The sequence below is a fragment of the Salvelinus fontinalis genome, chromosome 10 (genome assembly GCF_029448725.1).
Source record: "Salvelinus fontinalis isolate EN_2023a chromosome 10, ASM2944872v1, whole genome shotgun sequence".
In the NCBI taxonomy this organism is placed as follows: domain Eukaryota; kingdom Metazoa; phylum Chordata; class Actinopteri; order Salmoniformes; family Salmonidae; genus Salvelinus; species Salvelinus fontinalis.
This window is the reverse complement of record NC_074674.1, coordinates 18,065,284-18,556,685: the sequence shown is the minus strand read 5'-3', so window position 1 is coordinate 18,556,685 and position 491,402 is coordinate 18,065,284. Positions and strand designations below refer to the sequence as shown.

Here is a 491,402-nt window from a genome sequence, read left to right as displayed (position 1 = left end):
TAAGGAAGGAGAGAGAGAGAGAGAGAGAAAGGGGGGATGGAAAGAAAGGAGGTAGCAGAATAAATGGTGGAGAAAAAGGAAAGGCAAGGTGTGAATGTAGGGCCAGAGGCATATGAGGAGAGAGATATAATACAGTAGCAAGACAGTGAGAATAAAGGAGACTGCTATTGATTAACCATATTATCTTTACAAAGGATTTTGTTCACATACACTATATATACAAAAGTATGCGGACACCCCTTCAAATCAGTGGATTCGGCTATTTCAGCCACACGCGTTGCTGACAGGTGTATATCATCGTGCACACAGCCATGCAATCTCCAAAGACAAACATTGGCACTAAAATGGCCTTAATGAAGAGCTCAGTGACTTTCAATGCTGCACCGTCATAAGATCCCACCTTTCCAACAAGTCAGTCAATTTCTGCCTTGCTAGAGCTGCTCTGGTCAACTGTAAGTGCTGTTATTGTGAAGTGGAAATGTCTAGGAGCAACAAAGTCTCAGCTGCAAAGTGATAGGCCACACAAGCTCACAGAATGGGACCGCTGAGTACTGAACTGGGTAGCGCGTAAAAATTGCCTGTCCTCGGTTCCAACACTCATTACCTCGTTCCGAATTGCCTCTGAAAGCAATGTAAGCACAAGCACTGTTCATCGGGAGCTTCATGAAATTGGTTTCCATAGCCGTCACCCGCACACAAGCCTAAGATCACCGTGCGCAATGCCAAACATCGGCTGGAAGGGTGTAAAACTCGCCACCATTGGACTCTGGAGCAGTGAAAATGCATTCTCTGGAGTGATGACTCGCTTCACCATCTGGCAGTCCGACTTACAAATCCTGGTTTGGCGGATGCCAGGAGAACGCTACCTGCCCCAATGAAATATTAAGATTACAGCGTACAATGACATTCTAGACAATTCTCTATTTCCAACTTTGTGGCAACAGTTTGTGGAAGGCCCTTTCATGACAATGCCACGAGCACAAATTGAGGTCCATATAGAAATGTTTTGTCAAGATCAGTGTGGAAGAACTTGACTGCCCTGCACAGAGCCTTGATCTCATTCCAATCGAACACCTTTGGGATTGACTGCAAGCCAGGCGTAATCGTCCAACATCAGTGCCCGACCTCACTAATGATCTTGTGGCTGAATGGAAGCTTGTCCCCGCTGCAATGTGCCAACATCTAGTGGAAAGCCTTCCGAAAAGAGTGGAGGCTGGAGGCTGCAGGAAAAGGGAGGACCAACTCCATATTAATGGCCATGATTTTGGAATGAGATGTTTGATGAGCGGGTGTCCACATACTTTTGGTCATGTAGTGTCTTACAAATGGCTGTTTTCCAGTATTGTTTTGGTCTAATTCTTAACTCCATTCCCTGTTCTGTTGACCTGGTTCTGAACATCTGATCCAGCTCCAGGCATTAGTACCCATCCATAGTGCTACCATATGTTTGACCCAGGTCTGATCCAGGTCTGATCCTATTGACCCACAGAAGTCACCAAAATCCAGGAGTCCCACTGTTTCTGGATTAAAGGGGTCCTGGAACACATGTGTTCTACATTCCCAACAGATGTTCTAAACAGGGTCCTTGACCCTTTGACTCCCCAACTTCTAGTGGTTGACTGCTCGCTGACTCACAGTTGGTGTCCCAGAATCCTAGAACCATACACAATGAGACTTTATAGACAGCCTGGTAGAATACTAGTCTTCTTCTCCAAGGCAGTCCTTTTAAAGATGAAGAGGGTGTACGTGTTTACTGCGGTAGTACTCTATAAACACAGTGATGAGCACACAAATATAGTAGTTGGGGGGGAGGAAGACTAACTCGAGAGGGCAAGTTTAGGATACATCTTCTATTAAGTACTCCAAATAATGTACAGTTTTGTTTCAAGTTGAATTAGTCTTCTGTACAGGGTACACATGGTGTACACCGTCCAACAAAATGCTTACTTGCAGGTTCCTTCTCGACAATGCAACAATGAGAAATGATAAAAGATAAGAATACGACCATTAAGTAAATGGCTCAGTAGAATAGAATGAACATTTTAGCATAAGTATAATACAGGAAGGCACTATTTAGTACAATATTTACAGATGTATCAGGGAAGAGGGGATTTGGGGGCAAATGTTTTAATTGTGCGGTATTAGCAGTAGTAAATAAAAGTCTGGTAGAGGCAGAGGTCTCATGCCCATAGGGGTACAGGGTCACATGCTCCCTTAGATTTGTCCTGTTTAAACATATGCATACTGTACATATAGTGTGTGGGGGGGGGGGGGGTCTTCATTTTTTTCTCTGTAATAGTAGTAGCCACTTAGCAATGTTATGAAGTTGGCTTTAGCTAGCCCAGACAGGTTCCCGATCTCCCAGCGTCATAACTAGCTACCAGGAAGCCATTTCAGGCTATCAATCAAGTTAGAGTAGCTAGCTTCGGTAGACTTTAGAAAAGCAGGCAATAACTAAATGCAATGTACTCAATAAGACATTCCTTTCAATCTTTTACCCAGATTTTAGCAGCGATTCAGAGAAGCACATTTTGTTTATTTTAAAAACAAGAACCACCAGTCAGGAGGATACAGACAAGGGAGTTATGGTTAAGCATAATGACTATGGCTCTAGATTGTTGGAAAAGGCTGTTTCAGGTGTTTGAAAAATGCTAAAATCTCCAACCATCCTCACGTACGTTGTGGCCCTCAGATCTTTGGGGTGCATGACAGCCCTGGGAAGAAGCAGTTGTGATGGGTTTGTAGCATGAATGTATATGTGTGTTTTAATTGAAATGAAATGTACTATTATTTGTTAACAATATAGTAGGCTTAGTCTTTTTACTACGTTTCTATCTTGCAATAGAGAAAAATCTAACGCATTTCTACTTGTTTCTTCAACCCATCAAGAGCTGTTACACACAAGTATTTACTATCTATTACGCTGACTACATGAAAAAATAGTAATATCATACAGGCATAATCAACGAGATTCAGCCGCGGGACGATTTTTTTCTTGAGCTGATGTTCAGGTGGGCCAGAACATCATAACAGAAAATGTGTGGACTGCAAATTGACCGAAAGAACCTTGCTCGTATACGATCACATACACGGAGTGTACAAAACGTTAGGAACACCTGCTCTTTCCATGACAGACTGACCAGGTGAAAGCTATGACCCCTTATTGATGTCACCTGTTAAATCCACTTCAAATCAGTGTAGATGAAGGGGAGGAGACAGGATAAAGACAGAATTTTAAGACTTGAGACATGGATTGTGTTTGTGTGCCATTCAGACGGTTTGGGTAAGACAAAATATTTAAGTGCCTTTGAACGGGGTATGGTAGTAGGTAGACAGGTGCACCGGTTTGAGTGTCAAGAACTGCAATGCTGCTGGGTTTTTTGCACTCGAAAGTTTCTCGTGTATATCAAGAGTGGTCCACCACCCAAAGGACATTCAGCCAACTTAACATCTGTGGGAAGCATTGGAGTCAACATGGTCCAGCATCCCTGTGGAACACCATGCCCGACAAATATTAGGAAGGTTTTCATCTCTCTATGATGCGTAGGAATACTTGGAACAGAATTCCAAAATTAAAAATCACTCATAGCTGATTTTCTGGTGTTCTGCAGTCTGTCAAACATAAAAAAATTAATATATGATACATTTTTGCACAGAAAACTTGGGGGACTGTTAAAAAAATAAAATCACCCATGGGCCAAAACCCTCATTCTTTAAATCAAATCAAAGATGAGAGAATAGTCAAAATAAATGATAAAATAGCAACCTTTTGCTAAGTGCAGAGATATATTAGAGGTAATGAATGTTTAGGGGAATGTGCCAGACTTTGAGGCGCAGCAGAAAGATCAGTGTACCTGAAACCCAGAAGTTATAAGGGCACAAGGCGAGACCCAGATGCACACACGGGATGCAGATGGTTTGAGTCTTTGATGTTTATTATAATCCAAGGAGTAGGCAAGATGATGGTTGTGGACAGGCAAAATAGCTAAATCAGGTCAGAATCCCGTAGGTACAGAGTGGCAGGCTCAAGGTCAGGTCAGGGCAGGCAGCATGATCAGGCAGGCGGGTTCAAAGTCCAGACAGGCAAGGTCACAACCGGGAGGACTATCAAAAGCGGGAGACCGGGAAAACCACTCTGGTTGACTTGACAAACAAGACAATGTGGCAACAGACAAGCAGAGAACACAGGAATAAGTACCCAGGGACTAATGAGGAAAACAGGTGACACCTGGAGGTGGGTGGAGACAATCACAAAGACAGGTAAAACAGATCAGGGTGTGACAGAAGTTGTCAGTTAAAATCTCTGGTGGGTTCTTATTTTAGCAGTGATAACAGTGATAACACATGGAGTTGCACATTTTAAAAACATGTGATGTGTTTAATTTTCCAAAAACATGTGAAATGTCACATGCAAAGTGTTCCAAAAACCCGTTTGCACGTGTGAAATCAAGTGATTTTCCACCTGTGAAATTGTGGTTCAACATGTGATAGCAGCAATGGCTAACAGTGTAGTTTCATGTTAATTTTGTGGTACTTTCTATAGTCATTTCACGGTACATTTACACAGTAATAGGATACCGTATTAGTGTTTCGCTATATATTTACTGTCAGTCGCATTGCACTTGGTTACCTTTTGGCCCGTCCTGCAAATTAACTTGCTATGCCTCACTTGCAATTGTATTTAACCTTATAGGATACCTTGAAAAAAAGTCCTGTAATTTTATTGAAGGTTATCGGATACTGAGTTTCTGTGAAAATAGTGGAAATAACTTAATGTGTTTCTACAGCTGAACTGTATTTTGTCAGTAACTATACAACAAACTGTATTCAGGAAGTACACAGAAAATAAAGAATACATTTCTGCACTTTACTAAAATTTGCCCAGAATGAAGTCAATAACTGTGTGATTATCTAACAACACCAGCTGAATAGTAACAGTGCTCAGGGACTCTTGACATTAAAGGCCTAGATTCAATCGGATTAAGGGTAAACCTCTGAAAAACACGTGTTTTGGCAATGTCAGGGGTGTACATGTGTTAGAGGTGTTACCTCGTTATAGCTGTGAAATGATTAAAAGAAAATAATGAGGATTTGTATCAGCCTTATTAAGGTGTATATTACAAATCACATTCCAGTGAGCCAACGTGTAAACAAGGCTGCATGGGATTTCTCTTAACGGAGCTCCGGCTGCCAATAGCAATATCCGCTTCAGTGATAACGCTGGGAGACGCTTGTGGATTTGAAAGCTCTAACACAACCGCCATGCCAGTGTCCACTCGCTTGGATCTGATCAAATCCAGCATTAAGTGTGCATAAATGCTCTCGGGATTTGAATTTGCAACCTTTCGTTCCGGAGTACAATAATCTCAACAGTGCCACCAGATGGTTATTTGTTAGCAAGAACATACAAAAATTAGGAACACCTTCCTAGTATTGAGTTGTACCCCCTTTTGCCCTCAGAACAGCTTCAGTGTCGGGGCAAGGATTCTACAAGCTGTCGAAAGCATTCCACTGGGATGCTGGACCATGTTGACTCCAATGCTTCCCACAGTTGTGTCAAGTTGGCTGTATGTCTTTTGGGTGGTGGACCATTCTTGATACACACAGGAAACTGTTAAACGTGAAAAACCTAGCAGCGTTGCAACTCTTGACACACTCAAACCAGTGCACCTGGCACCTGCTACTATACCCCGTTCAAAGTCACGGAAATCTTTTGTCTTTCCCATTCCCCCTCTGAGTGGCACACACACAATTCATGTCTCAATTGTCTCAAAGCTTAAACATATGTCTTTAACTTGTCTACTCCACTTCATCTACTGTGATTGAAGTAGATTTAACAGGTGACATAAATAATGGTTTGCGTCAAAGCTTCGCAACAACGTCGCTACTAATCCATGCAATCAATAACCGGTGCAGTCCCAAAAGATAACAACCACGACCTAGAGCGAGCGGTACACTGATGGTCGAATTAAACACTTTACAACTAAGCACGCTGAAACTAAACAAGACTTCTGCAGCATTGCAAGCACAATCGAACTGCCGCGCCGACCGAGAGCTCCCTCCCAGAGAGCCGGGAGTGCAATCTTCATTTCCTCCTTTCTGACTGCTGATGCGCTCTTGAAGTGGCCATGCATGGTGAAGGCCCCATGCAGGATTTCACCACAAGTGTGTAATTGTAAACTTCACAGTAATTTACTGTAGCTAATCCATCACACTCACTGACCTGATGGTCTGGTTGGAAAGTGAGTATTACAATTACATGGTGACTAGCTATAAATGAAATATCATTCGGTTCTTTGGTATCACATGCACTTATGATTCCTTTAACAAGCCTTTAACACCTCTACGCAGACGACACCATTCGGGTATACTTCTGGCCCTTCTTTGGACACTGTGTTAACAAACCTCCAGAGGAGCTTCAATACCATACAACACTCCTTCCGTGGCCTCCAACTGCTCTTAAATGCTCGTAAAACGAAATGTATGCTCTTCAACCGATCGCTGCCTGCACCCGGCCCGCCCGTCTAGCATCAATACTCTGGACGGTTCTGACCTAGAATATGTGGACAACTACAAATACCTAGGTGTCTGGTTAGACTGTAAACTCTCCTTCCAGACTCACATTAAGCATCTCCAATCCAAAATTAAATCTAGAATGGGCTCCCTATTTCGCAACAAAGCAGCCTTCACTCCTTCTGCCAAACATACCCTCGTAAAACTGACTATACTACCGATCCTTGACTTCGGCGATGTCATTTACAAAATAGCCTCCAACACTCTACTCAGCAAATTGGATGAAGTCTATCACAGTGCCATCCGTTTTGTCATCAAAGCCCCATATACTACCCACCACTACGACCTGTATGCTCTCGTTTCTTGGCCCTCACTTCATTATTCGTCGCCAAACCCACTGACTCCAGGTCATCTACAAGTCTTTGCTCGGTAAAGCCCCGCCTTATGTCAGCTCACTGGTCACCATAGCATCTTCATGCCTGTCCTTTAGCTCAGTTCGGAAGGACAAATGTATCTTTGATATTTTTTGGGTGGTTTAATACATCATTCACAGTATAGTTATTAACTTGACCGTGCTTAAAGAGATATTACATTTCTGATTTGATATTGTTACAGATCTATCAATCATTGCCCTTTTAAGAGGCTTTCAAAAGGCTCCTTGATATTTGAAGTTGAATCTGTGCTTGAAATTCAATACTTGACTGAGGGACCTTACAGGTGTCGTATTGGGGACAGAGGAAGGGTAAGTCAGAAAAACAATTATGTCAGCCCCTATTACTTCACACAGAGTCCATGCAACATACTATTTGATTTGTTAAGCCAAATTTTACTCCTGAACTAATTTAGGCTTGCCTAAACAAAGGGACTGAATACTTATTCAATGACTATGTTTTAGTTGTCTAATTTTGTATTATTCTGTTTTTACTTTGACATTACGTAGTATTTTGAGTTCATTGTTGACAACACAGGACAGTTAAATCTATTTTAATCCCACCTTTTAACACAATCAAATTGGAAGAAATACAAGTGGTATGAATACTTTTTCAAGGTACTTATAGTGTACTTGATCACTCACAAGCAGAGTTTCATTTATAAAAAGTAAACTTTTAATAAGTGTGTTGAAGAGTAATTATAGTATATTCTTAGTATACTTAAGATATACTAGAAAAATACATCTCGTATTTGACGTATATTATTTGAATAGTATGAACCTGGTGACACTGCAGAAACGTTGATGCACTCTCAACCAAGAGGTCACAAGTTCAAATAATTAATGTATACTCTAAATCAAGTGTCCTTGGGCACTGCTAGTTTTATGTTGATGGTGATAATTGGATAATTATTTACTTGATTCTGGGCAGCTTTCAGGAAAGTACAGAAATGCATTCTTGCTAATACGCCTGTAGCGATATCTCTTTCATGCTCACAGATCTGGTGGTGTAGCTGCACATTTCCGGTTGCTAGCGACCAAGAGTTTATGAATTCAAATCCCATTTAATGAAGAGTGCCAAGAGTTGTCACAGTGCACAGTTTTTTTGAAGTACACTAATTGAAATCAAAATACAGCAGCATACTGTCATTTTCTAGACATAACACCAAGCTGTTGTTTATATTTCTGTTGTATATATTTAATGCATTCTTGTTTATCTTCAATGTGCAGCAGGAACTTCAGGTAGCTAGCAGCCAAGAGATTGTGTGTTCAAATCCCAAGAGATGTTTAGTGTTAAGTAATCAGCATACTGTCCTGTAACATCAACACCTGAATGTAGCTGGAAAATGCAATAACTAGTTGTTGATTAACCATATTTTCACCGTAACTATAAAAAATACTCCAGGGGACTATGACATAATGTCCTTGGGAATGTCCCTGGAACAAACCGAGAACTAAACAAACCTGCAGGATACAATTACTGTTTAAATGTAATTAATGTCAAATATGTGTTTCAAAGTAAAATGTTCAAAATTACATTTGACAACTGAGTTTTCAAGTGCTAAAATGTCACTTGTAGTTTCATGGTATCACATGTTGAAATGTTGCATTCCAATGTTGTCACATTTATGTCACATTAATTACAGATGAGATCAGGTTCTCTTTCACATGTCGTCACGTGTAGTTTCATGGTATCACATGTTGTCACATGTTGCTTCACATGTTGTTACCTGTTATCACATTAATTAACTTCACATGTTCACGTGTTCACATGTGAATTTCATGTTTTCTTTCCCGTATCCTGCTGTTTGTCTTTTCCACTCTCTTTACTCTCACTTCTCTTTTCTTTCCCCCTCTCTCATTTTCTTCTATTTAACTGTTCCAATTCACCTCATCCACGGTGCATTCATTGTATCTGGTATGCTATGGTTTCGGTGTGTGCTGCCAAACATGATCTGTTATACTGTCTGAGAGTCTGAGAGCGCTTTGCCAAGTCTCCTCTCTAACTTATGTGATCTCTATCTCCACTGCCGATTTCCTCTCTATTTATCCTCGATTTCTTATTTATTTATTTCTCTTATATCTCAATATTTCTCATTTTCTTTCTTTCACACCCCATTCTACCTGTCACGTTCCTGACCTATTTATGTTAGTTTTGTGTGTTAGTTGGTCAGGACGTGAGGTTGGGTGGGCATTCTATGTTATCTGTTTCTATGTTGGTTTCGGTTTGCCTGGTATGGCTCTTGATTAGAGGCAGGTGGTTTGCGTTTGCCTCTAATTAAGAGTCATATTTAGGTAGGGCATTCTCACTGTTTGTTTGTGGGTGATTGTCTCCTGTGATGTCTTTCGTCGTTGTCGATGTGTTTTTCACTTACGGGACTGTTTGGCTGTTCGTGTGTTTCGATGTAACGTTCCTGTCCGTGAGTTTACGTTTATGTATGTGAGTTTATGTTCAGGTTCCGTTCTACGTCGTTTTGTTATTTTGTAAGTTTTGAAAGTGTTTGTTTTTTCGTGTTGCCATCATTATTCAGTTTTTGTCGTTTAATAAATAAAGATGGCTTATTTCCCTAACTCCGCATTTTGGTCAGAAGATCCTTCTCTCCTCACCTCATCCGAGGATGAGGAAAGCAACAGCCATAACACTACCCCTCTTTACATCTCCATGGCTTGTCTCTTTTCACTACCATGCACTATCTGTCCTTCTCTATCCCCCCTTTCTCTCCCATCCTCTTCTTCCTCCACCTTCTGACCTTACCTGAATCTGTCTTTTACCTTTCCTATTTTATCCATCTCAATCCATCACCTTCCTCCAACCCCTTTATCGCCTCCTCCTCATGGCCCTTTCCTCTGTCCCTCTCTGTAGTAGGTGACAGCCACATCCCTCCAAAGTCTCTTTCTCATCCCCCTCTCCTTCTCTCTGTCTCTCTCTATATAGGAGTGGGTGACAGCCACTGACCTGCTGATCTCTCTGGACAGGCTCAACACTTTCGGAGACGAGTTCTTCAAGGACGCCAAGGTGCTGCGATCCTACTTCTACGCCATCTCTGATTTCTCTGTGGGAGCCAGGTAACACACACCTGACATCTGATTGGTCCTCAGAGGCCTTTGGCTGTCGTCGTGGATACTCCCTCCAAAAACTTCAAAGAGAGACAAAACTATCAGGCCTTTCCTTCACTCTCCTCTACTTCTTTCTCTTTCTCAATCCACCGGGGATTGTGGTCACTGCTAGAACTCGACATTAGCCAAAAAACTCAACGGAAAGAGAAAGAGAGAGAGAGAGAGAGCAAGAAATAGCGAGAACGAGAAGGAGGGAGAGCATATTTGCCGTGTAGTTTTGATGTATCTTTGTTTTGTCTGCTCCTTTCTCAGGCTATAAAACAACAACCCAGCGTGGCCCATTTGGTAGATAATAAAACACATATGGCGAACGTCCGCTGCACATTTCCTCCCTCTCTGTATCCTGTTTACATGATAAACAGTCTCAACGCAAGCCCTGCATGGTCCTGGACAGAAGATACATAGAAACATAGAAACATAGAAACATAGAAACATAGAGACATAGAGACATAGAGACATAGAGACATAGAGACATAGAGACATAGAGACATAGAGACATAGAGACATAGAGACATAGAGACATAGAAACATAGAAACATAGAAACATAGAAACATAGAGACATAGAGACATAGAGACATAGAGACATAGAAACATAGAAACATAGAGACATAGAGACATGGAGACATAGAAACATAGAAACATAGAAACATAGAGACATAGAAACATAGAAACATAGCCACAAAATCTGCCTCTGTTCCTGTCACTTTCCTGTTTCTGTCCCTGGTCCCTAGACCTGGGTTCAAATACTATTTGAAATCATTCCAAAACTGAAAAGCCGGCCCCATGTCTGCTGGTCCCTGGGCTTATTCCTCACAGTAATGAGAAGCGACAACAGGAGGACGGCGGAACAGACAGGATGTCCATCGGCACGGCAGGATAACACGGATGTTATTAAGTCATTGAGATGAAGCCTTCACCCGCTGCTTCAACGGGATCTGACACCTGTCATAAGTGGTTATGATCACAGCGAGGCGTGACAATCTGACAAATGACCCAACAATGTCACCATGACACCTGAGGGAATGGCGAGGGGCAACCTGACCACTTGTTTGGTTAGTGTAGCATACTTAGCCTAGCTCATTGGATTGGCCATAGCAGTGCCAGGGTACGTCAATGTGTTGGATTAAATGGTCAGCTAGTGGAGTATAGTAACTCAAAATAGTAAAAAGAAATGGTCCAGAACTGACGGACTACTAAGCTGCTATATGAGCTATTCTCTGTGCCATATTCATTATTGTGGTTGTCAAGATTACCTCAGAGTTTACTACTAGAGACATCTGAGTTGGTGGTTGGGGGCAATTTACACTTTCTTACTAACAACTTCCTTGTCACAACAACAACAACAGAAACAGAAATAAGTGATTGGGAGCCGTTGGCATAAAGAGTCTGGATCTGGGACAGCTGGTTAAATGTGACAGGGACAGGCGCGATGTTAAGCCCCCCCCCCCCCCCCCCCCCCCCCCCCTCACAGAAAGGCCCTCTGCAGAACCAATGACAGAGGATGAGTTCCAAATGGAATCCTACTCCCTATTTCATGCATTACTTTTTACCAGGACCCATAGGGCTCTAGTCAAAAGTATTGCACTATATTATAGGGTTACCATTCGGGACGCGGGTAAGCACTCAACAGAACCAATGACGATAAGGAGAATCAGACACTATAAAGATAGGCCCTGAGATAACAGCTATTAGCAATACATTCCTGATCATTAAATTACCTTGGATAAATTGTGTTTTCTAGTCACAGGAAATTGTATTTTCTCGACTGGTTGGAAAGGAAGGTATAGCTTGGGGCGGCAGGGTAGCCTAGTGGTTAGAGCGTTGGACTAGTAACCGAAAGGTTGCAAGTTCAAATCCCCAAGCTGACAAGGTACAAATCTGTCGTTCTGCCCCTGAACAGGCAGTTAACCCACTGTTCCTAGGCCGTCATTGAAATAAGAATTTGTTCTTAACTGACTTGCCTAGTTAAATAAAGGTAAAAATAAAATAAAATAAAAATAAAAAATAAGAACACACACACACACACACAGTGACTGATATGTAGTTGTTTATGCTTAGGGACAGCTTGTGCAGACGAGAGTTGATCACACAGGGGAGTTGAACAGCGCAGAGCAGTAGTCACTGAAGGGGATAAAATCTCCACCTTATCCCAGGCAATGTATCTGCCACTGAGTGAAGGTAATGGGAAGTGACAAGTCCTCACAGTGCAAAAAACTTCTCATTTTACACCTATTCTCCACTACTCTGTCCTATTCTCTATTAATTTCCCTCGGTGTGTGTGTGTGTGTGCGTGTGCGGGCGGGCGAGCGTGCAAAAGTGTGTGCCTGTGTCCTCAGTGCATGCGCGTGCGTCCATACAAGTGTGCGCATACTAATGTGCCTGCGTGTCCACGCACCTCTCCATCTTTATCCCGCCAGGTGTAAGTGTAATGGCCATGGCAGTGAGTGTGTGTTGGACAAGCAGGGGGCTCTGGTGTGTGACTGCCAGCATCACACTGCCGGGGTGGACTGCCAGAAGTGCCGCCCGTTCTACCAGGACAGGCCATGGGCCAGGGCCACCGGAGACTCTGCCAACCAGTGTATGAGTGAGTACTGGAGATTTGTTAAGTCACCCTTGGGGAGGGGGGGTTATAGTTAGTGAGTACTAACATTGCACTGTATACCGGAACTTCAGTATTTCATTATTATTATATATTTTTTTTAATGGTTCTGTACTAGACGTTTTGGTCCATTCAATACTTCAGTCAAATGTGTTTCACGTGATTGAGAGGCTCAAGTATGTCCATCAGCGCAGCCCCTTTTTACAGAGTGAAGAGCAACGTGCCTGCTCAACTGACTCATTCATTGCGAGAGCTGGCGGGATTGCATCGTTAGCTCCCAACTCATGTTGCACCGACGTTAACACACTTGAATAATGCAACACAGCATGTCAAAACGTTGAAACTGTTTATTAACGTTTGCAAAACAATATCCATACACCCTCATGGAAAAACCACATGATTTCACACGTGGAAAATCACATGATTTCACATGTGACATTTCCACATGTTTAGATGATGTGGATTTTCACATGTGAAATCATGTGGAGCCATGTGTTTTTGGAACACTTCACATGTGATGATATTTCACATGAAGTTGCACGTGATCCACGTAACCGTTCACAAACGTTCGCATTAGCTTTCAAAAAATGCATTAGATTTGCAAAAATGCATTGTCAATGATACACACACAGTGATGTGAACATCCAGTGTTTCAAATGTACGTATTTTACACACGTGATTACATTGTGTATGTTTATTTATACAGTAATTATTCAAAATGTCTATACATGGGATTAGAACTCACAACCCCTTGATTTGCAGAATTACATGCTTCCTGCTACACCACCATATCTGTGTCAGTAGCTGATTTTACCTGTATTCCTACACTTTGGATCTCAGCTTTGTATTTGACCAAGGCCCGAAATATGCTAATGAGCCGCACAAGTACATTTCCCCAACCTATCAAAGTGCAGTGATGATCCCTACATTCTATAGAAAATATGAGGCAGAAAAATGTCCCGTTATACCGAAAAGGTACCATGTGAGCACATGTGTGTACCTGTGAGATGTACCTTTGACCTATTTGTGTCTAAGGTAACAACACGGTTCCCTAACCCATTTGTTTTGACATAAATATACATATACATATATATATATACATATACATATACATATATATATATACAAGCATGAACCTGGTGGCATTGCAGAAACAGTGAGGCACTCCCAACCAAGAGGTTGCAAGTTCAAATCCTCAAAGAATTAATGTCAAGTGTCCTTGAGCACTGCTAGTTTTAAGTGGATAAGTTCTTGCCAGTAAGTCTGTAGCCATATTTCATTATTAACACTCATTAAGCTGTTGGTGTAGCTACACTGCAGCATTACTTTTCTGATTGATAGCGACCAAGAGGCCATGAGTTCAAAATCCCATTTAAAGCCCAAGAGTTGTCACAGAACAAATTATCGATTTTTCTTTTTTTTTACACTAATTGGAATCAGAATACAGCAGCATACTGCCATTTTATAGAAATAACACCTTGAAAATGTTGTATATATTGACTTATTTTTACCGCAACTTTTGGCAATGTGCAGAAATGTATTCTTGCCAATCTCCATTATGTCCCTGGTGGTGCAGCAGGAATTTAAGGTAGCTAGAGTTGTAGATTTACAGTTTTTTTACTGCAACTAGACAAAAACCTCCAGGGGACCATGACACAACGTTCTAGGGACGTCTCTAGAACAACACGGGAACTAGACAAAACCTGCAGGTGCCCATGACTGTTTTGTTTCGGCCAAGGCAGCAGCTACTCTCCCTGGGGTTCAGTAACATTGAGGCAATTAAATATACCATTTTAAATATTACATGACATTACCTTTCCTAACACTTTACCCAATACACAATTTTAGCTTTAAATAACGAAACAGATAAAGAAGAAAACATCACATCGACTCTCCTCTTTCTAAAGAGCTAATCTAATGAGGAAACATGGAAAAGGTACTTTAATTGCTTTTGTGGAATAGAGTTCTGTGTAGCCATGGCACTATGTAGTACTGTGCGACTCCCATAGTCTGTTTCTGACTTGGTGATTGTGAAGAGACCTCTGGTGGCATGTCTTGTGGGGTATGCATGGGTGTCTGAGCTGGTTGCTAGTAGTTTAAACAGACACAACATGCATTCACCATGTCAACACATCTTACAAAAACAAATAGTGAAGAAGTCAAACTCTCCTCCACTTTGAGCCATGAGAGATTTACATGCATATTATTAATATTAGCTCTGTGATAAGATGCAAACCATAACGCAAAATATGCTGATTTCAAAGCTGATTTTCACCAAAAAAGTTATTAATTCACTTTGTCTACAAAAATTCATTCACATTCCACTAGCTTCCATAGCCACAAAGTCCAATTCCACAGCTACATTCTGCCTTTATGTACATACAGTGTCTACCTCAAAAACCTGGTACCCCTGCACATTGATCTGCACTGGTACTCCCTGGATATAGCTTCTTGTGTCACAATTTATTTTGTATTATTTAAACTCTGCGTTGTTGGGGAGGGCTCTTGGTCATGGCTCACACAATACTAGTATAGTGGGTTCGATTCCTGGGACTACCTGTAAGTATAAATGTATGCACGCATGACTGTAAGTCGCTTTCAATAAAAGCAGCTACTAAATGCATATATCATTGTGTTTACAAAGCATTCCTACTGAAATAATATTGAACTTATCAGATGTTAATGTAACATCTGTAAAAAGTTGTTGGAGCATAATTAAGATGAATTCCATGTGTACTGTCCATTCGTGCATGCATATCTAAGCGTGAATGCGTTTGTGCTTGTTTGTGTGTGGGTGCGTGCGTGCGTGTTTGCTTATGTGTGAGTATCATCGAGGTTCAGGCTTATCGCGTTGTGCACTGAGCGGTGTGCTGCTGTGGAGGAATTCTAATTGGTTGGATGGATAAACCCGTAAAGGAAAGGCGCCTCGTGAATTGTTTTTATGCTAGATTCCATTAAGCAACAAGATTGTTTTAATTACACTCAGGCTGTGTTCCATATGCTACCCTAATTCCTATATAGTGCACTACTTTTGATAGAGTGCCATTTGGGATGTGGCCCAACAGTCTCTGTACATAACAGACTGTGTTTCTAAATAGACTGCTGAATGTACTGTAGGAGAAGTGAATATATTATTCAGTAAATACAACTCCCTACAAAAAAAAGCACTGAATGTGAAAGTATAAGGGGAATAAAAAATCATAATTCCACCCTCTGTATCCAGTGAGATAGAAACTCGTTATGACGCAGCTTGCCGGGCCAAGCTCTCTCGTGCCTCTCTGCCGTCCGAGGCATGTGTCTGCAACTAGCACCACATGGTCCGGCTTGTCGGAACACAAACACTGTAATTGAAAATGCCATCTCTTCTCAGCCGAGAGAGAGAGAGAGAGTTGAGCAAAGTTCACACACACATGCAAGCACGCATCCATGCACACACACACACACACACACGCTTGTTACAACATCCTTCTGCTTCTTAAGAAGTTACTTAGCAGACCTAAGTGGCATGTTTATTAGCACACGAACCAGATGCTCGTTAGGAAGCGGCTTTAATCAGAGCACCTGAGCTAGCTGCATTGAATACATGTGTAATGACTCAGGCAGACGCAATCGGTTTGCAGTCGTACGCGTTATCACTCATGTTTATCTTTAAGGCTTTTTAAAATCTCATAGTATCACGTCTGCTACATAAAGAGTAAACAAAAATCTACACACGTAAACAAAGTGATCTTGAAAACGAGACGGTGCATCTCAAGAGATTTCATCCTGCAAAATGTCAAATAAAAATGCAGAAATTGTTGACTGTAGGTTGTGTTATATCTTATATGTTCACATTTTAGTCATTAGCACACTCTCTTATCCAGAGGGATTTACAAATCAGACTTTCATATCTTGCTGTACGCCCTCCTGTTATGCACTTAGGCCCAAATCCTGTAACTTGAGAATGACACATGCTAAAGTGTGGATGTCCTTGATGATCTTGATATTCTGGTGAATATGCCTACTCTCTAACAATCAAATGTACTCTGACTGCAAATACAGTCTTTTCCTACACTGCGGAGAAAAATACAAATAGAATGGAGCCTCTCCTGTCTTCCGGCATCAGGGAGGAATAATCATATGGTTATTGCAAACTCAACAGAGAGTTTGATGCGTAATAGAATGGGTAATTTCCTACAATGCCCCCTCGGGTAGGCAGACAGCAGAATACTGCGATGGAGAGGAAATGCATGCAGTGTACTCTAACAGAGCCCTGTGATAGGAGGTTATCGCCTGAGTAATTGTTTCTTGTACAAACATGTATTAAAGTTATCACGGTGCCCCCTGACTATAGGATTGGCTGCTCATTTTGACCGTGTGAATTGAGATTAGTAACCAGCCTGTAAATGATGATACAATCCCACACACATGATCTCTCATAAACATAACCCCCACCCTTTCTCTCTCGCTTTTCCTCCCCCACCTCATTCTACCACTTTTCTCCTCCCCATCTCTCTCTTGCTCGTTGCTATTACCCTATCACTCTCTTCTGCCCCCACATCTCACTCTCTGTCTCTCTCTCTCCCTCTCGCTCTTTACCTTGCCTCATTTCCTCCCTCTCCCCTTTCCTTCTCCCCCACTCTCTTCGCTCTCCCCTTTCCTTCTCCCTATTCCCCCACTCTTTTGAATCCCCCCGACCCTCTCTCTACCTCCCTCCTTTTTCTCTCCTCAGAGTGTAACTGCAGTGGGCGAGCGGATGCATGTGTGTTCGATGCGGAGCAGTACCGTAGCACAGGGAGTGGGGGGCGCTGTGTGGACTGTAGGGAGCACACTGACGGACCGCACTGTGAACGCTGCAAAGAGAACCACTACCGACGGTCACCACAGGACCTCTGCCGCCCCTGCGACTGTAACACCATAGGTAAACCATCTCTTTTAGACTGTTTCATATACATGAATTCACTCCTTCAATGGTTCATTCATTGTCATTCGTTAATTCTCATTCAATCAGTTCACGGTAACCTGTTATTGATCTTTTAAAGAGCCACTGTACGCCGCAAGAACTACTGCTGTGGTTGAGACCGGCCTATGTGTCATCGATATGAGTCAGAAATGCTTCATTCTAGTGTAAACATTGTCAACACTTTACATTAAGCTGCCTCTATTACTATGCAACTAAAAACGTAATAACTGTGTTAACACAGTACTTATATAGGCTTTGCTATGCATGGTAATAGGGCTGTTGCGGAGTCAGTTAATAAACAATATACACATTCACTTGCTGAAGGTTATTCCACATGTGTAACTACTGATGTTATTACACATTCTATTGTTCCACTATGTAACTAATGCTTTGTGATTACACATGTGTACGTCACCTGTGTAATTACCATGCCAACGACTACAACTACCATTGAATCCACATGTAATACCAGTGTTGATAAATAGGCTAGGACCTGCTAACATCAATTCTAACAAGGCACATACTTTCAGTAATTCGTATTTAGTTTATTTCTATGTTATTTCTATGTTAGAACAACGTGGTTACATAGGATATACTTGTAATTATTATGTACCTACCCAGGAGCAAGCAACTTAATGTATCTTGAAACCCAGTAGGGTATAACCTTTATAATTACTATGTAGTTACAATGTAACGTCCTTTCTAGTTAAAAGGTAACAACCTTTGCAGACAATAGTCTAACCAGGAGAAGTTAGGAGACAGGAGAGCATTAAGTTGAACCCTTTTAGTTACATTTTACTTACAATGTAACAGTATTGAAAAACCAACTCTGTCATTACAATGTTGCTACAAGGGATATACATGAATGTATGCACTTACAGGAGCAAGCGACTTAATGTAAAGTGAAGTGACATTTTAATTACTTTGTAGTTAAAAGGTAACAACCTTTGCAGACAATAGGCTAACCAGGAGAAATAAGGACACAGGATCTGTTTTAATTCATATTCACACCATTAAAATTCAATTCCCCATTTTAGACTCAAAGCAATAACTATTTTAGTTAGTCATATGTAATAATGCAGGGCGGTGGTAAAGCTAGCTAGCTAGCTAGCATTTCCCCATTATTCACTAATGTACTTAGCTAGCTAGCTAGCTAGCCAGTGGCAGTTCAGCTAAACCTATAGGGTATGGCAAAGTGGGGAATTTTGCATTTCTACACTATTTAAAACTATTTCAAATGCTATTTGGAGAACAGCAAAAATGAACAAAAATGCAATATTAGGTTTAAAGGTATGTGGAACAGCATGTATAATGTCAACTACTGCTCAACCAATCAATCAATTAATCAAGTTTATTTTATATAGCCCTTCGTACATCAGCTAATATCTCGAAGTCCTGTACAGAAACCCAGCCTAAAACCCCAAACAGCAAGCAATGCAGGTGTTGATGCAGGTGTAGAAACCTCATCATAGATTGACTGATTTACTTGTGGAGGGGCACATACAGTGCAACGTGAAATAGATGCATAATAAACTGTATCAAGTCACAAGGCCAACTTGAAGTTTCGACATTCATAGGCGGCACGTGAGTTTCACGTTTGTGGAAGCAATTTTTTCACAATAAAATTGCACCACTCTCATCACATTTTCAGACTAATGTAAAACAGGCTACTATTGCTAATGTGATGAGATGATTGCATAGTCATAATTTAGGCTGATAATATAACTCAATCATTGTTTGCGAAACAGACTGTTGCCTGAGTACGTAGTGAAATAGAGGAGGCCTAATCAGAGATTTTTCTTGTCCTTTCTTTGCACAGGAAAATGTTTGCCTTTTAGAAATACATTTCATACAATTCTACTACACTTTATGTGACTGGAGACATAAGCAACATCTTTTTAATACGATACAAATCAGTAGCCTCCTCTGCTGACACTGACAAACAGATCAATATAAACAACCTTGGCTTGGATGCAACCATCTAATCTAGGCCTACGAAAAGGGAAGACACAAATTGGAGGGGGAAATGATTGTCCCCCAAAAAACTTTCCAGTGGTACTGATCCAATGATAAAGACGATAAATATGCATGCACTTATCGCCGATGCTCTCCGCTGGTGCCAATAAGATTCTGTTCACTCAATTGGGAGTTGAACATTTCTCAACACTCGCATCAACACTCAACACTCGCATCTGCTAACTGTGTATATGTGACCAATGAAATTATAATTTATTTTATTTTATTTGAACATTTTGATAACTAGAGACCAGACCTGGGCAGAAAATAATAGTATTTTGTAGTTTCTTTGAAAATACCAACTTTTCAAATATTCCAGGTAATCAAATATAGAGAATCAACTAAAGGCAACTATTGGCAACTATTTCCTTTGATATTCAATTACATCTCAATTACATAATATTTGAAAGTATTTTGAATACCTCTCAGAAGAAAATATATAAAATTTGAAGGTATTTGAATATGTGCAAGTTATTTAAAACAAACCAAAATATTTATTTGATGGCTACCAAATATTTGATCAACCAAAATCTAGAAAAGTTAGTTAAATTACTATGGATTTCTTTTCCCTGGTTGAAACAGACATGCTCAGGAAAGTGATAGCTCAACTTAAACCTTCTACCGGCCTTCTCGATCCTATCCCCACCACCTTCTTCAAACAGTTTTTAATTGCATATCTGAAGAAGTGCAAGCTATTGTTAATCCCTCCCTGTTCACAGGAACTTTCCCCACTGCACTAAAAACTGCTATGGTGAAACCCCTTCTGAAAAAAAGTCCTCTAGATTCTTCAGCTCATACTTTTTTTGCCAATCTCCAACCTTCCATTCTTGAGCAAAATTCTGGAGACATTGGTTTTCAAACCGCTAAATTATTTTTAACCTGTTTGGGGTGCAAGCCCGACCTCGGACCGAAAATGACACCCCTGCAGGGCGCGAAATTCAAAATCTATTTTTTAAAAATATTTAACTTTTACACATTAACAAGTCCAATACAGCATTTGAAAGATAAACATCTTGTCAATCCAGCCAACATGTCCGATTTTTTAAATGTTTTACAGAGAAAACACCACATATATTTATGTTAGCTCACCACCAAATACAAAAGTGGACAGACACGTATGAATTATGATTATGAAGTATGAATTATGATTGAAGTAGCATGCACAACCAACCGAAATAAACTAAAACCAACCTAAAGAGCCCAGAAAAAACGACCTCAGATGACAGTCATATAACATGTTACACAATAAATCTATGTTTTGTTCATAAAAAGTGCATATTTTAGCTATAAATCAGTTTTACATTGATGCTACCCAAAAATGCTAATACATAGCTACAGTCTGAATCCAGCCGGGAGTAGCCAGAGAAAATACATACACCAACGTCGGCTACTAATTACACCTCATAAAACATTTCAGAAAAACATATGGTGGATAACTAATGAAAGACAGATATCTTGTGAATACAGACAACATTTCCGATTTTTGAAGTGTTTTACAGCGAAAACACAATATATCGTTATATTAGCTAACATCATAAGCTAGCATAAGGCAGCATTGATTCTAGTCAAGCGCTAGCCTAGCACAGTTAGCAGAGTTAGCATTCAACAGTTCGACATATATATGAAAAAGCATCCCAAATTGGGTCTTATCTTTCTTGGTACTCCATCAGAATGTTGTAACGGGGTCCAATGTCCAGTAGAGTCTTTAGTTGGGTTCCAGAACGAATTATTTCCCTCTTTGGTTAGCTAGCACGATAGCATTGCTGCGCTAGAAAGCTTTTCTTCAAAAAATTCTTCCGTCGTTTCACATCTAAAGTCCAGAATAAATTGCAATAATATAATTAAAGTATATTGAAAAAACATACTTTAGGATGATTTTGTGACATGTATCAAATAATATCGTAGTCAGGCATCATATTCAACGTTATCTACCTTGTTCCAGAAGCCGAGATCAAATTATCCTTCGCGCCCGGATTTTTTTTTTAACTGCGCAGGTCTCACAAGAAGTTGTGTTATTCAGTCCAGGGACGAGATATTCGACTCCTTTCAATTCTCACTTCCGCATTACAGTCTGACGAACGCCTCTGACGTGTCCCTATGGTCACAAGTCAAATGGCCTTTTATAGAGAAGGTCTTAAAGAGACACATCGCATTTTGGAAAACTCAATTCGGCTGGGAAAATGGCTGTAAAAATATTTCTGTTCGACTTAGAGAAACAATTCAAACCTTTTTAGAAACTACAGACTGTTATCTATCCAACAGTAGTAAATATATGCATATTGGAAAATAAAAAGTTTCTTAGGAGGCCGTTTGAAAATGTGCACACATTTTCCAGTTTTTTCAATATTCAGCGTGCAGCCATAACAGGTTTTAAGTGCCAACTGTTTTTTTTTTAAATTACAATCTGTTTGCCGTGCCCCCCGCAGCACAGAGGCAGCCTTAGTTAAGTGGTAAATTATCTTAGAGCCAACACAGATGCCAAACAGCTCTTTGTCCTTCTACTCTTGGATTTAAGTGCTGCATTTGACACTGATAACCATGATGTATTCAACAAGTTTTTTTAAGTAGTTGCTTTCTCAGGTCTGTATTCAATAGTTGTAGACACCTCCAACGTAACATTTTGTGTCACCCAATGGTTTTTTACTTTCCACAAATGTAAAACTAGTTATCCGAGGTCTGCTAGAGACATTTTCTTTCTCTTCTCTTTTCAGCAATAGCCACTTGCTTCCTAAACTATGTTTTTACTATGATGGTATTTTAAAGTATTGCGATATGCCTAGGTCTATTTAACTGCTTTTCAGGGACCGCAACTCAAAGATCAGCTACACTATACAGTGCATTCGTTAAAGTATTCAGACTTCTTCCGCTTTTCCACATTTTGTTACGTAACAGCCTTTTTCTACAATGGATTAAATTAATTTGTATTCCTTATCAGTCTACACACAATACCCCATAATGACAAAGCAAAAACAGGTTTTTATACATTTTGGCAAATGTATTAAAAATAAAAAACAGAAATACCTTATTTACATAAGCATTTAGACCATTTGGTAAGAGACTCAAAATTGAGCTCATGTGCATCTTGTTTCCTTTGATCATCCTTGAGATGTTTCTGCAACTTGAATGGAGTCCATGATTCGGAAAGGCACAAACCTGTCTACATCAAGTCTCACAGTTGACAGTGCATGTCAGAGCAAGAACCAAGCCATGAGGTAGTCAGGATCAACGGATCCTTGATGAAAACCTGCTCCAGAGTGCTCAGAACCTCAGACTGGGGCAAAGGTTCACCTTTCAACAGGAAAACAATCCTAAGCACACAGCCAAGACAATGCAGGAGTAGCTTCGGGACAAGTCTCTGAATGTACTTGAGTGGCCCAGCCAGAGCCCAGACTTGAACCCAATTGAACATCTCTGAAGAGACCTGAAAATTGCTATGCAGCGACGCTCCCCATCCAACCTGACAGAGCTTGAGAGGATCTGTAGAGAAGAAATACAGGTGTGCCAAGCTTGTAGCGTCATACCCAAGAAGACTCAAGGCTGTCGTCGCTGCTAAAGGTGCTTCAACAAAGTAATGAGTAAAGGGTCTACTTATGCATACCACTGCTGGCTTGCTTCTGAAGCTAAGCAGGGTTGATCCTGGTCGGTCCCTGGATGGGAGACCAGATGCTGCTGGAAGTGGTGTTGGAGGGCCAGTAGGAGGCACTCTTTCCTCTGGTCTAAAAAATATCCCAATGCCCCAGGGCAGTGATTGGGGACACTGCCCTGTGTAGGGTGCCGTCTTTCGGATGGGACGTTAAATGGGTGTCCTGACTCTCTGAGGTCATTAAAGATCCCATGGCACTTATCGTAAGAGTAGGGGTGTTAACCCCGGTGTCCTGGCTAAATTCCCAATCTGGCCCTCAAACCATCATGGTCACCTAATAATCCCCAGTTTACAATTGGCTCATTCATCCCCCTCCTCTCCCCTGTAACTACTCCCCAGGTCGTTGCTGCAAATGAGAACGTGTTCTCAGTCAACTTACCTGGTAAAATAACGGTAAAATAAAATAAAATAAAAATGTAAATGTGATATTAAAGTTTTTTTTATGTGCAAAAATGTCTAAAAACCTGTTTTTGCTTTGTCATTATGGGGTATTGTGTGCAGATTGATGAGAGGGAAAAAACATTTAATCCATTTTTAGAATGAGGCTGTAACGTAACAAAATGTGCAAAAAGTCAAGGGGTCTGAATACTTTCCAGATGTACTGTATATACAAATGTATGTGGACCCACCTTCAAATGACTGGATTCAACTATTTCAGCCACCCCCGTTGCTGACAGGTATATACAATCAAGCACACAGCCATGCAATCTCCATTGGGAAGCAGTAGAATGGCCTTACTGAAGAGCTCAGTGACTTTCAATGTGGCATCGTCGTAGGATGCCACCTTTCCAACAAGTCAGTTCATCACATTTGTGCCCTGCTAAAGCTGCCCAGGTCAACTGTAAGTGGAACATCTTAGAGCAACAACAGCTCAGCTGCGAATTGGAAGGCCACACAAACTAACCGAACAGGACCGCCGAGTGCTGAAGCATGTAGCACGTAAACATCGTCTTGCCTCAGTTGCAACACTCACTACCAAGTTCCAAACTGTCTCTGGAAGCAACGTCACCACAAGTACTGTTCATCGGGATCGTTATGAAATGGGTTTCCATGGCCGTGCAGCCGCACACAAGCCTGAGATCACCATGCGCAATGCCAGCCGTCGGCTGGAGTGGTGTAAAGCTTGTCGCCTTTGGACTCTGGAAACGTGTTCTCTGGAGTGATGAGTCACGCTTCACCATCTGGCAGTCCAAATTACTAATTTGGGTTTGTCGGATTCCAGGAGAATCGATCCCGGCCTTAGACCGCTGCGCCACTTGGGAGGCCCTACTGAAGGGTAATCTTAATGCTACAGCATACAATTACATTCTAGACGATTCTGTGCTTCAAACTTTGTGGCAACAGTTTGGAGAAGACCCTTTCCTGTTTCAACATGGCAATGCCCCCATAAACAAAGCGAGGTCCATACAGAAATGGTTTGTTGAGATCGGTGTGGAAGAACTTGACTGGCCTGCAAAGAGACCTGACCTCAACCCCATCAAACACCTTTGGATGATTTGGAACGCTGACTGCAAGCCATCCTTAAACGTCCAACATCAGTGCCGACCTCACTAATGCTCTTGTGTTGAATGGAAGCAAGTCCCTGCAGCAATGTTCGAACATCTAGTGGAAAGCCTTCCAAGAAGAGTGGAGGCTATTTGCCGTTCACGCTTCGCAAATACACAATCCACAGCTAATTTTTTTTAAAAGCTAATGATCCACTGTGGCCAAATTATGCTCTCTGCTGTAGTATTTTGAATTATATTATTTATTTCTGTATAGGCATGAGTAATTATATAGATAATTTTGGCAAATGCATTTACATTTAGACTGAACAATAATATAAACGCAACACGCAACAATTTCAAAGATTTTCCCGAGTTAAATACCTTAGTCTATGAATTTCACATGAATACAGATATGCATCTGTTGGTCTCAGATACCTTTAAAAAAGATAGGGGTTTGTATCAGAAAACCAGTCAGTATCTGGTTTGACCACCATTTGCCTTATGAAGTGTGACACATCTCCTTCACATAGGTTTGATCCCGCTGTTGATTGTGGCCTGTGGAATGTTGTCCCACTCCTCTTCAATGGCTGGATATTGGCGGGAACTGGAACGAGCTTGTGTACATGTCCATCCAGAGCATCCCAAACATGCTCAATGGGGAACGTGTCTAGTGAGAATGCAGGGCATTGGAGAACTGGAACATTTTCAGCTTCCAGGAATTGTGTACAGATCCTTGAGACATGGGGCCGTGCATTATCATGTTGAAACATGAGGTAATGGCGGCTGCTGAATGGCACGACAATGGGCCTCAGGATCTCATGGTATCTCTGTGCATTCAAATTGCCATCGATAAAATGCAGTGGTGTTCATTGTCCGTAGCTTATGCCTGCCCATACCATAACCCCACTGCCACCATGGGGCACTCTGTTCACAACGGTGACATCAGCAAACCACTCGCCCAAACGCTGTCTGCCATCTGCCTGGTACAGTTGAAACCGGGATTCATCCGTGACGAGCACACTTCTCCAGCGTGCCAGTGGCAATCGAGGGTGAGCATTTGTTGGTTACGACACTGAACTGCAGTTAGGTCAAGAACCTGGTGAGGATGACGAGCATGCAGATGAGGTTCCCTGAGACAGTTTGTGCAACAAAAAAAAATATTGTGCAAATCCACAGTCTCATACGATACCACAGGTGAAGATGCCGGATGTGGAGGTCCTGGACTGGCTTGGTTACACGTGGTCTGCAGTTGTGAAGACGCACTGCCAAATACTCTAAAACGACATTGGAGACAGCTTATGATAAAGAAACGAGCATTCAATTCTCTGACAACAGGTCTGGTGGACATTCCTGCAGTAGCATGCCAGTTGCACACTCCCTCAAAACTTGAGAGCTCTGTGGCATTATGTTGGGTGACAAAACTGCACATTTAGACTGGCTTTTTATTGTCCCCAGCACAAGGTACACCTGTGTAATGATCATGCTGTTTAGTCAGCTTATCGATATGCCACACCTGTCCGGTGGATGGATTATCTTGGCAAAGGATAAATGCTCAGGGATGTAAACACATTTCTGCACAACATTTTTGAGAAATTAGCTTTCTGTGTGTGGAACTTTTCTGGGATCTTTTATTTCAGCTCATGAAACATGGGACCAACACTTCACATGTTGGGTTTATATTTTTGTTAATGGTAGTTATTGTCGGTCGACTTTGCTGAGACCATATGGTTGCTTCTGTCTGTCTACTTGTTTTTTCCGTAGGCCTACTGTCCGTATAATCATTCCGTTGCTGACGATGTCTGTCATTATGTATTGATTCATGCCAATGCTTCTTGATATTATCATTTATTCTGGCCCAGGCATGTTTACAGGGAAAAGTCAAACTGAAAATGATTCTCCTGTCTCCTGATTAGACTGTTGTAAACAAAGGTTGTTACATTGTAACTACAAAGTCATTCAAATGTCACTTCACTTTACATCAAGTTACTCGCTCCTGGGTAAGTACATTGTAAGTACAGGTACATCCTTTGTAACAACATTGTAATTACAGAGTTGGTTGTTAAAGATTGTTATATTGTAAGTACAATGTAACTATAAGCGTTACACCTAATGTTCTCCTGTCTAGTCATTTATCCTGGATAGCCTATTGTCTGCAAAGGTTGTTACATTGTAACTACATTGCAATTATTAAAGTTATACTCTACTGGCTTTCAATTAAGTTGCTTGCTCCTGGGTAGGTACATGATCGTTACAAGTATATCCTATGTAACTATGTTGTTCTTAAATTACACTTGATTCTTTATAGCCTTTGAGCCAGGTCATAGCACAATGACCGATACGTAATGATAGAAGATGCCTTGTTACACGTGTTGTTACCAGGTCTCAGCCTTTTCATCAACCCTGATATTACTTGTGGATTCGGCACCTATTAGTTACTTGTAGCAAGTTCAGATTTTGGTTATTGACATGGTAATTCACAGGTGACTTTCAAATGTGTAAATACAAAACATTAGTTATATTGTGGAACAAAAAAATGTGCAATAACATCAGTAGTCACACATGTGGAATAATCTTCAGCAAGTGAATGTGGAATAATACATTCCTTGTTTGAATTGAGCAATAACTGATTCTGCAACAACCCTATTAGCATGTAATTACATAGTAAAACGTATGTAACTACTATGTTGTTAACACAGTTATTACTGTGTTAGTTACGTGGTAATAGGAGCAACATAATGTAAAGTGTTACCCCAAAATATATTACGAAGTGTAAATAGGATATTTTGGTCAGAAAGTCCAAAACTGAGATTTGCGAGATTTAGGAATCCAGGTTAAGTAACTGTTTTCTTGGGTTGGGTTTATTTCAATCCTGCCCACATGTCCACAGCTGGCAGCACCCAAGTAATCATCAATTTGGAGAGCAAATTGATGTCCAACAAGTGGGTGTGGAATATGCTTTGACTTCGGAAACCCCAGTGGTGCTAGTTTGGGACCATCCGTAAATTACACAATGTACATGGGACAATATTTTAAAATTACTATAGCTCCAAATTTCAATGACTTAAAAACCTCAAACCTACTTTAAATTTAAAAAAATCAGGGACAAATATTGAAAGCATTTAATGACGTCATGACTCAACCTTGATTTTCTCTTCGTTTCCAGTTGTCCTGAAAGGAACATAGTAATGCACAAATGATGGAAATGGAAGGCTACTTTGACATGGACAAACTGAGAATCTGAGATCAATAAAAATAACCTTGTCTTGAATCCATCAAAACCCTAAGCCTAGGTGTGTGGAGACACATATTGTAGGCTACAATATGAGGAGGAAATTATAGTCCTAAAAATGCTTTCCAGTTTCACTGACTCACCCAATGACGTGCAGCTCACTCACTGGTGATGGCCGATGTACTCATGCCTAAAGACTCTCAGAGTCTTCTCTTTTCAGCAGGAGCCATTTGCTTTCCAATCTGTTTTTTTTCCAGGGATTGTATTTTAAGTATTGGCGAAGGCCTGTTTTGTCTGCATGCTGTTGTTGACTGACAGATTTGCCGCACGTTCCCCGACTATACACTATGCCTTGTTAATGGGATACACTCCACAGCTAAGCAAACATGTTTTTAAAGAAGCTGTTGGTCCTCTAAGTTATATGCTTTCTCATGGTGTAGTAGGCTATTCTGAATTATTTTGTTTCTTTCTGAACAGACAGCAGTAACTCTATAACTTGGAAAATGTATTTCAATTTATCAGGGCTGCTGCAGCTCCTCCAGAACCCTTTGTGCGGCTATGATTCTATAGTGTGACACTGGAGAGAGTTGCAAGCTCATGCATGTCTATCAGAGCAGAGAGCGGTAGAGAGATCATAGAACGTGAATCTCATACCCGTTCTGTGAGAGATACAGGCACGCTTCTTACACAGCCATGCGTTGGTCTCAAATATAAACTCAGCAAAAAAGAAACGTCCTCTCACTGTCAACCAGATACTATTTTCAGTAAACTTAACATGTGTAAATATTTGTATGAACATAACAAGAGTCAACAACTGAGACATAAACTGAACAAGTTCCACAGACATGTGAATAACAGAATTGGAATAATGTATCCCTGAACAAAGGGGGGGGGGGTCAAAATCAAAAGTAACTCTCAGTATCTGTTGTGGCCACCAGCTGCATTAAGTACTGCAGTGCTTCTCATCCTCATGGACTGCACCATATTTGCCAGTTCTTGCCATGAAATGTTACCCCACTCGTCCACTAAGTCACCTGCAAGTTCCCGAACATTTCTGGGGGAATGGGAATGGCCCTAGCCCTCACCCTCCGATCCAAGGTTCCAGACGTGCTCAATGGGATTGAGATCCGGGCTCCTCGCTGGCCATGGCAGAACACTGACATTCCTGTCTTGCAGGAAATCGTGCACAGAACAAGCAGTATGGCTGGTGGCATTGTCATGCTGGAGGGTCATGTCAGGATGAGCCTGCAGGAAGGGTACCACATGAGGAGGAGGATGTCTTCCCTGTAACGCACAGAGTTGAGATTGACTGCAATGACAGCAAGCTCAGTCCGATGATGCTGTGACACACTGCTCCAGACCATGACGGACCATCCAAATCGATCCCGCTCCAGAGTACAGGCCTCGGTGTAATGCTCATTCCTTTGACGATAAATGCGAATCTGACCATCACCCCTGGTGAGACAAAACCGCGACATGTCAGTGAAGAGCACTTTCTGCCAGTACTGTCTGGTCCAGCAACGATGGGTTTGTGCCCATAGGCGACGTTGTTGCCGGTGATGTCTGGCGAGGACCTGCCTTACAACAGGCCTACAAGCCCTCAGTCCAGCCTCTCTCAGCCTATTGCGGACAGTCTGAGCACTGATGGAGGGATTGTGCGTTCCTGGTGTAACTCGGGCAGTTGTTGCCATCCTGTACCTGTCCCGCAGGTGTGATGTTCGGATGTACTGATCCTCTGCAGGTGTTGTTACACGTGGTCTGCCACTGCGAGGACGATCATCTGTCCGTCCTGTCTCCCTGTAGAGCTGTCTTAGGCGTCTCACAGTGCGGACATTGCAATTTATTGCTCTGGCCACATCTGCAGTCCTCATGCCTTCTTGCAGCATGCTTAAGACACGTTCATGTAGATGAGCAGGGACCCATGGCATCTTTCTTTTGGTGTTTTTCAGAGTCAGTAGAAAGGCCTCTTTAGTGTCCTAAGTTTTCATAACTGTGACCTTAATTGCCTACCGTCTGTAAGCTGTTAGTGTCTTAACGACCGTTCCAGAGGTGCTTGTTCATTAATTGTTTATGGTTCATTGAATGGGAAACAGTGTTTAAACCCTTTACAATGAAGATCTGTGAAGTTATTTGGATTTTTACGAATGATCTTTGAAAGAAAGGGTCCTGAAAAAGGGACGTTTCTTTTTTTGCTGAGTTTAGGTTACAATGTTGCGCAAACCGTAAGCCCACTAAGACGTTATTGGGTATTGTGTGTAGGCCGGTGACAAGAACTCTCCATTCAAACCATTTTAAATTCATGCTCTAACACAACAAAATGTGGAAAAAGTCAAGGGGTGTGAATGTTCTTAAAGGCACTCTATATGGATGATGGCAGTTTGTTGTGTGGGAGGTCGATAATGCATTACATCTCACACATACACTCATCATCATTATCATCATGGTAATAATGTGGTTTGTGGCCAGGCTCCCTAGGCTCATGATCCTGTTTCCTTGTGTGGTGTGTGCAGTCTACCTCTAAGGAAGCACAATGGCTTTGTTATAGCAACGGTGTGGGCGCTGGCAGTTCAGATCCCACATGACCAAATCTCACACCAGACCCCATACTGACTCTCTATCTCTACTGATTGTAGACTCCCCCTCTGTACTTAAACTCTCTCTCTCTCTCTCTCTCTCTCTCTCTCTCTCTCTCTCCTCTCATCTCTCCTCTCTCTCAGCTCTCTCTCTCTCCTCTCTCTCTCTCCTCTCTCTCTCTCTCTCCTCTCTCTCTCTCTCTCTCTCTCTCTCTCTTCTCTCTCCTCTGCTCTCTCTCTCTCTCTCTCTCCTCTCTCTCTCTCTCTCTCCTCTCTCTCCTCCTCTCTCTCTCTCTCTCTCTCTCTCCCTCTCTCTCTCTCTCTCCTCTCTCTCTCTCTCTCTCTCTCTCTCCTCTCTCTCTCTCTCTCTCCTCTCTCTCTCTCTCTCTCTCTCTCTCTCTCTCTCCAAGGTTCTGTGAGTCTGCAGTGTGGTGTGGAGGGGAAGTGTGAGTGCAGACCCAGTGTGACAGGGGAGAAGTGTGACACCTGTCAACCCGGTTTCCACTCCCTCAGCCCTGGCGGCTGCAGGTACGCAACACACCCACACACACATGACACACACTCGCACACCACACACACACTCACACACGCAGAAAATAAACAAACCCTTTGAAGACAGAGGGAGAGTAGTAAACCAATGCATTTAAAGAGAATTATGATTTTCTTTTTCTGTCTGTATGCCTCTACCATACGACCACGTTCAGTAGGCCACAAGATAGTGGAACGTTCCGATTTATTGAGTGGAACAGACATGCCTCTGACATGTAGAAAACGTGATCAGGTCAGCTTTATTCATCACATTACGTTGTCGTACGTTGCTCCCTCCTGAACGCAACCTTGGATGGGTGTGTGTTAATGTTTAATAATTCATATATTAGTTATCGTGTGTATTTGCTTTGACATGCTGCAGTGGTTTTAGCCATGAAGCACATCCATACTAACACTGACCTTGGCTGTTGAGGTTTACACCAGGGCTGGAGCTGAACAGAATACCAAAGTTTGGAGCCTCTTCCAGTTTGCAACAACTCTACTGCCGTTGGTGCTAAATCATCACTACTGCTGCCTGCTACTATTAGCAATGCCATTGTTTTCAATGTCAGTACTATCCCCTTGATACAGTGAACAGTCTCTACTCCTCTCTTACCACCAAATTGTTCCTACCGTACCTTCTGCATTATGCACCAGCCTCTGTCTGTTGGACCTTAACATTTGGCACAAATCCATTTCCTGGATTGCCTGGTGACTCAGGCTGCTGGAAATATTGATATTACAGCATGACCCATGTTGAAATCAAATCAAAATCCAATTTTATTGATCACATACGGTGAATACAACAGATGTAGACTTCACAGTGAAATGCTTACTTACCAGCCCATTCCCAACAATGCAGAGTTAAAAAAGTAAGACACATTTTTGCTAAATAAAAAGGAAATAGTAACACAATAAAAACAATAATGAGGCTGTTTACAAGGAGTACCAGTACCGAGTTAATGTGCAGGGGTACGAGGTAGTTGAGGTAATTGAGGTAATACAGCATGTACATGTGGGTAGGGGTTAAAGTGACTAGGCAATCAGGATATATACTAAACAGAGTAGCAGCAGCGTGTGAAAGTGTGTCCATCTATGGCATTATGCATGTGTGTGTGTTTTGTGTGTTTGCGCGTATGTAAGTGCGTGTGTGTTGGAGTGTGTGTCTTCATCCCTCTCTCCCGCTTCCTCCATCTCCCTCCCAATCCTTCTCTCCTTCTTCCTGTCAATCCCTCTCTCCCTCCATCCCTCTCCCTCCTTTCTCTCTCTCTCTCCATCCCTACCTCAGTCTTCCAGTGTTCTGCAGTGAAGTGAGGTGTGAATTATGCAGGCCAGTTGAGCGGAACGGAGTAGATGCCTGCCCAGGGGATAATTGCATTATTCTTAATAGCAACCTCGTTAAAATATTGATTCTGTGTTACAGTTCTGGAGGAAAACAATCAATCAATGAAAATGATTAAACATGTTTCATAGAACAAAGCTTTTGATTGACACAGCAGTGACCCCACTTAACCAATCACGGTCGGTGAAAAGGCTCTTTTCAGCGTGTGTCTGTGTGTGAAAAAGAGTAAGTGAAGACTGAACACCCCTTATCAGCATAATTAATCAAGGAAACAATGTGAATATTTTAGCAGACGCTCTTAATTAGGGTTAAGTGCCTTGGCAGATCCTTTACCTAGTCAGTTCTGGGATTCAAACCAGCAACCTTCCGTTTACTGGCCCAACGTGCTTAACCGCAAGGCTACGTGCCGCCCCGCAATGTGTACACTGAAACAAAGAGTCACTCGACCAAATACTCGACCAAATATCTATTCCGACTTTCTTACCTATGTCTTAACCTAAGTGCCCCATGACGTTATGTCGGTCATAACCAGTTTGACCTCTGGCTGAACATTGACCTTATTAACAGGATGTTGTTATCGTTTCTCCGCAGGTCGTGTGACTGTGAAACCAGGGGCAGTGTTGGCATCTGCTCTACGCTGGACGGAGGTTGTCACTGCAAGGATAACGTGGAGGGACAGGCGTGTGACAGGTGGCTTTTATATTGTGCTGTTCTTTCTTCAAAAAAGATCAAGGAAAAATAGACATGTGACAGGTGACCCGTGATATGCTACTGTGTCACCTGAAATGACATAATACCTCACGGTTACCACGGTAACAGTTTTTAGTGTCTATCTCTTTGTTCAGTTAACAATGGTAGCTAACATTTCATATTGCTAGTACAGTGGAGTACTGGATTAAACCTTGATGCTGCCCACTGCCATTGTTAAACAAAACATCTCTTGACATTTTATGGCACCGCTCTTTGACAAACTGTTTTGAGTCGGCATGGTAACCCATTGAAAACAGGTTCATGATAACACACAAGTACATTTTTCCGAGAAGATTATACACGGTGTAAATGGTAGTAGACTTTTATTCATAGACAGTTAGGACACGTACAGTATCAACCAAGGACTATGGATGGAAATTAGCTAAATCTGATGCAATGGCATGTTGTACATCAGTTGAATACATTCCCATTCTCTTCAGTGAGGAGAACATGATTCCTTTAGACTTTCTGTCTGTACCCAACCTTCTCTACACCCATGTTTTAATCATTCTTCTTCTGCTCTCTAAGATTTACATGATTCGACAGACAAAACACAAACAAATCACGAGTTTGATATTAGCAAAATACGCAGGCATGAGACGATCCCCAGTGGTGAATTATTTTTTGCTTGTTTTCTAGCTTGTTTATTTTGTTGTGTTGTGTGTTATTTCATGCTCCGTTGAACAAGGACACTCTTTCCCCCTGATGTGACTTACATAGTCCTGTTTCTGAACACCACCCACGCACATACACAGATCCCCCTCACGCACTCTCACGTACACAAACGCACACACACACCTCGCTCCTCTACACACACAAACACACAACTTGTCTCCTCTACAGTCTCTCTGGAGGTAGTGTATCACAGTGTGAGATCAGCTGGGGGGGGGATTGGCCTCGGCCGCCACTCTATACACTGCAGCACAGACAGCAACACATGTTCACCTGGCAGATAGTCTCATACGACCTGACTCACAGGGCCTAGTGATGCTCTCTGAACTTGCTCCACAATATGGAGAATTAGCCCCGACAAGCTGCAGTGATGAAGTGTGTGTGTGTGTGTGTGTGTGTGTGTGTGTGTGTGTGTGTGTGTGTGTGTGTGTGTGTGTGTGTGTGTGTGTGTGTGTGTGTGTGTGTGTGTGTGTGTGTGTGTGTGTGTGTGTGTGTGTGTGTGTGTGTGTGTGTGCAGGTGCAAGCCAGGCTCCTTCAACCTGCAGAAGAACAACCCAGCTGGCTGCACGTCATGTTTCTGCTTCGGACACTCATTGGCCTGCAGATCCTCCAATCACCATGCGGCTGTCAACATCACCTCTGACTTCCTTGAAGGTTTTCAGCCAATCATGATTATATTAAAAGTACTGCATTCAGCTAATAACTATTGGTGAATTGTGAACCCCTTATATTGTGGTTATCATCCTGATTCATTCTGCCATGCCCCCCTCTACACCCCTCCGCACTCTGCAGACCCAGACCGCTGGTCTGGACAGTTCTCTGGGGGACAGGAGTACCCTCTGCTGTGGAAGGAAGGTGAGGTCTACCTGCTACCACTCAGTGAGGACGACCTGGGCTTCTACAGAGCTCCAGGTGAGAGAGGCACAGCCGAAACACACACACACACACACACACACACACACACACACACACACACACACACACACACACACACACACAGAGAGAGAGCTAATATCAACTTTAAGGTGAGATATCAGTAGGACCTGGAGTTTTTCCCGACCATATTACCTGATCAAAAAAAACACTGGGCCCTAGAGTTTATAGGAGAAGTGTGTGCGCTTCCGGGATGAGGAACAAATACATGAAGATTCTGCTCGGAGAGAGCTCAGACATGTAAATATGTCAATCATATTTAAATATGTCAATCTGCCACCTATAATACCCTTGGCTTGTTACTCGAGATTATTCCTTTGTTTGATTGAACAATTCCCCATAGCATTGCCCTATAAGGTCATAAAACCTGTTAACTGCGACACCATTTTCTCACAGCAGACTCTTATCATGACCATTAGCATATAACATTTATAGCTGTCCCCGCTACAGGAGTTAGGGGCTCTCTCTGGATGCATCCCAAATGTTACCCAATTCTCTATGGTTACTGGTCAAAAGTAGTACACTAAGTAGGGAATAGTTTGCCATTGAGGACGCAGTCTATGTATCTGGAGCCCCATGAGAGAATAGGCCTGATGGAATTGGATGTCTTGGCCATGCTGGAAGAACAACAAAGTGGAAATCAGCCTGCCTAAGCTCAAGGTGGCTCCTCACTGCACCAAGGATCAAGCCTAGCGAATCAGCAGTCAACATAGATATAGAGAAACAGAAATAGCGGAAATCCCATTAGCTACCAACACATCCTGATGGTTTTATGTTCATTTAGACAGGCGCCTTTTAAAGAACCCAAGCATGAAAAGCCTAAGATCACAGAAGACGCCTGGGAGGGAAAACGACTGGGTCCGTTTCGGGGGATATATGTTGAGTTTCTTATATGTTGATAAGTCAACTTGGATATGTTTAGATTGTTTATTTATTCATGTGTTTTGTTTGCACGTTTTCTTGAAGCTCGTCCATCACTCCAGTGTCTCTGAAGGCCACCACATAGTGATTCGTGTTCAAGCCCGTCCCCTTATCTCGCCGGCACAGCACTTGTTTGTGTTGTATTGCAGCGTAGTAAAATATGGAGATCTATTGCCCCGCCGTTGCTTTTAATGATCTCATTTTCTCCCTGCCTTTTTTCCCTCATGTGTACAGTTACTTTAAAGATTAGAGAGGAGAGGCAGGCTGCAAGGATATGCATAGGATTTCTCTCTCTCTTTCTCTCCCTCTCTCTCTCTCTGTCGCCCTCTCTCTTTCTTTCTTTCTCTCTGTTTGCGCAATAATCCTCCGGCAGCGTTTCTCGCTAAAGCGGAAGATAATTCTGAGTGACAATGCTCTGCTACCAAACAACACGGAGATGGAAAGCAATTTCTCTGATTCCTATTAATCTATTCGGTCGCCTATTTCAGTGCGTCTCTTTTTTTACGCCTGGCTACGTCTAGAATCAGATCAGGATGTGTCTTGATGAGAACAGAGAGAAGTGTTGGGGATCGACGTGTTTCTACCCGGCTTGCAGAAGTACCAGGCGACACTGCAGTGTCGCAATCCTCGATATACAACGGAGGAAACGCAGGCCGGATTACTCGGAGCATTATCCAGCAATGTTCAGCTGGAGCCATTCAAACACATAGAGAAGGCCATGAGGGAGTTACAGAGAGTGAAAATGAAAAGCAAATTAATTTACCACCACACTTGTCCTCTTCCTCTTGGCCAAGAAAAGATTGCGGCTAGTTTGACACCTAGTAGAAAAGGTCACGTTCCTACGGCGACACAGCACTTGTCAACCGATTGAACACTTGAGTGAAGCCTGCTGCCAGATTCTATCATAGATTCCAAGCCAAAACCACTTTCCTCAACAGCCTCTCTAATCACTGACATGGCAGTCCAAGTTGCAGGCTTCTCCTCTCCAATCCTCCATGCTTAATGGTCCAACAGGTAGCTAACACCCCTCATCCAGAACCAGCCACCTGTGCCTTAGTGCCTGACATGGTGCAGGATCATATTCATATCTACACCAGACCATGGTGGGGGGGGGGGGGGTCTCCAAGAGAGGAAGGGACAGCACAAAATGACTAGGGAGAGAAAAGGGACAGTTTTCAGCATACGTCCTCTAGGCTGGATGTGGGCTGTAGATCGTTTATCACAAAATACCACCCTTATCCCTAATTGAATGTGAGCCTTAGAACGCTTAGGACAAACGTTCACCCTGATTGGATGTGAGCCCCAGAACGTTCAGGACAAACCACCACCCTGTTCCCTGATTGGATGTGAGCCCCATAACTTTCAGGACAAGCAACACCCTGATCCCTGATTGGATGTGAGTCCCAGCACATTCAGGACAAACCACTACCCTGATCCATGATTGGATGTGAGTCCCAGAACGTTCAAGATCCCTGTGAAAGAAAATTAATTTACCAACACACTGATTGGGGTCAAGAACGTTCAAGAGACTCTATCACACCCACGAAGTAGATTACGTTTTTGGGGTCCGTTTCTTTTTTTAAGGTAACATTGCGTTGTTACTAGGGTGCAGCGTGGTCTAATAGATCCTGAACGTCTTTGTGCACCAGGTGGTGTAGTCTTTCTGCCTGTTCTCCATGTAATCATGTCCCTAGCTATGCTGCACCTGTAGACCAATGTTTCCCAACTCCAGTCCTTGAGTATCTCCAACAGCGCACATTTGTGTCGTAGCCCTGGGCAAGCACACCTGATTCAACTTGTCAACTAATCACCAGGCCCTCAATTAGTTGAATCAGGTGTTTGTTTGTTGTCCAGGGCTACAACAAAAAATGTGCTGTTGGGGGTAATGGAGGACTGGAGTTGGGAACCACTGCTACACACAATGTATTGCAGGTTACTGGATTCACACTTGGCCCAGTTTGGTCTCTCTCTCTCTCTTGCACTCTTTCTATCTCTCACCCTGCTGGGTGAAGTTAGTTTGTCTGTTCAGGTATTGCTGCACAGTGGTCGATGTAAGTTAGATGGGACTTAAAGTTGTTTGTTTGAAACGGTGGCAATCTAATTGAAATGGAGTTGATTTAGTAGGTTTGGAGAGTCTAAACCCTCGATTGATCTCAGGGCTCCTCTACCGTTCACTAAATGTGACTGGGGTGTCAGGCATCGTGACGGGGACTTTGTGTGTCAGTGGAAGGAGGTCAGTCGTGGTTCAGGTTGAGCACATCACAGAGAAAAGCAAGTGAACGATTATTTATTTTCACACTTGAAACACACACACACACACACTCAACCATACACACAAACAGAAACACACACACTTACTGCTTTCACGCACGTCTTCTTAGTGCAATCAGAAACACTGTCATACCGACTCACACAGAGGTCCACATTTAAAGATGTTGTCTCTTTTCGATTACTCTCCTGTGATAAACCAATGAATACAGATCTATTCTAATGGTAGAATGCCATCTTGATGTGATCACAGTGAGAGTTCCAGTCACCCAGTGGGGTTCTGGGGGTGTCATAATAAAACACTGGAGGACCAACCACAGGGGGCAGCGCTGAGTCTTTCATCCTGTGAGATGACTTCATTTTCCTGCCTAATCCCACCATCAAACCCCTGTCGTGGAACTTTTTACACAGGGACACTCAAAGACATTATTAAATGGATAATTGTTATTTGTCAGCGCGCTGGAGAGGTTCCAACAAACTTAATGCACCACAGTGAATGTCTGTCAGAAGCTCTGACTGGCCAGTCCCAGCAGTTGTCTTATATACGGCTATACACAGGCAAGTTATATTTGCATGATTTAGCATGATGAATTAATCATTAATTCATCATTAATCATTTTGTTTCATCCATGTGACAGACCAATACCGCATTCTCTCTCTCTAAGCTGAGACCTTGAAACTGAGATATCTTTCGTTCGTTCTCAAAACAAGGTCTGGGCGTATTGCCGAATTGCTGCTACTAATAGTGAGGATTTGTACAGTCAGCCACTTGCATAAACAAAGAAATTGGTTTATAGAACAGCACATGAATAGAACACAGAAATTAGTTATAAGAAAAGTACAAACATAAAAAATCCATTACACCCCCATTGGTACTTATGTAGATCTGAGAGGACTGGAGGAGTATAAGAAATATGGCAGTATCTACACCATGCCATCTGATAGGTTAGGTGGAAAATACCCCATGTAACCTCATTACTCAAACCTCTTAGATAAACACAAGTGCCTATGAATTGATTTGTGATTGAGTGTCCCTGACGTAGGTCTAACATTTTAAGGGTACCACGTGAATCACCTCGCAGATAACAGTAAAACGCACAACAGTCCCCACTAGTCAGACAATAGGGTCAGAGCAAGTCGACAAAAGGCACATCAGCCCATATACCCAGTACATCAACCTGGGGCAGGTCAGGCAAACACATGACAAATCTGCCCAGAGAGCAGTCATCCGGGGCCGAGCGACGTGGTGGAGAAGATGAGGGCTGGTCCTGGATTCAGATCAGATGTGACTGTGAAGATAGCGGACAGCTGTGTGTGTTTGTGTGTGTGTGTCTACTGCAGCCCTGACACCACCAGGAGAGACCAGGATACATGACCCACACCATTACACTCAAAACACACTACCTCAGCCAGCCACACAGACTAACAGCTGAAACACAGACATGGCTTAAAATACGATTTAATTGAGTAGAAAGAGGAGGAAGGGAAGCACTACTAAGGTACACTATAGTATATTTTGGTAGATAGAAGGTGCTCTATGGTAAAAGGGGTAAATTGGTCATCAAAAAGAAAGTAGGACCAAGGCACTCTATATATAATTAATTAAAATGCCTTTATTTGTATGGCAGGTTCAATAGAAACAAAGTTGTTTAAAAACCGACGCGTTTCGGCTGCATGGCCTTCGTCAGAGAGTACTCCCTGACGAAGGCCATGCAGCCGAAACGCGTTGGAGTGCCTCGGTCCTCCTTTCTTTTTGATGACTATTTAATTGAGCTTGCCTTTTGCAATGGAACCAATATATAAGTCCCAAAATTGCAAGCCCAGTCAACCTCCAGGGAAGCTAAAGCAAACGCTCAAAAAGATTTCAAATAGTACCTGAGTCCAGGGGCTCTATTCAATCTGCATCACGGAAGTTCAGTGTTACAACACGACTGAAATTTGAAGGCTATGTTAGCGTGGTAGTGGAAAATGCATTCGCGGTAAACGCTGCATATGTCGGTTCAATCAGAAATTGCGTTTACATTTCTATTGCGCAGTCTGTTACTCTTTCTGCGACACAGATTGAATAGAGCCCCAGGTCTGCTGGAGTATTATTCATACTGTGGCAGATCATGCTGTTGTGTATTGCCTTAATGAAAAACATCTGCCTTTTTTAAAGGTGGATTCCTGTTTTTATTGCTGTAATAAATCTTGAATGATGAAATGCCAGTCCACCTTTCCTTATCTATCATAGTGCTTCATTTTCACATATTTCTGTAAACAGGATCTTCTGCATCCTCTTCCTCACCCGCCCATAACTCAAAATGTAGTCTTTTTCAGGGATAGTTTTTCCCATGTGTTCTTTTATTAAAGAGTATTTGGGTTCCCTGGGTGCTGATCATTGTGTATGCAGTGAGTCTGCTGGCTTGTAGAGTGTGTGTCTGTACATGCGCGTGCGTGCGTGCGTGCGTGTGTAGCTCTTTGAAGTGGTGTTAATGTGCTGTAATGAGCCAGAGATAAGACGAAGGGTAATTACAGCCAGACTCCCACTGTGATCTCTGTGGGTTACAAGAGCCTTGGCCCTCGCACTCCACTACACACACACATGCACTCTCTCTCTCTCGCTCTCGCTCTCGCTCTCTCTCTCTCGCTCTCGCTCTCTCTCATATACACCAAAAGCCAAAACTCTCATTCAACACTACTACCCCTTCCAGCATGTTTGTCAGATGGCGAGAAGCTGAACTTGTGAAACACACAGACTCTCTATCTCTTTCTCTCTGACAGGATGTGAGATAGCTAAAAGCCTGCATGGTTATCCCCTGACCCTTGATGGATGTCTGTCTGTCTCCCCTCTCTCTGTAGAGAAGTTCCTGGGGAACCATCTCCTGAGCTATGGCCAGCTCCTCTCCCTGACCTTCACGGCCGAGGCCCAGTGCCTCCTCCCTCACAGTGTCACTGTGCTTCTGGAAGGATCTGGAATCACCCTGTCAGCTGACCTTTCACCCCAACCTGAACTTGTCCACCAGCCAGGCCTCGCTCCCCAGCACACCTTCACTCTCAGGTAAAACAAAATTGTGTGGGTGTGATAGCATGTGCAGACGTGTATATAAAATACTACTATACACCTACTATTATGCTACTCTACATCATATAATCATATACAAATATGTAATACCCCTACTTACAGAACAGTGTATGAACCTCAGACTGCATGGATGTACTGTGTCATCTACATGGCTGTATGATGTTCATACATTCAGCTCATTAGAATATTTTGGGGCGTAGTTTACTCACAGCTCTTTTTGTGCAACCGTGAGTGAGAGTGTCCTTTCAGTTTATCTAATGTGTTGTGTTATGCTGGCAGATTTCGTGACTGTGTTTAATGATGGTGTTTTGTGAAAGATTCTTGTACGGCTGTGTTAACTGAGAATGTTTGACTCTCACCTTGGAGGCCCCCAGCTGTTCCAAAGGCTGATTAACTTGTCAGTTAATGCAATAACACGGACCAGCATAAATAAACAATTGTTCTTCAAAAGGATCTATAAAAAACCTTTCAGATTGAGAAAGGTTCTTCATAGAACAATTCTCCATAAAGATTCTATAAAGAACCACAAAACAGTTTTATATAGCCCCAAAAAAGGGTTGTAACCATAGTGGAACACTTTATGGTGCTATGTAAAACCGTATTTAATGGTTCTTTATAGAACCTTAGGAAAGGGTTCTTTATACTACCATAATGGTTCCATTTAGAACCTTATGAGCATGGTTCTTTATTGAACCTTCAAAAAAGAGTTTTACAGTATGTAGCACCATAAAGGGTTCCTCAATAGTTACATGCCAAAGAACCCCTATCTGGTACTATTCAGAACTATTATTTTTAAGCGTGTACTTTGGAAGCTGCCTTATGCCATTGTAACAGACAGCTCTATGTACTTTCTTGTGATGGCGCATAATGAGTAATGAGTTCCCCCACAACCCCAAGCCTGGGTGAAGGGGGACTTTGGTTCCCCCCTCAGAGCAGCGGGACCTGGAGACAGGACTGTCATTGTGTGGGCCCTCTCTGGTGACAGGCTCCACACACGTCATTAGAGAGACAGAGGTCTGGCCCTACACACACTCACATGCACGCAAACACACACCCAGCATCACCTCGTCCTGGAGCACTCATCTTTTCCTGGCACCACCCGGCTATATCCAGAAAGCTCAGCTGAGAAGATGTGAAGGGGACTTTTAAATGTCTTTCTCTGGAGCTCTCTCTCCTAGGTAGTTCTTAAGAGCTTCGCCAAGTCAAAGCAACGTTTATTTGTCACGTACACAGTTTACAGCAGGTATAAACGGTGCAGCAACATGCTCACTTGCAAGCTCTCAACATTGCAGCACACATATCAATATCAATAACAATCACAAGTCAGATAATAAAATAAGGAAGGAAAAGGAGGTAGTATGCATGGTATAAAACCAATATGTACACCATAAGATATACACACTCTTAGAAAAAAGGGTTGAAAAATGGTTATTTGCGGCAGGATGGGATTCTACCAATAACCGTTTTCGTCCAAAGAACCCGTTTTAGAAGACGGGTTCTTTGTAAAGCAAAGAGTTCTACGTAGAACCTATAACATCCCATGAAGAGGGCACGACAAAACCTATTCCCCCTAAAGAGACTGAAAAGATTTGGCATGGGTCCTCAGATCCTCAAAAGGTTCTACAGCTGTACCATCGAGAGCATCCTGACTGGTTGCATCACTAACTGGTATGGCAACTGCTCGCCCTCCGACCGCATGGCACTACAGAGAGTAATGTGTACAGACCAGTAAATCACTGGGACCAAGCTTCCTGCCATCCAGGACTTCTATACCAGGCGGTGTCAGAGGAATGTCCTAAAAAAAAACTCCAGCCACCCTAGTCATAGACTGTTCTCTCTGCTACCGCACATCATGCGGTACCGGAGCGCCACGTCTAGGTCCAAGAGGCTTCTAAACAGCTTCTACCCCTAACCCATAAGACTCCTGAACATCTAATCAAATGCATAGTCACTTTAATAACTGTACCTACATGTACATATTACCTCAATTACCCCCGTGCATTGACTCGCTAGTGTTATTTTACTGCTGCTTATTTTACTGCTGCTCTTGAATTATTTCTTACTTTTATTTCTTATTTTTTTAGGTATTTTTCTTAAAACTGCATTGTTGGTTAAAGGCTTGTAAGTAAGAATTTCACTTAGGTCTGCACCTGTTGTATTCGGCGCATGTGACAAATAAAATGTGATTTGTGGAACTGTTTTTGGAAGAAAGGGTTCTTTGACGATTGTTTTGAAGGCAAGAAGGAGTCTTTGGAAAGCAAGAAGGGTTCTCCGAAGAACTCTTCTTATTCTGAATAAGATTTTTGTTGAATTGTTTTCTTATTTCTTTTAAATACTGCCTGAGCATTAGTGTTTGAACTTTAACCTCAGGAGTTTGAGTAATCTGATATTTTTTCAAACGTATGTGAGAAAGTTTTAAACTGTACCTTTAAGGGAATATTTGTGCATGCATCTGGTTTTTCCTTAATCATTTTACATATACAGTACTGACATAGTCTTGATGAAGGAGTTAAATTAACACTCATTGGTGTAAAATAACCGTTCATAACCAGAGTTGAGTGTGATGGTGTCATTATTACTCCGTGTAGAATAAAACACTCAAAACATTGCCCGTCATTATCATATTTCCCAGCATGCACTTCTGTAGGTTGATTTTCAGAATTGTTTGTTGCAATCTGTGTTTTTGCATTTACATTGATTGTTTGATTAATTGTATGCTACACAAAGATAAATAGCATACATTTTTCTAAACTAATCCAATCTCTTAGTAGTTGGCTGTATTGCACTCGTCACTGAGATGGTTGTTCGAGCTTAGATGAATCAGGTGGTCCCATTAACCTTACTTTTCCAACTTGGCAGTCATTCTGAATGCAGTTTGCAGGTGATTAAAAATGTCCAATTTGTTAGATGTCCTCATAAGGCTGGAATTGCGCATTACTCTACCAGCCAGGATAATACAACTTGTAGGTCTGATGTGTTTTGTAAAACAGGAATTTCCTAAGAACACTTTGTTAGTGTGTAACTAGGCAGGGTGGAACAGGTTCTCGGTAGAACCCTTCATAGAGGGTTCTTGGAAGACCCTTTAGTGGTTAAAAGGGTTCTTGTTAAAACCTTTGTTGATGGTTCTAAGAACCCTTCATAGAGGATTCTAAGTAAAATCATTTACAGGGGGTTCTATGAAGAAGCCTGCATTGAGGGTTCTAGGTAGCACCTAAAAGGTTTCCTGTATGGGAACAAACCAAATAACCCTATATGGTTCTACTTAGAACCTTTTTTTCTTGAAGAGTGCAGTCAAAATTATGAATGTGCATGTCAAGTATGACTGTATTTCTAATATAAAGTAGATAGTGTCTTAGTTGAGCTAGGGTTGGCTGTTCAACAGTCTGGAGGTAGAAGCTGTCTCTGAGCTTTTTTTTGCCAAATGACTCAGAGGCTGTGTGTGAGTGTGCATGTCTGTGTTTGTGTCATTTTGGAAGCACACAGCAACACAACACACGGTCTCCCATCCCCTGGCTATGTTGTCTTGGTGACAGATAGCATGCTGTTTGTCATGACTGTGAGCCTACGTGTGTTGTGTGAATGTGTTGAATGTGTTATCCAGGGTAAGTGGTGTTTTGTTCCCAGCATGCACGGCGCTACACCAGGGCTAGGAGGAGCTGTAGCCCCGTCACAAATCTGCGTAGCCCCAGCATTTTTGTATTTTTTTCCTATTTTTAAATAAAGGAATATGTCAAAGTTAATAACCAGCCATTCTGTTCCCAATCCGATCCCTGGCTGCGTGCTCGTGCCGCAATGTACCCTATGACGTGTGTGTGTGTGTTGGGGGAGGAGGAGGAGTCTGGTGTGTGTGATCATGCACATTTGTCTACGTTAAGTGAGACAACTACTAGCTAGCTAGTCGCCCATCTCACCCCGTAGCAATGGACTGTTTGCTGATCAAGAGAAGAGTTCGGGTAGAAATTGAAAATCCAGACCCAGACCCGGTCTCCGAGGGGTCCAAGGAAGAAGAGGGAGATGAGAAAGATGAGTCGGAGAGAGAAACTCGTGAGCCACGACGTGATGGAGCACCAGGGCAGCTCGTCGCTGCTAGCTTTGGACTTTGGATATTGTTCATTTTATTTCTGACTTTGTGATAGCCATTTCATCCGAAGCATAATTACCAATGCACAGTTGTCTGATTATGCATATGAAACAAATACACTTCTTGTTGTTGTCGCATTTTGGATATATTGTGTTGTTGTTATTACTGAAAGACTTCAGGGCACATGGGCGCTTTCAGCTTTGATGAACGTGAAAGACGATTTTTGTAATTAACTTGTGGTCACTTGTATTAGGCTTATAGTTATTTTGTTGAATTTTCTTGGGCCAAATTCAATCAAAAACTACATTTATATCGAATGTGCTGTGTGCCATATCTGATTTTATTGAAAAATTAGAACTCCCTTATAGCTCTGAAGTCATGAAAATCAACTATTTTCTTAGCACCCCCACATATTGGTGAAGCCACCCCCCTTACATCCAGGAGAGAAAAAATCACTTCTTTCTTCTTCACTTCTCTTCTTTCTCTTTACTCTTCTCTTTCTCCAGCCTCTTTCTGTCCTTCCCCCTGTCCCTCTGTCTCTATCAGTATGAGACTCAAGTTGTCTGGTCCCTAGGCAAGGTTCAAGTGTCTGTCTGTATGTCTGCCTGTCTGTGTGTGTGTGTGTGTGTGTGGGCTCCCACCACATACTTAACCCAGACCTCCAGTGGTTTCCTGGTCCACCGATGATGTTCCTCTTATCCTAGCAACAGCTTAATTACAGGCCCAGTGTCATGCACGCCAGAGGCCTTCACTGGCACAAAAAGTTGGACCCGTCCCGAAATGGACCTGGGGCTTTCCCACCTGGACCCAATATTTATAAATAAATGTTTTAAATATAGAGACCCGTTCCAAATGGACCTGAGGACAACTAGACCGTTACACAGCGACACTCAAAGTCAATCTTAAATTAATAATTGTTTATTGTCAGCGCGCTGGAGAGGTTCCAACAAACTTAATGCACTATAGTGAACGTCTGTCACAAGCTCTGTTGGGGCCGCCCGTCAGTTGTTTTATATATGGCTATACACAGACAAGTTATATTTGCATGATTTAGCATAATTCATTCATCATTACCGTTTTGTTTGTTGTGACCGACCAATACTGGTTCATAACATGACCAATACCTCACAAGGCTTCTCTCTAAGCTGAAACCTTGAAACTGAGAGATATTTTGTTCTCAAAACAAGGTCTGGGCATACTGCCAAATTGCAGCTACTGATAGTGAGGATTCGTTCAGTCAGTCACTTGCATGAACAGAGAAATTGGTTTATAGAAAGGACAAACATAGAACATAGAAATTGGTAAATAGAAAAGCACAAGGATACACATTTCCATCACATTCCATCCTCATATCACATGGTTGTGCAAGCATTTAAATTAATGCAAGCATTTAAATTTTAGCATCTATTTCAAAATATACTCCCATTAATGTAAGGGAAATCAACACAGAAAAAAAACGGACACTTCATAATCTCAAACCCTTCATTCTGGGTTGTACAATCCAATTAGTGTGGTAATACTATAATCATAATAAAGGTTATACTTCTATTAATGTGAGTGAGCATCATAAATACTGTAACGGTTTTCCTCCTCCTCTTCATCCGAAGAGGAGGAGTAGTGATCAGACCAAAATGCAGCGGGTTTTGAAAACATAATGAATTTATTAACTGCCGAAAACGAACACGAAAACAAACACTTGGAATGACTACAAAATAACAAAACGAACGTAGACTGACCTAAAACATGAGAACTTACATATAACACGAAGAACGCGGAACAGGTACAGACTATAACAAACGACCGAACAAACGCTACAGTCCCGTGTGGTACGAATGTTTTTTAATAACTGTCCCTGGGACATCAACTTAGTCACAATATAAAACACTGTTGTTTAACAATTCTTGTTGAACTAAAACCACCTTCAATCATTGTTCATCGTCCTACAGGGGGAAATGGGAGCTCATCCAGAGTTAGCAGCTCATTAGTTTCACCATCCTCTGGAGGAGCAGAAAACATGATAGCTGCTGAAATCTTACCAGCCAGAGAGGCACAGATCACCTTACAGCATGTTAATAACATTTCACAGGGAAGAGAGAGAGAACACGTGAGACATTTTCCTACCCAATATTTATTATATAAGGTACGATCATCACTGCGCTTTGTTGCCAACCATCAGTGGAAGTGTTGTAGCAGTTGATGTTTTTGATGGTTATGCCAGTACAAATAACAGTGCCTTCTTGACAAGATCATTTAAGCGAGTGTTGTCAGTGAATGTGTTTAGTTACTACCAATCTTCACTGTCTCTTCTGTAAACCACATGCATATCACTTGCTGAATAGCAGCGTACTGTAACAGCGGTGACCTATGAAAAGCTGGCAGATGTGGCTTATTCTTGGCATGGCTTTCAGCAAACTCTTTTTGGTCTTCCATAAAGGGGCAATTGTTCATAAACATTGAAGGGTTGATTTAAGTGCATGTGATACCAAATAAACATAAGATAACTCCTTTATAGCTAGTCACCATGTAATTGTAATACTCATAAATATGCTAATGAGCCACCGAAAGCACATTGTCCCACCTACATTTCAAAATGCAGTAATGATGCTGCGTTCCTAACCAAGTGGGAAGTGGGAATTTACAATACAAAAGTCTACCCTTCGCACGCGCTGCGACGCAATCTATAATAATTGGCTGGATATTCTCAAGCTTTGTTTCCCCATCAATAGTAAATACTAGTGACTCCACAAGTCAGTTGAAATTACACATACCCGAGATCAGTTACAATCATATCAGATCCTACACAGACCTGAGACATTATTTATAAATCGAGAGAGAGAACAGCTCCCCCAATGCAAACATCCCATACTAGATTTCAGATGTGAGATTTTCAGGAATGAGATTTGCATTCCTTCATACTGTAATAACATGTTGCGGTCCTCGGTAATCATGGACCTGTCTTTGTCTTCTTCCAGACTTCACAAGGAGGAGACAAGACTGAGGCCTTTTCTGTCTGCCTTCGAGTTCAAAAGTCTTCTCTTCAACATCACTGCATTCAGGATCAGCAACGCAGGAGGACACAACTGTAAGTGTGTGTGTGTGCACGCCGCAAGATCAGAATGTTAACACCAACAGTGTTAAATTAAATACTTCCTTAGAAAGTACATGTGACCCACCGAAATAAGGTTAAACTAACACTTTTCAAAGTGTTGACAAACTAACACCCCTAATGTGTTGGTTCCCTAACACCATGGGTGTTGTAAAGTCCGACTTAAAATAACACTTTATTAGAGTTGATGCTGTCACACTATCGCAGTGTTGGCGGAGGGGGGGTGTAAAGCCTTATATCTGTAGTCTCTGAAAGACTACAACTTGTGTTGGGCGATCTAGATCAATGAGAGAAGACTTGAAATAGACAAGATGTCAGTAAAATCATTGGGTAAATTACATCATCTGGTCTAACAATCTGTAGCTACAATTCTCTGCAGATTGAGGAGAAATGGCACCTCCATCGCTCTCATACCCAACAATGCATTTAATGTCTAAGCACGAACCTGCAAAACCAAAACCCCCTTCCTCATCTCAAAGTACTGTCAGTTAACCTCCCCCAGCCCATTTGCTTTGACAGATCATTCTTGTCAATAGTAGCCCTTTGCAGGGGAATTTTGTAGACCTGTCTTTGTATTTTGTTTTGATAATCTGCAGAAATAAGAAAGGTGTTTGTGTTATTACTGTGTCGTCTTGATTTTATAATTTTCAGTGTCCCTTACTGGTTTCTGTCCCACAATTTTGTTGTGCTCCATAACTGCAATGTGTGTTTGCTCCCTCATGCTTGTGTACCCAAAATGCCCCCACTTCGTGGTATTTTTCAGCAAGGCACTGTGGAATCACTCCAGATAGCCTGAGTTTTACAAAAAGAAAAGGTAAAAAGAGAAGAGGGGTAGACGAAATTGATTACGTGGTCTGGAAGGTACTACCTCTAACCACCGTTCACCCCATAAAAGAAACACAAAAATTACCCAATTCATGTTAATACCATGTTTACTGTAAATTAAGCTATCTTAACTGTCAGCGTGTAAATATTTTGGCCAACTTATCTTCAACTTGTGCAGAGCTAGTGGTTCGAAGCGCATGTTGGTAGAATCAGATTCTGTACCACCTTCCACAAAATACACAATTTAACCACCCCACTAATTCTATTGATCTCTATTAGACTCGCTAGCTAAGCATACCTAACAATGGACATTTCAATATAGTCTGCTTGCTGTTACCTACCTAGAGTCACTAAATTGGCAGCAAGATTGCTAGCCAGCTGAGACTACCAACACACAAATAAAGAGTGAGTTAGTTATATCGACAATTCTATTTTTAGTGACAGATTGTTTTCCAGACAAGGGTGGAATAGATGAGATACTCTTATTTGGAAACATTAGCTAGCATACGTTAGCTAACTTTGGTCAAAGATAGAATGAACAAACCAACATGTTACTCTGCTGAAGGTAGCTACCAGTCTAGCAGTGACTACCATGGCATAGGCAACATTGATTGACATTATGTATACCAAAGATAGCTATATGATTTAGCTGATGGCTTTCAGAGTTCAATATAGGACTGTAACGTTAGCTAGCTAACTTACCCAGCTAAACTGGCAAGCTAGCTGACCTCTAATTGAGAATCTTCCGTTTTGATTTGAAGGGAAAAAATCAATGGTATCAGCTGTTGTCTGTTCAGCCTGAAAATTCCCCTAATAATCTTTGGTCTCCGCATCATTCCTGATAGCCACAAGCCACTGGCAGAATCGGGGTGAATCTCTGGTAGGTAGAACGGTGAAAGCTAACTAGCCAGGCACAGAACACCACAAGGGCAAAATGACTAACATTAGTGAAAAACACATTTTTTCTAAAATATCTTGCCCAGAGAAGTTCTGAGACTACTGTGTGTTGGTCGTTCGAAGTAAACACCAATATTCAATTTTAATCTACTGGTGTTAACCCCACTAGAATTAACACTCAGATTGAACACACCACTTTGTTCCTCAACACCTGGATTGTAACACTTTTGTAACACTTTTGCTGTGTGTATGTGTGTTTGTAGGAGTGGGAGTGCATAAGTGTGTGTGCACACAGTACATGCAATGGCTAGCGTGTTTTTAATTTTTGTGCCTCCGGTACTCTATTACTGTGAGTATGTTTATATTTAACCTAGGCATTTTTCTTCATCAGAAAAGTTGTTAAGGTATGATGTGCAAGCAGGCAACATGCTCTGTAGTCAGTGTAGTGGTTCCTCTCTACCCTGTTATTCACATTTTCCTGCCTAACATGAGAGGGCTTTACTACAGCAGTTCGTTAATAGACAGCAGTCTGATTCCTACTTCCTGCTCTCAACCTGCTGCCCTCTCATTGGCGCCGGCCTCTTCTGTTAGGCTCTGAGGAGAATCTCTCTGATAGCACTGCTGGGCCTCGCAAATATCAGCTGCCAAGTTTGTTTACTGGCAAGGGAAGTTCACTACTGGATCTCTCACTTAGTAACAGTCTGCCTAATTCACGTTCAGATAGACACGCACCCATGCACACACGCACACACACTCTATCCGTCTAGTTTATACACACAACCACTTTTAGCCTAATAAGTGACAGAGGCACACACAGACACACATTTCCATCATCAGTTTAAGGGCATCTTTAGACTGAGTGACTTGTCGCTGAGTGTTCAACACATCTGCTCTGACTGAAGCACTGAGTTGTGCCAAGTCCATCTCTGCGAGAGCAGGACTTGCATTCACAGATATTGCCTGTCTGTTCTTCCAAATCTCCTGCTCTTTTTTTTGAGGAAGGGGGTTCTCCCTCTCTCTCTCTCTCTGTCTCTCTCTCTCTCTCTGTCTCTCTCTGTCTCTCTCTCTCTCTCTCTCTCTCTCTCTCTCTCTCTGTCTGTCTGTCTGTCTGTCTGTCTGTCTGTCTGTCTGTCTGTCTGTCTGTCTGTCTGTCTGTCTGTCTGTCTGTCTGTCTGTCTGTCTGTCTGTCTGTCTGTCTGTCTGTCTGTCTGTGTGTTTAGATCAATGTACTGAGATGATCTGAGAGGGATTGCATTGGATTACAGCACATAGATGACAGAACAGCTATTCAAAGCCATTGTCTCTCTTTCAGCCACTTTAATTACGGGTGTCACAGCCACACACACATTAAAACTTACATACACACTATGCACATGCACACATTCCACACTTGCATCCATACTCATGTACACATACACATACAGTCGCTATCTCTCTCTCTCACACACACTCACTCACATAAACACACTCTCTCTCCCTCTTACGCACATACACACACATTCATACAACCCCTATGCACATCGTGGGGGAAAACATTGCAAATGATTTGTGTCTCAAATTAGTTCTCAAACAGTGTTAGAAGTGCCTTATCTCTGCAGGCGCCCAGAGACGCTAATAGGAAAATCCGACAAAGCGCTTTATTCCTCCCTCCCTGCACCAAAACACAGATTAAGGCATTCATTATTAGGCTGACTTATTTTAATGACAGGATTGTCTGTAGGCGATTTCTGTCACATTGTTGGGTGAGGATCCTGCCTGTGTGACAGCTAAGTGGTACTGGGAATGTTATGTTAGGGTAGGAGGCTCCCAGTTCCACACAATCAACAGAGGGAGTTGCGAGGGGTGGAGAAAGGTATGGAGGGACAGAGCAAGATGGAGAGAAGGAGATGGAGAAAAGGGAGAAAGAGATGCAAAGAGAGCGAGATGGAAAGGGAGCGATGAGGAGATGGACAAAAGACGAAGAGGGAGAGAGAGATGGAGAGAGAAAAATAGGGAGACATGAGGAGATGGAGAAAAGGAAGAGAGAGAGAGAGAGTGATAGAGAGAGTGTTGTACATGGGTTAGCATGCAACCAGGGGAACGGTCGTCAGGGGGGATGAGTTGGTTGGGTGCTGATTTGCATATAGTATGGTAAATTAACTGTGTTTGATCGTCGCTGAAGGATCAGGGATTCACAATTTGTTAGAGCCCAAGTTCTCTCTCTTCCTCGTGCTCATCCTGTCTTTTCCCCCTGTCCTTTTCTTTCCCTCTGTTCCTTTCTCTCTCATTACACATTCATCTCTTATTACACACACAGGCTACATTTTTGATCTCATGAAAATCGCACATCCCTGACTCGCTGTGACTGACACACATGCACACACACACTGTTAAAAGCCAGGCGCTGGACCTTGACTAGTGGTGGTAGTATTCTGTATGATGGCTGAGGAGGATTCAACCTGTACTATCCCCCCATCACTATTCATGAAGGAGAGAGGGATCAGTAATCCCTGTGGGTGCTGGCTCCTGCCATACCTCCATCTCTCCTCCTCTTCCTCTCCTCCATTCCTCCTCCTCCTCCCTCACTCCACTGCACTGATTTATTTTGTTTTATCAGAGATTCCCAGAGTGAGGTAGCTAGGTGTGTGTGTCCACCCATGTGCATCAAATGTGTGCATGCGCGCACACATGCACACACACACCCACAATATCATAGAGCTACAATGTGTAACCGAGTTTGCATGGTGAACAGCTGGCTTGTCTTCTTGGGCACCTCGGGACCTCCAGTGAATATCCAGAGAGACAGAGATGATAAAAGTGTTAGCTTTACCAGCTGATATCACTCTCACACTACTGTAGCCTACAGAGCTATATTCTTGACCACCCTCTTGCATGGGCACATAGCCTACAGTAAAATACATATGGGGTGAATTCCCACCTATGTACAGTGGTGAAAAACGTACTCAATTGTCGTACTTGAGTAAAAAATAAAGATACTTTAATAGAAATTACCTCAAGTAAAAGTGAAAGTCACCCAGTAAAATATTACTTGAGTTAAAGTCTAAAAGTATTTGGTTTTAAATATACTTGAATATCAAAAGTAAATGGAATTGCTAAAATGTACTTAAGTATCAAAGTAAAAGTAAAAGTATAAACCATTTCAAATTCCTTATACTAAGCAAACCAGAAGGTAACATTTTATTTTTTTATTGATGGATAGCCAGGGGCACACTTCAATACTCAGACATCATTTACAAACAAAGCATTTGTGTCCGCCAGATCAGAGACAATAGGGAAGTGTGTGAATTGGACCATTTTTCTGTCAAAATGTGACGAGTACTTTTGGGTGTCAGGGAAAATGTATGGAGTAAAAAGTACATTATTTTCTTTAGGAATGTAGTGAAGTAAACGTTGTCAAAAATATAAATAGTAAAGTTAAGTACAGATACCCCAAATCAATTCTTAAATAGTACTTTAAAGTTTTTTTACTGAAGTACTTGCACCACTACCTATGCAACAGCAGCTTGGCTAAATTCCTGATGATCAAACACACATTATTACTGGACCATTAACTTCAGTATGTCAGAGTAGCCTTTCAGAGTTAGTACGTTTGAGCATTCATGCCCTCTCTCTCTTCCTCCTCTCTCTCCAGAGTTGGAGTTAAAGTATTTTTTTTATTTTTTTATTTCACCTTTATTTAACCAGGTAGGCAAATTGAGAACACGTTCTCATTTACAATTGCGACCTGGCCAAGATAAAGCAAAGCAGTTCGACACATACAACAACACATAGTTACACATGGAGTAAAACAAACATACAGTCAATAATACAGTGAAAAATAAGTCTATGTACAATATGAGCAAGTGAGGTGAGATAAGGGAGGTGAAGGCAAACAAAATATATATATAAATAAATAAAAATATAAAAAGGCCATGGTGGCGAAGTAAATACAATATAGCAAGTAAAAAAAAGTAAAAAAAGTAGAGATAGTAGAGATAGAAAAAAGTAGAGATAGAAATAATGGGGTGCAAAGGAGCAAAATAAATAAATAAATAAATACAGTAGGTAAAGCGGTAGTTGTTTGGGCTAAATTATAGATGGGCTATGTACAGGTGCAGTAATCTATGAGCTGCTCTGACAGCTGGTGCTTAAAGCTAGTGAGGGAGATAAGTGTTTCCAGTTTCAGAGATTTTTGTAGTTCATTCCAGTCATTGGCAGCAGAGAACTGGAAGGAAAGGCGGCCAAAGGAAGAATTGGTTTTGGGGGTGACCAGAGAGATATACCTGCTGGAGCGCGTGCTACAGGTAGGTGCTGCTATGGTGACCAGCGAGCTGAGATAAGGGGGGACTTTACCTAGCAGGGTCTTGTAGATGACCTGGAGCCAGTGGGTTTGACGACGAGTATGAAGCGAGGGCCAGCCAACGAGAGTGTACAGGTCGCAGTGGTGGGTAGTATATGGGGCTTTGGTGACAAAACGGATGGCACTGTGATAGACTGCATCCAATTTATTTATTGAGTAGGGTTTTGGAGGCTATTTTGTAAATGACATCACCGAAGTCGAGGATTGGTAGGATGGTCAGTTTTACAAGGGTATGTTTGGCAGCATGAGTGAAGGATGCTTTGTTGCGGAATAGGAAGCCAATTCTAGATTTAACTTTGGATTGGAGATGTTTGATGTGAGTCTGGAAGGAGAGTTTACAGTCTAACCAGACACCTAGGTATTTGTAGTTGTCCACATATTCTAAGTCAGAGCCGTCCAGAGTAGTGATGTTGGACAGGCGGGCAGGTGCAGGAAGTGATCGGTTGAAGAGCATGCATTTAGTTTTACTTGTATTTAAGAGCAAATGGAGGCCACGGAAGGAGAGTTGTATGGCATTGAAGCTCGCCTGGAGGGTTGTTAACACAGTGTCAAAAGAAGGGCCAGAAGTATACAGAATAGTGTCGTCTGCGTAGAGATGGATCAGAGAATCACCAGCAGCAAGAGCGACATCATTGATGTATACAGAGAAGACAGTCGGTCCAAGAATTGAACCCTGTGGCACCCCCATAGAGACTGCCAGAGGCCCGGACAACAGACCCTCCGATTTGACACACTGAACTCGATCAGAGAAGTAGTTGGTGAACCAGGCGAGGCAATCATTAGAGAAACCAAGGCTGTCGAGTCTGCCGATGAGGATGTGGTGATTGACAGAGTCAAAAGCCTTGGCCAGGTCAATGAATACGGCTGCACAGTATTGTTTCCTATCGATGGCGGTTAAGATATCGTTTATGACCTTGAGCGTGGCTGAGGTGCACCCATGGCCAGCTCTGAAACCAGATTGCATAGTGGAGAAGGTATGGTAGGATTCGAAATGGTCGGTAATCTGTTTGTTGACTTGGCTTTCGAAGACCTTAGAAAGGCAGGGTAGGATAGATATAGGTCTGTAGCTGTTAGGGTCAAGAGTGTCCCCCCCTTTGAAGAGGGGGATAACCGCAGCTGCTTTCCAATCTTTGGGAATCTCAGACGACACGAAAGAGAGGTTGAAAAGGCTAGTAATAGGGGTGGCAACAATTTCAGCAGATAGTTTTAGAAAGAAAGGGTCCAGATTATCTAGCCCGGCTGATTTGTAAGGGTCCAGATTTTGCAGCTCTTTCAGAACATCAGCTGACTGTATTTGGGAGAAAGAGAAATGGGGAAGGCCTGGGCGAGTAGCAGAGGGGAGGGCAGTGCTGTTGACCGGGGTAGGGGCAGCCAGATGGAAAGCATGGCCAGCCGTAGAAAAATGCTTATTGAAATTCTCAATTATAGTGAATTTGTCGGTGGTGACAGTGTTTCCTATCTTCAGTGCAGTTGGAAGCTGGGAGGAGGTGTTCTTATTCTCCATGGACTTTACAGTGTCCCAGAACTTTTTTGAATTTGTGTTGCAGGAAGCAAATTTCTGCTTGAAAAAGCTAGCCTTGGCTTTTCTAACTGCCTGTGTATATTGGTTTCTAGCTTCCGTGAAAAGTTGCATATCACGGGGGCTGTTCGATGCTAATGCAGAACGCCATAGGATGTTTTTCTGTTGGTTAAGGGCAGTCAGGTCAGGAGAGAACCAAGGGCTATATCTGTTCCTGGTTCTAAATTTCTTGAATGGGGCATGCTTATTCAAGATGGTGAGGAAGGCATTTAAAAAAAATATACAGGCATCCTCTACTGACGGGATGAGATCAATATCCTTCCAGGATACATCGGCCAGGTCGATCAGAAAGGCCTGCTCGCTGAAGTGTTTCAGGGAGCGTTTGATAGTGATGAGTGGAGGTCGTTTGACCGCTGACCCATTACGGATGCAGGCAATGAGGCAGTGATCGCTGAGATCTTGGTTGAAAACAGCAGAGGTGTATTTGGAGGGCAAGTTGGTTAGGATGATATCTATGAGGGTGCCCGTGTTTACGGAGTTGGGGTGGTACCTGGTAGGTTCATTGATAATTTGTGTGAGATTGAGGGCATCAAGCTTAGATTGTAGGATGGCTGGGGTGTTAAGCATGTTCCAATTTAGGTCGCCTAGCAGCACGAGCTCTGAAGATAGATGGGGGGCAATCAGTTCACATATGGTGTCCAGAGCACAGCTGGGGGCAGAGGGTGGTCTATAGCAGGCGGCAACGGTGAGAGACTTGTTTTTAGAGAGGTGGATTTTTAAAAGTAGAAGTTCAAATTGTTTGGGAACAGACCTGGAAAGTAAAACAGAACTCTGCAGGCAATCTTTGCAGTAGATTACAACACCGCCCCCTTTGGCCGTTCTATCTTGTCTGAAAATCTTGTAGTTGGGGATGAAAATGTCAGAATTTTTGTTGGTCTTTCTAAGCCAGGATTCAGACACGGCTAAAACATCCGGGTTGGCAGAGTGAGCTAAAGCAGTGAACAAAACAAACTTAGGGAGGAGGCTTCTAATGTTAACATGCATGAAACCAAGGCTATTACGGTTACAGAAGTCATCAAAAGAGAGCGCCTGGGGAATAGGAGTGGAGCTAGGTACTGCAGGGCCTGGATTCACCTCTACATCACCAGAGGAACAGAGGAGGAGTAGGATAAGGGTACGGCTAAAAGCTATGAGAATTGGTCGTCTAGAGCATCTAGAACAGAGAGTAAAAGGACGTTTCTGGGGGCGATAAAATAGCTTCAAGGAATAATGTACAGACAAAGGTATGGTAGGATGTGAATACAGTGGAGGTAAACCTAGGTATTGAGTGATGATGAGAGAGATATTGTCTCTAGAAACATCATTGAAACCAGGTGATGTCATCGCATATGTGGGTGGTGGAAATGAAAGGTTGGATATGGTATAGTGAGCAGGGCTAGAGGCCCTACAGTGAAATAAGCCAATAAACACTAACCAGAACAGCAGTGGACAAGGCATATTTACATTAAGGAGAGGCATGCTTAATCGAGTGATCAATAAGGGTCCAGTGAGTAGAGGTTGGTTGGGGTCACGGCGATCCAGACAGCTGGCCGGGTAGATGGCTATCGGTAGCAAGATCTATTTTTAGACACCTCGTGCGTTTCCGTCAGTAGATTAGTGGGGTTCCGTGTCTTGTAGAGGGGATCAATCCAATTGGCAAAATAGATATAGTGACCCAAGAAAAAAAAAGAAAAAAAATTGTCCGAAATACTTATTAAGATAGCAGCCGATAAGACAGCTAACGATTAGCGGGCCCCAGGTGAGCGTTCAGGTAACGTCGCGACGGAGGTGCCAGTTGGATAACTCCCTCGGGCAGATAACGTCGGCAGTCAATCGTGAAGGCCCGGTGGGGCTCCGTATCTGCAGCAAAAAAAAAAAACCCGGGTCCGGATAGGTGACTGTAGCCCAGGAATGGCTGATGGAACTCCTCAGCTGGCTAGCTCCGGAATAATTTAAATTTGCTCCGGGATCGACGTAAGCCAATAGTCACACGGTTTGCAGCTAGCTAGCTGCGAAATCAAGGTGCAAATGTCCAGAGCCTGCGGCTGAAATCCGGGGAAACTGAGAGAAAAAAAAGGCCCGGTATGCTCCGGTCCGAGTCGCGTTGCACAAAAGTGCCGGTAGATTATCGAGCTAAAGGAATAGCTGATGACCACAAAACGTGGGCAGCTGAAACACCAACGCTAGCCAGCAAGCCGGCTAACTTCTGGGCAGCTTCAAATTAGCTTTTGGCTAGCTTTCGGCTAACTTCTGGTTAGCTTTCTGGCTAACTTCTGATTAGCCCCTGGTTAGCTTCACTGTGGATTTTCAGATTTGAGGTAAATAATACTTTTTTGTTGTAATTGGTGAGGCGGGTTGGAGGAAAGCTTTTGTAGTTGAGTTCTTGGATAATAAAAAAAATATAAAAGATATGCGAAGAAGGTGTAAATATATATATACAGGACAAGACAGTACGAGGACAAAAATGACGTCTGAACTGCTAAGCCATCTTGGAATGTATTATTCATTTATTAATGATCTCCAAACTCTCTCCCCAGACACATCCCAACTCTCAGGGGTAACCCTGGCCTCCGCTGCTCACTCCTCCAGCCCTGTTACCTCCTCTACCCCCCCTGCTCCCTGGGTTGAGGTGTGTACGTGCCCCCCGGGGTTTGGGGGTCAGTTCTGTGAGCTGTGTGCCCCAGGCTACACCAGAGAGGTCCCTAACAGAGGACCCCTGTCACCCTGTGTGCCCTGCACCTGCCACCAGCATGGACCCTGCCACCATGAGACAGGTAGGAGTTTTTTCATCTGTGTCTCTCGTGTTTTCTTGTTCTCTCATTTTCTCGTGCTCTCTCTATACCTCTCTTTCTCTCTTCTCATATCCTCAATCTCCTTCTCCACCTTCGCTTTTCTTCCCTTCCCTACTATTTTCTACTCTTCTCTCTGCACACTGATTGCAAATGGTTCTACATAGTGCCATATAAGGGTTCTGTGGCTTGTAAAACAAGCAGAACCCTTTTTGGTGCTATATGGAACCTTTTTTCATAATGTTCTAAAATGGAACCTGTTTGGTGATGTAAAGAACCCTTTCTTAAAGTTCTGTGAAGATACATAAAAATAGGGTCCTACGTAGCACCAAAAAAAGGTTCTGCAATGGTTACAACACTTTTGAGGGCTATATAGAACCCTTTTTATGATTCTTTATTAAACCTTTATGGAGAATGGTTCCATAAAGAAGATTTCACAATCTCAAAGGTTCTTTGTAGAACCACACATTTTTTTTGCCATATTATATCGTTAAAATGACATAGGTTCTATTGTTGTGTTTATAAGTCTGTAATAGGGCAGAATATTTTCTCATTATTTTACAAAGGTTCCATCCCAAGAATAAATCCCTTTTCTCCTGAGTAACCCGGTATTTCCAGCCAAAAAATGGAAGTGTCATTCAAAAGTATTATGAAGCATATAAATGTCTAGATTTAATTAGAGCTTTTATAAGCCCTACATTTACGATAAGGTTCCACATAGCACCATCCTTGAGCCCAAACCCAAAGAAGCCCAAATGATTGTGCCGTTATCCAATAAATATACTGAATGCATGATATAGGGTACTGAACATTACGCACAACAGAAAAACAGAAAAGCCCACAGATGTAACTAGCTCTCTTGGGTAAATACATGAAACTAGCTCCACTAGGCTAATCTTTTTGAGTGTGAACTGTATTACTTTACTGTATTGTATTATACTGTATTATATGGACTGGAATTACGCACATTGTTCAAACCATGATAAAGCAGAAGAGAACATTTGATTCTGGTGCAGCACATGCGGCCTACAAATTTACAAGTACAGGCTAGCGAATTTGATTTTAATTTTGAAATATAATAGGGCGAATTTGTATTATTAGTAGGCTGAAACATACATGACTTTCATCATATTTCCCCTAATGTTATTGGCTTACCTCTTCTTTCTCTCTCTATTGTTGCTTCATTCCTTCCTCGCTTTCAAAAGTTAAATGAAACATGTTTCGTTGTCCTTGAATAATATAGGACTAGAATGGAGTAGATGGAGAAGGCTTTCACTCCACTTCACAAAGATTGAATGGTTATGGGTCTGAATAAATAACTGCTATAGCCTACCGCCATTGTGCGTTTGCTGTTCTCAAACTCCGTGTGAGTTCTATTGGCTGCTGTATTTAACACTCAGCAAAAAAAGAGCTTGCGTTCCTCTTCGAATAGTCTATTGGTATAAGAAAGGCTATAAATTAGGAGCGTATTATGCATAACCCATCATTAAGTAACTAGATATAAGGCTAACTCTGCATTGAATGTATTACCTGAAAGAGGTAGGCTAGAACATCTATATATAGGGCTATATATCAATCTAGAATAGGATTAGCTATTTTGGATGCCATTTGAATGGGGTTGATGGAGAGAAAGACTAAGAGAGTGCTCGCACGTGCACTGATTTAAAGCAACAATATTTGAGTGAACTCTGCGACTGCAATAAAAAAACAAGGTGATCCCCGAAAGCCACATGGAGATGGGCATGCGGTCTTTATATAACTGTGGCATAGGCTACGTTGCAGAAAATGTAGACCTACCTGTTGTAACAGTATAGCTTCCGTCTCTCTCTCCTCGCCCCTACCTGGGCTCGAACCAGGGACCCACTGCACACATCAACAACTGCCTCCCACGAAGCACCGTTACCCATCGCGCCACAAAAGCCGCCGTTCTTGCAGAGAAGGGGAGGGGGAACAACGACTTCAAGGTCTCAGAGCGAGTGACATCACCGATTGAAATGCGATTAGCGCGCACCCCGCTAACTAGCTAGCCATTTCACATCGGTTACACTGTCACAAGTAAAAAAGTGACCATAATGAGATGATAGGTCTACATGCATAGTGAACTGCGCTCCGTACTGAGATGGGTCTGTCCCCACCCTGATCGTTGATTCATCATGCAGAGGACGTAGAGAAGCCAGATTTAGACATTGCATATCATTTAACAGTTCCATTTCACACCATGCTGTTAATATAAATAATTTATTATAATTTAACAGGGTTTTTTGGGGTGGTAAATCCCGGTAAATCTTGGTAACCGGGTTCCCGTCATTCAACCCTAGTCTGGAATGGTTGGGGGTCCCTGGGGAGAGAGTTGAAAACTACTGAATCAGTCAACCGTTTTCAATTTACGCAAAACCATATGTGAGTTTGTCACACCACACTGTTTCTGGGCGTATATAACATGTAACAGTGTAATACAACATATGAGAAACTGGGTGGCACAAGATAAGCTGTGTGCAAACCAGACCCAAAGTATTCAAATGAGCTACCACCCATACATTTTCATTATCACTAAAAGAGCAAAGTACTCTTTTGGTGAACTATAAAAAACAATTGAAGAGCTCATAGGGTTCAAAAGGCTCCCCTACCCAAAGAACCCCTAAGGAACACTCATTTTGTTTGTATGCCTTCCCCTCTCTCTCTCTCTCTCTCTCTCTCTGCAACTTAATTGGTGCTATATATCCTCTACAGGATTGGTGTGTCCCCTGCGGGACGGTTGAGCTAACGTAGGCTAATGTGATTAGCATGAGGTTGTAGGTAACAAAATTATTGGCTACAATTTACAGTAGCTATTACCGTGAAAAGAATACCACGCTATTGTTTGAGGAGAATGCACAATTACGAACTTGAAAATGTATTCCTAAACCAATTAGGCACATTTGGGCAGTCTTAATAGAACATTTTGAATATATGTGCAATGGTCCATTGGACCAATCTAAAACTTTGCACATACACTGCTGCCATCTAGTGGCCAAAATCTAAATTGCGCCTGGGCTGGAATAATGCATTTTAGCCTTTCTCTTGCATTTCAAAGAGTATTGTATTATCTTTTAGCAGATCTAATGTGTTATATTCTTCTACATTAATTTCACATTTCCACGAACTTCGAAGTGTTTCCTTTCAAATGGCATCAAGAATATGCATATCCTTGCTTCAGGTCCTGAGCTACAGGCAGTTAGATTTGGGTATGTCATTTTAGGCAAAAATTGGGGAAAAAGGGTTGAATCCTTCATTGAAGGTTCAATAAATAACCATGGAACCTGTATGGTGCTTTAAAGAACCTTTTCCTCAGGTTCTATAAATACCTATTAATTTAAAAAAAATGTTCTACAGTGCCTTCAATACCCAATAACGTCAAAGTGGAATCCAAGTTTTTTTTTTTGTAATTAAAAAATTTAAAGCTGAAATGTCATGAGTCAATAAGTATTAAACCCCTTTCTTATGATAAGCTTAATGTTCAGGAGTAAAAATGTGTTTAACAAGTCAAATTAGTTGCATGGACTCACTCTGTGTGTGTTTAGTGTTTAACATGATTTTTTAATGACCACCTCATCATCCCTGTACCCCACACATACAATTATCTGTAAGGTCTTACAGTCTAGAAAGGAATTTCAAACACAGAATAAACCACAAAGACGAGGAAGGTTTTCTAATGCCTCTCAAAGAATGACACCTAGCATTTCGCTACACCCGCAATAACATCTGCTGAATATGTGTATGTGACCAATAAAATTGTATTTGATTTGACCTAATGGTAGATATAAAAAAAAGAATAATCTGACATTGAATATTCCTTTGAGCATGGTGGAGTTATTAGTTACACATTAGGAGGTGTATCAATACACACAGTTACTACAAAGATACCGGCGTACTTCCTAACTCAATTGCCACTCAGGAATTTCACCATGAGGTCAATGGTGAATTTAAAATAGTTACAGAGTTTAATGGCTGTGAAAGGGAAAACTGAGGATGGATCAACAACATTGTAGTTACTCCACGACACTAACATAATTGACAGAGTGATAAGAAAGAAGCATGTAGAGAATTAAATATTCCAAAACATGCATCCTTTCCCACAAGGCACTAAAGTAATACTGCAAAGAAAATTGACAAAGCAGTTTGTTTTTTTGTCCTGGCTCCATCGTGTTATGGGTATGCTTGTAATCGTTAAGGACTGGGGAGTTTTATGTATCTATTGATCTCCACTTGATAAGGAAAGGGCTGCATATAGCTCAGGTTAATGTGTGTAGCCTTCCTAACAAAATACATGAAGTTTTTAACTAGGTCAACATAAATAATAATCATATTTTAGCTTTGACCGAAATGCATTTAGATGCATCTGTAAATGATGGGCAAATGAACATTCAAGGATATAGTCTACTGAGAAGGGACAGGAATCATAGATATAGTCTACTGAGAAGAGATAGGAATAGGAATGGTGGGGGTGTAGCACTGTATATTCAGAATCATATACCATTAAGAGGAGGGATGACCTTAATGTATGTCAAGTAGAAGCACTATGTGCTCAAGTACTTCTGCCTCACCAGGCAGCCATATTGGTGGGATGTGTGTATAGACCTCCTAGCTCTATGGTGTCCTATTTGGATGACTTATGTACTGGGTTTGACCAGGCCACAGATAGCAACAGAGATGTATTTATCTTGGGTGATTTTAATATAAATTGGAAGGATCACAATAATTTGAATAGAACAAAATTGATGAGATATGCCGAGAACTGTGGTTTGAAACAAATGGTTAGTGATACTACTAGATCATCAATTAAGTTGGGTCATCATTCAGACACATGCATTGATCTGATTTTCTGTAATATACCATTGCAATGCTTAAAAAGACAGATCAATGCCAGTGGGCTGGACAGACCATAATATTGTGACCATAACCATGAACACCAAGGTCCAAAGAAACCCCCTAGGATTGTGGTCAAGATACATTTTTAAACATTTAATCATGAGCTATTTCTAAATGATTTAGCTGCTTTACCCTGGGAGCTGATTTATCTAGAGGATGAACTAAATCATGCTACAGAATGTTTTATTGATTTGCTCACTGAAATAATGCCCCTACAAGAAAGAGTACAGTTGGTGCTCGTCCATCTCCATGGATTGATGATGAACTGGGTGAGGCTTTTTCTCAAAGAAATATGGCAAAAGTCTTAGTGGCCAGGTCAAAATTAGAAATTGATCAAAAGAATTATAGAACATTACGTAATTATGCAGTTAAATTGAATCAAAAGAAAAAAAGTTATTTTACAACAATGCTTTTATTGATTGTAAAAATGATTGTAAAAAGGTATGGAACACAGTTAACTTCTTCTGGCTGCAGGGGCAGTTTTGAGTAGCTCTGATAAAAGGTGCCCATTTAAAACGGCCTCGTACTCAATTCTTGCTCATACAATATGCATATTATTATTACTATTGGATAGAAAACACTCTCTAGTTTCTAAAACCGTTTGAATTATATCTGTGAGTAAAAGAGAACTCATTTGGCACAAACTTCCTGACCAGGAAGTGGAAAGTTTGAAAACGAGGGTTTGTTCTAGGTCCTGCCTATAAATGGGCATGATACGAATTAGTATACATGCACGTCATACACCTTCCCCTAGATGTCAAGAGGAAGTGAGAGAAGAAATGGTGTTTATCTTGGTCTGAGATGGAATAAATCCTCTTGGAATGACGTGTCACCCATTTCCTGTTTTCTGGAAAGCGCGAGGATGGACCAGGAATTGCCTTCTGAAAAGCTGTCGTTATAGGCGACTACTATCTCCGGCTTTGATTTTATTTGATACATGTGACAATATCATCATAAAGTATGTTTTTTCAATATAGTTTTATTAGATTATTGAAATTTATTCGGGACGTTAGGCGTGTTGCGTTGTGTGCCTTTGTTCAGGAAGGAGAGATTCGCGCCACTTGGCTAGTGCGCTTGCTAATTCAAGAGGGAAAAAGGACGTTCTAAATCCAAACAGCGATTGTTCTTGACAAAGGACCTCTTGTACAACATTCTGATGGAAGCTCATCAAAAGTAGGACCCATTTTATGATGCTATTTCATATATGTGTCGAACTGTGTACTATTAGTTTTGCGCCTAGGTTTTGGGCACTCGCTCGCCATAACGTAAGCCTTATGTCGTAATGAAGTTATTTTTAGAATTCTAACACTGCGATTGCATTAAGAACTAGTGTATCTATCATTTCCTATACAACATGTATTTTTTAGTAATGTTTATGAATAGTTATTTGGTCAGAATATGTGAGAGTCAGAAAAATATCCGGACGTTCTGGGAAAAAGATGCTACCTTAGCACAATGTTTAACCACTGATTTCAGCTCTAAAAATGCACATTTTCGAAAAAAACATAAGTTTATGTATAACCTGATGTTATAGGACTGTCATCTGATGAAGCTTATCAAGGTTAGTCAAAAATTATATCTTTTGCTGGTTTGTTACGATCGCTAACTTTCGCTGCTGGTAAATGGCTTGTGTTTCTGGCTATTGTGGTAAGCTAATATAATGCTATATTGTGTTTTCGCTGTAAAACACTTAATAAATCGGAAATATTGGCTGGAATCACAAGATGCCTGTCTTTAATTTGCTGTACACCATATATTTTTCAGAAATGTTTTATGATGAGTATTTAGGTATTTGACGTTGGTGTCTGCAATTACTCTGGCTGCTTCGGTGCTATTTCTGACGGTAGCTGTGATGGTAGCTGCAATGTAGAACTGATTTATAGCTCAAATATGCACATTTTTCGAACAAAACATAGATTTATTGTATAACATGTTATAAGACTGTCATCTGATGAAGTTGTTTCTTGGTTAGTTTGGTTGGTTCTTGGTTAGTTAGGTTGGCTTTGTGCATGCTACCTGTGCTGTGAAAAATGTCTGTCCTTTTTTATATTTGGTGGTGGGCTAACATAAATATATGTGCTGTTTTCGCTGTAAAACATTTTAAAAATCGGACATGTTGGCTGGATTTACAAGATGTGTATCTTTCATTTGCTTTATTGGACTTGTTAATGTGTGAAAGTTAAATATTTCTAAAAAATATATTTTGAATTTCGCGCCCTGCACTTGAAGTGGCTGTTGTCATATTGTGGCCGGCCTCGGGCTTGCAGCCAGAAGAAGTTTTAAGGGCTTACTTGGTACATCTATCTTATCATGCCCATCTAGTGCGGAGGTTGACGGGAGAATAATAACAAAACCAGTTGATATTGCCAATCATTTTGCAGATTTTCTTTACAAAGAAAATTACTTTCTGAGCAACAATGTAAACAAATATTCATCCAAAAAAGCTATTTTCCAATGGATTGATGCTCATATTATGAGCAACAAGATCTGCTCTTTTAGTCCGCAAACAGTGTCAGTGGAGGAGGTGTTAAACCTATTGATGGTCTTATGGACAATTATGGTTATGGTCTTATGGACAATTTTTTGCTTCGCTATGCTGCTCCCCAGATTGCAGTTCCACTGAGATACATATTTAATTGGTCACTGGAAAAGGGGATGTTTGCAAATGTATGGAAGCATGCGAAACTGTGTCCTATTCCGAAAGACAGCAAAGAACCCATTACTCCTGCCAATAGTCGACCAATTAGTCTACTCCCTACACTCAGTAAGATATTGGAGCCTATTGTGAGTAGACAAATATGGGAGTACATGGAAAATAATGATTTGATTACAGCCAATTTAGCATGCTTATCGCAAAAACCACTCCACTACCACTGCATTGGTTGACATGACTGACCAGTGGCTCAATTTTAAGATTTCAGTGCAGCATTTGATTTAGTGGATCATGAAATAATTTTGACAAAATTAATACATTATGGTTTTAAGGAGGTAGCATTTAATTGGGTACAGTCATATCTAACTGACAGGAAACAGTCCACCTATATCAATGGTTCATTTTCTACCCCTCATGTGTTAAACTGTGGAATACCGCAGGGCAGCTGCCTTGGGCCACATCTTCATTTTATATATACCAATGACCTTCCCTATGCTTTAGCTGAAACTCAAGCTACTATATTTGCAGATGATACTACAATTTATGCAGCAAGACAATCGGTTCAACAGGTACAGCAAGCTTTACAAGGAGATTTGGAGAATATCAGGGAGTGGGTTTGCCAGAACAAACTTGTTTTAAACACCAAGAAAATCAAAGTTATGTTGGTCTGTTCCACTAGGAAAAGACCAAAACAGCATGGGATACAATTAAGTATGGGAGGAGTACAAATTGAAGGAGTGGCAGAAACCAAACTATTGGGAGTGCAGTTAGAGAACTGCTTATCATGGTCGTCTCAAATAACTCATCTATGTAAAAAATATATATTAAAACAGCATGCATAATCAGAAGGATAGCTAAATATTTACCAGGAAAAATTCTTAAGCAAATAACACAAGCATTAATTGAGAGTCAGGTGAACTACTGTTCTGTGGTCTGGGGAAATGCATCATCAAGTGACATTAGGAGGCTGCAGAATGCACAGAACAAAGCAGCAAGGATTGTTTTAAGGTGGAGATATAGTTCTTCTGTTGCAGTCATGCGCAGTGTTCTTGGTTGGTCATCAATCGACAAGACAATTGAAAAAAACATGCTTATTTCATTTCATAATGTACATAATTTAAAACGGCCAAGTTCTATTCACAACGGTATTCAGTTGGTAAGAGACAGACATTCCATAAATACTAGGAATAGATTGTCCACCATCTATGCATTATCCAGACAGAAAAGAGAAACAGGCAAAATAACATTTCGATTTAGAGCAATAAAGAAATGGAATAAATTAACTGAGCAAACCAGAAACCTTTCAATACATAAATATAATACATAGACATTTGTAGATGAAGAATCAATCATTTTTAGACTGAGTATTTATTGGGTCATTAAGTTAATATATTATGTATTTTTGTAATAGTGTGTTATTGTAAAGGTTTTCTTCCAGGGGTGAAGGAGAGGACCAAAATGCAGTGCGGCTAGTGTTAAACATGTTTAATACAAACACAAGTGAAACACTACAAACAACATACCAAATAACAAATGTGCAAAACCAATACAGACCTATCTGGTGCAGAACACAAACACAGAGACAGGTAATAAACACCCACAAACCCCAACACAAAACAAGCCTCCTATATATGAGTCTCAATCAGAGACAACGACTACCATCTGTCTCTGATTGAGAACCCACACTAGGCTGACATAGAAACAGACAAACTAGACACACAACATAGAATTCCCACCCAGCTCACGTCCTGACCAACTAAACACATACAAAACAACAGAAAACAGGTCAGGAACGTGACAGAACCCCCCCCCTCAAGGTGCGAACTCTGGGCGCACCCCTAAAAACTCAAGGGGAGGGTCTGGGTGGGCATCCGTCCGCGGTGGTGGCTCCGGCGGTGGACGAGGGCACCACTCCACCATTGTCTTTGTCCACCTCCTTAGCGTCCCTTGAGTGGCGACCCTCACCCCCGACCATGGTCAAGGAACCTTCACCAACTCCCCTCTACAATAGAGGAGACAACTCAGGACAGAGAGGTAGTTCAGGACAAAGAGGTAGCTCAGGACAGAGAGGTAGCTCAGGACAGAGAGGTAGCTCAGGACTGGAAGGCAGCTCATGACTGGAAGGCAGCTCATGACTGGAGGGCAGCTCATGACTGGAGGGCAGCTCATGACTGGAGGGCAGCTCATGACTGGAGGGCAGCTCATGACTGGAGGGCAGCTCATGACTGGAGGGCAGCTCATGACTGGAGGGCAGCTCATGACTGGAGGGCAGCTCTGGCAGCTCCTGACTGGCTGGCGTCTCTGGCAGCTCCTGACTGGTTGGCGTCTCTGGCAGCTCCTGACTGGTTGGCGTCTCTGGCAGCTCCTGACTGGCTGGCGTCTCTGGCAGCTCCTGACTGGCTGGCGTCTCTGGCAGCTCCTGACTGGCTGGCGTCTCTGGCAGCTCCTGACTGGCTGGCGTCTCTGGCAGCTCCTGACTGGCTGGCGTCTCTGGCAGCTCCTGACTGGCTGGCGTCTCTGGCAGCTCCTGACTGGCTGGCGTCTCTGGCAGCTCCTGACTGGCTGGCGTCTCTGGCAGCTCCTGACTGGCTGGCGTCTCTGGGAATAATACTTTACCACAACATACAGCTTGGGTTATTGTGAGACAGTGCTCACCAACACGGCGGAGAATAGACATCAACATATTACACAGAAATACGAAATAACATCATAAATGTTGTCTTACTTTTGCTGAGCTTCCATCAGAATGTTGTACAAGGAGTCCTATTTCCAGAATAAGTTGTTGTTTGGTTTTAGAATGTCCATTTCTTCTGTCGAATTCGCGCCACAATGCTAGCCAAGGTTGCTAACATTCCCATCCTCTCTTGGCGCAAAGAACGGAAAACTCTAAAAGTCCCAATAAACGTTGAATAAACTGATAAAACTCGGTTGAAAAAACCTACTTTATGATGTTATTATCATATGTATCAAATAAAATCAGAGCCAGAGATATTCGCTGTGTATACCGAACGCTTTTCAGGAGACAATGTCGAGGTCCCTCGCGCGCCGTCGAAGACAAAGGAAATACCGGACCTGTCACTCCAAAAGCTCTTGTTCGGCCTCAGATCAAGCTAGACACCCCATTCCACCTTCCACTGCCTGTTGACATCTAGTGGAAGGCGTATGAAGTGCATGCATATCGATAAATAAAAGCCAGTTGAATAGGCAGGCCCTGAAACAGAGCCTCGTTTTCAGATTTAGTGTTTTCTCTCCAAATCTACTAATACTATGCATATCTTAGTTTCTGGGCCTGAGTAGCAGGCAGTTTACTCTGGGCACGTTTTCATCCAAACTTGAAAATAGCGCCCCCAGCCATAAGAAGTTAACTAGCCTCTCAAAGCGCTTTATGATGACAGAAGTATGTGCTACATGGTGATAGGCATTTAGTTCAGATACCTTTGCTTTCTTGGGTACAGGAACAATGGTGGACATCTTGAAGCAAGTGGGGACAGCAGACTGGGATAGGGAGAGAATTAATATGTCCCTAAACACTCCAGCCAGCTGATCTGCGCATGCTCTGAGGACTCGGCTAGCGATTCTGTCTGGGCCGAAAGCCTTGCAAAGGTTAACACTCCTAAATGTCTTACGTCAACCATGGAGAAGGAGAGCCCACAGTCCTTGGCACTGTGTTATCTTCAAAGCGAGCAATAAGGTGTTTAGCTTGCACAGGAGCAAGACGTCAGTGTCTGCGACGTGGCTAGTTTTCCCTTTGTAATATGTGATTCTCTTTAAACCCTACTACATACGTCTTGTGTCTGAGCTGTTGAATTGCGACTCCACTTTCTCTGTACTGAGGTTTTTGCCTCTTTGATTGCCTTACAGAGGGAATAACTACACTGTTTGTATTCCCCTTGCCATGGTTAAATGCGGTGGTTCGGCTTTCAGTTTTGCACGAATGCTGCCATGTATCCACGGTTTCTGGTTTGGGTAGGTTTTAATAGTCACAGTGGGAACAATATCCCCTATACACTTCTTGATGAACTCAGACACTGTGTCATTTCAATAACTTAGTTTCTCAAAGATGCTCTCTGGTAGTCAAACTAGCATTATTGGCAACAATTACTCTCAGTAAAATACTATGAGGTCATGCACTCCAACATGCCATACCATTCTGCAGCACCCCGCAAGCTGTGTTGTAGTATGACACAACTTTTAAAGAAAGAACCACTGTTCCTTTCATATTAAGTAATACTTTTCATATGATTCTCTAATAATTTCTTTAAATACATTTGACCATAACTTAATACAAATGCGCTTAATGGTTAATCACAAGTATATCTTTGTTGATGAAGCGGGCTTCAACCTTGCCAAAACTCAGCTCTGTAGGCAGAACCTCATCGGCCAACCGTACAAGTGCCTGGACAATGTGGGGGAAACATTTCCATGTGCGCAGCTATCTCTGAAGATGGTGTGGTAAGCCATTACTTGTATTCTACAATGCTGCACACCTCATTGTGTTTTTCAATGAACTTGAGCAGGCATGTCAAGGGGAAGATCATTTTTACGCGCCTCGCGCTTCAGCGGTCCCGTTCTGTGAGCTTGTGTGGCCTACCACTTCGCAGCTGAGCCGTTGTTGTTCCTAGACGTTCCCAGTTCACAATAACAGCACTTACAGTTGACCGGGAACACCTCTACCAAGGCAGAAATTTGACAAACTGACTTGTTGGAAAGGTGGCATCCTATGACGGTGCCACGTTGAAAGTCACTGAGTTTTTCAGTAAGGCCATTCTACTGTCAATGTTTGTCTATGGAGATTGCATGGCTGTGTGCTCAATTGTATACACCTGTCAGCAACGGGTGTGGCTGAAATAGCCAAATACACTAATTTGAAGGGGTGTCCACATACTTTTGTATATATAGTGTATCTTGCATTGTTTGCTATTGGATAAACTGGTAGTTAAAACTACATTGAAAAGATATCATTATGTTGTGTGTTAGTGATTTAAACCTCATTACATTTCACAATAAACTTAGATTTTGAATCATTGATTGTGCGGTGAGATATGTTTACTATCCAAATGAATGCACAATGACAGGTTTTGAAATAAAGACTGGCTGTGTAACAAGTGTGACCAGTTTGGAGTCTTTTACTATGAGTTGTGAAAATGTACTTGTGGAAATATTACCAAAGCCATAAAAAAACTGTAATGATCACTAAAAGAGCAAAGAACCATTTTGTGAACTGTAAAGAATCATTGAAGAGCTCAAGGGGTTCTTTGAGTCATTATGGTTCCACATAGAACGATCACCCTTCCCAAAGAAGCCTTTTTTTAGGGTGTGCAGCCAATGCCAGTTAAATATGTATTTCTGTCCTCATATTCTTTCTTCTATCACTCACTGATTGCTCTCCAGCGAGAGAGAAGAAGGGTGACCCTTTCCTTTTCTCTCTCTCTCCCTCCCTCCATCTGTCTACCTTCATTAACTGACAGAACTTTCCTCCTTGTTTCACTCACTCTTTGGCCTTTGATCTCTCTCTGTTTTTATGCTAACATGAGACAGGTAAAGGGTCACCTTAAATTCTCCCATAACTCTCTCTCTTTCCTCTCTCCAATTGTCCTAGCCCGAGTTAGTACCCGTCCTGCCCTGTATCTGTTTATCTCCATCTCTACTTCTTTCCCTCCCTCTGTCTCCATCTTAGACAGAGATCCGACCTACTTAGGAGAAGTTGCCAGAGCCTTGAGAGAGAGAGGGGCATGCGTCTGCAAGCCTCATTAGCAGCCCCTCGGCTAATTGAGCCTAATTTAGGAGCGGTTATCCTGCTTCTCTCCTGCCCCTCTCTCTCTCTCTACCTCTCTGTCTCTGTCCAACTCTCCCTCTTTCTCTGTCTGTATCTACCTCTCCATATCCCTCCATCTCCCTCCCTTTCTCGCTCTGGTATCTAAATTTCGCCATGTCTCATGGTGCTCTGAACATCTGTTAATTAATTGATTTCTTTCTCGTTCTATGGTTCACCTTGGCTATCTTAGTACAGAACAGGAGTTTCACAATATTATTCTATCACAAACATAATTTGCTGTCTTTACAAATTAGCGAGTAGGAGTCAAGGAAAGAAAGAAACAAATGTGTGTCTGTGCATGAGAGGAGAGTGAGCGAGATTGATGGTATGCACAAATCTGTGCTTGAGTTAGGGGAGGAGATATATTTTATTTATTTATTAACCTTTTTATCTTCAAAGCAAATTGGGTTTCAACTCAGCATGTTGAGTGGAGCATTGTTTAGCATATTTTAGTGCCTCCGTAGGTTTGTAAGTAGAAGGAACACCTAGCAAAGCTTTTATTAATATACATAAGTGTGTTCTCCCTCTCACATATTTGCAAATCATATTTTGGTATAATTTCTTGCTGCGAACTCCAGCACAACACATGGTCTGGGTTGTGTGCAGACCTGGCGTTTGCTTTAGCTTTTATATATATATATAGAGGAAAAGGAAAATGATTTACTTTACGCTAGCTAGCTAAACAATGAACCATAATACCAACTCATAACATTACTACCCTGCATGAATCTGCAGGTAGCTAACCAACCAGGTTCAATGTTAGCCAGCTAACACTAGGCTATAACCAGTCAAGAAAATTAGTCTGAAATACAAAGAATAAGATCATTGTAAGGGGTGCGTACTGGCGGCAGGGAAGTCAGGCGCAGGAGAGCTTAAACTGGGTTACAACGGAGCAGTTTAATTAATAAAACCACTGGAAAATCCAGAACAAACAATCAATGGGTACAAAACCCGTCGCACACCAGAATAAACGTGCACAAAGCACTTACAATAAACAATTCCAGACAAGGACATGGGGGGAACAGAGGGTTAAACACACAACATGTAATGAGGGGATTGAAACCAGGTGTGTGGGAAGACAAAACAAATGGAAAATGAAAAGTGGATCGATGATGGCTAGAAGCCCGGCGACGCCGACCGCCAAACGCCGCCCGAACAAGGAGAGGAATCGACTTCGGCGGAAGTCGTGAAAATCATACATATAACGTTAGCTAGCTAGCGAGCCAGCCAGCTAACGTTAGCTAGCTAACAGTACACTTTAACTTGAAATGAAACCACTATAAGGTTAAAATTAGAAATGTGTAATATCTGAAAATGTAGCTAGCTAGACTATCTTACCCGTATACATCATCAATGGACTGTCGGATGCCATGGTTGACCTTAGTTTGAAGATGTAATCCGGAGACAGGTGTTTTCCCCATCTCCTTAGCTATCATACTCAAATTCCACTAATTTCAAAACTCAAACCTCCAGAAAGTGGAGAGCATACACGTAACATTGGCTAGCGAGCCAGCCAGCTGACGTTAGCTAGCTAACAGAACACTTTAACTTGACATTAGGCATATGCAGTTTTACTACGCAATATTTTTTTAAAGCTGCGTTAGAGAGGATTATCTAGACATACTGACCAGCTCAAATAGACAGAAGCATGCTATATGGCAGACCAATCCAAACTCATCTCTCTGCATGTCCAGCCCACTCATTATCTTAGCAGATCATGGCTAGGGAAGGTTGCTGACTTTTCTCTGACTAAACCAACTAGGCTCGTAATTTAACAATTTTATTCATATTTACAGATGGCATACAAGTTTGTTATTAAGGCACATGAAATTTCACATGTTCGAGAAGCCATTTCTGCCAAAAAGCGCATTTTGATCACTACTTCCTGTGAAGTAGCGACACGCGACATGCGCCTAGTTTCCTAAAACGGGTCACATATTTAAATGGCTTTTCTTGTAGTCCTTTGTAGCTCAGTTGGTTGAGCATGCACTTGTTAACGACAAGGTAGTAGGTTTGATTTCCGTGACCACCCATATGTAAAATATATGCACGCATGAATGTAAGTCACTTTGGATAAACACATCTGCTAAATGGCTTAAATTATAGATCCCATTCTCTCTATCTATCTATTCTAGTAAGTCTGTCTTCAAAATGTGTGATTAAAAGGTCCACTGAATTTAAAGGGATAGGTTAAGATAAATGTACTGAAAACCATATTGAATGTAAACGCCATGAGAAAACCGTTGGCTAGCAAGTGGGAGTATTTTCAGAGGTTTAATTAAATGTATTCAGTGCGTGCAAGGGAATCACGTCTGCAAAGCCCTTTATGCACGTGCATAAGGTAAATGTCGAATATAAAGTACTGAGAAGTGTGTAGGAAAGGTTACATTTCCTAAGTCTGAATTGGGCCCTTAATGACCTGTGTTCATCCAGGGATTAGTTAGCAGAGCAGGGATGGAATTTACACAGTGGCTGCACACACAGGAGGCAGTGGCAAATGGTTCTTCTTAATCATGTTCTATTAACAGCCATGCAGGCGTGTAGCTTCGATTTGCTGTAGCGCCACGTAACAGATTGGAAATGTTCATATTTGCAGTGGGACGAGCAAGTTGCGATTTCTGCCAGCAGAGTGTCAAAAAGCAAATTATGCAGCGTTAAATTAACACTGCGCTTAGTGCTGACTCTGTTACACTTTGTCAGTGTTAGGGAATTAATACCTCATATAGTATTTTTAACACTAGAAAGTACATATAGTTGAAGTTGGAAGTTTACATGCACCTTAGCCAAATACATTTTAACTCCGTTTTTCACAAATCCTGACATTTAATCCAAGTAAAAATTCCCTGTGTTAGGTCAGTTAGGATCACCACTTTATTTTAAGACTGTGAAATGTCAGAATAATAGTAGAGATAATTATTTATTTCAGCTTTTATTTTTTTCATCACATTCCCAATGGGTCAGAGGTTTACATACACTCAATTAGTATTTGGTAGCATTACCTTTAAATTGTTTAACGTGGTTCAAATGTTTCGGGTAGCCTTCCACAAGCTTCCCACAATGAGTTGGGTGGATTTTGGCCCATTCCTCCTGACAGAGCTGGTGTAACTGAGTCAGGTTTGTAGGGTTCCTTGCTCGCACATGCTTTTTCAGTTTTGCCCACACATTTTCTATAGGATTGAGGTCAGGGCTTTGTGATAGCCACTCCAATACCTTGACTTTGTTGTCCTTAAGCCATTTTGCCACAACTTTGGAAGTATTTTTTTATTTCACCTTTATTTAACCAGGTACGCCAGTTGAGAACAAATTCTCATTTACAACTGCGACCTCGCCAAGATAAAGCAAAGCAGTGTGACAAAAACAACAACACAGAGTTACACATGGGATAAACAAACATACAGTCAAAAACACAATAGAAAATCTGTATACATTGTGCAAATGAAGAAAGGATGTAAGGCAATGTATAGGCCATAGTGGCGAAATAATTACAATATATCAATTAACACTGGAGTGATAGATGTGTAGATGAGGATGTGCAAGTATAAATACTGGTGTGCAAAAGAGCAGAAAAAAAAAAATTTGGGGATGAGGTAGGTAGTTGGTTGGATGGGCTATTTACAGATGGGCTGTGTACAGCTGCAGCGATCTGTAAGCTGCTCTGACATCCGATGCTTGAAGTTAGTGAGGGAGATATAAGTCTCCAACTTCAGTGATTTTTGCAATTTGTTCCAGTCATTGTCAACAGAGAACTTGAAGAAAAGGCAGTGTTGGCTTTGGGGATGACCACTGAAATATATGCTTGGGGTTATTGTCCATTTGGAAGACCATTTGCAACCAAGCTTTAACTTCCTGACTGATGTCTTGAGACGTTGTTTCAATATATCCACAGAATTTTGCTCGCTCATGATGCCATCTATTTTGTGAAGTGCACCAGACCCTACTGCAGCAAAGCACCCCCACAACATGATGCTGCCACCCCCGTGCTTCACAGTTGGGATGGTGTTCTTCGGCTTGCAAGTCTCCCCCTTTTTCCTCCAAACATAATGATGGTCATTATGGCCAAATAGTTCTATTTTTGTTTCATTTCTCCAAAAATACAATCTTTGTCCCCATGTGCAGTTGCAAACCGTAGTCTGGCTTTTTTTTTAGCAGTGGCTTCTTCCTTGTTGAGCGGCCTTTCTGGTTATGGCAATATAGGACTCGTTTTACTGTGGATATAGATACTTTTGTACCTGTTACCTCCAGCATCTTCACAAGGTCCTTTGCTGTTGTTCTGGGATTGATTTGCACTTTTCGCACTAAAGTACGTTCATCTCTAGGAGACAGAACGTGTCTCCTTCCTGAGCAGTATGACAGCTGTGTGGTCCCATGGTGTTTATACTTGCATACTATTGTTTATACAGATGAACGTGGTACCTTCAGGCGTTTGGAAATTGCTCCCAAGGATGAACCAGACTTGTGGAGGTCTACAATTTTTTTCCTTATTTCTTTTGATTTTCCCATGATGTCAAGCAAAGAGGCACTGAGTTTGAAGGTAGGCCTTGAAATACATCCACAGGTACACCTCCAATTGACTCAAATGATGTCAATTAACCTATCAGACGCTTCTAAAGCCATGAAATCATTTTCTGGAATTTTTCGAGCTGTTTAAAAGGCACAGTCAACTTAGTGTATGTAAACTTCTGACCCACTGGAATTGTGATACAGTGAATTATAAGTGACATAATCCATCTGTAAACAATTGTTGGAAAAAATTACTTGTGTCATGCACAAATTAGATGTCCTAACCGACTTACCAAAACTATAGTTTTTCTCTAGGATATATGGGACGCTAACGTCCCACTTGGCCAAAAGCCAGTAAAAATGCAGAACGCCAAATTCAAATATATAATACTATAAAAATCAAACTTTCATGAAATCACACATGAAAGACAACAAATTAAAGCTACACTTGTTGTGGATCCAGCTAACATGTCTGATTTCAAAAAGGATCTAATGATTATTTTAGGTCAGTAGATAGCCACAGAAAACACAGCCATTTTTCCAGCCAAAGAGAGGAGTAACAATAGAGCAGAAATAGAGATAAAATGAATCACTAACCTTTGATAATCTTCATCAGATGACACTCATAGGACTTCATGTTACACAATACATGTATGTTTTGTTCAGTAAAGTTCATATTTATATCCAAAAATGTGAGTTTAGGTGGGACGCTACTGTCTCACTTGGCAAAAAGCCAGAGAAAATGCAGAGCAGCAAATTCAAATTAATTACTATGAAAATTACTATAATAATTTAACTTTCATTAAATCACACATGAAAGTTACCAAATTAAAGCTACACTGGTTGTGAATCCAGCCAACATGTCAGAATTCAAATAGGCTTTTCGGCGAAAGCAAACAATGCTATTATCTGAGGATAGCACAATAGTAAACAAGGACAGAGAAGCATATTTCAACCCTGCAGGCGCGACACAAAACGCAGAAATAAAAATATAATTCATGCCTTACCTTTGATGAGCTTCTGTTGTTGGCCATCCAGTATGTCCCATAAACATCACAAATGGTCCTTTTGTTCGATTAATTCCGTCGATATATATCCAAAATGTCAATTTATTTGGCGCGTTTGATCCAGAAAAACACTGCTTCCAAATTGCTCAAACGTGACTACAAAATATCTCAAAGGTTACCTGTAAACTTTGCCAAAAAATGTCAAACTACTTTTGTAATACAACTTTAGGTATTTTTTAACGTTAATAATCAATAAAATTGAAGACGGGATGATCTGTGTTCAATACAGGATTAAAACCAACTATAGCCAGCTTTCTGCTCATGCGCTTCTCTCTAACAGGACACTTAATGTGACTCTCGTTCAAGATGGCCATACTTCATTACACAAAGGAATAACCTCAACCAATTTCTCAAGACTGTTGACATCCAGTGGAAGCGGTAGGAACTGCAAGCAGGTCCCTTAGAAATCTGGTTTCCCAATGAAACCTCATTGAAAACAGGGTGACCTGCACATTTGTGGCCTGCTGGATGTCATTTTGCAGGGCTCTGGCAGTGCACCTCCTTGCACAAAGGCGGAGGTAGCGGTCCTGCTGCTGGATTGTTGCCCTCCTACGGCCTCCTCCACGTCTCCTGATGTACTGGCCTGTCTCCTGGTAGCGCCTCCATGCTCTGGACACTACGCTGACAGACACAGCAAACCTTTTTGCCACAGCTCGCATTGATGTGCCATCCTGGATGAACTGCACTACCTGAGCCACTTGTGTGGGTTGTCGACTCCGTCTCATGCTACCACTAGAGTGAGAGCACCGCCAGCATTCAAAAGTGACCAAAACATCAGCCAGGAAGCATAGGAACTGAGAAGTGGTCTGTGGTCACCACCTGCAGAATCACTCCTTTTTTGGGGGTGTCTTGCTAATTGCCTATAATTTCCACCTTTTGTCTATTCCATTTGCACAACAGCAAGTGAAATTTATTGTCAATCAGTGTTGCTTCCTAAGTGGACAGTTTGATTTCACAGAAGTGTGATTGACTTGGAGTTACATTGTGTTGTTTAAGTGTTCCCTTTATTTTTTGGGGCAGTGTAGTCTACTAACAATATGCATATCTTATCTTCTGGGGATGAGTACCTGGCAGTTGAATTTGGGTATGCTTTTCATCCAAACTTGAAATTGCTGCCCCCTATCCTAGAGAAGTTAACAAGAAATGTGTGGAGTGGTTGAAAAATGAGTTTTAATGACTCCAACCTAAGTGAATGTAAACTTCAGACTTCAACTGTACGTGTTTCATGAAATTGGATACTATTTGGATGAAACCAGATCAATGTATGATGACCAAAGTATGAAAAATAACTGTTGTTTCTACACTGATAAAGTTTGATCATAAAGTTACTGGTCCACTCCCCAGTGTCAAACACTTGGATTGAGAAAGTGGGATTATTAAGGGATGGGGTGACTTCACCCTAACACTCATTTTAATACACTAATGGTAATATGATATTCTCTTACCTAATTTAAATAAGTACTGCCTTGTAACCTACACCGGAGAAGGTGTGTTTGCAGAGGGGGGTGGTTTTATAGCTAGATAGCTACTCTACTGGTGCCAAAATTTGACTGTAGGGTGTCGGCAAATATAATTAAAGGTTTACCCTATTCGTCTATGGCAAATATATATTTCCCTTTTCATCTGTATCTTGTGTTAACAAGTTAATGGCTAGCAAATTCTTCAGCCGGCATGTAGCAAAAGGGAGGGAATTCAGGTCACAAAATTGACCCTTGTGGTACACCTTCATTTACTTCAGGAAATTCTAGCTTACGGTGGCAAGAAAAAGTATGTGAACCCTTTAGAATGACCTTGATTTCTGCATAAATTTAACATAACATTTGATCTTATCTTCATCTAAGTCACAACAATAGACAAATGCAGTGTGTTTAAACTAATAACAAACAAAGTATTTTTCTTGTCTATATTGAATACATCATTTAAACATTCAAAGCGTGGGTTGGAAAACGTATATACGAACCCCAAGGCTAATGACTTCTCCAAAAGCTAATTGGAGTCAGGAGTCAACTATCCTGGAGTCGAATTAATGAGACGAGATTGGAGATTTTGGTTAAAGCTGCCCTGCCCCATAAAAAACACACTAAATTTGAGTTTGCTATTGACAAGAAGCATTGCCTGATGTGACCCATGCGTCGAACAAAAGAGATCTCAGAAGACCTAAAATTGAGAATTGTTGCCTTGCATAGAGCTAGAAAGGGTTACAAAAGTATCTCAAAAAGTAATTCCACGGTAAGACAAATTGTCTATAAATGGAGAAAGTTCAGCACTGTTGCTACTCTCTCTATGAGATTTCCTCATCGCCTGTCACACCCTGATCTGTTTCACCTCTCTTTGTGATTGTCTACACCCCTCTCCAGGTGTCACCCATCTTCCCCATTATCCCCTGAGTATACCTGTGTTCTCTGTTTGTCTGTTGTCAGTTTGTTTTGTTCATTCATACTTACCAGTGTTTTTTTTCCCTTGTTCCTGTCTTTGGTGCCTGTTTTCTAGTTTTGACCATTCTGTCTGCCCTGAGCCTGCCTACCTTTGCCTCACTACTCTGTATTACGACCTATGCCTGCCCTGACTCTGACCGCCGCCCTGTACCTTTGCCCCGCTACTCTGGGTTGCCTGCCTGCCTGCCTGCCTGCGTTTGATTTAATACATTTTTGTTACTGACCTTTTTGACCTGTCTCTCCTCTCTTGGGAGATTCCCATTGCTTGGAAGGCAGCCACGGTTCGTCATTTATTTACACTGTTATAGGCCTATTTCTATTTTGCCCTGTTTATCAAAAGTGTTGGAAAAACAATAATCAACTGACTGGCTTTCTTGATGTCTACAGTATTCTCTCGGGTATGCAATCTGGTTTCCGCTCAGATTATGGATGTGTCACTGCAACCTTAAAGGTCCTCAATGATGTCACCATTGCCCTTGATTCTATGCAATGTTGTGCTGCTATTTTTATTGACTTGGCCAAAGCTTTTGATACAGTAAACCATTCCGTTCTTATGGGCCGGCTAAGGAGTATTGGTGTCTCTGAGGGGTCTTTGGCCTGGTTTGCTAACTACCGCTCTCAAAGAGTGCAGTGTATAAAGTCAGAACATCTGCTGTCTCAGCCACTGCCTGTCACCAAGGGTGTATCCCAAGGCTTGATCCTAGGCCCCACGCTCTTCTCAATTTACATCAACAACATAGCTTAGACAGTAAGACAGTAGGAAGCTCTCATCCATTTATATACAGATGATACAGTCTTATACTCAGCTGGCCCCTCCCGGGATTATGTGTTAAATGCTCTACAACAAAGCTTTCTTAGTGTCCAAAATGCTTTCTCTACCCTTAACCTTGTTCTGAACACCTCCAAAACAAAGGTCATGTGGTTTAGTAAGAAGAATGCCCCTCTCCCCACAGGTGTGATTACTACCTCTGAGGGTTTAGAGCTTGAGGTAGTCACCTCATACAAGTACTTGGGAGTATAGCTAGATGGTACACTGTCCTCCTCTCAGCACATATCAAAGCTGCAGGCTAAACTTAAATCTTGACTTGGTTTCCTCTATCGTAATCATTCCTCTTTCACCCCAGCTGCCAAACTAACCCCGATTCAGATAACCATCCTACCCATGCTAGATTACGGAGACTTTATAGAGAATTTATAGATTGGCATGTAAGGGTGCTCTCGAACAGCTAGATGTTTTTTATCATTCAGATTTGCCACCAATGCTCCTTATAGCACACATCTCTGCACTCTATACTTCTTCTGTAAACTTGTCATCTCTGCATACCTGTCGCAAAACCCACTGGTTGATGCTTATTTATAAAAACCTCTTTGTTCTCACTCCCCCCTATCTGAGATATCTACTGCCGCCCTCATCCTCCACATACAACACCCGTTCTGCCAGTAACATTCTGTTAAAGATCCCCAAAGCACACACATCCCTGGGTTGCTCGTCTGCTCAGTTTGCTGCAGCTAGTGACTGGAACGACCTGCAACAGACACTCAAACTGGACAGTTTTATCTCAATCTTTTCATTCAAAGACTCAGTCATTGACACTCTTACTGACAGTTGTGGCTGCTTTGTGTGATGTATTGTTCTCTCTGCCTTGTGCTGTTGTCTGTGCCCAATAATGTTTGTACCCTGTTTTGTGCTGCTACCATGTTGGGCTGCTGCCATGTTGTGTTGATACCATGTTGTTGTCATGTTGTGTGACTACCATGCTGTGTTGTCATTTGTTGCTGCCATGCTATGTTCTCTTAGGTCTCTCTTTATCTGGTGTTGTGTTGTCTCTCTTGTTGTGATGCATGTTTTGTCCTATATTTTGATTTAATTTATTTTTAATCTCAGGGGGCCTTTTGGTAGGCCGTCATTGTAAATAGGAATCTGTTCTTAACTGACTTGCCTAGTTAACCTCTACCGAGCACCTACCCCGGGTCCGGGAGCACCCCCCACCCCCCCCCCACACTGATTAGCATCGCTAGCATAGCGTCACAATTAAATAGTAGCATCTAAATATCATTAAATCACAAGTCCAAGACACCTAATGAAAGATACAGATCCTGTGAATAAAGCCACCATTTCAGATTTTTAAAATGTTTTACAGGGAAGACACAATATGTAAATCTATTAGCTAAACACGTTAGCAAAAATCACAATTTTTCTTGTCGACCATTTTCTCTCAACACCAGTAGCTATCACCAATTCGGCTAAACTAAGATATTGATAGCCACTAACCAAGAAAAAACCTCCTCAGATGACAGTCTGATAACATATTTATGGTATAGGATAGGTTTTGTTAGAAAAATGTGCATATTTCAGGTAGATGTCATAGGTTACAATTGCACCCACCGTCACAAATGGACTAGAATAACTACATAGAGCAACGTGTTTACCTACTTACTAATCATCAAACATTTCGTAAAAATACACAGCATACACTAATCGAAAGACACAGATCCTGTGAATACAGACAATATTTCAGATTTTCTAAGTGTCTTACAGTGAAAACACAATAAATCGTTACATTAGCATACCACATATGCAAACGTTACCAGAGCATTGATTCTAGCCAAAGAGAGCGATAACGTAAACATCGCCAAAATATATTAATTTTTTCACTAACCTTCTCAGAATTCTTCAGATGACACTCCTGTAACATCACATTACAACATACATATACAGTTTGATCGAAAATGTGCATATTTAGCGGCACAAATCGTGCTTACACAATGGAAATACTGTCCAACTGCTCAAGCAATCTGCCCGGCAGCATCATGATAATACAACTATTTTTATCGAAAACTATTCATAAACTTGACAAAAAAAATACAGGTTGGCCATGAAATGAAAGATGCATTAGTTATTAATGCAACCGCTAAGTTAGATTTTTTAAATTAACGTTACTAGACATAGAGTGTGCGTTACAGACAGACTAGTGCCACAATAACGGCGTCACTATTTACCGTTATTGAGTTTACATTTTTCCACATAAAAATGGAATAACATCATAAATAGGTCTTACTTTTCGACGAGCTTCCATTGGAATCTTGGCCAAGTGGTACTTTTGTCCAAAAGAATCGTTGCTTGGTTGTAAAACGTTGCATTCAACTTCTGATATAGCAGCTAACTATAGCTAACAATTGCTAACATTAGCTAACGTGTCCAAATCCTCATTACGCAATACTGAGGAAATTCCGAAAAATAGCAATATACTCGCATAATCTGATATAACTCGGTTTCAAATAACTTCGTTATGATGTTTCTAACACCTATATCAAATTAAATTACAGACTGATATATCTAAAGTTCATTACTAAGCGTTCGAAAATGTCATCCCGGGGTCTCTCTCTGCGTAAAGTTCAACGTCGAAAAGATGGCGTACCTCACTCCTTGGTGTTTTATAACCTCTGAGAGCTACGCAGGAAGCCCATTTCACTTCTCATTGGTTACTGACATCCAGGGGAAGGCGGGTGCAGTTCGTGTCGTTCCATAGGACATACACACCCCTTTAAACTGAACTGAGATCAGAGCTTCGCTCTCAGACCTTCGCAAAACCTGTCATGGATTTCGCTGTAGAAAGAGTTCTGTTCCACTCAGAGACATAATTCAAACGGCTATAGAAACTAGATAGTGTTTTCTATCCAATAATAACAATAATATGCATATTGTACGATCAAGAATTGAGTAGGAAGCCGTTTCATCTGTAGAGACAATTATGCTAATTTGAAACAGCACCCCCTATAGTCGCAAGAAGTTAAATAAATAAAAACAAAACGGCACATTTCATTTTAGCTTCTAAAGCACATACCACAAACATTCCAGAAAATATGATGAAATTACAAACCAAATAAATATGCAGACTATAGCAGGCTACAGGTAGGTAAATGGTGGTTTCTACCCTGTCTGCTCTCTGGCTGTGAAGAGCGTGATGTAGAACCGTAGGCTACATGTGTGCATTGTAGAAGCCCATTGGAGGCTTGACAACTTTGGCCAATCAGAGCATGAAAAAAACTATAAAGATTCACAATCTCTGCCTTCTCTGCCTGTTCTCTGCCAATCTCTGCCTGTTCATACAACTCCACCGACCCCCTCTTGCGCAGTGGAACCCAGAACGATATGTGACCATTTGGTTAGGGCGAAACCGTTCTGCCAAGGCCATCCAAACTAGTGGCCACTGCAAAGCCCAAGAGCTGCTGCCACCTGATCTCAGAACATTTTGTATTATTATGTATGTCCGAAACACTCCATTTAGTATGTTATGTTTTGTATGGTATGTATTCATTTATGGATGTCCATCACCCATTTCATATATGTTATGAATTACAATTCATATTGCATGTTACAAATTAGCTAAATGTACAATATGCAACAAATTTGCTAAACTTACAATATGTTACTAATTTGCTAAACTTATGTTAAGAATTCTAGCTAGGTGGCTAACGTTAGGGATTAGGGTTAAGGTTAGGGTCAGTGGAGGCTGTTGAGGGGAGGAGGGCTCATAATAATGGCTGGAATGGAGCAAATGGAATGGCATCAAACACATGGAATCCATGTGTTTATTGATACCTTTCCAATGATTCCGCTCCAGCCATTACCACGTGCCCGTCCTCTGGAATTAAGGTGCCAACAACCTCCTGTGGTTAAGGTTACATTTAGGGGAAGGGTTAGCTAAAAGGGTTAAGGTTAGGGGAATAGTGAACTAATATGCTAAGTAGTTGCAAAGTAGCTAAAAAGTTGCTAATTAGCTCAAATGCTATCCGTGATAAGATATGAACTCGCAACCTCTGGGTTGCTAGACGTTTGCGTTACACGCCAACCCATCCACCCCGACCAACCACCCTACTTTAGCTTTTGGCTTAACAGTTCTGCACTCAGATAAGGCAGAATTTACCACAGCTCTAACCTGCTCCCTAGCAATATTTTTTCTCTTATTTGTCAAGCCATTGCTGAGGGCTCCAAAAAGTATGGCTTGTTTTGCTTTCACTTCGGTGATCAAAAGTTCTATATCTGCGTCCGAAAAGTTTTTTTTCTTTGTCTTCTTTGATTTCTCCATGTTGGAGGACAGATATTTGTGACATTGCTTGCAGCTTTAAAGGGAAGGTTTGTGACCATAAATGGTCATTTAGGGCAGTTCCTTATGTAAATGAGACTTAATGTGCACTAGCACAGTGTTTTAGAACGTGTCTGATTTATCAAGGCAAAATACTTACAGGTGTGTGTGTGTAAATCAAGCGTACGAGCAATTGATGAATACCAACTTTTTTGTACTTGCGAACATTCAAAATGTTCTTCGTACGAGTTCATTTTGAAGCTTTTCTAAGCAACATTGATAAATGAGGACCCTGGCCCCCTCTGGAAGTTGCTGTAGCCCTGCTTGGGGTATTTAGCCTAAATTGGCTAATGGTTGAGACACAGGGCCCATTCTAGCTCGGTAGAGTGGTAAATTGGAAAGGAAATAATGCATTTAGGTTATAGTTTATTGAGATGAATGAATACACCACACCAAAAGCTTGATTGTACGATTTTTTTAAATGAATTTCCTGCAATTCTACATAGTAATGATTTATGTTCACTACTTGGTCAATTGATTTGATGATTTAATCTATGCAATTAAATTCTACAAATTGATAGTTCACCTCTATTTTATTTGCTTCTAAGAGGCTATATTGTAACCATGTGTTCGAGCTTATCAAAACAAAGTTTAGTTAGCGCTGTCCTTTTAGAACCAAGAAAGGCCGCTCAAATAGTAAAAGTTAGATCAAAGCTGAATCAATGTCATAGCATAGTAGGCCTATAACATTACTGTTACACACACAAAAAAATGAATTTCTAATGAGATTTTAGGATGGTTAACTGAAGCTGAATACTTCCTCCAAAAATATGTGCCAAAACTCAACATGGCCACTAGGCAGGATAAACGCTTTGATTGAAACAAAATATAAGAAAGGCTAATAGTTTGTTGACACCATCTACTCTAATTCACTCACGAAAAAGTAATTCAAGAAGATCGAAATGAATCGGCTATTCCCATGAAAATGATTGCGATCATTCAAATGATTGAAAAGGCATCAGCATACCATCGGTAAAATGATCATTTACGATTGACAGTGATGATGGCCTATTTTGAAATTTGGTATGCCTAATTTGGTGTTTGAGGGTATTAAAAATATAACATTTAGCTAGTTTATAAGATGTATCAGGTTAGTTACAACTGGTGTTGGAAAGGACAGTAGCACTCCAGGAGCAGGGTTGGAGAGCCCTGTAATGATAGGCTGTTCAATATGCTACATCTGTCGATACAAACTTTGATTGAGGAAATTACATAATCTACGTATTTTCCCTCACCTAAAACAATAGCACTACGCCTCTGGTAACACCTGAGGTTGGAGCGAAAACCTACAGGACGGTAGCTCTCTAAGAACAGGATTGGAGAGCCCTGATCTAAGCTTTTGGGGGCACAGAAAGAAAGGAAAAGGGATAGATTCTTTATAAGATCAATGATCCTATAGCAATGAATGAATGACTGATCTCTTGCATGTCATTGTTTGCAAATGCTCTTAAAGAGACAGTGTAGTTCTTTAACACAATGTAGGAACCTAATATTGCACAAATTACTTTGTTATTCCAATGACAGATTTTTTGGATCGACATTTTAGCTTTTTCTAATGAAGAAATGTTTTTACAGGGTTACATTTTTGTTTCTAGAGCACAGCATGTGCTTCAAAAGTAGCCAGATTTCACATAGGCCCAATATGCTATATCTCAATCAATAAAAAAAAATGCTCCTACATTTTATGTTGTGCTCTTCAACATGGGAGCATAACTGATACCGATGAACATTTTTAATTTAGAGCCCTGGCTGTGGCTACCCCTTCCTGCTGGGTCCTAAGGTTGTTTGTGCCTGTGTGAATGATTATGTGGCTGGGAGACCCTAGTCATTCCTTTAACAGAGTCTATTGCGCATCTTGTCAAGTGAGGGTCAGGTTTTTGGACACCAGAGTTAAGCCACTTGGGAAAGAGTTTCTTCTCTTCAACGTACTTCGCATTTGAGTCTATCAGTGGGTGTGGGGAGGGCTATTAGGGGGTGCTAGGAGAAGGGCGGGTCTGCTGAGTTGGTGGATCCTGTCTTGTCTGTCCCGCAGTGGTGTTAAGGCTGTGGTCAGGTCTGAAGTGGGCAGTTTTGTTGGTGCATCCTTCAGATGCACCATTTTTCCAGTGGAGACACGACGCTCTCCCTCTTCGGCTCTCCGGATCTGCTTGAAGGGGTGTTGTTGTGCTGGTCTGTGCTGTCTGGAATGTGTTCAATCACTGTTTGAGCTCCACGAGCTCAATTTCCAGATGGGTAAATGTATCCCTCATTTTAATGAGGCAACAGTGCTGTTGTGGGATCTGGGTTTGCTCTGTGGCTCTCCTCTTGGGGCGGCTCATCTGTGGTGCCGTTTGAGGAGGGGCTGTGATCAGACTCGCTTGGGATGGGGGAGTCATCGACAAGAGTGGGCTTCTCCTGCTGTGTTTTCTCTTTGATCCTGTAAAATTCCTAATGAAACTGTTTGAGGTTGCCCTGCACAAATCCTGTTCCAGCCATGTACAGGTTGATGTTGGCTGTCTTGTCTTGTATTCTGAGTGTCCATGCTCCGCTAATACCCTCTCTCTTGACAGAGGGGTAGTGTGTTCTTATAGCACTGTGCCATGCCAGGGGATGGTCTGCGTGGAAAATTAAATTGCTTACGTTCCCATCTTTGTTGCAGTCGGCAAAAACTGTCTCTGGCTTGTCCTTGTGTAGCTTCTTTTGTACTGTTTCCGTGCAGTGTCATTTTTTTATATCCAGGGGTTACTGTGATGGCCTTTGCACAGGGGGATGCAATGGAGCAGGTGGCCTCAGAGGCCTCTGCATTTGGGTGGGGGAGGCAGTGTTGCTCAGCTGCCATTGTTAGGCTCAAGGGCTTACACACCTCAGTGCAAAGTGTAGTTGCAGCTGGGACGTCTGTCCTGTCCAAGCAAGCTTGGCAGCTCTGTAGTCCTTGGTAGTAAGAATCATTCCAGGTCATTTTTTTCAGCGTAATTCTGTCCAAAATCAAGATTTTAAGTTTTAATTTAGAGTGAAGGTTATGTTTTAGAGGGTAGTATTCTGTATAAATCCTTGTGAAAAACAACAAATCTAATTTATTACAGAAAAATTCAGGAGCACATGAGCTCATGACCTCTCTCTCTCTAATAAATAACTCTTTCAAATATAGATCTCTCTCTCGCTCTCCTCTCGATCAATTTTTCCCCTTAGGCAGTGTCTCCGCTTTGTGTGTTGACTGTCACCAGCTGGGGAAATTACACGGTCAGCCTCGTTCCTTAATTCCTTTTCTCTGTTTTTTTGTAATCTTTATTTTTGGCTTTCTCCACCCTCTCTCTCCCCCATACCTCCCCTTCTCTTTCTTCTTCCTTTCCTCCATTCTCTCTCCTGATTATTCTCCTCTGTATCTCCTCTCATGCCTGGTGTGAGCTGGGCCTGAGGCCTCAGACAAACATGGTCCCCCGGAGAGCTTAGGAGACCAAATAAACCCCCATCTCTAAATTCTTTATCAGTCAACTGTCTCCCTTTACTTCCTAATGGATTTTCTAACGAATGACCTTACAAATCAGAAGATGACATTTAAATAGGCTTTGGGGGAAACTGGCATGGCCTGGTTCCTCTGTCTGGGCTCTAACGCAGCATCGTTGTTGACATATCGGAAGTGATGAGTTACAATGCACCAGGTAGTCTAATATGTATTCTAATGAGGAAGAAGTATTTTTATCTCCGTGTCTGTTCTGTGTTCTCTAATTGATGCAAAGTGACAGGTACTCTGTGTAATGGTGGCCTTTTATTAAACCCTTTACAGACATAGAACTCCACTACAGTCATTTAGAAGTCATTCAGACATTAGAAGCCTCCTCCCTAAGTTTGTTTTATTCACTGCTTTAGCACACTCTGCCAACCCGGATGCCCTAGCCGTGTCTGAATCCTGGCTTAGGAAGACCACCAAAAACTCTGAAATCTTCATCCCTAACTACAACATTTTCAGACAAGATAGAACGGCCAAAGAGGGCTGTGTTGCAATCTACTGCAGAGATAGCATTCAGAGTTCTGTCCTACTATCCAGGTCTGTACCCAAACAATTTGAACTTCTACTTTTAAAAATCCACCTCTCTAACAACAAGTCTCTCACTGTTGCCGCCTGCTATAGACCACCGTCTGCCCCCAGCTGTGCTCTGGACACCATATGTGAACTGATTGCTCCCCATCTATCTTCAGAGCTCGTGCTGCTAGGTGACCTAAACTGGGACATGTTAACACCCCAGCCATCCTACAATCTAAGCTTGATGTCCTCACTTTTTTTACATGCCTTCCTCACCATCTTAAATATGCATGCCCCATTCAAGAAATCATGAACCAGGTACAGATATACTGTTTTGATTTTCGTTATCATTCACTTTGTTATTTTTGTATTTTGTCATGTTCAGTTTGATTAAACTATCATGGACACTTACCACGCTGCGTATTGGTCCGATCCTTCATAATCATCGTCTGAAGAGGAGGAAAATCGTTACAAAAAAGCATTTTTCTACGGCTGGCCATGCTTTCGACCTGGCTACCCCTACCCCGGTCAACAGCACTGCGCCCCCACAGCAACTAGCCCAAGCCTTCCCCATTTCTCCTTTTCCGAAATCCAGTCAGCTGATGTTCTGAAAGAGCTGCAAAATCTGGACCCCTACAAATCAGACGGGCTAGACAATCTAGACCCTTTCTTTCGAAAATGATCTGCAGAAATTGTTGCAACCCCTATTACTAGCCTGTTCAACCTCTCTTTCGTGTCATCTGAGATTCCCAAAGATTGGAAAGCAGCTGCGGTGACACTCTTGACCCAAACTGCTACAGACCTATATCTATCCTACCCTGCCTTTCTAAGGTCTTCGAAAGCCAAGTCAACAAACAGATTACCGACTACTTCGAATCCCACCGCACCTTCTCCGCTATGTAATCTGGTTTCAGAGCTAGTCATGGGTGCACCTCAGCCACGCTCATTTCCTAAATGATATCTTAACTGCCATCGATAAGAAACAATACTGTGCAGCCATTCATTGACCTGGCCAAGGCTTTCGACTCTGTTAATCACCACATCCTCATCGGCAGACTCAATAGCCTTGGTTTCTCAAATGACTGCCTCACTGGTTCACCAACTACTTCTCAGAGAGTTCAGTGTGTCAAATCTGAGGGCCTGTTGTCCAAGCCTCTGGCAGTATCTATGGGGGTGCCACAGGGTTCAATTCTTGGGCCGACTCTCTTTTCTGTATACATCAATGATGTCGCTCTTGCTGCTGGTGAGTCTCTGATCCTCCTCTACGCAGACGACACCATTCTATATACTTCTGGCCCTTCTTTGGACACTGTGTTAACAACCGTCCAGACGAGCTTCAATGCCATACGACTCTCCTTCCGTGGCCTCCAACTGCTCTTTAATAACAAGTAAAACTAAATGCATGCTCTTCAACCGATCGCTGCCTGCACCTGCCCGCCCGTCCAGCATCACTACTCAGGACGGTTCTGACTTAGAATATGTGGACAACTACAAATACCTATGTGTCTGGTTAGACTGTAAACTCTCCTTCCAGACTCACATCAAACATCTCCAATCCAAAGTTAAATCTAGAATTGGCTTCCTATTTCGCAACAAAGCATCTTTCACTCCTTCTGCCAAACTTACCCTTGTAAAACTGACCATCCTACCGATCCTCTACTTCGGCGATGTCATTTACAAAATAGCCTCCAACACCCTACTCAATAAATTGGATGCAGTCTATCACAGTGCCATCTGTTTTGTCACCAAAGCCCCATATACTACCCACCACTGCGACCTGTACGCTCTCGGTGGCTGGCTCTCGCTTCATACTCGTCGCCAAACCCACTGGCTCCAGGTCATCTACAAGACCCTGCTAGGTAAAGTCCCTCCTTATCTCAGCTTGCTGGTCACCATAGCAGCACCCACCTGTAGCACGCGCTCCAGCAGGTATATCTCTCTGGTCACCCCCAAAGCCAATTCCTCCTTTGGCCGCCTCTCCTTCCAGTTCTCAGCTGCCAATGACTGGAACGAACTACAAAAATCTCTGAAACTGGAAACACTTATCTCCCTCACTAGCTTTAAGCACCAGCTGTCAGAGTAACGCACAGATTACTGCACCTGTACATAGCCCATCTATAATTTATCCCAAACAACTACCTCTTCCCCTACTGTATTTATTTATTTATGTATTTTGCTCCTTTGCACCCCATTATTTCTATTTCTACTTTGCACATTCTTCCAATGCAAATCTACCATTTACTTGCTATATTGTATTTACCTCGCCACAATGGCCTTTTTTTGCCTTTACCTCCATTATCTCACCTTATTTGCTCACATTGTATATAGACTTATTTTTCACTGTATTATTGACTGTATGTTTGTTTTACTCCATGTGTAACTCTGTGTTGTTGTATGTGTCCAATTGTTTTGCTTTATCTTGGCCAGGTCGCAGTTGCAAATGAGAACTTGTTCTCAACTTGCCTACCTGGTTAAATAAAGGTGAAATAAATAAGATTTTTTTTTTAAATGTGTCGATAGAGACAATTAATAAGCTTTCAGACAATTTAAAGAAGTGCCGCATCAGAAGCTTTTCAGACAGTAGAATTGTGCTCCGGCATAGAATGTCCGGTATTGTTAACCTGACAACAATAAATGTTGCTGATCAATGTGCTGATGTGTTGTTTTTATGCAGTTTTTTTATGTTTGGATATGTTTTTTCCCACTAAATGTCTTTAGCTTTTTTCTCTCAAATGTTGTGCACAAATTTGTTTACATCCCTGTTAGTTAACATTTCTCCTCATGGTATTTAATGAACTTTAACTCACTTTTATTAGGAGAAAACGGTCTGCCTGCAGACAAGAGGCTGGCAGACTGCAAGCAGGCAGCTCAAGATTATTTGACTGACATTTCTGGTCGCCTAGCGATGGACATTAGTCCCACTTCAGAGGCAGCATTCCTTTATTTAATTCTGTCTTCCTTCTGCTCCTGCTTTCTTTCCTTATTTCTTTCCTTCTTTCCATCCTTCTCTCTACAATCTCCAAAGAGCTCCTTACGTATGACTGTGACGGTAAACTACTCAGCGGTTTGGCCCCGTACAAATATCATGGCATCTGTAACACCATATGTGACCTGAATATGAGGAATGAGCAGTGCGCTGTTTCGAAAGAAACAAGCAAAAAAGTCAGCTTTGAAGTTGGTCTGGTTTTATGTCTTGATTTTATTAGTCAATCTCAGAACCACATCCAATTAATCAAACACAGGAATTTGTGTGTGTGTGTGTGCAGCATATTTGAACAGTTGAGGTGTGCCAAAAATTCAAGTTAATGGCGAGATGACAAAGACTTTGAAAAGGATGGGGGAATGCATGTTTGACTTGAAGCTACATTCCATGAAAAATAAACATGGCTTTACAACAGCTCAGTAAGAGATTCTCCACCGCCACAAACAGTATTATATGGTTCAATAATGTGGTGTGTTACAGACATGAGCTACAGCTGTTGCCCAGCATTTCTGCGGAGAGACAACCACTCCATAACTCAGAAAACAACAAATCCTCTGACAACCACTGCACATAAAAAGAGATCTGAGGCAACATTAAGAAGTGCACATTCGCTGAGTCAACCTGAATGTAATGAACACCCCACCCCCACTTCTGCCAATATGCACCTTCTCAATTTGCCTCTAATGTCCCCTCTCACTCCCCTCCCCTAGTACCCAGACCCTTCCCCTACCCTAGCTAGGTCCTTCCACTCCTCTCTCTACCCCCCCCCCCCCCCCCCCAGACCCCCCCACAGACAGAATATCTACAGCCAACTCTAAAACAGGCAAGCAGCACATCTGGGTTGGATTTTGTAAAGAGAGTCACAGCGACATTAGCATCAAATAGCCCTGGAGCAGATGGAAGGAAGCAGCCCCTCTCCGCCTCTCTACCCTCTAGACCTCTCACACTCCAACTGCCCCCCACCCACCTGGCAAGCATTAACAAACAGATTCCTCTTCTTTTTATCCTTCCAGAAGACCCTTAGTAGTCCAGAGAGCTACAGACCCCATCAAACCCAACAGACATAACCGATAGTTCTGGGGAAATAAATACATTTTTGTTTGATAAGTTAATCTTAGAGTCATGAAATTAATAATATTATTTTGGCCTGTGTCAACAACAGGTCTAGTTGACACGTTGTACTTGTGCAGTAGAAAATACTAATTGTTTGTGGAGTGGTATGCGCCTGGCTCTGCTTGAATAAACCGGCTACTAGAAATGAGTGGACATTTAAATGGGGTTGTTTCTGGTAGTTCATTGCAAGCTTTTCTTTCTCTGGCTCAGAAAGAGAGTGTGTGTGTGTGTGTGTGTGTGTGTGTGTGTGTGTGTGTGTGTGTGTGTGCGCACACATGAATGTGCATGCCTATGTATCCCAATTCCTACAGCACCAAAAGCCCACACCATTCTCCCCAGGGGTAGACCTCCCAGGTCTTGGAAACTGAGTTTGGTCACGTAAATAGAGAGATTTAGAGGAGGGGTGGAGGATGCCGGGATCAGAGGGAGCAAGCAGGATGCTGCTATGATCTCCACGTAAACATAAAACCCCAAAACCTTCCTTCTAATCCACCCTCAATGACAGCTTTTCATCTTATAACCTCCGTCTTCTGGACCTTCTCTTTGATACCCTGTGATACCACATACTTTAGATCTGTAACACTGAATGAAAAGTACAGTACAGAATTGTAGTACAGCACAGTGCCTTCTCAAGAAACTGCTCTTAATGTCTGTACAGTGCCTTCAGAAAGTATTCAGACCCCTTGACATTTTCCACATTTTGTTATGTTATGCTAAAATGGATTAATTGATGAGCGGGAAAAATCTATCTACACACATTACCCCATAATGAAAAAGTAAAAACAGTTTTTGAGAAATGTTTGCAAATTTAGCGCTCTGGAACAGGTTTTCATCAAGGTTCTTTCTGTACTTTGCTCCATTCATCTGCTCCTCGATCCTGACTAGTCTCCCAGTCCCTGCCACTGATAAACATCCCCACAACATGATGCTGCAACCACCATGCTTCACTGTAGGGATGTTGCCAGGTTTCATCCAGACGTGACGGTTGGCATTCAGGCCAAAGAGTTCAATCTTGATTTCATCAGACCAGAGACTCTTGTTTTTCATGGTCTGAGAGTCTTTAGGTGCCTTTTGGCAAACTCCAAGCAGGCTGCCATGTGAATTTACTGAGGAGAGGCTTCTGTCTGGCCATTCTACCATAAAGGCCTGAATGGTGGAGTGCTGCAGAGATGGTTGTCCTTCTGGAAGGTTCTCTTATCTCCACAGAGGAACTCTGGAGCTCTGTCAGAGTGACTATCGGGTTCTTGGTCACCTCCCTGGCCAAGGCCCTTCTCCCCCGATTGCTCAGTATTGCCGGGGGGCCAGCACTAGGAAGAGTCTTGGTGGTTCCAAACTTCTTCCATTTAAGAATTGTGGAGGCCACTGTGTTCTTGGGGACCTTCAATGCTGCAGACATTTTTTAGAACCCTTCCCCAGATCTATACCTCGACACAATCCTGTTTCGGAACTCTACGGACAATTTGTTCGACCTCATGGTTTTGTTTTTGCTCTGACATGCACTGTCAACTGTGGGACCTTACATAGACAGGTGTTTGCCTTTCCAAATCATGTCTAATATGTTGAATTTGCCACAGATGGACTCCAATCAAGTTGTTGAAACTTCTCAAGGATGATCAATGGAAATAGGATGCACCTGAGCTCAATTTCGAGTCTCATTGCAAAGGGTCTGAATACTTATGTAAATAAGGTATTTCTGTTTTTTATTTAAGATATTTGCAAAAAATTCTAAAACGGTTTTTGCTTTGATATTATGGTATTGTGTATGGATCGATGAGGAAAACAAACAATTCAATCAATTTTAGAATAAGGCTGTAACCTAACAAAATGTGGAAAAAGTCAAGGGGTCTGAATACTTTCTGAAGGCACTGTACATTAAGAGACAACTAGAGGCCACTTAACTTGAGGTGGCATTGTTCTGTACTTCATTGTAAAGTGGTACAGTACTACTATACTTTCAGATGCTTGGAACAGAGCGCTCAGGACCTCAACAGGACAATGACCCTAAGCACACAGCCGAGACAACAAGTCTCTGAATGTCCTTGAGTAGCCCATCCAGAGCCCGGAGTTGAACCCGATCGAAAAACCTGAAAATAGTTGTGCAGCAACGCTCCCCATCCAACCTGACAGAGCCTGAGAGTATCTGCAGAGAAGAATGAGAGAAAGTCCCTAAATACAGGTGTGCCAAGCTTGTAGCATCATTCCCAAGAAGACTCAAGGCTGTAATTGCTGCCAAAGGTGCTTCAACAAAGTCCTGAGTAAAGGGTCTGAATACTTATGAAATGTAATATTTCATTTTATTTTTATTGAAATTAGCAACACTTTCTAAAAACCTGTTTTGCTTTGTCATTATGGGGTTTTGTGGGTGTTGATGAGAAAAAAATATATGAATCAATTTTAGAATAAGGCTGTAACGTAATCAAATGTGAAAAAAGTCAAAGGATCTGAATACTTTCCGAAGGCACTTGTCTGTGTGCTTTTTTGCTCAAAATGTACATATTGTACTTAAACATTTCCATAAGTGTTTTCTGTGAGTGGCTTCCTTTTTTAATGGAGGGCATTTGGCTCCATGTGTAGATAGTATTACATAGATAGAGAGCTGATGGGAGGGTGGTGAGGGGAGGGGGGAGCAAGGGAGGTGAGCAGAGAGCAAGTATGGGTTAAGGAGCGAGAATGGAGGGAAGGAGCAAGGATTAGGGAAAGGAGGGAGGATGGCGGCATTGGGGAGTGAGGGAAGAGAGAAGGGGAGGCGGGGTGGAGCACAGTAAGGGAGGGGAGAGGGTCTGCAGTGTGTTCGTGATGATGGGGCTCCACTCCTGAGGCAGCCAGGGGCTGCGTGTCTCACATACGGAAACATGGCCGACTGCTAATGTTCGCAGGAGGGCACTGGGGAGAGAAGAGAGGAGAGGAGGCACAGTGTGGTGGAGCATAGCAGTGCAGAGTAGAGCTAAGTAGAGCAAAACTGTAGCTGTGGCTGGCTGGCTCGCCAGACTGCCCAGAAAGATTAGTCAAATCCAATCAAATTTGATTTATCACATGCTTCGTAAACAACAGGTGTTGACTAACAGTGAAATCCTTACTCACGGGTCCTTTTCCAACAATGCAGAGTTAAGCGAAATAGGTTTTTTGACACAAGGAATAAATACACAGTGAATAACCAATAACAATACTGAGTAAAAAAATAACATGGCTATTTACAGGGAGTATCACTACCGAGTCGATGTGCAGGGGTACAAGGTAATTGAGGTAGCTATGTACATATAGCTAAGGGTAAAGTGACTAGGCAACAGGATAGATAGGACTGAGTAGTAGCAGCAGCTTGTGTGTGTGTGCGCGTGCGTGCGTGCGTGCGTAAATGTGCAGCTTCAGTATGTATGTGAGCGCATGTTATGTGTCTGTGGGCGCATGTAGTGTGTGTGTGTGTGTGTGTGTGTGTGTGTGTGTGTGTGTGTGTGTGTGTGTGTGTGTGTGTGTGTGTGTGTGTGGTGTGTGTGTGTGTGTCAATGTAAGTATTTGTGTGTGGAGGGGTAGAGTCCAGTGTGTTTGTGTACATAGAGTCAGTGCAAGAGAGTTAGTTAAAAGAAAGGATAAATGCAGGTAGTCCAGGTAGCCATTTGGTTCGATATTTAGCAGTCTTGTTTAGCAATCTTATGGCTTAGGGGTAGAAGCTGTCTTGTTTGTTCCAGACTTGGTGCACTGGTGTCGCTTGCCATGCGGTAGCAGAGAGAACAGTCTATGGCTTGGTGGCTGGAGTCTGACAATTCTTTGGGGCTTCCTCTAACACTGGCTGGTATAGAGGTCCTGGATGGCAGGCATGTTGGCCCCAGTGATGTACTGGGCTGTACTCAACCACCCTCTCTACTGCCTTGCAGTCGGGTGCCTTGCAGTTGCTGTACCAAGTGGTGATGCAGCCAGTCAAGATGCTCTCAATGTTGCATCTGTAGAACTTTTTGAGGATCTGAGGCCCCATGCCAAATCTTTACAGCCTCCTGAGGGGGAAGAAGCGCTGACCTGCCCTCTGCACAACTGTGGGTGGACCATGTTAATTTCTTGGTGATGAGGAACTTGAAGCTCTCGACTCGCTCCAATACAGCCCCATCGATGTGGATGGGGGCTTGCTCGCCCCTAACACTACCATCCCTCCCATAATTGGAGTAAACTAATAAACAACAACACTTAGGCTTCTACTTCCAGCTTATACATAATATATACATTTTATGGACACAATCTATTTTAAATGTTTTATAGTTTGTTTGTTTTTAGTCCTGTCCTTCCTCTACCCTCAACCTCTCTCATCTATTTCTGAAGTCCATCCAGTTTCATTTCAATATACCATGTATTTTGAACTGTGCTGTTTCACAAAAGTTCTGAACCTATATACATTTCACGAACACAGTATGTTACATGAGTTATCTTGTTGTTATTAGTCCCAACCTTCAGCTCCATTCAACCGCTCCCAACTGTGCTGTGATATTTTGCAACAGTTATGAACCGTTATAGTCTCATAGATTCTACAGATAAATTAAAGATAAACATTTTTGCTAAAAGTATTATTATATTATTGATCGATTGAAAGTTGATCAACATGTAAACTCACATTCGAGAAAATGGCCTTTGAATGTTTTGGTATCTAGTGAAGAGCTCCTCTTTGTCTATACCCATTCAGCATCATTCACACTCTCTCAAGCTTTAGCCCCACCCATCTCGTTTCGCTCTTGGAATGCACACTTGACGCTCTGGCCAATGATTTGTTTACCTACAGTATGGATAACATGAAACAGCCTAACCATCTCAGCCGGAAACATTTTGTTTACGCAATTTTGCAGACGTTTAACTTCTTGCGGATTAGTGGGACGCTAGCGTTTTCGACACCTGATGAAATTGCAGAGCTCCAAATTCAAATTAAATTACTATAAATATTCAACTTTCATGAAATCACAAGTACAATCCATCAAAATAAAGCTTAACTTGTTGTTAATCCAGCCGCCGTGTCAAATTTCAAAAAAGGCTTTACGGCGAAAGCAAACCATGCGATTATCTGAGGACAGCGCCCAGCACACAAATGCATAACAAATAATTTTCAACCAGGGATTTGCAACACGAAAGTCAAATAGCAATATAATATATGCCTTACCTTTTGAAGATTTTCTTCTGTTGGCACTCCAAAAGGTCCCAGTTACATTACAAATGGTCCTTTTGTTCGATAAAGTCCTTTTTTATATCTATAAAAACTCAGTTTAGCTGGCACGCTTCAGTCAATAATCCACTCGGTTTCCCTCCTTCAAAATGCATACAAAATGAATCGCAAACGTTACCAATAAACTTATCCAAACAAGTCAATCAACGTTTATAATCAAACCTTAGGTACCCTAATACATAAATAAACAATACAATTTAAGACGGAGAATCGTTATTGTACCAAAGAACGCACTCTCATTCACGCTTGGAAACACTACAGACAAAATGGGAGCCGCCTAGAAAAACTAGAATTTCTGGCAAATTTTTCCAAAAACGAGCCGGAAACACTTTCTAAAGACTGTTGACATCTAGTGGATTTCTTTTGGGATGGTTTGTCCTCCGGGTTTCGCCTGCCATTTCAGTTATGTTATACTCACAGACATTATTTTCACAGTTTTAGAAACTTTAGAGTGTTTTCTATCCAAATCAATTATATGCATATCCTAGCTTCTGGGCCTGTATAGCAGGCAGTTTACTTTGGGCAAGCTTTTCATCCGGACGTCAAAATACCGGCCCCTATCCCAAAGAAGTTAACGTTACTGACACCGGCCATATTTAACGGGTGTTGTACACACGTCACGTAACGTTAGCTAACGATCCAGGCAGCTAACGTCAGCTAGTTAAACAACAATGAACAGTGCCAACAATGCCACATTGATGGGAACTAACCAACCAGGTTAAATTTTAGCTAGCTAACATTAGGCTCTAACTAGAAAAGCAAATGGCTCTGGGATACGAATAACAACATCAGCTAGGGAGCCAGCCAGCTGACGTTAGCTAGCTAGCCAACAGTACACTTTAGCTTAAGACATGTAGCTAGCTAGCTAGGTAAACAATGAACCTAGCTAGGTAAACAACGTTTATGATCACACACGTCACGTAACGTTAGCTAACGAGTGAGCCAGCGTTAGATAGTTAAACAACAATGAACACAGTGCCAAATCATGTCATTACTACTTTGAATGAATACGGCTCTGGGATACGAATAATAACGTCAGCTATGGAGCCAGTCAGCTAACGTTAGCTAGCTAGCTAACAGTACACTTTAGCTTGAAATGAAACCACTTTATGTCAAAATTAGAAATGTGTCATATCTGAAAATGTAGCTAGCTAACGCTAGACTATCTTACCTGTATACATCATCATGCATGATAGACGCGTTTCCCTGTCATGAATGCTATACCACAGTTGCCCTTAGTTTTTTAGATGTAATCCGGAGACAGGTGTTTTCACCATCTTTTCATACTCTAATTCCAATAATTTCAAAACTTGATCCTCCAGAAAGTGGAGATCAACACTTGTAACGATCTGAGTGTCGGGAGGTGCGAAGTCAGACGCAGGAACAGCAGAGCTTCAATATGTTGAGTCTTTTAATACTCAACTTGAAAGCACAATGTCCAACACGGACATACTGGGTGTCACATACAACGGTCCAGCGACACGAATAAACGAACCCAGTCCACAATAATAATATCCACTCCCGAAATCCAAAAGCCACAATGAAACAATCCCGCACAAAGAAGCGTACGGGCTGGCTGACTAATAAAGCCACACTAATTAACAATTAACTGAACACAGGTGATACAAATAAACACATAAGGAGGGGGAGGAAAAAGAGTCAGTGGCAGCTAGTAGGCCGGTGACGACGACCGCCGAGCGCCACCCGAACGAGAAGGAGAGCCTGCCTCGGTTGAAGTCGTGACAGTACCCCCCCTCTGACGCGCGGCTCCCGCAGCGCGCCGACACCGGCCTCGAGGTCGACCCGGAGAACGAGGCGCGGGGCGATCCGGATGGAGGCGATGGAAATCCCTTAACATAGATGGATCCAAAATGTCCTCCACCGGTACCCAGCACCTCCCCTCCGGACCGTACCCCTCCCAGTCCACGAGGTACTGCAGGCCCCTCACCCGGCGTCTCGAGTCCAGAATGGCCCGTATCGTGTACGCCGGGGACCCCTCGATGTCCAGAGGGGGGGGAGGGACCTCCGGCACCTCACCGTCCTGCAGGGGACCAGCTACCACCGGCCTGAGGAGAGACACATGAAACGAGGGGTTAATACGATAATAGGAAGGGAGTTTTAATCGATAACACACCTCGTTTATTCTCCTCAGGACTTTGAAGGGCCCTACACACTGCGGCCTCAGCTTCCGGCAGGGCAAGCGGAGGGGTAGGTTTCGGGTCGAGAGCCAGACCCTTTCCCCCGGTACAAACACGGGAGCCTCACTGCTGATGATGGGAGTGGGCTCGGTGGTCCTATCCTCCGTGTCGTAAAGGCGAGACAGTGCGTCAGCCTTTACGTTTTGGGAACCGGGTCTGTAGGACAACGTGAACCTAAACCGGGTGAAAAACACGGCCCACCTTGCCTGACGCGGGTTCAGTCTCCGAGCTGCCCGAATATACTCCAGATTCTGGTGGTCGGTCCAGATGAGAAAAGGGTGCTTAGTCCCCTCAAGCCAGTGTCTCCACACCTTCAGAGCCCTGACCACCGCTAACAACTCCCGATCCCCCACATCATAGTTACGCTCCGCTGCACTGAGCTTACTAGAGAAAAAAGCGCAGGGGCGGAGTTTTGGTGGCGTACCCGAGCGCTGTGATAGCACGGCACCCACCCCAGCCTCGGACGCGTCCACCTCCACTATGAATGCTAAAGAGGGATCCAGATGCGCCAACACGGGAGCATCCGTGAACAGAGCCTTCAACCTGTTGAAAGCTCCGTCCGCCGCCGCTGACCACCGCAACCGCACCGTGCCCCCCTTTAGCAATGAGGTAATGGGAGCCGCTACCTGACCAAAACCCCGGGTAAATCTCCGGTAGTAGTTGGAAAAACCCAAAAACCGCTGCACCTCTTTCACCGTGGTTGGAGTCGGCCAATTACGCACGGCCTTTATGCGGTCACTCTCCACCACCACCCCCGAGGTGGAAATGCGATAACCCAGGAAGGAGACGGCTTGTTTGGAGAACACACACTTCTCAGCCTTGACGTATAGGTCATGCTCCAGCAGTCTGCCAAGCACTTTGCACACCAGAGATACATGCGCGGCTTGAGTAGTTGAGTAGATCAGAATGTCATCGATATACACAACTACCCCCTGCACGTGCAGGTCCCTGAGAATGTCGTCTACAAAGGATTGGAAAACAGCTGGAGCATTCTTTAACCCATACGGCATGACGCAGTACTCATAGTGGCCCGATGTGGTACTAAATGCGGTTTTCCACTCGTCTCCTTTCCGAATACGCACCAGACTGTACGCGCTCCTGAGGTCCAGTTTTGTAAAGAACTGCGCTCCGTGAAATGATTCCACCGCCGAAGCGATGAGAGGTAGTGGGTAACTAAACCCAACTGTGATGGCATTTAGACCTCTATAATCAATACACGGACGCAAACCTCCCTCCTTCTTCTTTACAAAAAAGAAACTCGAGGAGACGGGTGAAATGGAGGGCCGAATGTACCCCTGTCCCAGAGACTCCGCGACATATGTCTCCATAGCCAACGTCTCCTCTTGGGACAAAGGGTACACGTGACTCTTGGGAAGCGCAGCGTTAACCTGGAGATCTATCGCACAATCCCTACCCGGTCGATGTGGTGGTAATTTCGTCGCTTTCTTTTTACAGAAAGCGATTGCCAAATCGGCATACTCGGGGGGAATGCGCACCGTGGAACCCTGGTCTGGACTCTCCACCGACATGGCACCAATGGAAACTCCCAGACACCTTCCAGAACACTCCTCTGACCACCCCTGGAGAACCCCCTGTCTCCATGAAATACTGGGATTGTGCCGGGCCAACCAGGGAATACCCAGCACCACTGGAAACGCAGGCGAATCAATAATAAAGAGACTGATATGTTCCCTATGATTCCCCTGCGTCACCATGTCTAGGGGAACTGTGGCCTCCCTGACCACCCCTGACCCTAATGGCCGGCTATCTAGGGAGTGCACGGGAAAGAGAGAATCTATCGGCACAAGCGGAACGCCCAACTCTCGGGCGAGTCCGCGATCCATAAAGTTCCCAGCTGCACCTGAATCGACTAGTGCCCTATGCTGGGAAGAGGGGAAAAAAATCAAGGAAAAAAATTGAGACAAACATGTGACCGACAAGGGGTTCTGAGTGAGTTTGGTGCTGACTCACCTGGGGTGATCGAGAAGCGTTCCGCCTGACATCTCGACTCCCAGACAGACCCCCCCAGCACCGATCGGCCGTGTGTCCTCTCCGACCACAGCTGGTGCAGGGGAGGCCTCCTCCGATACCCCTAGGCGCGGCCCCTCCCAACTCCATCGTGATGGGAGCCGGGGCGCTGGGTGGTGGAACGCACAGGACCCTCTCCGAACGCCCGCGGGCAGCCAGCAGATTGTCCAGTCGGATGGACATGTCGATAAGCTCATCCAAAGACAGAGCGATGTCCCGACACGCTAGCTCCCTGCGGACGTCCTCCCGGAGACTACACCGGTAGTGGTCAATAAGGGCCCTGTCGTTCCACCCTGATCCCGCGGCCAAGGTCCGGAACTCCAGCGCGAAATCCTGTGCGCTCCTCTTCTCCTGCCTGAGATGGAATAGTCTCTCACCCGCCGCTCGGCCTTCTGGGGGGTGGTCAAACACGGCACGAAAACGACGGGTAAACTCCGGGTAGTGCTCCCTCGCTGAGTCCGGGCCATTCCAGACTGCGTTGGCCCACTCCAGAGCACGACCCGTTAGGCAGGAGACGAGGACACTCACCCTCTCCGCTCCCGAGGGAGTGGGGCGAACAGTGGCCAGGTATAGCTCCAGCTGGAGTAGGAACCCCTGGCACCCTGCCGCCGCTCCATCATAATCCCTCGGGAGCGTAAGACGGAGCGCGCTGGAGCCGGAGGATGGAGAGTCCTGAGGAAGGGGAGCCGAAGGTGGAGAGAGGAGCCCACTCCTCTCCCATCGCTCCATTCTCTCCATCATCTGGTCCATGGCTGATCCGATCCGATGGAGGACGGTGGTGTGGTGGAGAACCCGTTACTCCATCGATGGGAGAGGGTTGGCTGCTGCTCCTGCTGACTCCATTTAGGGGTGCGGGATTCTGTAACGATCTGAGTGTCGGGAGGTGCGAAGTCAGACGCAGGAACAGCAGAGCTTCAATATGTTGAGTCTTTTAATACTCAACTTGAAAACACAATGTCCAACACGGACATACTGGGTGTCACATACAACGGTCCAACGACACGAATAAACGAACCCAGTCCACAATAATAATATCCACTCCCGAAATCCAAAAGCCACAATGAAACAATCCCGCACAAAGAAGCGTACGGGCTGGCTGACTAATAAAGCCACACTAATTAACAATTAACTGAACACAGGTGATACAAATAAACACATAAGGAGGGGGAGGAAAAAGAGTCAGTGGCAGCTAGTAGGCCGGTGACGACGACCGCCGAGCACCACCCGAACGAAAAGGAGAGCCTGCCTCGGTTGAAGTCGTGACAACACTTATGCAGCTCCACTACACAATGCACAATACAAGCCGCGTTCGACAGGATTACCAACACAGACTGACGAGCTCAAATAGACAGAAGCCTTCTATATGGCAGACCAATCCGAACTCATCTCTCTGCATGTCCAGCCCACTCATTATCCCAGCCAGTCATGGCTAGTGGGAAGGTTGCTGACTTTTTCTGTGGCTTAACCAACAAGGCTTGTAATTTAACAATTGTATTCGTATTTACAGATGGCATACAAGTTTGTTATTAAGGCACATGAAAGTTCACAAGACATTTCTGCCAAAAAGCGCATTTTGATTAAAAAAATATTTTTTAACCTTCAAACGGCTCTCCTGTGAAGTCGTGACTTGCGACATATGCCAAGTTTCCTGAATCGGATTACAAATAGGGCTATCTTCTGTATACCACTGTATACAACCTTGCCACCACACAACTGATTGGCTCAAACGCATAAAAAATTATACAATTTAACTTTAACAAGACACACCTGTTAATTTAAATACATACCAGGTGACTACCTCATGAAATTGGTTGAGAGAATGCCAAGAGTGTGCAAAACTGTTATCAGGGTAAAGAGTGGCTACTTTGAAGAATCTCAAATATAAAATATATTTTGATTTGTTTAACCCTTTTTTGGTTACTACATGATTCCATATGTATTATTTCATAGTTCTGATGTCTTCACTATTATTCTACAATGTAGAAAATAGTACAAATAAAGAAAAACCCTAGAATGAGTAGGTGTGTTTAGAAACTCACCATTAAAAAGTACCATAGTGATTGAATGTCCATATCGATATACCGTGATATTTGCTTTGCTACTAAGTAAACCTCCGATTGTTCTCAACTATTCCACCCGCTAAAACTCCTCCCCATCACAAGTTGGGTTGTCATCCCATTGACCGGCAGACCACCCCCGTCCCCCCGTATCCCATTGCCCCCAAGAGTCCGAGACCCATCATTTGTAAAGAGCACACAGTTCCACCCACAGAACAGAAGCAGATCAACTGCCAAAAGTATTTCAATCGCCCTCACCTCGATTTGCATTTATATATACCTATTAAAAGATATATACAGGTGTATATATACAGTGGGGAGAACAAGTATTTGATACACTGCCGATTTTGCAGGTTATCCTACTTATAGGTACACTTCAACTGCGAGAGACGGAATCTAAAACAAAAATCCAGAAAATCACATTGTATGATTTTTTAGTAAAACTGGTCCCCCGTTTTGACCATTTTACCAAGCATCTCTGTACAGTCAGACCTTTGTGCCACCAGTGCCAAAATAATATGCCCCCTCTCTGATTATCCGAGTTTGACACTCTCCCCATGGGTTACTGCAGCTAGTGTTGCCAGCACTGCCAGTACCTTGGTGGGGGCACCCCACCGGAATCCCCACCGGCTAGGTAATAGATCGTCAAGGTTCTTATTTGCAGCTTTGAGAATTTCCGTACATATTATGCTCTCCCATCAGGGGAACTTGGCTTTGTAGGACCAACCCTGCCAGGCAGGTTCAGAATCTTGAGGGGGCGGTGCTGCTTTAGTAGGTCTCTGACAACATTAATCTTTCTGATTTGGCTGTGTATATGGTACTAACAGTAGACCCATTAAAAAAGATAAGAACTTGTCCTTAGTGTATGGGTCGCTCAGATGGGTGTCTAGTGTATAGGGTTGGGGACAGGGAGTAAAAAACGTCCCTGGACTTTGATCCAGACCTGCCCACCAGAACCGGCCCCCGTATACTCCACCGCCGCCGCCCTGCTAATGCAAGCACGTACACACACGACCTAATACAACCACCTAGCTGCATCACAACCATTGATCACTATAGAAGTACTACTTTAAAGGCTGCGGAACACACACACACAAACACTGCACATTGTTATAAAACTTCTACAGAACACACACTGAACTTGTCATGATTGAACTACATCATATCACATGACGCCTAGAGTGAAAAACGAGATGCTATAATATCCACAATACTCACTGAGACACAGAACTGTCTAACTGCTGCTCAGGGTCAGCTGGCTGGCTTTATGTAATGGGAGTACACCTTCTGAAAAAACTATGTATGGACATCTCTCCAAACATAGAACGTAACCTGTAAGTGAACAGCACAAGCCACCATGTTTCATCTACATCACCTGAAGCCTGGCGTAAAAAAGTGATGCTATAATATCCACGATACTCACTGAAACATAGAACTGTCTAACTGCTGCTCAGGGTCAGCTGGCTGGCTCCACTCTGTCAAAGTACTGGACAGTAATATAACACACAGGAAAAAAGAGACATTAGAAATGTAAGAGTAAAATAATGGGAAGTAAGCAAGTTATAGGAAATATGTCGCATCTACCTGATTGGAGGAACAATTTTCTCACCAGCTTGCTTTTCCATTAGGATGCATTTCCCAGTGGCCATCAGCATGAAGGCCTTTAGGTGTTGTTGTGAGAGAGTGCTCCTGAGTCTGCTCTTGATATACTTTAAGGTAGAGAAACTTCGCTCACAAGCTACCTGGGTATCTGAGAGGGTAAGTGGGAACTTGTATCCAAGGCCAAGGATATGGTATGCATCAGTCAGCAGGTTGTAACGTCTCAGCAGTGGACATTCTTTGCAGGATGAGCAGAATGTATTATTATTTTCCTTCAGGGCCATCCTCCACTGTCCCGAGGCATGTATTCCTCCAATCCTGAACTTTTCAGTCTTTTCCAATGTACAGCGAGGCTTCTCAGCTCATACTGCAAATTGTCACCAGTTGTTCGACTATCAAATCAAAGTAAACTTTTGCTGAGCTCTTGAAGGACTGTCTCTGGAAGACCATTGGATGTTATTTGGGAGAAGTTACTAGGGAACAGGAGGGCTAGGTCAGCGTATAGAGTGCCATGAGACAGAAATCGCCTGTGGATACTATCTGTGACTGTATCCATATTTGATTGTGGAGTTTAACTTTATAGGCCCTCTCTGCCTCTGTCAAAGCTTCATCTTGAGCCATCTCTCCAGACATGAATTTCTTCTTTCTTGCCCTTTTCTGTGGCAGTGGCTTCCACCTTTTCCAGCTCTGTGTCCTCATCCTGTTCTTTGATCTTCTTATTTGCAAACTGAACAAATGTGTCTGTAGCTGCCTTAATGGTGTCAAAGTCACTTGACATGCCTTTCAGGGTTTCCTGTGTAGCCACGACCATTCGATGGGCAGTCCAACCCACTGCAGGTATTTGGACAGTGGTGACATGTTCTCAAATATTCAAAGAAATATTTGAGCTGTCAGTATCGTCTCATACCGGAGAAGAGCTTTAGTAAATCCTCGTATTCACCCAAACAGTTGTCTTCATGTTGGCCTGTCCTTGTATGGCTGATAGCGTGAGGAGTACTTCAACATAGAGACCCTGGTCTGGTTTTCCAAAGGATCCAAAGACCTTCTTTCAAGCACTATCCTTAGCCCGTCAGCGTGTTTCTCCGATTGGAGATAGGCCTCTGTCCTGGCTCTTCTTCTCCCACACATCCATTCTTTGGTAGGATTCACGGAGTAATACGGCAATGTCGTTAAGGAGAGCAAACAGTGACCCGCTTGCTAAGACAATTTCAGTTGTTGTCAGAAAAAAACTGATTAAGGACATGTGCATAGCACCATACATGCACTTGATTGGGGGACTTTGAGGATAAGAGAGTAGAGAAGCCCTTATATTTGCCCTGTATATTGGATGCTCCATCCGTAACATTGCCAATGCACTTGCTCATGTCTAATTTGAGTTTATCCACGACATCTGTCAACAACTGGATAAAGTACTGTCCAGTGGACGCCTCACACTTCACAACAGCCACAAGCCTCTCTTGTACGACGTTTGTCACATGAGCACTGGTCTTGAGAAGTGATGTCCTGAGTTGTGTCGATCTGGACAGAGAACATTTCAGCTTGCTCAATTTCACTTGACATGGTCTGTTGGATAATGCTCCGAATTGTGTGAATGACGGTGTTGAGAGTATGTTTTGAGAGGAGTGTGATTAGAGAACCTCTGCCTCTTGTCCCAGACTGATGTGGGTTCTTGCTTTTCTCAACGCATTCGGTGAGATGTTCCTTCAAGCAGACGTCATACCTTCCCAGCAGTATTATCATCTCCAAGAAATGACCTTGATCGATAATGTATAGGCAGCCTCAGACTGCATCCCCCTGTATCTGAGCCCCCTCTTGCCAATGACTTTCACTATGTCTATGACACGTTCCAGCACCTGCCTTCTCCTGCGTACCTGCGGTCTGTGGGCAGACACCTGACTGCCACGGAGCAGACTTTGAATGTCTGCTTTGGAGGACCTTAAAAAGTATGCCTCAGCACTACTTCTGTGCATGTTTCTCTTCTCATGCTCTTCTACCCTTTGGGGAACATGTTTTCAATCCGTCATTCCACTCATTAAAATACTGCTGTCAGTAGGCTTTGCAAATGCCATACAAATTGAACAGTATAACACGTGGCTTTCTTCATTGTTTGACAGCCATTTCCGATTGGTGCCGTCTTTAACACAGAAAACCCTCTGTACCACAGATTTTTTTGATTCCTGCATAGGGTGGAAACAAAAAAATGTTTTTAGGTCATCTGACTTGGGTCTCATGAAATAATCAAAAGTTGGTCTGGCATCCTGGCCTTCCCTGACTCTCTCTTCCACTGAGACTGGACTGGTCCTGTCATCAACCCCAAAGATCCTCTCTTCCACTGAAACTGGACTGGGCTTGTCATTAACCCCAATGCTCTCTTCCACTGAACCTGGACTGGGCCTGTCATCAACCCCAATGATTGTCTCTTCCACTAAAACTGGACTGGTCCTGTCATCAACAGCAATGCTCTCTTCCACTGAAACTGGACTGGGCCTGTCATCAACTTCAATGCTCTCTTCCACTGAAACTGGACTGGGCCTGTCATCAACCCCAATACCCTCTTCCACTGAAACTGGACTGGGCCTGTCATCAACCTCAATGCTCTCTTCCACTGAAACTGGACTGGGCCTGTCATCAACCCCAATACCCTCTTCCACTGAAACTGGACTGGGCCTGTCATCAACCCCAATACCCTCTTCCACTGAAACTGGACTGGGCCTGTCATCAACCTCAATGCTCTCTTCCACTGAAACTGGACTGGGCCTGTCATCAACCTCAATGTTCTCTTCCACTGAAACTGGACTGGGCCTGTCATCAACCTCAATGTTCTTTTCCACTGAAACTGGACTGGGCCTGTCATCAACCTCAATGTTCTCTTCCACTGAAACTGGACTGGGCCTGTCATCAACCTCAATGTTCTCTTCCACTGAGACTGGACTGGTCCTGTCATCAACCCCAAAGATTGTCTCTTCCACTGAAACTGGACTGGGCCTGTCATCAACAGCCATGCTCTCTTCCACTGAAACTGGGCTGGGCCTGTCATCAACAGCAATGCTCTCTTCCACTGATACTGGACTGGGCCTGTCATCAACCTCAATGCTCTCTTCCACTGAAACTGGACTTGGCCTGTCATCAACCCCAAAGATCGTCTCTTCCACTGAAACTGGACTGGGCTTGTCATCAACAGCAATGCTCTCTTCCACTGAAACTGGACTGGGCCTGTCATCAACCCCAAAGATCGTCTCTTCCACTGAAACTGGACTGGGCTTGTCATCAACAGCAATGCTCTCTTCCACTGAAACTGGACTGGGCCTGTCATCAACCTCAATGTTCTCTTCCACTGAAACTGGACTGGGCCTGTCATCAACAGCAATGCTCTCTTCCACTGAAACTGGACTGGGCCTGTCATCAACAGCAATGCTCTCTTCCACTGAAACTGGACTGGGCCTGTCATCAACAGCAATGCTCTCTTCCACTGAAACTGGACTGGGCCTGTCATCAACCTCAATGCTCTCTTCCACTGAAACTGGACTGGGCCTGTCATCAACCTCAATGCTCTCTTCCACTGAAACTGGACTGGGCCTGTCATCAACAGCCATGCTCTCTTCCACTGAAACTGGACTGGGCCTGTCATCAACCTCAATGTTCTCTTCCACTGAAACTATACTGGGCCTGTCATCAACCCCAAAGATTGTCTCTTCCACTGAACCTGGACTGGGCCTGTCATCAACAGCAATGCTCTCTTCCACTGAAACTGGACTGGGCCTGTCATCAACAGCAATGCTCACTTCACCTGAAACTGGACTGGGCCTGTCATCAACAGCAATGCTCACTTCACCTGAAACTGGACTGGTCCTATCATCAACCTGGATATGAATAAAAAAATATATAAATTAACTAATAAAGGCCCAATTTTGAAAAACTCCAAAAACACAGCAGCAGCAGCCCCACAATTTCATATCAAGTGAATGAATGACAACACAACACGTTTGTTTGTGTGGCTTCACTCGCCATTCACACCGGACTGTTGGCATGATAATGAGTTTCAATGCGTTGTCTAGGAAGAGGTGAAGTGGGTGGAACCGTGGCGATGAGGATCACAGCTAGCAAATCACTGTAGCCATATTCTCCCGCACAAAATATGAATTTGAGAGGGAAAGGACTTGATTGGTTTTACAATATGTATACTATTTGCAACCAATGGCTGTATAGACATGAAATAAAATGAGCTAATTAACGTTTGAATATGTCTAATGCAATTTAGCGTTTAGAACGACAAGGCAAACGCAATCAGAATCAAATGAAAATGCTTCTATTAGCTAAGTAAAATGATACTAAAGTAGATCACTGATAATCAAGTGGTTGCCATTTCCCACTTTTCCAAACACAAAAACACCCCCCCCCCCCACCTTCCATCACAATACACCCACACATACCCACATACTGTGCCTTCTGTCCTCTGTTTGCCGTGTTTTATCTCTACCATGTTGATTGAGTACTTTTGTGTTCCAGTTCCTTATATTTGAAGATTTAGTTTATATATAAAATACCATAAATGGAAAGTCTAATACGAATTATTTTCCAACATTCCCTATTTAGAATGGTATAGTGTAGTTGTAGATTATTTCTTTAATAATTGTAAAAAAAAATTGCTTTCAAAATATTTTTTTATTGCAATCCCTACCGTGGCTAGTATTGTACGTTCCATTATTCCACTCCTCTATGGGAACTTTGTCGTATTTAGAATAGCCATGGAGTAGTATTTGTTTCTCTGAACATTTGGTTATCAATATACAGTTTGTCAACTACGAGAGCTACGTGTTTCCCTTTTAATTTTTTTTATTTTTTATTTCACCTTTATTTAACCAGGTAGGCAAATTGAGAACACGTTCTCATTTACAATTGCGACCTGGCCAAGATAAAGCAAAGCAGTTCGACACATACAACAACACATAGTTACACATGGAGTAGAACAAACATACAGTCAATAATACAGTGAAAATAAGTCTATATACAATATGAGCAAGTGAGGTGAGATAAGGGAGGTGAAGGCAAACAAAATATATATATAAAAAAATAAAAAAATATATAAAAAGGCCATGGTGGCGAAGTAAATACAATATAGCAAGTAAAAAAAATAACACTGGAATGGTTGGTTTGCAGTGGAAGAAGGTGCAAAGTAGAGATAGAAAAAATGGGGTGCAAAGGAGCAAAATAAATAAATACAGTAGGTAAAGAGGTAGTTGTTTGGGCTAAATTATAGATGGGCTATGTACAGGTGCAGTGATCTATGAGCTGCTCTGACAGCTGGTGCTTAAAGCTAGTGAGGGAGATAAGTGTTTCCAGTTTCAGAGATTTTTGTAGTTCGTTCCAGTCATTGGCAGCAGAGAACTGGAAGGAGAGGCGGCCAAATGAAGAATTGGTTTTGGGGGTGACCAGAGAGATATACCTGCTGGAGCGCGTGCTACGAGTGGGCGTTGCTATGGTGACCAGCGAGCTGAGATAAGGGGGGACTTTACCTAGCAGGGTCTTGTAGATGACCTGGAGCCAGTGGGTTTGGCGACGAGTGTAAAGCGATGGCCAGCCAACGAGAGCGTACAGGTCGCAGTGGTGGGTAGTATATGGGGCTTTGGTGACAAAACGGATGGCACTGTGATAGACTGCATCCAATTTATTGAGTAGGGTTTTGGAGGCTATTTTGTAAATGACATCACCGAAGTCGAGGATTGGTAGGATGGTCAGTTTTACAAGGGTATGTTTGGCAGCATGAGTGAAGGATGCTTTGTTGCGGAATAGGAAGCCGATTCTAGATTTAACTTTGGATTGGAGATGCTTGATGTGAGTCTGGAAGGAGAGTTTACAGTCTAACCAGACACCTAGGTATTTGTAGTTGTCCACATATTCTAAGTCAGAGCCGTCCAGAGTAGTGATGCTGGACAGGCGGGCAGGTGCAGGCAGCGATCGGTTGAAGAGCATGCATTTAGTTTTACTTGTATTTAAGAGCAATTGGAGGCCACGGAAGGAGAGTTGTATGGCATTGAAGCTCGCCTGGAGGGTTGTTAACACAGTGTCAAGAGAAGGGGCAGAAGTATACAGAATAGTGTCGTCTGCGTAGAGGTGGATCAGAGACTCACCAGCAGCAAGAGCGACATCATTGATGTATACAGAGAAGAGAGTCGGTCCAAGAATTGAACCCTGTGGCACCCCCATAGAGACTGCCAGAGGTCCGGACAACAGACCCTCCGATTTGACACACTGAACTCGATCAGAGAAGTAGTTGGTGAACCAGGCAAGGCAATCATTAGAGAAACCAAGGCTATTAAGTCTGCCGATGAGGATGTGGTGATTGACAGAGTCAAAAGCCTTGGCCAGGTCAATGAATATGGCTGCACAGTACTGTTTCCTATCGATAGCGGTTAAGATATCGTTTATGACCTTGAGCGTGGCTGAGGTGCACCCATGACCAGCTCTGAAACCAGATTGCATAGCGGAGAAGGTATGGTGGGATTCGAGATGGTCGGTAATCTGTTTGTTGACTTGGCTTTCGAAGACCTTAGAAAGGCAGGGTAGGATAGATATAGGTCTGTAGCAGTTTGGGTCTAGAGTGTCTCCCCCTTTGAAGAGGGGGATAGCCGCAGCTGCTTTCCAATCTTTGGGAATCTCAGACGACACGAAAGAGAGGTTGAAAAGGCTGGTAATAGGGGTGGCAACAATTTCAGCAGATAGTTTTAGAAAGAAAGGGTCCAGATTATCTAGCCCGGCTGATTTGTAAGGGTCCAGATTTTGCAGCTCTTTCAGAACATCAGCTGACTGTATTTGGGAGAAAGAGAAATGGGGAAGGCTTGGGCGAGTAGCAGAGGGGAGGGCAGTGCTGTTGACCGGGGTAGGGGTAGCCAGGTGGAAAGCATGGCCAGCCGTAGAAAAATGCTTATTGAAATTCTCAATTATAATGGATTTGTCGGTGGTGACAGTATTTCCTATCTTCAGTGCAGTTGGAAGCTGGGTAGGTGGTGTTCTTATTCTCCATGGACTTTACAGTGTCCCAGAACTTTTTTGAGTTTATGTTGCAGGAAGCAAATTTCTGCTTGAAAAAGCTAGCCTTGGCTTTTCTAACTGCCTGTGTATACTGGTTTCTAGCTTCCCTTAAAAGTTGCATATCACGGGGGCTGTTTGATGCTAATGCAGAACGCCATAGGATGTTTTTCTGTTGGTTAAGGGCAGTCAGGTCAGGAGAGAACCAAGGGCTATATCTGTTCCTGGTTCTAAATTTCTTGAATGGGGCATGCTTATTCAAGATGGTGAGGAAGGCATTTTTTAAAAATATCCAGGCATCCTCTACTGACGGGATGAGATCAATATCCTTCCAGGATACCTCGGCCAGGTCGATTAGAAAGGCCTGCTCGCTGAAGTGTTTCAGGGAGCGTTTGACAGTGATGAGTGGAGGTCGTTTGATCGCTGACCCATTACGGATACAGGCAATGAGGCAGTGATCGCTGAGATCTTGGTTGAAAACAGCAGAGGTGTATTTGGAGGGCAAGTTGGTTAGGATGATGTCTATGAGGGTACCCGTGTTTACGGAATTGGGGTGATACCTGGTAGGTTCATTGATAATTTGTGTGAGATTGAGGGCATCAATCTTAGATTGTAGGATGGCTGGGGTGTTAAGCATGTTCCAATTTAGGTCGCCTAGCAGCACGAGCTCTGAAGATAGATGGGGGGCAATCAGTTCACATATGGTGTCCAGAGCACAGCTGGGGGCAGAGGGTGGTCTATAGCAGGCGGCAACAGTGAGAGACTTGTTTTTAGAGAGGTGGATTTTTAAAAGTAGGAGTTCAAATTGTTTCGGAACAGACCTGGATAGTAAAACAGAACTCTGCAGGCAATCCTTGCAGTAGATTGCAACACCGCCCCCTTTGGCCGTTCTATCTTGTCTGAAAATCTTGTAGTTAGGGATGAAAATGTCAGAATTTTTGGCGGTCTTCCTAAGCCAGGATTCAGACACGGCTAAAACATCTGGGTTGGCAGAGTGTGCTAAAGTAGTGAACAAAACAAACTTAGGGAGGAGGCTTCTAATGTTAACATGCATGAAACCAAGACTATTACGGTTACAGAAGTTATCAAAAGAGAGCGCCTGGGGAATAGGAGTGGAGCTAGGTACTGCAGGGCCTGGATTCACCTCTACATCACCAGAGGAACAGAGGAGGAGTAGGATAAGGGTACGGCTAAAAGCTATGAGAATTGGTCGTTTGGAACGTCTAGAACAGAGAGTAAAAGGAGGTTTCTGGGGGCGATAAAACAGCTTCAAGGAATAATGTACAGACAAACGTATGGTAGGATGTGAATACAGTGGAGGTAAACCTAGGTAATGGGTGATGATGAGAGAGATATAGTCTCTAGAAACATCATTGAAACCAGGTGATGTCATCGCATATGTGGGTGGTGGAACTGAGAGGTCGGATATATAGTGAGCAGGGCTAGAGGCTCTACAGTGAAATAAGCCAATAAACACTAACCAGAACAGCAATGGACAAGGCATATTTACATTAATCTATTCTCCTTGAAGATTGGGTACAGAACTTTGCGCCGTTCTGCAATTTCCTTCGGGAACTGATCATGCATGCCTATTTTCGTGGCAGCGAGTCTTTTACCCAGTCTTTAACCATTATTTTATCTTTAAAGAAAGTACATTTGGCAGCGATTGGGCGTTCATATCTCTGTGCTCGAGTTCGATTTTGCTGACAGCTTCTCGTGGGATTTGAAGCGCTGTAAAGAAGGAATTCCTTTACCACATTTTCAGGAACTTCGCCTTCTTTTTCTTGGATACCAGTAAGTACCGGATGTTCTCTCATAGATCTAGTCTGTATGTCAAGTAAGGCTTCACTCAGAAAGATGTTCTCCTTTTTAAGTTCATTAACGTCCGTTTCAATCTTATTGACTGTCCCTTTCAGATCGTTTGTTTCTTTCTCCATTGTCGCATCTTTTTCGTCACTCATCTCGAGGCTCGTCTTCAACTCCTTTATATCTTTACTGACTAATTCAAGTATGCCCAGTTTGTCATTTATCCATTTTAACAGATCAGTTTCCACCCTTACCATTCCCGGTGGTGAAAAGCATAAATCGTCTGTGTCCGTAATGGAGTCGTGTTCCTTGTTTACTCTCCATCATGTTTGGGTGTTGATACATTGTTGATACATTTCTCTAGCCTTATGAATTGTTTTGTGTTGTTTTCCATATTGAATGTTATGACCCATGAGTATGTGAAGTGCTAATATTTAGTGTAACTTACAGATACTGAATATTACGATTTTATCTTGAGGCGATCTGCATCGCTGTGTTCAGTCCACCGTCTTGTCCTGGCATCACATTGCCAGGTCTCTGACCTCGCTATAGGCTGCTCATCATCGTCGGTGATCAGTCCTACCGCCGTCGTGTCGTCAGCAATCCTGATGGTGTTGGAGTAGTGCGCGGCCACGCAGTTGTGGGTGAACACGGAGTACAGAAGGGGACTAAGCACACACCCTGAGGGCCACCGTGTTGATGATCAGCGTGGCGGATGTGTTGTTGCCTACCCTCACCACCTGGTGGCAGCCCTTCAGGAAGTGCAGGATCCATTCAAATTGCTGAGTGAGGTCTTCAGTCCCAGGGCCCCGAGCTTGGTGATGAGCTTGGAGGGGACTGTGGTGTTGAATGTTAAGCTGTAGTCAATGGACAGCATTCTTACTTAGATATCAATTTTGTCCAGGTTGGTGAGGGCAGTGTGGAGTGCAGTAGAGATTGCGTCATCTGTGGATCTGTTGGGGCAGTATGCAAATTGGAGTGGGTCCAGGGTGTCTAGGATGATGGTGTTGATGTGAGCCATGACCAGCCTTTCAAAACATTTCATGGCTATAGATGTGAGTGCTACGGGGCGATAGTCATTTAGGCAGGTTACCTTGGTGTTCAACCATGACTGATGAATGGGGAACTAGTCTCTATTTATACGGATTCCTAGCCATGTACTTTTTCAGCCACGACTCTGAGAAATATAGAATATTGCAGTTTCAGGACCCGTTGATAGTGTAGTCTCGAATGGAGTTCATCCAGTTGGTTCTCCAGTGACTGCACGTTCATCAATAGAACAGAGGGCAATGACGGTCTATTCGCTCGCCGACGTAGTCTCGTCAGGATGCCGGCTCGCCTGCCTCTCTTTCACAGCCGCTTCATCTTTCGTGTCCCGGGGATTCGGGACTGGTCTGGAGTAAATAGAAGGTCCAGAGCTGCCGACTTGTTGAAGTGGACCTTTTCGTCCAAATCGAGGTTAGTGATCGCTGTTCTGATGTCCTGAAGCTGTTTTCAATGATGGCGCAATCATTCAAATGATGGCGCAATCATTCTGTACAAAAAAGTTATGATCCGTGTAAAGAAAAAGCTGCTATCCACTGCAGGGCCATCTTACAGACTAGCTAGAAACGTCAACCATGACTGATGAATGGGGGAACTAGTCTCTATTTATACAGATTCCTATTTCAATTCAATTAGTGGAGGTGAAATTGATTTTAAAACAGCTGCAGTACAAATTTTACCTTGATTTTACATAAATGTAATGAAGCAATGACGATTGGGTGGATGATGATGAAGGTGATGATGAAGATGATGATGATTGAGGCGATTTGTTGGTAACCAAGCAGAACTGTTATCTTTACAGAAGAAGCACTGAACTAAAAGGAATAGCAATACTTGTCCAGTCCCATGGAGGATGAGCCTCAGTAACTCTGAACTGTGCTCGTTCATCTTCACAAGCTGTACTGTCTGTCAGCACATTCTGAACATTAAGTCTAGCATGGCTCATTTGACAGAGACACGGACCCACAATCGGGTATGACTACACTACGTCCTTAGTGCGTTGCAATAAACCCCAACTCTTTGTCTTATGGAGAACAATTATGAATGACTGGTATTACATGCTTGAATATCAAGAATTAGTATTAGGCACCTCAGTGAAGAACTAATAGGCTACGTCCCAAACGGCACCCTATTCCCAATGCAGTGCATTACCTCTTGGCCCTGGTCAGAAATAGTGCACTACATAGGGAACAGGATGCATTTTGGGACGCACACGTAATTATTTTTACCATGCTGTTAGCTAGCGTAGCGCTACACACTTCATTAAACTACAGGCTAATTAGGGTTTCCTTAAAGGCTGTGTGATCAATGTAGCTTCTTGCATACGGTACATATCTGTGAAGTTAGTTGGCACCACTTTGTCTTAGTGTCTGGATCCAAAATGGCCCTATGGGCCCTGGTCAAAGGTAGTGCACTGTATAGGGAATAGGGTCCCATTTGAGACGTAGAACTTCGTCTTAGCAACAAAGGAAGACAGGAAGCGGCTTCACTGACCCAATAGCAAAAATCTTTGCTCGCTCAAGATAGACTTGATGATTTGAACTAAAATCGGCTATATAGTTAATAGCTTTAAAAAGTCCTATTTCATCATACTGACGTATAGGCCTGTTGGCCATTCATTGAACCAGGAAGGAAGCTTTCTATCACTACAGTATTAGATGGGCTTTGATATTTGGACCTTCAAAATATTTAACAGGTTATTGAATATGAATGTTAAATGGTTTTACTGTTGGAGTGTGTATAGCTGTCTGGACCAGAGGTAGTTGGAGGTGATTTTAGCTCTGGGTTTGATGTGCAGTTGGTTTACTAAACTGCTGGGTCTCCTAAACCTTAGGGTGGGTTAGGTATTGAATATGTTGCCATGGCAGCTGGGGTGAGGTCTCGAGTGACCTATTTAGGGGTGTGTTAAGGTGAGAGATGGATTTTATGTTACCCGCCCGTCTTGTAGTGAGATCACTGCAACTGAAGTGCTCTCCCTGAGGAGAGATGTTTATTTAGATTCAAATCAAATCAAATTTTATTAGTCACATGCGCCGAATACAACAGGTGTAGACCTTACACTGAAATGCCTACTTACGAGCCCCTAACTGACAGTGCAGTTAAAAAAAAATAAGAATAAGAGATAAATGTAACAAGTAATTAAAGAGCAGCAGTAAAAAAAAATATATATATATACAGGGGGGTGCCGGTACAGAGTCAATGTGCGGGGGAACCGATAGTTGAGGTAGTTTGTACATGTAGATAGAATTAATTAAAGTGACTATGCATAGATGACAACAGAGAGTGGCAGTGGTGTGGAGATGGGGGGGGGCAATGCAAATAGTCTGGGTAGACATTTGACTAGATGTTCAGGAGTCTTATGGCTTGGGGGTAGGAGGCACTCTTTCTTCAGGTCTAAAAAAACAATATCCCAATTCCTCATGGAATTGGCGACACTGCGCTGTGTCTTTTGGATGGGACGTTAAACGAGTGTTCTGACTCTCTGAGGTCATTAAAGATCCCATGGCACTTATTGTAAGAGTAGGGGTGTTAACCCTGGTGTCCTGGCTAAATTCCCAAGCTGTCCCTCATACCATCACGGTCACCTAATCATCCCCAGCTTACAATTGGCTTATTCATCCCCCTCCTCTCCCCTGTAACTATTGTCACAAGCCGGCTCATAGCCCGTGACAACAATGAGGGGACACGAACAACAGGTATAGGCCAATTTAAAAAGGTTCTTTATTCTACAACAAACTATTAAACTTAAACTAAGAGACAGGAATGAGGTGTGGATGTATCATAATGTAAGGTGTATGTAAAGTGCATGGATGCATGAATCTGTGTGTGTGAACATGACTGAGTGAAAACTATGCAAAACTACAAAGGAACAAACAAATCATGAGCATACCTGGAGGAGCAGAGAGAGAGAGAGAGAGAGGTGATTAGTGAAACAGTTTATAAATACCCTGAGCCCAGGTGACTCCAATCACTAACGACCCTCCTCTACCTGCAGGAGGAACCGCCCCCTGCACTGCAGAGGAGGAGCCGTGACACTATTCCCCAGGTCGTTGCTGTATATGAGAACGAGAATGTTCTCAGTCAACTTACCTGGTAAAATAAATAAAAAATAAACAGAGGTCCAGTGATGTACTGGGCCATTCGCACTAACCTCTGTAGTGCCTTGCGGTCAGAGGCCGAGCAGTTGCCATACCAGTCAGGATGCTCTCAATGGTGCAGCTGTAGAACCTTTTGAGGATCTGAGGACCCATGCCAAATCCTTTCAGTCTCCTGAGGGGGAATAGGTTCTGGCCTGCCCGCTTCACGACTGTCATTGTGTGCTTGGACCATGTTAGTTTGTTGGTGATGTGGACACCAAGGAACTTGAAGCTCTCAACCTGCTCCACTGCAGCCCCGTCGATGAGAATGGAGGCGTGCTTGGTCCTCTTTATCCTGTAGTCCACAATCATCTCATTTGTCTTGATCACGTTGAGGGAGAGGTTGTTGTCCTGGCATCACACGGCCACGTCTCCGACCTCCTCCCTATAGGCTGTCTCGTTGTTGTCGGTGATCAGGCCTACCACTGTGGTGTCATCTGCAAATTTAATGATAGCATTGGAGTTGTGCCTGGCCGTGCAGTCATGAGTGAACAGGGAGTACAGGATGGGGCTGAGCACGCACCCTTGAGGGGCCCCTGTGTTGAGGATCACTGTGGAGGATGTGTTGTTACCTACCCTTACCACCTGATCCAGTTGCAGAGGGAGGTGTTTAGTCCCAGGGTCCTTAGCTTATTGATGAGCTTTGAGGGCTCTATGATGTTCAACGCTGAGCTGTAGTCAATGAATAGCATTCTCACATAGGTGTTCCTTTTGTCCAGGTGGGAAAGGGCCATGTGGAGTGCAATAGAGATTGCATCATCTGTGGATCTGTTGGGGCGGTATGCAAATTAGGTGAGTCTAGGGTTTCTGGGATGATGGTGTTGATGTGAGCCATGACCAGCCTTTCAAAGCACTTCATGGCTACAGACGTGAGTGCTACGGTCGGTAGTCATTTAGGCCGGTTACCTTAGTGTTATTGGGCACAGGCACTATGGTGGTCTGCTTAAAACATGTTGGCATTACAGACTCTACAGACAGGTAGAGGTTGAAAATGTCAGTGAAGACACTTGTCAGTTGGTCAGCGCATGCTCGCAGTACACGTACTGGTAATCTGTCTAGCCCTGCGGCCTTGTGAATGTTGACCGGTCTAAAGGTCTTAGTCACATCGGCTGCAGAGAGCGTGATCACAAAGTCTTCGGGTACAGCTGGTGCTCTCATGCATGTTTCAGTGTTATTTGCCTAGAAGCGAGCACATATGTAGGTTAGCTCGTCAGGTAGGCTTGAGCGTGTGTGTGTATGTCTGTGTGTGTCGCGTCTGAATAGACCACTCAAACACCAAAGGAATAGACACAGTTCACCATTACCTTGAAATATACTTGAATACTCATATACATATTTTACCCCCTACAGTCGTTGTCCGTGCCCTCTCAAAAAAATACATTAGCATAATAAAAACATCTCCATCAAAATCTGACTGTTTAAGATGGAAATATATATATTTTTTGCATGGGCTGCGTCTCGTTCCCCCGCATCCATCAATCGCAGTCTTCCGCATCTGCAGTGGAAGGTGGCCGAGCTACAGTGGTGTTCGTCAGACTATGAGACATCCCGAAAATCGGTCTTCTCACGAAAGCTCTGTAGCGTCTGAACGGTATGACCACTCTGGAAAGATGAGACTCTCCCAAACATGATGGTGTCCTCCGTTTTGCTCTATGACCCCAACAAGCGTCACGGGACTCTTCTGAAGTCAGTACCGCCGATCTACCAACCTTCTGTCTGTAGCATTTGAACAGTTTGGGCTACACAATAGTATGACCCCTCAATGGAAAGGTGAAACTCTCACTAACACGTACATGTTTTGCTCTAGAAAGCCTTGTCTGAAGATATCCCGGTACCAGTAAAAAAAATGAATGGAAGTATATATGGAAGTAGTTTAGTGCCATAAATAAAAAATCCCCTGATCTTTCTTTTATCTCTCAGAAATAGGACAGGCACTAAAACAAACGTATTCTTTGATTATTTGTTTTTCCGTGAATGCATCTGTTATTCAATGTGTTTCTATCGGCTATTTGTATTTGTATCTATTATGGATCCCCATTACCTGCTGCCAAATTTCACAACACACTGTGTGCCCTCAGGCCCCTACTCCACCACTACCACATTTCTACAGTACTAAATCCATGTGTATGTATAGTGTGTGTGTGTGTGTGTGTGTGTGTGTGTGTGTGTGTGTGTGTGTGTGTGTGTGTGTGTGTGTGTGTGTGTGTGTGTGTGTGTGCATGTGTCTGTGCCAATGTTTGTGTTGCTTCACAATCCCCGATGTTCCAGAAGGTGTTTTTTATCTGTTTTTTAAATCTAATTTTACTGCTTGCGTCAGTTACTTGATGTGGAATAGAGTTCCATATAGTCATGGCTCTATGTAGTACTGTGTGCCTCCCATAGTCTGTTCAGGACTTGGGGACTGTGAAGAGACCTCTTGTGGCGTGTCTTGTGGGGTATGCATGGGTGTCTGAGCTGTGTGCCAGTAGTTTAGACAGACACCTCAGTGCATTCAACATGTCAGTACCTCTCATAAATAAAAGTAGTGATGAAGTCAATCTCTCATCCACTTTCAGCCAGGAGAGTTTGACATGCATATTATTAATATTAGCTCTCTGTGTACATCCAAGAGCCAGCCGTGCTGCCCTGTTCTGAGCCAATTGCAATATTCCTAAGTCCTTTTTTGTGGCACCTGTCCACACGACTGAACAGTAGTCAAGGTGCAACAAAACTAGGACCTGCCTTGTTGTTAAGAAGGCAGAGCTTTATTACAGACAGACTTCTCCCCATCTTAGCTACTACTGCATCAATATGTTTTGACCATGACAATTTACAATCTAGGGTTACTCCGAGCAGTTTAGTAATCTCAATTTGCTCAATTTCCACATGATTTATTACAAGATTTAGTTGAGGTTTAGGGTTTAGTAAGTTTTAGAAATATTTAGGGCTAACGTATTCTTTGCCAACCACTCTGAAACTAACTGCAGCTCTTTGTTGTGTTGCAGTCATTTCAGTCGCTGTGGTAGCTTACGTGTATAGTGTTGAGTCATCCGCATACATAGACACTCTGGCTTTACTCTAAGTCAGTGGCAGGTCATTAGTAAAAACTGAACCTTAACAGCTACCCTTGGGTGATTCCTGATTCTAACTAGATTATATTTGAGAGGCTTCCATTAAAGAACACCCTCTGTGTTCTGTTAGACAGGTAACTCTTTATCCACATTATAGCAGAGGGTGTAAAGCCATAACACATATGTTTTTCCAGCAGCAGACTATGATCGATAATGTCAAAAGCTACACTGAAGTCTAACAAGATAGCCCCCACAATCATTTTATGATCAATTTGTCTCAGCCAATCATCAGTCATTTGTGTAAGTGCTGTGCTTGTTGAGTGTCCTTCCCTATAAGCATGGTGAAATTCTGTTGTCAATTTGTTTGCTGTGAAATAGCATTGTATCTGGTCAAACACTAGTTTTTCCAGAAGTTGACTAAGGGTTGGTAACAGGCTGATTGGTCGGCCATTTGAGCCAGTGAAGGGGGCTTTACTATTCTTGGGTAGCGGAATGACTTTAGCTTCCCTCCAGGTCTGAGGGCCCACACTTTCTAGTAGGCTCAAATTGAAGATGTGGCAAATAGGAGTGGCAATATTGTCTGCTATTATCCTCGGTAGTTTTCCATCCAGATTGTCAGACCCCGGTGGCTTGTCATTGTTGATAGACAACAATATTTTTTTCACCTTTTCCACACTGACTTTACGGAATTCAAAAGTACAATTCTTGTCTTTCATAATTTGGTCAGATATACTTGGATGTGTAGTGTCAGCGTTTGTTGCTGGCATGTCATCCCTACGTTTGCTTATCTTGCCAATGAAAAAGTCATTAAAGTAATTTGCAATATTAGTGGGCTTCGTGATGAATGAGCCATCTGATTCAATGAATGAAGGAGCCGAGTTGGCTTTTTTTCCCCATAATTTCATTTAAGGTGCCCCAAAGCTTTTTACTATCATTCTTTATGTAGTTTATCTTTGTTTCATAGTGTAGTTTATTTTTATTTTTATTTAGTTTAGTCACATGATCTTCATTTGCAATACGTTTGCCAATCAGTTGGGCTGCCAGACTTAATTGCCATACCATCAACCATACAATTTTTAAATTCCTCATCAATCCAAGGGGATTTAACCGTTTTTACAGTCATTTTCTTAATGGCCGCGCGCCTATTATAACTGGAATAAGTAGTTCCATAAATGTGTCAAGTGCATCGTCAGGTTGCTCCTCATTACACACCGCAGACCAGCAAATATATTCTTTACATCATTAACATATGAATCACTACAAAACGTCTTGTATGACCTCTTGTATGACCTCTTGTATGACCTCTTGTATGACCTCTTGTATGACCTCTAGCCACCGTGATTCTACAGCTGCATTGCTTGCTGTTTGGGGTTTTAGTCTGGGTTTCTGTACAGCACTTTGTGACATCAGCTGATGTAAGAAGGGCTTTTAGAAATACATTTGACTGATTGATTGATTGACCACTTATACACATTATTAGGCCCAGCGTTTGGAACTTTTTTTTTCCTAGATATGGCTATTAAATTGTATATCACTACATCCTATGGATTTGGATGCTGCTTTAAAGCAAATATCTGCAGCGTTAGTAAAGATGTGATCAATACATGTTGATGATTTCATTCCTGTGCTGTTTGCAACTACCCTGGTAGGTTGACTGACAAACGGATCTAGGTTACAGGCACTGGTTACAGTTTGACGTTTTTTCCTGAGTGGGCAGCTTGATGATAGCCCGTCAATATTTAAATCACTCCGAAAATATACTTCTGTGGTGATATCACATACATTATCAAGCATTTCACACATATTATCCAGACACTGATTGTTAGCACTTGGTGGTCTATAGCAGCTTCCCACACTAATGGGCTTTAGGTGAGGCAGATGAACCTGTAGCCATATTACGTCAACAGTATTTAACATGAGATCGTCTCTAAGCTTTACAGGAATGTGGTTCTGAATATAGACCGCAACACCGCCTCCGTTGGCATTTCTGTCTTTTCAGTAGATGTTATAACCAATTATTGCTACCACTGTATCCTCAAAGGTATTATCTAAGTGAGTTTCAGAGATATATGAATGACATCTGTTACAAGCAAGTTATTGACTTTATGGTCCGTGTTTCTTAGGCTATATATGATCATATGGGCTATTTTTAGAAGTTTTCTGGGTTATTCAATGTTTGACCAAATATTTTGTTTGTATATTTGTTTGATACCTGAAGGGGTCCTACAATTCCAAATGAAGTAGCTAAATGATACTTGGTTTGACCATCTTAAAACAATTCCACATGTTATCCCCAGCTTAGACTCTTAAAGATTTGAATCGTGAACATAACTATTCACATAATTGCAACATATGTGAAGTGAAGTTTGATTAGGTTTATATTGAATTGTAGGCCCAGTTATTTTTTTTACTTACGTTTGGGTTTGGAGAGTGTTTATTATTCAAACTATAATTCTCCATCGTAATGAGCATATTTAACCGTTACAGCTCTGTGGCTAATTATCCCAGCAAACAGAGAAAAACTAGATGAGTGGTCAAAAGTTCATAAAATCCATTTCTATGGAAACCAGATGTATTATATATGTGAAGAGCTGTAGCCACATGCGTAAAGCCCAGAGTTGTTTTCCCTGAGGCTCTATAAGACATATGGATTTAACAGTTTGTTTTTAGGACATAAAACATATGGTAATCTCTCACTTGGGGTGAATTGGTTTACTTCTTGAAGGTCTTTCTGTCTGAATCCAGCTCTTATTTTACCCAAAGCAATTATAGTGAATTTAGACCAGTTATTTCTGCACATCTCTCTCTCCGGTGGAGGACTGGGTTTCAGTATTGGCTGTTTCCTCTTATTGTTCTCTCGTTCTGCTGTGCCTGTGTGGAGAGCTACGTGTATGGTGCAGACAGCTGGTTAGAGACAGAGACACAGCGCACCCTGCTGGTGGTAAGGGGAACTCTACTCACTGTGGCCTGGATCTGTCAGAGGAGAAAATCAATACAGCATCCATCCTCCTTGGTGTGTGTGTGTGTGTGTGTGTGTGTGTGTGTGGGTGTGTGTGTGTGTGTGTGTGTGTGTGTGTGTGTGTGTGTGTGTGTGTGTGTGTGTGTGTGTGTGTGTGTGTGTGTGTGTGTGTGTGTGTGTGTGTGTGTGTGTGTGTGTGTGTGTGTGTGTGTGTGTGTGTGTGTGTGTGTGTGCGTGTGTGCGCGTGTGTGTGCGCGTGTGTGTGCGCGTGCGTGTGCGCGTGCGTGCGTGCTCAGGTTCGCGCTAGCTTTTGCCTGTGAAAAAGAGAGAGAATGAAAGTGGAGTGAGTGAGGTGAGAGAGGGAGGTGGATGGATAGCTAGGTACCTTCAAGTGTATTGAATAGTTGCTGCTTTCCCACTCACAAGTAACACCAGTCTCAGTCACATGTCTCGGAGTCATTCATCTGTGTCTGCTACTGAGATTCAGTATGATGGTCCTGTGTGCGCTTTAGTGAGTTGTAACGGTCTCCGTCTCTCCTTCTCTCTCTACCCCACGCAGGTGTGTGTGAGTGTGCCGATTTCACCACAGGACCAACCTGCGAGCGCTGCCTGGATGGTTACTATGGCAACGCGTTGATTGGCACGACCAACGACTGTCAAACTTGCCCCTGCCCGAACCGCACCAGCTGTGCTCAAATTATGGAGATTGGGGACGTGGTCTGTACCAACTGCCCTTCGGGACAGAGGGGTGAGATGAATTACTGTTACTGTTCGATTACTGTTAGATGTCTGGTAATGGGAACAAACCATGCCATTCCCCCAACCTGGGTTGAGTCCCAAATGTCACCTTAATCCCTATATCAAGGGGGGGGGCAAAGTACCGACCCGACCAATCTGGCCCGCGAGACATAATTTTTAAAAATAATAATAATTTGTGGTATCCAATTGGTAGTTACAGTCTTGTCCCATCGCTGCAACTACGAACTCGGGACAGGCGAAGGTCGAGCGCGATGGGACAAGGAAATCTCGGCTTGCCAAACCCCCTCCTAACCCGGACGACGCTGGGCCAATTGTGCGCCTCCTCATGGGTCTCCCAGTCACGGGCCAGCTGTGACACAGCCAGGGATCGAACCCAGGTCTATAGTGATGCCTCAAGCACTGGCGCAGCGGTCTAAGGCACTGCATCACACTCGGGAGGCCCCCGCAAATTGATTTTATTAACAAACAATTGGTCCGACCAAAAAATGCGGCCCTCCGTTGATTTCAAAATCCCGATGTGGGTCCCTCGAGGAAAAAAGTTTGCCCACCCCTGCCCTATATAGTAGGGAATAGGGTGCCATTTGGGACACAACCTTGAAGTTTATTGTTTGCTCAGTGGAGCGGATTTCCACAAATTGGATTTATAAAAACCTTGCTGGTGATAGCTAACTGTCCTCGCTGTCTTGATTAAATTATTCTTGATCCTAGCATGTGTAGAGCACAGTGTGTGAATGAAAACATATTCCCTTGTCAGGTCGGGATCGTTTATTCATTACAAGAATTTCATATAACTGAATTTGAAGTTTGCCTGAAAAATATTGATTTAGGTTGAAATTAAAATGGCCACCGAAACCCCACACAAACACAAACATTGTCTCTCCTCAGGAACCAGGTGTGAGTTGTGTGAGGACGGTTTCCACGGCGACCCCCTGGGCCGTTCTGGGCTGGTTCGGCAGTGCGAGCGGTGTGACTGTAACGGTAACGTGGACCCCAACGCACTGGGCGTGTGTGATCACATGACGGGCCGCTGCTTCAAGTGTCTGGGACACACCGAGGGAGACCACTGTCAACGTTGTCGACGCGGTTACTATGGAGATGCCATGGACCGGACGATGGCCGGGAAGTGCAAACGTGAGTGTGTGAACTTGGGAAGGGCGTATGTTGGGTTACTGTGACAGGTTTTTTAATTAAGGAGAAATACAAAATTAAAAATGTAGAATGTATTGACAATGAATGTATTTCAATGTGTTATATCATTTGTTCGTGTGCATCAATGTGTGTTTGTGTGTCTGTGTACATGTGCCTTTTATGTGTGGATTTATAGTGAGCTTTTCTTGAGGGTTGAACAAGTTCTTTCCTCATACTGTACTATTGACTTGACTTCAGCAATTCTCACATTCTAAAGATTCTTGATAGCAGATGAATGGAATTCTCAGTAAAATAATTCTTTGTAAAAGTTAGAGCTTGAGAGTTGCGGTTAAAAGTGCCATGAGGAACTCCACAGTTGTTGTAACGTGAGAGAACATTTTCTCATTTTCTCTCTCTCTCTCTGAGTGAATAGAAGTCATAGACCTATAAGGAAATAGTGTCAGTTGAACGTGGTTCAGAGAAAGAAGCGGAGAGCAGTCTGCCCTGACGAACTGACATTCCAACTGCAGTACTTTGTCTCCATTATAATGGATGAATAGAAAGAGAAAAAGTTTCAACTTTAAATACACTTTTTTCTCCTGATATACATGAAGAGCCTTGGAGGATTTGAATACTGCAGATGTATGAGTGCGAAAACGATATAAAGAGAAGCTAAACAGTGCCAGAAACGACAGAGAGAAATAGAGACACGGAGACAGAGAGAGATAGAGGCAGTGATAGGAATAGAGACACAAAGAGCGAGAAAGATAGAGAGAGATGTACATAATGTCTTTGTCCCCCAGAAGTACCTGAGCTGTTCCATCTATAACCCCAGGGCTGAGCAGAGTTTGCATCATAAATGGCACCCTATTCGCTACATAGTCCACAAAAGTAGTGCACTATATAGGGAATAAGGTGCCATTGGAATGCGCACAAATATGACAAAGTGGTGAGGGAGAGGCCCATGAGTCTCCCTCAGTCTCACTCTGCTGTCTCCCTCACTGAGTTACACACACAAACAGGGAAACACTGAGTTACACACACACACACACACACACACACACACACACACACACACACACACACACACACACACACACACACACACACACACACACACACACACACACACACACACAGGCTCAGGGAAATATGGCTGCCCCACAGACACCTCACAGATAGACGGCCTGCTCTTCCTCTGCACTGTTCCAGCTCACATAGAGCCATCCACACAGGCCAGACAAGACACACTCTACAAAGAGAAGGATTGTTGTACTTTATTCCTGTCTAGACTATGAACCTCAGAGGATTCTCTCTCCAGATGAAACCCTGCAACTAGTGAGGTCTGGCTGCCCGACAACCTGCGCGCTCAACCCCATCCCCTTCTCCCATTCATCACTTCCATCAACTCATCCCTGACCACTGGCTGCGTCCCCTGCCTGTATCGCTCCCCTGAATCGCTGAATCGCTCTCCTCGACTCCTCTGTCATCAAAAACTACAGACCAGTATCCCTTATTTTCTTTCCAAAACACTTGAGGGTGCTGTCTCTGACCAACTCTCTCGCTATCTCTCTCAGAATGACCTTCTTGACCCTAACCCGTCAGGCTTCAAGACAGGGCACTCAACCGAGACTGCTCTTTTGTGTGTCACAGAGGCTCACCGCACTGTCAAAGCTAACATTCTCTCCTCTGTTCTCATCCTAGATCTATCTGCTGCCTTCAACACTGTGAACTGTCAGATCCTCCTCTCCACCCTTTCAGGGCTGGGCGTCTCAGGCTCTGCACACTTTTGGATTGCATCCTACCTGGTAGGCCACTCCTACCAGGTGACGTGGAGAGGATTTGTCTCTACATCACATACTCTCACTGCTGGTGTCCCCCAGGGCTTGGTTCTAGTCCCTCTCCTCTTCTATCTATACACCAAGTCACTCGGCTCCGTCATATACTCATATGTTCTCTCTTATCATTGCTATGCACATGACACTCAACTACTTTTCTCCTTCCCCCTTCTGACACCCAGGTGGTGACACGCATCTCTGCGTGCCTGGCAGATATCTTAGCTTGGATGTCGGCCCACAACCTCAAGCTCAACCTCGACAAGACGGAGCTGCTATTCCTTCCGGGGAAGGCCTGTCCGCTCCAAGACCTCTCCATCACTGTTGACAACTTAACGGTGTCCCTTTCCCAGTGTACAAAGAAACTTGGCATGACCCTGGACAAAACCCTGTCGTTCGCTGCAACAAAAAAAAGTGACTCGCTCCTGCAGGTTCATGCTCTATAAACATCTGTAGAGTACAACCCTAACTTACACAAGGAGTGGCTCAGGTCCTTATCCAGTCACTGTCACTCGCTGTTGGCTGGGCTCCCCTGCAACTTATCCAGAACGTTGCAGCTCGCCTGGTGTTAAACCTTCCCAAGTTCTCCCATGGCACCCCGCTCCTCTGCACACTCCACTGGCTTCCAGTCAAAGCTCTTATCCACTAAAAGACCATGGTACTTGCATACGGAGCAGCAAGTTGAACTGCCCCTCCATACCTTCAAGCTATGCTCAAACCGTACACCCCAACCCGAGAACTCAGTTCTGCCACCTCTGACAAAAATGAAAAATGTAAATGTAGAATAGAGTGAATGGATAGATTAGAAGATAAAGTGAATGGGTTGAAGATCGAGTGATTGGATAGAGGGTGGGAAATAATCGATCACAGCAGTGTCTGCGACATTGATATAGTGATAAGCTTCAGTGTTTTGTCAGGCTTGTCACAGACATTTTTTTATACTGTGTTTAATTAGTGTACTTTTTCTGTGATGTATATGATTCATGTCACTTTTTGGAGACTGTGTTTGAATTGTGTTCTGTTTTGATCATGTACTGTATGTGTGTGTTTAGGCCACTGTACTTTTTGATACTGTATTTGATGTGAGGTTGCGTGGTTGATGTGTGGTTGACATGCGGTTGTGTCTTCCCCCAGCCTGCGACTGCAGTCCTGCAGGGACTTCTGGGTTGTTGGAGGACTGTGACCCCCAGACCGGAAGTTGTCAGTGCCTTAGTCATGTGACCGGGGGAGACTGTGGCCAGTGTTCAGTCGGCTTCTTCAACCTGCAGCCTGGAGTAGGCTGTGAGAGGTACAGGGAATTCTCCAGGGATTCCGCACTAATCTATATGGTTTAGAATAGTCCTTTAATTTATATGTTTCTATACTTCACACTGTAGTTGTGTTTTGTCTCGTTAATAATTATTACTGTATGTGAATCCCTTTCTACATCGACTGTTTCTAAGGTGCAACTGTAATCCCATTGGCTCGTCTTCCGCGGGGTGCCACCCAATCACAGGGCAGTGTGTGTGTCGGCCGGGACTGGAGGGGCGGCTGTGCAGCACCTGTCGTATGGGCTTCTTTGGTTTCTCCTCACGAGGCTGCAGAGGTAGCTACAGTAGCCTATACTGTGATTGGGTCTAGAAGTCCTTGTGTGTCAAATGCTAAGACAGCCCAAAATATATGCTAAATCAAGTCATTCTGATAACAATAAGTTTAAAAAAAAGCAAAACGCAAGCATGCAATCTCTAATACTTCCATTGTTTCACCCCTCTCTGACATTCATGTCCCCTGCCCCCTGTCCATCCCTGCCTCCCTCTGTCCCGCTATACCCTGTCCACTCCCCCTCCCCTGTCCCTCTCAGCCTGTAACTGCGACCCTATGGGCTCCAGCTCCATGCAGTGCCACACAAACGGCACATGTCCCTGCCGCCAGGGCTTCGTGGGGTACAAGTGTGACCAGTGTGAGCTCAACTACTTCCACAACAGAGCCACGCACCAGTGTGAAGAGTGCCCCATCTGCTATGGGCTAGTCAAGGAGCAGGTAAGAGTGTGTGTGTGTGTGTGTGTGTGTGTGTGTGTGTGTGTGTGTGTGTGTGTGTGTGTGTGTGTGTGTGTGTGTGTGTGTGTGTGTGTGTGTGTGTGTGTGTGTGTGTGTGTGTGTGTGTGTGTGTGTGTGTGTGTGTGTGTGTGTGTGTGTGTGTGTGTGTTCGTAAGGCGTCTCACTGTCAGTCTCTCCATCTTCTTCTCTGTCCCCGTTTGACACCTTTTTGCCTGCATCTCTATCCGTCTGCTTCTCAGCCTGTCTGTGGGGGTAAATCTTCATAGGTAATAGGTGCTGTTATTAACCCATTACCACTGCATAATTAAATTTGCTCCAAAGCAAAAGTCAGCTATTCAAACTCCTACCCAAGATTGTCTTTGTAGTCTAACAATCGTGGCCATCGGGCCTCCTTATTTAAAAGGTACGTTAACAGTCAGACTAAAGTCAATGTGAAATAGACCATGTGCTTCCCAAATTGCGTCCCTAATCCCTATATAGTGCACTACATTTGGCCAGAAAAGTAGTGCACTGCACTATATAGGAAGCCTTGTGTTCTAAACGCTATACAGTGGCTTTTCTCTGCAGGCAAAGCCAATAGCAGAGTTTGGTACTTTCTGTACATATGCTTGTTCTTGTTAAAGTGCTTTGTGTTTTTTCTCTAGCAAACCATTCGTGTACCTGGGAAAGACTGCTGTGATTTCCACAGTGTTAGCAATTCAAAGGACACCGGGGTCCGGTCTGCTCAGAGCCCATAAAATGACTCCTCTACCTACCAGTCTTTTTCTCTCATCTCGTTCTCTCTACCATGCAGTCTCTTTCTCTCACATCTCTTCATCTCTCGCTCTCATATCTCACCTCTTGGCTCTTTACTACACACCTTCCCCCCTTCTAAAGACAGGAGAGAGAAAAAGGGGGGGGGGGGGGGTGGACAGAATGGAACCATAGAGGGAGTGCTACAGTATAGAAAAAGGGGGAGAAATCCTTTCCTCTCTTGCGCTGTATACAGTATGTTCCTTTTGTTCATGTACGTTTAAAAAGCAACAACTGCAAGGTACCATACTGTGTTGTGTGTGGAGTTATTGTTGCTCTTGCCGTAATATAATAACAGATGTTACCTCCGGTTGGGCTGAAGTGTCCAAATTGCAGGTTTTCAAAGTGGATGTGGGTGAGTGTCCACCAAGGAGAGTGAAAGAGAAGTGGTTTTATAAATGCCCTCTCCACCTACAGATGTACTATCTTCATTTGACCAGTTTCTCACAGCAGACAAATCATCCTGCAGCAACAGGACATGTTTATAGGGGTTGTTGCATTTTTCGTAAGGGCAAATCCACTCAAATTCTTATGTGAGAACTACAATCTTTTGAAGCCGTTTTAAACCTCGAATTCACTACAAATGGCATTTTCTGCTGCGCAGGACAATTCTCTGCGACAACAGAGTGATCAAATTAAGATAGGACATCTGTACCTCCTCACCTGCTAGTGTTTAGCAGCGACACACACACACACACAGGTTGAGCCTGCTAATTGCCTATTCCAAAAACGTTTGGCTCCCCAGCCAGTAATATGCCTTAATCATAGAGGCCTGGAAGCTCATGCAAAAGCAAGGTCCACTTAAGAATTGACAACCAATGTATGAAACTGTGCTTGGGTTGAGCTTGCCCTGTTCCCACTGCACAGAGAGTATTGCTTTTAAAATGTACAATCGTTTTCACGTTAAAATAGACAATCTACTCTTAAGGTAGATGTTTATCTCTGTGTTTTGAATGAGACTAAATACACTGTAAATATGGCTGGGTGTGATTTGTTATTGGCCACTGTGGGATCATGTTATCATCTGCTTTCATTGACAATCAGTGCCATTTTTATTTCAATATCAAATCACTTCTGGGTAACAATTAACCTGTTAGGGGGGCAGCCCGTCACCGGTACACTTATGACAACATCCAGCTCAATTGCACGGCGCGAAATTCAAAATCTATTTTTTTTTTATATTTAACTTTCACACATTAACAAGTCCAATACAGCATTTGAAAGATAAACATCTTGTCAATCCAGCCAACATGTCAGATTATTTAAATGTTTTACAGAGAAAACACCACATATATTTATGTTAGCTCACCACCAAATAAAAATGAGGACAGACAAGTAGGAGCAGCCCAAGTAGGATTCAAGTAGCATGCACAAGCCAGCCTAACTAACCTAGAACCAACCTAAACAACCTAGAAAAAACTACCTCAGATGACAGTCGTATAACATGTTACACAATAAATCTATGTTTTGTTCATAAAATGTGCATATTTTAGCTATAAATCAGTTTTACATTACTGCTCCCATCATAGCTACATCATAGCTACAGTCTGAAATCGCACGGGAGTAGCCAGAGAAAATACAGACACCAACGTCAACTACTAATTACACCTCATAAAACATTTCAGAAAAACATATGGTGGATAGCTAATGAAAGACAAAGATCGTGTGAATAGAGCCAATATTTCCGATTTTGGAAGTGTTTTACAGCGAAAACACAATATATCGTTATATTAGCTTACAACATTAGCTAGCATACGGCAGCATTGATTCTAGTCAAGCGCTAGCATAGCACAGTTCGACAGATATATGAAAAAGCATCCCAAATTGGGTCCTTATCTTTGTTGATATTCCATCAGAATGTTGTAACGGGGTCCATTGTCCAGTACAGTCTTTAGTTGGGTTCCAGAACGAACTATTTCCCTCTTGGGTTAGCAAGCACAATGGCCGTGCGGCGCTAATCTCTCTTTCTTCAAAAAATTCTTCCGTCGCATCACGTCTAAAGTCCAGAATAAATTGCAATAATATAATTAAAGTATATTGAAAAAACATACTTTAGGATGATTTTGTGACATGTATCAAATAATATCGTAGCCAGAGGTCATATTCACCTTTAACGAGTGTATTCCAGGAGCCGAGTCCAGGTTCTACCTCGCGCCCAGAAAAGAAATTCAACTGCGCAGGTCTCACTAGAAGATGTTGTGTTCAGTCCCTGGAAGAGATATTCGACTGCTTTTTGCTCTCACTTCCGCATTACACCCAGATGAAGGCGTGTGACGTGTTTCTACGGTCCTAAGTGACATGACCTTTTATAGACAAGGTCTTAAAGAGAGACATCGCATTTTGGAAATCTCAATTCTGGATAGGAAATGGGCTGTAAAAATAGTTCTGTTCAACTTAGAGAAATAATTCAAACGTTTTTAGAAACTATAGACTGTTTTATATCCAATAGTAGTAAATATATGCATATTGTAAGATCGAAAATTTCTTAAGAGGCCGTTTGAAAATGTGCGCATATTTTCCAGTTTTTTCAATATTCACCCTGCAGCCAGAAGAGTTGTGTTTTCAATTTTAAATGGCAAAATAGAAAAACAAATGTCTTCTTAGCGAAGAGCAATTTCTCAAGCAGGAACTTTGCTCGGACTGTCTGGGTGTGGTCTTTGTGGGGAGGGGACAACTGAAAACTAGCTGTTATTGGCAGAGAGGTTTGGAACTCTTACTTGTTGGTCTATTAGTAATTTACTGCCTGGTGATGTCACCCTAACACAACAAACTGAAATTCCAGACGTTTTTTTTTCGAAAACAGCTCTAACACTTAAAGGGCAGTATCATAATTTTCAACATTTTACAGTAGTATTACAACATCCGTGTGGAAATATATATAAAACACAGGAAATCAAGTTTTTGACTGCACAGGGCCTTTAAAAGGGTGAAATGCGTACATCTATACAAAACTTTTCCAGGTCCTGGATCTGAGAGGAAACCATATCTTCGTTAGGAACCAGTTTGGGGTCAAAAAGTTGTTCTTTTTTCATTACACACTTTGGGAGCAGCCTACCAGAATGCAGATTTGTATTTTTTCATCGTTGACAATTTCCCCCACCCAACCTCCATTGTATGGTGTTCCGGTGTTTTCCCATACAGGCAGGGAAGCTGAAGGCACGGCTGCAGGATTTGGAGAAGCTCCTGGCACGCTTCGACTGCCGGAGTGGCTACGGACGTCAGCATCACGTGCGCGAGTATCACGTGCGCCAGCATCACGAGCGTGGCCATCAGGGGGAGGACAGCCTGCCCAATGCGCTGGAGGACTTCCTAGCTATCCAAGGTAAACAATCAGCACCCACCCACTCACTCATTCCACGCGATTAATCAGAAAACTCTGTGACAGTTTGTCATTTTCAACCAACCAGTCAGGAAATCGGAAATCCCACTCATTCGGCCATTATACATTTAGACATATAGCCCATCTCACACTGTAGATTACAACTCCATTACACCATCCCGCTCCATAGATCAAGTAGATCTAGAGCAGATGACACCAAACTGCACTGTCCACGCCTAGCTGACTGTTCAGCTAGACATTGTTCAAGATATAATCCAACATAATGGGATAGAACGAGACAGAATCAGCATGAATCAGCAGTCAACCAGCCTAACAATCATCTCTTCACAATTATGGAATTTCTCATTATTTTATGAGCAGAGAGGGAAGTACCATAAAAGGCTTACAGGTTCATTGATATGGACAGAATGGAGGCTGAATCCCAACAATACAGAACCAGGCAGGCAGGGCTGTGTATGAGCAACTTAATCCCTATTTGTATAACAGATGCAGCAAGCACATCTTTAATCCCTGTACCTCATTATGATTAGAGCTATAATCAGGATTATGGCTGTCCATCCGCTGCCCACCCTACTTTAGTACACCACTAGTCTTCGTTGGTGGGACATTCTGCTCTGTGTGGTCCAATAACGCTAGGCTAGGAGGGGGGCTCTATGCTGACACACCGAGACAGAACAGTATGCACGCAGACAAACACACTGCACGCAGACACAGTTTATCATCTCACAGAGCGAACAATGCGGTAATGACCCTCCTCGCACAAATAGACCCATAATGCCACATTAGCTAGGCACACAGCAGTTAACATTATGAGACAAACAATCAAACTAGAACAACAACCAAAGGCAACTGGACTCACTGTGCGGTGAGATCAGTCTGAGAATGTACAATTGACCATATGCAGGCCGTGATAAAATGCAACGGTTCCACTACAAATCATACTACAAAGGGGTTGGCAGGCCTTGTGTCCCAAATCACAATAATATTGAAATGGAATCCAAAGGACCCGTTTAATGATCCATGCTGTGTATTTTGAAGTTTGCTCACATCTGTTTCTTTGATTCCCCGCAGAGGCAAAAGAAGCCTTTGTCAAACAGTTTGCTCTCCTGGAGATGTCGACACACACTCTCTCAGCCCAGCTGCACACTGTTACCACAGCAATGAACTGTAGCGCCAGCATGGAGGAAGAGCAGGAGGAAGGGTGGAGAACATTGTGCAGGACCCTTGCTGACTCTGAGTCAGTGGTTATAAGTGCACGGACCCAGCTGATGCAGGCAACTCTGGACCTGGACAACATGGTCAGTGGGACATTTACTCTCACACTGTCTCTGATGAGTTACTAGTGGCTATTCAGTAGAGGTTCAAATGTCTTGATCAATATGGATCCCTAAAGCACAGTATTTCTCAATCTGAAGCTCCATAGCTCTAAAATCGAGTGAGTGAGCACACAGTTTCTCTGACTAACGCTCGGCTGAAATGAAGGATTTGTTCTGCCACAGCTCAAGCTTTTCCCCGTGTCTTCACGCAATAGCGTCAGCTTGGAATCTATTAATGAAATATGGCTGCCGTGTTATGTGGTTCTGGGGAAATGAGAGAGCTTGTTTTGGCAGTGCTTCGGGTGTTTGTGTGTGTGCGTGCTAGCGTGTGTGTGTGTTCGCTCGTGCGTGCAACTTACCTCCCCAGTCGTTTGGGCAAGCCTGGAGCCAGAGCTATTCCACATTAACAAGCACGACGACTCCAAAACAGGAAGAGTAGTGTGTGTGTCAAATATTGTGATTCAATTATTAGAATTTTCTCAAAAGATGTGTCACGAGGTAAAATAGTCAACATTTATCTGCTGGTGCCACAACAGAAAAACTTTGCCGCTGGGTAAATAGAAACATTGCCGCCGTATACATTAGTGAGTGAATGTGTGTAATTGCAGCCTTCAGTATGTCTTCTCGAAATGCCTATTGAACAGTGAGTTCTGAGTCTACTTTGAGTTGGACATTGGTCATCTAAGGTCAGCAGATAACTGTGCATGGTCACAATTCAGGTTTAAAATACCCACTGATGTCAGCCTATACAGATCATACTGTATAAACATTGTCCTCGGTTTTCTTTGTCTATGAGACTGCACAGTTTCAGTTTTTCCCACTTTGCTCTGCTTTTCCAAAGGTCATTCCTTTCAAGGTGACACCTGAGCCCAACCGCTGGAACTCAGCAGTGAACGATTCAGAGATACTTATGAAAAGGTAAGTCACCGGAGGTCAATAGACTAAGTGGCCAATTATAACACACAAAGGTCATCTTCTTCTCATAGAGGCACTGCCTCTTCCATCTGTCAGTCACACAATGGCTGGCCTGCCACCGACACCCTCTGTCAATGACAACAGTACAAAGCCTCTGAATATGCTGAATGAATGCGCATTAGGTCTAGTGAGAGGAAGTAGAGAGATCGACTAAATACCTGGTATCCATTTGACCTGTGCTCAGCAGACCTGTTGGTTTTCTGTCAAATACTTTGAGCTGTTTCATCAAACTTGCCTGGAGTGCCATATGGGCGCTGTCAGTGTTTGCATATTTGGGTCTATTCCATTGGTTCCATTGTAGCACAAGATTAGCCAAGCTGAAGTATTTGATATAAAAAATACTATTTGAACTCAGGTGTGGTAGTCAGGCCCATATATATACAGTACCAGTCAAAGGTTTGGACACCTCCTCATTCAAGGGATTTTGGTGACAAGCCGAATTTCTTCAGCCTCCTGAGGTTGAAGAGGTGCTGCTGCGCCTTCTTCACAACGCTGTCTGTGTGGGTGGACCAATTCAGTTTGTCCGTGATGTGTACACCGAGGAACTTAAAAAACTTTCCACCTTCTCCACTACTGTCCCGTCGATGTGGATAGGGGGGTGCTCCCTCTGCTGTTTCCTGAAGTCCACAATCATCTCCTTTGTTTTGTTGACGTTGAGTGTGAGGTTATTTTCCTGACACCACACTCCGAGGGCCCTCACCTCCTCCCTGTAGGCCGTCTCGTCGTTGTTGGTAATCAAGCCTACCACTGTAGTGTTGTCCGCAAACTTGATGATTGAGTTGGAGGCGTGCATGGCCACGCAGTCGTGGGTGAACAGGGAGTACAGGAAAGGGCTCAGAACGCACCCTTGTGGGGCCCCGGTGTTGAGGATCAGCGGGGTGGAGATGTTGTTACCTACCCTCACCACCTGGGGGCGGCCATTCAGGAAGTCCAGGACCCAGTTGCACAAGGCGGGGTCGAGACCCAGGGTCTCGAGCTTGATGACGAGTTTGGAGGGTACTATGGTGTTTAATGCTGAGCTGTAGTCGATGAACAGCATTCTCACATAGGTATTCCTCTTGTCCAGATGGGTTAGGGCAGTGTGCAGTGTGGTTGCGATTACATTGTCTGTGGACCTATTGGGTCGGTAAGCAAATTGGAGTGGGTCTAGGGTGTCAGGTAGGGTGGAGGTGATATGGTCCTTGACTAGTCTCTCAAAGCACTTCATGATGACGGAAGTGAGTGCTACGGGGCGGTAGTCGTTTAGCTCAGTTACCTTAGCTTTCTTGGGAACAGGAACAATGGTGGCCCTCTTGAAGCATGTGGGAACAGCAGACTGGGATAAGGATTGATTGAATATGTCCTTAAATACACCAGCCAGCTGGTCTGCGCATGCTCTGAGGACGCGGCTGGGAATGCCGTCTGGGCCTGCAGCCTTGTGAGGGTTAACACGTTTAAATGTTTTACTCACCTCGGCTGCAGTGGAGGAGAGCCCGCAGGTTTTGGTAGCGGGCCGTGTCAGTGGCACTGTATTTTCCTCAAAGTGAGCAAAAAAGTTATTTAGCCTGTCTGGGAGCAAGACATCCTGGTCCGCGACGGGGCTGGTTTTCTATTTGTAATCCGTGATTGACTGTAGACCCTGCCACATACCTCTTGTGTCTGAGCTGTTGAATTGAGACTCTATTTTGTCTCTATACTGGGACTTAGCTTGTTTGATTGCCTTGCGGAGGGAATAGCTACACTGTTTGTATTCGGTCATGTTTCCGGTCACCTTGCCCTGGTTAAAAGCAGTGGTTCGCGCATTCAGTTTCATGCGAATGCTGCCATCAATCCACGGTTTCTGGTTTGGGAATGTTTTAATCGTTGCTGTGGGTACGACATCGTCAATGCACTTTCTAATGAACTCGCTCACCGAATCAGCGTATTCGTCAATATTGTTGTTGGACGCAATGCGGAACATATCCCAATCCACGTGATCGAAGCAGTCTTGAAGCGTGGAATCAGATTGGTTGGACCAGCGTTGAACAGACCTGAGCGAGGGAGCTTGTTGTTTTAGTTTCTGTTTGTAGGCTGGAAGCAACAAAATGGAGTCGTGGTCAGCTTTTCCGAAAGGAAATTGGCCCAGTCTCAACAACAACAGTGAAGAGGCAACCCCGGGATGCTGGCCTTCTAGGCAGAGTTTTCTAATGATCAATTAGCCTTTTAAAATTATAAACTTGGATTAGCTAACGTACCATTGGAACACAGGAGATGATGGTTGTTGATAATTGGCCTCTGAATGCCGAAGTATATATTCCATAAAAAAATCAGTTGTTTCCAGCTACAATAGTCATTTACAACATTAACAATGTCTACACTGTATTTCTGATCAATTTGATGTTTTTTTTCTTTTATAAACAAGGACATTTCTAAGTGACCCCAAACTTTTGAACGGTAGTGTGTATACATTTTATATGATTCCTTGTCTCTTTCTTTCTCCGTCTGTCAGTCACACAGAGATGGCTGGTCATATAGAGGCTATAGCGACCAAGGCTTTCATGGCCTCCAACCAGACCTACTCTCTCCTGATGGACCTACTGGAGGACAAGTCTATTGAGGAATACATCAGCAACCTCACGGAGCAGTGAGTAACTAGGCATCACACACACGGGCTGGGAATTGCCAGGGACTTCACACTTTCATCACAATACTTAGGTGCCGATATATGTATTGCGATTCTCACAATTCTGTATGTGTTGTTACGAAACCAATAACCAGCCTACTGATTTTGCTGCACTCGTTATGTCTAAGGGTCTTGGGTCTAGTTAACTTGTCTGTAACCTGATTTAAGATGTGCATCGATGTGAGAAATCAGCGTATGCGCCTAGGTGTTGAATGTACATGTGCCTAGGGAGTCAACAACCTTACCTTGGTCCAAGGCCTTTCTTGACCTCTTGGTCGGCCAGTCCAAGTGGATTGTTATGTGTTCAGACGGTGACGAAAAGAAATGTACACAAATGGAAACTACAAACAGTTGTCGTGGAAATTACCACTGAGGACCCCAAAGTCAAGACTAAATTAATTTAAGTTTATTCACGCCGGTGGAGAGATTACAGACAAACAGCACTTCATGTGGAGTTAAGTCAGAAGCTCTGATGAGGTTTTTTACCCCATCAGTATATTTATACCATCGCTACAGGTTACACGAAGATAGCCAAGTGCATCCTTTCTCAGCAAAGCGTTTGCTCCCAGTGACCGGCTGCAGAGGAGGAGAACACCTGGCAACCACAGTCTGGGCATTCAGCCAATATTTCCACCCGCTGACCTTGTGAGAACAAACCTCAGACACCGTGTCTGTCTACAACAGACACATTTCTAGTATGCAACAGGTCAAACGTATGATAATTGTGAGACACTGAAAAAGCAGAAAGAGACATAGTAAAACTCTACTACACTACCACTCCTTTTGTCACTTATTCATGATAGTTAACAATATTTTACACATGTCTATCAAAAGGGAGGTATCTATACTAAAATTAGAAACTCAAATGGAAAGTGAACACCCAGGAAACCAGTGTGCCTCAAACCTTATTCCGTTACCGTTACTGGTAAATACTTTAACAAGGCACAGTACCACTCATTCCATTATCATTTCTGGTAAATACTTTAACAAGGCACAGTACCACTCATTCCGTTACCGTTACTGGTAAATACTTTAACAAGGCACAGTACCACTCATTCCATTATAATTTCTGGTAAATACTTTAACAAGGCACAGTACCACTCATTCCGTTACCGTTACTGGTAAATACTTTAACAAGGCACAGTACCACTCATTCCGTTACCGTTACTGGTAAATACTTTAACAAGGCACAGTACCACTCATTCCGTTACCGTTACTGGTAAATACTTTAACAAGGCACAGTACCACTCATTCCATTATAATTTCTGGTAAATACTTTAACAAGGCACAGTACCACTCATTCCATTATCATTTCTGGTAAATACTTTAACAAGGCACAGTACCAGTCATTCCATTATAATTTCTGGTAAATACTTTAACAAGGCACAGTACCACTCATTCCATTATCATTTCTGGTAAATACTTTAACAAGGCACAGTACCACTCATTCCATTACCCTTACTGGTAAATACTTTAACAAGGCACAGTACCACTCATTCCATTACCCTTACTGGTAAATACTTTAACAAGGCACAGTACCACTCATTCCATTACCCTTACTGGTAAATACTTTAACAAGGAACAGTACCACTCATTCCATTATCCTTACTGGTAAATACTTTAACAAGGCACAGTACCACTCATTCCATTACCCTTACTGGTAAATACTTTAACAAGGCACAGTACCACTCATTCCATTATCATTTCTGGTAAATACTTTAACAAGGCACAGTACCACTCATTCCATTACCCTTACTGGTAAATACTTTAACAAGGCACAGTACCACTCATTCCATTACCCTTACTGGTAAATACTTTAACAAGGCACAGTACCACTCATTCCTGTGTGTTCTCCTCAGGGTAGAACGGCATCTCATGAAAAAACAGCTGATCATCACAGTCATTGCGTGGGGGGGGGGGGTATTAAACATCACAACTGCAGTCAGACGAGAAGCTAAAGATGAACAGATTACTTTACAACAGGAGAGCATCATAATAATATTGACGGACAGTAATGGAGAGGGTAGTAAGTTTTAAGTTCCTCGGTGTACACATCACGGACAAACTGAATTGGTTCACCCACACAGACAGCGTTGTGAAGAAGGCGCAGTAAGGCCTCTTCAACCTTAGGAGGCGGAAGAAATTCGGCTTGTCACCAAAAGCACTCACAAACTTCTACAGATGCACAATCGATAGCATCCTGTAGGGCTGTATCACCGCCTGGTACGGCAACTGCTCCGCCCACAACCGTAAGGCTCTCCAGAGGGTAGTGAGGTCTGCACAACGCATCACTGGGGGCAAACTACCTGCCCTCCAGGACACCTACACCACCCGATGTCACAGGAAGGCCATAAAGATCACCAAGGACACCAACCACCCGAGCCACTGCCTGTTCACCCCGCTATCATCCAGAAGGCGAGGTCAGTACAGGTGCATCAAAGCAGGGACCCGAGAGACTGAAAAACAGCTTCTATCTCAAGGCCATCAGACTGTTAAACAGCCACCACTAACATTGAGTGGCTGTTGCCAACATACTGACTCAACTCCAGCTCACTTTAATAATGGCAATTGATGGGAATTTATCAGAAATGTACCACTAGCCACATTAAACAATGCCACTTAATATAATGTACATGTATACACTGTACTCTATCATCTACTGCATCTTGCCATCTTTATGTAATACATGTATCACTAGCCATTTTAAACTATGCCACTTTTTTGTTTACATACCCTACATTACTCACCTCATATGTATATACTGTACTCGATACCATCTACTGCATCTTGCCTATGCCGTTCTGCACCATCACTTATTCACTTCATTATAGATTTGATAAAATATGGGGTACTGTGTGTAGATTGAAGAGGGAAAACATTATTTAATTAAATTTAGAATAAGGATGTAAAAATTTAACAAAATGTGGAAATAGTGAAGGGGTCTGAATACTTTCCGTATGTACTGTATGTATATTTTCTACTGCTCTAGGGATATAATTATTGTTTGGATAACCCTATTTACTATTATGTATTGATTGTATTAGTATTTTTTTAAATTACGCTCAATGTAATGTGCACTGCAGAGAACACCGGAAGAAGAGTTATCACAGTAAATGATTGTCATTTTTGTTTGTGCCAACTAATCCCATAAGGGGAGAATTGACACGAAAATAAAATGTAATTCATTCATTCTCAGACACACCTACACAGTACACGGCGCAGATACACACTCTTTATCTCTTCCCCTCTCTCTCTCTCTTTCTCTCTCGCTTTCTTGCAGCACCATCCCTCCAACACTGTCTCTCTTTAAAGGCTCCACATAAGGTGCGAAAAAAGCCTGTTAACCTGCACAGAGCAGAGGATAGAAACAGCCCTAAGAGATGTTCATTGCGCCTTGAAGCAATATCTGAACACAGTACCTAATTTCCAACAATTTTGTTGCTCCTCTGTCACGCTATATATTTTTTCCCAAACAGGGCCTAGAAGTGGTTTAGTTAGCTGTAGCGGTGCCCCACAACAAAGTGTCATAAATATGCCTCTTTTTAGCAGTTCTTTAAGGCACACTGGTTGAGAAAGTAAGACATTTAGTCACAGGGGAACAGCTCTATTCCTTCCTCTTTAAGCCTATTGCCTTCATGGAGTAGCAGCATGGAGGGAGCAGCATCGCTTAGCACAAGATTGCTCTGAGGATTATCCCAAACGCTCAACGAAAAAATGCAAATCCCTCTGGTGGCCACGCCTCGGTGGGAGTGGGTTGGAGGCAAAGAAATTGATTTCCTTCATACCAGCACTAGTCTGCTTGGTTCTGGGGAATTCTGTTATTCTTTCAGAGCAATTTGGTGGGTGGGTGGGTAGGTAGGTAGAACTCAGGGAGTGTGTGTGTGTGTGTGTACATGTGTCCATTGATAAATATGAGGGACACTCAAGAATCAAAACACTGAATGATCTAACCTCTTTCTCTCCCTCTTCACCCTCCCCTTTCTTTCTCTCTCGCTCTCTATTTTTCTTTCTCTCTTTCTCTCTCTCCCTCCGCCCTCTCTCTCTCTCTCTCTCTCTCTCCCTTTCTATCTCTCTTTCAGAATGGCAGACATGCAGCAGATGAAGGAGAATTTGACGGCCCTGGTGAATGAGACTCTAGCCAATCAGCTATCTCTGGAGGAGGAGTCTGCTGAGATCATGGTTGCCTTTGTTAACCTCACATCCTCCATATTGGAGCTGTCCAAAAATATGCCCAACCCCACATCAGGAACCAACCAATCAGACCCCAGCCTCAGATCGGGTGCCAACCAAACAGAGGTCAGTGGCTACGAGGGTCTGGGGTAACAAGAATTAATTGTACTCTCAAGTTGACTGACCGAAGGAATGGATGGATGGATGGAATGATGGATGAATGGATCACTGCTGTGCGTCCCTTCCCTCAGGGTGTTGAGCTGAGCAACAGGACATCTGAGCTGGCGTTCCATGTCCAGTCTAAAGAAGAACTGGCCAGTAAGATCAGAGAGGAGATGGAGCCTCGAATACAGACCGCCCACAACAGCATTGCTGCCGTACAGGACATGCGCAAGGTAAAGGGGTTTTCATCTTCACACGACAGTAGATCATGACGTCAGAATTGCCTTTATTTATTTATTTACATGTAACCGAAATTTGACCTGGTGAAATGGTGCTAACAACAATAAACAGAATACACTGTACCAATAGACAAAATAATTGACACATAATCCACATGCAGTGTCAGTCTGTAAACTACAGATATTGGGGGCTGCATCATTCGTGTTTTCCCATGTTAAGCCTGACAATTCACAAAGCTATACAAGGTGCCGCAATGCTGACATTTAGACTGCTGGCTGGCGGCAATAATGCAATTACTTGTTCAGTAATACAAGTTGGAAAATCAAACAACTGCGGATTGTATAATATATTTTCGATGCAACTGCATACTAATAAGCTACCAATAGATTTTTCTAGAATATACAACTGTCCTGTATAGCCTACATGAACCTGCACGACATGAGCCACCCTTGCGCTATCTCCCAGCTTGGATGGGAAGTTGTGGTGCCTAAACACATCCTATTAATGCCAAATAATACAGTCAGTCCACCCTCACAACACTAGCTTACTAGGGATCGTTTGATTATGCAGTGTAGCCTACTATCTATAGCTCGTATTTAGCTGCTATTTATACACTTTTTATAAAGAATTACACATCAAATAGCCTAATAATTCTCCTGAAGTATTCCTTGTGGCGTCTCTCTCTGTGTCTGTCTCTTTTTCTCTTTATGTCTCTTATAAAAAAAGTTTCTATGTGTCTGTGCTTGTCTGTAGTAGCTCCAGTATGCGACTGCGTCACCTTGTATTTTTGTGCTCAAATATTTTCACCACGGCCTGTAGGCCTAGGTTGCGGGCCCGACTGTTTTCTATACAATCCAGACCCTCTTTCCTTAGACATTGTGCATTATATGTCCATTGGGCTGCACACAATTAAAGCTTAGAATTGCATGGCAACATAAACTGTACGAGAGATATGGGATTGTTTATATTGCTACCACACAACGCCGGTTCACCAGTATGAACGAAATCGCAATCCACTTTTTTTTTGCCTTCAAGAACTGTTAAAGAAGATAGTCTGTCCGCATCTGCCAATTTATTGGCTGTCCAGCATCCAGATGACCTGTCCCCAGAGCTTCCTGTACAGTTAATCTCTTTTCATAACCTGTTGAGGCTCATTTTAAGATGTTGCAGAACTGCTTATCACCACTTCCTTCTGCCCAGTTTCCCTAATGTTGCTATGGTAATCAAGCTGTTTTTAACCGTCCCTGTAACTGTCGCTTCTGCAGAGAGATCGTTTTCTAAACTAAAACTAGTAAAGAACTACCTAAGAACAAAGCGTTAGGCTCTGTCTGATTGCGCTGGCGCCGTCATAGCGTTGAACACAGCATTTGTTCACCGATATCCCCTTACTTTGAATCAGTTCAATAATGTATTTTTCAAAGCCTGAGGCACTTTTATCAGTCACATTCTTGAAGCCCAAAAAAACAGGGGTTACTGTGTGACATCGATGACAGGCACATGAGCCCCCAGAGCTCGTTGCCCCTCCCCCCTGCCTTACGGGGGCTATGGGGGTGTCTGGTACACCAATGAGTACCCCCAACAGTGCACATGTTTGTTGTAGCCCTGGACAAACACACCTGATTCAGCTCATAGAGAGCTTGATGATTAGTTGACAAGTTGAATCAGGTGTGTTTGTCTGGGCTTAATACAAATTGTAGGCTACTGTTGGGGTACTCGAGGACTGGAGTTTGGAAAAACACTGCAGTAGATGGTAGATGCTTCTGGTCAGGTTGTTGTGCAGTCTAATGTCACTCATGTCCCTGAGGTTCTGTGAGGTTCACTCGCCCTTCTCTCTCCATCCCTGGTGCCTCTGCAGCTGACAGTTCAAGCCCAGGGGTCAAAGGTCATTGCCCTGTCATCGGTGGTGACAGGGAAGGAAGTGGAGTCAAAGGCCGTTACCCTGCGGAGAGAACTGGAAGGTGACATTTACAACATTTTGTATTTGTTTCCATTGCTGTTGTTTTACATTTCCGACAGTTTGCTTAGTTCTCGCATCCCCATCACTGCAATAGCAGCCCACAGAGTTATTCCAATCAAATCGAGAGAGAAAAAATAATACTGAGAAAAACAACGATAACCCAAATGTAACCATTATGAATGTGTCTCACCCTGTTACGCTCCACTTGTCATGTTGTGTGGGGAGTAAGAGCATCTGCGATTGTGGTCTCAAATGCACTTTCAGTTTCACAGCCTTCAATTCATTATAATAATATGTTCACGGTTTATAAAAGATAATACAAACCAGGTGCCACTTCGGATTAGTTGTTGGAAATGTCATCAGGGGAATCTGAGTAAAATGGAATATAGTGGAATGGAACTAGAAGTAATATTTTCTCACTAACGGTGTTACTAGTACAAAGATTGTGTGAAATAAAATCAAATAGAATAGTCTTACACGACCCATTGTCAGTTATTATCACTTCTGTAAACATGTCACTGGCCAACCTGCCTTGCCGCTCTCCATCCCTCAGACATGCAGAGAGAGTGGCCTCAAAGGCAGGCCCAGACGAACGCTGCTCTGAAGAGGGAGAGGCTGCTGAGGGAGAAGGTTCTGGAAGACGTCAGTAAGAAGGTGAACCAGACCAAGCGAGTCCTTAGGCCTGCCTTGGAGAACGCTACCCTCTCCAACGCTACCGCACAACAGGCAAAACACACCGCAAACGCCCTGTCTAAAGTAAGTATGGTGTGTGTGTGGGGGGGGGGGGCATAGATGTGTGTGTGTTGTGTGCATGTGTGAGCTATGTTTCCAACTCCCCTGTGGGTTGAGCAATGAAATTCCATTCACATAACACACCTCACCCCTCGGAACCATGTTAATTTGTCTCTTTCCTTTATTCTTCGTATTCCTCTGTCTGTGTTTTTCTCTGAGCCCAGGAAGCCAAGGCCACCCTAACCCAGGGCAAGCACACAAGGACATTGTCTGCCCAGCTCAGCTCATCTGTAGACATAACCCTGCAGCAGCTGGCTGAGCAGGAGAACCACACTGTTCACGCACAAACCCAGCTAAACGCAGAGGTATAACTAAAACACAGCCACTGATCAACCACACTACCCAGACACAAGCACAACTCAATGTAGAGGTATAACCAAAACACGTGACTCAGAAATTAGGGAGAGAGATGTTTTAAATCGAGGAGAATGGTCAAACTCGTTAAGGATACTATAGTTGTCATGTTTCACATTGTGTCCATACGGCAGAGGCTGTTGCTCTCACACATAATTTGAATTTTAACTTTTAGATTTTTATCCTTTTAATTCGGATTTTTATGATTAACCACGTGACAATGATTTTGAGAAACTAAAATGTTGTTATTGAAATGAAACTGGTCCATTTAAAATACGCATTTGAAAATCATAACTGGCATGCAGATCAGTAGAAATGGTAGGATAAATTGTAAGCTTCAAGCCCCAAACTTGAAACTCATGCGCCCCGCCCCCTATGGTCTTTACTATAACACCCATAAAAAAATGTGGAGGTACCGTGAAAAAAACCTGCCCCCCCTCTATAGAAATCAAATGGCCATGAAACTGATTTGTCCTGTCGCCGAACCTGCCCGCCTCTGTTTTGGTAAAAAGCTGAGGGATGGGCCTGGAGAAATGCAACCACTCTCAAGTTCATAGACTGAGCTATGGATGCAAGGACTGACCATCCATGATATCAACATGATCGTTTTAACCATGTTTTGAAGCTATACAGTGTTTGATTACATTTTCGTTGTTCACAAATATTGGGTGATTTTTTATATATATATATTTTGGGGTCTGATGAGTACGACAGTTGATCTCGGCTCATGAGGCATTTAAAAGTTGTATTCTTTAAGAATCAATGGGTATACAGTATATCAAACAAGTCCAGAAACGGATGTATAAACTAAGGATTCTATCTTTAAGGTCTTGGTGAACAGTTACTTAGTAGAATCAGATGTGCTAAAGGAGGGTTGGACTGAAAACTTACAGGATGGTAGATCTCCAGGAAGAGGGTGGGAAAGCCCTGATCTATGCACGTGATGTCACTGTATATTTCTCCCTCTGTGATCACCAGCCTGTAGAGTCTCTGGCCAGTGTAAAGGTGAAGATCCAGACAGCTAAGCTTCAGCTTGAGGCCTACTCCCTCACACTCACCCAGCTCGTCAGTAAAATAGGTAAGTTCAAACCTGCTGACGTTTACTTTGTCTGTCCCAAAAGGAATCCTACTCCCAATATAGTGCACTACTTTTGGGCCCATCGGGTCAAAAGAAGAATAATAGGATGCCATTTGGGATGCAGTAACATTTCATGCAGTAACATTTCATGCAGTAACATTTCATGCAGTAACATTTCATGCAGTAACATTTCATGCAGTGACATTTCATGCAGTGACATTTCATGCAGTAACATTTCATGCAGTGACATTTCATGCAGTGACATTTCATGCAGTGACATTTCATGCAGTAACATTTCATGCAGTAACATTTCATGCAGTGACATCTCATGCAGTAACATTTCATGCAGTAACATTTCATGCAGTGACATTTCATGCAGTGACATTTCATGCAGTAACATTTCATGCAGTAACATTTCATGCAGTAACATTTCTTGCAGTGACATTTCATGCAGTAACATTTCATGCAGTAACATTTCATGCAGTGACATTTCATGCAGTGACATTTCATGCAGTAACATTTCATGCAGTGACATTTCATGCAGTGACATTTCATGCAGTGACATTTCATGCAGTAACATTTCATGCAGTGACATTTCATGCAATGACATTTCATGCAGTGACATTTCATGCAGTGACATTTCATGCAGTGACATTTCTTGCAGTAACATTTCATGCAGTGACATTTCATGCAGTGACATTTCATGCAGTGACATTTCATGCAGTGACATTTCATGCAGTAACATTTCATGCAGTGACATTTCATGCAGTAACATTTCATGCAGTAACATTTCATGCAGTAACATTTCATGCAGTAACATTTCATGCAGTGACATTTCATTAAGTAACATTTCATGCAGTAACATTTCTTGCAGTAACATTTCATGCAGTGACATTTCATGCAGCGACATTTCATGCAGTGACATTTCATGCAGTAACATTTCATGCAGTGACATTTCATGCAGTGACATTTCATGCAGTAACATTTCATGCAATGATATTTCATGCGGTGACATTTCATGCAGTGACATTTCATGCAGTGACATTTCATGCAGTGACATTTCATGCAGTGACATTTCATGCAGTGACATTTCATGCAGTAACATTTCATGCAGTGACATTCATGCAGTGACATTTCATGCAGTGACATTTCATGCAGTGACATTTCATGCAGTGACATTTCATGCAGTGACATTTCATGCAGTAACATTTCATGCAATGACATTTCATGCGGTGACATTTCATGCGGTGACATTTCATGCGGTGACATTTCATGCAGTGACATTTCATGCAGTGACATTTCATGCAGTGACATTTCATGCAGTAACATTTCATGCGGTGACATTTCATGCGGTAACATTTCATGCAATGACATTTCATGCGGTGACATTTCATGCGGTGACATTTCATGCAGTAACATTTCATGCAGTGACATTTAATGCAGTGACATTTCATGCAGTGACATTTCATGCAGTAACATTTCATGCAGTAACATTTCATGCAGTGACATTTCATGCAGTGACATTTCATGCAGTGACATTTCATGCAGTAACATTTCATGCAGTGACATTTCATGCAGTGACATTTCATGCAGTGACATTTCATGCAGTAACATTTCATGCAGTGACATTTCATGCAGTAACATTTCATGGTGACATTTCATGCAGTAACATTTCATGCAGTGACATTTCATGCAGTGACATTTCATGCAGTGACATTTCATGCAGTGACATTTCATGCAGTAACATTTCATGCAGTAACATTTCATGCAGCAACAAATGCAACATGTCAGATCAGCCAGAAATGTCTACACTTACATGTTACTGCCCTCGCCACTGATCAGACTTGACTTCCATCCAGTCAGTCGTATGTCAGAAAGAGAAGTCAGAATGGTCATTAGTAAATTGGTCCAAATGGATTTCTCAGACAGAGAAGGATTATCCCAACCTCAACCCAAAACTCTAGGAATGAGATAATTAAGCAATAACACACGAGGGGGTGGGCCTGGATACAGCCCTTAGCCATGTTATTTTGGCCATATATCACAAACCTCAGAGATGCCTTATTGCTATTATAAATTGGTTACCAACGTAATTAGAGAAGTAAAAATAACTGTTTTGTCATACCTGTGGCATACGGTCTGATATACCATGGCTGTCAGCCAATCAGCATTCAGGGCTCGAACCACCCAGTTTATAAATTCATACATACACTGGTATAAATAATCAAAATTAACCCCCCCAAAATATTGCTATAGTTTTATTGATTTAAATGCAGAAATTAGCTGTACAGGTATTGATTAAATGGTTTGCCACAGTTCCCGTCTGGCCCTGTCAATGAGTCACTAGGAGTCACTTGTAGCTGGCAGGGTGTGTGGCACGATCCTGATGGAGAAATGTTCCTCTATTAACCCCGTTATTGGGTGGGCACAACAAGGTGGTACACAGACGTCACAAGACAAGAGCCCTGCTGATGGCAAAAGTGTAATACTACACTCTTAGAAAAAAGGGTTTCAAAAGGGTTCTTCAGCTGTCCCCGTAGGAAAACCCTTTTTGGTTCCAAGTAGAACTATTTTGGGAACCATAAAGGGTTCTTCAAAGGGTTATCCTATGGGGACAGCCAAAGAACCCTTTTAGGTTCTAGATAGCAGCTTTTTTACTAAGAGTGTAGGCCTGCTCAATACTCCTAGCTTTAAAGTACCCTGTTCATCCCTCCTTCTGTGTCCCACGCTTTTTCAAAATAACTCCTGAAAGTACAATTTGTAAGTCGCTCTGGATAAGAGCGTCTGCTAAATGACTTAAATGTAAATTTAAATGTACAATGTAGTACCTCAAATACTCTGTTGTTTTCTGTTGACAGATGGGAGTGTGGCGCTGGAACGGTTTGAACGTATACTGAGTGAGACGGCGGTGCGGTTGAGTGTTCTGCGTGGCAGCGTGGAGAGCCCGGCCCTGAACGGGAAGATCCAGACCCTACGATCAGCCGCCCAGGACCAGAAGAGCCAGCTGACCCACCTTGAACAGGACCTGCAGGAGATCAGACAGGAGAGAGACAGTCTGAAGGACATTGCCCTGCACCTGCCCCAGACCTGCCCTCAGGCCTCGGGTATAGAGAGACACTAGGATCGGGGCACCAGGAGGACACTAGAGCCCTATTCCATGCATTCTACCGCCTTCCTGGTGTATACACACTCGTTCACACCACTTCAATGATTTAAAAGAGAGGTCCTACCATGTTTCTTAGACCAGAATAATTTGAATTGGGCATAGGAAGGTAAAGAGAGGACTAGTAGGGCCACAGATGGTGGATAGGACACTGGTGTTTGAATGATTTAGGGGAGATAATAACTGAGTCCCAAATTGCACCCTATTTAATATAGTGCACTACTTTTGACCATGGCCCATAGGGCAAAAGTATTGCACTGTGTAGGTATTAGGGTGCCGTTTGGGACACACCCGTAGATGAGGAGTGTAGGTGGAATCATCCAGGTATCCTTCTTAGTTTGTTCTGCAGTACTGTGGTTGTGGTTGTACATCCCCTTTTGCTGCAGTACAGTCACACTGTTCTACCACTTTGTCTCTGTACTTTTCAAACGTTCACCTATAGTATACTGACCTGGCTGATACCGTCAGTAGCACTAAATCAAATCAAATCGTATTGGTCATATACACATATTTAGCAGATATGCAGCCATAAGCAGTTTCCCATGCCATTGCCCCCTTTCAACTTCCACCATCATTATCACGTTCTTTCTTTTAATTCTACCCCTCACTCCTATTTGGCTTTAACCGTCCTCTCTCCTGTTCTAGCCTCTTAATCCCCTCTCTCCATCGCTCCGTCTAAATCCATATCACCCCTGCCCTGTTTCCTTAGTGTTTATGTTCATTCTCATTTCATTTCCCCCTCCATATTTCCAACAACATTTGAAGTGTAATTAATCTGTGAATAATAACAGTCATCTAGCTCCCTGTTCCACATCCCACAGTGTGTCCTATCAAGTTTTAAATAATGCTGATTTTCCACTTTGGGGGAAGGAGAGTCGGCGCTGTGGCGCTTCTCCAATCTGACACATTCATTTACACTTGAGTTATTTTTCATCAGCCCACCATAATTAACAATTAGTCATTTTGCCCTCTGTAGGGTTCAGCCTTCTACTGCACAGACACACACACAGACACACACAAACACATAGTTTGGGATTCTGCGTGTGCCCCTCGCTTTTCCTCAATCTCCTTTTTTTTTCTCGCGCTTTTCTCTAAAACGTTCTACCTCTCTATCTTTGTTTCTCTCTCTCTTTCTCTCTCTGAGCAAATTATCTTCTCTTGTCTGGCAAATGGGAACGGACTAAAACAGCCTAACTGTTTGTTTGTTCTATGTGGGTACCTGAGGCTGGAATACCTGCTGAATTATGGAAAATATAGAAATGGGACCTCTGCAAAGACGATGTTCCATTTCAGCAGGTGATTGTATTTTGTCAGAAAACAAATAGTATATGATTGGTTTTGTGTTTAGATAATAGCCAGAAAAAAACTGTTGAAAGCAAAAAATGAAAATAAAATGGATTGTGGGTGTGTGTGTGTGTGTGTGCGCGCGTATGTTCATGTGATTTTGTAAACAACATCTCTTTGCAATATCTCTTTGCCACATATTGGTGCTGTTTACTACTATTGAATAAACTAGCACAGCAATTGCCAAAGCCATAGACAAGACTGTATAATAAATGTATACTGAGTCAAATATCGACGATGAAAAGCAGTGATAGAAGTGCCTTATATAAATAAAATTGTTATTACATTAACTTCAGATTTGATGGGACTATATTTCTGTTCAATATTGGATCACTTGTTGGAGATGAAACTGACATAAAACCTCCATGCAGTTATTGCATTTACCACACGGAGGAGACAAAGAATCACTAGAATTCCTGGCAAGCCAGAGAACATCACTTGCTGTGTATTGTTGACCCACTGTGGGGTAATGATATATACAGTACCAGTCAAAGGTTTGGACACACCTACTCATTCAAGGGTTTTTCATAATTTTTACTATTTTCTACATTGTAGAATAATAGTGAAGACATCAAAACTCCGAAATAACACATATGGAATCATGTAGTAACCAAAAAAGTGTTAATCAAAATATATTTTAGATTTTAGATTATTCAAAGTAGGCACGGCTTTGCACACTCTTGGCATTCTCTTAACCAGCTTCACCTGGAATTCTTTTCCAACAGTCTTGAAGGAGTTCCCACATATGCTGAGCAGGGTATAACGGGGAAGATGGGCGACACCTGGAGGAGGGAGGAGACAATCACAAAGACAGGTGAAAAAGATCAGGGCATGACACCATCGCTCCTTAGGGTTAAGGCTATGAGGTAGTCACGGTCCAAGGGTAACTCCCGAGCTGTGAGCTTGTCTTTAATCTCCTCTGATTATCCATGAAGGAAGGTGTCGAACAGGGACTCCTGGTTCCAGGCACTCTCGGGGCCAACGTGATAAAGTCTACCACATAGTCTGCCACACTACGGGAGTGTTGACACAGTAGAAGTAGCTTTTGGGCCGCCTCTCTCCCAGACACAGGAGAATCGAACACCTTCCTCACCTCCGCAACGAAATCCTCCAGATGACGGCAAATGGCGGATTGTTGCTCCCAAACTGTCATAGCCCAAGTGAGTGTTCTTCCAGACATCAGCGTTATGAGATGGGCTATCTTGGAACAATCCGAAGGAAACAAAGAGGGCTGCAGCTCAAAGATGAGGGAGCACTGGGAAAGAAACTGCCGGCAGGTTCCAGGATTCTCAGCATAGCGCTCCGGAGGAGGTAAGTAGGGTTCTCGGGAAGCCGGGGTAGGCTGGACAAAATCACCACTGGTAGGGGGATTACTAGGAGGTTACTAGGAGGCCCAGGAGGTCCCCGTTGTGGCATGCTACCTGATAGATAGTCCACAGAATTGCTCCAGTAACGCTTTGAAACCCTGGTCATGGCGTTCCGCCAAAGTATGGAGTCCTTCCATAAGGTTCTGAAGTAGCTCCTCATGTCTTCCAATGGTGGCTCCATGCAGGGACACAGTTTGGCGGAGCTGGTCTGAATCTGCTGGGTCAGTCATTGCCAGTTGTACTATAACGTCACAGGACGAGACCCAAATGCAGACACAGGAGGCAGATGGTTTGAGTCTCTGATATTTATTAATAGACAAGGGGCAGGCAAGAGGCAGGTCGAGGACAGGCAGAAGTTCGTAAACCAGGTCAGAGTCAGATGGGTACAGGACGGCAGGTGGGCTCGAGGTCAGGGCAGGCAGAATGGTATGGCAAACGGGCTCAGGGCAGCCAGAAAAGGTCGGAACCGGGAAGTCTAGAGTTTTAAAGGTTTTATAAGTTACAGATGTGGTTTATATTTCTGAAACATGAATAAACTGTTATAACTCACTGGTTCAAATTGTTTTATTGTCATTCTATGGCTTACGAAACAATTGGTACGCATATATGACTGCATAGGTTTATAAATTGATACATCATCAATCATGATGTTTTGTGTACACAAGTTATATGAAGAATGTGTGTCTACACAGAGTGATGTGTTAATCTGCTGTCTGTGAATGATATAAGGCCACATCCCCACTTAGCCCCTAGGTAGCCTGGCAGTGCCAGACACCACACTTTATTCTTGTTTGAGAATCAAGTTTGTTTCTGTAAGAGTTAAGTAAGATGCCCGAAGTGTTGTGAGCGAGATGGACTAAGGAAGCCAAACCTAAGCAAATGACACATTTATGTTATATTCTTCAACAATCAATGAATAAAGATATATTTGAAATTGTTTCAAATGCAGTCTCTGGCCCCCATTTTGACCTCTGACATGGCCCAACCTGCATTCCACATGTTGACTTCTGACAGGGACCGACCTTCCAGTTGCTCACCTAGACATACCAAGCTAGAACTATGGCAAAGTAAGACATTGGACTCAGGATCCTTCCCATTGAGACTTGTGTCCAGACACAGGTGTATTTAAGTGACCGTGTTCCTTACTGTCCAGATGAGAGCAGCGAAGAGCATATCTTTGGCCACAGCCATAGGGATGAAAGACTGAGCTGCCTGATAACTTTTACTTTTCAACCTCACCACATCCAAACTCAGAGAGAGAGAGACGTGGTAAGACCTGTTAATAATTCTTGTAATTCTCCTTTTTTGAACTGTTCAGTCCACTGTAAACCATGTAAACCGTCTCTCTCTTTCATGGGGCTGTCTCTACGAACAGACATGTCACACCTTGATCCATTGGTAGGGAGGTGGTTTCCTTTTTGTGTTGGAGGAGACAGTGAAGCATTTGTTTTTCCTTTGTTCCAGGCTGGCAGGGCTGTTTTCCGTCCTGGAATGGTGGTGTACCGGCTAGGTTTGGGGCTGACACTAGACCTGTATGTTGGAGGGCCTAGGTTCACTGTAGCAGACAGGCATAGGAACTGCTAACTACTTTTTGAGGCAGGCAAAAATGGCAGTGTGGAAAACGAGAAAGCATCAGATGCAGGGGAGGGTTGTACAGACCCCAGAGCTATGCTGCTGTGTGGGGCATCAGGTGGGGTTTCTGTTTACGGTGGACGGAGAGGGGGGCTTGTATTTAACTTTTTAGTTCTGGTAAAATTAAGTAAAGATTGTGCTCAAATTATGTAACTCCTGGGCCAATAAGGGTATTGTTATATAATAATAATCCCTCTATCGCTTTTCTTGCAGTTCTCTGGCCAGAAGACAGCAAAAAATATATTGTGAGTGCAGTATGATTTAGGCAATTTCTCCCCGCTACCATCTAGAAGGCGGACAGTACAGTTGTATCAAAGCTTGGACCGAGAGACTGAGAAACGGCTTATCTCCAGTCCATCAAACTGTTGAACAGTCATCACTAGCCGGCCTTTGCCCAGGACCCTGCCCTGAACCTTAGTCACTGTTCTAGCTGTCTACCACCCAGTACTCTACCCTGCACCTTCGAGACAGCTGCCCTGTGTACATAGTATCATTGAACACTGGTCACTTTAATAATGTTTACATACTGTTTTACCCACTTTATATGTAATCTAGTCATGGCTCATCCTATATAACTACAGCTGCACACACCTTATCTATTTATATACTCTCCATACTGTCAATACACACCATTATATGTATATATATTTATATACATTACATGTATATATATTTTGGTCTCTGACATTGCTCATTCTGATATTTCTTAATTTAAAAAATGGCATTTCGCTGCACTTGCAATAACATCTGCAAATCTTTGTACACAACCAATCAACTTTGATTTGACACGATGATGCAGCTGCAGTGTTCACAAACTATTGCAAAATTGGATCAGCTTTTGCCAAAGCCATAGATAAACTGTATAAAAGCACACATGTAAATGTATGCAGTCAAATAAAGACAATGAAAAGCATTTTTTTTGTATTAATATCAATAAAAGTGTAATACGTTTACAACTTGAGGCGTACGGACTTTAATTCTGATCAGTATAATTGGTTTGAGAAAATGTTGCTTCAAATCTCAGACATCCACAAATAGGTTTAGGTAGGTCTGTACATGTCAGGGTTAGTTTCAAATCTTTTTTATTTTGAAAGCAGATTGTGTACCTTACACTTGCAGTTCTTTCATTTACCACACGAGGGTAACCAAGAATCACTCGTATCTCTGGCGAGCCAGAGAGCATCACTTGCTGTGAATTGACTGACCCACTCATTGAACTATAAGAAACGGAGCCACTGTAATTGGTTTGAGAAAATGTTGCTTCAAATCTCAGACATCCACAAATAGGTTTAGGTAGGTCTGTACATGTCAAGGTTAGTTTCAAATCTTTTTTATTTTGAAAGCAGATTGTGTACCTTACACTTGCAGTTCTTTCATTTACCACACGAGGGTAACCAAGAATCACTCGTATCTCTGGCGAGCCAGAGAGCATCACTTGCTGTGAATTGACTGACCCACTCATTGAACTATAAGAAACGGAGCCACTGTAACGGCAGCGCGCCACAGCCATACCACACAGGGCAATACCCCGCGAAGGGAAGAAGACCAGCGAGCTGCTGTCCGCTGATTTCTCCTTCCCCATCTCACTATATCAAACTCACTCCACAATGCCCGTGAATCAGAAATTTCAAGGTAATTGCAAATAACGTTATCCGAGTGGGATATTTGGGGGGGATTATCTATCAAGCTAAAGGGCTAGCTAGCATTTGGAATCTATTGTCAGCTAGTTCTGTTTCGCCTGTTGGAATGGAATGCTCGCCACTCTCCGCAATGGAGCATGCAAGGGCTAGCAATAGGGCTATCTAGATAGACCAGCTAGCTAACGTGATGAAATTAGACTACTGTAGCTAGCTAACGTCCGATCTATTTTCTTGCAGGAGGGAAAGCCTTTGGATTACTCAAAGCTCAACAAAGGGAGAGATGCGAGGAAATAAACAAGGTAAATCCGGTGATGTTTCTAATGTCGATATTTGCGTTTTATTTTGTCAATGACTCTATTAACTATTTATTTTCGACAGAATAATACCACTTGGCCTTGAACCTACTTTGATTTAGGTAGCACATAGCTAATATGGATTTAGCCAGTTACATTTGCTAATAACGTAAACGGCATTATTGCTATCAATATTATTTGCATGTGATCAAATCTGTCATAAATGATTGATTTCATTGTTATTGACCCGGTGACCCGTTATCTTGCCGGCGGTCTTCCCTGTGTCGTGAGAGCGACAGCCACTTGTTGCATGGCATACCCGTCACAGCTGACGTTACGTCTTCTGGGGGTCAGTCTATGAATGCCCCTCTCTCTCCTGGTTTTAATGTATTTGCTCGCGCTAGACCAGTCTAATCTCGCCCTAAATATTGCCTACAATTTATCCAATTCCATATTACCCAACCTGATTTAAAGACTAAAATCAGAAAAAGGGCAGATACTGTGTGGCCCCTCTCCCCTGACTCCTGGAGCCGGGCGGTTATCCCCCTGCGTTTAGACGGGAAATGCGTGTTTGGGAAGCGGGCTGAATGCGCCCTTTGTGTCGGGGGCGACTGTCTGGAAGTAGGGTGGAACGGGCCCACAGCATTTGAGTAGCTTGTTCTTGTTGTTTCTCTCTCTCTCTCTCTCGCCCTTTTCCCATGGAAATGGTACACAAATCATGTTGCTGTGATTGCACATTGTGGTATTTCACCTTACAGATATAGGAGTTTATCAAATTGTATTTGTCACATGTGCCGAATACAGCAGGTGTAGACATTACAGTGAAATGCTTAAAATGAATGTTGGATTTGTTTTCAAATTCTTTGTGGGTCTGTGTGATCAGTGGGAAATATGTGTCTCTAATGTGGTCATACATTTGGAGGTTAGGAAATGCAGATCAGTTTCCACCTCATTTTGTGGACAGTGGGCACATATACTGTCTTCTTTTGAGAGCCATGTCTGCCTATGGCGACCTCTCTCAATAGCAAGGCTATTCTCACTAAGTCTGTACGCAGTCAAGGATTTTCTTAATTTTCGGTCAGTCTCAGTGGGCAGGTATTCTACCACTGTGTACAGTCGTGGCCAAAAGTTTTGAGAATGACACAAATATTCATTTCCACAAAGTTTGCTGCTTCAGTGTCTTTAGATATTTTTGTCAGATGTTACTGAAGTATAATTACAAGCGTTTCATAAGTGTCAAAGGCTTTTATTGACAATTACATGAAGTTGATGCAAAGAGTCAATATTTGCAGTGTTGACCCTTCTTTTTCAAGACCTCTGCAATCCACCCTGGCATGCTGTCAATTAACTTCTGGGCCACATCCAGACTGATTGCCGCCCATTCTTGCATAATCAATGCTTGGAGTTTGTCAGAATTTGTGGGTTTTTGTTTGTTCACCCGCCTCTTGAGAATTGACCACAAGTTCTCAATGGGATTAAGGTCTGGGGAGTTTCCTGGCAATGGACCCAAAATATCGATGTTTTGTTCCCTGAGCCACTTAGTTATCACTTTTGCCTTATGGCAAGGTGTCCATTATGCTGGAAAAGGTATTGTTCGTCACCAAACTGTACCTGGATGGTTGGCTCTCGGAGGATATGTTGGTACCATTCTTTATTCATGGCTGTGTTCTTAGGCAAAATTGTGAGTGAGCCCACTCCCTTGGCTGAGAAGCAACCCTACACATGAATGGTCTCAGGATGCTTTACTGTTGGCATGACACAGGACTGATGGTAGCGCTCACCTTGTCTTCTCCGGACAAGCTTTTTTTCCGGATGCCCCAAACAATCGGAAAGGGGATTCATCAGGGGAAATGATTTGACTCCAGTTCTCAGCAGTCCCATCCCTGTACCTTTTGCAGAATATCAGTCTCTGATGTTTCTCCTGGAGAGAAGTGGCTTCTTTGCTGCCCTTCTTGACACCAGGCCATCCTCCAAAATTCTTCGCCTCACTGTGGGTGCAGATGCACTCACAGCTGTCTGCTGCCATTCATGAGCAAGCTCTGTACTGGTGTGCCCCGATCCCGCAGCTGAATCAACTTTAGGAGACTGTCCTGGCACTTGCTGGACTTTCTTGGGCGCCTTGAAGCCTTCTTCACAACAATTGAAACGCTCTCCTTGAAGTTCTTGATGATCCGATAAATGGTTGATTTAGGTGCAATCTTACTGGCAGCAATATCCTTGCCTGTGAAGCCCTTTTTGTGCAAAGCAATGATGATGGCACTTGTTTCCTTGCAGGTAACCATGGTTGAGAGGAAGAACAAAGATTCCAATAACCACCCTCCTTTTGAAGCTTCCAGTCTGTTATTCGAGCTCAATTAGCATGACAGAGTGATCTCCAGCCTTGTCCTCGTCAACACTCACACCTGTGTTAACGAGATAATCACTGACATGATGTCAGCTGGTCCTTTTGTGGCAGGGCTGAAATGCAGTGGAAATGTTTTGGGGGGATTCAGTTAATTTTCATGGCAAAGAGGGACTACAATTAATTGCAATTCATCTGATCACTGTTCATAACATTCTGGAGTATATGCAAATTGCCATCATACAAACTGAGGCAGCAGTCTTTGTGAAAATGTATATTTGTGTCATTCTCAAAACTTTTGGCCACGACTGTACTCTCTGTTTAGGGCCAGATAGCATTCCAATTTGCTTAGTTTTTTGGGTTGATTCTTTGCAGTGTGTCAAATAGTTATCATATTTCTTCCTCATAATTTGGTTGACTCTAATTGTGTTGCTGGCCTGGTGCTCTGTGGGGTCTGTTTGTGTTTGTGAACAGAGCCCCAGAACCAGCTGGCTGAGGGGACTCTTCTCTATTTTAATCTCTCTGTAGGTGAGGGCTTTGATGTGGAATGTGTGGTCATCACTTCCTTTTAGGGCGTTGTAGAATTTAACAGCACTTTTGGGGATCTTGATAACTGGTGGGTATAGTTCTAATTCTGCTCTGCATGCATCATTTGGGGTTTAGCATTGTATACAAAGTATATTTAGCAAAATTCTGGATGAGTCTCAATTGGGTGTCCCGTTTTGTGAATTCTTGGTTGGTGAGTGGACCCCAGATCTCAACTATAGAGGCCAATGGTTTCTATAACTGATTTGAAGTATTTTTAGCCAGATCCTAATTGGGATGTCAAGTTTTATGTTCCTTTTGATGGCATAGCAGGCCCTTCTTGCCTTGTCTCTTAAATCGTTCACAGCCTTGTGGAAGTTACCTGTGGTGTTGATGTTTAGGCCGAGGGTAGGTATAATTCATTGCGTGTTCTAGGGCAACAGTGTCTAGATATAATTTGTATTTGTTGTCCTGGACCTTTTTTGTAACACCATTATTTTGTCTTACTGAGATTCACTGTCAGGGTTCAAGTCTAACAGAATCTGTGCAAAAGATCTAGGTGCTGCTGTAGGCCCTTCTTGGTTGGGGACAGAAGCACCATGTCACGTTTGTCGTATGGTGGAAGAGAGGAGGACCAGGCGCAGCGTGATATATATACATTCTTCTTATTTATTTACCGAAACGAAGAACACTAAACACACTATCAAAATAACCAACAAACGTAACGCTATATAATCAATAAGTGCAGACACAGGCAACTTAGACATAGACAAGTAAACACCCCATAAACATACAAGACAAAACACATACATCCCCCATGTCACACCCTGACCTAACCAAAATAATAAAGAAAACAAAGATAACTAAGGTCAGGGCGTGACACACCAGATCATCTGCAAACAATAGACATTTGATTTCAGAGTCCAGTAGGGTGAGGCCAGGTGCTGCAGACTGTTCTAGTGCCCTCACCAATTCATTGATATAATTGTTGAAAAGGGTGGGGCTCTTGCTGCATCCTTGTCTCACCCCACGGCTCTGAGGAAAGAAATCTGTGTGTTTATTGCCAATTTTAACTGCACACTTGCTGTTTCTGTACATTGATTTTACAATGTTTTCACAGAGGAAATGTTTGCTGTTAATGATACCGCAGAGGATTTTTCAGCGATTGCTGTTGACATAGATTCTCTTTGGGGCTAGAAGCCTGTTTTCTCTCTCTCTCTCACTTTCTCTCTCTCTCTGGGGCTGAAAGTATGTCTGTCTCTCTTTCGCACATTCTGGTCACATGGAAACAAACCTAGAATTGAGGAGAGAGAATCAGCCCTCAGGGCACAGACGTCATTTCAACTTCTAGTTTTGATTTACATTTGGTTGAGTTGTCAACTAATGTGAATTCAATGGGAAATCAACAAAACATTTCACCACGTCATTGGTTTTAGGTTAAAAGTTGGATGAAAAAAAGACAATGCCCTTACGTTGATTACTTTTTTCAAGTCCAATCAGTTTTCCATGTTGATAGATCATTTTTGTTGTTGAAATGATGTGGGAACATTGTTGATTCAACCAGTTTTTGCCCAGTGGGAGGTTGCGGAGAGGTCAATCAGGAGAATCACATTTTTGTTTTGTTTTGTGGGTCGTTTAACAAAATGATCATCCTCATTTCTGCAATAACATCAACAAAATTTAGACCCATATTGGTGAACTGATGACATCGACCATACATGCACAAGCATACATTTGTACTATTGTAAAAAAGCAAGCCTTTTTTGGTATACTCAAGAAAGCAGTAATTCCAGGTGCAGTGTAGTCACTAGTTGACTGATGATTGGCTCAGCCTTGGGTTTAGCGCTATGCTGCCTGTGACTAACATGCCTGCATCACCACCTCCAGTTCTATGAATCAGCTGCCTGACAGTGGTGTTCAGCAGATTTGCACTTTGGTTCAGCCACTCCATTTCCATAATAATATAACCTTTTATCTGTGGGGGGGGGGGGGGGGGGGTTCTAGAACGACTGTGAGAAGGTCATTTCTGGTGTTTTTTCTAAATTCTACTCCAAAATGTATGAAAATAAAATTATGGTCTGCTGCTCCTCTCTCTCTTCACCCTGCACTTGCTCTACCCCAGAGGTGTCAAACTCAAACTCGTTCTTCAAATTGATTATATTTCCTTGCCGTCAAAATAAGCAAAGAATGCTTTTGGAATTTTCGATGCTCTCTGACTAACTTTCGTTTCAATGACTGTTCACAAGCTGGACAGAGAAGAGAGAGAGAGACTATAAATGTAGGTCTATTGTAATTTCTACAGTTTCGATTTGGTTTTAGTGGGGATGTACATCTTTCCCTTTCAAGAGATTCGATATGTATCTAGATACATGGGCTCCAATACGATACAGGAACAATACTCTTTCATTTGAAACTATTCGATGTACTAATATTTGCTGCATCATCATTCTAAATTAAAATCTGCTACTGACGGAGCTTTTGAGCTGGGCCTCTGAGCTGGATCTGTCTGAGCTGACTGTGTGTGTAAATGATGTACAGTGCATTCGGAAGGTATTCAGACCCCTTTACTTTTTCCTCATTTTGTTACATTACAGCCTTATTCTAAAATGTATTTCATAAATTTTTTTCCTCGTCTATCTACACACAATATACCCCAGCTGTTGGTAGGCTGGTGGTAGGCAACACAAGCTCACAGGACAGGACCGCCGAGTGCTGAAGCGCGTAGTGTGAAAAAATCGTCTGTCCTCGGTTGCAACACTCACTACCGAGTTCCAAACTGCCTCTGGAAGCAACATCAGCACAATAACTGTTAGTCGGGAGCTTCATGAAATGGGTTTCCATGGCCGAGCAGCTTCAAACAAGCCTAAGATCACCATGCGCAATGCCAAGCGTCGGCTGGAGGGGTGTACAACTTGCCACCATTGGACTTTGGAGCAGTGGAAACACGTTCTCTGGAGTGATGACTCACGCTTCTCCATTTGGCAGTCCGATGGATGAATCTGGGTTTGGCGGATGCCAGGAGAACACTACCTGCCCCTATGCATAGTGCCAATTGTAAAGTTTGGTGGAGGAGGAATAATGGTCTGGGGCTGTTTTTCAAGGTTCGGGCCCCTTAGTTCCAATGATTAGAAATCTTAACGCTACAGCATACAATGACCTTCTAGACGATTCTGTGCTTCCAACTTTGTGGCAACAGTTTGGGAAAGGTCCTTTCCTGTTTCAGCATGACAATGCCCCCATGCACAAAGTGCGGCCCATACAGAAATGGTTTGTCGAGCTCCGTGTGGAAGAACTTGACTGGCCTACACAGAGCCCTGACCTCAACCGAATCGAACACCTTTGGGATGAATTGGAACGCCGACTGCGAGCCAGGCCTAATTGCCCAACATCAGTGCCGACCTCACTTCCATTCAGCCACAAGAGCATTAGTAAGTCCTCGCAGCAATGTTCCAACATCTAGTTGAAATCCTTCTGAAAAGAATGGAGCCTGTTATAGCAGCAAAGGGGAACCAACTCCATATTAATGCCCATGATTTTGGAATGAGATGTTCGACAAGCAGGTGTCCACATACTTTTGGTCATGTAGTGTACATAATTTACATACACCATACACATACAGTGCATTCGGAAAGTATTCAGACCCTTGACTTTTTCCACATTTTGTTACGTTACAGCCTTATTCTAAAATAGATTAAATTGTTTTTTTTACCTCATCAATCTACACACAATGCCCCATAATGACTAAGCAAAAACAGTGTATTTGACATTTTTGCACATCAAAAAATTAAAACAGGATTACTGTACTCAGTACTCTGTTGAAGCACTTTTGGCAGCGATTACAGCCTCGAGTCTTCTTGGGTATGACGCTACAAGCTTGGCACACCTGTATTTGGGGAGTTTCTCCCATTCTTCTCTGCAGATCCTTTCAAGCTCTGTCAGGTTGGATGGGGAGCGTCGCAGCACAGCTATTTTCAGGTCTCTCCAGAGATGTTTGGTCTGATTCAAGTCTGGGCTCTGGCTGGGCCACTCAAGGCCATTCAGAGACTTGTTCTGAAGCCACTCCTGCATTGTCTTGGCTGTGTGCTTGGGGTCGTTGTCCTGTTGGAAGGTGAACCTTTGCCTCGAGTCTGATGTCCTGAGCGCTCAGGAGCAGGTTTTCATCAATGATCTCTCTGTTCTTTGCTCCATTCATCTTTCCGTCTCCCTGACCCTGCTGCTGATACCATCCCCATTGCATGACGCTGCCACCACCATGCTTCACTGTAGGGATGGTACCAGGTTTCTTCCGGACTTGATGCTTGTTATTCAGGCCGAAGAGTTCAATCTTTGTTTCATTTGACCAGAGAATCTTGTATCTCATGGTCTGAGAGTCATTTTAGGTGCCTTTTGGAAAACTACAAGCGGGCTGTCATGTGCCTTTTACTGAGGAGTGACTTCCGTCTGGCCACTCTACCATAAAGGCCTGATTGGTGGAGTGCTGCAAAGATGGTTGTCCTTCTGGAAGGTCTTCCCATCTCCACAAAGGAACTCTGGAGCTCTATCAGAGTGACCATCGGGTTCTTGATCACCCCCCTGACTGTAGGCACTTCTCCCCCGATAGCTCAATTTGGCCAGGTGGCCAGCTCTAGGAAGAGCCTTGGTGGTTCCAAACTTTTTCCATGGAGGACTGTGTTCTTGGGAACCTTCAGTGCTGCAGACATTTTTTGCTATCCTTTCCCAGATCTGTGCCTCAACACAATCCTGTCTCTGAGCTCTACAGACAATTCCTTTGACCTCATGGCTTGGTTTTTTCTCTGACATACACTGTCAACTGTGGGACCTTATATAGACAGGTGTGTGTGTGCCTTTCCAAATCATGTCCAATCAATTGAATTTACCACAGGTGGACTCCAATCAAGTTGTAGAAACATCTCAAGGATGATGAATGGAAACAGGATGCACCTGACCTCAATTTTGAGTCTCATAGCAAAGGGTCTGAATACTTATGTAAATAAGGTATCTCTGTTTTTTATTTGTAATACATCTGCAAAAATGTCTAAATACCTGTTTTCGCTTCGTCATCATGGGGAATTGTGTGTAGATTGATGAGGAAATGTTTTTATTTAATCAGTTTTATAATAAGGCTGTAATGTAACAAAATGGGGTCTGAATACTTTCCGAATGCACTGTGAGAATGCACTATATATACACTGCTCAAAAAAATAAAGGGAACACTTAAACAACACAATGTAACTCCAAGTCAATCACACTTCTGTGAAATCAAACTGTCCACTTAGGAAGCAACACTGATTGACAATACATTTCACATGCTGTTGTGCAAATGGAATAGACAAAAGGTGGAAATTGTAGGCAATTAGCAAGACACCCCCAAAAAGGGCACATTGCTCAGTTTGACTAGGGCAGTTCGGTTTAGGGTCCCCGGTCCGATGGAGTCTTAAACGTTTGAATCGTTACAGCCACACGTTCAATGTTCATTGAGAGTTTCCCTTATATTAATTTAGGCGTGCTCTGTCAATGCTAAATCGTTTCCGCCACTCCAAAAATATGATTAAAAACGGTATTTGTGTGTGTGTACAGTATTTATCACTTCAGTTTTATTTTTTTATTTTTTTTAAATCATATTTTTGGAGTGGCGGCAACGATTTTAGCAGCGGAGGAGCACCCCGAAAAGAATATAGGGAAACACCTTTGCTAATAATATTGGGTGCGTGTTTGTTGCAGTGATGAGTCAGACCCACTGAATCGTGCCGTCGTCCTGGAGAGATTGCCTGCAATGCTGATTCTCATATTCACCTCCGATTTCACGCTCTACCACTCGCACAAACACTCTTCATAACCCTTTCTCTCCCACTCACACACATGTACTGTACTAACACCTCTTCAGGCATCAAATGTCTCTTCATATTCTATAATATATTCCATTTAGCAGACTCTTTTATCCAAAGCGTCTGAGAAGGAAGTTGTCAAGGAAGTGAGTTTGTGTTTATACAGGATCTCCCGGCCCACGTTGTTACAAAATGGAGGAGGTGCACGGTGATGCTGAGCTCAATGTAGCCTCTAGCATGCCTCCGGAGGATCCGCCATTATATCACACGGAGCCTCCGACGACATGTGGCTTTAACAGTCATGCGTGTGTATATATTTTGTGTATGGTTGGCCCTGGGAATTGAACCCACAACCCTGGTAATGAACGCACCGTACAGGACCACATTACTGAGCTACGCCTGAACGGTCACAATGGCTGCCTGCCTTTCTTTACTGACTCCGGTATCAGAGTCATTCTCATGTCCCACTTTCATGAGCTCTATAGCACAGGAAGAAACACACACTGTGGGTGAGTCCCAAATGGCACCCTATTCCATATATAGAGCACTACTTTTGACCAGGACCATAAGGGCTTTGTTCGAAGGTAGTGCACTATATAGGGCTCTGTTTGGGACACAGCCTGTGTCTTTAAAACCCCTAGAGACATAGCATGGCCAGCAGCATACCACCATGCATCCCTCTGTTGGCTTGGCTCTGAAGCTAAGCAGGGTTGGTCCTGGTCAGTCCCTGGATGGGAAACCAGATGTTGTTTGTAGTGGTGTTTGAGGGCTAGTAGGAGGCACTCTATCCTCTGGTCTAAAAAAAGAAAAATCCCAGGGCAGTGATAAGGGACATTGCCCTGTGTAGGGTGCTGTCTTTTGGATGGGATGTTAAACGGTGTCCTGACTCTGTGGTCACCAAAGATCCCTCGCCAGTTATCATAGGGGTGTTAACCCCGGTGTCCTGCCTAAATTCCCGATCTGCCCCTCATACCATCATGGCCACCTAAGCATCCCCAGCTTCCAATTCTCTCAATCATCTCCTCTATGGAAGCTCTGCTCCTAAGCAACTTTGCAGTATTACATTTTTTTTGTGTGTTATTTCATACAGACGGAAATACGTTTTGGATATCAGACCGGTGGTAACTCACCAGCATTACGGCCAGGAATACGACTTTCCCGAATTGGATCCTTTGTTCGTACCCCCCAGGGCAATTTAACTTATTCCAGAGGCTGCATTCAAAACACCGCCGGAGAAGAAGAGGTATTCGGAGTGGACTTCTAGTCCGACTCAGGAGGCATGCACAACATCCACCGCTTCCGAGTATATTATTAGATAATATTCAGTCTCTGGATAACAAAGTACACGAGCTCAGGGCAAGGCTCTCCTTCCAGAGAGACATCAGGGATTGTAGCATACTCTGTTTCACGGTCAAAACAGCCAGCTGGGTTCTCAGTACATCGCGCAGACAGGAATAAAACCTCTCCGGGAAGAAGAAAGGCGGGAGTGTATATTTCTTGATTAACTACTCATGGTGTGATTGTGATAATATACAGAAACTCAAGTCCTTTTGTTCATCCGACCTAGAATACCTCACAATCAAATGCCGACCGTATTATCTCCCAAGAGAATTATCTTCGGTTATAGTCACAGCCGTGTATATTCCCCCTCAAGCCTATACTATGAAAAGCCAACTGACATTTATTCCTGATTATTATTTGACCATGCTTGTCACTTATGAACATTTTGAACATCTTGGCCATGCTCTGTTATAATCTACACCCGGCACAGCCAGAAGAGGACTGGCCACCCCTCATAGCCTGGTTCCTCTCTAGGTTTCTTCCTAGGTTTTGGCCTTTCTAGGGAGTTTTTCCTAGCCACTGTGCTTCTACACCTGCATTGCTTGGGTTTGGGCTGGGTTTCTGTACAGCACTTCGAGATATTAGCTGATGTACGAAGGGCTATATAAAATAAACTTGATTTGATATACTACAACGGCCCTCAAAGAACTAAACTGGACTTTATGCAAACTGGAAACCACATTTTCTGAGGCCGTATTTATTGTAGCTGGGGATTTTAACAAAGCATATTTGAGGAAAACACTACTGAAGTTCTACCAACAGATTGACTGTAGTACTCGCTCTGGAAAACATTGGACCACTGCTACTCAAACTTCCGGGATGGCTACAAGATCCGCCCCCGACCTCCCTTAAGCAAATCTGATCACGACTCCATTTTGCTCACTCCTTCCTACAGGCAGAAACTCAAACAGGAAGTACCCATGCTTAGGTCTATTCAACTCTGGTCTGACCAATCAGAATCCATGCTTCAAGATTGTTTTGTTTACGCGGACTGGGATATGTTCCGGGAATAACATTGACGAATACATGGATACGGTGACTGAGTTCATATAGGGCAGCCTTTCTTAAAGTATGGGTCGCGACCTCTTAATGGTGGGTCGCAACGTGACAGAGTAAATGTATAACTGTTTCATTAATTACTGGAATTGATTTGGCCAAGTGCATCTGCGCTCTCTGCTTAGATGTGGCCTGTGCTCAGTTTGGCAGCTGCACAAGTGTGAGAGGGAGATGCCCGTGTGCTTCGTGGTTTAGCGGATCTTTTTTCTGCAGTTTTCGTGAAGATCACTCCACAACACACACGATGCAGCGCTGTCTTGTTATTCCCACTCGCCAGCACTCACCGCTGTCATGAAATGGACTCATGCTAGCCACAAGTTCTGACTGAGCTCAATTGTCATGAAACGCATATACAGCGATGAGTTTCTCTCTCTTTCATACAAACTTATAACGAGGAGCATCCACAATGTGTTTTGTGCGGGGAAGTGCTTAGTAATGAGTCTCTCATAACGATCAAATTTATAAAACGACACGTCCTGACAAAACATCCACAGCATGATGGTAAACCCAGGGAGTTCTTTCAGAACAGGGCAGAATGCTTCAGGAAACAGTGCTTCAAACGTGACAAAGTAAGTCCGCTAGCAAGGCATTGTTGTCATTTTATAACAGGTGATGATAAGCAGAAATAAGGGCATACTAACTGTCATAGTAGATGCGAGTTTCTGTTTCAAACAATCCCCTGGCCTTTTACACAGCTAATAGCTAACATTCGCCAAAGCAAGCTAGCTACCCTAGTAACAGTTCAGATGAAGATGAAAAATGATCAGGCTCACGGTAGGAATTATTGTTGAAAACTAGTCTAGGTTGGAACTGTTGCTGTTAAAATAAAAAAAATAAAAAATTCTTAACTGGAATAAACTGATTAAAGCAAAATGCTTTTTGAGTCAACCACACTCACACAGTTCTGGGTTGCTCATCTACAACAGGAAGCGGCCTCCTGCCTGACTGAGAAAGCAGCAGATGTTCTGGTCCAGTTTGGCACCGCATACCTATGCGAGTCAGGGTTCTCAACTCTGACATACTTATAAAACAAGTACAGAAACAGTTAAGGCTGAGCATGACCTCAGTGTTACACTGTCAAAAACAGAGCCCAGAATAGACATGCTCTCATTAGGACTGTGAGTGTGTTTTCTGGTCTACATCTGTGTGATGTGATCAGTTTATTCTAGTTCAGAATAGAAAAATATGCATTGTATTTTAACAGCAACAGTTCCAACATAGACAGATATGTACGAGTGTTTTTAATGGGGGGAAATAAACATTAATGAATATGTATATAGATATTTCATTTTGTTGTTATTTGTTTTTGTCTGTATTGCATTTGTTTTAGGCATAAGGGCAATGAAATGTACCGATATTTATGTATAGTTGCATATTTTTTATAAGCTTGCGTCCCAGGAAAACACAGGAATTCTAATTTGTGTCCCAAGCTGAAAAAGTTTAAGAAGCCCTGGTATAAGGGATGTTGTTCCCACTGTGACTACTTAAACATACCCTAACCAGAAACTGTGGATAGATGGCGGCATTCGCGCAAAACTGAAAGGGGCGAAACACCGCATTTAACCATGGCACGGTGACTTGGAATATGGCCAAATACAAACAGTGTAGGTATTCCCTCCGTAAGGCAATCAATCACGAAAAACGTCAGTACAGAGACAAAGTGGAGTCGCAATTCAATGACTCAGACACGAGACGTATGTGGCAGGGTCTACAGACAATCGCGGACTACAAAGGGAAAAACAGCCACGTCGCGGACACCGACGTCTTGCTTCCGGACAAGCTAAACACCTTCTTCGACCGCTTTGAAGATAACACGGTGCTGCCGACGCGGCACACTACCAAGGACTGTGGGCTCTCCTTCTCCGTGGCCGACGTGAGTAAGACATTTAAGCGTGTTAACCCTTGCAAGGCGGCCGGCCCAGACGGCATCCCTAGCCGCGTCCTGGTCTGCTCATGCTGGTCTGCATGAGCAGACCAGCTGACTGAAGTGTTTACGGACATATTCAATCTCTCCCTATCCCAATCTGCTGACCCTACTTGCTTCAAGATGTCCACCATTGTTCCTGTACCCAATAAAGCAAAGGTAACTGAACTAAATGACTATCACCCCGTAGCACTCACTTCTGTAATTATGAAGTGCTTTGAGAGGCTAGTTAAGGACCATATCACCTCTACCTTACCTGACACCCTAGACCCACTTGAATTTGCTTACCGCCACAATAGATCCACAGATGACGCAATCGTCATCACATTGCACACTGCACTATCCCTTCTGGACAAGATGAATACCTATGTAAGAATGTGGTTCATTGTCTATAGCTCAGCATTCAACACCATAGTACAGGCTCATCATTAAGTTCGGGGCCCTGGGTCTGAACACCGTCCTGGACTTCCTGACTGGCCGCCCCCAGGTGATGAAGGTAGGAAACAACACCTCCACTTCTCTCCTGTACTCCCTGTTCAGCCATGACTACGTGGTCACGCACGCCTCCAATGCAATCATCAAAATCAAAAACAGCTTCTATCGCAAGGCCATCAGACTGTTAAATAGCCGTCACTAGCCGGCTTCCACTCAGTTATACAACCCTGTCCCTTAGAGGCTGCTGCCCTATATACATAGACTTGGAATCACTGACCACATTAATAATGGAACACTAGTCACTTGAATAATGTTTACATACTGCTTTATTCATCTCATATGTTTATACTGTATTATATTCTACTGTATTTTAGTCAATGCCACTCCGACATTGCTCGATCTAATATTAATATTTTTCTTAAATCTTTTACTTTTAGATTTGTGTTTTATTGTTGTGAATTGTTAGATACTACTGCACAAGCATTTCGCTACAAACGCAATAACATCTGCTAAATATCTGCTAAACATCAGTTAGTATTTGGTAGCATTGCCTTTAAATTGTTTAACAATGTTTAACATTTTGGGTAGTCTTCCACATGCTTCCCACAATAAGTTGGGTGAATTTTGGCCCATTCCTCCTGACAGAGCTGGTGTAACTGAGTCAGGTTTGTAGGCCTCCTTGCTTGCACACTCTATTTTATTTCTGCCCACACATTTTCAATAGGATTGAGGTCAGGGCTTTGTGATGGCCACTCCAATACCTTGACTTTGTTGTCCTTAAGCCATTTTGCCACAAGCATGCTTGGGGTCATTGTCCATTTGGAAGACCCATTTGCAACCAAGCTTTAACTTCCTGACTGATGTCTTGAGATGTTGCTTCAATATATTCACATAATTTTCATTCCTCATGATGCCATCTCTTTTGTGAAGTGCACCAGTCCCTCCTGCAGCAAAGCACCCCCACAACATGATGCTGCCACCCCCGTGCTTCACGGTTGGGATGGTGTTCTTCGGCTTGCAAGCATCCCCCTTTTTACTCCAAACATAACGATGGTCATTATGGCCAAACAGTTCTATTTGCGTTTCATCAGACCAGAGGACATTTCTGCAAAACGTACAATATTTTTCCCCATGTGCAGTTGCAAACCGTAGTCTGGCTTTTTTTATGGCGGTTTTGGAGCAGTGGCTTCTTCCTTGCTGAGTGGCCTTTCAGGTTATGTCGATATAGGACTTGTTTTACTGTGGCTGTTAATACGTTTGTACCTGTTTCCTCCAGCATCTTCACAAGGTCCTTTGCTGTTGTTCTGGGATTGATTTGCACTTTTCGCACCAAGTACGTTAATCTCTAGGAGACAGAACGCATCTCCTTCCTGAGCGGTATGACGCCTGCGTGGTCCCATGGTGTTTATACTTGCGTACTATTGTTTATACTTGCGTACTACAGATGAATGTGGTACCTTCAGACGTTTGGAAATTGCTCCCAAGGATGAACCAGACTTGTGGAGGTTTACAATTATTTTCTGAGGTCTTGGCTGATTTCTTCTGATTTTCCCATGATGTCAAGCATAGATGCACTGAGTTTGAAGGTAGGCATTGAAATACATCCACAGGTACACCTCCAATTGACTCAAATGGTGTCAGTTAGCCTATCAGAAGCTTCTAAAGCTATGACATAATTTTCTGGAATTCTCCAATCTGTTTGAAGGCACAGTCAACTTAGTGTATGTAAACTTCTTACCCACTGGAATCGTGATACAGTGAATTTTATGTGAAATAATCTGTCTGTAAACAATTGTTGGAAAAATGACCTATGTCATGCACAAAGTAGATGTCCTAACCGACTTGCTATAGCTTGTTATCAAGAAATTTGTCGAGTGGTTGAAAAACGAGTTTCCATGACTTCAACCTAAGTGTATGTAAACTTTCGACTTCAACTGTAGATACTGTAACCTCTGCATTGAAGAGCGTAAATGACATGGGTGCGTCCCAGTAATATTTTATTGCACCTGAAGTTTACACTCGTTCACTACTTCCCACCAATCGAAAAAGCATTGGATTGGTGGAGGCATGTGGTAGTCATTCCCTTTCAGTGAAGGGAAGTGAACAAGTGCACACGTGGGAGGAAGGAGTGATAATTGAGATGTAGCCATGATGGTTAAATGTTGTGAATCTGATACCATGTTAGACCTGTTTCTCTGATGGGCTCTCGGATTCAGTTTCTCCCCTTTTCCTCTCTCCTCAGGAATACATGGAAGACCAGAAATACCGGGATGAGGAGGACCTCCCAGAAAAACTAGATTCCTTTAAAAGTAAGTCGTTCTGCCAGGAAAGACCTTCCCGGCCTGGAATGCAAGATGTATCGCTGTCCCAATTTGGGTCTGAATCAAAGAGGGGTGTGAGTAAGTTGTGTCTGTGGGTTTCCTGTGGGGGTGTGTGTGCCATATGTCAATGTGTTTGTATTTTATGTCTGTTTTTTTAGTGTGTCTGTGTGTTCTGACCTGGTTTCTAAGTGGGTTGTGAGGCCAGGGGGTTCCACAGCGTTCCAGACAGCAGGAATGTGTCTGCTCCTCCTCTCCTCTGGTTGTTATTGTAATTCTAGGGCTCTGGGGGAACAGGTGGTTTTAGAGAGTAGAATGACACTGAAACCAGGAAAGGATTAGCCCCCCCAGCAGCAGCACCTTGTTAAAAAATACCTGGGGAGAACCCTGGTGTGTGTGTGTCATCATTCACGGACAGGTCTGGTCTGAGAGTGAGAGTTGCAGTAGTGTTCTGTGTGTGTATTTTACTTGCAAATCCTGAGATTATATGCATAGGCCTATAGCAGAGGAGGCTGGTGGGATGGAACTATAGGAGGACGGGCTCATTGTAATGGCTGGAATGGAATAAATGGAATGGTATCGAACACATCGAGCACATTGAAACAACTTGTTTGACTCCGTTCCATCGATTCCATTCAAGTCATTACAATCAGCCCGTCCTCCTTTAGCTCCTCCCACCAGCCTCCTCTGGCCTATAGGAGAACTAGATAGAGCCCTGGTGCTGTATTTATTTCTCATAACAGCGAATGCTTGTAGGTATTGTTCCCGTTCGAGAGCGGGTGAGAATGAGCAAAGAGCAAGGACACAAGACGTTATTGTTTTGGGAAAGAACGACAGGAGGCTTTCATGTAGCGTCCCACACGGTCTCAGCTGAGGCCTGAAGCCGACAGCCCCACGCCCCAGAGGCTCCAGGGGTTGATGTGTGTATCACACAAATACGTCTGTCAGAGCACACTCCTAACCATGGAGAGAAGAGAGGGAGGGAAGGAGAGGGCGAGACAATGTGTGATTGTCCGTCCTTGCCCTTTACGCTCACAGCGAAGGCCTGGTGTAAATAGAAGGGTACACGGAATAGGGGAAGAGGAGGAAGAGAGAGAAGGCCTCCAAGATATTTCACTCACTTTGAAGACACGAGGAATATCGGAGAGGAGGAAGAAGCCACTTGTGTTGTTGAGACTATCAGTGTGTGGACGGATGGATGGTTGATTGACAGAGCGCTTCAGGACAAGAGGCCCACTCACAGAGCAGCGTGTAGGTGGGAGGCGGAACAGGGGCCCTCTCCTCAGAGTTCACAAACAGGGTCAGCATTGTCCCCCGACTGCCCCCTCACCCCCCCCCCTCCACACGGTGACAAAGTTCCACAACTCAAGGCCTCACACACAAACACACACACAGAGGCTCCATTGTGACAGGGGAAACAGCTAGGCCTAATCCAGAAACCTGACTAACTACAGAGTTCCAGAGAGAATTCCAGAGAGAGAGTTCCAGAGAGCGCTGTTTTTATCTCCACAACAAGACATGTCATTGGAGTGGCACTGGGCAGTTGACTACTGACTGATGAAGTATTAGGCTAATGCGTGAACTGTAGGCCAGGCCAAATGAGAGGATCTGTTCATTGCCATAAGGCCAGGACCATATTTTTTCCTCGTTGGCCTGTCTGACCCTAGCCTGCCATTGCGAGACACACCTGCTATGACCAGCTGTGTGTGTGTGTGTGTGTGTGTGTGTGTGTGTGTGTGTGTGTGTGTGTGTGTGTGTGTGTGTGTGTGTGTGTGTGTGTGTGTGTGTGTGTGTGTGTGTGTTAAGCAAAGCGTTTTTTTGGTCTTCTACTCTCCCTAATGCGTTGTGTTTGGGTGTGTTATTTAAGGGCCTTTAACTTTATTCGGTGTTACATTGAGACACCTCCACCCTCCTTATTTAGTCTGCTGTGTGTTAACCGTGCAAGCTAACCATGCGGTTGTGTGTTAACCGTGCAAGCTAACCATGCGGTTGTGTGTTAACCGTGCAAGCTAACCATGCGCTTGTGTGTTAACCGTGCAAGCTAACCATGCGGTTGTGTGTTAACCGTGCAAGCTAACCATGCGGTTGTGTGTTAACCATGCAAGCTAACCATGCGCTTGTGTGTCGATTTGTTTTGCAGACAAATATGCAGAGTTTGACCTGAATGACCAAGGAGAGATCGGTGAGTAGTGGAAACGACAAGCAGCCAGGTGCTCAACAGTGATACACAACTGCGGTGCTTTGTGTGTGTGTGTGTGTGTGTGTGTGTGTGTGTGTGTGTGTGTGTGTGTGTGTGTGTGTGTGTGTGTGTGTGTGTGTGTGTGTGTGTGTGTGTGTGTGTGTGTGTGTGTGTGTGTGTGTGTGTGTGTGTGTGTGTGTGTGTTTGTGAGCACTGAGCAGTAGTTAAGACCTCCGTGCGTTGTGGGTATGGGATTAACCAGAGGTCCATGAGGGTTTCATGTGTCACTATTGCGTCTAACTAGAAAGGTGATACTGTATTTGGCCTACTGGCCTTGAAAACAGGTGTCAGATAAGGTGTGTGTGTGTGTCGTTCTCCTGCAGGGGTGTGCGTGTGGTGTGTGTCTGTCGTTCTCCAGTGGGGGGAGGGGGGGGGGGTGTGTCGTTCTCCTGCAGGGGTGTGCGTGTGGTGTGTGTGTCTGTCGTTCTCCAGTGGGGGGGTGTGTGTGTGCGCTTGTTAACCATTCTCCTCCTGTGTGGGCGTCCCCCTGCAGATATGATGGGGATGAAGAGGATGATGGAGAAGCTGGGCGTTCCGAAGACCCACCTGGAGATGAAGAAGATGATCTCCGAGGTGACCGAAGGCGTCAGCGACAGCATCAACTACAGAGACTTCGTCAAGATGATGCTGGGCAAGCGCTCGGCCGTCCTCAAGCTGTGAGTGCGCTGTGTGTCTCGGGGGGGAAGGTATTGGGTTGGTGTATGCGGCGCTTGTCGCCAACATATGTACATTGTGTTGCGTCATGTTTCATTGGTATCTCTGGGTGGGTGTGTGACTGACAACGTGCATCGTTACACACAGTTGAAGTCGGAAGTTTACATACACCTTAGCCAAATACATTTAAATTCAGTTTTTCACCATTCCTGACACTTAATCCGAGTAAAAATTCCCTGTTTTAGGTCAGTTAGGATCACCACTTTATTTTAAGAATGTGAAATGTCAGAATAATAGCAGAGAGAATTATTTATTTCAGCTTTTATTTCTTTCATCACATTCCCAGTGGGTCAGAAGTTTACATACACTCAATTAGTATTTGGTAGCATTGCCTTTAAATTGTTTAACCTGTCTAGGATCAGCGTGGCGCTAGCGGCACCCCCCCCCCCCCCCCCACTGAAAAACCAGTGCCGCGAAATTCAAAAAAAATATTTTTTTTAAATATTTAACTTTCACACATTAAAGTCCAATACAGCTAATGAAAGACACAGATCTTATGAATCCAGTCAACATTTCCGATTTTTAAAATGTTTTACAGGGAAGACACAATATGTAAAGATGTACATCTATTACCTAAAAACACATTAGCATAATCCACCATCTTTTATTTGTCCACCAACACCAGTAGCCATCACCAATTCGGCTAAACTAAGATATTTATAGCCCCTAACCAACAAAAAAACTCATTAGATGACAGTCTGATAACATATTTATGGTATGGGATAGGTTTTGTTAGAAAAAAGTGCATATTTCAGGTATATGGCATAGTTTACAATTGCACCCACCATCACAAATGGACTAGAATAATTACAATGAGCAACGTGTTTACCTAACTACTAATCATCAAACATTTCGTAAAAATACACAGCATACACGAATCGAAAGACACAGATCCTGTGAATACAGACAATATTTCAGATTTTCTAAGTGTCTTACAGCGAAAACACAATAAATCGTTATATTAGCTTAGCACATAGCAATTAGCAGCCCAGCATTGATTCTAGCCAAAGTGAGCGATAAAAGTCAACATCGCCAAAAGATATTAATTTTTTCACTAACCTTCTCAGAATTCTTCCGATGACACTCCTGTAACATCACATTACAACATGCATATACAGTTTGATCGAAAATGTTTATATTTAGCCACCAAAATCATGGTTAGACAATGTGAAATGTAGCTCAGCTGGTCACAAAATGTCCTTGCGCCACTTAGACAGTGATCTACTCTTATACATAAATACTCATAAACGTGACTAAAAAATATAGGGTGGACAGGGATTGATAGACAATTTAATTCTTAATACAATTGCGTTATTACATTTTTTAATTTATCCTTACTTTTCAATACAGTTTGCGCCAAGCGAAGCTACGTCAAAAAACATGGCGTCCTAAGCCACTAAAATGTTTCGACAGAAACACGATTTATCATAATAAAAATGTCCTACCTTGAGCTGTTCTTCCATCAGTATCTTGGGCAAAGGATCCTTTCTTGGGAGAAATCGTCTTTTGGTGGAAAGCTGTCCTCTTGCCATGTGGAAATGTCAACTACGTTCGGGATGAACTGAAAAGCGTGCCCAACTTTTCACATCGTTGCAAAAATAAATGTCCCAAAATCGCACTAAACGGATATAAATTGCTATAAAACGCTTTAAATTAACTACTTTGTGATGTTTGTAACTCCTATAACGAGTGAAAAGATGACCGGAGAAATATAACAGGCTAAACTAACGCTTGGAACAGGAGAGGGTCGGTGTCTTCCACGCGCGTTACGCAGCTCCCAAAGAATGACTAGCTTCAGAGTTTTTTCATTTGTAGGGCCTGTGAACGCGCAATCGAGCCCGTTGGAATCGTCATCACGTAAAGGCATCCAGGGGAAGACGTAAGAAGTGTCCGTATAGTCATAGCAACGACAGTGCCCTTTTAACTGACTTCAGAAAAGTGGCCAACATTTCTCAAATCTGACTCCATGTCAGGGAAATTGCTGTAGAATGGGCTCTGTTCCACTTAGAGACAAAATTTCAACTCCTATAGAAACTATAGACTGTTTTCTATCCAATAATAATAATAATATGCATATTGTACGATCAAGGATTTTGTGGGAAGCCGTTTAAAAAATTAGCCACATTAGCATAAATAGTCTAAACAGCGCCCCCATCCCCAACAGGTTAACTTGGGTCAAACGTTTCGGGTAGCCTCCCACAAGCTTCCCACAATAAGTTGGGTGAATTTTGGCCCATTCCTCCTGACAGAGCTGGTGTAACTGAGTCAGGTTTGTGGACCTCCTTGCTCGCAAACACTTTTTCTGTTCTGCCCACAACTTTTCTATAGGATGGAGGTCAGGGCTTTGTGATGGCCACTCCTATACCTTGACTTTGTTGTCCTTAAGCCATTTTGCCACAACTTTGGAAGTATGCTTGGGGTCATTGTCCATTTGGAAGACCCATTTGCGACCAAGCTTTAACTTCCTGACTAATGTCTTGAGATGTTGCTTCAATATATCCACATACTTTTCCTGCCTCATGATGCCATCTATTTTGTGAAGTGCGCCAGTCCCTCCTGCAGCAAAGCACCCCTGCAACATGATACTGCCACCCCCGTGCTTCACGGTTGGGATGGTGTTCTTCGGCTTGCAAGCATCCCCCTTTTCCTCCAAACATAACGATGGTCATTATGGCCAAACAGTTCTATTTATGTTTCATCAGACCAGAGGACATTTCTGCAAAAAGTACGATCATTGTCCCCATGTGCAGTTGCAAACCGTAGTCTGGCTTTTTTATGGCGGTTTTGGAGCAGTGGCTTCTTCCTTGCTGAGCAGCCTATCAGGTTATGTCGATATAGGACTTAACCAGCATCTTCACAAGGTCCTTTGCTGTTGTTCTGGGATTGATTTGCACTTTTCGCACCAAAGTACGTTCATCTCTAGGAGACAGAACGTGTCTCCTTCCTGAGCAGTATGACGGCCGTGTGGTCCAATGGTGTTTATACTTGCGTACTATTGTTTGTACAGATGAACGTGGTACCTTCAGGCGGAAATTGCTACCAAGGTTGAGCCAGACTTGTGGGGGTCTACAATTATTTTCTGAGGTCTTGGCTGATTTCTTTTGATTTTTCCCATGATGTCAAGCAAAGAGGCACTGAATTTGAAGGTAGGCCTTGAAATACATCCACAGGTACACCTCCAATTGACTCAAATGATGTCAATTAGCCTATCAGAAGCTTCTAAAGCCATGACATCATTTTCTGTAATTTTCCAAGCTGTTTAAAGGCACAGTCAACTTAGTGTATGTAAACTTCTAACCCACTGGAATTGTGATACAGTGAATTATACGTGATATAGCTGTCTAAACAATTGTTGGAAAAATTACTTGTGTCATGCCAAAAATAGATGTCCACACCGACTTGACAAAATTATAGTTTGTTAACAAGAAATGTGTGGAGTGGTTGGAAAACGAGTTTTAATGACTCCAACCTAAGGTTATGTAAACTTCCGACTTCAACTGTAGGTCTCATGGGACGCTCGTTGGCTTTTGCTGTGTGTGTGGGAATTCACCCTCCGCTGTGTCAGCCAGTTGTTATCTTTCAGCAGGGTTTGGGATGACAGGTGATGACATCATCACTCGCCACATGGCACCAGCGTTTATCGCCATGGTATTCATGGTGGGAGGAGCATAAAACAGACATCCCTCAGTACAGTCTAAGACTTTGCCCTGTCCTAAACCACCATTCATCTAAGGGCAACACTTATATAAAAAATAAAAAAACACTGTCAAGGGAAACATCTCTGAGTTGAGACAGGAATGTTCTTTCAAAAGCCAGTCAGCAGGTGTTTTGGACAGGGTTACTTGTGTAAGCAGGGCCTAAAATTAACACCTGCCAAATGCGGGTAGATTTTTGGCATTGGCGGGTAAGATGTCTATTCACCAGCCACGTTGGCGGGTGGTCAGGGCTCCACAATGCGAGCATTTCACTCGCATTTGGGAATAAAAATAGTCAAGTGTGATCACAATTTATAGTAAAATAAATGCTGCAGTAGCTGTTTTCAATGTATTTCCTCAGTTCTGTTTCATAGCTGGTAAATTAATCGCATAAAGTCAAAGAACTACGAATCCGATATAGCCTATTTCACCTCGAGCTTCAACAGTGCTTCGCTGAAGAGTTGAGTAAAATATGAATTTTTAGAAGTGCTGGGCACAGGCATGAAAGTTGGTCTAATTTACTCAAAACGAAAGTCTACTGAAGTGAGGTTGTACTTGTGTTTCTTGGCTATTTACATCGTTTTGCTCACAAGCCTGGGTTGGGTTTGGGCAGATATCTGCGGGTCTAGTCAGTGTGTGTTTGCTATTGCATTTCAGCTCTAACTGGACTAAACTGGGCCGGCAGATCCTTAGCCAGACAAGTCTCCTCATAATCCCAAATACACTCATCATCAGGCAGAAACAACGTTTCTCCACTGCTCCTTCCACTCTTTCTTTGTTAATCTCTCTCTCTCACTCCAAATCTTTCTCTCTCGCTCTCTCCCTCACTCTCTCTATCCTTCATCAGTAGTGGTGGTGAGCCTAGCGAGAGAAAAAGACAGAGGCCTTTTCTCATTTGGGAAAAAGTCTGTCCTCCACACTCTCTCCTCCATCCTCTCCTCCGTGATCCGGAAACTGACAAGTTGTGGAGTGTTCGAGGAGATGTCCATTTGTTAGTAGGTGAACGGAAGACTTGTCCTGCCCTCCTCGATAGCCACCTTACATCGAGGATAGTCATATGTATCCTACCTGAGTCCTTCCCGGAAGAGTTTTGGAATCTGCCACACCCCCTTTGAATCAGCTTTTGTTTTGTCAGATGAGCACACGTTTAAAAACAGTATGCTACTTAACGTTTTATCGATAAAATGTCTTTCACAACTAACTTAATTTGTTTTTAATCACTTTACACATTTATTTCGGGATCCACACTTGTAAACGTAATTTGCCTGATGACGCGTGAGTGGAGGAGTCTCATTTGATACAATGAGACTCCTCCACTCGTTCTCCCTCCCTGCCGCCTCTCCTCAATTACCTTTGACCTTTTTCAAAAAGAGGCGAGGGAGGATACAGGAGTTGAGCAAATCCAATTGAGAAAAAGCCAGAGTAAATGTTGCTACCTTTTATTCTCTGTCTGAGTGATTTGAGACCCCCCCCCCCCTCCCCCTTTCAAAAACCTTTCTCCCACTCCAGCCTTTTAATGTGTGAATTTGATTGGATGTCATCCAAGTTGGCCACAGCGATCTTCAACTGCACTCTTGTTGTATTATAGTGTTCCGTTTCTCTCCTGGGACGGAGAGGGAGAAAGAGGGGGAGTTGGAGAGAGAGAGAGTGAGGGGTTTGAGGACAGAAAACAGAAGCTATTTTATAGTTTGTAAAGTGTTATTCAGAGTTTCTTGGCAAAGGAACAATTGGTTTTGTTGCAATTACAGGGAAATAATTTGGGTCGGGTACTACTAACGGCCGGGGGGGTTCTGGGGCCAAGTCCAGGCCTATTGTTTCCTGGGTTGGCCATTTGAGTGCCAGAGTAGACTAAACACACATTTGGCTTCATGCACACACACGCCAGGGTTTCCGTTAGCAAAATGTGGCGCCAGACATTTGACCGGCAACATTTTTATTTCTCGGACATTTGAGAAATGTACAGGACCCATATGCATTGGGTGCGTAACCTGATAAGGGCATCCACCCACGGTGCTCAGAATGACCGAAATCACATTTGGAATATGATCATTCATATTAACAGAACATGCAAGTCGAGGATGCAACTACGTGCGGCCCTTAACGAATTCTGATGTGCACTTTGAACATTTTACTTTTCTTCAGCCAACAAGACGAGTAACAAACAGCAAAATCACTAGCCTATGTCAATCTACTATATAGTGCTCTTATTTACATATCCAAAATGTGCATAGGCTCTTGGGGAACTCGTAAACTTGTGTAAGACTCATTAAAGTTACAAAAATGTCAGTGTCCAACCTTAACATGTGATAACAATACAACAGAACAGATGAACCGTAATAACATTTACTCACGGGTAGCCAAAAATAACTATCTGAAAACCAGGTCCCTACTAAGCCACTCCTCCAGTCTTCTGATATGTCCCATTGTGTCATCTCTCAATAACTCAGCATCAATAAACCAGCCATTTTTAAAGACATCAACCCAACTAAGTGACCCAATGCTTGCAACACAGCAGTTGGGTCATCCAAACCCAGCATGTTATGGAGTGTGTGGATGGGAGCATTGTCAACCTATGGAGGCATAGCCAAGGTAGCGAAAATAATGGCCTGCCCAGCATTTTTATACATGACACTATGTATGATGAGATGTTTAATTAACTCAGGAACCACACCTGTTTGGACGCACCTGCTTTTAATATACAGTACTTTGTATCTCTCATTTACTCCAGTTTTTCCATAGTTTTGGTCGGTATCTGTAGGGTGACCAGAGGTTAGGCCTAGTAGTTAATGAATAACTGTGGATGGTTCTGTCTTGTCCCCAGAGTGAGTTCAGGTCAGTGTGACGGGCTTAGCAGGTTTAGCGTGTGAACCACCACACGGTGAGAGAAGGAATCCCTCTCTTTCCTCATGGAGCCCAGCCAGCCAATTAGATAATCCTGAGTATTTTAGTGAAACTGTGGTGTGACTGTGCCTGACGGCTGACTGTGGCTCGCTGCATTGTCATAAGGGAATCTACAGGCATACGTACCAAGGCTATGTGCAGAATCACTGATCTACAAATCATCACGCATCCCAAATAACTACTCATTACATGATTTAAGGTGAGCAAATCTGTTCAGGGCCTTGCTCAGGCTGATCCCCTCGAACACGCTGCTACAGTAGCCATTTAAAAGCCATCCAGTGGAACCATTGGTAATGTAGTCAGGAACAGAGTGGGAAGTGGTTGCCAGGGAAACGTTCGCCAGCAGTGGAGTTGCCGTGGAGGAGGTTTGGCCTCCATTGGGATCAACACTCCTTATGAGCTTATAGGAGCTTTGCTGAGGTTAACCAAAAATGGAAAGTAAAGACGCCTCTCTCTCTCTCTCTCTCTCGTTTTCTATACACGTCACTCCCTTTGTCTGTCTCCTTTGTTTTTTCTTTGTTTGTTTTACTATCTGTCTTCCTCCTTCATTCTCTCAATGCCTTTCTGGGTCTCTCCATCCGTCTATTTTATTCCTCCTTCTCCAGTGTTTCACTTTCAATCTTTCACCTCCCTCCACCTTTGTCTTTTTATTTGCACTCCTAGTGCTCATATTCATATTGTCTCACTCTATAGTTTTCTCTCATTCCCTTGTGGTGCCTGTCATTCTCTCTATCCCAATCTCACTCTCTCTGTGTTTTCCATTAGTGCCGGCTGTCTGCTAATCAGCCGGTTACAGGCTCATTTTCATCTGGTTATATTTTACCACTTCATATTAACTAGGCTTCTTTTCATGTAAAAGTTTCAATTCGCTAGTCCGTTGAGCCCTCTCCCGCAAGAATCAACGATATGCATCTTCTAGGCATCTATTGATAGGACAGTTGCCTGTCAGTCAGTCACAAAGTGAGCGATGACAGGGAAACGCAGCAACGAGGATTAGGCAAAGTGAGAGGTTTCACTCTTGCCAAAATCTGTCCAAAATAACCCAATGCGTTTCTATGGGCTTATTTTGGACCTAATCTTGTCGCCTGCCTACCTTCCTACCTTTGGGACAACGCCTCCCATTGTTAGGGCGGAGACATGAGCATCTCGTCATTTAAATTAGTGCTGGGCGGTATACCGTATATTACTATACACCGGTATTGATGCACGGACCGGTTTTGGTTTTTATTTTCCCTATAACGGTATTTGAATGTTTGGTTTGTTAAATGTGATACGCCGTGTGTAATGTCCATTTGTATAGTTTACTCTACTACTTGAGTCATCCCTTTCCGCTCTCTCTCCATGCCGCTTTCCACACAGACCTAGTCCCACCCCCTGTCACTCAAGGAGCGCATTTGTTGTTGCTTGACCACGAGACACTTTCGTTCAGTCTGCATGGTCAATGCAGCACATGCAACAACTTGGATCCACAGGCGTTCTATAGTTACAATATTAGTTTGTGTTTCTTACATCTGCAAACAGCTAGTTTGTATTTTCTTAGCGAGTTAAGCTAAATCGTGTTAGCCACTACTGCTAATTGCTAATTAGCTAGCTGCCTGGCTAGCAAACTAGCTAACAAAAGTACTGAGTCAGAGCAAACGTAGCTAGCTAATACAGCCTGATACCAGTGCTGGTGGAGGCCTAAATCCGCATGTTGTTTGTGCAACAGTATCTTCTAAATCAAAGAGGAATAGGCGAAGCATGAATATGTTGGCTACATGAATAAAGATTTAATGTAGCCAAAGATTATAGGGTCCCCTAGGAAACACTGAACATCAGTTTGGTTCCTACCCTGTCACAATTACTCCTCCATGGCATTTTCATTCGTTGTCATGTCAAACAACACTGTATTCAAAGTGCCCGCTATTATATTCTAACTATGTTAGAATAAACATTCTATTTCCATGATTCCAAAAGTTCACCTAAGTTTTTGATCTAAATCGCAGTTGCAACGTTTGGTTAAAAATAAGGCCTAGTTTTTCTGCCCATATAGTGGCAGTGTGAAAATTATCTCAAATGAGTGCAGGAAATGCAGAAATTGATGGAAATGCAATAAATTATTTTAGGTTGAAGTTGAATTGAACAGTATTAAACAATCAGAATGGAGAAAGACCCATTGAAATAATTTAGAATGTGTGTTGCCACCCTAGGGCCACGCACTACTCATAACGCAAATGTAGAACTTTTCTTAATCAAAAACTTTTTAAAAAATACCGTCAAATTTGAAAAATACCATGATATGATATTTTGGCCATATCGCCCAGCCCTAATTTATAAAAGGTGTCGATCTGACTGAAATAAAGTCTATTTCCTATATCCCTTTGCCATTCATAAATCATGCAACGTGGTTATATTTATGTCCGTGGAATCGTATTGGGACAAGTATACCTTTCCTAGGATGTCGGGATTTGCCAGACAGTGAAGCTAAAATGAGTGACGTCTCGTCGGTGAAGCCTAACCAATCGCATCCGTGAGAGAGACGTTCATTTGGCTCCCTATTTTGCACAGGCTACAGGTAGGCCTAGGCTTTTCTGCAGTGCAGATACATTATGAAAACATTCAATGAAGATGGTGAATCATTACTGCAGGAACAATGGGCAATGGAGAACCTTTATTCTGATCCAAATAGGATAATTAGGCCCTCACGGACTCCAGGCATTAAAACGGAATTCAACAATATTCAAAAAGGTATAAACCTTACCAGGGAATCAACTAAATGTATTGAACATGAATTCATTTGTCCAAGTTTATCATAAGACATGAACAGAATGCATCAGTGATTCGTATTTCCTGCAACTTTGTGAATGAGGACACGAGAATGCCCCTGTGTGTGGCCGTTAGCGATGATCAGGGGCGCAATTTTCACTGGGGACGGGGGGACATTGAGACAATGCCAAGAGTGTACAAAACTGTCATCAAGGCAAAAGGTGGCTACTTTGAAGAATATAAAATATATTTTGATTTGTCTTTTTTGGCTAGAAAATAGTAAAAATAAAGAAAAAATCTTGAATGAGTAGGCGTGTCCAAACTTTTGACTGGATATACAGTTGAAGTCAGAAGTTTACATGCACTTAGGTTGGAGTCATTAAAACTCGTTTTTTAACCACTCCACACATTTCTTGTTAACAAACTATAGTTTTGGCAAGTCGATTAGGGCATCATTTTTCCAACAATTGTTTACAGACAGGTTATTTCACTTATAATTGACTGTATCACAATTCCAGTGGGTCAGAAGTTTACATGCACTAAGTTGACTGCCTTTGAACAGCTTGGAAAATTCCAGAAAATTATGTCATGGCTTTAGAAGCTTCTGATAGGCTAATTGACATCATTTGAGTCAATTGGAGGTGTACCTGTGGATGTATTTCAAGGCCTACCTTCAAACTCTGTGCCTCTTTGCTTGACATCATGGGAAAATCAAAAGAAATCAGCCAAGACCTCAGAAAAGAATTGTAGACCCCCACAAGTCTGGTTCAACCTTGGTAGCAATTTCCAAACGCCTGAAGGTACCACTTTCATCTGTACAAACAATAGTACGCAAGTATAAACACCATTGGATCGCACGGCCAATGTCGACACATTCTGTCTCCTAGAGATGAACGTACTTTTGTGCGAAAAGTGCAAATTAATCCCAGAACAACAGCAAAAGACCTTGTGAAGATGCTGGAGGAAACAGGTACAAAAGTATCTATATCTACAGTAAAACGAGTCTTATATCGACATAACCTGAAAGGCCGCTCAGCAAGGAAGAAGCCACTGCTCCAAAACCACCATAAAAAAGCGAGACTAGAGTTTGCAAATGGACATGGGGACAAAGATCGTACTTTTTGGAGAAATGTCCTCTGGTCTGATGAAACAAAAATATAACTGTTTGGTCAGAATGACCATTGTTATGTTTGGAGGAAAAGGGGGTACGCTTGCAAGCCGAAGAACACCATCCCAACCGTGAAGTACGTGGGTGGCAGCATCATGTTGTGCGGGTGCTTTGCTGCAGAAGGGACTGGTGCACTTCAAAAAATAGATGGCATCATGAGGAAAGAAAATGATGTGGAAAAAATTGAAGCAACATTTCAAGACATCAGTCAGGAAGTTAAAGCTTGGTCGCTAATGAGTCTTCCAATGGACAATGACCCCAAGCATACTTGTGGCAAAATGGCTTAAGGACAACAAAGTCAAGGTATTGGAGTGGCCATCACAAAGCCCTGACCTCAATCCCATAGAAAATTTGTGGGCAGACCTGAAAAAGCATGGGTGAGCAAGGAGGCATACAAAGCTGACTCAGTAACACCAGCTTTGTCAGGAGGAATGGGCCAAAATTCCCCCAATTTATTGTGGGAGGCTTGTGGAAGGCTACCTGAAACGTTTGACCCAAGTTAAACAATTTAAAGGCAATGCTACCAATCACTAATTGAGTGTATGTAAATTTCTGACCCACTGGGAATATGATGAAAGAAATAAAAGCTGAAATAAATCATTCTCTCTGCTATTATTCTGACATTTCACATTCTTAAAATAAAGTGGTGACCCAAACTGATCTAAGACAGGGAGGTTATACTTGGATTAAATGTCAGGAATTATGAGAAACTGAGTTTAAATGTATTTGGCTAAGGTGCATGTAAACTTCCGACTTCAACTGTATGTATGTGTGTATGTATATATATATATATATATATATATATATATATATATATATATACATACACACATACATACAGTTGAAGTCGGAAGTTTACATGCACCTTAGCCAAATACATTTAAACTCAGTTTCTCATAATTCCTGACATATATATACATATACATATACATATACATATATATATATATATATACATATACATATATATATATATATATATATATATATATATATACATATACATATACATATACATATATATATATATACATATACATATACATATACATATACATATACATATATATATATATATATACATATATATACATATATATACATATATATATATATAGCCTGAAACTGGGAAAAACGGAAACCTGGAAAAACAAAACCTTTAATTTAATAAATGTATCCGTTTAAATAAAATACATAATTTGAAGAATAAACATTGTGGCAATACATTTTTCCAATCTGGGAAGTAAAGTCGATAAAGTATTCAAATTTTGCTGTGCATTTCAGATGGAATCAAGGCATTAGGATGTACCAGAGGACACAAATATAGCTCTTTCTGCAAATACATTTGAACTACTTCTCCGATTTGGCCGGCTACTCTATGTACTTGTGGAAACACTGTCTTTCCCTCCCTCTCTCTCTACTCCATATCTATTTAGATCAGTATGTCCTGGTTGGGGACATAAGCCCCCTGTTAAACTCAGCAGGGCGTCCTGTTTTGATCGCCCCCTCTGGCCTAACTGCTCGTTAGGGACTGTGTCATTAGTGACTGTCGTTAGGGACTCTCGTTAGTGTGGGACACTGAATGGACACGGCACTGCAGCCATCTTAAATCCTGCCCAGCTCTCAGTTCCCAGGCACTGGGAATAGAATAGAGGCAGTCTTGGAAGGATTGCCAAGCATGTTCCCCAAACCCCATCCCTTTGTGCATGGCCCAAATCCTGCAATAGCATACACATGTGAACGTACTCTCCCTCTCTCCCGGTCTCTCAGTCATTCACTCACTCTAGGGCTGTCCCCGACTAAAAGAAATATTGGTCGACCGAGAGTCGGCTGTTCTTTCAACCAATCGATTGGTCAACATTTTTAAACGTGTATTTTTCCATATATAGACACACCCTATGTTTGAATAAAATCAGCTATATGTAGGCTACTGAGCTTGTCTGATGCTTTAAGCACTGCGATTAAAAATTGATACACAAATTACTAAAGAGGGAGTCTGAGATCAATATAGCCAAACCCGAAGAAAAATCCTGTTCTGACCCGACCCCTCCCCCCCCCCCTCTCGGTGCTGCTGGCCTTCGCTGCAGTTATGCTCCTGAAGTTGGCGGTAATAGGCTACACCAGCAGTCAGCAATAACCAAACAAACACTGTAGATTAGAAATTCTGATAATGAATTTCTTCTGGTGATACTGGTGTGCCATCCCTGCGGCCTCCCCACCAATGGATTAGTCCACTCACAGGTGTGAATCAGACAGGTGTCTCGTGTGCCATATATATATTTTTATATATACAAAAGTATGTGGACACCCCTTCAAATGAGGGATTTGGCTATTTCAGCCACACCCATTGCTGACAGGTGTATAAAATCGAGCACACAGCCATGCAATCCATAGACAAACATGGGCAGTAGAATGGCCTTACTGAAGAGCTCAGTGACTTTCAACTTGGCACCGTCATAGGATGCTACCTTTCCAACAATTCAGTTCATCAAATTTCTGCCCTGCTAAAGGTGCCTCGGTCAACTGTAAGTGCTGTTATTGTGAAGTGGAAATGTCGAGGAGCAACAATGGCTCAGCTGCGAAGTGGTTGGCCACACAACCTCACAGAACGGGACCGCCAAGTGCTGAAACACGTAGCGTGTATAAAATCATCTGTCCTCTATTGCAACACTCACTACCGAGTTCCAAACTGTCTCTGGAAGCAACGTCAGCACAATAACTGTTCGTCGGGAGCTTCGTGCCATGGCCAAGCAGCCGCACAAAAGCCTAAGATCACCATACCCAATGCCAAGCGTAGGCTGGAGTGCTGTAAAGCTCGACGCCATTGGACTCTGGGAGCAGTGGAAACGCGTTCTCTGGAGTGATGAATCGCGCTTCACCATCTGGCAGTCTGATGGACGAATCTGGGTTTGGCGGATGCCAGGATAACTCTACCTGCCCAAATGTAAAGTTTTATGGAGGAGGAATAATGGTCTGGGGCTGTTTTTCATGGTTTGGGCTAGGCCACTTAGTTCCAATGAAGGGACATTTTAATGCTACAGCATTACAATGACATTCTAGACAACTCTGTGCTTCCAACTTTACGGCAACAGTTTGGGGAAGGCCCTTTCCTGTTCCAGCATGACAATGCCCCCTTGTACAAAGCGAAGTCCATACAGAAATGAATTGTCGAGATCAGTGTGGAAGAACTTGACTGGCCTGCACAGAGCCCTGACCTCAACTCCATCGAACACCTTTGGGATGAATTGGAACGCCGACTGCGAGCCAGGCCTAATCGCCGAACATTAGTGCGTGACCTCACTAATGCTCTTGTGGCTGAATGGAAGCAAGTCCCCGCAGCAATGTTCCAACATCTAGTGGATAGCCTTCCCAGAAGAGTGGAGGCTGTTATAGCAGCAGAGGGGGGGGGACCAACTCCATATTAATGCCCATGATTTTGGAATGAGATTTTAGACGAGCAGGTGTCCACAGACTTTTGGTCATGTAGGGTATTTGGCACAGCTTGATAAAATAAATCTTGGTTGACCAACAGCCTATCAACCGAACAATCGACCAGTAGACTAAATGGAGTCAGCCCTAACTCACTCACTCTCATGCATAGACACACATGCGCACTCACACACACACAGTATTTCATTTCTGTACGCACAAAAAAAATATGGGTCTTGATCCAGGAGGGGATTAATTGTCTCTGCTGCTGCTGCTTAAAACATCCTCTACTTTTTATGTTCTACAGCTGGACACCCTAAATGACCTTGTTGTGCCATGTACTTAAAGAGCTTAATCACAATACGCTATATATTCATTTTTCAGGAATGTTGGAAATTAGTTTTTATTTTTGAAAGAAATTATGAAAGAGATGTGGTGTATTTTTTCCCCATTATCTAATCATGGCACGGGGTTGTTCAATCACAGACAGACCAATCTATCGCTTAATGGTTTTATTTAGACAAATAATCATGTTTTTTAGCTAAATGCTATATATCCGCCTCACTCTCAGAGTAATGAGTAGTACTGCTAGGTTTTACACAGTCAAATGTAACAAATAACTACATTTGTAATAAAGAACTGTACAAATTATACAAAAATATATATATTTTTAAAAACTATTATTCAGTAGAGCAATATGAGATCTGTATTTTAACCATTTATCAGATGCTCTTATCCAGAGAGACTTACAATAAGGGCATTCATCTTAAGATAGCTAGGTGAGACAACCACATATCACAGTCAGATTTACAGGATACGAACAAACAAAAAAACATTTTCATACACCGCTAAAATCTATGAATGAATGGATTTTACAGTAATATTTTACACACATGAAGGTACCCATAAGCAATCATTTCTGTTGAAAAAACACAAATGGGAAAAATTGGTGGATATAGAGTTTTGGAAACAAACTCTTCACTTAGAAAAGCAGCTACAGTATTCACACCTGTCACGTGTGCTCCCTCTCTGACCTCTAGGTCACCACGCTGCTCGTTATGATGCTCTTCAGACTCACCTGGACTCCATCACCTACCTGATTACCTTCCCTATATATGTCACTCCCTTTGGTTCCTTCCCCAGGCGTTATTGTTTCGATTCCAGTGTCATGTCTGTGCGTTGTTTGTGTGTCTTGTTTTTGTATTTAGTTGCGTTTATTTATTAAAACGTTCCTTGAACTTGCTTCCTGACTCTCGGCGCACTCGTTACAACACTCCTTGACTTTTTTTGCAGTGTTATTTTAGTTACCAATCACGTCGCAGTCAGAAAGCAAGCCTAGATCTACCGCTCATATTTTCTTTTAATCATTAACCTAATAAAAACAGTTATGTAGAAATGGGGTTTGTGCAGTAGGCCTAATACATTATCACAGCATATTGGCTATATTCCTGGCCTGACAATATCGTTCTTCTCAGATCATATTACACTGAACAAAAAATATAAATGCAACATATAAAGTGTTGGTTTCATGAGCTGAATAAAATATTCCAGAAATGTTCCATACGCACAAAAAGCTTATTTCCTTCAAATTTTGTGCACAAATTTGTTTACATCCCTGTTAGTGAGCATTTCTCCTTTGCCAAGATAATTCGTCCACCTGACAGGTGAGGCATATCAAGAAGCTGATTAAACAACATGATCATTACACAGGTGCACCTTGTGCAGGGGACAAATCAAATTTTATTTGTCAAATACACATGGTTAGCAGATGTCAATGCGAGTGTAGCGAAATGCTTGTGCTTTTAGTTCCGACAATGCAATAATAACCAACAAGTAATCTAACAATTCCACAACTACTACCTTATACACACAAGTGTAAAGGGATAAAGAATATGTACATAAAGATATATGAATGAGTGATGGTACAGAACGGCATAGGCAAGATGCAGTAGATGGTATAGTGTACAGTCTATACATATGAGATGAGTAATGTAGGGTATGTAAACATTATATTAAGTGGCATTGTTTAAAGTGGCTAGTGATACATGTATTACATAAAGATGGCAAGATGCAGTGGATGATATACAGTACAGTATATACATATGAGATTAGTAATGTAGGGTATGTAAACATTATATTAAGTGGCATTGTTTAAAGTGGCTAGTGATACAGTTTTTCATAATTTCCATCAATTCCCATTATTAAAGTGGCTGGAGTTGAGTCAGTATGTTGGCAGCGGCCACTAAATGTAAGTGGTGGCTGTTTAACAGTCTGATGGCCTTGAGATAGAAGCTGTTTTTCAGTCTCTCGGTCCCTGCTTTGATGCACCTGTACTGACCTCGCCTTCTGGATGATAGCGGGGTGAACAGGCAGTGGCTCGGGTGGTTGTTGTCCTTGATGATCTTTATGACCTTCCTGTGACATCGGGTGGTGTAGGTGTCCTGGAGGGCAGGTAGTTTGCCCCCGGTGATGCGTTGTGCAGACCTCACTACCCTCTGGAGAGCCTTACGGTTGTGGGCGGAGCAGTTGCCGTACCAGGCGGTGATACAGCCCGACAGGATGCTCTCGATTGTGCATCTGTAGAAGTTTGTGAGTGCTTTTGGTGACAAGCCGAATTTCTTCAGCCTCCTGACGCTGTCTGTGTGGGTGGACCAATTCATTTTGTCCGTGATGTGTACACCGAGGAACTTAAAACTTTCCACCTTCTCCACTACTGTCCCGTCGATGTGGGTAGGGGGGTGCTCCCTCTGCTGTTTCCTGACGTCCACAATCATCTCCTTTGTTTTGTTGATGTTGAGTGTGAGTTTATTTTCCTGACACCACACTTCGAGAGCCCTCACCTCCTCCCTGTAGGCCGTCTCGTCGTTGTTGGTAATCAAGCCTACCACTGTAGTGTTGTCCGCAAACTTGATAATTGAGTTGGGGGCGTGCATGGCCACGCAGTCGTGGGAGTACAGGAGAGGGCTCAGAACGCACCCTTGTGGGGCCCCAGTGTTGAGGATCAGCGGGGTGGAGATGTTGTTACCTACCCTCACCACCTGGGGGCGGCCCGTCAGGAAGTCCAGTACCCAGTTGCACAGGGCGGGGTCGAGACCCAGGGTCTCGAGCTTGATGACGAGTTTGAAGGGTACTATGGTGTTTAATGCTGAGCTGTAGTCGATGAACAGCATTCTCACATAGGTATTCCTCTTGTCCAGATGGGTTAGGGCAGTGTGCAGTGTGGTTGCGATTGCGTCGTCTGTGGACCTATTGGGTCGGTAAGCAAATTGGAGTGGGTCTAGGGTGTCAGGTAGGGTGGAGGTGATATGGTCCTTGACTAGTCTCTCAAAGCACTTCATGATGACGGAAGTGAGTGCTACGGGGCGGTAGTCGTTTAGCTCAGTTACCTTAGCTTTCTTGGGAACAGGAACAATGGTGGCCCTCTTGAAGCATGTGGGAACAGCAGACTGGGATAAGGATTGATTGAATATGTCCTTAAACACACCAGCCAGCTGGTCTGCGCATGCTCTGAGGATGCGGCTGGGAATGCCGTCTGGGCCTGCAGCCTTGCGAGGGTTAACACGTTTAAATGTTTTACTCACCTCGGCTGCAGTGAAGGAGAGCCCGCAGGTTTTGGTAGCGGGCCGTGTCAGTGGCACAGTATTGTCCTCAAAGCGAGCAAAAAGTGATTTAGTCTGTCTGGGAGCAAGACATCCTGGTCCGCGACGGGGCTGGTTTTCTTTTTGTAATCCGTGATTGACTGTAGACCCTGCCACATACCTCTTGTGTCTGAGCTGTTGAATTGCGATTCTACTTTGTCTCTATACTGGGACTTAGCTTGTTTGATTGCCCTGCGGAGGGAATAGCTACACTGTTTGTATTCGGTCATGTTTCCGGTCACCTTGCCCTGGTTAAAAGCAGTGGTACGCGCTTTCAGTTTCACACGAATGCTGCCATCAATCCACGGTTTCTGGTTTGGGAATGTTTTAATTGTTATTTTAATCGTCAATAAAAGGCCATTTTAAAATGTGCAGTTTTGTTACGGAACACAATGTCACAGATGTCTCAAGTTTTGAGGAAGCATGCATATGGCATGCTAACTACAGGAGCTGTTGCCAGATAATTTTATGTTAATTTCTCTACCATAAGCTGCCTCCAATGTCGTTTTAGAGAATTTGGCAGTACTTCCAACCGGCCTCACAACCCTAGATCACGTGTAACCACACCAGCCCAGGAAAACCACATCTGGCTTATTCGCCTGCAGGATCGTCTGAGACCAGCCACCTGGACAGCTGATGCAACTGTCGGTTTGCACAGCCGAAGAATTTCTGCAAAAACTGTCAGAAGCCATCTCAGGGAAGCTCATCTGCTTGCTCGTCGTCCTAACCAGGGTCTTGACCTGACTGCAGTTCGGCGTCGTAACCAACTTCAGTGGGCAAATGCTTACCTTCGATGGATGAATCCCGGTTTCAGCTGTAGCGTGCAGACAGCATGAATGGCGTCGTGTGGGGTGAGCAGTTTGCAGATGTCAGCGTTGTGAACAGAGTGCACCATGATGGCGGTGGGATTATCTTATGGGCAGGCATAAGCTACGGACAATGAACGCAATTGCATTTTAACAATGGCCATTTGAAAGCACCGAGATACCGTGATGAGATCCTGAGCCCATTGTCGTGCCATTCATCCACCGCCATCACCTTATGTTTCAGCATGATAATGCACAGCCCCATGTCACAAGTATCTGTACACAATTCCCGGAGCTGAAAATGTCCCAGTTCTTTCATGGCCTGCATGCTCACTCACCAGATGTTACCGATTGAGCATGTTTGGGATTGTAACGGCTTTCTTCCTGGGATGAAGGAGAGGACCAAAAGGCAGCGCAGTTAGTGTTCAACATGTTTAATCAGACGATAAACGGTGAACATTAACAAATAACAAAACGTGAAAGCCGAGACAGTCCTATCTGGTGCAGAACACAAACACAGAGACAGGAAACAACCACCAACACAAACAAGCCACCTATATATGATTCTCAATCAGGGACAACGATTGACAGCTGTCTCTTATTGAGAACCATATTAGGCTGGACACAGAAACAGACGAACTAGACACACAACATAGAATTCCCACCCAGCTCACGTCCGGACCAACACTAAACAAGCAAAACACATAAGAACTCTGGTCAGGACGTTACAGGGATGCACTGGATCGATGTGTATGACAGCGTGTTCCAGTTCCCACCAATATCTAGCAACTTTGCACAGCCATTGAAGAGGAGTGGGACAATATTCCACAGGCCACAATCAGCAGCCTGATTGTGTTGCGCTGCATGTGTTGCGCTGCATGAGGCAAATGGTGGTCACACCAGATACTGACTGGTTTTCTGATCCACGCCCCTACTTTTTTTTTTTAGGTGACCAACAGATGCATATCTGTATTCCCAGTCAAGTGAAATCCATAGATAAGGGCCTAATGATTTTTCTTTAATTGACTGATTTTCTTATATGTAAAATGTTTCAATTTATTGCATGTTGTGTTTATATTTTTGTTCAGTGTATATTGCAAAACTTGAGATTTAATAACAAAATAGATCAGTTGGTGTTGCACTTACAATGAACAGCTGAGCATAAATTGAAATAAAATGTACTAATTAGCTTTATTATTTTACTGGACTGGTTGTAGGCTGCCTGCATCTGATGGTAATGGTGCTTTCAAGACAACTGAGAACTCTAGGGGGGGGGGGGGACTAGGTCAAATCAAAACGTCAGTGATCTTCAGGTCGGAAAGTCGGTGGTCTAGAAACATACCGGAGTTTCCAACTTGGAGGTTTCCAACCGGAGTTTCCAACTTGGAGTCCCGGTTGTCTTCAACGCACTAAAGTCAGAAGTCTGAGATTTTCCGAGTTCCCAGTTGTTTTGAACACGGCATCACTCTATGCGGGAGGAGGGCGAGAGCAGCAGAGGGTCCGCCTCTCATGTTCCCTGCTCTTTCCTTACTTTCATCAGTTGAGACTGACCAGAGAGAGGGGACACCGTCTTCCACCTGATGGCGAAACTTGAGTCGCACCGTATCCGCCTCAGTCATGCACAAATTCATGTTGTTCCTGGGACCAGAGAAAGTGAAATATTCCTCTAAGTTAAAATATACACGATGAGCTGCTAATAATAATAAAAACGCAGACTTATCGATACACTTGACTACTTATTCATTGCAGAGGCAACGCGACTAGAAGTAGGGAGAAATGCGTTTGTTTTCTAATAGTGTTGAATAATAACTGTTGACTGTGCTTAATAAAAACATGAACTCACTCATAAAAGCAGCAGCTTTTTGCTGTATTCTTTGACAGTCTCGTACTGGTCATGGTTTTAAAAGTCATGAAATTTCACGTAGGCTAGTGTCAAACTTTGCTGTGGCCTAGGTCTTGGAAGCTGTAGGCTTTGAGGTATCCGATTGGCCAGCGCAGGAGGCGCTCTCGATTTAGCCACAGATCTCCCGGTCCGCAGGGCTTCTGAATAAAGTGCACTTACTGCAACAGCATAACACGGAGAAAGAAAGGAGCGCAAGCCTTTATCGTTGGCTTTTCAACTGAAATGTTTTGTGATCGACTTGGAATGCCTTGAAGATCGACCAGTCGATCACGATCAATTGGTTGGTGACCACTGCTTTAGTGCCTTGTTGCAAACAGGATACATGTTTTGGAATATTTTCATTCTGTACAGGCTTCATTCTTTTCGCTCTGTCATTTAGGCCTATGTTAGTATTGTGGAGTAACTACAGTGTTGGTGATTCATTCTCAGTTATCTCATATCACAGCCAATAAACTCTATAATTGTTTTAAAATCACCACTGGCATCATGTTGAAATCCCTGAGCGGTTTCCTTCTTCTCCGGCAACTGAGTTAGGAAGGGCACGTGTATCTTTTGTAGTGACTGGGTGTATTGATACACCATCCAAGGTGCAATTAATAACTGCACCATGCTCAAAGGGATATTCAATGTCTGTTTTGTTTTATTAACCCATCTACCAATAGGTGCCCTTCTTTGCAAACCATTGGAAAATCCTCCCTGGTCTTAGTGCTTGAATCTGTCCTTGAAATGCACTGCTCAACTGAGTGAACTTTCAGATAATTGTATATGTGGGAGACTGCCATAGCTTTGAGTTTGTTTTGCAGTCCACCACTGACCTCTCTCTCTCTCTCTCTCTCTCTCTCTCTCTCTCTCTCTCTCTCTCTCTCTCTCTCTCTCTCTCTCTCTCTCTCTCTCTCTCTCTCTCTCTCTCTTTCTCTTTCTCTTTCTCTTTCTTTTTCTTTTTCTTTTTCTTTTTCTTTTTCTTTTTCTTTTTCTTTTTCTTTTTCTTTTTCTTTTTTTTTTTCTTTTTCTTTATCTTTTTTTTTTTTTTTTTTTTTTTTTTTTTTTCCCCAGGGTGATGATCTTCGAGGACAAGGCTAATGGGGCCAGCTGTAAGCCTGACGGGCCTCCACCCAAACGGGACATAGCCAGCCTGCCATAGACCCAGGACATCCAGAGCCTCTAGAATACAGAAGGGTCAGAGGGACCCGACCTCGACCATTTCACCATCCTAAGCCCCTGCACTCAGCCAGGGACTTGTGTACATAGCCTTATCAACTCCCCACCTCAGGACGCACACGCGTCCCAGAAGGGGGAGGGGTTCCTCCTCTGTTCAAAACATGTGGGAAAAAAGAGGGAGGCGCATTCTCTTAACTATATATATTTGCTGTGAAGATGTTAAGGCAGATTAGCTTTTTTATGACCAGTACATACCTGTATATATTTATATTGATTATGGCGATGAGAAATAAGTATTTTTAATTAGTGTGATCACTTGTAACCCCTGGCGATAACTGTGTAATTGAGTCGTTTTGTGAATATGAGCAAATTGTTGTTGTGTTTGCTGGGGATCAAACTAACAGAGGTGACCGTTTTGTATGTATGTGTTAATGAGAAGATTGTGTGTCAACAACTCACATGTTATGAAGCAATCTGTGTATGGATACTAGTGAATTTATCATTAAGCCCGTTTTATCATGATTTCAATGTAGCATTTAACCATTTTACAGATGTAATGAATTCAGTGTAGTTGTAGTTAGAGGTTTGGGGAAACTGCTTGTTAGCCGTGACCCGTTTTAGGGAAACTAACCCAAATCCTTTATCTTATTTTCCACTCCTCCCTCTCCCCTATTTCACCCCCCCCCCCCACCAAATGTTCCAGTTCCTCTTTCAGATATTATATTTTTAATTGCGTTAAAGTAGCATGCTGGTGATTTTAAAGCACATGTAATAAAAAGAGCACCGTTATTTTTAACACCTTTACACACAGTTGTCAACATCATCCCACATGTTGGATTAGTGCCATGCAGACTCTGCTTGGTCATTGTCTCACTAGGTCAGGTTTGCGAGATTATGGTCCAACCCCGTTCTTTCAGACTAGAGATGGGTTACTGTAGTTGGGATTAGGAAGGGGGTCGGGGGGGGGGGGGGGGGGGGCATTAGGTTAAGGGTCAGAGTGTCATATGACTCTAGATCCGGTGTTGTAGATCGACACCGTCTTTCTCAACCTGAAGGTGCGAGGTGAATGGGTTCTCATGAGTTGAGTTTAGGATTCACGAAAGATTGGTTTTAAGGTCACGTGCACACACAGAAGATTCTCAGCATGTTAGTATGAATTATGATTAAATCACATTCTTTCCAAGTGCCTAAAGTAGCACGTGGATAGAAGTCAGAGAGAAGAGGATGGTGGAGGAGGTTTAGAGTTGGCCTTTATTCTCCCTCCTGAACCAGACCATTAAGTTGTGTTGTAGGTTATTGTAAGATAGTTTTAAAGGTGTTTATTCATGTGTATATTAGGGTAAGGTGTTTCTTGTTTGGTAATGTACCCCTAGGTCTAGGCTATCAGATACTGCATTGAATGACTGGAGATCTGAATACATCTATGAAGTGATATTAGATACGCAGCTCATGCCAGTGTCCCACATTTCCCGGCCTGACTATCCTAGTCTCCATAGTGGCACCTCTTGACTTCCCGAATTTCCATCTCGTCTTTGTAAAGTGGGATGAGCCTGTCCCATTTCAAAACGGTAATATCTCCATCTTGCTATGTTTTGCTATTATCTTGTTCTTTTTTTTTTCATCTCGTCTTATTCTGTACTTCTTCCTCTTCTTACTTCTCAGTCATTCCCCATCTCAGGCCGGGTTCATTTGTTTGTCACGTAAATTCTCGAATCTGTGCCTCAGCGCTGCTTGTCTATCTTTCGTTTTTTCCTCGAACTCACACTTAACATGGGATATAATAGTAACCGTAGTATTTGAATTCATTAGCTTTACATTTTTTAATAGAACGTCAGTTATGTATTTTTATTCCCAGCTTGTTGGGTCGAGGTCTTTTAGTGGTATTTTCATATAACCACCCGGACAATGCACATTTTTTGTTTTGCAAACACCAAAGGAATTAAAGTTATTTCTGTTACACCGGCATATTTGTTATTGAGTAGTTTGTTGTATGAGTAGTTGTTTGACAGAGTGAAGAAACTGTTCAATCAAACACTGAAACCAGCTTTCCAGTTTTTCCAGCTCTGTAGACGGACGGATATAGGGGTTTAATGCTGTAGCTTCTAGAAACAGAGAGGATTCCACTATGTCACAGGGTGTTTTAATCCGCATGTACGTGGATGTGGTTTATTCTAAGGCACTGTGTTTCAACCCATTTTGATATACAGTTATTGCTTCATTTTAAACCATAGACCTAATTTAATCCCATTTACAGTGTACTTTATGATTTACATTCCATGTTACAGTAATTCATGTAGAGACATTTTAATCACAGGCACTATAATGCTGTTCCACACATGTATACATGTTTATTTCATATGTTATGCATTGCCTTAAGGGAATGAGCTGGTGCTCCATGGTGGAAGCCCACTGCCAGTGTCTGATTATAACACATACAGTAGAGGAAATAGAGACGCAGATACCTCAGGCTATAGAGCCTTTCGGCATGTATAAAACATCAGGCAACAACACTGAGCCCTTTTCACAGCTACCAGCAAAGACACATGGAAGTACAAAGGGCTATAAACGCATTTCACACACACACACAGCTAAATGTGTCAATAGGCCTAGTTGCTCAGCCACTTAAGTCAAATTAACATGCACATTGCAAACAAATCTCTTCTCGACATGGACACTTTCCACATGTTCACAAAAGCATGGCGACAGAGTTCTCCAACTGTTCACTGGTTTGTAAAACACACAAACCCCCGAAGCCTTACTATATTGTGTGTCAGTGTGTGTATTTGTTTGTGTGGGAGTGCTAGGAAAGTAACGTCCTGCTGGGGAAGGGGAGATGGCGGGGAGGAAGATTAGAGGCGATACGGAGGGAATACACTAATGAGCACAGCACACTACGGAGGGAATCTGATGGGACAATAAGCACAGTAAGCACTTGTGTAATTAAAACAATCATCAGTGCTCCATGTGAAGACCTGTCACTAATGCCAGAGGCCTGTTCAACGACAGCGGACAAAGTCCTACTGAGTTACAAGTTAGGACTGGCATCTGGCATTCACTCAAACAAAATGCCCTACTACTCGACAGGCTGACTCTAGCCCTGGTGCTCGTGTTAAATGCTTCACTTTGTCCATGTTCTCTGACCGCTATCCAATGGGAAAAGTTGGTAACCTAGTATCCGTATCTATTCTCCAAAAGGTACGTCTCCAACAGCTACATTTTATAGCTGCATGCTATAGGCCTGTGTGAGAGTCGGAGCCTGATTGATAACATAGGTAACTGTCTATTGCTACTACTGCTATTTTTTCAGCAGTGTTTCGCCACAGGTCTTCGCTGATTGACCCAGTCTAGACAGACTAGAGAAACACTTCAAACCATTTAATATAACATCAATGCTGTCTGTCTGGTTGTAGCCTGGTCTGATTCCCTGTGGCAGGTACCCTGCTGTTAGGTGATCATGTAACACCCGGCGCTCCCAACACCCCCCCTCCCTCCTCTCGTTATCTTTGCTCTTTCTATTGGTTCTTTCTATCCATCCAGGCATTCAACAGCACCCCTCCCTCTTCAACCCCTCTCTCTCTCTTTTCTCTCTTTCTACTCGTTCTTTTTTCTCTCTCTGAGGTCTCTAATCCGGGGTTGGTCCTAATGAGCTTCAAAGCACAACATCGATTAGGCATGATGGAATAGAGCATTGAGATTAAAGATCCTCCTCTCCTCCTCCAAACAGTGAAAAGATTGCCTCACACGTACACTGGGTGTAGAAAACATTAAGGACACCTGCTCTTTCCATGACATAGACTGACCAGGTGAATCCAGGTGAAAGCTGTGATCTCTTATTTATGTCACTTGTTCAATCCACTTCAATAAATGTAGATGAAAAAGGGGAGACAGGTTAAATAATTATTTTTGAGCCTTGAGACAATTGAGACATGGATTGTGAATGTGTGCCATTCAGAGGGTGAATTGGCAAGACAAAAGATTTAAGCGCCTTTGAACGGGTTATGGTAGTAGGTGCCAGGCGCACCGGTTTGTGACAAGAACTTGCGGCGCTGCTGGGATTTTTCACACTCAACATTTTCCCGTGTGTATCAAGAATGGTCCACCAGCCAACTTAACACAACTGTGGGAAGCATTGGAGTCAACATGGGCCAGCATCACTGTGGAACACTTTTGAAACCTTGTAGAGTCCCTGCCCTGACTAAATGTTTTGTACACTCAGTGTACATTTTCTGCCTTTGATTTCTCCCTGTTTCACACTCCTCTGCTTTCATTTCAACTTCATCCATCATTCATCCCTTTAAATTGTGACACCACCGGGTGGTGGTGGGATGATTCAGATATCATGTTACAGTAATCTCATCTAGGGCTCAGAAATCACAGACTCTGATGAGCCAGGATTGGGATTTAGTGAGCCAGGATTGGGATTTAGTTCCAGGATTTGTATCGGTCTGCTGCTGATTTCCATTAAATCCCATTCCCTAGTACTGACTAGATGAATATCTGTACAAGCAACTGTGCTTCATTCTCTCGAGTAGGCTACATGTCCTAAATGTCACCCTATTCCCATAGGGCTCTGGTCAAAAGTAGTGCACTATGTAGGGAATAGGTTGCAATTTGGGACGTGTCCCCTGTTTGGAAAGGAAATGATGCATGAAACGATCACTGTTAGTCCAGCCTGAGGGTTTTCTGTGTGGCGTGGCTGTAGCCCTTATTCTGTGCTAAATACTCCCCCTTCCAGGGCTCCCGCTAACATCTACTGGGGGGCACACAACAATGGTTGAACTGATTCTATTTCACATTTCTATTCAACTCAGACAGTGAGTTTGACTGTCATCTGGTGGCTGAAAAGTAGTATACACATGAGTCAGACTGATTATTGGTCAGTGATCATCACTCAAATTATGAGGGCGAATATGTTGTACGATGATTTTAAACAACATTTTTACAATCGGCTACATTGCAGGGGCCAGGAGTCACGATCGTTGACTAATGCCGCGGGGAGAAAGACAGACAGGGTGGAGCGTTTTGAGATGGAGTTACGCCGGGATGCCACCGGCGGGTAGCAAGCAAAGTTGGGAGAAGAGGAATATTGGGACAGGGACACAGAAAGGTGGATTTCTGAGGAAAGGAGTGGGAAAAATATGATGAAGAGGTTGAAGAGGTTGAAGAGAATGAGGAAAGCAGATGTTTGATTTAAATTTGAGCAAGATGCCCGATAAAAGTGGAGATGGGGTGTCGAAGAGATTGGTGTCAAGTGCAAACAGAGTGAGTCGTGTGCCAGACTGAATTCTGGAGGTGAAATGGAAGTGGACGAGGGCGAGTTAAATGAGGTGGAAGGTGGGGTGAAGAGCTCGGAGCCCAAGCATGGCATCGATGGACATGATACAGAATAATCTGGTCCAGTAGGAGTGACATTTTTGGAGAAAGTGGATCCTTTCCTTTTACCGGATCCATGTGTGGTTCCAGTGTGGTTGGGAAAGGACTTGAATCAGGGAAGGTAACCTGTAGTGGACTTGTAGCTAGAGTCAGAGTAGTGCAGAAGTTGTCGTATGCCAAGGCAGTGAAGAAAGTAGCGGGTGGATCAAGGATGAGGGATTTTGAGAGGATCCCTGTGAATAGTAGATATGTGCCAGCACAGAGGGATAGGCCAATGAGTGAAATATGCTTCAGTAAGGTTGGCTTCTTAGATTCCATAGCAATCACAGAAAATAGATGTTGTGGTGGCAGCTGCAGAGAAGTCCTTGGGGGTAGGAGATTTGAGAAGAGTTACAGCCTGTGTCGAGTGGTAGTGTCCAGTTGGCCTGGGGTAGGATCAGATAGGGTTATTAAAGTAGTGGAATAAGGTGATGGGTTTTAATGAGTATAGGGTTAGTTGGTAGGGTAATACAAATATATCTATATTTTTATTTTATATATTTTGTTATGTTTCCCTGTTACCCTTTCCCATTTTGTATCACACGGTGTAATGGATCTATACTATAGTTCAGTTGGGGGCGGTAATGCAACATATCAAACCATACCGAAGAAGAAGACCGGAAGAGTATTTTTTCACGCTGTTTCGCATTTTCTTGCTCGCTCCAACTAGTCTGCTCCGTCTGCCAGCAGCAGCAGATAGGCTAGGCCACTGCAGGAAAGATGGCGACGACGGATAAACAGAAACACGAAGGAAGAGTGAAAATCGGACATTACATTCTTGGAGACACACTTGGAGTGGGGACGTTCGGGAAAGTTAAAGGTAACTGTTATGACTTTTCTAATCGAGTTGCCACCGGCAGTTACCCGCGAGAGAGGATGGGGACGTTTCTCTGTTAGCTAGCCGTGTGCTAACACTTGTTGGCCTCTAACGTAATTTAGCTAGCTTGCTTTGCTAGGCTAGTTCGTCAACGTCGTTAGCTCAGCCAGGCTCTAGAATCAAACAGCTAAGTTAGTGTACTAGGTGGTCTGATCGATTAAACGATAGTACTGTCATGTGTTCAATCTAGTTCGCTTGCTAGCCAGCTAACCTTAGTTATGTGGTCGAATTACTCAGAGCTTTAGATAACCAAGTTTACTCGCTTGCCGGCTAACAGCAGTTGGCAAACTAGAATAAACTTAGGTCAAATTGCTAGCCAAGGCAATACTACATTAATGGTTTCTCAACCAGGAAACCTGCTTTTTCATTTAACTAACGTGAGCTGCCCAGTTACAAACTGACCATCTAGCCGTGCTCGCCCTATGCCATACATGCATGCATGCAAACTATCTTGGGCCTGGCTGAATTATTGAGGACAGACACATCTCCCACACTTTCCATTTGCGTTGACACATTAGCCATTGCCCCTAGGTTGCTTTCAATCTACACTGTCAAAATACCATAACTTTTCTAATGGCATGTCACCTAAAATTATGATATCCAAGAGGACCAAACTGACTTGTATAGCCTAGTTAGGCACTAATGTTAAGTCTATTTCAAACTAGAACATGTACATTTCCCTGCTTTGTCTTCCTTTGCTTGGGATTTGAGAACAAAACTCGATATCAAGCCACCAACTAGACTATATAGCTGTTATTTCCTACGTCCTCGCAGTGGTCAGTTTAGAACATGCTGGACGTTGGACCATTTATTCCATGACCTATTATGTTCTAAATGACTGGCTGCTGGGTTAATGCTTTACCAACATAACCGTTAAATCAATAAAGTAATTTGTGCAACCCCTTCTACAGTCCTCCCTCTCTGTATAGTTCAGCACATTTTTCACTTGTTCTTCTTCTGACCAGTCTATAGATAGATAGGTGTGTGTGTGCTGATGTAGGCCTATAAGCCATGCAGAAGGAAACGTTAACCCAAATTTAGTTTGTGTACTGCTCACAGGTGACTAAACAGCACATTGCAGATGTAGGCCTGTCAGTCATGATGCATAATGAATTTATTTGATTCAGTGGTGAAATGCCATGCTAGTGTTCTTTCACTGCAAATGGGGAGTAATGTCAGTCATCAATGCAGATTTGCCTGTCATTGTGTTAGCTGGGGTCTGCTAAGCTCGTTATGATTGTGTTCTTATTACAATATTTCCTAACCTCTCCCTCCTGCCCTCTTGCTCTCTCTCTCCTGTAGTGGGGCAGCACGAGCTGACCAAACACCAGGTGGCTGTGAAGATCCTTAACAGACAGAAGATCCGCAGTCTGGATGTGGTGGGAAAGATACGTAGAGAGATCCAAAACCTCAAGCTCTTCAGGCATCCTCACATAATTAAGCTGTAAGTCTAAAACCTCATCTGCTTCAGGCATCCCCGGATCATTAAGCTCTAAGGCTGTGTTCACACAGGCAGATCAATTCAGATATTTTTTCACAAATTGGTCTTTTTGACCAAAAACATCAGCTCTGAAAAAGATCTGATCTGATGTGATTTGTCAAGAGACCAACTAGTGTAACAAAGATCAGAGTTGTGCTGCCTGTGTAAACGCAGCCTACATTAAGCTGAGAAGTCTAAATCCTCAGGTGCTTCAGGCATCCCCACATCATTAAGCTGTAAGAACCTCCAGCTTTTCAGGCATCCCCAAAAGCTGTAAGTCTAGAACCTCAGGTGCTTGACACATTCACACATCTTTGAAGGGGCGTCAGGGAGCCTAGTGGTTAGAGCGTTGGGCCAGTAACCGAAAGGTTGCTAGATCGACTCCCCGAGCTGACAAGTCGTTCTGCCCCTGAATAAGGCAGTTATCCCACTGTTCTTAGGCCGTCATTGTAAATAAGAATTTGTTCTTAACTGACTTGCCTAGTTAAAGGTTTAAAAAAAAAAAAAAAAACATTAAGTCCAGAACCTCCAGCTTTTCAGGCAACACTACATCATTAAACTGTAAATCCTAGATTATACAGCTCGCTCAATCGTTCGGACCCCTACGTAATCCCACCACTGCCACATTAATGCCACCCAGAGAGCTATTTTAGGGCTTTTAATGGTGGGTTTTATTGAGTGCATCACTCTTTCCCTTTTGTTTCTGCTACACTGATGCATACTTTTTTTTCTCATCAATCTCTCTCCCACCCACTATCTCTCCCGTGTTCTCGCTCTCTCAACCTGTCCATCCCTTGACCTCCATTTTTTTCACTTGACCTCTGTCAGAGTAAGGGCAGCATAAATCCAGTGTGTTCATTATTTAGCTCATTGGTAATGAAGGGTCAGCGCTCTCCTTTGTTTCTGGATTCTTCTCTTATTTTTTGGAAACTAGGCCTATTTCTATTGACTGAATGAAAAAGCCCCTTACAATAGTCTTCTTGACCTGTGAGCGCCACTGAGTATCATTGCGTAGGCTTAGTCGGGGCATTTCCGGGGACCTGATCCCTTGTGACTAGACCTTTATTTTCCCACTTAGCAAACTTTCTTTTTACACTCAGCCCCTGGAGTCCGATTTGAAAATTACATAATGCTACAGAAGAATGAGTGAAGAGTTGCCCTTTACCCCTTATTTACTGATGCCTTGTTTGTATAGGCCAGTAGAATGTGAGTTTTCTGAAGCTGCGGTGGGATTGGTTTAACTTTGAGCTTCACATGCTTGCTTCCTTTCCTCGGCTACTGTGCTGCAGTTTGAGACGGAGCTCAGGCTGCATGCTTGTACGACACTTGTGTTGATAACCTTGTGGTACTAATATGTGGCACAGGAATGAAGAAAAGTAGCATTTTGCACATGGATGTTTGATCTAGGGAAGTACGCCTATGTTTAGCTAGTTGAAGGGTTCCATGGCCAGTCTCCCTTACACCGACCAACCCATTGGTTCCATGGCCAGTCTACCTTACACCGACCAACCCATTGGTTCCATGGCCAGTCTACCTTACACCGACCAACCCATTGGTTCCATGGCCAGTCTACCTTACACCGACCAACCCATTGGTTCCATGGCCAGTCTACCTTACACCGACCAACCCATTGGTTCCATGGCCAGTCTACCTTACACCGACCAACCCATTGGTTCCATGGCCAGTCTCCCTTACACCGACCAACCCATTGGTTCCATGGCCAGTCTCCCTTACACCGACCAACCCATTGGTTCCATGGCCAGTCTACCTTACACCGACCAACCCATTGGTTCCATGGCCAGTCTCCCTTACACCGACCAACCCATTGGTTCCATGGCCAGTCTCCCTTACACCGACCAACCATTGAACCCGATGGCCCACTAAGGAGTCGTCCTGCAAAATGTCTGCCTCTATGCTTAGGATCAATAAATGCCTCAACAGTTGAATCTGTCCTAAAAGTGCTACCTCTCAGTCTTAGACTTTATTTAGCAATTTGCCCACTTTCGTTCTGTGGTAAAGCTGAAATATAATTCTTTGGGTTTGTCATCCCTCTGAGAACTTTGGTGATCCTTGACTGTTTTCTCTCGTGTTAAACAGTAGTGCCCAGAGGTTTTTCCTGGTCAGGTGGGTGGCATGGTTATGGAAATCTCTTGGTCCAATCATGTCTAGACTATTTTTTTGTTGTTGTAACTTTTGTGATTTATCCTTTGGGACCGTAGGTACCAGGTGATCAGCACTCCAACGGACATCTTCATGGTGATGGAGTACGTGTCCGGAGGAGAGCTCTTTGACTACATCTGCAAAAACGGAAAGGTAAGGGGAAGAAAAATTTTAATTCCTCTAGTTGTATGCAGGTTTTGGGAAAATGATAGACCTGGTTTTTGTTCAACCCCCCAAAAAATGTAGGTGGTATTCTACATCAAGAAGCCTGTTTTGTTGAAATACACTATGTGGTTTGGGATTGTGGGTAGTCTTGTGCTCATCTGAATCTTATTAACCTAGCTCAGGGGGTTTTCAACCTTTTCTTGCCCAGGGACCCCCTCCCAGGCAAACCGTTGACCCAGCGACCCCAATCATATGTTAGCAAAACATTTTTTGTCATCCAGTTAATATCATCCATTTTAAACAGAACATTTTAAAATGATTAGATTTAGTAGATAGGATCTGTTAGTTTCAAAATAATGGAAAACTATTAGCTAGAAAGTTGACTCCAAACACATTTTCACTAAGAGCAGCTGTTTTAGCTGGTTAGCCATGTGTTGGCAAAAATGTATATCCAAGTCCAGAGAGCTTACCAGCAGCCAGCGGCACTTGTTGCAATGCTAGCCTATTCGCGGATGCTTTTGCAAAGCCAATGTCAGTGTAATTTGCTGAATATTGGGAGTAGAGAAATATAGTTAAACATTAGATATTCTTCTCTTTTCTACTGTAGGTATGTATATTTCAAAAAATAGATATTCTATTGTTGGCAATATTCATAAAAACATTTGAATTATAACATGTTTTAACTTCATTTTGAATAACCCTGACTTAATTACCTACACTACATGGCCAAAAGTATATGAACACCTGCTCGTCGAACCGCTCATTCCAAAATGATTGGACTTAATATGGAGTTGCCCCCCCCCCCCCCCCCCCCCCCCCCGAGCGGCTGCTTGGCCATGAAAACCCATTCCATGAAGCTCCCGACTAACAGTTCTTGTGCTGACGTTGCTTCGAGACAGTTTGGAGCTCGGTAGCGAGTGTCGCAACCGAGGGCACCCGATTGTTACGCCCTACGCGCTTCAGAACTCAGCAGTTCCGTTCTGTGAGCTCTAGCAAGGCAGAAATCAGACTTGTTGGAAAGGTGGTATCCTATGACAATACCACATTGAAAGTCACTGAGCTCTTCAGTACGGGCCATTCTACTGCTAATGTTTGTCTATCGAGATTGCATGGCTGTGTGCTCAATTTTATACACCTGTCAGCAACGGATGTGTTTGAAATATACCCGGATCCACTAATTTGAAGGGTTGTCCACATACCTTTGGCAATGTAGTGTATCTGTGGTTAGGAGAGTTGGGATGTGTAATGGTTATGTCAATAATAGTCATGTTAGCACCTGCCTCACGTATGGACCACCCCTTCCTCTGTACACAACAGAAATCACAAAGCTCTATCTCTGCACTGCATTCTTTCCAATAGGTTAAGGCTACTAAATCATTCAAGCAAAGACATTGACCAAATATCCGGAGTGGTTACAATACTGAAATTGTCTGACTGGACAGCTATAAAGGACATGTCTCACCTCTTGCGTGTGTTGCTGTGTCTGCGTTTCGTGTGTGTGTCCCGTATGTTTGCCACTGTGCCTCCAGCTGGATGAGAAGGAGAGCCGTCGTCTGTTCCAGCAGATCATCTCGGCAGTAGATTACTGCCACAGACACATGGTGGTGCACAGGGACCTAAAACCTGAGAATGTCCTTCTGGACGCAAAGATGAACGCCAAGATCGCTGACTTTGGTAAGTGTGTCACCCTTAACCAACCAGCACCTTTCTACACCTGCACCTGATTTACACCTCCGGATCGAGCCAAGCCTTACTGTTCTAGGCTGGTGTGGTTATGCGTCCGCTGTAGTTACTGAAACCCTGATGGAAAGGGTGTGTCTGAAATGAAACCCTATCGTTCTATTGGACAAAACACTCGTGTGATATTGTCTGGTGTTTTCTGTAGGTTTGTCAAACATGATGTCGGACGGAGAGTTTCTGAGGACAAGTTGCGGGTCTCCGAACTATGCTGCCCCCGAAGTCATCTCTGGAAGGTACACTTGTCCTCTCTTTTTCTTTTCTCACCGAAACTGGCAGACGTGATGGGGGAATATGCTAATGTATGCAAAGACTGGTCTTAGATTTCAATAAAGAGGACTGTTCAATTTCACGGTTTTGCTTTGGGGACAGACCCTACTGTTAAGTGTCACTAAATATTCACCATGTTAAACGACTCCCTTGGTTCATGCCAATGAGCAGCTCCGTCCTCTCCCCTCCTCCGCTAGATGTGTCCTTCCTAGTTTATATGCAGGTAGTATTGTCCTCTGCTTCTGCCTGCTCTTTGGAGTCGACTTGGTTACTCTAAACTACGTTTCGGCAACTGTTGTTAAGGAATTCCTAAATAAATGATTGATTGATTTGACCCTCGTGTCCTCCCAGGTTATATGCAGGTCCTGAGGTTGACATCTGGAGCAGCGGGGTGATCCTGTATGCCCTGCTGTGTGGGACGCTGCCCTTCGACGACGACCACGTGCCAACGCTCTTCAAGAAAATCTGTGACGGGATATTCTTCATGCCCCAGTACCTGAACCCCTCTGTCACCGCCCTGCTCAAACACATGCTGCAGGTGGATCCCATGAAGAGGGCCACCATCAAAGAGATCCGGTAAGAAGGCGCAAGAGATCAAATTTGTCTACAAAGTGCATTTAAACACCTCTATATGCTTTGCATGTGGAGAAAAGTAGATTTTTTAAAGTGTATTTTCTCGTCTATTTTACTGCATCATTAAACTCCATCTTGTAACTGTTACGGTTTTAAGCTGTATTACCGATCACGGGGATGGCAAACTCCTGTCCTCTGTGCAGGCTTTTGATCTAGCCCTGCGTTAACAAAATGAACCCACCTCTCCTGGTCTATACTTTGTCTTGCTGCACTGTTAATAGAACAAATGTCCCTATGGGATAATAGACTGCCTTGAACATGCGCTGTCTTCCCTCCCCAACAGAGAGGATGAATGGTTCAAAGATGAGCTCCCCAAGTACCTGTTTCCAGAGGACCCGTGCTACAGCAACAACATGATCGACGACGAGGCCCTGAAGGAGGTGTGTGAGAAGTTTGAGTGCACCGAGGAGGAGATCCTGACTTGCCTGTACAGCCGCAACCACCACGACCCCTTGGCTGTGGCCTACCATCTCATCATCGACAACCGCCGAATTATGTCCGAGGCCAAGGACTTCTACCTGGCCTCCAGTCCCCCAGACTCGTTCCTGGATGACCAGCACCTGACCGCCGCAGCCGGCCTTAAGCCCCACCCCGAGCGCATGCAGCCCTTCCTGGCGGGGGAGACCCCTCCCCGGCCGAGACACACGCTGGACGAGCTGAACCCCCTGAAGTCGAAGCACCAGGGGGTGAGGCGGGCCAAATGGCACCTGGGGATCAGGAGCCAGAGCAGGCCAAATGATATTATGTCTGAGGTGTGCCGGGCCATGAAGCAGCTCGACTACGAGTGGAAGGTGAGGGAGGGGATAGAGGCATTGAACAACGAAGGGAGAATTGTAGAGAGTGGGGATGAGGGTGGTGGGAGGAAAAGGAGTGGGTAAAGAGGTCAGGTAGAAATAGACAGAACTGTCAAGTGGCCCCTCATATTTGTCAAGAAGTGGATCAGAGGTTTATTGGGATTTGGCTATATAGTGATTCCACACCAAACCCAGACAAAAAGACAGTGATTTTTATTTATTTTTTTTCACAATATTATCCATATAATAGTCCTTTTGGAAGAAGGATTGTTGACATATATATGACATTTGTATCTAAAAGCATAGTTTAGAAAGAATCAAAGTTGGCTTATTTTTGGCTTACCCCAGGTCTCCTTTAAGGCGCCATAGTGCTTCATCTCTAGATGCTAAAAAGCAAAAATTTGCTCAAATGACGCTTTACCGCTTGCAACTAATCACAGCCCTCCTTTTACTTGTATCATTGCAAATTACCAGCAGAGGGTATCGAAATTGAATCCATTTTTACGTTCACTCTGTTGGTAATGCTTACATTTTTAAAATCATAACTCTAAAAGTAGCAGACATCCCACTCTGGAATTTCCACAAGGTCAAAAACAGGGACCCGATCCTTCAGCCCCAGGCCCAAGCTCTCAACCGCCAGGCCACCAGCCCTCCAATACCCCCCCCCCCCCCCCCCCCCCCACACACACACACAAAAAAATAAAACCAAGATAAGAGAGAGACAAAAGACAGCAAGGCCAACAATGTTTGAGTGCATGTATGGCACTATTTACGTGTATGTGTGCATTTGAATGAGTGTGTGTATATGCAAGTGTACAAACGCCTGCACGGCATCAGCCTCAGGCAAACCGGCATTAGCTGTAATAACATTGCCCCTCAGTGGTGTTCAAACTTAATTTTTGTTATGTTTTATTTTTGACTGTCATTCTATCCCCCGCCCAGCAGTTCCACTCCCACTTGTCTCTAATTCCACATCCCAAACCTCAGCTTCCCTCAACCCATCCCATCTATCTGCTGGCCACCCTCTTCCGAGTTCTACGCCACATATATCTTTCAACTATGCTGTGATGTTTAATGTACAATTTCTATCTAATCAAATAGAATCCACAGATTGCGAGTTGAAGATAACTACTTTTACTAGGAGTATTAGTAATTGACGGACTCGGTCTCTCCAGATCTCCCAACAGTGCTATTTCTAGGGTCCATTTTTAGATCAATGTTATGCATTTTCAGCCAGTCCTAAACCTGAGACCAGAAACCGGCTACTTGAGGGCAATGGCAAAATAAGTGGTCTATTGATTCTGTATCCTCACAACAAAATCTGCAGCACTTTGATGATTGTGTGCTTCAAATATTCAAAAACAAAATTGGTGGCAAGAATTCTATTTAATTTTAGCTGAAAAGCACGAAATCTTGACTCTTGCGTCGTTTTATATCAACTCATACACCCTATACCGTGGAATCGGTACATCAAAAATGTCTTCCCAACTATTTTGCAATCTGTATGGCATAGTTGTCAACATCCTGGTCCTCAAATGAAGCTGGTATACTTTCCTATTTATGTTTTTTTTTTATTCTTCCAAGTTTGGATCCTTTATATTGGGCAGGCTGGCCAGTTCCCTCCTCCCGCTGCCACCTGCCTCCATTTTTGGGGCAATGCTGTAATAAATTGATTCATCTTGGATTGCGCAGACCTTCCTGTACAATTCCGATAACTCCATGAAAGACAACTTGACCATTTTAAAAACAAAATACCCTTTTCAAACACTTGCCATAAATACAGGTATTCTATTAACCAGCACATTTGAGTTCAGCCATATTTGTTCTAAATTTTCAGGGGGATGAAATTTAAATTGTAGCCAGTCTTGCAATGCTTGTTAAAATAGATACTTTTGAGGAGTGATTTTCAATTAATCGAAAATGAGACATGACAATTTGCAAAAAGGCAATTTTTTAACAACAAATGAGCTTTTTCTAGTAATCTACTTGAGAACCATTTGAGTTCAAGTAAAACTTTTGAATAAGTGACGCTTTTAGAGCGGTTTAGTGCTTTTATATTTAATCTCAACCCACCCTATTATTATATAGATGGGCACGCTTTATCTTTTCTAGTTTAGAGGGGGGGGGGGGGTTTTGCTCATATAATTTGAAAAATGAATCCTCAGGAGTAGGCAATGCCATAAGTGAGTAAACTATGAAATGACTAAGGTGTTAATCAGGGCAATTGTTCCATAAATACAGGTATTTACCTCTCCATGGTTGCAGGATCTTATCTATTTTTACAAGTTTTCTATTGAAATTTATTGGAGCGCTCATTTAAATATCTTGTGATACTTCAGTCAGCCCATTCTATAGGTAAACTGCAAGGTAATGTAAAAGTTTTTTTTTTTTTTTTAAATATCCAATATGTAATATTGTACACATATCATAATTGTTTTACTCTAGAAAAGTCATCTAGATCTTCAATAAGACATTGCAGGGATCTAGCTTGCGGACTTAATATAAAACTTGGAGTCATCGGCATACATGGACACCATTTTGTTTTTAAGCCTTGGATTTCTATTCCTCTGTTAATTGATCTGATTTTAATAGCTGTTTTGATGGCCATAACGAATAGATATGGTGACAGCGGACACCCTTTAATTCATCTTGACAATTCTAAACTCTCTGAGAATTAACCGCTATTTACTGTTTTACAACTGGGGTTGCTATACATGACTTTTACCCATTTGTATAAGAGAATCACCGAAATTGAAAAAATCCAGTCTTACTTTATCAAAGGCCTTTTAAAAATATGCTATAAATACCAGGCCTGGCTTCTAAGATGTTTCATGATCTATTAGTTGTCGTATATCTCCAATGTATCGTCTATGTAAAAATAAAAACTGTTTTATCAGGATGAACAATACTTTTTTTTTTTAAACGTTTTAATTCTGAGTTTTTGCATCACAACATTGAAGTGTCAGAGGCCTCAGTTTCTGAATCTTTAAATTTGCCACCTGGGTCTTGTTTTAATAATAGTGAAATCAGACCTTCCTGCTGAGTACCTGACAGACCACCATTTCTATAGGCGTAGTTAAAACAAGCTAACAATGGCGCTCTGCAACTTTGATATACCCTTAGAGTATATTATGTTCAATATATTGATCAAAAATGATATTTTCAATATTCATACTTTTTTATGTAAAAGAAAGGTTATTGAAATCATAATACTACTCGTATGGAGCAAGTGGTAACTTCATATGAGCCCAATTTTAGCTTTGTAGCACCTACAGACTATGTAGTCTTAAAGGAGGCCTGGGTAAAAGCAAAATGTCATAAATATGCTGACTTTGATTATTTCTCAATTATGCTTTTAGATCCATATGTCAACAATCCTTCCTCCAAAGTACTATTCTATGGATTACATTTCATGAAAAAAATCCCCCAAACATGTTTTTTGTGTGTTTATTTTCCCCGTGAGGATTCACTGTAGCCCAATCCCAAATAAACATTGACAAAATCTATGGTTTTAATCTTAGAGTAGTTGTAATGGTGGAAGGGGTAAAACCTGGTTCTTTCTAAACATTAACATGCTGTATATATATTTTTTCTGCATGGTGTAAACTACTGGCTCAGTCTGAGTTCTACTTTGACCTAGAATGGAATGCTGCTGTTTCTTCTCTTGGGTTCTATTTTTGGTATGGCATGACCTTTAGACCTGAAGAATAGATCAGCTGACTGACTCTCATTTTGTATTCATCTTGGAGAAATGGGAGAGCGATTTCTGAAGGAAATGTTCAGTTTCCTGTTTATCCTTCTCTTGCCCTGATGGATCGAAAGCAGCTATTTGTGGTTTAATGTGTTTGGGTACACAGTAGTGGGCGAGGCATTTCCGATACTCTCCCATAACAGAAAGCACTGATCGGCCTAGACTCTAGAACTGCTGAAATGGTCAGTGCTCTCTGCTAAAAATATTACAAAGTAAACAAATTATACACCACAATTTTGATGACTAAACAAACAGAACATGTTCAAAAAGTTGCAAATCACTGAAATACAGACCACTGAAGCAGCTACAGAAGCCATGTTGAAAAATGTAATATTTTATGCTGTATATTCCATCTATTGTGTATTACACCCGGCTCGTGCCATTTTAAAGTATGTGTAACTAATCTCCATATCCTCCTCCCCAGGTGGTGAACCCGTACTACCTGCGTGTGAAGAGGAAGAACCCAGTGACAGGCATGCAGACCAAGATGAGCCTTCAGCTCTACCAGGTGGACGGCAGGACCTACCTCCTGGACTTCCGTAGCATAGACAGTACGTCAACCTGGACGTAGCCCTTTACTCTAACAACCTGAATGCGGATTGAAAGCGGCCGAATTGGTCATTGATAAGCGCCTACATTGGAACGCGGTGGCTGTACAGTAACATGCTATACCATGACGTCTGAGCTCAGGGTCTCCGCTTTACAGCGCGGTATGGGGTTCAACTGACTTTTCTGAGTGGTTGTCTTTACTGCCGACTCTGCCATTTAATGTAAAATGCCTAAAGAAGTTTTCCCTGCTGTGCAATGTAAAGTGACTAGACATGGCACAGGTCTGTCTTCAGGGCATTTTTGTGTGTTTGGTTGTAACCACAGAAGTATGTTTAACTTTCTCCTCTGTCTTTCTCTGTCTGAAGATGACATGATGGAGGCTAAATCTGGGACTGCCACTCCTCACCAGTCTGGTTCAGTGGGGAACTCCCGCACGGCCCTTAAGAACGAAGCTGCAGAGGGGGGGTCCCAAACTGAGGGGGCTAAGGAGAACACTACCCCTGCCACATCTCTCCCTCCCACTAAGGCCTCAGAGAGCTCCCTGGCCTCCTCGCTCGCCTCCTCCGTTGACTCGACAGGAGGCGACCTCGCACCTATGACGGCGGTTCCGCGGCCCGGCAGCCACACCATAGAGTTCTTTGAGATGTGCGCCAATCTCATCAAACTACTTGCACGATAGCTCGCGATCAAATAAAAAAACGTTAGCCTTTTTTCCTCTCTGAGTGTCTTTATAAGCAATAAGCATGCAACCGATTCATGGCTCGATTCATCCCTACCGCAGGCGGGTGTGACTGCTAGGGTTGTTCCAAGGCACTGATGATGCAGGTTCAGTTCGCAACCCTCCTGACTGACTTGGGGGTTGTCAGAGCACGGGGGTGGGCTTTAGGAAAAGGTGAACGACAATGACCAAGCAACTTCATTATAATGATGACAGAATACTATTTGAGGTGGTTTTACGTTTTCACGATCATTATTATTGGCCTACAACTATTTCCCCCCCCCCCCCCTCTGATCACGTTCCAAACAGTGAATATATATATATATGTGTGTGTGTGTGCTAAGTCTGAGTGATGCACAGAATTTGCTGTACTGTAGTAGAGAAAACAAAAGCAAGTTTCTGCGTGCGGAAAGGAGAGCTGTAAGGTTTTGGGGGGTGCACATAGGGTGGCTGAGGGGAACGAGGCACTTTTGCACAGTTTTGTGTTTCTCTATAGTAGATGCCTGTGCAAATTCGGGACACTGCACTACAGGCCTTTCAGGGGTAGCGGCACTGACCATAACATGGGTTGTCATGCCAACAATGTCCGTTTGACTCACTGAGGAAGTGCAATTACCCTCTCGATCGTGTCAGGCGAAAAAGGGAGTTAGTACTTCATCAGAATTAATTTAGTTATTTTTTTTGTGACATTGAATTGTTAAGACTAGATTTCAATGTTTGTCATTGTTTGTTTGGATTGGTCTGTCCCCTACATAATATAAAGAATTTAAAAAAAATATATGCATTTTGATTTCAGTGCTTTAAAATGGAATTGTGGATTTATATTGAGAAATTATTACGGACTGAAAGCGTTACAATGCCATTTTATTCCTTCACAGCTTTTTAAAAAGATACATTTTTAATCAGTTCTATACACATGATCGTTTACCCTCACACTCTCAAAATGAGACCCACTGTCCTATACTGAATTCAAAAGTTAGATTTCTAACATTAACAAAATTATCTTGAGGTTAGGGGCTACATGTGTTCATAAATCTGAATGCATGTTGACTGAGTGACATGCATTTTAGCAGGATTTAACCAATTTTCTACATTTACATTTACATTTAAGTCATTTAGCAGACGCTCTTATCCAGAGCGACTTACAAATTGGTGCATTCACCTAATGACATCCAGTGGAGCAGCCACTTTACAATAGTGCATCTAAATCTTTTAAGGGGGGGGGGGGGGGGGCAGAAGGATTGCTTTATCCTATCCTAGGTATTCCTTGAAGAGGTGGGGTTTCAGGTGTCTCCGGAAGGTGGTGATTGACTCCGCTGTCCTGGCGTCGTGAGGGAGTTTGTTCCACCATTGGGGTGCCAGAGCAGCGAACAGTTTTGACTGGGCTGAGCGGGAACTGTACTTCCTCAGTGGTAGGGAGGCGAGCAGGCCAGAGGTGGATGAACGCAGTGCCCTTGTTTGGGTGTAGGGCCTGATCAGAGCCTGAAGGTACTGAGGTGCCGTTCCCCTCACAGCTCCGTAGGCAAGCACCATGGTCTTGTAGCGGATGCGAGCTTCAACTGGAAGCCAGTGGAGAGAGCGGAGGAGCGGGGTGACGTGAGAGAACTTGGGAAGGTTGAACACCAGACGGGCTGCGGCGTTCTGGATGAGTTGTAGGGGTTTGATGGCACAGGCAGGGAGCCCAGCCAACAGCGAGTTGCAGTAATCCAGACGGGAGATGACAAGTGCCTGGATTAGGACCTGCGCCGCTTCCTGTGTGAGGCAGGGTCGTACTCTGCGGATGTTGTAGAGCATGAACCTACAGGAACGGGCCACCGCCTTGATGTTAGTTGAGAACGACAGGGTGTTGTCCAGGATCACGCCAAGGTTCTTAGCGCTCTGGGAGGAGGACACAATGGAGTTGTCAACCGTGATGGCGAGATCATGGAACGGGCAGTCCTTCCCCGGGAGGAAGAGCAGCTCCGTCTTGCCGAGGTTCAGCTTGAGGTGGTGATCCGTCATCCACACTGATATGTCTGCCAGACATGCAGAGATGCGATTCGCCACCTGGTCATCAGAAGGGGGAAAGGAGAAGATTAGTTGTGTGTCGTCTGCATAGCAATGATAGGAGAGACCATGTGAGGTTATGACAGAGCCAAGTGACTTGGTGTATAGCGAGAATAGGAGAGGGCCTAGAACAGAGCCCTGGGGGACACCAGTGGTGAGAGCGCGTGGTGAGGAGACAGATTCTCGCCACGCCACCTGGTAGGAGCGACCTGTCAGGTAGGACGCAATCCAAGCGTGGGCCGCGCCGGAGATGCCCAACTCGGAGAGGGTGGAGAGGAGGATCTGATGGTTCACAGTATCGAAGGCAGCCGATAGGTCTAGAAGGATGAGAGCAGAGGAAAGAGAGTTAGCTTTAGCAGTGCGGAGCGCCTCCGTGATACAGAGAAGAGCAGTCTCAGTTGAGTGACTAGTCTTGAAACCTGACTGATTTGGATCAAGAAGGTCATTCTGAGAGAGATAGCAGGAGAGCTGGCCAAGGACGGCACGTTCAAGAGTTTTGGAGAGAAAAGAAAGAAGGGATACTGGTCTGTAGTTGTTGACATCGGAGGGATCGAGTGTAGGTTTTTTCAGAAGGGGTGCAACTCTCGCTCTCTTGAAGACGGAAGGGACGTAGCCAGCGGTCAGGGATGAGTTGATGAGCGAGGTGAGGTAAGGGAGAAGGTCTCCGGAAATGGTCTGGAGAAGAGAGGAGGGGATAGGGTCAAGCGGGCAGGTTGTTGGGCGGCCGGCCGTCACAAGACGCGAGATTTCATCTGGAGAGAGAGGAGAGAAAGAGGTCAAAGCACAGGGTAGGGCAGTGTGAGCAGAACCAGCGGTGTCGTTTGACTTAGCAAACGAGGATCGGATGTCGTCGACCTTCTTTTCAAAATGGTTGACGAAGTCGTCTGCAGAGAGGGAGGAGGGGGGGGGAGGGGGAGGAGGATTCAGGAGGGAGGAGAAGGTGGCAAAGAGCTTCCTAGGGTTAGAGGCAGATGCTTGGAATTTAGAGTGGTAGAAAGTGGCTTTAGCAGCAGAGACAGAAGAGGAAAATGTAGAGAGGAGGGAGTGAAAGGATGCCAGGTCCGCAGGGAGGCGAGTTTTCCTCCATTTCCGCTCGGCTGCCCGGAGCCCTGTTCTGTGAGCTCGCAATGAGTCGTCGAGCCACGGAGCGGGAGGGGAGGACCGAGCCGGCCTGGAGGATAGGGGACATAGAGAGTCAAAGGATGCAGAAAGGGAGGAGAGGAGGGTTGAGGAGGCAGAATCAGGAGATAGGTTGGAGAAGGTTTGGGCAGAGGGAAGAGATGATAGGATGGAAGAGGAGAGAGTAGCGGGGGAGAGAGAGCGAAGGTTGGGACGGCGCGATACCATCCGAGTAGGGGCAGTGTGGGAAGTGTTGGATGAGAGCGAGAGGGAAAAGGATACAAGGTAGTGGTCGGAGACTTGGAGGGGAGTTGCAATGAGGTTAGTGGAAGAACAGCATCTAGTAAAGATGAGGTCAAGCGTATTGCCTGCCTTGTGAGTAGGGGGGGAAGGTGAGAGGGTGAGGTCAAAAGAGGAGAGGAGTGGAAAGAAGGAGGCGGAGAGGAATGAGTCAAAGGTAGACATGGGGAGGTTAAAGTCACCCAGAACTGTGAGAGGTGAGCCGTCCTCAGGAAAGGAGCTTATCAAGGCATCAAGCTCATTGATGAACTCTCCAAGGGAACCTGGAGGGCGATAAATGATAAGGATGTTAAGCTTGAAAGGGCTGGTAACTGTGACAGCATGGAATTCAAAGGAGGCGATAGACAGATGGGTAAGGGGAGAAAGAGAGAATGACCACTTGGGAGAGATGAGGATCCCGGTGCCACCACCCCGCTGACCAGAAGCTCTCGGGGTGTGCGAGAACACGTGGGCAGACGAAGAGAGAGCAGTAGGAGTAGCAGTGTTATCTGTGGTGAGCCATGTTTCCGTCAGTGCCAAGAAGTCGAGGGACTGGAGGGACGCATAGGCTGAGATGAGCTCTGCCTTGTTGGCCGCGGATCGGCAGTTCCAGAGGCTACCGGAGACCTGGAACTCCACGTGGGTCGTGCGGGCTGGGACCACCAGGTTAGGGTGGGCGCGGCCACGCGGTGTGAGGCGTTTGTATGGTCTGTGCAGAGAGGAGAGAACAGGGATAGACAGACACATATTTGACAGGCTACAGAAGAGGCTACGCTAAAGCAAAGGGGATTAGAATGACAAGTGGGCTACACGTCTCGAATGTTCAGAAAGTTAAGCTTACGTAGCAAAAAATCAATAAAATTAAAAATCTTATTGACTAAAATGATATAGTACTGCTGGCTGGTGAAGTAGCCTGGCTAGCAGTAGCTGCGTTGTTGAAAGTGAAGCTGGCTAGGTGACCTCGACAGTTTCTCTAAGTTTCTCTAAACTACACAATTATCATGGATACAAGGACAGCAAAGACAACTAGCTAACACTACGCTAATCAAGTCGTTCCGTTGTAATGTAAGTTTCTACAGTGCTGCTATTCGGTAGAAGTTGGCTAGCTAGCAGTGTTAGCTAGCAGTGTTGGCTAGGTAGGAGGACGGCAGCGCGGCAGGCGAAACTAGCTGGGTAGCTAACCGATAATTACTCAGAGTTACACAATTATCTTAGATACAAAGCTAGCAAAGAAAACTATGTAGCTAGCTAACACTACACAAAACAAGTCGTTCCGTTGTATTGTAATCGTTTCTACAATGCTCTTCGGTGGCAAGCTGGCTAGCTAGCAGTGTTGGCTACGTTGCGTTAATTTCGAACGAAAATAGCTCGCTAGCGAACCTCAATAACGACGCAATTATGTTTGATAAAAGACGGCTATGTAGCTAGCTAAGATCAAACAAATCAAACCGTTGTACTGTAATGAAAATGAAAATCAGACCGTTGTACTATAATGAAATGTAATGAAAAGTTATACTACTATTCGGTAGACGGTGGACGTTTGCTAGCTGCTGGGCAGATAGCAGTGGACAACGAGACGACGAAATACGATAATTACGCAGTTATCTTTGATACACAGACGGCTATGTAGCTAGTTAAGAAGAAATTGCTAAGGTTGGACAAATTAAATCGTTGTACTATAATGAAATGTAATGAAAAGTTATAAAAGTTATACTACCTGCAGAGCGAATGCAGAGCGAATGCAAATGCGACCGCTCGCCCCAAACCGGATTTCTACACATGCATGTCCATTGAAAGATTTGGGGCATTTGTAAGTGGTGATTTGCAGCAAGTACATGCAGTGCATGGACAATGTGTATTGATAAAGGAAACAAAAATCTATATTTTTCTGCTTTCAAAATTCTGCTTCACTTTTCTTGGCCCAAATCCCCCACAAGAGCTAAATTTAAGTTTACATATTTTCCCAAACCTTAAATTTGTCATGTGCACCTGGAGAAAGTTTTTTTTCTTTTTTCTGTCATTCTGTTAGCTGCCTTATCAACTGTTGATCAGTTGTATATCAGTGAGTATAAAATATCTACTTCTATCAATATTGCGTGGGGCTGGTTTTGGTCTGAAGAAATCTTGCGTATGGATTATGTGACTGCAAGGTCTCATTTTTAGACCATATGGTCATTGAAATATTTGTAGGACTACAAACAAACTCTTAGTTTTCAAGGATGTGAAAGTTCTCATTCCAAGTTGTGCATAAGGTGAATTGTGGGGTTGTTTGAATAAGTGTGTGAGACCATGATCGGCTTATGATGTGAGTTGCACATTGGGTGAGTAGTTGTTCTCCTTTTAAGTGGGAGTGTTAAGTTCTGACTATTTGCAGGATCAATATCAATCAATGTATCCGTCTTAACTGCTTTAAACCTTGTTTTATTTGTTGTGTAAAGGGACCCTACTACTAGAATGACCAATGTAAATGTCAAATGGACAGTGTTTAAATAATTTGTATAAATAACTGCCTAATAAACAGATCAATTGCACAAGTTTTCATGCATTGTTTTGTTTCTGTTGGAGGCATTGGAAAATGTATTATTTTTTTTAAATAAAGTTTTATCAATACTATGGTGCATGGCTGCAAAAGTCAAATATTAGAAAGCTCCCAGATTTTAAAGAGTATAGCAAAATACCTTTATCATTTGTAAAACAGATGTACAGTGCATTTGGAATGGGTTCATACCCCTTGACCTTTTCCACATTTTGTTACGTTACAGCCGTATTCTAAAACGGATTAAAAAAATAAAATGATCTGCACACAATGCCCCATAATGAAAAAGCAAAAACAGGTTTTTAGAAATGTTTGCAAATGTGTTAAAAATATAAAACAGAAATACCTTCTTTACATATCTATTCAGACCCTTTAATATGAGACTTGAAATTGAGCTCAGATGCATCCTGTTTGCATTGATCATCCCTGAGATGTTTCTACAACTTGATTTGAGTCCACCTGTGGTAGATTCAATTGATTGGACATGATTTGGAAAGGCAAACACCTGTCTATGTAAGGTCCCACAGTTGACAGTGCATGTCAGAGCAAAAACCAAGCCATGAGGTCGAAGGAATTGTCCTTAGAGCTCTGAGACAGGATTGCTTCGAGTCACAGATCTGAGGAATGGTACCAACACATTTCTGCAGCATTGAAGGACCACAAGAACACAATAGCCTCCATCATTCTTAAATGGAAGAGGTTTGGAACCACCAAGAGTCATCCTAGAGCTGGCTGCCCCGGCTATGAGCAATCGGGGGAGAAGGGCCTTGGTCAATTGACCAAGAACCCAATGGTCACTCTGACAGAGCTCTAGCGTTTCTCTGTGGAGATGGGAGAACCTTCCAGAAGGACATTAATCTCTGCAGCACTCCACCAATCAGGCCTTTATGGTAAAGTGGCCAGACAGAAACCAGTCCTCAGTAAAAGGCACATGAAAGCCTGCTTGGAGTTTGCCAAAAGGCACCTAAAGACCATGAGAAACAAGATTCTCTGGTCTGATGAAAACCATATTGAACTCTTTGGCCTGAAGGCCAAGCGTCACGTCTGGAGGAGACCTGCATCATCCCTACGGTGAAGTATGGTGGTGGCAGCATCATGCTGTGTGGATGTTTTTGAGCTGGAGGGATTGGGAGACTAGTCAGGCTTGAGAGAAAGATGAATGGAGCAAAGTAGAGTGAGATCCTTGATGAAATCCTGCTCCGGACCTCAGACTGGGGGTGAAGGTTCACCTTCTAACAGGACAACAACCCTAAGCACAAAGCCAAGACAACGCAGTCTCAATGTCTTTGAGAGGCCCAGCCAGAGCCCGGACTTGAACCCGATCGAACATCTCTGGAGAGACATGAAAATAGCTGTGCAGTAACACTCCACATCCAACCTGACAGACCTTGAGAGGATCTGCAGAGAAGAATGGGAGAAACTCCCCAAATACAGGTGCGCCAAGCTTGTAGCGTCATATCCAAGAAGACTCGAGGCTGTAATCGCTGCCAAAGGTGCTTCAACAAAGTACTGAGTAAAGGGTCTGAATACTTATGGAAATGTGATATTTCTGTTTTAATTTGTCCTAATTAGCAAAAAATTTAAAATGTTTTTGCTTTGTCGTTATGGGGTATTGTGTGTATATTTGAGGAAAAACTATTTAATACATTTTAAAATGAGGCTGTAATGTAACAAAATGTGGAAAAAGTCAAGGCGTCTGAATACTTTCCAAATGCACTGTATGTATGGAAACATTATGTCTTAAAACATTCTCACTCATGACCTCTAGATGGAATAGCAAGCACAGTTATGAGGGTTCCCCTCACTTATAGAGCACCACAGTGGAGGAGTCATATCCATAAATATCCATATCCAGCTTCTACCCCCAAGCCATAAGACTGCTGAGCAATTAATCAAATCAAATTGTATTGGTCATATACCATTTTTTATTTAGCAAATGTTATTGCGGGTGTAGCGAAATGCGGGTGTATAGCTCCAACAATGCAGTAGTATCTAACAATTCTTAATAATACATGCAAATCTAAAAGTAAAAGAATGGAATTAGTAAATATAAATATTAGGATGAGCAATGTTGGAGTGGCATTGACTAAAATACAGTAGAATTGAATGCAGTATATATATGAGATAAGAAAAATAGTATGTAAACAATTAAAGTGACGAGCGTTCTATTATTAAAGTGGCCAGTGATTCCATGTCTATGTATATAGGGCAGTAGCCTCTAGGGTGCAGGATTGAGTAAGCGGGTGGTAGCCGACTAGTGACAGCTATTTAACAGTCTGATGGCCTTGAGATAGAAGCTGTTTTTCAGTCTCTCGGTCCCAGCTTTAATGCACCTGTACTGACCTTGCCTTGTGGATGATAGCGGGGTGAACAGGCAGTGGCTCGGGTGGTTGTCTTTGATGATCTTTTTGGCCTTGTTGTGACATCGGGTGCTGTAGGTGTCCTAGAGTGCAGGCAGTGTGCCACCGGTGATGTGTTGGGCATAATGCACCACCCTCTGGAGAGCCCTGTGGTTTCAGGCAGTGCAGTTGCCATACCAAGTGGTGATACATCCCAACAGGATGCTCTCAATTGTGCATCTGTAAAAGTTTGTGAGGGTCTTAGGGGCCAAGACAAATTTCTTCAGCCTCCTGAGGTTGAAGAGGCACTGTTGCGCCTTCTTCACCACACTGTCTGTGTGGGTGGACCATTTCAGATTGTCAGTGATGTGTACGCCGAGGAACTTGAAGCTTTCCACCTTCTCCACTGTGGTCCCATCGAGGTGGATAGAGGCATGCTCCCTCTGCTGTTTCCTGAAGTCCATGATCAGCTCCTTCGTTTTGTTGAGAGAGAGGTAATTTTCCTGGCACCACTCCGCCAGGGCCCTCACCTTCTAACTGTAGGCTGTCTCGTTATTGTTCAGTAATCAGGTCTGCTACTGTTGTGTCGTCTGCAAACTTGATGATTGAGTTGGAGGCGTGCATGGCCACAGAGTCACGGGTGAACAGGGAGTACAGGAGAGGGCTGAGGACACACCCTTGTGGGGCCCCTGTGTTGAGGAACAGCGAAGTGGAGGTGTTGTTTCCTACCTTTACCACCTGGGGGCGGCCAGTCAGGAAGTCCAGAACCCTGTTGCACTGGGCGGAGTTCAGAACTAGATTCCTAATGATGAGCTTGGAGGGTACTATAGTGTTGAAGGCTGAGCTATAGTCAATGAACAGCATTCTCACGTAGGCATTCCTCTTGTGGGAATGGGCAGATGGGACAGAGCAGTGTTCAGGGCAATGGCGATTGCATCGTCTGCGGATCTATTGGGGCGGTATGCAAATTGAAGTGGGTCTAGGGTGTCAGGTAAGATAGAGGTGATATGAACTTTAACTAGTCTCTCAAAGCACTCCATGATGACAGAAGTAAGTGCTATGGAGCGATAGTCATTTAGTTCAGTTACCTTTGCTTTCTTGGGTACAGGAACAATGGTGGACATCTTAAAGCAAGTGGAGACAGTAGACTGGGATAGGAAGAGATTGAATATGTTCGTAAATACTCCAGCCAACTGCTCTGAGGACGCAGTTAGGGATGCCGTCTGGGCCGGCAGCCTTGTGAGGGTTAACACGCCTAAATGTCTTACTCAAGTCAGCCACGGAGAATGAGAACCCATAGTCCTTGGTAGCGAGCCGTGTCGGTAACACTGTCTTGTCCTCAAAGCAGGCGAAGAAGGTGTTTAGCTTGTCCGGAAGCAAGACGTTGGTGTCCGCAACGTGGCTGGTTTTCCCTCTGTAGTCCATGATTGTCTGTAGACCCTGCCACATACGTCTGAACTGTTGAATTGTGACTCCACTTTGTCTCTGTATTGACATTTTGCCTATTTGATTGCCTTACAGAGGGAATAACTACGCTGTTTGTATTCAACCATATTCCCAGTCACCTTGCCATGGCTAAATGCGATGGTTTGCACTTTCAGTTTTGCGCGAATGCTGCCATCTATCCCTGGTTTCTGGTTTGGGTAGGTGTTAATAGTCACAGTGGGAACAACATCCCCTATACACTTCCCAATGAACTCAGTTACTGTGTCTGTGTATTTGTCAATGTTATTCTCAGAGGCAACCAAGAACATATCCCAGTTCGCATGATCTAAACAATCTTGAAGCATGGATTCCGATTGGTCAGACCAGAGTTGAATAGAACTTAGCATCGGTACTTCCTCTTTGAGTTTCTGGCAATAGGAAGGGAGGAGAAAAATGGAGTCGTGACCTGATTTGCCAAAGGGAGGGTGGGGGAGGGCCTTGTAGCCATTTAGAATGGGGCAGTAGCAGGGATCGAGTGTTTTACGAGAGCAAGTACTACAGTCAATGTGTTGATTGAACGTTTTCCGCAAATTTGCTTTGTTAAAATCCCTAGCTACAATAAATGCGGCCTCAGGATATGTGGTTTATAGTTTGCATAAAGTCCAGTGTAGTTCATTGAGGGCCGTCGTGGTATTGGCTTGAGGAGGAATATACACGGCTTTGACTGTAACTGTAGAGAATTCTCTTGGGAGGTAACATTTGATTGTGAGGTATTCTAGGTTGGGTGAACAAGGTCGGGTGAACAAAAGGACTTTAGTTTCTGTATGTTTTCACAATCACACCATGAGTTGTTAATCATGAAACATACACCACGCCCTTCTTCTTCCCAGAGAGTTCTTTATTCCTGTCTGCACAATGTACTGAGAACCCAGCTGGCTGTATGTATGGATGGGGACAGTATATCCTGAGAGAGCCATGATTCTGTGAAACAGAGTATTTTTACAGTCCCTGATGTCTCTCTGGAAGGAGATCCTCGCCTTGAGCTCATCTACTTTAATGTCCAGAGACTGAACATTAGCGAGTAATATACTCGGAAGCGGTGGATGGCGTACACGGACTAGAAGGCCACTCCGAATACATCTTCTACACAGACGGCGTCTTGGAGCAGCCTCTATGATAAGTTAAATTGCCCTGGGGGGTATGAACAAAGGATCCAATTCGGGAAAATCGTATTCCTGGTTGTAATGCTGGTGATTTACCGTCACTCTGATATCCAAAAGTTTTTTCTGGCTGTATGTAATAACACAAAAGAATGTTCTTGGCTAATTACGCAAGAAATAACCCACTAGCTTAGGAGCTAGAAGCAGAGTTGCCATGTCTGTCGGTGCCATCTTGCTATATTTACCACCCAGACTATTTGCATTGACCCCCCCCCCCCCTCGTTTTTACACTGCTGCTACTCGCTGTTTAATACCTATGCATAGTCACTTTACCTCTACCTATATCTACATACATACATCCGGTTTGGGGCGAGTGGTCGCGTTTGCATTCGCTCTGCATTCGCTCTGCAGGTAGTATAACTTTTATAACTTTTCATTACATTTCATTATAGTACAACGATTTAATTTGTCCAACCTTAGCAATTTCTTCTTAACTAGCTACATAGCCGTCTGTGTATCAAAGATAACTGCGTAATTATCGTATTTCGTCGTCTCGTTGTCCACTGCTATCTGCCCAGCAGCTAGCAAACGTCCACCGTCTACCGAATAGTAGTATAACTTTTCATTACATTTCATTATAGTACAACGGTCTGATTTTCATTTTCATTACAGTACAACGGTTCGATTTGTTTGATCTTAGCTAGCTACATAGCCGTCTTTTATCAAACATAATTGCGTCGTTATTGAGGTTCGCTAGCGAGCTATTTTCGTTCGAAATTAACGCAACGTAGCCAACACTGCTAGCTAGCCAGCTTGCCACCGAAGAGCATTGTAGAAACGATTACAATACAACGGAACGACTTGTTTTGTGTAGTGTTAGCTAGCTACATAGTTTTCTTTGCTAGCTTTGTATCTAAGATAATTGTGTAACTTTGAGTAATTATCGGTTAGCTAGCCAGCTAGTTTCGCCTGCCGCGCTGCCGTCCTCCTACCTAGCCAACACTGCTAGCTAACACTGCTAGCTAGCCAACTTCTACCGAATAGCAGCACTGTAGAAGCTTACATTACAACGGAACGACTTGATTAGCGTAGTGTTAGCTAGTTGTCTTTGCTGTCCTTGAATCCATGATAATTGTGTAGTTTAGAGAAACTTAGAGAAACTGTCGAGGTCACCTAGCCAGCTTCACTTTCAACAACGCAGCTACTGCTAGCCAGGCTACTTCACCAGCCAGCAGTACTATATCATTTTAGTCAATAAGATTTTTAATTTTATTGATTTTTTGCTACGTAAGCTTAACTTTCTGAACATTCGAGACGTGTAGCCCACTTGTCATTCTAATCTCCTTTGCTTTAGCGTAGCCTCTTCTGTAGCCTGTCAAATATGTGTCTGTCTATCCCTGTTCTCTCCTCTCTGCACAGACCATACAAACGCCTCACACCGCGTGGCCGCGCCCACCCTAACCTGGTGGTCCCAGCCCGCACGACCCACGTGGAGTTCCAGGTCTCCGGTAGCCTCTGGAACTGCCGATCCGCGGCCAACAAGGCAGAGCTCATCTCAGCCTATGCGTCCCTCCAGTCCCTCGACTTCTTGGCACTGACGGAAACATGGCTCACCACAGATAACACTGCTACTCCTACTGCTCTCTCTTCGTCTGCCCACGTGTTCTCGCACACCCCGAGAGCTTCTGGTCAGCGGGGTGGTGGCACCGGGATCCTCATCTCTCCCAAGTGGTCATTCTCTCTTTCTCCCCTTACCCATCTGTCTATCGCCTCCTTTGAATTCCATGCTGTCACAGTTACCAGCCCTTTCAAGCTTAACATCCTTATCATTTATCGCCCTCCAGGTTCCCTTGGAGAGTTCATCAATGAGCTTGATGCCTTGATAAGCTCCTTTCCTGAGGACGGCTCACCTCTCACAGTTCTGGGTGACTTTAACCTCCCCATGTCTACCTTTGACTCATTCCTCTCCGCCTCCTTCTTTCCACTCCTCTCCTCTTTTGACCTCACCCTCTCACCTTCCCCCCCTACTCACAAGGCAGGCAATACGCTTGACCTCATCTTTACTAGATGCTGTTCTTCCACTAACCTCATTGCAACTCCCCTCCAAGTCTCCGACCACTACCTTGTATCCTTTTCCCTCTCGCTCTCATCCAACACTTCCCACACTGCCCCTACTCGGATGGTATCGCGCCGTCCCAACCTTCGCTCTCTCTCCCCCGCTACTCTCTCCTCTTCCATCCTATCATCTCTTCCCTCTGCCCAAACCTTCTCCAACCTATCTCCTGATTCTGCCTCCTCAACCCTCCTCTCCTCCCTTTCTGCATCCTTTGACTCTCTATGTCCCCTATCCTCCAGGCCGGCTCGGTCCTCCCCTCCCGCTCCGTGGCTCGACGACTCATTGCGAGCTCACAGAACAGGGCTCCGGGCAGCCGAGCGGAAATGGAGGAAAACTCGCCTCCCTGCGGACCTGGCATCCTTTCACTCCCTCCTCTCTACATTTTCCTCTTCTGTCTCTGCTGCTAAAGCCACTTTCTACCACTCTAAATTCCAAGCATCTGCCTCTAACCCTAGGAAGCTCTTTGCCACCTTCTCCTCCCTCCTGAATCCTCCTCCCCCCCCCCTCCTCCCTCTCTGCAGACGACTTCGTCAACCATTTTGAAAAGAAGGTCGACGACATCCGATCCTCGTTTGCTAAGTCAAACGACACCGCTGGTTCTGCTCACACTGCCCTACCCTGTGCTTTGACCTCTTTCTCTCCTCTCTCTCCAGATGAAATCTCGCGTCTTGTGACGGCCGGCCGCCCAACAACCTGCCCGCTTGACCCTATCCCCTCCTCTCTTCTCCAGACCATTTCCGGAGACCTTCTCCCTTACCTCACCTCGCTCATCAACTCATCCCTGACCGCTGGCTACGTCCCTTCCGTCTTCAAGAGAGCGAGAGTTGCACCCCTTCTGAAAAAACCTACACTCGATCCCTCCGATGTCAACAACTACAGACCAGTATCCCTTCTTTCTTTTCTCTCCAAAACTCTTGAACGTGCCGTCCTTGGCCAGCTCTCCTGCTATCTCTCTCAGAATGACCTTCTTGATCCAAATCAGTCAGGTTTCAAGACTAGTCACTCAACTGAGACTGCTCTTCTCTGTATCACGGAGGCGCTCCGCACTGCTAAAGCTAACTCTCTTTCCTCTGCTCTCATCCTTCTAGACCTATCGGCTGCCTTCGATACTGTGAACCATCAGATCCTCCTCTCCACCCTCTCCGAGTTGGGCATCTCCGGCGCGGCCCACGCTTGGATTGCGTCCTACCTGACAGGTCGCTCCTACCAGGTGGCGTGGCGAGAATCTGTCTCCTCACCACGCGCTCTCACCACTGGTGTCCCCCAGGGCTCTGTTCTAGGCCCTCTCCTATTCTCGCTATACACCAAGTCACTTGGCTCTGTCATAACCTCACACGGTCTCTCCTATCATTGCTATGCAGACGACACACAACTAATCTTCTCCTTTCCCCCTTCTGATGACCAGGTGGCGAATCGCATCTCTGCATGTCTGGCAGACATATCAGTGTGGATGACGGATCACCACCTCAAGCTGAACCTCGGCAAGACGGAGCTGCTCTTCCTCCCGGGGAAGGACTGCCCGTTCCATGATCTCGCCATCACGGTTGACAACTCCATTGTGTCCTCCTCCCAGAGCGCTAAGAACCTTGGCGTGATCCTGGACAACACCCTGTCGTTCTCAACTAACATCAAGGCGGTGGCCCGTTCCTGTAGGTTCATGCTCTACAACATCCGCAGAGTACGACCCTGCCTCACACAGGAAGCGGCGCAGGTCCTAATCCAGGCACTTGTCATCTCCCGTCTGGATTACTGCAACTCGCTGTTGGCTGGGCTCCCTGCCTGTGCCATCAAACCCCTACAACTCATCCAGAACGCCGCAGCCCGTCTGGTGTTCAACCTTCCCAAGTTCTCTCACGTCACCCCGCTCCTCCGCTCTCTCCACTGGCTTCCAGTTGAAGCTCGCATCCGCTACAAGACCATGGTGCTTGCCTACGGAGCTGTGAGGGGAACGGCACCTCAGTACCTTCAGGCTCTGATCAGGCCCTACACCCAAACAAGGGCACTGCGTTCATCCACCTCTGGCCTGCTCGCCTCCCTACCACTGAGGAAGTACAGTTCCCGCTCAGCCCAGTCAAAACTGTTCGCTGCTCTGGCACCCCAATGGTGGAACAAACTCCCTCACGACGCCAGGACAGCGGAGTCAATCACCACCTTCCGGAGACACCTGAAACCCCACCTCTTCAAGGAATACCTAGGATAGGATAAAGCAATCCTTCTGCCCCCCCCCCCCCTTAAAAGATTTAGATGCACTATTGTAAAGTGGCTGTTCCACTGGATGTCATTAGGTGAATGCACCAATTTGTAAGTCGCTCTGGATAAGAGCGTCTGCTAAATGACTTAAATGTAATGTAAATGTAATATGTACAAATTACCTTGACTAACCTGTACCCCTGCACATTGACTCTGTACCGGTACCCCCTGTATATAGCCTCATTATTGTTATTAGTTTATTTAGTAAATGTTATCTTAACTCTATTTTCTTAAAACTACATTGTTAGTTAAGGGCTTGTAATTAAGCATTTCATGGTAAGGTCTCCTGCAGACTCCTTCGGTTCTGTCAACCAGTGTCACCATCGTGTAGAACGACCTTATCCAGTCTGGTGCAAGTGTAGCACATGGGGATGAGTGAAACTTACTCCTCAGCCTGAAGGGTCCCCACTTGTGCCAGTGAATAGCTAAAGTGGCTTCCAAGAAAGATGACACATCCAGATGGTTGAGAGCCTCACAGCTGAAGTCATCCACTGAGGACACTCACTCACTGCTGAAGGCACATGCAATGATGCTTCTGTTTCTCCTAATCTCTTTTCTTCCATTCTTCCTCTCATTCCAACCCTTAAACCCACACCCACTCCCCCACCTCCAATATCAACCCTACATATCCATTTTTTTCTTCAGTAAACTTTTTTTGCATTTCATTTGAACATGTTTTGAATCTTAATTGGAACCACAATACATTTCTAATGAGGGTCACTTTCATAGTCACTTTACAGATATAGGTTGATCATCAAATGTCATAGAATTAAAATCAAATCAAATGTTATTGGTCATATACACATATTTATCAGATGGTATTGTGGGTGTAGAGAAATGCTTGTAAGAGCTAGAAGCAGAGCTGCTATATCTGTCGGCGCCATCTTTCAACCACAAATGCAGCATTTAGCTGTTCAACTTCAGTACTTGTCAATGAATCACTGATTGACTTTGAACTCAGAAGAGAGCAGGGGCAAAGATGGATGCTCTGGAACATGTTAATGTGGGAATATTGAAAACATGTCGCAACAACGACATTCTGTTACAATGTAACTACAATCAGCCGTCAGCACATTTTCCTGATAATTACACATGATCTGACAATAGTTAGACTGACCCACACAGATAGTTAGAGACTTTTCAAAATAGTTGTGCTGTTCCTTTCGTGCACCCACAAACTACTTCAAAAATATCTGTACTGTCCCTTTAAAATGTTGTGATTAAACAAACAGGAGCTTCCGGGTTCAATAGAAAGCAGCGGTAATCGCGTTTTGTGAGTGTTGAACACTCAATATATCCAGCCACATATTAAATCAAAAGCATTCGATGAAGAATGAATAACAGTTATCGGGGTTAACGGTTAAACGTTAGCTATATGCTAGCTAGCTAACATTCAGACATTAGCTTGCTAGCTAGCTATAGTAACTCACTTTCCACGCTAGCCAATTCAATGTGAACAAAACTGCCTGTTTGACATTACAAACTTAAGGTTAGAAGTCTCAAGTGTCTTGTCAGCGATAGCGAGCTATTTGCACGCAGAGAGGTTTCACAATTCTACAGTAACGTTACAGATAATTGACTCATTTCTGTAAAGGATGGCTTCGTTCGGCTGGAAAAGGAAAGTGGGCGAGCGGGTGTCCAAGGCAGCGGTGCAGCAGTTTGAAGCCGCAGTGGAGAAGCCGGAGGAAGATGGATTAGGCAAAGAGGACGAGGTGGACTGGCTTTATGCAATCAAGCGGCGCCGGGAGGTCCTGCTGGAGGACTGCGCTGCCAAAAGCAAGAGACTAAAGGAGGAAGGGGTGGTGCTGGCACAAGAGGGCAGGTGAGAGTGACAGCCTTGTTCATGGTCCTGATGTTCTTACTTTTTGGCAGGAGTGCAAACTCAGGCTAGGTATAAGAGGAAACTTTGTGGCAATGTCAAATTGAATACAGTTGTCTGTCACCCGTGGACTGCATGCCATCCTAACTGTACAACAAAACCTAGGGAGGGACCATATAATAGGACCCAGAGAGGGGTGGACAGATTGTGTGTGTGTGTGTGTGTGTGTGTGTGTGTGTGTGTGTGTGTCCAGGTAATGTTCCATGTGACCGGGACATTTACTAATCAGTTTTTGTTGTTGTTTCAGGGTATTCCTCAGCATGCAGGCCACACACACAGTCAATCAGACTCCACGGATATCCCCTATGGCTGTGTACCATTTTGGAACCACCACAAAATGCTGCAGAAGTGCCTGTAGGTGACAGACTGGTGCTAGGGCCCGTGGAAAATGGCTCTCTGCCTTCAAGTTAAGTTGTATTGTCACGTGCACAGGTACAGTGAAATGCCTTTCTTGCCAGCTCTTTCCCAACAATGCAGTAATCAATTTCTGTAGTACTATTTTAAAAAAGTAGGAACAAAAACACAAGAGGAATAGAAATAAGAAATACATGAGAAAGTAAGTAAGCTATATACAGGGTCAGTGCCAATACCATATTTACAATGTGCAAGGATACTGGAGTGGTTGGGCTGTTGCGTTGACCATATTACTGCCACTCCGGCAGCCATTAGTCATGACTACAGTCAAATTCCACATGACTGTTGAGTCACGGTAATCTCCTTTTTATGCGCTCTGGATATGTTGGTAGTACCCAACTCGCTAAAGAGCATCAGGACGCTAATGGCCTGGTACTCAGTGCTCTATTGTCCCTCTAACCATTCTGACATCATTGCAAATGCAATCTAAAATCGCATCAAACACTTATCAAACCCATATCATGTTTTTAAAACTCAACCATTAGGCTACAATTTTTTACATCACTGTGGTGATCAATTTGAAGAAAGAAGTTAAACAACAGGTTGAAACTGAGTGGAAAACCATAGTCGTTGTGGATGTTGTTATGAAGCCAAACACAACGAAATGGACAGTGCTTTCTAAGGTGGCTATTAATTCAAAGCATTTAAGACATTGCATGTAGAACACCCATGCACTTATGCATACAGGTCTAAAGAAACATGATATGATGTTTAATATATGTTTTAATTTCTAAGACAAAGTTTATCATTCACAACTAAATTTGCCAAATAATTCTAAATCTACCATATAGGACCTGTTTCAAATCATCACTTTTGCGCTCAACATAGCCTCTTCATATGCGCACTCGCTCCGGAATGGGGGGGGGGGGGGGGGGGGGGGTCCTTTCTATTTCATTCAGCTAAGTTCAATGATATTATTACATAAGAGCATGTAATATAAAATAATGGCATGGGACTTAAAAGCACATCTTGTCAGCTAGATGAACTAGCCTACAGACTATGGCATGGCACAGCCAGATGGCTGACTCATAGCCTATTCGGTTCTTCTAAAAAAACATTTTCTTCATATCATAATATTTCTTCAGAGCTGCCTAAAATAAATGATTGATTTATTGTGATGGTGTATATAAAATTGATTCATTTAAGTAGAGGTGTTCCAAATGTCTTCTATGTGTGGAGGCCTGAAGATGCTTAATATGGTTTTGTTAATTAATGGTTCCAGGGTGTGTTCCATTCCTACGATTAGTATTGACATTTTCCACCGGAAACACTCGCCTCTTCTACATTTTAGTGGCTGCAAAAAGCAGAGACCCCGTAGCATGGGCTCAGTTCTGCCGCCGATGGTTGAATTTTTTTTTATAATAATTGGAATCAACGACTAAGCACTGTCAATGTACTGCTTGAAGCCAATAAGGGTTTTTTCCCAACCATTGGTGGCAGCACTGAGCCCATTTTACAGGGCCTCTGCTTTTTGTATCCACTAGATCAGGGTTCTCCAACCCTGTTCCTGGAGAGCTACCCTCCTGTAGGTTTTCGCTCCAACCCCAGTTGTAACTAACCTGATTTAGCTTATCAACCAGGTAATTATTAGAGTCAGGTGAGCTTGATTAGGGTTATTAAAGTGAAAACCTACAGGACTGTAGTTCTCCAGGAACAGGGTTGTAGAGCCCTGCGCTAGATGGAGAAGAAGCGATGTAGTAGGCTGTGATGTAGTGATGTACTAGGCTGTCCGCACCATCCTCTGTAGAAGCATGCGATCGAAGGTGGTGCAGTTGACATACCAAGCAGTGATGTAGCCAGTCAAGATGCTCTCAATTGTGCAGCTTCATAACTTTGAGGGTTTAAGGGCCCATGCCCATAGAGAATGATACAGGCCTCTAGTGGCCAAAAGGCTGGATTAGCATGGGCAGCAACACAGGGCTTCCACCATTTTATTGTAGTCAGCTGCCTTGATGACAGCTTTGCACACTCTTGGCATTCTCTCAACCAGCTTCAGCTGGAATGCTTTTCCAACCATCTTGAAAGAGTTCCCACATATGCTGAGCACTTGTTGGCTGCATTTCTTTCATTCTGCGGTCCTACTCATCCCAAACCATCTCAATTGGGTTGAGGTCGGGTGATTGTGGAGGCCAAGTCATCTGATGCAGCACTCCATCACTCTCCTTATTGGTCAAATAGCCCTTACACAGTCTGGAGGTGTGTTGGGTCATTGTCCTGTTGAAAAACAAATGATGTGATGGTGTATCGCTGCAAAATTCTTTGGTAGCCATTCTGGTTAAGTGTGCCTTGAATTCTAAATAAATCACAGACAGTGCCACCAGCAAAGCACCATCACACCACCTCCCACATGCTTCACGGTGGGAACCACACATGCAGAGATTATCTGTTCACCTACTCGTCTCACACTCGTCTCTGTGTCTCACACAGACACGGTGGTTGGAACCAAAAATCTCAAATTTGAACTCATCAGACCAAAGGACAGATTTCCACTGCTCTATTGTCCATTGCTTGTGTTTCTTGGCCCAAGCAAGTCTCTTCTTCTTATTGGTGTCCTTTAGTAGTGGTTTCTTTACAGCAATTCGGCCATGAAGGCCTGATTCACACAGTCTTCTCTGAACAGTTGATGTTGAGATGTGTCTGTTACTTGAACTCTGTGAAGAATTTATTTGGGCTGCAATTTCTGAGGCTGGTAACCTCAGATCATTGTATCCTCTGCAGCAGAGTTAACTCTGGCAGTCCTCATGAGAGCCAGTTTCATCATAGCGCATGATGGTTTTTGCGACTGCACTTGAAGAAACTTTCAAAGTTTGACATTTTCAGGATTGACTGACCATGTCTTAAAGTTATGGGTTCAATGCCATACAACACTCTTTCTGTGGCCTCCAACTGCTCTTAAATGCTAGTAAAAAAAATGCATGCTCTTCAATCGATCGCTGCCACACCCGCCCGCCCGACTAGCATCACTACTCTGGACGGTTCGGACTTAGACTATGTGGGCAACTATAAATATCTAGGTGTCTGGCTAGGCTGTAAACTGTCCTTCCAGACTCATATTAAGCATCTCCAATCCAAAATTAAATCTAGAATCGGCTTCCTATTTCGCAACAAAGTCTCCTTCACTCATGCTGCCAAACATACCCTCGTAAAACTGACTATCCTACCGATCCTTGACTTTGGCGATGTCATTTATAAAATAGCCTCCCAACACACTACTCAGCAAATTGGATGTAGTCTATCACAGCGCCATCCATTTTGTCACTAAAGCCCAATTTCCTACCCACCACTGCGACCTGTATGCTCTCGTTGGCTGGTTCTCGCTACATATTCATCGCCAAACCCACTGGCTCCAAGGACATCTATAAGTCTTTGCTAGTTAAAGCTCCGCTTTATCTCAGCTGACTGGTCACCATAGTAACACCCACCCGTATCCCGTGCTCCAGCAGGTATATTTCACTGGTCATCTCCAAAGCCAACACCTCCTTTGGCCGCCTTTCCTTCCAGTTCTCTGCTGCCAATGACTGGAACGAATTGCAAATATCATTGAAGTTGGAGACTTATATCTCCCTCACTAACTTTAAGCATCAGCTGTCAGAGCAGCTTACCGATTGCTGCAGCTGTACACAGCCCATCTGTAAATAGCCCATCCAACCAACTACCTACCTCATCCCCATATTTGTTTTTCTGCTCTTTTGCACACCATATTGCTACTTGCACATCCTCATCTGCACATCTATCACTCCAGTGTTAATTGCTAAATTGTAATTACTTTGCCACTATGGCCTATTTATTTCCTTACCTTCATTACTTCATTTGCACACACTGTATACAGATTTTTCTATTGTGTTATTGACTACGTTTGTTTATCCCATGTGTAACTCTGTTGTTTTGTCGCACTGCTTTGCTTTATCTTGGCCAGGTCGCAATTGTAAATAAGAACTTGTTCTCAACTGGCCTACCTGGTTAAATAAAGGTGAAATAAATGTTAAAAAAATTTATAAAATGGACTGTCCTTTCTCTTTGCTTATTTGAGCTGATCTTGTCATAATATGGACTTGGTCTTTTACCAAATAGGGCTATCTTCCGTATACCACCCCTACCTTGTCGCAACACAACTGATTGTTTCAAATGCATTAAGAAGGAAAGAAATTCCACAAATTATCTTTTAATAAGGCACACCTGTTAGTTGAAATGCATGTATGTTGACTACCTCCTGAAGCTGGTTGAGAGAATGCCAAGAGTGTGCAAAGCTGTCATCAAGGCAAAGGGTGGCTACTTTGAAGAATCTCAAATGTAAAATATAATTTGATATGTTTAACACTTTTTCTGGTTACTACATGATTCGAAATGTGTTATTTCATAGTTTTGATGTCTACACTATTATTCTACAATGTAGAAAATAGTAAAAATAAAGACAAACCCTTGAATGAGTAGGTGTCCAAACTTTTGACTGGTGCTGTATATTTTGATAGACCAAAGTATCAGCTGTCACACCATAAATGAACAACCTCCTAATTATACATATTTTTTCTCATAAAATGCTACTTTCTGGACTTATGTAACTCCATCAGACACCATAAAAGGCATTTCATTTTTACAATTATTGTCCAACAAGTGTTTAAAGGCCTTGATTAATTCTAGCATCAACACAAATCTCCATACTTATTTTGTTGTTTGTTTTGTTTTTATAGCACTTACATGCGCCAGGGATCGTCTAAGACCAGTCACCCGGACAGGTGATGAAACTGAGGAGCATTTCTGTCTCTAATAAAACACTTTTGTGGGGGAAAAAATATTTCTGATTGGCTGGGCCTGGCTCCGCATGGCTGCGCCCCTGCCCATTCATGTGAAATCCATAGATTAGAGCCTAATGAATTCATTTCAATTGATTGATATCCTTATATGAACTGTACCTCAGTAAAATCGTTAATTGTTGCATGTTGCGTTTATTATTTATTTCAGTAAAATTTGTTCCCCCTGCCTTCTGTTTACATGACAGGATTTTACTCAGAATTAACAGAGAGCAGCAGCTTCTGGAAATAATCAATGCTGGACTTCTGGAAGTAGATTCTGGAAGTAATCAATTCTAATACAATATAAAATATACAGTGGGTGTACAAAACAATAGGAACACCTGCTCTTTCCATGACTAAAGCCCTATTCTCACGGTACTAGTATTACTATAGAACATTTACATTTAAGTCATTTAGCAGACGCTCTTATCCAGAGCGACTTACAAATTGGTGCATTCACCTTATGACATCCAGTGGAACAGCCACTTTACAATAGAACGTGGTTATGCAATTATTACCCCAGCATGTCCGCTTTTCCAGTGGACGATTCGGACGGGATTAGTTTTACCAAACTGCCCCTGTAATAAAAATGTTATGACGGAAGCCTGGAGGCTCTTCTAGGCGTGAAGATAATTCAAATGTCTAAGGATAGGCTGATATTGACTTCAGTTTAGAGAAAGTCAAAATAATAGTGTATATCAATAAGAACCATGAACGGTAACCTATGCAGACATCTAATTACCTGACGGATTTGGAAATTCATCAAATAATTGGCACAATATCATCCACTTCATCTTTCAAAAGAGAAGTATGGCACGAGGAAAGTTGACATGACAAAACGGATACTTCATCTGTAGGCTACGTGCATAGCACTTTGTTTTAAGCATCTATTTGTTCCCATGTCCTTACCCAAACTGGGTGCAGCACCTGTGAAACGCTGTAATATCCCTCAAAACACAGGGATGACTATTCGCATGGGATAAGTATTATCAGAGGACCTTGGAGTTTGCCGACCCTATCCGATTAGGGCTATAGGCTGACCAGATTAATCCAGGTGATATCTATGGTCCTTTAGGATTGCGTTGTCAAATGTGGCCAGAAGAGGGAGCCATTGAATTGGGAAGGCTCTGTATCAGCTAGGCTACTTTGTAGTGCAGCATTTCCCAAACGTGGGGTCAACCTGATTTGAAAATGGGGTCGCGAGAGAAACTCTGGAGAAAATAAATTGCGCTTGGTTCATAGAACCAACTGGTACACAGCTCGAATAACCATGCATACCCCACAAGACATGCCACATGAGGTCTCTTCACAGTCCCCAAGTCCAGAACAGACTATGGGAGGCGCACAGCACTACATGGAACTCTATTCCACATCAAGTAACTGACGCAAGCAGTAAAATTAGATTTAGAAAATATTTTAAAAACACCTTATGGAACAGCGGGGACTGTGAAGCAACACAAACATTGGCACACACACACACGATAACATACGCACTATACATACACATGGATTTAGTACTGTAGATATGTGGTAGTGGTGGAGTAGGAGCCTGAGGCCACACAGTGTGTTGTGAATGTATTGTAATGTTTTAAAATTGTATAAACTTTTTAAATACATTTTGCTGGACCCCAGGAAGAGTAGCTGCTGCTTTGGCAGCAGCTAATGGGGATCCAAAATAAATACAAATGTGGCTGTATCTTTTGAACTGTTTAAGCTACACAATATTATGACCTCCATCACTGAAAAATATGACTGTCAGAATCATGTATATGTCTTACGTTTCCCTCTACAAGCCACGTGTGACTCATTAGAAACGAGTGGACAAGACTAAATTGGACTGGGGGAAAAATAACCACCAATGATGATACCTTTCTGATGCATTTCAATGTTTGATCACTTCTAATGAGCGGCGGGGGAGCTGGAGCTAATGGTGTTATGCCTGTCTGCTGTTGACTGCCCAACGTGGAGCAGGAGATTATCAGCCCTGTTTTCTCTGCTCGGTGGCAGGCAGATGTTGTACTAGTCAGTGCATTATATTTCTCATTTGTTGTGGTTATTCCCTATCAATTCTCAAAAGAGCGTATTTGCAGACATTCGGAATATTCCAGTAAAAGTATAACACAGAAAATGATGAAATGACTCAAGGGGAGTATAATGTTCATCATATATGTAGGCTACAAATGAATCTGAACTGTAAAGAATGATATGGAAAAAGTTCCTAGATGAGATAATGAGACGACTCGAGTTTTACTTCCTATTTTTTTCGCAACAGCAGTCTATACTTCCTTTGAAAGACTGTCAAACGTGTGTCTAAAGTACTGTCAGGCTGATTTGTAATAGACTCAAGTAAACATTGGAGTAAACTGTTGAAGCAGCAGCTATTCTTCCTGGGGTCCACACAAAACCATAGAACATGACAAAGTACAGAACACTGATGGACAAGAAGAGCAACACAAATTTTAACGAAGTACACTACGAGTAAAGAACAAGATTACAAAGGTCAAGTTGAGGCGAGTTTCCAAAGGTGACACACAACTGTGATATGAAAAAAAAAAATAGGAATAGAAAATAAATAAATAATACTATTCTCAAACATTCAAATGCTTTGTCAAGTAGACACTGATTGCGTGTCTTGTGGGGTACATCTGGGTTTGTGAGCTGTGTGTTAACTGATGATTCGGTTCTTTCAGCATGTCCATACTTCTTACAAAGACCAGCAGTGATGCACTCACCAATTTCAATGGGTGAGGTGAGCCTTTTGTGTCTGTAATCCATTTGCCCTTTGGGACAGGTGTTTATGAGTGGGATATTAATCCCACCTAGGGACACTTGACCGATTTTACTGTCAATAGCAGCAATGACGTCTTTTCTGACCCCTTGAAGGAAGTAATTTAACGCTAGTAATGCATTATTTGAAACCAGGATGTTTGATAAGGCATAAACCATTAACTATGGCTCTCGAGTGGCGCAGCGCTCCAAGGCTCTGCATCACAGTGTTGAGGTCTCACTACAGCCTGGGGTTTGATCCCAGGCTGTGTCACAGCCGGCCGTGACCAGGAGTCCTATAGGGCGGTGCACAATTGGCCCAGTGTCATCCGGGTTTGGTCAGGGGGCTTTCCTTGGCTCATTGCGCTCTAGCGGCTCCTTGTGGTGGGCCGGCCGCCTGCAAGCTAACTATGGTCGTCAGTTGAACGGTGTTTCCTCCGACACATTGGTGCAGCTGGCTTCCGAGTTAAGCAAGCAAGTGTTAAGAAGCAGCGCGGCTTGGAGGGGTCATGCTTCAGAGGACGCACGACTCAACCTTCGCCTCTCCCGAGACCGATGGAGAGTTGCAGCAATGAGACAAGATCGCTATTGGATATAATGAAAATGGGGATAAAAAAAACTTTCTGCTCATTACACTGAGTGTACAAAACATTAGGAACGCCATGATAGACTGACCAGGCCTTATTGATGTCTCCTCTTAAATCCACTTCAATCAGTGTAGATGAAGAGGAGACAGGTTAAATATTTATTTTAAGTCTTGAGACATGGATTGTGTTTTTGTGCCAATCAGAGTGTGAATGGGCAAGACAAAGATTTAAGTCTCTTTGAACGGGAGGTATAGTAGGTACCAGGGGCACCGGTTTGAGTGTGTCAAGAACTGCAAAGCTGCTGTTTTTTTTTACGCTCAACAGTTTCCCATGTGTATCAAGAATGGTCCACCACCCAAAGGACATCCAGCCAATTTGATACAACTGTGGGAAGCATTGGAGTCAATATGGGCCATCATCCCATGGAACACTTTCAACACCTTGTAGATGCCATGCCCCAACAAGGGCAAAAGGGGGTGCAACTCAATATTAGGAAACTGTTTGTAATGTTTTGTACACTCAGTGTATTTTATGAGTTTTTGAAGGTTGTTAGTAGCCTAATCCATAATATTCTGTTATATATGTAAGACTCTTCATATCAACAATCCAGTCCTGCCCAAGGCCCAGCTACTCAGTCATATTCAAACTCTCCAACCCTCCTCTCTCTCTCTCTGTTGTCTTTCATCATAATATTTTTATCCCTACCAGTAGAATGAATATGATCAATCATTCTTTGTCACTAACCACAAGTGTTTAGCTTGAAGGAGCTGACAGTTATGTGTCTCAAATGGCAACATATTCCCTATATTGTGCTCTACTTTTGACCAGGGCCCATAGGGTGCTATCTGGGAAGCAGACACACAGTAATTACCTGACCGCTATGTCAGCGTGATCGTTTGTTTCTCTGTTCCACATTTGTCCTTAGGTGGGATGTGGCTATTATAAAATGCAGCTCTCCCCAAAGTTGTTTGATTGAATTTTAATAAGAAATTGAAAAGATGTTGGTATATGCCATGCTGAGTCAGAGCTATAATCAACCGCCGTGATCTTGTGTACATCTGGTGACGGACAGCATACATAATTGCCCTGTATTGTAGTCCTGCAGCCATGTGTACGTCATGTTTTTGTTCATTACAAATGTTTAATGAGGGGCAATTCTAGGGTAACGGTATTATGCTGAGACTTTTTTCACTTTATAATGTATGCCAAACAAAGACCATTGATTTCAAAGTTAAGGCCCAATGCAGCCATTTTATATCAATATCGAATCATTTCTGGACTTTTGCTAGGACTGTCTGGAAGTGGTCTGAGTGGGGAGGGGAAAGGTAGCTGTTATTGGCAGAGAGGTTTGGAACCCTCTTTATTGGTCTATTAACTCATTTACCGCATGGTGATGTCACCATGGAAATTCGAAACACCTACCCATGGTCCTGTGTAGATTGTATTTTCAACCAGCAACTATCAGAAAATAACACAGATTTCTTTAGTGTGTTTCATCAGCTGATGTACAATATGATATAAAACACAGGCAGTGTTTCCCCTAAGATGTTTTTCAGCAGCGGCGGCAAAGTTTGCCAGAGGTTTCAAAGCTAATTCCCTGCAATTGTACCCATTTTACCATGGCTTATGCCTTTTTCTGATGCTATCTGAGTGACTCAAACATGATCAATTATCAACAAAATCAATGACATTTTTGGGAATTTCAGATTCTCCATGAGTGTCTAGTAGTGATTGATTGTTTGTTCTCAAAGATGATCTTATTGAAAAATGTTGCTCCATTTATCTTTTCTACATACTTTATCTGGTTTTAGTCATTTACGTTTACGCTGAAAACGTTTTCAGTGGCGTCCACATTTGGATATAGGGGAGACAGAGGAAAGAACAGAATTTTGACTGCACTGGTCGTTTAACAAACCGTACAACTCTATGCACAATGACTACTTTGAACAATTTTAAATAGTAAATCAAAAAATATAAACAACATTTACTGTAAAAACTGTGCAGATGTTAAGTTTGGTAACAGACTTACAGTAAAGTCTCCGTCAGTTGTATTCTGTTACCAAACTTTGTATCTGCACAGTTCTTCCTGTAAATGTGTTTTTGTCAAATCAGCATAATTCTGTTACCATGGAATTACGCGTCATTTTAATTTGTTTTTGATGACATAATAAAGACCAATTTGGCTCACTCAGTCATTACTCTCACTAAAATTGAATAGGGGAAAATATTCCTAATAATCAGTTGAATCAATCGAGATGTGTTCAGCTGAAATATAATTATCAAGCTAAAAGTGGGAGTTTCTCGTGGAACAAACTACGCAGTGATGTGAACATGCATCACACACACTCACATAAACACATACATTTAGCTAGATATGGAATATCCTCATGTCATTATCCTTGTACAGTATGTGACCTTTGCAACTGACCTTCCAGCCAATGAATGCCCAAACCCCAGACATTAGATCCTGTTGCTCACCCTACTTTACCAGACGCATGTTGCCAGTGGTGACCAAATGTAATTAGGTTAGTCAGAGAAGTAACTAGATTCTGCTGAGGAAATTGTTTCTCTGGAACAGTATGGCTGGCCTGGGGTTTTTAGGGCTGGGTGGTGTTCATTAGGGCATGCGTGAAACCATTTTAAAACGTTTTGCAATGGAAATGGGAATTCATGTTTCTCATTGAACCAGTAAGTCCATATAGTCCTTCTCTGTTTTTTCTCACTTTTCTTCTGTTTGGTGCCTAATGAACAGAACCCTGCATCCTGCCGGTTGGGGAAGGGATGTCGTTTGCGGTGTTTCCCTCCTGTAACCACATTGACCCTGATGTCAGCCTGCTTTACTGAGAGTTAGATCCCCCTGAGGCCTTTTCAAGTTTGTTATCTGGATAGACCAGGCAGATTACTGAGGGTTAGATACCCCTGATGTAATAAAGCATCTTCCCGTTATCAGTTTTTTGGGAACCTACTCTGAAAATACAGTTTGCCAAGCTACCAGTTACTTCACACTGGAAAAAGTTAAGCTACACTAAAGCTCCCCTTAAGATAAACATAGTGTACTTAACTAAAGTTACTTTGAAAAAGTAGTTCACCTCATCCAAACGACTTTTGATAAATTATCATACGTACAGTCGTGGCCAAAAGTTGAGAATGACACAAATATGAATTTTCACAAAGTCTGCTGCCTCAGTGTCTTTAGATATTTTTGTCAGATGTTACTATGGAATAGTGAAGTATAATTACAAGCATTTCATAAGTGTCAAAGGCTTTTATTGACAATTACATGAAGTTGATGCAAAGAGTCAATATTTGCAGTGTTGACCCTTTTTCAAGACCTCTGCAATCCGCCCTGGCATGCTGTCAATTACCTTCTGGGCCACATCCTGACTGATGGCAGCCCATTCTTGCATAATCAATGCTTGGAGTTTGTCAGAATTTGTGGGGTTTTGTTTGTCTACCCGCCTCTTGAGGATTGACCACAAGTTCTCAATGGGATTAAGGTCTGGAGAGTTTCCTGCCCATGGACCCCAAAAGAATCAATGTTTTGTTCCCCGAGCCACTTAGTTATCACTTTTGCCTTATGGCAAGGTGCTCCATCATGCTGGAAAAGGCATTGTTCGTCACCAAACTGTTCCTGGATGGTTGGGAGAAGTTGCTCTCAGAGGATGTGTTGGTACCATTCTTTAGTCATGGCTGTGTTCTTAGGAAAAATTGTGAGTGAGCCCACTCCCTTGGCTAAGAAGCAACCCCCACACATGAATGGTCTCAGGATGCTTTACTGTTGGCATGACACAGGACTGATGGTAGCACTCACATTGTCTTCTCCGGACAAGCTTTTTTCCAGGTTCCCCAAACAATCGGAAAGGGGATTCATCAGGGAAAATGACTACCCCAGTCCTCAGCAGTCCAATCCCTGTAACTTTTGCAGAATATCAGTCTGTCCCTGATGTTTTTCCTGGAGAGAAGTGGCTTATTTGCTGCCCTTCTTGACACCAGGCTATCCTCCAAAAGTCTTTGCCTCACTGTGCATGCAGATGCACTCACACCTGCCTACACCTGCCTGAAGAACAATAATTCCAAGCACCACCCTCCTTTTGAAGCTTCCAGTCTGTTATTCGAACTCAATCAGTATGACAGAGTGATCTCCAGCCTTGTCCTCGTCAACACACACCTGTGTTATCGAGAGAATCACTGACATAATGTCAGCTGGTCCTTTTGTGGCAGGGCTGAAATGCAGTGGAAATGTTTTTGGGGGATTCAGTTAATTTGCATGGCAAAGAGGAACTTTGCAATTAATTGCAATTCATCTGATCACTCTTCATAACATTCTGGAGTATTTGCAAATTGCCATCATACAAACTGAGGCAGCAGAAAATTAATATTTGTGTCATTCTCAAAACTTTTGGCCATGACTGTACATCTGAAATGTCATAGACTGCAAATTGCAATGACAGATCACTCTGGAATAATTTGTTAGTAGAATGTGTAATTTAGCCTATTAAACACAAACACTGTTTAAAGAGAAAATTAGGCAGATCTGATGCCGAAAAATAAATTGCCTACTCAACCCATATTTTATTTTCATAAAAATAGTGTAGTTCCAGTAGTCATCTACACCACTACATGGCAACAAGTAATTAACTACTGAAAAACACTACAAAGATTAGAATTTAGTTAAACTACCAACAAGCTGCTGCAAAATGTAGTTAAATTACTAGGTGAAATACATGTAGTTCATTACTCTCCAACACCCTTTATTAGCTAGCTACTTGTTTTGTAGGCCTTTTTACAGTTTATCTGGCTAAACTTGGCAAGGAGGGTTTTATTTCTGTCACTTGTTCTTAGTTATTTTAGTTTTTATTGACGCCAGACAATGTTTTGTGAGGTTATTCGGCTATTATAATCTGTTGGTCTGTCATTCCCATATGGGGTGCGTGGGTGGGGGGGACATCTCGGTGCGTCAGCCAGAAGAATATTTATAGGATTAAAATCCTACATACTTATCCTATGGGCTCAACTTCCTCTTTCACATCTAAATTTCTCACTCACACTCGTGTACATCATGTTCTAACTTTCTGACATCACGGGTTTGTGTTGTTGTTTCCTTGATGCATACAACTGTATTTATCTGCGGCAAAGGTTTTAACGCCTCTCTTCACACTTGTGCCTCCCTCTTTTGATCTTGAACAACAGTGTCCTATTTTTCACTTCATGAGAGGTTTGAGCAAGCTGGGGTCCTGACACTTATTGATCTCAAGTGTATGGTGGTTGACTTCAGTGTGAACTGCTAAATTCTCATCGACAGCCTCCGATGGCTCATTTGACCCCCATCCTCTCCACTGCATGTCTCCCACACTGTTGTTGTAAATGAGAATATGTTCCCTTATCAACTCATCTGGGAAAATAAAGAAAGATGGCCTAGATAATAAAATTAAAGTAGAACGATTTACTTCCGGCTTCATGCAATGTCACCAGTGCAACTAGAGGCGACACAGCTCTAGATCACTTTTACTCCACACACAGAAACACATTCAAGGCCCTCCCTTTGGCAAATCAGATCATAATTTAGCATTAACCAAACTCTGTCCTCTGACCCCAAGGGGTGCGTATTTTGGTTTTTGCCTTGACACACCGCCTCAAATGCCACACCGCCTCAAATGATCAAAGCTTGATGATTAGTTGATTATTTGAATCAGCTGTGTAGTGCGAAGGCAAAAACCAAAACGTGCACCCCTTCTGGTCCCGAGGACCGAGTTTGGGAAACCCTGCCATAATTCTATCCTTCTGCTTACATGCAAGAACTCAAACAGGAAGTACCAGTGATGCACTCAATACGGAAGTGGTACGATGAAGCGGATGCTAAGCTACAGGACTGTTTCACTAGTACAGACTGGAATATGTTCTGGGATTCATGGAGTTTACCACATCAGTCACTGGCTTCACTGATAAGTGCATCGACGACGTTGGATCCATAGTAACCGTACATACATACCCCAACCAGAAGTCATGGATTACAGGCAACATCCGCACTGAGCTAAAGGCTAGAGCTGCCGCTTTCAAGGAGTGGGCTCTGATGCTCGATGAATGTGGCAAGCCTTGCCACATTCAATCACAGATTACAAAGGGAAACCCAGCCGTGAGATGCCCAGTGACGCGAGCGTACCAGACAAACTAAATAAATGCCTTCTATGCTCACTTTGAGGCAAGCAACACTGAACCGAGCACAAGCTTTTCCGGACAACTGTGTGGATCTCGCTGTCCGTAGCCGATGTGCGAAAATCCTTTAAACAGGTTTACATTTGCAAAGCTGCGGGGGCAAGACTGAATACCAGGACGTGTACTCGGAGCATGTGCTGACCAGCTGGCGACTGACATTTTCAACCTATTCCTGCCAGGACAACAACCTCACCCTCAACGTCAGCAAGACAAAGGAGCTGATCATGGACTACAGGAAACGGAGGGGCGAGCATGCCCCCATCCACATCGATGGGGCTGTAGTGGAGCGGTTCGAGAGCTTCCAGTTCCTCTGTGTCCATATCACTAAGGAATAAACATGGTTCACACATATCCACACTGTTGTGAAGAGGGCTTCTTCCCCCTCAGAAGGCTGAAAAGATTTGGCATGGGCTCTCAGATACTCAAAGTTTGACAGCTGCACCATTGAGAGCATCTTGACTGCCTGCATCACCCCTTGGTACGGCAACTGAGTTGTACGTACAGCCCAGTACATCACTGGGTCTAAGCTCCCTACCATCCAGAACCTCTATACCCACTCAGTGTCAAAGGAAGGACCAAAAATTGTCAGACTCCAGACATCCGAGCAATAGACTGTTCTCTCTGCTGCCGCATAGCAAGTGGTACCAGTGCACCAAGTTTGGAACCAACAGGAGCCTGAACAGCTTCTAGCCCCAAGCCATAAGACTGCTAAACAAGACTGCTAAATAGCTAATCAAATGGCTACCTGCATTGATCCTTTTTTGTACGAACTTTCTTGCACTGACTCTATGCACACACACACTGGACTCTACCCACACGCTCACACATACTTACACTGACACTCCCACACACACGTATACTGACGCCACACACATTCACACTCACCACATACACTGCTGCTATTGCTCAGTCTCATCTATTCTGTTGCCTAGTCACTTTACCCCTACCTATATATACATAGCTAACTCAATTACCACATGCTAAATGCATCATTATTGCATCGGGTCAAATATGACATTTACACAAACTGGCCTAGTTTGATTAGCCTATTGCTTTCTTTTCTACAGATGATGAAACAAGTTGGTGTTCTAAGGTAGTTGGATAGCAGGTTAATGTCCGTGTTTGTCATTCTAGTCCATAACCTGAATGACTCAGGGCAGTCGTATGGTTAAAGATGTTAGATAATGCTTTGTGTTCTTTTTGTGGATGCATGCTTATGGTATTAAAGTGGAACAGCATTTTAGCAACATTCAATTTTATCAAAATTATCTTCATTTTCACTCCCAGTGCGAGGACATAGACATGGTCATTTTTATACATTCTTAGAACGTTTGGGATTTACGTATAGTGAAGCATTTGTGAAAATAATATAGTAATATAGAGTGGGAAAAAGGTTACGTGTTTGACAATTATTAGACACTGCAGTAAATAAAACCCAATAAAAACATCGGTCTCATCCAGGCCGGGAGTCTACGGAGACCGGTGTGCCAAAGCCAATCAGAGCTTCAGTAGGCCTTTATGCAAATAAGCCATTTGCCACACGGGCCTGCCATCATTCACTTTGAACTGGACAGTGTGATTACAGTTTACAGGCACTAGCAAGTTCATCGCGACTTTCGATCATTAGAACACATTTGCTAAAAGCCACCTGAATGGATTTCGGCAAATATGTAAATACCATGGGAGTCCTCTTACATTTGGGAACTTTACAGTCCTATTGATCAAACAGTGAAAAAGTAGGCTATCTTATGCACATCAACAACAAGATAAATTACTAATGCTAGCCAGAGCAAGATGAGCTAAAATCTAATGAAGCAACGTCAGATAAACCCTCTTTTTCAGCTAGTTGGCCGTCAAAATTGCACTGGTATACAATGGGGAATTGTAGCTTGTCCCAATCAACACCCAAGCTAACTGGCTAAAGATGGCTAGCTAGCTACTTCCAGACACAAATGAGAGAACACCTCACTCTGACCATTTTATTTGCCCTAGCAGAGCTGGTTAGGCATGTTATCTAGAGCGTTCGTGACTAACTTACTGTTATCGCCTACGTTTACTGACACTGGTCATATGCAATGGGTGTTGCGCGTTCGTAAATTAATCAGTTTTTCTGTGTCTCTGGCACACTCCGACGAGTGCTTTGAAATCGAAGTGTAACGTTATATAGCCAGAGTAAATTTTCGAACGAATGAGATATGCTAACTAGATAAGTCGTTAAAGTTCAGCCTAGCTAGCTAGCAAAATAATTCACATTTCTTACTAGCTAACCAAATAACACCTGTATCTCGAGCTGTGTATAGCCACCGAAAAATGATATTAAGTTAAAAAGTCAGTCACTCACCAAATCCTCCAATGGCATGACATCCTCCTAGCTAGCTTGCTAGCTATCTAGCTAACATTAGGCTCCGTGTTTTTAGCTTGCTAGGAGGATGTCATGCCATTGGAGGAGTGGGTGAGTGACTGACTTTTTTTTCCCATGACTGATTTGTGATCATTGCCCTTGCTAGTTTGATTGTATTGACATTCTCAGTCTTGGTTACATTCGTCTGATTTTGGAGGCAGCAAACAATGTACCAGGCCAGCTGTGATTTACAACTTGATAGCAATATTTCTTTAGACTACCAAGAAATGTATTGCTGAATTATATGAATCATGCATTGAACTGCATCCATCTATTCTGCCAACAATGTCTTAGAATGGAATGTTGCGTAAAATGGAACCTATTTTAAAACCTCTTACAAAGTTGGTTTTGTAGCATAAACTGGGAATTTGATATTTGACTCATATTATGATTGTACACTGCTCAAAAAAATAAAGGGAACACTTAAACAACACAATGTAACTCCCAAGTCAATCACACTTCTGTGAAATCAAAGTGTCCACTTAGGAAGCAACACTGATTGACAATAAACTTCACATGCTGTTGTGCAAATGGAATAGACAAAAGGTGGAAATTATAGGCAATTAGCAAGACACCCCCAATAAAGTAGTGGTTCTGCAGGTGGTGACCACAGACCACTTCTCAGTTCCTATGCTTCTTGGCTGATGTTTTGGTCACTTTTGAATGCTGGCGGTGCTTTCAGTCTAGTGGTAGCATGAGACGGAGTCTACAACCCACACAAGTGGCTCAGGTAGTGCAGCTCATCCAGGATGGCACATCAATGCGAGCTGTGGCAAGAAGGTTTGCTGTGTCTGTCAGCGTAGTGTCCAGAGCATGGAGACGCTACCAGGAGACAGGCCAGTACATCAGGAGACGTGGAGGAGGCCGTAAGAGGGCAACAACCCAGCAGCAGGACCGCTACCTCCGCCTTTGTGCAAGGAGAAGCACTGCCAGAGCCCTGCAAAATGACCTCCAGCAGGTCACAAATGTGCATGTGTCTGCTCAAACGGTCAGAAAAAGACTCCATGAGGGTGGTATGAGGGCCCGACGTCCACAGGTGGGGGTTGTGCTTACAGCCCAACACCGTGCAGGACGTTTGTCATTTGCCAGAGAACACCAAGATTGGCAAATTCGCCACTGGCGCCCTGTGCTCTTCACAGATGAAAGCAGGTTCACATGCACGTGACAGAGTCTGGAGACGCCGTGTAGAACGTTCTGCTGCCTGCAACATCCTCCAGCATGACCGGTTTGGCGGTGGGTCAGTCATGGTGTGGGGTGGCATTTCTTTGGGGGGCCGCACAGCCCTCCATGTGCTCTCCAGAGGTAGCCTGACTGCCATTAGGTACCGAGATGAGATCCTCAGATCCCTTGTGAGACCATATGCTGGTGCGGTTGGCCCTGGGTTCCTCCTAATGCAAGACAATGCTAGACCTCATGTGGCTGGAGTGTGTCAGCAGTTCCTGCAAGAGGAAGGCATTGATGCTATGGACTGGCCCGCCCGTTCCCCAGACCTGAATCCAATTGAGCACATCTGGGACATCATGTCTCGCTCCATCCACCAACGCCACGTTGCACCACAGACTGTCCAGGAGTTGGCGGATGCTTTAGTCCAGGTCTGGGAGGAGATCGCTCAGGAGACCATCCGCCACCTCATCAGAAGCATGCCCAGGCGTTGTAGGTAGGTCATACACACTACTGAGCCTCATTTTGACTTGTTTTAAGGACATTACATCAAAGTTGGATCAGCCTGTAGTGTGGTTTTCCACTTTAATTTTGAGTGTGACTCCAAATCCAGACCTCCATGGGTTGATAAATTTGATTTCCATTGATCATTTTTGTGTGATTTTGTCGTCAGCACATTCAACTATGTAAAGAAAAAAGTATTTAATAAGAATATTTCATTCATTCAGATCTAGGATGTGTTATTTTAGTGTTCCCTTTATTTTTTTGAGCAATGTATATTTGTTTCATATCTGCAAAGTAGTTCAAACGCTGTCAGTTCCACTTTAATTGAATAACTTTTCAGCCAATATTGACATATGTGAGAGAAGGTCGTTGAGGTGAGACCGGGAGAGCCTATCACCTTACAAGACATTATGGTGTGTTCTTAGTCAGCACGACACAAACACTACTGAAGCTCTTAAACTGAGACATTAAGGTTGGCTTTTCCATTATACACTCAAATACCAATTATCAAACCGTAATAGATACAAAGTTACTTTTTTACTTTTACAAAAAAAACGTTTTTGTTGCATGCTGAGTGAAGCTGGTAAGCAACCCAATTGCTTCTACTGCTCTCAGACAAGACACAAACAGACAAACCGATGTCCTTACTCCTCAAGAAGGCCAGGCAGACTGCAGTCTGTGTGTACATCTACTGGACCTTCTGTGAACTGGGTGAAGTCATAGCTACCTCCCAGGTTTATTTCAGTCCTGTATACTACTTCTGGGTATGTATGGTGCTGGCTGTGTCTAGAGTAAAGAAGGGACTCGGGTGCTGCCGGCCTGGTTTCATATGTACTTCCTAAGCAGGTGCAAAAGATAACCTAGAAACACAAATCTATGAGTCAAATACAGAATAGACTTGAATACTGGTGGGGAAAACGGGCGGATGCTAGTCACCATAAATTTCCATGAACCATTTCCTTTCTGAGTCAGTCACATAGTTGACAGGTCACATCAACTACACCAGACAATAGACATAGCTGAAGTGACTCCTCTTGAACCATAGATTACCACTGATATCATATGGCATTTAATAAGCTCACATTCTTCAGGATAATAGATGTCATATCCTCCTCAGATGAGGGACAATCACACAGGGCGTATCTGATTTCAAAACTTTAATTGGTTTTCTTTATCAGTGTGAGGGTGTGTTTGCGTTCCATATTGAAGGTTAGTCAAGCGGAAGGCTATCTGTGGGCATTGGTGTTGTATTACAGCATCAGTCTATTGTCTGTCTGTCTGTCTGTCTGTCTGTCTGTCTGTAGAGTGGGTCATTCTGCCTGACTGCCAGACAGACATCAGACTATGTGGTCTTGTCTAGAGCTAAATTAACTCATAGTTGTATCAAGGGCTTAACAATGCTTCTCATGATGTTGCAGCCCATCCGCATCTAAACACTTTAACACAACAATGAGTCGGATGTTATGCTGTTTGTCACAGCTCAGAGGTCGGACCAAGTCACTATTATTCAAGTCACAAGCAAGTCTCAAGTCACTAGGTCTGAGTCTCAAGTCGAGCCCCAAGTAGAATGGGCCAAGACTAGAGTCAAGTCCAAGTCGTGCATTCTAAGAGCAAGTCGAATCGAGTCACAAGTTAAGTTAAAAAATATATATATAATCTATACATGCAACAACTTTTTCAACTACAAATATTTGTCTTTTTATTGAGGCTACCAGACACCTCTTCATTATTTTGTCTACAACATTTTTTTTAGCCTATGTACCTGTAAAACAAGGACCTTGTAGCTGTGGTAAGGGCATGAAATCAGCTGAAGGCAAGGCAGGTTGACATGCTCAGACTGTAGATGTATTTACAGGTCTTGGTGATCCAATGGTGAAAGTGCCATATCATGCAAAATACACCAAGTAGATTTACCACATATACACGGGCAATAGCCCCAAAGAAATAGCCTCTGTATCAGGCTCAATAGCACAAAAGAAATCTGAACGGAAACCGGTAGAGGGCCAGACTGTATACTGTCCCCCTGAGAAACCAAATTGAATCCGTCTTACAGGAGCTCAAACTGGTAGGCCTACATAATATAAGCATTTGCCCCCCAGGACCATGCAATTACCCAATTGGAAATAACCAATAAACTGGTTCTACAATGTAAAAGGCAATTTCCACATCCATTGTTACATTGGTACATTCGTCTTAATCAGACTTAATGATTATTATTAATTATATTTCAACACCATGCATACATGGAACTATCGTTTTATCTTATTCAACGTTCTTCTGACTCCAAAGCCCGGAGCGCAGGACACAGTATTTCTATGCGCACAACAAAAATGACATAGACGTAGGACACAGACACATTGAACTGACATAAACCGTGAAATATGAACAAAGGAAAAAATACCTTGAATAACAAACAGAACTTCTACCCAAGAGTATTGCGAACGGTCACGTGATCTATAAACATCGCGTCTACTCAGGGCAGGGGTAAGAAATAGTTGGCTATAAATTGAAACTGTATCGTAAACCTGTCAAACATGAAACCGATGTCTACATGTTGCAATAAACGGTACAGGGATTGAATGATGAAACGCTAGTAATTATTGTAGTATTAGATGTAATATAGATTTACCACATAGGGCCTATGCATTTAAATGTGTGAAAGCACCAGCAAAGGTTTCAACAAGAGAAAAAAAACACTCCACTGGCGGGTGTTTGGAGAGCAGCGCCTATGGTGCGTCTTCGCCACAGTAAATATTCATTTTAACAACAAATTCTAAGTGCAAGCTTCATAAGTAAATGATCTATGTCAAGCAAGTGTAACATACCAAAGACCAGTAGGCCTATGCTAGTAATTGTTGCCCCATTGCTGGTGAGCTTGCGAAGTAAACAGTTAATATTCATGAGCATCAAACATTTTTGGAGCTGCATATTTATTTCAGCCAATCCTCTCTCCCTACAGCTTTTGTTTGCGCTGCACCTGATCCTATACGTCTACAGCAAATCATAAATATGCTCGCTAGTGTAACAGTATAACTTTACGTCGTCCCCTCGCCCCGACACGGGCGCGAACCAGGGACCCTCTGCACACATCAACAACAGTCGCCCACGAAGCATCGTTACCCATCGCTCCACAAAAGCCACGCCCTTTTAGAGCAAGGGGCAACCCTACTTAAGTCTCAGAGCAAGTGACGTAACTGATTGAAATGCTACTAGCGCGTACCCAATTAACTAGCTAGCCATTTCACATCCGTTACACTAGCTCACCCGACCTGTGTTTATTGACAGTTTGCTGTTCCAATTAGAGTGCTGAGTTTGTGTAGCGAAACAATCTGTTGCAGTTTTTATTTTTTACAAGGGCGATGCTGCGGCTACGGTCTCTGGCTGCGTGTTGCATAATCCACATAAACTCTGTGCCACAAAATGAGTGACACAACATGGCAAGATCATTTCAAGTCATCAGTCTCAAATCAAAGTTGAGCCCTGAGTTTTGAGGCTCCAAGTCAATTTTGAAGTAGCTTTATTTTCCATTCTCAAATCATCAAATGTGTGACCCGAGTCCACAACTCTGAAACTCAATATAGCTCAGCCTGTTCACACTAGTGGGGTATCAAACCGGTGAGGCACATGGAGAGATCAGCACAACAAAAACTGAGGGGTGGTTCTATTCTTTGTGGCCTTTATTTAATTTTTTGTATATTTTTTATATTTCAGATATATTTTGGGTTCGGTCAATTTAATTGTTTGCATAATTTCTAATCCCCTTTGTATAAATACAAATCAGCACTACGCCCCCTCCCCTGATTGGAGGAAATACTTCTATTGCTATTTTCGCTCACATGTACAGTATATGTAGTTAAATAATTATACATATTCCTATTTTCCCCTTTCTGCAAGTGCTGGATTTTCACCCACAGCGGCCAAACCAGCATTCATTCTTATCTTAATTCCAATCCTTCGATGTTGTCGTGTCTTTGGCATCATTCAAATCTGAAGACTTATTTATCAAATAACTCTCTGTAATTATTATTACGTGATTAAAATGATTAATCATGTAACTGTAATTAACTAGGAAGTCAGGGCACTAAGGAACATATTCAGATTACAAAGTTATAATTTTCCTAATATAACTTTCAGATTATTTTAATATCTGCTCAATTAGTCTTCGAATTAATGAATTATGATTTACCTCACGTTAGTCTCATTCCAAACGTCGTAAATTGTTGGTTATCTGCACAAACCCAGTCTTCACTGAGTCATCCATACATCAATTGTCTTAAAATCATTTATTTACTAACTAAGTAATTCACAGAAATGCATAACACAAACAAACAAAGTAGATGGTTACAAAGAAATTATAGCGGGTGTGCCCTAGTGGGCTAAAACGGCATGGCGGCTTGTTAGACAAAAGGAGAGTAGGGGTCAGCTGAGAAGTCACTACAGAGTTGCTAATTCTTTGCACATGAACGCTCACTCATTCGGGAACAATTGCAATCAATATATATATATATATATTTACGCTCAGTGTGTCGTCGGGATCTCTGTTGAAAAGTTGTTTTCTGTTGGAGAGTTTGTCCGCTCTCTCGCTCTCTGTCTGCTGTGGTTAGAATGGATAGTTCAGAGTGACATTCATTCATGTCGTTATAGAATAGATGTTTCGGCGGTTGTCGGTCTTCGCATTCAGTGATACCGAATTCCTAGCTGTAGACTAGTAATTAATATCAAAGACTTGTTCTTATTCTGTCGGTATCGATAGTCTAAGAGTTTAACCATGTGGTAGCGTTAAAATATTCCGCTATCTACTCAAACCTTAGGTTTATGGTCTCCTCTCAAACCTTGGCCCTCTCGTTTTCGAGGTAAGCTGGTCTCCTTTCAAACCTTGGACCTCTCGTTATCGAGGTAAGCTGGTCTGGTGATAGAAAACCCGGGTGGGGGTTTTATTTGGAACAGCAGAAAAGGGCCTGTCCCAGGACGCAAGACCATAACTGTGCTCATGGGCGGTCCTATGATTTAGTTAAACTCCAAAGGGAATTGGAGTTTCCTTCATGAAACAGTCCAAAATCACATTACACAATTTCACAAACAGTGTCATCCTCACTCATTCATCTTATACAACAATTAGATGTAAGCCTCATATCTGAGGCTATTGTATAAACAGCGTTATGGTAATGTGGCCGTATTGTCTCCCATGAGTTTCACAAAATTGTACCAAACAGACCAGTTTGTAGCTGGATTCTTCACCGATCTTTTATACCTTCTCCAGAACATAAATGTTGTTCGGACCTCAAGTTCTGTGAGGTGGAAGAAATTCCTTTGTTCTCTCTATGAAAACTCACACTCTCTCTATACTGTGGCCATGAGGAGATGATCTCCTCCAGGAATTTACGACCTCTCTGACCACAGCAGCCTGGTTTTAGGAGACAGAGAGAGGGGAATGGTGCTCGCTGTACCCAAAGAGGGCAACGTCATGACAATGTCCACAGGTTAACAAACCTTTCACAGTATAATATCATTTTGCTATTTCATTTTGCAATACATCCCTCCATTTTACTGTGATGTCTTACAAGGGTCTTGAACCTCCCTATTTGTAACATTTCTACCAGTATTTCCCTAAAAATAAATACTTTACCCAAGAGGGTAATGATATTTTCCATTAACTGATGATCGTGGCTTTTCCAGGTGCCCTAACAGTACAGTTTACAGTTTGAACCCTGATATTAAAACAACCACACATGGACCTGACTCCAAAAACGAGCGACCGATGGACAGTGTCAGAAAATATGCTCTATTGATTCTGTTTTTCTTCGTGGCAGAGTCTGCCCCATATATTGAGGATTCTTTTTGAAGCAAGTATTTTATATAATACTGTAGCTTAGATTGTCAATTGTTTTATATACACTGCATTCGGAAAGTATTCAGACCCCTCAAATGTTTTCCACGTTTTGTTAAAGCTTTCTTCTAAATGTTTTTTTTTTTTGACAATCCACTGAAAATATGCCGTTTTAATCCGCAAAACCCACTCTTAAACACAGGATGAGCCTCTATTAGTAGCCTGCTGGAAAAACAGTTTGGATTTAGATATAAGGTTTAATGCCTTAATATTTCAACGGTAGGTAGCATAAATGTAACTACATGTAAAGTGCGAATTTGCATTAGTATACGTATAAAATGTCCCAATGCAGTTACACCTTACTTTTCTATTTTTCAAGTTATTACATAAGCCAATCGGAATGCAGAAGTCATGGCAGAATTTGTTTTTCCGGGGAGTGATGTAATATGGAGGACCTGGCAAGCCAGCCTATTTCCTATAAAGTAAACTCCAACAGAAATAACTCCAAATTGAACTACATTGTTTGCCCTAATTAATACTGCTACAATTACATTTTCAGCAAACTTACAAGCAAATACTTTATGAATTTGTTACAAATCAACTTAGCTCTACCAGCCTGCTAACATTAACATTATGTTAGCACTATATGAGTCAGCCAATTGCTGTCATCACCTAGTTTACAGCTACATAAAAGTAAACCAAAGTTGTGGAAATACATAACGCCATCTAACCAGTTATTAAAGAATATTAGCTACTTGCAGTTATCTTACCCAGCAAGCAAGCCAGCCAGCTAACGTTAGCTATTTAGCCAACTAGCTATTAGCCTAGCCAAACACCAGGGTTATGGTTGGCAAGCTACAGCCCAACTATTGGGGACCAGCTAGAAAACAACTAACCCAACACAACTAAAACATAACCACAGATCAAAGCAAAGAGAGAGCAGAGATTTACAGATTAATGACTGGGGCCCATCTGATAGTAAAACTTTTAAAAGCATGCAGACTAAGTTGGCAACCAAAGCCAGGGGGAGGCAGGTGCTTCACTGGCAGATGGAGAGTCAGAGAAATCCCAAATGGATAGAGTCCAGTTGTCCTTCCGCTAACGCACAAGCACTAAGGCAAGGCGGAAAAAGTTACAAAACACCAGTAGCCTACTTCACAGAGAACATGAGGAGAAGTTGTCAAACAAAAAGGTGAACAGACGTGGTACTACAAAATAATAGCAAGCAGGTATGACTTTCTTTCATTTTGAGCCCATGGGAAGAAGGCACCAGAGCCTGCCGTGCTAACAGATTCCCACTAAATAACACAGCCACAATGTCCGTGAAGAGCATGCTGCATGGCGCACGAGCCAGATCTGGTTCTTGTTTACATCACAATTCCTGTGATTGGATCGTTGTAGCTCACCACAGCCAACACTTGGTCTGGAATGTAATTACATGCGAGCATGGCTAGTGGCTAACGTTAGCCAGCTTGAGCTAGCATATGAACTCTGTAGCACAGAGTAGATCCTCCATATGACGTTGAGAATTGGTGCGTTGTAATAACCCAAATACATAACCGTTTGTACCTATAGATAACCAGATCGTGAATACAACTAGCGTGAATACAACTAAATCTTTGATGATACCATGTTGTTATATTGGTGATTAATAATGAATGTTTTCTATCCTTTAAAGGGATACTTTGGGATTTTTGCAATGAGGCCATTTAACTTCTTCCCCAGCGTCAGATGAACTTGTGGATAACATTTTTTATGTCTCTGTCTAGCATGAAGGAAGTTAGAGGTAATTTAGCAAGCCAATCCTAACTGGCGTTAGCGCAATGACTGGAAGTCTATGGGTATCTGCTGACATGGTAGTTAAAGGGCCTCTGCCAAAATCCCAAAGTATCCCTTTAATGTTTTAACCCTCAAGGCATGTTCATTGTATAAATATCCCATTGAACTTTATCTGGTTTGGCATTCCTAAGGTTTTTTTCTCACATTATTTGAGAAAGGATTTTCCTGTAGTCAGTAGAGCCATGAATAAATATGTAAACTGCGATATCACTAGAGACTTAATCAGGTTCATTTTCCCTTAGATGGACAGGTGTTTCCGTCTCCACGGTTTCAAGATCATATTTATTTTGCACATTTTTCTATCAAAGTTAGTAGTTGGAAGATTGCTAAACTTTTCCGAGATATGTGCACCAAGCACATCAACTTTACCATCCGCCCATTTAATCGGGAGACCACATCGCAATTTAAAGTTTATCTTTTAGAAACCCAATGTGTAATCTAGTACACATAGTGCTTTGTTTGTTCTTTTCCTGGTAGTCCTTGGTCTTCTGTAAGCTTGGTATAGACAAAGTAGTCGACATATTGCCAGATTGCAGGGATGGGCAGGAGATGTTGGCCTGTAAATCAATTTTAATTATTTTTGTAAATCAGTCGGGGTTTGAACTTACTGTTGAGAGTTAAAATAGAACAATACACAAGGTGAAATTTAGACATTTGGTTGTTAGTTACTCTCACTCAGATATCATATTAACATGGTCATGGCAAAATGTGTAGAATTGCAGGGAATTAGTAGAATTGCATGAGATTAGCTTTCAAACAGTAAAAAGAAATCCACCCCAAGGCAAATTGCACCTTCTTTCTCTATGCCTCATGGCATTTTTTAAATGTATTTCATGACATTTCTTATGAAGTTTCTAAATCTTCTCTCCACCCATGGCAAAATGTGTAGAATTGCGGCAAAACTTGCTTTAAAACTGCCTTATTTTAACTATGTCCCATGGCAAAATATAGAAGGAAAATGAAGTCTAAAACATCTCTCTACTGTTTGTGGGGGGGAGGACAAAATCCAACACATTTGTACTTAGGGTCCCCCAGAAGACTCGGGTTGGCTCTGACTGCATGTGGGGTATGGATGTTTGTAGGCAGACCCCCAAGCCACTGTGGCCCGCAAGGTGGGGGAGACCATCAACCAAGTCTCGTTTAGGGCCCTCTAAAGGCTAGGGCCGGCCCTGGCTAGTGATATAATGCATTTATTTAAGAGAGTTAAGTAGTTTAACTGCACAAATAGATTGCTTGAACAAATCAGTTAACTGTATGTCTCGGACTGTGGGTAGTGTACGCAGATCCTCGATCCACTACGATCCCTCATGATGAGTTCAGATTTTGTTGCCAATCCCTGGTGTACAGTATGTAACCCTGATTTTGTGTTTGTGTTCGTCTCAGGCACTGGGAGGCCGTTAAGAGGTGGGATGAAGCCATCCAGATGACTCCAGAAAACCCTCTACTGTACGAGATGAAATCCCAGGTACATTACAGCATTACAGTACTACAGCTCTCAGCTACTTATCCTACTCTCGTCCTGCTGTCTCTCTAGTTCTCTAATTCTCCAGCCATCAGACGACAGCCAGCCAAATAGGCCCAGATACAGCCAGATAAGAACTTCCTCGGTTTGTCTTTGCTACAAACATAACATTTTGTTTTGTATGAACCTTTTTTCTCCCTTTCTTGTTCTCTGTGCTGGTACAATACAATCGCAGTGTGTCGAATTTACCTCCAGATACAATTTGACTGTCAGAGGTAAGTTTCTCCTGGAAGCTCCCTTTAGGCCACGGATGGGCAATTGACGGCCCGCTATACAGTACCAGTCAAAAGTTTGGACACACCTACTCATTCAAGGGTTTTTCTTTATTTTTACTATTTTCTATATGACAACTTTGCACACTCTTGGCATTCTCTGAACCAGCTTCATGAGGTAGTCACCTGGAATGCATTTCAATTAACAGGTGTGCCTTGTTAAAAGTATATTTGTGGAATTATTTCCTTACTGCGTTTGAGCCAATCAGTTGTGTTGTGACAAGTTAGGGGTGGTATACAGAAGAGCCTAGTTTGGGAAAAGACCAAGTCGCTATTATGGCAAGAACAGCTCAAAAAAGCAAAGATAAACGACAGTCCATTACTTTAAGACATGAAGGTCAGTCAATACGGAACATTTAAAGAACTTTGAAAGTTTCCTCAAGTGCAATCGCAAAAAACATCAAGCTCTTTAATGAAACTGGCTGTTATGAGGACCACCACAGGAAAGGAAGCCTCAGTTACCTCTCCTGCAGAGGATAGAGTTATTTGCGCCTCAGATTGCAGCCCAAATATATGTTTCAGAGTTCAAGTTACAGACACATCTCAACATCAACTGTTCAGAGGAGACTGCGTGAATCAGGCCTTCATGGTCAAATTGCTGCAAAGAAACCACTACTAAAGGACACCAATGAGAAGAAGAGACTTGCTTGGTCCAAGAAACACGAGCAATGGACATTAGACCAGTGGAAATATGTCCGTTGGTCTGAGTCCAAATTTGAGATTTTTGGTTCCAACCGCCGTGTCTTTGTGAGACGCAGAGTAGGTGAACGGATGATCTCCGCATGTGTGGTTCCCACCGTGAAGCATGGAGGAGGTGTGATGGTATGTGGGTGCTTTGCTGGTGACACTGTCTGTGATTTCTTTTGGTTTCAAGGCATACTTAACCAGCATGGCTACCACAGCATTGTGCAGCGATACACCATCTCATCTGGTTTGCGCTTAGTGGGGCAATCATTTGTTTTTCAACAGGACAATGACCCAACACACCTCCAGGCTGTGTAAGGGCCATTTGACCAAGAAGGAGAGTGATGGAGTGCTGCATCAGATGACCTGGCCTCCACAATCACCTGACCTCAACCCAATTGAGATGGTTTGGGATGAGTTGGACGGCAGAGTGAAGGAAAAGCATCCAACAAGTGCTATGTGGGAAACCTTCAAGACTGTTGGAAAATAATTCCACATGAAGCTGGTTGAGAGAATGCCAAGAGTGTGCAAAGCTGTCATCAAGGCAAAGGGTTGCTACTTTGAAGATTTGGTTTACACTTTTTTGGTTTCTACATGATTCCATATGTGTTATTTCATAGTTTTGATGTCTTCACTATTATTCTACAATGTAGAAAATAGTAAAAATAAAGAAAAACCTTTGAATGAGTAGTTGTCCAAACGTTTGACTGGTACTGTATGTATATATATATAGTGCCTGCGGAAAGTATTCAGACCCCTTGACTTTTTCCACGTTTTGTTAAGTTACAGTCTTATTCTAAAATGGATTCAATAAATACAAATCCTCAGCAATCTACACACAATACCCATAAAGACAAAGTGAAAACAGGTTTTTAGAAAATACAGAAATACCTTATTTACATAAGTATTAATTGCCTTTGCTATTAGACTCGAAATTGAGCTCAGGTGCATCCTGTTTCGATTGATCGTCCTTGAGATGTGTCTACAACTTGATTGGAGTGCACCTGTGGTAAATTCAATTGATTGGACATGATTTGGAAAGTCACTGATGGATTCTGTTAAAAGGTAACATTTTTCAATATAAACTGTAGTTTGTATCCTTTGTAGCGAGTGATTATTGTGAGTATTAATGGAGTTTAGGCCATGAAACTGTGTGTATACTAATTTAGAAAGGTGGACCTAATCAGATAAGAGGAAATTGCCTAGGATCAGAGAGCAGGGTCAGGCCCAGAAGATGGATAGCTAAACAAAGAGAGGGCAATGGACATTCCACAGGGGAAAGGAGGAAAACTCATTGGGTTCATAAAATGTATAGCTGGGGAGGTGATGCCTACAAAGGATGAGTATAAAATGTGTTGTGAACTTTCTAAAATGTATGCACTCAGCTGATGTCATCCTTGCTATTAAACACTTGAAACTTCTCTTGAGCTTTTGGTCTCAATTCCTTATTGCAAAGAGGTTGCAATAGCATTTTTCTTTAAACAGCACACACCCATCTGAGGTCCCACAATTAACAATGCTAAGGAATTGTCCTTAGCGCTTTGAGACAGGATTGTGTCGAGGTACAGATCTGGGGAAGGGTACCAAAACAGTGCTGCAGCATTCAAGGTCCCCAAGAACACAGTGGCCTTCATCATTCTTAAATGGAAGATGTTTGGAACCATCCTAGAGCTGGCCGCCCGGCCAAACTGAACAATCGGGGGAGAAGGGCCTTGGTCAATGAGGTTACCAAGAAACTGATGGTCACTCTGACAGAGCTCCAGAGTTCCTCTGTGGAGATGGGAGAAACTTCTAGAAAGACAACCATCTCTGCAGCACTCCAGCAATCAGGCCTTTACGGTAGAGTGGCCAGACAGAAGCCACTCCTCAGTACAAGGCACATGACAGCCCGCTTGGAGTTTGCCAAAAGGCACGTTTTTCTGTGGCAGGGACTTGGAGACTAGTCAGGATTGAGGAAAAGATGAACTGGGCAAAGTACAGAGATCCTTGATGAAAATCTACTCCAGAGTGCTCAGGACCTCAGACTGGGGCGAAGTTTCACCTTCTAACAGGACAACAACCCAAAGCACACAGCCAAGACAACGCAGGAGTGGCTTCTGGACAAGTCTCTGAGTGTCCTCGAGTGACCCAGCCAATGCCCTGACTTGAACCCGATCAAACATCTCTGGAGAGACCTGAAAATAGCTGTGTAGCAACACTCCCCATCCAACCTTACAGAGGTTGAGAGGATCTGCAGAGAAGAATGGGAGAAACTCTCCAAATTCAGGTGTGCCAAGCTTGTAGCGTCATACCTAAGAAGACTCTGCTGTAATCGCAGCCAAAGGTGCTTCAACGAAGTACTGAGTAAAGGGTCTGAATCATTATTAGGAAACATTTCTGAAAACCTGTTTTTCCTTTGTCATTATGGGGTATTGTGTGTAGATTGGTGAGGGGGAACAAAAACAATTTAATACATTTTACAATAAGGCTGTACCGTAACAAAATGTGGAAAAAGTTGAGGGGTCTGTATACTTTCTGAAGGTACTGTGTATATATATTTTGGGCGTACTCCGTCGGGGTCTCAACTTGCTGTTGAGAGTTACAGTAGTAGAATACACAAGGTGCAATTTCGAAATGTGGCTGTGCATCAGCAGTTTCTCTCACGTCAGTCACTGACATTCACTCAATAAGCCCACGTCAGCAAAAAAATATTTTGTTTGGTAAATTAGTCTAGCCAGCTATCTAATTACTGACCGGAAGGCCCCCATTGAATTTGTTAGTCACTCTCACTCAGATATCATATTAAAAACTGCAAACATTTCTCTCCACCCTATGGCAAATGTGTATACTTGCAGGAAATTAACTGTAAAACTTCTAATCTTTCACTATGCTTCATGTCATTTTTTGTCGAATTTCATGACATTTGTTGAAAATTACAAAATCTTCTCTCTGCCCATGGCAAAATGTGTAGAATTGCAGGAAATTAACTCTAAAACTAAATTTCACTTAGGGCCCCCATAAGGCTAGGACCGGCTCTGACTGCATGTGTGGGTATGGATGTGGGTACACAGACCCCCAAGCCACTGCGGCCCCTCATGATGAGTTCAGATTTTTTTTGGGTCACCCACCCCCATCAGTTTCCCATCCATGCTTTAGGCTGTCAGGAGATAAGTTAGTTCTAGGACCATTTGTGTACTTGAGCTTTGCCATGAAAAGCACAGCCATTGGACACGGGGAACGGTCTTTCATAATGACCCGCTGTGAAGAGAGAAACTACTTGAAAGTGAATCTCTTTATATGAGGACAGAAAGTGGAGGATACAATTTCATTTCAAATGGCCTATTTGACCATTTCACTCTTCACCCTCCCTCCCCTCTCTCCTAGGTGTCATTGAGAGTAGAGATTCGGCTAGCTAGCCAACAGAGATGTGATGTGGTGTGTGTGTGTGTGTGTGTGTGTGTGTGTGTGTGTGTGTGTGTGTGTGTGTGTGTGTGTGTGTGTGTGTGTGTGTGTGTGTGTGTGTGGAGGGGGGGGGGGGGGGGGGTGTAATCAGCTTCTCTGCTCTATCTAAACCCGACTGTGATGTAGTCACACCACATGTCCCCTGACATACTCCAACAGTATCTGTAACACAATTAACTTTCTCCTTATAGCCTTAACCTTTCCAATCAACATTCTCCCTCCAGGCTTTTAATGGCTGACATTATTAACCATGATATGAAATCTGAGTAGAAATTCATTACGTGACCTATGTGGCAAATAATGAAAGCTTCCGTTATTACCTTCTTTAGGGAAATGTAATATGTTCTTTTACTCATGGAGTGTTTTTTTTTTTTTTATGTTTTATAACTCAGTCCTCATGTCATCGACTGTATTTTTGGCTGCTACATACATTTATTAGTCATGCTTCAGAAGGGACACATAAACAAGGGTCACAAACACACAGAAGTCTACTTGTATGCTGTGTAGCAGAGGAGACATTTCTTTCCCTCATCAAGTTATATTCTGATGTGTTTCATTACACATGGAATAGTCTGACTGGTCGGTGGAATAAAAATATATGTCCCCATTAGTCCAGTCTCTGTCTTTTGGACATTCTGCACTTGCTGCAAGACCAGCTATCAGTCTGTCTCAGAGGTTAGATGGCTCTCTCAGAGCCAGAAGACTGGGATGGAGACACAACTCTGACATTTGCCATTCACTTCCTCTCATCACGTTCCTCCCTTTAACTCCCTCAGTTTCTCTGTGATGCTCACAGTCCTCAGAGAAACTTGATGAGGGAAGGAAATGTCTCCTCTGCTACACAGCATACAAGTAGATGTCTTTGTCAGTTGCAATTGTGTAGAGGTTCTGGACTGATTCTGATCTATGTTCTATTTTTGCTATATAGATGAATTGGAAATAACCCATTCAGAATTGCTATGGGAGCTCCCTTTTTATCCAAGTTGGTTCTTTACTCTTTAAATGAAAATTGTGCGTTGCACTTTTATTCAAGCCCATTTTGAGAGGACAGTTTAATAGTTGTGTCAGGTGGATGGATTATCTTGGCAAAGGAGAAATGTTAACTAACAGGGATGTAAACAAATTTGTGCACAACATTTGAGAGATGTCTGTCTGTCTGTCTGTCTGTCTGTCTGTCTGTCTGTCTGTCTGTCTGTCCCTTTTAAAGTTTTGATTGGTTGGCATGAGATCGATCCCATTGCAGCCATGTCATCACTTCACTGATGTCTTTCTGTTAGGCTGCATGAGAGCATGAACGATGAGGACAAACTTTATTGTCCATTGAATATAACGTTTGCCTTAGAAAAAACAGTCAAAAACATAAATCGCAGAACGAACAAAATTTGAACCCAAGATATTGGAGTTTTGTTACGAAGACTCATCCACCATTTGTTATTTCCTCAGTTTCTAACCTTAATACGAAACATATATATTTTTTATGTCTTAGACAATCACTTATGGAGTCACTATTCTCTTCCTGGGAACGTCCTCTCTGGGCCCGCCGTTTCTACCTCAGTACATTACAACACTGGTAGCTCCTGTGGTCTGCAGTCCAGAGACAGATGGAGTCATTAGCAGTGCATCACTGGAGGTCACTGTGTATTGTGGCCAGTACTCTAACCCTCATTTGTAATGTAATAACAGGTCATTTACCAGGATCCTGCCGTAGCTCGTCTGCCATTGCTGAAATTAATACATAACATAGACCGTAGGACTGCACTATAATGTCAGGACCAATACGTTTTCCAGAGGGGTGATTCCTCACTAAACCAGGACTAAAAAAGACCATGATTTTTCCGAAATGTAATCCTTAAAATATTCATTTTGGAGGAAGGATTGTTAGCATATTTTTGACATTTTGATCTTAAAACATAATTGAGAAAACATTTATTGAAGTTGGAATATTTGTGACATTTTGGCCTTACCCAGGCCTCCTTTAAGTCCCAATATTGTTTAATTTGTAGGTGCTACAAAGCAAAAATTGGTGTCATGACGCTTTTTTGTTGTTGTTGGACGTAAGACTGTAAAACACCAGGAAATCAGCTCCAAGTCCATTTTTATTTTGGAACTCTGTATCAAAGTATTTCCACGCATAATAGATACATATACACTCAATGGCCAGTTTATTGGGTACACCCATCTAGTACTGGGTCGGACTGCCATTTGCCTCCAGAACAGCCTGAATTATTTGGGTCATGGAAACGTTGCTCAATTAGTACCTAACGCCAGGAAAATATTCCCCACACCAGGCAGGATGGGTCCATGGACTCGTGCTGCTTATGCCAAATCGTGACTGTGTCATCAGCATGATGCCAGCAGCATATCACCCTGCATACCACTACTGGCTTGCTTCTGAAGCTAAGCAGGGTTGGTCCTGGTCAGTCCCTGGATGGGAGACCAGATGCTGCTGGAAGTGGTGTTGGAGGGCCAGTAGGAGGCACTCTTTCCTCTGGTCTAAAAAAAATATCCCAATGCCCCAGGGCAGTGATTGCCCTGTGTAGGGTGCCGTCTTTCGGATGGGTCGTTAAACGGGTGTCCTGACTCTCTGAGGTCATTAAAGATCCCATGGCACTTATCGTAAGAGTAGGGGTGTTAACCCCGGTGTCCTGGCTAAATTCCCAATCTGGCCCTCAAACCATCATGGTCACCTAATAATCCCCAGTTTACAATTGTCTCATTCATCCCCCTCCTCTCCCCTGTAACTATTCCCCAGGTCGTTGCTGCAAATGAGAACGTGTTCTCAGTCAACTTACCTGGTAAAATAACGGTAAATAAATAAATAAATGAACCAACAGGAACTGGGATTCGTCGGATCAGGCAATGTTTTTCCACTCCTCAATTGTCCAGTGTTGGTGATCCAGCCTGGTCTCATATTTTTATTGTTTTATTTTTTATTTATCCTTTTTATTTAACTAGGCAAGTCAGTTAAGAACAAATTGTTATTTACAATGACGGCCTAGGAACAGTGGGTTAACTGGCTTGTTCAGGGGCAGAACAACAGATTTTTTAATTGTCCGCTCGGGGATTCGTTCTAGCAACCTTTCGGGTTACTGGCCCAATGCTCTATCCACTAGGCAGCCTACCGCCCCTCATAGACAAAACATAACATAGTAAATGTAAACCCGGGACAATCATATTAGTATGATTTGTTACTTTTGGTATGATTACATGAGACAGATGGTTACTTAAGTCCAAACTAAAGGAGGGTGGGCGTATAACGCAAACCACTAGCAACCCTCGAAGGTTGTGTGTTCAAATCTCATCAACAGCATGGTCATCACACCTTGCGCTAGGAACACTAAAAGGCCATTCTAAATGTGCAGCTTTGTCACTCAACACAATGCCGCAGATGTCTCAAGTTTTGAGGGAGCGTGCAATTGGCATGCTGACTGCATGAATGCCCACCAGAGCGGTTGCCAGATAATTTAATGTTAATTTCTCTACCATAAGCAGCCTCCAACATCGTTTATAGAGAATTTGGCAGTACGTCTAACCGGCCTCACAACCACAGACCATTGTGCGGGGTTAGTCGAGGTAATTTGTACATGAAGGTAGGTGTAAAGTGACTATGCATAGATAAGAAACAGCGAGTAGCACCAGTGTAAAAACAAAGAGGGGGTCAATGTAAATAGTCCGGGTGGCCATTTGATTAATTCAGCATGATTATGCACGGCCCCATGTCGCAGAGATCTGTACACAATTCCTGGAAGCTGAAAATGTTCCAGTTCTTCCATGGGCTGCATACTCACCAGACATGTCACCCATTGAGCATGTTTGGGATGTTCTGGATTGACGTGTACGACAGCGTGTTCCAGTTCCCACCAATATCCAGCAACTTCGCACAGCCATTGAAGAGGAGTGGGACAACATTCCACAGGCCACAGGCTGATCAACTCTATGCGAAGGAGTTGTAGCACTGCATGAGGAAAATGGTGGTCACACCAGATACTGATTGGTTTTCTGATCCACGCCCATATTTTTTTTTTTTTTTTAAGATATGTGACAAGGGCTGTGGCGGTCACAACATTTCATCAAGCAAATAACTGCCGGTGTCATGGTAATTGACTTAATTAACAAACACATTTAGCATCTCCTGGCTTCCCTACAAGCCACTGATGCAGACCTTTGGAACATCTACATTTGAAAAAGTCTAAATCCATGCAATATAGCCTACACCTTCACAATAAATCCATGATATATCTTAGACGAGTCTAAAGAAACATGAAATTAAGAAAATGTAGTCTATTTTAGAAGAACAGAATAGCATACTCTGAGTTGTCCTTATGTTAGGTCCTCATCTGGCAGTGCCATATGGCTGTGGGCTACACTAGTTCATTTAGCAGACAAGATTTGCTTAGAATTCTGTGACATTTTACATTATTTTATAGTATGAAGAATAAAGTTGAACAAAGCTGAATAAAATAGAAAGCATATGTTCTCCAAACGATTTGAGGGACATTCTGTGTTGAGCGGTTAACAAAACAAATAGGTACTCCTATATGCTTAATTCAGAGTTATTAATGTAAATTTAGTTGTTCTACAAACGTTGGGCTATATGTTTTGATTTGTAATACATTGTAAGGTTCCATAATGCGACTCTAATGATTATTTGAAAAAAAGTTGCATGAAAGGCATGAGCTCTGCTTTGTTTTTCTTCACAGGCTGTACACACTTCATCAGTCTCTCATTCAAAATTTGACAAGCACTTGATAATGCCTTGAATTTCCCGGTGACATCACCTTTGTGTGGCTGTAATCCCCACCCCCCCCCCAAAAATAAATCCATGCCTTTTGCGGCCAGTGCCCATTGTGCCCTTGGCTGAATATAATAATGATAATTCCCTTCTCCTAGAATGCTGCTTGCTCTGAAGCACCTCTCACTCACATGGCTCTCCATCACGTGATCGGGTCTTTCTCACAGGCTACAAGTGAAGACTGACACATCCGGGACGCAACTGCGCGAGTCCTTATCCAATTCCGAGTTGCGTATTGAAGATATAGGAAGAACTGTCCACAATTACTTTTCGTCAGCCAACAAGATGAGTAGGCCTAACGAACAGCAAAAGCATGAGCCTATGTCCATCTACTATCCCCAATACTACAAAAGTTGACCTATTCTGTGTGAGAAATAAATATTCCAAACATTGGGACAGTTGTGGGATGCGATTGATCTCAAATTAATACATCCACTAGCATAAAAACACTTCTTTTACGCAATGAGGCTGACGCAACAGATCAGAAAGTTTAGCTTAAAATGTTGATCAACTATTAAGCTATTTCTTCACATAAGCGCAGCACACAGGCTATAAGCGTGAATATTCCATTAGCGGGAAAACAACATTATCAAAAGTGACCGCAAAAGTGATTATGCATGTAATGTTTTTTTTACAAAGGCGCATTTTTATTGTGAGTATTATTTTCCCCAAACTTGAAACTCACTCGCTGTTTATGTATGCCAGTTAGGCTCTACATCCCTTGTAAAGCGGATTAATGTGCTTAATTTTAAGAAGTTATTTGGCCACTTTAGTTGTGATACAAAACATATAGGCCTACAGTGCATTCGGAAATGATTCAACCCCTTTGACTTTTTCCACATTTTGTTACGTTACAGCCTTATTCTAAAGTTGATTAAAAAAAATACCCTCATCAACCTGCACAATACCCCATAATGACAAAGCACCAATTTTTTTTAAATGACATTTACATAAGTATTCAGACCTTTAAGTCAGTACTTCGTTGAAGCACCTTTGGCAGCAATTACAGTCTTGAGTCTTCTTGGGTGTATGATGCTACAAGCGTGGCACACCTGTATTTGGAGAGTGTCTCCCATTCTTCTCTGCAGATCCTCTCAAGCTCTGTCAAGTTGGATGGGGAGCGTTGCTGCACAGCTATTTTGCACGTCTCTCCAGAGATGTTAGATCGGGTTCAAGTCTGGGCTCTGGCTGGGCCAATCATGGACATTCAGAAACTAGTCCTAAAGCCACTCCTGCGTTGTCTTGGCTGTGTGCTTAGGATCGTTGTCCTGATGGAAGGTGAACCTACGCCCCTAGTCTGAGGTCCTGAGCACTCTGGAGTAGGTTTTCATAAAGGATCTCTCTGTTCTTTGCTCCGTTCCTCTTTCCCTCAATCCAGACTACTTTCCCAGTCCCTGAAAAACATTTACACACCATGATGCTCCAACCTAGCTTCACTGTAAGAATGGTGTCAGGTTTCTTTAGACCAGATAATCTTGTTTCTCATGGTCTGAGAGTCTTTAGGTGCCTTTTGGCAAACTCCAAGCAGGCTGTCGTGCCTTTTACTGAGGAGTGGCTTCCGTCTGGCCACCCTACCATAAAGGCCTGATTGGTGAAGGTGCTGCAGACCTGGTTATTCTTCTGTAAGGTTCTCCCATCTCCACAGATGAGCTCTGTCAGAGTGACCATACGTTTTTTAGTCACCTCCCTGATCAAGGCCCTTCTCCCCCGATTGCTCAGTTTGGCCGGGCTTCCAGCTTTAGAAAGAGTCTTGGCGTTTCCAAACTTTTTCAATTTAATAATGATGGAGGCCACTGTGTTCTTAGGGACCTTCAATGCTGCAGACATTTTTTTGGTACCTTTCCCCAGATCTGTTCCTTTGACACAATCCTGTTTCGGAACTCTATGAACATTTCCTTTAACATCATGTCTTGGTTTTTGCTCTGATATGCACTGTCAACTGTGGGACCTTATATCAACAGGTGTGTGCCTTTCCAAATCATGTCCAATCAATTGAATTTACCACAGGTGGACTCCAAGTTGTAGGAGCATCTCAAGGATGATCAATGGAAACAGGATGCACCTGAGCTCAATTTCGAGTCTCATAGCGAAGGGTCTGAAGACTTATGTATATAAGTTATTTCTGTTTTATATTTTTTAATGTGCAAACATTTCTAAAAACCTGTTTTCGCTTTGTCATTATGGGGTATTGTGCGCAGATTGATGAGAAAAAAATCTATGTGATCTATTTTAGAATAAGACTGTAACGTAACACAATGTTAAAATAGAGAAGTGGTCTGAATACTTTCCGAATGCACTGTATGGGTTAGGCTACATGAGGTGTGTGACTATAATTAGAAAAAGTCACCAAAAAAAAACATTTTTTCTTGTCTTATGCTGGGCATCATTCATAAGAAAATATATAATTCACAAGTGATAGGCTAATATTGTTTACCCATCAGACTATTCTTGATTTAATCTTGTCTTTATGTATTCTAAATAATATTTGTTTAAATATAATAATATATGTTTATGTATTCTAAATAATATTATTTTTGATTTCGAGTGGACCATTATCATGCACCTTTCTCGAAACAGTAGCTGGGGGAAAAATACATGTCATCTATGCACTTAAATAGCGAATGGAGAAATCCATAGATTATGGCCTAATTAATTAATTTCAATTGACTGAGTTCCTTATATGAACTGTGATTTAGTAAACATTTTGAAATTGTTGCATTTTTACTTTTTAGCCACTTTGCAACTACTTAGCGTGTTATCGAAGCCTTCCCCTAATCTTAACCCTTTAAATGGATACTATGGGATTTTGTCAGTGAGGCCCTTTATCTACTTCCCTGGAGTCAGATGAACTTGTGTCTATGGGTATCTTCTAGTAAATACCTCATTGCCAAAATCCCAAAGTATTCCTTTAACCTAACTCCTAACCTTAATCCTATCCTAACCTAACCCTTAGCCTAGCTAATGTTAGCCAGCTAGCTAATGTTAGCCAGCTAGCTAAAGTTAGCCAGCTAGCTAAAGTTAGCCAGCTAGCTAAAGTTAGCCAGCTAGCTAAAGTTAGCCAGCTAGCTAATGTTAGCCACAACAAATTGGAATTAATAAAATGTTGCACATTGGAAACATATTGTACGTTTTGCAAATTTGCAACATATTGTACATTTAGCAAATTCGTAACATATGATACAAATTGTAATTTGTAACATATCGTGCAAAATGGATGATGAACATCCACAAATTAATGCGTACCATACGAAACGTAACATATACTAAATGGAGTGTCCTGGATTTACGTAAAGAATAATACGAAATTCTCTGAGACCAGGCTGAGTGATCATGTACCCACTGAAGCCGCCACTTCTTGTTTCTAGCTGATAGGAGTGGAACCAGGTGTGGTCGTCTGTTGCAATAGCCCATCCGTGACAAGTTGTTCCGTTCTGCACACCACTGTTATACTGCACCGTTATTTGCCTGTTTGTGGCTCGCCTGTTGGCTTGCAAGATTCTTGCCATCTTTCGACCTCTCATCAACAAGCTGTTCTCGCCCACAGACTGCCGCTGACTGGATGTTTTACTTTTGTCACACCATTCTCGCTAAAACCCTAGACACTGTTGTACACGAAAAGCCCAGGAGGATGGCCATTTCTGAGATACTGGAACCTGCGCGCCGGGAAGCAACGATCATACCATGCTCAAAGTCTCTTAGGTCACTCGTTTTGCCCATTCTAACGTTCAATCGAACAGTAACTGAATGCCTCGATGCCTGTCTGCCTGCTTTATATAGCAAGCCACGGCCCTGTGACTCACTGTCTGTTGGAGAGAACCATATTTGTGAACAGGGTGATGTACCTAATAAACTGTCAACTCAGTGTATGTGATCCTATACAAATGTAAGCAAGGTTTGAAATGATTATGTTTTGGTCAATTATTATATATGTTTGGGCTTCTTGTGGCTAATTTGTAATTATGTTCTGGCCCTCTGACCATCAGCTCAATAAAAAAATCAGCCTGTGGCTGTATCCCTGCTGTAGGTATACACGCAATAACAGCTCTTTTATTTGTTGAGTGTTCAAGCAGAGGAGTTGTAGGTCTTCGACTAGATTTTGTGTATAGAGCACACTTCTGGCAAAACAATATTCAGTTTTTCCTCCAGGTTTTCTTCCGTGTTCTGCAATGTTACAAACTAACATAAGCAACAACTCTGTGTCCTACCCGGTGACAAACACGCAATACAACACGCCTTCTACGGCCATATGGGAGAGGGTTGTTAAAATGTAACATCAAATCAAATTTTGCCGCTGGAAGCCAGCAGACCATGCGAGCCGTTTCGACAAATTCAAAATACTCCGGACCTCCAAAGGAGGCGTGGCAACAGCATGATTTGGAGGTATGGCTATGCAAGATTACATTGCCTACTATGTCAATCTGTATAAAATGGGCCATAACTTTAAAATTAACAGAGATCCTACTCTCAAACTTTGAAATGCCCGTAGAGTATATTATGCTCAATATAATAAAGCATTTGGCTAATCGACAATGGTAGATTTTCAAAATTGCTGTATATATTTTTCTATATTTATTAATTCATGTAATTTTTTTGTTGAAATGAAAGTACTACTCATATTACAGAGCAAAGCTTCATATGACACAGGTTCTTGCTTTGTAGCACTTACAGATTAAACATTATGGAGTCTTAAAGAAGTCCTGGGTAAGGCCAAAATGTCAACAATATTCCAACTTCAATTAATTATTTCTCAATTATGCCTTTAGATAAAAATGTAAAATATATGTCAACAATCCTTCCTCAAAATTATGCTTTGGATGAAATTTATTGAAAATCCCCCAAATGATGGTATTTTTTTGTCCTGGTTTTGTGAGGAATCACCCACAGGCGCATCACTAGGACTGGCTCCTCTATCACACACGCAGAAGGATGTACATACGCAGGCCAGGCACGCATAGCGATCAATCCTTTGGTGCCGAGTGCTGTGATCTCATTTCCTGCTGACTCTGCTGTACTGACAAACAGCCCCCGGATATCTCTGTCACTGATTGTGGAGGTGTGCGTCTCGCTGTCTGAAAATGCATTTTATTAAAAAACTAAAAAACAATCCATTTTCACAATCCTGACTGAGCGATTACTCGGAGCTCTTGTTTATAACTTTTCAGTGTCCCCTGTTCAATAATGTCATGGTAGTTATTACAATTTTATGAAAAATCTATAGAATGGTGCATTATTGAACAGGGAACAGTGAAAAGTTATAAATAACAGCTCAGGGTAATGACTGACACATTTCCAATGTCATATTCCCAATATGACTCTTAAATATAATTGTTTTAAATCCCGCAACCCCAAGACAACACACACACTATTTATTTTCATGTTGGTGCGACATATTATGAGCCTTTATGCAGTTTGTTTGACCATTTCACTCTGAACCTTGACCTGCAGGTGCTGACCGTCCTGCAAGAGGTGTTCCCGGCGGTGCAGGCAGCGGAGATGGCTGTGAAGCTGCGCCCCCTGTGGTGGGAGGGCTGGCAGACACTGGGCCGTGCCCAGCTTGATCTGGGAGAGGTGGACCTGGTCAGTATTACCGCACGCTTGTCATACTATTGTGCCAGCCCTAAACAAACTGTGCTGTCTTGGATATTTTTTTTTCACATGGTCCTTTTGAGCAACTATGGAGGATGTGTAACCAGGCCAGCTTGGTTGTCCCGGGTAGGTTTTGCGCTGTAGTGTGACAAGCATTCAAGTTGTGTTTTATGCACAACTAGGTAGCCTAACCTGAGATCCAGGCGCATAAAAACAAAATATATTAGTGCATAATGCACTTCTCCCTTTGACATCAATGCAAGGTTTAAGTGAACAACTGTGTGTAATGCATCTGTATCTCATGTTAGGTTTCAGTCCACTGTATGGAGGTGAGTCTGCAGAGAAGTCTGTCATCCCCACATACACCGATGTGCCAGTCATTACCGCGAGCTCCTATTTATAACTGTTCTCTGTTCTCTCTCTAATAAAGTGGCTCTTCTTTTAAATCACATCCAAGTGCCCAGGGCATGGAAGATTACTTAAAGTGCCCAACAGTGCTCACCTGAACCTCTCTGTACAGTGGGTATCATAAGTATTCACCCCCTTGGATTTCTTCACATTTTATTGTTACAAAATGGAATTAAAATGGATTTAATTATCATTTTTTTGTCAATAATCTAAACACCATAGTCTAATGTCAAAGTGGAAGTTCTATCAATTTTTAAAGATGAATGAAAAATGAAAAAGTATTCACACCCCTGAGTTAATACATGTTAGAATCACCTTTGGCAGTGATTACAGCTGTGAGTCTTCATGGGTAAGTCTTTAAGAGCTTTGCACACCTGGATTGTGCAATATTTGCCCATTTCTTCTTTTCAAAATGATTCAAGCTCTGTCAAGGTGTTGGCGATAATGGCAAGACAGCAATTTTCAAGTCTTACCATGCAGATTTAAGTCAGAACTGTAACTTGGCCACTCAGGAACATCAACTGTTTTCTTGGTAATCAATTCCAATGTTGATTTGGCCTTGTGTTGTAGGTTATTGTCCTGCTGAAAGGTACATTCGTCTCCCAGTGTCTGGTGTAAAGTAGACTGAAGTAGGTTTTCCTGTGGGATTTTGCCTGTGCTTAGTTCCAGACCATTTATTTTTATCCTGAATAACTCCAGAGTATTTGCTGATGTCAAGCATAACCATACCATGAAGCAACCACCACCATGCTTGAAAATAAGGAGGCAGTTACTCAGTGATGTGTTGTTGGATTTCCCCCTAAATATAAGGCTTTGCATTTAGGCCAAACGGTTTATTCCTTTGGCAGTATTACTTTAATATGTTGTTGCATGTAGGATTAATGTTTTGGAATATTTTTTTTATTCTGTATATATATTTTTTCACTCTGTCAATTGTGGAGTCACTACAATGTTGTTGATCCATCCTCAGTTTTCTCCCATCACAGCCATTGAACTCTGTAGCTGTTTTAAAATCACCAATGGTGACATCCCTAAGCACTTTCCTTCCTGTCCTGCAGCTCAGTTCAGAAGGGCGACTGTATCTTTGATGTGTCTAGTTGGTTTAATACATCATCCCCAGCATAATTATTAACTTGACCATGCTTAAAGAGATATTAAATGTCTGATTTGTTATTGTTACCCATCTACCAATCATTGCCCTTCTTTGAGGTTTTCAACAAGCAACCTCTTCTTTATAGTTGAATATGTGCTTGAAATTCAGTACTTGACTGATGTTGTGTGTATGGGGGCCAGAGAAAGGGGAAGTCAGTCATTCAAAAATAATCTCAATCCCTATTGTAATTTGTTCAACCAAATTTGACTCTAGAATTAAGACGCTTTCCTGAAAAAAGGGAGTGAATACTAATGCAAAGAGGATATTTGAGATATTGAATTTTCTTTTTAGTTTGACATTATGGAGAATTTTGTACCAGTCAAAAAGTTTGGACACACCTACTTATTCAAGGGTATTTCTTTATTTGTACTATTTTCTAAATTAGAATAATAGTGAAGACATCAAAACTATGAAATAACACACATGGAATCATGTAGTAACCAAAAAAGTGTTAAACAATTAAATTAAATTATATTTGAGATTTGAGATTCTTCAAAGTAGCAACCCTTTGCCTTGATGACCGCTTTGTACACTCTTGGCATTCTCACAACCAGCTTCACATGGAATGCTTTTCCAACAGTCTTTAAGTTCCCACATATGCTGAGCACTTGTTGGCTGCTTTTCCTTCACTCTGCGGTCCAACTCATCCAAAACCATCTCAATTGGATTGAGATTGGGTGATTGTAGAGGCCAGGTCATCTGATGCAGCACACCATCACTCTCCTTCTTGGTCAAATAGCCCTTACACAGTCTGGAGGTGTGTTGGGTCATTGTCATGTTAAAAAACAAATGATAGTCCCACTAAGCGCAAACCAGATGGGATGGCGTATCGCTGCAGAATTCTGTGGTAGCTATGCTAGTTAAGTGTGCCTTGAATTCTAAATATATCACTGACAGTGTCACCAGCAAAGCACCCACATCATCACACCTCTTCCTCCATACTTCACGGTGGGAACAACACATGCGTCTCACAAAGACATGGCACTTGAAACCAAAAATGTATAATTTAGACTCATCAGACCATAGGACAGATTTCCACCAGTCTAATGTCCATTGCTTGTGTTTCTTGGACCAAGCAAGTCTCTTCTTATTATTGGTGTCCTTTTAGTAGTGGTTTCTTTGCATCAATTCGACCATGAAGGCCTGATTCAGGCAGTCTCCTCTGAACAGTGGATGTTGAGATGTGTATGTTACTTGAACTATGAAGCATTTATTTGGGCTGCAATTTCTGAAGCTGGTAACTCTCGTGAACTTATCCTCTGCAGCAGAGGTAACTCTGGGTCTTTCTTACTTGCCTTTAAAATTAAAAAACATTGATGTGGCTGACTTGGTTAAACAAATGTGGTTTGTACTGACAATTGAGTTGTGGTCCAAAGTCTGGGTTTAAGGGTCTCTTTTCCAAGCTTAAAAGGATGGACATTAAACATTGGCCAATCTGTCAATCCAGCATGACTTCTGCCACCCTCAAAACAACTGTAAACTCGGAACTGGGAAATCTGACTTCAAGACAACTGGGAACTCGGGAGAAAAAAACCACCGTCTGGGAAAATACGTTTTGAACGGTCATCCAACTCTGAATTGTAAGTCGGGAACTCTGGCCTCTTTCTAGAATTCCGACCTGAACATCACTGACGTCATCATGATTCGACTTTGTTTTTTTTTTACCCGAGTTCCCAGTTGTCTTGAAAGCACCATAAATCCAGAGAATGCCAGATGACAAAAGTTTGATAACAAAATTTGCCCATGAAGGACCGCCGCGCCACCTTCCTGTTCAAATGAGCACAGCACAACAAGGTGAGTCCAAAAATGTCTTGTATGCTGCTGCATAAATTATGTAAGATGCCAGGGAGATATGTATACTGTAGCTAAGAAAGTAATACTAAGTGTATGTTGTGTACTAAGCTGTTAGTAGCCTATGTCCCTCACCCTAATAATGTGGTCCCATTCCCCTATTAATTTCACCTAGTGTTCTGACTTGGTGGTGCACATGTAGCCTATAGCCTGTTTTAGATTAATGTAATCATTGAATATTGTAAATGCTTTCATTGTCTGCTTATATGCCCCCTGTATATATCATACGGTTCTAACTTGGTGTGCAGGGAGAATACTGTAAGAAGGGCCCATGTTCTAAATTCTGTCGCTGTACATTTCAAAAGTGCCGAACATATAGTTATATTGACTACATCTGTCCTACCTCGCTCATTAATGTCTCAATCGGAATTACGGATTGCCTCTTATCCGCTCGCCGTACCCTTATGCCGTAGTTTGTACATCTCAATTGTCAGTAGAAACAACATTTGTTTAAGCAAGTCAGCCAAATCAGCTATGTGTTTGTAAACGGAAATACATTAGGCTGAATGAACCATTTTGCTGCCAGACAAAGCTGCGCTGATAGCCAGGTGTAGCAGTGGTACGGTGTTGGTACTGCTGTTGGGACTCTGCTGTTGGGAATGCTTTATGTAGGCCCTAACAGTTTGTGGGCACCATTTGTCACCATTTATAGTGTAATTAATCTATAGTTTAGTGTTGTGTAGTGGCTTTCCTGGAATGCATCTAAAAAAAAATACAAAAATGTTTAGTTTGCCCCATCAAGATTTGCATGCTAAAATGGCCCCTGTATCTGTATGAAAACTGGTTGGATCACAGTTAGACGACTCCTCTGCTGTTTAGAGATGAGAGGAAAAAAACACCTTGCTGAACTCAGAAAGCCTATAGCTAATGGCACTGTGTACATCTCTCTGTCTCTAATGCCCCAGGGCAACAGAACTGTCAGAAGTGTACCCAAAACAACAATGGGAAGTGTTGAAAATTGCCTGAGCTGAAGCTCGCCAAATATATATACACACTTCCAATACATATAATGGATCGGTATTAGGAGGAGAAAGTGCCTGTCTATTTTAAGAGGGGCTTGTTCAGTCGAGTTTCAGGACATTGTGTGCATCGACTTGTTTGAGTAGTGCCATGTTTGCACATGGACTGGCGCAGTGATCTCCTGCATCACATATTCAAGTCTCCTGTTTGTTTTTTCATGTTTGCTTTTCTCTCTCTCTCTTTTCTTATCTACCTTTCAGTTTTCTCTTCGTCTGTATCCCTCTGTTTTTTTCTGGCATTTATCTTTCCTTTTCTCTCTCTTTACCTAGTGCCCGGAATTGACTCTTAACAGCATGAGTGCTATAATTAGGTGTCTAACGGTTCACTAAACCAGTAGTGGCGACGTACTCTCTCTAATCCGCTGGGAAACAAACATATTCCCAAACTGGGAGATTTTAAACGATGATGGAGAATCCTCATGGTTTATCGACCCCACCACTCGCCATCGTACAGAACTTGTTCCTGGCCGCGCCTCTAAAAGGACATGTTTGAAATGTGGCAATTGAGACTTGAATTTCGAATACAACGTGCGCATAGGCTCTAGTTGTTTTAACGGAATAGCATCACATTTTTTCCCCCCAGCTCAGATTTACTCAAGTCATACAATACAGCGTAGGCATAGCCTATGGGCCTAGTGTTTTGAAAATGTTATTTTATGTATTCATTCGGGTTCACAGAGCAGACCGACCCTAGATCCCCATACTGAACGGTTCAGCATGAACACATCTACTGTTGCACCCCTAACTCGAATAATGCTATAATAGTAAATCATCCAATTTTTAGAGGGTTATAACAAAAGCAGGCCCTTAGAACTAAGGGACGGTTTTGTCATTTGGTTGGGGAATTATTGTGGTAATAAACTAAGGAGCACAGAGGACCTAATTCCACCCTTGACGGAGCTATGCTTTTGAAAGAGTTGTTCGAATACAAACCATTTATCATACGAGTCTTGACTTGCCTGAGTTAATTTGTCAAAACTCTGGTTCTTCTTGGCAGTTTCACTTGACTTGGCCTTTATGGTATTTTTGTTTGCATACCTGTGACAGTTGGGGAAACCAAACCAGTCTCTTTCAGGAATGTTGGCCTAAAAAGAGCTGAGGTTTCCTTTATTAGAGAGTGGCAGAAAGTTGCAAGTCCCATCCATTTAACATACGGATACAGACCATAAAAGTCAGCGTGTGGTTGTGGAGCCCTGTAATGGTGTCTTGTAAAATCACTTCACCACTGTGAATCACATCGGGGTCTTGTTTGGACCCTCAGGAATATAAGAGGGGAAATGATCTATGCTCCTTTTTTTTTTTTTTTTACTCCCTTTTTACTTTTCATGAAATGCTTCCCCGTTTGAGTCTATGTCGGCCAGGCACTGGCAACGGTCTTCTTTCCCATGGATGGAACGTGATCCTGGTGCTCGGTGTGAGTGGCATGCTGCCTTCATCATGGAGCCCAGGAAAGGTAGTGGGAAAGTGGTCGCGAGAAAGGGAGCAGGAGACTGAGACAGAGAGAGAGAGTAGGAGAGAGCAGGAGAGAAAGGGAAGAGTGCATGACAGATTGGCTTCACAACATATGGGAACAGGAATCTATAACTAGGGCCTAGGGTTTTCCCCTGGTGGAAATACCCATGGGACAGTTACCTAATTATCAAAATAAATAAAGTTGTATATATCTTGTCTCATTAATCTACTGCTGTGAAAAGCTTTTAGGCTAGGAGGAGGAGGTGCCCAGCCCCCATCTTGGAACTCATCACCATAACAAAAAGTCTGTTGTTAATGAGTTTGGTCGGAGATAGCTAGAAGGGATTCAGCAATGCATTTCTAATGGTAGGCTATTCAACTCGTTTCATTCACGATCAGCTGTAATTTTCGAACTCATAGATAGCATCACTTGGTGGTAGATTGTTTGACTTATTAAGCCCCGTTACTGTGCGAAGTAGGATTTCTTCTCCTCTGTTAGACGATAATGTGTAAATCGATGTACTTCTGCCTGGTCAGATGAATGATGGAGGCTGGAATAACGACGCAGTAAATCTCTATACTGAAACGAATGTGACGGGGAGAAGTGTTGTGCTTGACGTAGCTGATGTACTGATAGACTACAGCTACATTGTTGACATACTCATGCTTCGTCGCATCATCAACTTAGAGGAAATGATAGAGAGGAAATGCATATACTGTACGCCAGACTTGCATACGGATCACTTTAACAGTTCCGTCTTCACAAATCATGTGATTCCTTTGATTTTTAGTTGTGCACCATTTTTGACAGGATGTGGTACAACGGTTATTTACTGTATACCGTCTGGTAGAGCGATCTTTGATTTGCAATATGAACCAGCAACGTATGACTTTCCCTATAGTAGTGGAGCTGCCTCTCAGCAGGCATTGTGATCAACCACACCCAATGCTCCTTTAACTCTTAAATCAGTTGATTTTAGGTCTGCTCTAACAGTTGAATAAATAGGTATTAGATTTCAAAGCCCTGAATCTTTCCCGGCCCTTTTGAAAATATAAAGGTATGTTAGAGACTTTCCCTTAACAAAAATATCCTTGATTCCTATTTCAAGACACCTGCACCCCATTCCCAGTGAAAGGGACAGATGGCCATTCACCAGCAATGTACATAGAAACAGGATCCCTAGCAACAACCAAAGCTTTTTTTTTTTTTTTTTTTTTTTTTTTTTTTACTCATTAAGATTCTTCAATTGTCACGTCAATGCTTGACATCTAGAGTTGACCGATTTTTACGATCGTATCGTCTATCGGCGATGCTCGACAGCCATTGTCGATGGTGACGACATCGTAATGTGACCTGACGATGGTTTAGCTTAATTGAACATGACTGGCACCAGGCATGTCATTCGACATCTCGCAGGGCAGCACACAAGTGACATTACGAGTAATTTGCCTGTTCATAATTGCTATAGCCTATTTAAGTAATACGTTATATAGCCTACAGAATGCAAGGGAGGAATGTAGACCAGACACAGCTGAGAATTCCACCAAAGCTGTGAACAATATCCAGTCACAACGTATTGTTGATCTCTCTCTCTTTTTGTCAGATGCATGGGCATTAGGCTATATCCTAAAAATTATAAGCAATGTTTTTTAATATATATATATATGTATATAACGGACACTATCTCGTCTAGCTGTTTAAAAAAAAACATGGCCTATATTCCATTCTCTCTCCATAATGGGAGAGAAACATTTGGCCTATCAAGAGTGTAGGCTTATAGAAAAATCACATGACAAGTTTAATCAAGTTTAAGCTTATTAAGAAAGACGTGATCCGTGCGGGTTGAGAAAATCCCTCCATGCGAGGTTGAAAACCAAATGGCCAATAACCTATCCTCCACTAGGACAATCATAAAAGCTTTAAGACGAGCTAAAGTTATTAACGGTTGCTTATTTCGAAAATATTCTAGCCTATGAAGGTGTTGTCCTTGTGGCTTTCAGAAATAACAAGAATGAAGGTCTATAGTCTAAGTTTAGGTTTTTCTCAATCACAGCTTTATGAGAGAGAAACAATATGATTTTTCTATTATTTTGAGGCAAATTAAGCATTTATTATCCAGTTCTGAAGACGGTAGACTGCTTCTATCCAGCTCATGAAGTAGGCCTATATCCTAGCTCACTAAGACAGCGCGTTCCTCCTCAGACAGTCACTGCTCCATCATGTGCGCCACACACAGGCACACAAAAAACTGTTCTGCTCCTCCACCGGAAAGGAATATTTGCCGTTGCCTGCACTTAGCCTCGGCCCAGGCTTTCAACATCTTTCGTCATGATTCATCCGCGCTATAGCCCAACTGTCATTTTAGCAATTATGTATTACTTATTTTAGAGGGTGGCCAATAAGGTCGATAGCATCGTATATCATGATGTTTTATGGTACATAATCACGATAAGACAAAGGTTGGCATTGCCCAACCCTACTTGAAACATTTGCTTTCAAAGCCATTCATCTTCCCCATGAAATGTTTCTTTCATTACCAGTCATTTGTGTTGTGTTACTTTTATTGACTTAAAATGATGTTAACAGAAAGGAAGTCTTCGATCCTATCCACAGGCGGTGAGGTCTTTCCAGGTGGGGCCCCACCTGTGTCCGTCAGAGCGCCCCCTCTGGTCGGAGGACCTGGCGCGGGCACGGAGGCTGCAGCAGCAAAGACTGGCGGCTTGGGACCGGACCCAGCGGGAGGAGACGGCCCAGCGGGAGGTCCTGAACGCTCCAGAGCTCCAACGGGACTATGACTTTGAGTCCGATGAGGTGGCGGATGGCCTGTGCCACCACGGCCGAGAGACAACGACGCTATGAGGATCTGAAGAGGACGGCGGTGGTGGTCGACGCTGAGGGGAACGCAAGGGAGGTAACCGCTGAGGAGGAGGGGTCGGGGGTCACACCCTCGTCATCACAGTATCAGTTGGTCAAAGCACGGGGGGCTATGAGATGTTTCTAAGAACTTAAGGGCTGAAATGTGTCTCATGAAATTTTTGTTTTGTTTTTATCGAGTTTTTCATCTGTTGTCTTGTGCTTGTCGTTATTATGTTTTGTTGTAGTATACAAGAGACTGTGGGTGGCGGCAGTAGATTTAATCAAGTCAATAATGTTTGTTTTAGTGTATTATGTATACAGTCAGGTTCAAGATGATTGGCACCCTTGATAAAGATTAGCAAAATACACTGTATATTTAAAAAAAGACTGCCCTGGCAGAGGCAACTGGGTCTTTGTCTAAAATGTCCTGGGGCCTCATTTATCAACCATGTGTACATTTCTCACTAAATTCTGGCGTGTGTGGAGATTCTAGAATTTGCGTGCGCATCAAATTAGTGGGATTGATCAAACTGTTACTGGAACATATACACATGTTTTCATTGATAAATCAGAGCAGCGCAATATTTGTGTGCTTGTGAGCAAGTGTTACAACCCCCGCCTGTAAAACGCCCTCCATCACCTTTTTATGGTACCAAAAACAAACCCATTTGCTCCGCGATTTGGAGATGTTGGAACTGGGCCGTGGTAGTTTCTAAAAGAAAGTGCAATGGGAAATGTGATCACATTTCTTTAGACGTGCGGGAAGAATGTTTTAATCTTTTGCAGTGACTTTTTCAAACCCCCCCCCCCCCCCCCCCCCCCCCCCAAAAAAAACCGCATGATGCCTGTAGCGAGTGCCAAACACTCGCTGCGCATTCTGTAAGATGAATTGTCCTTTCGAACAAGTAAATGCTACAGCCGACATGCAAAGGACACATTTTTGTTCAATATTTTGTTTATCTATACATGATTGTGTACCAGCCTTGGTATAGGCTCTGAGAATAAATAGTAGGGATGTAACGATTCACCGATTTAGGCATCAGTTCCCGGTTCAAATGTTTAAGATATAAGTGCGTCTGTCTGAGGAACCCCAAACCTCATATTTTGTGACAACTGCTCTTCTCCTTCAGTGTCGAACTAAGCATGTAATTGTGTCGACAGTCATTGATCTACAAGTCATTTTGCATGCGGAACAACCTCAGGCAATATCAATAGCCTTGTCAAACTGCGCTAGGTAGGGTCTTTTCCTGATCTGGAACATCTGTGGGACACCTTCAACATTCAACTGTTTGTAAAATGGTTTGTGCAACATTAGGCTTTATTAGTTAATTTTTTATGAAATGCGCTGTTGAAATTGTGTTTTACCGGAATAAAAGTAGCCTAAGCTACTGTTGGAGACAACTCTTCTGGCTATACATAATTTGTTTACAACATATTTTGATTAGGACTACGTTATAGTTCAAGCTGCAATATGTAGAGTGCCTTCAGAAAGTATTCATACCCCTTGAGTTATTCTACATTTTGTTTGTTTCTGCCTGAATTCAAAATGGATGCAATAAAAAAAGAAATGCGCCCATCGGCACACAATACTCCATAATGACAAAGTGAAAACATGTTTTTAGAAATCGAATTTACATAAGCAGTCACACCCCTAGGTCAATACTTTGTAGAAACACCTTTGGTGGCGATTACGGCTTTGAGTCGTCTTGTGCAAAGCTGATACAGACATACCCATCTGGATTTAGGGATTTTCTCCCATTTCTTCCTTGCAGATTCTCTTAAGCTCTGTTAAATAAGATGGGGAGCAGTGATGAAGAGCAATCTTCAAGTCTTTCCACAGATTTTCAATGCGATTCAAGTCTGGGCTTTGGCTGGGCTACTCAAGGACTTTCACATTGTTGTTCTGAAGCCAATCCAGCTTTGCTTTGGATGTATTGTTGGGGTCATTACCCTGTTTGGACATAAATCTTCACCCCAATCTAAGGTCGTTTCCAGTTTGAAGCTGGTTCTCATCAAGGATTTGCCTGTATTTGGCTCCATTCGTTGTTCCCTCTATCCTTACCAGTCTCCCAGTCCCTGCTGCTGAAAAGCATCCCCATAGCATGATGCTGCCACCACCATGCTTCACGGTAGGGATGGTGTTAGACGGTTGATGAGCTGTGCCTCGTTTTCTCCAGACGTAGCGCCTTGCATTCAGGCCAAAGAGTAACATTTTGGTCTCATCAGACCACAGAATATTTTAAGTCTTTCACTTGCCTTTTAACAAACTCCAAGTGTGCTGTCATGTGCCTTGTTCTCAGGAGTGGCTTCTGTCTGGCCCCTCACCCATAAAGTCCAGATTGGTGAAGTGCTGTAGAGACTTGTCCTTCTGGCAGGTTCTCCCATCGCAGCCAAAGAACTCAGTTGTTCTGTCAGTGATCATTGGGTTTTTGGGCACCTCCCTGACCAAGGTCCTTCTTGCCCGGTTGCTCAGTTTGGTTCGACGGCCAGCTCTAGGGAGTCTGGGTAGTTCCATATTTTTCCCGATGATGGAGACCACTGTGCCCTTCGAAACTTTCAACACTCTAGTAATTGGTTTATACCCTTCGCCAGATATATGCCTCATCACAATTCTGAGATCTACAGAGTTCATGGTATAGTTTCTGCTCTGACATTCACTGTCAACTGTGCGACCTTATATAGACAGGTTTGTTTCTTTCTAAATCAGGTCCAAACAATTGGCCACGGATGACATCTCAAGGATGATCAAAGGAAATTGGATGTACCTGAGCTCAATTTGGAGTGGCGTAGCAAAGGGGTGTGAATACTTATGTAAATGAGCTATTTCTGTATTTCGTTTTCAATACATTTGTAAAACTTTCAACAAAAAAAAACGTTCCCTTTGTCATCATGAGGTATTGTGTGTAGATGGGTTAGAAAAAACTGTCATCCATTTTGAATTCAGGCTGTAACACAATAAAATAGGGACTAAGTCAAGGGGTATGAATACTTTCTGAAGGCACTGTACATGCTGATCGGGTCTTACATTAGATTTGATTTTGATTGTTCAGGTTCATCATCAGCAATAGTTTTTATAGTTTTGCTTGAAACAATCAGTAGGGAAAGTGGGGTAAGTTGAGCCCTTTTGTATGAGAAATCTGGTATTATTTCTAACAAAGATATCTACATATATTTCAGGATGTTGTATATCCCTGGAAATGATCAGAATCCATGTCAATGTTAGTTTTGAAGACATAGCTTGCCCAGAAAAAGTGGCCTCTTGGCACAACTTACTCTGGACTGAATGAAATATTAACACTGCCTTTTTAAACCATGTCTATCTCTCGTTCCCAACCACTTTTTCCATGTGGTTTCTTCCTTCACAGACTCCATTAAATGATGATCTCTACCTTAATATTTGGTCAAATTATACATTTTGTGTATGGTTTCCTAGGAACAAGGGTGGCTCAACTTACCGCTTTCGTTCAACTTACCCCACTATATATAGTCTTTTTTTTTTATATACAGGGTAAAGTTGATAATTTCATAACGAGGACAGCAATCCCTTTTGCTACCCGCACTGTATGGTCGAAGCAGGAGAAGAAGAGAAGCTCACTCAGAGTCCATCAAAACTTCCAAACGGTCTAAACCATTTGAGTATGAGACTGGGCTGAAATCCAATGTTGTGCACTATATTCATTGGCTATGTCATGGGGAGGGGGGGGATGCAGCTCCAACAGAATGGAAATGAATGGCTGTGCAACAAATGTTAGCGCATTGAATTGTATAGCATGGAACCAAATGGCACCGACTCGTTTCAAACTGAAAGGGTTCGTTCCTGTATCGTATCAGAGCCCATGTATCTAGATGCGTGTCGAATCATCCTGACAGGGAAAGATGCACATCCCTATTAAATAGGCTATGACGTCGCTCTCCTATTCCACAGCAATACTGTAGCCGATCCATACTTTCAAATATTTGCTACCAGTCTATTTACTTCCGAGCATGGTTGGCTTTTGAGTGAGCGATGGATAGATGGTAGCCTAATATTTGTTGTGTAGTGGGAATAAACCAGTTGTCCGAAAAGGAGAGACAAGTCCAGCAATATGATTATGATTTAGGCTTAATATATTGGCCTAGTAAAGGTAAAATAAATATATCCGGAGATATGCTGCTATGCGATCTCCTTACCAACAGCAAATGCATCTGTTTTTTTATTAACCTACCACTTATTATAATTCCTGTGCATCAAACACCTCCATTTACCCCAAAATAAGTTTTTGCTTCCAGTACAGTTGACCAACTAGAAGTTGTGCGTACGCATGGTCTGAGAGTGTATCACATCAAGTTGAAAATTGATAAATACATTCCTTTGCAGGAAAAGTGGTGTACATAAGGTTTGGAGTATATATTTTGTGTGTGTGCGAACTCACCTGTATAAATGAGGCCCTGAGTAACTTTAATGATGCAGTTGGCCTTATCAAGGGCCCCAGGACCAGTGGAAACAAAATAGCCCCATACGATGAAAGATCCACCACCATATTTTACAGTAAGTATTGGGTTCTGCACAGGCATCTTTCTTTTGAGCCAAACCCACCACTGGGTTGTGTTGCCAAGGAGCTCATTCTTCATGTCATCCAACAAATGTTTGCTAAAGGCACTGACACTTGGATTGGATCCGGTGCTATGTGTAACAGGGTTGGTTATGGTTCCACTTGCCTCTAAAGAAATGTGTATTTAATGTTCAAGCACTCTTATTGGTTGGTTCAATTCCGATGACATGTTGTTATTGGCCCCGCTTGCAGATAGGGGGAGATCGCGAACGTCAGGTCTCCCCAGTATGAAAATGTGATGCAAGGTTTAGGTCACGTTCTGAATGTATTCTATTTTTATATTTTACAATGTGTACAAGGTTGCTGTACATTTTTTATTTATTCATGTGTGGTTATATGGTACCTGTTAGGGATTGAGGGGCTTTCTGGGATGTGCTTTGGTATATGATTGCTGTATATAATAAGTGTGTTAGCTAGCATGCATTGATGTAATGCTCACATAAGCTCACTGCTGACAGTTGTTTTCTGCGACAGATTTTACCATCGACAGCCATCAATACCATTAAGCCCTGCACAACTAACGTGCTGTTTCCTATTTTAATCACAGATAATAAATAACGCTCAACTGGGACCACTGGCTGGGGTGATTTCTTTGAACTAAACACAACGCAAGGAGAGTACGATTTAACATCTGTTACATATGGACAGGTGAAAAAAACATGGTCATTTTGGAATGGACATCTCAGTCTCCGGACTTGAACCCGATTGATAAACCTGAGGGTGCAGATGAAGGATATCAAAGATTTGCAAAGATTCTGTATGCACGAATGGTCTTAGATCCCTCCCAATGTGTTCTTCAATCCTATAAAACATTTTTGAAAAACGCTTAATGTGTTATCCACGCAAGGTGAGGTATTGAAAGGCATTGGAAATAACTGAGCTATTGTGTTAGTATAAAATAATACGTTACACATTGTTTTGAGCCTACAATATAGCTCAGTATTTGTATTATTTATTTTCTAGTCTTTTTTGCTCATCTTTATAAAGGGTGGCAATCATTTTAGACCTGAATGTATGTTCCCTGTTTAAGCTTTGTTGTTTATATCAATGCTCTCTTGTTACTCCTATGGCATTTAAAAGACTGGTTTGGAGTGTAGCCCCAATAAATGTTTTCTCATTATACACTTGAGAGCTCAACAGTCACTCATGTTGGTTAATCCTCCTGAAAAGAGCATCCTGTTGTGTTTGGAATATGTCTGTCAATCCCATTAACTCAAATACATTCAGGGTCGGTTTCCCAGACGGATTAGACATAATCCTGGACTAAAAATCGATTTAATGATGATTATCCATTGATCTTGCTCTTAAGTCCACGACTAGGCTAACCCTGTGTCCGGAAACGGCCCCTTAGTCTTTTTAAATATCTCAAGTTATGAGATGTTTCAGAACGTCTCGTCAGATGACTGGAAATTATCTCTTTGGAAAACTCCTCACTTGAGTCAATTGTGTCAGTCGATCTGTTAATAAAAAAATGTAACCCTCGGAAAAACAAACCCCACAGAGAAATAATATTTCCATGTTGGGATTTGTGTGTCATGTGAGCCTACATAGGAGATGGGTGAGCTGCTAAAACAATCCAACTTTGTCCGGAACGCCAGCAGCAGGCTAGCGCTGAAAGCTCTGTGCAATCGGCCTGGACTGGCCATGCTGAAAAGCCTAGCAGCTTGAACAGTCATTGAATTTGAATGGCATCTTCTAGAAGCAAGATTGTTTTCATGGGACACTCATAAAAGCCTGTTTTAGTCATACAAAACCCTATCAGATTGTTTTTAATACAGAGAGGCAGTGAAAGAGGAGACGGGTTTCTGAGAGAATTAACGTGTCCCCCTTGGATTTATTCAATTCATCTTGTTGGATTCTAGCTTGAAATGTACTTATTCATGTTACCGTACCAGAACTTAGTGGTAACTTTACATCTATAAGAAATTTAAATGTCTGGGGTCAAGGAAGGGTAAAGAGGAACTTGGTGTGTGGAAAGTTACTGAGTGATATGGAAAGTTACTGGGTGAGAAAAGGGAAGTACAGCAAAGTAATATTCTGTTCAAATATATTATTGTCGAATATGAATGTTGCTAAGGAGGGAGGTGAAGGGAAACAGTCTGGTATCAGTTCTTGGAAAAAGCAGACCAGTTGCTAAGGAACCTGGACCATGAGGGATGTGGAACTCAACTCCAAGTCAACAGATGAAGAGAGAAGACCATGCTGGGATTACAGTCCTATCTCACACACACACACACACACACATTTCCATGCCCATGAGGGTCCTGGACCGAGGCAGGGCCATGACAATACCAGTAAGAGGAACCTACTGTGTATCTGCCTAACACCAAAGAACGATTGGTTATCTTAGACATGCAAGGAGGTGACTCCGCCTAGTCGTGAGGTGTAAAGATGTGCTTGTGTGACTTGTATATTGTCTTTGCGGATGTATGACCCAATGGGGTGATTAAACTCAGTTTGAGCTTTTTCTAGTCATCCGTGAGTTTTTACTCCGTTCCGAACCTAACAATATTAAATCATATTTAGACAATTTCGTCATCTATGTTTCTTGTAACGGATGCAGAAATATATTTAATAGCAATGGCCAATTTTATGCTTGATCTGAAAATGTGGTCGGAGGCTTCGTATGGAGTGTGACTCAATTGCGGTTTAATCCAGAGGCATGCAGAGGCCTAATGAAGCTCCATTAATTGCTTTGTGTAGCTCTGCACTGACGTGATTGGTTGACAGTAGGTGGGGGCGGTACGACCTGTATGAATACAAACTTACTTCCTTGACTTGCTCTGCTCCGCTAGTACGAAAGCCCTGACGTCTGCATCGTAATAAAGGCTGTACGCCCACTTCGCTTTAAAGACTCCCTCTGACACCGAGCGTTATAACCTTTCACTAGAAAAAGGGGACCATGAATGTGATGGTAACAGTCATTCATCTCGTAGGACTGAGTCCATTCCCCGGTCATGTGGGGGATCATTGGGTGGAGCTGTGCACACAGTGGGAAAGGTAACAGCTGTTCCTGTTTCTGTAAGTGACCCAGCTGACGTGATGTAGTAACACTTTGTTTATGTCAATAATGAGAATGTATCCGTCTTACCTGTAAAGTGTACATCTAAAATAAATCAATTGATTACAAGTAACAGTGCAAATTTAATTGGCCTTTTTTTTTGTGCCGTATGCTAGATTTGGACACAATATACAGTATCTATTGTATTCACTCACACCAGCGTAAGTCGACAAAGTAAAACTCGGTAGGCTACAAATATTTTTTCACTCGTGGATGTACAGTACAGAAGCCTACATCCTACATTATTCAAAGAGTAAATCATTGCCACCCTCTACGTGTTTTTCATTAGAAAGGTGCTGTTGTGGAAAGAAATGCCATTTCCTTATGATTGATCAGAGCCACAATTGCCTCTAAAACATCTCGGACAAAGCAGTTTTCTTCTGAATAAAACAGCAAAGCACACGCAGCCAACCTGAACCAGTCTTTACAGCTGACTACCTGTTCAAGGCCTCTCAACAAATACATTCTGGAGGATGTGATTGATATTGAACAATGATCTGTCACCTCCATTCAATGTGTTCCTGTAATCTATCACCCCTGCCCTCAATGATCTGTCACTCCAGCAGATGAATCCTGTAATCAGTACTGATGTTTAGTTGTAGCGCCATCAAGTAGGCTGGCCTGATCAATAACCTATTTGTTCAGAGGCCTTAATCAGGTAGTTAGGTCAGTAGTAAAGACTGGTTCAGGTTGGCTGCATGTGTTTTGCTATGTTTTCCTTTGACCTGCCTACGACCTTCCTCATCGAGCTCTGTGGGTGTTTCACTACTTCTCATGGCCGTAACAGCTTTATGCAATGTTTGCCTATTGATAATAATGTCAGTCAAAGTTATCATGAGGTCAGGTAGTCAGTCAAAGGCTGGTCCAGGTTGATTGTGGTAGTCAGTCAAAGGCTGGTCCAGGTTGATTGTGGTAGTCAGTTAAAGGCTGGTCCAGGTTGATTGTGGTAGTCAGTTAAAGGCTGGTCCAGGTTGATTGTGTTTTGCTGAGACCCCTTTCTGTGTTTACAAACATTGCAGCTTGAGGGTAAGTTGGTGGCAGAACAAGGAAAAGACTCTATTTACAAATTGCATTTTTTATTTAATTTATTTAACTAGGCAAGTCAGTTAAGAACAAATTCTTATTTTCAATGACGGCCTATCAGAAGGCAAAAGGCCTCCCGCAGGGACGGGGGCCTGAGATGAAATTTAAAAAAGTCCAATTAAAATACAATATAAATATAGGACAAAACACAGATCACAACAAGAGAGACAACACAACACTACATAAAGAGAGACCTAAGACAACAACATAGCAAGGCAGAAACACATGACAACACAGCATGGTAGCAACACAACATAAGAACACCATGGTAGCAACCCAACATGGTAGCAGCACAACATGGTAGCAGCACACCATGGTAGCAGCACAAAACATGGTATAAACATTATTGGGCACAGACAACAGCACAAAGGACAAGAAGGTAGAGACAACAATACATCCAACACAGCAGCCAAAACTGTCAGTAAGAGTGTCCATGATTGAGTCTTTGAATGAAGAGATTGAAATAAAACTGTCCAGTTTGAGTGTTTGTTGCAGCTCGTTCCAGTCGCTAGCTGCAGTGAACTGAAAAGAGGAGTGACCCAGGGATCTGTGTTCTTTGGGGACCTTTAACAGAATGTGACTGGCAGAACGGGTATTGTATGTAGAGGAGGAGGGCTGCAGTAGACATCTCAGATCGGGGGGGAGTGAGGCCTAAGAGGGTTTTATAAATAAGCATCAGCCAGTGGGTCTTGCGACAGGTATACAGAGATGAGCAGTTTACAGAGGAATATAGAGTGTAGTGATGCGTCCTATAAGGAGCATTGGTGGCAAATCTGATGGCTGAATGGTAAAGAACATCAAGCCGCTCGAGAGCACCGTTACCTGCCGATCTATACATTTTGTCTCCGTAATCTAGCATGGGTAGGATGGTCATCTGAATCAGGGTTAGTTTGGCAGCTGGGGTGAAAGAGGAATGATTACGATAGAGGAAACCAAGTCTAGATGTAATTTTAGCCTGCAGCTTTGATATGTGCTGAGAGAAGGACAGTGCACCGTCTAGCCATACTCCCAAGTACTTGTATGAGGTGACTACCTCAAGCTCTAAACCCTCAAGATGTAATAATAACACCTGTGGGAAGAGGGGCATTCTTCTTACCAAACCACATGACCTTTGTTTTGGAGGTGTTCAGAACAAGGTTAAGGGTAGAGAAAACTATCAAAAGCTTTGGTCAAGTCAATAAAAATAGCTGCACGATATTGCTTAGAATCGAGAACAATGGTGACATCATTGAGGACCTTTTAAGGTTGCATCCATAACCTGAGCGGAAACCAGATTGCATACCCGAGAGAATACTATAGACATCAAGAAACACGGTCAGTTGTTTATTGACAAGTTTTTCCAACAATTTTGATAAACAGGGCAAAGTAGAAATAGGCCTATAACAGTTAGGATCAGCTTAATCTCCCCCTTTAAATAAAGGACGAACTGTGGCTGCCTTACAAGCAATGGGAAGCTCCCCAGAAAGGAGAGACAGGTTAAAAAGATCAGAGATAGGCTTGGCGATTGATAGGGGCAGCAACCTTAAAGAAGAAAGGGTCTAAACCATCTGACCCAGATGTTTTTGGGGGGTTAAGTTTAAGGGGCTCCTTTAGCATCTTGGACTCAGTGACTGCCTGTAGGGAGAAACTTTGTAGCGGGGCAGGTGAAAAAGAGGGAGAAGCATCGGGGATAGTCGCATTAGAAGGGGTGGGAGATGAGGAAATGTTGGACGGGCAAGGAGGCATGACTGAGTCAAATAGGAATCCTGACTTAATGAAGTGGTGATTAAAGAGCTCAGCCATGTGCTTCTTCTCAGGAACAACCACATCATCAACATTAAGGGACATGGGCAGCTGTGAGGAGGAGAGTTTATTATCCAGGTCTTTAACTGTTTCCCAGAACTTCTTGGGGTTAGACCCATAGAGGGAGAACTGCTCCTTAAAGTAACTAACTTTGGCCTTCCGGATAGCCTGAGTGCACTTATTTCTCATTTGCCTGAACGATAGCCAGTCAGCCTGAGTATGTGTGTGACGAGCCTTTCGCCAAATGTAATTCTTGAGGTGGAGTAACTCTGCAAGATTACAGCCGAACCAGGGGCTGCACCTATTTTAATTCTAATTTTCTTTATGGGGGCGTGTTTGTTAACAATACCACTGAAAATATCAAAAAAGAAGGTCCAAGCGTCTTCCACAGAGGGGATCAAGCTGATTTTATACCATTTTACAGAGGCCAGGTCATGAAGGAAGGCTTGCTCATTAAAGTTTTTTAGCAAGCGTCTACGACAAATCAGGACAGGTCGTTTCACTGAGCAGCCATTACGAACAAAGGCTGTAAAACAGTGATCACTAAGGTCATTACAGAAAACACCAAACTGATATCAGGATTATTTGTGAGGATAACATTGAGGAGAGTAGCCTTTTCTGGGTGTTTGGAGTCATGCCTGTTGGGATTGGAAATAATCTGAGAAAGATTTAGGGAGTCCCATTGCTTTAGGACTTGGTCAGGTGATTTAAGAATGTCCCAGTTTAGGTCACCTAGCAGGACACATTCAGGGCCAGGAGAGAGCTTAGGGCAGGTAGGGTACAGGCCGGTGCTGATAGAGGACGATAGCACCCAGCAACAGTCAACAAAGAGCTATTTGAAAGTTTAATGCTTAAAACCAGCAAATCAAATTGTTTGGGGACAGACTTGGTGGAGACAACCGAGCACTGAAGGTGATCCTTCGTAAAGATTGCCACTCCCCCACCTTTGGAAGATCTGTCTTGCTGAAAAAGGTTATAACCAGAAAGGTTAACATCAGTATTCAAAACACTATTCCTTAACCACGTCTCAGTAATGACCAACACATCTGGATTGTAGCTGTGAACCCACACTTTCAATTGATCCATTTTAGGTAATAAGCTTCTAGAGTTAACGTGCAGAAAACCCAGACTTTTACAAGAGCAGAAATCAGTGAAGCAGAATTGGGGCTAACAACAGTAGATGGGCCAGGGTGTACATGCACATTTCCAGATATCATCAGCAGTAATACAATCAAGGCACGGCAGAGGACAGGGAGAGCTCTGCAGTGTTGATTTATGACATTTGAATGTGCATTAGATGGCAACAAGATCATATTGTACAGCAATTTCATCAGGTAACATGAATACAAAACCCGGCGAGAGGTGGTTAGAATAGGATGGGAGGCCAATAGTCCATGTAACCAATAGAGAGTCAGAGTCTCGAGTGTGGGAACAAACATAGTCTGTTTGTAGAACGTTTGTAGTCAACAAAGTATGTAGGAGTCATGAGGAAAATAGCAAAATGCACAAGAAAAAAATTCTATATATAACAACTAGCTATTGTAAGCCATTTTAAGTTCAGAGTCACTCGTCCCAACAGTGTGTGTGTGCTGGAGGTGGGCGAAAGGTCGGGAGAGAGGAGTGAGTGTGGTGAAGGTACCTGTACCAGACAGGGGGAGACTGGCCAGGGCAAATCGCCAGGTGGAATCCAAGCAGCAGTGCTGTAGGCAATGGGAGTAGGTGTCACCCACTTGGGAGAAGCTTTTATTTCTGGAGTCAGATTTCTTGTAGAAAACGCCAGTGAATGATCGTTGAACAGCAGGAGGGGGCTTCAGAGGACGCTTCAAAGACTCCTGCCACTTGTTGGGCCTTAAGGCCTCGACCCTTTTTACTTCACACCTTAGTGCAAATTGAATTTGTATCTGGTCTGTCGTTGCAAGCCTGGAAGCCTTAACTCAGCATTCAGTCCCCATAAAGTAAAATATATCATTGTAATGCACCATTGCTATTTTCTACATTGTAGAATAATAGTGAAGACATCAAAACTATGAAATAACACATTTGGAATCGTGTAGTAACCAAAACATATATTTTATATTTGAGATTCTTCAAAGTAGCCACCCTTTGCCTTGATGACAGCTTTGCACACTCTTGGCATTCTCTGAACCAGCTTCATGAGGTAGTCACCTGGAATGCATTTCAATTAACATGTGTGCCTGGTTAAAAATTTGTGGAACTTGTTCCTTCTTAATGCGTTTGAGCCAATCTGTTGTGTTGTGACAAGGTAGGGGTGGTATACAGAAGGTAGCCACGTTTGGTAAAAGACCAAGTCCATATTATGGCAAGAACAGCTCAAATAAGGAAAGAGAAACGACAGTCCGTTATTACTTTAAGACATAAAAGTCAGTCAATCTGGAAAATGTCAAGAAGTTTAAAAGTTTCTTCAAGTGCAGTCGCAGAAACCATCAAGCGCTATGATGAAACTGGCTCTCATGAGGACTGCCACAGGAAAGAATGTCCCAGAGTTACCTCTGCTGCAGAGGATAAGTTCATAAGAGTTACCAGCCTCAGAAATTGCAGCCCAAATAAATGCTTCAGACAGTTCAAGTAACAGACATCTCAACATAAACTGTTCAGAGGAGACTACGTGAATCAGGCCTTCATGGTCGATTTTGCTGCCAAGAAACCACTACTAAAGGACATTAATAATAATAAGAGACTTGCTTGGGCCAAGAAACATGAGCAATGGACATTAGACAGGTGGAAATCTGTTCTTTGGTCTGATGAGTCCAAATTTGAGATGTTTAGTTTTTCAAATCCAATGTACTTTCCACGTAGATTCCACATCACAATACGTTGACAAATGATGTTGAAACAATGTTGATTCAACCAGTTTAAGACCAGTGTGAGGCCACTAAAAATATACTGTAGCTTTCATCTGGATTCACCTGATCAGTCTATGTCATGGAAAGAGCATAATGTTTTGTACACTCAGTGTATATCCCTTCCTACTGGTTGCTATTATTTCTATCTGATAATGTATGCATATTTAGGTGCAGGAACTCCTCAATAGTTTTGAGCTAATATTCTATAGGAGGTGCAGTAACTCAAGCAGAAGGAAATTCAGTTCCGGTGAGCTTCTTCCTAAGTCAAGTCCTGTGTTTAAGTAAAAAGACAAACAATGTCCCGTTTGGAACACTGACAAGTAGAGCATTAAATCTGATTGGGTGGGCCTGGGCCTGGCTCCCAAGTGGTTGGGCCTGGGCCCACCAAGGCCCACCTGTTCCTAAGACCCTGGTGTCTTCGGCCACACTGAAAACACATCATCCAGCTTTGCAGTTCGCTGATATCACTTAATTGGGGGGAAAGCAATGGACATGCACACATATGAAGCAGATGTGTCATTTGAACAAAACAAAAGACAAGCAATTTAAATAATCGTTGTTATTTCAACCAAACAAGCTCAGTACAAGTAACAGAGTGAAATGCACGGAATTATACGCCCAATATTGTTGCTTGATTTTTATACTTCAGGCATTGCAGTGGAGCTGCCAAGTTAACCAATATAATGTTGATATGTAGCATACCGTTTCAGTCCATCTTGTAACAATTTTAAATGGATACAAACTAACTGGACCTTCTCACAGAGAAGAAACATTTATTTTTTCATTAAAAATTCATTCATGTTATGGGACAAAGTTCACATTGTAGCCTAATGACTATTTACAGTATATCACAACGTTTGTAGTAGTGGAGGTCAGTGGTAAGCAACATTTTATACAGATAGCATTCTGACAGCCTTTCAATGGTTTTGAGTTCTTGAAAAGTGCAATGAAATCTCCTTATAGTCTTTATAAAAGTTCATATGACATTTTATGTTCATTACTGATGTGTGTGCTGGTATATTATATTGGTATTCTTGTAATAAGAATGTGACATATACAATAGATCCATTCATGTCAATAGATCCAATCTCCTACAATCCACTTTGGCACCGTGTTTCCATTTTGTCCAAACCCTAAACAGGACATCATGTTTCTGCTAGGCTAATGTTCCATTTTGGAGCATCACAGATGACCTCAAAGTTTGAAGAATAACACAATCCCTATAGAACGAGAAGTATTTCTACTCTTATCGTGTCAGCTGTCAGTAAAACCAACCGTGTGTTTGCACAGCTCCCAGAATTCCTTCACCTGTGAGTTCAGTTTATCAACGTGTATTTCAGTTCAACCCTTCAGAAGTCCCAACCTTTTAGGCTACTAGAAGTCCTAAATTCCCCTTACCTCTGTGACTTTCCTGTGTTATTAGCCACTCTGGCTGAGTTTGTGTTTGTGTCCGTCAGATGCATTTCTCCTGTAAGTTCAGTGTCTCGTCTGTAAATGTCACATGTAGAGTCTTGTCCTTTCGGTCCAATTGCACCCTGTTCAGACGTGAAGGGTCAACTGTCCCCTCTGACCTCATTGATATCCTGGGGCCCTTTTTGGGATCCTTTTGCATCCCCTTACCCGCTGGTGTCTGTTGGTCCTGGAGCAGGGAGCGCTCCACAGCAGGGAGGCTAGGTCTTCCCTCTCCCCCTGTCCCTCTAAACTCCCCCAACCCCCCTTTAGTCCCCTCCGGAAGGTAAAGAAATGTCTGCGAGGTGCTGATGACGTCCTTCAACTCGCGGGACACTAGTGACGGGGAGTCCAGGGACACGATGGACGAATTACGATGACCTTCACCTCCACAGCAGAATTGACCGCTGACCCCTGAGGCCCGCCCCTGGCTGCCCAAGCGGCAGAACAGATACTTGATCTTCTCCACCAGCTTCAGTAGGACGGTCTTCCTCAGCAGGATGTAGATCCAGGGGTCAAGGATGGGGTTGACAGAGGCAATGCGGATGGCGTGGAGATCTGGGTTCTTCTCTATGGGAGTTGAACGGGCGTCAAATTCAATCCTGGACAGCTGGTTTACAAAAATCCGCAGCTGAGGGAGGAAGGAAGGGAGATGGACAGGGTTGAAGGGTTATTGGTTGTTCTGTGTATTTATGAGGAGGATGTACATTGGAAGCTTCAATAGGTGTGTTCAATAGGACCTGGATAAGAACATCTGCTAAATGACTAAAATGTACAAAATGATAGAATTCCTATTGAATCCTGTTGAACTACTTTAATTAAATCCAATTGAAGTAGCGTTCAAGCCCGCTTTCTTCTTCAAACATGAATAACATTAATCTAAACCTAGCAGTTCTAATATACATACCGGACATACAGAACAAACTATCATGATTGAAAAACTTCTAACCTATTTGACTATGCTGTGGTAATGTTGGCATAAGATTATCATGTGCATTAGAGTGTACTAGGAGCGTATCAGCCTAACAGGCAGTGGCACGGAAGCCTGGGCAAAGAACCAATGAAAACACAACCCCACTCCCCATGTTAATCATCAATCATATGAACGTCTCTGGCCATTGGCTCTCCCCTGGGTCCAATCAACCGCATTTCTGACTCACAATGTCAAAACAAGTGAAGTAAAGTAACTAGCCTATATGATAAGGTTGTTACTGGTAAATATAGTAGGAGGGAGAACTCTAAGGACACTGATTATTGAACTACAGGGAAAGGGGGATACCTAGTCAGTTGTACAACTGAATGCATTCAATCGGAATGTGTCTTCCACATTTAATCCAATTCCTCTGAATCAGAGAGGTGCGAGGGGCTGCCTTAATCGATATCCACGTCGTCGGCGCCCAGGGAGCAGTTGTTATTCGGGGTTAACTGCCTTGCTCGAGGGCAGAACGGCACATTTTTCCACCTTGCTGGCTCAGGGATTCAAACCAGCAACCTTTCTGTTACAGGTCCAACACTCTTAACCGTTAGTCTACATGCCGTCCTTACAGGGTCTCGTTCAGCTAGTCTTTTCATTTTTGTTTGGTGGAGTTTTTGAAGCTTGCAGGATGTACTTTTAGTGGCTCGGTCCTTAGCTCTCAATCAGCGCATGGGGACAGCATATAGAACACAATAATATCTAATTATAGACCAACGGGTCTTCTTCAGACCTTAAGCCCTCAGTTTTATTTTCCCGGGGAGGGTTTTTGAAGCTTGCGGAATGTAATGTACTGTCTCTAGTGGATCTGTCCTTACATATAACTCTCAAATGCTGCATGGGGATGGTTTATAGAACACAATATATCATTGGTCCTCTTCAGAACTTTTGCCCTCAGTACCCTGTAATTTGTTTTTTCATTTTCTTTGTGGAGTGTTTTTGAAGCGTGTAGGATGTACAGTCTCTAGTGATTCTGTCCTGTTGTAACTATCATGCAGTGCATGGGGACAGGATGGCTTATAGTATTCTTTGCACTGTAAAACCATAAATAAAACGTGACACGTTTATAACGTAAACGTCAGTGTTTAAAACTTAAACATTAGGCATTTAGATTTGCCAATAAGTGTTCTCATCTTAAACACAGGCGTTTAAAATGCAGGATTAAACATGATAGTCAGCTTTTTCCTGTCAGTTTACAATCAGGAGAACACCTACTGTATATCTCCTAAGTGTTCAGATTTGAGAAACTAGTGTTTACTTTCCCATCGTCCTGTTTAGAGTGCATTTAGTCATTACAAAGTGACGTGACTTTCCATAACTTTTTTTCAGATCAGTGTAAGGAATGTCCGTCACCATACCTACATTTCAGCACTTAACAGGACATTTGACACAAGACATCTTTTCAATCGAGTGGTGTTGTTGTGACTCAACTATGTTGAATTCATTTCCGTTAACTCAAAAAAGACGTGGGAGGGGCCTCATTATCATATTTCTCAGCATGCTTTGTTGCCGTTTGATTTTTAGAATAGTTTGTTTTAATATATATGTTTCCTCGTGTACATTCATCCTAAACACTCAGATCCTAAACCTTTGGTTTTACAGTATGTACAGAGGACAGAGTTGGGTGGAAATGGTTGACACTGGCCGAGCAGTACTCAGACAGACGGATCCCATCAGAAACAGGTGGATGGTGTTACGTTCCCACAAGACAAAATTTCACTCACAACAAAGGGAACTAACAAGGAAAATCCCTGACAAAAAAAACAGGGGTTCAAAAGTGGTTCTGAAGGACATCCATGGGGGTCTCCACTGAAAGTTGAGGAACTAGGAAAATGTACCCTAAAATATTCCCACCATGGATGCACACTAAATTTGAGCATCGAATGGAAAACAAAAAGAAAACCCCAGACCAACTCCAAAACATCACCTGGGTCAGCACAGGTGAAACACCCCCCCACCCCCCCACCCCCAGCAACAAGATGGACAAGCTAGCACAGGTGCAACACATACCCACCAACAAGGCGACACCACCAATCGATGAGCTAATGAAATCTGGATATTTCCATTTCTCAAGGTACACACAAACACACACACACAGTTAGCCTGTCTTCCTTATCTGTGTGCTAAATCACAAATACTTGTTATTCATGCTATCAAATTAGATATTCATCTAAAATATTATTAATCCAAGGGCTTTTCTTTAAGGTTTTGTTATCGTTATAGTTTTGTTACGGGTGACTTTTGTATCTAAAGATGAAAGCAAAAATGATCAATAGATCCATTATATTTATTTGTTGTTATTTTTCTCAAAGTAAGGACGTGTTTCTAATGGCAAGAGCGCCAGAAGTTGACATTAGAGTTAACATAGTAATAACACCTCAGCAGACAAGCGTCTGAACAATAACAGTGCAATAACACGTTCATTAATTACACATGAATTATAATCAAGCCTATCAATATCTTTCATTCGATTAGGAGCTAATTTACTACATATTAAACCATTTTCTTTCATGCACATTTTGGGCATGTTCCCTCCAATTAAGAATGCGTATGCTGACGCATAAAGTTGTTACAAATGACACCACACCAGAACGTTATCCATTCCTGCGCACACACAACGAGAGACACAAAAGAGAGACCAACATGTTGCGAAACGTTTAAAAAATCTGTCAAACTATTGCAAAACTTATTATGCAAGATGTCAACTTACCACCAACGGTATGGAGCAGATGAGAACAACCACGGAGGTAGCGATGAGCAGAATGACCATCTGGATCTCTGCTCCGGCCAAGCGTTGGAAGCTCCGTCTGCGCCTCAGGTCCGCTATGCGTCCTCCCTGGTCCGTGCCCAGCGATGTTCTACGGATGAACCGCTTGTGCATCATAATCAGCGCCCCGCATACCAGCACGTTGCATATCACCGTGGCCAGGATAAGAAAGGAGCTCACCCCGGCGTACATGTAGGAGAAGGCGGCGTGCGTGGAGTCATTAGTCCGCCAGTCGATGAAGCACCAGGTCCCTGGGAACTGTTTATTCACTTTCCCCAGCCCCATGGCAGGCAGCGCGCAGAACAGCGCGTTGGAGATGTAGATGCCCGCAAGTGTCAACGCCGCAATTTTTTGGTCCACGTAATGGTTGTAGAAATACGCATGGTTTATAGCCAGGTATCTCTCTATGGACATGGCACAGATAATGCTGAGGCCGACTAGAAAGAAGAAGAGAAGGATGAAGCCGGAGTACTGACATAGTGACTCTCCACCCGGCCACTTCCCTTGCACATAGGTGGCGATGGTGACGGGGCTGGCCAGTAGCGTGCCCAAAAGGTCGGTCACTGCAAGCCCGCACACCAGGGTGTAAAAGGTGGTTTCCTTCTGTTCCTTCCGAGACTTTCGGAGCACCACGATGGCGATGACGTTCCCCACCACTCCGAATATAAACATAATCACCGGGATGGTAGGCTCCCGGGGCCCACTTGTCATCGTGCCGTTATTCATACCCGACATTATTCTGTAACTGTCTATGTGGAACGAAATAGTCAGTTCTTCATCGGTGTTCTCTCCCAAACCGTTGGCATGTAGACGATACAGTTACCCTTTCGTTGGTGCGCGCTCTCCAAGTTGCTCAATAACGTGCAAGTCCACCCAATTTCCATCATCTTATCTAAACGCTACGCACTCGAATAACCACTCTAACGAATGTCTCCGTGTCTCAGTGTACACTTTCGCCTCTTCTGTTAGTCGCTAACTTGAGGTTTTTGACTATCCGAAGTGTTTTTGTCTCAGGCGTTCTGCACACCGCGCTGCAGTGTTCAACATGTTCAACTCCTCCTCTGTCGCCGCTCCTTTCACTTGTAAGTTTGAAGCAGAGGCTCTGCACTATAGAAGGTGGAGCAGCTTTAAAGACGTCCTCCAGCGAATGTTTCACTTTTACTGTTGAAAAGCGATATCCCAACAGTGGAGGCTCCTCAGAGTAGGAAGGGGAGGACCATCCTCCTCAGTGAAATTTCATAAAAAATAAAAATAGTGAAACACTAAAAAAGTTAGCCTTTTCCATCAAGTAATTGATTAAAACACACTATTTTGCAATGAAGCGCTTTAGTAACTTCAACAGCACTCTCTGGGGGTAGCACCATGATGTAGGCGGAGAACAGCTAGCTTCTGTCCTCCTCTGTGTACATCGACTTCAATACAAAACCAAGGAGGCTCGTAGGCCTCACCCCCTTCCATAGACCTACATGGTAATTATGACCACTTCCCGGGGATGACCTCCAACCAATCAAAGCTTTTGCAGTATGAACTGACATGGTGTCCATCCAATCATAAGATTAGAATCAGAGAATGAACCTAGTGTGTTATATTGGGGTTGTGCCGCAGAGCATTATGGGGGGGGGGGGGGTTATGTGTTGAGAAGCTTGGTGAGATGATGAAATTGTTGGATAGGTATTGAAAAGTGATAGTTGAGCATTTTTGGGGATATTATTCAATTCAAATTAGTTTCTTCAAAATACAGGAGACGGAGGAGGTAGATTATAAATAGTTTTCTTGGTTTTATAACTTTATTTTTGTGTCCAGTTGGTGCAATTTATTTCAATTTGCCTTGCTAACTTCAGTAGCAAGTAGCAGTAGCTAGCTAGCTACCAGCTCGAGCAGCTAGCTTCCAGCCATTTTCGCCACCAACCCTACTGAAAATGTTGTTGACTTTTTGTTGAAGAACCCCTTTCATTCTCTGGGTTACTCGGAAAAGGTGCAAATTAAAACCGAGGGTCGACCTCTGTCTGAGATCAGTTTCATGAAGAAGGAAGAAAATGTGAGTGGGCTTTCAATACCACCTGGTATCAAAAGTATAGCTGTTTAACAGGGAGCCTTTCATCAAGCTGCCTGTATTGCTGGCCTTGCCTGCTTTTTGGAAAGAAAGAGCATTGGGCGAAAGGGGGGTTACAGGGACCTGAAGAACATCCAGCGTTCAGCTAAACTGCAGGACAAAAGCAGGGGGCATATAAATGCCCACATCAGATACAAGCTTCTGGGAAAAAGCTGCATTGATCATGACGAAGGTCTGCATATTGAAACTGTGCAACACAACGAGAAAGTAAGAAGAAACAGGGATGCTATTAAGCGGTTTATCAACACCACTGTTTTGTACATAATGTTGCTGCTACTGTTATGACCGAAAAGAGCTTCTGGACATCAGAACTTGGATTACTCACCTCAAATTGGATGAGGAGTTCTTCTTCAATGAGTCGGACGTGAAGGATATACTACAGACACACGACCAGTGATCCCCGTGATTCGCTGGAAAAGGAAACGTAGGTTTCGTGGAAAGAGATCTGGATGCCTTGTGAGGATCAGGGGACGAGTGGCTAATCTGCCCTTGCCTTCCATTCTGCTAGCTAAAACAATAGCTGGTGCACAATATCTAAGGAAGTCTCAAGGTTTTGCTCTCCTGAGGTAGAGTATCTCATGATAAGCTGTAGACCACACTATCTACCGAGAGAGTTTTCATCTGTATTATTCGTAGCTGTCTACATACCACCACAGACCGAGGCTGGCACTAGAACCGCACTCGATGAGCTCTATTCTGCCATTAGCAAACAGGAAAACGCTCATCTAGGCGGCGCTCCTAGTGGCCGGGGTCTTTAATGCAGGGAAACTTAAATCAGTTTTACCTCATTTCTATCAGCATGTTAAATGTGCAACCAGAGGGGAAAAAATTATAGACCACCTTTACTCCACACACAGAGACGCGTACAAAGCTCTCCCTCGCCCTCCATTTGTCAAATCTGACCATAACTCTATCCTCCTGATTCCCGATTACAAGCAAAAAATTAAAGCAGGAAGCACCAGTGACTCGGTCTATAAAATGTGGTCAGATGAAGCAGATGCTAAACTACAGGACTGTTTTGCTAGCACAGACTGGATTATGTTCTGAGATTTTTCCGATGGCATTGAAGAGTACACCACATCAGTCACTGGCTTTATCAATAAGTGCATCGAGGACGTCAAACCCACAGTGACTGTACATACATACCCCAACCAGAAGCCATGGATTACAGGCAACATTTGCACTGAGATAAAGGGTAGAGCTGCCGCTTTCAAGGAGTGGGACTCCAACTCGGAAGCTTATGAGAAATCCCACTATGCCCTCCTAAGAACCATCAAACAGGCAAAGCATCAATACAGGACTAAGATCGAATCGTACTACACTGACGATCGTTGTATGTGGCAGGGCTTGCAAACTATTACAGACTACAAAGGGAAGCACAGCCGAGAGCTGCCCAGTGGCACAAGCCTACCAGACAAGCTAAATAACTTCTATGCTCACTTCGAGGCAAGTAACACTGAAACATGTATGAGAACATCAGCTTTTCCGGACGACTGTGTGATCACGCTCTCCGCAGCCGATATGAGTAAGACCATTAAACAGGTCAACATTCACAAGGCCACTGGGCTAGACGGATTACCAGGACGTGTACTCCGAGCATGCACTGACCAACTGCCAAGTGTCTTCACTGACATTTTCAACCTCTCCCTGTCTGAGTCTATAATATCAACATGTTTCAAGCAGACCACCATAGTCCCTGTGCCCAAGAACACTAAGGTAACCCGCCAAAATGACTACCGACCGTAGCACTCACGTCTGTAGCCATGAAAGCTTTGAAAGGCTGGTCATGGCTCACATCAACACCATTATCCCAGAAACCCTAGACCCACTCCAATTTGATTAACGCACCAAAAGATCCACAGATGATGCAATCTCTATTGCACTCCACACTGCCCTTTCCCATCTGGACAAAAGGAACACCTATGTGAGAATGCTATTTAGTGACTACAGCTCAGTGTTCAACACCATAGTGCCCTCAAAGCTCATCACTCATCACTCTGCAACTAGATCCTGGACTTCCTGATGGGCCGCCCCCCAGGTGGTAAGGGTAAGTAACAACACATTTGCCACACTGATCCTCAACACGGGGGCCCCTCAGGGGTGCGTGCTCAGTCCCCTCCTGTACTCCTGACGGGTTGCATCACTACCTGGTATGGCAACTGCTCGGCCTCCGACCGCAAGGCACTACAAAGGGTAGTGCGTACGGCCCAGTACATCACCGGGGCCAAGCTTCCTGCCATCCAGGACCTCTATACCAGGTGGTGCCAGAGGAAGGCCCTAAAAATTGTCAAAGACTCCAGCCACCCTAGTCATAGACTGTTCTCTCTGATACCGCACGGCAAGCGGTACCGGATCGCCAAGTCTAGGTCCAAGAGGCTTCTAAACAGCTTCTACCCCCAAGCCATAAGACTCCTGAACAGCTAATTATATGGCTACCCGGACTATTTGCATTGCACCCCCCACCCCCCTACGCCAGCCACTTTTTAAACTCTACCTACATGTACGTAATTACCTCGACACCGATGCCCACGCACATTGTCTCTGTACAGGTACCCCCTGTATATATAGCCCTGCTATTGTTATTTACTGCTGCTCTAATTATTTGTTATTCTTATTTCTTACTTTTTGGGGGAGATTTTCTTAAAACTGCATGGTTGGTTAAGGGCTTGTAAGTAAGCATTTCACTGTAATGTCTACAGCTGTTGTATTCGGCGCATGTGACAAATAAAATGCGATTTGATTTGATTTGTGCTTTTGGGCATGTAAGAATTGTCTTTTAGAGGACATGAAGAGAGGGAAAGTTCCCGATAACAAGGGCAACTACAAGGAGCTTGCTGTGGTAATTGCACTTTACGACGCTTTACTTGTTGAACATATGGAACTTTCGACTGTCTTTTCTGGGAGGTCGAAATCAATTCAGAATGATTTGATATCTTCCATCGTATCATCCATTAAAAGTTTGATTAAAGTGAGAGGTTGACGCAGAAAATGTTTTTTTCTGCGTGCTCAAGTAGGGGTTTTCATTTTCCTCACGTATTTATTTAGCAAAGATGATAACAAATAATATCTCCAGACAGACACAAGCAAAAACTCATGACATAAATGTTGCAGCAGCCTAGGCTACACCTAAACATTAGAGATCTGACATGCTGTATGGAATGAAAACAAGATGATTTTTCAGTCTGATCAACTGTAGGCTACTAATAAGAGCAGCTGCATACAGCTATGTGCCCTGTCCATTTGGTCAGGTTAAACTAATTGGTCACATTATGTATTTATAGTCCATTTGTGTTTCAGGAGAAAATGTGATTGTAATCAAATTTGGTTTATATTTAACATTTGGCTGGCTAGGCTGCCTATACATTTTCAATCCAAAATGATTAATTGGAATGAATCAATCAACATAATAGTAATGACAGGTGTGAGTACATGTTATATAAAGCCTACAGTTGCATAGGTGTGCACGATGCAAATATGCAAGCTGTGAGTTCTATTTTCTATCAGTTGTCGTCTGTGTCTGGGTGGAGGAAATCCCCCTACTAATCTAGTCTAAATATAATCAAGTAGAAGGTTGCTGCAGTGTGACAGAGTTTTCACCCAGGGCCAGGTTTTTTTTGCAGGAGTTTTTTTAAAACCAGTTGAATTGATTCTGAAAAACTCGCCCCATCATAGCCCTTATGAAACCTTTCACAACTAATGAATCACTGTCATACCTTATAGTGTCCAGAGTTTTCTTGGTTAGGTTAACAGATAAGGAAAAACTCTGGGACCTATGGTGGCACCAGTCCGCTTGCTGTTGTCGGTTATCATCAGGTATGTGAATGATCAGGGCTTTATTCAGGAACATTTCTTGTGCTACTTTGATATGTCAAGTGGGCAAGACGCGCAGTCTGTGTTTGACTTTGTGAATTTTGAGATGTCAGAGTTTAAACATCATGGAGGAACTTGTTGTTCAAACCTACGATGGCACAGCTGTAATAGAATGTATCTGCTATTTGTATTTCTAGCTAAGTCCCCTCCTGTTCCCTGATTAAGAGGGGATGACTACTCCACTCCACTACCATTGTCAACTGATATCACGTTTCAGGTAAGACCCAAATGCAGACTTGTGTTGAAATAACAATGTTTATTACAGCAACAGGGGCAGACAAACGACAGGTCAAGGCAGGCAGGGGGCGATAATCCAGAGTAGTGGGGCAAAGGTACAGGACGGCAGGCAGGCTCAGGGTCAGGTCAGGCAGGGGGCGATAATCCAGAGTAGTGGGGCAAAGGTACAGGACGGCAGGCAGGCTCAGGGTCAGGTCAGGCAGAGGTCGGTAATCCAGAGTAGTGGGGCAAGGGTACAGGACGGCAGGCAGGCTCAGGGTCAGGTCAGGCAGAGGTCGGTAATCCAGAGTAGTGGGGCAAGGGTACAGGACGGCAGGCAGGCTCAGGGTCAGGTCAGGCAGAGGTCGGTAATCCAGAGTAGGGGCAAAGGTACAGGACGGCAGGCAGGCTCAGGGTCAGGTCAGGCAGAGGTCGGTAATCCAGAGTAGTGGGGCAAAGGTACCGGACGGCAGGCAGGCTCAGGGTCAGGTCAGGCAGAGGTCGGTAATCCAGAGTAGGGGCAAAGGTACAGGACGGCAGGTAGGGTCAGGGGCAGGCAGAGTGGTTAGGCAGGCTGGCTCAGACAGACAAGGGTCAAAACCAGGAGGACGAGAAAAAGAGAGACTGGGAAAAAGCAGGAGCGGAGACAAACTCTTGTTGACTTGACAAACAAGACGAACTGGCAACAGACAAATAGAGAATACAGGTATAAGTACCCAGGGGATAATGGGGAAGATGGGCGACACCTGGAGGGGGGTGGAGACAAGCACAAGGATAGGTGAAACAAATCAGGGCGTGACACCTGACATAAACTGAAGCCACGTCTCATGTGCCCACTCCTCCACTGGCACATTGAATGTTTCCTCATCAAACACTGTGAGTACTCCTGTCAATTGCATCTCATTACTGTATGTTGATTCAGTCACATACACAAACACATTATTACACATCAATGATTGTACTCCTTGCATGGATTAACTCATTCTTGGCTCTTTTGTCTAACTGAGTATTGTGTTGTGTTATTGTTTTTTGTCTTCCCAGTCAAATCCTGTCCTGCACTGAAGTCAAGCCTCTGAACACCTCATTTCATGCCTCATACCATCATTTAATCACTGTTTTGATCCCTTTCCAACACTAAATGTCTTTATTAAATGTTTTAGGTGAAAATAATGAGTCCTTGACGGTTTTTGAAACACACTGCCGTCTCTGTGCGTTCTACGCCTATACCGTAGGTCTCCCATCCTCCTCAATTTTTCAAGTCACCAGCTTCCACTGTATCCCAAGTACAAATACAGTAAAGTACTGTACACACTTTTTCTCTGAGCTAAATAGTGTTTGTAGACAACTGCTAACTTCAAAGAGTGGGGCATTCAGGGAGTTGGTCTGATGGGAATCCTTGATGCCATTGGCCTCCCCCTTGCTTGAGGAACAATAGAGGATAGCCCCTCCCCACACTTGTGCTATGACATGACTTACCTTAACCACGTCTTGAGATGTGCTTTTTGTTAAGTAAATAAAAATAACACCACTCTCCATGTACTGTAATTGATAACTTGATAAGAGCTATTAATAAGAGCTAGGTAAATGAGTAATCCATTTGGAGAAGGGAATTGTAAATATAAATGACACTTGTTTTAGATATACACTCAGTGGCCAGTTTATTAGGGACACCCTTCTAGTACCGCGTCAGACGCCTCTTTGCCTCCAGAACAGCCTGAACTCTTTGGGTCATGGACATGTTGCTCATTTGGTATCAGTGGACCTAACATGTGCACATCACATAACGGACACGTCACGGACAAACTGAATTGGTCCACCCACACAGACAGCGTTGTGAAGAAGGCGCAACAGCGCCTCTTCAACCTCAGGAGGCTGAAGAAATTCGCCTTGTCACCAAAAGCACTCACAAACTCCTACAGATGCACAATCGAGAGCATCCTGTCGGGCTGTATCACAGCCTGGTACAGCAACTGCTCCACCCACAACCGTAAGGCTCTCCAGAGGGGAGTGAGGTCTGCACAACGCATCACTGGGGGCAAACTACCTGCCCTCCAGGACACCTACACCACCCGATGTCACAGGAAGGCCATAAAGATCATCAAGGACAACAACCACCCGAGCCACTGCCTGTTCACCCCGCTATCATCCAGAAGGCGAGGTCAGTACAGGTGCATCAAAGCAGGGACCAAAAGACTGAAAAACAGCTTCTATCTCAAGACCATCAGACTGTTAAACAGCCATCACTAACATTAAGTGGCTGCTGCCAACATACTGTCTCAACTCCAGCCCACTTTAATAATGGAAATTTATGGAAATTGATCAAAAATGTATCACTAGCCACTTTAAACAATGCCACTTAATATAATGTATATGTATATACTGTACTCTATATCATCTACTGCATCTTGCCATCTTTATGTAATACATGTATCACTAGCCACTTTAAACTATGCCACTTTTGTGTTTACATACCCTACATTACTCATCTCATATGTATATACTGTACTCGATAGCATCTACTGCATCTTGCCTATGCCGTTCTGTACCATCACTCATTCATATATCTTTATGTACATATTCTTTATCCCTTTACACTTGTGTGTATAAGGTAGTAGTTGAGGAATTTTTAGGTTAGATTAATCGTTGTTTATTACTGCATTGTCGGAACTAACAGCACAAGCATTTCGCTACACTCGCATTAACATCTGCTAACCATGTGTATGTGACAAATAAAATTTGATTTGATTTGATTTGCCAGGCTAAAGCTCCCCACACCATTACACCTCCGCCACCAGCCAATGTTTGTCCACTCCCCAGTTGTCTAGTGTTGGTGATCACACTGGAGCCGCTTGATGTTGTTTTTAGCTGATAGGGGTGGGACCCGGTGTGGTCATCTGTTGCAATATCGCCCATCCGTGACAAGGACAGATTAGTTGTGCCTTTCAGATTAGATGCCGTTCTGCACACCACTGTTGTACTGTGCCGTTATTTGCCTGTTTGTGGCCTGCCTGTTAGCTTGCACAATTTTTGCCATTCTCCTTCGACCTCTCATCAGCAAGCTGTTAATGCCAACAGGACTGCCACTGACTGGATTTTTTTTGTTCTTGGTAAACCCAAGACACATTTGTGCGTAAAAAGCCCAAGAGGCCGGACGTTTCTGAGGGTCTAGAACCGGCGCGGCTGGCACCGACAATCATACCACGTTTAACGTCACTTAGGTCACTTGTTTTGCTCATTCGAATGTTCAATCGAACAGTAACTAAATGCATTGATGCCTATTTGCCTGCTTTATATAGCAAGCAACGGCCACCTGACTCACTATCTTTAGGAGCGAACCATTTTCGTGAACGGGGTGGCCACCGGGTGTATTTTATCTTATAATCGCTGGCGAAAAATGTGAAACCAGACATAAGGCAGCAAACTAAAGCATATCAACATATCATCTTTCCCACAGTAAAGTTTATGAAATGCTGTACCTTTATGCAGAATTTGTCCTAATTATAGGCTACCCAAACTTTCTGTTTCCTATTTCTATCATGTTAAATATTAGCAACTATCAGTATCGACTGTCAGCAGGTCTAATGACACATATTCAACTGCCAATTTGAAAAAAAATTGCCTCCAACACTCTACACAGCCAATTGGATGCAGTCTATCACAGCACCATCCGTTTTGTCACCAAAGCCCCATATACTACCCACCACTGCGACCTGTATGCTCTCGTTGGCTGGCCCTCGCTTCATATTCGTCGCCGAACCCACTGGCTCCAGGTTGTCTATAAGTCTTTGCTAGGTAAAGCCCCGCCTTATCTAAGCTCACTGGTCACCATAGCAGCACCCACCCGTAACACACGTTCCAGCAGGTGTATTTCACTGGTCACCCCCAAAGCCAATTACTCCTTCGGCCGCCTTTCCTTACAGTTCTCTGCTGCCAATGACTGGAACAAACTGCAAAAATCACTGAAGCTGGAGACTCATATCTCCCTCACTAGCTTTAAGCACCAGCTGTCAGAGCATCTCACAGATCACTGTACCTGTACATAGCCCATCTGTGAATAGCTCATCCAACTACCTCATACTGTTATTTATTTTATTCATTTTGCTCCTTTGCACCTCAGTATCTCTACCTCCCAGGCAGTTTACCTAAATCCTTCTTTGATTTCAGAATAACCTGGAAGAATCAAATCTATATAACACAAGACCTTCACCCTCCCCACTGCCGCACTTCACATAGTGACTTGTCTATCAGATACAGAGGTACCGTACTCTGGAATTATTATCTTCACATTGCCAAAACTTCATCATCCCTCAATAACTTCAAGCGAAGAATGGGGGAAACCTGTAAACTAGTGCCGTTTTCAAAAGCCTGCCTTCGAGGGGGAGAACAAGGAAGTATATGGCTCCCGTCAGGCTGTAGTCTTTGCAAAGCCAGGGAAGAATGAGTCAACTTAGATATCCTGCAATGTCATGGCAGGTAGGAACATCATTGAGACAAGTCCAATGGTTCTATTGTACAAGGACAACCATATCTACTCACGTGATTGTGCAATTGTTGAAACACAAAGGCCACAATAACATCTACAAAACTCTACATTTTTAGATCAGACAGCAAACTTAATCAACCGATGACGTCTCTGGTTGAACTCTCCCAGGGCGATTAAAAAATATTGAAAAAATACAGCTATAGTGCATAATTATGTTTGAAACCCCCTCTCATCACTCATAATTATGTAGGGATAATGGAAAAACATCCCAAATAGTGTCTAGCGGTGAAGTTTTCCTTTAAAACATGACTGGGTCCTCATTTCATGTTTGGTTTGGAGAAACAGCATTTGATCTGGTGGGGACTAACAAAATATCCCCAGTTGGTCAAAGTTTTGTTTCCTTTACTTTTCTTGTGAGGACTTCTGGTCCCCACAAGTATAATTAAACACGCACACGGGCCTCCCGAGTGGCGCAGTGGTCTAAGGCAATGCATCGCAGTGCTAGCTGTGCTACTAGAGATTCTGGGTTCGAGTCCAGTCTGTCACAACCGGCCGCGACCGGGAGACCCATGGGGCGGTGCACAATTGGCCCAGTGTCGTCCGGGTTAGGGGAGGGATGTCCTTGTCCCATCGCGCACTAGCAACTCCTGTGGCGGGCCGGGCACACCACATGCTGACACGGTTGCCAGGTGTACAGTGTTTCCTCTGACACATTGGTGTGGCTGGCTTCCGGTTTAAGTGAGCATTGTGTCGAGAAGCAGTGAGGCTTGGTTGGGTTGTGTTTCGGAGGACACACGGCTCTTGACCTTCGCCTCTCCCGAGTCCGTACGGGAGTTGCAGCAATGAGACAAGACTGTAACTACTAATTGGATATCACAAAAAAGGGTTAAAAACAAACAAAAAATGCACACACACACACAGAGATTGAGTTGCCATTGAGCACACAGCAATGAAACAATTCCATATAATATAGTGGAACCCCCTGTTTTAACTTAGGACACTGAAACAATGTGTATTTTCTCACGGCAGTAATGACAAACTGGCGGATACGAATAACCAGTTGTCTGCCGATCATTGTCTTTGGGCTCTGTAGAAAAATACTTGCAGTAGGGGGTAACTTCTGGATTGCTTTTGGTGTAGAGATACACTTAGCGAAAATGGTCCCTATCAGGGATATCTTTACATGACGCATTTTTGATATTTTACAGAAGACAGACTAAGAATACTTTGAGTTTTGTGAATATGCACCATATCCTGACAAATTCTGAATCCAGATGTGTCTTTTAGACATACAGTTGAAGTCGGAAGTTTACATACACCTTAGCCAAATTCATTTAAACTCTGTTTTTCACAATTCCTGACATTTAATCCGAGTAAAAATGCCATGTTTTAGGTCATTTAGGATCACCACTTTATTTTAAGAATGTGAAATGGCAGAATAATAGTAGAGAGAATGATTTATTTCAGCTTCTATTTCGTTCATCACATTCCCAGTGGGTCAGAAGTTTACATACACTCAATTAGTATTTGGTAGCATTGCCTTTAAAATGTTTAACTTGGGTCAAACATTTCGGGTAGCCTTCCACAAGCTTCCCACAATAAGTTGGGTGAATTTTGTCCCATTCCTCCTGACAGAGCTGGTGTAACTGAGTAAGGGTTGTAGGCCTCCTTGCTCCTTGATCTTTGTCCCCATGTGCAGTTGCAAACCGTAGTCTGGCTTTTGTTATAGCGGTTTTGGAGCAGTGGCTTCTTCCTTGCTAAGAGGCCTTTGAGGTTATGTTGATATAGGACTCGTTTTACTGTGGATATAGATACTTTTGTACCCGTTTCCTCCAGCATCTTCACAAGGTCCTTTGCTGTTGTTCTGGGATTGATTTGCATTTTTCGCACCAAAGTACGTTTCTCTCTAGGAGACAGAACGCCAGAACACCATGGTCCCATGGTGTTTATACTTGCGTACTATTGTTTGTACAGATGAACGTGGTAACTTCAGGCATTTGGAAATTGCTCCCAGGAATGAACCAGACTTGTGGAGGTTTACAATTTGTTTCTGAGGTCTTGGCTGATTTCTTTTGATTTTCCCATGATGTCAAGCAAAGAGGCACTGAGTTTGAAGGTAGGCCTTGAAATACATCCACTGGTACACCTCCAATTGACTCAAATGATGTAAATTAGCCTATCAGAAGCTTCTAAAGCCATGACATCAGTTTCTGGAATTTTCCAAGCTGTTTAAAGGCACAGTCAACTTAGTGTATGTAAACTTCTGACCCACTGGAAATGTGATACAGTGAATTATAGGTGAAATAATCCGTCTGTAAACAATTGTTGGAAAAATTACTTGTGTCATGCACAAAGTAGATGTCCTAACCGACTTGCCAAAACTATAGTTTGTTAACAAGAAATTTGTGGAGTGATTGAAAAATGAGTTTTAATAACTCCAACTTAAGTGTACTTCCGACTCCAACTGTATATGATATTGGGATTACTCCGAGTATCACACATGGACATTTCCTATGGCCTCATCTGGATTCATTCAATATCCTGAGATATGTGACATCCTATTTTCTCTCTTCATGTAGACAACTATTGACTGTAGACTTACACTACCTTTCAAAAGTTTGGGGTCACTTAGAAATGTCCTTGTTTTTGAAAGAAAGCACATTTTTTTGTCCATTAAAATAACATCAAATTAATCAGAAATACATTGTAGACATTGTTAATGTTGTAAATGACTATTGCAGCTGGGAATGGCTGATTTTTAATGGTATATCTGCATAGGCGTACAGAGGCCCATTATCAGCAACCATCACTCCTGTGTTCCAATGGCACATTGTGTTAGCTAATCCAAGTTGATCATTTTAAAAGGCTAATTGATCACTGGAAAACCCTTTTGCAATTATGTTAGCACAGCTGAAAACTGTTGTTCTGATTAAAGAAGCAATTAAACTGGCCTTTAGACTAGTTGAGTATCTGGAGCATCAGCACTTGTGGGTTCGATTACAGGCTCAAAATGGCCAGAAGCAAAGAGCTCTCTTCTGAAAATCATCAGTCTATTGTTGTTCTGAGAAATGAAAGCTATTCCATGCGAGAAATTGCCAAGAAACTGACGATCTCGTACAACCCTGTGTACTACTCCCTTCACAGAACATCGCAAACTGGGTCTAACGAGAATATAAAGAGGAGTGGGAGGCCCCTGTGCACAACTGAGCAAGAGGACAAGTACATTAGAGTGTCTCGTTTGAGAAACAGACACCTCACAAGTCCTCAACTGGCAGCTTCATTAAATAGTACCCGCAAACACCAGTCTCAACGTCAACAGTGAAGAGGCGACTCTGGGATGCTGGACTTCTAGGCAGTTAGCCTATTAGCCTTTTAAAATTATAAACTTGGATTAGCTAACACAACGTGCCATTGGAACACAGGAGTGATGGTTGCTGTTTCAAAAACAAGGACATTTCTAAGTGACCCAAAACATTTGAACGGTAGTGTATGTGTTTTCTCAGCACATTCAAGATATAAATTGTATTGATTCCAGATATGCTTCTCTTGGCTGAGGTCCATATCCGGATCTTGATATGCTGAATGATTTGACAAATATGATATCCTTATTTTTCTTTCATGCACAAATCGTTTTTGGATTGCCTCCGGATATTGAGTCATTAGATATCTCGAGATAGGCCTATGTGGACCTCTTCTTTTCTCTATATGATGACAAATACTAAGAGTAGGCCTACATAGGGTATTTTCTCAGAAAATACACTGCATATGCTCTTGACTGATGTCCATATTAGGATCTTGATATGCATTTTGATATGCTAAATAATAGACACTTCCTGATGCTTACTTGAGCTTTGAGGATATGCTTAATAATTTGGCAAATATTAAATCCATATTCTTTCAGACACTAGCTTCATTTTTGTATTGCCTCTGAATTAAGGTATGTGCAAACTACAAACTAAAAGTGCTGTAACTGGTAGCCTAGCAACAAGAATCACATATTTTCTGCTTTTGAGCTCCAACTGTCATTTTTTGGGCACCACAAATGAGTGTGTGGTTGAACTGACAACTGGAGGATCAAAGAAGTGAGAAGCTGTTCAGAAAATAACTCAAAGAAGTAAATGCTAAAGTGAGTAGCTAATTTGAGATGTTTTATTTATCTTAGCTAGTAAGTAGAATCAAGAACGTTAGCTAATTTGGCCAGCAGCCAGTAGGGCTAGCTTGCTAGACTTGATAGAGTGGTAAAAGCAAACAAAAGCAAAAGCAAAAGCAAATAACAAAATTGACTTCCCTTCAGGGAATATTTTTTGGACCACCTATCAAGCCTCAAGGTCAAAGCTAACATTTTAAAAGGTTTCGGTATATTATGTATTACTGGTTAATATAATCTAACTGGCTCACTAACTTAGCTAGCTATCTAGCAAATTGGCTAGCTAGCTGGTTCCACTTAGTTTTCTCGTCATGAATGAAGTTGGTAGAGTAGCTACCTTGTGGTATAGTTCTGTGATATTACAATATTTTCTTGCAATATCGACACTATTTTGATTCATGATTTATGCATTGATGGATGGATCACAGACCTACAATACCATCTTAGGTCTTGATTGGTAGGGACCACCACTGATGACCCAATCTGCACCCATCGTCCATACCAAACAGGGTAGGCACGGATATTGAGGACGTCCTCCATGTGCAACACATCCTGACCAATGAGGAGGATTCCAATCAGGGCAAGCCACACCCAAACAGAAATAACCTTAATCGATATTGGTGGACAGGGAACAGTTGTTGGTTAACACTCCAAATTGAGCTCAGCTGCATTCAATTTCCTTTGATCATCCTTGAGATGTCACCACAACTTGATTGGAGTCCACCTGTGGCCAATTCAATTGTTTGGACACGATTTAGAAAGAAACACACCTGTCTATATAAGGTCCCACAGTAGACGGTGCATGTCAGAGCAGAAACTATACCATGAAGTCCAATGAATTGTCAGTAGATCTCAGAGAATTGTGATGAGGCACGTATCTGGGGAAGGGTATAAACCAATTTCTTGGGGAAAAATATGGAACTACCCAGATTATGCCTAGAGCTGGAAATCTGACGAAACTGAGCAACATACAAAGAAGGACCTTGGTCAGGGAGGTGACCAAGAACCCAATGACCACTCTGACAGAACAACTGAGTTCCTTGGCTGAAATGCGAGAACCTGCCAGAAAGACAAATCTCTATAGCACTTCACCAATCTGGGTTTTATGAGAGAGTGGCCAGGGCTGAGAAAAAGGCGCATGCCTGGAGTTTGCAAAAAGACATGTGAAAGGCAAAAGATTCTGTGGTCTGATGAGACAAACATTTTATTCTTTGGCCTGAATGCAAAGCGCTATGTCTGGAGAAAACCAAGCACGGCTCTTCACCTGTCTAACACTATCCCTAACGTGAAGCATGGTGGTGGCAGCATCATGCTATGGGGGTACTTTTCAGTGGCAGGGACTGGGAGACTGGTAAGGACAGAGGGAACAATGAATGTAGCCAAATACAGGTAAATCCTTGAGAGCCTGCTTTGGAGTGCAAACCACCTTACGCTGGCGTCGAGGATTTGCATTCCAACAGGACAATGACCCTTACATACAGCCAAAGCAACTCTGGAATGGCTTCAGAACAAGAATGTGAAAATCCTTAAGTTGCCCAGCCAAAGCCCAGACTTGAATCCCATTAAAAATCAGTGGAACAAGTTGAGCGTTGCTGTTCACCGCCTCAACCCAATTGAGACGGTTTGAGATGAGTTGGACCGCAGAGTGAAGGAAAAGCAGCAAACAAATGCTCAGGATATATGGGAACTCCTTCAAGACTGTTGGAAAAGCATTCCAGGTGAAGCTGGTTGAGAGAATGCCAAGAGTGTACAAAGCTGTCATCAAGGTAAAGGGTGGCTACATAAAATATATTTAGATTTGTTTAACACTTTTTTGGTTACTACATGATTCCATAGGTGTTATTTCATAGGTGTGTTGTCTTCACTATTATTCTACAATGTAGAAAATAGTAAAAAATAAATAAAAACCCTTGAATGAGTAGGTATGTCCAAACATTTGACTGGTGCTGTATATTAAACTAGGCAGTGTCAGAGGAACGTCTCAAACTTGTCAATGACTCCAGTCACCCAAGTCATAGATTGTTCTTTCAGCTACTGGACAGCAACCTCTTCTCTACCTCCAAGCTATAAGACTGCTGAACAATTAAATTGCCACTTGGAGTATTTACATTGTAGGAAATAGTAAAAATCTTTTTTAAACTGCTGCTTATGTGATTATTATCTATGCATAGTTACTCTTTCTTTGAAGTTACTATGCCTCTGTGCCTAGACAAGTCAGTTAAGAACAAATTCTTATTTCAATGACAGCCTAGGAACAGTGGGTTAACTGCCTTGTTAAGGGGTAGAAAAACAGATTGTTACCTTGTCAGCGCAGGGATTTGATATTGTTTCGGTTACTAGGCCAATGCTCTAACCACTAGGCTACTTGCCGCCACTACTCTACCCCAACCTACATGTACAAACTACTTCGACTAACCTGTACTCCTGCACATTGACTCGGTCCAGGTACCCCCTGTATATAGTCTTGATATTGTTATGTAGTTTTGTTGTGTTACTTTTTTCTTTTTTACTTTAGTTTATTTAGTCAATATTTTGAACGGCATTGTTGGTTAAGGGCTTGTAAGTAAGCCTTTCACGGTAAGGTGCACCCGGCTGTACTCAACGCATGTGACACATAAAATTGAATTACACTCAGTGCCATTTGTTCTTAGATTATTATTAATCTCATGCCTCTGTGCCTCACATATACAGTATGTATAGTGCTCGGCTCGTATTGCCCCACTAGTTGTTACTAATATACTACACACGCCTTGAAATACAGTATGTTGATGAGCCAGAGACTCTTTCCTCACCCACAACATTTTCCCACAATGCACCATAATTAATACTGTAAAACAAATGTATGGTATTTACTGCACATTCTATAGTTTTTTACTGTTGAAATTACAGAAAGGTCTTACAGTGTGCTGTTAAACAAATGTACGGTATTTTACTGTACATTCTATGGTAATCTGGGATGACAGGTAGCCTAGTGGTTAGAGCGTTGGCCCTGAATCCCAGAGCTGACAAGGTAAAAAACGTGGCAGTTAGCCCACTGTTCCTAGGCCATCATTGAAAATAAGAATTTGTTATTAACTGACTTGCCTAGTAAAATAAAATAAAAAATCTACTGTATCAGTATATACGGTATCATACTGTTGACAAGTACAGTAATTTACTGATCAAATTACATAAACTGCTAACAGTGTAGTTTTCATGACTAAAAGAGTTGTGTTACAATATCCATATCATCACAACCCAACTGTCACGACTTTTGACGAATTCGGTTCCTCTCCTTGTTCGGGTGGTGTTCGGCGGTCGACGTCACCGGTCTTCTAGCCATCGCCGATCCATTCATGTTCCATTTGTTTTGTCTTGTTTTCACACACACCTGGTTTCAATTCCCTCATTACATGTTGTATATTTTCCCTCTGTTTCCCCAATGTCCTTGTTGGGAATTGTTTATTTTGTAAGCACTCGTGCTATGTGTTACTGGTGCGCTACGGGTTTTGCACCCACGTGTTTGTTGTTTTGTATGCCGTTTTTTTTTTTTTAACTGCTCCGGCTATTCATCAAGTTCTGCTCTCCTGCATTTGACTTCCCTGCCACCAGTTACGCACCCCTTACAACAGGGGTGTCAAACTCAAATACCCAGTGGGCCAAAATGTAAAACCTGAACAAAGTCGCGGGCCAACATTGAACAAATGAACCTTTTAATATGGACCCAAACAAGTTTTGCTTTAACATTGAATATGGAACAAGCATCGCTTATTACCATACAATATATAATTTAATAGTGGAGACATGCAAAATCGAATTTCAAATGAAAAAACACATCAATGACATTCATTTATTAAATAACTAAAATTTTAATAAAAATCGTATGCCTCTTTTCTATTTGCAGCCTTCTGATTTAAATACCAAAATACATTTTTTCCACTGGCTAATAATTTTACAAATAAAATGATAATAAATCAATCAACCATTCAAGCCCATGCCTTGTAGCAAGAAAAAGTGCACAAAGAAAACGTTAATTATTGCACACTGATCTAATCTGATGTGCCCAAACCAGATACCTGGCATCTCTTCTTGGATGCTAGTTCATCAATGTCTGGGCTCAGGCTCTGAGCTGAAGAAATCCTCAGTATCGAGCGAAGGTGTTCATCAGTCAGACGTCTCCTGTGAGTTGTTTTGGTCATCTTCATCGAGGAGAAAAGTTGCTCGCATAGATAAGTGCTGCCGAACATGGAGAGCATCTGAGCAGCTTGGGTGCGGAGCTGAGGCATTGTGTCAGGGATGAACCGTGGAAACTGTGCGGCGCCCACAGCATCATACTTTGACTTCAGCGTGTCGTTGCACTGGAGTTCAATCAGCTCCATTTGGATGTTGGTTGGTGCATTTTCCACATCAACTGCGAAGGGATTACTAAGCAGTTCAAACCTACATTTCTGGACATCGAAGTCGGCAAATCGCCGGCTAAACTCAGCAGCGAGAACACTGAGTTTTTCAGCAAACTGTGCATGGGAACACGGCGGTAGAGATCTGCGCTTTGAGCATCTGATTCTCCCACAGGCACAGTTTAGTTTTAAAGGCCCTCAGTGCAGCATACATGTCTGTGATACTGTCACAGAGGAGAGGGCGTTTCTGGGTCCTGTCCTGATTGGCGCGCGAAAACAACAGCAGAGCATTATGGGATTCGTAGAATTAGCGGTAAATGCGCTGTATAATACGGGCGGGCCAGCTCTAGTAGTAATTTGGTATTGTCTCGCGGGCCAAATATAATTTGGCCTGCGGGCCAGAGATTGACACCCATGCCTTACAACAACATACAGCGATTAGTTGTGCTGTTACATTTGATACTGAGGAATGAGTCAAAATCGCTAAGCAGCTAACTTTGAAGCAGTGTGCCGATGCGTGTATCACTTTCTCAGAAGTATACTGTATCATCAATTACGTCTGAAGCTTTGTTTGATCATGTGCTTTTTCAAACGGTGTGTTGCAAAATAATGAGCCACTGATTTCGCCATGGTTACGGTGCTCTCTTCGATTTCAAGCTGCTTTCACTGGACACTGTAATTACATTTATAGTTCAAATTTTGTACAAAATGTTTCACCTGACCAGTAGCTTAGCAGGTAGAGTAGGGAACTATGGAACATTCAGAGACATCAGGGTATGAGGTTGAATGGAACCCATGAAGGCACACTATTTTTTTTAAATGTGAAACTACACTTTCTGCACTGTTCAAATTAGTTATATTTAGTATTTTATAAGCTTCTGTCTTAAGCATCCTAAATGCTGCCATTGATTGCCTTTTTTTATAGTAAAATTTAAGGCAAAAAAGGGAAGAATGATGTCTACAAACCTGGGATTCCAACTGATTATAAGCTACTAAAGCCAACGACTTACCGCTCCACTGTGAGATTTGATAAAAACAGTGGAATAAAATAATATTTATATTATAATCACATGCTGCTTTATTGCTGACCAGCAGTATGCATTGTGAACATATAATGATTCTGCGCGTAATTAACGTTTTTTTCGGCACAATTTGGTGAAAGCTCTGAAGCCTTCAGAAAGCCTTTGTTTCCCATCACTAGTGATCAGCAGGTGAATGGTTCAAATCACAGGCAGTCAGTCTCCACCTCTACATATGGCCTTATGTCATGGAAAAGACAATCTGATAGTCTATTTATGAGCAATGACTTATACAAGTCACATGTGCGTTGACATGTGTACTAAGTACCGAAAGCAACTGCCTACAGTAGTATTTATTTACTTTCATTAACATCTGACATGTACGAAGTCCAAGTGATTACCAGTACACGCACACATTATCCTGATCCAAGACAAACTTGACTTGAGTGACCTAACACGGAACGTTGAAATCCTGAAAAAATTCTGTAAAAGACTTTAAAATAAGAAAATGCTTCTGAAGAAGTCCCTATAGCGGCCTGGGAAAGTATGAGAAATTGTTTCAGTCCCCAGGGAGCTTTCCACAGTAATCTTCCTATTTGGTTCTCGACACCAGTTGGTCCCATTGGTGTTACTCAGATCATGTGACATGGCACTGACCTCAGATTCTCAGAGCAGGTCCAACCCGCAACTGGGGACCCAATGAAAACATATTAACCAGAGAGAGAGCATCTTATTGGCTTTTGAAGGAGGAACACATGGGACACTAATGCAAAGTAAAAAATGCCTGTCTGTTGTAATCCTGCTACGTATACTATTTTTCCATGCGTGAGAGAGAGTACGAACGTGCGTGTGTGCTCTTGCGTGCAGGTGCATCATATCTGTGTGCATGTGGGTGAGTTGATATGCTTTTGCAATGTGTGTGAATGCATTTCTCTTTGGTTGTTTGCTGCATTAATAGGTATTTATTTCTGTTGGTGTGCATGTGTTATTGTAACAGTTTGAGTGTGGTTATCTTCCCTACCAAGTCGTTGTTATTAAACCATCGCTAAAAACTGTAACAATGGGAGAGAGAGAAACGTCAGACAAGCCTAAATAGGATAAAATAGTGTGTAAGCCTAAAAATGTATAGAACTTTTTGAAGCAATTTTTATTCAACTTCCTGTTTTTCACCTTTCAGGAAGAAGTCCTTTAAAGACTTTCAATTATTGATTTTAAGCTGTTCTACACTCACATTTTTTTTGTGTAAAAAAACAACCCAATTTGGGCAAATATTGCACAGAACACACGTTGGTTATTTTGACCCAGCCAGTTTGGTCTCAAACAACCCAATGTTTTATCTTTGCTGGGTTATTGAGCTATGATCCACCAGGTCAGATCATACAATTGGAGGCGTGGCTTAGTATGGGTGTGGCTTTCAGATAGTTATTTTTGACTAACTGTGAGAGTAAACATAATTTTGAACATGAATGACATTTACGCTCACGGGTGGCCAAAAATAACTATCTGAAAACCACACCCCCAATAGGCCACGCCTTTGGATTACCCAATTATGGGTTAATTAAACCATCAATTGGGATTTTATTCACATTCATACTGGGTAGACCCAGCTGATGTTATTTTTCTTCACATAATCATAGGTTATTTTCAGAATGCATGACATTCGGATAGGGTTTTATGGCCACCCATGAGAATAAATGTAATTCCTGTTCATCATGGTATGCTTGTACAAAAGAATTTAGAATTTCCCTTAAATATTTTTCATAGTACATATTTAAATTCCAGTAATAACATTATTATTTAAAAATCATATCAAAATGACAACTATCCCAATATTGGGATACACACAGGAACTTGAGGACCTCAACTAGTGTAAGCCTTCTTACACTTCAAAAATGTCAGCACTCAATCTAGCTAGTTATTGACAATACAACAGAACAAATGAACCGGAAAGACATTTATTCTCATGGGAGGCCAAAAATAAAAATCTGAAAGCCACGCCCCTACTAAACCAGGCTTCCAGTCTTCTGAGTTGAGCTGGTGGATCATAGCTCAATAACCCAACTGGCTGGGTGAAAAATATTTACTGTCCAATATTTACCCAGCGCAGTTATTTTTTTACCCAGCATTTTATTTAGTGTATGTACAGTATCAGTATGTCATTACTCTGATGGAGCAGTGATCATTTATTTTTTATTATGTGAAGTCATACACTATATATACAGTTGAAGTCGGAAGTTTACAACTCGTTTTTCAACCACTCGACAAATTTCTTGTTAACAAACTATAGTTTTGGCAAGTCGGTTAGGACATCTACTTTGTGCATGACACGTAATTTTTCCAACAATTGTTTGCAGACAGATTATTTCACTTATAATTCACTGTATCACAATTCCAGTGGGTCAGAAGTTTACATTCACTAAGTTGACTGTGCATTTAAACAGCTTGGAAATTTCCAGAAAATGATGTCATGGCTTTAGAAGCTTCTGATAGGCTAATTGACATCATTTGAGTCAATTGAAGGTGTACCTGTGGATGTATTTCAAGGCCTACCTTCAAACTCAGTGCCTCTTTGCTTGACATCATGGGAAAATCAAAAGAAATCAGCCAAGACGTCAGAAAAAAAATTGTAGACCTCCACAAGTCTAGTTCATCCTCGGGAGCAATTTCCAAACTCCTGAAGGTACCATGTTCATATGTACAAGCAATAGTACACAAGTATAAACACCATAGAACCACGCAGCCGTCATACCGTTCAGGAAGGAGACGCGTTCTGTCTCTTAGAGATGAACGTACTTTGATGCGAAAAGTACAACAGCAATGGACCGTCTGAAGATGCTGGAGGAAGCAGGTACAAAAGTATTTATATCCACAGTAAAACATGTCCTATATTGACATGACCTGAATGGCCACTCAGCACAGAAGAAGCCACTGCTCCAAAACCGTCATAAAAAAGCCAGACTACGGTTTGCAACTGCACATGGTGACAACGATCGTACTTTTTGGAGAAATGTCCTCTGGTCTGATGAAACAAAAATGGCCATAATGACCATCGTTATGTTTGGAGGAGAAAGGGGGATGCTTGCAAGCCGACGAACACCATCCCAACCGTGAAGCACGGGGGTGGCAGCATCATGTTGTAGGGGTGCTTCACAAATTAGATGGCATCATGAGAAAGAAACATGATGTGGATATATAGAAGCAACATCTCAAGACATCAGTCAGAAAATTGAAGTTTGGTTGCAAATGGGTCTTCCAAATGGACAATGACCCCAAGCATACTTCCAAAGTTGTGGCAAAATGGCTTAAAGACAGTGAAGTCAAGGTATTGGAGTGGCCATTAGAAAACCCTGACCTCAATCTTATAGAAAATGTGTGTGCAGAACTGAAAAAGCATGTGCGAGCAAGGAGGCCTACAAAACTGACTCAGTTACACCAGCTCTGTCAGGAGGAATGGGCCAAAATTCCCCTAACTTATTGTGGGAAGCTTGTGGAAGGCTACCCGAAAGGTTTGACCCAAGTTAAACAATTTAAAGGCAATGCTACCAAATACTAATTGAGTGTATGTAAACTTCTGATGAAATAAATAAAAGCTGAAATAAATCATTCTCTCTACTATTATTCTGACATTTCACATTCATAAAATAAAGTGGTGATCCTACCTGACCTAAGAAAGGCAATTTTTACTAGGATTAAATGTCAGGAATTGTGAAAAACTGAGTTTAAATGTATTTGGCTAAGGTGTATGTAAACTTCTGACTTCAACTGTACATAGTATGTGGACAACCCTTCAAATTAATGGATTTGGCTATTTCAGCCACACCCGTTGCTGACAGGTGTTTACAGACATGCTATCTACATAGACAAACATTGGAAGTAGAGTGGCCCGTAATGAAGAGCTCAGTGAATTTCAACGTGGCACCATCATAGGGTATAATTTCTTACCTGCTAGAGCTGCCCTGGTCAACTGTAAGTGCTGTTATTGTGAAGTGGAAACATCTAGGCGCAAACAACAACTCAGCTGCGAAGTTATGACACTAGGCGAGACCCAAATGCATACACCGGAGGCAAATGTTTGGAGTTTAAGATGTTTAATAAATCCAAAGGGAATAGGCAAGAGAATGGTCGTGGACAGGAGGCACAGAGTGGCAGGCAGGCTCGAGGTCAGGGCAGGCAGAATGTTCAGGCAGGCGGGTATAGAGTCCAGAACAGGCAAGGGTCAAAACCGGGAGGACTAGAAAAAGGAGAAAAGGCACAGCAGGAAACCGGGAAAAACAACTGGTAGGCTTGGACATACAAGACAAACTGGCACAGAGAGACAGGAAACACAGGGATAAATACACTGGGGAAAACAAGCGACACCTGGAGGGGGTGGAGACAATAACAAGGACAGGTGAAACAGATCAGGGTGTGACAGAAGTGGCTCATTCCTTTTTTATCATGTGAGAACATATTTGTAAATACTGACTTTGAGTCGTTTGGAAGACTTTAACCACCACGTCTGGTGAACGTGCAAAGCAAATCATAATTTCAGCTGCATTATCTGATCCTTAGCTAGGAACTTCCGCTACCAAACGTTGAGATTTTACAGATGAGCATTTCCCTGTATTGGTGAACTTTTTCAATGAAATTACGACCGAGAAAGTGTAGATTCAGGTTTTTCTCAATGAACAGTTGAAGTTTGTAAGGATGATGAGTCACAGGAGCTCAGTTCATATTTTCCCTCTCTCCCCAAAGTGTTCACTATTGCATCGCCCTCAAGAATTTAAAAAGCATTTGATTGGTCTAGAGACAGAGCATATTTTCTACACCAATCCAATGTTTTTAAATCCTTGAGTGCTGGTTAACAAGTGCACACTTGTTGGAGAGCAGGGGAATGGGAAATCAGGCTATAGTTTTCAGTTTAAAGAGAATAGACTGGTATCTAGGTCAGGGTCACTTCCCTCTCTGTTCCCTGCTTCCCTCTCTGTTCCCTGAGGGGATTACAACCTCTGGAACGGGTGGCTGGGGGACTATGATGAGCACATGAAGGAGTATGACCGCAGAACCCCAGTGTGTGTGCGTGTGTGTGCGCGTGTTAGTGGCGGTCCGTGGAATTTAAGATGAGAAAGGACGATAAATAGATTTCATGAGCATGGCCTTAATTATATTACAGCATATTGGATGACTGTCATTCATATTCCATTCACCCGGCTCAATGTATTGACAGGTTTAGGCTACTACATGATACTCAAATTGTCCCTATACCTATCATGAGGTTGCTACAACCTGGCCTATGACTGAGAGAAATTTGAGTCATCAAGGTGACACACATTTACACATTCAATACCGCCGTATACACTCTTTCCTGCATCTAGCTGATCTAGGGTTTAACTTCTTAGCGCTAGGTTTTTTTTTTTAAATAACGTGCATTTTCTCTGGCCCAGATCGTAGAATATGCATATAATTTACAGATTAGGATAGAAAACACTCCAAATTTTCCAAAACTGTCAAAATATTGTCTGTGAGTATAACAATACTTATTCTGCAAGCGAAACCCTGAGAAAATGTAACCCGGAAGTTATATATATATTTTTTTAAACTGTGTTTCCTGGCCCGTCTAACCTCCATTTAAAGGGGTATCAACCAGATTCCTTTTCCAATGTGACCAGGCTTTAGACATAGTTTCAGGCTTTTATTTTGAAAAATGAGCGACATTTTTCAAAAGTAGTCAAGTGTCCTCTGAATATTTCCTGCGCTCGCATTTCTCTCTTAAAGAATAGGTTATGGTCCGTTTGAAATATTATCGATTGTGTTTGTCGAAAACAACCTGATGATTGATTATAAAAAACATTTGACATGTTTCTACGACCATTACGGATACTTTTTGGAATTTGTCGAACGGAACACGGCTTTTGTTTTCTCAACATAATGCGCAACCCAAATGGCGTTTTTTTGTGATTAAAAGTAATATTTATCGAACAAAAAGAAGATTTGTTGTGTAACTGGGAGTCTCGTGAGTGGAAACATCCGAAGATTATTAAAGGTAAGCGATTAATTTTATTGCTTTTCTTACTTTCGTGACCAAGCTAATATAAGGCTAACTGTTGTAGCATTGAAAGCTACACTCACAAAAGCTTGGATTTCTTTCGCTGTAAAATTTATTTCAAAATCTGACACGATAGGTGGATTAACAACAAGCTAAGCTGTGTTTTGGTATATTTCACTTGTGATTGCATGATTATAAATATTTTTTGTAATATTTATGCATTTGGCGCCCTGCAATTCTAGCGGTTGTTTAGGAAAGTGATCCCGTAAAAGGGATCCGTAGCGCAGAGAAGTTAATTATTAGGCCAACAGTAGCAAACAAGAGTTTCTATTGGACAAATTCAGGTATGTTTATCGCTGTTTTCATTCCTTTTGCAAAATGGTTTTCAACAGAACCAATACACACAAAAATTATTCAATTTCATAGCAGCCTCATCCCTTTGATTTTTGTATTCCTTCTCACATGTACACCCTCTCACCTTTTGTGTCTTCTTTATTTAGCAGGTGCTTTTATCTAGAGCCACTTACAGTAGAGAGCAAATACATTTTTATACTGTCCGATACTGGTCCCTCATGGGAATCGAACCCACAACCCTGGCGATGTAAACACCAAGCTCTACCATCTGAGCCACACGACTTCAGTGCAAAACACATCAACTTTCTGTAAATAGGCGAAAAAACCTTTCCAAGCCAAATTTTCATATCATAACCACGAACCACTACACCCAGCCTACACTGCTGTCACCATGTTAACGTCAAAATAAACGTAGCTACTAGAACTAAGGTGTTAGTAAACCCGCTACAAGCATGCAGTACAGTGTACAGTCAGCAGCAAGCAGTTTACCACTTACACCGGCAGGCCCGGTGGCAATACATTAATAAAACCAAAAGCTTACCTCGACTTGGAAGAGTATCAGTGTTGGATAGCCAAAGCCAGCTAGGTAACATAGCATCCCTCGCTGTTTGAGCCAGGTGTTTGAGTAAGCTATACCAGCTAGCTGCATTCGCTAGCTAAGTAAGTGAAAGTCAAGAAAAAAAACGACAAAATATAGCTCTCTCGCTCTCTTGCTTCTTCTTCATTTTTGAAGAAATTAATTTGTTCAAAACTATTAAACTATTGTTTTTCTCTCTCTTTGAGTCAACTACTCACCACATTTTATGCACTGCAGTACTAGCTAGCTGTAGCTTATGCTTTCAGTACTAGATTAATTCTCTGGTCCTTTGATTAGGTGGATAACATGTCAGTTCATGCTGTAAGAGCTCTAATAGGTTGGATGACGTCCTCCGGAAGTTGTAATAATTACTGTGTAAGTCTATGGAAGGGGGTGAGAACCACGAGCTTCCTAGGTTTCTGTATTGAAGTCAATGTACCCAGAGGAGGACGGAAACCAGCTGTCCCATAGCGCTACCCTACACAGTGCTGTTGAGGCTACTGTAGTCCTTCATTGCAAAACAGTGTGTTTTACAGTTTTTTTCAATTGATAACAAGCATCGGTCAATACTGAAGCCACTTTTTCAAAACTCTTCACACAGTCTGCATTACCAACATGCATATTGGCCAAACAGTTAATCTCACCTCCAAAACTCACTCAAACCACCAAAACAGTTCAGAAATATCTCAAAATAAGCTTGTTCGACCAGAACACTGGCAACAATTCTCACTCAAAAAGCGTACGTTGTCACTCATAACACATTGACCTCAAAAACACTAACAACAGGGAGCGTTACATAAATTACAAACTTTTCTCTTCGAAGTTAGATTATTTTTTTTTTTTTTACATAAATCAGTATTTCATTCTAGAATAAGAATAACACCTTTTCACTTTATTGGCTGTGCCGAAGTATATGTAGCAAGAATGAAACAGAAATGCAGTAATTTGCTTCAATAGCCTTTATTTTTTCTATATCTTTGCATATTGTAATTTACTTGTGAAAAATAAACAAATTCCTGACATCAACTTGTATAGTATAATCACTCATACTGTACAGTACTGTGAGGGTTCTAGTTCTCCCTCTCTCCTACATCACATCTCATGTCTTCTCTGGCGATGCATCTTGGAAAGTATCTTCTGGAATGTCAATTCCAACCCTGGCAGTCTTCAGGAGAAGTGTCTCCACACCCTGGCAGTCTTCAGGAGAAGTGTCTCCACACCCTGGCAGTCTTCAGGAGAAGTGTCTCTACACCCTGGCAGTCTTCAGGAGAAGTGTCTCCACACCCCACATTCATGGCATCCAGTAAGGACATCTGGTCATGTGGATGGTGGTCATAAACCTTCCACCTCCACGCAGAGAAAAACTCCTCTATGTGGTTTAGGAAGGGGGAGGATGGAGGCAGAAATAGTACTGACATCCTGGGATGAGCAGCAAACCAGTCTGTGACTGCAGCAGACTGGTGGAATGCCACATTATCCCGCACAACAACGAAGGTAGGGGAGTTTCTTGCCCCTCTCTCCTCCGCTGGCACAAGTCAATTATGCAGCTCATCCAGAAAATAAATGAGCCTCTCTGTATTGTAGGGACCAATGAGGGGTTTGTGTAACAGCAAACTATCATTGGACAGTGCTGCACACATTGTAATGTTAGCTCCTCTCTGGCCTGGGACATCCACGGTTGCTCTCTGTCCAATCACATTTCTTCACATGCGGCGTATTTTTGCCAGGTTGAATCCAACTTCATCCACAAAGATGAATGTATGTGCAGTTTGCCTGGCTTCCATCTCCATTACTCCCTAAAATACAGTAAATCCACAGTTTTACAGTACTTTACATTATGCATAGCTGTGTATGTACCCTGTTTGGTTATTGAACAGACGTCTTACCTGGACATATTGACACCGGAGTTCTTTCACACGTTCACCGTTTCTCTCAAAGGGTACAGTGTACAACTACTTCACCCTTATTTCATGTTTCTCTGGGACTCTGGCAATTGTCGTTGTGCTGACCGTATTCACATTTCCAAAAGTGATATTGTCTGCCAGCACTCTGTCCCGAATTTCCCGCAGTTTTTTTGCATTTTGCCAATTACTATGTCAACAATGGAAATTTCCTGCGCATCTGATAATATTCTGCCTCTCCCTCCTGTGGGAGGCAACCTTTGGATCCTACTGAAAAACACAATACAATCAATATATTTCAAAATGTCAGCACATGTAAAAATGTGAACATAGTGTATTGTACTGTAATATGTAGTTCAATTATCATTGAAGGATGCACATCTCACCTGTTGTTTTGCCAGAAAATTCGTACTATTGATGCAACTGTTGAATGCTGCAGATTTGGTTGCACCCTTAAACCGGCCTCTCTCAAAGAGAGACCATGGATTACAACATGGTCAATAATTGTGGCCCTTATCTCATCAGTGACCACCGCTCTTGGTCTTCCTCTCCTTTGTCCACACATTCTCCCTCTCCCTGCCACTCTTCTTTCCCCACCAACCTGTCTTCCTTGATCCATGTTTCCAAACTAAATCATTCCGAAGCCGTCCTCTTTTATCTGTTTGGTAACAAGACTAAAAACAGGACACTTTGGTAGGTTTTCAGCTGAAATTGCAATCACCTGTGTTTGGAATGATTCAATATTCTGCCGATTTTCCATCTGGTTACTGCAGAAATGCACGACATTTGCCATCATTCTGTTTTGAATGTGTTTTTAACAGTTTTTGGAAACAGTGTGTTAGTGTTTGGAAACGTGCTGCAAATATCTAGTTTTGCAGGTGGTGGAGTATGAATGAGAAAAGAGTTCATGGATTTTGGAGAATGTGGTCATTGAATGCATTTTGTGTGAAAGCAATGAAAAATGATTCACAGTTTGGTCCACATACACTTCTGTTTCTCTGGCTGTGTAAAGAGTTTTGACAATGTGACTTCAGTTTTGACCAACGCATGTTATTGAAAAAATTGAAAAAAACTGTGATCAATTATTTGGTGATGTGAATATATTTAGTATAGTTGTATCAAAAAATTATACATTTTTCATTGTGTCACTATTTAAAAAAAAATATGAAATTCACTGAAGAGGATGGCCCTCCCCTTCATCCTCTGAGGAGCCTCCACCGGTGTGTGTGTGTGTGTGTGTGTGTGTGTGTGTGTGTGTGTGTGTGTGTGTGTGTGTGTGTGTGTGTGTGTGTGTGTGTGTGTGTGTGTGTGTGTGTGTGTGTGTGTGTGTGTGTGTGTGTGGCCCCCTCCTACACATATTTCCCATGCTGTCTGATCTGGGAGCGAATCCTTTTAAGGTCAAGTCCAGATGGAGTTTCACGGTTCTGAATAAAGAAATAAACATTCAAACAACGACATAAACAAAAGAGTACAAGAGGACATCAGAATAAATCCGAGGGTACCATGTTCATTGGTAATTTGGTCCAGTCATGTAACATCTCAAAAGGCACTAAAAACCTATTCTATGTCAGCTCTCTGACCTGGATGTAATTACCGCTGAGACCCATGCTATGAAGCTTGTTATGACATGGTGTTATACACAGAGTCAGGACACCTGATCTTTGCATGACCCACTGACCAGGTGAAAGCTAGGATCCCTTAATGATGTCACTTGTTAAATCCACTTCAGTCAGTGTAGATGAATGGGAGAAGACAGGTTAACAAAGGATTTTTAATCCTTGAGACAATTGAGACATGGATTTTGTATGTGTGCCATTCAGAGGGTGAATGGGCAAGATATTTAAGTGTCTTTCAACGGGGTATGATAGTAAGTGCCAGGCGCACCGTTTTGTGTCAAAAACTGCAATGCTGCTGGGTTTTTCAAGCTCACCAGTTTCCCATGTGTATCAAGAATGGTCCACCACCTAAAGGACATCCAGCCTACATGACACATCTGTGGGAAGCATTGGAGTCAACATGGGCCAGCATCCCTGTGGAACGCTTTCGACACCTTTGTAGAATCCATGCCCAGATGAATTGAGGATGTTCTGAGGGCAAAGAGAAAGTGTTCTTAATGTTTGGTACACCCTGTGTATAAGAACAGTGAAAGATCTCTCAGAGAAACAAAGACCTCACATTGTTAAGTAAGTCAGACACTATTGATTACCAACATAGTTTCATACAATAAATTCAATGAAATGGTCCTGTTCTGTACACCTTAGTTACAGCTTGGATATTCAAGATACAGAAAGAGAATAACGAATTTATTTGGCCATAAAACAAATCAATGATCGCTCAATTTCTAAACATCAAGCATACTGAAACAATCAGACAAATCATTTGAGAAATTGGGACTATAAGGTTCTATCTGCACAAAGCATAGTTCTGAGATACTGAGCATAAACGTTTTCATATCTCAGAACTGTCTTGTAGTGAATTCTTCGTTCACAAACCGTTAAGGTCCTCACCTTTAAAGGTACCTAAAGTGCAAAGTATCAAAAAAGTCATTACATTCATTTCAATTTAAATAGAAAGGTACAGACATTTAATGAGAATACCCGCCTTTCTTTCTAATCAAATATACCATTTCATGTTCATCACACATTTATTAAAGCGACAATTCCCTAAAATGTGGTAAGTTTGTAATTTTAGTGAAATACCCCTTTTATGGAGGTTTTCGTTTTGATATAGAGCAAGACAAAAACAACAAAGAGCTTACACCATGGACATTCTTCTGAAAAGTGAAAAGAGGACCAGAACCTACCATCTGCTAAGTCCCAGATCTCAGAACTGTTTTGTGATGTTTTCCTCTTTCATGAGTCAATAAGTATATCACCTTTCAAACAATTATTTTTGATTGAAAACCCAGCATTGCGTGACTGGATTGGAGATAGAACCTCATAGCACCAAGTTAAAAGGTATTTGCACCAATAGAAATTTCTTCTTATTTTTTTTATCAGACATATATCACTTGGTAAGGACTACATGAAGAGCAACTCTATGTGAATAACTCATTTTTTACCAAAATGTCACATAGAACCTTATAGTCCCATAAATTCTCTATCGACCTCACAAGAATTCCATGAGTAAGGTATGTCAAGGAGTGCCTACCATACTTTAGTGTGTAAGGTTGCCTAACATAACAGCATATTCTTTAAAAACTAGGACAGCCGTGGTTTATCTCACCAAGTTGTGCAGGGAAATGGGGGAACACCAACGTGCACGTGTGTGTGTGTGTGTGTGTACGTGCGTGTGAGTTTGTGTGTGTGTGTGCGTGTGCATACGTGCATGTGTAATTCTGAGTGCGTGCATGTGTGTGTGTGTGTGTGTGTCAGCAACAATTTTGCTGGTCTTTTCAGAGGAGACATCATTTCCTGTTTCTTTCTGTGTCAGAAGAGACTTAAGTGCCACCTTCTGTATGTAATATATACTCACATTTATCAGGCTCCCTGTAGAAATCACTGTACATTTGGATTAGAATAGGGCTTGAGATTCTGTAGGAGAAGTTACAAAAATATTCTCTTTTCATGTTTCTGTGCATGCATGCTCCAATGTGTGTGCATATGCACACATTTGAGAGCTCTTTCATTCAGGCTGCCATATTGTTTGGACGTGGAGTTCAATCTAGGCCAACCCTTTCCCTCCAAGTAGGAACAGTCATAAGGGGACAAAGACAGGTATGGCTTAAATCATGCTCATCATCTTTACGCTTTCGTGTGCGGTTTTAACATAAGCTTTAGAGGAACAAGTCTTAACAATGTTAAAGTATTCCCCTCCGGCAGCTCAGAGAACAAATAACAAGTTCTACATGTCCCTCTTCCTTGCTTGAGTGTGTGTGCGTGTGCGCGTGTGTGTGTGTGCAGTGCGTGTGCGCGTGTGTGTGTGCAGTAAATGTTGAAGGCTCATCATCAAACTAAACCATGCGCAGCCTAGGAAACAGCTATGCTTTCCTAAATTCAAATGCTGGCCCTTCTCCAGTCTATACACAATGGCTCAATGGACATGGATGTATGAGCTCAGATGTTTGCTCTGTTTCATATTTTGACTCTGGCTGACATAACAGGTTAGTATTTACATTACAGTCGATGCTGGAACCTTTTGGGACTGCAGGTTGGGATATGACTTTCCCTGACACGCTGGCAGTCAAAAAGAGAACAACATCACTCTGTACATCGATTTACACTCAGTAAATAGAGGCGCGGTTTGCATGTTTCAGAAAACATCAAGTCACAATCCAAGGAATACAGCTGCAAAGCTTTTCGACCCTCTTCCTCTTGAGGAACTCGGTGGCCTTGTGGTTTGAGTGTCCACCCTGTGATTGGGAGTTCATTCCTGTCTGAGTCATACTGTCAAACTGTCAAAATGGGACCTGTTGCTTCTTGGCTTGACACTCTGCATTAAGGAGATAGATTGGGGGTAAAGCCCTGTAATAGATTAGTATCCGGTCCAGGGGATGTACTTTTCACATCAAGCTGTCATGATACAGGAGATAGGCACCTGCCCTATGAGCTGTTCCGGCTCGCGCAAGGCCACTTAACTCTTGATAATTCCATTTTGATTCACCTGGTGAAATAGTTGTGGCACTAATGGAAGAACAAACTATACATTTCAGTTCAGCGCTCTGTCATTTCGCTATCATCCCACTACATACTTGTCCTCTCTGGCATTCCTTTGAATTAAATGAGCTCTGGTAAATGCACATAAAACCATACCTCAACTCTCAATTACGAGGGTTGGGGAGTAACTGGTTACAAAAAAAAAACTGCAGCTGTAATCAGTTACATTAACAGCTAACATATTGTAATCAGATTACAGATGCTTTGAAAAACTAGATGATTACTTCTTGGATTACTTTTATATTCCAAAAGGTTGTTTGCCATACCTTTCTGTTTTCTCAATTACATTCATTTCAGCATTATGAAAAGGCGCAGGTTTAAGTTTGTTCCACCTGAGTGAGTCTGACCATAAATCGGAGACCACTATGATGACACTCCATATGCGTTTGATTAATCATTTTTGTCTTTTTCTAATGCCTTTCAAAAAAGTAATCCAAAAGTAACTGAAAGTGATCAGATTATGTTAATTTGGGTCATCCAAAAGTTATGGTACTAATTACAATTTTGAACAGGTAACTAGTAACTATAACAGATTACATGTGTAAAGTAACCTACCCAACCTTGTCAATGACCTTTTAAAGAGAGCTGCTTAGCGGCTGATTGGTTTAATGTCTTGTGTGTGTTTTAAGAGTATATGTCTGCATTGTGATGGTGTGTGTGTGTCCTTGCTTGCATGCATGTGCGTTTACACTACGTCGATTGACCTGGAGCTATCACCCCCTCTGCATTTAACATATCTGTCTCTGTAACCTGTTATCACTCTGTAGCCAGCACATTAGATAAAGATACAAAGAAAAGACAAACTTTGCAGAAAAATCTTTCAGAACCGCAAACATGGCACAGAACATGCCAAACACCTCTCTTTATCTCTCTCTCTTTCTCTTACTCTCTCTCTCTCTCTTCTTCCAGTCACCTGTCTTTTTTCTTCTCTGATGTTTCCATTTTGGTGTTGGCTGTCATTTCCACCCCTGGGCCATTCAACACAATCAGAATAAATCCAAACATAAAAAATAAAACATCTACCTACAAGGATACAGTTACACCATGGTCCAAATAAACAAGTCAAGACCTATCTAGATGTCTCATCAAACATAATTGTTGCAATTCCATCATTCTTTTCCCTCTCTGTCTTTTGCTTTGGGCACTCGTCTGGTGCACATTCATTATCCAGTAAAATAGCAAAACAACAACGAAAGCTGTGACTCTTGTACAAATTGCAACAACATCACTTTCCGAAAGTACAGTGGAAAGTACTCAGACGCCTTGACTTCTTCCACATTTTGTTAGGTTGCAGCCTTATTCTAAAATATATATATATATTTTTTAAATTTACATTTACATTTTAGTCATTTAGCAGACGCTCTTATCCAGAGCGACTTACAGTAGAGTGCATACATTTTTTATTACATTTTTACATTTCATTACATTTTTACATACTGAGACAAGGATATCCCTACCGGCCAAACCCTCCCTAACCCGGACGACGCTATGCCAATTGTGCGTCGCCCCACGGACCTCCCGGTTGCGACAGAGCCTGGGCACGAACCCAGCCCAGCCTGGGCGCGAACCCAGAGACTCTGGTGGCGCAGCTAGCACTGTGATGCAGTGCCCTAGACCACTGCGCCACCCGGGAGGTCATGGTACTAAATGTACTCTTCAATCTTCACACAATGACCCATAATGACAAAGCAGAAACAGGTTTTTAAAAATGTTTGCTAATTTATACAAAAAATAAATATCACATTTACATAAATATTCAGACCCTTTACTCAGTACTTTGTTGAAGGACCTTTGGCAACAATTATAGCCTTGAGTCTTCTACAAGCGTGGCACACCTGTATTTGGGGAGTTTCTCCCATTCTTCTCTGCAGATCCTCTCAAGCTCTGTCAGGTTGGTTGGGGAGCATTGCTGCACAGCAATTGTCTGGTCCCTCGAGATGTTCAATCGGGTTCAAGTCCGGGCTCTGGCTTAGCCACTTAAGGACATTCAGAGACTTGTCCCGAAGCCACTCCTTCGTTGTCTTGGCTGTGTTCTTAGGGTTGTTGTCCTATTGGACACACAATACCACATTATGACAAAGCGCCAACAGGTTTTTAGAAATGTTTGCAAATGTATAAATAATTAAAAACAGAAACACCTTATTTACATAAGTATTCAGACCCTTTGCTATGAGACTCGACATTGAGCTCAGGTGCATCCTGTTTCCATTGATCATCCTTGAGATGTTTCTGCAACTTGATTGGTGTCCATCTGTGGTAAATTCAATTGATTGGACATCATTTGGAAAGGCACACACCTGTCTATATAAGGCCCCACAGTTTACAGGGCATGTCAGAGCAAAAACCAAGCCATGAGGTGGAAGGAATTGTCCGTAGAGCTCCGAGACAGGACTGTGTCGAGGCACAAATCTGGGGAATGGTACCAAATAATGTCTGCAGCACCTAAGGTCCCCAAGAATACAGTGGCCTCCATCATTCTTAAATGGAAGAAGTTTAGAACCACCAAGACTCTTCCTAGAGCTGGCTCGGACAAACTGTGCAATCGGGGGAGAAGGGCCTTGATCAGGAAAGTGACCAAAAAACCCGATGGTCACTCTGACAGAGCTCCAGAGTTCCTCTGTGGAGATGGGAGAACTCTCCAGAAAGACAACCATCTCTGCAGCACTCCAGCAATCAGGCCTTTATGGTAAAGTGGCCAGATGGAAGCCACTCCTCAGTAAAAGGCACATGACAGCCTGCTTGGAGTTTTCCAAAAGGCACCTAAAGGACTCTCAGACCAGGAGAAATAAGATTATCTGGTCTGATGAAACCAAGATTGAACTCTTTGGCCTCAATGCCAAGCGTCATATCTGGAGGAAACCTGGCACCATCCCTACGGTGAAGCATGCACACTAGGGTGTGTGTGCATGTACACGTGCGTGCGTGTACATGGGTTAGTGCGTGTGAGCGCATGTACGTGTGTCCATGTGTTAGAACGTTTCTGTCTCTTCTCTTTCTTTAATCTTTGATGCCGGGTTTGCTCTGGACAGGAGGGGAATGTTCTGCCTCACTCCCCCATCACACACTGACCTCATTTCCTGTGGACACGTGAGCTTCCCGTCCTCTTGGCTAAAGGTGCGATCCACATCCTCTCATATCACAAGATTTTTCTTTCACCGCCTACTTAAAGTGGGAAAAATGGAACTGGAATGAAGTCAAACTTTAACATGACTTTGAAAGTCAAAAAGTTGGTGCAGGGAGATACAGGCCAATAGGATTCATCCATTTTGTCTGTTCAAACTTGATCGCTTCCTCATCATGTTCTTGAGCAGTGGTAAATAATGGAAACAAAAACCACTCTTTGGTGATACTCAGAAAAAAAGTGGCAGAAAATAAAATATATCCAAAGACGGTGTGGGGACAAGTAAAATCGCCTCCTGCTCACATCTGTCAGACTGGGTTTTTGAGAAAAGTGAAACAGAAATGGTGTATTTTGGACTAAAGAAAAACATTGCTCAAGCAGCGCCCTGTGTTGATATACCACACATTATTGGAACTGCAGTGGGGAATCTTAAAGGGCCGGCAGCGATTCTCTGTCCCCAATGTCCTGGTTCCCATTATTAATGAAATGACCGTAACAGATCCAAAAACATCTCACTGTGAAGTACAGTGAAGTTATGAAATGTTTTTTCTTCTCCGCACTAGTTCTTACCCCACTAGATGATTGTTTCTAATGACCAAAACTTTCAATCATGCACGCTTTTGTTTGTGTGTGTTACTTTATGCCAGTAGATGTTAAGGCCTGCCGAACGGGTGTGTATTTTGAGCTCTGCCAGGGGCTGTTAGGGCCTGCTGCAGAGTGATGAAATATTTGCAGAGAGAAACAAAGCACTTCCTGTTTTACCACAGTTTCCTTTGTGTCAGAGCGAAGTGGCTCTGGTCCAGCGCGACTGTTAAGCTGACAGGAAGGCTAACCCTCAATAGAGAGTAGGGCCAGGGGTGAGAGCGGGGGGGCACGAGCTCTGGGGGCCCTTGCGCCTGTCATCGATCTCTATTTTTTTAAATTTAATAAATCATTTCGATAATAACCCTCCAACATGTAATTCATAAACCTTTTTAAATTCCATATGTACTAGGAAGCTAATTATTTGTTTCTTGGGTTTCAAGAACGTGACTGATCAAAGTGCCTCAGGCCTTGAAAATTGAAGAACTGAACTGATTTAAAGGAAGGGGATATCGGTGAACAAATGCGTGGTCAAGGCTACGACCGTGCCAGTGCAATGAGTGGAGCTTACTCAGGTGTTCAAAAGTGCATATCAGACCGAGAGCCTAATGCTTTGTTCTTGGTAGTTCTTTATGAGTTTTAGTTTAGAAAACAATCTCTCCACAGAAGTGACAGTTACAGGGATGGTTAAAAACAGCTTGATTGCCGTAGCAACATCAGAAAAACTGGGCGGAAAGGAGTGGTGCAAATACAGCAGTTCTGCAGCCTTTTTAATTGAGCCTCTCGCCTCTCGCCTCAACACGTTAAAGAAAGAGACAGGGGACAGGTCGTCTGGATGCTGGAAAGCCGATAAATTAGCAGATGCAAAAAGGTCATCTTTAGCGGATAACTGTTCTTGAGGGCTCGAACATAAAAAGCGATCAGCGATTTTCTTCATACTGGTGAACCTTTCGTTTGAGTTATATGCTTGCAATATCAATAGTCCCTTATCTCTGGTATATCTCGGCATGCATCAGTCAAGGCTCAGTTTAAATTGTGTGCAGCGCAGTGGACAAGACCGGTGGAGTCTCTCAAGTTTAACTGACCTTGATTGCAGCACATTTTTATAGGCTATTAGCCAGACAAAACCAGTTCAACTGATCCTTTTGTTATTGTATTTATGTTGTTATTGTTTATATAAGTTAGCCAGGTTGATTTGTGATAAGTAACAAGTGATGTATCGAAAACCTTATTCGTGTGTAAGTACGATCTGATCACTGTGTTTAATTTGACATTTTACACTGATCTAGTTTATTTATCTTTCTCACTGCAATTGTTGTATGTAGGCCTATATGATGAGCTAGTACTGAGGGAATAGGGAGGGGACTGGGAAAGGGATGGGAGGGAGACCTACGTGCAGTTAGGGTACTAGGGACTCGGGGAGGCGGATATAGGAATAAATTGTTCTTTTTGTGTGTCTATGTATGTTTATATTGGAAAATGTTGAACAGAATGTTGAAAAGAAATAGTGGCTAAATGTATTCTCAAGCCGACTACTTCTTTTGATCATTGTTAGGCTATTTGATGTCATTTTTTGTTTTGTTTATGAATCAAATGTTATTGGCCACATACACATGGTTAGCAGATGTTGATGCGAGTGTAGCGAAGTGCTTGTGCTTCTAGTTCCGACAGTGCAGTAATATATAACAAGTCATCTGACAATTCCCCAACAACTACCTAATACACACAAATTTAAAGGGGTGAATGAGAATATGTACATATAAATATATGGATGAGCGATGGCCGAGCGGCATAGGCAAGGTGCAATAGATGGTATAAAATACAGTATATACATGTGATGAGTAATGTAAGATACAGTGGCAAGAAAAAGTATGTGAACCCTTTGGAAATACCTGGATTACTGCATAAATTGGTCATAACATTTGCTCTGATCTTCATCTAGGTCACAACAATAGACAAACACAGTCTGCTTAAACTAATAATACACAATCAATTATACGTTTCCATGTCTTCATTGAACACACTGTAAACATTCACAGTGCAGGGTGGAAAAAGTAGGTGAACCTTTGGATTTAATAACTGGTTGATCGTCCTTTGGCAGCAATAACCTCAACCAAACGTTTTCTGTAATTGCGGATCAGACCTGCACAACGGTCAGGAGGAATTTTGGACCATTCCTCTTTACAAAACTGTTTCAGTTCCGCAATATTCTTGGTATGTCTGGTGTGAACTGTTCTATCAACCTCTCGGGTTGAGGTCAGGACTCTGACTGGGCCAGAAGGCGTATTTTCTTCTGTTGAAGCCATTCTGTTGTTGATTTACTTCTGTGTTTTGGGTCGTTGTCCTGTTGCATGATTCAACTTCTGTTGAGCTTCTATGGGCGGACAGAGAGTCTAACATTCTTCTGCAAAATGTCTTGATAAACTTGTGAATACATTTTTCTGTCGGATAACAAGCTGACCAGGCCCTGAGGCAGCAAAGCAGCCCCAAACATGATGCTACCTCCACCATATTTTACAGTTGGGATGAGGTTTTGATGTTGGTGTGCTGTGCCTTTTTTTCTACACACATAGTGTTGTGTGTTCCTTCCAAACAACTCACCTGTAGTTTCATCTGTCCACAGAATATTTTACCAGTAGCGCTGTGGAACATCCAGGTGCACTTTTGCAAACTTCAGACGTGCAGCATTTTTTTATTTTGGACAACAGTGGATTCTTCCGTGGTGTCCTCCCATGAACACCATTCTTTTTTAGTGTTTTACGTATCGTAGACTCGTCAGAGATGTTAGCATGTTCCAGAGATTTCTGTAAGTCTTTAGCTGACCCTCTAGGATTCTTCTTAACCTCATTGAGCGTTCTGCACTGTCCAGTCATCTTTGCAGGACGGCCACTCATAGGGTGTGTAGCAACAGTGCTGAACTTTCTCCATTTATAGACAATTTGTCTTACCGTGGACTAATGAAGTCAACAATTCTTAGGTCTTCTGAGATCTCTTTTGTTCGAGTCATGGTTCACATCAGGATATGCTTCTTGTGATTAGCAAACTCAAATTTTGTGAGTGTTTTTTATGGGGCAAGGCAGCTCTAACCAACATCTCCAATCGCTTCTCATTGATTGGACTACAGGTTAGCTGACTCCTGACTCCAATGAGTGTTTGGAGAAGTCATTAGCCTAGGGCTTCACATAATTTTTCCAACCTACACTGTGAATGTTTAAATTATGTATTCATTATAGACAAGAAAAATACAATGTGTGTTATTAGTTTAAGCACACTATGTTTGTCTATTGTTGTGACTTGGATGAAGATCAGATCAAATTTGATAACCAATTTATGCAGAGATCCAGATATTTCCAAAGGGTTCACATACTTTTTCTTGCCACTCTATGTAAACATTATTAAAGGGGCATTATTTAAAATCGCATTGTTTAACGTGACTAGTGATCCATTTATTAAAGTGGTCAGTGATTGGGTCTCAATGTAGGCAGCAGCCTCTCTGAGTTAGTGATTGCTGTTTAGCAGTCTGATGGCCTTGAGATAGAAGCTGTTTTTCAATCTCTCGGTCCCAGCTTTGATGCGCCTGTACTGACCTCGCCTTCTGGATGGTAGCGGTGTGAACAGGAAGTGGCTCGGGTGGGTGTTGCCATTGATGATCTTTTTTGGCCTAACTGTGACTTCGGGTGCTGTAGGTGTCATGGAGGGCAGGTAGTTTGCCCCCGGTAATGCGTTGTGCAGACCGCACTACCCTCTGGAGAGTCTTACGGTTGAGGGCGGTGCAGTTTCCGTACCAGGCTGTGATACAGCCCGACAGGACGCTCTCAATTGTGCATCTGTAAAAGTTTGTCAGGGTTTTGGGTGACAAGGTAGTAGTTGTGGAATTGTTAGGTTAGATTACTTGTTGGTTATTACTGCATTGTCGGAACTAGAAGCACAAGCCTTTCGCTACACTCGCATTAACATCTGCTAACCATGTGTATGTGACAAATAAATTTGATTTAAATATTATATATATGCTATAGATAGTAGGCTACACTGCATAATGAAACAATCCATAGTACACTAGTGTTTTGAGGGTGGATTTACTGTATTATTTGGCATAAATAGACTGGGTTTACGTTTCAATCCAAGCTGGTAGAGAGCCAAGGACAACTTATGTCATGCAGGTTCAGACAGGCCATACAGGACATTTGTATTTTTTTTTAAATCTATTGGTTGCTGATTAGTATGCTGTTGTATTGAACATTTATTTTACAATAAATGTATTTGGAATTTCCAACTTTAATTACAAAACAAGTAATTATATTATTGCCGCCAGCAGTCTAAATTATGGCAGCCTTACGACACTGCGTATAGTAGCTTAATGAAATGTTTGGCTTAACATGAGAAAATTACAACCAAATAGGCCTACCAATAAACATTCATCCATAAGCTGAAGCAGAGCTATAGGCTACATGCCCTGGCACCACAGGAAGCCTATCATCGATTTGATAGGCAGCCACATAGACATGTCGCAATTTCAGGACCATAGACAGCGATCGGTAGTAGTCTACAGGCCTACTGTATAGTGGCTGTCTGGCTGACCATTCTATTTCAGAGAAACTGTGTTACACCAATGCTGGTGTCGCTTATTTTGGGGGGGATAATGACAGAAGTGTTTTTTATCAGTGTCAGTCTCAACGAGCGTTCACAAAAAGTGTATGATTGTTAATGTTAACTTTACGCAGTTCTTGTGTGGATGCTGTATGAGGTTTCAGTTGATTGCACCATTACATGAACAATTTGGAAAGAAAGTGGAAATAACGTTTCCAACATTAAGTTATGTTCAATAAATAACTCAACTTCCTTTAAAATCTCATATCCACAGGAGTTTGGCTGACCCCCTGAAAAACATCCCCACATCTCTAAGCCACTTAACCTGTCATCCTCCGTCATCACAAGTCTGGACTGAAGGCATTGGCTCCCCTTCGGTAACAATTGTTACTTGCACATACACTGAGTGCACAAAACATTACAAAAACAACCCCCACCCCCTTTTGCCCTCAGAACAGCCTCAATTCGTCTGGGCATGGACTCTACAAGGTGTCGAAAGCATTCCACAGGGATACTGGCCCGTATAGTCTCCAATGCTTCCCACAGTTATGTAATGTTGGTGGATGTCTATTGGGGGGGGTGGACCATTCTTGATACACACAGGAAATTATTTAGTGTGGAAAAACCCAGCAACACTGCATTCCTTGACACAAACCTGGCACCTACTACCAGACCCCGTTGAAAGGCACTTGCATCTTTTGTCTTGCCCGTTCACCCTCTGATTGAGGGAGGGGACTGGGAAAGTGGGAGGGTCCCCTACGTGTCTTAAAGGCCTCAAGGCTTAAAAATCCCCCTTTAATTAACCTGTCTCCTCCCCTTCATCTACACTGATTTGAAGGGGATTTAACAAGTGACATCAATAAGGGATCATAGCGTTCACCTGGGGTGCGTTCTTAAATTCCCTCTGGCTATCTATTCCGATTACAGAGGACTCTCGTCTGAGTGTGCCAGAGCGCATAATAACTGATGAATTTACAAACGCTCAACACCCGTTGAATATGGCCGGTGTTTGTAAACGTAATTAAATTGTTGCCAGCAGCACAGTTACAGTCACCAACGATCTGGATAACATGAAAACAGCCTAACCAGCTCTGCTACGGTGAGAAAAATGGTCAGAGTGAGGTGTTCTCTCATTAATGTCTGGAAGTAGCTAGCAAGCTAGCTAACTTTAGCCGGTTAGCTTGGGTGTTTGACTACCATTGTGCGGTCAGAACGCTTGGATCAACCCTACTCCTCGGCCAGAGCGTCCAATGTGTGCTCTGAACGTTCCGAGAGCGAATCGCGCTGAATTTACGAACTAACAATCTGACAACGCTCTGAATTTACGAACGCCCAGAGCACACGCTGAGCACAATCTGGCACTCCAGAGTGAATTTACGAAGATACCCCTGGATTCACCTGGTCAGTCTATGGCATGGAAAGAGCAGGTGTTCTTAATGTTTTGTACACTAAGTCTCTATTCTCTCACCTTATCAGAAAAAAACAACTTGTCATGTCATGTCTGTAAACTTCCTTACGGAAAAACCACACGATTTCACGTGACATTTCCAAAAGTTTTACACATGTGAAATCATGTGAAACCATGTGTGTTTGGGTCACTACACATGAGATGATATTTCACATGAAGTTTCATATGTGGATTTTCAAATGTGATCACAAAACCTTTCACATCTGATCATATAACCTTTCACATGGGATTCCATAGGTGATGCCCTGCAAACAAAAATAACTATGATAAACACAGTGCTTTTAACATATGTATTTGACACACATCACTACATTGTATATGTATACAGTGATTATTATTCAACATGTTGTTACCTGTGATTTGAACTCACAACCTTTTGGTCCATGGTATTCCAAGCTTCCTGCTACACCACCATGTCTGTGTCAGTAATTGAGTTCACCTGTATTCTAACACTTTGGACTTCAAAGTAAATCTGATCTTTGTTAAAAATACACTTGAGAAAAAGTGATTCAGGAGTAAGATTAAAACAGAAAAATATACCCCACCTAGGACTGTGGCGGTCACCAAATTCTGTCAGCCAGAGATTGTCAAGCATATAATCTTCGGTCTCAATTTACCTTTAATTAACATAAACACATTTAGCATCTTCTGGCTTTCACACAGCCACTGATGCAGACCTTTGGAACATCTACATTTTAAAAAGTCTAATAACTCCATTAATATTGCCTACACCTTCAAAATGAATGTTTTATTTTAGACAGGTCTAAAGAAGCATGATATGAAGAAAATCTAGTGTATTTCAGAAGAACAGAATAGCATACTCTGAGTTGTCCATATGTTAGGTCCTGATATGGCTGTGGGCTACACTAGTTCATTTAGCAGACAAGATTTGCTTAGACTTCCGTGGCATTATTTTACATTATTTTAGAGTATGACAAATACAATTGAACTAAGCTGAATAAAATATAAATATTTTCTCCAAACGATTTGAAGGAGTGCACACATGCGGCTATTCTGTGTTGAGCGGTTAACAAAGAAATAGGTACTCCTATATGCTTAATTTAGAGTTATTAATGTAACTTTAGTTGTTCTACAAACGTTGGGCTATATGTTTTGATTTTTAATACATTGTAAGGCTGCATGATGGGACTCTAATGATGATTTGAAAAAAGTTATTTGAAAGGCGCAGGCTATACACACTTCATCAGTCTCTCATTCACAATTTGACAAGCACATGATAATGCCTAAACTTTCAAGGCGCAATCCCCTTTGTGGCTGTAATACACCCTAAAAAAAAACATGCCTTTTGCGGCCAGTGTCCGTTGTGCCCTTCTCCCTGAGTGCTACGCGCTCCAAAGCACCTCTCACATGGCTCTCCATCATGTGATGGTCTTTCTCACAGGCTACAAGTGAAGACAGACACATCAGGGATGCAACTGCGCCCGTCCTTATCAAATTCCGAGGTGCATATTGAAGATATTGGAAGAACTATCCACATTTGCTTTCCGTCAGCCAACAAGATGAGTAGGCCTAACAAACAGCAAAAGCATTAGCCTATGTCCATCTACTATCCCCCAAAGTACAAAAGTCGACCTATTCTATTCTTTACGATAAATAAATATTCCAAACAGTCTGGGACAGTTGTGGGATGCAATAGATCCCAAATTAATACAACTAGCACTAGCATCCCCAAAACATTTTTACACAATGAGGCTGATGCAACAGTTCAGAACATTTAGCTTAAAATATTGATACATTATTAGGCTATATTATTTTATTAGGCTATAAAAGCTCAAATGTTCCATTAGCGGGAAAACATCATCAAAAGTGACCGCAAATGCGATTATGCATGTAATGCTTTTATTATAAAGGTGCATTTTTATGGGGGAAATTATCTTCCCCAAACTTGAAACTAACACGCTGCTTACGTATGGCAGTTAGGCTCTAAACCCCTTGTAAATTGGACTAATGTGCTTAATTAAGAAGTTATTTGGTTGTGATAGAAACCTTATCGAAACATAACATATGGGCTAGACAACATGAGGTGTGCGACTAGGATTAGAGAAAGTCGAGAGGAAAAAAGGCCGTCTTCTACGCTGGGCATCATTCACAAGTGATAACATATAATTCACAAGTGACAGGCTAATATTGTCACCCATCAGACTATTCTTGATTTCATCTTGTCTTTACATTAACTAAATAATATATGTGTGAAATTTGTTTTGATTTAGAATGGACCATTATCGTGCACCTGTCTCAAAACAGGGGCAGCGGGGAAAATATGTGTCATCTATGCACTTAAATAGCGAATGGAGCGCGCTTTTCCTGTGGTTCATTTTCATGCCAGCCAGGTAGGCTATACTCCTGCTGTAAAGATAAACAATGAGCTTAATATTGGTCCTTTGGTGGTGGGATTTTCTGTCACATTCGTCATAGTAATTGGACCAAGGCGCAGCGTGCGTAGAGTTCCACATCTTTTAATAAACAGAAACTCACCAAACCAAACAAGAAACGCACAAACGAAACGTGACGCTACTGGTGTGCACACAGGCAACTATCTGTAGACAAGATCCCACAAACACAATGGGGGAAATGGCTACCTAAATATGATCCCCAATCAGAGACAACGATAAACAGCTGTCTCTGATTGGGAAACATACCAGGCCAACATAAACCATTAATCACCTAGATGACCCACCCTAGTCACTATCACACCCCAACCAACATAGAGAATAAACAGCTCTCTATGGACAGTACCCCCCCCAAAAGTGCGGACTCCGACGGCAAAACCTGACTCAATAGGGAAGGGTCCGGGTGGGCATCTACGATGAATGACACAGGACGTCGGGGGCGGCTCCGGTGCGGGGTGAAGTAACCACTCTGCTCGCAGATACTTCATCCTCCATGGCGGCTCTGGTGCGGGGATCATCGCAGGAAGCTCCAGACCGTGGATCGTCGCCGGAGGCTCCGGACTGAGAACCCCTGCTGAAAGCTCCGGATTGCCGACCGTCGCTGGAGGCTACTGACCGTCGACGGTCGCTGGAGGTTCCGGACCGCCGACCGTCTCTGGAGGTTCCGGACCGCGGGCCGTCGCCGGAGGTTCCGGACCGCGGGCCGTCGCCGGAGGCTCCGGACCGCGGGCCGTCGCCGGAGGCTCCGGACCGCGGACCGTCGCCGGAGGCTCCGGACCGCGGACCGTCGCCGGAGGCTCCGGACCGCGGACCGTCGCCGGAGGCTCCGGACCGCGGACCGTCGCCGGAGGCTCCGGACCGCGGACCGTCGCCGGAGGCTCCGGACCGCGGACCGTCGCCGGAGGCTCCGGACCGCGGACCGTCGCCGGAGGCTCCGGACCGCGGACCGTCGCCGGAGGCTCCGGACCGCGGACCGTCGCCGGAGGCTCCGGACCGCGGACCGTCGCCGGAGGCTCCGGACCGCGGACCGTCGCCGGAGGCTCCGGACCGCGGACCGTCGCCGGAGGCTCCGGACCGCGGACCGTCGCCGGAGGCTCCGGACCGCGGACCGTCGCCGGAGGCTCTGGACTGGGAACTGTCGCCGGAAGCTCTGGACTGGGAACTGTCGCCGGAAGCTCTGGACTGGGAACTGTTGCCGGAAGCTCTGGACTGTGGAGGCGCACTGGAGGCCTGATGCGTGAGACCGGTACAGGTGGCACCGGGCTGATGACACGCACCTCAGGGCGAGTGCGGGGAAGAGGCACAGGTCGTACTGGACTGTGGATGCGCACTGGAGACCTGATGTGTGGGACCGGTACAGGTGGCACCGGGCTGATGACATGCACCTCAGGGCGAGTGCGGGGAAGAGGCACACGACGTAATGGACTGTGGAGGTGCACTGGAGACCTGATGTGTGGGACCGATACAGGTGGCACCGGGCTGATGACACGCACCTCAGGGCGAGTGCGGGGAATAGGCACAGGTCGTACTGGACTGTGGATGCGCACTGGAGACCTGATGTGTGGGACCGGTACAGGTGGCACCAGGCTGATGACATGCACCTCAGGGCGAGTGTGGGGAAGAGGCACACGATGTAATGGACTGTGGAGGCGCACTGGAGACCTGATGCGTGGGACCGGTACAGGTGGCACCGGGCTGATGACACGCACCTCAGGGCAAGTGCGGGGAAGAGGCACAGGACGTACTGGACTGTGGAGGCGCACTGGAGACCTGATGCATGAAACAAGTGCACATGACACCGGACTGGTGTCACGCTACTCAGCACGCCTGCTCTGCAGCGCTCTCAACGCCAGCACCTCTCTCCGGAATCTTGGTTGAGCTGCCTCTCGGGCCTCCGTCGTGGTTGCGACTCCCGGAGTCGTCATTGATCCTCCTTCGCTACCTCTGCCTGCTCCAATGGCAGGGTCTTGTCCCCTGCCATAATCTCCTCCCATGTCCATGATGTCCTCCACTCACTTTTCTCCCGAGCCCAGGATCCCTGCTCCTCCTGGCCACGCTGCTTGGTTCTTTGGTGGTGGGATTTTCTGTCACATTCGTCATAGTAATCGGACCAAGGCGCAGCGTGCGTAGAGTTCCACATCTTTTAATAAACAGAAACTCACCAAACAAAACAACAAAAGCACAAACGAAACGCTACTTGTGTGCACACAGGCAACTATCTATAGACAAGATACCACAAACACAGTGGGGGAAATGGCTACCTAAATATGTTCCCCAATCAGAGACAACGATAAACAGCTGTCTCTGATTGGGAAGCATACCAGGCCAACATAAACCATTAATCACCTAGATGACCCACCCTAGTCACTATCACGCCTCAACCAACATAGATAATAAACAGCTCTCTATGGTCAGGGTGTGACATCCTTATGTTAAGCAAATTAGACAGCACTTTTTTTTATAGCCAGGGGCACGCTCCAACACTCTTACCTGTCCTGCTAAGTATTCAAAATGTGACGAGTACTTTTGGGTGTCAGGGGAAATGTATTGGGTAGGAAGTACATATTTTGGGGAGGGAATGTAGTGAAGTAAAAGTAAAAGTTGTCAAAAATATAAATTGTAAAGTACAGATACCCCAAAAAAGTACCAAAGTAGTACTTTAGGTATTTTTTATGAAGTAATTTACACCACTGTTTGGCAAATCCAAAACAACAAATTACTGAGTACCACTCTCCATATTTTCAAGCATAGTGGTGGCTGCATCATGTTATGGGTATGCTTGTAAGTGTTAAGGACTCGGGAGCTTTTCAGTATAAAAATAAACGGAATGGAACTAAGCAGAGGCAAAATCCTAGAGGAAAACCTGGTTCAGTCTGCTTTCCAGATTTAGTCACCTTTCAATAGGACAATAAACTAAAACACAAAGCCAAATCTACACTGGAGTTCAGGGGAGGATGGCTCATAATAATGGCTGGAATGGAGTCAATGGAATGGTATCGAAAACATCAAACACTGGATTTCCATGTGGTTGATACCATTCAATTGACTCCACTCCAAACATTATTATGAGCCGACCTTCCCTTAGCAGCCTCCGTTGCTTGAGTTATTTACCAAGAAGACAGTGAATGTTCCTGAGTGGCCGAGTTACAAGTTTGCCTTAAATCTAATTGAACATCTATGGCAAGTAATTTCCTTAGTAGGAGACATCAGTGGTCAGCATGTGGGAGTATTAAATAATAGTGGATTCTGCCCACTTGAACAGGAAAAATCCCACTTCCCACTTGGTTACCAACACAGCATTAGGTACAATCATTACTGCACATTGAAATGTAGATGGGCGCTATGTGCTGGCGGGGCTCATTGGCATATTTAGGGACATGGTGTAAAATATGTTGTATTCGTGTCCACAGTGTAAATTTTGTACCAGTCTAAGTCGTTTTTTATTGTTATGTTGATGAAGAGCTACCCTCCTGTAGGTTTTCCTTTCAACCCCAGTTGTAAATAACCTGATTCCGTTTATCAACCAGCTAATTATTAGAATCAGGTGAGCTAGATTAGGGTTGTTGTGAAAACCTACAGGATGGTCGCTCTCCAGGAATAGGGTTGGACAGCCCTGGTTTAGAGGTTACTGTGCATTTTCCAGCAGACTAATGGCATCTGGACAGTTGCTGTTTAAATGTTAATAATTTACTGTCAACTAGTTGCAAGTGGGTTATTGATTAATAGAGTGACTTATTGTAGGTAATTCTTCACTCACTAACCTGATGGTCTGTTTGTGAAGTGAGTAGTAGAATTTCATGGTGATTAGTGATAATTGAAATAGCTTCAGGTTTATCAGTATCATATTCACTTCAGCCAGCTTTTAATAATAAGGCTGCAGAACTAACAGTGTACACATGTAATGTTTTTGAACAGACCATATTAACTGGGATGACATTTCCTCTAATGGGAGACCAAAAAGAGCTGGTTGAAAGCCAAACCTAGAATAAGCCATTGCCTGCAGTCATCTGACAGGCTGCCGCTGTTACAGTAGGCTGCCAGTCAGCAAGTGATGCGCATGTTGTCAACAGAAGAGTCAGTGATAGGAACAGTAGGTTAATGGCAAGACTGCTATTGGCAGCAAGTGTCCGGTAGGTTACTGTAGACATTTGCCAGTAAGTTATTGTAACTTTTGCACTAACGAACTGACAAATAGTTTCCAGTTAAGAAATGACAAATTCACAGCAACTTCTGGCAACAATAACCTCTTCACAGTAAAGCAGTAACGTTACGTTTGATACTGCAGCTCCGATGCATGCGTCGAAATAGCTAAGCGGTGTACTTCAAAGCAGTGTGCCGATGCCTGTATCACTTTATCAGAAGCACGTGATCATCTGAAGCTGTGTTTGGTGGAAGACAAAAGGGCTGCACTGCTCACGCGCTACAGGGCGTGACTTTAAGTCTACACTTAAACAATAATATAAACGCAACATGCAACACATTCACCAATTTTACTGAGAAAGTTCATTTAAGGAATTCAGACAATTGAAATAAATGTATTAGGCTCTAATCTATGGATTTCACTTGATTTGGCAGGGGCGCAGCCATGGGTGGGCCTGGGAGGGCCTAGGCCCACCCACTGAATGCATTTCTCAACAACAAAAGGGCTTTATTACAGACAGAAATACTCCTCAGTTTCATCAGCTGTCCAAGTGGCTGGTCTCAGACAATTCCCCAGGTGAAGAAGCTGGATGTGGAGGTCCTGTGTTGGTGTGGTTATGCATGGTATGCGGTTGTGAGACCGGATGGACGTACTACCAAATTCTCTAAAATGATATTGGAGGAGGCTTATGGTAGAGAATGTAACAATCAAGCTCTGTTGGACATTCCTGCAGTAAGCATGCCAATTGCACACTCCCTCAAAACTTGAGACATCTGTGACATTGTGTTGTGTGACTAAACTGCACATTTTAGAGTGGCCTTTTATTGTTCCCAGCACAAGGTGCACCTGTGTAATGATCATGCTGTTTAATCAGCTTCTTGATATGCCACACCTGTCAGTTGGATGGATCATCTTGGCAACGGAGAAATGCTCACTAACAGGGATGTAAACAAATGTGTGCACAACAGTATAGAGAAATACACTTTTTGGTATGGAAAATTAGGTATGGAAGAATTCTTGGGTCTTTAATTTCACCTAACAAAACATGCTGCAACTATATCTTTGTTCAGTATATGATTATTTTAACCACCATGTGCCACTAACTTACACTGTATTAATCAAAGCCTTGTGCAATCAATTTATTTTCAACACACCTAGCAGGCTTGACATGCTAGAGCAGAATGTGAATCAAGGGTGTTGCTACAATAACTTCAACATAACCATCAAAAACTTACTGACACAATAGTTCCACTGATGGTTGGCAAAAATAAACAGATATTGAACCACGCCCCAAAATATGCTAATAACACCCACCAGTACATTTCCACCACCTCTCGAAGCACAGTGATGATCGTACCTTATATTCAAAATATTGGGTCGAACAATGTCCCATTATACATACAAGGTACTGAACTATACAATGTGAGTTGATATGTGTGCCTGTGAAGTGTACCTCTGACGTTTTTGTACCGCAGGTTTGTACCCCGGGTTTAAAAAACAAAAACAAATGAAGCAACACCTCACAGCACAACTCCTCTCCCCCATGTGGCAGCTTTGTGTGATGTATTGTTGTCTCTACCTTCTTGTCCTTTGTGCTGTTGTCTGTGCCCAATAATGTTTGTACCATGTTTTGTGCTGCTACCATGTTGTGTTGCTACCATGTTGTTGTGTTGCTGCCATGCTATGTTTTGTCTTAGGTCTCTCTTGATGTTGTGTTGTGTTGTCTCTCTTGTCGTGTTGTGTGTTTTTTCCTACATTTTAATTTAATTTATTGTTATCTTTAATTCCAGCAGCCCGTCCCGGCAGGGAAGGCCGTCATTGTAAATAAGAATTTGTTCTTAACTGACTTGCCTAGTTAAAGACATGTTAAATAAATACAAATAAAAACATGTGACCTACTTGTGCGTATGTACTGACATGTACAGAATGTGTAACTGATAGATGCACACATACACATCATGTTTTTAAATGTATGTCAATTGTAAAGTCTTTTGTCTGTAATGTCTGTTTCGTTACGTGGCGGACCCCAGTAAGACTAGCTGTCGCCACAACTATCGATGCACTCCAAGAGGTTGCAGGTTCAAACCCCCCCAAAATGCATGTACATTCTATATCCAGTATCCTTGAACACGGCTAGTTTTACATTGACGTGATGTTGGTAGTTATAATAGGACAATTATTGACTTGATTCTGGGCTGCTTTTAGCAAAGTGCAGAAATGCATTCTTGCCAATAAGTCTGTGGCCATATCTCTTTCAAGCTTACAGATCTGGTAGTCTAGCTGCACTGTAGCAGGACATTTCAGGTTGCGAGCGACCAAGAGGTTACGAGTTCTATTCACATTTAAGGCTGTCCCTAGAGTTGTCACAGTACAAAAGTATACAACATTTTTTAGACTGATTGAAATCAGAATACAGCAGCAAACTGTCATTTTATAGAAATAATACCTTCAAGTTGTTGTCCAGTTTATATTTACTTTATTTTTACTGCAACTTTAAAGAAAAGTGCAGAAATGTATTATTGCCAATCTCAGTTATGTCCACAGACCTGGTGGCGCAACAAGTACTTCAGGTAGCTAGCAGGGGACCTTGACTGTTTTGCAGGGGACCAAAACTTGCAGGGGACCTTGACTGTTTAAAATGAATGAATGTAAATATTGCCTTTCAAAGTAAAATATTATGAATTACATTTGATACCTGGGGTTTCACATGTGCTCAAATGTTGTCCCTTGTAGTGTCATGGTATCACATGTTGACATTTTGCATGCCCATGTTGTCATATTTATTTCACGAGATCGTGTTTTCACGTGTTCACATGTAGTTTCATGTTATCACATGTTGACATTTTGCATCCCTATGTTGTCGCATAAGGGCTTATCTGAAAAGAGCAGAGTTGGTCACGTGCGTCATCAGGTAGATCGACCGTAGCAATCACTAACTCAGAGAGGCTGCTGCCTACATTGAGACCCAATCACTGGCCACTTTAATGAATGGATCAGTAGTCACTTTTAACACAAACCACTTTAATAATGTGTACATATCGTACATTACTCATATCACATATGTGTACTGTATTTTATACCATCTATTGCACCTTGCCTATGCCGCTCGGCCATCGCTCATTCATCTACTTATATGCACATATTCTCCTTCACCCCTTTTATTTTTGTGTGTATTAGTTGTTGTGGAATTGTTCGATTACTTGTTAGATATTACTGCACTGTCGGAGCTAGAAGCACAAGCATTTCGCTACACTCGCATGAACATCTGTTAACCATGTGTATGTGACCAATAACATTTGATTTGATTTGAAGGTGACACAATGGAAAGTCCAGTTTCCCTTGGCAAAAAGTTTCCTTTTCGGGTCTCTGATCTTCCATTGATGCGTTGTAAATAAACACAGCCAACGACCACCCAGCGACAGAGGCCACTGTTCCTTTGTGTGACTGTTGTCATAATGTCCTTGTTTATTAAAGATGCAGTCAGGGATCTTAAGAAATAACACATTTGTAACATATTGTAAGAATTGGAATTCATAACATATGACGTTATGCAACATTTTCCAATGTGGTCTGATTGCGGCAAGTGTCGAGGGGGCGTTCCCTGCCAAGGGCTCCCTGACAATGGCTCCTTGCTAGCTCCTGGCTAGCTGTTCTGTCTTCGCCCCTTCTTTTTTCTCATTGGGTCTACGGCAGACTACGCCCCCAAGACAGACAGACCCTACTCACAAGGAATTGAGGGGATTTGATTAATCTGGGCCATACACCCGGTTCGGCGTGTTTTGCTCCGGGTCAAAGTTGATAGCATTCATTTGATCCAGGTTTTGATCCAGGTGCCCGGTTCAAAGCCCACGGAGAATTCGACTCAAAACAAAAGAGGCGTAAGTAAACACGTGGACTAATGAGTAGGATTCTGTGTTTTTACATGCAAAAGTGATTGCTTTTGATTTTTTTTAAAAGCTTCAACTGCCTTCCCAATGAAAACTAGTCCAGTTGCCTTGTTGACAACTGGACAGAGTGGCGCATATTACTCTTCAATGTTCGTGTCACTGGCCATAGACCGGTGCCCCACGGCTAGGCATAATCAACTCTGCTTTTTTACTTTGCTTGTCGTGCGTAATAAGGAAATGAACAAGAACCAGATGGAGGTTGTGAACATTCTTTGCTCATGTAAGGGAAACAAAAAGTAATTCTTAGAGAGAGAAAGAGATAATATGACATTTGAAATGTCATGTTAATTAATGTTAATTAATTTGTATTGTTTATTTCACTTTTGTTTATTATCTATTTCACTCGCTTTGGCAATGTTAACATATATTTCCCATGCCAATAAAGCCCTTGAATTGGAGAGAGAGAGAGAGAGAGAGAGAGAGAGAGAGAGAGAGAGAGAGAGAGAGAGAGAGAGAGAGAGAGAGAGAGAGAGAGAGAGAGAGAGAGAGAGAGAGAGAGAGAGAGAGAGAGAGAGAGAGAGAGAGAAAGAGAGAGAGAGAGAGAGTGTGTGTGTGTGTCCTGGGACTCTGTTCACAAACACAATTAGACCCGATCAACTTATGAGAAAGCAAAAAGATAAATATTTGACCACATTAGAAATCCATATTTCCCAAACATTGATAAAATCACCATGTGCAATCACAGTAGCAAGATTTGTGGCCCCTTGCCATGAGAAAAGGGCAATAATTGGAGCTCAAATAACATTGTAAATACCACCAATATTTATCTATTTATTTACAGTATCTTCCACCACTACAACTATTTGCACATTGATAAAACACTGTACATAGCTGATAATATAACACTTCAAATGTCTGTCTTTTCACAAAATAATTTAGTGCAATGTTTACTGTTTATTATTATAAATGTTTTTGTATTTTACCCCCTTTTTCGTGATATCCAATTACTATCTTGTCTCATCGCTGCAAAACTCCAACAGGTTCGGGAGAGGTGAAGGTCAAGTCATGCATCCTCCAAAACCTGACCTGTCAAACTGCGCTTCTTAACCCGCTTAACCCGGAAGCCAGTACAAACCCTTCATTTATAAGTTAAAAAATATATATATAATGTAGCAGCTGAAGATTGTCCCTTTAATAAGTGTGTGGTGTGGAAACAATTCCCTTCTGGACGGATGGTAAACAGATAAATCGATTAGTCAGGCTCTTAGCTAATATATTTGTTGTCTTCGCTAACTATCATCACCACCATTTGGGTTGTATGTACCAGAGGTGTAACATTTCTCAGGCTTTTGCAATTCAGATAATGCGTTTTTTTGTTGTTGTGAGATCTAGTTGTTTGTTTATTGACTATAGCGCACATTGCTTGACAGGAAATGTAAATTGACACAGCTTAACAATCATCTAGTCAAGACTGTCGCATTATGTTTATTATCTTGCAACATCTGTTAAATGAGTCAATGGGCTAAGAAGACCAGACCCAGCTTATTTCTGTTTCAATGGAAGTCAACCAGGGTATAGCTGTGGTTTTGATTTTGTTTCAGTCCATACAGATAGGGAAATATGGTAAATCAGGACACAGAACACAGCTTCTGAGTTTATAAAATGTTCCCATCCTCAGCACGATTGAACAGTTTTTGTGTCAAGAGAGAATTGGGGTTTCCTGGGTAAACACTCCCTAATAGTGCCCAACAATGGAGTTGTCATAATACCCATAAAATGTAGCGGTCAAACACGGAAATAGTTCCAATTGTTTTTCCACGATAGTTTCGTTTTTTTTTGTATGTTTACCCCGGTGTGACGTTTTGATAACTCTCTCAGACACGGTGACTTTTATAAACATGTTCGGCTCTATTTACTCTCAGATTCGAAAAATGCTAATTAGCATCAACACAGACATCGTGCAAGACTACAAATCCCTTCAAGCTCCTGCACGTCATCTCTAGCTGACACCTTTGCTAACAGGTATTGTGTCAATTTTAAACTTGCACAAGACAGTTCACAGAATTGTCAATTAAAGCAATTTAGCCAATGTATTCATAAATGCGAAAGACAGATTTCAGTTGAAGGCGTTCAGTTGTACAACTGACTCGGTATCCCCTTTCCCTAAAACATTTTGCTTACATTAGATACACTACATGACCAACAATATGTGGATACCTACTCATCGAACATCTCATTCTACAATAATGGGCATTAGTATGGAGTTGGTCCCCACTTTGCTGCTATAACAGCCTCCGCTCTTCTGGGAAGGCTTTCCACTAGATGTTGGAACATTGCTGCGGGGACTTGCTTCCATTCAGCCACAAGAGCATTAGTGAGGTCGGTCACTGATGTTGGACGATTACGCCTGGTTCGCAGGCGGCGTTCCAATTTATCCCAAAGGTATTCGATGAGGTTGAGGTCAGTGCTCTGTACATGTAACACTGCCTTTTATGTAGATTTTTCTTCATCATGTGTTGAAAGTCTTATGAAAGCATTATTAGCTGGTTAGATATTTATAACGCTAGCTTTAAATAACCTGTGTTCCTTTAAATAACATCTCCCGGGGAAAGTGTCAGACGGGTTATGAGTAAAGCAGGTGACGATGACCTGTGGGCACTGTACAGCTACAAGGGGCGGAAGGGGAAAAGTCATAATCTGTGATAGGATTTAGCATTCACACATTTAAAAGGAGTACAGTACACAAGGTCAAGTATTGTTTTCATAGGCGCGTTCAATTGTAATCACAGGAATGTGGAGGTGGAAGATCTGGAAACTTACATTGGTTTGAACTCTTCGTTCTGCACCACACAGAAGAACTGGTGAACAGCAGGTGGGTTTATTTTAGAATCCATCGTGCCCACGATGGTGCTCATCTGAAGAATATACAATTTGGCACAGAAAAACTAAATCTATTAACTTGTGTGATAAATCACCAGTCTTTTCATATTGAATAATTAACTGTTTTTGTATCCTTTAATGTGCTAAATTAAGATATTGGAGAGGACAGCACAGAAATGTAATTTAAAAAAAGATTATTGCATTGAACCTGAATTTGATTTTGTTTATTTATTATGTATCAGAGTTTTTCAGAGTTGGTATCGCATGCATTTGTGTGTGTTCTGATTGAAATTGAGAAAGTGTCAAATGAGTCAACGTTTCTGAGCTGTATTTAAGACATACAGTATATGAATACACAATAAGACACGCTATTTAAAGGAAGCTTTATAAATGGCTATCCAACTAAAATGACATTTCCTAAGACTATCAACGCGGTGAAGAACAAAAATCATAAAATACAGTTTTACAAGTACACAGCATAAGAAGAGGATGGGAACATTTGAATGACTCAGAAACTGTGTTCTGTGTCCTGATTAACCATAATACCTGATCTATATACTGTAGACTGAAAAAAACACTACAACACCCCAGCTTTCCCCTGGTGGCGCAGAGGGTTACGGATTTGAACACAAATCCAAAGTAGATGTGTTCAAACCCCACGTGCAGATTGTCAACATATGAAGATTAAATAATATGACTGTGTTTCTATGATTACATTTCCCATGAATTAAATTAAATGCTGTGTGTCTACATCACCTTGTACTAATGGGTCTAGAATACCATACTAAATGTGAATTGCTGTTCAAGCTCGAGAGAAACATAATGGGGATGAATTCCAAGCGTATTTCTTATGCTTTAAGGAACTAGAAATGTGCATGTGGTAATATTATGTAAAACTGAAATATAACATGTTCCAAATGTTCTGAGAACCTCCAAGACAAGGTCAAATGTATATTATGTGAACATCAACGGCATATTATGTTAAACCTAAAACAAATAGGTTATGAACTTCAGAAACACTTACTTATTTGGAAAGTGTGGAACATTGCGCAACGTTGAGTGACTTTTCTTTGCAAACACAATATGTGAATGTAACAAGAATGTTCTTGCAACATCCCAGACAACTCACATAACTTAATGAAATGCTCTGGGAACCTTTAAAGAACAGGTGTTGTGTCAACAGTTTTACAACATTAAGGGAATATCCTGTGCAACCTAACTTAAAGAATGTCATCATCACCACTGAGTGTATTTTGTGCTTTGGGAACCTATCTCTTGTAATGTACCCGCACTGTTACCACAACCTAATTAAACACTCTGGGATCAATTAAAGAGCTCAGAGAGGCTGTTCTGTCAACATTCTTGCAATATCAAAGGAATGTTTTGTGCACCCTGATACAAATATTATCTGGGATGTCAGCACAAATGGACAATTTTATTGTTTTTTGAACATATCTCTTGTCATGTCCCGACAATGTTCCCACAACCACAATGTTCCCACAACCTAAGGACGTGACTGATGACGCAACACACTTCTGTGTTGTCTCCGTATTGCTGTACTGTTTGTTGCTATTTGGCTACCTGCAAAACTTTTTTATTTTTACCATTTAATCAAACTCTGTATTTAAGTTTACCACGGTCTTAGTTTTGTCCTCACACAACTTTTTAATTCAACTCTTAATCTGGACAAACAGTGCCAGTCAAAAGTTTGGACACACCTACTCATTCAAGGATTTTTCTTTATTTTTTTTACTATTTTCTACATTGTAGAATAATAGTGAAGACATCAAAACTATGGAATAACACATAGTTATTCCACAATAGCACATGTAGTGACCAAAAAAGTGGTAAACACATCAAAATATACTTTATATTTGAGATTCTTGACAGTCTCATGAGGACTGTCACAGGAAAGGAAGACCCAGAGTTACCTCTGCTGCAGACGATAAGTTCATTAGAGTTACCAGCCTACGAAATTGGCAATTTACTGCACCTCAGATTGCAGCCCAAATAAATGCTTAACAGAGTTCAAGTAACAGACACATCTCAACATCAACTGTTCAGAGGAGACTATGTGAATCAGGCCTTCATGGTCAATTTGCTGCAATGAAACTACTACTAAAGGACACCAATAATAACAAGAGACTTGCTTGGGCCAAGAAACACGAGCAATGGACATTAGACCAGTGGAAATCTGTCCTTCGGTCTGATGAGTCCAAATATGAGAATTTTGGTTGCAACCGCTGTGTCTTTGTGAGACGCAGAGTAGGTGAAGGGATGATCTCCGCATGTGTGGTTCCCACCGAGATGCATGGAGGAGGAGGTGTGATGGTGTCTGGGTGCTTTGCTGGTGATACTGTTGGTGATTTATTTCGAATTCAAGGCACGCTTAACCTGTCTAGGATGAGGGTGCCGCTAGCGGCACTCCCCCCCCACCCCCACTGAAAAGGCAGAGCCGCGAAATTCAAAAAAAATATATTTTTTAAATATTTAACTTTCACACATTAAAGTCCAATACAGCTAATGAAAGACACAGATCTTGTGAATCCAGCCAACATGTCCGATTTTTAAAATGTTTTACAGGGAAGAAACAATATGTAAAGATGTAAATCTATTACCTAAAAACACATTAGCATAATCCACCATCTTTTATTTGTCCACCAACACCAGTAGCTATCACCAATTCGGCTAAACTAAGATATTTATAGCCCCTAACCAAGAAAAAAACTCATCAGATGACAGTCTGATAACATATTTATGGTATGGGATAGGTTTTGTTAGAAAAATGTGCATATTTCAGGTAGATGGCATAGGTTACAATTGCACCCACCGTCACAAATGGACTAGAATAACTACATAGAGCAACGTGTTTACCTACTTACTAATCATCAAACATTTCGTAAAAATACACAGCATACACTAATCGAAAGACACAGATCCTGTGAATACAGACAATATTTCAGATTTTCTATGTGTCTTACAGCGAAAACACAATAAATCGTTATATTAGCATAGCACATGTGCAAACATTACCCCAGCATTAATTCTAGCCAAAGTGAGCGATAACGTAAACATCGCCAAAATATATTATTTTTTCACTAACCTTCTCAGAATTCTTCAGATGACACCCCTGTAACATCACATTACAACATGCATATACAGTTTGTTCGAAAATGTGCATATTTAGCCACCAAAATCATGGTTAGACAATGGAAAAAGTAGCCCAGCTGGTGAGAAAATGTCCGTGCGCCATATTAGACAGTGATCTACTCGTATACATAAATACTCATAAACGTGACTAAAAAATATAGGGTGGACAGCGATTGATAGACAATTTAATTCTTAATACAATCGCGGAATTACATTTTTTAAATTATCCTTACTTTTCAATACAGTTTGCGCCAAGCGAAGCTACGTCAAAAAACATGGCGTCCTAAGCCACTAACATTTTTCGACAGAAACACGATTTATCATAATAAAAATGTCCTACTTTGAGCTGTTCTTCCATCAGTATCTTGGGCAAAGGATCCTTTCTTGGGTCTAATCGTCTTTTGGTGGAAAGCTGTCCTCTTGCCATGTGGAAATGCCAACTGCGTTCGGGATGAACTGGAAGCGTGCCCAGCGATTCACAGCGTTTCAGAAATAAATGTCCCAAAATCGCACTAAACGGATATAAATTGCTCTAAAACGCTTTAAATTAACTACCTTATGATGTTTTTAACTCCTATAACGAGTAGAAACATGACCAGAGTAATATTACTCCCTCCACTAATGCTTGGAACAAGTGCGGGTCGATGTCCTCCAGGCGCATGACGCAGCAAGAAAAGAGTGACTAGCCTCAGGGTTTTTTAATTTGTAGTGCCTGTGAACGCGCAATCGACCCCATTCAAATCGTCATCACGTAAAGGCATCCAGGGGAAGACGTAAGCAGTGTCCGTATACTCATAGCAATAACTGTGGCCTTTTAACTGACTCCAGATCAGGGGCCAACATTTCTGAAATCTGACTCCATGTCAGGGAAATTGCTGTAGAATGGGTTCTGTTCCACTTAGAGACAAAATTTCAACTCCTATAGAAACTATAGACTGTTTTCTATCCAATAATAATAATAATATGCATATTGTACGATCAAGAATTTTGTGGGAAGCCGTTTCAAAAATTACACGATTAGCATAAATAGTGACAACAGCGCCCCCAGCCTCAACAGGTTAACCAGCATGGCTACCACAGAATTCTGCAGTGATACGCCATCCCATCTGGTTTGCGTTTAGTCGGACTATCATTTGTTTTTCAACAGGACAATGACCCAACGCACCTCCAGGCTGTGTAAGGGCTATTTGACCAAGAAGGTGATTGATGGAGTGCTGCATCAGATGACCTGGCCTCCTCAATCACTCGACCCCAATTGAGATGGTTTGGGATGAGTTGGACCGCAGAGTGAAGGAAAAGTAGCGAACAAGTGCTCAGCATATGTGGGAACTCCTTCAAGACTGTTGGAAAAGCATTCCAGGTGAAGCTGGTTGAGAGAATGCCAAGAGTGTACAAATCTGTCATCAAGGCAAAGGGTGGCTACTTTGAATAATCTAAAATCTCAAATATATTTTTGATTTGTTTAACACTTTTTTGGTTACTACATGATTCCATATGTGTTATTTGATAGTTTGTTTTGATGTCCTTACTATTATTCTACATTGTAGAAAGTTTTGACTGGTACTGTAGGTCGGGCAAAACTTAACAATACGGTGTTCGCCTTAGCTATCTCACTCGAATAAAGACCTCCACCATTCCTGTCATTATTGAAATAGATTGTGATAATAACTCACATCTCAAAATCAATAACTCACATCTCGGAGCCATCATTGACTCAGTGGGTTTTGTTCAACATGTCTCTGGACCTACGCATTGCCACACTGGATCTAGTTTTGTCCCATGAAATAAATGTTGTAGATTTAAATGTTTTTCCTCATAATCCTGGACTATCGGACCAGCATCTACTTACGTTTGCAATTGCAACAAATAATCTGCTCAGACCCCAACCAAGGATTATTAAAAGCTGCTCTATAAATTCTCAGAAAACCCAAAGATTCCTAGATGCCCTTCCAGATTCCCTCCACCTACCAAAAGAGCTCAGAGTACAAAAATCCACCTAATCGAAGATCTAACCTTAGGTAATACCCTCGATGCAGGCGCACCTCTAAAAATAAAAAACATTTGTCCAAAGAAATTAGCTCCCTGGTATACAGAGTCTGTATAGAACTTCCAGGACCTAGGAGTAATGGAGACACTCAAGTTTTTATCCTGTATCTCTTGACACATTCACAAAAATAGTAATGGGGCCACTAAAACTTCCAGCTGCCTACTGGACCCTATTCCAACTAAACTACTGAAAGAGCTTCTTCCTGCGTTTGGCCATCCTATGTTGAACATTATAAACGGGCTCCCTATCAATAGTCTCTCTAAACTGCGCACGTGCGCGGAGCTCCCTGGGACTGCTGCACAAAGCCAAGAAATATAAGCCCACTGAGAGTTTTCCCTGTTAGTTAACACTATCAACATTTTTCAACAATGGGCCCATATCGAATCTCCCATTCCTCTCAAACATTTTAGAAAAAACTCACTGCCTTTCTGAAGAGAAATAATGTACACATAACGCTGCAGTCTGCTTTTAGACTCCATCATAGTACTGAGACTGCACTCGTGAAGGTGGTACATGACCTTTTAATGGCGTCTGACCAAGGCTCTATATATGTCCTCGTGCTCTTAGACCTTGATGTCGCTTTTGACACCATCGATCACCACATTCTTTTGGAGTGATTGGAAACCATAATTGGTCAACACGGACAAATTCTTGCCCTGTTTAGATCTTGTCTGTCGGAAAGATATCAGTTCGTCTCTGTGGCTGGTTTGTCCTCCGACAAATAAATTGTACGTTTTGGTGTTCCTCAAGGTTCTGTTTAAGGACCACTACTGTTTTCACTATATATTCTGCCTCTTGGTGATGTAATTAGAAAACACAATGCCAACTTTCACTGCTATGCGGACGACACACATCTCTACATTTCGATGAAACATGGTGAAGCCCCAAAATTGCCTACCCTGGAAGCATGTGTTTCAGACATGAGAAAATGGATTGCGGCAAATGTTTTACTTTTAAACTCAGACAAAACAGAGATGCTAGTTCTAGGACTCAAGAAACAAAGAGATCTCCTGTTTGATCTGACAATTAATATTGATGGTTGACTGTAAAACTGTAAAGGACCCTGATATTACTCTGGACCCTGATTTCTCTTTTGATGAACATATCAAGAATATTTCAAGGGCAGCCTTTTTTCATCTTTGTAACACTGCAACAATCAGAAACGTTCACTTCTAGACTAGATTAATGCAATTCTCTACTCTCTATCTACCCGGACAAAGAACTAAATATACTAAATAGGACTGCTAGAGTCTTGACTAGAACCCCAAAATGTGATCATATTACTCCACGGCTTCCTGTTAAGGCTAGGGCTGATTTCAAGGTTTTACTGCTACCCTATGAAGTGTTACATGGAATTGCTCATACATATTTCTCTGATTTGGTCCTGCTGTACATACACTACATGACCAAAAGTATGTGGACACCTGCTCGTATAAAATCTAATTCCAAAATAATGGACATTAATATGGAGTTGGTTCCCCTTTGCTGCTATAACAGCCTCCACTCTTCTAGGAAGGCTTTCAACTAGAGGTTGGAACATTGCTGCGGGCACTTGCTTCCATTCAGCCACAAGAGCATTAGTGAGATCGAGCACTGATGTTGGGCGAATAGGCCTGGCTCACAGTCGGCATTTCAATTCATCCCAAAGGTGTTCGAAGGGGTTGAGGTCAAGGCTCTGTGCAGGCCAGTCAAGTTCTTCCACACTGATCTTGACAAACCATTTCTGTATGGACCTTGCTTTGTGCACGGAAGCATTATCATCAGTGGTGGAAAAAGTAAAAGTTGTCAAAAATATAAATGGGAAGTAAAGCACAGATACCCCAAAAAACGATTTAAGTAGTACTTTCAAGTATTTTTACTGAAGTACTTTACACCACTTATTGTCATGCTGAAACAGGAAAGGGCATTCCCCAAACTGTTGCCACAAAGTTGGGAACACAGAATAGTCTAGAATGTCATTGTATGCTGTAGGGGCCTAGCCCGAACCATGAAAAGCAGACTCAGACCATTATTCCTCCTCCAACAAACTTTATAGTTGGCACTATACATTCGGGCAGGTAGCGTTTTCTTCGCATCCTGCAAAACCCAGATTAGTCCGTCAGACTGCCAGAGGGTGAAGCATGATTCTTCACTCCAGAGAACGCATTTCCACTACTCCAGAGTCCAACGGCGGCGAGCTTTACACCACTCAAGCCAACGCTTGGCATTGTGCATGGTGATCTTCGGCTTGTGTGCGGCTGCTCGGCCATGGACACCCACTTTATGAAGATCCCGACAAACAGTTATTTTGCTAACGTTGCTTCCAGAGGCAGTTTGGAACTCAGTAGTGAGTGTTGCAGCTGAAGACAGACGAGTTTTTCTCAATACGCGCTTCAGCACTCGGCGGTCCCATTCTGTGAGCTTGTTTGGCCTACCACTTCGCAGCTTAGCGGTTGTTGCTCCTAGATGTTTCCACTTCACACAATAACAAACTGACTTGTTGGAAAGGTGGCATCCTATGACAGTACCACGTTGAAAGTCACTGAGCTCTTCAGTATGCACCATTCTACTGCCAATGTTTCTTTATGGAGATTGCATGGCTGTGTGCTTGATGTTATACACCTGTTAGCAATGGGTGTGGGTGAAATAGCCAAATCCACTAATTTGGGGGGGGGGGGTGTCCACATACTTTTGTCAATGTAGTGCACCTACACATACGCTACGGTCACAAGACGCAGGCCTCCTTATTGTCCCTAGAATTTCTAAGCAAACAGCTGCCGGCAGGGCTTTCTCCTATGGAGCTCAATTTTTATGGAAGGATCTGCCTACCCCTTTGAGAGATGCAGACTCGGTATCAACCAAAAGTCTTCAGTAGGTCCTATGATTGAGTGTAGTCGGGCCCAGGGGTGCGAAACTGAACGGCAAGGCACTGGACTGACGAACCGCTCTTGCTGGCTCTGCCTGGCTCTGCCTGGCCAGCTCCCCTCTCTACACTGGGATTCTCTGCCTCTAACCCTATTATGGGGGTTGAGTCACTGGCTTACTAGAGCTTTTCCATGCCATCCCAAGGCGGGGTGCGTCACGTCGTGCCAAACTTTTTTCACTTTACTCGATTTGGGTGGGTTGAGTCACTGACGGGATCTTCCTGTCTGGTCTTGCGCCCCCCTCGGGCTCATGTGGTGGAGCAGATCTTCGTGGGCTATACTCAGCCTTGTCTCAGGTTAGTATGTTGGTGGTCTCTCTCTCTCTCAGGACCTGAGCCCTAGGACCATGCCTCAGGACTACCTGGCCTGATGACTCCTGGCTGTCCCCGTCACTAGTCCACTTTGTCATGCTGCTGCTTCAGTTACAATTTTCTGCCTGCGGCTATTGAACCCTGACCTGTTCACCGGACGTGCAACCTTATCCTGGACCTGCTGTTTTCGACCCTCTCTCTCTCCCTCCCTCCATTCCTCTCTCTCTACTGCACCTGCTGTCTCCACCTCTGAATGCTCGGCTATGAAAAGCCAACTGACATTTACTCCTGAGGTGCTGCTAACCTGTTGCACCCTCTACTACCACTGTGATTATTATTTGACTCTGCTGATCATCTATGATCTATGTTTGAACATTTTGAAAAACAATCTGGCCTTAATGTACTCGTATAATCTACACCCGACAAAGCCAGAAGATGACTGGCCACCCCTCAAAGCCTGGGTTTCTGTATCATCACTTTGTGACATCTGCTGATGTAAAAAGGGCTTTATGAATAAATGTGATTTGATTAAAGAAATGTTTTAGGAACCTTTAAAAACAGACAAAATGTGTTCTGGGAACATTCTTGCAGGCAAATGTTTTATACAAACATTGTATAATCATCAGCACGACTGGACAGCTTTTGTGTTATGAAAACATTTGTTGCTACCAATTTTGGTTTCCTGGGAACATTGTAGTGAATCATCCTAAAGTTAGGTAACATATGAAGCTTAAAAAATATGGTTATGTTTCTATGACTAAATGCTGTTAAAATGAAATGCCATGTGTTTCTATATCACCTTGTAGTGCACACTTGTAGTGTAATCGAAATTACAAGATTATGTTATAATACTGTTATTGCATCGAATGTTTGTTTTATGCAGAATAGAGAATAGGGTTCTTAGAACTCTATTGTGTCTGTGTGAACTTAGAGGAGCTTCTGAGATTCAACTCTAACAACTGATTTAGGATGGTCTTGTCCTCTCTTGGAGCTCGCATTCCATAGAATGAGTTGGTGTTTGTGTCCTGGGAGATACCAGGGTGGAGATGGCTCGGGTATGGATAAAGGGTGGTTTGTTTAGTTTTTGTATTGTCTATGGGTTTTTGTCTTGTCTAGGGTTTTTGTTATCTATGGGGATTTTGTATTGTCTAGGGGTAATTAGGTTGATGGTGGCCTGGATGGGTTCCCAATCAGAGACAGCTGTTTATCGTTGTCTCTGATTGGGGAGCCTATTTAGGTTGCCATTTTCCAAGTTGGTTTGGTGGGTAGTTGTCCTTGTTAGTTGCCTGGATGCACTACGTTGGCGGCACGTGTCGGTTTGATATTTATTGTTTTTGTTGGCGACATCGGTAAATAAGTATGTATGCTCAAAACGCTGCGCCTTGGTCCACTCCTTTAAATGGCCGTGACAGTAATATCCTGATTGGTGATTGACCTTGTCTCTCCTCATTATTGATTCAAACTTCCATGACAAGTGGGCCTAGAATACAATCCTCAAATGTGAATTGCCATTAAATCTGTAAAGAAACATAATGGGGAAGTATCCCAATCTGCTTTCGTATGCTTTAAGGAACTAGAAATGTGCATGCTGAGAATGTTCTGGAAATATCATGTAAAATCTAACTATAACATAACACCTCCAAGACAAGGTCAAATGTATATTGTGTGAACATCAAATCAAAATGTATTTGTTACATGCGCCGAATACAACAAGTGTAGACTTTACCGTGAAATGCTTACTTACAAGCCCTTAACCAACAGTGCAGTTCAAGAAGAGTTAAGAAAATATTTACCAAGTAAACTAAAGTCAAAAATAATAAAAAGTAGCACTAACATAACAATAATGAGACTATATACAGGGGGTACCGGTACCGAGTCAGTGTGCGGGGGTACATGTTAGAGGTCATTTGTACATGTAGGTAGGGGTGAAGTGACTATGAATAGATAATAAACAGCGAGTAGCAGCAGTGTACAAAACAAATGGGGGGGAGGTCAATGTAATCGTCCGGTGGCCATCTTATTAATTGTTCACCAGTCTTATGGCTTGGGGATAAGAGCTGTTAAGGAGCCTTTTGGTCCTAGACTTGGCGCTCCGGTACCACTTGCCGTGAGGTAGCAGAGAGAACAGTCTATGACTTGGGTGACTGGAATCTCTGATAATTTTATGGGATTTCCTCTGACACCGCCTATTATATAGGTCCTGGATTGCAGGAAGCTTGGCCACAGTGATGTACCGGGCTGTACGCCTTACGGTCAGATGCCAGAGCAGTTGCCGTACCAGGCAGTGATGCATCCGGTCAGGATGCTCTCGATGGTGCAGCTGTAGAACTTTTTGAGGATCTGGGGACCCATGCAAAATCTTTTCAGTCTCCTGAGGGGGAAAGGTTTGAACATTATGTTATACCTAAAACAAATATGCTGTGAATGTCAGAAATTGTTGAACATTGTGCACCATTTAGGGAATGTTCTTTGCTACCTCAAGGAAAATATGTGAATATCACACAAATATTCTTGCAACATACCAGACAACTCCCATAACTTAATTAAATGCTCTGGGAACCTTTAAAGAATTTAGACCAAGTGTTGTGTCAGCATTAGTACAACCATACGGGAATGTCCTGTGCAACCTAACATATAATGTCATCACACATGGGCATATTTTGTGCTTTGGGAACTTATCTCTTTTAATGTACCCACACTGTTCTCACAAACTAATTGTCACACCCTGGCCTTAGTATTCTTTGTTTTCATTATTATTTTTAGGTAGGTCAGGGTGTGACATGGGGAATGTTTGTGTTTTGTCGTTTTGGGTGGTTATATGGTAAAGGGGGTGTTGGGTGTAGTGTATGAGTTTGTGTTGAGTGAATGTTTCTAGGTATGTCTATGGTTGAGTGAATGTGTCTAGGTATGTCTATGGTTGCCTGAGTGGTTCTCAATCAGAGACAGATGTCTTTCATTTGTCTCTGATTGGGAGCCATATTTAAGGCAGCCATGGGCATCATGCATTTGTGGGTAATTGTCTATGTGTAGTGTTTGTGTCAGCACTATATGTCTGTTTAGCTTCACGGTCGTCAGTTTTGTTATTTTGTTTAGTCGTTTATAGTTGTTCGTTTCTTGTTTGTTTCTCTCTTCTTTTAATAAAGAAGATGTATTTTGCACACGCTGCGCCTTGGTCCAATCTCTCACAGCAAGACGATCGTGACACTAATTAAATTGTCTGGGAACCTTTAAAGAACTCAGAAATGCTGTTCTGTTGACATTCTTGCAACATCAAACGAAGGTTTTGTGCACCCTGATACAAACATTATATCCAAGTCAGCACAACTAGACAGTTTTAGTGTTTCGCGTTCTGTTGTCATATTCCCGCAATGTTCCCACAACCTAAAGAAACGTTTTAGGAACATTTAAAGAACAGACGAAATGTGTTCCGGGAACATTCTTACAACATCAGGCGGATGTTTTAAGCAAACGTATAATCATCAAAACGGCTGGACAGCTTTTGTGTCATGAGAAAATTTGCCTCAACCTAACGAATGTTCGGGGAACCTTAACAGAACCCATTTTGGTTTGCTGGGAACATTTTAGTGAATGTTAGGAGAACAGCTTATGTTCTGGGAATGTTCCCAGTTTGCTGGGTAACTATGTGGGAATACATGGGGAAAAACAACTGTTCTCCAGGAAAGTCTTAAGGCGTCTGTACATAGCTACTTGACTCCAATTGACCGTTGAGCACAGATGATGACAAGGGCATGCATGAGGAGAGAGAGAGAGAGAGGAAAAGATACTGACGTATCATGTATCATATTCACAGCCATATCTTTGAAAAATCACACTTCATCAACCACTCCGATACTCTCTACTACAAATTGCTCACTCATCCTTCTATAGAAAAGTGCTGTTCATGTGGCTGCTTCCTCATAGCCAGATGAGATGTATCACAGATATTGTGGTGGCTTGGTTCCAACTTTCTCTCCAGCCCAGTAAGTTTTCCTGGAATCTCCCGCTCTCTAACCTCCCATGCCCTCTGTGGACCTGTGACTGGAATTTCGATTTGAGATCACAATTAATGAAATATTACAAGTCCCCTGAGGGTACACAGACAGTCTAAGATTACATTTGGGTCACAAAGTCGATGTGTTTGCAAATGAGAAATAGATAAATGGGCAAAGTCTGACCTCATCCAACAAATCATGAACGTTCGTTTCAATATTGGGAGCTGGCTAAAGCTATGGACATCTGCTAAATGGATAACAGAAACTGAAAGTTGATTGGCGAGAGAGGTAAAACTCCCTCTGAGTATATTTCCACTGTCATTTGGGATGGAAACGAAAATAAAAAATATAAAATATAAATAGTAAAAGTAATAGTAAATAGTACAGATACCCCCCAAAACGACTTAATATGTAGTACTTTTTAAGTACTTTACACCACTCCATATTAGTTTGTAGGCCAAACCGTTCGGACACTACAGACAACTTTATGAGAAGACCGATTTTCGGGATATCTCATGGTCTGACAAACACCACTCTCGCTCTGTCACCTGCACCGCAGATGCAGAAGTGTGACATAGACGGATGCGATGGACTGACATGCATCCAAAGCAAAAAAACAGATATATCTAGCTTAAACTGACAGATTTTTATAAGATTTTTATAAGGATTGTTTTATTATGCTAATTCGATTTCCGCACTCATCAACCTTAGCGGGATTTAAGGACCAACCATTTGACCAGCCAGTACCAGCAATCAGCGAAACGGTAGATCTGTATTGCTATAGTCATGTTTAGATTAAGAAAGTCAAAGCAAAAAAAAAAATTGAACCGCTCTTTCTGTATTTCAGGGCTCAAGTTCCTTGTTTCCGTGGGAACGGATAGCGGAACAACAGAGCACTTTGTATGACCTCCCCCCTGGACGACGTCATGGATGCAGGGCTGACACCCAGGTCTCCCCCTGCTGACCTTGCAGTCCAGGCGTTGGCATGACGTACATTGGGAGCTCTGACTTAGAGGGCTACAGGGCAGGGATGGAGTATCCAGGAGAAACGAAGACTATAATGTCCCTGGGAATACTACAACAACTGTTCTGGCACAAGATAAAACTTCAAAATGTGTTGTTCTTTTTTTGGATCTATAGAATTATTTACGGTATTCCCCAGTAGTTAACAAATTCCACCGTAGCCCAAGGGAGACTGTTGTGCTTTGTCCAAGTTATATTGAGAGGATAGGAGTACACCTGTGTGCCCCTGTGTTTGTGTGTTTGTGTGTGTGCTTGCACATGCGTGTGTGTGTTTCTTCTACAACCTACAGCTGTCTCCAGTTTTCTAAATCCGTTGGTGGCCCTACGCCTTTTGAAATGACCCTAACATTCCCTGTCGCTGCACAGCTGTCTGGCGTAGCGCCTTGCTGCCACTTCTCAAGTATCGAAGCATACCAACGATCTGAAATTGATTGATTTGCCTCTCTATCAACAGTTGGCTTTCAACCACTCTCTTCAGAACCATGAGATCAGCATACTTTACCATTAGTGAGTTCAAACAAAAGGCCAAACCTGTTTTCAATCTTCAATAACTGCTTATCAGTCTTTCTAAATGACAGTGAAAGAGGAGAGTTTGGGAATAAGCTCGTTTCCCCTATGCCTCATTTCACAAGGCTTTGGTTCAGGCCAGCCAAACACTTTCCCTGAAATCGTATCAGAATCTAAGAGGTTCCGGAATTCCGAAGTCTGTTTGTTTCTACTTCCAAACTTTAAAAAAAATGTAACCTTTGTTTTACTAGGCAAGTCAGTTAAGAACAAATTCTTACTCACAATGATGACCTACCCTGGCCAAATCCTCCCCTAATGTTGACGACGCTGGGCCAATTGTGCGCCACCCTATGGGACTCCCGATCACAGCCTGGGATCTAACCAAGTATCGGACCAGGGTCTGTAGTGATGCTTTTAGCACTGATATTCAGTGCCTTAGACCGCTGCGCCACTAGGGAGCCTTTTGGTGTTGTCACTGTTTTTGCTAATATTATTAACAATATTATTTAATATTATTAACACAACAGGTTTATGTGGTTGCACAACTGAATAAAATGCAAATATGGACACTATTTGTGCACATTCAATCACTAACATACAGAAAACACTACTACACTTTTAGTAAGAAAAATGTGCTATCTAGAACCTAAAAGGATTCTTTGGCAGTCCCCACATGAGAACCCTTTGAAGAACCCTTTTTGGTTCCAAGTAGAAATGTTTAGGGTTCCATGTAGAAGCCTTTCCACACAACCCAAAAGGGTTTTACCTGGAACCAAAAAGGGTTCTCCTATGGGGACAGCCAAAGAAGCCTTTTGGAACCCTTTTTCTAAGAGTGTACTACTATTGTTTAAAATGTGGTTGGAAACATAAGTGTTGTTATATAAGTCAAATTAACCCTCGTTCAACATATAAATACTAGGCTATAAATAAGGATATGTTTAAACCAATATAGAGGAAATTAGAGATTTCCAGCGGTCAAAATGTCAGGAGTTAAATCGTGGGCTATCATATGTATGTAGAACTATGTAGATACACAATATGGCTGCTGTATATTTATGAGCTCAGAATTAATGGATTGCGGAGAGTGTGTGTGTGTGTGTGTGTGCGCGCATGTGTGTGTGGATTGGGGAACCAGATTAGCTGGGTCTGTCTGCAGATAAAAGCAGATAAGCTTTCTGTCCCTGAAAAGTCCATCAGACCTCTCTCAGCTCAAGCCTGACTGAGCCAGCTCCCATGCTACCATGCTGTGGTTCTTGATCTTGCTCTGTCTTCAAAAACATCCACTTTAAAAACATTGCCAAAGATATCTGTCCCAGGGACTCTTAAAGCTGGCTTTGCTTGGTTTTACGTAAACAGACTGTCCCAAAAAAATGGTGGGTTTGGAAGGTCCATCTGTGACAGCATGGCATAATTGTTGGCAGAGACTGGTAACATTGGCCAGACATAGCCACTGCCTACTTCACACTGTGGAGAATGCACTTACGGGAAGATTCTTGTGAAATACCATCCAGGGAAGGGCTCTGGTCGAGCCAAACATGCCGTTTGAGAGAGAGTAGAGAAAACTGTTCACATGCAAACCAGGAAGGGAAATGTTTGTGTTGAAAGATTTTGTTAGTTGAACATCTGTCGTATGTAGGGAAAATTCCAAATAAAGTGTTTAAGTAGTAAAAGCTTTCCTTCTTTGAACCTTGCTGATGATGCAGAGCCTGGACAACTGTGTATGGTAAGATGCTGGGCAAAGGAGAGGGATATGTGTGTAGGAAGGCAACATACCATGAGGGCAAAATCGGTTGGATCAACCTCCCTAAATACAGCCGATTACTGATACATATTGGGTTAGGATTAAGGTTAGGGTTAAGGTTAGGATTAAAGTTAGGATTAAGGTTAGGGTTAAGGTTAGGATTAAGGGTAGGGTTAGCATGCACCCATGTAAACAATCCAGACCTAGGTTTAATAGTAGCCAAGTAAGCTCAACCAAGAGGCAAAATATTTGAAAGAAAACAAATACGAGTTGAGCCCTAATTGTATTGACATAATCACCTGTCGTCACTATAGAACATCAAATCAATATAGAAGACACAACGTAGCAAGTGCATAAATTTTTCTCAAACCAACACTACACAGTGCACATATACAGTAGCTACTTAACAAATGATACAATGGGTTTCAAGTTGCACCAAGCTCTCTGTTCAATTCATTAGAATGTTCAGATCTTTTGAGTAATATATTACTCAACATAAGACATGCTCTATTGCGATCTACTTTTTAAAGTAAAAAAAAAAAGAGTCTTGTTTGTTTTGTTTGGCGCCCTGGCGGGAGAGGTTCCAGGTGGTTTGTATGTGTGTGTGTGTGTGTGCGTGCATGTGTGTACATCTGTGTGTTAGTGTCTATGTCTCAATGTGAGTGGATAGGGTCAGTTGAGAAAATGCTTTGGAAGAACATCAGTCAGTCAATGAGTGGGTAGTAGAAAAGCCAGAGCAAGGAGGCAGATAAGAGATGATTGAGAGCTGCACTAACATGAGCTACAGTGTACAGAAGCACTGTGTGAGAGTTCTCTTTGTATAGGACATGACTGCACAGCATCAACCGGTCTTGAAATAGTGATTGTGTTCACTAGAAGTTTCAAAGTACTGACGAATTGAGCTATTGACTACAATCTGATTTGATGGAAATCGGTATATGTGCCTCTCACAGTCATACAGCTATTATATTTTATGGGCCCATTAGTAGCAAATGGAGCATGAGAGAATGCCAAGAGTGTGCAAAGCTGTCATCACAAGGCAAAGGATAGCTACTTTAAAGAATATAAAATATAAAATACATTTTGATTTGTTTAACACTTTTTTGGTTACTACATGACTCCATGTGTGTTATTTCATAGTTTTGATGTCTTTGTTATTATTCTAGTAAAAATAAAGAAAAACCCTTAAATGAGTAGCTGAGTCCAAACCTTTGACTGGTACTGTATATTGTACTTTTAATACCTGAAAAATTAACATTATATTTTTTACTACTTCTAAATGGCTTATAGATAAATACTGTAGATGTCCAGCTACATTAATAACGCAATTAGACAAACGAATGGTGCTCGGCTAAAAGCATAAATCATATCGCGTAATCAAATTATGTTTTTTTTATCAAATGGTGGTTGGAGGTTTTTAGAGTGAGTTATGAGAAACCCAATCTCTCCTTATATGTTCTTGGGTGTCCTCCAAAGGCCTGTAGATAGCAGGAGCTATGGTGAGGTCTGAGAGCCACTCAATCACACTGCATGAGGTCATGAGAGCAAATGCAACATCTTCTGCAGTAATACACAAGCCAAATGTCTCTAAAAGTCCTTGAAATCAATAGTGTCGGCAAATTAAACTCTTCCCCATATATTTTCTATAATCTGTTAGTGTCACGTTCGTCGTATGAGTGAGACCAAGGCTCAGCGTGAGTAGAGTTCCACATATTTTTTATAAACTGAAAACTCACCAAAACAATACAGCACAAACGAAACGCTATACAAAATAGTGCTGACAGGCAACTACACATAGTCAAGATCCCACAAACACAAAAGGGAAATGGCTACCTAAATATGATCCCCAATCAGAGACAACGATAAACAGCTGTCTCTGATTGGGAACCATATTAGACAAACATAGACATACAAAACTCCTAGATGATCCACCCTAGTCACTATCACGCCCCAACCAACACAGACAAAAACAGCTTACTATGGTCAGGGCGTGACAGTACCCCCCCCCCCCCCAAAGGTGCGGACTCCGACCGCAAAACCTGACTCAATAGGGGAGGGTCCGGGTGGGCATCTAGGATGGATGACACAGGGCGTCAGGGGCGGCTCCGGTGCGGGGCGCATCGCCGGAAGCTCCGGACCGTGGGTCGTCGCCGGAGGCACCGGACCGTGGATCGTTGCAAGACACTGAAATAAAATCAAACAAGGCAACGGTAAACATCTGATCCCCCGTGAATGATGCAGCGTCTCTCTTTGGGCCAACTGAGATATCACGTGTGAAATTTCAGTTATAGTGTGTGACCACAGATTATCCATTTTATTGACCAGATTATCAAGTGGCTGAGAATGGAAGGCAGTTAGCATGGGTACCAGTCTCTTCAGCTAATCCACTCCCTGTAATCCATGTCATGTGCCAAATACTTTTTGGCAATGACAAGGAGTGGCAAAGAGTGGAATGTTAGCTAAAAAGACTGGTGGTCAGACTAGAAGGCAGTCAGGAGGAGGCAAGATCAGTTGGGACCATTCTAGCCAATGAGAGGGCAGATATGCATGTGAACAAGCAACACAACTCCGATATGAAGTGATTTTTGCCGGGATGTCACGTTCTACTTATCAGTCCACTCGTAACAATCTAGGCACGACTAAACTTCTAATCGAGCAAATAAACCATTCCATTTTTTGTTAACCATTATTCGAAACTCATTGACCTTCATACAAAAAACTCCTTGCTTGAGTGGAAAAATCACCACCTGCTGGAGAATAGACTTTGTGCCCACTCTTTCGCTCTCGCTTCGCCTCTTCCTCTCTGGTGTGACTCACAAATTGTGTCATTTGTTAGTCACAAGTTTTGCCAAAATCAGGCCAGTGCTGTCTGAGATATCGCATGTGACTAACATACGAACAATCGACAGTCCCCTCCCTGGTTTCAATCAATCATATACCATCCATTACATTGTAGTATGATTGGCTGTAATAGCAAACGTATTGCCCAGTAGTGGTAGATGGAGGATAGTTTATTCAGCAAATACATGCCATTTAGCAGACACTTTTATCTAAAGTGACTTACAGTTAGGCATACATACATACATACATACATACATACATACATACATACATACATACATACATACATACATACATACATACATTTTATGTATGTGTGTTCACACCAATCTAACCCACTACCCTGGCATTACAAGTGCCATGATCTACCAACTGAGCTAAGAAGGACAGTTTGGTCCTCTCAAGGGTTCTCCCCCTGCTGTTACAACAACAGCCCCATGGCACCACTCTCTGGACACAGCGTGTATATCATCTACAGACTGACTGAAGCACTGCAATACAGCTGGTTATAGTATCCTACTGTTGTTTCGCTATTAAGTTCCTTTAAAGACTATAAAAATCCCTCTGTTAAGTTGTGAGAGAGTCCACAATCCTCCTGCTAGCTGAGTCATCAAGGCAAAGTGGTTTGAACAGTCTTCTTCCACGGTATGAAAACAAAACAAGACAGGTCTCAAACAAGCTGCCTCAATAAATACTGCAAGGTTGGATCTTACCTGTTTTCCTCCCTGTCTTCCCTGGAGGGGGATAACAAGCCATTGCTTATCGTTTCTCTCTTTAAGTCTCAGGTTGTGGTTCCTGGATGGAGACAGAAGGAGGCTAACATCTTGTAATATACAGCACGGGATTTATAGAGAAGCTACTGTATGTCAGAAGTCAATGACGTCATCTTAAATAGAAGTGCTTATAAGATAGAGGTGCGTGGGTGGCTGTGGAATGTTCACCTGTAAACATTGAAGTGGTACACACACACACACACACACACACACACACACAGAGAGAGAGAGAGGTTGGGTGGTGTTGGGTGAGAGAGGAATGTTTATTTTACGTCCTGTAACTGACGGGAAGTTACTCAGCGGGGTCGTTGGGTTCTAAAGAGGTGAATCAAAGCGAACCTGGGAAAGGGAACCATGACGAAACACTTTGATGTGACAGAAGGCAAAATTGTAGCTGGTCCCATCAGATAACGTACATGTAGCTCACGTTAGCCCTATGCAAGGCATAGCGGAGTTGCCAGCAACCGGATGCATTCGGTTTTCAGGGAAACAGCTAATTTAACCTAGCTTCCTATTCCGCTGAGAACTGGATGTGGGAACTATAAGTGAATTATAAGTCAAATAATCTGTCTGTAAACAATTGTTGGAAAAATTACTTGTGTCATGCACAAAGTAGATGTCCTAGCAAACTTGCCAAAACTATAGTTCGTTTACAAAAAATGTATAGAGTGGTTGAAAAAATTTGTTTTAAAGACTCCAACCTAAGTGTATGTAAACTTCCGACTTCAACTGTAAATACTTCATAGAGTTCAACTAACAGATACATCTCAACATCAACTGTTCCGAGGAGACTGTGTGAATCAGGCCTTCATTGTTGAATTCCTGCAAAAAAAACACTACTAAAGGACACCAATGAGAAGAAGAGACTTGCTTGGACCAAGAAACACAAGCAATGGACATTAGACCAGTGGAAATCTATCCTTTGGTCTGATGAGTCCAAATTTGAGATTTTTGGTTACAACCTCCATGTCTTTGTGAGACACAGAGTAGGTGAATGATCTCCGCATGTGTGGTTCCCACCATGAAACGAGGAGGAGGCCCCAGTGAGTACTGGCCATCCGCACCATCCTCTGTAGAGCGTTGTGGTCAAGGTCGAGGCTTTTGCCATACCAAGCAGTGATGCAGCAAGTCAAGATGCTTTTGATGGTGTAGCTGAAGAACTTTTGAGGATCCGAGGGCCTATGTCAAATCTTTCCAGCCTTCTGAGTGGGAATAGGCACTGTCGTGCCCTCTTCATGACTGTTCGGGTGTGTGTGGACACCAAATAAATTGAAGCTCTCGCTCCAATATAGGGGCATGCTCTCCCCACTTTCTCCTGTAGTCCATGATCATCTCCATGGTCCTACTGATGTTGAGGGAATGGTTGTTGTCCTGGCAACACACTGCCAAGTCTCTGACCTCCTCCCTGCAGGCTGTCTCATTGCCGTCGGTGATCAGGCCTAACGCCGTTGTGTCGTCAGCAAACTTGATGATTGTATTGGAATTGTGGAATGCCACGCAGTTGTGGTTGAACAGGGAGTACAGGAGGGGACAAAGCACGTACCCCTGAAGGGCCCCTGTGTTGAAGGTCAGCATGGCGGAGGTGTTGTTGCTTATCCCTGCCTGTCAGGAAGTCCAGGATCAAATTTCAGAGAGAGGTGTTCAGTCCCAGGATCCTGATCTTGGTGGTGAACTTGGAGGGGACTATTGTGTTGAACGCTGAGCTACAGACTATGAACACCATTCTCACATAGTTGTCCAGGTTATTAACAGGCACACTTTGTACTTGCCTGAGGCTACCGTCGTCCGATCATGCCACTGCATGGAGAAACCACAGTTCTCTGTTTCTATTTTGAGCCAGCAAGGTTTCTGGCAAGGCATATAATATTGACGTTTTTCAAGTCTCTGATAGGAGACTCTGGAATGTAGCTCATCAATCTTTTTCTCGAGTGACTGATAATTTGCCAAAAAAACGGTGCGTGCCGGTTGTTTTTCTCTATGTCCCAGTCTCACAAGGATGCTAGCCTGTCTACCGCGTCTACGCCTGCAGCGTTTTGGTAGCCCATGAAACAAATGAATAGCAGCTGGTGTGAACAAGCTGAGTCGGAGTTGAAGTCGGATTTGATGTTGAAATCGAGGTTAGTAACTGTCGATCTGATGTCCAATAGTCCTTGGTGCTCATACAGTATGTGATAATAGTAAGAACTTTTTGAACAAAAAAGATAAACACACAAAAGTCACGAAAGCAAAGTCGGGTTGGAACCTTTTCCATCGTTGCCGTCCTATATCCTATAACAAATTCTTAATCAGCCTATCAAAGATCTTTGACTTCCACCAACCACTGGCACTTCTTAAAATGGATCAATCCTGGCCAGTAGAGGGATATTTCACACCTACAAATTCAAGGTTTACTTTTGTTCTGTTGATCTGTAGCAAAATGTTGTGTGCCAATATTGCATTGATGCATCCTTGACTAGGCTACTTGATACTAGTACTAACTTTAAAGAAAATATTCATATTTTCACATGTCAAAATCCCACGTTTGTGCCTATCTGTTTAACACACGTTTGTGTGCTTCCCTAGCAATAAAGATGTGGGAGGATTATACAACATGTAAGTTAATTGGTGCACATTGGTGCAGCTGGCTTCCAGGTAAAGAGAGAGGGCGTTAAGAACGGTTTGGCGGGTCATGTTTCAGAGACAAGCTCGATAAGACAAGATTGTAATCGCGAAAAAGGGTGTAAAAATGACAAAAAAAACGAAGAAAAAAATGTTATTTACCCTTACTGCTATTACTAATTGGTGGTGTAACTCCACTAAACTGGCAATCCCAAAGACAAGGTATAGCAGGGGCTGGTTCTAATTGTCCTCGGGGGAAGGTTTTTATTTAAGGAACAGTGCTCCACTGTTGGTCCTCGAGTCAAATAACGCATAACCAATGTTATAAGTGAGCGATTTAGGTTGTTTTGCAAGTATGGTTTTGGGTAGGCTATTACGGTACTTGTAATAGGCTATCTGGGGGGGAAAGCTTCTCCTCTTGAGGTCTGGAAGCGCAGCATCCTGAGCGCATACAGTGTGATTTGTTTATCTGATAAAAAATGTTTTATTACTGTGTAAATTGACTGGATATATTCACTGCAGTGTTAAGCCTAACATTAAGCTAATGAATTATGGGCTAACATGCATAACGCTACATCTCGAGCCTTTCTCTGTCTTCACGGTTTTGTTGTGTAATTACGCACCTGGCCACTCCGCTGCCGGCTATTCCTCTTAAATATTGTGGAGTCCCAGGAAAAGCCAGACTACAAGGTTGGCCACTTATTTTTAGTTATTCTATTTTACTAATAGCCTAATTGAAGAGAGATGCACACTTACTCTCGCTTGCTGAATGTAAAATACAATCAAAAAGGGGTTCTTTGGGAAGGATAATAGTTCTATGTGGAACCATAATGACTCAAGAAACCTTTGAGCTCTTCAATGGTTCTTTACAGTTCACAAAAGGGTTCTTTGCTCTTTAAGTGAGAATTCAAATGGATGGGAGGCATCTCATTAGAATAAAAAAAGAATGGTTCTAAACAGTATCAAATAGGGGTTATTTGGCTTGTAGCTATAGCAGAACCATTTTTGGTGCTATTTAGAAGCCTTTTTTGAAGGTTCAATAAAGAACCATGCTCAAGTTCTAAATGGAACCTGTACGGTGCTATAAAGTACCCATTCCTAAGGTTCTATTAAGAACCATTAAAAAAGGCTCTATATACACTCTAAAAAGAAAAGGTTCCTGGAGGATCCTTTAGAGGTTCTTCAACTTGAAGCTGTGGGGGAACCCCTACAGTTCTTCAAAGAACCCCTATTAATGGTTCCTCTAAGAACATTTTTGACCCCCCCATTATTCTTTCATTATTATTAATCAGCATAACAATTACAACAATAACCCTATTTTTTAGTTCTCAGTGTTTATTATGATTTTAGTGGCAAAGCAGAATTATTTTATTTTAAATATGAGGAAAACTCCAAGCCCCAAGTCAAATGTATCCTCTGGCATGTGGATGTTGATAATTATAATTATACAGATGGGTAACAAAACGTGGACACAACGGTATTCTTACCTTGGTTTTTGTGGTAAAAATTGAGAATTAAAATACGATTAAAAAACGATTTTCATCTACTTATCTTGTACATAATGTAGATCCTCTGGGATCTTCCTTGAAGAGGTAAGGGAAGAGCTGCTGTGACTGAATCCTATAAGGTTTTAGAGAAACTATTAATTAACATTTATTGTGGATGATACATGTGACCTGCATAACATTATGCGACAAACCAATACCAATTGTACCTTTGTGGGTGTCACGAGAGTTATGTTCTCGATGTTCATAAACCCAATTTAATGAACTACTCAGTCTGAAACCCAGGAATTGTAAGAAACTGGTTGAAATTAATCAGACGGAGGCCCAGCTACGATAGTCAGAACGTTTATTTACGAGAGCGCTCCTTAGTTGTACAAAACCATTCATATTATACTAGCTCCTTCCGCACATACTCTTGCACACAAACAGAATTCATACGCACATACATTTGCACACAAACATTAGGTATCCTCCGCACACACTGTCCTGCTACCCAGCCGACAGAGATTAGGGACGGTGAGAATCACTCCCTGTCCTTTACCCAATCTCTGTGGCCCCTAGCCAAGGTCGGCACCGAATCTTGCTCAGACAGTGTTTAAGACACTTTAGAGACATATTGTACAGTTTATATTGTTTTACCCTAATTCTGAGTAAAACTACACACCTCATTAATTATACTTTTACTGACTAAACCTAAACAAACCCATCAGATAATAAATGTATGATTCTAATCAATTTCATAAGGTTTCAGAGTGGGAATTATTTCATCATTATCTTTCAACATTTAAATTACTTTAACAGTGGGCCTCCTCGTCAGTATACGTACAGACACATAAATATACTACATGACTGAAGTATGTGAACACCTGCTTGTCGAACATCTCATTCCAAAATCATGGGCAATAATATGGAGTTGGTCCCCCCTGTGCTGCTATAACAGCCTCCACTCTTCTGTGAAGGCTTTCCACTAGATGTTGGAACATTGCTGCGGGCACTTGCTTCCATTCAGCCACAAGAGCATTAGTGAGATCGAGCACTGATGTTGGGCGATTAGGCCTGGCTCGCAGTCGGCATTCCAATTCATCCCAAAGGTGTTCGATGGACCCTGATTTATGGACCTTGCTTGTCATCCACAAAGTTGGAAGCACAGAATCGTCTAGAAAGTCTTTGTATGCTGTAGCGTTAAGATTTCCCTTCAATGGAACTAAGGGGCCTAACCCGAACCATGAAAAACAGCCCCAGATCATTATTATTCTTCCACCAAACTTTACAGTTGGCACTATGCATTTGGGCAGGTAGCGTTCTCCTGGCATCTGCCAAACTTAGATTAGTCTGTCGGACTGCCAGATGGTGAAGCGTTATTCATCACTTCAGAGAACGCATTTCCACTGCTCCAGACTCCAATGGCGGCAAGCTTTACACCAGTCCAACCGAGGTTTGGCATTGCGTATGGTGATCTTACGCCTGTGAGCGCCTGCTCGGCCATGGAAACCCATTTAATGAAGCTCCTGACGAGGCAGTTTGGAACGCTGTAGTGAGTGTTGCAACCAAGGACAGAAGATTTTTACATGCTACACGCTTCAGCACTCGGTCCAGTTCTGTGAGCTTGTGTGGTCTACCACTTCGCGGCTGAGTCGTTGTTGCTTCGAGACGTTTCCACTTCACAATAACAGCACTTACAGTTGACCAGGGCAGCTCTAGCAAGACAGAAATTTGACGAACTGACTTGTTGGAAAGGTGGCATCCTATGACGGTGCTCTTCAGTAAGGCCATTCTACTGGCAATGTTTGTCTATGGAGACTGCATGGATGTATGCTAGATTTTATTCACCTGTCAGCAATGGGTGTGGCTGAAATAGCAGCATCCACTCATTTGAAGGGGTGTCCACATACTTTTGAAGTGTTAGGGCAAAAACCAAAATGTGCACCCCTTGAGTCCAGTTTCTGTTTTAGAAATAATTTTTAAAAGGGTGAAAGTGTCAAATAACACAGCCATTTGCACAAATAATAAAAGATAGATTGTATCATCATAAAACAATATGAATTTTGATCATGATGGGAGAAACCTTACCTTAAATTGAGGAGTGTAACGATGTTCCTCCTCCTCTCCATTTTCGGAGAAGGAGGAGTATTGAGGGAACCAAGGCGCAGCGGATTGTGAAGACATAATGATTTATTGAAGACACGACAAAATAACAAACACGACGTAGACAGAAAACGAACTATACTTGAAAATGATACAAAATAACAAAACGAAAGTAGACAGACCTGAACGACGAACTTACATACAACGTGAAGAACGAAATGAACAGGAACAGACTACATGAAATGAACAAACCGTATACAGTCCCGTATGGTGCAAACATTGACACGGACACAGGAGACAATCACCCACAAACACACAGTGAATAATGCCCTACCTAAATATGACTCTTGATTAGAGGAAAATGCAAACCACCTGCCTCTAATCAAGAGCCATACCAGGCACACCGAAACCAACATAGAAACAGATAACATAGACTGCCCACCCAAAACACATGCCCTGACCATAAACACATAAAAAACAACATAAAACAGGTCAGGACTGTTACAGTACCCCCCCCTCAAGATGCGCACGCCGGGCGCACAAGCACAAAGTCCAGGGGAGGGTCCGGGTGGGCAGTTGACCACGGTGGTGGTTCCGGCTCAGGACGCTGTCCCCATACCACCATAGTCACTCCCCTCTTCTTTCTACCCCTTCTAATGCCCACCCTAACACTACCTTCCCCTAAATAAACAGCTAGCACCAGGACAAGGGGCAGCACCGGGACAAGGGGTAGCACCGGGACAAGGGGCAGCACCAGAACAAGGGGCAGCACCAGGATAAGGACCATCACTGGGACAAGGGGCAGCACCGGGACAAGGGGCAGCACCGGGACAAGGGGCAGCACCGGGACAAGGGGCAGCACCGGGACAAGGGGCAGCACCGGGACAAGGGGCAGCACCGGGACAAGGGGCAGCACCGGGACAAGGGGCAGATCCCGGCTGAAGGACTCTGGCAGGTCCTGTTTGGACGGCTCTGGCAGGTCCATGCTGGCTGACGGCTCTCTACGCTCATGGCAGGCTGACGGCTCTCGACGCTCATGGCAGGCTGACGGCTCTCGACGCTCATGGCAGGCTGACGGCTCTCGACGCTCATGGCAGGCTGACGGCTCTTGACGCTCATGGCAGGCTGACGGCTCTCGACGCTCATGGCGCTCTGACGGCTCTGGCTGCTCATGGCTCTCTGACGGCTCTGGCTGCTCATGGCTCACTGACGGCTCTGGCTGCTCATGGCTCTTTGACGGCTCTGGCTGCTCATGGCTCGCTGGCGGCTCTGGCAGATCCTGTCTGGTTGGCGGCTCTGGCAGATCCTGTCTGGTTGGCGGCTCTGGCAGATCCTGTCTGGTTGGCGGCTCTGGCAGATCCTGTCTGGTTGGCGGCTCTGGCAGATCCTGTCTGGTTGGCGGCTCTGGCAGATCCTGTCTGGTTGGCGGCTCTGGCAGATCCTGTCTGGCTGACGGCTCTAGCGGCTCCTGTCTGGCTGACGGCTCTAGCGGCTCCTGTCTGGCGGATGGCTCTGTAGGCTCATGGCAGACGGGCGGCTTTGCAGGCTCATGGCAGACGGGCGGCTTTGCAGGCTCATGGCAGACGGATGGCTCAGACGGCGCTGGGGAGACGGATGGCTCAGATGGCGCTGGAGAGACGGATGGCTCAGATGGCGCTGGGGAGACGGATGGCTCAGATGGCGCTGGGGAGACGGATGGCTCAGATGGCGCTGGGGAGACAGATGGCTCAGATGGCGCTGGGGAGACAGATAGCTCTGTAGGGAGGAGAAGGAGAGACAGCCTGGTGCGTGGTCTAGGCACCGGCTGCGCTGGAGAGGAGGAAACAGCAGGAGAGAGAACCCGGAGAGACAGCCTGGTACGGGGGGCTGCCACCGGAGGACTGGTACATGGAGGTGGCACCGGATATACCGGACCGTGAAGGAGGACACGTGCTCTTGAGCACCGAGCCTCCCCAACCCTACCAGGTTGAATGAACCCCGTAGCCCTGCCAGTGCGGCGAGGTGGAATAGCCCGCACTGGGCTATGCAGGCGAACCGGGGACACCACCTGTAAGGCTGGTACCATGTACACCGGCCCGAGGAGACGTACTGGAGACCAGCTACGTTGGGCCGGCTTCATGGCACCCGGCTCGATGCCCAACCTAGCCCTCCCAGTGCGGCAAGGTGGAATAGCCCGCACTGGGCTAAGCACGCGTACTGGGGACACCGTGCGCTTTACCGCATAACACGGTGTCTTACCAGTACGACGCCTTCTACCTCCACGGTAAGCACGGGGAGTTGGCTCGGGTATCCTACCCGGCTTTGCCACACTCCTCGTGTGCCCCCCCCAAGAAATTTTTGGGTCTTACTCACGGGCTCCCAACCGCGTCGTCGCGCTGCCTCCTCATACCAGCGCTCCTGGGCTGTGGCTGCCCTCTTCTCCTCCTTAGGACGGCGATATTCCCCTGGTTGAGCCCAAGGTCCTCTACCGTCCAATATCTCCTCCCAAGTCCAGAAATCCTTATTGCTCCGTCGAGCATTCCCATACCGCTTGGTCTCTGTATTGAGGTGGGTGGTTCTGTAACGATGTTCCTCCTCCTCTCCATTTTCGGAGAAGGAGGAGTATTGAGGGAACCAAGGCGCAGCGGATTGTGAAGACATAATGATTTATTGAAGACACGACAAAATAACAAACACGACGTAGACAGAAAACGAACTATACTTGAAAATGATACAAAATAACAAAACGAAAGTAGACAGACCTGAACGACGAACTTACATACAACGTGAAGAACGAAATGAACAGGAACAGACTACATGAAATGAACAAACCGTATACAGTCCCGTATGGTGCAAACATTGACACGGACACAGGAGACAATCACCCACAAACACACAGTGAATAATGCCCTACCTAAATATGACTCTTGATTAGAGGAAAATGCAAACCACCTGCCTCTAATCAAGAGCCATACCAGGCACACCGAAACCAACATAGAAACAGATAACATAGACTGCCCACCCAAAACACATGCCCTGACCATAAACACATAAAAAACAACATAAAACAGGTCAGGACTGTTACAAGGAGATCTTTCAATTTTTCCGTTAAGTGCCTCCATGAGCTGTCATCTCAAATTAAAATAGTCAGTTGGGCAGTTAATTTCCTGCAAGAACACCCTCCATGAGCTGTCATCTCAAATTAAAATAGAACATTTTCAGTTGGGCAGTTAGGTTCCTGCAAGAACACCCAAGTACACACACCTATGGAATTTTAACAATATAATATGGCTGATCAGAATAACAAACCCTGCATTGCTCTTCAAAATGATCTACAAAGAATCTTTCAGATAAAGAAAGGTTATAAAATCCCCCTCTATAAAGATTCTATAAAGAACCATAGAAAAGTGTTCTATATAGCCCCAAAAGCGCTGGTAGCCATAGTGGAACCCTTTTTTTTGGTGCTAAATGTAAAAAAAAAAAATGGGTTTAGCAAGGGTTCTTCTAAGATCCTCAAAGTTCCTCAAAGAACCTTATGGTTCATGGCACTGAAAAATGCCCCCAGAAGGTTATTCCAAGAACCCCAGATGAGGTGGATTTAATCGAGGTCGCAGACAGATTGGACACCAATTATTGAGGAGAAGCAAGTCTTTATTGGGTTTAGGGATTAATGTAATCAGACCTTGAGTTAAACTGGGAGGGAGAGCATTATTTGCGATGCTTTCAAAAAAGACCTCAGAAAAGGGGCTAACTGTTGAGAAAAAGTTTTGTAAAACTCAGCAGATATACCATCAGTCCCAGGAGACGTATTATTTTTAAGGTGTTCAATAGAATAAAGGATCTCTTCAACTATAATAGGGTCATCCCACTGTTCCCTCTCAGCCTCCCAAATGTATTGTTTTTTTAAAACCCATATTTTACCAGGTAAGTTGACTGAGAACACATTCCAGGGGAATAGTTACAGGGCAGAGGGGGGTGAATGAAATAATTTCACATCCCCCCCCCAGAGAATATTTGTTTGTTTGTGGAGGACACCTCACAATACTTAGAACTATACAAATTCCTGTAGAAGTTGCAACTAAAGATAGAGATTCATTTAGGATCATCTGTGATGAGACCATTCATATGTAGTTGTTGAATTTGATTATTTTTAGAGTGGTATTTTTCCAACCTGAAAAAACAAGATTTTGTTCACCCTCCTCTAGCCATTTCTTCCTAGATCTGACAAAGGCTCCCTCTTCTTTCAGTTCATACACATCATCCAACTTGTGTTGTAGATCAAACAGAACAGATGTGTCCTCCTCTGAGAGACTTTCTACAGGCTTTTGAACAAGAGAGGATCTTTGTAGTTACAATTTCTTCTTCAGCTCTCCTTGTCTTGGCAAGAATACTCCCATATTTTCTTAAGTACTTTCCAACCTCATATTTAAAATCTCCCAGTTATTACTGTATGAATTGTCATTCATAGCTTTGTTCCAGAAGTGTGTCATTCAATTGTTTATCTCCATCTTGACCAATTCATGTTTTAATATAGAGCTATTAAGATTCCAGTAGGATGCTCTCCCAAGGCCATTATCAGAGATAAAATGTTTAATGTCAATATAAATAGCTCTATGATCAGTAAGGGGAGCTACCAGGATGTTAACAGAAATATTATGTTTATCAAAACATTTAGACACCAGCCAAAAATCTACACGTGATTGTCTAGAGCTTGCCTTATTACTCCAAGTGAAAGACTTGTCATTAGGAAACTTTACTCTCCAAATATCTATAATATCAAACCTTTCCATAAACTGCCTCAAACTTGTATTCATAGAAGTGGACTGTCCCGGAGGCCTCTACAAATAAATTATTCAGAGAAATATTCAAATCCCCACCTACTGTAAGTAAAATACTAAGGAACTTGGTTAGCCATGGAGTATACGCTTTTCTAAAGATTCAAGTAACTGATCATTTTCAAGTTTGGAATTGTAAGCATAAATGTTGGTAATAATAATAATGATGATGTTGTTACAGTTGATAACAAGACAAAGAAAGTGACCAGAAGGGTCACAGTCGGAGTGCAAAAAACTTCCATTTAAATGATTCTTTAGAGTGGTAACTCCAGCAGAGCGTTCAGAACCATTAGAGAGCCATACATCATTACCCCACTGAGATCTCCAGAAGTTGACGTCGGATGAAATTGAATGAGGCTCCTGAAAAAAACATAAATCTGTTTTGAACTGTTTGGCAAATAAAAATAATGCTTTGCGCTTACCTTACGTCTTAACCGCCTAGCATTGAGTGAAACTGGAATATAGAACAGAAGTACTACGAGTTAAACAACAATCGCAAATCGAGTAAAAATGTAAAGAAACCAGAGCCAAACACCATATAGATTTAAACGTTTTAGTGAGAATAGTTTAAGCATTACAAATATAACTGCCAGACCAAGAAACAACAAAGAGCTTGCTCACTGCCTATAATGCAGGTAAAAATAGCAAAAGTGAGAGAAAAAACTAAATAATAAATAGACATTACTCCAGTAGTCCTGTACAGTTAGAACGAAAGTGAAATCACCTAACATGCTGACCACTCTGCTCGTGTGCCCGAGCGTTGCAAAATAAATGTACACGTACATGTTATTCAATCATTGCACCCACACTGCTCTCGCACGCCAACGAGCGTCAAGCGCTAACATAGAAGTCAGTTCTATTTGTGACACTGAACCCGCCTCTGCCATTTCCTCATTGGTTTATAGAAGCAGATACCCACGTGCCAGCTCCTCATTGGTTATACCCACGTGGGTGATTGAAAGATGAACTGAGGTCAGTCGGTCAGCTGTGGTGGTACACCTTATTATAAAAGTTAGATGCCAATCGCCATATAAAGTCCAAAGAAGAAAAAGCCTGGAAGGAGGAGAGATGACTAGAAACGATTCGGTTGACCGTTTTATGTGTGGATTAATTGTCTGAGTAGAGGATCTTGTGCATTTCAGGTAAAATAACAACTCAATTTTAAATCCAAGGACAAATTAGCATGCAACAGAAAGCTATCTAAATAGGACAAATTAACTAGCAACTGCAAGCTAGCATGCTAAATTGCCATAAATGTTTAATGCTTTTCGACATGTCCCCAAATTAATATAATTGGTTCAGAGTTTGTTCTGCGTAACGTGATCGCGTTCGGTGTGGGGTGACAAAATCAATTTGTTCACGATGGCGCACGCGGTTTGGGCATTAATCAGGCACAGTCTACGACAGTCCTCAAGGAGGAAGGACGATTTCGGATCCTCCCATGAAGTAACCCGCTTTCCCCTCTTTTCGTGCTTTTCCACAGCTGGCCACAGTTTCTCTCTCCTTTCTCTGTCTGCTTTCGAGAGGTCTTCAGCAAACCGCATGTTATTGTCGTGTAGGAAGGTCAATTTTTTTTGCTGCTTTCCAAGTGGCTTCCCTGTAGATCCATGACGTGAACTGGAGAATGACACCTCTGGGCTTGGAGTCACCCTGCCTTCTCGTGCCGAGGTGATGTACAGTGTCAACAACATCTGATAGCTTAGCCTTCTCCTCAGGTAGGACAGTGTGGTAGACTTTGATGGTCTCTTGCCGCACGTTCCCCCCATTTGCCTCGGGAACTCCATACAGTCTCAGATTCCCTTCTCTTTTTCGACACGCTTTTCGATGTGGGCAACCTTCTACTTAACTTCCTTGATTTCCATGCTTGCACAATCAAACGTTTTTAAGCTCTCGATTTTCATTGTGTTGTCACCGACCATTTTCTCTATGGCATCAGACCTTGTTTTGATGAGCCTGTAAAGAGTGGCAATAACATCATTATTGGCAGTGGCATCAGGGCCCAGTTCAAACATGTGTTTCTTGGAAGCTGGAGGTTTGCTTGGAGTTATAGACAAAGAAGGAAATTCCATGTCTAGAATTTGTCAGGCCAGTATAGTTAGTATAGTTGTGGCAGTTGTCAATCAAAGCATTTGCCTCCTGTATAACGACGTTGGATGATGCATGAACATTGCTAGCTGAGGAGGTGGCCATAAGATTTCTGTCAGCGCACTGTGACATTTTGAAAAATACAATCTTAAATGACCTGGTGTTTTGGATCCTCCCCGGATCAATGGAAACCTTCCTAGTGGTTCACTCGCGCCGGGTCATCACTAGTTACCACCACCACGAAGTCAGAAACCCTGCCCAATTTTAAAATGTGATTTTAAACCCAATCCTAACCTTAACCCCCCTGCTAACCTTATGCCTAACCCTAACCTTAGATAAAGACCAAAAAGCTAAATTCATAAATTTCGTTTAATTTGGAAACGCTTTTATTATAATATTTACCACTGTAGCAGTATAAATAGCAATACAGTGCATTCGAAAAGTATTCAGACCCCTTGACTTTGTCCACATATTGTTAAGTTACTGCCTTATTCTAAAATGCATTAAACAAATACAAATTCTCATCAATCTACACACAACACCTCATAATGACAAAGTGACAACAGGTTTTTAGAAATGTTTGCAAATGTGTGTATATATATATATATATATTTAAAATACGTAAATACCTTATTTACATAAGTATTCAGACCCTTTGCTATGAGACTCGAAATTGAGCTCAGGTGCATCCTGTTTCCATTGATCATCCCTGAGATGTTTCAACAAGATCAAGATCAACAAGATTCTCTGGTCTGATGAAACCAAGTTTGAACTCTTTGGCCTGAATGCCAAGCGCCCTATCTGGAGGAAATCTGGCACCATCCCTACGGTGAAGCATGATGTTGGCAGCATCATGCTGTGGGGATGTTTTTCAGCGGCAGGGACTGGGAGCCTAGTCAGGGTCGAGTGAAAGATGAACGGAGCAAAGTACAGAGAGATCCTTGATGAAAGCCTGCTCCAGAGCGCTCAGGACCTCAGGCTGGGGCGAAGGTTAACCTTCCAACAGGATAACCACCATAAGCACACAGCCAAGACAAAGCAGGAGTGGCTTCGGGACAAGTCTCTGAATGTCCTTGAGTGGCCTAGCCAGAGCCCAGACTTGAACCGATCGAACATGTCTGGAGAGACCTGAAAATAGCTGTGCAGCGACACTCTCCATCCGACCTGACAGAGCTTGAGAGGATCTGCAGAGAATGGGAGAAACTCTCCAAATACAGGTGTGTCAAGCTTGTAGCGTCATACCAAGAAGACTCAAGGCTGTAATCGCTGCCAAAGGTGCTTCAACAAAATACTGTTGTAAAGGGTCTGAATACCTATTTAAATTTGATAGTTCCTTTTTTGTCTGGCCCCAGAAAATTTTACGTGTTTTTGCTTTGTCCTTATGCAGTATTGTGTGTAGATTGATGATTTTTTTAAAGTACATTTTAGAATAAGGCTGTGATATAACAAAATGTGGAAAAAGTCAAGAGGTCTGAGTACTTTCTGAATGCACTGTAGCAGAATGATTGAATTAGCATTATTTAGGAGCCCCCCATGCATTTGGGGGGACTCGTGTCCAGTGGCGACCTGTCTTTCTGGGACCCACCTGTTTTGAGCCCCACCTGTTTAGCTGTTTTGCATGTTATTTTGTCATTCATTTGTGTTCCATATCAGTTTGCAAACAATGTACAAAAAAAAATATCCCTGACTTAATAAAGCCGCATACCAATATGGTCTCTTTCTTTAGTAAGGCAGCTCCAAATTGCAGGTGTTTCAGCCTAGCTCAGTGCTTTCTGTGGTGGAGGGGCAGCCAGCGAAAATACAGAGCATAGGCGTTGGTAATCTTCTCTTGTTGAGCCATGATTGGCTCAGTGTTCTATCACTCATGGGGACACTACGTCACTGCAGAATCTACAGGGTGAGCTGGGCAGTTCAACCCCCTGTTGGGTGCTACCATAGATTTACATTAGAAGTGTCCATCCAAAAAGCCTCAAGGCCATTGGCCACTGATAAAATGATGTCAAATCACGGGATATCTACCGTAGCTTTGATTGGACCGATCATGTCAACATCATACTTTCAAAATCTTAGCTAACCTACTATACATACGTTATACTTAGAGCTAAGTGTTAATGATTTAAGAATAAACATTATGAATTTACTGAACATAAATGTGATAATGTTTGTGTGTGGTTCAAAAGTCAAAACTCATGGTGACGTTTGTTAATAATATTGAAGGAGAATGCAATTCTTATCGACTTGCAGAAATCCACAAGGAGTCAGTAGATACCATATTTCTTTAAGCAAGACAGCCATATCAGCTATGGTTTTTAAAAAGACAGTAAATGAGGATGAATGAATTGTTTCGCTGCCAGACAAGGCTCCGCTGATAGCCAGGTGTAGCGGTGGTAAGGATTCACTCCATGGTGCTGAAAGGAAAGCGCTGCTGTTGGGTTAGCTTTATGTAGGCCTGACTGCGGGCAATGTCTGTCACTGTTAAAGAGCAATTCATATATTGTTTAGTGTTGTGTAGTGGCTTTGCAGGTATGCATCTAAAAACAATTGGCTGAGTTTGCCCCACCAAGATTTGCATGCTAAAATTCCCACTGCTCATGTCTCATTCAGGGGGTCTGAGACACCCTGGGCCCCCGCAATTTGCACTCTGAGCTAAATAAATGGAACCGAGTTAACACTAGAGGATGCTATCACTCAGTTTGATGCAGAGCTCCCTGGTCCTAAACCAGACCGCTCTCTGTGTAATTCAAACACAAAACACCCATTCTCTTACTTAGCTTATTAGAAGAGTTCTCGCAAAGTTTTTAATCGTGATTTTCTATTTACCTCAGTGATCGTAATGATTGTGACGCACACTTTTTACATTTGAGTAATTCAGCAGATACTCTTATCCAGAGCGACTTACAGTAGTGAGTGAATACATTTACACACACACACACACACACACACACACACACACACACACACACACACACACACACACACACACACACACACACACACACACACACACACACACACACACACACACACACACACACACACACACACAAACACCCCCCTCTCTCTCTGCTTACCGCTCTCTCTCTCTCTCTCCTCCCGCTGCCTCTCACTGCTGGATATCACTTAAGCAGAGTAAGAGCCTCAGTGCTGTGTCTATAGATGCTATTGACTTTGCAGTGAAAGAAAGAGAGACTGCTATGCCATGCTGCCCTGCCAAGTTTCCCCTCCTCAACATCACTGGCCTGTCCTCTGGACTAATAACAAATGACCGCTCCATCCTGGTCTGACATGGACAGACAGGGAATATTTTATGGTTCCTTAAGTAGTTTTTGCAGGTATCTGAACTTTACTTTACTATTTATATTTTTGACAACTTTTTACTTTTGCCTCACTACATTCCTACAGAAAATAATTTATTTTTATACATCTTCCCTGACATCCAAAAGTACTTGTTACATTTTGACAGGAAAATGGTCCATTTCACACTTATCAAGAGAACATCCCTGGTCATCCCTACTGCCTCTGATCTGGCGGACTCACTAAACGCAAATGCTTCGTTTGTAAATTCATGTCTGAGTGTTGAAGTGTGACCCTGGCTATCCGTAAAAAAAAATTGTGCCGTCTGGTTTGCATAATATAAGCAATTTGAAATGATTAATACTTTTACTTTTGATACTTAAGTATATTTGAGCAATTCCATTTACTTTTGATACTTAAGTATATTTAAAACAAGACTTTTACTCAAGTAGTATGACATTTGAGTACTTTTTCCACCACTGGTTGAAGCGTACATCATCAATAGGAATGACAAGCGTTTTGTTCTCAGATCTTCAAAAACGTGTCTTATGAGAGTAAGAGAACAAGAAAAAAGCCATAGATATTATAGTTCGGAGGAAGGGAAGGGAAAGAGGATACCTAGTCAGTTGCACAACAGAATGCGTTCAACCGAAATGTGTCTTCTGCATTTAACCCAACCCCTCTGAATCAGATGTATAGTAGCTGTGCTCTATTTTTTTCCAGAGTCAGTGTCAGCTGAGGTAAAAATAACTAGAGCAGGTCAAAGCCCAGCCTTCCAACCAGTCAGTCAGTCAGCCTAGCACAGTCTCTGCCCAGAGCACAGTCAGCAGTGGTGGAAAATATATACTTAAAATATGCTTAAGTATCAAAAGTAAAACTATGAATCATTTCTAAATTCTTATTATTAAGTGAGGCAGGTGGTACTATTTTCTTAAATGTACAGATAGTGGCACACTTCAACATAATTTACAAAAGGTGCATTTGTGTTTAATGAGTCCACCAGATCAGAGGCAGTAGGGATGACCACATATTCTTTTGTGTGTGAATTGGACCATTTTCCTGTCCTGCTAAGCATTCAAAATGTAACACGTACCTTTGGGTGTCAGGGAAAATGTATCGAGTAAAACGTACAATATTTTCTTTAGGAATATAGCGAAGTAAAAGTTAAGTAGTCAAAAATATAAATAGTAAAGTAAAGTACAAATACCCCCAAAACCCACTTAAGTAGTACATTAAAGTGTTTTACTTATGTATTTTTACACCACTGCCAGTCAGTCCAGCCAAACATAGCTCAGCCCAGTGGAGACATGTTCCCAGCACAGAAAGATGTGCAGACACAACACTGAGTTCAGCAGGAGGGTGGACTAACACTGAGGGTTTGCCTTCAACACACCCGTGCGCGCACACACACACACACACCCACACACACACACACACACATACATACACACATACACATTAAAGGGCAGGCATAGCGGGGTGCCTGTGACTCATGCCTTGATAAAACAGGTCTGACATTGTAAAGGGAAATTATTTGATTAATTATTTTGCCGGATTTGATTTACTGTTGATATGGATTGATATGGAACGACTAGGAGCAACAACGGCTCAGACACGAAGTGGTAGGCCACACAAGCTCACAGAATGGGACCGCCGAGTGCTGAAGTGCGTAGCGTGTGTAAATCGTCTGTTGCAACACTCACTACTGAGTTCCAAACTGCCTCTGGAAGCAACGTCAGCACAATGTTCGTCGGAAGCGTCATAAAATGGGTTACTATGGCAGAGCAGCCGCACAAAAGCCTACATTTGGTGGAAGAATAATAATGATCTGGGGCTGTTTTTCATGGTTCGGGTTAGGCCCCTTAGTTCCAGTGAAGCGGAATCTTAACGCTACAGCATACAAAGACATTCTAGACGATTCTGCTTCCAACTTTGATGCAACAGTTTGTGGAAGGCCCTTTCCTGTTTCAGCATGACAATGCCCCCGTGCACAAAGTGAGGTTCATCAGAAATGGTTTGTTGAGATCGATGTGGGAGAACTTGAATGGCCTAACCTCAACCCCATCAAACACCTTTTGGATGAATTGGAACGCCCGCTGCGAGCCAGGCCTAATCGCACAACATCAGCGCCTGGCCTCACTAATGCTCTTTTGTCTGAATGGAAGCAAGTCCCCGCAGCAATGTTCCAACATCTAGTGGAAGGCCTTCCCATTAGAGTGGAGGCTGTTATAGCAGCAAAAGGGGGACCAAATCCATATTATTGGCCATGATTTTGAAACGAGATGTTCGACGAGCAGGTGTCCTCATCATTTTGATCATGTAGTGTATGTAATAAACATAATTGTATGTGGCGGAAGACGCAGACAAGACGCAGACAGACACATTCCCTTGGGCCAAGGGAAACAGGAGTTAACCACATAAGTAAAATATTTTATTGTATCGTTTTCACATCACAGTTACATTGACATTTTAGTAATTTAGCAGTTGCTCTTATTCAGAGCGACTAAGAGTTAGTGCATTCATCTTCATCACTTGTTAGTCTATAAGTACTGATGTTCCTACCTTTGACCTGTTTAACTGCCAGTATCAAATGCCTGCCATTTTTGAAGACTGAGCCGTGGGCACATTGATGATGTATTGAAATCTGGAATAATTTGGAAAAAGTGAAGGGGTCTGAATACTTTTCGAATGCACTGTACTTAATGAAACCACAGTAGCAGGGCAGGAGCTCAGCAACCAATGAAATAGGCTACAGATCTGAGAGGTCCTTACTGTGCAAGCATTAGACAGCCTTACATTGTGTTTTAATATCTCAACATCGTAATAACTGAAAGTAGAATATCGTATATAAGTCTTCTTACTGCAGGCCTACTGTTTCTGCCTGAACTCTTGACCTGTAACAGACCCATATCCTCATCAACATTAATCACAGCAGGATACTGTCGAGACCTCCTCTCCATCACCGGCACTTAGAGATAACTTACTACTACCCACAAACCCCTCCTCTCTCTCTAATCGTCCTGTTGTGTGTGGCGCCATGGTGATGAGGTTTAATCTCTGACACCACGCTAAAGCAGGACAGATGGCCACCACCTGACCAAGGAACCATAGAAACAACACCCCGCCTCTGAGGTCAGATATGTCATTCAACATGGACACTGGAGAAATCTACCGCAATCCACCTGATAAGGAATCTAAGGTGCAGGAAGGTCAGAGAGTAAATGACATCATATAACTTTTCCTGTGTATAACTTCTCTAAATGTATGATCCCATTTGCCCATTTTTTTAAATGATTGCTCAAAAATGTATAAAGACCAAAGACCAAAACATTCAGTCCAGGTGCCCCTTTATTGTATTTTTTTATTACTTTTTAGCAATTCTCAATAAGCCTTCTAGGGGCTCTGACAGTCCTTTTTGTTCGCTCTGCTGAAGTGCTTCCTGAAACAGTTGGACAACGTTCGTTGTCAGTCAGGGTGTTCTGACTGAATTGTCCATTTCTAAAGGCATTTGACGCTTCAGCAGTATCCTCCTGATGATCCTCAGTCCCTTGAGTGAATGGCTGCAGCCTTAGATCCACTCTGTTTCGTCTCAGTTGTGATCCCTGCTCCGTTTGGATCTCCTAGGATCGCGGTGCAACTTCTCTCTGCAGTGATGTCTCGGAGTCGTACATGATCTCCAGGTTTCAGTTCAGGCAAGTATCTTGCACTTTTGTCGTGTCGCTGTTTTTGTTTGTCTTTCTGTTTTTCCTTTGCGAGTTTGACTTTGTGAGCACCTCTGGGTGTTAGCAAGTCCTCATGGATGGGTAGGTTGGTTCTGATGCGACGTCCCATCAACATTTGTGCAGGTGAAAGTCCGTTCTGCAGCGGTGCGCAGCTGTAGATCATCAGATTTTTTAGGAAGTCCTCCTTTCCATCGTGTGCCTTTTTCATCAGACCTTTGACAATTTTGACTGAACTCTCTGCTAAGCCGTTGGACCTTGGGTAGTTGGGGTTGGAGGTGTTGTGTCGGAATCCCCAGTTGTTAGCGAAGGATCGGAATTCGGAACTTGAGAACTGCGGGCCATTGTCCGAGTACAGTTCAGACGCAACCCCATGTCTTGCAAAGACTGATTTCAGGTAGGTGATTACAGCTTTGCTGGAGGTAGTTGGCAGTGTTGCTACTTCAGGGTAGTTTGAGTAGTAGTCGGTAACAACAATGTGACTTTTGCCATTGCAGTCAAAAAGGTCAACTCCAACTTTGTAGTAGGGTCTGTTGGGTAATGGATGAGGCATTAGCGGCTCTGCTTGCTGCTTTGGCCTGTAGGTCAAACACAGTTCACATGAAGCAGTGGTCTGGCTGGTTTCCTGGTTCATTCTTGGCCAGTACAATACTTCCTGTGCTCGTCGTTTGCATTTTTCCTCACCCAAGTGGCCCTCGTGTATTTTCTGTAGCATTTATTTGCATAGTGTCATGGGAATGACAATCTTGTTGCCTTTGAACACTATGTCATCCACAACGGTGAGCTCTGCTCTGCACATCCAGTAATCCTGTATTCTCCTTGGACAGTTGTTTTTCTGTGCGGGTCATCCTATCAGTGTTGTTTCTTTCAACTCTGTCATTGTTTGGTCAGTTGCGGTCTCTCTTTTGATCTGCTCCCTTCTCTCAGAAGACACAGGCAGTGATGCTATGATCATGTCGGCGTAGGCCTGAATCTCAGTGTTTTTCTGTGTGTCGAAGCTCTCTTTCTTTGCGACTGCTCGAGAAAGTGTCGGCGGTGAACATGAACTTTCCCGGGGTATAGATCATCTTCACATCATACTTTTGTAGTCTGATCAACATTCTCTGGATTCTCATTGGACAATCATTCAGTGGCTTAGACATGATTCACACCAATGGTTTGTGGTCGGTTTCTACTTCGAAGTCTCGTCCGTAACCGTATTGGTGAAATCTTTCGCAAGCGTATGTGCTCGCCAGTCTCTATTTGTGCATACCTTGTCTCTGCGCATGTCAAGGCTCTGGACGCATAAGCGACGGGTTGCCATGTGTCGTCATGCTGTTGCAGAAGAACTGCTCCCAGGTCAAACTGTGACGCGTCTGCAGAAATCCTTGTGCTTTTCTCTGGATCATAGAACCTGAGCAGTGGCTCTTCTGTGATTGTCGTCTTTAGGTTTTTGAAGCAGTTTTCCTGTTCATGGGACCATTCCCATTAATTTTTCTGTTCCAGAAGACATCTGAGTGGAGCAGACTGTGCCGACAGTTGAGGTATGAACTTTGCAAGGTAGGTGATCATGCCCATGAAGCATCTCACATCGTCCTTGTTCTTTGGGCGCTCCGTGTTGTTGATGGCTGATGTTTTCCTCGGGTCTGGTTTGACTCTGTCCTCTGAAAGTACGTCTCCCACGAAGGTAAGTGTTTTCACACCAAACTCGCATTTGTCCTTGTTTAGTTTTAGGTTGACTTTCCGTGTCAGGTCCAGCACTTGCCTCACTCTCGCATCGTGTTCTTCTTTTGTGGACCCCCAGACGATGATGTCATCCATCATGGTCTCCACTCCAGGAATGTGCTCGAAGATCATGTGGATTGTCTTGTGGTAGACCTCTGGCACTGAGAGAATCCCATATGGTAGACAAAGAAATCTGTACCTGCCCTCAGGTGTGTTGAATGTGCATAGCCTTGAGCTTGCATCGTCTAGCTTCATTTGCCAGAATCCTGATGAGGCATCAAGCTTACTGAACCACTTTGCTCCAGCAAACTGCAACATTATGTCTTCTCTGGTTGGCAACTTGAAATGCTCTCTCTTGATTGCTTTGCTGAGATCTCTCGGGTCTAGACATATCCTGAGATCGCCGTTCTTTTTCACCACAATAACCAGTGAGCTTAACCAGTCTGTATGTTCATCCATTTTTGTGATGACGTCCATCTTTTCCATGCGTCCGAGTTCCTCCTTGAGCTTTTTCTTCAGTGCAAATGGAACTTTTCTGCATGCATGCACAACTGGAGTAATTTTGTCATCAGTACATATTTTGTGTTCTCCTGGTAAACATCCAAGACCCTCAAACACGTCCTCATACTCAGCCAGGATCGATTCTTGGTCATTTTCAGTCTGTGATGTCACTACATACACTCTTTTCAACAAATGGAGCTTTTCACATGCATTGATTCCTAGAATAGGCTGTACACTCTTTTCCACGATCAGCAGCTGTGCTCTGAACTGTTTTCCTTTATGCTGTAAAGTTACTATGCAGCTTCCTCTGACCGGTACGTTCTACCCAGTATAACCAGTAACCTTCATTTTCACCGGGTGTATTTTGCTCTTCACCTTCAGTGTTTTGTAGTCATCCAGCGACAACAGGTTTACCTCTGCTCTAGTATCAAGCTTGACTGGTATTATAGTTTCATTCACAGTCAATGGCACAATACATTCAGCTTATACTGCATTGCATATTTCCACAGAATCAACAAAGAATTCTTCAATCTCCTCCTTGACTGTGTGAACCTTTTTCTTTGTAGCCTTGGCTTTGCAGAATTTTGAGAAAGTATTATTTTTCCCACAGTTGTTAAATGATTTGCCATATGCAGGGCAACTTTTTGGCTTGTGGATGAATCCACATTTTACACATGTAGTGTTTTGATTTCTCTCTTTTGCTTGTTTTTGTTTTGTAAGGCGTTGTGTGTGGTGCTCCTCTCTTTTTATTGCATACACTGACGTCTCATCCCTGCACAGCTCTTTAGCTTGTGCTCTGCTGGTTTCAGCTGCTCGACACATATTCACTGCTTTATCCAAAGTTAAATCTTGCTCACACAGCAATCCTCTCCTTGAGTCCATTATCAAGTTTGCCACAGACTATCCTGTCTTTCACTAGTGAGTCTTTCCGATCTTTAAATTCACACGTTTTGCTCAGTGTGTTCAGCTCAGCCAAATACTGGTCAAAACTGACTCCCTGTTTCTGATCATGAGAGAAACTTGTATCTCTCAAACATGACCTTTCTGGCTTGGTACAAAGTACTCCTTAAATTTAGCCATTAGCACAGTCAATGTCAAGTTTGCCTCGTCTTGCTGAAAGCTATTGTAAATGTCCAATGCATCCTCTCCTATAACATGCAGAACAATGGAAGCTTTCAATTTGTCATAATCTCCCCCTGCTCCACTGGCTGCTAGGTAGATATTGAATCTCTGCTTGAAATGTTTCCAATTGTCAGCTAGATTGCCTGTTAACTGCATAGGAGTAGGAGGACTAAGCCTATCCATGACGGAGATCAGGAACAGTGTTAATTTCTCTTCACAGTATGTTGCTCATCAACTTGCTCGTCAACAGATTCCAATGCAGCCTCGCTCTCGCTGCTGTCACTCTCACTGCTGCGGCTCGTTGTCCTCGCTCTTGCAAGCTAGCATCTTCGACTACTCACGTCACTTGACTTGTGGTAGAATGTTCAATTTTCGTGGCGGAAATTTGCAATTACTCCTTTCTTTTCTCTGTCTCGTCATAGCGACTACCAATCTGACACCATGTTATGTTTGTTCCTTGTATAATGACAAACCGGGGAGTAGGTTTAACTACTTTTAATGAATATATACTTCAGCTAGAAAACTCCTTGTTTTGCCATGCAAGGCCTTCTTCAACCACTTTCCCCGCCCGCATAGACTGCTGGGTAACGTAGTGTAAATGTTATTAACACATAACAACACACACCCTACCTCTACAGTGCACTCTCTTATTGTGTAACCGGGACAAGGGGACATGGCAAGACAAGGGATTCTTGTAAGAGAAGGGATTTCTCTCAAAACACAGGAATGTCAATTCACACGGGACTACTTTGCCCTGAAAAACAGTAGGTCATTCTGGCTGGAATTGTTACTCTCCTGACATGTAAAAATTACTGACATGGCAGATTCGGACCGGATTAAAATTACAGATGTGGTGTTTTGTGCTTGTGCACGTAAATACATTACTCCACCTCCCCCAATAAAACTAATCTTGTCCGAATAGGGTTTATGTCATGGATAGATTATGTGTTCTTAATTTTTGTACACTCCATTTATGTGTGTGTGTGTGTGTGTACATTGTACAATCAATTGGTGAAAGAGAGCCTGAAATACCACATTAATTTGTACATATCCACTGTATACATGAATTGCGGCAAAGTTGGTTCCTCTTTCAAACACGTCTTTGGTCACATTTGTGTGGGTCAATCAAAAATACCCTAATGATTGGATGACAATAGAGCCGCCCACAATGCAGGTGATGGCTGCAGAAAGAACTTGGAGAAGAGCAACTGCAGAAACGTGCAGTTGACTGCAGTCAAAACTTCATTACCTTTGATCACATGATTTTTTGATCAAGTTCATGCACTCGACATGTAGGCACAAGTTGGACCATTTTTAACCCATCATGCAACAGCAGCGGTCCTGCTGCTAGGTTGTTGCCCTCCTACGGCCTCCTCCACGTCTCCTGATGTACTAGCCTGTCTCCTGGTAGCGCCTCCATGCTCTGGACACTACACTGACAGACACAGCTAACCTTCTTGCCACATCTCGCATTGATGTGCCATCCTGAATGAGCTGCACTACCTGAGCCACTTGTGTGGGTTGTAGACTCCGTCTCATGCTACCAGTAGAGTGAAAGCACCACCAGCATTCAAAAGTGACAAAAACATCAGCCAGGAAGCATAGGAACTGAGAAGTGGTCTGTGGTCACCACCTGCAGAACCACTCCTTTATTGGGGGTGTCTGGCTAATTGCCTATAATTTCCACCTTTTGTCTATTCCATTTGCACAACAGCATGTGAAATTTATTGTCAATCAGTGTTGCTTCCTAAGTGGACAGTTTGATTTCACAGAAGTGTGATTGACTTGGAGTTACATTGTGTTGTTTAAGTGTTCCCTTTATTTTTTTGAGCAGTGTATATATAAATATAAGTTAAGTCCCCCCACTTCTAAAACCACAGTTGCGCCCCTGGTTTCCACCCATGACTTTATTTGTTAGTGACAGAGACATGGTTGTCAAATTTGTTTAGTTTCAGCCATGTGGCCTTCACCGAGTGAGTTCCTAGATGGATGTTATCATTATAATTAAATTCTTTATGACAATAAATTACATATCTCATAAGGCCTTATTTTGATGCCTAGCTTTACCCTAATAGAGTGGCCTGAAACTCATAGTTTACATGCCACATCAGGACTGTGAGTTGGGTTGCAGAATTCTGTTCATTTTCCCCAAATTCCCAGATTTTCAAAACATCCTGGTTGAAGAATTTCTGGGAATCTTCCAACTGGGATTTCTAGGACGCTTGGGAAATTTATAAAAATGTTTCAACCCTACCTGCAAGTCACGTTATGCTGATTTGCAAAGTGATGTGTAATTCCTATTGGAATTAGTGACGTTACATTTGATACCGGAGCTCCGAGGCATGCGTCGAAATCGCTACGCAGTTTACTTTGACGCAATGTGCCGATGCTTGTATCACTTTATCAGAAGCGTGTGATCAATGATGTCCGAAGCTTAATTTAGTCAAACAACCACATATTTGGCTTTGTATTGGTTTCAGTAAAAGACAAAAAGGCTACACTGCGCATGTGCTGCGGCATTGCGATGTCATCTATAATCATTTGGACCAGTAAGTGCCACAAAATAAAAAACGTTGTTTTCTAAACTAATCTAATCTGTTGGATTTAATGCACCCGTTACTGTGATGGTTGTTCCAGTTTAGATGATTGAGATAGTCTCAATATTTAATCTTCCTTACTCAGTCAGTCATTTTTTATGCAGGTTGTGTGGTGATTAACAATGCTACTTGTTGGGCATCCTAATTCTGGTTGTATTTCAATAGGACTTACACATCACTTTGCCAGCCAATATAATGTGGTTTGCTGGCCTGATGTGGCTTTTAAATCAGGAGATTCCTAACACCGCTGTGTTAGGTTATAACTAGGTCCTCAAAGAAAGGCCTTATGACATATGTAATGTATTGTCATAAATAATACAATTATAAAGACTAATAAGGCTGGTGAAATTGTTCATTGAGGGTTCTAGGAAGAACCCTCTAAAGATAAAAGGGTTCTCGGTACCACACCTTCATAGACGGGTCTATGAAGAACCTTTAGATGATCAAATGTTTCTTGGTAGAACCCTTCATAGAGGGTTTTAGGCAGAACCCTTCATAGTGGGTTCTAGGTAAAACCATATACAGTGAATTCTCTAAGAACCCTAGATAGAGGGGTCTAGATTGGACCCTCTGTAAAGGGTTCTACCCAGCACCATAAAAGGTTCCCCTATGAGGACAAACCTAAGAACCCTGTATGGTTATACTTAGCACCTTTTTTTCTAAGAGCGTAGCTGTCTGGCTTTCACTTCCTTTTCTTTGGAATACTCCTTTCATGTCAAAAGCTTATTTTTTTAACATAATTGTCAGACAGTCAAAGATAGGCTTTGTTCTAATTAATATGCACAGATCTGATTTTTGTGATGTATCTTACCATGTCAAAAACTGGGGAGCCACAATGAGCAACAAAGAGGGGAGCTGGAGAATGTAATTAAGGGAATACTTGATATTATCAGATCAAATCAAATGTTATTTGTCACATGCGCCAAATACAACAGGTCATTTGACTTAAGTCACTTGGAAATGAACGGCATATATGCGGTTGAAAAAAAAATCTAATGCAATATATCGTTTTCCAAATATAACTAAAAAGGTGTTTGTTCGTGGATAGCGAATTGCATTTGTGGAAAGTGATTTACATTTGTGGATTGATGATTTACATTTGTGGAAAGTGATTTACATTTGTGGGTTGATGATTTACATTTGTGGATTGATGATTTACATTTGTGGAAAGTGATTTACATTTGTGGATTGATGATTTACATTTGCAGAAAGTGATTTATATTTGTGGATTGATGATTTACATTTGCGGAAAGTGATTTATATTTGTGGATTGGTGATTTACATTTGGCATGATATTGATCCCATAGTTTGATTCGCTGTGGATGGGAGCGCGAGCGCACCAGAGCACCGATTTATCGTGTCCCTCTCCTCCCCCGGTTGCAAATCATGACACAATGTCTGGAGGTATAAAAGCAGGACCACTCCTTTCACAGCGCACTGTAAGTCTGGTGACGATCACTCAACTCCGTAGCCGGACAAGGGTGTGTGCTGCCTGGTGTGAATGCGAGGATGGCGACGCTTGTGGAGTCCGCAGATATTGAGACTTTAAGCAGCTCCAGCAACGTTATGGCATCCCCGATGTCCGCGAGTCTCTCGCACCGTTTTGTTGACAACAAATTTTACCTGCTTGTGGTTATTGGGGAAATGGTCACGGAGGAGCACTTGAAGTGTGCCATTGCCGATATAGAAAAAGGTAAGAAGATTGAGGAATGCGATATCCTATTACGATGTTGAGGATGTGGTGTAGGCTAGCCTATGATGGTAGCGGCAGCAACAACACTATGTGCTGAATGCTTTGTCATAGGCTACAACTAGACTCTATCTTATTTGGAATATTGTGAGAAGAACTAGCCTAGGCCTACATCATGCGCCAAGTCTGGATCCATGTTTTTGTAACTTAGGCTACTTTACGCATAACACTATCTAATTTTGGATACATCCACTTCCATAGGCATTAATGGCAATGAAGCTCTCGGGCAACCAGAACAACGTGAACATGATTGTGTTGTTGTTAGTGATGTGATATTGCATGCTGCGCGCACGGCCCATCCCAGTGTGGTGTCTGCAAATCTGTGGTTAGCGCAAATCAAACAGATGACATCGGTCCACACCTCAACACCCTTTCCCCCTCACCTTCCTCCATACACCATTTCTATAGGACAGAATCTATTATGTTATGGAAAGGTAAAGCCTACCTTTCCATAACACAATATCTTCTGCAGTGTTACTTTAAATCAGTCACACACGTGGAAAAGCTGTCGGGGTTCGGGAATGATTCAGCATTCTTATTGTGCGTCAATAAGACATGTTTTTGCTTTTCTTGGGGATGTGATGCGGATCAGGGCCAGGATGTAGACCACCTGCGTCAATACATTTTTTCATGTTTTGGTTTAGTGCATCCGTTGTTTAGTTGTCGGAAATGTATTCATAGGCCTACTGTTATAGAGGGCCCCGAGCCTATATTGTGCCCTTTACACACACCTAAATCATAAAAAATATATATATATTTTTGGTGGTGTATAGCATTGCTACACTTTGCATTCGCACTTACTGAGACAGCTTTTGTTCCACTGTGTCACATTTTGCCTACTGAACAACAAAGGAGGGTGTAGGCTAGTCTACTTATTGGCAGGTGCGCGCACTCCAATAGTTCCATATTTTGAACATGATGTTGCTTTATGTACATGCGTGATAACACTCCTATTGCTGCTGCATCTTAAATCATCCACCGTGCCCGCCCCAACAAGACCCATTCCATTCCTCATCCTTGCTTTCTCATTCCTGTATCATGGTCTCTCTCATCCGACACCGGCATGTAGGCGTGGCCCACTCCGCACTGCGGTCCCTACGGAAAGTCGTAGGGAGCACTATTCAAACAGAAACGTAAAGGCGTTTGGGAATGACGGTGCTTGTTTCGTCTGTCAGCATTGGTTGGGTCCTGGGTGGTCATACAGGTTGGGATGACAAGAAGAAACTGTGGCGGAAGAAAAAATGTGTGGGCGGATTACAGCGTCTTGTTTCGTAAACTTGTGGAACATTGAAAAACCTGCTGAGGCCTACTGCATAGGAGTGACCAATGAAAATTCATGCTATGGTTTTCTCCTGTATTTTATCGTTTACAGTAAAAACACACTATTAACAGAATTGCATGTATTATAAAAACAACATATGATGGAATTCGACATGTTCATATTTTAGGCCATATTCACAAAATTGTTGGTTATGCTTAGTAGATTTGGTCTATATTTTGAAGAGAAATGTATTCATTATGATGGCAAATCTGTTCATATGCCTTTGCAAAGAATGCATGCTTTACATTAATTCCCTAAGGGATTTTAAAGGGAAAACTAGACATTTGTTTTGAAACCTATTATAATATTTATTTATTATTATGTGTTTGGTTGCGTAGCCTATTATGCGAAAAGGAACTTCATAGAGGAAAAAAAAACGTACTTAGGTTGTTGCATGTGTTGTTGAATGTCTGGTTTGAATGGGTCATGTCAGATATCAATCAGGAATTGGACACAGCTGCATCATGCTGTGCTCACAGTTCCAGTAATACTTCATCATCTTCTAGGAGGGCATTTTCTCTCCTGATGAATCAATCAGCACAGGCCCAGGCTTCACCCTTTGGTTTTCTACTGTTTGTGTCTTCATCACCTCCATGATGTTATCCCAGGCCCTGACCGTGTCCAGACTGCTCGTCAATGCGTTGAACCTTATTTTGTCCTATAGGCCTACTAGTTGTTATCTTGTTATCTGCACTTTGGGGTCAATGTTGTTACTGCCTAGAGGTGTGTTGGGTCATTGTCCTGTTGAAAAACAAATGATAGTCCCACTAAGAGCAAACCAGATGGGATGGCGTATCACTGCAGAATGCTGTGGTAGCCATGCTGGTTAAGTGTGCCTTGAATTCTAAATAAATCACAGACAGTGTCACTAGCAAAGCACCATCACACCTCCTCCTCCATGTTTCACGGTGGGAACCACACATGCGGAGATCATCCATTCACCTACTCTGCGTCTCACAAAGACACAGCGGTTGGAACCAAAAAGTCTTACATTTGGACTCGTCAGACCAAAGGATAGATTTCCACTGGTCTAATGTCCATTGCTCGTGTTTCTTGGCCCAAGCAAGTCTCTTATTCTCATTGGTGTCCTTTAGTAGTGTTTTTTTGTTGCAGGAATTCAGCAATGAAGGCCTGATTCACACAGTCTCCTCTGAACAGTTGATGTTGAGATGTATCTGTTAGTTGAACTCTATGAAGTATTTACAGTTGAAGTCGGAAGTTTACATACACTTAGGTTGGAGTTATTAAAACTAGTTTTTCAACCACTCCACAAATGTCTTAGTTTTAGAACTATAGTTTTGGCAAATTTGCTAGGACATCTACTTTGTGCATGACACAAGTAATTTTTCTAACAATTGTTTACAGACAGATTATTTTACTTAATTCGCTGTATCACAATTCCAGTGGGTCAGAAGTTTACATACACTAAGTTGACTGTCCCTTTAAACAGCTTGGAAAATTCCAGAAAATGATGTCATGGCTTTAGAAGCTTCTGATAGGCTAATTGACATCATTTGAGTCAATTGGAGGTGTACCTGTGGATGTATTTCAAGGCCTACCTTCAAATTCAGTGCCTCTTTGCTTGACATTATGGGAAATCAAAAGAAATCAGCCAAAAAATTGTAGACCTCCACAAGTCTGGCTCATCCTTGGGAGCAATTTCCAAATGCCTGAAGGTACCACGTTCATCTGTACAAACAATAGTACGCAAGTATAAACACCATGGGGACACGCAGCCATCATACTACTCAGGAAGGAGACGCGTTCTGTCACCTAGAGATTAACGTACTTTGGTGCGAAAAGTGCAAATCAATCCCAGAACAACAGCAAAGGACCTCGTGAAGATGCTGGAGGAAATGGGTAGAAAAGTATCTATATCCACAGTAAAACGAGTCCTATATCGACATAACATGAAAGGCCGCCCAGCAAGGAAGAAGCCACTGCTCCAAAACCGCCATAAAAAAGCCAGACTACGGTTTGCAACTGCACATGGGGACAACGATTGTATTTTTTGGAGAAATGTCCTCTGGTCTGATGAAACAAAAATAGAACTGTTTGGCCATATTGACCATCATTATGTTTGGAGGAAAAAGGGGGAGGATTGCAAGCCGAAGAACACCATCCCAACCGTGAAGCACGGGAGTGGCAGCATCATGTTGTGGGGGTGCTTTGCTGCAGGAGGGACTGGTGCACTTCATAAAATACATGGCATCATGTGGAGGGAAAATGACATGGATATATTGAAGCAACATCTCAAGACATCAGTCAGGAAATTAAAGCTTGGTCGCAAATGGGTCTTACAAATGGACAATGACCCCAAGCATTCTTCCAAAGTTGTGACAAAATGGCTTAAGGACAACAAAGTCAAGGTATTGGAGTGGCCATCACAAAGCCCTGACCTCAATCCTATAGAAAATGTGTGGGCAGAACTGAAAAAGCATGTGCGAGCAAGGAGGCCTACAAACCTGACTCGGTTACTCCAGCTCTGTCATGAGGAATGGGCCAAAATTCACCCAACTTATTGTGGGAAGCTTGTGGAAGGCTACCCAAAACGTTTGACCCAAGTTAAACAATTTAAAGGCAATGCTACCAAATACTAATTGAGTGTATGTAAACTTCTGACTCACAATGTGATGAAAGAAATAATATCTGAAATAAATCATTCTCTCTACTATTATTCTTACATTCCACATTCTTAAAATAAAGTGGTGATCATAACTGACAGGGAGTTTTTACGAGGATAAAATGTCAGGAATTGTGATAAACTGAGTTTAAATGTATTTGGCTAAGGAGTATGTAAACTTCCGACTTCAACTGTATTTGTGCTGCAATCTGAGGTGTAGTTAACTCTAATGCACTTATCCTCTGCAACAGAGGTAACTCTGGGTCTTCCTTTCCTGTGACGGTCTTCATGAGAGACAGTTTCATCATCGCGCTTGATGGTTTTTGCGATTGCACTTGAAGAAACTTTCAAAGTTCTTGAAATGTTCCGGATTGACTGACCGTCATGTCTTAAAGGAATGAGTGACTGTCGTTTCACTTTGCTTATTTGAGCAGTTCTTGACATAATATGGACTTGGTCTTTTACCAAATAGGGCTATCTTCTGTATACCACCCCTACCTTGTCACAACACAACTGATTGGCTCAAATGCATTATTAAGAAGGAAAGTAATTCCACATATGAACTTTTAACCAGGCACACCTGTTAATTGAAATGCATTCCATGTGACTACCTCATGAAGCTGGTTGAGAGAATGCCAAGCGTGTGCAAAGCTGTCATTAAGGCAAAGGGTGGCTACTTCGAAGAATATCAAGTATAAAATATATTTTGATTTGTTCAACACTTTTCTGGTTACTACACAATGTGTTATTTCATAGTTTTGCTGTCTTCACTATTACTATATAGTTTGGACACACTTACTCATTGGTTTTTCTTTATTTTTTACTAATTTCTTATATATATATATATATATATATATATATATATATATATATATATATATATATATATATATATATAAGCAGCAGTGCCAAGGAGAGCTGATAAACAACAACATACCCCTGGTTATCATGACTCAGCCTTGGCCAGCAGCACCACCCACAGCACCTGGCAAACTGAAGTTAAAACACTTTATAGATATTTCCATTTATAGATTTCCTCTCTCATGCCAAATGGTATATTTTAATTCCAGGACAGGCCCAATGAACTGGAAGAGTGAGACCAATGTTGTCACGTTCCTGACCTATTTATGTTAGTTGTTATGTGTGTTAGTTGGTCAGGACGTGAGGTTGGGTGGGCATAATTGTTTTCTGTTTCTGTGTTGGTTTTGGGTTGCCTGGTATGGCTCTTAATTAGAGGCAGGTGTTTGGCGTTCCTCTAATTAAGAGTCATATTTAGGTAGGCGTTGTCACAGTGTTCGTTGTGGGTGATTGTCTCCTGTGTTTGTGTATGTCGTTGCGCCACACGGGACTGGTTTCGGTTTGTTTGTTAAGTATCATTTATGTGTAGGCTTTTTCCCTGTTCGTGCGTTCTCGTGTGTTATGTGAGTCCGTCGTTCAGATCTGTTCTACACCGTTTATTTGTTTTGTTAGTGTATAGTCAAGTTCGTGTTTTTTCGTCTTGTCAATAAATTCATTATGTATTCAAACTCCACTGCGCCTTGGTTCAATCCCTGCTCCTCTTCGGATGAAGAAGAGGAGGACAGCCGTTACAAATGTTTAATAGATGCTGGTGACAACATTGAAACTTATAAATTGAACAAATCTGGACCTGTTGCCAACCCAGCTAACACATTTGGTTCCTTGGAAGTTGTGGAAATGTACATTTTTGGTTTCCTATTGGTTCTGGGAATGAAGCCATAAGTTTCCTGACCGGTAAAACTGAATGTTTTTTCAACGTTCTGAGAACAGAAGTGAATATTTAGCCTGTTCTGGGAATGTTAATTTTACGTTGCAAATAAACAGGGTAATTATGTTTTTTTTATTTTTAATAAATTTGCAAACAAAGAAAAAAAAAACGTTTTTTGCTTTGTCATTATGGGGTATTGTGGGTAGATTGCTGGGAAAACAAATCTATTTTAGAATAAGGCTGCAACATAACAAAATGTGGAAAAAGTAATGGGTTCTGAATACTTTCTGAAGGCACTGTATATCCTGCCTCAAACATCATTATGCCTAGACCAATATACAGCTACACCTGCATCAAAAGACGTTCAAATCCAAAATAATCACTGCTGCAGACCAAAGCAAGGGAGGTTCTGAGAACGTTTTACTTTCCTGTGGGGTTTTATTTTCCTTCTGAGAACAGAAATGAGAAGTTATTTGAAGGTAATTCAATAATGTTCTGAGAACATGTTTCAATGAGTCTTTCAATAACACTGCTAGCTTAGGTTAACTGTTTAGAACTCCAGGCACAGATAGGACACATGGAAATTCATATCCTTAGGCACTAATCATGCAAACACATTTATTTTTTATTGTGGCACGGCGTCAGTGAGATTCAATTCTATGATCTCCTGTTCTCTATCAATGGAATTAGTCCACTGATGGAGCTAGCATGACATGTTGTTTTAACTCATACATAGCTGTTCATTTTAGTCTATTCAAACAGACCCTATTTCAAAGGAAACAAGTGCTCATTAAGATCACGATGGGCCAATTAGTGTGCACAGCCAACACACCTCTGCACACGTAACAAGATAGAGGATAGACAGAGTTTTGTTGATGCTGAGAACTGATTGTAAATGTTTTCAAATAACATTTTTAGAATGTTCTTTGAACATTACTAATGTTTTCTTGTGTTTTTTATGGAACGTTATCTTAATGTTCTAAGAACATGACTTTAAATAAAACCATGAGGAAACCTGCAGAAAGTGTTATGCTAAAGTACTGAAATTCCCACAGAAGAACATTGTTTCTTAACATTCTCTGAACATTCTGAGAACATGACTTTAAATAGAACCATGAGGAAACCTGTAGGAAACGTTATGCTGAAGGACTGAAATTCTCACAGAAGAATGATGTTTCTTAACATTCTCTAAACAATTTGAGAACATGACTTTAAATAGAACCATGAGGAAACCTGTAGGAAACGTTATGCTGAAGTACTGAAATTCCCACTTAAGAAACATATGGTTCTCAGAACATCATGTGCTAGCTGGGTATCCTGCAGCATTCCCAGAACGTTATGGGAAGGTTGTATGCAAATTAACCATAGGACAACCACGCTCTCACCAAGCTCTAAGAAACATATGGTTCTCACAATGTTATGTGCTAGCTGGGAAGGCCCTTGATGCAACATGTATGGGGAATATTCATAGTGTGCCAGCTTCTGCCTGACTTGCCTAGTGATAGAAGAAGTGGGTTTTTGCACTGATGTTTTTCTGTTCCTCAATCTTTTTGTTTTGTTTTCTGTGCAGGGATTCGCTCATGGGACACCAACCTCATCGACTGTAACCTAGACCAGGAACTCAAGCTCTTTGTCTCCAGACATTCAGCCCGTTTCTCTGCAGATGTACGAGGTAAGGTCAAGCACAAAACAAACGTGAAGATGTGACAATGCACTATTGGCAACTTTACAGTCTATGCGTGTTTAATGTTGAATATTCACCCTATACTTCACTTCTTTACATTTTCAGAGGATACCTCTCGCTCTCTCTCTCTCTCTCTTGCTCTCTCTCTCCTTCTAACTCTGTCTCTGTACCTTCGTTAGGTTCTAGGTGCAGTAACCCCCAGCAGTGTTTAGTGTGTGATCTCTGTGCTGTCTGTGATTGTATTATGTATCCCTGGATCTGTAGTGTCAGCAGTGAGCTTGGCTGTCTCCCTATAGCGTGGGCAATAAAGGAGTTGTCCTGATGGACTAATAGCTAGCAGGACATGTGGCATGGCAGTGGACAGGGTGACCTTGACCGGGAACAGACGTGCAGCCAACCTTTTAGGTTCACAAGGTGTCCCATTTTATAGGCCTTATTCCATACGGATAATCTACCTAATATCCATGTTATTACATTGGAATATACAGCTTTTAGTACTATGGAATATTGTCTCTGTATTGTAAAGTATAACCCATACAGGTCATGGTCAGCTAGGCTGCCCATTGGGCTGATGGTTCCAGCCAGAAGAGAATAGATGGCAAGTGTTGTGGTTTGTCTTAATTACAAGCACACACCTACCTGGTGTAAGTTTCAACTGCACCTAGACAGTATACATAGATTCATATTTTTACTGTCCTTGGAAGAGAACATTTCCCACATCTCCACGAGTACAAAGGCTATTTTAAGCTTAGGGGTTAGGTTTAGGGTTACAATTAGGGTTACAATTATGGTTAGGTTTAGGAGTTAGGGTTATGGGTCACAGGTTAAGGTTAGGGTTTAGGGGTTAGGGAAAATAGGGTTTTGAATGGAAATCAATTTTAAGTCACCATGAGGATAGAAAACACAAGTGTGTTTGTTTGTGTGTGTGTGTGTTTGCCTTTATGATCTCACATCTCTGACCTTGGGTTGTGTCATTGTCAACTGACAGCTGGTGAATCAGCAGCAGTTTGGATATTTACATACCTAGAGGTTTGCATATTCAATTTGTTTTGATTGTTCTTGTCAATGATTGTGTGATGTTGGGGTATCCTTGGCGGATACAGTGGTATACACTGAGGCGTGCTACATTCAAATAATATGAAATCCTCGCAAACAAACCAAAATGGATGCCAAATATAGATGAAAACCAAAGCCATTTATTACCATGGTGGTCGAAACTGGATTCTAGCTGTGCGGATTCTAGCTGTGTGTCTAGCCAAAATACACTTTGACACTTCTAATGTCGACCGCTAAACAGTGACACAGCAGGGGTCAGTAGCCATTTTACGTTCACCTCACTGAGCATAACAGCCTTTAAGTGATGTGCACTGTCCTCCTCTTTATTCCTCCTGTTATCCCTCTCGCTCCTCCAGATAGCGTCTCCCTCGCTTTCTCTCCTCCGGCCTCGCCCTCTCTTCCTCTCTGTGTGTGTGTTGTTGCTGAGCAACGCGGCCCGGATGCAGATGCACAGGAGACCCGTGGGTAATTAGCTCGATGAACCCCCCCAGTGGCCTGGGTCTGGGACTCACAATGAAGGGAGGGATAGAAGGAGGGAGTCGGGGGAATGAGCGATAGATGAACTCCTCAGTAGCCTGGGTCTCACAATAAAAGGAGGGATGAGAGGGATGCACTGTAAAAAAAATAATAATAAGAAAAAATAAACATGTTGATTCAACGTACAATACGATTGTGAGTTGGCTCAACATTTGGGCATATAGCTGACCCAACATACCTGTTCAAGTCAAATTGTATGTTCACTCAACTTTTTTTTTTTTTTTAGGGGTGGATCAGCTTAGTATTGCGGAAAGAATGTTGCTTCCAATGTAATTGTCTGCATCATTTCCATTCCCCCATATTTTTTTGGGTAAATATATATATCCATACACGTATGCATACATATACACATATATACATACACATACCTATATAGACATACATACTTTTTTAAAGAATATGCCTTTATTATTATTCCCCGCGACCCTACCACCAATCCCCCAATTGGAGTAAACTTATAAACACTTCTGCTTTTACCTTCAATTTCTACATCTTATACCTATCTTACAGACACAGTCCACAGTGTTCACTCAACTTTGAATTTTAGGTTGAGTGAACATACAATTCAACTTGAGAATGTATTCTACCTTATTTGCATATTTCCCAGAGTGCCTTTCCAGTTAATTGTAGTTACCACCCATGACTATATTTGTTAGCGACAGAGACAGCATTGTTGTATTCGATGCAGTTAAGTAGCTCAGCCATCACCAAGTTAGTGCCTAAGTTAAGACTGGGTAAAGGTTGACCTGGGGGCTATATGTGGACTGCAACTTTATTCAATATGGCCTGTGGAATAATGCTCAGTTCACATAAAGAATTTGGTTTACTAAAGAAATGTATTTGTTATTCAAAGTAGAAAACAATTGAATACTTTCCTTTGGGTAATGATTAACCTCCCACCGCTTGTGGGACATTTATTTTGAAGGAACGTATAATAACACACGCCACAGCTATAAATTGTGCAAAAATTCGTTTTTTAAAGATTTCAAAGAAAAGGAAAGTAGACAATGAATGTAGGGTGTTCCAGCAAGAGTGGACATCAAAATATGTCCTTATTGAGTTATCAGGGAAAGCTGTGTGCTTAGGGTGCAAAGAGAACATTGCTGTCTTGAAAGACTACAATTTGTCCCGACACTTCCAGATGAGGCATGCAGAGAAATATAGGAATATGTCTTCAGAGCAGAGAGCAAGTGCATCGAAAGAGTTGCTTTGTCAGTTGCAAAAGCAGCAAGGACTTCTCACAAAACGGCATTCATCAAACAACGGAATTGCGAGAGCTAGCTACAGTTGAAGTCGGAAGTTTAGGTAAGAGTCATTAACTCGTTTTTCAACCACTCTTGTTAACAAACTATAGTTTTGGCAAGTAGGTTAGGACATCTACTTTGTGCATGACACAAGTCATTTTTCCAACAATTGTTTGCAGACAGATTATTTCCCTTACAATTCACTGTATCACAATTCCAGTGGGTCAGAAGTTTACATACACTAAGTTGACTGTGCCTTTAAACAGCTTGGAAAATTCCAGAAAATTATGTAATGGCTTTAGATGCTTCTGATAGGCTAATTGACATCATTTGAGTCAATTGGAGAAGTACCTGTTGATGTATTTCAAGGCCTACCTTCAAACTCAGTGCCTCTTTGCTTGACATCATGGGAAAATCAAAAGAAATCAGCCAAGACCTCAGAGAGAAAACTTTAGACCCCCACATGTCTGCTTCATCCTTGGGAGCAATTTCCAAACACCTGAAGGTACCACGTTCATCTGTACAAACAATAGTACGCAAGTATAAACACCATGGGACCACCCAGCCGTCATACCGTTCAGGAAGGAGACGCATTCTGTCTCCTAGAGATTAATGTACTTTGGTGCGAAAAGTGCAAATCAATCCCAGAACAACAGCAAAGGACCTTGTGAAGATGCTGGAGGAAACATGTACAAAAGTATCTATATCCACAGTAAAATCTGTCCTATATTGACATAACCTGAAAGGCCGCTCAGCAAGGAAGAAGCCACTGCTCCAAAACTGCCATAAAAAAGCCAGACTACGGTTTGCAACTGCACATGGGGACAAAGATTGTACATTTTGGAGAAATGTCCTCTGGTCTGATGAAACAAAAATAGAACAGTTTGGCCATAATGACCATCGTTATTTTTGGAGGAAAAAGGGGGATGCTTGCAAGCCGAAGAACACCATCCCAACCGTGATCATGTTGTGGGTGTACTTTGCTGCAGGAGGGGCTGGTGCACTTCACAAAAAAAATGACATCATGAGGTAGGAAAATTATGTGGATATATTGAAGCAACATCTCAAGACATCCGTCAGGAAGTTAAAGCTTGGTCGCAAATGGGTCTTCCAAATGAACAATGACCCCAAGCATACTTCCAAAGTTGTGGCAAAATGGCTTAAGGACAACAAAGTCAAGGTATTGGAGTGGCCATCACAAAGCCCTGACCTCAATCCCATAGAAAATTTGTGGGCAGAACTGTAAAAGCGGGTGCGAGCAAGGAGACCTACAAATCTGACTCAGTTACACCAGCACTGTCAGGAGGAATGGGCCAAAATTCACACAACTTCTTGTGGGAAGCTTGTGGAAGGCTACACAAAATGTTTGACCCAAGTTAAACAATTTAAAGCTATGCTAGCAAATAGTAATTGAGTGTACGTAAACTTCTGACCCACTGGGAATGTGATGAAATAAATAAAAGCTGAAATAAATCATTCTCTCTACTATTATTCTGACATTATTCTGACACATTCTTAAAATAAAGTGGTGATCCTAACTGACCTAACACAGGGAATATTTACTAGGATTAAATGTCAGGAATTGTGAACAACTGAGTTTAAATGTATTTGGCTAAGGTGTATTTAAACTTCCGACTTCAACTGTATGTACTGTCCCACAAAATTGCTAGACATAGCAAGCCATTTGCTGAGGGCGAATTCATTAAGTAATGTTTAATTGACTCTGCAGCAATACTTTGCCCCGACAAGAGAGCTGTTTGAAAATGTTTCCCTGTTAAGACGAACAGTGAAACGGCATGCTGAGGACATTGCAGAGAATATGGAACAGCAGTTGAAAGACAAGGTAAATTATTTTGCGGTTGTTGATATTCTTATGAGGCATAACCCCAGACTTTGAAATTACAGAGAAGCTTGCTTCAGTGCAGTCAATGAAGAGCACAACCACAGGGAAAGATTTATTGGAGGAGGTTAATAAGTGTGTGGCAATGCTGGGACGGAGTTATCCAGTGAAAGTTATCCAGTGTGACCACTGACGGGTGCCCAAACGTGCCCAAACTTGGCAGGAAAAAACATTGGCCTTTTGAAAAGGATACAAGATCAAGTAGCTGAGCTGAACCCAGATCAGAAAATGATTTTCCTGCATTGCATTATTCATCAGGAGGTGCTCTGTAAATGTGTTCTGTTGTGGATACAGTCACTAAAGTGGTAAACTTCATAAGAGCAAAATCTTTAAACCACAGGCAGTTTGTCTCACTGTTAGAAGAGTCGGGTCGTGCAGATCTCCCCTACCACATAAACGTGAGATGGCTGAGTTTGGGGAAGGCGCTGTGGGACCTGAAGTCGGAGAGTGCTGAGTTTTTGCAAATGAAAGGAAAATATGTGGATTTCTCTCAACTGCAAGATAAATAATGGTTGGCTGTTTCTGCCTTCACCATGGAAATCATGTCCCTCATGAATAAACTGAATTCCGAACTACAAGGGAAGGGCCTTTTTGCACAGCCTTGTCAAAGCCTTCAAGGAAAATTACTCCTCCTGACCCACCAAGTAGAAACCAACAATCTCCCCCACCTTCCGACTCTACTCGTCTGTTCCCTATCAGATGACCAGTGGGAGAAGTATACATCGCTGCTGCGTGCTTTGAACGGTGAGTTTTCTCGTCGTTTTGAGGATGTCAAAGTGTTGGAAAATGACATGCTGTTGGTTTCCTCTCCTTTCACCTTCAATGTGGATAACGTTCCCACTGACCTGCAACTTGAGCTTATCAATCTTCAGTCTGATGCAGTGATTGGAGAACTATTCAAAACAATGTCACTGACGAGTTTCTATGCATCTCTCGATGAACAAAACCTTCCAAAGATTAGGAGTCATGCTCAGAAGATGTTTGTACTGTTTGGGTCAACCTATGTATGTGAACAGACATTTTCAGTGATGAAATATAACAAGTCAAGGCACAGATCATCTCTCAGCAATCCTGCGCATATCGACGTCAGAAACTATACCTGACTTTACTGCTCTAGCCAATACCCATCAGAGACTTCACTCCCCACACTGATTGAGTAGTTTAAATGTAATGTTGAGCTCTCTCTCTCTTTCTTGTGTTGTGCATACCCGTTAACAAGGGTTCTGTCCGTGGTGCTGAATGCACAGTGTACTTTTCCCTCCGTGTAGTTCATTGCATGTTTAATCATGAAAATACCTACCAAAAGGAGAACATGTTATGCTGATGAATGAGGACCCAAAAGCGACGTAATAGAAACAGAGTCTTTATTCCAGTCTTAAACAAACAATGATTCTCAATCCTCTCGTCAGTAGAGAGGAACGACTGGAGACGCGACCACAGACTGCAGGTCGCTTCAGGAAGGCACAGGCCGTAGCTGACATAGACACCTGCTCACACGCAGCATCTGAAGAAGGCAAAAACACGACAGGGCGGAACAAGGACACGGAACAGCAAACATCAAACAAGAATCCGACAAGGACAGAAGCGGAAAACAGAGGGAGAAATAGGGACTCTAATCAGAGGGCAAAATAGGGGACAGGTGTGAAAGAGTAAAAGAGGTAGTTAGGAGAATGAGAAACAGCTGGGAGCAGGAACGGAACGATAGAGAGAGAGAGCGAGAGAGGAAGAGAGGGAGGGGGAGAGAGAGGGATAGAAAGAGGGAAAGAACCAAATAAGACCAGCAGAGGGAAGCACAGGGACAAGACATGATGATCAAAGACAAAACATGACAGAACATGGATGTGGTTTATTTCTGTGCATGTTAAAAAAGTATAATAAGTAGCATATCTGGAGGTGATTTACAGTAGATATATCTGTCAACACAGTCACACACATGATGTATAATCCTGTAATATGATTCTGGCCCGCAATGGCAAAAATATATTCTAATGTGGCCCACCATGGAAAATAATTGCCCAGGCCTGGCCTAAGTGAACATGGTATCTTTAAAAATAAACACTTTATGACATTACATTTATCATAAGGCTTTTCTTTGAGAGTTACACCCTAACACAGTGGGTTGAAACTCTTGGTTTACAAATCGCATTATGCTTGCTTGCAAAGTGATGTGTATTTCCTATTGGAATTCAGCCACAGAGTGGATATCCAACTTTTTTAATCACCCGCAACCTGCATTCAGAATGACTGCCAAGGTAGAGAATATTGCTTATTGAGACTACCTTAATCATATAAACTGAAAAAGCCATCTCAGTAACAGGTGCAATAAGTCCATCTACAAACAGATTATAGATTTTTTTTTGTTATTTATGTTTGTGTAGCATACGATTAATCAACCAATCAAAGTACATGCAAAAATACAGATATTGAAACAAGCAATTCTGAAAATCAACCTGCAAGATAGCATGCTGGGAAATATGATAATAGTGGAAAAGGTTGAGTTGTTTTAAGCAAACATGAATTTGTAATTTCACTCAACAAGCTTGTTCAGCTGATTTTGAGGGGAGTTTGTTGACACTAACACATTATCTCAAATTCTTGTCCTTCTGAAGTCCACTCAACTCGCAAAATTACGCTGATTAAGCAGTTGGTTAAGTTGTCTTTTTTACAATGTGGAGGGAGAGTAGTAACAATAAAATAGATAACAATAAGCTGTGTAAAGTCTTATAACATAGTAAGGATGATTTATGAGAAGCTTCTCATCTAGTATTCCCCACAATCAAAAATTAATTAGATATGATATAAATAAATAATATGCTCCTAGGAGATAATTGACTAGAAATGTCATTACCATTTTGCATAGTGTATAAATTATGGCGTTATTCATGTTGAGAAATGTACTATGCTGGTTTGCTTTTAAACTGTCTTCATTGTGCTGTAAATTGGCCTGGTTTTAACACCACTTCCCCAATAAGCACAATTATTAACAAACATAATTAAGCAAGTGCATCTGATCTCATGTTGATCCTGAATTAAAAGCTTTGAAAACATCAAAAGCCTACCATACGAACAGCGTTATCACACACGGTTAATAAAAACGATTTAATCCGGGGCAAAGCCATGATAACGGAGTGACACTGAGACTCATAGTTTTCCCTTTAAAATGTATGTCCAACCAAAACCAATGATTGCAAAGTTAAACAAACTATACAAGTCTATGCACAATGACTACTTTTAACAATTTCTACAGAACATTATACAAAAATACATTTACTTTAAGAACAGTAGAGATGCAAAGTTTAGTAACAGAATGACAGTTTGTGCACAATACCGAAAGGACACTTCTCACCAAAACCACTAGTTATTGCTGAAAGGTTTAGGTTCCACAGAATAAATAAGGAATAGGGAGAATCAGTGACGATGGTTGCTGCTGCATTAAATAAACTATCAGAGCACTGTGAGTTGAATGATGTTCTAAATGACACCATTAGAAACAGACTAGTATGTGGGTTATGAAGTGAAGCTATACAAAAGAGACTATTGACTGAAAGTAATCTGACCTTGGCAAAGGCCATTGAAGTCAGCGTGTCCATGGAACTAGCTGCTAAAGAGGCTCAGCAGTTGAGTTCATCACTAAAAGTACACAGAGTTGCAACTGAAATCAGAGACAGAGAAATCAAGGCACATTATTATTATATCTATATATATTTAATTTGACCTTTATTTACCTAGGCAAGTCAGTTAAGAACAAATTCTTATTTATAATGACAGCCTACACCGGCCAAACCCAGACGACGCTGGGCACTGCCCTATGGGACTCCCAGTCACGGCCGGTTGTGATACAGCCTGGATTCGAACCAGTGTGTCTATAGTGATGCCTCTAATGCTGAGATGCAGTGTCTTAGACCGCTGCGCCACTCGGGAACCCCTGTGGTAACGTGGGACATCAGGCGTGTACATGCTGCTGTAAGGACATGGATTTCTGAGCCTGTGATAAAAAGGGCCACATCAAACGAGCCCGCAGAAACAAAAAGAGCTCAGAGAAAATGTCAAAGACTGAAAACAAGAACGAGACATTCCAGGAGCAGATCATGCATTCTGGTGGAGAGAAGTGGATTGCTTTCGCATCGAGGACATTGAACGAAGCAGAAACTAGCGCACAGATAGGACGAGAAGCCCTCGGCATCATCTTTGGAGTGTTTCAGTTTCACCAGGATCTGTACTGGAGGAATTTACAGATTATCGTCCACTGACCAGCATCTTTGGACTGCATACTGGGGTTCCGTCACTTGCTGCAAGCATATCAAATAAGAATTGAATAATATTTTAAACAACAGGTGTAGACCAGCAGAGACTGCTGAGGGGAGGACAGCTCATAATAACGGATGGAACATAGCAACTGGAATGGCATGAAACACATGGAAACCATGTGTTTGTGCGGGTAACAGCGCTAGCCACGGAATGTTTTTTCCACACTGTCAATGCCATTGAAACTATTTCTTTGACGTTTTTCAATACATTTTAATATTTGTAGCTACTTTTTAAGTAAATACCTGCAGTCGACTTGTGCAATACGTTAGGAGATGAAGCAGATCACGTTCTTCATTTCACTTTATCTTACATAATGACGCTTACTGTGGTTCCCCAGTTGAGTATTGACAGGGGTCGCGTTTTATATTGTAAGTCAAAGTGTTTTTTTGATTCATTAGAGTAATCAGGGTGTGCAACTATAGTTTTCCTTCGCAGAAAATATATTAGTGCAACACATTCGGCAGGAAATAGCTTCATTTTCATCAGATGACAACAGAAGTGCAACGCTATTTGGACTGCAGCCACACAAGTAAATGAGCTTACAATGAAAAATCAAGGTCTTTTTTGCAAAAATGATGCATGGCCATCATATTTCTAATGTTTATCATAGAAATAATGTAGCCAGCTACATTTCCTAATATTTTGCTTAAAGTTCATCTCGCATTTTACCAGAGAAAAGTAGGCTGGGTACATCGAGAAATGTACCAGAGTAGAGTAACTACACATCAGTCAGAGCGTTGTCTGCTGATAGAATTGTCAAGACTTCCGCCGAAGTCACGACTTCCGCCGAAATTACATGTTGTGTATTTAACCCTCTGTTTCCCCTCATGTCCTTGTCGGAGATTGTTTATTGTAAGTGTTTGTGAACGTCTGTACTGGTGTGCGTCGGGTTATGTTACCCATTGATATTTATTATTATGTTTTCCGGTGGGTTTTTTTGTAAATAAACTGCGCCGATGGAAACACAGTTATTTCTCTCCTGCGTCTGACTTCTCTGCCGCCAGTTAAGCACCCCTTACAAGAATGCTGTTCATGAATTCTCCTACCCCAACTTCTCCGGGCAGAAAAGTCAGGCCCATTGCCCTAGCGACTCCAGACTCCACACAGAAACAGCGTGAACACACTTTGCGGTACTGTTCTTCCTTCAGACAAGCATGCGTCAAAACTTTGTTCATTTGCACAATGTCTCTCGTTCACATATGCTTGTAAATGTCCAAACTCACCAAAAATGATATTCGGTAGTTCCTATCTATATATGTATAACTTTATGAGCTGGATTGCCTGTCTTTGCAATTTGTTTATTTTCTTATGCATATTTAGCTAGCAGCCTCTGTGGAATTTCGCTATTACTTGTGCTAATTTTGTTAGCATTCTGGTAACAGACACCCAATAGTATTTCCTTTATTGTTATCTATTTCTTTTAAGGGGTAAAGTAAAGGGATAAAGTAAACAGAGGCATTTTCCAAGGTGCACAGGATGGGTGTGTTAGTTGTGTTTATAGAAAATGAATGCTGGGACTGTGGCCTAGTACTGCATATAACTGAGTTTTAACATTTTATTTTTGGGTTGAACTGTTCCCTCTGTTCTCTGCAGAAAAGTAAAGTAGGGCACTAACCAAAGCATTTGATCTACATAGAAACCCTGAAAAAGAGGACAAAACACCCACTTTTTCATTCCATTAGCTGCAGGGCTGTGCACAGTCCTTTTGGGGGGCATGTCCTCAGCCCAACAAAAAAACAACACTCAAACGCTGTCACAGACTCGTTAAGCAATTATTACAAGAGGGGAATGCAGCACAATCTGATGAGTAAAGCATTTTGCTAAACTATTTTGAAGTGGAAACGCTGCACTTATTAATAATGACCAACACTATTCCAGTTAAAATAGACGATTGTAAGAAATACTGTAACCTACTATTACTATTTCCAACCCAACTCCACTTGTTGCCATGCGCAAACAATCACTGTGCAATTGTAGCCTGTCATTACAGCCATAAACGGTTATGCATTTTCTAAGTGCAAGATAGGCTACAAAAATAAACGGTGTTTTATACCTGCATTTGGCGCTGAAAGTCATTCATGTTAGCAGCCAATTTCAACTAGGGATATATCATGTCACTTCTCTGGAGTCCAAAGCAAGCAAAATCATACGGCCTAATTGGGACGGAGGTTGCAGGATTGGATGGAAAGCATGTTCTGTCTGCATCACCCCATCAGCCTGCCTGCAGTATGCTCGTTGCCAGCGAGGTAGTGACAAAAACTTTGTTGAATCACAAGCTAACGATAGCAACGCCACAGCTAGCAAGATTAGCATTAGCTTTGAGAGCACCGACGACAGTTCAACACTGTTCCTCTCGGCAGCCACTTCCAATTCTTCTGGCATGCTTGCGACTCTCCTCCGGGAAATTCAAGATGGTAAAAAAGGTCTTTCACTAAAAATGTACAAGAAATCGGCTGAACTTCATTCTTCCTTTGATTTCCTGAAATCCTCCCTGAATGATCTGCTTTTGAGAGCAACTGAGGCTGAGTTGCACACCAGCACCATTGAAGATACCATCACATGACATGACCAGGTGATCAAACACCTGCAGAAGGACAATGCCTATCTCAAAAACAAGGTGGACCAGATGAGAACCAGAGCAGACGTAGCAAAATCCATGTGGTGGGATTGAAGGAGGACAGCGAGGGCCTTGATCCCATAGTTTCTTCACTAAGTGGATCCCTGATTTCCTTGGCATAAACAACTTCACCAAGCCACTAGAAACCAAACGTGCCCACAGAACCTTGATGCCAAAACCCACACCAGATAAGCCCACACGGTTCCTCCATTTCCAGGAAAGGGAGAAGATACTGTGACTTGAAAGAGCCAAAGGGGACATCCCCGTTGCTGGCAAGAGGGTCTGTCTTTTCCCGGATATGAGCGCGGATCTCGGCAGTCGTCGCAAGCAGTTCACGCCAGCCACCATAGACCTGAAGGAGAAGAATATCCCTGACTACCTCATTCTCCCCGCGCGGATGAAAGTTCAGTACAATGGCCGAAGCCATCTCTTCGACACGCCGAGAGAAGAACTGAACCGCGTTTGAATTACAAAGGTCTATCGGTGGAATTTGACGCAGTTTAATGGATTTATCTTGTTTTTGCTGTCCCTTGACTGAACTGCTAATGTCTATTTTGAATTTGGAAGTGATTACCCCACGATTCGGCCGCTACAGGTGAGTGGGACAGTTTCAATTACTGTTACTGAGTTCTATTACACTCGTTATTATGGGACATTTATGGGAGGGTATATTTTGGTGTTGATATTCACTGGGCGCCGCAAAATCAGTAGGCCTAGGCCTGTTGCTTTTTCCCTCATTTATGTTTCTCTTTTTCTCCTGAAAAGAGACTGAAGCAGCCCTTATTGTTGACAGTAAAATATTCGGCATAGAGAGCTCGTAGGTTTTAGTTTATGTCAAAGATTAGCTAGTAAGAGCAAGATGGAAAGCGAGCAACAAATATATCTCCACAAATGTTTTTATGATTGATTGTTGTTTTAGTCTAACAATCTGGTTGGTTGTTTTCTATGGTAAATGTTGTTTCCTTCCTAAAGAGACACATAGGTCACTTCTGTGTTACCTCATTATTTTCATAATAGTGTATACCATTCGGTTATCTGTTTGAAACCCAGCCCATGCTTAATCCACTAAAATAGGTCACATTATACGTAAAAGGTCTTAACAGCCCGGTTAAGAGAAAAAAGAGTGTATACATACTGTACCTTAAGAAATGAAAGGCGGACATTGTGTTTATCTTACAGCCAGTGAACACAAGAAATTAAATGGGTGGGACAAGTTTTTGCGTCTTCATTTTAACTCCAAAGCAAGAGGAGCCGCAATGTAGGAACATCTCCTTTTGTGTCAGCAACACCATATATGATCACTCAGGCAGGTTTGTTTTGGTGCAGGGACATACAGTATGTCTTCGAAGTCTTGGACCCTATTGAATATTTATGCTCCCAAACTTTGATGGCCATATGTTCATTCAGAATGTCTTCCTTCAGATGGCTCAAGCACCAGGATGGCTACTGGCTGGAGGAGATTTAAATGTTTGTTCAGATACAGTTCTTAACAGGTCCTCTGATAAACCCTCCCCTCTTACAAAAGCCGCCAAACTCACCATGTGATTCATGAAGGATCTCAATTTACTAGACACTTGGAGATAGAGGCACCCACAGGATAGGGACTACTGTTTTCTATTCACACCCACACAACACACATAGCTTTTTTGCTATAAACCCAACTGTTTCACAAATTGTTAGATACTGAATATCTCCCCAGATTGCTTACTGACCATTCTCTGGTATTATCACTCTCCATCCCTACCGAGGTAAATGGAGCATATCAATGGAAAATACATTCTACTCTCAAAGTAACCTGAATGTTGTCCATCCATCGAAGAGCAGATTCATATTTTTTTCCGAAGACAAACAAACAACAAAGACAAACAAACCCTTTACGAAAGGGTTGAAGAGAAAACACGGTGCCGGAATGAATGTCCTTGAATCTGACATTCTTGAGCTCGATAAAAAACCTACCAAAGAGGCCCGACTAAAGACCTATACAGGCTCTTGGTAAATAAAAAACTGCAATATAGTACGCTGAACACATATCAATCTGAGAGGGCTTTTACTTGATCAAAACAGCGATCCTACGAACTTGGAGAGAAAGCCCATATAGTATTGGAATGGCAACTGAAAACAGAGGAAAGTAAGACAATTCATGCTATAGAAACTCTTACTAATGAGAGATCCTTACACCCTACTGAAATGAATGATACTTTGAAGAAATACTCTATACTTCCCAATCAGAGATCAACTCATTTCTCTCCTCTCTCAACCTCCCATGCCAGAGGAGGACAGAGAGTGCCTGAGTGATCATTTCTCAGTCCCAGAATTGTTGGATGTTTAATGTTCACCTTCTAATAAATCTCCTGGGGCGGATGGTTTCCCCCCCAGAGTTCTATAAAGAATTTAAGAAGCTATTGGTACCCTACCTTACGGAGGTACTTAAAAAACCCGGGAACCACAACTGCTTTTCAGTCTTTTTCTGAACATGTGATTACAGTGATTCACAAGAAAGGGGAAAAACCCTAAAGTGCACCTCCTATAGGCCGCCAAGATGCTATCTAAGAGACTGCAGTCACGCCTCCCTCTGCTGGTCAACCCAGATCAGACTGGCTTCATAATTAATAGATTGTCCTCCAATAATCTCAGAAAAGTATTTGATACAAAAACAATACCTAGTGTTGCAGTGTCCCTCAACACCGAAAAGGCCTTTTCTTTCACTTTTTTACAAAAGTTTGGTTTAGGCATCGTGTTTTTAAACTTGATAAAATCACTCTCGTAAAGATAAGATCTCCTAAAACTAGGATTGCTATCAATGGGATGACTTCCTCTTCTTTCCCTCTCTATAGGGGGAACAGACAGGGTTTCCCTATTATCCCCCACCTCTTCGCCCTCGCCATTCAACCGTGCGCTGAGGCTATTACATACAGTGCCTTCAGAATCTGTGCTTTGAAATTCACTGCTCGACTGAGGGACCTTACAGATCATTTACAGATAATTGTATTTGTGGCGTACAGAGATGAGGTATTCATTCAAAAATCGTGCTTATCTTATCATGTGACTTGTTGAGCACATTTTTACTCCTGAATTTATTTAGGCTTGCCATAACAAAACTGTTTGAATACTAATTGACAGTTCAGCTTTTCATTTTTAATTAAGTTGTAAACATTTCGAAAAAACATAATTCCACTTTGACATTATGGGATATTGTGTGTAGGCCAGTGGGGAAAAAAATCTCAATTTAATCCATTATACATTCAGGCTGTAACACAACAAGATGTGGAAAAGTCAAGTGGTGTGAATACTTTCTGAAGGCTCTGTACATGGCTTTGAGTTTGGGCTACCAGTTTTTGTGGACGACCTTATCTTGTTTCTAACGAACCCAGAACATTCCCTCTCTCACTTGCAGAACCTATTAGAGTGTTATAGTTCATTTTCTGGATACAAAAAAAGTGAAATTTGACCTTTGTCTGTGTTTGACCATCATACCATCAATTTACATTTACATTTAAGTCATTTAGCAGACGCTCTTATCCAGAGCGACTTACAAGTACATACATTCATACTTTATTGTACTGGCCCCCCGTGGGAATCGAACCCACAACCCTGGCGTTGCAAGCGCCATGCTCTACCAACTGAGCTACACGGGACTCAATCAAAATGGTTTCAAATATTTGTGCATATTGATGGATGGTAACCTGAAGAACCTCTATAAACTCAATTTGGCCAGCTTGTTGCCAAAGGTGGAGGATGACCTGTGTAAATCGAAGGACTTACCACTCATTTTACTGCGTAGAATTCATGTAATTCAAACGAATGTCCTGCCCATGTTTCCATATTTGTTTAAATCTCTCCCCATCCCTGTACCCGCGGCATTCTTTTCCTCTCTCAACACGCTGACTAGACACTATATCTGGCACAGTAAAACGCCTAGGGTTAGCCAGGACAAACTGACCCTTGTTTACGGTCAAGGGGGCTTAAACCTCCCCCATTTTTAGAATGTATTACTGGGTTGTGCAGTCTAGACAATGGCCCTTCGCCCTCATGGTTGAACATTCAAAGGTTTCATGTACATGAGGACACTGGGGGATATTTGTTTTACAAATGGGACATGAAATCTATAAAAACTATCACAGACAACCCTTTAATTATACATTCCGTGGTGACTTGGTTTAAACTGCATGAGCTGTTCAGACGAGAGGGAGTTATTTCCCCTGAAACCCCTCTATGGAACAATAGATTGCTTCCAATGTTTCTCCAGAACAGTAACTTTAGATCATGGCCTGATAAGGGTATTACTCTTCTGAAACATTGTTATGAGGAGGGAATTCTTATGTCATTTGAACTGCCAAAACAGCAATACCACTTGTCTAACAAGGACATCTTTAGTTACCTACAACCTCATTTTATCAGTGTGAATCTCAAGGGCTAGTGGAACCTACCTAAGATGTCACCTATTGAACAGCTCTGCCACGCAGGCCAACCACTGTTCAAGACCATTTCCTATGTTTATGATCTATTTATGTCAGGATTACCACTGCCTGGGTTAGCTAAACCCTGAATTAGATGGGAAAAAAGATCTGGGTATCAATCTTGATGAGGGGTTATGGAGTGACCTATGCAGGGATGGTGTTACATCCACATTGAACTCCAGATACAGACGGATACAGTTTAACTTTCAGCCATCAGCTCTATATCACCCCATCTAGACTGCACAAGTTCCACCCTGGTATCTCCTCCCAATTTTTTAGATGAACAGTAGATGAAGGAACATTCCTCCATTCAACTTGGCAGTGTTCAAAACTACACCGTTTCTGGCAAGGGTATGGTGATGCCATATCCTCAATCCATGGGGTTGCATTCCCCTTAGACCCGGAGCTTTGTCTACTGGGTAACTTGACTAATTCCTATCTTAAGCAAAGCCACACTATAAAGCAGAAATATTACTAGCAATTGCCAAAACATGTATTGCCTTGAAATGGAAAGCAGATACCCCGCTGCCAATTGGAATGTGACTATCCAAAGTTAATAGTTGTATCCCACTGGAGAAAATGACTTATTCGTTGAGGAACAAGTCAGAGACATTTTACAGAATTTGGCAACCCTTTATTGATTTTATGGAGAATCTCCCCTCACATCTCATTGATTGCATCTCTGTATAATCCTCATCTAATGTTTCACACTCAATGTGCAATATGTAGCTTCCTGCATGTGACTGTGTGAGCCAATTCTGTACGTTCGTTGTCTTGTAAGGTTATTGTCACATTGTTGTCAAATGTCTTTTGAAAAAATCAAAAATTGTATATATTGTACTTTTTTTCATTTTTTGAGTCAATTATACCACCACCGAAAAGGGGCATTTGCTCAACATAGGTAGAGTCCTATCTGTGCACGTGCCTGATTTAGCCGCAACATGCTAAGAAGTAGGGGCCGGTAGAGAAATAGCCGGTGTTTGTGTATGGAGATTGTGTTTCCCACAGTCAATTATTATTCTCATACAGAAACACTGAGGCTCCAGTTCTAGGCTGCAGGGTTCTGCTTATCAATCTCCATGAAGACTGTGGGGTTGAAACATTACCCCTGGACTTTAAAGTAATACATCTGATGCTGTTAAGCCGACCGTTGAAAATGAATGAATACACGGCAAGAGACTACAGTATTAGCTCCAGCTTTGAACTGCGCTAAGAAGTACAACACAGCGTCAAAGAGACAACCAGTCATTTTGAACATGAACTGAACTAAACTTGTTCTGCAAATTTTAAAATCACAGATCTCTCCCTGGAATAAAATAAACACTGTGGGTTTCCAATAGCGGTCTGCGGTCTGAGTGTCAGTATCAAAAGCTGTAAATCTTATAGGCAGCTATCCAAGACAAACAACAACTCAGAAATGATGGATATCTGCATTTCCCGCCATAACATTTCCACCATGAATTAAAAAGAAGTCCTTCGACTAGGAACCACATGTGCTTAACCTATTCCTCCTTTCTAATTTGGAGTGCCTGGCCGTTGGCCGTTGAAGGTTTCAAAAAAGATATACATTACAGGATATGTAACCGCCAAAAGAAACATTCCTATCGAGCTAAATCTATTCCTCTGATATGTGAGCCAGGCTTGCATTAGTGGCCGTAGGTTGAGCACCTCCTCCATAGTGAGTGACAGCCCTCAGGAGGAGGGTACAGCAGGTGTGTTAATGGGTAGGAGGATCTATCTGGAACATGAAATATGGATGGCTAAATCAGCCCTGAGGCCAGAACCTACTGCTGTATGGAGCCCCCCAGACATTCTCCCTCTCTCTGAGATAATCACGACTGGTAGTCTTTCTATATACCAACGGAGCAGATCCCCAACCCCGCCCTCAACCTCCAAGAAAGCATCATGCATTTCAGTTATTTCTGTTCTGTTTGCAATCACGGTATTAGTTTTACAAATCTGGCCTGGTTTTCCAGCAGGGAGAGAACTTAAGCTTTTACGAGTGTTGGCATGTTATGATAGGTGGTAAATCAAGCAGAGTTTTTTTTGTAAATTATGAGGAACATAAACACCAGTCTCTTGAATCAAGTAATGTAGCAGCAGTATACCATGGCTGTAGAACCTCTTGGTAAATAACACCACGACTCACCACGATGAGTGAAAGGAGGAGAGGAGAAGGAGACAGAGAGAAAGATCGATGCCCACTGGGCACACGCTGGTTGAGTCAACATTGTTTCCACGTCATTTCAATGAAATTACGCTGAACCCCGTGTGGAATAGACATGGAACTGAAGTCTGTGCCCAGTGATGTGGGATGCCACTCAGGTGATTTCAAGGAAGGCATCACGACTACTGTAGGTGAATGATGACTCTGTGGTTGCCCTCAGTGTGTTGGTGCAACTTGGACCAGAGGAGCACAAACAAAAGGCGGAGGCACACAGTCAGATTAAATAGAGACTACATGACAGTTTTGTATTGTTATATTCCTTATGCTGGATTGACTCACTCCTTGCTCTTAATTGGGTAGTTATCAGGAAGCACAAGTCCTGTTTTCTCATTAAATGATGTGTGGCGTATGAACACTGAATTCATGCATTAGCATGTTGAAGGGTTACCCAGTTGGTTCTTAATATATAATAATGGCGAAGGAAACTATTCAGTTAAAGCAAGCTGCTGAAAGTTCATAAAACAGTGATTTCTTTTCGTCAGATTCTGAGTAGCTAGGCGGACTCTCGGGTTCCAGCCATTTCATGGCTATATTGGACAGGCAGTGATAAAGGTCACCTCTGGAGGAACATTACCATTTACATAGTCACATTAAGACTGTCAGAAACGTCTGTATCTGAACAGTTTGATTAATAATCTGTAGCCTAATGGAGATAGATTGACAGTGGAGAGAGAGAGAGAGAGAGAGTGAATACATGAGATTCCACAATAAATTATCAATGATTGCCTTTTGATATTAAAGGAGAGAATTATGAAGTTGGAGTTACATGATGAACGATTTCATGAAGAAACACTGGATTCATAAGATTCATACTGAAACAAATAGACTACAAAGAGATGTTTCTCTCTCACTGATTCCCTGGTTGAATTGGGAGGGACTGGTGGTAATGGCTTCTTGGTGACAGTCTGTGGCTGGTGGTAGGTGGGTGATTAGTAGGCTGTGTGGGTAATTGGGTGTGTGCGGCCTTGATGATTGAGTAGAGGAGACTACTAAGAACATTTCTTCTCTGGAGGGCCGACATGCCATACTGGCCTGACAGGGCAAAGGAAAAAATGATCTGCTGCAACTGTAGCCTCTGATTTAATAGGGCCATTGACATTTTTCAGCTATTTAAGGCATGCTTTTACATGCAAAAAAAAATGTACCAATCAGGGGAAAAAATGTAAGCATTTCATTTATATATTTTCCACAGCACACATTGATTGAGTTATACGTTTTCCCTTTGTTGTTTTCAGGGCAGAGAATTCTTCACCACAAAAGCAGCGTTCTCGAGACAGTGGTGCTTCTCAACCCTTCAGATGCAGCTGTCAGCACTGAGGTAAGTACATTCCATAAGTACATAAATGGTCTAAGGCACTGCAGTGCTTGAGGCGTCACTACAGATCCGGGTTCGATCCCAGGCTGTGTCGCATCCGGCCGCAACCAGGAGACCCATGAGGCGACACACAATTGGCCCAGCTTCGTCCGGGTTAGGGGAAGGCTTGGCCGGCCTGGATGTCCTTGCTCCATTGCGCTCTAGCGACTCCTGTGGCGGGCCGGGCGCATGCACGCTGACACGGTCGCCAGTTGTACAGTGCTTCCTCCCACACAATGGTGCGGCTGGCTTCCGGGTTAAGCGAGCAGTGTGTCAAGAAGCAGTGCGGCTTGGCAGGGTCCTGTTTCGGAGGATGCATGGCTCTCGACCTTCGCCTCTCCCGAGTCCGTACGGGAGTTGCAGCGATGGGACAAGACTGTAACTACCAATTGGATATCACCAAATTAAGGGGGCGGGAATATATATATATATATATATATAAAAAGAAGTGGGGGGGCCATAATACAAAAATGTCAACAATTATTATTCATTATTTTAGTGGGTAGATCAGCTTTAACATTGCAGATATATTGTGGCTTCCATCAATGTAATTGTCTGCATCATTTCCCATATAGATTTTTGTAAATATATACATTACATTGGACACAAAAGTTTGGACACACCTACTCATTCAAGGGTTTTTCTTTATTTTTACTATTTTCTACATTGTAGCATAATAGTCAATACATCAAAACTATGAAATAATACATATGGAATCATCTAGTAACCAAAAAAGGTATATTTTATATAATGTAGTAACCAAATATTGTTTTTTTTATATTTGAGATTCTTCAAAGTAGCCACCCTTTACCTTGGTGACAGCTTCGCACTCTCTTGGCATTCTCTCAACCAGCTTCACCTGGAATGATTTTCCAACAGTCTTGAAGGGGTTCCCACATATGCTGAGTAATTGTTGGCTGCTATTCCTTAACTCTGCGGTCCAACTCATCTCAAACCATCTCAATTGGGTTAAGGTTTTGTGTTTGTGGAGGCCAGGTCATCTGATGCAGCACTCCATCACTCTTCTTCTTGGTCAAATATCCCTTACACAGCCTGGAAGTGTGTTGGGTCATTGTCCTGTTGAAAAACAAATGATAGTCCCACTAAGCGCAAACCAGATGGGATGGTGTATCACTGCAGAATGCTGCGGTAGCCATGCTGGTTAAGTGTGCCTTGAATTCTAAATAAATCAAAGACAGTGTCCCAGCAAAGCACCATCACACCATTCCATGCTTCACTGTGGGAAGCACACATGCAGAGATCATCCGTTCACCTACTCTGCGTCTCACAAAGACACGGCGGTTGGAACCAGAATTCTCTAATTTGGACTCATCAGACCAAAGGACACATTTCCACCAGTTTAATGTCCATTGCTCGTGTTTCTTGGCCCAAGCAAGTTTTTTCTTCTTATTGGTGTCCTTTAGTAGTGGTTTCTTTGCAGCAATTCGACCATGAAGGCCTGATTCACGCAGTCTCCTCTGAACAGTGGATGATGAGATGTGTCTGTAACTTGAACTCTGTGGAGCATTTATTTGGGCTGCATTTGGGTCTTTTACCAAATAGGGCTATCTTCTGTATACCACTCCTACCTTGTCACAACACAACTGATTGGCTCAAATGCATTAAGATGGGAAAATGCCAAGAGTGTGCAAAGCTGTCATCAAGGCAAAGGGTTGCTACTTTGAGGATTTGTTTTTGGTTTCTACATGATTCCATATCTGTTATTTCATAGTTTTGATGTCTTCGCTATTATTCTACAATGTAGAAAATAGTAAAAATAAAGAAAAACCCTGGAATGAGTAGCTGTGTCCAAGCTTTCGACTGGTACTGTATATACAGTTTTATATATTACCCTTTATTATTTTCTCCTAACCCTACCATCCCTCCCCTAATAGGAGTAAACTAATGGACAACAACACTTAGGCTTCTACTTCCAGCTTATACATAATATATACAGTGCATTCGGAAAGTATTCAGACCCCTTGACTTTTTCCAAGTTTTGTTAAGTTACAGCCTTATTTTAAAATGGATTAAATAGTTTTTTCCCCTCATCAATCTACTCTCAATACTCCATAATGACAAAGCAAAAAAACTGAAATATTACATTTACATAAGTATTTTTTCAGTACTTTGTTGAAGCACCTTTGGCAGCGATTACAGCCTTGAGTCTTCTTGGGTATGACGCTACAAGCTTGGCACACCTGTATTTGGGGAGTTTCTCCCATTCTTCTCTGCAAATCCTCTCAAGCTCTGTCAGGTTGGATGGGGAGCGTCACTGCACAGCTAGTTTCAGGTCTCTCCAGAGATGTTCAATCAGGTTCAAGTCTGGGCTCTGGTTGGGCCACTCAAGGACATTCAGAGACTTGTCCCGAAGCGAGTCCTGCGTTGTCTTGGCTGTGTGTTTAGGGTCGTTGTCCTGTTGGAAGGTGAACCTTCGTACCAGTCTGAAGGTCTGAGCGGTCTGGAGCAGGTTTTCATCAAGGATCTCTCTGTACTATGCTCCTTTCATCTAGTCTAGTCTCCCAGTTCCTGCCACTGAAAAACATCTCCACAGCATGATGCTGCCACCACCATGCTTCACCACAGGGATGGTGCCAGCTTTCCTCCAGATGTGACGCTTGGCAATGAGGCCAAAGAGTTCAATCTTGGTTTCATCAGACCAGAGTATCTTGTTTCTCATGATCGGATTCCTTTAGGTGCCTTTTGGCAAAGTCCAAGTTGGACTATAATGTGCCTTTTCTTGAGGAGTGGCTTCCATCTGGCAACTCTACTACACTGCTCAAAAAAATAAAGGGAACACTTAAACAACACAATGTAACTCCAAGTCAATCACACTTCTGTGAAATCAAACTGTCCACTTAGGAAGCAACACTGATTGACAATAAATGTAACATGCTGTTGTGCAAATGGAATAGACAAAAGGTGGAAATTGTAGGCAATTAGTAAGACACCCCCAAAAAAGGAATGGTTCTGCAGGTGGTGACCACAGACCACTTCTCAGTTCCTATGCTTCCTGGCTGATGTTTTGGTCACTTTTGAATTCTGGCGGTGCTTTCACTCTAGTGGTAGCATGAGACGGAGTCTACAACCCACACAAGTGGCTCAGGTAGTGCAGTTCATCCAGGATGGCACATCAATGCGAGCTGTGGCAAAAAGGTTTGCTGTGTCTGTCAGCGTAGTGTCCAGAGCATGGAGGCGCTATCAGGAGACAGGCCAGTACATCAGGAGACGTGGAGGAGGCCGTAGGAGGGCAACAACCCAGCAGCAGGACTGCTACCTCTGCCTTTGTGCAAGGAGGTGCACTGCCAGAGCCCTGCAAAATGACCTCCAGCAGGCCACAAATGTGCATGTGTCAGCATATGGTCTCACAAGGGGTCTGAGGATCTCATCTCGGTACCTAATGGCAGTCAGGCTACCTCTGGCGAGCACATGGAGGGCTGTGCGGCCCCACAAAGAAATGCCACCCCACACCATGACTGACCCACCGCCAAACCGGTCATGCTGGAGGATGTTGCAGGCAGCAGAACGTTCTCCACGGCGTCTCCAGACTCTGTCACGTCTGTCACATGTGCTCATGTGCTCAGTGTGAACCTGCTTTCATCTGTGAAGAGCACAGGGCACCAGTGGCAAATTTGCCAATCTTGGTGTTCTCTGGCAAATACCAAACTTCCTGCACGGTGTTGGGCTGTAGGTGGGAAAAAGATACCTAAGTATGGTTCCCAATCAGAGACAACGATAGTCAGCTGTCCCTGATTGAGAACCATACCCGGCCAAAACAAAGAAATACAAAACATAGAAAAAAGAACATAGAAGGCCCACCCCAAATCACACCCTGACCAAACCAAAATAGAGACACAAAATGCTCTCTAAGGTCAGGGCGTGACAATACTGTACATAACTTGACATTTCTTTCATACATTGTGGGTGGATAACCAACCTTCCAATTAATTTTGTATATTTTTTTCTTTATTTAACGAGGTAAAACCCGTTGAGGGTTTTCTTGGATAATATAATGTATAAATGTACACCAAGGTAATTCTTTGAAAAACCGACTGAAATGGAGATAAAAATGAGTTATTACAAAGAAAGTCTCTCAACTGTGAGTTCACCAGGTTTTCCAAAACCTTCGCCAGTACAGACAGTTCATAAATGATAGTTTACACAGTTTCTTCTGTCTCCAGTATCAACATTTCCACGCAAACAAAAACAGGGAGAAGGGAGAATCTGTAGACATGCTGAGATTAAAGAATTGAGCCAGCCTTCAAGACCCCAACATATGCAAATATGTCCCCATTTGTGCTTTACACCTCCAGCAGAATAATACAATTTCTAAGTGCATGATATTCAGTTTCACTGGGATATAGTACATTAAATGGATGGTCTTAAACTGCAGTAATTTATGTCTGAGATTATATGAACATTACTGGGCATTCTAACATATCTGTATACGTTCATCATCATCAATAGCGTCTCCCAGGTCTTCCTCACATTTTTGTTTGACATGTTTTGTGTCACCGAGAAAAACCTCCATCAACCCTTAATACAGTTTGGAAATCAACTTTAGAGGTTTGTCAGACTGCCTTAAAATAGCATCTGGCTTGTCCAGTGTTTACTGGACAGAAAGAATAAAGTGTTGCATCTGCAAAAATTCACCTCACAGACTCTTCCCTGGCTGCCTGACTCTGCTGAGACCCCCGTCACCATCTGATCCTACTAAAATGAGGCATGACAAAGAATTACCTTGGTGTACATTTATACATTATATTATCCAAGAATAGAATCAATGGTTCATTAACCTGTTGAGGCTGGGGGCGCTGTTGTCACTATTTATGCTAATCGTGTAATTTTTGAAACGGCTTCCCACAAAATTCTTGATCGTACAATATGCATATTATTATTATTATTGGATAGAAAACAGTCTATAGTTTCTATAGGAGTTGAAATTTTGTCTCTAAGTGGAACAGAACCCATTCTACAGCAATTTCCCTGACATGGAGTCAGATTTCAGAAATGTTGGCCCCTGATCTGGAGTCAGTTAAAAGGCCACAGTTATTGCTATGAGTATACGGACACTGCTTACGTCTTCCCCTGGATGCCTTTACGTGATGACGATTTGAATGGGGTCGATTGCGCGTTCACAGGCACTATAAATTAAAAAACCCTGTAGCTAGTAAGTCTTTTGGAGCTGCGTTATGCGCGTGGAGGACACCGACCCGCACCTGTTCCAAGCATTAGTGGAGGGAGTAATATTACTCTGGTCATGTTTATACTCGTTATAGGAGTTAAAAACATCATAAGGTAGTTAATTTAAAGCGTTTTATAGCAATTTATATCCGTTTAGTGCGATTTTGGGACATTTATTTCTGAAACGCTGTGAATGGCTGGGCACGCTTCCAGTTCATCCCGAACGCAGTTGGCATTTCCACATGGCAAGAGGACAGCTTTCCACCAAAAGACGATTAGACCCAAGAAAGGATCCTTTGCCCAAGATACTGATGGAAGAACAGCTCAAAGTAGGACATTTTTATTATGATAATGTCACGTTCCTGACCTATCTTTATGTTATTTTGATTATGTTTAGTTGGTCAGGGCGTGAGTTGGGGTGGGCATTGTATGTTGTGTGTGTTTGGTTAGTCCATGGGTGTTGTATGTGTATGGGATAGTGTTTGTTAGGTTGTCTAGTTATGTCTATGGCTGCCTAGATTGGGTCTCAATCAGAGACAGCTGTCATTCATTTGTCTCTGATTGGGAGACAGATTTAAGGTAGCCATAGGCAGTAGGCTTTTGTGGGTGTTTGTTCCTGTGTCCTCACAGGACAGTTGAAGGTTAGTCTCATTTGTTGTTTTGTAGTTTTGTAGTGTATTGTTTTGCTGTTTTGATTAAAAGATGGCTTATTTCCCTCAATCCGCATCTTGGTCCTATCCATGCTCCTCCTCGTTTGAGGAGGAGAACAACATTGACTGCCTTTACAGAAACACCCACCACAACAGGACCAAGCGGATTGAGGAGAGAGAAAAAGAACTAAGGCACTGGACACAGGAGGAATGGTCTTGGGAGATCATGGACGGAAAAGGACCCTGGGGAAGGGTTGGAGAGAATCGCCGCTCTCGGGAGGTGAAGAAGGCAGCCACAGCCCAGGAGCGGTGGATTGAGGAGGCAGCACGTATGAGAGGCTGGAAGCCCGAGAGGCTCACCCAAGAATTTCTTGGGGGGGGGCTAAAGGGGAGTGTGGCGAAGCCGGGTTGGATACCTGAGCCAACTCCCCGGGCTTGCCGTGGAGTAAGAGGGCGTCGTACTGGTCAGACACCGTGTTATGCGGTAAAGCGCACGGTGTCCCCAGTACGCGTGCTTAGCCCAGTGCGGGCTATTCCACCTTGCCGCACTGGGAGGGCTAGGTTGGGCATCGAGCCGAGTGCCATGAAGCCGGCCCAACGTATCTGGTCTCCAGTACGTCTCCTCGGGCCGGCGTACATGGCACCAGCCTTACAGGTGGTGTCCCCGGTTCGCCTGCATAGGCCAGTGCGGGCTATTCCACCTCGCCGCACTGGCAGGGCTACGGGGACCATTCAACCTGGTAGGGTTGGGGAGGCTCGGTGCTCAAGAGCACGTGTCCTCCTTCACGGTCCGGTATATCCGGCGCCACCTTCCCACCCCAGCTCAGTACCACCAGTGCCTACACCACGCACCAGGCTTCCAGTGCATCTCCAGAGCCCTGTTCCTGTTCCACGCACTCTCCCTATGGTGCGGGTCTCCAGCCCGGTGCCTCCAGTTCCGGTACCACGCACCAGGCCTGGAGTGCGCCACGAGAGTCCAGTGTGCCCAGTTCCTGTTCCCCGCACTCGCTCTGAGGTGCGTGCCCACGGCCCGGTGCCTCCAGTTCCGGTACCACGCACCAGGCCTATAGTGCGTCTCAGCCGGCCAGAGTCTGCCGTCTGCCTAGCGCCAGAGCCGTCCTGCCATGACCAGCCAGAGCCGTCCTGCCATGACCAGCCAGAGCCGTCCTGCCATGACCAGCCAGAGCCGTCCTGCCATGACCAGCCAGAGCCGTCCTGCCATGACCAGCCAGAGCCGTCCTGCCATGACCAGCCAGAGCCGTCCTGCCATGACCTGCCAGAGCCGTCCAGCCAGGACCTGCCAGAGCCGTCCAGCCAGGACCTGCCAGAGCCGTCCAGCCAGGACCTGCCAGAGCCGTCCAGCCAGGACCTGCCAGAGCCGTCCAGCCAGGACCTGCCAGAGCCGTCCAGCCAGGACCTGCCAGAGCCGTCCAGCCAGGACCTGCCAGAGCCGTCCAGCCCGGACCGGTCGGAGTCCCTCAGCCCGGACCTGCCGGAGTCCCTCAGCCCGGACCTGCCGGAGTCCCTCAGCCCGGACCTGCCGGAGTCCCTCAGCCCGGACCTGCCGGAGTCCCTCAGCCAGGACCTGCCGGAGTCCCTCAGCCAGGACCTGCCGGAGTCCCTCAGCCAGGACCTGCCGGAGTCCCTCAGCCAGGACCTGCCGGAGTCCCTCAGCCAGGACCTGCCGGAGTCCCTCAGCCAGGACCTGCCGGAGTCCCTCAGCCAGGACCTGCCGGAGTCCCTCAGCCAGGACCTGCCGGACCTGCCGGAGTCCCTCAGCCAGGACCTGCCGGAGTCCCTCAGCCAGGACCTGCCGGAGTCCCTCAGCCAGGACCTGCCGGAGTCCCTCAGCCAGTCCCTCAGCCAGGACCTGCCGGAGTCCCTCAGCCAGGACCTGCCGGAGTCCCTCAGCCAGGACCTGCCGGAGTCCCTCAGCCAGGACCTGCCGGAGTCCCTCAGCCAGGACCTGCCGGAGTCCCTCAGCCAGGACCTGCCGGAGTCCCTCAGCCAGGACCTGCCGGAGTCCCTCAGCCAGGACCTGCCGGAGTCCCTCAGCCAGGACCTGCCAGAGTCCCTCAGCCAGGACCTGCCAGAGTCCCTCAGCCAGGACCTGCCAGAGTCCCTCAGCCAGGACCTGCCAGAGTCCCTCAGCCAGGACCTGCCAGAGTCCCTCAGCCAGGACCTGCCAGAGTCCCTCAGCCAGGACCTGCCAGAGTCCCTCAGCCAGGACCTGCCAGAGTCCCTCAGCCAGGACCTGCCAGAGTCCCTCAGCCAGGACCTGCCAGAGTCCCTCAGCCAGGACCTGCCAGAGTCCCTCAGCCAGGACCTGCCAGAGTCCCTCAGCCAGGACCTGCCGCCCCTTGTCCCGGTGCTGCCCCTTGTCCCGGTGCTGCCCCTTGTCCCGGAGCTGCCCCTTGTCCCGGTGCTGCCCCTTGTCCCGGTGCTGCCCCTTGTCCCGGTGCTGCCCCTTGTCCCGGTGCTGCCCCTTATCCCGGTGCTGCCCCTTATCCCGGTGCTGCCCCTTATCCCGGTGCTGCCCCTTATCCCGGTGCTGCCCTTTTCCCGGTGCTGCCCATTCAGTTAGGTGGGTTTAGTTGGAGGGTGGTCATTGGGTGGGGGATACGGAAGCGGGGAGTGACTATGGTGGTGTGGGGACAGCGTCCAGAGCCAGAGCCACCACCGTGGACAGATGCCCACCCAGACCCTCCCCTAGACTTTTGGTGGTGCGTTCGGAGTACGCACCTTGAGGGGGGGGTTATGTCACGTTCCTGACCTATTTTTATGTTATTTTGATTATGTTTAGTTGGTCAGGGCGTGAGTTGGGGTGGGCATTGTATGTTGTGTGTGTTTGGTTAGTCCATGGGTGTTGTATGTGTATGGGATAGTGTTTGTTAGGTTGTCTAGTTATGTCTATGGCTGCCTAGATTGGGTCTCAATCAGAGACAGCTGTCATTCATTTGTCTCTGATTGGGAGACAGATTTAAGGTAGCCATAGGCAGTAGGCTTTTGTGGGTGTTTGTTCCTGTGTCCTCACAGGACAGTTGAAGGTTAGTCTCATTTGTTGTTTTGTAGTGTATTGTTTTGCTGTTTTGATTAAAAGATGGCTTATTTCCCTCAATCCGCATCTTGGTCCTATCCATGCTCCTCCTCGTTTGAGGAGGAGAACAACATTGACTGCCTTTACAGATAAATCGTGTTTCTGTCGAAAAATGTTAGTGGCTTAGGACGCCATGTTTTTTGACGTAGCTTCGCTTGGCGCAAACTGTATTGAAAAGTAAGGATAATTTATAAAATGTAATTCCGCGATTGTATTAAGAATTAAATTGTCTATCAATCCCTGTCCACCCTATATTTTTTAGTCACGTTTATGAGTATTTATGTATAAGAGTAGATCACTGTCTAATATGGCGCACGGACATTTTCTCACCAGCTGGGCTACATTTCACATTGTCTAACCATGATTTTGGTGGCTAAATATGCACCTTTTCGAACAAACTGTATATGTATGTTGTAATGTGATGTTACAGGGGTGTCATCTGAAGAATTCTGAGAAGGTTAGTGAAAAAAATAATATATTTTGGCGATGTTGACGTTATCGCTCACTTTGGCTAGAATCAATGCTGGGCTGCTATGTGCTATGCTAATATAACGATTTATTGTGTTTTCGCTGTAAGACACTTAGAAAATCTGAAATATTGTCTGTATTCACAGGATCTGTGTCTTTCGATTAGTGTATGCTGTGTATTTTTACGAAATGTTTGATGATTAGTAAGTAGGTAAACACGTTGCTCTATGTAGTTATTCTAGTCCATTTGTGACGGTGGGTGCAATTGTAACCTATGCCATCTACCTGAAATATGCACATTTTTCTAACAAAACCTATCCCATACCATAAATATGTTATCAGACTGTCATCTGATGAGTTTTTTTCTTGGTTAGGGGCTATAAATATCTTAGTTTAGCCGAATTGGTGATAGCTACTGGTGTTGGTGGACAAATAAAAGATGGTGGATTATGCTAATGTGTTTTTAGGTAATAGATTTACATCTTTACATATTGTGTCTTCCCTGTAAAACATTTTAAAAATCGGACATGTTGGCTGGATTCACAAGATCTGTGTCTTTCATTAGCTGTATTGGACTTTAATGTGTTGAAAGTTAAATATTAAAAAAAAAAAAAAATTGAATTTCGCGGCTCTGCCTTTTCAGTGGGGGTGGGGGGGGAGTGCCGCTAGCGGCACCCTCATCCTAGACAGGTTAATCGAAATGACCATTATTCCCAGATCCCAGACTCTAGCTTTAATCTTAAACTGCTACTGTAGGTCTACCTATCAATTCAAGATGGAACTTTATATCATTCACTGAATATAATGCAAAATTCACTTGAGCTCCGTACACTTGTCTTCCCTGGCTGTCTGACCCTGCTGAGACCCCTGTCACCATCTGATCCTGCTGGGACCCTTGTCACCATCTGATCCTGCTAAGACATGATGAGCATAGTGTTGTGTACTGACTGCACTAGAGGGCTGCATTCCCACGGGAAGCCTGCGGGACATGCGGGTCTCGACAGAGATCATTGCGGCGCGACTCAAAAGTCCTCAACTGGCAGCTTCATTAAATAGTACCCGCAAAACACCAGTCTCAACGTCAACAGTGAAGAGACGACTCCGGGATGCTGGCCTTCTAGGCAGAGTTCCTCCGTCCAGTGTCTGTGTTATTTTGCCCATCTTAATCTTTTATTGGCCCGTCTGAGATATTGCTTTTTCTTTGCAACTCTGCCTAGAAGGCCAGCATCCCGGAGTCGCCTCTTCACTGTTGACGTTGAGACTCCCGTGATTACTCGGCTACGCATGCCTCTCCCTAACGTCAATATGCCTTGTCCATTGCTGTTTTGGTTAGTATTTATTGCCTTATTTCACTGTAGAGCCTCTAGCCCTGCTCAATGCGCCTTAGTGAACACTTTAATTCCACCTCCAACACATACGGTGACATCACCTGGTTTAAATGATATTCCTAGAGACAATATCTCTTTCATCGTCACTCTATGCTCAGGTTTACCCCCACTGTATTCACATCCTACAATACCTTTGTCTGTACATTATGCCTTGAATCTTTTCTACCGTGCTCAGAAATCTGTTCCTTTTACTCTCTGTTCTGAATGTACTAGGCGTCCAGTTCTTTTAGCCTTTAGCCGTACCCTTATCCTACTCCTCCTCTGTTCCTCTGGTGATGTGGAGGTTAACCCAGGCCCTGCAATGCCAAGCTCCACTCCCATTCCCCTGGCGCTATCATTTGTGGACTTCTGTAACCGAAACAGCCTTGGTTTCATGCATGTTAACATTAGAAGCCTCCTCCCTAATTTGGTTTTATTCACTGCCCTAGCACACTCTGCCAACCTGGATGTCCTAGCTGTGTCTGAATCCTGGCTCAGGAAGACTACCAAAAACCCTGAAATGTCTATCCCTAACTATAACAGTTTCCGACAAGATAGAACTGCCAAAGGGGGCCGCTTGCTATAGGCCACCCTCTGCCATCAGCTGTGCCCTGGACACCATATGTTAACTGATTGCCCCCCATCTATCTTCAGAGCTCGTGCTGCTAGGTGACCTAAACTGGGACATGCTTAACACCCCGGCCATCCTACAATCTAAGCTTGATGCCCTCAATCTCACACAAATTATCAATGAACCTACCAGGTACAACCCCAAATCTATAAACACGGGCACCCTCATAGATATCATCCTAACCAACTTGCCCTCCAAATACACCTCTGCTGTTTTCAACCAAGATCTCAGCGATCACTGCCTCATTGCCTGCATCTGTAATGGGTCCGCGGTCAAACCATCACCCCTCATCACTGTCAAACGCTCCCTAAAACACTTCAGCGAGCAGGCCTTTCTAATCGACCTGTGCCAGGTTTCCTGGAAGGATATTGACCTCATCCCATCAGTAGAGGATGCCTGGTCATTCTTTAAAAGTGCCTTCCTCACCATCTTAAATAAGGATGCCCCTTTCAAAAAATGTAGAACCAGGAACAGATATAGCCCTTGGTTCTCTCCAGACCTGACTGCCCTTGACCAGCACAAAAACATCCTGTGGCATTCTGCATTGGCATCGAATAGCCACCGTGATATGCAACTTTTCAGGGAAGTTAGCAAGCTTTTTCAAGCAGAAATTTGCATCCTGTAGCACAAACTCAAAAAAGTTCTGGGACACTGTAAAGTCCATGGAGAATAAGAGCACCTCCTCCCAGCTGCCCACTGCTCTGAGGCTAGGAAACACTGTCACCACCTATAAATCCACGATAATTGAGAATTTCAATAAGCATTTTTCTACGGCTGGCCATGCTTTCCACCTGGCTGCCCCTACCCCGGTCAACAGCCCTGCACTCCCCACAGCAACTCGCCCAAGCCTCCCCGATTTCTCCTTCACCCAAATCCAGATAGCTGATGTTCTGAAAGAGCTGCAAAATCTGGACCTCTACAAATCAGCCAGGCTAGACAATCTGGACCCTCTCTTTCTAAAATTATCTGCCGAAATTGTTGCAACCCCTGTTCAACCTCGCTTTTGTATCGTCTGAGATTCCCAAAGATTGGAAAGCTGCCGCGGTCATCCCCCTCTTCAAAGGGGGTGACACTCTAGACCCAAACTGCTACAGACCTATATCTATCCTACCCTGCCTTTCTAGGGTCTTCGAAAGCCAAGTTAACAAACAGATTACCGACCATTTCGAATCCCACCGTACCTTGTCCGCTATGCAATCTGGTTTCAGAGCTGGTCACGGGTGCACCTCAGCCACGCACAAGGTCCTAAATAATATCATAACCGCCATCGATAAGAGACATTACTGTGCAGCCGTATTCATCGACCTGGCCAAGGCTTTCGACTCTGTCAATCACCACATTCTTATTGGCAGACTCAACAGTCTTGGTTTCTCAAATGATTGTCTCGCCTGGTTTAACAACTACTTCTCTGATAGAGTTCAGTGTGTCAAATCGGAGGGCCTGTTGTCCGGACCTCTGGCAGACTCTATGGGGGTGCCACAGGGTTCAATTCTCGGGCCGACTCTTCTCTGTATACATCAATGATGTCGCTCTTGCTGCTGGTGATTCTCTGATCAACCTCTACGCAGACGACACCATTCTGTATACTTCTGGCCCTTCGTTGGACACTGTGTTAACTAACCTCTAGACGAGCTTCAATGCCATACAACTCTCCTTCTGTGGCCTCCAACTGCTCTTAAATGCAAGCAAAACTAATTGCATGCACTTCAACCGATCACAGCCCGCACCTGCCCGCCCGTCCAGTATCACTACTCTGGACGGCTCCTACTTAGAATATGTGGATAACTACAAATACCTAGGTGTCTGGTTAGACTGTAAACTCTCCTTCCAGACTCACATTAAGCATCTCCAATCCAAAATTAAATCTAGAATCGGCTTCCTATTTCGCAACAAAGCATCCTTCACTCATGCTGCCAAACATACCCTCGTAAAACTGACCATCCTACCGATCCTCGACTTTGGCGATGTCATTTACAAAATAGCCTGCAACACTCTACTCAACAAATTGGATGCAGTCTATCACAGTGCCATCCGTTTTGTTGCAATCCATCCAAAGCCCCATATTCTACTTATATATCTCTTATATATATATCTCACTGGTCACCCCCAAAGCCAATTCATCCTTTGGCCGCCTTTCCTTCCAGTTCTCTGCTGCCAATGACTGGAAAGAACTGCAAAAATCACTGAAGCTGGAGACTCATATCTCCCTCACTAGCTTTAAGCACCAGCTGTCAGAGCAGCTCACAGATCACTGCACCTGTACATAGCCAATATGTAAACAGCCCATCCAACTACCTCATCCCCATACTGTATTTATTTATTTATCTTGCTCCTTTGCACCCCAGTATCTCTACTTGCACATTCATCTTCTGCACATCTACCACTCCAGTGTTTAATTGCTATATTGTAATTACTTCACCACCATGGCCTATTTATTGCCTTAACTCCCTTATCTTACCTTATTTGCACTCACTGTATATAGACTTTTTGTTTTATTTTTTTCTACTATATTACTGACTGTATGTTTTGTTTAGTCCATGTGTAACTCTGTGTTGTTGTATATGTCGAACTGCTATGCTTTATCTTGGCCAGGTCGCAGTTGCAAATGAGAACTTGTTCTCAACTAGCCTACCTGGTTAAATAAAGGTGAAATAAAAAAATTACAAATTAAACTTCTGAAACGTGACAAAACAAAGGCTACAAAACATGTCCATACAAACATCTGCTGTTAGATAGCAACTAGAGGCTAGAGTTGACCTGGCTGTGATAGCTACTCACTAGCGTAGCTTATTCATTCACCTCAGTCGAGAGTGTATGAAACATTAGCTAACGTTACATGCGGGTTACAATACTAGCTCAGCACTGCGAATAAACACTAGTTTCGTTTTTTTCCCTGTTAAGTCAAACAACAGTTACCTTGCCAGATACATCAGTCAACTAAAGAGTAGCCAGTTTCTGTTCCTTTTACGAGCCGGTTGAACGAGCGCAACGCGTACACTGAACTATGCTCAACTCTCCCGTGCTGGTCCAGCCAGCCTTCCAGAAGTTCTGCCTTCACACAGCCCATCAGCCCGCTCTGTGGCGTCAGAGTGGTCCTAAATCCAGTCGGATAAACACCCAAAACAGCCTACCCCACCGCTGCCTTTGATAAAACTGAGGAGGACAAAAATGCAATTTCAGAATGTGGGGGGGACATGTCCTGTCCGTCCGTCCGCACCTCCCGTCCCCAGTGAAAGTTGCATTCCTGTGAAGACTACTGCCTTGGTTACAGCTAGCTAAGACAACAAAAGCAACAACCTTTGGTTTACTCATGTTAACCAACAGATCCCTGTTTCGCTGATTCTAGCCTGGAATATAAACTAAACAGTGACTGAATAGTAAAACAATAGCGAAACAGAATTATATTCAGTTTGGATTCTGGGCTACTGTTGTCCCTACATATTTTAACTTTACAGTGAAGCATTTTACTAAGGCAGTTACTAGAAGGTTCCATATTGAAAAGAGAAATCGAAGGTCGTTACACAAGGGCAGATCTGTCAACCCTTCCTTTCATTCTTCCAGCTTCCCTCCCTGCCTTGCTGTGTCTGCAATCAGACTGCATTTATAATATCTCACAACACTGCAGCAGCCCAGCCCAGTCCATGCCTGTGGGGAGGGAGAGAGAGGGAGAGAGAGATATGTAATAGATTTGATTCAAGTGAAATGGGTGATATTTCTAATCAAGTGGGCATTTACACGCAGACTACTTCACATACAGTACAACATGACACTTGACGGATAGTCATACAACTCCTTTTCCTTTTCCATCTGACTTTATCATGTCTGTTTGTTTTTTTTTACAGCTAACAGTATTTTCCAAGCATAAGTATTGTCTCTGAGCATAAGTTTCAAGATGTAATGTCACAAGTACAGTGAAATGTATTTTTTTCAAACTCAAAACCCAACAATGCAATCATCAATAACAATGTATTGCTAGATAAAAACACAGGAGAATAAGAATAGGAAATATGAAATATACAATGAAGTAAGTTAGTTTACATGTGCAGGGATACTGGAGTGATGGAGGTAGATATGTATAGGGGTAAGGTGACTAGGCAACATGATATAAGATAAACAGAGTAGCAGCAGCTTGTATGTGAGTGGGTGTGTAGAGTCAGTATACATGTATGTGCATATTATGTGTGAGTGAACAAATTATGGAGTGCTTGTGTGTGTGTTGGAGTGATAGTGTGTGTGTGTGTGTAGGGCCCTGTGAGTGTGTATAGAGACAGTGCAAAGATAAAAGTTCAATATAAATACAAGGTAAACTCAGTCTGTGTAGCTATTTTGTTAGCTATTTATCAGTCGTATTGCTTGGGGATAGAAGCTGTTCAAGAGCCTGTTGGTGTCAGACTTGATGCACTGGCACCTCTTGCCGTGCGGCAGCAGAGAAAATAGTCTATGACTTGTGGTTGGAGTCTGACGATTTCCCGGGCCTTCTTTTCACACCACCTGATATAGAGGTCCTGGATGGCAGAGAGCTCAGCCCCAGTGATGTACTAGGCTGTCCACACAACCTTCTGTAGCGCCATGCGATCGAGGGCGGTACTATTGCCGTACCAAGCGGTGGTGCAACCAGTCAATATACTCTCAATGGTACAGCTGTAGAAGCTTTTCAGGATTTGAGGGCCCATGACAAACTTTTTCAAGTCTTCTTCATGACTGTGCGTGTGTGTTTTGACCATTTTAAGTCTTAAGTGACATCGAGGAAGCTACCTGCTCCACTGCCGCCCCTTCAATGTGGATGGGGGCGTGCTCGCCCCCCCCCCCCAGTTCCTATAGTCCACGGTCAGCTCCTTGGTCTTGCTGACGTTGAGGGAGAGGTTGTTGCTCCGGCACCACACTGCAAGGTCACTGACCTCATCCCTGTAGGCTGACTCATCGTTGCCGGTGATCAGGCCTACCACCTTCATGTCGTCAGCGAACTTGATAATGGTTTTGGAGTCGTGCATGGCCACACAGTTGTGGGTGAACAGTGGGTGCCCCTGTGTTAAGGGTCAACGTGGCGGAGTTGATGTTGCCTATCTTCACCACCTGGGGTCAGCCCGTCAGGAAGTCCAGGATCCAGTTGCAGAGGGAGGTGTTCAGACCCAGAGTCCAAAGCTTGGTGACGAGCTTGGAGGGGACAATGGTGTTGAACGCTGGCCTGTAGTCAATGAACAGCATTTTCACATAGGTGTTCCTCTTATCTAGATGGGTGAGGGCAGTGTGGAGAGCAATTGAGATTGCTATGGATCTGTTGTGGCGGTATGCAAATTGGAGTGGGTCTAGGGTGGCTGGAATGGAGGAGTTAATGTGTGCCATAACCAGCCTCTCAAAGTACTTGATTACAGAAGTGAGTGCTACAGAGTGGTATTCAATGTGGCATGAAGCCTTAGAGTTCTTAGAAACAGGAATGATTGTGGCCATCTTAAAACGTGGGGATTACAGACTAGGACAAGGAGAGGTTGAAAATTACCATGAATATGCCTGCCAGCTGTTTTGCGCATGCTCTGAGAATGTGCCCTGGAATACTGTCGGGGCCCGCGGCCTTGCGGGTGTTGACCTGATTAAAGACCCTTCTGACGTCAAGAGCGAGATCACACAATCCTCTGGGTCGGTGATGGCCCGGCTCAACATTGTTTTTGTCCAAATTTAAATGCATTTAGTTTGTCTGGTAGAGAGGCATTGTTGGGCAGATCACATTTGGGTCTTCCTTGCAATCCGTAATGGATTGTAGCCCCTGCCACATGCTTCGGGCATCGGAGCATGTGGCAGGGGCTACAATCCATCACCGGCAATATGATTCCACCTTTTTCCTATATTGTCCTTTTGCTAGTTTGACTCTGCAGAAGTCATAGTGGGCCTTCTTGTATTTATTCTTGTTTTTGGCGGTAGCATAAACTACGATTGCAAAAGAGATTCATGTCACAATTGCACTGAAACTCCAATGAAACATGTCTTTCTGACATGTTTGATACCTTTTTTTCTGCCTAGGTTTGCCAAATGATCTCAGACACAGCCAGACACAAGCTGCTGGTGCTTTCAGGACAATGCTTTGAAAACACAGGAGAGCTGATTCTGCAGTCCGGCTCATTTTCTTTCTTCAACTTCATAGATATATTCACAGACCCCGAGGTGAGTCAAATTGAGCAAATTGTTTGCTAAACAATTACTATACAATTATAATTGTATAGTTTGTAATGCTATCCTTAATCTGCTGAAGATTACTGACCTATCAATGAGCAACCCTCATCAACACATTTGTCATCTGTTATCTGTCATAATTGTGTTAATAAATATATTCTGTTTGATCAAACAGTCATGATTTTTATCTCAAGTCTCCAAATATCTCTCTCTTCCCCAGATTGGTGAATTGCTCATCACTATTCACCCAGCAAACAAAGCAAGCCTAACCCTCTACTGCCCTGAGCAAGGCGACTGGAAAAATTCAAACCTGGACAAACACAACCTACAAGATTTCATCAACATAAAGCTTAACTCACCCTTGATACTCCCAGAGATGGAAGGTCTCTCAGAGTTCACAGAATACTTGTCGGAGTCAGTAGAAATCCCATCGCCATTTGACATGTTGGAGCCACCAACCTCTGGTGGTTTCCTGAAGCTCTCAAAACCATGCTGCTACATTTTCCCCGGCGGCCGCGGCGACTCGGCCCTCTTTGCGGTGAACGGGTTCAACATGCTTATCAACGGGGGCTCCGACCGTAAGTCCTGCTTCTGGAAGCTGGTGAGACACCTAGACCGGGTAGACTCCATCCTCCTGACCCACATCGGGGATGACAACCTGCCTGGCATCAACAGCATGCTCCAGAGGAAGATGGCTGAGCTGGAGGAAGAGCAGTCCCATGGATCCCAAGGTACCGGCGACTGGGTGAAGAATCTCATATCCCCAGACATTGGGGTTGTGTTCTTGAACATCCCTGAGAATCTAGGGAAGCCTGCTGAACCCAACTTCAGGGTGAGGAGAAACATTGAAGAGGTCTCACAAACTCTCCATTACCTGAGCAAGCTGAATCTGAGGCTCGAGCCTCTGCAGAGGCCGGTCGGGAACACTATCGAACCCATCATTCTGTTTCAGAAGATGGGCGTGGGGAAGCTTGAGATGTATGTGCTTAACCCATCAAAGACCAGCAAGGACCTGCAGCAGTTTATGAAGCAGTGGACAGGTAGTGAGAAAGACAAAGCCTTTGTTCTTCTGCCCAATGGAAAAGAATCAGAGCTCCCAATCTCTTACATGACCTCAATATCTTCATTGATCGTGTGGCACCCATCAAATCCTTCAGAGAAGATAGTGCGAGTTCTTTTCCCTGGAAATGCCACTCAGTATCACATTCTTGAAGGTTTGGAAAAACTAAAACACTTGGACTTCTTGAAGCAGCCAGTTGTCACTCAGAAAGAGCTATCTTCTAACTTGGCTCCAGCCTTGAAGCAGGCAAAGTTGAAACATAAAACTGACAGCAAGGAGAGTCTGAAGTCAGTCTCAAGGCCATCACCGAGCAAAAGTTTCAAGAAGGAGTCAAAGGAGGAAGCTCCAGAGAAGGCAAAGACAGACGCAGAATCAGCTCGAGAAAAGAGCCAAAAACTTGAGAAAAAAGAGAAAGCTTTGGTGAAAAAGGAAAAAGCGAAGGCACCGGAAAAAGAAGTGAAGGCTAAAGCAGAACCGACACCTGAAACTCCAGAAAAGAAGAAGCCTGAAATTAAACCAAAAGCTCTTAAGGAGAAGATTACCAAGAAAGAACCCAGGAAGTCTGTAGAAAAGAAAAATGATGAAAAGGAGGTAAAGAAAGAAGTAGCGAAGGAAGATGAGAAGCTAACATCTAAAAAGGAGGAAACACCCAAAAAGGAACAGAAGGTAAACAAAGAAGAGGTAAAGAAAGACATTTTAAAGAAAGACAAAGATTTCAGGAGAGATTCCCCAATGAAGGTAAGGAAGGAAGAGAAAAAGGAGCAAAAGAAAGAAGATCTAAAGAAAGACATGAAGAAGCCATCCAAGGATGTAAAAAATGCTTCATCTGCATTAGGTGAAGGGAAAAAACTTGCACCAAAACCAAAACCTCTGAAAAAAGATGACACTACAAAGAAAGACTTTGGAAGCCCTTTTAAGTCCAAGGGAAAACCAACAGTCATCAAGAAGGACACCAAAACCATGGATGCTAAATCTGCTGCTGCAGGAGCTGCAGCTGTCACAGCAGGAGTGGTAGCTGCCGCCACTTGTGCTGCAGAGGTCGTTGAGACAGAAAGAGCCATGATGTCTTCTCCAGAGGACCTCACCAAGGACTTTGAGGAGCTCAAAGAAGAGGAGATCGTTCAGGAGGAAGAGCCGGTGGTGATCCACAGAGAGGCCCTCCTGCAATCTAAGGAGTCTCCTGAAGCAGAAGAGTCTCTGGATGAGGGGATCACAACCACTGAGCATGAAGGAGAAAGCAGGGAGACCCCAGAGGAACAGGAGCATAAAGGCAAGTTGAGTGGCAGCGGCAGTGAGAAGTTTGAAGATGAGGGAACTGGGCTAGATTATGAAAATAAGGGAGAGACAGAAGAGGTCCATGAGCCAATGAGAAGGGAAATGGACAAGCATATACATGCTGAGGATAGTGAAGACAAGGACTCTGAGGACGAGGGTGCGGATGCAGACCAATATGTAAGAGATCATAACAGAAATGAAAGAGAAGTACAGAAGCTGGGTCTGTCTGTGACACACCTTCACATAACTTCTGAGCCTCTCTCTCCGGCTGCATCTATTCATGATGAGACCCTTCCAGCTGGCTCCGACGACGAAGTAGCCTCAGATGATGAGAACCGAGACGAGGCATACACTGCTACATCTGGCCACACCCAGTCAACTATTGAGATCTCCAGTGTGCCTACACCAATGGATGAAATGTCCACTCCAAGGGACATTATGAGTGACGAAACCACTAACGATGAGACAGAGGACTCTCCCTCTCAGGACCTTGCCAGGTTTGGAGGAACCACGTTAGGAGACTTTGAGAGGAAGAGGCTGTCTCCGCTACACGACGGCCCAGAGTCAGACCATTCAAAGAGTAATGCCACTGAAGGCAGGGACTACCACGCTTCTGCATCCACAATATCTCCACCATCGTCACTGGAAGAGGACAAAGAGGAAGGATTCAAGTCAGACAAATTTGGTCTTGATTCAGCAAGACTCTCCACTACTTCTCCTCTCATACGCTCCCCTTCAGCTCCCAAAGGAATCTTTGACTCATTCCCCTCTGGATTCGCTGTACCAATTGAACTGTGCACAACGCTTTCAGGATCATCAAAGGCAGCAGCAGGGTCTTCCACCAGCCCAGATGACAAGACATTGGAAGAAACCACCTCACCTCATTCCTCCGGTCACACACCTTACTTTCAGTCTCCTGTGGATGAGAAGTCTGGCTCTATACCACCTGCAAATGACCATGGTCCTGTAATCGTAGAGGTTACGGGTGACAAAGAGGATTCCATCAGGGTCAGCCCCATGGATGACCCAATTCCAGACCACACCTCACCTGTAGAGAAGGTGCTCTCCCCAATGAAGAGCCCACCACCAGTAAGAGGAAAGACACACTTTGATTTAGATCAAATGTTAACAATACACTTGAGTCAAGATGAGAGGAAAAATGGAGCTAGCGACAGTAACTCAGTCTCATCCACAAACCCCTTCGCAGGTTTCAAAGAGGAGAGTAAAATGTCGATCTCAGAGGGAACCACGTCAGATAAATCGGGCAGCCCTGTTGATGAGGCTGTAGCAGAGGACACTTTTTCACACATCGCCTCGGCTTCCACCACCTCACTGGCCACCAGCTCATTCCCAGAGCCTACGACAGATGACGTTTCCCCTGCTCTCCACGCTGAAGCCGGCTCCCCTCAATCAACGGAGGTGGAGGACTCCTTGTCTGTCTCTGTGGTTCAGACTCCAACCCCCTTCCAGGAGGCAGAGATCTCTCCCAAGGGGGACAGCCCCAGGCCCATGTCAATCTCTCCAGACATCTCACCAAAGACTGCCAAATCAAAGACACCAGTACAGGAGCCCAAATCCCCGGAACATTCGACCATGTCATTTGGTCTGGAGTCCCCTGACCACTCATTAGCCCTGGACTTCAACAAACAGTCTCCAGAGCACACCTGTGCAGGCAGCTTGCGCGCCACGGAGAATGGGCCGACTGAGGTGGACTACAGCCCGTCAGAGGACAATGATTTGAGACCCACTGAGCAGCGCCCACCCACTATGGACAATCCTATACTCTTCAAAGACAATGACTCAAGTCACGCCACCTCTGTGTCCCCTTCAGATGCTTCCCAATCCACCCCCTCGACCACTACACCTTGTCAGATGAGGGAAATGTCACCTGTCTTAGCCCAGCAGATGGACAAATCCCCTGCCATCCCCTCTCCATCCTCCTATTCTTGCTTCACACAGAAAACAGAGATGTCTCTGGGAGCAGAAACTACTCCCTTCAAATGTGGAGATTCCAAGTCCCCTGTCAGTCCCAAGGTTCCCTCCCCATCCTACCTTCCACTCTCCTCAAACCTCTCTGACTATCAGAAGTGTGCAGGTGGCTCCAAGGATCCAGACTCCTCCAAGAAGAGCCCTTCTTCTGGTTCCAGAACAGATGTTGACCTATGCTTGGTGACTTCCTGTGAGTACCGACACCCTAAGACAGAGCTGTCCCCCTCCTTCATAAACCCCAGTCCCCTGGAGTACTTCATGAATGAGGAGAACCCTCTGGAGAAAGAGAAGCCCCTGGCTAAGTCAGATGGAGGGCCTCCACCCCCCAGCAGTAAACTACACGCTAAGCAATGTGAAGAGACTCCACCAACCTCCATCAGTGAATCTGCTCCATCCCAGACAGATTCGGATGTTCCCCCTGGGACTGAGGAGTGCCCTTCAATTACCGCAGATGCAAACATAGACTCTGAGGATGATTCTGAGACACTTCCCACTGACAGAACCCTAACGTACAGACACGCAGATCCTCCTCCCGTGGCCCCCAGGGACTCTGCTCCGTCTCCAGCCCACCCAGATGTCACCATGGTAGATCCAGAGGCCGACATGCCCCCCGCTGACGACAACAACCAGACAAAGGACAAGGACTCAAAGGCAGAGGGAGCTGAGAAAGCTAAGAAGAAGAAGCTCACCAAGACCAAGTCCTCCTCTCCGGCCAGAAAGACTGGGCTCTCAAAAGTAAAGGATTCAAAAGGAATAGCCTCTCCCAAAAAGAGTGCAGGAGAAGGGAAAGATGCCAAAAATGCAACCAATACCTCTGCGTCAAGGGGTGTGAAAAATGCCACATCAGGTAAGACCTGGTACTCATCACTCAATCTTTTCATACTTGGCCATGTGTCTAGATCCTTTGCTTCATTTTCTGATCAAATAAGTTGAACGTTTAAGCTCTATTTGCCTCGGTATAGTTTCACATTTCTTTCCTCCGTGATGTACGTCGATTTTCTAACATCTCTGTCTCAGGTTCAGGTAGTGGAAAGGCAGCAGCGGCAATGACCGTACCCAACTGCCCTCCCACGTACATGGACCTGGTTTACATCCCAAACCACTGCAGCGCCAAGAATGTGGATGCAGAGTTCTTCAAATGGGTCAGGTCCTCCTACTATGTAGTCAGTGGCAATGACCAGATGGCCCAGGAGCCCAGCAAAGCTGTCCTGGACTCACTGCTGGAGGGCAAAGCCACGTGGGGAAACAACATGCAGGTACAGGGAGACAGTCAAAATTTAGCGGAATAACTGTGTTATAATGCCATTGTATCAGAAAGATAGATAGGTGCCACAGAGACAATAGACAAGACTTAAAAAGTGTACATAGAGAAAAAAATACATCTATATATTTGCTTTTACGAGCAGAACAACACAAAGCTCTGAGTTTTGGAAAAAATAGTATGCAAACCCTAACCTCTTTTCCCTGTTGGCAGGTGACCCTGATCCCGACTCATGACTCAGAGGTGATGAGGGAGTGGTACCAGGAGACTCACGAGAAGCAGCAGGACCTGAACATCATGGTGCTGGCCTCCAGCTCCACCGTGGTCATGCAGGACGAGTCCTTCCCCGCCTGCAAGATAGAGCTGTGAACCTGATCCTGGGCCTCGTTCCGTTCCAAATGATGCTTCTCTTGTTCCCTTCCTTTCTCCCTTCACTGGAGTGTGCACTCGATTGACGTTCCAAGATGCACTTTCAGAGTGAGGGGACTGATGGAGGGAAGGGGTCGTAGTCATTTAGATTGGAACAACCCTCTGGACTCTCCTGATCAAAGGATCTAGTAACCAAGAGATCTAGTGATCAAGTGGATCATGTTGTTAGTGGTATCTTTGAGTTGGGGTGAGGGATGACGTAGACATAGGGTCAAATAATGTAAACACGGAATTTAAACAAAGGCTCTTTGCCAACATTCATGAAAAAGACGTAGCTTACATTACAATTACGTTTGAGTTTGAAATGACAACCGCAAATATAATTGTCCACAATACTCAAACAAACTATCTCACACAAGTTAACATCAGCTTTGTGGATCACTTTGAATAAGGAATGATGTTATAATAATATCTGGTATGCATGAAATATATGACCTAAACCAGTATGGAGAACATGAAAAGAAGGTCCCATCGTATATATTGGTGCTCTTGACGTAGATTTATTTATTCAGATAACTCTCTTTCCCATGAGCACCAATTATATATGTATCAAGTAACATATAGATAGAAAAAAATCCATGAGAATATACTTGTTCATACTGGGGAGAAAATAGGTCTGACAATAATAAAAAATCGATATGACTAGGTATGACTAGGTTAGGTTAGGACTACAAATTGAAAAGTTAAAGATTCTTCTGGTACATGCTGACAACTTAGATATTGGGTGAGATAGTTGAATAGGTCATCAAACAGTCTCAATCCACTGATTTACGTCTCTGTCCATAAAAAAAACTAATATATAAGATTAAACCCAGCTGCATTCACCAAAGGATCGAGGATAACTCATTTAAGTTATTGCCTTAGGAAGTGAATTGAATGTAAAAGACTGATGCACTGAGGACAAATAAAAGGTAGCATAAACTTAAAATAAAACGAGTCTGTCCCCAACTATCAGATAATAAGCGAGTTTCGTTTGACACTGCAGTGACGGAGTATGAAGAAATACATAGAGCAAGTTAAAGTTCAACTGCACTGAGGGGCCTGTGGATCATGTTAACTGTCTTATTCCATTGCGACTATTTTATGAACAATACAATTGTAGTCAAGATGTATCCATTCGTTGTGATTCTGTTTGTGCAAAATATTGTAGATTGTTTTGCCCATTAGTTAATAATGGGTACCATGATTTTAAACATTTTATCTCAGTGTTTTTAAGAGTTGTTATTTATTTATTTAAAACTTATAAAATGCAGTATAAAAATAATGACCTTCTTGCAGGAGAATTGTTTAATGCAATGTCAAAACGGGCATTACAAATAAGTAGAACTTGTTGGCCAAATGTCAAATATGTTTCTTGACCAATTTAATTTGAAAAGCACCGTTTCCAAATAATATCTGTAAGATTCAGAAATTGTCTGGTAACGTTTGTGTTGTACTGATTTAAATAGTACTCTATGTACTGTACTCTCCCGCTCAGTCCGTCCTGCAGACTTTTGTGTCAACCACAAATGGAGCCCTAGCGACTGCTTGAATGTGCCACGATATGTTCAGGCTTGTGAAGCTAAATACTTTCCTAAGCTTAGAATTTTTTGTATTTATTTTTTAAACACTGTACTATAATTATATATAGCTTTGTGGCAGGGTGACTGGTCGAAAGAAATGTGCATGAGTAATGTAAAATATACCAAGTCTTTTTTTCTCTTTTTAAGGATGTGGAAATCTGCCAAAAGAACAATGGAAGGCTGTGCTAATTAATATAAAACATACCCCGCTGGGGACAGACGTCAGTTCAACATCTAGTTTGGATTTACATTTGGATTAGTTGTCAAACTATTGTGAATTCAACATGAAATCAACGAAAAGTGTTGACGAGTGATTAGATTTAGATTAAAAGTTGGGTGTAAAAAATAGTAAATTCCCTCACGTTGATGACTTTTTGCAAATCCAATCAGTTTTTCACGTTGATTCAACGTCATCACATTGAATTTAATGTTTGAAATGTTGTGGAAACGATGTTGATTCAACTAGTTTTTGCCCAGTGGGAGGTACATTAATAGTTGGTTGTCTTTGGGGTGTTGCCAGCTACGCCATTATGGCATGGAGTGAAAAGCGAAACGAGCGGTCCCATCCTCTGACTAGGTTGGCCGTTTTAAGGTCTTTAAATCCGCTCCATCATAGTCCATGGGCCTGTAGCTACTCAAAGAGGATGTGTAGAACATCGGCCAACCACAGGTCTATAGAAAAAAGTGGTCAGATGCCTTGTGATGGAATATGGCAGTACCTCTGCCAAAATCGCTATGAGTCAGGTAAAGCGCTGTATAGATACGCCTTGAGAAGAGTAGAACACGGAGAGTGACTGTTTTGGGTATGAGTTCCAGGTGTGAAAGACAAAAAAACTAGACACTTTAAAAGCCAGGACAAATAATAACTAACGCGAAGCCATGAACAGAACAATAGAAAACACTAATGTTCAAACTCCAACCACAAATGACCATGCCTATTTGGAGGCCATGAACATACAACCATTCTTTACTCAGAACAAAACGGTCACTGTTAGGTGAAAACTCACAACGTAGACAAAATATTACAGTCAACCAACCAGAGGCAGGGACTTAGTTACTGTCTCCATGGCAACACAATTATCCAGTTGTCCTGTACAGCAGGAACCTTTAACCATAAGCATGACCATTCTGCCGTTCAACTACAAACTATAGTGACCGACCACACACACACCACTCATTCTTGACCTTTCCTCACGCTACTACTTTATTGTATTCCTTGCTTTCTATAATCTCTGTAATCTCTCTCTTTCTATCTCTCTTTTGGATGATTGTTAATACTGTCTGCAGCTGTGTGATATAAAATTGTCTCGTGATCTCTGCATCCTCCCTCTCGTTTTCCAAACTCATACCTAATGTAGCGGTTAGTTTCAAGTGAAAGTATTACTTAGTGCTTTTCTGATATTTGCGTGCAGTATCTCCTCTCCCCTCCTATAGGACATTTGATGTAAAGGGAACTACTATTAAAAAGGAAACCTACAAAAAGAGCCAGAATAAACTCATGTTGTGGAAAATCATGAATGTGTGTCTTGGTGTCCTTCTTTCCTGAATGAATGTACAATATCAGTCGAAAGTTTGGACACACCTACTCCTTCAAGGGTTTTTCTTGATTTTTACTCATTTCTACATTGTAGAATAATAGTGAGGAACAGAGAGAAGGGAGGAGAGATTGAAGGGAGTGAGACAGAGATGAGGGAGAAGAGATTGAAGGCCCAGGAAGTCAACCTGTTTGTCACGCTGGTTATAACCACTGGGATGGATAGGGGTGCTAGTCTAGTCTAGGCTGCAGCCCGCCTTGAGACACACATTGTCCCATGAGGAACATATTGTGCAGATTTTTAGGCAATGAGGGTGTGAGAAGCATGATAATGTAATAATTTAACTTCAGCTGAAAATGTAAACAAAACTGAAAAAGGTAAAAGAAGCCATCGACAATCAATATTATTGAAACTGATGGAACAAATAATCAACGAACCGTCATGATAAACTAGACTATGGGCATTGCACTTGCAGGTGGTCTTTTTAAGGTGACCTTTCCCATGGCAGCATCATTACCAGCAGCACGTTAGCATGTGTCTGACTGTTTGGGCCACAAGAACACATGTTCAGTTTGGAACAGGTTGGAACAGAGTCCTAATGAGCTCGTTACAGGGGGAGATGAACACTGTAACCCCTCCAGATTGACACACGCACGCACTCACGCTGACAAGAACACACACACACACACTTGTAACCGCTCCAGATAACATGAATTACTCATAAGTACTGATGGGGAATTCCCCTAATTAACTGTCCAGCCCTGTAGCCATATGGGGTCATTCTGAGTGCAGACATTGTCACTTGCTATTCTGAAAAATAAAATGCAACAAGCAACAATTTCAAAGATTTGGCTAAGTTACAGTTCATATGAGGAAATCAGTCAACTGAAATAAATAAATTAGTCCTTATTTATAGATTTCAAATGACTGGGCAGATGGGCAGCCATGGGTGGGCCTGGGAGAGCATAGGCCCACTCACTTGGGAGCCAGGCTCAGCCAATCAGAATGAGTTTTCCCCACACAATAGGGCTTTATTACAGACAGCAATACTCCTCAGCCCCTCCCCCCATTGACGATCCTACAGGTGAAGAAGCCGGATGTGGAGGTCCTGGGGAGGCGTGGTTACATGTGGTCTGCGGTTGTGAGGCCGGTTGGACGTACTGCCAAATTCTCTAAAACAACGTTGTTGGCCGCTTACAGTAGAGAAATTAGCATAAAATTCTCTGGCAACAGCTTTGGTGGACATTCCTACAATCAGCATGCCAATTGCACACTCCCTCAAAACGTGATACATCTTTGGCATTGTGTTGTGTGACAAAACTAAACATTTTAGAGTGGCCTTTTATTGTTCCCCGCACAAGGTGCACCTGTGTAATGATCATGCTGATTAATCAGCTTCTTGATATGCCACACCTGTCAGGTGGATGGATTATCTTGACAAAAGATGAAATGCTCACTAACAGGGATGTAATCAGAGAGCGAGTGAGAGAGAGCGACTTGGTGGCCCATGCCAACCGTTTCAACCAGAATATTTATTTATTAACGATGATGGCACAGGCCCACCCCGGGGCACTTTCCAGCACCCAGACGAATAGTACACAGGGATAAATCAAAGAACAGTCAGTCATTAGTGGAATAACTTGGCAGAGAGTCAGAGGAAAAAGTCTGGGTTTCAAACTAGACCCGTTGTATAAGCTATGTGACTAGGTCACCTGGTTGTGTCTGTCCACTTTAAAAGCCAGGACAAACCTGCAATATGTCTGAATGACTGTAACTGATGTTTGCATTTAAGATAATTATTATTCTCTAAATTGAAGACAGAATATTAAATGAGATCAAGAAATTTAAATGCAAAAAGTCTTTCAAACCATCAGGTAGAATGAGTAGCATAAGATCAGAGCTTTTTCAAGGTGTAGGAGGCCTTACAAAAAGTACATACTGTATCAGAGACAGACTCCACAATGTCACAGATAATCCAGCAAGGGATGTAAACCAGCCAGGATGTGGGAGGAGAGGACTAGCAACACAGAGGATGGGGCTGTCAGAGTGTCAGAAGAATGTGTCTAGTCAAGGACATTCACCAAGGCCACACTGTCTATTAATGTGTGTGTGGGAGAGAGAAGGAGAGTTCGATAAAGAGACAGACAGAAAGAAAGGGAGAGAGGGAGACAGATATAAAGGGAGAGAGCCAGACAGACAGAGAGAGAGAGATGCAGAGAGAGAGAGGGAGAGACCGACTGATAACACAGTGTTCTTGAATTCTTTCTTATGTCATTCTCGTTGGCACCAAAAGTTTAAAAAGTTTTAATAGGGGATAGAATGCGATCAGACGATCAGATAATTGGCGTATACATTACTGTTACTGAATTTCCATGTGGGCGAGGATATAGGACATTTTATCAAAGCCTATTAACAAGGGCAGAGGAATTTATAACTGAATTTTTCCGACATAACATAGCTACAGCAAATCCCCTTATCTATGGAACACTTTTAAATGTGCCTTAGAGGCCGTGAAATTCAATACTCACATCTAAAACAAAAGCAATGTAGGTCAAAAGAGTCCATACTAACAAAGTAGAAGTTCTAACAGAACAGATAGATAGCAATAAAAACTGTACCATAGAGGCTCAGAATAAGTTACAGGGAAAACAAAAAGAAATGGAGGAACTTATTCAAAAAAGATCAAGTGTAATATATTATCAAAAATAAAGCAAACTGGATGGAATATGGGGGAAAATGCACCAAATAATTTTTGTATCTCCATCATAGAAATGCTACCAAGGGGCCTCCCGGGTGGCGCAGTGGTCTAGGGCACTGCATCGCAGTGCTAACTGCGCCACCAGAGTCTCTGGGTTCGCCCCCAGGCTCTGTCGCAGCCGGCCGCGACAGGGAGGTCCGTGGGGCGACGCACAATTGGGCCAGCGTCGTCCGGGTTAGGGAGGGTTTGGCCGGTAGGGATTTCCTTGTCTCATCGCGCTCCAGCGACTCCTGTGGCGGGCTGGGCGCAGTGCGTGCTAACCAAGGGGGGCCAGGTGCTCGCTGTTTCCTCCATTGGTGCGGCTGGCTTCCGGGTTGGAGGCGCGCTGTGTTAAAGAAGCAGTGCGGCTTGGTTGGGTTGTGCTTCGGAGGACGCATAGCTTTCGACCTTCGTCTCTCCCGAGCCCGTACGGGAGTTGTAGCGATGAGACAAGATAGTAATTACTAGCGATTGGATACCATGAAAATTGGGGAGAAAAGGGGATAAAATTAAAAATAAAAAAATAAATAATAGTAAATGCTACCAAAAAGAATTTACTGAAACTTGTTACATATGACGGAGTCACCCATGATTCACCAAATTATATTTTGAAAGAGGAAGCAAAGTACTTTAAGCCTATGGGCTCCCAAGTGGCACAGCGGTCTAAGGCACTGCATCTCAGTTTTAGAGGTGTCACTACAGACCCTGGTTCAATTCCAGCCTCTATCACAACTGGACGTGATTGGGAGTCCAATAGGGCGGTGCACAATTGGCCCAGCATCGTCCGTGTTAGGGTTTGGTTGGGGTAGGCCATCATTGGGGGGCGGCAGCGTAGCCTAGTGGTTAGAGTGGTTACTTGTAACCGTAAAGGTTGCGAGATCAAATCCCTGAGCTGACAAGGCACAAATGTATCGTTCTGCTCCTGAACAAGGAAGTTAACCCACTGTTCCTAAGCCGTCATTGAAAATAAGAATTTGTTCTTAACTGACTTGCCTAGTTAAATAAAGTTTAAAAAATTGTAAGTAAGAATTTGTTCTTAACTGACTTGCCTAGTTAAATACATTTAAAAAATCTCCTCTAACCAAAGCTAATTGTATGGATTTTTTTTCTGTTAATAATGTAAAATTCATTAATTGGAGTTGTGTCACACATGCAGCTAACAAAAACATATGGACATATCTGCTCAACCCAAAATTACAACCTACTAATTGCAAACAAAAATTGAAGAGGAAAGTGGAAGGGGGTAAAAAGTAAGGGACTTGTCTGTCGGCCCTGCATTAAAGACCATAATTAGTTAAAGAAAATTGTGATAAATCCAAAAGTATACCAGTTTAATTTTAGGACCAAAAAATTGACAGCCATGCCATAAAGATTGCAAAATAGTTGGGAAGAGATTTTTGAGGTACCGATTGATACGCAAAACGACGCCGGATTCAAAACGTAAAACATTCCCAGCTCTGCAGATTTTGCTGCGAAGAGACAGAATCATTAGATCATTTGTTCTGGTACTGTCCATACTATACTGTATGTAGCTTGTTTTTGGTCACAGGTCCAGGAATGCCTGAAGAACTGCAATATTTACCTGGAGCTAACCCTGCAGATAGCACTACTGGGTGATCTGAAAAGTCATTGATCAATAATATAATAATACCTTTAGCAACAAAACATTTTTAAAATTTACAATCTGTAGAAACAATGAGAAAAGAAAGGTTCAGAACTTTTGTGAAACAGCAGAGCACAGTTGAAAAATATATGGCATATAGAAATCCAATATGGATGGTAGATGGGAGGGGTTGAATGGAGCTGAAGGTTGGGACTAATAACAACAAGATAACTAATGTAAAACATACTGTGTCCGTAAAACATATACAGGTTAATTTAATAACGTTTGTGAAAGAGCACGGTTTGAAAGATATGGCAAATAGAAAGTAATAGGTGGGAGAGGTTGAGGGTAGGGGAAGGACAGGAGTAAAAACAAAGAAAATAGAACCATTGTAAAATAGACTGTGTCCATGAAATGTATATACTGTAGTATGTACAGTATAAGCTGGAAATAGAGGCCTAAGCATTGCTGTTAACTAGTTTACTCCAATTAGGGGAGGGGTGGTAGAGTTAGAAAGTAATACAGAAAAATACATATAAAAAAGATATGTACATACAGTTGAAGTCGGAAGTTTACATACACCTTAGCCAAATACATTTAAACTCAGTTTTTCACACTTCCTGACATTTAATCAGAGTAAAAATTCCCTGTCTTAGGTCAGTTACCACTTTATTTTAAGTGAAATGTCAGAATAATAGTAGAGAGAATTATTTATTTCAGCTTTTATTTATTTCATCACATTCCCAGTGAGTCAGAAGTTTACATACACTCAATTAGTATTGTTTAACTTGGGTCAAACATTTCAGGTAGCCTTCCACAAGCTTTCTACAATAAGTTGGGTACATTTTGGCCCATTCCTCCTGACAGAGCTGGTGTAGCTGAGTCAGGTTTGTAGGACTCCTTGCTCGCACAACTTTGGAAGTATGCTTGGGGTCATTGTCCATTTGTAAGACCCATTTGTGACCAAGCGTTAACTTCCTGACTGTCTTGAAGTTGCTTCAATACATCCACATAATGTTCCTCCTCATGATGCCATCTATTTTGTGAAGTGCACCAGTCCCTCCTGCAGCAAATCGCCCCACAACATGATGATGCCACTCACGTGCTTCACGGTTGGGATGGTGTTCTTCGGCTTGCAAGCGTTCCCCTTTTTCCTCCAAACATAACGATGGTCATTAATGCCAAACAGTTCTATTTTTGTTTCATCAGACCAGAGGACATTTCTCCAAAAAGTACGATCTTTGTCCGCATGTGCAGTTGCAAACCGTAGTCGCTTTTTATGGGGTTTTTGGAACAGTGGCTTCTTCCTTGCTGAGCGGACTTTCAAGTTATGTCGATATAGGACTTGTTTTACTGTGGATATAAATACTTTTGTACCTGTTTCCTCCAGCATCTTCACAAGGCCCTTTGCTGTTGTTCTGGGATTGATTAGCACTTTTTGCACCAAAGTACGTTCATCTCTAGGAGACAGAACGCGTCTCCTTCCTGAGCGGTATGACGGCTGTCTGGTCCCATGGTATTTATACTTGCATACTATTGTTTGTACAGATGAACGTGGTACCTTCAGGCGTTTGGAAATTGCTCCCAAGGATGAACCAGACTTGTGGAGGTCTACAATTTTATTTCTAAGGTCTTGGCTGATTTCTTTTGATTTTCCCATGATGTCAAGCAAAGAGGCACTGAGTTTGAAGGTAGGCCTTGAAATACATGCACAGGTACACCTCCTATTGACTCAAATTATATCAGTTAGCCTATCAGAATCTTTTCAAGCCATGACATAATTTTCTGGAATTTTCCAAGCTGTTTAAAGGCACAGTCAACTTAGTGTATGTAAACTTCTGACCCACTGGAATTGTGATACAGAGAATTATAAGTAAAATAATCTTTGTATTATTAAACAATTGTTGGAAAAATTACTTGTGTCATGCACAAAGTAGATGTTCTAACTGATTTGCCAAAACGATAGTTTGTTTGTGGAGTGGTTGAAAAACGAGTTTTAATGACTCCAACCTAAGTGTATTTAAACATCAGACTTCAACTGTATATATATATATTTGCAAAAATATATATGGGGGATTGGAAGTGATGCAGACAATAACATTGATGCAAGCTATATTAAGAGTAATATGCTATATTAAAGCTGATCTACCCCCTAAAAAATAAAATGTTAAAAAGACAGACAGAGAGAGATAGAGACTGAAAGACAGAGATGCAGAGAGAGTGAGAGAGACCGACCAACTGATATACAGAGGGAGAGAGAGAGAGAGAGAGAGAGAGAGAGAGAGAGAGAGAGAGGAGTCATGCTGAAAACCAGCTCCTGACTTGTTAAAACCAGCTCCTGACTTGAGATTACCTATATATTTTTTGCAAATTTTATCTGGTTAATCAAATTGTACAACTGAAGATCAACACAGGAGGAAAGGATTGACAGTGTGAGTTAAAAGACCAATCTTAATTGCGCTAACTAGCCAAATTCAAATGTGTCAGCTAGCTTACTGTCTAGCTCTAACTGTTTACTGGTGGTAACCATAGCAACATGGCCACTGAGGCAGCACTAGCAGCACCAACAGCAGCAGCAGAGACCCCTTTTTTCCCCAGCAGAAATCAAGAAGAGAAGGGAATAATACATTTTAAACACAGAGAACAGGGAGAACTCGGGAAAATGTGTTTGCCAACTGCTCACACAACATGACTGTTACAAACCTGTTATTTAAATGTTTTATTTATCCTTTATTTAACTAGGCAAGTCAGTTAAGAACAAATTCTTATTTACAATGACAACCTACCCCGGGCCAAACCCAGACGATGCTGGGCCAATTGTGCGCCGCCCTATGGGACTCCCAATCACGGCCGGTTGTGATACAGCCTGGAATCTAACCAGGGTCTGTAGTGCCTTAGACCGCTGCGCCACTCAGGAGCCCAAATTTAAATAGGCTAGTTAGCTAGCTCAATTTCTTTTAGTGATTGTGATTTACCTTTCTATGTCATTGTGCCTCTAGCTGCTGCTTGCATCAGCCAACCAGAATTAATATTAATGATGATGTAGGCTAAATCAAGTGTTATCAAATGTTATGCTTCTGTAGCAGTTGATATTTAAACTAGGTAGCTAGCTACACACACTAGACCGGTGACCGCATCTATCAAGCCATGCATGTTTGGACACCTGGTGTGTGCAATCTCCATACTAGGCAGACTGGGAAAAGGCATTACCGGAAGCATCCATACAAGGCAGATCAACAGGCGCAACCAACAGATGGGGTGGAGAACATGACTGCAACTTGCATGCAGTGGGTTCCAAACAACAATGACAAAAAATGTATACAAAACATTTTTACATTTGGGGGGGAAGTTATACCACCAACCAAAAGGGCACTTTGGAGACTGGAAGGGCAAAGAGGCATGTGCTCCGCACTGGTAGACACAGGCACAATCAACGGACGGGCTGGGGGGTGGCGAACTTTACGACCACTAGCGGGCAGTGGGTTCTGAACAACAATGACATAACATTTATAAAAATGTAAATATATGGGGGGGGAGCATTGTCATGATGAAACAGGAAAGGTCCTTCCCCAAACTGTTGCCACAAAGTTGGAAGCCCAGAATCATCTAGAATGTCATTGTATGCTGTAGCGTTAAGATTTCCCTTCACTGGAACTAAGGGGCCTAGCCCGAACCATGAAATACAGCCCCAGAACATTATTCCTCCTCCACCAAACTACAGTTGGCACGATGGAAACCCATTTCATGAAGCTCCTGACTTACAGTTCTTGTGCTGAAGTTGCTTCAGACACGCTTCAGCACCCGGCAGTCCTGTTCGGTGAGCTTGTATGGTCTACCACTTCGCGGCTGAGCCGTTGTTGCTCCTAGATGTTTCCACTTCACAATAACAGCACTTTGACCGCGGCAGCTCTAGTTGACTGGGGCAGCTCTATCAGGGTAGAAATTTGAGGAACTGACTAGTTGGAAAGGTGGCATCTTATGCCACGTTGAAAGTCACTGAGCTCTTCAGTAAGGCCATTCTGACGGGAGTGTATCAAGCGCATGAAGCAAGACGGTGGATGGTGGTTGGAAGAGAGCCCTTGTTTGAAATGGAAAAGCGCCACTGTAGCTTGTGACAAAGAAGAACATCAAGACGAAGCAACTGCTTTTTAATTGGGATGCACTGTTGAGTGCTACATCCCGAGGGGTTCGTGCTGATTGTACGGAGATTGTGACAGCCGGTTAAATGGCGTCCCTTGACAAGGCAAGAACAAGATGTATGTCAGGAGAAGTGCAGTATTATCATAAGGAGATGTATACTTGGAATACGGAGGAGGAATAGAGGGAAAAAGACAGGCAGATGAGGTTTAAGAGAGAGAGGGAGGAAGAGGGTGAGCTTGAGTCGGTTAAAAATGGCCGAAAAAAGGGAGACAGGAGGAGAAATGGAAATGAATGAGGTCGACGTATCGGAGGTGGTAGGTGTGGTGAAGCTCTCGGAGCCCGAGGCTTGCACCGAGGGTCAGGATAAATATGAGTTTGTGACAGTAGGAGTGAAGTGTTTGGAAAAAGCTGACGCGTGCCTTTTGGCTGATCCATTTGTGGTTTCAGGGTGGGTGAAAACAGAGTTGGGTGCTGTGGAATCGGTGAGGGTAACCAGAAGTGGTCTTGTGATAATTCTTTCTGTTTCTGCTGGTCAGAGGGAGAAGGCGCTCCACATTAAACGAATGGGGAAATAAATGGGAACTGTTTTACTTTCAAGAAAAGGGCACCATTGAAAGGAGCAGAAGGGGAAGATTCCCGGTGTTTGTGATGCTCGTTGTTTGGTGCGACTTAAGACAGGGTGGCATGAGTGGTGAAACAGAAGAGTCATTGTCTGTTCTTTTGAGTTTTGATGTTGAGTCTTTGCCCGACAAAGTGATGTTAGGATATATAATTTATCCTGTATGAGCTTTTGTGCCGAATACGTTACATTGTTGTAACATTGGGCAAAGTAGTGGTATGTGTCAATTGTAGGGGTTCCCATGGGGCTGGGGATCAGAAATGTCCATGTGAGAGAGGCAGGTTGAGGTTTCCAGGGTTAGAGTAGTGCAGAATTTGTCATATGCTGAGGCAGTGAAGAAAGGCGAGGAAGATGGGGCAAGTGGGAGGGATCCTGGCAGGAGTGGTGTGAGTAGTAGATCTGTACCAGTAAAAGGGATCCAGTGCCTTGTAAAAGTATTCACAACCCCTTGGCGTTTTTCCTATTTTGTTGCATTGCAACCTGTAATTTAAATGGATTTTTATTTGGATTTCATGTAATAGACATACACAAAATAGTCCAAATTGGTGAAGGGAAATGAAAAAAAATTACTTGTTTCAAAAAATGTAAATACATTTTAAATGGAAAAGTGGTGCGTGCATATGTATTCGCCCCCTAAATAAGATCTGGTGTAACCAATTACCTTCAGAAGTCACATAATTAGTTAAATAAGTCCACCTGTGTGCAATCTAAGTGTCACATGATCTGTCACATGATCTCAGTATATATACACCTATTCTGAAAGGCTGCGGAGTCTGAAACACCACCAAGCAAGCGACACTATGAAGACCAAGGAGCTCTCCAAACAGGTCAGGGACAAAGTCATGGAGAAGTACAGATCAGGGTTGGGTTATACATTTTTTTATCAGAAACTTTGAACATCCCACGGACACCATTAAATCCTGTCACGCCCTGATCTGTTTCACCTGTTCCTGTGATTGTCTCCACCCCCTCCTGGTGTTGCTTTTTTCCCCCAGTGTATATATCCCTGTGTTTCCTGTCTCTCTGTGCCAGTTCGTCTTGTATGTTAGTCAAGTCAACCAGCGTGTTTTTCCCATAGTCCTTTTGATAGTTTCTTTTTGTTAGTCTTTCCGGTTTTGACCCCTGCCTGACTCTGGACTTCTTTACCACCTGCCTGATCATCCCGCCTGCCCTTTGGTTTCTTTTGGACTTTGAACTGGTTTTGACCCTTTTGCCTGTCCATGACCATTCTGTTGCCTTCCCTTATTGGATTAATAAATATTGTAAGACTCCCAACCATCTGCCTCCTGTGTCTGCATCTGGGTCTCGCCTTATGTTTTGATAAAATCATTATAAAAAAAAAATGGAAAGAATATGGCACCACAACAAACCTGCCAAGAGAGAGCCGCCCACCAAAACTCACAGATCAGGCAAGGAGGGTATTAATCAGAGAGGCAACAAAGAGACCAAAGATAACCCTGAAGGAGCTGCAAAGCTCCACAGCGGAGATTGGAGTATCTGTCCATAGGACCACTTTAAGCTGTACACTCCACAGAGCTGGCCTTTACGGAAGAGTGCCATTGCTTAAAGAAAAAATTAAGCAAACGCCTTTGGTGTTCACCAAAAGGCATGTGGGAGACTCCCCAAACATATGGAAGAAGGTACTCTGGTCTGATGAGACTAAAATGGAGCTTTTTGACCATCAAGGAAAACGCTATGTCTGGCGCAAACCCAACATCTCTCACCCCTGAGAACACCATCCCCATATTTTTAATCGTCAGGGACTGGGAAACTGGTCATAATTGAAGGACTGATGGATGGTGCTAAATACAGGGAAATTCTTGAGGGCAGCCTGTTTCAGTCTTCCAGAGATTTGAGACTGGGACGGAGGTTCACCTTCCAGCAGGACAATGACCCTATGCATACTGCTAAAGCAACACTTGAATGGTTTAAGGGGAAGTATTTAAATGTCTTGGAATGGCCTAGTCAAAGCCCAGACCTCAATCCAATTGAGAATCTGTGGTATGACTTAAAGATTGTTGTACACAAGCGGAACCCATCCAATTTGAAGGAGCTGGAGCAGTTTTGCCTCGAAGAATGGGCAAAAATCCCAGTGGCTAGATGTGCCAAGCTTATAGAGACGTACCCCAAGAGACTTGCAGCTGTAATTGCTGCAAAATGTGACTCTACAAAGTATTAATTGTTGGGGGGTGTATAGTTATGCACGCTCAAGGTCTGGTTTTTTTGTCTTATTTCTTGTTTGTTTCACAAATATTTTGCATCTTCAAAGTGGCAGGCATGTTGTGTAAATCAAATGATACACCCCCCAAAAATCCATTGTAATTCTAGGTTGTAAGGCAACAAAATAGGAAAAATGCCAAGGGGGTGAATACTTTCATATACCACTGTAGGCCAACAAGTGATATGTTTCAGTTAGATAGGGTTTATAGCAATGGTTATCAACTGTACTGCAGGGATGGAATGTAAGTTGCAGAAAATTGTGGTTGTGGTTGCAGCCGCAGAGAGGTATTTGTGTGTGCGAGACTTGACATCAGAAGAGTTAAACGGTGTGTTAAGTGGTGGTGTCCCGTTCCTTTCAGGTTGTTGGCCTGAGGTAGGACTAAATAGATTTAAATAGTAGAGTAGGGTGGTGTTATTTGTATTTAAAAAAAGTGAGTGTAGTAGTGTTAGATGGTGGGTATTTTTTTTTTCAAGCAAAGAATAAGGGAGTTGTACTGCCAATGTTTTTCTATGGAGATTGCATGTCTGTGTGCTCAATTTTATACACCTGTCAGCAACAGGCATGGCTGAAATAACCAAATCCACTAATTTGAAGGGGTATCCACATACTTTTGGTGATGTAGTGTGCGTGTAGCGCCTCCCACATTACCCCATTGAAGTTGAAATGTAAAATAGGTAAGGTAAGGTTATGGTTACCGTATGGACGTCCCAAGGAGCCCAGATAGCACTTAACATTCCGTCTTTGAGGACATATTTCCATTATAGTGTCACTCCACTATCTTGTCAATATAAAATAACATCTTTGTTATACCATACTGGCTGGATGCAAATTGTGTATGGAACACTGACTCCTGCAGGTTGTATGACGTATTACCTTTATGTTCAGCATGCGCGAAATTAATTTCGTTGACTTGCTATAAACACAACCAGACATCAGACAGCTAATGAGAATGGAAATGAGATGGCAAGATAATGCTTATTTTACTCCAAGACAGTCCATTGTCCAGAATAAATATTCGTTTAACCTAGACATTTGGAAATCCGATGTAAAAAAAAAAAAAAAAAACTGTAAACACGGTGACAGGGCGCAGACATTTTGGAATGTACCAACTAAATCGTGAAAAAGTGGAGAATAAAACGTATATATTTATATTTCTGCATTGTTACATAAGTTATTAATTGAATGGTAAACAATAACTATAATTAGTCAATGTGTAATAGTTTGCTGTGCTTCTAACAAACCCGGCACAGCGAAAGCAGATTTTTTCTTCGCCCTTGGTTCTCGCAGTAATAGTACAGTCAGGGGGCAACATGGCGCTTGGAAGAATCGGCGTCTGCGTCCGAGTACTGCTTCATGATATTCCCTCAAAGGGATTACGTCGTGGCCTCATACAATCGGACTGTATGACATGCAGGGTAGGAGGTATATGAATAACGTATTTTATGTATATGATGTCATGGTGCAGTATCTGTGCCGCTAGCGCTTGCTTGTCGACCACCACGGAATCTGTCTCGACTCAATGCCAATGTTGTAACAGCGGCTGAGCGGTCTCTCCTGTCCTGTTATCATATTTATCTATCTTGGAACTACTTCAACTTCCACAAGTGTTGAACTTGTTCAGATACATGGGAAAGTACAGTACAGAACCCGGTCAAAAGTAGTTTTTTGTTGCATTTGAGCTAAAGCCCTTTCTTAACCTTAACCTAATTCATATCCATGTATATGCTGATGTAACGGATGTGAAATGGCTAGCTAGTTAGCGGGTACGCGCTATTAGCGTTTCAATCAGTTACGCCACTTTCTCTGAAACCTAGATGTAGGGTTTCGCCTTGCTCTGCAAGGGCCGTGGCCTTTGTGGAGCGATGGGTAACGATGCTTCGTGGGCGACTGTTGTTGATGTGTGCAGAGGGTCCCTGGTTCGCGCCCGTGTCGGGGCGAGGGGACGGTCTAAAGTTATACTGTTACACTGACTACTCCTATTGCTTCATTCATTTCAGCAAAAAGGCATCTGCTGTCAGAGGATGTTGTCAAGCTACAAGAATTTCAGCAGCGGAAACTGGCAGTGGCTCATCAAGTGTCCGGATCAAAAAGTAGGCTACTGATTCTGATATGTTTACTTACTGTTTGGATCTAATACTACCATACCACAACTACTACTTTTGAAGTTGACAGACCCATGTTATATTCTCCAGGTCATTATTTTGAGGTATTTAATCAGAAGCTGATGAAGAAACAGCTCATATTGAAGGATGAGTTAAAGCTGCTTCTACACCTTTGCCAATCTGCAGAGGACATGGTCACAGCCAGAGGTGCCATCTACAGGTATGGGTCACACAGTGAGATACTAGTTTCTTGCTAATGCATTGTGGCCACTGGCCAGATGATTGAGAGTATTTCATACTTCACATATTCAGTGGTGTCAAACTCTATCCTGAGTATGCTCACAATTAGCTGTCAAGTCTCCTCAACTGTGTTAGGGACAGATAAAGCATAAGTTTGAAATAGTTTTAATGCAATCTTGTAGTTTGACTAATGCTGGTAGTCTGGGGCTCCGTAGTGGCACAGCGGTCTAAGGCATTGCATCTCAGTGCTAGAGTTGTCACTACAGACCCTGGTTTGATTCCAGGCTGTATCACAACCAGCCATGATTGGGAGTCCCATAGGGCGGCACACAATTGGCCCAGCGTCGCTCAGGTTTAGTCGGGGTAGGCCGTCATTGTAAATAAGAATTTGTTCTTAAATGACTTGCCTAGTTAAATAAAACAAAATTCAGTTGAAATTTGTAATGGTTATGTGTTTGTATATGTTTGTGTGTTCTGCTGTCCAGGTACCATGAGGAGAACAGTAACGTAGCATTTGGAGAGTTTAAGTTTGGTCCTCTCTTCATGAGGCTGTGCTATGAACTGGGGCTGGAGGAGATGGCTGCTGCCACACTGACAGACAAGGTAACAATCTATTAATATGCAGTACTTAGACTACATTAATAATTTGTCAGGGAATAATCAATAATCTCTGAATAAACTAAGATTAACAAGTGCTATAGAGATCATGATGTACTTCTATTAGTGCAGTCCCATAGACTAGGGCATTGATTGAAGTTTACACATACTCTAGTTGGTCAAGTTGTAAATATACTATCTCCTTTCTCTAACAGGATTTGAGAGGATTCTTCTCGGACTCAACCTCCTTCAATATTGCCATAGACATGCTGTTTATGAAAGGATTATATGAGAGTAAGTGACATCCTTTTAATAATAAAAGCCAGCAGACATTCAACAAGAAAATGTATATTTATAGATGACTAAACCCTGTCCATACTACTAGGTGCTCTGGATGTACTGCGAGACATGAAGAACCAAGGTGTGCCATTCAACAAGGACACATTCACATTAGCAACTGGTACTTGCTATAAACTGGTGAGGGTTTGTCCACCTTGTAGACATTGTATTGTTCCCCCCTGTAGACCTTTTCAACTGCCAAAACAGAAACACACAGAAACACGTTCTAAATGCACGCACAACCAAGCGGTTCCAGAGCAAACATCCAGTGCTGCATCGCGCCATAATTGATAGCTAGCTAGCTAATTAGTTGGCCAGCTAGCACAAAATAACAAGTTCATATTTCCTGATTCGACCAAAAAACAGAACAAAGGTGTCATATACACAAATTGACTTGCTTCCAGAGAGACACGAAACAAAATCCTCAGACAGCGTTTATTTCCAGTTCATTCTCTTTTTGCTTTGGTGGTGTTAGCTAGCTGCCTTTGGCTAGCACGGCAAATAACCACAGAGCTAGCGTGATGTGAAGGTAGAGAAAGATCAGCGTATCTTGTTTAGCCAGCTAGATAAGTTGTTGGCTGTCGTGAGAGAAATTAATCTAACTAAACTAAATGTAGCTAGCATACGAGTCCAATGTAAACATTGGACATCAAATGTTAGCTAGCAGCAGTAATTACACACTATATCAACCCCTCACCAATCTCTCTCCTAGCTCTTTGTCTGCTTCCTCCAAAACACAACTATATTATATCCAGGTGTGTATTGCCTACTTAGTTTCAATTAAGAAACATACTTTGGTTTTAATGAACCTCTAGCTTGTGCTAGGCATGTATTATTTACCTCACCGTTACGAGACCTAGCGAGTGGTTTGTTTACATGTCGTAAAACTAAACTATAATACAAATTCTTGTGCTGACACCTTATGGTGATAATGTTGAACTGCATATAATTACACCAGGATGATGTCATCCGTATTAAGGTTTACCATCATTAAAAGGTTTTGATGACGGCATGTAGCTGTAGAAGTCAAATCTGCTATCCTTCAACATGGTGATCCTCATTAATTGTCTAATGAAGAAGAAAAACCCACACAATGCTCTTGCCAGTATCAGACTTATTTTCTTTCAAGTTATTAGCAAATGATTCCCACACACATAAGTTCTGAGGTGTGTGAGGGCTTTTCCTATTTCTAATAGTATCGTTTCAAATGGAGAAAACATCTCAATAAAATGTAAACAATGTGTGAGGATTTGCTAATCCTGTTTCAGTATAGAAATGACAAGCCACGTGTACAAGTGTATTGGACATGCTCACGAGGCCAATACATTGAGCATGCATGGCATTAATGATTTCACATCCACTGTAAGCGACCGAACCAAAAGTGTCGATTACGGATAGTGGAGGCAAGAGAAAAATACCCTAGAGTGTGACCACAGTGAAGGGTCACTTTTACATGGGCTGCAAAGTAGCCATGTAATGTATGCTCTATCCCTGTATGTGCGGCAGGTAGCCTAGTGGCTAGAGCGCTCCGGGTTGCTGGATCGAATCCCCGAGCTGACAAGGTCAAAATCTGTCATTCTGCCCCTGAGCAAGGCAGTTAACCCACTGTTCCCTGTTAGGTTGTCATTGTAAATAAAAATTTGTTCTTAACTGACTAAATAAATAAGTTAAATACATTTTAAATTAAACAAAATGGCTGACCGGACCGGGTCAAACCCTAATCAAATTACACTTTAAACGAGCATGCCAACCACTGGAGAAGGAGGGTAAATGAGTGTAGCAGAATGAAGCAAATCGTCGCAGAATTGCAGGAGATCCTCTCGCGTCTGAGATGCTTACGGTATTAAAATATAGATCCATTCATGATAGACAGGAGGACACTACTTCAAGTCTCAGTGGCTACTAGAACTCACCTGCAGCTTACCTCTGCTACAGTCACATCCCTTCTGTGCTGCCAACAGTATAACTCAGCCACTGACTGTGATCTGAGTCAAAATTAAATAGCTAGATTGACTCAGTTTACACAGTTTGCTCTGCTGGCTGCTGAAGTTAATGCAGAGAAGGAGGTGGCCAGTGAGTGTAGCAGCTAAGGGGTGAGTGTGTAGTACATGTGAACAAGTTGACAGGTGAGTGCTAGGCTCTTTCTCAATTCATCCTTCCTCGATTCCTCTCGTCACCTCCTTCTCAAAACCCATTGGAGAAGAAGGTCAAAGGGGAGGGACCTTGAACCTTCTCCTCCAATACAGTTGTGATACAATACAGGACGCAAGTAGTCTAATCGGGGAAAGACAATCGTATGGGGATGTCACCTATCCTGAGACCTAAAGTATTGTTATTCTAGCCCAACCAAGATCATGGTTTTGGTAGGATAATGGACGATGCTTTGTGGGTATGAAGTGCTGTTGTGGACAGAGATTGCATCCTAGGTCAGCCATACAGGGATTTGTTACATCCACAGTAATGATCAAGAATATTGGCTTCAGGTGCAAGTCTTTGCAATATCAGACAAAATGAGAGTGAGTGACAACCAAATAAAAAAGACAACGGGAATGTTCAATGACCAAAAAAATGTACTATTCTTAATAGAAATTAGACATGTGATATTCTGGCAACTTTGAGGGGGAAAAACTATGCATATTCATGGCATGAGGCTAGTAACATAGCATCTCTCTCAACTGAATACAGGCGGTTGACGTCAACAACCCTCATTGAATATTCCAAAAGGGATTAGAATAGTGACATGTATCTTATCAGTATATCCATAACATTTGTCAATAGACAGGTGAGGTAATGCCCTGTTTCCTGTTTACCAGAACACTCCAGAGTCCTATAGAATCTGTACTGCCCTGATGGAGGAGGGACAGACCAAAGGACACATGATACCCAGACACGCCTACTGCTTCACTGTGGCTCTAGCACTTAGACAGGTTGGTCATCCATCCTCTCTCGTGCTCTCGCTTTCTCGCTCTCATATACAAATGTGATTCAATATATTTTATTTCCCTTCCAGAATGATGTTGAAAAAGCACAATCCATGTTTGGTCAGATTATGAGCACAGACAGCAGAATATGCCAAAATCTCAAAGTGAGTTCTAATATTCAGTCTTCACTATAACTTTGTAATGTGTCTAGCTCCCAACCTGGGAGCAGCCTATTTGATGTAGTTTTGTGGTGGTGTTCCAGGTTCTGATACTGGCTATGACAGGAGCTGTAAAAGAATCCCTCTTCATCCTGACCCTAGCCTTGGGCTCTAGCAGCACTGTCTTTATCAAGAAGCCTGAATTTGCACAGGAAGTGGTGAGAAAAACACCCTACAAATGGATGTTTGTAATGTCTGATGCATAACCTATACGTTATTATCGCTGAGTCATCCAGTCACAAATGTAATTCATCAATACGTGTGTGGCGTCTTTCTTAGGTGGACCTGGTGCGTTTGCGGAGTGAGGGCAGTCCTTTGATGGCGGGTGTGGAGGAGGCAGTGTCCCGTCTCCAAAATGCCGGTCAGGTGACACAACGGAGCCTGGACGAGATGTTGTGTCACACCCCCACGGGGAAGAGGAGGATGCCCATAGGAATGATGGAGGAGAGATTGATCAGCCGGAGGACTCTGAGGCCCCTGCGGTCCACTCTGCTCTCAGAGTGAGGAGGAGGACTAGGTGTATCTCTCAGTATGTTGGAGGGGATCGGTTCGTGGTGCAGAATCGCCAATCTTGACCCCACAATGAGTAGTTATTTGGGATGCAAGGTGATTTGTAGATCAGTGATTCTGTGCAGTTCGACTGCAATGTAGTCATCCCAAACTTTAGCTGTGCCAGTCATGGCCGTCTCACACCACTCAAAAGGGACTGAACAGAGATGGTCTCTGTGAAATCAACCTTTCCTCTCAACCAGAGACCCCTCGGTATCCTTCCTTCTTGCTATTTTTGGAAAATCCTAAAATATGCTTTAGGATGGAACCGATATACTTGTAAGTTCAATGGCTTGGGAGATCCTTCAGAGCCTTTCAGAAAGAACAAACTCATGGCTGTGGAAAGGCTCCCTTGAATTCAAGGGATGCTCACCTCACATCAATGCAACACTATAACATCAGACATTGACAGCAATGTGTGGAAAGAAGAATGTATAAGTTTATGTGAGACACCTGTAATTGTTTGATCAAAATGTATTAAATATTCAATGCAATAAAAACAGTTAGTCTTTTTCTTAGTTTTGATAGCAGCAATATTTTTCCTCTACTTTGCTTTGATTCCTGTCACCAGTTCCTCCTTACATTAGGTAGATGCATTTTATTTTTTACATTTTATTTCACCTTTATTTAACCAGGTAGGCCAGTTGAGAACAAGTTTACAATTGCGACCTGGTTAAGATAAAGCAAAGCAGTGCAACAAAAACAACACAGAGTTACACATGGGGAAAATGAACGTACAGTCAATAACACAATAGAAAATCAACAACACAAATGCATCATCCGAGTAGGTCATAACCCTCATTATGTATGCCTAAACATTGGCATTACATGCAGTGGTGGAAAATGTACACAATTGTCATACTTGAGTAAAAGTAAAGATACCTCAATAGAAAATGACTCAAGTGAAAGTCACCCAGTAAAATACTACTTGAGTAAAAGTATTTTGTTTTTGATATACTTAAGTATCAAAAGTAAATGTAATTGCTCAAATATACTTAAGTATCAAAAGTACAAGTATAAATCATTTCAAATTCCTTATGTTAAGCAAAGCAGATGGCCACATTTTCATGTTTTGTTTTAATTTACAGATAGCCAGGGGCACACTCCAACACTCAGACATCACAAACAAAGCATGTGTTTAGTGAGTTAGCCAGATCAGAGGCAGTAGGCATGACCAGGGATGTTCTCTTGATAAGTATGCCAATTAGACCATTTTCCTGTCCTGCTATGCATTCAAAATGTAACGAGTACTTTTGGTTGTCAGGTGAGCTGTATGGAGTAAAAAGTACATTATTTTCTTTTGGAATGTAGTGAAGTATATGTTAAAGTTGTCAAAAATATAAATAGTGAAGTACAGATAGCCCCAGAAAACTACTTAAGTAGTACTTTAAAGTATTTTTACTTAAGTACTTTACACCACTGATTACATGATTGTATCTTGAATGCACCCACCCATTTAATATTGGCGCTGTAGAGGGCAGCATCTGCAGGACCAGCAAAGATTGTTATAACTAAACCAAGATAAACCACAGCGTGTCGTTTCGGATGGGAACAAATGAGTCTTAGTGGGCAGAACAAGCACGAGCTAGTGAGATCATATTGGGATCCTATGCGTTCCAGCATATTTCAGTTAGGGAACGCCTACTCTGCCAAGTGTGCATGTGCAATACCGCAATACGCGTTTGCACTCCTAAACAACGCTTTTTTTTTTTTACTTTGGCAAAGGGTAAAGTCTACAAAACTTAGTCCACTCTGTTCGTAACATAATTGTAGTTTTAGGAACAGAAAACTTTATTGAGATGTTTCATCGATGAGAAAATTAGCAGAATGTCGGACAGAATCCATATCGGTCCATCTTCTCCCACTGGGGTTTCTCTAACTACCCGCCAAGCGGATGCTTCTCATTTATACATCCGGTGAAATATCTGTCTCATTGTTCTATCTGTGGTACTAGCCTCTGCTGATTCCAAAACAACCTGATGTTTCGGTTTTCAGGGGAAATGGGATGCCTGTGACGCACAATCGTCACTAGTTACCACAGCCACGAAGTCGTAAACACTGCCTATTAATACAATGTATTTAGTTAAAATGTGATATTAAGCTAACATTAACCATAAGCTTAGCCACACTGCTAACCTTATACCTAACCCTAAGCTTAAACTATGACCAAAAAGCGAAATGTTTGTTTTCATTCGTTTTTACAGTATAGCCAATTTTGACTTTGTGGCTGTGCTATCTAGTTGAAACAGATATAATAATAACAACGCTGTGACACAACTAACAAGGCGACAGTCCATCTTACCTCCTCCTCCGAATGTACTATATTGGTTGAACAATGCAGGAAGGAGAGCGTCCCCCTAAAGTGTTTTATCTTCTCATCAAAACCAGTATCAAAGACAGTACAGTATGGTTCTAGAAATTGTGCGCCAGTATATAGGTAGTATAGGCAAGATGCCGCCAACAGACATGGCATCTCTGTTTCTAGCAACATTGCAGTATTTTGCTTTTTTTGTGTGTTATTTCTTACATTATCAGCCCAGAACGTATTTTGTGTTATTACATACAGCCGGAAATAACTTTTGGATATCAGCAATGGTAACTCACCAGTGTTACGACCAGGAATACGACTTTCCCGAATTGGATCCTTTGTTCGTACCCCCCGGGACAATTGAGGCTGCTCCAAGACGCCGCCGGCGGAGAAGAGGTATTCGGAGTGGACTTCTAGTACAACTCAGGAGGCGTGCACAACATCCCATGCTTCCGAGTATATTACTTGCTAATGTTTAGTCTCTGGATAATAAAGTAGACGAGCTCAGGGCGAGGATCTTGTGTCCTCCTCCCAGAGTGCTAAAAACCTTGGCGTGATCCTGGACAACACCCTGTTGTTCTCAACTAACATCAAGGCGGTGACCCGTTCTTGTAGGTTCATGCTCTACAACATTCGCAGAGTACGACCCTGCCTCACACAGGAAGCGGCGCAGGTCCTAATCCAGGCACTTGTCATCTCCCGTCTGGATTACTGCAACTCGCTGTTGGCTGGGCTCCCTGCCTGTGCCATTAAACCCCTACAACTCATCCAGAACGCCGCAGCCCGTCTGGTGTTCAACCTTCCCAAGTTCTTTCACGTCACCCCGCTCCTCCGCTCTCTCCACTGGCTTCCAGTTGAAGCTCGCATCCGCTACAAGACCATGGTGCTTGCCTACGGAGCTGTGAGGGGAACGGCACCTCCGTACCTTCAGGCTCTGATCAGGCCCTACACCCAAACAAGGGCACTGCGTTCATCCACCTCTGGCCTGCTCGCCTCCCTACCTCTGAGGAAGTACAGTTCCCGCTCAGCCCAGTCAAAACTGTTCGCTGCTCTGGCACCCCAATGGTGGAACAAACTCCCTCACGACGCCAGGTCAGCGGAGTCAATCTCCACCTTCCGGAGAAACCTGAAACCCCACCTCTTTAAGGAATACCTAGGATAGGACAAAGTAATCCTTCTAACCCTACATTGGATTTGTGCAAACTGGTAACCACATATTCTGAGGCCGTATTTATTGTAGCTGGGTATATTAACAAAGCAAATTTGAGAAAAACGCTACCGAAGTTCTACCAACACATTGACTGTAGTACTTGCGCTGCTAAAACACTCAACCACTGCTACTCCAACTTCTGGGATACCTACAAGGCCCTCCCCAGCCCTCACTTCGACAAATCAGATTATGACTCCATTTTGCTCATCCCTTCCTGTAGGCAGAAACTCAAACAGGAAGTACCTGTGCTAAGGTCTGTTCAACGCTGGTCTGACCAATTGAAATCCATGCTTCACAATTGTTTTGATCACGTGGACTGGGACATATTCCGGGTAGCCTCTGAGAATAACATCGGCAAATACACAGTGACTGAATTCATCAGGAAGTGTATAGCGGATGTTGTTCCCACTGTGACTATTAAAGCCTACCCAAATCAGAAAATGTGGATAGATGGCAGCATTCGTGCAAAACTGAAAGCGCGAACCACCGTATTTAACCATGGCAAGGTGACTGGGAGTATGGTTGAATACAAACAGTGTAGTTATTCCCTCCATAAGGCAATCAAACAGGCAAACTGTCAGTACAGAGACAAAGTGGAGTCGCAATTTAACGCACACAATGCAAATATTCCGGGTTGCCATTTGATTACCTGTTCAGGAGTCTTATGGCTTGGGGGTAAAAACTGTTGAGAAGCCTTTTTGTCCTATACTTGGCACTCCGGTACCGCTTGCCATGCGGTAGTAGAGAGAACAGTCTTTGACTGGGGTGGCTGGGTTTTTGACAATTTTTAGGGCCTTGCTCTGACACCGCCTGGTGTAGAGGTCCTGGATGGCAGTCAGCTTAGCCCCAGTGATGTACTGGGCCATACGCACTACCCTCTGTAGTGCCTTGCGGTCGAAGGCTGAGCAATTGCCGTACCAGGCAGTGATGTAACCAGTCAGGATGCTCTCGATGTTGCAGCTGTAGAACCTTTTGAGGATCTCAGGACCCATGCCAAATCTTTGTAGTTTCCTGAAGGGGAATAAGCTTTGTCGTTCCCTCTTCACAACCGTCTTGGTGTGTTTGGACCATTCTAGTTTGTTGGTGATGTGGACACCAAGGAACTTGAAGCTCTCAACCTGCTCCACTACAGCCCTGTCAATGAGAATGGGGACGTGCTCGGTCCTCCTTTTCCTGTCGTCCACAATCATCTCCTTAGTCTTGGTTATGTTGAGGGATATGTTGTTATTCTGGGACCACCCGGCCAGGTCTCAGACCTCCTCCCTATAGGCTGTCTCGTCGTTGTCGGTGATCAGGCCTACCACTGTTGTGTCATCTGCAAACTTAATGATGGTGTTGGAGTCGTGCCTGGCCATGCAGTCGTGGGTGAACAGGGAGTACAGGAGGGGACTGAGCACACACCCCTGGGGGGCTCCAGTGTTGAGGATCAGTATGGCAGATGTGTTGCTACCTACCCTCACCACCTGTGGGTGGCCCGTCAGGAAGTGCAGGATCCAGTTGCAAAGGGAGGGGTTTAGTCCCAGGATCCTTAGCTTAGGGATGTGCTTTGAGGGTATTATTGTGTTGAACGCTGAGCTGTAGTCAATGCATAGCATTCTCACATACAGTGGGGAGAACAAGTATTTGATACACTGCCGATTTTGCAGGTTTTCCTACGTACAAAGCATGTAGAGGTCTGTAATTTTTATCATAGGTACACTTCAACTGTGAGAGACGGAGTCTAAATCAAATTATGTCAATTAGCCTATCAGAATCTTATAAAGCCATGACATAATTTTCTGGAATTTTCCAAGCTGTTTAAAGGCACAGTCAACTTAGTGTATGTAAACTTCTGACCCACTGGAATTGTGATACAGTGAATTATAAGTGAAATAATCTGTAAACATTTGTTGGAAAAATTACTTGTGTCATGCACAAAGTAGATGTCCTTACCTACTTGCCAAAACGATAGTTTGTTTACAAGAAATTTGTGGAGTGATTGAAAAATGAGTTTTAATGACTCCAACCTAAGTTAATTTAAACGTCAGACTTGAACTGTATATATATACAGTGGGAAGAACAAGTATTTGATAAACTGACGATTTTGCAGGTATTCCTACTTACAAAGCATGTAGAGGTCTGTAATTGTTATCATATGTACACTTCAACTGTGAGAGACGGAATCTAAAACAAAAATCCAGAAAATCACATTGTATGATTTTTAAGTAATTAATTTGCATTTTATTGCATGACATAAGTATTTGATACATAAGAAAAGCAGAACTTAATATTTGGTACAGAAGCCTTCGTTTGCAATTACAGAGATTATACGTTTCCTGTAGTTCTTGACCAGGTTTGCACACACTGCAGCAGGGATTTTGGCCCACTCCTCCATACAGACCTTCTCCAGATCCTTCAGGTTTCGGGGCTGTCGCTGGGCAATACGGTCTTTCAGCTCCCTCCAAAGATTTTCTGTTGGGTTCAGGTCTGGAGACTGGGTAGGCCACTCCAGGACCTTGAGATGCTTCTTACGGAGCCACTCCTTACGGTGCAGTCGTCCTGTCCCCTTTGCAGAAAAGCATCCCCAAAGAATGATGTTTCCACCTCCATGCTTCACTGTTGGGATGTTATTGGGGTTGTACTCATCCTTCTTCTTCCTCCAAACACGGCGAGTGGAGTTTAGACCAAAAAGCTCTATTTTTGTCTCATCAGACCACATGACCTTCTCCCATTCCTCCTCTGGATCATCATTGGCAAACTTCAGACGGGCCTGGACATGCGCTGGCTTGAGCAGGGGGACCTTGCGTGCGCTGCAGGATTTTAATCCATGACGGCATAGTGTGTTACTAATGGTTTTCTTTGAGACTGTGGTCCCAGCTCTCTTCAGGTCATTGACCAGGTCCTGCCGTGTAGTTCTGGGCTGATCCCTCAGCTTCCTCATGATCATTGATGCCCCACGAGGTGAGATCTTGCATGTAGCCCCAGACCGAGGGTGATTGACCGTCATCTTGAACTTCTTCCATTTTCTAATAATTGCGCCAACAGTTGTTGCCTTCTCACCAAGCTGCTTGCCTATTGTCCTATAGCCCATCCCAGCCTTGTGCAGGTCTACATTTTTATCCCTGATGTCCTTACACAGCTCTCTGGTCTTGGCCATTTTGGAGAGGTTGGAGTCTGTTTGATTGAGTGTGTGGACAGGTGTCTTTTATACAGGTAACGAGTTCAAACAGGTGCAGTTAATACAGGTAATGAGTATAGAACAGGAGGGCTTCTTAAAGAAAAACTAACAGGTCTGTGAGAGCCGGAATTCTTACTGGTTGGTAGGTAATCAAATACTTATGTCATGCAATAAAATGCAAATTAATTACTTAAAAATCATACAATGTGATTTTCTGGATTTTTGTTTCAGATTCTGTCTCTCACAGTTGAAGTGTACCTATGATAAAAATTACAGACCTCTACATGCTTTGAAAGTAGGAAAACCTGCAAAATCGGCAGTGTATCAAATACTTGTTCTCCCCACTGTACACATAGACTTGGAATGGAACACTGGTCACTTTAATGTTTTCATACTGCCTTACTCATTTCATATGTTTACTGTATTCTAGTCAATGCCACTCTGACATTGCTCATCCAAATATGTATATATTTCTTAATTCCATTCTTTTACTTTAGATTTGTGTGTATTGTTGTGAATTGTTAGATATTACTGCACTATTGGAGCTAGGAACACAAGCATTTCGCTACACCCGCAATAACATCTGCTAAATATGTATATGTGACCAATAAAATTTGATTTGATTTTGATCTAATATCAGGCGTTTATTTTACCCCTGCAACGTGCTGGCAGGCTACGTTAGGTTGATGCAGTACCACAGAAAGGAACACACCCACATGTAAACAAATGGTGACGTAGAATATTTTAATCAGTCCAGGGAGGTTCATAGTGGACAGAAGTGAGGGAGAGGCTGAAAGCTGTGGCTAGCGATCAATCGTTGATAAACAATCAATCAAACTTTACTCGGTGTGGGAGCGGTTCGACACGGCTGTGCTGTGACTGGGTCAGAGATGGTAGGAGATAGTGATGGAGAAGGAAGTGAAGCAAGTATGGAGCATAGTGGTACAAATAAAGGGGGGAGTAAGAAAGAGAAAAAGAAAGCGGGAGAGAAAGGGAGTAGAGGTTTGATGGGGAGCGAGAGGTCTATGGAGGCAGAAAAGGAAGTTTGAGGAGAGAAACGTAGTTTCCAACAGTTCAGAGGTAGAGAGTGCCGAGGAAGGGCGAGATAAGTCGCGAGGGGAGCATGGAGGTGAGGAGGAGCATAAAAGTGATTCTGAAGTTTAGGAAGGAAAGGGAGAGTTGGGGCAATGAGTCCGATAAGGTTGACGGCTGTGATAAAATAGTTGATTGGGGAAGTTATCAATGCTCAAGTGTTAAGAGATGGGAGCTTGTTGGTGTTCTGTAAGGACATGGCGCAGAGAGAAAAAGCTCTCAGAGTGAAGCAAATAGGGAAGTATAAGGTGGTGTCGAGCAGCTGGACTGATCAAGCAGTGGATTAAAGGGATGATAACAGGAGTGAGTGTTAGCACTAAAGAAGAGAGTGAATGTTCAAAGATTGCAAGCAACAAGGGGTGGAGTTAGGGTAGATAGCCTGTCTATTCTGTTACACTTCAAGGACCAGGTAGTGCCAAATAAAGTAATCATAGGATATACAGTACCAGTCAAAAGTTTGGACACACATACTCATTCAAGGGTTTTTCTTTATTTTTACTATTTTCTACATTGTAGAATAATAGTGAAGGCTTCTGAACTATGAAATGACACATATGGAATCATGTAGTTACCAAAAAAGTGTTACATTTATCAAAACATATATTATATTTGAGATTCTTCAAAGTAGCCACCCTTTGCCTTGATTACAGCTTTGCACAATCTTGGCAGTCTCTAAACCAGCTTCATGATGTAGTCACCTGGAATGCATTTCAATTAACAGGAGTGTGAGAATTGCTTTCCATCTTAATGCGTTTGACCCAATCAGTTGTGTTGTGACAAGCTAAGGGTGGTATACAGAAGATAGCCCTATTTGGTAAAAGACCAAGTCCATATTATGGTAAGAACAGCTCAAATAAGCAAAGACAAATGACAGTCCATCATTACTTTAAGACATGATAGTCAGTCAATATGGAACATTTCAAGAACTTTGAAAGTTTCTTCAAGTGCAGTCGCAAAAAACATCAACCTCTTTAATGAACCATAAAGCCCTATGATGAAACTGGCTCTCATGAGGACCGCCACAGGAAAGGAAGACCCAGACTTACCTCTGCTGCAGAGGATAAGTTCATGAGAGTTAATTGCACCTCAGATTGCAGCACAAATAAATGTTTCACAGAGTTCAAGTAACAGACATATCTCAACATCAACTGTTCAGGGGAGACTGCGTGAATCAGGCCTTCATGGCCGAATTGCTGCAAAGAACCCACTACTAAAGGACAAAAATAATAAGAAGATACTTGCTTGGGCCAAGAAACACGAGCAATGGACATTAGACCAGTGGAAATCTATCCTTTGGTCTGATGAGTCCAAATTAGAGATTTTGGTTCCAACCACCGTGTCTTTGTGAGATGCAGAGTAGCTGAAATGATGATCTTTGCATGTGTGGTTCCCACCGGGAAGCATGGAGGAGGAGGTGTGATGGTGCTTTGCTGGTAACGCTGTCTGTGATTTATTTAGAATTCAAGGCACACTTAACCAGCATGGCTACCACAGCATTCTGCAGCGAGACGCCATCACATCTGGTTTGCACTTAGTGGGACTATCATTTGTTTTCCAACCGGACAATGACCCAACACACCTCCAGGCTGTGTAAGGGATATTTGACCAAGAAGCAGAGCGATGTAGTGCTGCATCAGATAACCTGGCCTCCACAATCACCTGACTGACCTCAACCCAAGACTGTTGGAAAAACATTCCTCATGAATCAAGTTGAGAGAATGTCAAGAGTGTGCAAAGCTGTCATCAAGGCAAAGGGTGGCTACTTTGAAGAATCTAACATATAAAATAGATTTTCATTTGTTTAACACTTTTTTGGTTACTACATGATTCATGATGTGTTATTCCATAGTTTTGATGTCTTCACTATTGTTCTACAATGTAGAAAATAGTAAAAATAAAGAAAAGCCCTTGAATGAGTAGGTGTGTCCAAACTTTTGACTGGTACTGTATGAGTTACTATGTGAGGGCTTATGTACCGAACGCTTTAAGATTTTATAACTCCCAGAGGTTTGGGCATGTGGCAACAGCCTGTATAGAGAAAAAGAGGTGTGCCATGTATGGAGGGGAGCATGAGTATGGGAAGTGTGGGGATGGTGTACAACCAAAGTGCTGCAGCTGTGGGGGTGCTCATAGTGTGGCATATAGTGGGTGTGAGGCTATGAAGTAGGCAGTGGAGGTGCAACAAGTGAGATTGGAGAGAATGGTGTTATATGCTGAGGCAGTGAGGGTGGTCCATGTCCAGGGAGATACAGGTTCAAGGGAGAGATGGGTAGGAGCATCTAGATCGGGGATTACGGGGCAGGTAGGAGGCGATATGGTATACATAGATAAGAGAAAGCTGGTGACGTTCATAGCAGGAGCTATCAATAGCACTGCTAAAGTAGAGTCTGAAACAGAGAGGATTCAGCTAATAGTGAAAGCTGCTGGGAGACATCTGAGTATGACAGGGTGACATGGGAAGAGGTTTGAGATCACCTCAATCAGCCAAGGGTGGAGTCATGTATTACTGGATCTTAGTTATGGTGGTAGTACTACAATGGAATGGTCGAAGCCTGTTGGCTTATGGGCAGGAGTTCAAGCAGTTCATTGTAGATATGCCAGCTAAGCCTGATGTGATTTGTGTACAGTCTCAAACCGACTGTGGAGTTTATCAGTGAGGGACAGAGATGTAGGGGGGGATGTGCCACCTTCATAATGCAAGATAATCCTTATAGGATGCTAGGCAAAGGTATTGGACGGGAATATGTAGTGGTGGAGGTGTGGTTGAGAGGAGGGGTGCTACGCAGGTGGGTGTTTGGAAGGGCAAAGTGGGATACATTTCAGGAGCTGGGGGAGCAGGTGATGTCTCGGGTGGATATGAGAGGGGATGTGGATAGTATGAATAACAGGGTGAGAACAGCGTTTGTGGGGGCAGCTACTGAGGCTATACCTAACAGTTCAGGGAGGAGGAGGAGGAAAGCAGTCCAATGGTGGACGGAGGAGTGAGGGGAAATGGTGAGGAGTAGGAACAGGGCATTTAGAGTCCTGAAAAGGATGCATGACTTCCAACATCTGATTCAGTATTTGCAGGCCCCGGTGAGGAGAACTATCTGTCAGGCAAAGAGGTCATGTTGGCATCGGTTCTGTGACACCATTGGAAGGGCGACACCTGTGGGAGAAGTGTGGGGGATGATTAAGAGGATGAGTGGGGTCAGAGGGGAGTGGGATTATCCAGTGTTGACGAGTGGGAAGGATGTGGCAGTAACAGATGAGGAGAAGGCAGAGATGATGGCCAAAACGTTTGTCGAAGTGCATAGCTCTGCAAATTTGTCAGAGGAGGGGCAGAGGGGGAGAGATAGAACGAGAGAGGAACATCCTGGAGTGCTGGATAAGAGGAAGGATGTAAATTATGTGTTGAATGCACCATTTACCATGGCAGAGGTAA

At 42.9% G+C, this 491,402-nt stretch overlaps 7 protein-coding genes and 1 pseudogene across 8 annotated transcripts; 6 read left to right on the top strand and 2 right to left on the bottom strand.

The window, feature by feature from the left end:
• Positions 1–9,878: 9,878 nt before the first annotated feature.
• lamc3 (laminin, gamma 3) lies at positions 9,879–153,720 on the top strand (the record flags this gene model as incomplete). Its single annotated transcript, XM_055935965.1, is given in 26 exon segments — positions 9,879–10,009; positions 12,479–12,645; positions 17,372–17,560; positions 30,961–31,078; positions 33,012–33,110; positions 34,360–34,496; positions 34,635–34,754; positions 40,806–41,004; positions 48,082–48,191; positions 58,372–58,608; positions 125,902–126,090; positions 126,987–127,232; positions 130,199–130,352; positions 130,507–130,649; positions 130,905–131,083; positions 135,035–135,215; positions 136,305–136,531; positions 137,391–137,467; positions 139,992–140,126; positions 144,245–144,461; positions 144,587–144,730; positions 146,593–146,695; positions 147,248–147,450; positions 147,651–147,791; positions 148,819–148,918; positions 151,777–153,720. Coding segments are annotated over 26 exon segments (4,209 nt in total), but the record flags the coding sequence as incomplete, so codon positions are not given.
• A 4,132-nt stretch (positions 153,721–157,852) lies between these two features.
• Positions 157,853–200,483, top strand: aif1l (allograft inflammatory factor 1-like). The gene is made up of 6 exons (XM_055935964.1): positions 157,853–158,056; positions 158,302–158,363; positions 174,047–174,113; positions 176,263–176,304; positions 176,855–177,017; positions 198,414–200,483. The coding sequence occupies exons 1-6, from the start codon at positions 158,032–158,034 to the stop codon at positions 198,499–198,501; spliced, it is 447 nt and encodes a 148-aa protein (XP_055791939.1). The 5' UTR covers positions 157,853–158,031; the 3' UTR covers positions 198,502–200,483.
• A 4,079-nt stretch (positions 200,484–204,562) lies between these two features.
• LOC129863736 (5'-AMP-activated protein kinase catalytic subunit alpha-1-like) lies at positions 204,563–217,056 on the top strand. The gene is made up of 9 exons (XM_055935963.1): positions 204,563–204,750; positions 206,110–206,251; positions 208,507–208,600; positions 210,142–210,286; positions 210,498–210,585; positions 210,971–211,195; positions 211,536–212,043; positions 216,222–216,348; positions 216,712–217,056. The coding sequence occupies exons 1-9, from the start codon at positions 204,651–204,653 to the stop codon at positions 217,023–217,025; spliced, it is 1,743 nt and encodes a 580-aa protein (XP_055791938.1). The 5' UTR covers positions 204,563–204,650; the 3' UTR covers positions 217,026–217,056.
• A 2,522-nt stretch (positions 217,057–219,578) lies between these two features.
• On the bottom strand, positions 219,579–222,276 carry LOC129863735 (uncharacterized). Its single transcript, XM_055935962.1, has 2 exons — positions 220,712–222,276; positions 219,579–219,785 (listed from the first exon to the last, which is right to left on the bottom strand). Exons 1-2 carry the CDS (start codon positions 221,253–221,255, stop codon positions 219,598–219,600), a joined length of 732 nt encoding a protein of 243 aa, XP_055791937.1. The 5' UTR covers positions 221,256–222,276; the 3' UTR covers positions 219,579–219,597.
• Positions 222,277–233,561: 11,285 nt separating this feature from the next.
• LOC129863734 (tetratricopeptide repeat protein 33-like) lies at positions 233,562–286,559 on the top strand (annotated as a pseudogene).
• A 13,119-nt stretch (positions 286,560–299,678) lies between these two features.
• Positions 299,679–305,491, bottom strand: LOC129863733 (prostaglandin E2 receptor EP4 subtype-like). The gene is made up of 2 exons (XM_055935961.1): positions 304,267–305,491; positions 299,679–301,214 (listed from the first exon to the last, which is right to left on the bottom strand). The coding sequence occupies exons 1-2, from the start codon at positions 305,056–305,058 to the stop codon at positions 300,588–300,590; spliced, it is 1,419 nt and encodes a 472-aa protein (XP_055791936.1). The 5' UTR covers positions 305,059–305,491; the 3' UTR covers positions 299,679–300,587.
• A 102,286-nt stretch (positions 305,492–407,777) lies between these two features.
• On the top strand, positions 407,778–461,908 carry LOC129863732 (microtubule-associated protein 1B-like). The gene is made up of 7 exons (XM_055935959.1): positions 407,778–408,141; positions 415,439–415,540; positions 435,134–435,216; positions 452,665–452,805; positions 453,035–457,985; positions 458,156–458,394; positions 458,613–461,908. Exons 1-7 carry the CDS (start codon positions 407,958–407,960, stop codon positions 458,766–458,768), a joined length of 5,856 nt encoding a protein of 1,951 aa, XP_055791934.1. The 5' UTR covers positions 407,778–407,957; the 3' UTR covers positions 458,769–461,908.
• A 12,622-nt stretch (positions 461,909–474,530) lies between these two features.
• ptcd2 (pentatricopeptide repeat domain 2) lies at positions 474,531–480,729 on the top strand. Of its 2 annotated transcripts, none has more exons than XM_055935957.1 (10): positions 474,531–474,667; positions 475,243–475,335; positions 475,438–475,567; positions 476,073–476,190; positions 476,400–476,478; positions 476,570–476,661; positions 479,337–479,450; positions 479,534–479,608; positions 479,707–479,820; positions 479,942–480,729. In XM_055935957.1, the coding sequence occupies exons 1-10, from the start codon at positions 474,556–474,558 to the stop codon at positions 480,164–480,166; spliced, it is 1,152 nt and encodes a 383-aa protein (XP_055791932.1). In that variant the 5' UTR covers positions 474,531–474,555; the 3' UTR covers positions 480,167–480,729. The 2 variants fall into 2 exon arrangements, with proteins under 2 accessions (XP_055791932.1, XP_055791933.1); XM_055935958.1 differs by having other exon boundaries at positions 474,570–474,660.
• The last annotated feature ends 10,673 nt before the right edge of the window (positions 480,730–491,402 follow it).

Coding starts and splice junctions, on each gene's coding strand:
- aif1l (XM_055935964.1), top strand. CDS start 158,032: ATGCCCGTGAATCAGAAATTTCAAG. Junction 174,114..176,262: donor AAAACTAGATTCCTTTAAAA/GTAAGTCGTTCT, acceptor TTTGTTTTGCAG/ACAAATATGCAGAGTTTGAC. Junction 176,305..176,854: donor GAATGACCAAGGAGAGATCG/GTGAGTAGTGGA, acceptor GTCCCCCTGCAG/ATATGATGGGGATGAAGAGG.
- LOC129863736 (XM_055935963.1), top strand. CDS start 204,651: ATGGCGACGACGGATAAACAGAAACACGAAGGAAGAGTGAAAATCGGA. Junction 204,751..206,109: donor GACGTTCGGGAAAGTTAAAG/GTAACTGTTATG, acceptor TCTCTCCTGTAG/TGGGGCAGCACGAGCTGACC. Junction 210,287..210,497: donor CGCCAAGATCGCTGACTTTG/GTAAGTGTGTCA, acceptor TGTTTTCTGTAG/GTTTGTCAAACATGATGTCG.
- LOC129863735 (XM_055935962.1), bottom strand. CDS start 221,255: ATGTGTCTGTCTATCCCTGTTCTCTCCTCTCTGCACAGACCATACAAA. Junction 219,786..220,711: donor CTCACCTCTCACAGTTCTGG/GTGACTTTAACC, acceptor TCTCTTCTCCAG/ACCATTTCCGGAGACCTTCT.
- LOC129863733 (XM_055935961.1), bottom strand. CDS start 305,058: ATGTCGGGTATGAATAACGGCACGATGACAAGTGGGCCCCGGGAGCCT. Junction 301,215..304,266: donor TCTGCTCCATACCGTTGGTG/GTAAGTTGACAT, acceptor TTCCTCCCTCAG/CTGCGGATTTTTGTAAACCA.
- LOC129863732 (XM_055935959.1), top strand. CDS start 407,958: ATGGCGACGCTTGTGGAGTCCGCAGATATTGAGACTTTAAGCAGCTCC. Junction 435,217..452,664: donor ATGCAGCTGTCAGCACTGAG/GTAAGTACATTC, acceptor TTTTCTGCCTAG/GTTTGCCAAATGATCTCAGA. Junction 452,806..453,034: donor ATATATTCACAGACCCCGAG/GTGAGTCAAATT, acceptor TCTCTTCCCCAG/ATTGGTGAATTGCTCATCAC.
- ptcd2 (XM_055935957.1), top strand. CDS start 474,556: ATGGCGCTTGGAAGAATCGGCGTCTGCGTCCGAGTACTGCTTCATGAT. Junction 474,668..475,242: donor TATGACATGCAGGGTAGGAG/GTATATGAATAA, acceptor CATTCATTTCAG/CAAAAAGGCATCTGCTGTCA. Junction 479,821..479,941: donor CTGAATTTGCACAGGAAGTG/GTGAGAAAAACA, acceptor CGTCTTTCTTAG/GTGGACCTGGTGCGTTTGCG.